The sequence below is a fragment of the Sus scrofa genome, chromosome 8 (assembly GCF_000003025.6).
Source record: "Sus scrofa isolate TJ Tabasco breed Duroc chromosome 8, Sscrofa11.1, whole genome shotgun sequence".
NCBI lineage: Eukaryota > Metazoa > Chordata > Mammalia > Artiodactyla > Suidae > Sus > Sus scrofa.
The window spans coordinates 118,733,864-119,310,579 of record NC_010450.4 but is presented as its reverse complement, the minus strand read 5'-3'; the positions used below and the strand labels follow the sequence as shown (position 1 = coordinate 119,310,579).

Genomic DNA, 576,716 nt, shown 5'->3' with positions numbered 1-576,716 from the left:
TTAGATTCCAGTTATAAGTGATATCATATGGTATTTGTCTTTGTCTTTCTGGCTCATTTCACTCAGTATGAGATTCTCTAGTTCCATCCATGTTGCTGCACATGGCGCTATGTCACTCTTTTTTATGGCTGAGTAGTATTCCATTGTGTATATATACCACCTCTTCCGAATCCAATCATCTGTCGATGGACATTTAGGTTGTTTCCATGTCCTGGCTATTGTGAATAGTGCTGCAATGAACATGCGGGTGCATGTGTCTCTTTTAAGTAGAGTTTTGTCCGGATAGATGCCCAAGAGTGGGATTGCAGGGTCATATGGAAGTTCTATGTATAGATTTCTAAGGTATCTCCAAACTGTTCTCCATAGTGGCTGTACCAGTTGACATTCCCACCAGCAGTGCAGGAGGGTTCCCTTTTCTCCACAGCCCCTCCAGCACTTGTTATTTGTGGATTTATTAAGGATGGCCATTCTGACTGGTGTGAGGTGGTATCTCATGGTAGTTTTGATTTGCATTTCTCTTATAATCAACGATGTTGAGCATTTTTTCATGTGTTTGTTGGCCATTGTATATCTTCTTTGGAGAAATGTCTATTCAGGTCTTTTGCCCATTTTCCCATTGATTGATTGGCTTTTTTTGCTGTTGGGTTGTATAAGTTGTTTATATATTCTAGAGATTAAGCCCTTGTCAGTTGCATCATTTGAAACTATTTTCTCCCATTCTGTAAGTTGTCTTTTTGTTTTCTTTTTGGTTTCCTTTGCTGTGCAAAAGCTTTTCAGTTTGATGAGGTCCCATGGGTTTATTTTTGCTCTAATTTCTATTGCTTTGGGAGACTGACCTGAGAAAATATTCATGATGTTGATGTCAGAGAGTGTTTTGCCTATGTTTTCTTCTAGGAGTTTGATGGTGTCCTGTCTTATATTTAAGTCTTTCAGCTATTTTGAGTTTATTTTTGTGCATGGTGTGAGGGTGTGTTCTAGTTTCATTGCTTTGCATGCAGCTGTCCAGGTTTCCCAGCAATGTTTGCTGAATAGACTTTCCTTTTCCCATTTTATGTTCTTGCCTCCCTTGTCAAAGATTAATTGACCATAGGTGTCAGGGTTTATTTCTGGGTTCTCTATTCTGTTCCATTGGTCTGTCTGTCTGTTTTGGTACCAATACCACACTGTTTTGATGACTGTGGCTTTGTAGTATTTCTTGAAGTCTGGGAGAGTTATGCCTCCTGCTTGGTTTTTGTTTCTCAGGATTGCTTTGGCGATTCTGGGTCTTTTGTTGTTTCATATAAAAGTTTGGATTGTTTGTTCTAGTTCTGTGAAAAATGTCCTGGGTAATTTGATAGGGATTGCATTGAATCTGTAGATTGCTTTGGGTAGTATGGCCATTTTTACAATATTGATTTTCCCAATCCAGGAAAATGGAATATCTTTCCATTTCTTTACATCTTCTTTGATTTCTTTGATTAAAGTTTTATAGTTCTCGGCATATAGGTCCTTTACCTCCTTGGTCAGGTGTACTCCAAGGTATTTGATTTTGTGAGGTGCAATTTTAAAAGGTATCGTATTTTTGTATTCCTTTTCTAATGTTTCATTGCTGGTATACAGAAATGCAACTGACTTCTGAATGTTCATCTTATATCCTGCCACTTTGCTGAATTTATTAATCAGTTCAATAGTTTTTGGGTTGAGTCCTTAGGGTTTTCTACGTATAGTGTCATGTCATCTGCATACAGTGACAGTTTGATCTCTTCTCTTCCTATGTGGATGCCTTTTATTTCTTTTGTTTGTCTAATTGCTGTGGCCAGGACTTCCAAAACTATGTTGAAGAGCAGTGGTGAGAGTGGGCATCCGTGTCTTGTTCCAGATTTGAGTGAGAAGGCTTTCAGTTTTTCCCGGTTGAGTATTATATTTGCTGTGGGTTTACCATAAATGGCTTTGTTTATATTCAGGAATGTTCCCTCTATACCCACTTTGGCGAGGTTCTTGATCATGAATGGATGTTGAACTTTGTCAAATGCTTTTTCTGCATCTATTGAGATGATCATATGATTTTTGCCTTTTTTTTTGTTAATGTGGTGTATGATGCTGATTGATTTGCGTATGTTGAACCATCCTTGTGAACCTGGGATGAACCCAACCTGGTCATGGTGTATAATTTTTTTGGTATGTTGTTGGATTCGGTTGGCTAAGATTTTGTTGAGAATTTTTCATCTATATTCATCAATGATATTGGCCGATAGTTTTCTTTTTTGGTGGTATCTTTGTCTGGTTTTGGAATGAGGGTGATGGTGGCATCATAGAATGTCTTTGGGAGTATTCCTTTTTCTTCAACCTTTTGAAAGAGTTTAAGGAGGATGGGCACCAATTCCTCTTTATATGTTTGATAGAATTCACCTGTGAAGCCATCTGGTCCTGGACTTTTATTTGTAGGGAGTGATTTTATGACCTCTTCAATTTCATTTCTAGTGATTGGTCTGTTAATTTGGTCTGTTTCTACTTGATTCAGTTTTGCCAGGCTGTAAGATTCTAGAAAATTGTCCATTTCTTCCAGATGGTCAAACTTGTTGCCATATAGTTGTTCATAGTATTCTCTTATGGTTTTTTTTTTTGTATTTCTGCTGTATCCGTTGTGATTTCTCCTTTTTCATTTATAATTTTGGTTATTTGGCTTCTTTCTCTCCTCTTTTTAGTGAGTCTGGCCAGGGGTTTGTCAATTTTGTTCACCTTTTCAAGGAACCAGCTCTTGGTTTTATTAATTTTCTCTATTGTTTTTTGAGTCTCTATTTTATTGATTTCTTCTTTGATCTTTATAATTTCCTTCCTTCTGCTGACTTTAGGACTTTTTTGTTCTTCTTTTTCTAATTCATTTAGGTGGAGGGTTAAGTTGTCAATTTGGGATCTTTCTTCTTTTTTGAGAAAGGCCTGTATTGCTATAAATTTCCCTCTGAGCACTGCTTTCACAGCATCCCATAGATTTTGAGAGGTTGTGTCTTCATTATCATGTGTTTCAAGGTAGTTTTTAATTTCCTTTTTGATTTCCTCATTGACCCTTTGGTTTTTTAGTAGCATGTTGTTTAGTCTCCATGTAGTAGGTTTTTTCTCTTTCCTTTTCCCATGGTTGATTTCTAATTTCATGGCATTGTGGTCAGAGAAGATAATTGAGATAATTTCTATGCTCCTAAATTTATTGAGATTCCCTTTGTGTCCCAATATGTGGTCGATTCTTGAGAATGTTCCATGAGCATTTGAGAAGAATGTGTATTCTGCTTTTTTTGGATGTAGTGTCCTGAAGATATCAATTCAGTCTAACTTTTCTATGGTTTCCTTTAGGATCTCTGTTGCTTTATTGGTTTTCTCTCTAGAGGATCTGTCCATTGCTGTGAGGGGGGTATTAAGGTCTCCTACTATGATTGTATTCATATCAATATCTCCCTTTATGTCTGTTAATATTTGTTGTATGTATCTGGGTGCTCCTATATTTGGGGCATATATGTTGATGATAGTGACCTCCTCTCCTTGGATGGATCCCTTAATCATTAAGTAGTGTCCTTCTTTGTCTTTCTTTATGTCTTTTGTTTTAAAGTCTATTTTGTCTGATATGAGCGTTGCGACTCCTGCTTTTCTGTCATGTCTATTGGCGTGAAATATTTTTCCCCACCCTTTCACTTTCAATCTATATGTATCTTTTGTCCCAAGGTGAGTTTCTTGTAGGCAGCATATTGAAGGTTTTTGCCTTTTTATCCACTCAGCCACTCTGTGTCTTTTGATTGGGGCATTCAGTCCATTGACATTTAAGGTGATAATTGATAGATGATTATTTATTGCCATTTGAACCTCATGTTCCAGTTGATTCTATGGTTCTCCATTCTTCCTTTCTTTCTTTTTTTTTTTTTTTTTGGTTGGATGGTCTCCTGTTATTATCTGCTTGAGTGTATTTTTTTTTTTTTTTTTTGCAAATGCAATATTTGGTTTTGGCTTGTGGTTGCCCTGTTTTTTTAGTATGCTAACCCCTTCCCATAATTGTGTGTTTTAGCCTGATGGTCCTGTAAGTTCAAACACTTCATTACTAGATTAAAATTAAGAAGAGAAACATACAAACAAACAAAAAGGGTTATTTACTTCCTAACATCCCTTGCCCACATTTTATGGTTTTGATGACTCTTTTTTATTTTTTTCTTTTTAATTTTATTTTGTTTGAAGCATGTTCATGATTAGGTCTGTATTCTGGCTTATTTGAGTGACTTCTCTCTGATTGTGATTTCCTCAGTCCTAGTTCTTCCTCTTCTTCTTTTTTTTTTTTTCTTTTTTCTTCCCTTTCCTTCCTTTCTTTTTGGTTTAGAGAAGCCCTTTCAATATTTCCTTTAACCTGGGTTTTGTGTTGCTGTATTCTTTAAGTTTTTGTTTGTTGGAAAAAATTTTTATTTCCCCTTCTATTTTAAATGATATTCTTGCTGGATAAAGTATTCTAGGTTGCATATTTTTTCCTTTTAGCACTTTAAATATCTCTTGCCATTCCCTCCTGGCCTGTAGTGTTTCTGTAGAGAAATCAGCTGATATTCTTATGGGGGTTCCCTTGTAGGTAACATTCTGTTTTGCTCTTGCTGCCTTTAGGATCCTCTCTTTATCACTAACTTTTGCCATTTTTATTATGATGTGTCTTGGTGTGGGTCTGTTTGGGTTCGGATTGTTTGGGGCCCTCTGTGCTTCTTGTATCTTTACCCGGTATCCTTTAGATTTGGGAAGTTTCCATCGATAATTTCTTCAAATATATTTTCCATCCCCTTATCTTTTTCTACTCCTTCTGGAATTCCTATTATGCATAGATTGGCCCACTTTATATTATCCCATAGGTCTCTTATATTGTTTTCCAGTTTTTTGATTCAATTTTCTGTCTGTTGACCGGATTGAGTGATTTCCATTATTCTATCTTCCATATCACTGATTCGTTCTTCTGCATTATTCATTCTGTTTTTTACTGCCCCTAGTTCAGTTTGCATCTCTGCAAATGAATGTTCTAGTTTTTCTTGGCTCCTCCTTATATTTTCTAGTTTCTTTCTGAGGGTATCTGCATTACTGTTCATATCTTCTCTTAATTCCTTCAGTATTTTCACTATTTCTCTTTTGAACTCCAGGTCTGTCAGACTGCAGAGATCTGTTTCATTGTTGACTGTTTTAGGTGAGTTCTCCTGTTGGTTTGACTGGGGTGGTTTCTCAGCTTATTCATCTTGCTTGTTGTTTTCTTTCTCCTGAGGGAGTTGTACTCTCCGTTATCGGGCAGTGTTTGCCTTGTCACTGCCGTGGAATATTTCCTGAGGGCTGGCGTTGTTGGTCAATCTTTTTTGAGGCAGTGTGGCTTTTTTGGAGTGTTGATGGGACTAACAGTGTTTCTTTGAAGCAAAGGAGGGCTTCCTGAGGGCAGACAGGACTGGGACGTCCACACCACGATGGTAGCAGATTTCACTTGGTTATGCAGAGCTTGCTCTGGTGTTTTTAGGCTGTGGGGTTCTTGCAGGGGGCTGGCAGTGTTGGGCAGCTGCTCCTCAGGAATGCAGCACCCCCTGGAGGCTGGAGCAGCTATCTGGGTCACTGAGAACCTAAGAGGCTCTTCCCTAGGGCAGCCCAACTCAGAAGGACAGCCTGCGAATGTAGGCGGATCTTTTCACAGTCTGGCCAAGCTTGTTGCAGCTTTTCTGGGCTGCAGGGGCTCTTCCAGGGGGCTGGTGGTGTTGAGCAGCTATTCCGTGGGAGTGGGGCACCCCCTGGGGGCTTTGGCGGGTAGCAGGGCCCTTGGAGACCCAAGAGGCTCCTCCCCAGGGCAGCCCGACTCAGAAAGACCGTCTGAGATCTTTTCCCAACTCGGCCAGGCTTGTTGCAGCTTTTCTGGGCTGCAGGGGGTCCTGCCTGGAGCTGGCAGTCCTATGCAGCTGATCCACTAGGGCACCCCCTGGGGGCTTGGGCGAGTATCAGGGCCACTGGAAACCCAAGAGGCTCCTCTCCAGGGCAGCCTGACTCAGAAAAACCATCCGAGAATTAGGCCGATCTATTCACGGCCTGGCTAGGCTTGTTTTAGCTTTTCTGGGCTGTAGGCCTTTACTCGGGGGCTGGTGGTGTTTGGTGCTGGTCTGCGGAAGTGTAGCCCCTCCAAAGGGCAAGCAGCCCTGTGGAGGGACATCCCCTGCGGTAGTAGGCTTCAGGCAATTGTTGAGGCCAGCCCTCCTGGATGGCAGGCAGCCCCAGGTCTGGTGAGAGCGTAGGGCATGGTGGGGGTGGGGGGAGGGGATGCACTGGGAAGCACAGCTTTCTGCTAGCTTGTAAGCTTGCTGTGGCATGGGGGTATTCTATGGGAACCCACCCCTTCTTCTCTCCCCTCCCCAGCACGGGCGCAGACCAGGCTCTTCTCCCAGGTTCCCTCTGATGCGGCTTTCCACTTCCCCACCCCTAGAGTATTGTTCCCTTCCTCTGCGACAGCTTTGTTTTCTAGTCTCCCAGGCAGTCTCTGCCCCATCAAATGGTTTCTAGACCTCCCAAGCAGTTTCCACTCCACCCCGCCCCCCCAGCCCGGGGACTAACCTTCGGAGGCGAGGTCTCGGTGCCCAGCCCCCACCCAGGCGTCTCAATTTTTGGTGACTGTGCCTGTAGTTCAGATGGTCCATTGGGTTCTTGATTGGCTTTTCCGTACTCCAGCTTACTGCTACACTCTTCTCTGCATCTGGAGATTCCTCCAGTTTGTTTGATCTTTCCCCCGGTAGGTGACTTTCCAGGGTGCAGGATCCCTTTCTCCTCCGCAGTTCCCTTTCGGGAGCGCCCGTCCCGCTCGGATTCACCTTCTCTCACTCTCCTCTTTTCTCCTGTTCTGCCCAGTAATGTCACGAACTTTTTGCCGTTATTGGAGCTTAGGTTCCTCTGCCAGCGATTGGTTGCTGTTCTGTGCAAGTCATTTATTCTGTAGATGTGCTTTTTTTGTTGTGTTTGTGGGAGAGGGCGGGCGTGTCCCCCTACTCCTCCACCATCTTGTCCTCTCTCTCTGCCCATTTTTTGATGGAGTAGTTTGATTTTTTGGCATTGAGCTACAGGAGGTGTTTATATATTTTGGGGATTAATCCTTTGTTGGTTGCTTCATTTGAAAATATTTTCTCCCATTCTGTGGGTTGTCTTTTCATTTTGTTTAAGATTTCCTTTGCTGTGGAAAAACTTTTAAGTTTAATTAGGTCCCATTTTTTTGTTGGTTTTTTTTGTTGTTGTTGTCTTTACTCTAGGAGGTGTATCTGAGAGGATATTGCTGTGGTTTATGTCCGAGAGTGCTTGGTCTGTTTTCCTCTAAGAGTTTTATAGTATCTGGTCTTATATTTACGTCTTTAATCCATTTTGAGTTTATTTTTTGTGTATGGTCTTCCTCAAGATTCTTTAGTTGTTCCTTTATTGAGGTAATACTCTTCCAACCTTCCCTATCCTTTGAAAATTCATAAAAACTACAGGATGGGGATGGGAATGGAATGATAAGAAAAGACATGATTTACTGGGAAATAGTGGAGAAAAGATGTTCACAAGTAAGGATGATAGGAGAGAAAGGCAAATGCAGATATCAAATAGTTAATTGTAACATGATACCAAATTCAAAAGCTACCAAAAAAAAGCGTAGTAAAAATTCTATGTACTATCTCTGTCTAGCCACCTTGATCTTTCCCCCAGAAGTGAACAATGTGATTAGTTTCTGAGGTGCTTATAGGCCAGGGATTGAACCCATGTCTCCATAGATGCTGGTTGGGTTCACTAACTGCTGAGCCATGATGGGAATGCCTATATCTTTCTCTATCTCCGTATTAACAAATGGTAACGTACTATATGCTCTGCACTGTACCTTGCTTCTTTCACTCACAATAAATAACTTGGAGATTGTGAGTATTAATACCTAAAAATCCCCCTATTTCTCTTGTTTTGCTTTATTGATATTGTTTTAGCCAGTCTCTCCTTATTGATACTCAGCTTTTGCTCTCGCTGACAGCACTGCATTGAGCAGCCTTGAACACATCTCTGTGCACACGTGTATTACCCCGTGCTCAGTTCTGAAAACAGAAACTGCTCCATTTTAGGGAGACAGGGGTTTCATATAGCACTTGATTACTTACAGGTCTTTAGAGGGTTGCTGGCACAGCTGGAACGATGGGCTCTCAGGATGACACTCAAGAATCTCTGAGAATCGATGGGCAGTGGAACTTTTCTGCAGCCTCTGTGACTCCTTCTGCAATGTTGAGTTCCAAACCACCATATCTCGTAGCTATGGGTCAGGGATAAGGAAGCCAAAATCAAGAAGAAATTGCGTCCATTGACACTGCCTTTTCATAAACAGTCAAAGAGACAGAAAGGTAGCTTCCTTTGTATTTCCTCCTTCTAAATCTTACTTGATTAAATTTAATCAGGGTTATTAATTAATGGAACCTAATTTTCATTTAGGACTCTGATTCTATAGGATCATGGGAAATATCAAATTTAGTTTTCTAGACTCTGCATCTGTGTAAGAAGGCACTCTAGAAAAAGGCAGGGATATGAGTCCATCTGATAGAGAAAACAACTATTACTTTAATTGATGATATTGTTCTAAAGAATTTATCAAATCTCTTACAGAATCACTGAAGGTAAAAGTCCATTAAGTCTAATTGAAGTGGAGTTCTCTTGTGGTGCAGCAGGTTAAGGATCTGGCATTGTCACTGCAGTGGTTTGAGTCACTGATGTGGCAGGGGTTCGTTCCCTGGCCTGGGAACTTCCACATGTTGCAGGTGCAGTTGGAAAAAAAATTACTCTTTGAAATGAATGGTTTTTATTGACAGTTTGACAGGTGACAGGTTGTATTTGACTGCCCTGGATCCTAGAAACACTCACCTCCACTATCTCCCACCCTGACCTCCTCAGCGTATTCCCTTTGGCCAAATAAAGATGGTCCCAGAGAAGCAGAAAGAGTTTCCACCAGAGCAGACAGACAGAAGAATTTAACACATGCACGTCTAGCCCAAGCCATGGCTACTCCCACAGGAAGGTAGAGGAGCAGTAAGATTCAAGTGTGGTATCAAGACCACGTATCCCAAGTGGAAGAAAAACAGTGAAGAAAAAGGGTGAACGCAATACTGAAAGGCTGGCTGGGTGATAATAATGGTCAGTTGTTGGAAGTAATACTCTGAAAAAGATTTTCTCATAAAAGTTATCAAGAGTGCAGTGGGTAGAAGTTACAATGCAGGGTAAGCAAGAGGGCTTTGAGAGCAGCTACTGGGAATAGAAGGTAATGGCCCTGTAGTTAATAAGCAGTGAAAATATAAAAGTAAAGCAGAGTGGCTGCTGCTATGCATTGGTAGGTATTAAGAATTGCATTATGCTGATATTAAATTAGCATGTATTTATTTACTCACTGTTTGCATGTAGAAGACAGCAAAGCATGGTGTGAACCGGAGCCCTGTGGGGGAACCCTGTGAAAGAAGATATGCTAAACTCTCTTCTGAGAGGAGACTTTAAGTAACAAAACTACAGCTGTCATGGAGACCCAGTTTTCTTTGGACTGTAGAGAATGGTGGTCCGGCTTTTTGAGAATTTCCTAGAGGGGATAAATACTATCACCTGGGCTAGGTTTTATCTAAGGTTGGCAACTCCATTCTTTCCTTTATTCAGACAAAAATACTTGGAGTCATCTTTGACTTAGACTTTGCCTCCTTTAAAAAATTATTATTTTTTAACAGCTGCATCTGTGGCATATGGAAATTCCTGGGCTAAAGGTTAAATTGGAGCTGCAGCTGATGCCTATACCACAGTTTGCAGCAACAAGGCAAAGGATTGAATACAAATATTCATGGACACTATGTTGGGTTCTTAACCCACTGAGCCACAATGGGAACACCTTAAAAAAAGTTCTTAATTGGAGTAAAATACATATATTCTAAAAGCTATTATTGTAACCATTTTTTTTTCATTTTTTAGTTTTATTGAAGTGTAGTTGATTTACAATGTTGTGATAATTTTTGCTATCTTAACCATTTTTAAGGGTACAATTCAGTAGTGTTGAGTGCAACTGATTGCCAGAACTTTTTTCATCTTGCAGAACCAAAACTCTTAATCCCTCTCCCCCAGCCATGGCAACCCCACTCTACTTTCTGTTTCTGTGAATTTGACTACTGTCATTACCTGAGAGAACTGGCATCATACAGTGTTTGTCTCTTTGTGATTGGCTATTTCACTTAGCATCCTTGGGGGTCTGTCCACCTTCTAGCATATGCCAGAATTCCCTTCCTTCTTAAGGCTGCTTGTTTGCTTGCTTTTGGGCTTACTTTTCTCTCTTGCAATCTAAACTCAAGTATTATGAAATCCTTTTGACTCTACTTTCACAGTTAGTCCAGAGCCTGGCCCCCTTCTCTCTACTGCCCCTGTGACCACTGTGGTCCCAGCCACTATCACTTATCCCCTGGATTCTGCAACTTGCTCCCTGTCTTCTCTTTTCAGCCCAGCAGTCTTAAAGATCAGGTCATCCCTTTGCTCAAAATCCTGCAACATCTCTTCATTTTGTTTAGAGAGGAAACCAAAATCCGTGCCTCAGCCTGCCTGCCCTGCAAAGCCTACTAGCTCACTGTCACTAGCTTTGCTTCCTATTGCTCTGCCTGCTCGCCCACCTCTGCACCCACATCAGCCTTGCTTCCTTGTTCTTCTTGACTAGCAGGCAAGATCAAACAGCAGTGCCCTTGCCCTGGCGTTTCTCTTGCCAGATATCTTTGTATTCTGACTCTATTATTTTTTCTAAGCATTTGTCAAATGTAAGCTTAAAGAGCCCTAACCCAACCACTTTATTGAAAGAACAGCCCACCCTGTCACACACATTCTTTTATCCCCATTGCCACGCCTTTTCCCCCGCTGACAATTAGCGCCTTCTAAATTGCTATATAATATACGTATGTATTGCTTTAATAGTTTACTCTCTGTCTCCCCCTGCTAGATATGTACCTTTACCTGCCTTGTTTATGGGTGGTGTACCCTAAACACTGAGAGCCATGCCTGGCACAGAGTGGGAGTTCAACACGTGAATGAGAGGAAAGATCACCTCCTTGCATGGAGAGTAGGTTGGGCAGGTGCTTTAATCCATCACACAGGACTGAAACAGTATGTGAGTTCAGAAGGAGGCAACCAAAGGATCCCTATTTCTAGTCCAGCCACTCCCAGCTTCTTGCATATTTTCACACCAACAGAGCTTGTTTTGAGAGTCCACTGAGAAGCAGTGTGGTGCAAGCTAGGATCCTGGAGTTTAATGCTCTCCAAACTTAAACTCCATTATCTACTGACTGAATGGCTTGAGGGAAGTTAGTCTTTTTTACTCTTCTTCTTTTCACAGTTCCCTCACCTGTCAAATGGAGATACTATTAATACTATATTAGTAGTATATTAATAGTGTATTAGTGTATTAGTACTACTAATATTAGTATTAGATAGTATACTAGTATAGTATACTATTAATTGGGTCTTCCTCATGGGTTATGAGAATGAAATGAGATAATTCATGCAAAATGCCTAGCACTTGATAAATTACTTTTTGGTAAATATAATTATAAAGCCCTTAAAGACAGTGCATTTAGGATGCTATGCGTTACCTCTACAATCTCATTTATGATTTTTATTTGCTTAGTAAAATTCTCTTTATCTAGGTGATATAAAGATAAAGTTTGTTTGAGCTCAGAACTGAATTGTCAAGAGCTCTGAGGTGCTATATGAATTATTTTACCATATAGTGAATTCTCAGAAGTTAAGTCCATATTCAAGTGAAAGTACAAAACATAACATAGGATCAAATATAAGAGAATTTTGACTGTCTATGTAGTTTTTTCCATAGTACTGATTATCATGATATGACTCATTATACCTCTAACTCAATGGTATTTTTCAAAAAATTATTATAAATAGATAATGAGCTTTTCATTTCACCTTTCAAATAATATTTTATTACTTGACATTTATTTTCTATTTTTAGCAAAGTTTTTTCTTTGTTATGTTATCTGGACTGTACCCATTACATTTTGAAAATTTGATATTTAGCTTCAATTTGTAAGTTACACATCTGAATCAAGCACTTGTACTAGGTTTTAATCACCTTTTGGGAACAAATATTTGCATAATTGATTAGTAACTCTTGATCTTGTGGTAATTTCTTCAAAAACATCTTCTCATTAAATGTGGAGGTTTAAACCAGTTGGAAATGACCCTTTTTGTTATATAAATCTGGCTTCAATTTTTGAACCCATTACCCTAATGTTCAGTGCTATTTCCCATTTTGAAAACTCATTTCGTGTGTGGGTATTTGAAATGATCAGAGATATTACCAAGAAAATAACCAATAAGCCATAAAACTGCTCAAGTCATTCCTAGTGTAATTTATTTGTTACTGGGCAAGTTTCATTTTAGATTACTTTGGAAGAGAGGATGAGTGTATATGTAGCAATTCCCTGAGTGTATGGTCTTATTGTCCTGCCCATAATTTATGGAGAATTTCTGCACTTGCTTTAAATAAGCGTGAAAGTAAGGCCATTGTGTTTAAAAATGTAGTACAGGAATCTGAGCTTTCAGTGGAATCAGATAAGAAACCTGAGAAGCATGCATGAGAGGGAAGTGTTTATTTCATTCTCCCTACTTGTGTAAGAGAATAGCCCACCTGAGTAAGATGTTCACATCTACAGCTTCACCAGCATGCGGAACAGGAAGCAAGAGGACCAAGAAAAGCATTCTGCAAGTGGCCTTCCCCAAACAGGATGCCCCGCGTCCCTCTGCCAAGGCTGAATGAATTGAATCCAAACTGAGAACTTAACAAGTTGTGTCTACCTAGGACCATTTTAACTTGAATTTGAATGTTTCATCCTTTGCTGACACCTACAGAGGATTTTGAATCAGTTATAGGAGCACTTGGTCAAACTCTTGTATATAAAATATCTCTTTAAACTTGTTCAACAAAGACAAAAGAGGCACATGATGGGGTGACTTTTCATGACCTACTGCTGGCTAGAGAGGAAGTCAGCAGTAGGCTTTATCTTTAGATGGCTTCAGATAATCGTGGAAGCCGATTTTGGGTGCCCTTCAGAGTACATTTACTTTGAACCTCTGGTGATAAGTGTGATAATACAGCCTGTTTTTCCTTGATTTACTGTGGTATTAAAAGCTCTCCTTGAATGTTTCTAAAACTTGTAAGAAGAAGGAAGGTGTTTTAGAGCAGCTAGCAAGATTTATAAGACTATAGAAAAGCTTAGTTAGTTGTCTTTTATAAACACTTAAAAAAATCTTTGGATCAAAGGAGCATTCATAGAAAACATTTTTAGTTGCTAAAATAAAGTATATGTTCATATTTGGATTTTTCCAAATATGTTTTCATGTTTTTATTTTAGTTCATGGCAACTCTTTGAGGTAAATAAGGGAAAAACAAGATACATGTACGATGTCCTCTTCCTAGAAAGGAAATGTTGAGAATGGGAACGGTTTCTAGAAATGAATAAGATAAGCTGGGAGTAATAAGCCTTCTGAGTTGTGTAAACCCTAAGCTAATGATAATTGTGAATGTTTATGGTGAATTTACTGGGCCCATGCAAATAGGATGATATGTAAGAAAAGGTGTTAATGGATGATAAAAACTCAACTCAGGTTCTCACAAAAGAGGACATAAAACAGTTGTCTCCAGGGAAGCTTCCCAGTGCTTCGTAGGGAGTAGCAGTGAGCAGTGCATCCAAATAGCTCCGAAGATGAGAACGTAATACTTTTTGCCCAATCAAGAAATTATTCTTCCTGACAAAGTGGATGGAACATCATCTTTCCCTCATTGTGATGCAGATAGAATAATACAATAGAAAAGATACAGGAAATAGAATTAGCAGCTCACAGTGGAGAGAGAGACAGAAAAGCACAGCCCTTGGTAGACACCAAGAAAAAGAAAAATTTCTCGGCGTACCTTGCAGATTTCCTCAGAAGAAGGAGCACATAGAAGGGCTAAGGACAAGGACTTTAAGATCGGTTGGACACATTTACGTTCTAACTGGTGGAATTAGGCAGGGACCGGAAGCCTCCATTTCTTCTTCCAAACCTTGGAAAAACAAAAAGATAATAAACTAACTCATGCAGTTGTTGTGAGAGTTGAGTATGGTAATGCATGTAGAGAGCTGAGTGAAATGCCAGGCATGTAGGTGCCCATGAGTTAGTGGCTGCTAACATATGTCTTCAACTGATCATTGTTAAATAAAGCCTATAGATGATTTTAACCAAAGCCTTTCCATCGGGAAGAACATTGACGTGTGAACCAATAAGCGAAAGTAAATATGTGGTAAACAAGAGTGTCATCAGATTTAGGAGGAAACTTAGAATGGCAAACGCATGACCTGGAGACATCCTAGAGACAGGATTAAAGATGTTCACAATTTTCCCCCAAATTAGTATAGTATCTGTCCTTATTTTGTTGTCTAGATTTATGACAAAACTGATTGCAGAATGACTTAGAGATGGGGCACATTCTAAAGCATGTACTTATTCATTCTCAGTCCTTACTTTTTGCCTGCCTTGAATTAATAAACGTCTCCAGTCTGGACAATCCATTCAGGTTGTTTCTGTACACTTTGCTACAGCCTAGATTTTGGAGCTCAGAAAGAGGAAGCGCTAAAGAGTAATACTCATTATAGGAATTTTGCCTTAACAAATCTCTATTTTAGCTATCTGAGTTTGTGCTATATATGCATATTTAAGTGTATTGGTCTTAAAGTACTGTATTCTTAAATATGCCTAAATATATTGTTTCAGACTTCTTCTGAACTCCATTCCATGTCATGGGTCTCCAGGGAAACAAAAGGAAAAAGAAATGCCCTTTTTGTGTTCAGCTCCCATCATCTTTCTGAGCAGAGGACCTGGGGGAAGGAATGTTGGATTTGTTTCTCACTCTGATCGCTTACTTTCTGGCTCTAGAGACCCTTTTAAGGCAGGCAGTGTTTTTGGCTCAGTCAGGTTTGGTTGGTGAAGCAGAAGCTATTCTGCATTTCTTTGGTGGAAAGAAAATTAATATATGCAAAGTATTTGAGGCTTAGATAATCATCAGCAGAGCTTCAAAAGCAAAGACCCACAGCCAGGCCCCTTTTAGGAAATCTGGAAACATAGGCTTCCATGGAAGCCACCAACACTGATTCTAGTTGCCAGCAGAGCTGAAATAGGAGCAAAGCGGAAGGTCCAGGGTGCAAGTGAGCCAGACCTCATCTCTTTTCCTCTCCAGATCTTGTCTTCATCTCCCTCCCCTGCCTTCACATCCGCAGGAGGCTGACTTGAATGGACTGCCTTGGTGGTCCTCCTCGTCCTCCAGCTTCTGGTTCGGTTTGGCCCATGAGGAGTATCCATGGGAAATCAGGGATGGGGAAAAGAGTGAGGTTAGGGTCATTATTCTGCATCCCTTCGTTCAAGGTTAATTCAGGAAGTTTGTGCCCTTTGACTGCAGCTGCTTTCCAGTTAGCCTCCTCTCTCAACATACTCCTCCCAGGTTTTGGTAACTGTTCTTTCCTCATCCTTTCAGGCCGAGGGATGATAATGGCTCTTACTAACCCTAGGAGCCTGCACTCACCCTTGCAGTTCCGCCACATCCTGCAACCTTTTTTTGGTAAATACTCCTTTAGTAAATAAAGACTCCACGAGTTATTCTAATATGCGTGTTCCAACTCTCCCCTCTTGGGAACCTGACTAATACAGTAATTTATACCGCAAGTTCTCAAGAAATGTACCTTAGAAAAGGGTGTCTAAATTGAGCGATTTATATTTAAAGGAGCTCAGGGATAACCTCCTGGCAAGGATGGAAAGGATGCGGGTTATCCATGGCATGTGGTAAAACCTACCTTTCTCCCATTGTCATGCTTAAGGACATTAGATAAGGTACAAGTGACAGGCAGGACATGGATGGATTCATTGAGGAATTTGGCTGTTTTGTAAACAGTGAAGATTTATAAAGAGTGTGGCATCACCCGTTTTTCTCTTTGGGTCTCAGAGAACATAAACAGAAATTAAGAGCCGTATAATTAAGACCATGAGATTGGAAGGCTCCATGGAGCTTAGAAGGCTTTGCTCCTCTGCAAACCTTGTCATCTGGAAGGAGGGGGAAGCACTGCAGAATTGCAGCTCCGATGAAATGCTCAATCCTGCCCGAACTCCACTCTAAAAATAAGGACACTGCTAGAAAGAACTGGGTCCTTGAGATCAGGCTTGAGGACAGTGGAGGACATGTGGACTGAGGCTGAGATCTTTAATCGCAACCTGCCTTCAAATTCCCTTGCTTGTGGAGGGAGGGGCTCCTCTCCTCATAGTTCTTTAGCTCTTAATACCACAGGCAGCTGCTTCAAGAGCTAAGACTGATTTTCCTCCAGGCCCACCTTGACAACTTCACACTGCTTTTGAGTTGCCTTAATAATTATATACCAATAAAACCCCCCAAAATGAAAAATTATCAACAGCTGTTAAGTAAAATATGTTGAGATATTTGATAAATGTGAAATACAATTAGTAATAAAAATGTTTTTGAGGAGCTCCCATTATGGCTCATAGGGTTAAGGACCTGATGTCTCTGTGAGGTTGAAGATTTGATCCCTGGCCTGACTCAGTGGGTTAATGACCTGGTGTTACCAGTGGCTGTGGTGTAGGCTGCAGCTGCAGCTCTGATTCAACCCCTGGCCCAGGAACTTCCATGTGTTGCGGATGCAGCTGTAGAAAGAGAAAAACTGTTTTTGAGAAATCACTAAGATGTCTTTTATGCCTACAGTATCTTTGGGTTTCCCAAAATGGTCATTAGGTAATACAAAGATTTCCTCCTTCACCCTGCAAAAGAAAGGAACATAAGAATAACTAAGGTTTGTCTAAAACTTCTGCAAATTTTAATTAATTCATAGCTGTTGTGAAAGCTTTTGTCTGCCAGACTTAATGTATACCTTAAAAGACCCTAAAAAATCAAGGAAAATTTGTTTTCCTAATAAATATGTGAGTAATGATCTAATTATTGAATGCTTTTCAAATGAAAAATGTATTCCTGTTTCAGCTCAAAGATGGGTACAATAACTTTGACCAAAGATATTTGTTTCCAGGTTTCTAGATTGATAAATAATATTTTTTTATTCACTTAAAGTCTGGACAAGTATCAGGATATGACTCAGTAATGTGTAAATTGTCAAAAGCTTATGGTTTCTTTCCCTTTTTCTATGGATTCAATAGCCAAGATGTATATGCCCTTGCCTAAGAGTGATGTAGCAATAGAAAAACTGATGAGAGCTTCAATTGCTAGAAGTACAAAGTAAGCTTAATGGTTTTCCATTTTATACAAACGCTCCTGTTGACAAATCAACCTTAGCACTTTTTGGCCAGTTGTCTGACTGTGAAATAGGGTGTTTTCCGCACACACATGTAGCCGTCCATCACTGCAGTGCTGTAAAGCCAGTACCTCATTCCTTCACGGAAGAGGAATCCTGTGACACTTAAATTTTCTAAGGGAATTATTTGTGCCTTGTATAGATTTCTTAAAGACCCCCTTGGATAATTCTGATTTACTTATGCTTGTAGATGTTTCATTCATAAAAAGAAAACATTCAACATTTTCCCGTAGGTTGTACTATCACAGACATGATTTTATCCTTAAAGTTTAAGCTTCTCACAGAATTAAATCAGTTCAGATGGCTATATGAATTGCTGTTTGCTCAGACCTGCCTTCTGAAAAAAAGGTAAAAGCCTGAATTTTTATACTGATAGGAGATTCCTGCTTTTGGGTTAGCCCATGACTTTGAAATGCGTTGATTCTAGAGGTCTCCTTTCTACCAGAGGAACCCCTAGAAAATGGATGGCAAATTAAAGAAACGGGAGCTCTTTGCGATTAACTGAGGAGATCGCCATAATAAAAGTGGATTTACCAACAATCCTTCGTGATATTCGCCTCAATAGCAGAAATAAATTAGCCATGATACTGAACAAACTTTCTGAATATTTTACAGACACTAAACCTTTAAAGAGGTTTCCAGGGGTTGGCCTACCTGCTAATAACACAGCTCGGTGAGGTCAGAAATGGAGGATATGGACAGGAATGTGGGCCCCAGGGTCCTTTTAAAAATCTCCAGACACTGCTATGAGGAAGTTCTAATTGCTGTTACTTATTTTGCGGGTAGCTTGGAGCTTTGTCTTGATGGAGACTATGATTGTAATGGTGGGAAAAAATAATGTGATGTTGTTCTCCCAGCTTGGGGAGTTCCAACTTCTCTCTCCAGTAATAGGGATGCACATTCACTGGCACTGTTATTTAAACACGCTGTAACTAATAATTACTCAATCTCCACAATCCTCATCATCCCAAATTTTAAGAAAGGTAAAGAGAAGCAATGGAATTCCAAAACTATACTTAACCGTGCTCTCAGGAATCTCAAACTATTAAGGCCCAGAATACTGCCTATATCCTTGAAGACAGTAAGATCAACCCTGTCTCTTATCCATGCATTATCTCCTTTTGCATAATAACAGGCCTGCCTACTAGTTTTGAGAATTACTTCCAATCCTAGATTCTACTCTATCAGAAATTGATATGACTGATTATTGCAGGAGGCGCACATGGTACCTCTAGCTTTATCACCAACGGGTAAAAGGTGTACTTCCAAAATGCCAACCCAAAGAGCCTTTGCGTGATCTGAAATATAGTGATCTGGACTTTAGAAAAGGTGTCGGGAAAAAAAAAAAAATTGCCCTCGCGCCTCAATAAAAAATCCTTATTAAGTATTGTTACAACTGACACAACATAAAATTCTAAGGTGTTGATTCCTGGGTTCCTGTTTCCCAAATTAAAAAATATTCAGCAGTTCCTACTGACTACTAGACATCTGTTCCATCAGGAGATCTTGCATTGATGGTTTTTAGGAACTCTCCTGAAGCTGCTGACTGTGTAAGTGGGCAGCTTCTGCCCAGAATGACAGAACAATCTGCAGACTACAGAAGTAGACAGCTTGATGCTGATGGACCAAGATGAATTATCTGCTTTTTTTTTTTTTTAGCACTTTTTGCCCTGTACCCCTAATCTTGTATATTGTTTTTTTTGTCCTTATCCATTAACTAACTAAAGTTTCTCAATATGATCTCCTTTATCTTTATCTTGTTTCTTTGACTCCCCTTCTTCTGCCACTTAAGAAAAAGCAAAACTCTCTGGTGTATTTTTCTCAGACTATATAGCTTCTGCTCTGAGTGCTGACAACGTTTAATAACTGTTCTTTTAGACACTTCAGAAGTTGCGTCACTTTTATAGGAACCTCTTGGTAACTTAGGTTTTCTTCATATATCACAAACTTTAGTCTGATCAAAAATAGACTTTGACCTCATGTAAACAAATGCTTTAACTAAGCTTACGACAACCCTGTCAGTAAAACCTAACCCATCAGTGGGAGGTCATGGTGGATCTAATTTGGGGCCATTCTTGCTGCAATCGTCTGTTTTCGTTGAGACCTATTTTGCAGGAACTGTTTAACTCGATCAAAGAATTTGCCCATCTTGAGGGACAAAATTGGTGTCCTTCTGGTACTAAATGATATTGTTACTCCCAATACAGTCTGTGTCCCACTGGATTACTAATTCTTACGCGGACATCAAGCTTATTCCCATCTGTCACCTGCTAACTTGGGTATGTATTCAGGAGATCTGTTAGTGACTTTTGACATAGTTGCCAACCTCCAGTGGATCGTGTTTCCTTGAAAAGTATACACAGAAACTTGCTAAAGGGGTCAACATAGTCTACCTAGGAAAACTCCTAGAAGGGACCACTGCAAACTCTGCATGCTACAGGATAATACAATTGGAAAAATATTCTGACCCTAGAAGACATAATAAATGAAACAACTCCTGTCTGAAAGCCCAGAAAATCATTTTAAATTTAAATTTATTACTCAGAGATATCATGACTAATAACATTAGTCTTAATTTCTACTTAGCTATCCAAAGGAAAAGACAATTCCATATCAAACCCTTCTTGTGTCTCCTATGATGCAATAGGTCAAGGAGAATAGTGCATGCCTAGTCTAAAAAAAGCCATCTGGTTCTCTAAAACAGACTCAGCTGAGTTCTAGAAAATGCTTTTATTGCCTCAGTTTTATAATCTTTGCCCTGACTTTGAGGTGTTTTTTTTTTTTTTAAGTAGGAATAATACTGAATTTAGCAAACTTTTAGGGTGCAAAAAAGTAACCATAATGATATTGGAGATGGTGGCATAAGCCATACCCAATCCAACTGTATTGAAAAATAAGAATTCATCACTAATTATTAGAGAAATGCAAATTAAAACCATAGGAGGTACCAATTCACATTATAGTCAGAATGGCCAACATTAGTAAGTCTACAAATAACAAATGCTGAAAGGGTATGGAGAAAAAGGAACCCTCCTACACTGTTGGTGGGAATGTAAATTGGTGCAACCACTGTGGAAACCACTCAGAAAACTAAATATAGAATTACCATATTGTGCAGCAATCCCACTCCTGGGCATATATCCAGACAAAAGTTTCCTTGAAAAAGATACATGCACCCCTGTGTTCATTGCAGCACTATTCACAATAGTCAAGGCATGAAAACAACCTAAATGTCCATCAACAGATAAATGGATTAAGATGTGGTACACATACATGGTGGAATACCACTCAGCCATAAAAAAGAACAAAACAATGCCATTTGCAGCAACACGGATGGAACTAGAGACTCTTACATTAAGTGAAGTAAGTCAGACAGTGAAAGACAAATACAATGAGATATCACTTATATCTGGGATCTAATATACAGCATAAATGAACCTATCTACAAAAAAGAAACAAACTCATGGACTTGGAGAACGGACTTGTGGTTGCCAAAGTGGAGGGAGTGGGATGGATGGGGAGTTTGAGGTTAGTAGATGCAAACTATTGCATTTGGAGTGGATAAGCAATAAGATCCTGCTGTATAGCACAGGGAACTGTAACCACTTGTAGGAGGATGATGTCAACATGATGGAGGATAGTGTGAGAAAAAGAATGTGTATATATTCATAACTGGCTCACTTTATAGCAGAAATTGACAGATCACTGTGACTCAACTATCATAAAAAAGAATTCATCATGAAATCACTTTAGACTGATGTGGTGAGAACAGAAGCTACAATGGTTTGAGGAGAAGTTAGAAAGTAGAAATCAAGGTAACTTTCTAAAAATGAAAATTAAAAATTTAAGGACCATGGAAGTTACGGAGACCTCCAGAGATGTGAGTTAAAGAGATGATGCTGTTATCCAGTGCCCAGATGTGGGATTAACTGTCCACAGGTGAGAACCACATCTGATAACAGATGAGGAATGTGGTCTAAAGGATGGGTGATGATGTAGACAGGTTGTAGGCAAGATAGATGGAGGGGAAAGTAAATATTAGATGACACCTACTTCCCTTTCCCTGTGAAGGAGGTGCTGAGACCGTCCGTTGGGACTGAGGATGAATGTAAAATGATAGAAGATTTGAAGAGTAAATGGGAAACAGATATTGAGGGGACCGAAAGGGGTGAATGAGGATGTACAGCAACTTTTTCTGAGGCGTCTCCAGTACTAGCTTGTATTGGGAACCATGTATTTGTAAGGGAACCGACCTGCAGGGTTGTATAATCCTCTCCAGCGGGACTGGGAAACAGCGATTGTTGAGAAACAGAAAAAGTGAGCTGTTGGATTGAGCCGCGGACATCACGTTTTATATACATCTGTGTGGTGAAATGACACGGGACAGGGAAAGTAATCAATTAGACAAGAGTGTGTTTGGAGAGATGGGCCATCGTATCTGAAGTGTCAGTGACACTTGATGACTGACTTTGGGAGTTATGCTATCTGTGTTAGGCCTCCAGCAGCAATTCCCAGTTGACTGAAGGAATGAAAACCTGAAGTGAAGCAGACTTGACAGAGCTGTATTTGAGGAAGTCAAGGAATCTTTAATCCACTGCAGAATGCGGCAATGCATGTATAAAGATCGAGAGAAGAGGGAGGGAAGGAAAATAGAATTGGCGGGAGAATAACATTTTAGTTAAGGTAAAGAGGTGCTAGGAGTTACATGGTAAATTGTATTATGAAGGACATAGGCATTAAACCCATGTAGAAACTCTGAAGAACTCTAGAAAATAAATTGTTTTACCAATATTATCTTTAAGCATCTGGCCCACATGTTGCGACTTTTAGAAAGTTTTATGATTTCACTAGACCTCAGTTTCCCTCTTTGTAAAGTGGTGACAACAATACCCACCTTGAAAGTTTTAGGGAGAGGATTTAAAAAATCATAGGAAAGTGCATATCATAATGGTGGCTCAAAGCCTACATTAAATTTATCTGTAATTAATACTCAACTAGTGCTGGCTAAGTATTTTAGAAAGCAGTTGGTCCTAAATTAGAAAATATCCAGGATCATTTTTTCAGCTTGTTACCATCAAGAAAACCTTATGCTTAAGTGTATGGTTCTTGATCTAGGAATTATGTAACTAAAAATATAGATGCAAATAGCAAGAATCGTTTAGTTAAATATGAAACTTGGGCTTTGCCGGAAACAGGCAGGGAGCAGACTATTCCCTGAATCTCCACGACTTCCTTGTTTCCTCCCTTCCACTAGGCAGAGAGGCTGTGTGATGGTGTCTGGGCTTTGCAGGGCGTGGGTTGAACTCTCAGGTCATGGCTGGTGACTCCCAAGCTCTGCATCCAGACCTGATCTCTCTTTGGAACTGCTTGCTACACTTCTCCCCCTGGAAGTGTCTGTATTTATATATTACAATCTCAAACCCTGAACCTGCTTTTCAGCCTGTGTTTCCTATTGTTTTGGGGGCAACACCATAATTTAGGCACCCAAGCTAAAAAAAAAAAAAAAAAAAAAACCCTCAGTTTCATTTTTGAATATTTTTTTCTCCCTCACTAACTATCCCATTACCTAAGATCTTCTAAAACTTTCTCAGGCTGATCCCCTTCTTTCAGCCCTACCACCATTACCTGACACTCCCTCAGAATCTCTCATAGGGACCTTTGCATATCATTATATATCACTCCAGGAGCCTCACCTTTAACCCAGATGGATGGCTGTGTCTTCTCCCCCATCATACTATGCAATTTTCTATGCAGCCTCCAAATACCTCATGATGGAGTTACATTCTGAAAATTCATCGTAAGTCAAAAATATAAGGCATAAATGCATTTGATCCACCTAGCCTACCAAACATTATAGCTTAGCCTAGTCTACCTTAAATGTGCTCAGATATATTAGCCTCTAGTTGGGCAAAATCATCTGACACAAAGCCTATTTTTAATAGTGTTGTAATTTATTGAACACCGTACTGGAAAGGAAAAACAGAATGGTTGTGTAAGTACAGAATTGCTGTATGTGTATCAGTTTACCTTTGTGATCTCAAGGCTGACTGGGAATTGTGGCTTCCTGCTTACCCCGTAATATGAGAGAGTATCATGCTGCATATTGCTAGCCTGGGAGAAGATCAAAATTCAAAATTTGAAATGTTTCTACTGCATATGAATCACTTTTGTACCATGGTTAAAGCAAAAATTCCTAAGTCAAGGACTGCCGGTAGAGTATAGTAGGTTAAATATGGCCACACATTTTTTTTTTCTTTCAGCGTCTCCTTTCAAGAGCTTATTTCTGTACACATCTTTTTAAAATTATGTTTATTTTTTCCATTATAGTTGATTTACAATTCTGTACATATCTTAAATCTGAACTGGCCTTGTGACTTGCTTGGCCAGTACAATGTGGAGGAAATAAAGATGTGTGAGTCATGGAGCCTAGGTCTTCAGAGGCCTTGCACCATCAAGCTTTGCTTTCTTGTAATGCTCCCACCACTATCTAAGGAAACCCAGGATAGCCTAGTGAATGGTGAGAGACCTCATGGAGAGAGCAGCCCAGGTGACAGCCAGCACCAATTTCCATCCTTGTGAGTGAGACTATCATATACCCTCCAACCACAGGCACGTTACCAGCACCCTCAGTCACATCACAGGAGAGCCTCTCAGTCAATCCAAGAATCATGAGCAATAATAAAGTGTCACTTTAAGCCTCTAAGTCTTGGGGTGATCTTTTAATGCATGAATAGTTAACTGAGACCCAGATGGGCACCTCAAGGTGGATTGCAGCGATGATATAGACCCACAGAAGTGCCATTGGCTTCGAGTCCAGTGATAGGTCAGTGAGAGAGAGGGAACCACAGGACTATTAGGGGAGCTGGACGAGCTGTGAGGAAATAGATGTTGGAGGCTGGAGCAGGGACTTCTGCATCATATAATTCCAGTACAATCAGAGTGACTCTTGCCTTTGGTAAATTGGAAGATAGAAATTATACCTAATGAATTTGTGGAGCTGGCCAAAAAGATCTAGAGACAGATTCTGAATGGGCCAGGCTGTTTCTCTTAGTAATGTATGATAAACTATAGAAAGAAATATATAAGCTAAAAGGAGAGTGGTCAGTTTGTGAGAAGAAATTAGGGAAATAAAGAAGACCCAGGACTTGCTAGATTGGGATATAATGGGATGTAAGCTACTTCACACTCTATCTCCCAGCTGGTCAAAACAGTCTCAATTGGATGAGGCCTGTGGATAGAAATCCAATTGTGTATGTGGTTGTGTAACCCTTTGACTTGTCAAGCCACAGAACTGGACGAGATACATCAGGAAAAACTCATGAGGTCAATGAATAAGAGGATTCAACACAATCCAGGAGCTACAGCAGTTGGGATTTTATCATAAGCAGGGAAATAGAAGATGGCAATCAGTACTGACTTACTGTTAAGGTTTCAGAGGTGAAAACCTAGTTGTTGATGATGATAATGAAAGTTTGTGGCAAAGAAGGGGTTAGAGGAGAATGTGAGTGGGCGTGAGAAGCCACAGGGCTTGATGACTTCTGGCAGTTGACATCACTGAGATAATAGCAGGTTTAGTGGGGAATCCCACACTCTTGTGTTTTCATCTCTTGTTATAGCAAGATTCAGGCACTTTGTTTTTGTCTCTTTTGAATGTCTTAGAGAAACAGAATAGATTTAAAAGGCAAGTTAATAAATTATGGCAACCCATGATGGTTATTTTGGAAGAAAATAAGCCCAAAGGAGATAGTGATCAGAGACTTGACCTAAGGAATCAGGTGGCAAATCTCTCTATTCATCAGGTGTCCCCTTAGAGTGTGAGCAGTTCTTTAGAAGGGCAAGTCTGAAAGCAAATGGTGGGAAATATCAACAAATTGTTTCATATATGGAATGTGTTCCCTCTGTCTGATGCTTTTTTTTTTTTTTTTAGATTTAACATATTCTCGAGAAACAATGATATAAACTAAAGAAAGAGGCAAAACAAGTTATGGTCTATTCAGCTCTTTTTCTATTGCTAGGAACAAAGGTTTTCTAGGGTCACTGAGAATTCCTGTTTCCCACTGTGATCATTTAAATTCAGTAGCAGAAGCAGTTCAGGTAGCAGTATATCTGTGAGATACCTCTATACTTAATATTATATGGTCCTATATCTTTATGCTGAATAAACATAAAAAAATGAACCGACCGCTGTTAGGCAAGATGATCCATTTTGACACCTCTTAATTTTGAAGAGTTCTACAGGATTGCTCCATTTATTGAGAAACTGCAAAATGTATAAAAGCTACTTAAAATTTAGTAATGTTTTCAACTAAATTTGTATTTCATAACCATAGCAGGAACATTTATATTTAAATACATACCACATACTTCTATTATATAGTAATACTTTGATCAAGTATTAATAATATTAATTATTGTATAATAATTATTATTAATAACATCTATATTCAAAAATTTTTATTTACCTGACATAAAATACTCACCATTTATTTGGATTTGAAGAGTTCCCACAGTTGTCCAGGGACATTTGGATCTATCAAAGAAAAACGTACAGGACAAAGTCAAAAAGGCAAGTAAGACTTTATTTAAGCCTATTTCGGTAAGGAGAGAGATTGAATTCAAGTCCATAGAAACAGAAGGTGGATGAGATTTTAGAGCTGGGGTAAGTTTATAGAAAATACTGAAGGATGTCAGGGGAGAGGTTGGCACATGGGAGGTGCCAAACACATCCATTTATTCCTGCGTTTGCCAGTGTTCTCCTTTGTTGTTAGGTCATGGATATTTGCTAATTAACGTCACAATACGCTTCTACCCTCCCACAGAGACGGGGAGATGGGGTACTATCTTCCTTGATGATTTCAAAGAAGTGGCTGTAGGTCCTTGACAAAGACATTCCTGGGTTGTAAAACTATCAAGAGGCTGGGAGAAGATTTATATACATTTCAAAGAGGCAGAGAAATAATTTTCAGCTACAGATTTTCTAAAGTAACTCATCTAAGAAAAGGGATCAGAGGCCTGTCACCAAGAAGCCTATCTAATGTTTAGTCAAGCTAAGGGAAACTTTAAGGTCATCTTGGTCAGTCCCCAGGTTGGAAAACACCAATTTCAAGACCACTTGTAAATAGAAGCCCAGTGGACCAGAACCAAAAGTCCTGAGTATCAGCCCTGGCTTTTCCATGGCTAGCTATAGCTCTTGGATAGATCACTTAACATCTCTGACAGTAAAACAAATGTTTTTTTGTTTGTTTTAAGTATTTAAGACACTTAAGATATACTCTTAGGAAATTTCAAGTGTGCATTACAGAACTATTAAGCATTTTTAAAATTTAATTTAATTTTTTTAAATGTAAGTATATTCTTATTAGAATATAGTTTATTTACACTGTTGTGTCAGTTTCTGCTGTACAACATAGTGACCCAGTCATTCATATATATATGTATATATACACACATTCTTTTTCTCGTTTTTAAGAATTGTTATGGCGTTATTTCATTCTTTTTTATGGCTGAGTAATATTCCACTGTATATATGTATGACATCTTCTTTATCCATTCCTTTGTCAATGGACATTATGTTGCTTCCATGTCTTGACCATTGTAAATAGTGCTGCTCTGAACATTAGGGTGCATGTGTCTTTTCGAATTATGGTTTTCTCTGCATAGATGTCCAAGAGTGGGATTTCTGGATCATATGGTAGTTCCTTTTTTTTTTTTTTTTTTTTTTTTTTTTGAGGACTCTCCATACTGATTTCCATAGTGGTTGTACCAATTTACATTCCCACCACGCATGTAAGAGGGTTCCCTTTTCTCTGCATTCTCTCCAGCATTTATTGTTTGATGTTTCAGTTTCATGTGGCACACTTCTAAGGTAGTTGGCTCCATCCACTCCAAATAGTCAGCAATGGTCAGCATCACTAAGGTAAAGATGAGTGCCCAGTACTGATCATTCTATTATTCTTTATTTCTCCCTCTTCTCCCCTCCCCTCTTTCCTTTTCTTCTGCCTTCTCCTCTACTTTTTCTTCATTTTCTCTCATTTTCCTGTACTTACTTTTCTCTCTCTCTCTTATTGGTCAGGTTTATTTGGTGTGTCAGTTGGTGTAAAATTTGGATACCTGTACATCGTTTTTATGTGTATTTTCTTTTTACATTGTGTGGCAATATATCCTACCCTGATACATCTAATACACAAAGTTAAGATCCTTTCTTTAGAACAGTTATATACAAAACATGCAAAATTGGTTGTCTCTTTCTTTCTCCCCCACACACATATCTCATACTAGCATTTTCCAGATTCTAGAAAAAGAGGAGTGCTAAGAAAAACACTTGCTGAATAACATCATCTTTTAGTTGATGCTCAAAATTCTACTATTAGAAAATTATTCTTCCAGGTTGGGCAATTTTTACTTGAAGTTCTTCATTTACATTAACTTAAAATTTTAGACATTATTGTAAGAAAAATAACAACAAAAAGAGCTTTACTGCCATGCGGAGACAACAAATACTTTGTTAATAAGAGAATTAAATTTGAAATTAACTCTACATTAATGGATTATAGTTTCTTGCTTGAGATAACCCCAGGTGATAAAAATTTGTCCTATGTGATTGAACATTTCCTTGCCGATGAATGTTTGTTGGCTTTTAAACAAGTCAGTATCTTTTTTAGATTTGGGGGGATCATTCTCTTGGTTTTCTACTTCAGAAAGACATGAAATACCTTGTACTTCTTTTTTATAACCAAGTTGATCAAACATAACTACAGCACTCATCAACAAAATGACAACCTTTGTAAAACTTAGTGGAAAATTTCCTTTTTACACTGTCAAGTCTCTCATTCTTATTCTGTTTATGTGTGTATCCATATATATCTTCCTTTTATTTACCATTTCTTTATTCCATATTAATTTTTAAACCACAAGCCATTAGAGGAAAGAGGTCATATCTGTCTTGTTCATTCTTATATCCCTATATGTCCAGGGCTGCAAAGTAAGGAAAGAATAATATAAATCCCCAAATTTGCTGCATATATGTATATGCATATGTACATATGTATTATATATACATTTCACATACATATAAATTATACATATACATATCTACCCACATATATGTATATATGTTTGCTTGTTCCAACTACACACTTAATTTTTAGGAGTTACTTGTATGGGAGAGAAGATAGAAGGTGAAATATATGGAGATATAAAATAGTTCAGGGCTGAGAATAGCATGGTTTAATGAAATTCACAGATAGTTCCTAAATCTCACTATAAGCAATAATTCAGCATCTTTTTATTCCTAAACCTTCATTTAGAATACTTTAAAAATAGCATATTTTCTAAATATTTCCACATTTTCTCTTTGAGGCCAGGACAGTCAGTTTACATGTACTATCAGTAAATCAGAGAGGGGCAGTGAGAACAAATAACTGTCTGTGCATGGCGTGCACTAGGTCACCCCCCTGCCCTCCCATCTCCCGCAGTAAACATTAGCCAGGTGGAGAGGAAAGTGCATGAGCTTTGGAGCCAGTGAGATTCAGATTTAGATCCTGGCCAAATCACTCTGAGCTTCTGTGTCCTCTTTGGTAAAAGAGGGCTGATTAAACCCATTTCAAGAGATGTTGCAGGGATTAAATCGGATGAGGTAGGGAAAGCACTCATATTTAATAACATATGGTAGAAGGTCAATAATTGTTCTGTCTTTTTCACCCTTATCAAGGAGGAAGTGCTTTTCTAACAAGCCCAGGGGTCAAACCCTAGTCCTCATGGATGCTGCTCGGATTCATTACTGCTGAGCTGCAACGGGCAATCCTACTATTCTTTTTAACATAACATTTCAGGGAACTGTTTCTTATCTTGTAGCATTACATACAAGATGAAGCCCACCAGTCTTTTTTATTCCAGATGTTTTAGGAGAAAATCATTTGAAAAGGAAATTTTTAAAAAAGCACGACACATTAGTTTCCTGAAACATATAGCTGGTCATTTATAGGGAGAATTTATATGATAGATTATTTGGAAATGAAAGTTTCTTTTAAAATACATAATAGACTGACAGCATGAAAGTATTATTGTAGCACCATTATTTTTATACTGTATAAAATATGCTGAAAATTGAATGTCACCAACTTCCAAATTAATCTGTGGTTCTCTGTGGATCAAAATTGACTGATTTTTTTTTTTTGCCCTTCTAAGTTTTTTAAGTAGTGAAAACATTTAAAATATGACAGTTTTTTTTATTACACTGTAATTTTAAAAAGGTTTATTTTAAAATTGGATAAAGTAGTAATCATTAGATTCATTCATTCATTTCACAAATGTTTACTGAATGCCTAAGAAATGTCAGTCACTGTTCAGCTCTAAAGGTAAGTGGGTAACAGGAAAGCCAAAATTCTGCTCCTACAACTAGAAATGTAAACACATTCCTTCATGACTGTATGCAGAGTACTGAGATTGAATAGTTTGCTAGAAAGTACTTGGGGACTAATTTAGATTGGTAGGTGAGGAGTGGCTTCTCTAAGAAGCTGATTTTTTTTTCTTTTTTCTTTTGTCTTTTTGTCTTTTTAGGCCCACACCTGTGGCATATGGAGGTTTGCGGGCTAGGGGTCGAATTGGAGTTGTGGCCGACAGCCTACACCACAGCCACAGCAACATGGGATCTGACGTGGCGTCTGTGACCTACACCACAGATCCTAGGAATGCTGGACCCTTGCCCCACTGAGCGAGGCCAGAGATCGAACTTGCGTACTCAGGATCCTAGCAGGATTTGTTAACCACTGAGCCACGGTGGGAGTTCCAGAAGCTGATATTTTATTAGAGACATTAATTACACAAAGGAGTCAGTTTTGTGAAGCTGGGGACATGGGAAGTACATTTTGTGCAGGCAGAGCTGACTACAGAATTTGCAAGGTCTGATGCAAAAAGAAAATGTGGAGTTCTTTGTTCTAAAAGCAGAAAAAATACCATTAAAAATATATATATAAAACTTTCTCATTTCTTTATGGTCTTTCTCTCCACTTCTGGTATTTTTTATTTGCTATGTTAATATTAATGTTTTAAGCAAGGAAAATTAAAATTTCAAATTACTAGCATGAATGTTACTGTTCCTCTTTATATTGTGCAATATTTCTTTTAAATGCAAAAATACGGTCACTTAACTCATAGGTAGCATCACCAATATGACACATTTTTAAATTTTATAGCTTGTTACATATGTATTTCATTCTTACCAGAAACATTGTACAAAATTGACTCAACTTTTTAAATCTTGCTTCTCCATAGGCACACACTCTACCTTGAGCTTACTTATGAGTAAGAAAGGACTAAATGAAAATGTGAAAATGAACTCTGATTGCCCTCTTTTTTCTCTATCATCATTTTCAGTGTAGGTGGTTAGCTAATACTGGGAAGTTGGCAGGAGCCAAAAATGTTATGTTAGGGCTCTTTGATTGTTCTTGTTTCTTAGAACACCCTTGCTTCCTTTCTGTGTTTGAAGTAAGTTCTGGTTCTCTGTAGAAGGTGTGGCCTCTCAGAGCTGTAGGTGCCCCTGCTTACTCAGTTCTGGATTTAATGTGATCACCTTTTACTGTCTTAGGCTCACTCATGCTGGACTCCTATGCATTGTTGGTCCTTCAGAATTCTTTGTGCCTGGGGCATTGCAAATGCCATATGCAAATAAGGTGATGATGAGTGACGGAAACATTTGGTGTAATTTCTCTACTCGCTCAGGTTCTCCATTGTCCTGTTGGATTTCACTTAGAAACGCAAGTTAAAAGGTGAAATTATTTAAAATAAAATAAAAAGACCGCAACAGTGGAACATTAAACTGATTGTGGGGCCCTCCAATATCCGGTCTTTGCATGACTGCTGAGGTCATACATCATGAAGCTGGCCCTCCAGGTAGATCAAGGATGAGCTATTAGGGTCTTAAAACAGAAATAAACTTGGCACTTTTAAAAATAAAAAATAAAAAAGGAAGGAGACCATTGAAGCCTGGTTAGGGGGTGGGGAGGAAAATGGAGATGAGGTCAGTGAACAATGAAGGAGCAGGTGGCTTAGGGTTTTGAAGGCCATGGAAAGAAGTCTGATGCTTATTCCAATTTTGATGGGAAACTACGAAATGTTAGAAACTGGGAGCAGCATGATCTGATACACATTTTAAATACCACTCTCACATTGAGTATGAACTAGAGTGTGTGATGGCTTGAATTATTTTAGGAATAGTATAGATGGAGAGATGTACAAGATTCAGGGTACATTTTAGAAGGTGAATGAACATGGATTCTGTCGGGTGGGTATATAATATGAGAGAAAGAGAGCAAGAAGAGATAGTTAGGGATTTTTTCCCCTTTTTCAATGAAGAGAGGACTTGTAGCAGGGCAGGTTTGGTGGAAATGGAAAATCAATAGTTCTCTTTTGGCCAAGGTGAGTATTGAGTCGCCTGCCAAGCCTCCAAGTGATTTCGCCAAGTTGGCTATTAGAATTAAAGGCCTAACAGTTGATGAATAAATAAAAGTAAATTGAAGCACCATATAGAGCAAACTCATGAATTATAGGTCATTTGCCATTTTTCTCTGCATGAGAGGTGATTGGCTTTCTTCAGATGGTTTTAGTGCATAAGCTACAAGATCACAAGTAATATCTTTTTTTCCTGGTCTTAATGATAGGTCATTGTATATCCCTAGAAAGGTCTGTAGGTTCATCATTTAAAGAAGAAATAAAATCTTGTTAGTGGCAAATTACATGGATCCTTGAATTCATGAAGATGGTGTACAATTTTAATAATTACTAGTAGCCCACATATTAATCCAACAGAAATGGTCTTAGGCGAGGGTCAAGAGGTCCTTTACTCTTGTTGGTCTACTGTGTTCTTTCCATTTTATTTCTCTGCTCTAAAAATTTTTTAAATTACAGTTGATTTACAATACTCTGTCAATTTCTTCTATACAGCAAAGTGACACAGATATATACATGTATATATATGACTATATATATTTCCTCATATTATTTTCCATCGTGTTCTATTACAAGTGATTGGATATGGTTCTCTGTGCCATATAGTAGGACCTCATTGCTTACCCACTCCCAATGCAGTAGTTTGCATCTACTAACCCCAAACTCCCCATCTATTCCACTCCCTCCGCCTCAGTAACCCTTTTGTTCTCTATGTCTGTGAGTTTGTTTCTATTCTGTAGATAGGTTCATTTGTACCATATTTTAGGTTCCACATATAAGTGATATCATGTGATATTTGTCATTATCTTTCTAACTTACTTCATTTAGTATGAGAATCTCCAGTTCCATCCATGTTGCTGCAAATGGCATTATTTTGTTCTTTTTTATGACTGAGTAGTATTCCATTGTGTGTGTGTGTGTGTGTGTGTGTGTGTGTGTGTGTGTATACACCACACCTTCCTAATCTATTTATCTGTTGATGGACATTTAGGTTGTTTCCTGGTCTTGGCTATTGTGAATAGTGCTGCAGCGAACATAGTGTTGCTTGTATCTTTTTGAATGAAAGTTTTGTCCAGATATATGCCCAGGAGTGGAACTGCTGGGTCATACGGTAGTTCTAAATTTATTTTTCTGAGTATTTTCCATACTATTTTTCATAGAGGTTGTTCCATTTTGCATTCCCACCAATAGTGTAGGAGGTTTCCCTTTTCACCACACCCTCTCCAGAATTTGTTATTTGTAGACTTATTAATGATACCCATTCTGGCTGGTGTGAGGTGGTACCTAATTGTAGGTTTTTTTTTTTTGCATTTCTCTAATAATTAGCGATGAGCATTTTTTCATGTGCCTGTTGGCCATCCATATGTATGTCTTCTTTGGAGAAATGTCTATTTAGGCTTCTGCCTGTTTTTTTTTTTTTTTTTTTTTTTTTGCTGTTGAGTTGTATGAGTTGTTTGTATATCTTGGAGATTAAGCCCTTGTCAGCTGCATCATTTGCAGCTGTTTTCTCCCATTTCATAGGTTGTATTTTTTTAAAAAATGGTTTCCTTTGCCGTGCAAAAGCTTGTCGGTTTGATTAGGTCCCACTGATTTATTTTTGTTTCTATTTCTATTACCTTGAAGAACTGACCTAAGAGAACATTTATATGGTTGATGTCAGAGAATGTTTTGCCTATATTCTCTTCTAGGAGTTTTATGCTATTTTGTCTTATGTTTAAGTCTTTAAGCCATTTTGAGTTTCTTTTTGTGCCTGGTGTGAGGGTGTGTTCTAGTTTCATCATTTGCATTCAGCTGTTCAGTTTTGCCAGCATCACTTACTGAAGAGACTTTTTCCCATGTAAATGCTTGCCTCCTTTGTTGAAGATTATTTGACCATAGGTGTCTGGCTGTATTTCTGTGTTCTCTATTCTGTTCCGTTGGTCTGTATGTCTGTTTTTGTTTGAGTACAATGCTGTCTTGATTATTGTAGCTTTGTAATATTGTCTGAAGTCTGGGAGAGTTTTGCCTCCCGCTTGGTTTTTCTTCCTCAGGATTGCTTTGGCATTTCTGGGTCATTTATGGTTTCATATAAATTTTTGGATTGTTTGTTGTAGTTCTGTGAATAATGTCCTGGGAAATTTGTTAGGGATTGCATTGAATCTGTAGATTGCTTTGGGTAGTATGGCCATTTTAACAATATTAATTCTTCCAATTCAGGAGTGTGGAATATCTTTCCGTTTCTTTGAATCTTCTTTAATTTCCTTGATTAATGTTTTATAGTTCTCAGCATATAAGACTTTCACCTCCTTGGTCGGGTTTATTCCTAGGTATTTAATTTTGGGGGGTGTGATTTTAAATGGTATTATATTTTCATATTCTTTTTCTAATATGTCATTGTTAGTATACAGAAATGCAACTGATTTCAGAACGTTAATTTTGTAACCTGCTACTTTATTGAATTCATTGATCAGTTTGAGTAGTCGTGTGTGGTGTCCTTAGGGTTTTCTCTCTCTATGTATTTAGTATCATGTTATCTGCATACAGTGACAGTTTTACCTCTTCTCTTCCAATTGGGATACCTTTTATTTCTTTTGTTTGTCTGATTGCTATGGCTAGGACATCTAATACTATGTTGAATAAAAGTGGTAAAGGTGGGCATCCTTGCCTTGTTCCAGATTTTAGTGGGAAGGCTTTCATCTTTCCTCTGTTGAATGTTATCTTAGCTGTGTATTTGTCATAAATGGCTTTATTATGTTAAGGTATGTTCCCTCTATAGTCACTTTGGTAAGAGTTTTTATCATGAATGGATGTTGGATTTTTGTCAAATGCTTTTTCTGCATCTATTGAGATGATCATGTAGTTTTTGACTTTTCTTTTGTTAATGCTGTGTATGACATTGATTGATTTGCATATGTTGAACCATACTTGTGATCTTGGGGAGAATCCCACTTGGTTGTGGTGTATGATCTTTTTATGTGTTGTTGGACTTGTTTGGCTAAATTTTTGTTGAGAATTTTTACATATATATTCATCAAAGATGTTGGCCTATAATTTTCTTTTTTTGTAGTACCTTTATTTGGTTTGGTATTAGGGTGATTGTGGCCTCATAGAATGTCTTTGGGAGTGTTCTTTCTTCTTCAGACTTTTGGAAAAGTTTAAGAAGGACGTGTAAAAATTTTTCTTTACATTTTGGAGAATTCACCTGTGAAGCCATCTGGTGCTGGGCTTTTGTTTGTAGGGAGCATTTTTATTATATATTCAATTTCATTTCTAGTGACAGGTCTGTTTAAATGATCTGTTACTTCTTAATTCAGTTTTAGTCTGCTATATGTCTCCAAAAGTTGTCCATTTCTTCCAGGTTGCCAAATTTGTTGGCATATAATTGTTCATAGTATTCTCTTATGGTTCTTTGTATTTCTGCAGTGGCTGTTGTGATTTTTATTTTTTTCGTTTCTTATTTTATTTGTATTCTGTCTCTCTTCTTCTTGGTAAGTCTGGCCAGAGATCTGTCAATTTTGTCTACTCTTTGAAGAACCAGCTCTTGATTTTATTGATTGTTTTCTATTGTTTTTTTGAATCTCTATTTTTATTGATTTCCTCTGTAATCTTTATGATTTCCTTCCTTCTGCTGACTTTAGGTTTTGTTTGTTCTTCCTTTTCTAATTTTTAAGGTGGTAGGTTATGTTGTCCGTTCGAGATTTTTCTTCTTTTCTGAGAAGGCCTATATCGCTATGAACTTCCCTCTAAGAACTGCTTTTGTGGCATCCCAGATTTTGAGTGGTTGTGTTTTCATGATCATTTGTCTGGAGGTATTTTTTAAACTTCCCTTTTGATTTCCTTGTTGATCCATTGATTTTTTAGTGGCATGTTGTTTAGTCTCCATTCAACAGTTTTTTCTCTCTCTCTTTTTTTTTTTTTAATTTTCTCCCCAGTGGTTGATTTCTGGCTTCTTGGCATTGTGGTCAGAGAAAATGCTTGAAATAATTTCTATATTCTTAAATTTGTTGAGGTTAATTTTGTACCTCAGCATGTGGTCAGTCCTTGAGAATGTTCCATGGACATTTGAAAATAATGTATATTCTGGTTTTTTTGGTTGTGATGTCCTACAAATATCAGTTAAGTAACTGTTCTATTGTATCATTTAGGATCGCTGTTGCCTTACTGATTTTCTGTCTAGGGTATCTGTCCATTGATGTGAGTGGAGTGTAAAAATCTCCTACTATTATTGTATTCCCATCTATTTCTCCTTTTATGTCTGTTAGTATTTGTTGTATGTGTTTGGCTACTCCCATATTAGAGGCATATAAATTGACTAGTGTGATATCCTCTTCTTGAACTGATCCTATTATCATTAAATAGTGTCCTTCTCTATCTTTCTTTATGGCCTTTGTTTTAAAGTCTCTTTTATCTGATAGGAGTATTGCAACTACTGCTTTCCTGTCTTTTCCATTCTCATGAAATATCTTTTTCCTTCCCCTCACTTTCAATTTATATGTATCCTTTGCCCTAAGGTGAGTCTCTTGTAGGTGGTATATTGTAGGCTCTTGTTTTTTTTTTCTTTTTTCTTTCTTTTTTTTTTTGTCTTTTGTCTTTTTGTTGTTGTTGTTGTTGTTGTTGCCATTTGTTGGGTTCCCAGGCTAGGGGTCCAATCGGAGCTGTAGCCACCAGCCTATGCCAGAGCCACAGCAACGTGGGATCCGAGTCGCGTCTGCAACCTACACCACAGCTCACAGCAATGCTGGATCGTTAACCCACTGAGCAAGGGCAGGGTCCGAACCCGCAACCTCATGGTTCCTAGTCGGATTCGTTAACCACTGCGCCACGACGGGAACTCCCTCTTGTTTTTTTAATACAGTCTGCTACTTTATTTTTTTTTGATTGGGGGATTCAGTCCATTGACATTTAAAGTGATTATTGATAAATATGTATTTATTGCCATTTTAAACTTGTTTTTCAGTTGATTCCATGTTTCTCCTTTGTTCCTTTCTTTTTTTTGTTGTTGTTGGATAATTTCCTTTTATTTTATGCTTGTGTCCTATTCTTTTTAGTTCTTGTGAATGTATTTTTTGGTTTTGATTTGTGATTGCCATGTTTTTCAAGTATGTTAACTCCATCCTATATCTGCTTGCCTTAGCCTGATGGTTAAATAGGCTCAAACACAATCTAACAAAAAGAATATAGATTTTCTTACTTTTCTTCCCTGCATTTTATGATTTTGATGTCCTTTTTTATGTCTTCATATTTATCCTTTTGGTATTCCTTGTGTTTGTCATCATTTTTACAAATAGGTGTGTGTGTGTGTGTGTGTGTGTGTGTGTGTTTCCTTTTAGGTATGTACACTGGTCTTATTTAAGTGATTACTTTACAATTGTGATTTCCTCCTCCTAATCTTCTTACTTCTTTCCTATTTAGAGACCTTTCAGTATTTCTTTTAGAATGGGTTTAGTATTGCTGTGTTATTTTAATTTTTGTTTGTTGGAGAAATTCTTTATTTCTCCTTCTATTTTAAGTGACAATTTTGCTGGTTTGATTATTGTAGGCTGCAAATTTTTCCCTTTTAGAACTGAATGTATCTGCCACTCTCTTCTGGCCTGTAGTGTTTCTGTAGAGAAATCAGCTGATAGCCTTATGGGTGCTTCCTTATAATTAACTCTTTGTTTTTCTCTAGCTGCCTTTAGAATAATCTCCTTATCTTTAACTTTTCCAGTTTTTATTATATGCCTTGCTGTGGGTCTGTTTGGGTTAAACTTGTTTGGGGCCCTCTGTGCTTCCTGTATCTTGATATCTGTTTCCTTTAGATTTGGAAAGTTTTCAGCCATAATTCCTTCAAATATATTTTCAGTCCCCTGTTCTTTTTCTTCTCTTTCTGGAATCCCTGTTATACGTAGATTGGCTTGCTTTATATTATGCCATAGATCTTTTATATTGCTTTCATGGTTTTTCTTTTGGTTTTCTGCCTGCTGTCCTGACTGGGTGATTTCCATTATTCTATCTTCCAAATCACTTGTGAGTTCCTCTGTATTATTCATTCTGCTCTTCAGTGCCTTTAACTCAGATTTTGTCTCTGCAAATGAATTTTCTAATTTTTCCTGGCTCCTTCTTATATTTTCTAGTTCTTTTGTAATCTGCATTATTGTTCATATCTGCTTTTAAATCCCACATCTGCACTCTTAATTCCTTCAGAATTTTCACTGTCTCCTTTATGAACTCAGTGTCTGTTAGAATGCATAGGTCTGTTTCATTGTTTGCTCCTTTGGGGTCATTTTCACATTCTTTTAATTTGGAATGGTTCCTAAGCCTCTTCATTTTGCTTGTATTTTTCTTATTCTGTGAGTTTAGGGAAAACAACTACTGTAGTTTTGGAGGTCTGTTTATAGGTGAGAGCTCCCCTGGGTAGTTTGCAAGGACATACTAATTTTTTTTTTTTTTTTCGCTTGAGGGCTGCTTTTGGTTTGTATGCTTGCTGTCTCTTTCCTCAGTGTGTGCAGGCTGTTATCCCCTTGATGGTGGGTGTGCTGGTATATGGCCTATGCACATTTCCAGGGAGATGGAGGCCTTGGGCAGTGCCTGGTTGCTGGTTGCTGGGCCCTTGACAATGGCAAGGACCTGTGGGGAGGTGGCACAGGCTGCTCCTGATTGCAGGGCCCTGGGAAGTGGCGACAACCCTCAGGCAAGTGTAGGCAACACTCAGAGACTTTGGCAGTGGCAAGACCAGGGCATATGCATTCCCAGGGTGTGGTTATTTGTTGCACTGCCCTCCTCTGTGGTGACCTTTGAGGTGATTGGGACCGTAGGTGGTGCCTGTTCAATGACTCCAGTGGTGGCGGTCCATGCCCACCTCGGAAATCCGAGAGGGCTGTAGCAATTTAGTCCCAACAGCTGTAGCCTGCCAAGAGGTGCCCCTGCATAGAGAAAGATATTCATATGGTGGTCCCACCCCTCCTTCTCTCAGCCTCCTAACAATGGCGCCTTGCTTCACCTGCAGGACCAGGCCACCTCCTATGCTATCTTGGCTGTGGTGCTCCTTTCCCCAGCCCAGTGGGTGCACTGCTCCCTAGCCCCTCAGGCTCTCTCCACATGTCCAATCCTAGTCGTCTCCTCAGAACTGGCCTTCAGAGTCTCAGCACCCAGCCCCCACCTGAGTGTCTCAGGCTATAGTTTCTGGGGGAGGTGGTACAGATTTTCTGTGCAGCTCTCTCTCTGCTTTGTGCTTCTCAGTCTGGATGCTTTGCTTTTCTCTGAGGCTTTGAGGCTCCCCCTCTGTCTCAGCTGTTCTCCCCATCAGTTAGATGGCCTCCCAGGGTGTGGATTACTTTCCTCTTTCATACCTCCTTCTCAGGAGTGCTGATCCCATCCTGGTTCCTTTTTTTGCTCTTCTCTCCCTCTTTTTCCCTTTTGTTCTATCCGGTTATGTGGAGGGTTTCTTGCCATTTTTGTAGGTTTAAGTTCTTCTGCCAGTGTTGAGTATATGCTCTGTGCAAATGGTTCTATATGTAGTTTTTTTCTTCTGATATGTTCGTGGGAGAAGGTAAGTGTCATATCTTACTCCTCTGCCATCTTTATTGCAATCTATTTCTCTGCTTTTTGGTTCTCACTTAAGTGGTAAAAGTCAATGGGCCAAAGCTGATGCTGTGAGGAATGCTCACAAGACTAATATTCTGACTTCAACTTAGGCCCCTTGTCTTGTGGTTACTCATGCTTAGTAAGAGTGTGCTTGGGTTGTTTTGGATTCTCCAGAGTGACTTCTAGAATAGTAGTGTACCGTTCTTTTACTAACATCCATTACTTCATCACAACATCTATCAACTCTTATGCAAAAGCACCCTTTGCCACCACAAGTGAAGATATAAAAGAATGATGGGGTGAAGGGGAAGAGCACCGTCTTATACCCAAATAGCTACAATTATTGGGCATCTATTATATGCTAACAGTTTCTACACATTGTTTTTTAATGATTATTACCCCATGCAGGAGAAATCATTTATTTCTTCATTTTATAGCTGAGGTCAAGATCAAATAGCCACTAAATTTCGGTTGGAGAAATCAAATTCATATCATTATGTGAAAAAATCATTTTTCTTTCCATTACACAGCACTGCCTCTCCAAAGTAAAGAGTCATTTGAGGTTTTTTTTTCACCTCCCAAATATCCATTTGCTTTTGAGTTCCAACTGGAATCATTAGAATGTTCCTTTTATAGACTAATTCAATATCTAATTTTATAGGTGAGAAAACGAAAGCACAGAGAGTTTAGCTGACCTGCCCAACATCACACAATAAATTTAATTATAGCAACTTCATAATGTTATATACCAATTATTTAATAAGGTTTACAATTTGCCCTGCTTAATCAGCAGTGAGGTATCTCAGAGATGTAAGAAGGGAACAAAAATTAAAGTTATCTTTTCACTAAGACCCTGTGCAAAATACAAGATTTTATTTTGCATAGTTTAAATAATCCTGATAGATAAATGCAAACATAGATAGGACTAGACTGTACTGTCTTCTATTTTACCTGACTCTACATCTTGGAACAAATACATTTTGGTCTTATTATTCATGAAAATGAGTCCAAATGGAACCTCATTATGTTTGTTCTCAAATGAAAGCAAACATCAGAAATTACACATCCAACATGCAAAAGGCACTTTCTTTTTGATCACAAAACAAGAAGAGACCATAGAATTCTCCTGTAACAAACTAAACTGGTGTAATTGACTTGGGCCCATAGCAGGATCCACAAGAATTCGGATATTCTTTAGAACTAGTATTTAGGTATAATGTTAGCCACTGGGTGAATGAAGCTAGAAAGGAAGCTTTTTCAGATGTTACACAGCTGGGAATAAAATTAGAATCTGCTTCATTAAGGAAACAGGTTAAAAATTACTCTTTCATTTTTTCCCCCAGTCTCCAAAGATTTCTGAGACCTAGATATGTTAATACTGTTTCAAAGATTTGTAATATTTACGTGTAAATTCTACAGGATGGGGACTACTTGGCTAGAATATTAGGAGGAAGAGGCAATATTCCACAGCAGTTTGAAACTCATCCAGGACCAAAGTGGCCTAAGGCAGCTAAGCATAATACAGTTTTAGTGGCTTATATAAAATATTTTGCTAATTTGTCCAGATCTTAATTGGAAAAATCCACTCTTCTCTGAAAGAAATGGTAACTGTTTAAGCCAGAAAGCCAGAGGTAGATGGAACATCAATAATGATGCCTGTTCTATATGCCAAGGACGCTGTGTGAAGACTGAAGAGTAAGTGAAAAATTGGAAGAGAAAAATGTGCTCATACTGCACTCTTCAGTGAATAAAGGTAATACACATGCTTCCATAAGGAGAGCTGTACAGGAGGTAGCTGAGACCCCCATTAAAAGTCTTTGAGTAAATAATTAGCCAACAAATATATCACAAGGGTCTGTGTGCTTAAAATGGGTGCAGTGGGAGATACCACGGTCCATGTATGCTTCTTGCCTTCAAGGGGTGCCCAGTCTAAAGAAGCTACACCAGTAAGCTGTAAAAGGCTTTTGTGATGGTGCAGCCAACACATATAGGAATATTTTTCCACTAAAGTGCAAATGTGATTTAAGGAGCCACTTTGTATACAGCTTTGTAATCTCTATATGGTCCCTTTTTTTTAGAAAATGCTCTGATGAATATCTAGAGCATATTGTGTGGATGGGATAGCTATGTGGTTGAGGCAAATACTTAATCTAAGTGCTTCACACATGTAAAATGGGAATAACAACAATTCTTGCCTGTACTGTGGCGAGGCTGAAAAAAAAAGTATGGACCAAAAATGCTTCCCCTGGACATAATAAGTCCTCAATCAATATTAGTTGTTACTACCCACCACTAGCACTACCACCACCACCACCACCACCATCATCATCATCTAGTGAGCCTTCCAAAGAGATTTTTTTTTTTTTTGGCCACCCTGCAGGTAATGGATTTCCCTGGGGCAGGGATCTGATCTGAGCCACAGTTGTGACCTAAGCTGCTGCTGCAACAATGTTGGATCCTTAACCCACTGTGCTGGGCTGGGGATCACACCTGAGTCCCAGGGCTCCAGAGAACTCCCCAAGAGATTTTGTTAATGGCCGGTGTTGAATAGAGATAAAAAAGAATTTTCCCCTTTTTCCTGCAGCAGTGTTTCTTGTGGGGAAAACTGTGACCATGTATTTTAACATCTTAGAAGGGAGCACCGGGGACCTGACACTGCAATTACATTTAATTACAACCAATGAGGAAAACTACTATAATTCAGCTTAATAAGCAATCATTGAGCATGAGAATATGTTAAGTAGGGTGCTAGGCATGGGCATGGGATGATAAATAAACTGTATCCCACTCTCAAGGATTTTAGAGTTTAGATGGGGATTTCAACAAGTAAAGATCTTGAGTTCCTGGTGACCTGCACTCTGATAGAACATTGCAGGATGCTCTGAGAGCAGATTGGAAGTGGGCCTGTCCCAGTCTGGAAGGGAAGGGGAACATCTGTGAAGTCTTCTTGGGGAATTATGCATGAGTTGAGTCCTCGAGGAGGAGTTATATTTAGATGAAGAAGGGGGTTGTAAGAACAAAGCAGGGAGGCTTGTGTGGGTATTGTGTTTGGAGGGAACTATAAGTAGTTTTGGGTGTCTGGATGAAAGTATGGTGCAGCAGGCTTGGAAGGAAAAGAGGCTATAAACGTAAGCAGGTTCTAGGTCATTAAAGATCTTTGATCAGACTAGAAGGGGCTGGCTTGGATTTGATGATTGATGAGAACCACTGTTAGGATTCAGTTCAAATTCGCTTTTACTTCAGCATACTACCAATATCAGCAGATGACTCATGCAAAAAGTACGTGAGGTGAGAAAACAAATGAATAACTAGTTCCGGTCCTGGACCTATGCAAAATTGATGGACAGTGTGGGCTATGGAGTGAAAAATTGGAGTGGTAAAGAAACTATGGCAGCTGCTAGCTTTTATCACATTGGGCTGGAGGGGAGATGGAATCACCAGTCAAGGATTTATTACTTCGACATAAAGCAATTCTAGCTGAAACCTGACTACATCTTTAGGTTTCCATTTCTTATTATGTTATCACAATTAAAGACTGGCCCCAGTCTAGCACAATCTCTTTTGCCAAGTCAAAGAACTTGGACTTCATCTAAAAAATAATTTGGAGTCAGTAATCATTTTAAGTATAAAAACATTTTAGAAATCAGCCCAGCATCAGCATGTTTTCTAGAGGCCATTCTAATGTACCAAAGGTTACAATAGTAAGATGCTAAAGGCTGCAAGCACAGTGGGACGACTTGGCCAAGTAGTTATAAGCAAGAGAAAATGAGGACCTGAGCTAGGTCAGCTGCAGTGAATTGTAGGTGATCCTGAGAAAGAGACTTCTGAGACCAAAATGACAGGTTGTATGTGCTTTGGCTTATTTCTGAGCTTTGGAATGTAGTGGAAATTCCAATCCTAGTTGGCTTAATCCTTTAGGATCAGCTCTATCTCTTCAGTGTGGAGGTAGATTCTCCAGCCCTCTGGACTGTACCATCTTTCTCTTAAGGATGCTCCAGCAGGAGGTCATAGGGATGATACCAGTTTTGCATCTCACTGTCATGGACTATGAGAAAGCCAGTATTATGATACCTGATTATGTTCTATATTTTATATCACTCGTTCTCTGTACCAGGCTCCTTTTTTTATTCTCTATTTTTCATCAGTCTCCTTGATCGTAAGGCAGAACAGATCTGTGTATATACATACGGATATATGTATGTATGATATATGGTATATAACAAAGACTTGAGCAGGATTGAAAATCATCAATGCGTACAAATAAATACAGAATATTTTTATTTTAGTATCTAAATGCTGAAAGGACCTCTATCAAACATATAATTATTGATCAACTAGGATCCTTACACAGTGCTGTATGTTCCCATATAATTTATGTTCAGCATGAAATTCTATTAGTTTCAATTTTTTTTCTATTTTTATTTTGACACCAATTTCTGTTCTAGAGAGCTGTAGGAAGCAATGGGAGTTCAGGCCTGGATTAAGAAACAGTAGAGCAGCTTTCTCTGCAAATATTCTGATTTTATAGGTCTGGAATAGGACTTGGAAAATTTTATGAACAAAAGTAAAACTTCTCAGATTGTTTTGATGTGCATCCAGGATTGGAAAGACATGTTTTCTAGATAAAGTCCAAATTCCTTATTATGACATATATAATCCTCTGTGTTCTGACACTTGCCTGCACCCCTAGCCCCATTTCCCTACTGCAGTCTGCTTTCCAGCCATACCAAATAGCCTGCAATTGTCCAGACACTTTAGACTGAGTTGTGCCTACCTGTCATGTCTGCCTGCCTAATGCATGAGCCCAGGTTAAAAATGATAATTAACTCTTCTTGGTTTCCTCTTCTATTCTGTAAGGACTGGAATCACAGCATATGAGCACTTTTTGTCAGGATCAGAGATATGCCATTTGAAAGTGACCTGCAGGCTACAGCAGTTGCACCAAGACTATTGGCAAAATGCTAATACTCAGGAAAAAATGTCCCTTTGTTTGAGGAAAAATATCTTAGTAGAAATTGCATTTACACAAAGGAACGATCCAGATCCTACTCTGAAGTGGAAATGTTGAGCAAAACGGAGAGCTGAAAGCCTCAGTATAATGGGGCCGTAAGAAGGGCTCTTGGATTTTCAGGAAAGGGATGTTCTGATAAGACATGGGCACAGGGAGCCTCCAGAGCCCTGGATTTCAGAGAGTTCTTAGAGTGTCTTGAAGCAGCAGACTGAATTCTGACCCTAAAGCAGAGGCTGCAGCTCTTAGTCTGCAGCTTGATTTGGTCCTGACTGGTATGTCTAAGCCCACAGGGGTTTATGAAGCAGAAGAAAATTAGAAACTTCCAGGTGCCCTTTGCTTCCTGAGTCATAAACAGCAACACTAGAAAATGTTCAAATAACCATCCACTCTCTGAAAAAAACTGTGAAAGGTGTGTATGACCAGCTTATCAGAAATCTCTAAAAATTCCTGATCTGGAAGGTGGAGTAGGATCTGTAAAGACAAAATGAATCAGAAATAGAAGCATGTCATAGGCTGGGTTTGGTTGCATTAATACCTAATAGTCTCTGTTGAGTGCTGTGTAGATATAAGGACTTAGAATCCTTACTACAACCTAGAAAATTAGCCCTATCCTAGAGTGAAGCAAGGGTGTGAAAATAGAGACACAAAGAATTTAGGCTTAAAATATCTAGCAAGTGGCAGACTGAGTTTTGACCCTTTCTTTAAGTCTAGCTAGAGCCGGCTCTTTTAAACACCATGCAGCTTAAGACAATGTAGTCCACAGTAACATTAGCAAGGAAAGCCTACTGAAAATGTTTATTGTGAAGAGGAAGGAAAAGGAAATTAGAATAGAAATTTCACCAAGTATCCATTTAAGTACACCATGGGACACTAAGAAAACACATATATGATACCCAACAAAAACAAAAAACTTATTCAGGACCTATTTCAAAGTAATAGCAACATCTTGTTCTCTTTGTGGCTAATTTGTTTTTGCAGTAATACATTTTTCAATGGAGTCAAATTACCTGTATCACTGTAGATTTTTATTGTGTTGAAATGTATCTTCTTCTCTGGCCCATTTTGTTCAATTTGATGGTATTTTCTAGCCTTAATTATATTATAAAACCCTCCTCTACCCAATTAAATCAGACTTGGACGTTTAAAGAAGAACTCTACATCCTTCTTTGATCCTATGTAATTCATCTATCATTAGAGAAAGAAATATTTCATCAACCTTTGAAAAGAGCTGACTGTGGGATAGAATTTCTTCTACTTTTAAGATAGTAAGTACTTTTCCCCTGAAGATACAATTTTTTTTTATAAATATGAGATATATCTGATGGAGCCACATGACATAAAGCCATGTATGTAAAGTATAGATCTCAAGTTCACATTAATATTCCTTTAAGAGATGTTCTTTTTATAGTATTCATAAAATGACCTATCTGAAGAATAAAGACCTTCTGTTTTTTGGGTTATATGATCCAAATTACATTTGAATAACATCCTATTATGTTTACCCATGAGTTTCAGTAGCTGCCACTAAGCCCATTTTGATAGGACAGTACAGCTGTAACCTCCACCTTGTAGTTTTGGTGAAGGAAAACTATTAGACAGTAAAATGCTATCAATGGATTTCAACTGATAAAATCAATAAAAACTCATTTGTTTTTGGAATTACTGGAAAATGGTGTGTAGATCCCTGAAGAATAGGATAAGGATGAAATTTTCCTTTTTCCTTGCAGATCAAGATGTTGTGGTTTTTTTTTTTTGTTGTTGTTTGTTTGTTTTTTGCCAGTATAATACTCCAAGGGTTAGCTTGTGGTAATTAAAAACATTCACCCTTATTATTAAGGTTTATCTATATTTAATATCTGAGATCAGCCAGCATGAAGAGCTTGAGTCATAATTAGTTTAATAAAACCCATCCAGGGAGGCTCTGTGATCTTGTAGAAAACACTGACCGTCAATGAGACGGGTCTTAGTCACAGCTTTGTAATGACGATCAGTGTCATACTCCATGCCTCAACCTACTCTCTGTACAATGAAGACAGTAATCTTCCTTTTGTCACAGGGTGGGTGACTGATACCTTCCCTGCTGTTGTCTGACCAGCAGTCAGTGTCTGTGGTGGTGTGTTCGAGTGTCTCTTCCGCTTACTGTAAAGCTGGTCTTTCAGTTTTCCCCATGGATATGTCACCTCCGTATATTCCCGTGAGACCTCCCATTTCCCATGTGGGTCTAACTCAAATGGCTCTGACATTGAATTATTTTACTTTTGGAACACAAGTTTGATTTTCCTTTAAAGATGTTTGAATTGTGAAGGTATGATCTCATACTTGTCCTTGCCTCACAGAACTTACCATATACCTTTGCTTTCTAAGAAGTGGAACACCCTCAGGCACTGATGCTTAGTTAACTATTTCATTTTACTTTTATGTAACTTTCCTAAATATGTATGCTCAGATTAGTTCTAAGTTAGATTTGGGGTATTGCTGCAATACCCAGCTGCTGGACAGATACAGAAGGTAGCTAAGTAAAAAGTGACACGTTTAAGACATGTCATTAAAGTAGATGATGGAGAATAGACTTCAATTCTGAGATTGGGAAAAAAAAGAAGGATCAATAAAAAATATCTTTTTGTTTACTTCAGTTTTTCTTTTAATAAACGTGGATATTAAGTACCCATAAGTCCTAACTAGTGGAAAGATAATTGATTTTGCAGTCAAACATTTGCGTTTGCATCTCAGTTTTGCAGTTTATTAGCTATGAACCTCAACAGTGTACACATATTAATTCTCATTGCAATTATTGGTGAAAGAAGGATAATAGAAGGTAGTGAAATTTTATGTTGACATCTGTCCCCAACTCATAGTGGCTTTCTCCTGTCCTGTTATTCTCCCCCTTATTCACTCATTCCAGCCATGCTGGCTTTCTTGCTGTTTCACAAAAACATCAAGAATGTTCTCAGGTCAGGGTTTCGTGCTGGCTGTTCCCTTTGACTTACACTCTCATTCTTTAGATACTCACATGACTTTCACCTTCATCTCTTTCATGTCTTTGTTCAGATGTCATTTTCTCTTAGGGGTCAGCCCTGATTCAAACCTATTTACACTTGCAAACCCTATAACTATTTACACTCCTAAACCTTTCTCCTTGGCATTTTCCATTTCTCTGAAAGATGTATTTATCTTATAACTGAAAGTTTGTACCTTTTGATCATTTTGCTCTTGTAGGAAGGGCTGGGTCCCGGGGCTGCTGGAAGCCCAGGGGTTCCTATGGAACCGGGCCTGCTGGTAAGCTGTTTCACCCAGGGTGCCCCAAGACTGGTGCTGGCCAGCTGGTGGGCAGAGTCATGTTCCAACATTAGTAAACTAGAGGGAGGATTTTGAAATGGCCCTTGGGGAGTTCCCTGGTGGCTTAGCGGGTAAAGGTCCCTATGTTGTCACGTCTATGGCTTGAGTCACTGCTGTGGCCTAGATTGGATCCTTGGCTTGGAGACTTCGGCATGCTGCAAACATGCCCAGAAGATAATAAAATAAAATAAAATAAATAAAATTAAAAAATAAAATAGCCCCCACCAGCACCAGTGTCCTCGTGGTAGAATAAGCTCCCAATAAAAGTTGCTTCCAGCATCTGTGAGCCCAGGGTGAGCCCCAGTGGCCTCCTGCCTCTCTGTGAGGCTCTCCAAGATGAGCAAGGGGTTCTGACCCAGCCTCCTTTTAAATCACTGCTTCTGCCCTGGGTCTCAGAGCATGTGAGATTGTGTGCACCCTTAAGAGTGGAGTCTCTAGTTCCCACAGCACTCTAGCTCTCTCAAAAGTAAGCTCCATTGCCCTTCAAAACCAAACATTCTTGGGCTTCCTGGTATGGGACCCCTGGCGTAAGAGGTCTGATGCCTCGCTCCTTGGGGACAATGTCTGCAAAGGTAATTACCCTTTAGTCTGTGGGTCACCTACGCGGCGGGTGTGGGTGTTGACTATCCGCATCTCCGCCCCTTCTAACTGGTCTTGTGTTTCCTTTGTATCTTCATTGGCAGAAGGTCTTTTCTGCTAGTCTTCAGCTCATTCTCAGTGATAGCTGCTTTGTAAATTGTTGTCATCTTTGTGTGCCCATGGGAGGATGTGAGCTGAGGGTCTTCCTGCTGTGCCATCTTGGCCACTCTTCTGCTTTCTAATGTTCATATTTTATTTTATTTATTTTATTGTATTTATCATATTTTATTTTATTTATCATATTTTATTTATCATGATAATTTTCTGTATCTCTTTAATCAGATATAAGGTCAGTGGGGGCAGGGCTTTGCCCACTATTGAATCTTACAGACTGTAATAGTTCCTAGCACATAGTAAGTGATCAATACACATTTTTTAAATGAATGGATAAGTATTTTAATATTACGTATGGATATAATAAAGTCCAAATTGTGAGGTGTCAATAAATAAAGGACTGCATGTATTTTTTGCCAATTATGGGAAATAATAAGTGCAAAAAAATCTAGAGAAAAGTCAGTCTAAGATCCCTTGTAGAACATACACTCTACCAGGATCTTTGTTTGTTTGTTTACTGCTGAGATATCAAACATGCAAATGGACAATGGTCAGTCATATATAAAAACAGAACTTTGACCTATAATCTGCAGCAAGCTGCCTGGGAAACCAATCCCCTCATCTGTAATAAACAACCAGGAAGTCCCCCTGCTCTAAGTCATACTTGCGGGAAGCCTGATTGCTCTCTCTAGTGACAAATCTAGGAAACTAAACAATAACTTCTGAAACAATCAGCCCAACACGGCCAGGACCTGATTAATAACTGACAGCTTCCCTAATATTTGTTCCCTGCTTCCAACTTAGGATCAACCATAGGAAGTCAAATGTGTACCCCTAATCAATCAAAGAGGATGCCCTGCTTCTAGTTGGCCCACCTATAGCTTCCTCAGGCCAGTAGCATCCAATCAGGACACAGCTAAAGGCTTCTCCTTTTCCACTCTAAACTTTTCCATTTGTCTTGAATCTCTGCCAAAATGCAAGTAACAGTGGCTGACTCCATTAGTAGCAAGCTCAGAATAAGCAGTATTTGCTTTACTGCTTCAGCTGGTCTTTGTTTATTTCCATGCTACTATATCTTGAACTCCTCGAATAAAGCCTAACGCATAGTGTGCATTCAGTGAACATTTGTTAAATAAATAAAGGGATGGAAAACTAACATCTTTGAGGAAAATTTCATATAATGCAGTAACATTTTTCTCTCTTGCTTTGGAGAGAAAAATAGGAATTGTTGTCATACACATTTTCTTCTTAGGTTGCTCAAGGCCATCTTACCTCTCTTGAGAAAAAGGATAAAGTTGTGCCATAGTAGTAGAAGTTAGATTTTTGATGTGACTTGAGAAAGGATGATAATGTGTAGCATCTGAGGGCAAATTTTTCTTTGTATTCTGCTCATTGATTTATCTTTGAGATCCCAAGCTTTAAGGATTATGTGGCAAAAAATATCTCCTTCTCTCTGTTTCTTACCCTGTTTCTCAGAGGAGGTCTCATGATCCATATGTAGTCCTAACCAACTCCCCAGGAAACTAGGGGTTTGAAGTCAAAATCCCAGTTAGTAAAAGGATGTGACTGTGTGTCTGTAGTCTCTGTGTACTGACCAAACAAGTATAACGAAAGATTGTGGCCATAGTTGGTGGCAGGTAGGAAATTCAGGGATTTCAGAATATTGGTTATCTTTTTATTATTTTCCACTGCAAATATGTTCCCCACTTTTTCCAATAAAAATGGAAACATATGTATGGAGGGGTAGGGGGTTGGAAATGGAGAAGGTGACTGGGTTGAACATTGGAAACTGTTGAAAAAATATGGCCTATAGATTATAATAAGCTTTTAAAGAGGAGTTTATATACAATACAGTAGGAAGTAGGGAAATAAGTTCTTAGGAAAGAAAAGAATACAGTAGGCGTTCCCGTCGTGGCTCAGTGGTTAACGAATCCGACTAGGAACCATGAGGTTGTGGGTTTGATCCCTAGCCTTGCTCAGTGGGTTAAGGATCCGGCGTTGACATGAGCTGTGGTGTAGGTTGAAGACGCGGCTCGGATCCCGCGTTGCTGTGGCCCTGGTGTAGGTCAACGGCTACAGCTCCAATTCGACCCCTAGCCTGGGAACCTCCATATGCCGCAGGAGCGGCCCTAGAAATGGTAAAAAGACAAAAAAAAAAAAAAAAAACAGAAAAAGAAAAAAAAGAAAATAATACAGTATAGTGGTGTTTTAGGAAGACTAATCTGGCAGCCAGTGGCATTTGCTTTAGCACTCATGGGATTTCAAGAAAATTAAACAGAATAGGTGGTGTTACTTCAATTCAGTTTATCTTAGATAACTTTTTGGTAACTTTTTTGAATCAAATGTAAGGAGAGAAATTCAAAGAAGACAAAAATTAGTCTTTTTCTTTCAACATCAAGCTTTTCTCATAAAATCTTACGAATTTATTTTGTACCACCATGTAGTTTAATTTTTTGGCAATGAATTGGGGCAGGCAATCCATAGGAAAGAGTTAAGGTGTATTTCAGATTATTAGGGAGTTTATGTAGTGCGCAAAGTGAATTTTTCACATATTGTGTTTTCGTGTGTGTTTGTGTGTGTATATGAGAGAGGTGGAGAGAGAAGGGTGAGAAAATGCATCACTATGGTTCTGAAAATTCAGTCAGAGACAGTTAATGACTTCACAGAGAATAGAGTTTCAGATTTGAGAAAATCAGTATAACTCACCCACCATATCTTTTTTGGGGGGTGGGGTCTGCACCTCCTAGGCCACAGACTGAGCCCATGCTGCAAGTGCAACTCACACCAAAGCTGCAGCAACACCCGATCCTCAACCCAGGGTACCACATGGGAACTTCCCACCACATCCTTCTGTGTACATTTGGTAAATGGCTACATAACTGAATTTTAGGGTCTTTGTTCATATTTTCAAGACACATCCATGGCACAGTAGAGGAGCTTGCTAAATGACTTAGCAAATCTAAATGCATTCCAACTTGTAGTTAGTATCAAAGATAGTTCTCCTTTCACAGGTGGTGTCTATCAACTTACTCAGAGGCGCACCAGAAACTCAACACAGGTAACTTCCTTATGAATGTTTTCTGGAGACACCATTATTAAAAGGAACATTAATTCTTTAATCTACTATGGTTGACTTTCAGATATTAAATTGCTGACCTGAGCTTTTGGGCTTCGGTAATTAAAATACGAAGCACTGGAAACAACAGCATTCTCTGTGCCCAGAACCTCTCAGCAGCTACCCTATGACTAACTGAGAAGGGCATTGAAGACTCATTTATCAGTATTTGTGGTCGGGTTAAGTGAAAAAAACATTTTAATGATTTTAGAGATTATTCTGTAATAAGAATTTCTTGGGAAACCTGAAGTTAGGTGTGACATAAGACAAGTTGAAAAGTATGGGGAACTGCTATGCTATTTAAATTGTGTTTCTTACATCCACATTTGTGCTACACATTTCTGGGGACTCATGATCACAAGAACTAGGTTCAAATGAAACCATCTCACCTTCTAGCTGTGTGAACCTTGACTATACAACCTCCCCTTTTTGAGATTTTATTCTTTAAGCTTAAGACCTATGGCCCAGGGCAATGGTAAGCATGAAATAAACCATTTTTTTTAAAGTATTCATATAGTATCCGGTACATAACAGCATCTTAGTAAGTGAATTAAAATGAATAAGCAATCTGAAAAAAATACTAATTCAGCAAAGGCTCTTGTAATGAAGATTGATAAAGTGCCAGGCTTCTTTACTTCCTTACTGTGCATCTGACACCACTTAGGAGCCTCACAGAGAGTTTATAAGATCATAGTCTTTTGGGAACACTGCCTGCATTCTGGGTAGTTTTTAATCCCACTTTGGTGATGTCATTAAATGAACTTACTTTTTTTTTTTTTTTTTTTTTTTTGCGCTTTTTAGGGCTGCACCCACGGCATATGGAGGTTCCCAGGCTAGGGGTCGAATCTAAGCTACAGCTGCCGACCTACGCCACAGCCACAGCGATGTGGGATGTGAGCCATGTCTGCGACCTACCCCACAACTCATGGCAACGCCGGATCTTTAACCTACTGAGCGAGGCCAGGGATCAAACACTCATCCTCAAGGATCCTAGTCGGGTTCATTAACTGCTGGGTCATGAAGGGAACTCCTGAACTTACATTTCTATTGCTTACAAGTATTGTATATATTTGATTATATTATCTGCCTCTCCCATTAAAAAACCTAGCAAAAGCATTAGCAAATATTTGAGGAGTAAAATATCTTAAGACTCAGATCATTGATCACAGTTTGATCACATAGTAGGAACTAATTGAATAGTGGTTGGATTAACATCTCACAGGTGTAGTTCCCATCATGGCTCAGCAGAAATGAATCTGACTACCATCCATGAGGACACAGGTTCAATCCCTAGCCTCGCTCAGTGGGTTAAGGATCTGGCGTTGCTGTGAGCTGTGGTGTAGGTCAGACGTGGCTCATATCCTGCCTTGTTGTGGCTGTGGTGTAGGCTGGTGGCTACAGTTCCGATTAGATCCCTAGCCTGGGAACCTCCATATGTTGCAGGTATGGCTCTAAATAGACAAAAGACCAAAAAAAAACAAAAACAAAAACAAAAACAAAAACAAAAACTCACAGGCAAACAATGTTTAATTGAGTGAATAAAGTTTTTTTTGTGTGTGCATTTAACTCAGGTGTCTTAACTCTATGAGCAACAAAAATATCAAAGCTGTCTAATGAATGTGTGTAGAAAGTTAAAATCTGCAGAATATATGAAACTTCTGCTATGTTATCTCATTAATTTCAAATGATTAGGAGCATCCAAACCACCTGATATGACCACACTGAAAATAGTTTAAAGTAACAAAATGTAACCAGGAAAAAACAGTTGTCTTTAAGAAAAAAAGCTTTATCTTATGAGTAAAATTCACAACATAAGTTAGAAAATACTTAAAATAATAATGAAAAAGCTATATATATAAGTATTTGATATTCAAACAGCAATACTTAGGAATATATAGCCTTCATGTTTCTATTAGAAAAGAAGAAAATTTTAAATTAGTTAGATAAGCATCTTACCTAAGGAGTTTAAAATTAATAGAAAAAAGAAAAGAAATAATAAATATCAGATATGATTTTCATGAAGAGAAAATAAATATCTGAATGATCTATAATCTTTCATGAAGTTAGATCATGAGTTAAAAATCTTCTCCCAAAGCAAACTCAAGTACAAGCTTGGTTTTATAAGAGGGTTCTACCAAACTTTTAAGATACAAATTGTAACATTAAAGAAACTCTTTAGTAAAAGTGAAAAAGAAGGATTTTTTTCAAATATTATAATAGTTGGTAAAAAAATACACATATAATTTTTAGATTTTATATGGCATAGTAATAAAATAAACATCTGTGAAGTTATCATCACATCTAAAACCGTAAAAAGTTCCAGTCCTGTTGTCACTGAATGCTCTAACCTGTCCTGCTGCCTCTCCCAGAGGTAAATAGTACCCTGAATTTTGTGTTTTATAATAAAATTTTTAAAAAATTGAGGTGTTTAGTAAAATGTCACAATACATTTTGACAAATAACTACACATACATAAACAAGATAAATAATCTTTCCATTGCATGAAATAATTCCCTCCTTCAACCAAGACAACTATCATTCTCTACTTTTTCCTATCACCTCAGCTTAGTTTTATCTGCTCTTGAACTTGTATCAGTAGACTTCCATAGCATATATTGGGGGTGTGTGTGTATGTTTCTTTTGAGATACAGCCATCTTGTCTTAGTAGTTGACTCCTTTTGATTACAAAGCAATGTCCCAGTATATAAATATAGCACTGTTTGTTCATCCATTTTCCTATTGATGGAATCCCAGACTGTCTTTAGTTCGGGGTTGTTATGACTAAAAATGATATGAACATCCTTATACACAACTTTTTGTGAACACATTTCAGCATTACTTGTGTAAGTATTTTGAAGTGGAATTGCTATATCAATGGATATGTGTATCTTTTTTATAAGATTTCAAACTGTTTTCCAAAGTGTCTGTGCCATTTTCCATGCACACTAGAAATTTGTGAGTGTTTCAGTTGCTCCACTTGCAGTGGAATTTTAGATGTTGCAAATTTTCTGAATTTTAGCCATTCAAGTATGTGTGAAGTGCTATCACATTGGAATTTTAATTTGTATTTCCATGACAAATAATAAAGTTGAACAACTTTTCAAGTGCTTGAATGATTTGCAGCAGGGTTTCTAAAAGGGAACTTTGCTGCTTATTTTGGATACAGATTGAAAAAATAATGATGAGTATTTCGGGATTAAAAGATGGCTTCCTTGGAGTTCCCACTGTGGCTCAGTCCTTAACGAATCCGACTAGGAACCATAAGGTTGTGGGTTCGATCCGTGGCCTTGCTCAGTGGGTTAAGGATCCGCCGTTGCTGTGAGCTGTGGTGTAGGTTGCAGATGCGGCTGGGATCCCAAGAGTTGCTGTGGCTCTGGTGTAGGCTGGTGGCTACAGTTCCAATTCCACTTCTAGCCTGGGAACCTCCATTTGCCCCCGGAGGGGCCCAAGAAATGGCAAAAAAGACAAAAAAAAAAAAGATGGCTTCCAGTTCGTCTTCATTATTTTTTTAGATAGCAACAGATTTCTGAGTATATAATCTTTCTCTCTCTTTTAAAAATAAGGAAATCCCACAGAAAGATACAGGTGATTCAGGTTAAAATGTGAGGGAAATCCTCACGTGCAAACAAAAAGGTGTTAATAAACTTTAAATTGTGACCGTCCCCTTATCTGACCAAACGAGTATTGCCTGAAACAACACACTTAATGTATTAGGTAGAAATAAAACTATAAAACAGAGCTTGAAATTTGTAACAACACCCCATTATGTGATTTGTAATATTTTGTAAGCAAACAGAATGATGTGTGCCTATCACTAAAGACAAATTGATGAATTAAGACTATATTTTCACTTAAATTGAAGAGAGCTCTTGTTTCTCTTGGGTTATTGAGACTAGTAAGGCCTATACAAATTTAAAATGCAAGAATTCATAAATTTCCATAAAGAGGAAAAAAAAGACAACAAAATAAATCTTAAATACTTGTTGGGCTATAGCTCAAGGGAGCAAAAGAGTGCTTTAAAATAATCACCTTGATTTCTAGGTTAAAAGATAAGCACAGGAAGGCCGTTGTTATCAGATAAATAGCCAGGAGAAACAAACAAACAAATGCTTAAGAACTTTTGTGCTTCTTGATATACTTTAAAGGTGAAATCTGAATAAAGTCTACAATTTAATTAATATACAGTACCAATGTTAATTACTTCGTTTTGGCAGCAGAACCAAGGCTGTATAAGATGTTAACTTTGGAGGAAACTGAGGGAAAGATGTATAGGAACTCTGAACGATACTTAATGCAATTTTTCTAAATAGTAAATCTAAAACGATTCCAAAATTAAAAGTTTATTTAAAATTACATATTTGGCAAGAGGGAAAGGAAATGTGGCAAAACATTAACAATAGGTAAGTCTAGGTGACAGGCGTATATGGGTGTTTTTTGGCCAATTTTTTTCAACTTTCCTGTAGGTTTGAAATTTGTCAACATCAAGTGTTAAAAGAAAAGAGAAGATCACATTGGTAAAAAAGCAAAATAAAAGAATTTAAAACATGTATTTACTATATATATCTTGAAAATAGTTGAATATTTTTTTATTCAGGTGACTCTTTGAACAATTTCAACTGGTTTAATAATTTTGATTGAAACAATAGTTTGTAATAACCTACATGGGAAAAGTGAATGCATATATGTAGGTATAACTGATACACTTTGTCATACACCTGAAACTAATAGAATATTGTCAGTCAACTGTAATCCAATAATTTTTTTAATTTTAAAAAATAATACAAAAATAAAGCAGTATATGCCATCTCCCAGATTTTATCACAATGTGAAAAAAACAATATTAACATGTTCTATTTTATGTTACTCAGTAGTGTTTGGTTTATAGAAGACATATTTATTTGTTCATAAAAAGCTTAATTCTCCTGAAATTTTAAATTTCCTAACTGACTTTATGGGTAAATAATATATCATTGTTTCCATAAAACGTTTAGGTAAAGTTGGAATATACAGTTTAAATAATAATAATACTATGGCCTAAATGGTTTACTATTTAAATTTTTTATCAAGGTACACATCACTAAGACTGATTACTGCAAATACGCTATGTGGATAAAAATTTTATCCAGTAAAAAGGCTATCTGTTAGTAGGCTAAGAAGGACATAGAATACCTTGTCTTACTGTACATGTTTATATTAACCTTCACAAAGGTAAAAGCCATGTAACAGCTGTTCCATGATTCAGTCACATATTGCCACGATAATACTGCTTATCTACCTATCCTAAAACTCAGTGGATTAAAGGAATCGTTATTTCCTTGCTCACATGTCTACAGGTAGTCTGTATGTTGCTGGGCTAGGCTGGACTCCCAACTCTGAGATTCAGGCCTCAGGCCCCAGGCTCCAGGATGCAGTAGTCTTTGTGCTGGAACACAGGTGGAAGGGCCTCAGCTCCCTGGGACATGCTTCTCTGATGGCAGATCGCCAGACCAGAAGAGGCCATGCCCTATCATGAAACCACATGTCTAACCTCTACTCCCCTCCTGTATAATAACGTTCCAATAGCCAAAGCCAGGCCCGCAGCCATTCCCAAGCCAAAGGGCAAAGACCTACACTTTGCTCACCATGAGGCACTGTGAGTGTGTGAAAGAAAAATACCACAGCAGATCAGTGAAGAATTGGGACCAATGCTTTAGTCTGCCCATGTGGATGTGTCTAGCAGTGTACAGTTGTTTCTGGACGTCTGCTACTTAACATGCTTAGACATAGTGGATTATTTTCCATTTATTCGCTAGTACCGCTTGGCCTATGACAGAAGTTAGTAATTTCAGTTGTGAGTTCAAACTAATATTGGTGGTTGAGGCCCTAGTAAGTTGGACAGTTGCAAAGAAATGTAACTGTGTATAGAGGATGATGGGTTTGGCTTTTGTCCATGAAAGGGAAAAGAAGGTAGGTAAATAAAATGGTTGGTTATACTAGAATGTGAACGAAGACAGACATAAGACAAATTGGGGTTCCCCAGTCACATTTAGAATAGCTGAGGTCAAGGGAACCTTGTTTGGCCTGTAGTACCTGCAGTAGCGAGTTAAAAAATGAACAGTCGTTTATTTAGTTTGGCAACGTGGACCAGTGTTATGAGTCTCTTTTAAGGAAAGTTTTGGTTTCCCCACACAACTGTCGTCATTGTTCTCTTCCTTCATCATTCTTCCTCCTAATGCCTACCCCTGGGTGACTCATCGCCCTTATTGATTGCTTTAATCCTCACTACACCTCCACATATGGTGCCCTCATTTTAATTCTTTGCAATTTAAATCCGTGGAGGGTGACATCTGTTTCCTGCTGGCACCTTGACTCTTATGGATTTATCTCTTTGTTTTGTTGTAGTTTTTCCACATTTTAAGGTTTAGATTTTCTTCTATATCCGTCAATAATAGCTGTTGAGAGGAAAAAGCTCGAAGTGCAATCTTATGATGTCGTCTTGTAAATTAAAAGTATGTCCTCAGGGATTATTTTGGATCACCTATCTATCTAACTAAATGTTTATGATTTTTTTTCTGTCATTCAGGAGACTGAAAGGTATTTCTGAAGTTGAAGTCAAAATAAACATAGTAAAAATGATTCACTGATCTTTTTTTTTTTTTTCAGAAGAAACCAACAAAACTCCCCAATTTCCTTGCAACTTAGAATCTTTTAAAGAATGTTCTACTTCTCTTATCCCCTTCTTTTGACTCCCACTGCCTCCCTCTGCTCTGGCACAACCTGGTATCTGATGAGAAATGCTCTGAGTCTGGATGACTTAGGTTTGCAGCTTTAGACATTTTGTGATGAGTTTCAGACCTAAAGCTAGCACTGATCTTAGGCATCAGTGTCTGTGGTGCCTCTGCATTTTCTAGAAATGCCCTTCACCCCCTTGTCTTGAAATGAGAAAAAAACCCTTGAAGGGAATATTTCTCAGGATCATTGCTATCTGTCAATCAGAAATACGAGGGATTAATGAACAACCCCTAATTCTGACACATCGATATGGTGGGAAGTACGTAAATTCACAACTTAAGACAAACGTGGGTTCAAGGCATTTGCGGAAGAGGTTATCGAGAGGACATGAGTGTGGGTTGAATTACGACCTGGACCCAGAATCTGCCCCCTGCCGCCCTTGGAATGAACGTTCTGCCCACAGTTCCTGTTGTGGGAGCTGTTTTCAAGGACTCAGCCTTGAGAGGGCAGTGTGTTGTTGAGCCCATCGTGACTGAACCCCCTTAAGGATGCTGTGTATACTTTTAAGATTCTGGCAGGAGGATGTGGTGTTTGTCTTGTGGTGATGGCAGACAAACCTCTAAGGAAGTTTCCTTGCTCATTAGAACTGCCACCTGCCAGCCTGGTTGGCTGCCTCCTCCTTCCCTCTCCCTGTCCTCTCTGTCTGAGGGCCAGTTTGTGAACAGGATTGTTTCACATTCTCCCATCTCTTCTTTTGCAGAGTAATTCCTCTTCCCACTCCCCAGTGCTGTGTCATGTAGGAAGGATTACTAAAGAACATTTTGCCTAAACCTTTTATTTTATTAAACTAAACGGAATTGAACTTAATAATTCTCTACCTCCTGGATATCTTCAGCCCTTCCTTGTTCCTTGCTACCTAGTAACTTTGAGAAGTACTAGGTAGCAAACTTGCCTGGCTTCAGTGTCCTCATCTTATAAAGGTGTTTACTTGTGCCATGTCACCAGCACATGTCCTGGCTTGTAGGAGGCCCTCAGTAAGTATTATTATTACTATTTTTGCTATTAGAGAAAGTGTATGTATAAGTGACATTTTTGAAACAGGTAAAGAGGCCGTAATAAATAAAATTTGGAATGTATGAATAAAATAACCCAATGGAGAAATAGTTAGGAAATAGGCAGATACTGCATTTTGGCCTTAATGTAATTATTTTTTCTCCTTTAAGATTGCACTGTGCTACTTTAACACTGAGTTCACCTGGATAAAATGCTTACAAGGTAATGATTTGCCTTGTTCCTCAAACACCTTGGGATGAGCCTGAACTGGGTAGTCAACAGGAAGGGAAGGCCACTTTTCCTTGGGCAAATACTTGCATTGTATGCATGTATGTATGTGTGTATGTTTTTCTAGGGCTGCACCCACAGTATATGGAAGTTTCCAGCCTAGAGGTCGAATCAGAGCTGCACCTGCCAGCCTACACCACAGCCAGAGCAACACAGGATCTGAGGTGTGTCTGGTATCTACACTACAGCTCATGGCCATGCCAGATCCTCCACCTATGAGCGAGGTCAGGGATCGAACCTGCATCCTCATGGATACTGGTTGATTTGTTCCCACTGAGCCACAATAGGCATCCCATGCTTGCATTTTTATGTTCACTATTTCAGTCCTGTGGATAATGGAATTATAATATTTATCCACCTCATAAAGGTGTTGACAAAGAAACATTTTTTTTGTAGAAATACATATTAAAATGTAAGTTCTTAAGATTACTTATCAACTTCTTCTGCTGCAAACAGACAAAAAAGGTAGATTTTCCTTCATCTCTTGACAGTGATTTAGGAGGTTTTCATGAATTTTGAAAGCTTATGAATAAAGAAAAGAGTGTAATCGCAGCAGTGAGTAGGAAGTTTATGATGAAGGGTGACATATGGATGGATGTCAGCAAGTATCAAGAACATTCATGTAGAAGAAAGGGAAGATGTGGTGTAGGAAGAGCTGGTGCAGCTGTCTCAGGGTACCACAGATCAACCATCTTAAGTATCACCAAAGTTCTGGATCCTGCCGTATATTTTTCAAGTATTAACCATGATAAAAATGTCCCTTGAGAACTTTAATTTCTAAGTGTTTTTCATGCTGATAAATTGAATCTCCTCTCTTCAAGTAGAAGAGTTTTAGTATTACTATGACTAATAATAAAAAGAAGAGTAGTAAAAAAGTAATTAAGAATCATATCAGCTTAATACATTGCTCTCCTGAGCCAGGCCCTCATCATTTCATTGAGTATCTCAGCAAACCTCTGAAGAAGATCTTCTTATATTTTACATATGTGAAGAATGGAGGATCAGGAAGTTAAGAAATCTCACCACAGTCATACAGTTTGGAAAGGATAGAACTAGGAGTAAACCAAGTTTTCCACCTTTCAAAGCTGAATTTTTAACCTCTGTAGTGCCCTACACAACTGGTTTATAGTTTCCTTTTCTTTATGAAAAATCATAGTGATTTTTATAATTAGAATTCCGGATTGCCTATCAGCAACAAGAAAAATGGACATAAAACTCATGGATTATGTTGGCTCTTTTTTTTTTTTTTTTTTTTTTTTAAGGGCTGCATCTGCAGCATATGATGGAAGTTCCCAGGCCAGGCATCAAATCTGAGCCACAGCTGCAACTGGAGCCACAGGTATGGCAACACCAGATCCTTTTGGATCCTTTAACCCACTGTGCTGGGAATCAACCCTGTGCCTCTGCAGTGACCCAAGCCGCTACAGTCAGATTTTTAACCCACTGCACTGCAGTGGGAATTCCTATATTGGATTTAATTGCTCCTCTGTTTATCCTTTTGGAAATGAGTCAAGAAAATACACCAAGAAGGCCAAGTTGCACAGAAATAATTATACACAATAGAACATTTGTTAAATATGATTACAAAGCATTTCTCTTTTCTAATAAACAAGTCACATTTTATGATGGTAAAAATTATAAACATTTTTGAAAGAAATTACTTGGTTTTAGTGTTCTGGAAGTATACTTAATTTTCAAAAATTTTCATACAAATCCATGATCTTTAATTAGAAGAAAGAAGTCTGCGACATAACATATACAGATTAAATTAGGAATTATCTTTTAATTCCTTTCTTTATTGTTTTCCTCTTAGCCCTCAAAACATCCTTTTTTTACGCTTCTGTTTTAGACCTTAGTTTCTAAAATGCTTGGCTGAGACTTTCCTTCATGTACAAAGAAGCAAGTTTATACTGGCAGGTTACTCAGTTTAAGTCTCAAGTGTGTCCAGTATGTCTAAGCATATGGATGATGAGTGAGAAGTTTTCATAAATAATTATGGTGTCTTTATTATCAGTCTCAGAAATTCTTCTTAGTTGTAGGGACATTTAAGATATAGGAGGAATCAAATTAGTTAAAACACACAACTTATTTAACTCACAAAGACTTACAACAAAAATTATCAACACTGATTCATTCTCAATTGGAAATTTAAACCTAACAGAATAGCTTACTTGATATCTTTTAATTTTTAATATTCAGCAAGATCATGGTCACCATAATTACATGTACAGAGTAACCCCTGACCCCTGACTTTAAAGAACTACTTTTCAAAATATTAAAATATCTGACCCATGTCAGTTTTTCTGCTCGTTATTTCAGAAGAATGGTCCTTTAGGATAGTTATTTTCTCTTAAAAACCTTTAAAATGATCTAAATTAGCTTTAACAAGTTTATTTCTGATTATTGAACCACCTAGTCAAACTACGTCCAGAATGCAAGTGAGGCTACCCTTAAAGTATTAGTCTTTAAGGTAAAAGTTACATGTTCAAGCCATGTTTTTATTGTTCATGGAGACCAACAAATTTTATTAGGTGAAAAGACACAGGCATTATATAGATAACACAGCCCAAGCCATATTATATGCTAATCCACATCTGTGGGAAAACTTAGTTACTTGCTAAAAGTAAGGACTGAATATACCAGCTTCAAAAATGATATTTTAATGACTATTTTGCCCAAAGATTCTAGGCAAGTCATATACATTTTTTGAGAATAATGCATAAATGTAAACATAGATGTAAAGCAGTGGTTCTCACCAGGGGTCAGTTTAACCCCCCAGGACACATTTTTGTTGTCATCCTTGGAGACTGCGCTTGGCATCTCAGAGGTCAGGGATGCCAAAAATTCTACAGTGCACAACTCTCCAGCCCAGAATTATCCAATCCAAATGTCAATAGCGCCTCTGGGAGAAACCGTAATGTAAAGATTTCTCTAATTAATGTGATGGAGTATTAAAGACATCCTTTAAAAAGATATAAGCAGGAATCTCGAGTTCAAATTCAAAGTTAGCATATTTTGGGAGAATTAGAGTACAAGAAATTATGTAAGAATAAGTAGGAAAAACAGTTAGGCATTGAATATATAGACATCACAGTCAGAAACTGAATGCAGGATTTCCTGTTGTGGCTTAGCCGTAATGAACCTGACTAGGATCCATGAGGATGCAGGTTTGATCCCTGACCTTGCTCAGTGAGTTAAGGATCCAGCGTTGCCATGAGCCCTGGTGTAGCTTACAGATGAAGCTCAGCTCTGGTGTTGCTGTGGCAGTGGTGTAGGCTGGCATCTACAGCTCTGTATGAACCCCTAGCCTCCCAGGCAGGGAACTTCCATATGCCCAAGTGCAGCTCTAAAAAGACAAAAACAAAACAAAACAAAACAAAAAAAACTGAATGCAATGAAAAACTGAGCAGTCATTTGACTAATAGTTATCAAGTTACATAAAGACGAGAGAAAATGAGGAGAGCATTGATTTTACATATGTATTGCAAATTTAAGGTGCTACAGTAATACAGAAGAAAAGGAAAGTCTTTTAATAAGTGGTACTTGAATAACTAATATCCATAAGAATAAAAATGAGTGTAAATACTGACTTCACAGCACACATGAAAATTGACTTGAAGTAGATCAGACTAAAATGGAAACCTAAAACTATGCAATTTTTGGAGGAGAACCTAGAAAACCTTTGTGTGTATAAAGGTTGCCTAAATAAAATACAGAAAACAAGGAGCAGAATATAGCTTTTTTATTAAAGTTCACCAAAAGTAAAAATTTTGTTCTTTGAAAGTCATCGTTAAAGAACAAAACACAAACAGCAAATTGGGAGAAAATGCAAAATTTGTATCAGACTGCAAACCTTTGAAACAAGAAGGTAAGTCAATTAATCAGCAAAATTGAATTCACTTGGGAATAGCAGAAGAATTGAAATTTGGGCCATGCAAACTCTGGTGAACCATAGACAGTTCGGAGAACAAAGGAGAACATTCTTTGATAGAGGAAAGGAGAAAGTTGGGAGGGCTGATTGGAATGAATGAAAGCTCATTGAAGGATACTGAGAATTGGAGGTGGTGTTGGTAGTGCCTCATGGGCTAACTTGTGGGAATTTATCACTAGCTGGGCTGTTGCTGGGCAGGGATAAAATCTTCCTTTTCTCTGCTGGGGTGTGTAAAGTTAAGCTGTATGCTGCAACGACAGTTCACGTGTGAGTATATCACAGCTTCCTGACTTCATTTTAAATGAGATTTTCCTTATTTATTTTCACATTTCTCTCTTTTAATTAAGATCTTTCATTGAAAGCATTGCTGATCAAGAGTAAGGCTTTTTGTATTTAGTGTTTTTGTCTCTCAGTGTCAGGAAGGACCTTTTCTGGTGGTCATGTCCCACATCACAGGAAAAGTATACAGATTGGAACCTTTGAAGCCACATCTGTGTGACAAAGAAGGGTAGGAAGGAATTCTCAGCCCTTTCCACTGAGAGTTTGTATCTTACCATGGTCAAAAGCATTGGAGATCATCTCAAAGCATTGACCTAGCATCACCTTATTGGCTTAGAAAAAATTATGCAGGGCAGAAATAAAAGTAATATGACAAATCCAGTTTGTGTGATGTTTCTAAACCAGGATCCTACCTTGAAGGTGGCCAACTGAATAAATCAAAGGAACGGAGAGCATGGGGTGAAGTTTGTTATAACCAGTGTGCTTGTCCCCTGATCATGTGTAATTGAACTTTGACTTCTCCAGAAGCATTTATCCATGTACAAGAGGTGATATTTGCTATTGCATAAATGCCTCCTTGTTCAGTAATCAAGAGTTATTCAATTGTCCAAAACTATTTTAGCTAAGTGATTGTTGTTAGGCTTCTGTTGTTTTGGCTGTGGCATCAGTTAGCTCTCTAATGTTAAGGAAAGATTTATGACTATATTTTCTTGGCACTTACTCTGACCCAAGGGAGAATGGCTCTCCTTATAGAGGCAAATCATGTATGTCTCCAGGTTGTTCTTGACTGACTCTATGGCTCAGGACTAGAAAGATAACAGCCATGGAAGCCAGTAAAATTTTGAGAGTCTGTAGGTCATACAGGCAGTTTTATTCTGGTTATTCTTCCCTTGTGTCTTTTTCTTTGCATAAAGCCTGAATACAAAATTCCTCAAGTTTGGGTGTGACTTAGAGACGGGGAAATGAACCAAGGGTCTCTAGCATAATGGTCCAGATCAGTTTTCGATGAAAGTCAAGCAGTCTGAAAGGTTATCTTCCCTCCCCTCAGCAATGAGAGATACAGATGATGACATCTTTCCAGGTTAATACTACGGTAAAAGAAAGAAAGGGAAGAAGAAAGGGTTTCATGTTTAACCAAGGTAGGAAGTCTTGATCCAGCATCTTAGGAGGAAGTCATCTACCTCAATATTAGATTCTTCTCTTCCTGTTCACCTTTATTTGGAGGTCTCCAGCTGTGGTACAGCACCCAGTGTCAAGTGGAGCTTTTTTATCTGTGAGATGGGTCTCTAAGGTTCAAGTCTCTGAAGTCTGGTTGCTGAGTAGTGAGCAGGGACTAATATTGTCCTTTCCAAAGAGAATTCAAGAACAATCTTTGTTCTTAGTGATTGGGACCTTGGGGTTAATAGATGCAGACTCTTGCTTTTGGAGTGGATTAGCAATGAGATCTGGCTCTGTAGCACTGGGAACTATGTCTAGTCACTTATGATGCAGCATGATAATGAGAGAAAAAAGAATGTATACATATATGTGTAACTGGGTCACCATGCTGTACAGTAGAAAGTTGACAGAACACTGTAAACCAGCTATAATGGAAAAAAAATAAAAATCATTAAAAAAAACACATTAGTTTGGAGATTTGTAGCCTGGTATTTGAAGAAACTAGAAGAATTCAGCATACTTGTATTTAACAAGACCTCAAGGACAATTAACAGGTTTAGAATGTAATATAGACAAAGGTGTGAACATAATTCCTCTCTCCACAGTTGCCCCCATTTTTATCAAAGATAATGACAGCAAAGCTAACTTATTTGCCTTAAACTTAGCCTGTTTATTTATGTAAGTCGCAAGCATAGTGATTGGCCATATGAGATCTTTTAAGACTGACTTGTTAGAACTTGTTATAAAGAATCTCAGATTAAGTTCTTAACCTCTCAAGACCAGGAAGCCAGGTCAAAGTCCAGGTAGTTCTTTAAAACTATCTGGTCATGTCTGAGTCTATGCATGCCTCTCTCATGGGTGATACTCCAGTCAAAGTCTTGGTAATACTTAGCCAGTATCTCTAGTTGCCCAGTTACAAAGAGAACTGATTTTTATTTTATTCATGTAAATAACTAACCATATTGTTGTGAAAAGAATGCTCAAAATCTCCAAATTTTGGAGGGATCAGGTAGAGGAAAGAAAAGAACTAATGTTTCATCTCTGTCTACAAATGTATGTCTTAACCAGATTGCTCTCAGTTGTAGATAACTTACGAGAAAAGTTTTCCGTAAATCTGGGAAAAACAAAACATTAAGGAACAAGGATTGTTTCAAAGAAAATTTCATTAAAAAAATTATACTCATTCTCCTTGGTTCATTTAGTCCCCTCTAATTAATATTCGTTCTGCTTAAATTCAGTTTTTCCATTAGTTCTTGAAATTCTTAGATCAGTTTTATATCTGAAGATTAACAGAAGCCTGTACTTGTCAAAAGTCCTGTCCTTAAATTTCCTTGACAATGAAGTATTTTTGCAGGAATGCTTTTGTAAAAGTACCAGAAAAAAAAATCTGTCTGTAACTGACAAAACACTAAAAATGGCACTAAAGATCTGATGAGAGTTCATTATATTGCAGCTAACAAGGAAATTTGGTTATTTCTGTGCCACACATTTAAGATAATAACTAGAATTATGACTGATCACATCACAACAGGACATAATCAGAATTTTAGGAATTTTATATAATTTCTAGAACACTTATATTAATAACATTCACCAGTGCTTTCTCATGGAAAATGTTCTCAGCATGGCGTAAAACATTTACTAGTAGAATCAAATATGTTCAGTTTCTCTGTAAAAGGAAGCCAAAAGTGGATACATGTTTCAATGTTTTATCTTTTCTGGAAATTATTTAGCTATTTAATGAATTTAACTTATGATTTAACTGAACTTAGCAAAACTTTAAAAATGTGTTTTTGTTACTGTAACATTGCTTTATAATATTGTATCAGCTTCACATAACATTGTGTTTCTACTCCTGTATACTCTACAGCATGCTCATCACCAAAAATTTAGATTCCATTTTTCACCATTCAGCTGACCCCTGTAACCCTCCCCCGCTTCTTTCCTCATCTGTTCTCTGTATCTGTTTGTTTGGTGTGGTTTGTTCATTTTTAAAAATATATATATTCCACATGAATGAAATCCTATAGTATTTGTCCTTCACTGATGTTTCTGATAACACAAAACCCTTAAGGTCCATCTATATCATTGTAAGTGGAAAGATTTTATCCTTTGATGGTTGATCACTATTCCGCTGTATATATACCACATCTTCTCTTTCCATTCATACATTGATAGTCATTTGGGTTTTTTCCCGTACCTTAGTTACTGTAAATAATGCCATGGTGAACATAGAGGTGCATATATCTTTTCAAATTAATGTTTTTGTATTCTTCAGATAAATACCCAGAAGTGGAATAGCTGGGTCACATGATAGGTCTATTCTTAATTTTTTGGGGAATCTCCATACTATTTTCCATAGTGGCTGCATCGATTTACAGTCCCACCAACAATGTGTACAAGGGTTTCCTTTATTCACATTCTCTCCAGCATTTGTTATTTGTTGTCTTTTCAATAATAGCCATTCTAACAGGGATGAGGTAATATTCATGGTGGTTTTGATTTTCATTTCTCTAATAATTAGTGATACTGAAAATCTTCTTGTGGGCCTCTTGGCCATCTATATGTCTTTTTTGGGGAAATGTCTTCAAATTCTATGCCCATTTTAAAAGTCAAATTGGGTTATTTTTTGGATTAATTTTTATTTTTTTTATTAAAAATTTTTTTGTTTGTCTTTTTAATAGGATTGCACCCTTGGCATATGGAAGTTCCCAGGCTAGGGATCTAATAGGAGCTACAGCTGCTGGCCTATACCACAGCCACAGCAACCCGGGATCCAAGTCATGTCTGTAATGCTGGATTCCCCAGCCCACTGAGAAAGGCCAGGGATCAAACCTGCATCCTCACAGATATTAGTTGGATTTGTTTCCCCTGTGCCATGATGGGAACTCATTTTTGATGAATTTTTAAAAAATATTTTGGATCGGATTTCCTGTCGTGGCACAGCAGTTAACGAATCCGACTAGGAACCATGAGGTTGCCGTTTCGATCCCTGGCCTTGCTCAGTGGGTTAAGAATCCGGCGTTGCCGTGTGCTGTGGTGTAGGTTGCAGATGTGGCTCAGATCCTGTGTTGCTGGGGCTCTGGCGTAGACTGGTGGCTACGGCTCCAATCCGACCCCTAGCCTGGGAACCTCCATATGCCATGGGAGCGACCCAAGAAATGGCAAAAAGACAAAAAAAAAAAAATTTGGATATTAACCCTTTATTGAATATATGGTTTGCAAAAAGCTCCAATTCTGTGAGTGGCCTTTTTGGTTTGATGATGGTTTTCTTTGCTGTACAAAAGATTTTTAGTTTGATGTAGTCCCATTTTGTTTTTGCTTTTGTTTTCCTTGCCTTTGGAGTCAAAGCCACAAAAGCAATGCTAAAACTGATATCAGTGAGACTACTACTTATATTTTCTTGCAGGAATTTTGTGGTTTTGGATCATTAGTTCAAGTCTTTAGTCTGTTTTTATTTATTTTTTGTGCATGGTATAAAATGGTAGTCTAGTTTCATTATTTTGCATGTGGCTGTGCAGTTTTCCCAATGCCATTTTTTTTGAAGAAACTGTCCTTTCCTCATTTTATATTCTTTGCTCCTTTGTTGTTGATTAATGTTCCACATATGAAGGGGTTTATTTCTGGCCTCTCAATTCTATTCCATTGATCTATGTGTCTGTTTTTGAACCCGTACCACACTGTTTTGATTACTATAACTTGGTAGTATAGTTTGAAATTAGGGACTGTGGTACCTTCAGCTTTATTCTTTCTCAAGATTGTTTTGGCTATGTAAGTGTGTGTGTGTGTGTGTGTGTGTGTGTGTTTCTATACAAATATTAGAATTATTTGTTTTAGTTCTAGGAACTAGGCCTTTGACATTGATAGGAATTGCATTGGCTTTGTGCATTGCTTTGGGTAGTATGGACATTAATTCTTCCAGTCCATAAGCATGGAATATCTTTCCGCTTTTGTGTACCTTTAATTCTCTGGGTACTACTCAAAAAGATCTTCTGTATTGACATTCCATGCTAATGGATTGTTTTCGTAGATATAGGTGGTACAGATGGTGAAGATCTGGTAAGATCTTTCAATACAGAAGATCTTTTTGAGTGATACCTTCAGGAAGGGAGGAACTATCTTCTGTAGATTTCTCAATATTTTCAATTAAATTATTTGAAACTTCTCCAACCTTATTTCATGTTTATGTTTATGTAGCATGTTAAGAGATATATTTCCAGCCCATATGAGTGAAAGGACTTGCTTGATCTCCTGTGTTAAATGAGAATTTGCAATCCTGCACCCTACTTCAGTGCTAAATGAAACTGAGATGTGTTTTGTGCCTTTTATTGAAGGATATTAGCTTGCACTTTTATTTCCCCAAGGCCAAAACAAATGGATGCTGTGTATTTTTTTTAATGCATATAGGCAAATGTTTCTCAGAAGAGCTTTGGTTTGGTTTGTTATTAAGGCATGATTTAAAAGTAATAATGGATGTTTGTCATCTATAGATTGAGACTGGCTTTAGATCTGGAGAATGGTTCAGATATTTGTTGGAACCTGCTGTACCAGTTCCTGAAGAGCTAAATGTCGCATCTCTTCCTAACTTTGTGTTCAGTGACATCACATAGCTCACAGTTGGCAAAGGTGGGAATATTTACACTGTGGGAATTGGCAAATGCTGTAAATCAGAGCTTCTCTCATCCCCTTGCCTACTCAGTTAATCAGGTCATCACCGATAAAATCAGCTAGAAGGTGAATGGTACACTGTGACAGTCACCCACAGCTTATTTCTTCCAACTGGCTGATCACTGAACTATTTTACAAAGTAACCATTATCTTAAGGTAAAAGGGAATGAAGACCTCCTTTAAAACATACTTTCTTTGCAGACGAGAGAATTGATATCCAGAGAGGTTAGTTGATTTACTTAGCATCACACAGCTGGTTTTAGGGTTGAGACTAGACTCAGCCTCTTGACTCTTAGCTGCTTAGGAAAACCATTTTCTAATTATGCAGGTTTGCAAGGTACCCTGTAGTTGTGTGGACTCAACTTGACTGTAGGCTCCCAACCAAAGCCTTAAACATATTTGGGTCCAAAACTTGCATTCAAGCTATTTATTATGGACAATGCCAAACAAACTTATTGAGATTTTTGTTTGTTTCATTGGCAGTTTTAAGTCTTTTGAGAGTTGAAGAGCTCCAAGTTAATTTTTTTATAAGCACTTTTATGTATGTACAGACTCAAATGAAAATTGAAGTGCCATTCCATATATGTCTCTTGATGTTAGTTGCTTTTATTTATTTATTTATTTATTTTTTGCTATTTCTTGGGCCACTCCTGCGGTATATGGAGGTTCCCAGGCTAGGGGTCCAATCGGAGCTGTAGTCTCCCGCCTACGCCAGAGCCACAGCAACGCAAGATCCGAGCCGCGTCTGCAACCTACACCACAGCTCATGGCAACGCCGGATCGTCAACCCACTGAGCAAGCGCAGGGACTGAACCCACAACCTCATTGTTCCTAGTCGGGTTCGTTAACCACTGCGCCATGACGGGAACTCCTAGTTGCTTTTAAACTCATGTGATTTGTTAGATCTAATGATAAAAAATGAAACTGATCTGACCATTGAACATCTTAATGCTTAAACAAATGATATGAAAAATATAAAATATCTAAGACCGGAAAGACAGATTTATAAATATGTATAAAATAAAGGCAAAATAAAAAGAAGGTGCTCAGAATTTGGGGCTCAGTGCTAAAAGTATTTTGAGAATACTATTAGGACAACTTAATGATTTGCAAAGTGGTAATTGCTCAGGACATTCTGTAACTTAGAGTCACAACTTCGCTATCACATTTCCATGTGTCTAAGTGTTTTAGAGACTATGGGGAACATTTTCCCTGTGGAATGAGAAAGTTAATTTCCATATTAGGGTATGGAAGGCAGAGCCTTAGTGGGGGGAAGGCTTATCGAATAGTTTGTTCCTCCCCCTTGTCTGTGGGTGGGTTTGGGAAGTCTGTGTCTCCTACCCTTCCATGGTAAAGTTTTGAGATGCAAATACTTCTAGGTATGTTTTAGGAAGAATATTGACAGTGCTCACCGGCTTTTCAAAGAACTCTATGAATCCTCTGAAAATAAAAGTTAAGGAAAAGTTAATTAATTTTTATTTGGTATCTACTCTGTGTAGCACTGTACTATGCATTTAAATACCTGATTGCATTTATTTAGTCTTCACAGTTGGAAGAGATAATATTACTTGGCTCTGATTTTTCTGACTTATCTTCCTTATCTGCTCCAGCAAGTTCTTAACCTCTTAACCCTCAGAGTTATTGCTAGTGGATTCTAGAGTTAATTGGGTAAATCACTGTATGAGATGGTAAATAGTTACTGTATTTTTAAATAAATCCTTATTATTCAGTTTGCTTACTTGGATTTATCATTACTTGCCCACAGTGTTCTGTAGAATATTTACATCTTCTATCAAGAACTCCCTTGGGCAAAAATATATATTCACCTAAAGAAAGGAAGCATCTATCTGTCTGTGGAGATAAAATATTACTTAGACTTTTTGTAACTGACTTATGAAGTGAACATGTAGAATTCTTTTCATTAAGTGGCCAGTTTTCCATTTGAATGTTCAGATCTTGGGTTTCTTTTCTTTTCTTTTTTTTTAATGGGTGAAATATGTGGCTGTAGTTTTCCAGCATTCATTTGAAGGCTTTTATCTGGACAAAGAAATCAGTAAAAACATATATTGTAGTTTGACTTGAAGTTTTCATCAAGTGAGCTGATGAGAAGGCAGGTGGTTACAATGAAGCAAGACAAGCCTTAGATTGCTCTGCAGGCATGACTCACTATGAAATACAAGTGAGCAACAGATGAAAGCAGCAAGGAATTGAAAGGATGGAATGATTTCATATTTCAACACAAAAGATTGCCTAGGATTTTTTTCCTATTCAATAGGGGAAATATGACCTTCTGTCCTGGCTCATAAACAAATCTATTCAACATTTTTTAGCATGCCTGTTCTTTCCTACATTGTTGAAAATGTATCCCACAGCCTCCAGAGACCATAGCAAGCTTAAGCCTGACAAACATCCTAATCCCTCCCAAACCATTTGAGAAGAACCTGAGGTCCCAAAGTTCTCAGGTTCAGTTCTTTTGTTACTGAAACAGTTTTCAAAACCTAAGGGAAAGCAACTGTTTTGTTTTGTTTTGCCTTTTTAACAAGAAAAATAGAAGGTGAGCTGACTGAGATATGGGCACAGAGGTGAATTTTCATGCTATAAATATGCCTGGGAAACTATGAGGCAGAATAAGAATATAAGTACCTGTGGTGAATTGAGTTACATCTTTGAATGTCAGGCCACTGAATTCTTTGTGGTGTTTAAATCCCTTTATAATGAGTGAGGTCATTAGGGAAATATGCTATCTTAATGACCTTTATAATCTTAATGATCCTTACAGATTTATGAGTACATCACCTTTATTCTGTGTACTCCTGTAATACGGCATAGGATACTGTTTCAAGGCAAAGGCTTTGGACCCAAAAGACCTGAATTCACATGTGGCTCTATCACATGATAGTTGTGATACCTTGGGAAAGTTTGGTAACTTGTAATTTGATTGTGTCACAGTTTCTTCAAGGATAAGATTAGAGTTGTAACAGCAATTGCCTTTTAAGGTTATTTGCCAGGATTGTGTGGATAAATGGATATAAAGTTCTCGGCACAGGACCTTGCATCTAAGAAGTACTCTGCATGTTAGTTCTTTTTTTTTTTTTATTGCTTAGATACTTTTTTTAATATAATTTTTTTTCTACTGTACAGCATGGTGACCCAGTTACACATACATGTATACATACTATTTTCACATGTTAGTTCTTGTTAGGAAACTGTTCCATTGGTTATAGGAAGAGGCCAGTAATGGGACAAGTCCTGGCATCTTGATTCTGTCAGATGCTATCCAAGTTGACAAGGCAGTTGTCCTCTTTCAGTTTAGAGTTCTCATCTGGCGTAATGAAGGGATTGACTGACTATAGCTTATATGACCAATAATAAGGAAGGTTTTAATAAATTATAGTGTAATAATCACTAACATTTATTGGTTACTGTTTTAAGTGATTAACATGCATCAATTCATTTAATTTTTATAACAACCTTTTGAGATAATGACTATTTCTTAATATCTATTTTATAGATAAAAAATTAAAATACAGAGAAATTAGGTAATTTAACAAACAAATAGCAAGTGGCAGGCTGGGATTAGGTGGGTTAAAAAGTAGTGTATACAGAAACAGGAGTTTCGCTATCATGGCTCAACGGTAACAAACCTGACTAGTATCCATGGGGATACAGGTTCGATCCCTGGCTTTGCTCAGTGGGTCAAGGATCTGGCATTGCCATGAGCTGTGGTGTAGGTCTCAGATTCGGCTCAGATCTGGTATTGCTGTGGCTCTAGTGTAGGCTGGCAGCTACAGCTCTGATTCGACCCCTAGCCTGGAAACTTCCATATGCTGTGGGTGTGGCCCTGAAAAGACCAAAAAAATGAAGTAGTATATACACTATGATTCCATTTTGGGGAAAATAAAGATTTTATATATACATACACATACGTTTATGTATAAAACTGAATCATACATATAATACAATTGTGTGTGTATGTATGTGCATAATATAGTTCAAAAGAAAAAAATAAAGAGAGCTTTACTTGATATAAACATTTTATTGGGTGGGAAATACATTGTGGTGAACAGGGAGACTTCAAACCTGAAAGTGCTATGAGGCTCAGAGGCTAGATCTTATAGGATGGCTTATAAAGGAATGAGGAAGTTAACCTTTAAAATGATTAATTATTATAAGGGGAGTTTCAAGACAGCAGGAATTGATTAAAAGGGATTATCTTATACCATGTTAGGAAGACAACTTAGGTTTCATTTATGACTATCAGAGGCATTTATAAGGAATAACTTAAGTTAAATTTTGCTTGTATTCATGGTATAAACAAGATTCAGTTTCACTTATGGGGCCTAACTGGTTTTTCCAGCTCAGGGGTCTTCAAGCCTGTTCTCCATTATACCTTATTTTAACAATTCCCTCCCTTGGGTCATTTCTCTCAGCAAACTCTTACTCTCAGTTACCACTGTTGAGGTGGTTACTAGGACAATCGCTCCTATAGCCATCATTACCAAGGGTTGTTTCCCAGATTGTTAAAATATTAAGAGAAAATATATCTAGAAGGTGAAATTTAGGGCAACCTGACATTTCTTCATTTTGCTTGATGACAGTTCTAATCTTTGTATAGTATAAATGTATTGCTTGAATAATAAAAAATAATTTATGCCACTATAAACAAATGGGCAGGACTAGGTGAACTTTCAGGTTCTGCCTGAAAGTACTATTCTGTGATTCCACATATGGAATAAACACAGCAGCAGGGAGTTTCTGCTGTAGGAAGGTGGGCAGGACTTCCCACCCCCACCATGTGTCTCTGAAAGATTCCCAGGTGCAGGGAATGTCACCATTGCCCATGCTGCTGGCCTCAGGAGAATTGCTGATATGGAAGGACAGCTACTCTCCTGTGACTAATGCAGCCTAAGGCTCACTCCTGTCTCCTCTGTACTAGTTTCCAAAGCAGCCATGGGGTGACAGAAAGGGTTAGTGGAAGCAGTTCGTGTGATATGTATGGGAGAGCCATTATTCAGCGGCACATAATTCCTTTGCATGTGAATCACAAGGTGTGCTTATTAATTCAAATGTTTCTATTAAAAGATTGCTAATTAAAATATTCAAGAAGATGAAGAGAGAGGAAACAGGTTAACTACTGAAGTTTGGTGCTACTGCAGTGTTAATGTTTGAGACATTGTCACTGTGCGACACCCAAGAGGCAGGTCAACCTTGTGTGTTAAGGTTCAGCACACAAGATCACCAAACCTTTTCTCAAAGTAATTTTAAGTATGATGTTTTTAAAAAAAAAAATCAAAGTAGCTTGGGAAAAAATCAGAAACTTTTTGCAATTTATAAGACTGATTTCATGGTTTAGTACTAGGCATGGTCCTTACAGGATTTAAGGTCTTTAAAGGTTTTCAACTAGCCTTTAGCATCATCACACCATTTGATTAAATGATTCTTTGGAGACAGAGAATACAACATAGTGATTGGATGAGCAGAATATGGGCTGTTGTAGATGTTTCAAAGCTGATGGCTGGAATGTTTACTTAAGCATAGGTCACTGGATATTGATCACTGCATATAGCTCTTTACCAAAAAGATCAATGGCCTTTCCTATGGGCCTAACTCCTTGTTTCTGGAATGGGATAGATAACTGTATCTGAAAGTAAGATTTTAATACACACATACACACACACACACACACGCACACCCCTATAACTGAATAAGCCTTAAAGTTTCTCTCCTTCAGAACTGAGTGAAGAGGGAAGACATTTCTCATCTGGATTAAAGTTATTCAACTGTTCAATTACCCTTTCAAGCTCTTCTATAATCCTTCTTCTTTACCATCAGAGGATAATCTAACCTGGAAGATAGAGCCAAAGGGGTTATCTTTGGTGGTTTTAGAGAAAACCTTTCTAATTATATACTTGAAACACAGCGCATTCCTCTTTATTAACTAAATGCGATGATTCTAAATTTATGTAGGCAAAAATTAAATTTTTCCCATGTGAATGATAGTTGATCTCGGCATAGCATGTACAGTCTGCTCCAATTGTTTAACAAAATAAGCATGCGGTATCGATTTCTTTTTTAGAAGAAAAAGAAAGCTTAGGAGTCAAGAGGCATTTTGAAGCAAGAGTCTAAGGAAGAACAGAATCGTTAGGTTAGAAGAAAAGAGGTTGGATTCGTTTTTCTATTTCCTTCCTCTTGCCTAATATGTAGGAAGCCAAAAATCATAGCAGTAAATAGCCTTTCATTTTAAAAGATGAAAGGAGGGTGTGGTAGGAGAAACAGAGTTGCTTCAGAAGATCTAGATTTTAAATAACTGGTGAAACAGTCAATAAGTGTTTAGGGTTAACAAATAATGACAGAAAAGGAATCAATTAACTTTGTTTTAATTTGTACCTTGATGAATGATTTGCATACATTTTGGACGAAGAGACTCAGCTCACCACTCCCCTGGGCTCCTTTTCATTTTCACTGCTTGGAATAGCAGCCGAGTCAAAGTCAGGAAGCATGGAAGTCTTGCTTGCTGGAGAGAGTGCCTCTGATCGTTGTATCCTAACCCCACCAGGATTTAGAAAGAATACATTTTAAACTGCGTAGATGGAGATTTAATGAGTTGACGGAGCAAAGCCAATGAAGATAAATGGACTTACTCTGTCAATGATGCTGATGATTGTCTATTTCATAATGGAATGAAGCCCTAGCATGGCAATACTGGAGCACCAAATCCTCACTTTGTAGATAAGAATATTGAGGTCTCAATCTCTGGATGCTAGCAAGTCTTTGGCACTCTCCAGGTAAACATACAAGCTTCTTGAAATTTTGAAAAAATATCATAACTCATTCATTAAATAAGTATTTGTGTGTACTTCTATATACCAGGTAAACTAGTTTTCTCTAATAATGATTTAGGAAAAAATTAATGAGGTTAATATATCTCCAAATATGGAGGCATGCATTGTTCTTTCTCTCCAATTTTAAGGGAACATCTCTGATTGGGCATTAAAAGATATACCCAACTGATGGCTGCACAATTATTAAATTATAAAGATAGGACAATTTTCCTCAATTCTCAAGTCATATAACACAGGAATCTCTAAGCCTCAGGTTTTTTCAAGTGTCTATCATTGATTGAATACGATTGTGATTTTCTTCAAAGAAACCGAAAAATTCTCTGAATAAGTGAGTGTCCCAGAAATGGGATGCTCTGCAGTTGGTTCACAAAGTAAGATTAATGACACTGTGTCGTTGGTGATGACAAGGCCATGTGGAGCGGTCATGGGAGATTAGGTTGTAACCATCTGTTTTCCATGTGATGTCTTAATAAACACCACCACCTACACTGAGGTGTTATTACAGTCAACCTTCTGGGTCTTTGTAGATCAGGGCACTTGGGTACAGGGAAGGAATTGTTGCCTCTCTTTGGGTTACCACATGGTATGTTGTGGCCTATATTAAAACAGTGGTCTCATTTTAAGGGTTTTGTTTTTGTTTTTAAGTGCAAAGAACATTTGGTGAAGGGATGCTAGGATTGGAAGCTTAGGCTAAAGAGATTGCTTAGAAAGAAGTAGAGGTGAGAATTCAGAAAAGGTAGGACAGAGAAAAGCTCTCCAACCTTTGATAAGGAACTGAATAGAGAAAATCTTGGATATGTATTATACTTAATATGAATGCCATAAAAATAATGAGTTGCTATGATTAACTGCTAGTTAAAACTGCCCACCCATGGCAAGCAATAGATTTATATCACCATATCATGGATCTATTCAGTAAATATTTATGATATTTATGGTAACCTACTGGATGCCATACATGTATAACTCAAAACTGTTCTTTTGTAGCCTGTCTTATTCTTCCAGATGCAATGACTTTTAGATGCCATGAATTCAGACTTGATTTTGCTGGTGCATGTCTACTCACATTGGGTGGATATAAGGCAGGTCTTCTTTTGGAGCGTGCTTTAGGAAAAGTCTATGCTTATGTGATCCTGGGTGAAAGAATATTGCCTGCCATTTCAGTAAACAAAAAAGTTTCCTGGAGTTCCCTGCTGTGGTGCAATGGGATCTGCAGTGTCTTGGGAGTGATGTGATGCAGGATTGATGCTTGGCCTGGCACAGTGGGTTAAGGATCCTGTGTTGTCGCAGCTGTAGCTTAGCTTGTGACTGTGGCTTGGATCTGATCCTTGGCCCAGGAACTTCATATGCTGTGGGATGGTCAAAGAAGTAAAAAAAAAAAAAAAAAAGAAAAAAGAAAAAATTCCTGCCTTTAAGACATCAGCCCCTGCAGCTGCCCCGATGGATGTACCCTGAGGGGAATTCAGGCTGGAGGGAAAAAAAAGGATACTGGCCCTAGATAATTAAGATGCATATCAAAGGAATAACTTCAAGGATCCCAGACTCTTGCATTGTTCTATACCTAGAAAAGCTCTAAAATTATTAACTCAAGATGTCTGTTTTTTTGTGATAAGCAGTAATCTTTTGATATTCAACTACCTATTTGTTTTTTTTTCCTCAAATGCTCCTATATACCCTGGCTCCTCATTTACCTCTTTGGAATTGTCCCTTAGAGCTATCTGAGAGGCTCTCTCTCAGGCTATAATCTTCAATAAGATCCTCAGGTAAAACATAACTCACACTTTTAGGATATGCATTTTTTTTTTTCAGTCTGCTCTGGGTTTGGAGATGCTACACTTTCCTGCAAATGGCCAATAGCATTTGCTACTTTCTATTTTAAAAGTCCATTTCAAATGGGGAGTGCAGGCAAGGCCAGTGAGAAGTGGAAATTTTGCCATACCACTACCTATATTTACAGATTTTCTGTATTCCTTGTAAGTCACCTTGCTTCACATTTATGCACCTCTTTGTCATTTTTCTACCCAATTTAATATCTTATATCCTTTGCTCTAACTTGATACGGTACTCTTAAAATTCTTTAAATCCAGTGTTTTAAAGGACACATTAAAGTAACTCACATCTCAGTACGAAAATGCTAAAAAAAAAAAAAAGAAAAAGAAAAGAAAGAAAAATGCTAAATTCTTTGCTGCCTTTCTGGGCCTTGCTTTCTACATTTCTTTACAGGCAAGAAAACAGAGCCTAAAGCATAAAGCTCATTTATGGGATTGAGAGAATGAGGTTTCCTTCCTGATTAGTGGTTGACTAATTATGAGTCCCTATTATGCCTGGAGGGAAATAGCCACTGTTTTAGCTTTTATAAACTCTGAAGTGTCTATTTGCCTTTTTGAAAAACCTCATCCAAATTCCAGTGAAATCTCCTCCTCTATTAGTCACTGCCCAGATTTTTCAAGTGGGGAAAAAGCAAAAGCAAAACCGAACCAACCAACTGGAAAAAAAAAAAAATTCTGTGGGTGCCTTGAGGCTTCGAGATAAGCTGGAAATAGATCCACACCCTGCTATCCATGTGCATGATACACAGGGAAAATAGAACAGCTAAAAATTTTTGAGTCCTTTTCCTTTGAAAATTCCATTTATATTCTAAGTTCATAAGGCACAATAAATACTGGGAAGTTCTGTGTATGTATGTCTGTGTTTTTTGTTTTTCTCTTTTTCCATATAGTTTCCTGAAGGACTCTGGAATTAAACTAGCTTCCTTTGGTGATTGTGAGGTCACACCTGCTTTTTCAGAAAGATAAACCACAGGTTCTTTCGAGAAGTGGTAGCCATGTTATTGGAATTTACACAAAGGCTTTTGCAAGGATGTTGGTGACCTCAGCTGAAAATCTGACTTTCGTGCTGAAAGTGTTGCTATCAAGGCTTTTGGAATTGCCTCCAGTCTTTGCTAAGATTTTAGTTCCTTCTGTTGATTATTTTCGCTGTTTTCTACTAGAATAAGATTCATGGTACTGGTAGAGCATTAGAATATTTAACTCTCTCTAAAGGACAGAAAGAGACCTGATCCCATAAAAAATAGTTCTCAAAATCAAAATGCCAGGAAAACATACTTGTAATTATCCTTACGAAGTTATTTCAATGAGCACAACTCATTATGCTTTCCTATAGATAATGTAAAGTAGCTCACTTATGGTATTTTTAAAAATCGTGTTCATGCATATTGTGAGGTAAAGATATCAGTACCTCACAGTCTCTAAAGTATGAAATAATTTCCAAAAGAGGTTGAGATATTCCTGCTGGTTTTGTGTTCTATGGAGTAGCAAATGAGGGCTACAATTCCAACTTTATTTGAAAAGTATTGGAATTTGTTTGTAGTTCAGAAGTTTTAGCAAGATACAGTTCAACAGCAAGTAGACAAATCAGGCCATTTAATAACTATTTCAAATAAATTATTTACTTTGAAAAATGATGGGTCCTAAAATGTTCTCCCTTGAATCATATCAACACAAAATGTAGGTAAAGCTTTATATTTTTTAAACAGCAAGCAAAGGTAAATTAATAGTGATGAAAATCATGAAAAATAAAATATTTGACTTCGTGTTATTACACGTTTTAGACAATATCCTTAGTTCTGAGTCAATTACTTCTTAAAACAATTTTCATCCTCATCAAGTTTTTGAGTAGGTTATTATGTGTGTGGCTTGTAATGGAAACTTTGTAGCTGTGCCCCTGAGCTCACATTGTAACAGAAATAAGAACAAATTCAAGAAAACCATTAATCTTTCCCCCCCTTATGGTGAACTCAGTAAAGCAGACTGTTACAAGTTATAAAAATACAAAGTTCTGTGGTGAAATAAATTTTAGAAATGCTGTGTAAAATTTAAACTTGTCCTTTAATGTAAAACTTCTCAATTCTGTTTGTATTTACATGAACTCTAGGTCTACAGCAGAATGATCATTTATCAAATTTGTTTGACAGTTGCATTAATTTCTCAGGGTTCTCCAAAGAAACAGAACCAAGAAGAGAATATCTGTTTATCAATTTATCTATTGATTTATCTATGTATCTATCTATCTATGATGAGAGATTGGCTCACATAAGTATTGAGGCTGCTAAGACCCATCATCCACTCTGTCCAAGTTGGAGGCCCACGAAAGCTGATGATGTCGCTCCAGTCCAAAGCCTGAGAACCAGGGGAGCCAATAGCAGGATCATTAAAAATAGCTGTGGAGGGCCCCAGGGCCCACAATCTGGAAGTCCTGTGGTGTAAATACTAGTCTACATCTGAAGGCCTGAAAACCAGGGGTGTCAGGGGGTGAGGGGACGAGAAGGTGGATGTTCAGCTCAGGTAGTGAGCACATTCGCCCTTCCCGTGCCATTCTGTTCTATTCCGTTTCTCATTGGAGTAAGTGATGCCCACCTGCATTGGTGATTGGCGATCTTTATTGAGTCTGCTGATTCAAATGCTGATCTCTTCCCAAAACACCCTCAGAGACACACCTACATAATACTTTACCAGCTATCTGGCATCTCTCTGCCCAGTCAAGCGGACACATAAAATTAGCCACTGCAACCTTGGAACACTTCTCTCACGCCATATTCATGGGATTCTCTGGATGTTTCTTATAAGCTGCTGGCATGTATCGTATATGTACAGCTGATTCCTGAACAATGCAGAGGTTAGGGCAGCTGACCCTCTCACAGTCAAAAGTCTGAGTATAACCTGTCTGCCCTTCTATCTTTCGTTTCACATCCGTGGATTTAACTGATTGTGGTACTGTAGTGTACATTTACTGAAAAAAAATTCACGTGTAACTGGACCTGTGCAGTTCATACCTGGGTTTTTCAGTGGTCAGCTGTATGAAGGAGCTAAACCTTGCCATTAAAATGAAAGAAGTATTTAAGTTGTGACATTTTTAGAGAACTAAATTTAAAAATATATAGCATCGTCACTTAAAATTTTTTTCTCTAGTAACCTTTCTTTCTGTCTGTCTTTCTGTCTTTTTAGCGCCACACCTACAGCATATGGAAATTCCCAGACTAGGGGTGGAATCAGAGCTGCAGCTGCCGGCCTCTGCCGGCCTCTGCCATAGCCACAGCAATTTGGGATCTGAGCCCTGTCTGCGACCTACACTACAGTTCATGGCAATACCGGATCCTTAACCCACTGAGCGAGGCCAGGGGATCCTCATGGATACTAGTGGGGTTCATTACCACTGAGCCACAATGGCAACTCCCAGCATTTTTACTATTAATAGGATATATTTTTATTATATTTCATGTCACGTCTTTTCTGCCAGTAATTATTGATTACTTTTTTACACTTAGACTATTTAAACCTCACCTACCTGTGTCTAAGTTGAGTGTAATACTTGGAGTTCCTGTTGTGGCTCAGCAGGTTAAGGATCTGATGTTATCTCTGTGAGAATGCAGGTTTGAACCTTGGCCTTGCTCAGGGGTTAAGGATCCAGAATTGCTGCAAGCTGTGGTGTAGGTCATTGATGCGGCTTGGATCTGGTGTTGCTGTGGCTGTGGTGTGAGTTTGCAGCTGCAGCTCCAATTAGACCCCTGGCCCAGGAACTTCCATATGCCGCAGGTTCAGCTGTAAAATGAAGAAAAAAAGTGTAACTCTTGTTACCTGTTAATTATTCTGAGACCAAAAGAATAATGTATGGAGCTAGCAAAAGACCTATTGTAGCTAAGGGTAATACCAACTTGACTGAGTCTTAGTGAGAAAGGAGACTATGTACATAAACAAGATAGAGAAAGGAGATGACCTGTGCCAAACTGACTTCGTCCCAATAAATATTCGCCCTGGAAAGATAAGTTTGCAAACCAATAAATACTTTTCACTGTTTGCTTTAGGAAATTCATGTAAGCCAATTTTTTTCTGGGATAACAATCTATTTATCTGGGGAAACAGCTCACTTATCAAGTAGCAATTTACTTAGGAAGACTGACTTCAAGACCTTCATTTCATTCATCCACCAACTGCCAACTATTAAGAACTTTGCCCATTCCCAGTACCTTCATCTCTCCAGGAAAAGCCTGAAAAACCCACCTGAAACCACATGAACTCAGAAGCCAAAACTCTACAAATCTCTCCCCCTATCTCCCCTCTTCTGAGACACAGCTAACATGGTATTCTGCTTGACTCTAGTGAATTCTAATAACGTCAGCTTTATTAATGCATTGATTGGTGATATTATGGAGAATTCAATAGTGGGATCTCAAAATAGGGGAAACCAATAACATTTTTCGGGGTTTAGATCCTTTTGATTTTAGCAATTAGGCAGAGTTTATGTGTAATAACTTTGGATTGGTGAGGATAGCAAATCAAAGTAAGGTTTTGAAGCATATCTTGATAAGCAAACTTATATAATCTTCATATAGATACTCTTTTCATTGCCTTATAGTCTTTTAAAAGCAAATACATTTCATTGAGTAGGCAGATAGTTATTTTTAACTTGGTCCCAATGTTGTTTAATAATAGAGACACTGAAATTATGTCTCATTCTTGCAGGTGTCTAACGAAAGGATTAAAAGTTACGTTGGTTTTAGTTCTCACTGATGCAGATAGAGAATGAACATGCATTTGTTCATTGAAATATCACAAGAGTATTTAAAGATTAAATTAAAAGAAGATTGCTAGAAAGATTGCTGATGTCCTGCAGGACAATAACAATGTAACTTTTGGGATTATCTTTTTTACTGAACAGAAATCATGTAACTTCTATCAACTAAATAAAAAATGCACCATGTAAAAGCTGCAAGTTGAGTTTTATTCAGTGTCTTATTGAGGACTTTAGCCCAGGTGATAGCCTCTCAGAAAGCTCTGAGGAACTGCTCTGTAGAGGTTGGGGAAGAGGCCAGTTTATATGTGATTTTAGCTAAGGCATACATGCTACCCAGCAAACATTACCATGAAAGTTTACTGTTCATCAGAGGAACATTAACAGATATCTCATTGAATGATTCTAGTTAATGATTTCTTTTTCCTGAGAATGGGAAGATGCAAGAATCTGGGTTCATAAAGTTAATTTTTCTGAAATGTAACTATCTAAGGGCCTGTTTTGCCTCTTTCCCTAAAGCACAGAGTGCTTCAGCTTGGTCTCCACCCTGAATTCCTTTTGGGTGTAGTATAGGTCAGCAATTGCGGGGCTAATGACTTAATCCTTGTAGAAGTGGATGTTGGAAACATTCTTTGTTTTATGCTTCACATTAACTGAATTTTTATCCACAAATAAATAGCAAGTTAAACAAAGATACATTAAACCACATAACTAAATAGTCCTTGGTTGGACCATTTTAAAAAATATTCCAATATGGCATTAAAAGGTTAGATCACCTTCTACTTGACTTATTTCATGTAATTTTTTTTTTTTTTTTTTGTCTTTTTGCTATTTCTTTGGGCCGCTCCCGCGGCATATGGAGGTTCCCAGGCTAGAGGTCTAATCGGAGCTGTAGCTACTGGCCTACGCCAGAGCCGCAGCAACGCGGGATCTGAGCCGCGTCTGCAACCTACACCACAGCTCACGGCAATGCCGGATCATTAACCCACTGAGCAAGGGCAGGGACCGAACCCGCAACCTCATGGTTCCTAGTCGGATTCGTTAACCACTGCGCCGCGACGGGAACTCCTCATGTAATTTTAAAAATATTGATGATGTGTCTTCACAAAATAAGTAAATCCCCACATTCAACTACCCATTCCACAAAGTCAAGGACTTTGTACATTCTCAGGAAATTCCTGCTGAATTTCCTTCTGTTCAATCTCTAGAATTCTATGGTCCTACGTATTTAGATGTAGCCTGTTGATTGTGAGGTTTATGATTCAAGGTATTTACTATATCCTAACTCATTTCATGCTTTTCTTTTCTTCTTCTCTGTGACTGCCATTATAGTTAATCAGGATGCTTTAGCATCAAGTTAAAGAGAGATGAATGGGTACGAATGGTGCCTCAATGAGGTAATTTTCATCCTCTCATCTGAATAAATAAAGCATCTTTTTAAATAGGGAAGACTGTAAATTAAGTGGACAGTCATGTAAATATTTTAAATTGAGAAGAAACACTCATAGCTTTATTTTTTTCAGGGGATAACCGTCCCCAGTATGGGTACAATGTATATAGTATGGCTAATAGTTTTAAACAAATTGGAAGAGGGTGAAAGAATAGAGGTGAAAATGGTGAAGTGGGGGAGATTTGATTTGGGTAGGATTTTGATAACATGATTTTGATTTATTTTATTTTATTTTTTTGTCTTTTTAGGGCCACACCTGCAGTATATGGAAGTTCCCAGGCTAGGGGTCAAATTGGAGCTGCAGCTGCTGGCCTTCACCACTGCCATAGCAACTCAAGATCCTTAACCTACTGAGCAAAGCCAGAGATTGAACCCGCATCTTCATGGATATTAGTCAGGTTCATTACCACTGAACCATGATGGGAACTCCATGATATGTGATTTTAGTCTGAAGGAAACAATTATGAAAGACTTGGAGTTTCCTTGTGGAGTAGGGGTTAAGGATCTGGCATTGTCACTGCAGTGGCTCAGGTTCATTCCCAGGCCCATGAACTTCCACATGCCACAGGAGTGGCAAAAAATTAAAAAAAGGGGGGAGCTTGGAGACAACATTAAGCATGGGACACTTGTTTATGATAGTGGTATGAGGGGAGAATATTAGGCAAAAATTGGGGGTAGTGAGAAAATATAACTGGAGAGAATTTCATATTTCAAAACAATAGAAGTTTGGAGCATTAAATGAAACTACTTTTTCATAAACTGAAAAGTCAGAATGAGAAATTTGATTTGATTTTTTATGTTGGAAATAGGCCTGTCATATATTAGAAAACTAAATTGAACACAGTGTTCAGGATGTAGAAGAAGGAGAGACTGAAATTAGATTGACTGGTTGAGAAACCACGGCAATAAGTCAGACAAGAAGCCATGAGAGTTTGAATTAAAATGAAGGACACATCTTAGACATGTTGATGGATATGTTTACAGAATTTGATGACTGATTGGATGTAAGAAATGGAAAGAAGATGAGAATCAAAGATAAATCTCAGATTTCTAATGTTTATCTCTGAAATGAGGAATTTGGGCTACAGAGGTAGAATGGAGACAGAATTGCAGTTCCAGTTTAGACATAGTAGGTCCATAGTTTGGAGCATTCAAGTTGTGAGGTGGATGCTGAAGGACGGCAGGCTCGAAGTTAACAAAGACATCAGAGCTTAAGATAGAAACTTGAGAATTGGGCATCATTCAACCTATGAAAGTGGGTGATGTTTCTCTTGGAAATAGCACAGAAAAATAAGAGCAAATGGCAAAATTTGAGGCCACAAAAAACGTGGAGAATCAAGAACAGACATTATTATAAGAACAGAAGAAAAGGTATAGGGGAAAGAATATTAGATTTTGTGAAAAGAAAGCCATTCTTGGCTTTAGAACTTTCACTTAGGGAAAGTAGATTGCAAATGAGTTAAGAAACAAAAAGATAAGAAAAAATAGCAATATATATAGAGAGAGACAATCACTCAAGAAATAAGACAGAAATAATAATAGGGCCTGGGTGTGCATATGGAAAATAATGTTAAACGCAAGTATGTTGCTAAAATAGCAAACAAGGAAAAGATGGTTGAAGGGATGAATTGAATTAGAGAAAGAAGGGATGAATTCCATCAGCAGTAAGAATGTTAGAATTAGTTTTAGAGAAAATATATTACTTTTAAAACTGATGGAAAGATAAGAGGACCAATACAAATTTATATATTGTAATATATACATGTATATGGTATCAGAAAAATGACGTAGGTTGCACTTAGGTAAGACAGGATGTGCACTTACTTTAGAGTGATGTGATACTTGGGAGGAAAGGAGGTATAAAAGAAAAGATTGTTTTTTTTCTGTAATAGAATATATCTGGACATATTTAGTCAATCAGTGTGGAGAGGTGACCTGATGCCCTTTCTTCCTACTCCATTGCTATAGGTACCTGGTAGCTCTTGGTAAAAAGCTACAAAGCCTTGTTTTATGAGCATAGAGGTCTTTGGGGCAGGAAGGGGTCAAGACCTGAAGTACTTTGTTGTAAAGTGAAAATTTATCAAAAAGCTTTGAATACATCAGGAATCTATTAAATCTATTTAATCTCTTTAACAAGGTTGTGTGGTATAGAAAGTAACCAGACAGTAAGAGGCACAGTGGGCTGGTGCCTGAACTGTAAGTGGGAAGACTGAAGGTCTCTTAGGTGGTTTACACTGGAACCTGCTTTGACCCAGCTGTCCTGCAGGCAACTTGGGATCCATGCAAATGAATAAGTAAAAACTCAAGTTATAACGACCTGTAACACTGGGGCTAGACTTGTGGGACGCTTGTTGCTGAGCATAATATCAGTGTGTTCTCCTGAAAGGGGCTTCCACCAAACTGCTGGGGTTAGCAATGACAACTCCCCTACTTTTTTAAGTCTTAGAGCTCTCTTAGGACACACTGAGGTAGGCCAGCAGGGGGCGCTGCCGAAATGTCAGGTCTGACAGAGACTGGTCACAATGGGTACATCTGATTTAGTGCAATAGCTAAGCCCTCCAAGAATCTGTTCAGATGATTAATTGCTGTGGGGGGGGTGGTGGGAGGGGTTTTCTATGAATCCTTGGAGAAGAAAGCAAATGATTGTTGTTCGTGCCAATTTGGACATAAAGAGCTGAGTTTTTATAAACTGAACGTCACTTGTGACCAGGTTTTGTATCGCATCATGGAGAGGTGAAACAGGAATTTGTACTGTTAGAATAAAAAGCTTAGAGTTCTGCATGATGTTTAGAGTACAGACTTGGTTTGGACAGATTATGCTCAAGTTCTGGCTATACTATATACTAAAAGGTTGTGTGATTTTATGTGAATTATTTGAGCTCTGCGGGAGATTGCATGAGAAAAATAATACCTGCTCTGAGATGTTTTACTGAGTAGTACAGCTAGAGGATACAGGTCAGCCCCCAGCTCGATGTCCGGTAGTGTGATTGACATGGTGACTGTTAACGTTGTGCTTAATTCTGACCATGTCAGTCATCTACTATATTGAGTAAATTTCTGTTTCAGAGAGCTTGCAAATTTTGGAGTTGAATAGGTAATTTTTTTTTTTTTTTTTTTTTTTTGTAACTTGTCTGTGTCCATGAACTAAAACATGCGTCCCAACCAAGGAGTGGTGAGGGAGGGACCACTTCCTTCCTACTCTTAATGATGTCCTTTCATGCAGAAGAGATCTTTGACAGTGGAATCCTCCTGGCCTCTCTCTGCTTCCTTGCACACATTTCTTTAGGGGGATATTTTCATGACTGAATTTGATGGGTGAATTTGGTAGTAGGAATTGTGCATGCATATTTCTCCGCCCCGTGTCTCCTCATTGGGCTGTGCACTGCAGGCCAGGATCATGCATTTCCCTCCCCTCGGCCATGCCGCATGCACTTCCTGTAGGTAGCCCTGCAGTTGAGGAGGTTGGTCAGGGCCAGTGCTGGGGGACTGGGTGGCCGGTCTGTCGTGTCCTCAGTGTCCACTTTAGGCGGCCTAGTTGCTTACCCATTTAAACCACTTTTTCTTGCTCATAGAAATTTTAATTTCCTCTTGGAAATATTCACCATTATATGGGAGATAAATAACAGGTGGTTAGTAATCAAAGATTCACATATTTTGGCAATTAGGAATTTTTGGTTTTATTTTATTTTTTAAATTTTCACAGCGAGCTGCAGTCACTGGCCTATGCCACAGCCACAGCAATTCAGGATCCAAGCTGCATCTGCTACCTACACCACAGCTTGCGGCAACCCCAGCTACTTAACCCACTGAGCGAGGCCAGGGATTCATCCCACATCCTCTTGGACACTATGTTGGGGTCTTAACCTGCTAAGCCACAATGGGAACTCCAGAAATTAGGAAATTTTTATAAAGCTATACTGAGAGAGACACCTCGGATTATGAAGGCATCTCAGCCACTAATGTTTCTCCCAAAGGAAAGCACTTTATACCTAATCATGTGTCTCATGTAACAGCAGCTAAAAACTCCAGCAAAGGGCACTCTTATGTTGCTGTTATTGCCAGCATTTTAGAATTTACGAAGTAGGTCCAGAATTTAATTATGCATTTGGCCATCAACTGTATTTGCTTTGGAGAGGCACAGAAAGGTAAAATAAAAAAAGATATTAAGTCACCTCACAAGCTATTATTTTACATGCAGTATCTCTAATTTCCATAAAAATTCTGCAAGTTAAAGAGTATGGATCCTATTTGCAGACGTGGTGGAAGGTGAGGCTTGTGAAAGTGAAGTAACTTCTTAAGATAACAGATTGACAGGTTTTCAAGTTACAGTTTTCTCAACTCAGACCAGACTTGTGTTGTTCCAAAGCACATATTCTTTCTGTTATATTAGTTTTTCTTTAAAAACTGTGTAATAGTTTTTCTTTAAAACTAATATATTGTGAGTTTATGTCCTATTCTACTTTCATTATTTTGCTTAAGGTATTGAATTGGTTTTCATATTAGTGACATTTGTTTACTTTAATCTGATAAAACCTACAGAGTTATTGCAATGCCATTTCTAATTTTGACCTCAAAGAATGGAAACTTAGGATGCTCAAGTGTCTTCATTTCCTCAGCTAATAACTTGTGCATAGACCACAGTGCTGAGCACACCAAATCTAAGGATCGGGAAAATTTTGAATTTCATTTCTATGAAAGTATACTTTATTTTCACCTGCAAGTACCATTCATGCAGTTAGCAGCATGACTTAATGTGCGCAGAACTGTTTGAATGGCTTCGTAAGGTGGGGCAGGTATGCAAGAGAGAGTTAGCAAATGGGGGTATGAACTAATGGTCCACAAATTAGATTTGAACCTGGCTCTGCTGTAGGAGGGTGGCTCTTAAAGGGAGTATGTTGACCCTGCACAACATTGTTCTGAGTCCTAAATGTAAACTGCACACAAGAAGTACTAAATAAAAACAATTTTTAACTTTTCAGAATACTGTCACTTTTACTCTCTTTGCACTACCTTATAGAAGAAAATCAGTGGAATGTAACTCTTTCCAGGTTTGGTGAAATATTTTCAAAACTTGGCCAGGGAGAAATCTGATAGGTTGATTATCCTTGCTCTTTGAAAATTGGTATTCTCTGCATCGTAACTTTTAATGTTTAATTTGAATAGCTTTGCCGAGGGGAGGTAGTCTTGCATAGCTGATGAAACAGACTTCTATCATAGGAATGATATTTTATAAATTGGGCCTGATTGTTTCCTTGTCTTGAAAAATAGAACTACGTCTTGAACAAGGCGAGCCGAACACAAGCAGGGTGGCAGGGAACATCACTTCTGGGAGGACAGGCCGTGGCTCAGTTCCAGTGCCAGCTCTCTCGCTAAGGACTGGGCAGCCTCGGACAAATTTCTTCTCTTCTATGCATCTTGTTCCTCTTCTGTAAAATGAAAACTGATAATGCCTATTTGGTATCTATATAATTATTATCAATAATAAATAAAACAGTGTTTTTAACACCTCAGGCACATGGTCATGACTCAAAACATGCTGGATGTTATGATAGTGGCTGTTGGCTGTATTGTTCAGCATTACGGTTAAAACTATGTTATGATCTATTAAACTTTTAAAGAAAACTGGAAAAACTGGGTATTGCTCAAAGTAATCCTTAACTTTTACTGATTCATCATGATTGCCATTCTTTTGTATAATCCTTGGTTAGAATTTACTATTATTATTTATTACATGTCTGTTGTTTGGCTGTTTCTACCTAACAGAGGAAATACTTTCATTGGAGTCAGCTTCGCGGCTTTCTCCTTTTATTTCTCTCCCAAGTTTAGAAAAGACCTTATGGCGGGATACAATTACGCCCCTAGAAAGACCAAATTTGGGGACCATTTTCCCCAGCACAGATTTCTTGGTTCTTTCTGCTCGTTGGAAGATAAGCGAGAGACAGTACTGTGTTCTCACCTTAGTTTTGTCTTCTTTAGCTTGATGTTTGCAATGGAGAAACTCACTGGAACCAGCTTATTTGTCCAACTGCCCTCAATGTTGGGCTCAGAACGAAGGAGTAGGGCTCTAAGTGGCTTTGCCAAATTTACACAGCCAGTTGGGGCAGAGATGAGGTAAGACACAGTCCTTCTGACCCTCAGTCTAATGCAATTCCCTCTAATACCCTGATGCTTCTCAGCTGGCTTCCCAGCTGCCATTCTGCTTCCAGCTTTGGGATAGGTACCAGCTTTCCTGTTAAAATGAAACAAGCCCAAGCCAAAACTTTGTCTTTTTCACAGAGAGCATTTTTCCTGCCCATCTCCTCTCTCTTTATACCATTGTTTCTGGATGAGAATGTGGGTGGACCTGTGGGTCCTGACTAGTTGCTCTTCCCCAGACTTGCAAATTAGGGATTTTTGGAATGCAAATGTAAGTGTGTGCTCTGGCTCTTAGAAGGTTGTTGGATAGCTTAGGTTCTCCTCTGTCTCTAATAAGATCCCTTGGACTCTTGATTTTCATCCTTCCTCTTCTTTGCTATAGGAATCTTTGAAACCACTGATTGGGAGAAATTCTCCCAACCGAGTCCAGTTAATTAAGAGGAATGTATTTGGAAGGAAAGGAAAGTTTGATATCTATAAATACATTTGGATGCTTGGGATCCAGATGTATTTTTTAAGGAAAAATATTTTGGGGAAAAGACCGGTGGGCATCCTAGCCTTACTTATTTTTATTTTGGAAATTTTAGTTCTTTATACTCTGTGTAAAAATGAATTTGCAAAAACAGATTGCTCCAAAAGTTAATGAAAGTATGAAACTCAACTTTGAAGTGTCGGTCTGGGTAGTTAAATTTCTTCAGCCAACTTTCTGAGGCAAAACTGAAGGGCATCATTTCCCAATTCTGGTTTTTAAAGTCTATTTTCCTCATAATGTCCTCCTTCAAGAAGGGAAGCTACTCAAAATGAAAAGAAGGGGGGGGTAGTATTGAGTGGAAATGATGAGTCACCCCCCACGACTCCCAGCAATAGAATCATCCATTCATACAGTTCATGGTCATCTGTTTTTCTGCACCATTATGCTAATGAATCACTGCTGTTTACCGCTTGGGGAGTAGCAGCACCTTTCAGCACCTGTAGGAACGAAATGCTGCTTGAAAGCTGGCTTCTTGGTTAGAATGCCAGAATGTTCTGTGACATGCCTAGTTGCAAAACCCTAGTAGTAGAAAGGACTGCATTCATATTCCAAACTTGAAGAAACTACGCTTCTCTTAGAGAGGGACCGTGTCCTTCCTGGAAGGGTCTTCCTGGAATGAGATCTGAACACGCTTGCATCACTGTCACTGTCAGCAAAACAGCCTTGATCTGCAATTTGTCCATGTTGACTCTGGCTTACTTAAAATAGGCAAGTAAAAATAAGGAGACAAAACCCTGCTCTTGCATCTTAAAGAGAATTTATTATGTTTTGGATTCACTGTCTTGGCTTTGAACTATCCAAGGAGTTTGGGGTCAAGATAGTATATACCTCTTCCCCCAGTTAAGTTTGGTCTGCAAATGCAGACTTTTAAAATGGATTCTAAAAGCAGCTGATTTTAAAAACATGTTGGAAAATGAAATAATTTGATCTCTGGGGCTATGTCATTTAACTGCATTAACCTAGAATTATTTTGCTCAGATGTTTTTGTTCAATCATGTTGTTTCTAATGCTGGTATGATAAGAAATAGCTTACTCCATGTTCAAGTCCTTGGGCGTTGATGGATGAGGTACTTTGCCTCACTGAGTGGAATGTTTATGAGTGTGGTAAGTCATTTTTTATTTCTCTAATATGTATATTATCATTGTCTCAGCAGAGCTTCCTGGTAAGAAATCAGTCTATTGTCATTAAGTTATTTGAAAATTCCTTCCATGTGAAAGTAACTTTGAGTGATAGGATTCTCTTTGACAGGACGATGAAGTCTCTCCAAAAGAAATAAAGAGGATTAGAATACAAACTGGGAGACCAGAACAAACATGTTTCCCTAATAATGCTGGCATAGCTGAGTAGTCCTAGAATTCTGGCTTCCTAGGTCCCACACCAGCAGAAACAATTCCCCAGAGAGAGGCACTGTCTCCAGTTGGACACAAAAAAAAGACCAAGTAATACAATGAAATCATTAGGGATTAAATGGCAGCTCAAATAATCTCTTTCCTTTTAGGTTAAGTACATTTGTTTTCTAAGCAAATGGAAAACGGATCTTAGAAAACATTATTTTAGTTAGAGTGGTATTTTTTACTTAAAAGCCATTTTAAGCCTAGTCATAGTTCCAGATGGTCAGCACGAAAATCACCCAACTCCCTGCTGAGGTTAAACTAAAATTTATAGCTGGGAATTTACCAGGATTTTGTTGTGTTCTAGAAGTTCAGAATGTTTTAGGACCCCTGATATGTCTGAATATGTGTAGAGATATTGTAAATAGACCTGATATGGCTGTACTATAACACAAACAATTTTATGTGTGAACTTCAGTGATATGAAAGGTGTCAGCCACGTTTCTATTTAGCCACCCTTAATTCAAGTGGATTCTATGGCTATTTAATAATTTTTTCATTCATGCCTGGTGGGGTGGACTCCTTCTTTCAGAGAGTATTTGTGACAAGTAACAAAAGATGGAATTATTGACCATTTCCATGGTCATGGAATTGCTTCCTAATCTGTGGCTGTGGACTGTTGCTGCAGGGCTGATAAAAATATGTGGAATTTCGTGATTCTTGCTTTTTGCCGAAACATCTCAAATTGCAATAGTTTATCTAAATCCTTTTCTTATGACTTTCTTGGGGACTATGAAGTATCTAAATTTCCCATAATTACTTATCACTCCAAGACATATTAAGGCTTCTAATGAATTACTTTTGTGGGTTACTTGCATTCAAAATATAATGTTCCTGTACAGGATGAAGTTTGATTTCATTAAATTGAATAAATCTTTACATAACAGTAAATATATGGTAGGTATCTGCCAGAGCTAAAGACACCCCCTAGTTCTCCGTATCCCTGTGAACATCCTAGAGCATGGAAATGAGGGAGGACAGAATGCTTTTGTGTCTTCAGAATAGTTGTCTTCATGGGGATGCAGAGGTTCACAAAGTCTCTGAAGTTTCTTTAGACTATGTGATCCTTAGCTTTGTTACACCATGGGGTGTTTCCCTCCTCTGAGCCTCATGTCTATGTGCAAAGTAAAGATAACACCTACATTGCATGGTGGTTCTGAGGGTTAAATTGAACATATCTAAAGCACTCAGTGTAGTCACTGACAGAGAGGATGCTCCATGAAAGGCACTCATTCTTATTATTATTCTGATGTTCTTAGAAGGACCATGTTCATCTAGAAACACTAGGAATGTTCCAAAGAGCATCATGGTTTTGATTTGCTTGGAAGTCTTTGGGCTTACTGAATCATATTATGAAAGATCTGTAGGACCAGAAGGACCCTAACACCAGCTCAAATCCCTTATAAGAAGCAAGAAGGATGAAGGTTTCCTAAATCCTTATGGAGACTGAATCACTGCCCTGGTGAGGTAGAGAAGATGCAAAGAGCTGTGCTTCCCTTTAGAGACTTCAGTGAAGAAGCTCTGCATTCTTTGCTTCTTAGCTGCCTTCTGAGGACTCGGGCAGCAAGCATTCAGTTTACAAATGCATATTTATTGTATGACTACTATGTACCAGGCATTGTTTTAAGTGCTAAATGTAGAAAAGTGAAAAGATAATTGATTAAAAAAATCACTGTTCTCATGGAACTTAGATTTTTGTAAGGAGGGAAGAAGACAATAAATGTGGTCTGTAAATAATGAATGAGGTATGTTAGAAGGTGATAAGGGCATGCGAGAGGAATAAATCTGAGAGATGGGTAGGGAGTGCTGGGGGTTGCAGCTTTCAGTGGAGTGGCCAGGGTAGGCATCAGTGAGCATGTCTCCTCTGAGCAAATACTTGGAAGAAATATGGGAGTGTGGCAGAATGGGAAGAGTTTTGGTAGGAAGGGAAACCCAGCATGCAGACGCTACAGTGGGAGCATGTTAATGGGATCTAGGACCAGGGTTGAAGACACAGAGGCTAGAGCAGAGTCAGGAAAGCAGGTTCCTGTTGTCTCTCCCAGTGCACTTCCTGTTTGCTGACTCTGCTCTAGCCTCTGTGCATCATTCAACAGGAAGATTATAGGTGATGGCTGTAGGAAAGCATGGCCACAGTGTGTGCCGGGCGGCCCCAGGACCAGAGTAGCCTCGTGTTTGGATCTATCAGCATGAATGGCTTTAGAGTCAATGGGAACAAACATTGTGGCAGAAGGATCACTTGTAATATTAACAAGTAATTTGAACAGTTAGGATTTGCAGCATCAATTGCCTTAGGGAAGGAATGTTGCAACAGAAGCGCAGTAAGATTTAAAAACTTCTATCCCCGCCCCTGCCAAGAGAACTCAGGGCACAGAGAATGTTTGAAGTGTTAGAAAATTCTTCCAAATCCCTGAGGCTTCAGGTTTGGGGGGCTGAGGAGACAAGGCAAAGGCAAAGCAAGAAAGGTAGTCTCAGGGGGTGTCTGACAGAGAGGAGACCTGTTCCTTGTTCCATGCAAGCTGAGATGCAGCAGCAATGATCAAACCTCACAGAAATTTGGGAGGATGTGATATCAGAAGGTACTTGGACCTCCTTTGCCAGGTAGACCCAAGGAGAGAACAAGTCCCCAAGAGGAAAGCCTTTGTGGTTCATCTAGGCAGATGTGTGTTCTATAATCATGAGTCGTCTGTATGGCAGCATGGGGCAGGAGCAGAACGGATGTCAGAGTTTCAAGGGGACCAGAAGACAAGGATTGGTGGGGTAGGGACTCTGAGGTGAGCCCTGATGAGTTCTGGTGAGCCCTGATGGGCCCTTTGCGTCGGGATGAGGAAGAATGCATCTGTGACCCCTATGAGATAATAACTGAGGTCCTTTTTGGATGGTGGACATCTCAGAAAGTAGTAACTCATGGTCTGACTTCCCCCACTCCTTAGAACACAGAGGCAACCCCACTAAAAATAGAACTACATGAGGCTGGGGTGGATGTTGGGGACTTGTTGAACTAGACATTGAATTTGTGAACAGTTCAGTTTTTGAACTGAGACTTGTATTTGTGATATATTTGGAGAGCATAACTTCACTTTAACCCTTAGAGTTGAGAAATATGGAAGTGGAGAATTTATTTTCCTTGGTTGTTCGCATCCACTCCATAGAAGCCCAAAGTGGCTTCTATTAAAAATAAACAAACAACAAGCAACTATATTAGGCAGATCCTGTAGGCAAAAGATTTCTTTGATTATAACTTATGCTCTTGATAGATTTTTTTTTTTCAGAAGTGAAAAAAAGAGTAGAGGGATGTGGGAAGAAAGTATGACTCTATTAAAGGCAAAGGTACAAGGGAGTTCCCATCATGACTCATCGGAAACGAATCTGACTGGTATCCATGAGAACGTAGGTTTGATCCCTGGCCTTGCTCAATGGGTTAAGGATCCAGTGTTGCTGTGAGCTGTGGTGCAGGCCTATGGCTATACAGCTCCAATTTCACCCCTAGGCTGGGAGCTTACATTTGCCACAGTGCGGCCCTAAAAAGAAGACTGGGGTGCAAAAAGCACATGGTGGAAGAAAGAAGGAGATATAGGAATGGGGGTGAAACAAAGGCACAGAATCACCCAAATTAGGGAGGAGCTGATCAAGTAAGGATTAGCGTGACAGAGTGAGGACAGCAAATGAGGGAATTTGTGCTGGTGCACCCTCCTATTTGGTGAAGAGGAGTCAGATCATCTGCTGTTGTGGGGGGGGCGGACAGGTGGACTTGGGGGAGGTGGGTGGGGGGAACTAAGGAGAGCAGAAGGTTGCAACAGCCTCTCTGGAGAATGTGTTGTGAAATCAACAACATTTGCCAAGAAACGGCAATGAAATCTCAGTTGAAATTAGGTAACATGAATTTGTAATATGCCAAGGTAGATGTTTGTCTCTTTATTTCCTTAATTTTTTTTATTCTAATGGTAGTTCTTTAACCTGTTTTGCCAGTACATTCTTTTTAAATATACTTTCTTGTTCTGTAAAAACTTGAAAACCAAATTATGTTTTCTTTCATTGAAAGAGCATACAAGATATGCCTTAGGAAATTTTTAGATAGGTTAATTGGCTTTTCTTTATAATGGATTTGTATAGATCACTTTCATCTTTTAGATATATTTGGCATGCTATCTTTGTTAATAAAACTGCAAGAGCCTTGGACAAGGAAGAAAGAGGGAGGGAGAGAGGGAAGGAAGGAAGAAAGGAAGGAAGGATGGTAAGAGGGAAAGAGGGGATGGGAAGAGGGAGGGGGAGAGAGAGAGAGGGAGAGAGAGAGAAAGAAGAAAGAAAGAGAGAAGGGGAGGGAGGGAGGAAAGAGAAAAGAACAGAGGGAGGAAGGAGGAAGGAAGAGAGAAAAAAAGAAGGGAAGGAGAGGAGAGGAAGAGAAAGAAAAGGAACGGGAAGGATGGAGAAGTAGCTCGGTCCAGGAATTCGGGGCATCCTTCTCACATCTTTTCTCCTGGATATACAAATCTTCATCCACAGTTTAAATGGTTGAAGAATCTTGAATAAATAAGTGTCTTTAATTTTATACTGCCCATATTCAGGTTTACGGGTTAAATCTATAACCTGTAAGAAACTATTGACCAAAAATAGCAGCTCAAGAGCAAGAGCAGTATATTTAGACTTGGATGGACCTGAGATCAGTAACTCAGTAACAGGCACTCAGTCAATTGCTATTAATAATTTTAAACAGTTTTTCAAGCTCTCTCCTCTGAAGCCAGTTCTTGCATAGTAGGAGTGGAGACAAAGGGGGAGGAATAGGCATTAGCTGTTGAATATTTAGTGGTCTGGGTACCACTCTGTGACTACTAGGACATAACCGGCTGGTCCCTGTTACTGTGGGAGGGACAGGTAAATGACTAGCTAGAGCTGTGGGGAGAGAAAGGTGGGTGGATGTTCATATCAGTGCGAGGCAAAATAATGAAAAATCACAGAATTGAGCACTGATAGATTTTTGTCACAATAAAACCTTACTGTCAAAATAAAAATAAAAAAAGATGGTGTTCCCCAGTGGCCTAGCAGTTAAAGATTTGGTGTTGTCCCTGCAGCAGCCTGGGTTACTGCTCTGATGTGGGTTTGATCCCCCCTGGGCTGGGAACTTCCACATGCCATGGATACAGTCAAAAAAAAAAAAAAAAAAAAGTCTTTTCATCTTTTACCACTGTTCTTCTATTTATGCTTTCACCTCACTGTACATGCAGAATCCACACACCCTTGCCTTTCACTTCCACAATTTCTAGCCAAACTAATCAAGGGCAATTAAAACTCTCATGTCATGGCAGTGTATTAACAGGGAGCCCCTGCCTGTAGCTAGGACTGCTCACCTGGCCCCACACAGCATTTTTATTTTCTTTCTCAGGTCTGCTCTAGGAACATCTGGCTTATCTTGCTTGACCCATAGTTTTGAGAAGGGGAGGAAGAGAGTTTTAATACCATTTTTAAACCTTCCTCTTTGCATCATACGTACTTTAGAGAGACAGGAAGGTGGCCTAGGAGGCTGGTTCTTAAATGTAGGAGTTCAACATCTCTATTCCTTGGCACCTGCCCTTCTTTTGTTCTCTTCCCAGTCCTGCCAGGTCCTGCATCTTTATGCAGCTGGCTTTCATGAGAAGGCAAAATAGATCCTGCAGCTCGGTCCTTAGCAATTCATGACTCCCCAGAAGAGGCCTTTGGCCTGGGAAGTCCCTCACCCTCATTTGGTTTCTAAAAGTCGCTGGAAGCTTCACAGGGAAGAACACAAGCCCCTAGAAGCTTTACTGGAAACAAAACTCAGTTTCTCACTAGAACTTTCTTTAGTGAAAAGAAGTCTGAAAAACACCTTGTGGGCACATACTAATATCTAGTATGTAAATAAATTATACCTCATAAGTTCTCAAAGGGCTTCTCTCCAATCCAATAAAAGAAGCCTCATTCTTGCACTGGGCACAAATGATGATGTTCCTTGGGAATTTTCCAGGTAAACTAGTTTGGAATTATGGGAAGGGCTTTCATGGCCCTCTCATTCTTCCAGGAATGGCACATTTCCCACCTACCTTTCAGTTGGCTCCTCTCAAGAACATTTTTTTTTTCCCTGAAAAATGTATCTAGTTTAAATCATATATTTATTTATTTTTTTGGCCATGCATGCAGAAGTTTTAGGGTCAGGGAGTGAATGCATACTACAACAGTGACCTGAGCCACAGCAGAGACATTGCTGGATCTTTAACCCTCTGTACCATCTGGGAACTCCTAAGTCATATCTTTAAATAGCTTCACACAAAAATCCTTATGATATAGTAAGTGAAAGGAAAACATAATTCAGTCTATGCTATGATTATAGATTATTTACACTTCTGCTTGAACAAAGATTTGAAAGATTAGAAGAGAGCATGAAAACTTCCCTGGGGTATAGAAGGTCTCAATAAACTTTGATGAGTGAACTATTAATGCATATGAGAAATGAAACAATGGTCAGAGAGACAAGATTGTTGATAAAATTATTCAATTTTCTTTTGAATATTGAAGTTATAAAATATATTAAAAGTCAATTGTTTGTATGACATTGTTAGTAAAACCCTCCGTCTTCTTTATAACGTCACCCTTTTCCCCGCTAGAGCTGTTTTTTTCCTTCTCTGGCCCGTCTCTAATGATGGAAAAGCAGATCCAAGCACTTGAAATGTGAGAATGTTTCAGCAGGTGGACAAAACACCACATATTTGTCACTGCATTCTCCAATTCAATATTGGCCAAGTGATAGGATGGCTTAATTAAGGGACTATATGATGAGTTTCCAAAACATTTTGGTCCCCTGTATGCCTGTAATATAATATTGATGCTTAACTTTTATAGACATGCTCCATTATTTAAGGCTTCTCCCCAAATGAATCCAAATACCTGGAGAAATAATACTTCAAGAATTCTTGGTCATTCATACGTTAGTACAAATCATTTGGGTAAAGGAAGGAGAGCATGAGGATTCTGGAGGTGGACGTGGCTTTAGGAGAGGACGTGTTGAAGGGAGAAGTGACAAAGAAAGGAGAGAAGACTAAGTGCTACTTGCTGAGTTCTTCCCAGAGGTCAGTCTGCTGTCTAAGCCGGAGTTATATGGCTGGGTTGGCTGGGACCAGGAAAGGTGCTGCCACCATGTTCAGTGGGTAGGAATGTGGTTGGGGATTTATGGTGTGGCTGCAGCTGTGGCTCGGGGTGAAGATGGTCATGTCCAAGCTGCCTCATGGTCTGTGGGATTCCTGAGCCAGTAGTGAGTTTATTATGGGATTAGGACTTTACATTTTCAGATGGGATTTGTGGTCATAACTCAAAGCCAGGATTCTAGCACAGTTGTTAAGAGAGGACTAGCAGAAGATTAAGATCTAATGTCAGGGCTCTTAATACCATTTTCTGCTACCGTTTATGAATCTATAAATTCCAACCCTTTCATTCTCAGTAACAAAAGAAATATCTTGAAGTTGATTACCGGGTTTTGATTGGGCATTATTACCCAGCCTCAAAGCCATCCAAATTATGTTCTTCTGGTGATCATCAATCTGTACTTTCTTTTAAATGATGAACATTTTACTATTATAGAAACAATATGTTGGCTTTACTTGTGAGAAGTTCATACTTACCTGCTTAACTAATTATGTAACAACCTTTGTTTAAAATAATCAAAAATGAGATACAAACAGAACTCACGCACCAAGAACCTGTAAGAGTTGTGTTCCTCAGTTTAAAGAAGGTTTCTGAAGTTGGTCTCTCAGGCAGTAGAAATAAAAACAAAAATAAACCAATGGGACCTAATCAAACTGACAAGCTATTGCACAGCAAAGCAAACCATTAAAAAAAAAAAAAGATAACCTACAGAATGGGAGAAAATAGTGGCAAATGATGTACCCAACAAGGGCTTAATCTCCAATATATACAAACAACTCATACAACTCAATGGCAAAATACCAAACAATCCAACTGAAAAATGGGCAGAAGGTCTAAATAGACAGTTCTTCAAAAAAGTCATATGGATGGCTAGCAAGCACATGAAAAAATGCTCAACATCATTAAGTATTAGAGAGATGCAAGTCAAAATTACAATGAGGTACCACTTCATACCAGCTAGAATGGCTGTCATTAATAAGTCTACAAATAACAAATGCTGAAGAGGGTGTGGAGAAAAGGGAACCCTCCTACACTGTTGATGGGACTGTAAACTGGTATATTCACTATGGAAAACAGTATGGAGGTACCTTGGAAAACTAAATTTAGAACTACCGTATGATCCAGCAATCCCACTCCTAGGCATATATCTGGACAAAATTTTCATTCAGAAAGATACATGTACCCCTGTGTTCATTGCAGCACTGTTCACAGTAGCCGAGATTAGAAACAACCTAAATGTCTATCAACAGATGAATGGATTAAGAGGATATGGTACAGGTACACAGTGGAATTCTACTTAGCCATAAAGAAGAATGAAATAATGTCATTTGCAGCAACATGGATGGAACTAGAAATGCTCATACTAAGTGAAGGGAGTCAGAAAGAGAAAGACAAATACCATATAACATCACTTATATGTGGAATCTGAAATATGGCACAAGTGAACCTATCTATAGAACATAAACTCATGGACATAGAGAACAGACTTGTGGTTGCCAAGGGGGAGGGGGAGAGAGTGGGCTGGACCGGGAGTTTGAGGTTAGTAGATGCAGACTATTGCATTTGGAGTGGATAAACAATGAGGTCCTACTATATAGCACAGGAGACTTTGTCTAATCACTTGTGATGGCACATGATGGAAGGTAATATGAGAAAAAGAATGTGTGTGTTTATATGTGTAACAGGGTCATTTTGCTGTAGAGAAGAAATTGATAGAACATTGCAAATCAACTATAGTAAAAAGTTAAAAAAAAATAAAGTGAATGAGGGAGTGTGTGTGTTTGGGAGAGAGAGAGAGCATGAATACACACATGCATGCATCAGTGTGGCTCCTAGGATGAGAAAACGAGATGACTGTAATACGTAGTGACGTTTTTAAGTGTTCACCACGTTCCAGACCTTGTTAGGTGAGTGCTATTATTTTTATTTCAGATCTTATAGAACAGAACATTTAAATCACATGAATATGGTTTTAACTATAAAAAAGGAGAGATTAAAACAAGAGAAATTAAAAGGGAGCTGCAGTTCTGTCACTTCTTGTCCTTTTCAGAGCTGTTTTGAAGCATAATAAAATGAAGGCAGACAGCTTTTCTGGGAGCAGTAATTCTTCTCTTGGTCAATATTGAAAAATTAGGTGAGCTATACATGGATTTTGAGTTGCACATTGACATCTTTATCCATTTTATTTGAATCTCACTGAAGTAGTTTGATGGGTATTTCCTTTGTTATAGATGATATTGCTATGACATGATATTGACATCCATTCCAATTGAGAATTTTGTCTATAATCATGATTTTTTAAAAATAGAAATAGCCCAGAAAGGGTCTGAAATTAGTGGTATATTGCTTTTTATAGGCGAAAGAGTACCTCATGTTAATGGAAATTACATCCCCAGACTTTGTTCCAGGTCCAAAAATGTGACGTTCAGTGAATAAATTTTTCTATGCATTGTTAAACAAGTACATAATCAGTTTGATTCCATTTCATATATACAACACATAGCACACACACACACACATGCACACACACCTGCAAAAAGACTGTACGACAAAAATATTGAGTGGCTATTGTTGGATGGTGAATTGGTTTTTTTTTTTTTTTTCTCTTTTTGTTTGACTTTTAAAAACTGTCCACAAAACCATGTCCCCATTTGCAATAAAAAAACTTGTAGAAGTTAATTAACCAATATTTATCACACTTGTATCAAATAAATGGTATTGTACTAGGATCTTTGTAGAAGATACAGTATTGTATTAGGGAGGCTACTGCTCTCTAGAAATTATTTATTGTGTGGATAGGCACAAAAAAATGAAAGCAGTATGCTAGTATTACAGATACTGATTTCTTAATAAAAGAGCAAGCCCTAACTAAGAGCTGTGTTGTTCAAGGGAAATTACAGAGAGAAAAAAAGGGATCCGGCTGACATTAAAAGATAGGTCCAGTCCAAGGGTGGACTATGAATAGAAGGAGACAAGAAATTCCTATTGGATGTAATGGCTTCCATAAAAACAGAGATTAGAAAACACTCTGTTTGGAGCTCAGAGATGGGATTAGTGGTTGGAGAAACAGAAAGATTGGTCCTGACTCTGGCATCCCTTGAGTGTCAGATGAATATCTTCTCAGAGCAACCTCTTTCTTTTCTTTTCTTTTTTTTTGTCTTTTTGCCTCTTCTAGGGCCACTCCTGCGGCATATGGAGGTTCCCAGGCTAGGGGTCCAATCAGAGCTGTAGCCACCGGCCTACACCCAGAGCCACAGCAACACAGGATCCGAGCCACGTCTGCAACCTCCACCACAGCTCACGGCCACGCCGGATCCTTAACCCACTGAGCAAGGCCAGGGATCGAACCCACATCCTCATGGTTCCTAGTCGGATTCATTAACCACTGCGCCACGACGGGAACTCCTCAGAGCAACCTCTTTGAGTACTTGTAACAAGCCCTTTTTTAGAGGCATATAAACCAGAAAAGGTAATCCTAAAGTCTCAGAAGAGGGGTTCCAGGCGCTGTTCCTACATTCCTTTTGAATTTTGTCCATGCCATTTGATATTAGCGTCTTGATTTCAAAGTGTTTACTTTGTTCTCATTACTTTGTTTTCATCCATGACTTCTTCAAGATACTGTTTCTCGAAACCTCTTCTTGGCACCACAGATTAGGGATGCCCTGCCTTCAGGACTGGGATGTATTGCACACCAGCCTAAGCCTCATTTTGTCCCAGCATGCACTTGTTAAAGGAAGCAGATAAGAAAATGTATTTGTTATTTTTTTGCAATGTAACAAAATAGCCCAAGGCTTAGTAGCTTGAAACAACAAATATTTATAATGGCACCTGTTTCTGGGGGCAGGAATCTGGGAGTGGCTTAGCTTGGTGGTTGTGGGTTGGGTCTTATAAGCTGCGAGTGTGGGCTCCCGTCTCTGAGGACGTTGAAGATCTGCTTCCATGACCATTCAAGTGGTCATTGGCAGGAGCTTCAGTTCCTTGCTATGGGAAGCTCTTCGTAAGGCTCCTCACAAGTTGACTTATCTCAAAACAAATGATCCAAGAGTGAAAAAAAAAAAAAAAGCTACCAAGTTGAAAGCCACAATGTCTTTTACAACCTAATTGCAGAATTGACATATTACCACTTCTACCTTATTCTATGGGTCACACAACCTTGGAACAACATAGGAGGGGACTACACCAAAGTGTGGGTACCAGGAGGTGAGGATCATTGAGAACCATCATAAAGTCTGGCTACTGTGGATAGGCAGGTAATTTTTCTAAATTGTATTATGGCATAAACGTATCACTTGTAAAGATGAATTTGACAGCTTTAAGTGCTGTATTTCTGCATTTAACATAATGAAACGGGGGTCTTTAAAAAGTGAATCTGATCTATTTGGTATTATTTAGTCACACTGAGAGACGCATACTTCCTTGAAATACCCACCTCCAGAAGAATGGGACACTGTAGGCAGAAATGCCAGCTATCAAGCAAGACCTACACTGGGATGTCTGTGTAAGCAGAGATCTCTGCACTGTCCCCTGAGGTCAGGCAGACTTTCTGGGGAACATGTAAGGGGAGCGGTATGGGGCTACCACACAGCCCCTAGAGACAAGCTGAGCCTCCAGGCCAGGGCACGGGCGGCAAAGGTCGGGGGTGGGGTCCAGACTCTCAGCTGTTGAGTGACAGAGTCATACTTTCTGGCCGTCTGATAATTACCTTGCGTGCATTGGGGTAGATAAAACATTTTAATTCTCTAATAACTTGGGATGTCTGCTCTCTCTGCTGATCTAATGGCCTTTGAGGCAGAGCATTGGTTCCTGCAGAGTTTTGGTAACACAATAATGCACCCTGAAGAACTGATGGCAGTGATCAGGCTGCCCTAGTTATTCTTTTGGCTGATGAGTCTGATCATGGAAGTGGAACCTGAAAATTGAAGAAGTAAGAAATTGAAGCTCAGGAAGATTCAAACAAGGTAGCTTCTAAATTTCAAAAATTTTAAAGCAAAGAAGGACTGCAAATAGTTTACATACAAGGAAGAAGTCTGTTAGATTGTAAGTAACCAACAGGTTAATTTTAGTAAGTTTTTGAAACCTTCAAATCCACTTGCATAAATGATACGTATTTTTGAATGTGTTCCCATAAGAAATAATGGTGTCATAATAATTTCTACCATGTATTTGTAACCTAGAATTCTGATCAAGTTGAGTTGCCATACAGGGTCAGATTTTTCTTTAATATTTGTAAAAATAGCATTCATGGTCTTATTCCATACCTCACTGGGAGGCCAGTCTCTTTTCTATGATTTCTGGAAATCAAGAATGTATGCATCCTAATCCAATTTCCAGTCCCCGCCTCAGTCTGATTAGCACCTCCTCCATCTAAGATCAACATAGACGTGAACCTCAAGTCCTTTCTTTTTTTTTAATCATTTATTTATATATATATATATTTTTTTTCTACTGTACAGCATGGTGACCCAGTTACACATACATGTATACATTCTATTTTTGCACATTATCCTGCTCCATCATAGGTGACTAGACATAGTTCCCAGTGCTACACAGCAGGATCCCATTGCTAATCCATTCCAAAGGTGATAGTTTGTATCTATTAGCCCCAAGCTTCTCAACCACCCCACTCCCTCCCCCTCCCCCTTGGCAACCACAATCTATTCTCCAAGTCCATGATTTTCTTTTCTGTGGAAAGGTTCCTTTGTGCCATATATTAGATTCCAGATATAAGTGATAGCATATGGTATTTGTCTTTCTCTTTCTGACTTAACTTCCCTCAGGATGAGAGTCTCTAGTTCCATCCATGTTGCTGCAAATGGCATTATTTTGTTCTTTTTTATGGCCAGATAGTATTCCCTTGTGTATGTATAGACCACATCTTCCTGATCCAGTCATCTACCAGTGGACATTTGGGTTGATTCCATGTCTTGGCTATTGTGAATAGAGCTGCAGTGAACATGCGGGTGCATGTGTCTCTTTTAAGTAGAGTTTTGTCTGGATAGATGCCCAAGAGTGGGATTGCTGGGTCATATGGTAGTTCTATGTATAGTTTTCTAAGGTACCTACCCCCATACTGTTCTCCATAGTGGTTGTACCAGCTTCCATTCCCACCAACAGTGCAGGAGGGTTCCCTTTTCTCCACACCCCCTCCAGCATTTGTTACTTGTGGACTTATTAATGATGGCCGTTGTGACAGGTGTGAGGTGGTATCTCATGGTAGTTTTGACTTGTGTTTCTCTAATAATCAGTGGTGTTGAGCATTGTTTCATGTACTTGTTGGCCATCTGTACATCCTCCTTGGATAAATGTCTATTCAGGTCTTTTGCCCATTTCCTATATTTTACGTCAGATTGCCTCACTCTTTTCTTCAGAATTCTCTGATGACTTTCCATTCCACTCACAATAAAACGTATCGTTTTGTCATAGCCTGTGAAGCCCTCCTATGTCTCTCCCTCTGCCTCCTTTATTCCAGCAACATGGGTCTTCTTGCCCTTCCTTGGACATGGAAGTACACTTCTCTTCATGCTTAGGGGCTGTGTACTTGTTTTCCCCTCTGCTGTGATTCTCCAGTGTCTGGCGGCTTTAGGTTACTCTTAATTCTCCAAAGTGAGCCTGCTTTAAATGCAAAAATGCTTGTTTCTTGACAAAAACTTGTGATAAATTGTCCTTCAACAGTTATGCTCATGTCTGAATGTCTAAATATAAGGCTATGGGTTCTTGGTGTGAATATTCATCTGGAAAGGAGAGCATTCTCATCTCACACTGAAAATTATATCCTTCTGAAAAATGCAAAGAAACACCCAAATTCTACAATTTTTTTTCTTTAAAATGTCTTTTGACATTTTAAGTGTAAAAAAAAATACTGTAAGGGATTTTCTAGTTTGTCTCCAAATTCCATGGAACATTTGCAATTGGATCAATCAGTCTCCACCTACAAATTAGTATTTATTGTTAGTAACTCAAGTATAATAAAAACTTTTTTAAAAATAAATAAAAGACCTACATGGGAAAAAAGAATATATATTGAGCTACTACTTATATTGAGTGAAGCAATGAAAGCCACAGGATCTGCTTTCAAGGTTTATTCTTCTTTCAAGTTACTATCCATTTTGAAGACATAACATAATACAAATGTAAACAATTGAACAACCCTCTACCTTTCCCCCTGGATCCCAGCATCAACGATTTAAAAATGCCCCAGTATTCTTAAAGATTGATTTTTTTATCTCTGAACACCTATGAGGAATAAAGTTTACCTATGTTTGTGCATTAAAGTGGTTTGGGGCTGAAACTGTTTGGACAGATTTAATGACCTTTGATAAAATGTATTTAATCTGAATATTTGCTTCTAGATATAGTGGTTGTATTCTATCAGTGTGCTTGCATAAGTTGATGATGTTCTGAAAATGTGCATTCAACATGTTAAAAATAGGAATATCAGTTACCACAATGACCTAACTATGCTACACATGGTATATGGTCCAATGACTAGCATAGATACTTGTAAAATTTGAGTTTGCAATAGTGATAGCTTCTTATTCATTCTTGCAAACGCCTAGGTATGCTGAAGCTGAAAACCTCTTCAAGTCATGTAATGCTGCTCTGTCCTTTCCTTGAAATGACTACTGCAGTAGACCTATTAGCACTATAGGTATTTATTTTCTCTTTCTCAAAGGACAGGGTCAGGAAATGTGTGCCAAGAGTTCACTGAATGAAATTCTACTGAGCAGCATCTCCCAACAAATTTGAGGATGTCAGTTGCAATGCGATGGATTTAATTGTTCAGCAAAGTGGAAATGCTTGCTTGGTTAATGATGTCTCTTTAAAGCAGGGTCAGATTATTGTGGAATTTTTCCAAGAAACTCACCCTTAGAAACAGAAGGAAAATTCTGATGTTATTAATTGGTGGAAGGAAGAGTTACCAGCTTTAATGTCTTTAGAAATTAATCCATCACAGTTAGATTTCTCAACTTTTGTTTTTCCCATTGGGACCTTTAATCAGATCCTAGATATATCAGTAAACTGGGATTAAGAAGATGGGCTCAGACAACCAGACTCAGTGATAACTCTGTTATGGTCTTCCCTGAAGGGCTGAAAAATGGAAATATTAGTATTTATTGGGTCATGCAGATAATAATGCCAGGCATCCATTCTGTAATTCATAGGTTACAAATTAAATAAAATCATGTCTGAAACAGTAGAGCACAGCATTTGCAAAAATGGCAATGGTAACCAAATTCCTCTTCTCTGGGAAGCTGGAAATCTGGCTTTGTTAGACTTTTCTTTTGAGCAGAGTTTATCTCCAACGCCAAAGGAATGGGTCTTTTTGTAGTAAATGGTTGGAGTTGGTTTTAATAGTACTGCCTATATTTACTTTATAAAGATATTTCCTTAATAAATCAAAATGAAATTAACCTAACAATGAGTTTAGCATTGAGACTTGCATCTGATAGGATTTCTGCCACTTGAAAATGCAGCCAGACATCTGTCTGTAACCTGATCCTGACCCTGGAGTGACAGTATCACAGAGATTTTGGAGATCTTATGATTGTGCTGAAGGGCCATGGGAAAGAGATGATGATTTAGTAACTGAATGGCAAATCCAATTGGAGGGACATCTGTAGCATAGTTTCACTGTCATTCCTAGGCACAAGTTGATGCATAGCATGAGTGAAGTTTGGCAATGTGAAGGAAGATGGGAGGATGAAACAAAAGGCTCAGGAAAACTCCTGGAGCTATTTCTGTGAAATGTTATCATTTGCTCAAGGATTGAGTTGGGGCTCTTAAAGAGCCTGGCTAATGTGGAGAAATCCGTATCTTGTGGAGGCATTTCATGTGGTCCAGGAAAAAAACAAAGTTTCCCAGGTTTTTCCTTAGTGGGACATGCTGTGGTGACTCTTGGGATCCTAGTTGAGCTTCAACCCATTGCTGCCTCTCAATCATATATATCACTTGAATTCTTCAATACCAGGAAAGCAAACAATATTTGATATTCCAACTTTGTTTCCTTGAGAGAGAGAGAATGTGCCGTAGATATGTATTAGGATGCTTTTGGCTGCAAGTAGCAGGAAATATTTGTAACAGTAAGGAAACTATAAGGATAAATCTAGTATGATTTGGAAGATCTGAGGTATGGCATTTTTAATGTTGGTTAAGTCATCAGCTTAATGACTTAATGTAAAAGATCCAGGATTTTTTTCCCCATTTTTCTGCTCTGTCATTTTTACCATGCCATCTACTTCCTTCATGGTTGCAGGGCAGTTGCATGACTTCAGATATGACATCCTGTAGCATATTTATAGGCCAGAGGAGAAGACAGTGCATATTTCCTTTTAAGAGTAAGGGAGGTTTCACTAGAAGCCTCACAGCATTTATACTGTCACGTCTCATTTAACAGAATTGCACTTTTCTCTTTGTCCTAAACTAAAACAAAAGGAAAAAAAAAAGTGAGTATAACTGGCTTAGATAATCAAAGGGCCCAGAACCCACTGAACCTGGTCTGATACTTAAGAAAGTGAAGGTTCTTTTGTCAGAAATAAGGGATGAATTGATATCGTATAGACTGGGGCTGACAGGTGGCAGTTTCCTTTGTACTCAGCCTAGCAAAGAATACAGTGAAGGGTTTCTCAATCCTGGCACTTAATTGATATTTTGGGCCAGAGCATTCTTTATTATGGGAGCTGTCCTTTGCCTTGTAGGATACTTAGCAATAACCCTGGTCTCTGCACAATAGATGCCAATAGCAACCCACCCTCCCTTGTGACAACCAAGTTGTATCCTCAGACAGGTAGGAAGAGGGGGTCAAAATCATCTCCCATTGAGAAGGTAAATTGGTGCAGCCACTATGGAAAACAGTGTAGAAGCTCCTTAAAAAACTAAAAATAGAACCACCATGTGATCCAGTAATCCTACTTCTGGGCATATATCCTAAAAAGATGAATACTCTAATTTGAAAAGACACATGCACCCCAGTGTTCAAAGCAGTGTTATTTACAAAGGCCAAGACATGGAAGCAACTTAAATGTCCATTGACAGATGAATGCGTAAAGAAGATTTTAGTTGGAAAAACATCTCCTGCATGGGAATGTGAAGTGAGTTCTTATAACGTAATTTTATTTGGCCTGCTTACCTTGCAAATGTCCTAGTACAGAGTGAATTCTTCTAGTAAATGGTTTAAATGCTGTGGAAGGGGTGCACCTTGGGAAACAGTACTCCAAAATTAGGGCACGACCTGGAGTCCTTGGTTTGCGACACACTTGACCTGGAATTGGTAGAGTTTAAAAGTTCAGATTTCTTGTGTTTGAAAGTAAAAATAATCACCATATTAGATAAACTGAACAGCTAAAATAAGCCAGTTTTTTAGAAACTGTTACTTCAAACCAAAGTAGTTCTGACTACTTAGGAACCTCTTTCCCTTTATTTTCTCTCTCATTTCAATGCAAGAAAGCAACTTAAACTTTACAAAATTGTGGCAAATTTGAAAGAGAGACAGCTTGGAGATAGAAATAAGCAAAGCTGTCCCTGGAGGGGAAATACAATGGTTAAAAGGAAGTGAGGCACAAAAAGTGAAAAGTCAGAAGGAATGTAGGAAGACATATGGGCAGAGGGGTACACTGTAAAGTACCAAGGGTACCATCCTGTGCATGACTTACTTATTCAATTCACATATTCTTAAAATATTGGCATTTATGCTTTATAGATGATAATCCACTACATGTTTTGTGCATTGACAGTTGAGTTGATCACTGTGATTTAACATTCAATTCTGTATGGCATCGTGGATAAGAGTAGGAGTGTGAAGCAGAGTCATTATCACTTATCAGCTGTGCGACATAGGGAAATTATCAAATTACATAACAGCTCTGTGCCTCGAATCCTATAAAATGAGGTTGCTAATGGAACTTAGTCCATAGGGCAGTTGTGGGCATTTTCTGAATTATTTCAAGGCAAATTACTTATCACACTGGCTGGCGTGGAGAAAATGCTTAACAACTAATGTTGCTATTTTAAAAATATTTTCTTGATTTTTTTCTCTATTCAACTCATCTTAGGACTTTTCTAAATTTCACCACTAAACTGAACCAGCTAAACGTGTCAGCATTCCCTACTAATTGAACACATGTTTTAATGCTTCTCATTTTAAGTCAAAACAGCGGAGAACAATATTGTAATGAAAATGTCTAGATGGGAAGAACTGAAAAGTTACAGAATCCGCAATGATTAAAGTTTGGCATATGCATGCAGATGACTAAATATCAGTTTGTGAAGAGATCATAGAAGCTCAAGGAAAAAAAACCCAAATTCTGCCAATTATTTTAATAAAAAACTTTGTTCAATTAAAAATAAGTTCACATATACAAAATTATATAATGAGTGAATGTATATGTATGTATATTATATAAATAGATAAAGCCTACTAAAGAAGCAGCCATGTGCTCATGACACATTTTAAAACATTAAAGTATGCAGCGCTGTTCAAGATCTCTCTGTACCTCTTACTTAATTTTGTGTTTATCGTGTCACTTTTCTTTATAAATTTATAATATATTATAACTCCTAACCAGCACAATTGTTTGGTTGTGCTTTTATTTGAACTTCATATTGTAGTATCTGCTCTCTATATTTTTCTAAGGCATATTTTTTATTAAAAATCAGCATTATGAGCCTTATGTTTTTGACATACACCCAGGTGGGCCTATAGAGATGTAGTTCATTTATTATCTTTGCTGTAAATATTTTATTGTATGAGATGAAAGCCATATAAGAGATCTACAGGATAATATAAACCAAGCCAATCTATGCATAATAGGGATTCCAGAGGGAAAAGAAAGAGAGTGACAAGACATATTCCAAGCTCTAAAAGGGAAAAATTTGCAGCCTAGAATACTCTACCCAGCAAGATTATCACTTAAAATAGGAGAAGAAATAAAGAATTTCTCCAACAAACAAAAACGAAAAGAATACAGCAATACTAAACCCATTCTAAAAGAAATACTGAAAAGTCTCCTCTAAATAGGAAAGAAGTAAGAAGATATAGGATAGAGGAAATCACAACTAGAAAGTAATCACTTAATTAAGCCAGTATACAGATCAAAAAGAAACCTATTTGTAAAAGTGATGATAAACACAAGGAACAGCAGAAGGATAAACATGAAGATGTAAAAAACATCAACATCATAAAATGTGGGGAAAGAAGGTAAGAAAATCTATATTCTTTTTTAGAATGTGTTTGAACCTATGTAAATATCAGGCTGAAGCAAGCAGAGGAAGGTGTTGACATACTTAAAAAACAGGGCAACCACATATCAAAGCCAAAAAATACATTTTTCACAAAAACTAAAAAGAAGAGGATACAAGCGTAAAATGAAAGGAAATCATCCAACCAAAAAAAGAAAGGAACAAAGGAGAAACGTAGAATCAACTGGAAAACAAGGTTTAAAATGGCAGTAAATACATATTTATCAATAATTACTTTAAATGTCAATGGACTGAATGCTCCAGTCAAAAGACATAGCATGGCAGACTGGGTTAAAAGACAAGAGCCTACAATATGCTGCCTACAAGAGACTCACCTTAAGGCAAAGGACACATATGAATTGAAAGTGAGGGGATGGAAAAAGGTGTTTCACATGAATGGAAATGACAGGAAAGCAGGAGTTGCAATACTCATATCAGACAAAATAGACCTTAAAACAGACGCCATATAGAAAGACAAAGAAGGACTCTATTTAATGACAAAAGGATCAGTTCAAGAAGAGGATATTACACTTGTCAACATATATGCTCCTAATATAGGCATATCCATGTAATACAACAAATACAGACATAAAAGGAGAAATTGATGGGAATACAACAATAGTAGGATATTTTACCACCCCACTCACATCAGTGGACAGATGGTCTAGACAGAAAATCAGTAAGGCAACAGAAATCCTGAATGACACAGTAGAACAGTTAGATTTAATTGATATTTTCAAGGTTTGACCACATGCTGGGGCACAAAACTCACCTCAACAAATTGAAGAGCACGGAAGTTATTGCAAGCATCTTCTCTGCCCACAAAGGCATGAAACTACAAATCAACCATAGGAAAAGAAAGGAGAAAAAACTGGCTACATGTAGACTAAACAATATGCTACTAAAAAAAGCCAGTGGGTCAATGAGGAAATCAAAAGGGAAATTTAAAAATACCATAAGACAAATGATAATGAAAACACAACCATTTAAAATCTATGGTATGCCGCAAAAGCAGTGTTTAGAGGGAAGTTCATAGAGATACAGGCCTTCCTCAAAAGAGAAGAAAAATCTCAAATCAACAACCAAACCTATGATGAAAAGAATTAGAAAAAGAAGAAAAAACAAAACCTAAAGTCAGCAGAAGGAAGGAAATCATAAAGATCGGAGAGGAAATCAATAAAATAGAGATTAAAAAACAATAGAACAAAGTCAATAAAACCTATTATTTTTTTATTGCCTGTTATTATTTATTGTTAGATAAGTGTACTTATTTTCTTTCTATGTTTAATAATTCTGAAATATTTATGGATCTAATTATATTTATTTATTCTCCTTATTCATGCTTGTTTGTATTTGTCATGCTGTGGTTTTAAAAAAAATCTCATTGTGAAACTTTATTGGTGAGGAGTGGCAAGGCTTAGCTTGAGGGTGTGTGGTCCTACAGAGATGACTTCCCTTAATTTCTGCAGCCATACACAATCTCTTCTAAAATTGAGCAACCACCTTCATTTCTTTTCTTGGCTTTTTTTTTTAATTATTATTATGCAAGTACTTTAATTTCAGACCTGCAATTAATCCATAGTGACTGACTTCTCCTTAAAATTTTCAGGGAATATTTCAGCCATTCCAACCCCCTCTCTCCCCTCACACATTAAAGGCCAAGATTATTCTAGAGTCCTCTTGCAAACCAGTTTTCTTCTAGTTCATCCTGTCCTGAAGGATATAGCATATTAGGGATCATCGATTTATGGGTAGGTCTCCAAAACAACTATCCAAATGCCATGTTTTTTTTATTTCCTATGTGGGGTTCGAAGTTACAACTCCATGGAACTGGAGATTGGTAGATACTCCCCAGAAGCTACTGGCTTTGGCACCTCCTTTCCTCTCCAGAGTCATAGGACTGCCTCATTTTTGGCCTTGAGAAAGAATTTCCACCTTTTCTTTCACATACATGGTTAAGATATACCAAAAATAATTCAGGAATATTTTGTGTATCAGTTTTAGATATTTTGTAGTGAACTGGTTTTTTTAGGTATATATCTACCTATTTAACCAGAAAGGAAAGTCCCTTGAATATTTAATTTGGATAGTGTGTATTTCTTTTTTGTTTTTATTTTTTACTTCACATTAAAAATCATTCTGGGAGTTACCATCATGGCACAGTGGAAACGAATCTGACTGGGAACCATGAGGTTTCGGGTTTGATCCCTGCCCTTGCTCAGTGGGTTAAGGATCGGTGTTGCCTTGGGCTGTGGTGTAGGTCACAGACACAGCTCAGATCTGCTGTTGCTGTGGCTCTGGCATAGGCTGGAAGCTGTAGGTCCCATTCAACCCCTAGCCTGGGAACCTCCATATGCCATGGGTGTGGCCCTAAAGAGAAAAAAGAAAAAGAAAAAAAAATCATTCTGTAGAGCAGATATTTAAACTGAGTCACACTCCCTATCGTTTTGGGGTTATTTTTTATTTTCTTTTAATTTATTTCCCTATAGTTTGGTTTTTTTTTTTAATTTTCATTTATTTTATTTCTTTTCATTTTTCCCCCCTGTAACACACACATTTGTTTTCTATTTGATTTAAGGAATAGCTTTCCTGGAACTGCATAGAGTCAGCATTTTGACCTGCATCTGTGTTGCACAGTAGTGTTTCTTTCATATCCTGCAGTCTCTAGTGCAAAATTAGAAACTTATTGAAAAAACATTACTAAGTACTCACTAAAATGTGTTGACTGTTGAACTGAAAACACTTATGTTTTGAACATGGTGAAAACAAAGATTTAGAATACTCCTATGCCTCTAAAATTTTAAATAAAATAAATAGATAGCTTAACATATAGTTATGTAATATTTTGTCTAATTTTTTTGGTCTTAATTTGATGTTTAAATAAATTTGATGTGTGTGGGAGGAATTCTGTGGATATTTGTTGTAGAAGGAACAGCACAAAATAGCAATATTTAGGAGAAAAAGGGATGGGCTAACGCTGCTTAATATAGAAGCAATCAGTACTGTTTCCATGGAAATATAACTGTGGAAGAGCAGAAACTCCCCCTGTCTTAAAATTCATTAAGGGAATTCGCTAATGGCATAGCAGGTTAAGGATCTGGTGTTGTCATTGCTGCAGCTCAGGTTGCAGCTATGGTACGAGTTCCATTTCTGGCCGGTGAGCTTATGCATGCTGCTGGTGCAGCCAAAAAGGAAAAGAAACAAAAACAAAAGCAACAAACAAACAAACATTCATTAAAATTTCTGTAGTATATATATGAACAAGGACTATCAAGGAATTTTTTTAAAGAAACTATAAATTATTATCAGTGCAAGAAACTATAAATTATTTTCAGTGAAGATTAGTGATATACTCTTTTAAAAATCTGCATTTTGCACATTTTTTGGGGAATCCACTAACCTGACTCTTAAGTATTTGATCATGATGTAGGCATTCACCAATGTCAGTTTCTCTTCTGTTTCCTTGCCATGGGAAATTTTACTTCCTCAAGCTCTTAAATTTAAGCCAGGCGGGGTGACTTGCTTTGGCCAGTGAAACGTGAACAGAAATGATATTATGTGTCACGTTTAGGCAGAAGCATTTCATGGTGAGAGTTCTGGTTTTGAGCTGCACCTCCCCCTGCCCACCCCCACCCCCTGGCTAGCTAACATGAGTCTGATGCAGCCCAGAAATGGGTTGAACCAACATAGCACAGCTGTCCCAAGAGTGGCCCAGATCTGCAGATTTGCAGGTGCAAAAATTAAACTGTTGTGTAACAGCTCTAAGATTTGGAGTTGTTTTGAATTGCCCCATAACCTAACATGCTTTGGCTAGCACAGGTGGTAAAATATGAAGTACTTTCAGCCAATCCAAAAAGAACACTTAACATAAGGAAAAGAGAACAGTTGAAATGATATTTCATATTAAGAAGCACTGTCCATGTTTCAAAATACTCCAAGATTTCAGATAAAATTAACTTTTTAAGGGTGCTTATAAAAGTGACCTGAAATAAAATTTACCCCCTTTTCTCAAATTTTTGAGTTTACATTTACTTTTTATATATTTTATCCTGAGGTAAGGTCTTTGAGTATGTATTAAATATATATTTTTGGATTCATTTTACTTTATTTTAGTGAATATGTGTTTGTGTTTTTCTTTCATCTATGTCCTCTGATTATATTGTATTTTTAACTTTTTTCATTTTAATATTTTTATTTTTTCCATTATAGTTTACAGTGTTCTTTCAATTTTTATACTGTACAGCAAAATGACCCAGACACACACACACACACACACACACACACACACACACATGTATATATGTTCTTTTTTTCATATTATCCTCCATCATGTTCCATCACAAATGACTAGATATAGTTTGTGGTGCTATACAGCAGAATCTCATTGCTTATCCACTCCAAATGCAATAGTCCAAACTCCCAGTCCATGCTACTCCATCCCCCTTGGCAACCATAAGTCTGTTCTCCAAGTCCTATACAAATACCTTATACAACTCAACAGCAAAAAAGCCAACAACCCAATGGAAAAATGGGCAAAAGACCTGAACAGACATTTCTCCAAAGAAGATATACAGATGACCAACAGGCACATGAAAAAATGCTCAACATCACAATTATTAGAGAAATTCAAATCAAAATTATTATGAAATACCATCTCACACCTGTCAGAATGGCTATCATTAACAAGTCAACACATAACAAATGTTGGAGAGGGTGTGGAGGAAAAGGGTACTCTCCTACACTGTTAGTGGGAATGTAAGTTGGTACAACCACTATGGAAAACAGTATGGAGGTAATACAGAATTACCATATGACCCAGTAATCCCACTCTTGGGCATATATCCAGACAAAACTTTCCTTGAAAATGATATATGCACCTGTATGTTCATTGCAGCACTATTCACAATAGCCAAGACATGGAAACAACCTAAATGTCCATACACAATGGAATACTACTCAGACATAAAAGAGAACAAAATAATGCCATTTGCAGCAATACAGATGGAACTAGAGATTTTCATACTAAGTGAAGGAAGTCAGAAAGAGAAAGAAAAATATTATATGATATCACATATTAGAAATCTAATATACAGCGCACATGAACCTTTCCACAGAAAAGAAATGCATGGACTTGGAGAACAGTCTTGTATTAAATATTTTTGTATGCTAGTACTACTTGCCAAGCACAGCCATTATTTATTGAATTTTATTATTCTGATCCTCTGTATCTTTTGTCTTCTCAGCCCAGGGTTAGCATTGCAACACGCTTTAGCTGAAAGTTTGAAGGGGGTGTGACAGGGAACAATACAATTTCATAATTATAGGTGGAGCAGACCTTTATTTGTGTTTTTATTTTGCTTGTCTTGTATTTGCTTGCTTGGCTGCTTGGGCTTTGAATTCCTTGTCTATGTTGTTAACTTTGCTACTGCCTCTGTCTTGCCGGGGGAGATTGATTTGCATATGATGCACCGTGCTGGCATGGATTCCCGTGGGCCAGCAGGGGGACAATAGGGTTCTGTCCAGACCTCTCCCATAGTAGGAAGTTGGTTATTGTTCCCTAGTCTTGCTGCCTAGATTTCATTTGCCACACATTTCCAAGCCAGGTTCTCCAGCCACGCAAATAGATTTGGAAGACTGTCCTGTCGATAAATTCCCCTTCTTAAATTTAGTCAGTGTCCGTACCATTTTTACCCTTATATTTTTTTAAACCTTACCCTGGTTGGAAAACTAATGTGACAGTGCAAAGGTGCATTCTCCCAGAAAGGACACCTCATTTTGATCAGTTAATCTTTTGTAATGATTAGCAAGTGGAAAAGCATTTGGGGATGAGAAGATACTCATTTTAACCATTTCTGAATTTTATTTTCCTTTTCTGTATATTTATAACTCACATAATTATTTTTAAGCAACAAAGTATATGTCAAAACTGTATAACTTAGAAATTGCTACATAAGTGTTATTTTTTGATACAAAAGTAAGAATTGCTAAGATAAAATGAAAGTAGAACAGGAGCTAAAGAGTCTTTTGTTTGATTAGGGTGCTTTTCTGATCAGAATTGAGAAAGCAATCCAGTGAGCAATTTATAAGCCATTTGCATTTTCTGTTTTTTAAATGTATTTTTTACTTAGGTTTAACAGAACCTGGATGATATATTTTTGGGAGGACAAGGTCAACCCCAAGATCACTGTAAGACTGATAAATTTAGGACCAGTGACTTCAATCTCTTATTTCTTTTTAGTTTGTCTGCCTTCGAGTACTAGTATTTTTAGGTACACTTTGGACCCTCAGAGTTTTCCGCTCTGGCACTTTAACTGAAACAACATATTTTCTTTCCTCCTTAGGTAAATAGAAAGTAACATTTTTATTAGATAATTGAGAACCAGTCCAAGTACAATAGTCTGTTGAATGTCAAGGCGTTAAGACAATCTCAGGCTAGAGATTTAGGAGGAACAGCAGTGGATGTAGAAAGTTAACTACTACAGGAGGGTAGATGTGGATAGTATTGGTAAAGGTAATTCAGGTTCATGAGAAATGTGTTGAGACCTAGCATTTCTAAAGGTAGAATTGCATTTGAAAATGATTTAATATTCTTAATATTAAATGTTAAACTTATCAGTTGTGAGGATGTTGAGAAAACTTATTTTTCTCAGTAGAGACTATGACAGAGTGTTCCTGAGATCAGAGCATCGCTGAGAAGGTGCTTTGCTCATCCCACCTTAAGGTAGAAGCTGAACCTGTAGGGTTTTAACAGGGACTGGACTCTTTTGCCTGAGCCCAGGGTCATGGTTTACTCAGTACAATGGAAGAAAATAAGAGGAAAGAAAAGAAAAAGTGGGAAGGAAGCTAGTGAGGTCGTAAAAGACCAACCTCTCCATCAAGTGACATCAAGTTACTAAATTCACAAAATCATGAAGCAATTTTTGGAGAGTAAGATTAGACACAGAGCCAGGGCCTCACACTTAGTCTAACATGGCTCATCTGAGGCAACATGGCCTAAGAAAAAAATGTGAGTCAGAGGAAGTGGCTGAGAACTCAGAAATTAGAGGACAAGCTCTAGACTTTCCCATGGAAGGAAGATCAACCAATGGGAGCCCATGCTAAATTTGGTCAGGCCAGGGGACCCTTAGATAGCATCTAAACTAATGGTAGAAGTTATTTCTGCTTTTCTCTTCAGAGTTCTCTTTCATGGTAAACCAGTGTTTCTACATCCTAAAACTCTCTCTCTCTCTCTCTCTTTTTTTTTTTTTTTTGTCTTTTTAGGGCTGCACCTGTGGTGCATGGAAGTTCCCAGGCTAGGGTCAAATCCGAGCTGCAGCTGCCAGCCTATGCCACAGCCACAGCAACGTGGGGTCTGAGCTGCTTTTGCAACCTACACCACAGCTCATGGCAATGCTGGGTCCTTAACCCACTGAACAAGGCCAGGGATCGAACCTCCATCCTCTTAGATACTAGTCAGGTTTGTTTCCACTGAGCTACAATGGGAACTCCTATCCTAAAACTTCACTGGATATTTTTTCCATCTTCTGCTTTGACTGACTACTCCTCTCCCTTACACTTTTTAGTCCACTGCAACTTGGCTTCTGCACCTAATCATTCTACTGGATCCATTCTTATAGGAATGGGAGTATTTACAATACAAACTTACAATTATTCTATGATGTAGGTGCCATTATTATTCTCATCTGTATAATAAGGTTAATAATAGAACTGACTACCTAGAGTTAGCTGAGCTTCAAAAATCATGCAGTTAGTTTTCAACAGATACTTGCTACTGTTATGTTGTTGCTGCTGTTATTGTTGCCTGTTCCCTTCTTTTAGAAATGCTGTTATTCTTGGTTGCTACAACAAGCTTCTTTCTGGATTTTTGGTCTTCTTCCCTGGATATTGCTTATGTTTCCTTTGTAGCTCCTTTTCCTTTACCGATCCTTAAAAAAATTACTGTTCTTTGGGGCTCCTCCTGAGTGATAAGCCATAAAGAGTAGCTTTTCTTTCTAGCACTTCAACCATATCTACTTTTTTTCCCCAAAATCTTACTTCCAGACTATAATTCTACTAAGCTCCAGAACCATGAATGCAATTACTAATTCTGTTTTCCCAGCTCGGTCAATGGCAATGACTGCCAAGTTGCCCAAGCCAAAAACTAGGTGTTATCGATGACTTACCCATATTCAATCAATGATTGGACTGGCTGATGCTGACTTCTAAATATATCTGGAATCTATTTTGCTTCATCCTCTGTATCATTGAATTTAAGGATTGCATGGTCTCCTAATTGGTCTCTGTTTCTCTAGCCAAGAACTTTTGATCCATTCTCTATGTCATAGTGAGTTTATAACAAATTAATCCCGTGTTCATCTCCCACCGCTTTCTGCTTGAATGGTTCCAGCTCTACCAAACTCTTCTAAGTTCCCTTAAGATGTCCCATTCCCACTTTAGCTCTGAGCTCTGAACATTCTTCTCGCCTTTGCCTAGAAAGCCACTTCCTTTCTCTGTACGCTTCATCTGGTTGATGCCTTCTCATCCATCAGGTTTTAGCCCATATATTATTTCCTCTAGAAACCCTTCCTGCTTCACTCAGACTCTGAATGAGATATTTCTGCTCTGTGCATCTAGAGTTCCTCTTGCAGCTCTCACCACAGTACCTTGAGATTGCCAATATACACATCTATCTCTTCCACTAGGCTGTAAGCACCATTTAGTACTTTTTTATTATTGAATTTTGTTTATTATTGTATCTCTAGAAACCAGTGCAGCGTCCAGAATATAATAAGTACTTAAGGAATAGTTGTCAAAAAATAAGAATGGGTAATAAAAACTCATTTAACATTTAAATATATTTTCTAATAATGTATCCCTATAATAAAAGTAGATATCCCTATTTTATTATTTTATCCCTATAATAAAAGTAGATATCCCTTAGTAACATATCCTAATGTTACTAAGTCCAAACCCATTCTGCTTGCCGCATGACAGGCCAATAAATTGGGAGATAAGGTGTTGGGACAAGGAGTAGTGACTTTATTTGGAAATCCAGCAGACCAAGAAGATGGTGCACTGGTCCTAGGGAAACATCTTACCAAGCCAGAAATCAGGCCTCTTTTATACTAAAAGGGGAGGGCTTGTTGTTGATAGTTGTAAACTTGATCCATTCTCTATGTCCTAGTGAGTTTTTCACAGATTAATCCCAGATTCATTTCCCACCACTTGGAATCCTTTGGTGTTGGAATCCTTTGTTCTTGCAGCTGTCTACATAGGTCAGGTCATGATGTTCCTGTAAGCCTCCAACAAACGAATGTTCTTCTCTGGTGTTTAACTTTTTAATCTTTGTATGAATGGAAAAGTGTTATATCATTAAAGGTCTGAGTCATGAGAATGGGCCATCCTGTATATTTCAGGCTATAGGCACTGTTCTTAACTGGAAGCAAAAGCAGTAGAATACAAAAGTTAAAGGAAAAGAAACAGATCTAATATGGGGTGAGATTTGTTTTTCCTATTACACTAATTAAAGTGTATAGTCAAGTCACTCTGTTTCTCAGTTGCCCAATCTGTAAAATAGAGCTTGGATGAGTGTGTGTGTGTGTGTGTGTGTGTGTGTGTGTAGGCCTTTTCCATCTCTATCATTGTATTATTTTCTAAAGAATCCTCAATGAGAAACTACCAGTAAAACTATCAAAAAAGCTATTAAGCAACAATCCGGAAGGATAATTGACTTTTGGATGAGTCAACAAATGCTTTCTTCCCAGATACTGAATGTAGGACAGCCATCTTACTTCCAGATATTCTAGGTACTTTCAAGTCAAAGATTAATAAAGTACATTCCAGGCTGAAGTCTAGACCATTCTAAAATAGGCAGGACTGTGTGCATTTTTGAATCCTGGTTTTATGGTATTAGTGGCTTAATGCTGAGTTATGAGCATTATGAGTTTTGTGTCTTTACTTAAAAGTTAGAGCAACTGTGCAATAGAGCAGTGACTTGCAAGTCAGACAGCCTGGACACAAATCACTGCTCCTCTAGTTTCTTGGTATGACTTCGGGCTAATCTTTTCACCTGCAAATTGGAATAACAGTGGTAACTAGCACAAAGTTTTGTGAAGATTAATGCATTAGGAAATGCACAATTATTGAAAGTATTTGGAATAGAGTCTGAAGTCAATTAATGTTATCTATGATTGTATCAACTCACTGTTATTTAAATGACTCTCTTAGTTACTTAACTTTCAGTTTAGGGGTATTTTCAAGAGGAGAGGGTCGTCTGCCGTCTGCCTTTGCAGAACAACCTCTTCCCTGGGCCACCAGATGTCACTGTTTCTGACAGTTTCCAACTTCTTGACCATCTAAGATGTTATCCTATTTCCAAGGGAAGATGTGTAAAGTTTCAAAGAGAGAAAAATTTCAATACTATGGAACTTTTAATAAAAGTTCCCTAAAACCATATATAACCATCTTTAAAGTATTTTTTATGTATCACTCAAGGAATTCATATTATACTTGCCATTCTGTCTGATGTTGATCATAATGTGGACCTGAGATTGGCTCCTAAATGGGTCATTTGGGGTTTATTCATTAATTAAGCCATTCAACAAAACCATTTTTGTCAGTGGCTATGTTTAAGGTACTTGATAGGGAACTAAATTACACTGGACATGGATACCACCACTAGATAGAGGCTAATAACAGAGATAAGAGTTACAAATAGCTTAAGCCTTGAGAGTGACAAATGCTATTTAACAAGGAGAAATATTCTTCTGTGAAAGGACATCAAAGGCAAAAGATGTATCTTGATAAAGGATTAGGGACAATAATATTGATGAGAAGTATTTGAGTGAGATCTTAAAGAACAATTAGGATGTGACATAGGGAAATGGGTTGGGGATGATTCGTTTGTGCAAAGACATGAAAATATATGTAGAATAATGAGAAGTTCATTTAATCTCACAGGTAGGATGTATAATAGAATGTGACAAGGAAAAAAGAGTGAAAATATACATTGAGGTCAGATTGTAAAGGCCCTTGAACACCAGGGAATAAGCTTTAGAAGTACAACAACATAAAGCAGAGCTCTGAAGATCTGCATAGATGAGTTTAAATCCCGGTTTAGGCTCTTAGGCATTTAAGCTTAGACCAAACAACCTCCCAGCCCCACACTGAGAGAAAGAGGGAGGAGTGGGGAGAACTTTCCTGCACTGCAGTTAGTTCCTGATTGTGAAAACTGGGCAAATAGCACTGTTGGGAAGTTGGGAAGATTGACGATAATGCTCAGGAGGCACTTGGAAGATAGAAGCTGTTACTGTAATATAATCTGTAGGCGATGGTTCCTCTGTTATCAGAAATTATATTTCCATATTTAGTGGAAACTGAGAGGTGATTGAAGTAAAGGTACCTCAGTGCAGATTTTCCTCTCTTCCTTGAGAGCTCTTGAGACCCACCTTGAGACACCCTGGGTCTATTGTTGAAGCAGGCATTTGTGTAAATGGAGCAAGTGGTCTGTGACTCCTGTTCTCCGAGGTGCTTCAGGATTTGGTGAAATGCTTAACCTGCAGTGGTCAGTCTCAAGTCCCAGGTGCCTCCATCATGTTTCTAAAGAGGGTGCTAGAACTCTGTTGGGCCCCAGCAGAGATCACTTCTGTTACATGAGAAGTTTACCGTTTTCGCAAGCTCAGCACATGCGCCCTGTTTGAGAATTTTCAGAAGCCTACTTATTTTGTTTTTAAGAATGAAAACTAGCTCATTATTATTTGCTTTCTCTCCAGAGAGATCCTATGGATTAGCTTACGTGTTTTTGTTTTTAATTAAAAAATAATTACCGCAGGTCCTGCGAACCAAATACCCTAACAGTTAGAGGCTGAAAAAGAAAATCTTCACACTCCTTTTGGAATAATATGGCTGCTCTAAATTGGACTTTAATGCTTTGCAGTGATTCACTTTTCCAGTGTCCTGAAGGATGGAGTTTTACCTGACTTCTTTTAAGAGACTATTCTAGAATATTGTAACTGAACTACTAACTCATTTTTTCTTTCTCTGGGATATTTCTCCTGACAGACTAAATTTTCTTTTCTGAATTTCATATCTACCCCTCTTCCTTTGAACCAAGCTAAATAATTCATTTCTTCCCCGTTTCATAACCTGTCATACTACTTCACGTTTGCTCTGCTTTAACCAAACTGTCCACTTTTAGGGGCTCGAATCTTCCCTGATTTCCCTTACCATTTGACTCTTAATTTTATTACTTGTGCCACTGAAATATGTACAGTAAAAAAAGGCGCAAGGAGTTTTCCAACTTTGAAAATTACTTTTGTAGCTGTCGTTCCCAAGGAAACCACTTCCATTGTGTCTCAGTTTTATTTAGCACATAGAGTCCATTATGGGATAGATTTTGAAGAATTGTTGCTCGATTTCTTTGTCTCCCTCTCTTTTTCTGTTAGGAAGCTGGGCGTCAGTTTCAAGAAGTTGAGGAAAACAGTAAGTGCCCTGAAAATCGACTTTGAATTCACAGAGCTTATGAAACACCCAGAGGTAGGCTAAGACATTGGTGGTGAAATATTTGGAATAAGAACTAGGGAACTCCTATTTCCCACTGAATTTTTGAGTGTACCTGGAGGATTTAACCTTTATTGATATTATTTAAGTTTTCATTTTCAACATGGCCTATCTCACCAAATTATTGTTCCTAAAGGTTTCCATGCTTTGGCATGACAGCGGCCTATGATTCTCCATTAAACTTGTGCTTGTGTTATTATATTCTAGGAAATGTTACACAGTTACGAAAATGCTGTACAATTGTATACCTGCGTATTTATATTAACCTCCTACACACATTCATTTCAAATTTATCTTGCTTGGTTTTCAGTTAGCTCAGCTCCCTGACCAGATGCTGTGTTTATCTGTCAGATTCTTTCTATTTATATACATAATGATTTTTATTTTTTCCATTATAGCTGGTTTACAGTGTTCTGTCAATTTTCTACTGTACAGCATGGTGACCCAGTTACACATACATGTATGCATTCTTTTTTTCTCACATCATCCTGCTCCATCATAAGTGAACAGACATAGTTCCCAGTGCTACACAGCAGGATCCCATTGCTAATCCATTCCAAAGGCAACAGTCTACATCTATTAACCCCAAGCTCCCCATCCATCCCACTCCCTCCCTCTTGGCTACTGCAAGTCTGTTCTCCCAGTCCATGATTTTCTCTTCTGTGGAAAGGTTCATTTGTGCCTTATATTAGATTCCAGATATAAGTGATATCATATAGTATTTGTCTTTCTCTTCCTGACTTACTTCACTCAGTATGAGAGTATCTAGTCAGATTCTTTAGAAGAAAACTACAGAAATCTAAATAGATATATCCAACACTTGAAAAGAATCGGTATTTGCTGATTACAGTGCCTTCTTATGAGACAAATCACTACTTCCAGCCTTTAGCTGCCCAGATTTTTAATATATCTGCTTCAAATAGCCAGAGGCAAACAAGATTAAAAACAAATGCACTAAGCCTTCTTCAGTTATCACTCAGCATGAGGAGGTGTTCACCATGGGCAGGTGGCTGCTTGTAGGGCGGAAGTTCCTTCTGGCACCCTCATCACACTTCCCACCCTCTATTATTCCTGCTCCTGGGCTTGCAGCCTCATCTGGCAGGGGCGGATGGTGGTGGTGGTATTTCTGCTCACAGCATGGATTTGTTTTTTGCACAGATGAATATTTGGATAAACTGGTAAGCCCTTGTTAAAGCTGTAAAGAAACTGACATTGGTCCATGTTAACCATGCACACACCTCCTCCCTCTGTGGACCACCTGCTGGCAACTTCTTCCTCTTCATAAAACAAGGACCTCCACACTCTTGTAAGACCTTCACACAATGCAGTACAGTTACACTGGGGTATCTGCTTTCATTTAACCTTTCACTTTTCATTTCCAAAAAAAAATTCCATTTCACTTGCGGCTCTGAACTTGATTCTGTATGCTTTTCCTATCCTCGAACCTATCAGTGAGATCATGAAAACATGGTTTAACTACATTAAAAAAAAAAAAAAAACTCTTTCCTGAAATCTTTTTCAGAGGCTAGCATATGCATGCACCCACATAAAGTGTTTTCTCCTTCTCTCCCCACCCCCACTTGAAATTTGAGAATCTAAATGTTTGGGTGGTTTGTGAGAAAAGGCAGCTTCTAGTTTATTTTGCTGTAGTTTTCTTTGAAGCTGCACAGGGGTGAGTAATGTTCTCTGAGCCCCTCCCCTTTCCTGATCCCCAGCCATTTCCAGGGAATGATAAACCCCAGTTGTGGTTGTGCATGGCTCATTTCCCAGAGCTGATAGATACATAGGAATATGTCTCAGCATCTGGTCTTGCAGTGTTTTAACTGGCCTTTTCCTTCTGATATCTCTTTAGTTCCCTATCTCTTAATATACACCAGCCCCCTACTTTCCGTCCTCTGTGCAGACATCTAGCAGCACTTACTATGATCTTGTTTTAGACACTGTACTGAGCATTGGCATAAAGACAAGAAAGAAAATTTGGTCCCATGCTATATGAAATTGACAGTATAATTAGAGAGAGGACATAAATACGTATTTGCAATGTTGTACAACAATAGGTCTAAGTTCAGAGTGTTATGGGAGCTGACTTGAAATGAGTCGCAGAACCTGACTTAGAGCTAGCCAGGGAGGAGGGGACTTGCTCAGGAATGACCTGTGCAGAGGGAACAGCAAGTGCAGAGGCCCAGGGGTGAGCCAGTGGGAAACAGTAGGCAAATTGGCAGGAGCTAGAGATATTTCACTATGGCCAGGCTTTTTCTTTTTACCACGAGCGAGTGTCAATGTGAAGATGGTAATGATGACTCTTATTAATGCTGATGGTAATTGCAGATGCTGTAAAAATAAACATTGAAGAAAAACAAAACTATGTAGTTATACAAAAGTAATACTAATTATAGCTACTCAAAAATACCTCTTTATACTTTGTATCTAGATATAATATAGCAGGACTTATAAGCTGAGAATCATACCTTTTGGACCTGAGAGGGACTTTGTGGATCATTTAGGTCAGTTCTTCATTTGAGAGATGAAGAAAATGAGGTTCAGTTGTACTGAGAGTTTCAAGGTTGGCCTGCTGGAGCAGAGCAAACATGCCTGGTTAATTAAAATGTGCTTATTCTTAAGTTAGTTGCAATGTTTAATTTTATTACAGTTATAAACTCTACATTCACACTTATTTTCAAGATGGTATATTCATGGGACGAAGTTACTTTGTTAACCTTCAATTTTTCATTTTCCCCAGTTGAAGTTTTCAGTACTATAGTTATAAAATAATCATCAACTGTAGAACCTATTTTGTTTAGGGTTGTTCCTATCCCAGTGTTGTGCCTGTAAATTTGGAGAGCTGAAATAATGCCACTAAGTTTGCAGTAAGACTGTGGATCACGAGTTATCAAAATGAATTGGTACAAGTATAGGATACTGAAAATCCATAAAATGCAATTCTGAAATTAAGCAGTCCATTGGAGTGCTTTAGAATGATAAAAGCCAGTGTTGGCATTACTTAAGTATTATTGTTGGCAGATGGAACTCAGTGTGTTTCAAACAGGACTCACTCTAATGGAGAATAAGATTAACCATTTATTGAAATGGTAAGGATTGCACTAGAGCAGAGCAATTGGAAATAAATCTCAAGAGAAACTAAATGGGTATTATATGGGCCAATACCACAAGTTAATCCTCCCCCTTTTCAATCCCCAAATGCAAATGGCAAGTTGTTTTAAGGCAGAGCCTAATCTCTTTTGCATCTGTTCTCTAAAGCTTTGTGTTAGACAGATATTTTATTGCAGAGCTGGCGTCCAAACAGTTTAGGAAAAATGTAAATCTAGCAGATGATTTAAACCAAAGAATTGTGAAATCTGATCATCATTTCCCCCATTTTTGTATTTCTGATTTCAATTTCCTGAATTGAGGAAGCAAGACAGAAATAAAGCCACACATTGTCATTAATGGATGAATTACATTCTCTTCTTTTTTTTGGGCCACATCCACAGCATATGGAAGTTCCCAGGCTAGGAGTTGAATCCAAGCTGAAGCTGCTGACCTATGCCACAGCCATAGCAATGTGGCATCTGAGCCATGTCTTCGACCTACACCACAGCTCCGGGCAACGCCAGATCCCTAACCCACTGAGCAGGGCCAGGGATCGAACCCACATCCTCATGGATACTAGTTGGGTTTGTTTCCACTGAGCCACAATGGGAACTCCAACAAAATACATTCTTGCAATGCCTTTTTCTCAGTAAAAGTATATTGAAAAACTATGAGAGGAATCCAGATCCTGAAATACAGACTACCTGACTATCAGGTCCCTGTCATTGACCAACCAGACCATAGTGTGCAGTCCTCAAATCAAAAGATAAGTACATAAGATTAAGCAAGACAAGGTTAGCATTTCACACTCTATTGCCAATTGGGACATTACCCCAAACCTCAGTTTAGTTTCCTAGACTGCTAGGCTGAACTATGTGAAAACTTCTTTTTGCTTTGATATAGATAACTTTTACCCAACTTCTTCAAATGGACTTTGTATCTCTCTTAGGTTCATTCTGAATCTTGACTCTTCACATTCTGTGAGGAAAAGCTGACCTAGAAAGATAAAATTGATAGCAAGAGGAAGCCCAGAGAAGTGCAAAGGAGCTGGGGCAGACAAGGGCAAGACATTTCTCAAGTGTGTCTTGTAAGATACTGGGGCACTACCCTTTTGGAAGGAAGAGCATTCAAAGAGCCAGAAGGAAACATTTATCCTCATACAAGCTTGATTATATCTATAGTACTTTGGTCAACAAAGTGCCCTTAGCTGCAACCATGGCCGCCTTGAGGGCAAGAACCAGAAAGACTCTTTGATGTCTCTCTCAAGACTGCTGGAGTACAAGATGAGGGCAGCACGATAGAAATTAGTGGTTATCAAAATCTCTGTGACAGGAGTTCCTGTCGTGGCTCAGCAGAAAGGAGTCTGACTAGGAACCATGAGATTACAGGTTCGATCCTTGTCCTTGCTCAATGGGTTAAGGAGGTGGTGTTGCTGTGAGCTGTGGTGTAGGTCGCAGACGTGTCTCAGATCCTGAATCGCTGCGGCTGTGGTGTAGGCTGGCAGCTGTAACTCCGATTAGACCCCTAGCCTGGGAACCTCCATGTGCTGCAGGTGCGGTCCTAAAAAGACAAAAAAAAAAAAAAAAAAAAAAAAATCTCTGTGACTTGCTTAGGTTTGCTTAAGAGATAGCATTGACGTAGCACCTGGTGTGGGGGGCCTGTGGACCACTCTTGCCCACCTAGTTCCTTCTGAAATTAGAATCGTAGGTACACAGTAGGAGTTGGAAGGGGTGTGCAAACATAGCCTAGGTAATGAAAAGCTTGGATCCCTTTTACTTCATTCTTGCAAGTTGGTTATCATTTCTCCTTGACTACTTCTTGAAAGGGGAATGAAGACAGGAAAGATGGAAGGAGTAGAACATTAGCTGGTACTATATAGCAGGCTCTGTGCTGAATATTGTATATATTTTACCATTTAAAACTTGGATCCATTTTGTGAGTTATTGTTATATTCCATAAGCATCAACATATATGAAAAAACTCAGCTTGCCAAGAGGTACAAGAATGAACATTTATACTGGGATTGGATAACCCGTCTTTCTGGACCCCAAATTTCATCCTTTTTTCACAGCAACTTTTACATTTTAAGCCATGGACTTCTCATACTTTATATATTTTAAGGTTTTATTGGAAAATGGTGATGAAGCAATTTGGGGCAACACTGGGGTGAATGATGTGAATATCTTCTTGTTAGTGCAGGAATTCACAGTCTTTAATGTGTTGATGTCATCTGTGTTTCTCCCAAGTGTGATAAGGGTATTTGTTGTTTGTTGACTTTTTAGCCCTGTGGTCAAGTAGTGTTATCCCCATTGTGCATATGCAGGAACAAGGGTTGATGGCTTTGTCTCAAGTTCCAGTTGATAATGGTAAACCTGTGATTTGTTGTTGTTGCTGTTGTTTGTCTTTTTAGGGCCATACCCACAGCATATGGAGGTTCCCAGGCTAGGGGTTGAATCAGAGCTGTAGCTGCCAGCCTGTACCACAGCAATAGCAACACCAGATCTGATCCACGTCTGCAACCTACACCACAGCTCATGGCAATGTTGGATTCTTAACCCATTGAGCAAGGCCAGGGATGGAACCCGCATCCTCATGGATACCTGGATTTGTTACCACTGACACACAGCAGGAACTCTAGTGGAGATGTGGTTTTGAACTTAGAGGGTGAGACTCAAGAGTCTGCACTCTTATCCAGTGCACTGTACTGGTCCTCTCTATGGCATGTGATGTGTCCTTCGATTACGTACCACAATCATCAGGAGGAACCATTATTCCTTATGACAGCTCCAGGGCCCAGTGCAATTCTAGAGAAATCTTGAAGGATAGGAAATGTACCAGTGTTTTCAATAAAATCTATATAGCCTAACAGAGACTGAGTAGTAGATACTTATTGGTTAATGTTTTATCAAGGGGCTGATCATTTGGCCATAAATTATGGTAATGGTTATGTTTCCAGAAGACAAAATTTATTATGGTAAGCATTAAAGAGAGAAATTTTAATGTAGTGATTATTTAAAGAAGCAAATACTTCACTAGCAGCCTATTCTTTTTCCTGTGATTAAGAACTTTCAGGAGTTCCCATCGTGGCACAGTGGTTAACGAATCCGACTAGAAACCATGAGGTTGCGGGTTCGATCCCTGGCCTTGCTCAGTGGGTTAAGGATACATGTATACACATGTATACATAAAGTAAAAAGATATACACATATATATATGTGTTCTTCATGTAAAACATATATACGTATATGTACATATATGTGTATAAATACATAAAATAACAGCTTACGGAATTGTTACTAGGATCTATTAAGAGATCTGGTGAATTTGTATGAGGGAGAGAAAAAAAGAATTTAACTTGGGATAAGGAGAGCAGGCTTGAGAGGGTGCTAAATTTGGTTCTAAATAGAGTATTTGTGGTTTCTATGAAACGTACTGATTGAAGTGTTTGGTGGGCAGTTGAAATGCGAATCTAGATTCGATGTTGTTTGGGGGGTGCTCAGCAGATAGACATGGTTAAACCCAGAAGTTTAATTACCTCATGAGAGGTAAGGGAAGAGGAATGAAGATTGGACTCTAGCAGGAAAGAATTCATTACATATTATAATTTTTTACAGAATTATTGACAGGTGCATATAGATAGTGCACCATAAAGAGCTGTTTGTTACAGTATCAGTTTATGCTACATAAGTATATTACATAGTTCTTTTATTCACAGTGAAATTTGCTAAGAAACCATGGGATTTTTATCCTCATATCCAGTAGATTTCCAATAAAAGCATAAAAGATAAAACCTCAATATCTGTAATTTATTCACACCAAATATTATATACTCAAAGTAGAAACTTAGCTCCAGTTACAGCAACCATGAACAGGAAATATGACTTTAAAAAATATTTCCCCAATACTGGAGTGAGATGAACCAAAAGAAAGAGGAACCTAATGTGCAATTATTTTTAGTGTTAAATGCAAATGATAAAATCGTAGCAGAAGCTCCACTTGAGTGTAGCTTAATCTCAACGCAGGAGCCGGCATGACTCTTCAAACTTAAGTCAGATGGTCTCACTCATCTTCAATCGCTTAGCGGCTCTTCTGGATTTATGCAGAGTCAAAGCCGAAGTCTTCACCTCTGAGGCCTCACCTGAGCTGTCTCCCATTACTCCACTGCCTTCCTCTCTTTCTCTCCCTCTTGCTAGGTGTGCTCCAGCTGCAGGGGCCTTAGCAGGCTGCTATGGAAAATGCCAGGCCTGTTTCTACCTAAGGACCTGTGGCCTAGCTGCTCTCTCTGGCTGCCATGCTCTTCTTTGCAAATATTCACTTTAATGCCCTCCCTCACACCTTCAAGGCTTTGCTCAAATATCGCCTTTCTAATAAGTCAGGGCAAGGCCTACCATCTGTTCCCTCCCACCTGCCCCTAGCCTGGATCCCCCACACCTGACTCAACTTCTTTTCCAATTATTTATGTCTTCCAATAAAGTATCATTTATATAATCGGAAAATCTGAAAATCAACAACTTTAAGATGTACAATTTTTTATGTGCAGCTAAGAAGGAAGAAGAGCTGCCAAGCAAATCATGATATGCCATCAACTGTTAGATGTGCCCAGATATTACAGTTGTTAAAAATGTGAAAAATTTCTATCTCAGACTTAATGAAATACATACTTATTATGGCTATTTTTATTTTTTCATCTCCTATGCCAGGACATAAAGTTCCAACAGCAGAAATCTTTATATTTTTCCTTCACTGAAACATTCCAGGTGCTTAGAACAATGCTTGGCAAGTAATTGGTTCTCAATAAATGTTTGTAAAACCAACTGTTAAGTTTATTATTTAGAGAGAGGCCCCGGGACTAAGTAAAGGTTAAACCAGAGGTATGATGGATGACATTCAGAGATTGCAAACTGAGAGCAAAGGGGCTAAAAATATTAGCTTTGGATGACTTCACATGGTCTCCTTTAAGGTTGGGCATGAGCATACGTGCAGTTGTAGATCATGGCATGGGCACTAGGTATTGCTGTGTACCAAGTTGCCCTCAACCTTGACAACTTAAAATAACACACATTTAATGTTTCATAATGCCTGTGGGTTAGGAGTCTGAGCATGGCTTAGCTGGGTCCTCTGTCTCAGGGTTTCTCTCAGGCTTCTATCAAGGGATTGCCTGACCATGATCACCTCCGAGTTTGACTGGGGTAGGATCTGCTCTTAAGCACAGGTGACTGACTATTGGCAGGTTTCATTTTCTCCTGGATCATTGGACTGAGGTCCTCAGTTCCTTGCTGGTTGTTGGCCAGATGTTACCCCTCGGTTTCTATGTGTGGGCTTCTCCAATATGGCACCTTGCTTCATCAAAGCATGCCGGTCAAGGAGGCAACAGAAAGAACCTCCTGGCAATACTGAAGTTAAAATCCTTGGTAATCTAATCACAGAAGTGACATACCATCACCTGTGCCATATTCTGTTGGTTAGAAGTGAGTCATTAGGTTCAGCCTACTCTCAAAGGGGAGGATTGTACCGGACATGAATATCAGGAGGTGGGGATCATTGGGGACCATCTTAGAAGTATGCCTACAACATTATGTGCAGGCATCTTTGAAACTGCCTGTGTAGGAAGAAGGACATATTTGTCTATGGAGGACCTACGCAGGATCTTTTGTAGTCGCACTTCAGAGTATATATTAAATGATGGTTTTAAGTGGGTATCATTTTCCATCATAAAGATGATGAATTTTGATAATAATACATCTCTAACCACGGCTGATTGGATAAAGGGTAGATACCTGACCTAAGCCAGTCCAGTTAAATTTCTCCTCCATAATTTTTTGTTATGTACTGACAGACACTAGTTCGGTATTGCTTTGAGAGATGCTGTCATCATAGGAACTGTGACTTGATCCTCTTCTGTCATATGAAACAAGAAGCCAGGAAAAAAAATCTGCAGAAGGGGGAGGACAAAGATGTTTAGAATGGTTCTCTAGACAAAAAGTAGAGTGTCTGATGGATTTTCTTTTCACATCGCCAGGCATTTCTGTAATAACCTTTCATGAGCCCCTCCTATACTATTATGAATTTATACTTTATTTTTAACTAAAGTGAGCTTAAGGTGGTTTTGCAACTTGCAGTCAGAGTTCTTACTAATTATCTCTTTATGGAGGCCTTCAAAGTACCTCTGTTACCATGACGATGACTATGACACATTGTGATGACATTTTCCTAACAAAGATGTTGAGAAAACTTGAAGAGAAGGAAAGAAGGCCTTGAACCTTCAGTCCAAATTACAGCAGGATTTAAAATTTTTGGCAAAATGGTCACATTGTTTCACTACTTCAGTCTTTATAAGATTTTAAAAGAAAGCATGTCAGTGCATGTGTCTTTTTTAAGGAACGTTTTGTCCAGATAGATGCCCAAGAGTGGGATTGCTGGATCATATGGTAGTTCTATGTATAGTTTTCTAAGGTACCTCCATACTGTCCTCCATAGTGGTTGTACCAGCTTCCATTCTCACCAACAGGGCAGGAGGGCTCCCTTTTCTCCACACCCCCTCCAGAATTTGTTACTTGTGGACTTATTAATGATGGCCGTTGTGACAGGTGTGAGGGGGTATCTCCTGGTAGTTTTGATTTGCATTTCTCTAATAATCAGTGATATATTGGGGAAATAAAAAATAAATAAGTAAAAGAAAGCATGTCAAGTAGGGGTAGGTTTATAAGACCCCCTGTGGAACTAAAGAGGAAGGAATCTGAATGGTGAGAACTGTCTCAGGCATATTTAAATCAAGCAAAATGGCTTCTGTCTAGTCATCTCTTATTCATGGTAATACATTTGTTTACTCAAAATACCTGAAACGAAAGAAAACCAGCAAGCTGTAACACTAGGTTCTTTAAATATTGGCTGAAACCGACAAAATAACACTGTTACAGTTGATGCAAACTTTATTTATAACCACGCTTTTTAAAAGGGTTTTCAGTTTTTCTGCAGTGCAAAGGAAAAAAAAAATCACAGCATGTTCTAGGAATCTGGAAATACTTAGACTATTCAAGAATGAGTAATAGATGAAGTGTTGTCTGCATTGCCACTTCCTCCATTTGAGTTGTTTTTATCAGCCCCTAATCTTATTTCGAGACCCTGTTAGACACTCAGTCACCTCTTAAAACAATGCTGAGCCAAGGACCGAGTTTGGACCCTTTTTTGTGAAGTATTGATTCTGTTTCTTTCTTGTCGTGCCTTAAACAGAGTTATTCTGTGTGGCTCCTGTTTTATGTTCAGTTTCCCTAATGCACAGTGAGTACTTCTCTCCACATGCGGCAGTTGTCCGGGTCTTTAGCCAGTGACTGCTCAGTGCATGGCTGCTGCATAGAATTGACTTGCTTTCCTATTGTTGACTCCAAGGAGACCTCCTCAACAGGTGAGATTACATGCCAAGCTAAAGTAAAATATTAAAAAAAAAAAAAAAGAAAAAAAAAAAAGAAAAGAAAAGGAATAAAACTCCCAACCGGGACATTTGCAGAACTCAGTGGGTTATGTGAAGGATTTTTTTCCTTTGTTCACCTTCTCAATGAGGACGAAAGTGTTGTCTTCTTTTTTTTTTTTTTTTTTTCTTTTCTTTTTTCTTTTTTGCCACACCTGTGGCTCACAAAAGTTTTTGGGCTATGGATCCAACACGCACCATAGCAGTGACCAGGATGCTGCAGTGACAACGCGGGATCCTTAACCCACGGCACCACAAAGGAACTCCCCAGAGTGTTGACTTCTTTGGTGGAGGGCTTTGCCAAGTCAAGAGCGAAAGTTTCAGTTAGTAGACCTTGCACTAACTGTGTGTGCCTGAGCAAGTCGCTTCAGGACAAAGGTTTCATAAGAAAAATCTCTGGGCTTAATTCACTGATGATTGACGTAATCGCATTTGTGGGGGAAATTGGCCATCTGTGAGTGGCATCCGCTGGGGTGCGTAGGTGTGAGTGGGTTGCACACGAGCCTCCTGGGCAAATTTCTGCCAAGCTGTCCTCAGCTCAGAGGCTAAATAAAGATGAGAAACTGCCATGCAATATTGAGATAGAGCCATTGCAAGGCCAGAAAATAGTATTAGCTTCATCTGAATTGTTATGGAACATGGCAATATCACTTTGATACAGTAATATCTTGAAGCCTGTGATGAAAGTCTGCAAATTCACAATTTTCTCTCCGCTTCCAACCCTGCCACCTTAGTTTCTGATAATTTCACGCATCCATCATGAGAGACATTCTAGTGGTTGTGCCTAACTGTAGTTTCCAGTATTTCTACCTTATAGTGCAGGTTCTACCAGGTTGATCTACATGTATGAGAGCTGTTTTACAATCTGGGGCCACAGTTTACTTCCAAAGGATGTCGATGGCCTTACACCCAGGGGCTCTTCTTTGTGTCAAATCCCTCTCTCCCTCCTTTCCATTTTCTTTACGTTCTTTTTTCTCACTGTTCATGTTCCACCTTCTCCCCTCCCTAACACGTAGATTCACCTTATTACCTTTATAAAATCGAGGAGGAAAATCTGAGTTCTAAAAGACATCTGGCCTGGAGGGTTTTCTATGATAGATTTGGGGCCTGTGTAGCTTTTCCTTTTATGACTACTATTTCTAAAGCTGCCACTGCTTTCCCTTTTCCATTAACATGTTACATTTTTGTCCAAACGTCCTTCTGAAAAACTCTTTGTGCTTTCTTTTCTGAAAACTTTTTTCAGGGAAATGTTTTTTCTTTGTCCTTTCTTTTCAGAAAACTTTTCAGGAAAATGTTTGAAAACAAATAGCATCTCGCCACAACCATAAAGGGAAAACCACCCATAATTCTACAACATTTTAATAAAGTAAGGAGTAAAAGGACAAACCTCTGTCCCCATTACTCAGTGCTATTCACCACTGAATAAGTATGATGAGGATTCAGGGTATAATATTCTATTTTTTTTCATTTGCATAAATATGCATCTGTACATTGTATATGCTCTAAAATATATATACACTTGTGAAAATAAAAACTTATAACTTGGCAGTTTACCTTTTTGACTTGACATCCTATCATGATCAGCTTGACACCTGTTACCACCAACAGATCTACTCAGTTCTTTTTCATGACTACCCAAAATTCCAATATTGCGTTTGTGGCATAATTTATTTTGTTTTCCCACAGATAAACAAAATAGACTGCATAAACAAACTTAAACACTTATTTTTAACTGACAAGGATACATTTCTAAAGGGAAAACTGCTTAGTCAAAGATGGGTAGATTTTAAATGTTAATTAAGTGCTAATTTAGAATTAGATTTCAAAAGCTTATGTCAATTTGCATTCTCACAGATAGTGTATTAGAGGTTCTAGTTCCTTGCCAGAACTCGATGGTATAAAACTTTTTCTCTCTTGTCAGTCTGATAAGTAGAAGAAGATATCTCATCCTTATTTATATTTGCGTTTTCCTGATTAATACTCTGGCAGACCTTTTTTTTTTTCCTTCTCTTCCGACTCTTGTTCCACCTCCTCTTTTTCTTGAATTTCTGGTTTCTACTGCAGGGTGCTCCCGTCTCATTTCTTATTAATTTTTAGAAATACACTGTAAAGTACAAATTTTAACTCTTTTCTGTCTTTCATAAAATAAAATTCCCATAGACTTTCCATGGCCTTTTAACATTTTTTTATGTTCTTCGCAGGTACTTTCTTGTGACTGATACAGTTACATATCTCTGTTTTCTGCTCTTTATGGTGTATGGATATCCTGTTTTATTTACTCAGAATATGTGTGTATAATTACTCTCCCCTATTTCACTCAATATTTTTTAGTCTTATTTTTTTAATTTAGATTTATAATTTGTCTTGAATTTAACTTTTTTTAATGGCGTGACGATTTAGTTTTGAAAACAGCATAAGATGTCAACAAATGGTGCTGGAACAACTGGACCTCCACATGTGAATGGATCTAGACATAGATCTACATCCTTTACAAGAATTAACTGAAAATAGAGCATAGACCTAAACATAAATGCAAAACTGTAAAACTCCTAGAAGATACTATTGGAAGAAATCTAGATGACTTTGGGTATCATGATACCTCCTTAGATACACCATCAAGGCATGACCCATGAAAGAAATAATGATGAGCTGGACTTCAATAAAATTAAAAATTTTTGATCTGTGAAAGACAATGTCAAGAAGAACGAGAGGAGAAGTGAGAGACTGGGAGAACATATTTGCAAAAGGCACATCTGATAAAGGGCTGCTATCTAAAATATGCTAAGGACTCTTAAAACTCAACATAAAATGACAAAAACCCAGTTAAAAGTAGGTAAAAGATCTGAACAGACACCTTGCCAAGGAAAATATAGAGATAGCAAATAAGTATATAAAAAGATGCTTCACATTCTATGTCATCAGGGAAATGCAAATTAAAACAGTGAGATACCACTAGATACTTATTAGAATGGCCAAAACCTAAAACACAAATTACTCAATGCTGAGAGGATATGGAACCCCTGGAACTCTCATTGCTGGTGGAATGCAAAATTATACAGCCACTTTGGAAGACAGTTTCTTATAAAAGTAAACATACTCTTTTAAAAAATGATCCAGCAGCCATAGTCTTTGGTATGTATCCAGAGGTGTCAAAGACTACCATGGATGTTTATAGCAGCTTTAGTCATAATTACCAAAACTTGGAAGGAGCCAAGATGTCTTGTAGTAGGTACATTGGATAAATTGTGGTATATCCAGACAATGGAATGTTACTTAGTGCTAACAAAAATGAGCTAGTAAATCATGAAAAGACATGGAGAAAACATAAATGCATATTACTAAGTGAAAGCAGCCAATCTAAAAAGGCTACATACTGTATAATATCAACTAAGTGAAATGCTGGAAAATACAAAACTATACAGACACTAAAAATGTCAGTGGTTACCAGGGGTTTGGGGAGGGATAAAGATGGTTCACAAAGGATTTTTCAGGCAGTGAAAATACTCTATATGATACCATAACAGATATATATCAATTTAGATTTATTTAAACCAGTGGGATGCACAACACCAAAAATGAACTTTGATGTAAACTATGGACTTTGGGTAATTATGATGTGAGATCCCAGCCCATAGCCCTCAGGTTGTCTCAGTCTGAGCAGCTTTATACTATGCCTAGAATGCTTGGCACCTATTTTAGCATTTGACTGGAATCTTTACATAATTGATTATCCTCCAGTTTGATTTGACATAAATTCTCCCATCAGACTTGATGGTCTTATGATGTGAATAAAAAACAATAAAAAGTCTGATTTAAATGTCCAGATTTTGAAGAGGCTGTTTAAAGATGAAGTTCATTTTTGTGTTTACCATTATTTACAAAGATTTTGTGTTCTGCACAAAGTACACATAACAAAGGCACATCAGCAAGGATACAAAACGAACTAATTTGATTTACAATAATAACAGACGGTGGCCACCTGCTGTTTGTGTTAAATATGAATGGTGTTCAGTAATGCCATCATTTATGAAACTTGAGATAGTCCCTTAGTTTCTACTTCTAATATGCAGAATAGGCATAAATGAATGAAGACATGACAGGTTTGGTGATTAAAAGAGTGGCAGAGTTCCAAATTCACTACCTTAGTGAGTTTATTATAAGTTGTTACTTTGTAGCCTAGTGATACAGGGCCAGTCAATGTAGATTAAACATGAATATTTATAGTTACCTTCCTTTTGACATATGGCAACCTACCTAGATAACACCTGTTTGACTTTGTTAAAGAAAATGTGAAGAAAATATAAAGGGATAGGCATAAAAACATAGTGAAAACTAAAAAGTAGATTAAACGTTGTTTTAGCCACATTACTTGGTCCAGCACCAAGGGGTGATTATTGTGACTAAGATATAAAAGTATTGGATGCTAAGTTATCCATAACCCAAAAAATCTAAATGTAAGTAAACTGTTTCTGTAATATGCCTGATTTCATTATGCAAATGTAAAATGAATCTGATTAATTCCAAAGGAAGCTATAGATTTAGAGACAAGAGCACTGGATTTTGAGATTCTATTCACCAAGGATATAGTTCTATTCCATAGGTAAGTGGCTTAATATCCCTGATAGTCAATTTCTTCACCATAAAATAGATGATACCTAAATTACAGCATTATTTTTGTGGATGTGATAGGATAGTAAAAATTATTCTTGCTAGAACAGACTGTGTGCCTATCAAATATTTGTTTAAATAGCTGCATTATTTAAAACAAAGCAATTAATTTGTTACCAACTTTCTTCTAAAACAAGGTTGTACTTCATGATGATGCATAAAATATGACAAAAGAGAATACATTGGAATTGAGGAGAAAGAGATTTAAAACAACCACCACAACAGGATAGAGAAGAAAGGAACCAAGATAAGAATACAAAGAAAACTGCAAGGGCCTATATACAACTTAAATGGAGGCCTCAAATTTAGCTCTAACTTTCTAGAACTCACAGGCAAAAGTCGATCTCATTAATTTCTCAGCCCTTTGCGCAGGAGCAGTAACAAATATCTTCTTGGTGCTAAGAGCTGGCAAAGATTCCTCCTGAGGTTTTTCGTAAAGGGGACAGTGTTAGGACCTCCTGTGTGGCTCACAACAAGAGGACAGTGTTGGAAGTAATAAACAGCATCCTCAATGGTATCCTTAAAATAGATGCAAGGACAACGACTTTATAGAACTGTTTCTAAATGGGTTCCTTGCGTTATTCCTAGGAATTCCTCAGTAAACATACTTCTGTGAATGTCAAGGCAAAGGCAAGACTGTCCTGTTCAGTCTTGCTTGTTTACAGAAGGGTAAATGCCAAGGCAAAAGAAGCAATTGTTATCTCAGTAACTGGGTTTAACACAGGGATATATTTTCGGATATCTGAGAGAGGGAAGGGCTTGTACCCTTCAGGTCCGTCATCCTGAACACTGTTTCTCTCACAAAGAAATTTGAAACAGATGAAAAGAGCAGTCAGCTTAAAATGTCATCCTTGGAAAATGCAAAATGAGAGCTAGTCTATGTTACTTGTTCTGCTCGTTTAGCAAATGTTTGAATACTGACTATGAGCCCCACACTGTGCTGGGGATACACACCGCAGCACTGTAGTTTTGAAAACTGTATCTGTGTACATGTATAGGTGTATATCTATAGCTGTCTCTACATCTACATTTATTCCTATATCTATTTCTGTATCTATACACCATCACCCCCCAACACATCGATACTCAGAACCATCAGGTTTTTGTCATTGAATCTGATACAGACAAATAAAGAGGCAACGACAGTTTTGTTTCATAAACCTTATGAAATGATTAATCTGAAAGCTGTATTATTACTTTTTTTAAGTATATGTAAGTAGCTTAACAAGATTTGTACATGAATAGAAAGCCATTGTATTTGGTGCAAAGAAGAGAGCTGATTTTTTTTTCTTTTCTTTGTAGTATTATCAAAATGCATTCCCATCATCCCAGACAGACAGTTCCTTTAAGGTCAGCTAAACATACAATATTCTTAGAAGTGGTTTTCTAGTAAATGAAGCTTATCCCTTTAAATGGTAATAAAAATTAATCCCCTCAGACATAAACCTTTATAAATTGGAATAGACATATTATGTGGATATCATTAAATATTTGAAAATCTATAATTACATGATTCAGTAATATCTGCCAAGACCTACTGAGGTAGGTTGGTGTTTTACCCCTACCTAAGCTGTCCAAAAACGATGAAATTTTGTATACTTTGTCTGCCATAAGTCTGCTCTCTCATTTTTCACTCCTGTCAAATATGTCTGCCTATAGCTTCTATTAGTTGGAAAATCAGTATTACCTTTTAAAAACCATACTGACCGGGCTAAGAGGATCTGAAAGAGTGTGGAGGAGGCTGTCCTATGCAAACCACATGAGTTTAGTGCACAGATTCAATTGCATCACTATTAACTGCCCAAAGAAATTCTGTATCCTTTCATTGATGGGCTTCACACAGGTAGTTGGATGTATTGGATAAGGAACATTTGGATAAATTAAGTTGTATCATAGTCATAACTGCAAGTTGTTCTTATGTAACTTAGTGCTTTCTTACTTATTTTTGCCAAGGGATAAAAGAACTAATTTAACCTTTTAAGGAATGGAAGTTTCTAAGGGAGATACATATTCTTAAGATAGAAATAATACTCACAATAATAATATTTATTATAATGATGAAATTGATAATGGTGGCTTAGTGCCTAGCATGTGCCAGGCACTATCTTTTAAAGTTCATTTATCTTTTTTTATTTTTTATTTTATTTTTTTGCTTTTTAGGGCTGCACCTGTGGCATATGGACATTCCCAGGCTCTGGGTCTAATATAAGCTGTAGCCGCCGGCCTACGCCACTGCCAAAGCAATGCGGGATCCTTAACCCACTGAGGGAGGCCAAGGATTGAACCCTCATCCTCATGGATACTAGTTGGGTTTGTTAACCACTGAGCCACGACGGGAATTCAAATAAGGTTCATTTAACTTTAAAATTCATTCAGCACTCCACAGAGAGTTGATATCATTTGTCTAAAAATGTCTTTATTATCTTTTCATTCTTAAAGAATGACACAGTTATACTTAGTATAAAATTCAAGGGGAAAGTTGTTACAAGACAGGTTTACTGAAAGTAAATATATATATCACTTTAAAGATGGCCAGTATATCCTAATGTCCATTAAAATGTATGCGTACACCTAGTTTCTTTCATTTGATATAATGTTAAGATTTGTTGATTTCATTGCATGCATCAGTAATTTACTTTTATTGATGAGTGATGTTTCACAATAAGGATATGCTGCAATTTGTTTATTCTCTTGCTTGTAGGCATTTGCATCGGTTTTAGTGTCTGGCTAATGTGAATAAAAATTTCTATCAGTGTTCTCATGCGATTCTGTTAATGGGTATATGTTTTCATTCTTCTTGTGCCAGTACCTAGCAGTACAGTTGCTGGGTTCTAGAGTAGGTATATGTTTAACATTGAAAGACAAACTTGTTAGGACTTTTCCCAAAGAGATTGTGCCATTTTACACACCTACTAATGTATGAGAGTTTCAGCTGCTCTACATCCTCACTACTGTTGGAATTGTTAATCTTTAATTTTAACCATTCCACTAAATATGTATTCATGTTTCATTGTGTTTTTGATTTGTATTTCTTTGATGACTTAACAGGGTGAGAAATTTTCCTGTTCTTATTACTGACTTTTAAAGATCCCTTAAAAGATCTATTAAAGATTTCTTTCGTGAGGTTTATGCAAATGACACTTGCCCACGTCAAGTTTTGCTGATTGTTTCTTTTTTATTATTGAATAGTGAGAATTTTTTTTCTTTTTAATCAAAGTGAAAGTCATCTTTTTAAAATTTTATAATGTTTTTTATTTTGTATTTTTTAATAATGGTTTTTACTTTTTCCATTATAGCTTGTGTATTATGTATATAACTGTATATTAACTGTATATTATTACATATATAATATTATGTATGTAATTATATATTAAGTATATAACTGTAGTGTTCTGTAAATTTTCTACTGTACAGCAAGGTGACCCAGTCACACATACATGTGTACATTCTTTTTTCTCACATTATCATGCACCATCACGTGACCAGACATAGTTCCCCATGCTATACAGCAGGATCTGATTGCTTATCCATTCCAAAGACAATAGTTTGCATCTATTAACCCCAAATTCCCAATCCATCCCATTCCCTTCCCCTCCCCCTTGGTAACCATAAGTCTGTTCTCCATGACCATGATTTTCTTTTCCGTGGAAAGGTTCCTTTGTGCCATATATTAGATTCCAGATATAAGTGATATCGTATGGTATTTGTCTTTCTCTTTCTGACTCACTTCCCTCAGGATGAGAGTCTCTAGTTCCATCCATGTTGCTGAAAATGGCATTATCTTGTTCTTTTTTATGGCAGGGTAGTATTGCATTGTGTATGTATACCACATCTTCCTGATCCAGTCATCTGTCAATGGACATATAGGTTATTTCCATGTGTTGGCTATTATGAATAGTGTTGCAATGAACATACAGGTGTGTGTGCCTTTTTCAAGGAAAGCTTTGTCTGGATATATGCCCAAGAGTGGGATTGCTGGGTCATATGGTAGTTCTATGTATAATTTTCTAAGGTACCTCCATACTGTTCTCCATAGTGGTTGTACCTGCTTACATTCCCACCAACAGTGCAGGAGGGTTCCCTTTTCTCCACACCCCCTCCAGCATTTGTTACTTGTGGACTTATTAATGATGGCCGTTGTGACAGGTGTGAGGTGGTATCTCCTCGTAGTTTTGATTTGCATTTCTCTGATCATCAGGGATGTTGAGCATTTTTTCATGGGCTTGTTGGCCATCTGTCTATCTTCCTTGGAGAAATGTCTATTCAGGCCTTTTTCCCATTTTCAATTGGGTGGCTGGCTTTTTTACTGTTGCGTTGTATAAGTTGTTTGTATATTTTAGAGATTAAGCCCTTGTCCGTTGCATCATTTGAAACTATTTTCTCCCATTCTGTAAGTTGTCTTTTTGTTTTCTTTTTGGTTTCCTTTGCTGTGCAGAAATTTGTCAGTTTGATTAGGTCCCATTGGTTTATTGTTGCTTGTATTTGTGTTGCTTTGGGAGACTGACCTGTGAAAACATTTGTACGGTTGATATCAGAGGATGCTTTACCTATGTTCTCTTCTAGGAGGTTGATGGTTTCTTGTCTTACATTCAAGTCTTTAATGGTATAAACATTTTGAGATTCTTTTTGTGCATGGTGTGAGGGTGTGTTCCAGTTTCATTGATTTACATGCAGCTGTCCAGTTTTGCCAGCACCACTTGCTGAAAAGACTGTCTTTTCCCCATTTTATATTTATGCATCCTTTGTCAAAGATTAATTGACTGTAGGTATCTGGATTCATTTCTGGGTTCATTTCTGGGTTCTCTATTCTGTTCCATTGGTCTGTATGTCTGTTTTGGTACCAGTACCACACTATCTTGATGACTGTGGCTTTATAATATTGTCTGAAGTCTGGGCCAGTTATGCCTCCTGCTTGGTTTTTGTTCCTCAGGATTGCTTTGGAATTTTGGGTCTTTTGTAGTTCCATATAAATTTTTGGATTTGTTTTTCTATTTCTGTGAATAATGTCATGGGAAATTTGATAGGGATTGCATTGAATCTGTAGATTGCTCTGGGTAGTATGACCATTTTTACAATTTTAATTTTTCCAACCCAGGAGCATGGATTATCTTTCCATTTCTTTGAATCCTCTTTAGTTTCCTTGATTAATGTTTTATAGTTCTCAGCATATAAGTCCTTTACCTCCTTGGTCAGGTGTATTCCCAGGTATTTGATTTTTTGGGGGTGCAATTTTAAAAGGTATAGTATTTTTGTATTCCTTTTCTAATATTTCATTGTTAGTATACAAAAATGCAACTGATTTCTGAATGTTAATATGGTATACTGATATTTGCTGAATTTATTGAACAGTTTGAACAGTTTTTATGTGGAGTCCTTAGAGTTTTCTATATATAGTATCATGTCCTCTGCATACAGTGACAGTTTTACCTCTTCTCTTCCTATTTGGATGCCTTTTATTTCTTTTGTTTGTCTGTTTGCTGTGGCTAGGACTTCCAGTACTATGTTGAATAAAAGTGGTGAGAGTGGGCATCCTTATCTTGTTCCAGATTTTAGTGAGAAGACTTTCAGCTTTTCTCCATTATTATGCTGGCTGTGTGTTTGTTGTAAATGGCTTTGATTATGTTGAGGTATGTTCCCCCTATACCCACTTTGGTAAGAGTTTTTTATCATGAATGGATGTTGGACTTTGTCAAATGCTTTTTCTGCATCTATTGAGATGATCATGTGGTTTTTGACTGTTCTTTTGTTAAGGTGGTATATGATGTTGATTGATTTGCATATGTTGAACCATCTTTGAACCTGGGATCAATCCCGCTTGGTTGCGGTCTGTGATCATTTTTATATGTTGTTCAATTTTGTTGGCTAGTATTTCACTGAGAATTTTTGCATCTATATTCATCAAAGATATTAGCACATAGTTTTCTTTTTTGGTATTATCTTTGGTTTGGCATTATGGTGATGGTGGCATCATAGAATGTCTTTGTATGTGTTCTTTCTTCTTCAAACTTTTGGAAAAGTGTGAGGAGGATGGGTATAAGTTCCTCTTTATATGTTTGGTAGAATTTGCCTGTGAAACCATCTGGTCCTGGATTTTTATTTGTAGGGAGTGTTTTTATGACATATTCAATTTCATTTCTAGTGATGGATGTTTTCAGTTGATCTATTTCTTCTTGGTTCAGTTTTGGTCTCTGGAAAGTTGTCCATTTCTTTTAGGTTGTCAAATTTGTTGGCATACAATTGTTCATAGTATTCTCTTATGGTTTTTTGTATTTCTGCAGTATCCATTGTGGTTTCTCCTTATTTGTTTCTTATTTTGTTTATTTGGTTTTTTCTCTCCTTTTCTTGGTGAGTCTGGCCAGGGGTTTGTCAGTTTTGTTTATCTTTTCAAAGAACCAACTCTTAGTTTTATTGATTTTTTTTCTGTTGTTTTTGAATCTCTATTTTATTGATTTCCTCTCTGATCTTTGTTATTTCCTTCCTTCTGCTGACTTTTGGTTTTGTTTGTTCTTTTTCTAATTCATTTAGGTGGTGGGTTAAGTTTTCTATTTGAGATTTTTCTTCTTTTTTGAAGAAGGCCTGTATTGTTATGAATTTCCCTCTGAGCACTGCTTTCATGGTATCCCATAGGTTTTAAGTGGTTGTGTCTTCATTATCATTTGCCTCCAGGTATTTTATAATTTCCTTCTTGATTTCCTCATTGACCCATTGGTTTTTTAGTAGCATGTTGTTTAGTCTCCATGTAGTTAGTTTTTTCTCATTTCTTTTCCCGTGGTTTATTTCTAGTTTCATGCCATTGTGGTCAGAGAAGATACTTGAAATAATTGCTATACTCTTAAATTTGTCGAGGTTATTTTTGTGCTCCAGCATGTGATCAATCCTTGAGACTGTTCCATGTACACTTGAGAAGAATGTATATTCTGATTTTTTTGGATGTAATGTCTTGAAAATGTTGAGTAAATCTAACTTTTCTATTGTGTCCTTTAGGGTCTCTGTTGCCTTATTTATTTTCTGTCTAGAGGATCTGTCCATTGATGTGAGTGGGGTGTTAAAGTCTCCTACTATGATTGTATTCCCATCAAATTTTCCTTTTATGTCTGTTACTATTTGTTGTAGATATCTGGATACTCCTATATTAGGTGCATATATATTGGCAATTGTAATATCCTCTTCTTGAATGGATCCTTTTACCATTAAATAGTGTCCTTCTTTGTCTTTCTTTAATGCTTTCATTTTAAAGTCTATTTTGAGTCTGATGTGAGTATTGCAACTCCTTCTGTCCTGTCTTGTCCATTGGCATGAAATATCTTTTCCCATTCCCTCACTTTGAATCTATATGTGTCTTTTGCCCTAAGGTGAGTCTCTTGTAGATTGTAGGCTTTTGCTTTTTTATCCAATCTGCCACTCTGTGTCTTTTGACTGGAACATTCAGTCCTTTGACATTTAAGGTAATTATTGGTAGCTATGTATTTATTGCCATTTTAAACCTTGTTTTTCAGTTGATTCAATGTTTCTCCTTTGTTCCCTTCTTTTTCTGGTTGGATGATTTCCATTTATTTTATGTTTAAGTACTTTTCTTTTTAGTTTTTGTGAATGTAATGTTTGGTTTTTATTTGTGGTTGCCCTGTTTTTTAAGTATGTTAACCCCTTCCTATGTCTGCTTGCTTTAGCCTGATAGTCATTTAGGCTCAGACACATTATTAAAATAAAAAAAAAAATCTGTATTTTCTCACATTTCTTCCCTACATCCTATGATTTTGAAGTCTTTTTTTTTTAATATCTTCATGTGTGTCCCTTTGCAGTTCCTTGTGTTTATCATTACTTTTACAGTAGCTCCCCCCCCCCTTTAGATCTGTATGCTGGCTTATTTAAGTGATTGCTTTCCAATGTGGTTTCCTCCATCCTGTTTCTTCTTACTTCTTTTTTTTTTATTTAGAGAAGCCCTTTCAGTATTTCTTTTAGAATGTGTTTAGTATTGTTGTACCCTTTTAGATTTTGTTTGTTGGAGAAATTCTTTATTTCCCCTTTTATTTTAAATGGTATTCTTTCTAGATAGAGTGAGAATTTTTTCTTAATGATCTCTATTGATTGGCAGAAGTTTTTAATTTGGGTGAAATTTATCATTTTATTCCCTTAAGGCTGCTGCTTTCTGTGTCTTTTTTAAGAATTTGCCTATACTTAGGTCATGATGAAGATATTCTCTGATTTTTCTATCTTCTTATAGGCTTATATTTTAGCTTTTATGTTTAGCTTTTAAAGTCTAGGTGCATTCTCCATTTCAAATTATGTTTTGTGCAGTAAGACAGACATTGAAATTCACTTTTTTTTTTCCCATATGGATGTCCATTTGTACCAGCAACATTTATTAAAAAGACTTTTCTTTCAATTTCCTTGGTATCTGCCAAAAGTCAATTGACCATATAAATGAGGGTCTGTTTCTAGACCCCCTTTTCTGTTTCATTGATCAAATTTTCTCTTCTTATGCCATCATGCAGTTTTGATTATTATAAATTTATACTAAGCCATAGTCTACCTAAAGTCAATACACTACTTCACATGTCTCTTTCAACAATAAAATTCCATTTACCTCTTTCCTTTGTGCTACTTTTGTCATATATATCACATCTTTATGTTTAAGCCCCACAATTAAGTGCTATAATTTTTATTTTAGAAGGTCGTGTGTCCTCTAATGAATAAAAAAGAAAAAATAATTTAGTGCCTTATATTTTCTCAGATACCATTTCATGTGTTCTTTATTCCTTCCTACAAAGGAACCTTGCTGTCTTGCATCATTTTCTTTCAGCCTGAAGAATTTTCTTTGACATTTTTGTAAAATGGAGAATGTATGCAGGCAATGAATTCCCTCAGTTTTTATCTAAAAATATCTTTATTTTGCCATTATTTTTGAAATATACTTTGCTAGATCTATAATTCTGGATCAACAGGTTTTTTTTCTTTAAGCATGTTAAATTATTCCATTATTATCACTGTTTTCCTTTATGTATTGTGTCATTATTTGATGACTACTATGATAATTATCTTTTTGTCTGGTATTCAGTAGTTTTATTGTTGCATACCCAGATATGACTGGTTTTATATTTAGTCTCCGAGTTCATTTTGTTTCTTGAGTATTTAAGATGATTTTTTTTTCTTTCTTTTTTTGAGAGGGAAACACGCCTATGGCATATGGAGAGTCCCAGACTAGGGGTCAAATCAAAGCTATAGCTGCTGGCCTGAACCACAGCCACATCAATGCCAGATCTGAGCCATGTCTGCAACCTATACCACAACTCACAACAACACCAGATCTTTAACCCACTGTGTGAGGCCAGATATCAAACCTGTATCCTCATGGATGCTTAGATTTGTTTCTGCTAAGCCATGATAGGAACTCCTAAGTTGATTTTTCTTTGACTAAACTTGAGAAATTTAGATCCTTATTCCTTTGATATATTTTCTACCCTATTTTCTCTCTCTTATTTTATCTTTTCCTTTAATTAAATAAATTAGTGCACTTTATATAATCTAAATGTCACTGAGGATCTATTACTTTTGGTTTTAATATTTTTCTCTCAGTTCTTTAGATTGGATATTTTCTATTGATCATTCTTCAGATTATTTATTATGACATCTTCAATCTGCCAGTAAGTCATCATTATATATTTTTATTTCAATGTTGTACATTTTAGTTCTTTTTTTTACAGTTGCCATTTCCTTCTGCTATTCATTCATTCTTTTTATTAGTAAACTATTTTCTTAAACATATGGTGGCTGTTAATTCCAACACCATGATAATCTCTGGGTTGTTTTCTAATGACCACTTGTACCTTAATTATGTGTTTATCTTCATATTTTACTCACATTTCTTTGAAAAAAATTAGCTTATATTCTAGAAATTGAGGATATGCTATACAGACACTGTGTTTTGTTGTACTCCACTGAAGAGTGTTTACTTTTGCTCTGGTAGGTAAATATCTTAACTCAAGTTCCAAACTGAACATCTTTTGCAGAGGGCAACAGAATAAATTTCTACTTTTTTTTTCTCTTCAGATTTCTAGCTGATGCTTTTCCCTTTGATCTCTGGATTCTCTCTTTCCCTCAAGTCCATTTCAGGTGTCAACCAAGGATTTTGAAAAAAATGTATGTGAAGAGTTTGGGTCTTCCTCTTCTGTGGCTTATTCATTTTAAATCCTTTTCTCTCACTTTACATTGACTCACACAACTCTAAACCCCATCTCTAATTCCTTGAGACAGAAAAACTGTGGGTCTCTCTTCTTGTGTTCTAGCTACCTCATGCTGCACATACAGATATATTCTCAAGAGAAAAGTATCTATCTATCTATCTATCTATCTATCTATCTATCTATCTATCCATCTATCTCTCTATAAATTCAAAGTTTATTATTGTTATTTGTAAGAGGGTCAGTCCAATACCCTCCTATTTGAAGTAGAAATTCTCCCTTTGATTGTGGCCTCTGAGTATATCTATTTGTTCTTTACCTTTTCAGCAATAAAATTTTAAAACACTGATTTTTATATTGGCAGAAGTTTCATAATATCCTTATTGCTCTGAAAATAAAAGTTGCTAAACTACTTTTAGTTTGATAATATGGTAAGGCATTATTACAATTCAGTTACCTCAAAAACATAAAATTTCTTTAAAGCATTCCTGTAACTTGATTCGAACATTACTATGTTCTGGAGTGAGTACCAAGATAAACTATTTGTGAAACGGACATCAAGATAATTAAATTAAAAAGCTTGGTTATGAAATTTTCCTGACTCTGTCATTTACTAACATTTTGACCTTGGGCAATTTAATTACCTTCTATACCCCAGTATCTTATTTGAAAAACATTGTAATAGTGCCAACCTTGGAAACTTGCTGTGAAAATAAAATGAGTAAATATGTAGAAACTGCATGATCTGGACTTAGCACATAGTAAATATTATGTAAATTATAGATCCATTATAAATTAGGGAATACTTACAAAAATAATTTTACTTGCAGAATAATTGATTTCTAATTATTTGTTTTAGGTGTAGTAAATGAGCAATATCAGTTGGTAACTATTCAGGCCACTTTTATTTAATAGTAATAAGACAATGATGTACTATTAATTTGAAGTATACTTTTCAATTTCTCATGGTTTATGAGTATATGTAGCTGGCTTATCCTATTGGGATCATCAAAGAAGAATTTTAAGAAAGAATTGAACACACCTTATTTTATCCTGTGGGAAATTTTTATTGCTCTGGAGATCTTTTCTCTGAATACTGAGAAAATATTACTTGTTGGAAACTATATAATAATTAAGGATTAAGGGTTATTTTTCATCAGCTCTGCTTTGGGTCCAATCAGGCAAGCCATGCCTAAAAGATAAGCAAAGGTTAACATGTACTAATATCAGTAGATGGCAGTTTTTAAAATCATCCCAAATCTGTTCTAGGGAGAAAAAGCTTTTTATGGTTGTTTATTTTTATTCCTCTTATCAGTTGCATAGTGAGGAACTGTTACTGGATAGAAGCTGGGAATTTACAAAATTGTGTTAGTTTACAGAACTTGGAGTGCTGAGCCTATCAGATTCCTGCTCCAAATCTGCTTTTAGTGCCTAGTCAATTGGCTACAGCTTCTGTCTCCACATGATATGATTGTAGCTCAATTGTTGCTTTATCACGTTTGAGAAAGAGAGAAATGTATAGTAACAGATGTTAAAAATTACAGTTTTAAGTAACTACTATGGATTTCTTTTTTAATTGAAGTATAGTTGACTAACAATGCTAGGTTAGTTTAGGGTGTACAGTAAAGTGATTCAGTTATATATGTATAGATTCTATTTCAGACTCTTTTCCCATGTCGGTTATTACAAAATATTGAGTATAGTTCCCTGTGTTATCTAGTAGGTCCTTGTTGTTATTTTATATATAGTAGTGTGCATATGTTAATCCCAAAATGGAATCACACTCAAGTTTTCATTTGTATTTTTGTTTGAAATGACATAGAAACCTTTTCAAATCAGCCCCTAGGAAAGTGAGACTTGTATTCTCAGTGACATTTGGAGCTCAAATGAGATATTATAATCTCTGATCTTGTAGAGAAACAGAGGAAAACTTCTTGAAAGCTGAATTTTTTTAAAGGGAATTCATAGGGAATTCAACATAGGGAACATTGGAATTAATACGGTAAAATTCAGGTTTCTTACAACCATTAATTATATAAATTTCTTCAAACAGCCCCAACTTTAGACTGTTAACTTTTGGGCCACAATCAATCACATTTTAGTAGAGGATTTGTAATCATTGTGGAAAATGCTCCAGTGGATGTAAAAATGGGTGTCTTTCACAAAGGGGTATCTTGTCATTTTCCATCTCCTCCATTGCAAAGAATTTCATCCCTTACCCCTTTGAGCCTTTGCACCGGGACCCCAATTTTGTTCATATACTGTTGGCCTCCTTCCTTCAGGGGAGGCTGAGTTAAGGACTGGTCCTCAAGTGTCTAACAATCACAGCTATTCCACAGTAAGCCTTTTCTCCTTTCCAGTGACTGGTTTAAGGGTAGAAAAGTGAATAAATGCAATGCTGCCCTGGAAAATGTAAAGAGAAGTTTGTTGAGAGGCTGCTGGGTGTTATTCTTCACTCTTAAAAAGGGTCTAAGGGAAAATAGATCCTTTTTTTGCCCTTGAGAAATGACTGTGCAAGGAACTTAATGCCTCAAAATGCTGCAGCCTTTTTACAACCAGGAAGAAATTAGATATTAAAGTTCAAGGTGACGGAGCATCAAGGTCAAGTGATGATACTGTGTTTCATCACATTAGTGAATCTTGCAGTTGCCTAATCACTGGACTTCTGTCATGCTTATGCTATGTTTTTAAGCATTTTCTTGAGTCTTTTGTTACTTGAAGCCAATGCATTCTAAATAACACAAATAACAAAATAATTCTGTGTCTTATACTTTCTGGAGTGAAAAATTTTTTCAGGGAAAGACCTCAAATATGTAAGATATTGGACAAGTTTTGAAAATTAGCGTGAACTATTTGCACATGAATTTTTTGAATATGGCATACCGAAACATTCATGGGTCTGAAAAGCATTGTTATTAAATATCAAAGCATTTATTCAGGAAGTAAGAATAGCTTTTTTTTTTCCTTTTTAGGACTGCAACTGTATTATATGGAATTTCCTATTACTTATCGATTTTTAAAAGTTTTATTTTTTTAAATTCCATGACCACAAAATGTTTTAGAGTCAATATTTTAAAATACCAAAACCTGAAGTATTTGGGTTCTGCCAAGGCATGTTTAATGGTGAAACTTGGGCTTCTCTCTCTCCAAGAATTTTTCAACGCATATAGATTTTTTATGGGCTTTTTGTGATGAGCTTTAGGACTTTCTTTAAGTCTTAATTGAGGTTAAAGGCTACATCAGATCATTGGATTTTCACGTTATATTAGGCAACATCTGTAACTTCACTGCTCTACTTTGTAATCTTGCCACACTGCCACACTGCAGATACACCTCCTCATCACGCTCCTGCACCTGCTGTCCTGTCATCCCCATTTACACAGATTGAAGTCCCCAATGAAAGGTAAGCCATGCATTCCACTGTGTTTTCAGAAAATACAGGTTGTGACTCATTTTCCATGTGTAAAATTATATAGAGGTTTTATGGGCACCAGCAGAGAAAAGCAGTGTTGAGAAAATTGCCAAGAGATGTTTTCATAATTATAAAGTAATTTTATTTATGAATAATTGGTTACTAAAATTTTTCTACTTTTGGTTACTACTGTATTCTGAATTTATATACTGTATACTGAACTTAGCCTTTCAGAGGATGAAGTCATAATTTTTCTTTCTAAATAAAATAGGGAAGAATTTTAAAAAGAAACTGAGTTCCCATTGTGGCTCAGCAGGTTAAGGACCTGATGTTGTCTCTTTGAAGATGTGGGTACATGGAGTTCCCTATATGGCGCAGTGGAAACAAATCTGACTAGGAACCATGAGGTTGCAGGTTTGATCCCTGGCCTCTGTCAGTGGGTTAAGGATCTGGTGTTGCCATGAGCTCTGGTGTAGGTTGCAGACGTGGCTCAGATCTGGCATTGCCATGTCTGTGGTGTAGGCTGGCTGCTGTAGCTCCAGTTAGACCTGGGAACCTCCATATGCAATGGGTGCAGCCCTAAAAAGACAAAAAAAAAAAAGATGTGGGTACAATCCCTGGTTTCGCTCAGTGGGTTAAGCAGATATGGCTTGTATCTGGTGTTGCCATAGCTGTGTGTAGACTGCAGCTGCAGCTCCAATTCAGCTCCTAGCCCAGAAAGCTCTATATACTGCAGGAGCAGCCATAAAAAGAAAGAAAAAAAAAAGCAGAAACCTCAGATGAGTTATTGATTTTATATTTGTTGAACATATACTATGTACCAGGAATGTGTTAAAGAATTAGAAAACAATCTTTTTGCCATTGGAAAACAAGTTAGACTTTTTTGCCTTATTTTTTTCTCATGATTAAACATATTTAAAATCCAGTCAAGTATACAACTGAATGTTGAAGGCATTTTAGAGTGAGACCTCCCTAACATTGCAGTTCCTACTCACAGTCCCTTCAGAATCTAGGGACAAAAACAAAACAAAACAAAACAAAACAAAACAAAGCTTTCCACATATACTGCCTAACAGTAATAATGAACTTAGAAAGTTTTAAACATTTGTGGAAATACATACATGTAGATGTAAGAGCAAAACATAATATTTAGTTGATTCACAACAAATGGGTTTAACATTGAATTTCCGAAACTTAAACCTAAGTTTTATTTTAAAGTAGCTTGTGGGAACAATTTTAAGGGATATCAACAGGTAAAAATTGAGAAGGTCAAATCCTTTGAGTGCTAGGTTAATCCCAGATCACACAAGTCCTGCTGGTCCAAGGACTAAAGTTGATTTCATTCCATAGCAGGCTCACGATCATTTCCATGCTTTGCTGCAGGAAGATGGTATCTGTAGGAGGTGAATATTCTTCTTAGAGCTAATTTTACCATGCCCAGATTGAATCAGCATTTCTAACAATTTCTGTTATTCCTTATTCATGTTTTTAAATGCCCTTTGCCCCGTAAGGCTAGAGTCGCCTCACAAAATTCTCCTTACTTTCATGGAGGTATAATACATCCACAATTGCATAGGAAGAAATTTCTCTTCACAGTAGTGTCATACATTTCTATGCTACCTTGTTCCAGGAAGAGTTTTATGGCAGCTTGATATGAAAGGGGTATTGCAGCCATGCACCTGGGGCCCTGGCTGAAGTGACACAATTTGGGCTGCAGACTTCAGAGCATATGGGGTGGGAGGATGCTGAGAGGTAGCAGAACAGCACTGGAGAGGGGGAGAGTATTCCCTTTTCCTCTCCCCTTTTCCTGAAGCTCTGCCAGAGTGACAATGGGCTGTCAAAGTCAAAGCACTGTTCAAAGTCTGAGGGAGGAGCACCGATGCAGTGTTGTCAGGAAAACCAAGCTGTCTCTTCAGAAATTGACTGGAACACTGTAAGCTCTTTCAGAAAATGAAAGCTTAACTCTCACCTGTCATTCAGGAAGAGAGGTTTCTTCAAATTCTAACTGTCAGTAAGATGTGATGTCAGCGATGTGGGCTCAGCTCTTTCTCTTCGCTGCATGAGACAGCTGTGGAGGGATTTCTGGGAACAGAGGCAGCTCTGGGCAAAGTTGGGAATTAGAAGCTTATCTTCAGGACAGTTTCCTCAAGTTCCTCATGCTACTGTCCCAGTGTTTCCTCTTACAAAGTCCCAGTCGGGCTTGCTTCCCACCCAGCCAGACTGACCTTTATCATTTACCAGTTCCCAAAGCCCCCCCTCCCCATTCTCTCCATAAAGCAAGTTAACCTGTAAGACAATTATTAATGAATATTTGCATTCATGGCTATGTGAGTGCTGGAAGGGAACTCGGAGCCTCTTTAGCCCCATAGCCTCATTTTGCAGATAAGAGAATTGGTTTTCACATGACCATGTAATTACTTGAGAGAGGAGGGCATTGGGTTATTTTATTACAGTTAGTATGGTAGCCTGTGTAATTAAAAATTAATTGTTGTAATTCAAATTAATTGTTGAAATGGAAAGATGGCAGATAGTGAGACAGAGTTCTCATCAAGGAAGCTTGATGGAAAGGCTACCCAGAGACCTCCTTATACCTAATATATTTTCTTTCATTATTTCATGGCAATACAGAGCATTCTTCTCTGCTTGCAGAATCTCATTGCTGCAAGTGTCAAGCAGTTGACTGAATTCAGAGCTTCTGGCTTACACTGGCCAAAGCTATAGAAGACTCCAGTAGAAAGCTGAATGTCAGTGTGTTCATTAATAAAGAGAGACGTAACTGTCAAGTAGACTGGGAAGAATCATTGGTTTTTTAAAAAGAGTATGAGATAACATTATTATTAAAAATAATAATTAATTAAAGTAATTATTAAAACATTATGTGCCAGGTGCTGATTGATGTGCTTTACAAAAGCTGTCGCTGTCATCCAAGCTTCTCAGCAACCTATAAAATAGATACTATCATTGTCCCCATTTTAGAAATAAGGAATCCGAAGCACTGAGAAGTCAAGAACTTGACCTTGCTCTGTAGCTGGTACAGTTGGGTTGTGAACCCAGGTAATGTGGTTTTACTCACTCTTCAGTAGTGCCTCAGTAATGACTTGGTAAGGACAAAAGCAGAACATATAATTACGTTTTATAAAGAGGCCCGATTTACCTTTTGGGTGAGTGGTATTAGGAGTCAACTGATCCCAGCTCATTCTCCACAGGGAGAGATTTTGTTCCTGGGGGGCATTTGACACATCTGGAGGCATTTTGTGTTGTCATAACTGGGAGAAGGGCTTACTACTGGAATGTAGGAGGGATAATCCTGGGATGCTGTTAAACATCCTGCAATGCACGAATGTCCCCCAACAACAAAGAGTTACCTGGTCTAAAACACCAGTGGTCCTGGGACTGAGAAACCCTGGGATGAGGCAGTAAGAGCTGCATCCACATCTACAATAGAGATCATGTCCCATCAAGCCATTCGTGAGGAGTTCTTGATCAGTGGTGCCCTGTTATTTGCACAGTGCATGGATGTGCATTCCAAATTTGCCCTCTGACGTGTTTTTCCATGTTCCCAAATGGCTAATTCCTAAGGTAGTCACTCATTTATCTCATTAGAGATGATAAAGCATTGCTGTGCCCTTTAAACTACCTCCCAAAGTTAGTTGCAACCCTAATACCAAAACTATAAAAATTAGTTAGAAATACTGAATTCACCTACATATATTGCATGATTTAAGCCAGAGTTGTTTTTTTCATAGGCAAAGATTTTTTTCATCAGGATTGAAAACAAAAAGAATGATAACGAGCACCTTAATAACTTTATATCTAGAATATTTCACTCATGTAATCTCTACCATACAACTGCTTTCCCCTCCACACTGAAAATTGGCCTTTCTGATTAACTTCAAGCCCAATTCCAGAGTGTGTTTGAAAATCATTTGTTGAAACTGGAAAAGTTTCCAGCATGAAGCAGAGCTATGATGGGCTGGAAATCTCTGCCTATGACTCAGAACTATGATGTGAGAAAGAAATACAGGTGTGAATGGTTATTTTGTTTTTGTTTTTTGCTTATCCTTTTAGCTACTGAAGTGTGATTTCTTTTGATTAAAGCTATTAACTTTCACTAGTAAATAAGCTTGCTTCCCAAGTTTATTATGTGTTCTGTTTAAGGGCAACACAAGTATCAAGGATGTTTGGCTTATATACCAGTTTACAATATCAAAACCTTACATTTGCATAATATTCTTATGTTTCATAAATTCTGTTACATTTAATTTCTACCATAATCCTTGAAAATAGATGTGGTTTAGCATCTGTATGTTAATGTGTTTTCATTTTAAAATACATTTAAAGGACTCAGAAATCTAGGTAGTAAAACATACCACCAATCAGAGATATCACATTAGCAAATAACTGTATATGCAATATTTTTGAGTGAATTTTTAAAAAGTGAAATCAAATGCATGCAATTAATTGTAACATATCTACCTTTACTCAACAACATACAGTATTTCCCATGTCAAGATCAATTTTCTAATCAACTGATTGAATAGATGCTTAGTTTTCTGTTAGGAATTTACTGAAATTTATTTAGCCAATCCCTTAATAAAGGACATTTGATTTTTAAAAAATTTTTATTTCATTATATGTGTATTTTTCTACTGTACAGCATAGTGACCACGTTACATATACATGTATACATTCTTTTTTCTCACATTACGTGTTCCATCATAATTGACTAGACAGAATAGATGCAGAATGTTGCCTTTGGGATGGATTAGCAATGGGATGCTGCTGTGTAGCACTGGGAACATTTGATTTTTTTATACAACTTTTCTTTCATTTAAGGCAATGTAATTATAGAAGAAGAGTTTTATACATACACCTTTCTGTACTTGTCTATTGGTTCCTAAGTTTATCACTATATTGTTAGATCAAATAGTATGTTTAAAATTATAATGCATATTGCCAGATTGTCCTTATCAAAAGTCCTAACTCATTGTACTTGCTATACTCCTTTATTTTCTAATGGTAGGAATTATTAATCATTTCATACTATACAATTACTATTTCATACTTTATTTTACTTCCATTTTTATAAATAATATTGAGTATCACTTCTTTTTTCAGGTAGGCTGTACTTACACTTTTAAAAATTAATTTCCCAATCATTCCCAAATTTCTTTAAATTTTTTTCTCTTCCATTAATTTTATTTGCACTCTTGATTGGTTTATAGGATTTTTTTATATTTTAGGGATAGGACAGTCTTTCCTTTCACATATTGCTAATGACATCTTTGACTAATGGAAAACCAGAAAGTGTGTCCAAGATACAAGTGGCAAAGTCATGACTAGATACAAGGTCTTCTGGTGCCGTTTTTTTTTTTTTTTTAATTCATCTTCTTCATCAACTTTCTTAAATGAAGCAATTAGAACTCCAACAAGAGATGCAAGAATATTAAATTTTGAGGTTGAATTGCTTCTGAAATATTTTTAGAGTGCTTACTAAAGTAGATTACATGCTGCCCTAGAGGCAAATAGTAAGTAACATATATATATATATATATGATACATGTTATATATCATGTATATATATGATATACATATTGCCCTATAGGCAAATAGTAAGTATCATATATATATATATATATATATATGTCTTTTTAGGGCTGTACCTGCAGCATATGGAAATTCTCAGGCTAGGAGTCGAGTTAGAGCTGTAACTACTGGCCTACGGCACAGCCACAGCAACACAGGATCCGAGCTGCATCTATGACCTATACCACAGCTCACAGCAATGCCAGATTAACCCACTGAACGAGGCCAGGGATCGAACCATGTCCTCATGGGTACCAGTCAGGTTTGTTACCACTGAGTCACAATGGGAACTCCCCCATAAATGTTTGTTGATGGATGGATTAGTGTGCTGTATTGTGCACACAGACAGATAAAAGACACAGTCTTGGCATTCAGAGAACTCCCAATCTTGTGGATGTGACAGATGAAAGATAGATGGAATGACCCAAAGTGGGATAAATGTTATTATGGAAATGAGCATAGAATCAATCTGATGTTCTAAGCAAATGTTAATGACTCTCAAATCCCCTTCCTCAAATATATTGACTAGAAACACATTGTTTTATAATGTGACATTTTTCTTTAGTGAGGAATAATGAAAATCATGGTGGCTTTGGAGTCAGATATACCTGGGCTTAAGGTCCAGTTTCACTACTTTCTGTCTGAATAATTCTGAATGAAGTAGCTTCTGTGAGCCTGAACTTTTTACCTGTTGATATCAATATCAATGTCTATATCCTAGGCCATTAGGAATATTAAATAAATAGCAATGTATTCAAAGTGCTTAGCTCTTAGAAGGTGTGCTAGAGACACTGGTTCTTTTCTATATTCCTCAACCAAACAATGTTAAAAATTACCCATATGGAACATTGCCTGCCCCCTTTTTCCCCAAGATTGTATCATTTAAAAAACTATTAATAGTTTATCGTATTATCTTGACCTTCCCTCGTAGCAGACCTTCGGATAGTTAGCAGCAGACCTTTACCATGACACTGTATACTTCTGTCTCACCCAGAACAATTTATAGACAGAGGTAGGTACTAGAAGTTTAGATAATTCAAAAACATGTATCGCCCTTGACTTTGAAGTTCCCTAGAACATAGAAGGCATTACATAATAATATAAAATACTGGAGTGGTATTTAATAGAAGTTATGTAAATGCCGAAGAAATAGATTTTAATAAAGATTACATGGTATGACGTTGCCTGTTCCTAATAGCATAACCTGACTTTCCAAGAGGGCGTTAGAGACATAGTCTTGATTTGGGTATACTATACAGAATATGAAACCACTGGCAATTCATTGAAGCGTGTGTGTGTTGAAATCTCATGTACATCCTGCTGAGGGAATGTGACAAGACAGCCTTTGGAGGTCAGCGTTCACATCTCCCAAGATGTAATTATTCTAACTTCATGAGTAACTGGTCTTCCCTCCCCCTCCGGTACTCCGTAGTAACTGATACTATAACTTATATGATCTCTTCTTATTTCTGTTACTTTTGCAGGAAATTTTGGACAACCTTGATTTATGTTATCAATTACTTAGGTTCATATTGCCATCCTAAAGAGGAATTTCAACAATTTTATTTTAAAAAGTATATGGAATGTTCCCAGAATCACTAAAGAGTTTACTAATTTAGTGGTGGGGTAAATACAGGTGATTTAAAAAGAAACTATAATCCTTTATTTTAAACTGAACTGACCTTATCAAATATTCTATATTCAGTGTTTCATTAAGCTTCAGAAGCCTTGGTTTTCAGATTATTTATTTGCTTCTTCACTAAAGGAGAGTTGTTTGGGATTTCTTCCTCTAATATGATGTAACTACAAGAATTACAGCAGGATCTAGAGCTAAAGAAATAGTTCAACAATTGTATTTACACATATAAAAATATGACAGGCTGTCTTTCATACCTTTGAAATATTTTTCCTCAGGAAATTCCATTTTATGGTTCAAACTAATTTAATTGACAATAGCCCCAGTGCCTCAAATTTGTGAAGACTATGCTGATATTTATGAAACAAGGTAATGTCATGAAACTTTCTTTCAAAAACAAGTTAGAAATTTCTTATGGGTCCTTTATTTGAAAACAGCAAAATGCATTCCTATAATGAGATAAAATGAAAAAAACTCAATTACTGAAGAAAATGACAAGATTTTCTCTAAAATTCTGGTAAAGAGAGAGTATCAGAAATAGAATATAACATTTCTTTTTCTTGAACTATTACCAGCAAAGACTATGAAGAAATATAAACAAGTAATAAATCATAATGCAATCAATCAGAGCAGTACAGAGGCCATTTATCTATATGTAAATTTTCCCTCTCTTATTTAGAATAAAAAACCCATTCAATTTTCTCTGTCATGTAAGAATTATCTTTTCCTCACATTCTATTTGTCTTGCATCTAAACTTGAGTCCGTTTTTCATGAATTAAAAAGGGGAAATTAGTATGGAAAGAAGCCAAATCTTATTACACAGCAGTTGTATTGTCCTGGGTACTACCAAGAGAGATTGGAAAAACTTCTGAAACCTTTGCAAGAGAAACTTATCAATAATTAAGTATAAAGAGAAATATAACAAAAAAATTAAGATGAGAGTCTCGGTGAACTGGAGGACAGTATCAAATATTCTACTATATATATAGTTTGAGTCCCAGAAAGAGTGGGAGGAAAGAAATCATAAAAATATATTTGTAGAAATAATTACAACCCGGAAAAATTTCACATTTTATTAAATCTATAAATATGATCTAAGAAAAGCAGTAAATATCAAGAAGGATAAACAGAACAAAAATCACAAAAACAAATTTTAATCAGATTCATTTTATCTTTTAGTGATAGAAAGGAAATATTTCAGGCATCCAGAAAAAAAATGGTATATGACATACAGAAACACAAAGAAAATAATCACTCCAGACTTCACATCAGAAACCATGCAAGCCAGAAACATCATGATGTCATTCAAGTCCTGAAAAGAAACTGTCAACTCATATCTATTTCCTACAGTTTCTTACAAAACTTAGCAATTTTACCATATGATCCATCAATCATGATGCTAGATATTTACACATTTGAGTTGAACATTTATATCTACATAAAAAACTGCTCCCCAATGCTTATAGCTGCTTTATTCATAAGCATCGAAATCTAGAAGCAACCAAGAGGTACACTAATAGATGCATGGATTAGCAAACTGTGGTACATATGTACAATGGACTATTATCTAGCGATAAAATGGAAGCTGTGTCAAGCTGTGAAAAGACATGGAGAAACTTTAATGTGTATTGCTAAGTGAAAAAAGATAATCCACAAAACGAAATACTGAATTCTTGCAACTATCTGCTCTTCTGGAAAAAGCAGAACTATAAAGACAGTAAAAGATCAGTGGTACTAGGTGTTTCATGGGGTAGGAGAGGGTGGACTAAGGATGAATAGGTACAGAAACAAAAGATTTTTAGAATTGGGAAATCTGTATTCTATATGACGCTATAATGGTAGATATAAAATATTGTGCATTTGTTAGAACTATGCAATACTGGAGTTCCCGTCGTGGCGCAGTGGTTAACGAATCCGACTAGGAACCATGAGGTTGCGGGTTCGGTCCCTGCCCTTGCTCAGTGGGTTAACGATCTGGCGTTGCCATGTGCTGTGGTGTAGGTTGCAGACGCGGCTCAGATCCCGCGTTGCTGTGGCTCTGGCGTAGGCCGGCGGCTACAGCTCCGATTCAACCCCTAGCCTGGGAACCTCCATATGCCGCGGGAGCGGCCCAAGAAATAGCAAAAAGACAAAAAAAAAAAAAAAAAAAAAAAAAAAAAGAACTATGCAATACAGACAGTGACCCTTAATGTAAATTGCAGATTTCAGTAGTGATAGCTTATCAATACTGATTTGTTAGTTGTAATAAGTGTACCACACTAATGCAAGCTGTTAAAATTAGGGGAAAAAATATATAGTGGGGGCAGATATGTGGGAATTCTTTGTACAATTTTACTTTTACTTGCTTTTACTCTAAAAACATTAAAAAAATACTTGGAGATGAAACTTTTAGTTTCACTGAACTAGAATGGAGAAGGTAAGGATAATGACATCCTTTAATTTTTAGTAAAACTTTTCCATAAATCTTAAATATTGTTTGATTATAGATTTAAGATTTTTGGAAATCATTTATATGTTAAAATTTTCTATTAAAAAGTTTTTGGTAATCTATGCTGTGCAAAAAAGAAGTAAAAAAACCACAAAAGACAAAAACACAAAACCAGAAATTGTCACTCCTCGAGAGAGTCCATAAAGAAAATGAAAGGCAACCATTAAAAAATTTTTAATATGATAGGAATATAAGAAAAACTGAGGATTAGTCCCAGATTTTAAAATACTGGCTAGCTGAAAATGCAACAGCCAGAACATGAAGCTTTAACCTTCAAGTTTGGAAAGCAAGGGGACTCCAGCTATTAGAAAGTATGACAATTTCTATAGCTATAGATACAGACTAAGGGAAAAATTACCCAATATTTCATCATCCTTTTGATTAACCTGAGCTCTGACTTTTCATAAATAATAAAGTAGATTTATAAATATAAATAATAATAAATAATAGCCAATATGTACAGTTACTTGAAATAGTCCCTCATGTATTAGCATAAATAAATCAATTATGATTTAAATGCATGGTTGCCTTGTCTTCTTTTATTCCTACAATTTCATGAAATTCTATCTTATTATACCTATTTTGTGGATGAGAAATTGAACTTTAGAGAGGCTCTATAATATGTCTAAGAAAACACATTTATAAAAGTAGATTTACTAGACTAGGATGTCTCAGCCCAAAGCCATCTCTAAATGACAGCTCACTGCTAGCATTTATCTTAAATGATCAGGCTTGCTCACTTGAGAGGCAAAATGATTGATAGTAAATGAGTCTTAGCATTAGGGAAAACAAGTGTAAAATTTTAACTTCCAGTGGGTAGGTCATATTATGTATTCCTAGGATTTAATTTGGGAACAAACACAGTAATTATTTTAGGAAATTGTGTTCTGAATTGCTTTTGGTTTTCCTTCTTAATGTTCTTTATTCACTGTTTCCTCTAAATTGTCATTGGTTAAGAGTATTAACTGATACTTCTAGACGAAGCCCTGGCTCAAAGCCGTAAGACTAATTAACTTTATCAGTTTACTAAAATAAAATTTAGTATTGTCATATATACAAATTAAGTACAGTGTATTTAAGGTATATTTCAGTTGTCTTTTGACTGTTCTGGCTCTGTAGGCTTCCATTATCAATAATTTTATGGTATATTATGGTAATTCATAATACAAAGTGTCCCAAAGTAGGACAATTTTGCTGCTAATGAAGATTTAATATATTTACATACTTTCCTCCAAACTGATAATAAAAAATAGAATAATAGTTATTGAGAATAGGCTCCTAATAAACAAGAGACTTGGTAACTTTCTGTGCAAGTTGAATTTTAAAATTCTTTTCTTTGCAGAGCTTAACAAATAATTAGATTTTATTAGATTCATCAAAATCTTGATTGTCAAGAAGGTTTATTGGACAAACTTGCAAAGAATGTTTTATCTGTTTTTTTTAGTTAGAAAAAGTAACAATTTCAATAAACTTTTTTCAGTAAGTACTTCATTTAAAAATCCTTTAATTTAAAAAGTGGTGTACTTCTTCCGAAAATTACTTTCCCCTCAACTTTTCTAATTTCAATTAGAATTCAAATTGCTTTTAATTATGCTAAAAATGAAATTTCCTATTCCTCTGGCCTCCTTCTGCATACAGGAGACATCTTTTAAGGTTCAGTCAGATAACATTTTCAGCTAGATTACATAGCAAGTAAGATGAATTAAAGACTGATAATCAAGGTATCAGAAAATCTAGGCAAAGGTAATCTGTATAATTTTAATCATTTGGAAACTGTTAGACTTCTGTATTCCTAAGAGCCCTGGCCTCAACCTTTTTTTTTTTTTTTTTTTTTTCCAGGATTTTCTTTTTCTTACCATTTCATTGTCTTTTCCAGCTGTGTAGCCACTTAACTGTTTTTATCTGTAAACTGGGTCATTAACTCCTCAGAGAAAGTGTATTGTCTTCAGGGAGGACTTATCACCATGGTTTTTTTTTTTTTTTTTTTTTTTTTGGTCTGTCCAGATTTGGTGCTTTCCTCTGATATCTGGTGGCCTCAGCCTGGGTTTGCTCTTCTTTTTGATTCCCACTTCCTCTCTGCCTGTCTGATCTTGACTTTCCTCTTTACTTTCCCATGGCCTATTGGGTCCTCATTGTTGAATATTTGGGTGCTTCTGGTGTTCTCTCTTCCTCTGTGCATAGTATCTGCATGTGTCTCAGTTCTGGACCTTTGCTTCTGTTTTGACCCTTGAGCTTCTGGCTCCTTTCTGCTGGTTTCCTTTCTTGGGAGCTCCCCTTTTCATTATTCTCTGGGCTCACTCCCTGTCTCTTTGCTCTTAAAAATTACATTTTTGGAGAAATCCTAGCAAAAGATTTAATGGGAAGAATGAAGGGTTGAAAGTAAGAGTTCTCACAGGTAAAAGAATTGCCTGGTTTGATAAGTGAAACTGTGGTTTTGGATGACAATGATACCAGTTGAGATTACAGTCATTTCCACCCCACCTAGAAGCACGATTCTTGAGAATACCCCATGGCCGTAAAACAAATAGTTGGGAAATATAATCTTTTATGGGGGAAAAATCAACAGTAAGGGATTAGACATCATGTATGAAACCTTTTACAATATTAAAATATTTATATGCATTGAAAGATAACATGCTAAATCAAATAATGTTGGTGACATTTTATACATATCAGATGACAAAGACTGCAAAATTACTTTCCATTTATCATCTCTCGCTTTCTAGAAAATGTAAGGATCTATTCTCCTAAAGTCTACATATGCTCATCATAAAATTGTTTTATTCTTGTTTTCTTGTATCTTTTGTCCAAATATCCAGTGCTTGTACCAGTTCTGATCTTCATAATGGGCACTTAAAGTGCCATTATCAATAGTCCAGTGATTTAGTCTTAAGTCAATTTTACTGATTCTTATAATGAATTTATCCTCTGATTCAGCAGTACAATCTTACCTTAATTCTGTGATCATACCATCAAATAATATCCTAGTTGATGGGTTGACTATTCCTTATTCCCCGTCTGCATGATTCTGGACTGTAATTACCTGCTTCTAGACTGTTGTTTTTGAAATGTGGCCTTATCTTGCTTTCTCCAGGCACTCTCTGAACCTTCTCTCTGCTGTCTCATGTCCTCTTTGTCACTGCCTCCATGACTGCTGTGATAATCACACGTCATCTCCACCAAGACTCCACGACCACCTTACTTCTTTCTTCCTTCCTTGTTGTCTCTTGCCCTGACACAACAGCTTCCTTCCCACCTTTGGCTAACGCACACACCAACATCTTCAGATCACCTTGGATTCAGCCAGCAGCCATGAGAGAACACAGGCTCCACCCAGAAGGAAGACAGGAAGAAAAATTAGTCATCGTCTCAATTTTCCAACATCCTCAGGATTCTCCGACAGGAGCTGAGTCGGGCTTTCATCATATTTTGATGATGTGGTAGTAGGGACAGAAAAGAGAGGATGAATTCAGCTCTTATTTAGGAGGGTCCTTTGGTAGAACTTTGTGATTGTTTCAGGGAAGAAGAGAGAGAAGTTGAGGATGACTCAGGTTTCTGGTTTGGGGAACTGGGTGGATACTGGCTCCCCATCTTTCATCCGTGCTGTTGCAATGACTTCCTAATTAGTCTTGCCTTCTAGCTTTGTATTATCTTTCTAAATCACATGTTTTGTTATGCTTCCTCCCTGCATCGAAACCTTCCATGACTTCTGATTAACTGCAGGATAAAGGCTTTCATTATTGTAGTATTTGAGTTTCCACATAATGCAGCCCTCAACTTAATGTCCTGAAACACATGCATCGTTACACACTGACCAGTCATCTGCTAAGTGTACACTTTCACATCTCTCTGCCTTAAAGCATGGCATGCCCTTTGTCTGGAGTGTTCCTACCACTGTCACTGCCTAGAAAAATTCTGATTATTTTTCAAGGTCTAGGTGAAGTGTCCCTGTTCTGTAGAAGTGGAGTCTTCACTGTGCACTAATGTCACTAAGTATAGGACTTCATTATTGGTCTTTTGAATACTCCATCACGATTATTTGCTTACACGATTCCACCATTAAAATGCAATGCAGGAGTTCCCTTCGTGGGTCCTAATGAACCTGACTAATATCCATGAGGATGTGGGTTCGATCCCTGGCCTTACTTAGTCGTTTAAGGATCTGGCGTTGCCATGACCTGTGGTGTAGGTCTCAGTCGCGGCTTGGATCCCGAGTTGTTGTGGCTGTGGTGTAGGCTGGCAGCTATAGTTCCGATTCAACCCATTGCCTGGGGACTTCCATATGCTGTGGGTGCGGCCTTAAAGGCAAAAAGAAAAACAAAAGAAAACACCAAAAAACTGCAATGCAATTCATGCAATAATTGTGGAGAGTTTTTAGGTCCATGAGTCATTTTGCTAATGATTTCAAGTATATAACTGCTTCAAAATTCTCAAAAATTAAGCAATATGTAATTTTTTTTTGTTTTTGTTTTTGTTTTTTACTTTTTAGGGCCACACCCACAGCATATGGAAGTTCCCAGGCTAGGAGTTGAATCAGAGCTGCAGCTGCCACCCTACGCCACAGCCACAGCAACTTGGGATCCAAGCCACATCTGCACCATAGCTCATGGCAACACCGGATCCCCACCCACTGAGAGAGGCCAAGGATCAAATCCTCATCCTTATGGATACTATCGGATTCATTTCTGCTGAGCCACAATGGGAACTTCCAGTAATGTGTAATTTAATGTGCTTAACATAATGGTACAAATTTGTAGACTTGCTTGTTGTCCTAATGGATTTTATTTTGGATGTTGTCTTCTAAAGGACATCAGGATAGAGGCACTTATGGGGGGGGGTGGCAGTAGATATTCTCTGGAGATTTCAAGGAGAAGCCTCCATGCTGGGGGAGCACTAACCCTGTTTTGTGTGGCTAGATTATGGGAAGTAATAGGATTAATTTGTACCTGCACCAGTGAAATGAAGGGGAACTGAAGCAAAAATCCATATTTGAAAAAGATAGACAAAGAGTTAGGAAGCAAAATGAAGGGCAGAGTTTGCAACTAATATGAGAGAACTGGAGCCACTGCTTTAAGAGTGAACATGGGGAGTTACCATAGTGGCTCAGCGGAAATTAATCTGACTAGAATGCATGAGGATGCAGGTTTGATCCCTGGCCTCGCTCAGTGAGTTAAGGATTCCACGTTGCTGTGAGCTGTGGTGTAGGTTGCAGATGCAGCTTGGATCTAATGTTGCTGTGGCTGTGGTGTAGGCCAGCAGCTACAGCTCTGATGTGACCCTTAGCCTGGGAACCTCCATATGCCATGGGTGCAGCCCTAAAAAAGACCAAAAGAAAAAAAAAAGAGTGAGAGAGTGTAAATGCGAATTTTCTGCTATGAGAGGGTCCCTGGAACTTCTGGTAAAAGAAACCCATTTATAGACTGTCTCTGTCCTTGCTCGCGGATGGAAGGGAAGGAGCTGCTAAGTGATCCTACATTTCATAGCAGGTTGAGGGTTACGCTTCCCTAGACCTCCTTGCAGGCTTCATTTCTAGTGGTAAAGTGTGCTGGGACCACAAACTCTGATCTTCAGTTAATTTCATGTGTGTGTACATATGTACATACAGAGGAAGAGTGAGGCAGAGGCAGACACACAGACTGATTTACTGTAAGAAACTGGCTAATGCAGTTATGGGAGCTGGCAAGTGGAATCTGAAGGGTAGGCCTGTGGGCTACAAGCTCTTTGGCAGGAGTTGGTGCTGTGATCTTGAGACAGAATTTCCTTTTCTCTGGGAAACCTCAGTTTTTGCGTGTTAAGCCTGTCAACTAGTTGGATAAGACCCACCCACATTGTTGAGGGTAATTTTCTTTAGTTAAAGTCAACTGGCTATAGATGTTACTGCATCTTTGGAACACCTTCACAGCAACATCTCTATTAGTGTTTGATTAAATAACTGGGTGCCGTAGGCTACCCAAGTTGACACATAAAACTATCACAATTCACCCCTTGTTAATTTGGCATCCATACGTATATCCTTAAACCAATAAAATATCCAATTAAAGAGAATAACAGAGTCATACTCCTGCCCAACATGATGCAACTATCCTGCATACAACCCCAAACACACTTTTTCCCCAGAAGAGGCTAAACAGTCCTTGGATGATGTTTCTTCTTCTCAATATCTTGTAACTTAACACTACAAAGTAAAGTTTATTATTAATACATATTACATTGTATGATAAGGGGACAAGGGAGGAAAGAAAACACTCTGGTATATGTATATCAATACTGTAAGAACTTAGATTCATGTATATCTGATTTGGCAATCCAGTACTTGGTATGAGCTCAGATATTGATCTTAATCGGTGGCCAGGCATGGTTTTTTTATCATTAATTAGGTAAGCAAATAAGACATAAGACTATTGTCAGATTTTTCTTTCCAGAGTAGTTTTCATACTGTATGTCAAATAGGAAATTGCAGTCTATTAAAATGTCGAGCAATAAATAGTAGGTCTATCTCCAGAATTTAAGCAGAGCCCAACCTCATGAGATATGAAAAATAGATAGGAATCCCTGCTGTGGTGCAGTGGGTTAAGAATATGACTGTGATGTCTCAGGTTACTTTAGAAGCACAGGTTCAATCCCAACCAGGGCAACGTGGGTTAAAGAATCTGGCTTTGCCACACCTGTGGCATAAATCAGCAGCTGTGGATCAGATTCAGTCTCTGGCTGGGGAACTTCCATAGGTGCAGCCATTAAGAAAAAAGAAAAAAGAAAAGAAAAAGAAATGGACAATAACAACTGAGGATATAACATAATCCTCATGTATACCTGAGGATAGATTTGGTCTTGTGACGTTCTACCAAGAGGCTGGGGATAGAGAGCTTTTCAGAGCTTATACAGAAAAAGAAAAGGCAGGAGTTCCTTGGTGCCTCAAGAGGTTAAAGATCCGACATTGTCATTGCGGTGGTTCAGGTCACTGCTGTGGCACAGGCTCCATCTCTGGCCTGGGAACTTCCACATGCCAAGGGTGTGGTCGAAAACAAAAAAACCAAAAGGCATGTGCATCTTGGAGGTCAATTAAATCTTGTTAGTTTCACAATCCGTGCTCTGGAAGTCATGACTCTTAGTTGTTTATCTTACTTTGGCAATCCCTTGGAGTTTATAGAGCTATTTAAAATATTCCAGATTTTTCCATAGGTGCCAAACAACAGGAGTTTACTCATGCTTAGACTAGAGACGTATAGGGAGCATTCCATACCATGAGACTCAGGGAGATGGGGGCAGCGGTATTCACAGTGAGAACACTACCCATGTTCAGAAATATGAGATTAGGTTACTGTATTAGTGAGCACACAGGGGACATATTTGGGTGAGATTTTTTTTACTAAGAATATTTACCCAAAAGAGTGAGAGGAATATTACGAGAAAAGGTGAGTTCTGAAGCCAGATTTTCAAGAGTTATGTGTAAGAGGAAGGGAATATTCAGAGGCCTTGAGCTATCAGGAAGGTGATAAAAGGCCATGTCATTGCCTATACAATGTAATCCCCATTGTCAAGAACATTACAGCCTAGATAACATAATGTATTTTTCAGTGTAGATCTGATCTTTATTTTTTAATTAATAAGACATGGCAGCAATATATTGAGAACTAATCTATTATTTATATATCTCTTGCAAAGAGTCATTTATACATTATATATCCAGACAGAAAATTCCTTTTATTTTATCTGAAGTTAGTTTTTAATAGAAAATATATTAGATTATTATCATATACCTGCAAAGAAAAATAGGTATGCTGAAATTCATAATTTTCCCAGATATGTGCATGACCTGCATACTGATAGTTATACCAGTTAAATGGCCTAGACTGAACTTTCACAGAGGTTGTTGCTTAATGTTAAAGATTTTTATTTAAAGATAAGTGGCTGTTTCATGTGTCAATTTAGAGCTAGAAACATTAATTAAATTAAGGAAGAATGAAGACAGATTTTTAAAAATTTTATTTCTCTAACTTATTTGTGTATTTCTCCAGTGAAAACTAATATGATTACCCAAACACTGTGCCCTTGTAAAAAATGTTTTAACAAGACATTCTATAAACGTTCAATTCAAATTGTGTTTACTAGCACTTAAAATGTGAAATACTTCACCCAATTTTGTCAGTACACAAAGAGAGCATTTGCCAGGCTCTTCAATAACTTATAACTTTCTTTTGAACAATCATATAGCACTATTACATGATTAACTTCTTTTCTTATCAAATCTTGTCAGTAACAATAGAAGTTAAATTAAATTTGGAACAAATATAAAACTGAAAGCTGGAATAAAACAGTGTGGAAAGTATGCTGAGAGAGAGAAGAACTTAGCAAGTACTAATCTTTATATGCTCGAAAATACTCATTCATTAAATAATATTTCTGTAGCCTTGCTAAGGCGAAGTTACTATTCTAGGCACTCAGGATATATCATTGAACAAAACATTCATTTATCTCGGTGCTTTCATTCTATCTCCATATAATTGGAACTTTTAAGGATAACAACGAAAACAAATAGAAATTCAAGAAATCTTTAATTCTAGTATGGGTGTTGTAACAATATTGGGTGTCATTTGTTATCTTTGTAATTACTTTTGGAAAGTTTGTTGAACAGAGGCTTTTCAGCAAGTGTTATTTTAAAAAATTTTTATTTGATTATGGTTGACTTAACAGTGTTGTATTGTTTCAGGTGTGCAGCAAAATGAATTAGTTATACATATATCCATTATTTTTTCCCACATGGTTATAGCATATTGAGTAAATTGCCTATTCAATAGGTCCTTGTTAATTATCTATTGTATATACAGTAGTGTATGCATATCTTACCCAGCCTCCCAGTTTATCCCTTCCTCCCATGGTTTTTCTTACGGAGACCAGAAGTTTGATTTTGAAATCTCTGCGTTTGTTTCTGTTTTATAAATAAGTACTTTTGTATCATTTTTATTAGATTCCACACGTAAGTGATATCATATATCTGTCTTTCTCTGTCTTGCTTCGCTTAGCTTAATAATCTCTAGGAACATCCATGTTGCTATAAGTGATATTATTTTGTTCTTTTTATGGCTGAGTAATATTCCATTGTATATATTTACCAGATCTTCTTTATCTATTCCTCTGTCAGTGGAATTTAGGTTACTTCCATGTCTTGGCTCTTGTAAGTAGTGCTGCAGTGAACATTGGGGTGCATGTTTCTTTTCAAATTATGGTTTTCTTTGGCTATATGCCCAGAAATGGGACTGCTGGATCAAGTGGTAATTCTATTTTTAGTTTTTTAAGGAACCTCCATATTATTTTCTATAGTGGTTGTACCAATTTACAGTTCCACCAACAGTGTAAGAGAGTGCCCTTTTCGCTGCACCCTCTCTAGCGTTTATTGTTTGTAGAGTTTTTGATGATGGCCATTCTAATGTGTAAGGCGATACCTCACTGTAGTTTTGATGTGCATTTCTCTAATAATTAGTGATGTTTAACATCTTTTCATGTGCTTTTTGGCCTTTTGTCTGTCTTCTTTGGATAAATGACTAGATCTTCTGCCCATTTTTTTTTTATTGTTTTTCTTTTTCTAATATGTGAAGCTGCATGAGATGTTTGTATATGTTGGAGATTAATCCCTTGCCAGCTTTCTCATTTGCATAAAGCGTTATATACTGAGCATCTTGGATTTCCCCTACAAAATTAAAAGGAATCCTTATTTTTATTGAGTTTTTTACAATGAGTAAGCTTTTCTTTTAACACTGTCTCTGCAACACCAAACATCAAATCCAAAATGGAAGCATTCAATCAGTTATTCAGAGGTTTCTTAGATTCAAATCAAATACAATAACAATAGTTTCCTTAATTATTGAAAGCCACAGCAGAGCAGCTGGTAAATTACTATTTGGGTTATTGAAGAAGCTCTAAATGACATTAAACAAAATAAATGTTTTTTTTCACAAATGTATTTCCTAATTTATTTATTTGTTTATTTTATCACATGAGCAGAGAGTGAGTCAGCCTCTGATATTTCATAGGGAAAAAATATCTTTTTAAAAAATGCCATTATGGGAGTTCCTATTGTGGCTCAGTGGTAATGAACCAAACCAGTATCCATGAGGATGCAAGTTTGATCCCTAGCCTTGCTTAAGGATCTGGCATTGCAGTGAGCTGCGGCATAGATTGCAGATGCAGCTTGGATCCCACACTGCTGTGGCTGTGGCTGTGGCTTGCAGCTTCAGCTCTGATTCAGCCCTTAGCCTCTGCCATACACTGTTGTTGTGACCCTAAAAAAAAAAAGTAAAAAACAAACAAAAAGCCCCCCAAAATCACACTATTATGTTTAAACTTGGTACATTTCTTTCTTTGAGCAGATCTTAATCTGCATCTAATTTTTTTTTTTTTTTTTGTCTTTTTGCCTTTTCTTGTGCTGCTCCCACAGCATATGGAAGTTCCCAGGCTAGGGGTCTAATCAGAGCTGTAGCCTCTGGCCTATGCCAGAGCCACAGCAACAGGGGATTCAAGCCGTGTCTGTGAACCACACCATAGCTCATGGAAACGCCAGATCCTTAACCCACTGAGCAAGGCCAGGGATCAAACCTGCAACCTCATGGTTCCTACTTGGATTCGTTAACCACTATGCCACGACAGGAACTCCTAAATTATGTAATCAAAATAATATTTACCCATAATTACTGAAGTAATATCTGTTCAAATCAGAAAATTTGGAAAATACTGAAAAGCAAAGAAGAGAAAACTTTGCCTCTTATAAGCACTATTAGGAGTTTTAGTGTATGTCCTTTTTTTCTATCACAGTTTTTATCATATACAGCATGTATAATTTCATATTGTAGCATATAGCATATATTGTTTCAAACTTTTTTCCTTTTTCATTAGCAGTTATGAACACCTTCCTATGTCAATAAATATTCTCTGTTTGTGGCATTTAGATTTTTCCAGAAGTATAAAATACATTGAAATGTGTAAAAATACTGTAGATGCTTCTTTTTATTTTCTAGGGAGTTGTGGACAAATGGTATGCTCAGGGCAAAAGGTTTTTGCCACTTTCTCAGTAAATGCTCCCACCCAGGACAAACTGTGGCCCAATGGCCCAAGTCAGCATGAATCCTTGATTCATTACAGTCTATCTTAAGTTGATATTACCACACCATTGACAAGGCAAAGTCATCAGAACATTTTAATCCATTTTATTATTTGTTACTTCTTGTATTAACTTTTTATGTGTTTTATTTCCATACCTATTTGAAATTTCAAAAGATATTATAATTACTATTTTACATATTCATTTACATTTTCTTAAATAATTATGCCTCCAGTCATCTTTTTTCAACCTCCTGCAATGCTATGGTTTTATCTAAGATAATTTTCTTTCTCCCTGTGGAATTTTCTTTAGTATTTATTTTATTGTAGGCCTATGGGTAACAAATTCAGGGATATTTTTGCCTGAAAATGTCTTTACTTGTCTTCATTTTGAATGATACTTTTTGCTGGTTATATTATTCTAGATTGATAACAATGTTCTATCAGGATTTAAAAGGTGCTATTTCATTATCATGGGGCTTTCATATTTTCTGTTGTATAACCAGCTGTTGAAATATAGTTGTTCTTTTTAAAGTGATGTGTGTCCTTCCCCCTCCCCCCCGGCTGCTTTTGTGTTTTGTTTCAAGCAGTTTTCATATGATGTGGCTCTGAATAATTTTCTCTTTGTTTTTCATGATTGGTTTTACAGAAGATCTTGAATCTGTGGTTTTATATCTTTCATTTGTTTTGAAAATTTCTCAACTGTTATTATCTCCTCAAATATTATGTCTTTTATTTACTCCCTTTTGTCATTTCCTGAGACTCCAATGACTTTTGGGAAGTTTTATCACTATGTACCCTCCACCCCTTTTTTTCTGCCTGTATTTCAGTTTTCTATAAACCTATCTTCTTCTTATTTTCTGAAACCTTAATCTGTAGCTGAATGTATTTATTTAATTATTAATTTCAGATAATCTTTCAGTGTTAGGATATAGCATTTTCAGCTTTAAGATTTTTAAAAATTGTATTTTATAGAGATCCTATTAGAGGGAAAATATTAAACATTAATTACAGGTACTTGAAAGTCCAAGTCTATAACTCAAAAAAAGCTGGATTAACCATGTATGTTTCCTATTTCCATTTGTGTGTGTGTGTGTTTTCTTGGTTTTGAATATTCGTTACTACTTCTTGATAAGGCTGTTAAAAACTGGACATTACTTATAAAATTTGTAGAGGTTCTGATTGACCCTATCTTCCAATGGATAGAATTTAATTTTTTTTTTTAAGCAAACTGAGTAAAATCAGCTTGTCATGAACTGGTTAGGGTTAGTCTATTTCCAATTTCTGTTTAAAGGGAATAGCTTTTCTGAATTCTCCTTGTAATGCCTGAGGTGTTCCTTATGGCTTCTTTTCTTTAGCAGACCCTAAGGTCTAATTTTTGTTTCCTCAGCACTTGAAGACCACAAGAATCCCTGCTTAAATTTTTGCTACTTAGCAGACACTTTCTGCTTGGTTCTGAACATAAAGCTCTGTGCATTCACAGTTTAGGAATTTGCAAATGTATCTAGGAACAGTTGTGGCTGTTTGTTGGATCATTTTTCTGTGACTTTTTCTTTTTCTCAAATTGTAGCCAACAATCTTAGTAACTCTGGTGATCTTGAACTTTGAATTCTGTTTCCCAAGCCCAGTGAGATTGCTACAAGCTCTAATCTACTTCCTGCTGTTCTGCATCTATAGTTTATGGTAAAAATAAGCTATTCCCCAAGGGGGTATGTGACATCTAATATAGAACTTAATGCTCTGCTGCATTTACATTCTTCTAAGGATTAGGTTTCTCATGTCCAGATTGTCTTGTTCTCCAATGCCTTAACAAAATATCTTTAAAATATTTATTTAGATTTGCAGTTGTAATTAGTGGAGGGTAGGGGTTAGTCTGATCCAGCTACCATAACATGGCCAGAGGTGGTATTACTACCTCAGTAATTTTTGCTTTAATTTCAAACTATCATTTCTGCATTTTTGAAGTTTATTTTCTTGCTCTTTTTCTTATTCATTACCTTGAAAGCTTTCTTCATCTACTTGCATTGTTTTTTGTATATTTTTTAAGCTCATGCATTTTATTTTGAGCTTCAGTTTAGCTGTATTCCACAGGTTGTGCTTTCTGGTTTGTACCAGCCTACTCCAGCTTCCCCTCCTCCCCATCTTCCTGAATGTTTTGGAATTTCCCTTTGAGCTTCTTATTTAAACCAAGATTGTGCAAGAAAAATTGTATTGTTACAAAATTTGTAGATGCTGGAGTGTTTTTGATTTCTGATTTTGTTAATAACTTCAGTTTTATTTTATCCTAGATAATGAATATATTATTTACATTTTAGAATTTGTTGAGGCTTTTTTTTCAGTCTAAGATATGAATTTTAATGAGTGTTTTCATTGCATTTGTAAAGACAGTGTATTCTCTGTTTTCAAGTTATTTACCATCCTGACCGCCCATGTCTGTGTCTCTCTGTTTCTCTGTCTGCTCATTGACCTTTTTCTGGCCTGAATTCAGTATTATTATGAGCTTTAGTTTCATTTTGTTTGCACTTATACTTTGCCTAACATTTTATTCATCTTTCCAAATCAGATATTTTTCACCACTTCTAGTATGTAGCTCACAATTTTATTTTTTGTGTGTGTGTTCCAATATCCTACTTTAAATAGGTTAGGCCACTTAATTTTATTGATATTTTAGAGAAATGTGTGTTTAACATTATTTTATGCTATGCCTTCTATTTATATAACTCTCCTTTTTAAAAATCTTTCACTCTGTAGTGATTTGCATTGTTTCCTCTGAAAAAAGATTTTTATCGTATCTTTAAGTTTATACATTACTTTTATATGCTATATATATATATATATATATTGCATTACTTCTATATTATTAACAGTGATAACATTTCCATGTCTTCTTCCCCCCTCACCTTCTCCCACTCTGACAAATTAAATTTACTATATTATTTTTGGTTTTAGCTACCTTTGTACTACTATATTTACATTTTAAAAATCAACATTAAGTGATATCATTTGACTTCCACGTACTATAAACTGGGAAATGCAAGTACACACACACACACATGCACACACATACTCTTCCACCATGTAGTGACACTGTGGTGCCCTGACCATTTCTTCTTTGTACTCATCATGTACATACATGCCAAGAACAAACACATGTTACTTTTTGCCTGTGTACTTTTTCTGATCTGTTGTTAAACTATGGCTACTAGAAGTGAGTACTTTTATTTTGAAACAATATTTATTGCATGCATATTAAAGGACAGTTTGACTGTGTATGATATACTTGGGTCAAAATTAAATATATAACATCCTTCTCTTTTTGTGTTTGGCATTGCTGAGCAAAAATATGAAGGCAGCCTGATATTCCCACTTCCTCTTTTACATGTATTAAACTTTAAAGGAATACTTTTTTTGAAGTTCAGAAACTTTATTACAGTATATATAATTTTGATTCTCAGATATGGTATGCCATTTCAACATGTAGTTCCAATACTTATTTGATTTTTCTTCAACAGAATCTTTAAATATTTATTTGTTCATTTACTTTTGAATTCTATTTATGACTATATTGCATATTTTCTTTTGGCTTTCCTATATAAATATTTCCTTCTGTATTTTAACTCTTCATTTCCATTCTTTTTACTTTGTTTTACTTATTCCTGTTGTCCATGTGCCTTACATATTTTCAGCAGTTTTTATTTTTTATACTGCTTCCAATTTTACTTTTATTTCAATTGTGTTTTAGGTTTTCCTTTTACTTTCCTTAGCATAGGTAACCTATGTTTTATCTTTTCCTTATATATTAATACGTTTTCTGAGGGCTTGTTTCCATGTTTTATATTCCTAGTAAATAAGGGCAATTACTACATTAAGATTCAGGAATTTAATGTGAAGATATTTTGTCTCAGTTTTCATTGATTCTTGGAAATAATTTTCTGATGTGTTTTCATTATTGGTTTTGCTTTCTATTTCTTTCCTTTTGTTTTACTCATTATTTTTGTATGTATGCATCCTTATCTGTCATGATGTTTCTTATTCATATATTTGAGGAATTCATCTAAGAAGGGACCTGTGATCCAATCCAAATTAATGATTATTTTACATCTGATAAAAACATAATTTTTATTTCTCCCAATCCAATAGATAGGAGGTATTTGGCAGATCTTTTTATAGTGCAAAAATCTTATATGTCCCTTTTCCAATTTACTATGTGGGCAGACCACCACTTTTCAGTGGAACTTTCTAATTAATTCTTTGTTTGACCTTGTGTTCTCTGTTTTTCAAACATATTAATGTCAGGGAAATTTTTGTTGCCAGTGTTTGTTCCTATGTCCAACAGTTGCAAAAAAGAGTAGGTTGCATTCAGTGTACTCCTTTTACCTTAAAAATAATATCTTATGGTTTTTTGCTGATCACCTGCTCTAAATGCCTATCTCTACTTTTTTCTCCATAGTTTATTTGTGGTTTGAGTTTTTACTTGTACATAATTTATGTGTCACTGGGGTTTGTCTGTTTCTTACTTTCCTTGATGCATTAGTTGATATCGAACTGGAGAAGGGGAAACTGTTAACTTTTTATTATCATTTTCAAATTGGATGCCTAATCTGCATTTCAGTATTTGATTTTTAAGAGCATAAAGGAAACATAGAAAACTCCTGGTCCAAGCATCTCATTTTGCAGAAAGAGAGATTCAGGCTAAAGTAAAATGATATTCCCAAGGCCAAGCCTATTATAACTTATTATAAATAACAAAATAAAAATCTATTCCAGATCTATTAATTGTCAATTCAGTGCCAGTTAAGCCATGCAAACTATTCCATTTAAAAACTTATAGTGAAACATGTTTCTAAACAAGTAACTTGCTAGCATGTTAGGAGAATATTTGCAAACATTAGAAATATGGATGAATTTTCTCAATAAACAGGAGATAACTTTCACCTAACATTTCTATTAGGATTAAAAAAAGACATTTTTATGTAGGTCCAAATTAAATATTAAAGTAGTTTTAGGGGTGAATGGTGTGGTGATCTCAAGTTTTGGAAATGATGGTGGGATTATGTTGCTATTGAGCACCATGGTAGTCAGTGGCCAAGACTGTTTCTGTACTGCCTGCTGTGTCGCTCTTTCACAGCAGTTATCTGAGGGATGCAAAATCAAAGGCACTTCATATTATCTGACACTTTTCTGGAGATACCCATGGATTGATTTTTGACGTCTGGGCTATTGTATACTTTAGCATAAAACTTTGTTTTTCTCCCTAAACTCAAATTTAAATTTATTGATTCATTTTACATTTGTACTTGATGCAGTTCTATGCCCTGGGTAGAGAGTGATAAAAAACAAAAAAGGCAAAATCTCTGCCTTCATAGAGCTAATGCTTTGGTATGGGAGACAGACAGTAATGACATGATAGACATCTGTCTATCAGTATATCTATTCACAGCTAAATATTTGATTACTGCCGCAAGAAATGAAAAGTAGTGAGTGAATGTGACTCCCTCACATCCCTCCTGTTACTTAAAGGTAGGCCCATGTTTGCAGAACTCTGGAGGTTCTAAGGCCTATATATCATTTCAGGTTGAAGTTAGGTGTATTTTAACACTTAAGGGTCTACCTTATTAGCATAACATGAACTTCATCTTGCCCCATGGTTATATATTTTAAATTTTATTTCATAATAAATTTCCATGCCATTGGGTCCAATTGAGATGCCAGTTCAATAGGATTTTGCATGAGGTACTACAGAGCAACCTGGGTGGGAACGATGATATAATGGGGAAAAAAGAGCATTCTGTAGTGACATTTGAGTTGAAATGTAATTGATGAGAAAATGAAGGTTTGCAAAGACTTCAGGGTAGAGCGTAGGAGTAACAGGCTTGACGTGTTTGAATCATATAAAGGAGAATATTGTAGCTGGAATGTTAAGAGGGAAGCAGAGAGGGTGAAAGATAAAATTCTGGTGATGGGCAGGACTCAAATCAAAGAGGCCCTTGAAAACCTTGAAGAACTGTGAATTTTCCACTCAATGTAATAGGAAGCCATTGGTGGGCTTTTGTTTGTTTGTTTAGCAAAAGAGTAACAGCCTTGGTTTATGTTTAGCTGCTGTGTGGATAATTAATTGTAAAGGACAGGATGGAAGCAGGAAAGCAGTAACAAGCCTTTTGTAGTAATGCAGGCTTGTGCTCATGGGATAGTGGTGGATATGGAGCAATGTAGATATATACAGGACATTCATAGATTTTAAAATATCTGAAAACATAAGGGAAACATTTCACTATTTTTATTATACATTTTTCAGATGAGTAGTCATATTTATGACTTTAATTAGGAAGGTTTTTACCTGAGAATTTCTCCAGAGGTTGAAGGAAATGGTTCCCTGATGAGGGAATTTTGACTCTGACTTGAACTCTTCCACAAGCCCCTACCTTACTCCTGCCACAGATGGTCCTGTTACTATTATAATTATATATAACATTTTATATTTATATTGTATATAAAATGTTATTATTATGATAAAAGCCCATAGCCTTTTATTATAGGATCTATCATTTCATGGGCATCTCTCCTGAGGAGTACTGGAATGATGGTTCACCTTTACCCCGGTCCATGATGTCCACTTGACTTCTGCAAAATCTGGGGTAGATTTATATGACAAAGACAGGGAGCTTAGGATGCTTGCTAGCCACCTCTTCCCTCCTCTGACATCATTCTGTTACCTCTTTGTCTATAACAGTTTGGCAGCATCAGTTGCTCTGTAGGTTGAATGGTGAGCCAAATTTCAGAGGTGAGATAACACCTGCCTTGACCCTTGAAAGTGATTAGGGTTTTCACTTAATCTCTGATAGGATGTGTACCCTATGGGAAAAAGTAAGGGGAGGGGGAAAAAAAGCTGTGTTCTGTCGCAGCTCTTTTTTTCATTGACTGAAGTGGAAGTGAGGTGGTCAGGAGGATTATTTTTGGTGGTGGGGTCAATTCTCTGCCCAGGCACACATCAGAAAGTCAAAGAGGGCCTCTTCCTCAATCGTCAATCATTAATTCAACAACTATTTACGGAGTATCTAGTTTAGGCCCTCTTGTAGGTGTTAAGGCCACAGAAATGAAAAGACAGCCATAGTTTTCACCCTTAATGTCTTAAAACATCAAGCGCTTTAGTTTATGGTGTAATATTTCATTTCTTATTGTTTCTACCTGAAATCAAGTGTCTTAACTTTTCAATGACTGTTATGGGCTTATGTGGGTTAAATAACTGGAAGAGAAAAAGGAATTTTTTTCTTTGATTCCACTTTATCCCTATCTACTATCACATTTACCCTATTTATTCAGTTTAACTTCTCTGTTATCCCAATTCCTTGGCCAATACAAATTTTATCTTTTTAATGGAATTATGACGCAGGACATTGAAGAAGTGATGGATGTGATTTTCTGCTGTACAGGAACTTTCTCGTTTTACAGCTCAGTCCATATTTTAAATTAGACTGTGAATTAAGTATCATGTGTAAATCACTTGAGTCTGTCAGTCATCAGTTATGTTATTTTCTGTGCCTGCACTATGCACAGACCTTTATAAAAGTGTTCCACTTATCTATTGCTCCATGAACAAACTACTCCAAGTCTTCGTGGCTCAAAAATTTTTTCTTTCTCACCATTCTGAAATCTGAGCTGGGCTTAGGTGGGTGATTGTTCAGTTCCAGTGGTGACTGCCGATGCTTGACTATCCGGAATAGCTTCTTTACTCACACGGCTCACTCCTCAGCTGTGATGGCTAGAATAACTAGGGATTGGCTGGGTAGTTCTCTTTATTCACTTGGTCTATCTATGACGGTAGCTGGATCTCTTTAACTAGTGGCAGAATGTTCCAAGAGAGAGCATTAGCAATATAAACCTTTATGTGCAAGCCCTTATTAAGTCTCTACTTATATTTAGCTTGTCAGTGTTCTGTTGGTGAAAGTTAGTCAACTGATCAGTCCCAGAGTCACTCAAAGGAACTACATGAAGGCACGAATATCAGAAAGGCTGGTGCATTTGTAATTATCAAGTTGTTATACTTGATTCATGTTCCCTCAACGTGAAAAATATACTCAGCCCTTCCTAAGATCCACAGTCTCCTTACATTGCAGCCTCAGACACAGACTTGAAGCTTAGGCTTGATGTTCCTAACACCATTTAAATCAGGTACAAGTGTGGCTGAAGTGCCTGATATGAAATTGCTCGGGTGAACCATTTAAAGTACCTTGTTTTGAATACAGAGCACTGTAAACTGAATTTGAAATTATCTGCTCCCTCTAACCACTCTCACCCTCAACTCCAATGTACAGTGATGAAATAGGATCAGAATAATTTAAATTAATCCTTCTATTCAAGGGGGGTGGTGGTGGTGGTATGTGTACAACATAGCTTTCACTGGTTCACAGCAATTCTGAAATCCACCTGGGAAAATATTTTCAGTTCCCATCCTCTGAGATTTAGAGGAAAATCCACTCTCATATTCAAGGAAGAAATCGCATTCAGGTTATGGTGAACACATGTAATGTGTAAATCATGGTTAGTCTGCGAGTTCAATAGAACACCCCAGCATGCAATGACCATGTAAACAGCTAGAGGGTAATATGGACAAGGACTGGGGGAATCATACCATGAAAACTCCATATGATGATGTAGTGTTTTTCCTTCTGTGGATCTCTTTCATTCGATGGGTTTCAAATCTGTGAAATAGCTCAGGTCCAAAAGCTGTTTGTCTTGAATATAGTTGGAACAGTCTATAGATTGTTTGCTGCCTAATTGTTTTGTCCCAGGATCTCTGTGTTTTGTTGATCTTCTTAGAGGTCTCTGAAGATCAAGCTCCCCTGTTTTTCATGCCAGCCTTGCTGCTCATTACATTTACTGTGCCCATTTTATTTCTGGTGATTAAAATATTGGATTGATTATTTGGGAGTTTTATCACCCCCTGTACTACTTGGAATCCTCCTTATGTAAAAGTCCTAGCTTTCAGGTGACAACCACTACTAGGCTTCCTAACAGTTTTGGTTCTTCCTCTCAGTAATGTGTTCTTTATCACGTTGATAAACAGAAGTCCCCCGGGTCTCTCCATAAAACACAGTCATCTCATGAGTTTTCTTTCTGCTGCAATATATTCTTTCTATCAGGTCTCTCTGAACTTTGAATCCTCTTACTGTACCATTTGCCATAGCAGTTCTACTTTACATAGTAAGAGCTGTGAGTTTTTCCATGCTTCTGAGTTCCAACTAAGCAGTATATTAGCATGAGCTCCAACTCCTGAGGAGATTCCCATAATGTTAAATACGACATCACAAGAAAGTGAACCCATATTGAAAATCCTCCAGTATCCAGTTTTTTGTTTCATTTGACTTGATTCTTCTCCTTCAGGATCCAGTCCAGAATCTTGCTGACGTATATTGGCTTTGTCTTCTAACTCCTTTCTTCCTCTAGGGGGTCCAGCTCTTCCATTACCTGGTCATATTGTAGCTGGACCCTGCTTATGCAGCTGGTGCTAAAAGAAGAGATGGAGGTTAATCATAAGGAGCAATGACATATCTTCTTCTTTCTTTCTTTCTTTCTTTTTTTTTTTTTTGGCTTTTCAGGGCCGAATCCTTGGCACGTGGAAGTTCCCAGGCCAGAGGTCGAATCATTGGTGCTACAGCTGCCAGCCTACACCACAGCCACAGCAACTTGGGATCTGAGCCACATCTGCAACCTACACCACAGCTCATGGCATTGCCACATCCTTAACCCACTGAGCAAGGACAGGGATCGAACCTACATCCTCATGGATACTAGTTGGATTCATTTCCACTGTGCCACAATGGGAACTCCATATATTGTCTTCTAAGGCACAAGCTTGCACATTATTGCTGAGAAAGGAGGAAGTGCTAGCCTTTATTATAAGACATGGTGTACTTCTCCTAGCACAGAGTTCAGAGGAATCTGGAGGTTAAAGTTTTTTAAGTGCATCGACCCAGATATTACCATCTCAGGGTTCCCGGTCCATTCCTTCTCAATGAGAGCCCTGAGCTTGGCATAGCAGACTTGTTGGGATGGAGGAGTCACACTTCTCTGGAGTTCTACTGCTCATAAAATAAGTCTTGGCCCTGATCCTTGGCCTGACCAGGTACATCAGACAAGAATCTCTTTATTCTTTGTATGCTCCCTAGGAGGCCCTCTGTCTTTCACAATTTGTTTTACATTGGTAATTAATCACCCTCAGCCTTTGTTTTCTTCTTTCAATGCACCAATGGCTCTTTCTATAGCTCTCCAATTCCATAGTCTTTATCATTATGATTTTCCTCTCTTTTGCTAGATTATTGTACTCGTCAATTCATCCTTTCCATTGGCATCCTATTCCCGTTTACCACTGGAAAAATAATTTAGTGATTACACTGAAACTACATGCCAGGAGTTTTCAGTGCTGGTATTGATGCCCTCAGGGTTGTAGTGAAATCCAACTCCATATTTCATTTTAGAGTCTGCTTCCTAGGGCCATTCCAGGACCACCTGTCACAAGTTCTCTGGGAAGTACATTCTGATATTTACATGCAGGAGATTTTCCGAGAAATAATCTTAGGAATAATACATGCCAGGGGTGAGGAAGGTAGGAATGGGCTAAGAAAGAAGCTGAACAAAGAAACAATTGCAACAGAGACCTCAGGCCATGCTTTGGGGAGTTCTCGTGCTGGATGGTGCTTCAAAGTTGTCCCACTTGGGTAAGGAGTCTAGCCCTTTCACTCCCACGTTGAACTCCCACTGGACTCCTGGATGCAGGTTGTTCTGTAGGGAGGGAGAGTAACCTTGAGCAAGGCAGCTTCTTTTGGCCAAGGGCGATTCCTGGAGAGAACTCCGTTATGAGCTGTTCTTAGCCAGTACTCTCAGGACCTGAGAGGTGAAGGCCATGAAACTGAAGAAAGCTACATGCAGTACTTGAGCCAACTGCTGAAGTCACTAGGCTGATCTTTTATAGTAGACATCTATTTTTCAATCCACCCTTACCCCTTCTTTCTCCCTTTGGGGAATGATGTCTACCTTCTCCTGGGAAATGTTTTTCTCTAATCCAACCACATTGTCCAAATTTGTGTGGCTGTTTTCTAACTCCTCTTCCAACTATTGATGGTCTCAAAGATGAGCTCCTGGCCTCAGCAAGATGAATCACCACACCCCAAGCCTCCCTCCGGAACTGCAAAAATGAGCTTTTGAATCAATTTAGGTAAAGCCCTTCTTTATGAATTTTTAATAATGGTTTTATTGAGATATAATTCATATACCATACAATTCCCCGCTTTTTAGTCCTTGTTAGTATATTCACAGAGTTCCGTAATCACCTCCACTGTCTAATTTTAGAATATTTTTCATCACCCTAAAAAGAAACTGGGAACTCAGCAGTCACTCTTCCTCTACCCCAACTCCCACCCCTTGGCAATCACTAATCTACTTTCTGTCCTTAAGGATTTTCCTATTCTGGACATTCCATATAAACAGATATAGTATATGGTCTTTTGTGGCTGCCTTCTTGCAATAATTTACCATGCCATATATATCAGTATTTAACTTTTTTATTTTTTGGCTTTTTAGGGCCACACCTGCAGTATATGGAAGTTCCCAGGCTAGGGGTCAATTTGGAGCTACAGCTGCCAGCCTATACCACAGTCATAGCAATGCCAGATCCAAGCCACATCTGCAGGCTACACCACAGCTCACTGCAATGCTGGATCCCTAACCCCCTGAGTGAGGGCAGGGGATTGAACTGGCATCCTCATGGATTTGTTACTGCTGAGCCACAGTGGGAACTCCCAGTATTTCATCCTTTTTATTGCAGGTTGATATTACATTATGTTACACCACATTTTTTTTTTTAATCCTTTCATCAGCCGATGGACATTTGGGTTATTTCCACTTTTTGGCTCTTATGACATTGCTGTGAGTATCTGTGCCTCATGATTTTCTAAACTTGATACCAGTGAGAGCAAGTCTCAGTCCTACTCATTTTGTCTCAGCTGGGCATGTTTTCAACATTTTGAGGCAGCCATTCTAGAATAAAAGAACAGAATTGGAGGGAGAAAGAACAGTCCTATGTTTCGGTTTTGTGCAATGCCTAGGTACACCACTTCTTTTCCCCCAGTGTAGTCACATGATCTGTTAAAACGTACCATTTTACATAACCTGCTTATGGTGGGCAACTATCAGGTGCAGACAAAAGAGTTCAGGCTAATACATGACGTCTGATAAAATTTTAAACAATACTACTAGCAGTGATGTTGTTTAAATAATAAAATCCAACATTTAGAAATAACTCACAGCTCCTCCCTCATTCTACCTCTCTCATCTCTGTGAAAATGACATGCCTGTGGAAATAATCCCCAATCATAAAGGGCCAAACTCCAAAAATTACTTTGCTCAGTAGGCTCCCTAATGATATTTAATCACTTCTTCCATTCAGGCTTAAACAGTTTGTTCGGTACCTTCATTTAGGGTTTACTCCTGTATGAATCAAATTACCATTCATTTACAGATCTGCCTTCTTCATTAGACCACAGGCTTTTTGAGACCTGGAGCTCTTTTTCAACTTCATGTTTTCTAATAGTTCTCATGGTAATTAATTCAACAAACACTTACTAATTCTTCTGTATTAGTCACCTATTCTATTCTTAGAACTATGATAGTCTTGAGGATAGAAAGGTGAATAAGATCCCTTGAGGGGCTTACATTTTATTATGGGAAGGTTATATTAAAATCAGTAAGAATAAACTGTTTAAGTGTTGTTTTGGTAAAAATAAGCACAGGGAACAGAAAGTCACTAGAAGGTATAGTCAATTCTACTAAGATTAGAGAATCTTAGATTTATCCACAAATCCACTTTTAAACCCAAGGCGGGAATCCCCTTTAGCTTCTTACAACTGTAGTGGTTGAATCAGGGTGAGGGCTGCCCTATAGGTGAGTTCCCTAATGAGCCTATTTCAGGGTCAAAAAGTGGCCACAAGTCTCAAAATTGATCCATATTGTGATTTCTAGTTCCTGTGATGCATATCAGACAGTGAACCTCTTCTCTCTGTGTCTGAGTAGGAATTAGGCCTCCTCCAGGAAGTGGAAAAGATGCTAAGAGGCTCCTACTGGATCATTCTCACTGGTTATGCTTGTGTGGGAGGGAACCCCTGCACCTTGTGTAATATGTACTTCTGCAAAGAGTGAAAAAAATAACATGCTTATCTCACATGTAGCTTCTCTCTTTCTCCTTTAAAGTAGTACTTTTGATAAAACAAAGAAGTTGGTGGCAAGATAGAAATTGCATTCTACCAGTTAGTCACTGAAATCAGATCCCTTTTTACTAAGTATGAAAGGTATAAAAGGGGAAATTATTAATACAGTTGGTACCCGTCCACTTCATTAGAGTTTCAAGAGAAGAGTGAACAAAAATTACCACTTGCTGTGGGTATCACAATAAGGAATAAGTTACAGTAAAGATTTAGAAATGTAGTGACATATTTAGCTCTATGGTACAATAGTTTTACTAAGCTATTATAATTTTGTTTTTGTTTTTGTAGGTTGGAATTCACTGCTGAAAATAGTTTCAGTGTATCAAAGAGTACTTGCCCTTTCCTGAATTGAGATTACTTTTGGGATTTATTTTAATCATTTTAAATTCATCAGATGTGGGGATAATGGAGCCTCAGGAAGGGTTTTCCTCACTCTAAGGCTAAACTAACCTTCTTATGCCCTGCCTTTAGTCTGTTTGATATCCCAAATATCCCAGTGCCTGCTCTGGAATAAAATTATCCTTTCTTTACTATAATGTTGGACTATTCCATTACTTATAATAATTTCTATTATTTGTCTTATGGGAAGACTCCGAGGATAGAAACTATGATGCATAGTAGGTACTTAATATAAAATTATTTTCAATATTATAATTATTTTGAATATTCACTGTTTTCCATTGCTTAGTGCTATTTCATGGCAAGTATTTATTGCATCTGTAAAACACAATTCCTTTATTTTTAAGTGAAATTTGTTAACTCTGTTAATTATTATACTACTAAGATAATTTTATGAATTATATACTTTAGCTTATGAAATCTCCATCCTTTATATATCGTTATTAGAATCGTATACAGATAGAAGGTGCTCAGTCCATATTTATAGAGTGAAAAATAACTTTTATTTTTAATCTTAAAATTTTAAATTTATTTTCTTCTATTTCAGTTACTTCCAATATTATTTTCAGTCTTTTATGAAGCAAAAGGCATATTTTTTTCAGTAGGAAACAAGTATAAGAAAACTTATGCAAGATATTTATAGGGACACAAGATTAAATATATGTTTTAGATCTCTCAGCAAAATTTTTCAGACAGCTCTCTCAGTCACATCTCTACCCATTAGGCAAATTTCTCATACCCTCCCCTCTCTTCTTCTGTTTCTGTGGCTAATCAAGTGACCTCCAGGGATGTAGCTATACCCATAACTTAAACTCTTATCTGTTTTCAATATAGTTTTCAACATCCCTCTCCTATGCATATGTGACCTAGACTCACAAAGAAATCACCCCTTAACAATGTCTTCTCTTTCCTTCAAAAACGTGCATGATGTTTTTGATTCCAGGAGGCCTTTTTTTTAATATGTGGCAGCTGCCACCACGCTTTTTTCTTTTTTTGCTTTTGTCTTTTTAGGGGCACACCCACAACATCATGGAGGTCTAATCAGAGCTACAGCTGCTGGCTTACGCCACAGCCACAGCAACGTCAGATACAAGCTGTGTCTGCAACCTACACTACAGCTCACGGTAACACGGGATCCTTAACCCACTAAGCAAGGGCAGGGGTTGAACCTGCAACCTCATGGTTCCTAGTTGGATTTGTTTCCGCTGTGCCACGAATGGGAACTCCTGATTCCAGGAGGTCTTAATGAAGAAATATTTTTCACTGATCTCAATAAGGATGGCCTGAGATTTCTCCAGCATTTCTCAAAGGTTCAGGATCCCTGAACTCCACATGAGGTCTGGCAAGATAATGTAGAGTCTGTGACATTGAGATCCCTCTGTCCTGAAATCTTAGATGATTCAGGAGGGTGGAAGTCCTCCATGGATGTCCTCTTAAAAAGATGAATTGGGGCCACACAGCTGATCTCTCAGAAGGTAGGGAATGTGCAAGCCACAGGAAAGGAGCAAACTGAACTCTCAGAAGATCTCCAGGAGATCTTGGTATTCTCTTGGTATTGGTTTAGTATCACCAGCATTTCTGTTACTTGCATTTGGAAAATGAAAACTCATTTTTTTTTTTTTTTGCTGCGAATTCTCACCATAAAAATGCCATTTTCTGTTCTTACACTCCTTTTTAGCTCATTGTAGAGTCAGTTATTCTAACTGCTTTTTCTCTGTATGGGTGTTTCAGACAATACGTGCAATGACTTGCTTTTCACGTCATAATCCAAGATGATAGGGACTTTAGCAGGAAGCTTACTTCACTTTCCTCAAATAAATGACTGCATTTTCTTCTCTTCCACACTATTTTCAGGCTATTCTCTGCCTGATGAAATTGCCTGATAGATGTGGAAAATACCTTCTATATGCTCTTTCAATTTTTGGATGGTGTCAAGGGGCATAATTTTTAGAACCTGCCCAACACAAACTAATAGCTAGTTACACCACTGGCTGAAACATTATCGTCGTTTCTCTTCCTGTTGAAATTTTCTTCCAGCCACTTCCTGTTGTTGTCACCTAGTTCCAAACTCCCAATTTCAGTGTTTCTTTAAGATGATTATTAGTATTAGAAACTGCCCCAACAATCACATTACTTACAAGAATATTCTTGATCCAGCCTGTGGTCCAAAGATATTTTTTAATTACCATAGAACCATTTAGCATTACTTTATCCTACATAATTCTCCACAAAAACTGAAGCAGACTATCTAGAAGACAGATTTTTGGGGAAGCAAGGGCTATATCTTTTGATCACTTTATGTCCAGTGCCCAGCACTGTGTCTTGCATATGATATAAAATCCCTTTGAATGAATGAATAAATGAATAAATAAATGGATAATGAAAATGTGAAGAGTAGTATCTCCTTTTATCAATCCTGTAGATTAAAGCTAACACGTTCAGCTATCGAGAGACCTGTGGTAAGTTAGATGCTAAGGAAAACATAAATCGAGTAGGGAGTGGGGCTGGAACCCTTATCTAATCAGTAGTTCTAGGGTAAAAAACAGAAGCAAATTATCAGAGTTCTCAAAGTAAGCCGAAACAACCAAAAAGAGAAATGGCAAATTTTAGATTTCTTGACCTTTAAACCTTTTTTTTTTTTTTTTTTTTTGGTCTTTTTTTTTGTTTTGTTTTTGTTTTGCTATTTCTTGGGCCGCTCCTGCGGCATATGGAGGTTCCCAGGCTAGGGGTCCAATCGGAGCTGTAGCCACCGGCCTACGCCAGAGCCACAGCAACGCGGGATCCGAGCCACGTCTGCAACCTACACCACAGCTCACGGCAACGCCTGATCGTTAACCCACTGAGCAAGGGCAGGGACCGAACCCGCAACCTCATGGTTCCTAGCCGGATTCGTTAACCACTGCGCCACGACGGGAACTCCTAAACCTTTTTAATATTGTTTGTTAAAACTCAAATCTACTAAGTAAACTCTATTCCAGCAAACTCACTTTCATTTGTTAGCACCAGCAGGATATGGAGGGGGGTGGTGTCAGCTACAGTAAAAGCAGAAAACGTGGTTAATTCCACATGTCATCCTTAATTGAAAAGAAAAGTGAAGATTCAGCACATCGACTCAACCACTAGAGAACAGAAGCAAGCACATAATGCAAACAGCCCTGCAGGAAGGAATATCAAAGAGCTACCACAACCACCAATTAACAGTGAAATACTTCTCCATAGGGACTTGGCAAATTAATGCTAAAGAGAACGAATATTCTTTAATATATGTTTATTTAGAAGAATATAAAATTTTTCCTTATTAATGAATATCTCCAAAGATCCAGTTTATCGCTGTAGGTTGGTATTCGTTTTCTATTGCTAATGTAACAAATTGCCACAAACCTAATGGCTTAAAACAACATAAATTTATTATCCTACAGTTCTGGAGATCAAAAGTCAGGTATGAGCAGGACTGGTTCCTTCTGGAGGCTCTGTGGGAGAATCCATTTCCTTGTCTTTTCCAGCCTTTTTTTTTTTTTTTTTTTTTTTTGGTTGTCTTAGGTCCATACCTGTGGCATATAGAGGTTCCCAGGCTAGGGGTCCAATAGGAGCTGTGGCCACTGGCCTACACCACGGCCACAGCCACAGCAATGTGGGATCTGAGCCGCATCAGTGGCATATACCACAGCTCATGCCAATGCCGGATCCTTAACCCACTGAGTGAGGCCAGGGATCAAACCCATGTCCTCATGGATGCTAGTCAGGTTTGCTAACTGCTGAGCCACAATGGGAGCTCCTCTTTTCCAGCTTCTAGAGGAGGCCTGCATTCCTTGGCTTGTGCCCTATCCTCCATTTTCAAAGCACATTACTCCAATCTCTGCTTCTTTATCATGTTTTTTCTCTGACTTTCGTGCTTCCATCTTATAAGTACTGTTGTGCGTACTGTAGCTTACGTGGATAATCCAGGCTACTCTTCTTGTCTCAATAGCCTTAACTTAATTCCACTTTCCATGTAATGTAAAGTAATGAACACATAGGTTCCAGGAATTAAGACGTGGATACCTTTAGGGGGCCCGGCCCCTAACACAGGCTGGACCTTAGGATACAAGAACTCACTTAAATGTGAGAAAAGTTAAGAAAATGAACAAAGCAATTTATAATAACAAAAGGGTACTATTGCTATTTCAGTTTTATAGTAGGTTGCTGCTGTAGGTAAGAACCAGCTTTGTTTTTTAAAGGGATCCAGAATCTAAAAGGAAAAATAAAACCAGCAGAATTAGCAAAATCATCCAGTCTTCAAAGGCGCGGGAATCAGCCATGGCAACTGCAACAGGGCAACAGCCAACAGCCTCAGCCATCCAGTTACTGGAACACAGAGTCAGCATGAGGCTCTTATAATCTCTACGGAGTGGAGTAATAATATTGAGGCTGTCAACATGCGGCTAGAAAAAAAAAAAGAATTCAAAGGAAGAAGTCAATGGATCCAAGAGTTTGATATATGGAGAAACTAGGAACCAACTGTGGCTAGCATTTTCTGTCATTCTGTAACAGAGGAAAAATCAGAAACCTGCGATGACTCGCTGCTGGTAGCCTTCTGACTGAAAAAGCATCTCAGTGTGAGAATTACTAAGTGCCTCTTCCCTGAGAACAAATGTGAACCAAGACGTAACCCGGCATTTCCAACAGTATCATTTCCTTAGGGGAGGAAGCAGGAGAAAAATAAAATCACCTGTGACTAAAGATGTGTTTGACCCTGAGAAATAAGACAAAAATGAGTGAGAGCATTCCTAAAATATCTTTTCATAAATGCTCACAAAGTTAGGATACATGGTAAGACTTGGGTTGCCACCTGTGTGTGACCTCCACACATTTTCCTTTCTTTGTGAACACAGTGTCTCTCTATCCTCAATAGAATAGTACCAATATTGTAAGGAATTATAAGTACAAGTCACACCTATTTTTAAGGAGATGCATATTCCTTTTTATGAGAGTTTTGCTCTGTGAGAACATGAGTACGAAAAGAAAAGCACTTTTTTTAATAGGTGTATGTATAACCCTGCCTATGAGAGCCGTATACTTTTTAGTAATGACTTCACGTGACCTTAAAAGAAAGAGGAGGATTCTGTCTAAGAAGCAAGGCTATAGGAGTTCCCGTCGTGGCGCAGTGGTTAAAGAATCCGACGAGGAACCATGAGGTTTCGGGTTCGGTCCCTGCCCTTGCTCAATGGTTTAAGGATCCGGAGTTGCCGTGAGCTGTGGTGTAGGTTACAGATGTGGCTCGGATCCCGCGTTGCTGTGGCTCTGGCGTAGGCCGGTGGCTACAGCTCCAATTGGACCCCTAGCCTGGGAACCTCCATATGCCGCAGGAGCGGCCCAAAGAAATAGCAAAAAGACAAAAAAAAAAAAAAAAAAAAAAGGAAAAGACAAAAAAAAAAAAAAAGAAGAAGCAAGGCTATAGCTGAATTCCAGCTCTGTCACGGAAAACTTTCAAAACCTAGATTCCTCATTTGTAGAGTATAGTTAAAATCACATTGTCTTGAGCACCAAAATGGCATGAACTTTGTAAAACCCTTACGTAGAGCTTGGCACATGGAAATACTTAAAACCGAGTAGCTGTTAACAGCAACAGCAATGAAACAAAAGGATGAACGAATATGCAAAGGGCCTAAACGGTTACCTCATATCTTTTGAACAAGAGTTGTGTTCTCTTTCAGTACCTGAAACAAAAACAAAACCAGAATGGATTTCCCGTCGTGGCGCAGTGGTTAACGAATCCGACCAGGAACCCTGAGGTTGCGGGTTCGGTCCCTGCCCTTGCTCAGTGGGTTGATGATCCGGCGTTGCCCTGAGCTGTGGTGTAGGTTGCAGACGCGGCTCAGATCCCGCGTTGCTGTGGCTCTGGCGTAGGCCGGCGGCTACAGCTCCGATTCAACCCCTAGCCTGGGAACCTCCATATGCCGCGGGAGCGGCCCAAGAAATAGCAAAAAGACAAAAAAAAAAAAAAAAAAAAAAAAAACCAGAATAATGTTTGAATTTTAGTGGAAGATTTTAAAATAATTTCTAGCACAAAGTCTTATTTAATAAAGCTGTTTTTAAAAGAGCCCATAATTTAAAACACACATTTGTTCTCATTTTTCATTTACCGGGATCATACGGCTATAAATTATAGAAGTGAGGATCTGAAAATATCCTTAAATTTCCTACGTATTGTAAATCTTATTCTGTGTGTGTTAGAGGAGACAGTGTCATAAAATTGTATAGCTGGCAGAAGCTTGAATATAACTCTTCCAGTTTTCTTATTTAGCTGAGCTTATGCAAGCCTCCGAAATACTGAGAATTGTTCCACTTGCCCAGATAGCACGTTGGAGGGTCAGGATGGCAACCATAGCTTTCTGACTTCCAGTCCAGGCCTCTTCATAGAGGAAGGCTTGTAAGTGACAGATACCATTTGCTATCTGAACACTATCCTTTTTAGCAGGCCTGTGTTTGCAGGGAAGGAGTGAGCATTGCGTGTTTCTTTAGAACAAACTAGGATGCCTTTGAAGATGTGGACATGTACTTCTGGGGAGCAGAAGCTGGGATGTGTATGTCACTTGCTTTTGCTTCAAAACCTTGGTCAAAGTATCTCATGTGAAGAATAGATGTATGTATATATATATATATATATATATATATATATATATGCGTCTGCATCAGTTCGGACGTTGTCTCCCCAGGGGACTGGCTGAAGAAGACGTGGGCTTTCCTGAGAATTGAATTCCTGAAAATATTGACCAGGACTTTACATGTACCCTGCTATCCAAACCCTCTGTCTTCACCTTGTTGGACTGAAGTCTCTTGGTAAACCAGCATGTGTAGAAGACAATAAACTTAATATATATTATTTCATAAATTAGATAAAATCTTTTGCTCCATTATTTCAAATAGAGGAAATCAACTTAAAGTTAATAATGATGTTCAAGGAACTACTGGAAAGTGGATAAATATATCTATAATAGTTTTTAAAATTTGCTGATATTTCACCTATTTCTCCAAGTTTACTTCTTTATGGTATACGGTATAAAACAAGTCCCGTAAACAGGCCAACATTTTGATACTTTCATACTTTGATACATATGCCATTCCTAAAAATGGCCATGAGATAAATAGTTGCCACATGAGCCTCCCTTCTAGGTTTCTTTTTTAAAAAGAAAGAGGGACCCTTAAGCATGAACGATCACCAAATCTTCAAATTGATCTTCAGAAATACTTTTAACTTCAGGAGGTAAATTACTAATTTAGAAAGCCTTGGGAGAAGAAGGGACATTTCTTCTAAAGCTCTAGGGGGAAACTCTTGAGGATTTCACAGTCTTTAAAGCAAGCAAGCAAGCAAACAAAGGACCTATTTCCATCCATGTCTTTTATTTTATTTTGTTTTTTATTTTATTTCATTTCATTTCATTTTATTTTATTTTATTTTATTTTATTTTACGAGCCCCAGTTCTGACCTGGAGCGTGATTGGGAAATACATTTTGTATAGGCTTTAAAAATCACTTTATAATTTATGAATCTAGCCTAAAATGTCTGGGCAAAATGCAATATCAAAAAACAAAAGCAAAAAAAAAAAAACCCGCAACAACTATGTATCTGCACCTCCATCATCTTTATCTATACACCTTTCCTTAAACATCCATACCTGTCTGTCTGTTTCCCTTACCTTAGTGCCCCCTTCCAGCAGGTGTCTGCTTCTGGGATCCCTATTTCTTCCTGGAAGGAAGTGCATCCTGGAAGCCCCTGAATGGGACAAGAATGGCTACAGGAACAGGTAACCTAGCTCTAAAAGTATCCTGAGTTAAAAGGTTAGGCGGCAACAGGTCCAGAGAGTATTAAAGAAACCAAAGCGCCTAAAAAGGAGCCCCGAGCAAGCCGGCGAGCAGTTTCACTTCCGCAGGGCGACCAGCACGGCCAGCCCTGACCCTGTGGCCCGCGCCCCGCGGCTGCGTTTCCGGGACCTCGGCCGCGGCCGCCTCGGTGGGAAGCGGACTAAGGACCGTCGGGGGCCCGGAGACCAGCTGTCGGAGAACCTCAGGCCGGGAGAGGCCGGCCTCAGCAGGCACTCGTCCAGGGACCCGGGCTTCCGAGGCTGCGATGCTGCCTGCAGTGCCGGGCCGGGCGGGCGGGAGCCGGGAGTCGCCCGCAGCGGCTCAGCGCCCCCAGGTGGGTGCGCGCGAGGTCGGGAGGCGGGAGGGAGGCCGGCGCGTCCGGGGTCCCGCGGAGACTGAGCGCCTGGCGCCGGGGACCGCGGCTGCCGGCTGCCGTTCTGCCGCAGGGCAGGCTTCCGTCGTGGGCTTCTTGACGGGGGGAAATAGGGACCCAACGAGGTGGGAGCTCTCTTTGGATCTGGGCAGCGTGCCACCGCCAGTGCCTCAACTTCTGAGTAGCTGGAACTTTCCACAGCACCTGGGACAGGTCCCCTCTAGTCTCTAAAATCACGTTGGCATGTGTATTAAAACTCTGCGCGTGTTTTAAAATTCTGTCAACATTTTATAGCAAAACTGCCCATTGATAGCATCACCCGTTAACCTGCCGGGTTTGCCCAAATCCAACCCGGTGAGTTGATGGATGGCCTGTGACCTGCAAATCAGACAGGTTACTTTCTGTAGGAAGTCTTCGAAACACAGACTTTGCTAACTTGTTAAAAAGAAAAGCAGTCAGTTTGGTTGAATACGTAAATATATTTACGAGTCAAATGGAAATTATTTTCACTTCTTATTGAAGTATATCAAATGCATTTGCGAATTGTGTAATGGTTATAAAAAATGTTCAGTTTTGAGATGTTCACACTGAGATATGCACTAAGAAAATCGGAGTGAATTTCTATTCATTTGCTGAATAAAATTGCTTATAGTTTATACTAGCATTTTTAAAGTAATGAAATTATGGCTTTACCCCTTTCTCCTGGATAATGTGTTTTTTAATACATACATTTTAAAGACTGCTTTTTAGTTAAAATGGGAAGTGTATTTGTGACAATGGGAAATGACAAGAAAGGAACTGATAGCTTAATTAACTTTCTAAATATTGAACACAACCATTCTGAAAACTGCTTCTGATAGACTGCATCTCTGCTTGCATCTGTAAATAAACCAGCCACGTCTTTTGAATTTTGAGCAGGTGAGAGCTCTTCTAATTTCAGGTGAACCATTTAGTTAAATAGAATTAGCTCCGATTTGTTTCAAACTTTCAGATTGAGCAGTTTAGCAGGCAGTGACTTTTATTTCACTTAATACTCAAGTAATACTTTAAGGGATTTGCTATTGCGAATAATGCTAGAGTGATGTGAACCAACTCTTGTCTCATCCTGACTGTTCCTATACATTTCCCCCCATCTTGTTGTATTCTTCCAATATAGTATTTACTACTTGCTACATTTACCTCCTTCTTTGGCTCTGGTAAAGACACTCTTCTTATAATGAGCTACCTCTTGTTATTAACCCCTGCCATTCCTAGATATGAATAGTCTTCTAAAAGAACTACTTCTGATTAACCTTTTTTTTTTTTTTTTTTTAAATGGAGAGTTTTCTCATGTGACCTCTCTTTCTCTTTGGGCAAGTGTCTCTACAGCATTGCAGACTTGGGCTTAACGTGACACATTAGGGGTCGGTTAGTCCAACTGCCTTATATTATTTTTTAAATTAAAAATTCACAAGTTTTTATTTATTTATTTTTTGGTGTGTTAATTTTCCTTGTATCGTTAGCATATTTCTTTTTTATTATAGTTGATTTGCAGTGTTTCTTCAATTTCTGTTGTACAGCTAAGTGACCCAAACACACACAGTTCCCTGTGCTGCACAGTAGGGCCCCATTGCCCATCCATTTCCAATAGAACAGTTTGCATCCATCAGCCCCAAACTCCCCTGTCCATTCCTCTTCCCCTCCCCTGCCCCCTGGCAGTGACAGGTCTGCTCTCCTTGGCTGTGATCTGTTTCTGTTTAGCAGATAGGATCATCTGTGCCATATATTAAATTCCAGATGTAGGTGATGTAATATGGTATTTGTCTTTCTCTTTTTGACTTCCTTCACTCAGTATGAAAACCTCTTGTTCCACTGTGTTGCTGCAAATGGTAATATTATGTTCTTTTTATGGCTGAGTAGTATTCCATTGTATTTATATGTACTCCATCTTCTTAAATCATTCATCTGTTGATGGACATTTAGGTTGTTTCCATGTCTTGGCTATTGTGAGCAGCACTGCAGTAAACATAGGGGTGCCTCTGTCTTTTTGAATCAGTGTTTTGTCTGGATATACGCCTAGGTGTGGGATTGCTGGATCATATGGTGGTTCTATATTTAGTTTTCTGAGGTACCTCCATCCTGTTTTCCATAGTGGTTGTACCCATTTTCATTCCCATCAACAGTGCAGGAGGGTTCCCTTTTCTCTACACCCTCTCCAGCATTTGTTTGTTCACTTGATAATGATGACCATTTTGATGGGTATGAGGTGGTACCTCAGTGTAGTTTTGATTTGCAATGTCTCTAAAAATTAATGATGTTAAGCATTTTTTTCATGTGCCTGATACAACTGCCTTATTTTGGATATGGGAAAACTGAGACCCAGGGAGTGATTTGCCCACCCCATTCATCACTTCATCAACAATCTTTTACCTACCCACCCCTAGGAAATGTGTAGTTATATGAGTGTAAAACGGGCAGTCTTCAGTGGTAAACAGTTTCTTGCCTATGAAGACATATTTCTAGCACTAGGTGTATGGTATACTTGTAATGACAACATCTTGTGTGTGCTGCCATCAGAGAAATCTATGAGTGTCCAACTTGTCCTTTAGTGGAAGCAGGAAAAACATGATAGCCAGTACTAAGACAATGTGGCAATCATGCACAGTGGATGAAAATTCTATTTAGACTGTATTTTCTGGTTTATGATTAACTAGATACTGACCATTATTAATGTCTAAAAGAGAAATTCTCTGTTTTATTCCAAAACCTATGATTTTTTTTTTTTTTTTTTGGTCTTTTGTCTTTTTAGGGCCACATCCGCGCATGTGGAGGTTCCCAGGCTGGGGGTACAATCAGAGCTACAGCTGCTGGCCTACACCACAGCCACAGCAACCAGGATCCGAGCCGCATCTGTGACCTACACCACAGCTCACAGCAGCACTGGATCTTTAACCCACTGAGCGAGGCCAGGGATCGAACCTGTAACCTCATGGTTCCTAGTCAGGTTCATTAACTACTGAGCCTCTATGGGAACTCCTATGATTGTTTAATTTTAACTGTAACTTCAGTAAGGACTTTTTCTTTATTAAAGTGTAAGTGTATTTTTAATTAATATTATTTGATAACTCTGATGAAGAGACATAAATGGATAATTTAAAAGCAGGTAGCATCTGTCCTGTCTCACCATGTGCTAGATGCTTATATATAGCTTATGAGGAACATGGTTTGTCTGTCTTGCCCCTCTGTCTTAAAGTTCTCGAAGGTTTGAAGATTTTTCTCTGACTACAATCTTCCAAAATAGCCAACAATCTAGATTTCTCCTACCAGGAAAATGTTCTTGTTTAACTCTGGTGGCTGGTAACCCTTGCTTTCTTCAGATCAGCTCAAAAGGTTCTAATAAGTTTACTTTTACTGAGATTTTAAAGAGAGGTAGCTCTCTCGGGGCCTTTTTATTTTAATGTGGAATAATTTTATAATATTTACTTGCTTTGGATTTCAAGTGTACACAGCAGTATATTGGGGGTTCTACTTAAGGTCCCAGAGGGACCTTTTTTTGCCTCATGTGTCTGAACTGTAGGTGATCATGCCCTGATTATGATGGCTTTTGGGCTCAGACTTCTTCAAATCCAGTCCAGCTTCATTGCTTATTCACATTATGACCTTGGATAAACAAATAAATCTGCCAGTATTGCATTTTGTCCATGAAGAAAAGCAAAAGTGGGTGGAATAACATTTATCTGAAAGAATGGTTTTGAGGATTAAAGAAGAAAATCCATGTGAAGTGCTTTTCGGGATGCCATAACAAATTATAATTGCTTAATACATGTTAACTATTATTTTACTTCTTCGATCATTGGTCAGTAGTGTCATATTTACACGTAAAAGATAGAATTTTTATTGAGAAATGGCCTCATGCTGACTTGGGAAAGATAGAATTTTTATTGAGAAATGGCCTCATGCTGACTTGGGGAAAAACTAAAACATGAAGCCATGAAACTTTCTCATCAAAAAAAAAAAAAAAATTGGAAGTGTGGCTTCTTGTAGAAAGATATTGCCATAATATTGGGAAAATATTGTGGTTAATAATTCTGAGAGGAGAAAAATAAAGAACCCACAATAAGAATAACTAAGGATTAAAAGAATTTTAGATGAGGGCAGGTACAGGAAAGAAAAAAAAATGGGACTTTAATAGGACAAAATGAAAGCATGTTTTATCTCTCCGTATCAGAGAGTATGTATTGTGACCCAATTTAAAAAAATCTTTTGGAGTTCCCTTGTGGGACAGCAGGTTAAGAATCCAGTGTTGTCACTGCAGTGGCTGGAATTGCTGCCATGGTACACATGGATCCCTGGCCTAGGACCTTCCATGTGCCATGGGTGTGGCCAAAAGAAATAGAATAACTATATGTGAAAAAAATAAACATTAAACAGAAAATTGTGGGAGGCTTCATCAAATTATAAGAATATGAAGGATCTGTTTTATCAAAATATTTACTGCCAGGTTAAAAAATATCCAGCAAAAAGAATATCATTCCTGCCAAATATAAATCACATGTTAAGAATTTAAATGGCTGTTACCTGATCATCTAAGTTACAGTTGCTTTTTTATTACTTTCTTTATATGTTATAGAATATCTTATAGTAATTTTAGAGACAACTGTGGAATAAGAACAAGGACAAACATTTCAAAAGTATATTTTAAAAATAAGTTGTGGAGTTCCCTTGTGGTGCAGTGGGTTGAGGATCTGGTGTTGTCACTGCATTGGCTCAGGTCAATACTGTGGCATGGGTTTGATCCCTGGCCTGGGAACTTCCACATGCCATGGGTGCAGCCCCCCAAAAAAACAAACAAAAACTTGAAAAAAAGTTGTTATATGAACTTGTTATTCTTTCCTGTTTTATTTTTTATTTTATTTTCAAAATTTTATTGCTTTTTAGGGCCACACCTGTGGCATATGGAAGTTCCCAGGCTAGGGGTCGAATCGGAACTGCACTGACCTTCCATTGACAACAGTATCATTATCTTTTGTTTGAAAGGAAAGAATGGGTTTTGTTGAGTCCAACAAATCTTTTAAGTGCCAGACAACACACTGACCATTGTGTGTTGAGCATTAAACAACCAATGGGCTTTCTGCCTTTGAATCAAATGCCTATTGGCCAAAGCAACTCTTTCTGGAAGCTGGGCTATCCATGGTTCTACTCATGTTATAAGGATATGGATAGACAGGAAATGATAAACAAAGGGTCTCTGGTCTGCAGATAAGGGCCTGGTTTAGTGAAAATTCTAAGCTCTTACTGAAAAGCCATGAGAAAACGAAGGAAATTATCTCACTTGAAATCAAAGTAGATTTTTTGCCTCAGTTGTATCTCCCTCACTTTCCCAACACTGACCTAATAGTTCATGAATTGTACTAAAACTGTAGTTATCTCCTGAAAAGTCTAAATCACATCAGTCTGCTTAATCTAAATAAAATGTGATTGTCCAGTGTAGAAAATGTATACATTTTAGGGATTCTTTACACAGTCGCAAGAAATACTCTACAATTTGTCATTCCAGTTCCATGATTTATCTTGATATGTTTCTCCATATCTTTGAGGCTGATGTTTCTCCACCCTCCACCCCACCCACCTAAATACTATAGCAGCTTAGAAAAGTTTTTGTAGGAAGCGAAAGAACATGATGAATTATTAAATGGTTTCATATGATTAGATGGAACAATATAACTTCTTGCCCAAAGTAGGGGCTAATCCTCTGATGCTCTCACCTCTCAAGGTACTGTGATATCTGTACCATATGAATTCAAAGTAGAAACATAATAAATGGTAGCTATTAAAAGAAGGCCAAAATTTCAAGTGGTCTAACAGTATGTTGTTGTTCTGAAAATTAGGCGTGATCCCATAGCTAAATTGGAACAAAAAGGACATGATAATATTGATTGTGATCAAAGGATGAGATTTAGCCTTCAGTGAGGATCATGACAAAAAAAAAGGAACTATTCTTGTACTTTTTGGTATGTCTGCCTTATAAAATGGAACACATTAGAAAAAAATGAAGCAATGGGAACTACTAATATGGAAAAGAAGTATAGGCGCTTGAAAGGAAAATATGACACATGGTTAATATGATAAAACAAAATTTAATGTACTAGATACAAAGAAAATCTTATGAAAGCACAGAAGGTAATGATGAATTAACGTCTCCTGATTACAAAGGGAAAGAGTCTTTCTGGATTATCTCAATGTGGAGCACTTGGAAGCAACAAAGAAATTTCTCTCCAGTGGTAAAGGCTTAAAAGGCTCATTCTTTTTCTCTGAGTGAAAAAAATAAATACAGAAAGGTCTAATTCCATACAATATCTGATATTTTCACCACCTGGACTGTTTTCAGGGTCTGCAATAAAACTTAGATATCATTCTTTATGTTTAAAATAGGAAAGAGGAATTCCTGATGTGGCTCAGTGGTAATGAACCTGACTCGTATCCATGAGGACACTGGTTGGATCCCTGGCCTCTCTCAGTGGGTTAAGGATCTGGCGTTGCTGTGAGCTGTGGTGTAGGTCGCACAGGCCGCTTGGATCCTGCATTGCTGCGGCTGTGGTATAGGCCGGGCAGCTGCAGGTCTGATTCGACCCCTATCCATATGCCTCAAATGCGGCCCTTAAAAAAAAAAAAAAAAAAAAAAAAAAAAAGTATCTTCATTAAGTTACAGATGATATGTTAAGAATGGGGTTAATGATCGTCTTGAAAAATAAGATTAGAATTCAGTGTGCTGCTCCTGAACTGGGGAGATAGGCACATGTTAATGAAGATCAGATGTGATCAATGAAGTGTAATGCTATAGGGGAAGGAATGAGACTCCGAATGATAAAAAATTTTCAGGTTTTGAAAAGGTTACATTCACAGTCATACAGTGAGCAGAGGGTGGGTGGGTTGCAGAAGAAAAAAGCTGGAAAAGTAAACTGAAACTAAATTACATAAATCTGTGTGAAAAGTCCCCTGAGGATAATGAGTAGCTGTTGAAGCGTTTTAAAACAGAAACATGACATGACTTGATTTTTGCTTTTAGAAAATCACACAAAAGGTTATTCTTTTAAGTCATCTTCTAAGTCAATGAAGGTGAAAATAAAAAGAGAGTTTATAACCCTGGGGGAGGAGAAAAAAAAACATAACACATGAACTGCTTTGGTTACAATGAATTGGAAGAGGTCAACAGTGGAAGTTTATGAACAGAGTTTACTAACCAGTAAAATACAGGAGAAGTGGACACTTTAAGAAGTATTCCTTATAGACTTTTTGTGGTATAGTAGTAGATATAGAGGCTGAGCGGGGAAGAGATATGAAGAATCAATCGTAGGTTTCCAGCGGAAACACTCAGAGGGTCATAATGTCACATACTCCACTGGAAAAGATCAAAGGAGTAGGAGGCTGGGGTGGGGGAGGGGGGATGGTAAGGGTGTGAGAACTTCCAATGGATATGTTACGTTTGGGTATCTTGGAAATATTCAGGGGGTGGTATCAAGTAAGCACTTGGTATTATGATCTGGAGCTCAGAAAGGCAGTTCAGGCTGGAGATATAAAATGGGGGAAAACCAGTAACACTCCTTCAGTAAATAAGATAACAGAAAAAGAGGGCCTAGAGTAGAAAGAAAAGGTGACCCAAGGTGAAGAGTATATAAAGCAAATGTTTAAGTGTCGATAGAGCCTATTCAACCCAGTGATTGAGGAGAGGCTCAAAAGAAAAGGAGGAAAATAAAAGAATAATGGCAAGAATTCAAGAGTAAAATATTTTGGGAGTTCCCGCTGTGGTGCAACGGGATTGGCAGAGGCTTGGGAGAGCTGAGGCACAGGTTCGATCCCTAACCCGCCACACTTGGTGAAAGATCTGGTGTTTCTGCAGCTGCGGCTTGGGTTATAATTTCATCTTGGAACTGATTCCTGGCCCAGGAACTCCATATGCTGCAGGGTGGCCAAATATGGAAAGAAAGAAAGAAAGAAAAGAAGGAAGGAAAGAAGGAAGGAAGGAAGGAAGGAAGAAAAAGAAAGAAAGAAAGAAAGAAAGAGAGAAAGAAAAAGAAAAAGAAAAAAAAATATTTTGGGAAAGCAAGAGTGGTGAACTGACTCAAAGTTCTTTGAATAAGTCAGGTAAATTGAGGACTGAAGTTTAGCCAATGAATTTGTCACCATGAAAATATCAGATGACCTTAGGAATAGAAGTTAAATAGCTTTAGTAGAGGGGACTCGAGTTGAAGGGAAATGAAGACGAGGACGCCATGTAGACAACTTTTGAAAGCATGGCTGCCAGCATGTAGAAACAAAGCATCTGCCGAAGGAGATATGGGTCAAAAATTTATTTATTTTATTAGAAAGTATTTTTTGTTGTTGTTGTTTTAAGATCTGTGCTGCTACAATGACTTAACCGTACTCAAAAGCTGATACTGTCACACCAAAGGGGATTTCCTCCTTTGAAAACTTTCAGAGATAAGTTCCATAAATTCCACTAGGAACACATTTTAAAACACAGATTTTCTTACGTTTTTAAATATCCTCTCTCATTTTCCCCCTTCTTTCCTTCTTTTCTTCCACGTTTCTGGAGTGCCTCTCCTCCCCTTCCTCCTCTGCCTTCATCCCCTTTCCCCTCCCTGCCTTCTTCTCTCTCTAGGTATGAATGTTGATGGAAAATAACTTATATTTCTTTTTATAGAAACTTTGTTTCAGTGCTAGATTATTCTGTAGCTTCGACTTTTTATTGATCACCCCTTCATTTTTATCCAAATTGAAATCAGTGCTTCACTATTACAGTCCCAGCTTTGCATATGCTTCAACTCCCATCTATCTTATAAAAGTCCAACCCTAAATAAATCTACCCAACTGTATTCTTCTTGTCTGAATCCAAGTAACTGAATATGGCGAAGTAAAAACACATTCACCTGGGTTGGTATAGTTCTAAATTTTGACAGTTCTTGTTGCATGTTAGTTGTGTCATAGAAAATTTTGAGAATAAATGACAGTGAGCTCAAAATTGTATTCTCTAACAGATGTGTAGAATACAGATTTTTTCTGTGATGTCAGATTAGTGAAATCTTACCTACTTTCTGTCTGCTGATGGGCAAAAAACACTATATTGTGCTGTCCAACTGTATCCACTAGATACGTGACTCTTGAGCACTTGAAGTACAGCTGGTTCAAAATGAGATGTGCTATAAATATAAAAACCCACTAATTTTCAAAGATTTAGCACAAAAATTAGACCATAATCTCTCAGTAATTTTATATTGATTGCATGTTGAAAAATAGAATTTATTGGATTGAATCAATATATTCTTATAATTAATTTTACCTATTTTTATTGTAATATGGCTGTTAAAAATTAAAAGTACATATGTGGTTTGTATTTTTTATTAATGTTATATTTTCTGTTGAATAGCTCTCTCTAAACTTTCAAAAAAAACTCAGTGAAATCCATTAAGATTTGATTTTTCCCTTAAGAAATATTGTTGCATATATATTACCAGATAACTGTCATAAAAATGCTAACCTAATCCATAGTTCCTCCAGCAGTTTAAAGAGACCCTCTGTCCAGTTATGCACACCCACAGGAGGTATTTTAATAGTGATATTTCACTATTATTTTAATGTTAGCTAAAATTAGCATTTTCATATCATTTATTCATATTTTTATCTTTTGTCTGATAATGTTAAGATCACATTACATATTGGAGATTTAAACTTATACATCACAGATTTTTTTTTTTTGTCTTTTTTTTGCATTTTCTAGGCTGCACCTGCGGCATATGGAGGTTCCCAGGCTAGGGGTGAATTGGAGCTGTAGCTGCAGCCTACACCACAGCCACAGCAACACCGCTCCTTAATACTACCAAGTGAGGCCAGGAATTGAACCTGTGTCCTCATGGATGGTAGTCATGTTCATTTCCACTGATCCACGACGGGAACTCCCCATTACAGATTTTTGAAATGTATCTCTAAATGATTCTGATTATGGTGTTCATTGACACTGAATATATTTTAATGCTCATTGGTTCAAATATACTTATATTTTCTTTCATAGCTCTGTTCCTGTCTTGGCTGAAGAAGGGTTATGAATCCCTAGATAACCAGTGTAATTTTCTACATTTTTTTCAAAGATTTTAGTTTTTATAACTGCATGTGTATAACATGAGGCTGAAATCCATCTTGTTTCTTTTTAAAATAAGGGCAGCCACTGAAAAGAATGGATATGTGTACATGTATAACTGAATCACTTTGTTGTACAGCAGAAATTATCACAACATTATAAATCAGCTATACTTCAGTAAAACTTTAAAAACTGAAAAAAAAAATAAGGGCAGCCAATTGGGAAATCAGTATTTATTAAATGAATCTTACTCTTCCAAATGAATTGAAATATCGCCATTGCTGTATAGCAAAGTTTCATAAATCCTAGAATTTGGATTCTGAAATATGTATTCTGTTCCACTAGTGTATTCGTTTATTCCCGAGCCAGTATCTGATAAGGAAAGTTCTCGTTATGGAAATTCTTTTCCATAATTTTTTTGGCTATTAATAGATATTTATTCTATTTTTCCACTTGCATTTAAAGATTATTTTGTCCACTTCTTCTCCTTTCCATGAGACAATTAGGATGTTGTGTAATATGTATTGTAGAGACATTTAATAGAAAACAGTGAGAAGTTTCAAGCAGAAAACTTCAATATAGGGAATTAAGTCTTTCCATAATCAGTGTAATGGATTTGGAAATAGGCTGAGCACCAGGAACAGTTTTCCTAACTGGCTCGCTTAGGCAGGAGCTTGGGTGGGAGCAGGGGAATCAGGAACACACTGGTGTCAGGACCCCAAGAATTTCTGGCTTGTAAGCTGTCTCCTATTTGCTGGGCTTGCACCAGCAAAACAGATGCTTTTCATTTCATTGGAATTGCGTTATACTTATATTCTGATTTGGGTAGAATCAACTTGAAAGGCTAGTAAATATTCTGTTGGACTAATTTGAGTAGAAAATTCTGTGTATGAAAGGTCCTGAGTTTCATAAGAAATATATAGTAACTTGGGTTATTTAAATCAATTGACAAAGTTGGGAACTTTCCACTCACTCATGTCACAAGCACATAAAGGTTGAATTTTCCTGCTTTGGTTCTGTGAACAATGTAATAAGATATTACTTTCTACATTTGAAATGTCTTTCCAGGTAACATTTTATCACAAAATTAGTTCCTTGAATCATGAGTTGGAAAATGTGACCTCTATGTTGAAATTATGAGAAGAAAAAAATCTCATTTTTTATTAGTATTAACTGTAGAAGATGTAAAATGAAGAAAAAACAATGCCTTCGTAAAAGGAATTTAAGATAGATCCTTCATATAGAATTCAAGTTTAAAATTTTGATAAATTTTTATTCATATTATAGTCCAAAGTAATCTCCTAAACTTTCCTTGTTTCCTTTACGTTTTTCCAATGTAACATTGATAAGTGTTATTTTGAAAGATAACTAAAGCTACAAGTTTCGTTCACTTTGTGAGTTGATTATCTATGCTGATATCTATTTCAACTCAGACATGGGATCTGTCGCTTGTTGTGTGACTCTGAGCAAATTACTTATCTAAGATCTCATTCTTTTATATCTGGAATGGGTAACACCTATTTTGTAGAAACATCATGGTAATTAAATGTAATTCTTTGTGTCGGGTGCCTAGAGCATTCATAGCAGTACTTTGCAAATGGCAAATATTATTGCAGTCAGCATAAGCTGGTAGTCAGCTTCTACTTTCATTAGAAGAAATGTGTTTACAGGGATCATGGTGCCACATATATGTAAATCTCAGGATTGAGCGCCTCATATAAATGCTCTTGCAGTTATCCTGTTTAATTTTTCTCAACACTACGTTAAACACTGTCATATCTCAAATACATGTTTCTTTGGGTTTTCACTACAAACTGAACTTGATGAAACCTGTGATCTGTTATGGGAACAAGTTATGTGATGCTATATGTGAGTTGTGTACTGTCTTCAGGGAAAATAGGTAATCGGAAAAGAATATTTTTCCCATTTTGAGAATTTAATTCTGTTTAAGCATCTTATTTTTAAAAATAAAAATGTCGTTAACTTCAATTCTTTATTCTTGAAGGAGACTTAATCCACAACTCTATCATATATCATCCATGCCACTCCCCCAAAGGAGAAAAAAAACAAAAAAAAAAAAACCCACATAGAGAAACTGGATGTCATGTAGTTGACTTAGAGTCTCTCAATGTTTGTAATAAAGCCATTTTTAATGCCATCATCTATTTAAATTTAATAGTTGATATAGCTGTCTAGGTAAAGCTTTAATGATATATTTGAAATTGTTTAAATTATGTCTAAGTAGCTTCTTCCCTATAGGATATAAATCTATGTAGTATTTCACCTAGACCTCTAAGAATGAGCAGAATAACAGAAGGGTCCCCCTAAGCAAATTTCTAGTTCTGAGTACTCTACATATAGTTAGAAAGCATTTGTAATTATGCAAAGTAAAGGGCAGCTTTTCTATTTCTTTTATGAGGGCCTGTCTTCTGAGAAGTTAGCAATTAAATCACACTTCATTTCTGCTTCTCCTTAGGAAAATACAGATTTGTTAGAAAGTAGGTTCATATGTAGTATTTTATTACATGACCTCTTAGTATAATTTTCCAGTCTGGTGCATATTAAAATCTGGCTTAAGTTTCTCATTCTGAGTTCAGAGCCTAGCTGCATGACCTAGTAGTCAGTCGGTCATATGACCTCAGGTAATTCTGTTGCAAGACCTCTCTGTACCTCACCATGAAATGATGGAAGATCATTTAGTAATGCTTGCAGTATAGTAGGTGCTCTGTAGTTGATAGCTCTCATAGCAGCTGTGAGGTGAGTAGGTGAGTGGCCATGTGGGACATTACAAAGTGTGACTCATACTTTCTTACCTGATGGTCAAAATCTAGAAAACCTGAATTCGTACTTACAGGACTTTATTCCTTTAGTGCTGTGTTGCCCCTCTTGGCAAAAAGTGTTCCATGGTGAAGTAAATTTTGAATATATGTATCAGAACATTAAATTTTGAATGTACGTATCAGAACATTAAAGTGGCTGAGAAATTCTACAATTAACAATGTATCTTCAGTTTCCTCAAAGCCATTGTTTCATAGATATATTTAACTATGCGACGTTTTGTCATGTCAACACTGGTAGAGAAGTTAAATTCTTTTGCACAAAATTATCCCTGTTAAATGACAAAAATTTTGAAAGGTTGGTTCTTTCAACCAAAGATTGGTTGCGCTTCTTTTAGCTGGTTTCCTCAGTGCTGTTCATTCCATCATGTAAATAAAATTCTGATCGTCGTTTGCTGATGATTATGTTTCAGATGGGAAAGAGAGAGGGAGACTTATAGTAGAAATTGAAGCTGCAGGGGCTATGGACTAGGGAAATAGCATTGGTAAGCTAAGTAGGGCATACGCAATTTGTGGATTTCTTTAATTCTCTTATGAGTCATTCTAATCATTCAGGTGGGACCTTCGATTATGGGATGTGCTAGAGAAAATGAGGGAAAATGAGAAGGTAATTCTCTGTTAGTCAAAGTGTGTGAATGAAATGGAACTGGGAAAATGCATAGGAAATTCTAACATAAGAATATTTTTCAGGGTGTCTGTTTATGAGATGGATATTTAAATAGCATGTGTGCACTTTAACCGAGCAAATGATTTTACAGGTATTTCCACATGTTAGATATGTAAATCTATCTATGTGGCTAGGTAAACAGCCTCACATTGTTTAATTATTGGTATTTCATTCATCAAAATACTCCACAATTAAGAGCAACTTAACTACATGGCCATACCCAGATGTATATTAGAAATGTTTGTCAGTGAAACATATTTGGAGCCAACATGTAGGTTGCTAAGAGTCACCCAAATAAGTTATTGCAGAACTATTTTTCTACCTAAAATAATAGTAAATAATAGAAATGCAAATAATTTAGACAGAGAATGAATTTTATGTCTTGGAGATTTACTCATTATCAGGTCATGTGGAAAACAATGTTAATGTGATAATCACTTTTATTATTCAAACAGATTGGATGCTATTTAGAGGAAGGGGTAACCTGTGGCATCCATTCAGCAGAGATAAGCACATTAATAAATGCTTCCTTATTAGCTAGTATAAAAAGTGACATTAGAGTAGCCAATTAACTTTACGAAAAAGGGTAAATAAAGGTGAAGCCATTTCTAAATGCCCTGTTTCTGAATATCCTTGAAGTCTTACATCTACCTTTAGAGAACCACCCTGGTTTCTGAATTCCTTTTCAACTATTTAGTCTGCATCTGAGCTGTCTTTGATGATGAAAAAGAACCTTAAAAATTCACAGAACCTTTTACACAAAGATAATTCTAAGGCATTTCTCAATATTATATTAACTTTTAATCTGATAACAAGTGGTTTAGTTATTTTTTGCCCAGATTTCTATAACCTTTTAATAGAACTTAGAATATTTAGCTAATTAATATTTTCTGGGGCAAATAGGAAAAGTATGATTATGGTCTAAAAGAAATAAAATTTAATATCCTCCATGTTTGTCTAAAAGATTAAATCATTTTGCTTCATTTTTTCCTAAAATAATGCAAGCACATAATTGAAAATATGTAACAAAGACCTAAAAGTTGAAGAGTGGTGTATATACTTCTAGTTTCTTTTTTCCTTTGTTAACTTGGAATAGTGTTACTTGTTTAGCATTGTAGCTTTAATATATTTATATTAGTTTATGCAGCTTAAAATTACATTTGTATGTCTCCTTGGTAATGTGATATTGTAAATCTATTTGCACCTTGTTTTAAAATGAAAGAAAACCAAAAGAAAAGAAAATCCTCAGTGATTTATTGAATAGAAGAGTACATCATCCTCCATATAAGATTATTTTAATTAATCAAAAGAAAGACTCAGGAAGACAAAATGGTTTGATTTCACTTAATAAAAACAAAACAAATTAACAAACATAAGAACACTGACACAGAAAACAAACTGCCAGAGGGGGAGGAAGGTGGGCAAATGAGTGAAATAGACGAGGAAGATTAAGAGGTGCAAACTTTCAGTTACAAAATAAATGAGTCACAAGGATATAAATATACAGCAAGGGAACTATGGTCAGTAATATTGTAATTCCTTTGTATGGTAACAGATGGAAAGGAGACTTATTATGGTCATCATTTTATAATGTACAGAAATATCAAATCACTATGTTGTACTCCTGTGTCTAAAATAATGTAGATCAATTATATTTCAATTAATAAATACATATACTCTCCTAGCCAATTAAAAATATACTGTATAGTGTGGTTCCCTATAGTTACCATGCATTACCTTTAGTCACTATGCTATATACATTGCTTCAGTTTTAACTCATTTAAGTTATGATTATAAAGGGGAATTGTAATTTAACCTTCATTTAAATCATGATTCTTTTTCCCAGACATTTTTCTCAAGACTTTGTAAGTTGTTCTCAGATATTTTCCAATGCTTATGTCACTTTAGTCCTTGGAATGTATCATAATACAATGGAAAGAGCACAGTATTACTATTTGGAGAGGATACTGTAGCCAAGCATGTCCCTAGTGTTGTTCAGTTATACTATTGTTTTAAGATATACAATGTAGTTAACACTTCCAAGATGCTTATTAGCCCTACAACAGCAACAAAAAATAACTTTATTAACTCTTCTAAGACTTATTGGGGATGATTTACATTGTCGAAAATTTGGGAAATATAAGGGAGAAGCATAAAATTCCTTTTCAGTGTACTGCCCAGTTTTCATCCCCTTTTCTAACATATTGGTGTTGCATACCCTTTTTCATCTGTGTGTGTGTTTTATGTAACATTTGTAAAAGAAAAATTAGACTGAAAAATAAAGGAAAAATAAAAATAAATAAAAACAAGAGTTTTTAAGAACATAGGAAATACTTTTTCATAGTCCTGCGTTTGAAGTCAGTTAACCATAGGGTAAAATCCTGGCTCTGTTACTAATAGACCTTCACCTTTTGCAAGCCATGCAACCTCTCTGATGCCAACAAGGCATTGAGTATATTGATGGTAACATCAGTTATTCAGGAGAATGTTTGGCTCATAATAATTACTCAGTTAATATCTCTGATCTTAAAAGTACCACAGAAATTAAAATTGCTTTCTCTAGGAACTTGGGATTGAGGGTATTTGTCAAGAATGAGTGGACTAATACCTCGGTAGTCTTGTGCAGGAGTAATTACCCTTCCTTCCTTCCTTCTGCACCTCCTGTGCTAGGCTCTAGGGATACACACAAAGTTGGCTCCAGCCCTCAGGGTCTGATTTAAGTGAAATAGGATGGGATTAGCTGAATAGTTCTATTTTTTTTTTTTTCTCCTCACTCTAATTCAACATCAGGTGACTCAGAACCCCTCAGCCTGCAGAAATCTGAGTAACTCAGAACTAGTTAGCTGGGGTGAGCAACAGCTAAGAGAGTTTTCTTTGACTACAGGGGATGATTCTTGGTATGTAGCTGCTGTTCCAGGAAGTTGCTGTTCGTTTTAGAATGCAGTCTTGAGTACAGTCTCCTGGGACAGGGTTTTGCAAATTTCTGTCATTCTCATAAGACCTTCCCCATTTTTTGGCTATCATATCTATCCTCTTGTTTAAGAAAAAAACCTTTAGGTTTTTTTTTTTTTTGGCTTAAATGTGATGTCTTTAAAAAATTACATCACTACCATAACTGAAAAATCATTATCATTCTCCACAAATAACCATACACATACACAGATTGAAAATCAAATAGTTTTGAAAAAATTATAGCTAAGGAAAAGCTCTGGGACCACAAATCACTCTCTCTTTGATAATTCATGAAGCCATCATAGCTCCAAACTGAGACATAGTCCTTGAAGGAGTTAGGATTGGAGAAGAGAGTGACTTGCCCTGTGTGACCCCCGTCATTGTGTCCCAGGAGTTTGCATCCACCCACTGGCAAACCCTGACTCTAAAAGCAGATTTCACTTTGCAGAAGTTGAAAGGAAGTTTTATTTCGTGTTTACAGCTATCAAGCACTGTGATCAATGCTCTCCATTCTTCATCTCATTTAATTCTCACAGCAACCCATTTCATAAATGGTGTTATCCAGATGTTACAAGTGGGGGATCCAGGTTCAGAGATGTTAATTATTTGCCAAGTTTGGACTCCAAGGAAGCTTTGACTTCAGCCTTTGGCCTCTTGAGCACTGTTTGCCTCTCTGAAATGAACTCATTTCATTCTCACACAAATACATATATACACCCACGTCAGGCAGGTATGCCTCCCATGTGAGCATTTCTGGTTTTTCAATCAACAAGTAGCCATGTACATACAAAGTCCTTTTAACAGAGAAGATGTGCAACATGAAATGTGATATTGTTACCTCTTCATAGATCCACTTAGGAATATTCTTTACAAGGGATAGAATAGACAACTGTAGTTTGCAGCTGATAATCATAAAAACTTAGAAGGTTTTGCTACTTTCAGAGTCCTTGGAGATAAATGAAGTAACAGAAAGTGAAATATCTACAGTGAAATGCTAAAAAACATATATGTCTTTAATGAAGGCCATTCGGTTATTTAAAATCATCAAAGCTATAATGCAGATGTGATTAAAATATATTGTAAGATGCCTGCAGTAGGGTGCCTTAAGAATGCAAGGCTAATAATTTGCATCTGCCTAATGCTTTGCATCCTCAAAGGAATTTTCAAACCCCTACTAACTGACTCCTAGAAAATCCTTCTAATGTATCATTTGCTTTGACTCCATAAGAAAGCTAAACAATGATCATTTAAGCTATTTAACCAGGGTTATCCTACAGACACTGTGTGAGGAGAAGCAGCAAGTAGACTTGCACATACATCTATCCGTTTTATTTCAGAAGGCTTTAGGAAAGGGAGAGAAGGAACCAGAGCCAAAATCACTGTTCCATTGTTGCGGTAGACAGAATAATGGATCTCCCCAAAGATATCTACATCCTAATCCTCAAACCTGCCAATGTGTTAACAATATGGGAAAAAAAAAAGGGTTAAGGTTGCAGATGGAATTAAAATTGCTTATCAGTTTACCCTAAGATGGGGAGAGTGTCCAGGTGACCCACTGTAACCTCAAGGTCCTTACAAGTGAAAGAGGAGGGAGCCTGCCTCACACTGCCCAAGACATAATAGCATGAGAAGGGCTCAGTCAGTGGAGCTGGCTTGAAGATAGAGGGATGGGATGTGATCCAGGAACTGTCATGGCTTCTAGAAGATGGAAAATGCATGGGAGTGGATTCTCCCCTAAGGTCTCCAGAAGGAACATAGCCCTGCAGATGCCTTGATTTTAGCCTAGTGAGACCCATTTCAGACTTCTAACTCCCAGTACTGTAAGACAATAAATTTCTGTGGCTTTTAAGCCACTCAGTTTGTGATTGTTTTGTGTTTTTTTTTGTTTTTTTGTTTTTGTTTTTTTTTTTTAACAGCAGCGATAAGAAACAAACAGATTTGTAAACACAACAGGGGCAAAGAATGGTATGACTGCTACAGATAGGATTCTGTCCATCAAACATTCATACACCATCTGCCTCATTAAAACATTGGATGCAAACCCCCAAAATATAGCTGTTATAAAATATGGCATCAGTATGGTATCAGACTATCCTTTAGTAGTCATCCTTGGTCAGATATAAACTTATTTATTATCGGAACGTCTCCCTGGAATTCACTGCTCTAATAGCGAAACAAACAAAAAAGTCCCATTGTTGTTTATTTCTACTTGGTGGCTTTTACCAGTTTCATAATCCTGTCATTAATGATACTGGCTACTGCTGCTGTTACAATTTTTGATAGTATAGACCTGTGAGCCTTGGCAAGGTGTTTCCTTTCTCACTGCTTCAGTCACCGCAAGTGCAAAATGGGATAAGAAGAGTACCTGTTCACAGGGTTGCTGTGAGGTTAAAAGGAATGAATGCTTGTGAAACACTAGAACAGTCTTTGGCACATATTAGGCACTCACTGCATTTTGGTAGCGTTGATGATAATTGCCTCCATTCTCATCATCCCTGTCATACATTTAAAAATGACTGCTGGGGGCCAGGCCCAACCCTGGTAACCAGGCTTACTATTTTATCTCTAGGAATTTGGGATCAGTATCTCTATATTTTCAGGTAAAGAAATGTAAACAATTTAACCAAGAAACAACTTAACCAGGTAGAACTTTAAAATAGTGGAGTGAGGACTGTTCCAGAAATATTTGGTTAAACTTTTGATAGGCTTTTTGCTTGCTTTCTGCTTTCATTACGTAAAGCCCTGTTCCATCCTAGCCTCTCAGAGGACAAAAATGTACTGAGAGACAGCTGATTTAGATGTGTACTCCTTGTAAAAGGTCACTAATATTATTTTATGCTCCCACTTTGTTTTGGTATCTGAGAATCTGAGCCAGTTTTTAACTCTGGAATAGAATTATTTTGAGGCCATTTTCTCTAATGATAAAAATTGGGTTGGAGTCAGGCTAGTTTTCCATGAAAGGAACCATATGGGATAGTTTTTAGGGGTATTTCCTTATAAAAGTAATGTATGTGCACTGTAGAACATTTGAAAAAAGAGAATAATATAAGATTAAAGTTATAGTATACCATAGTCCTTCACTGACAAATAGGTATTGATAATATTTTTTGGAGTTGTGAGTTTGTGTATATATATATATATAAAAGAGCTCAGATTTTATATATAGTTTTAAAGTGTTCACTGTGGTTTGCATATTAATTTATGATACATTTTCAGATTTTTTTATGTCAAAAGGGTCTTTGTAACATTTAGGTCTTTTGGATGTATAAATTGTTCGATTATGAATTTTGTGGTACATAAGGATTTATTGACACTTTACTTCTAAGATTGTATTTCTCATTAATCCCAGGATAAATAAGAAGATTCCTCCACCACAGATTTTAATGAGATACTAAAATAAACTACCTTGTGTTAAGGTAATTTGTAAAACTCCATTTCCTATTTATAGAAGATAAGTCCTTTTAAGGGTAGGAATTGTGCTTCATGGTCTTTATATGTCTTAAAGTCTAAATAGTTGCTTTTTATAATAATCATAATGTGATTTTTAATGAAACAAAAAATATGCATGAATAAGGAATTGATATTGAGGTTTTTTATCAACACTATGGTACTTATGGATAATTATAGTAAATTATCCTATTGAATTTCAGAATAGCAGATCTGAAAAAGCCAAGTAATGAGTGAGAACTATAAAGTATTCTAGTAGTGAGGATCAGTATCATGGAAGATAAAGGACAAGAACCTGTTAGATATGACTGTCGGGAAGTGTTAGGAATTCCCAGTGGGAGTTCCCATCATGGCTCAGCAGTTACCCAACCTGACTAGGATCCATGAGGACATGGGTTCGATTCCCTGGCCTCGCTCAGTGGGGTAAGGATCCAATGTTGCCGTGAGCTGTGGTGTAGGTCACAGATGTGGCTTGGATCTGGTGTTGCTGTGGCTGTGGTGTAGGCCGGCAGCTGTAGGTCTGATTGGACCTTTAGTCTGGGAACCTCCATTTGCCGCCAGTGCGGCCCTAAAAAGCAAAAAAAAAAAAAAAAAACGAATTTTCAGTGATAGAAAATAATATTTAAAAATATATGTATACTTAAAATAATATTTAAAATATTAAAATAATATTTTAAAAGTATATATATTATATATGTGTGTGTGTATATATATATCCATATTTATATATCCATATGACTCAATCACTTTTCCGTACACCAGAAATTGGCATACACTATAAATTACTAGTTTTTTAAAAAAAGAATCTCCAGTTAATAAACTGTACCCTTCATCTCTGTCTATATTTTTCAGTATCTGTTGTTGATTCTTAACTTTTCCTATAGTTGTAAGCCACATTAAGATATAGGGACTCCTCAAGTTCAAGTGGTAAAATTTTTAAATACTAATTATGTCTTAGTCTTACAAGCCCCAAGAAAAAATATAAGGGAAAATTCAGTATTTGGATAGCTATTTTTCTACACTGTGTTTATAAGTAATTAAGCATTTAGAGTCTAAAATAAAATTTTAAGAATAAATGTACATTTATGTTCATATATTCTTGACTTAGCTCTATCTTTAAATTTTTTATGTGACATAGAGCTTCAGTTTTTGATGGACAGTATCTTTATACATTTAAATAAGATAGAAGAAATATAGAAACAATTGTAATAATTCTTTCTGCTTCCTCATATTCTAAAATCATCTTTCTTTATCTAGAAGTTCACATTTTTATAAGAATTTATACATAGATCTTATCATATTATACACTTCCAAATGTCAAATACTAATGAAAGCAGTCCCATCAGGAATCCTCAATGTTTCATTATTTAAGTTCAGAAAAGACTTTTGAATTCAATCTTATACCAAATATTAGCCATGGGTAAAGTAATTGAACATTAATTTTTTTAAACTTTGGCTTTTGTAACGTGGTTAATACCTGACTTCTAGGCTGTTAATTATAGTAATATGACACCTGGAGTCCTGTTAATAATAGTAAAATAGCAATTTTTATAAAAGTTGATGTGAAGTTAAAATTGCTTTTGCTTAACCAGATATTGTATTATAAAATTTGCCTCTCATCACTATCTATATTACTTTTTATAATTTTGGATAAACATCATAAACACAGTATTCAGAATTAAATCTAAATTTTAGACGCATATTTCAGGTATTGTTTGGAAATAAATGATTTGGCTCTCATTTGACAAACAAAAATCATTTTGGTGAAATAAGGCAGATTTTGAGCCAATAAGTTAATGATTTTAGTGAATTGAATTATGCACACGCATTTAGTTCCTTAGTAAGTAACAATATAAATCACTTGGATTTTTTCCTCATTAGGAAAATCTTCATTTTCTTTTTTTACATCAGCAGAACTTGAGAGATCAGTATTGAGTTATAATGATCAAGTATGGTACTAGAAATACTAACAGCATAAGAAGGACTCTATAGTGATTTTCAAACTCGAGTGGACGTAAGAATAATCCCAGTGTTTAGTTACATGATGGGTGATTCTTTCCTGAGCACCAATCCCAGAAAATTCTGATTCTGTTAAGCTTCCACACTGGTTCTGAGGCAAGTAGGCCCTTAACCACATAGAAAAGGATGAAGTTACAGGGGCAATGTAGCTGTTATCAAGGGCTGAACAGAGTCAAGGACATTTATAGAGACACCTAGTGTTTCAATCACTTGGTATTGGTTCTCTGTACACAGAATTCATGTTTATTATAAGCATAGGTCCCAAGAGGCCTTGGGTTGCTTCTGCAAGTGGTAGGAGACACACTCTGCTAGGTCTGTTATTACTCTTCTTGTCAAGAATGGTTGCAAGAGGATGCAGGCATCAGGAAGGGGTGGGCAGTTACATGCTTGCTGGTATTGCTTTCAACAAATGAGCAGAAGTTTATTCTGTCCATTGTTGCAGTCTGTACATATATTTCAGTATACAGATATTTTGAATATATTCTACAATACCCACAGTAGGATGTGAATTTTAAGGGAAACTTTGCACAGAAGGTTTTGCTAAAGGTGTGTTCTTAGTTATATTCTTATATTGCGACATCTCAGGTAAATGCACACAACAAAACTGTTGAAAGACCTTAGTGTCTAAATGATAATCAAACACTTGCCAGTATAATTAAGTGTATGAGTGTATTTATCATGTCCTTGATTTATATACTTCATAATAGCGACTAAGAAGCATTCATTTCAATGAAAGGAATTCAGAAAGAAATAGATAAACTATTTGGTCATTGCTCTCAGTCCATGATGCGCTGTATGCTCTTTTTTCTCCTATCCTTGCCACCATCTTGTGCTTTGGAAAGAAAAGGTAGAAAGGGGGAGTGAGGGACATAAAGAAACAAGGGAATGCCAACACAGTCTTCTCTTGCTCAGAACTAGGACAGCAAAAGTAGATTTGCCAGTGGAACTGAAGTTAATTGTCTTTTTAATCTGATCAACTGATCAAATGCGTCTGTCCCCTGGAAAGTGCAAGGAAGGGACTGCAGTTTTATTTCATTTTCTCAGTAAGATAGCCTGCAGCGTGGTTTGATAGCCAAACCAGAGTTGGCAGTAGATGGTGTGAATTTAAGCCCACATCTATGACTTTCTAACGATGCAACCTTGGCCAGTCTCTCACACTTTCTAACTTGTGTCTTCTCAAGCTTAAAATTTTGTTTTTGAGTTAAATTGAATTAAAATGCAGTTCATAAAACTGTAACACTATCAATAGCAGAAGACACATTATAATATTCATGTGAATATGCTTGGTATATTATTACAACTGGATGGAATTTCAGTGTGTGTTACTTTGAAATGTGGCACATTTACAGTCAAGTGTTAAGCTTTTAAGCTGACATGAGGCTCCCCTGTGGCTGAAATGAAACCTCTCTGGCTGAATCAACTAATTTTTCCTGATCAGGTTTCAGTTGCCAGTAGGTAAACAGAGTTCGGTGCAAACAAGACAAGCTTTTATTCAATGGGCAAAAATAAAAGGAGCTCATTACTCACGGCTGAGTAATATTCCATTATATATATGTACCACATCTTAATCTACTCGTCTGTCAATGGACATTTAGGTTTTTTCCATGTCTTGGCTCTTGTGAATAGTGCTGCAGTGAACATATGGGTGCATGTGTCTTTTTCAGGGAAAGTTTTGTCTGGATATATGCCCAAAAGTGGGATTGCTTGGTCATATGGAGTTCTAGCTTTAGTTTTCTCAGAGAACCTCCACGCTGTTTTCCATAGTGGTTGTACCAATTTACCTTCCCACCAGTGGTGCAGGAGGGTTCCCTTTTCTCCACACCCTCTCCAGCATTTGTTATTTGTTGATTTGTTAATGATGGCCATTCTGACTGGTGTGAGCTGGCACCTCATAGTAGTTTTGATTTGCATTTCTCTAATAATTATTGATGTCAAGAATTTCTTCATGTGCCTGTTGACCATCTGTATATCTTTGGAGAAATGTCTATTCATGCCTTTTGCTCATTTTTCCATTGGGTTGTTGGGTTTTTTTTATTTTATTTTTTTTCTGTTGTTTCGTATATTTCAAGCCCTTGTTTGTTGCATCATTTGAAACTATTTTCTCCCATTCTGTAGGTTGTCTTTTATTTTTAATGGTTTCCTTTGCTGTGCAAAAGCTTGTCAGTTTGATTAGGTCCCATTCGTATATTTTTGCTTTTATTCCTGTTGCCTTGGGAGACTGACCTAGGAAAACATTTGTATGGTTGATGTCAGAGAATGTTTTGCCTATGTCCTCTTCTATGAGTTTGATGGTGTCTTGTCTTGTATTTAAGTCTTTAAGCCATTTTGGGTTTTTTTTTGTGTATGGTGTGAGAGTGTGTTCCAGTTTCATTGTACCAATTTACCTTTCACTTGCTGAAAAGACTGTCTTTTCTACATTTTATATCCTTGCCTCCTTTGCTGAATATTAATTGAGCATATATGTCTCGGTTTATTTCTGGGTGCTCTGTTCTGTACCATTGATCTGTATGTTTGTTTTGGTACCAGTACCACACTGTCTTGATTACTGTAGCTTTGTAATACTGTCTGAAGTCTGGGAGAATTATGCCTCCTGCTTGGTTTTTGTTCCTCTGGATTGCTTTGACAATTCTGGGTCTTTGATGTTTCCATATAAATTTTTGGATTGTTTGTTGTAGTTCTGTGAAAAATGTCCTGGGTACTTTGCTAGGGATTGCATTGAATTTGAGGATTGCTTTGGGTAGTACTAAGTCTTCCAACCCAGGAGCATGGAGTATCTTTCCATTTCTTTCCTTGATTAATGTTTTATAGTTCTCAGCATATAAGTCTTTCACCTCCTTGGTCAGGTTTATTCCTAGGTATTTAAATTTTTTGGATGCAATTTAAAAAGGTGTTGTATTTTTATATTCCTTTTCTGATATTTCATTGTTATTATACAGAAATGCGCCAATTTCAGAATGTTAATCTTGTATCCTACTACTTTGCTGATTTCCTTGTTTAGTTCGAATAGTTTTTATGTGGAGTCCTTAGGCTTTCTATATGTAGTATCATGTCATCTGCATACAGTGGCAGTTTTACCTCTTCTCTTCCAATTTGGATACCTTTTATTTATTTTTTTTGTTTGTCTGATTGCTGTGGCTAGGACTACTTTGCCCACTATCTTGGATTGAGCTGCTTTAGTCTGGTTTTGTTACTAGTCTTTGTGGCATCCTGTTGCTAAAACATAAGTTGTTTATATGGTTAAAAACCATTTCTGTGTCTGGGTGGTGGGCTACATAGTGTAGGTGACAAAGCTACTTTTCAGTTAAAAAAAAAAAAAAAACTCAGGGACTTGTATTGAGGATATATGTGGGGATGGAACAATAAATATGCCTCTTCAGTGTGTAAGTTGTTGAGTTGTTGAGCAGCTGAGAAATAAAACAAAAAGAATAAAGCAGAGGGAAAATTGAATATTGTCTTTATTATTGATAAAGTTGGCATTGGCTAATGCAGTGTAGATCTAACACTTGCCTTTATATAAGCCACAAAAAATATCAGGATATCACTGCATGGAAGAAAGTAACTGGTAGGCTCTTGTTTTCCAGATATATTTTCTTAATTAGTAACCTAGTTTGTGTCAATAAATGAGCATATTCTTTTCTACTCTTTCTTCTTTTACTCAAAGTGGATCCATAGTTCAGGCCTTTTCTTCAAAACAAAGTGGACAATTAGAGATATTTGCAAAGTTCTATCAGCTGGGAGAATTTCCTTTCACCATTGTCTTCTAAAACAACTAGAGTGGGGCTGTAATGCAGCAATCATTCATTTTGAAATGGTGCCAGTATATTTTCAGACCCAAGGTGTGTAGTATATGTCTTAGTTTACTATTTTGGTGGAGATGGTGGGGATGAAGTTGATCAGTTCCAGAGGCTTACATTTTTCTTTTCCTATCATGATATCCTAATTCTCTGTTAAGGATTCTTCCATTTGCTATGCATATGTATTACCACATACATTCCTGGCTTAAAAATACCCACAGGCTATCTCTATGGGCCCACTGGAACCATTATTAGACATACCCAAGGGAAGATGTTATTTATCATTACACCCAACTTCGGTAAGTTCCCTTTTACCAGTATGCTCTTGTGGCATTTCAGGTCCACTAAATCGTGGTACACATGGCTGCAAGTCTCTGGGGAATGTTTGGGGAAAGATTCCTTTCATACATGTTTAGCGGCATAGAAGAATCCTTTCTCAAAAGGATTTCTCAAAAGGACATATTCTTCTCTCAGTCGAAGGGCTCTGGGTCTGTGAGCCAGATAGGAGGCCATGCGTCTTCACGATTGCAACTTACGTCAGTTTCAGCACCCAAACCTAGAATTGTTTTGTTTATAAAGGTGAAATTGAAGCTTCATAGGCTGTACTTATATTTCATTCCTAATGCTCCTCAGATCAATTACTTATCATAACAGATCCCTGCAGTGAAAGATGCTTTGATTACTCAAGTTGGCTGTAATGATTAAGTGCTGCCATTTATCCTCTACCAATATAGACTTCATTATTCCCCCATTGACATCAAGAAGTTCAGTTCAAAGGGTCCGGTTGCCATTATTGTCTCCAGGCTGCAGAGGACATACATCACAGAACTTTGAATTTCTTTTTTTATATATAGATAGTGATTTTTTTTCCATTATAGCTAGTTTACAGTGTTCTGTCAATTTTCTACTGTATAGCATGGTGACTCAGTTATACATACATGTATACATTCTTTTTTCTCACATTATCATGCGCCATCATAAGTGACCAGACAGAGTTCCCAGTGCTACACAGCAGGATGCCATTGCTAATCCATTCCAAAGGCAACAGTCTACATCTATTAACCCCAAGCTCCCCATCCATCCCACTCCTTCCCCCAATCTGCTGTCTACAAGAGACTCACCTTAGGGTGAAGGACACATATAGATTGAAAGTGAGGGGATGGGAAAAGATATATCATGCCAATGGACAAGACAGGGAAGCAGGAGTTGCAATACTCATATCAGACAAAATAGACTTTAAAATGAAGGCCATAAAGAAAGACAAAGAAGGACATAAATTTCTTAATGCTTAGTGAAGGGAATGTCAGAATACTCTAGAGCAAGGGTCAGCAAACTACAGCCAACAGGCAGAATCCAGTTGGTGGCTTATTTGTGTACACCCTTTAAACTAAAAACAGTTGTTGTTTTACAAATTTTCTCTTACATTTTTAAAGGGTTATTAAAAAAAAGAGGAGGAGAAAAAGAAGAAGAAAGGAAGGGAGGAAAGAGAGACAGAAAGACAAGGAGAAAGAGAAAGAGAAAGAAAGAAAGGAAGGTTATCCTGTGCTACCCATAAAGCCTAAAGTATTCACTGTCTAGCCCTTTACAGAAAACAATTTGCCTGCTGACCCCTTTTCTCCATCCTGGTAGGCATCCTGGTAGAACTAGCATTGTAATCACTTTGACTGTAGGCTGCTGTGGAGTCCGTGCCTCAGTTATACATTCTAATTGACTGTTAATGCCACTCAAGTACTTGAGAAAACACATTATATTCTACTCTTGTATGCATATAACCAGATTGATGAATTAAGTTGGATTCAGCCCTCTTGGTTTAATAACTCCTAAAATCCATTCCATATATACTTCCCAGACTCATGCTGATATATATTGGCACAATCTTGTAATAATTTCTGTGTTTGAAATAGTTTCTCTAGAATAGTCCTTTCACTTATGGGATCTAATTTTAGTTATTGATTTTAGAGGCCATCAATAGGAGATGTTGGCATGGATACTGAGAAAAGTTCACATCACTTGTAAAGCGATTGCCTCAAGTGAAGTTCTTGAAAAGTTTTTATTTTCTTTTGTTTGTTTTTACAAGAAGCACAGGTTCCCTTGGTTTAAAAAGATCCAGGAACATTAGAGAGTTAAAGTTCTTAGACTCATCTCTATCCCAGTCTTTCTCTCTCAAAGTCTTATGATTCCACAGCTTCCTCAACAATGCTCTTATATTAGTTTATGATTCTTGGAGGGTTTTTTCCTGCTACTGGAGTTGTAGCTCTGTCTCTGTGTGAATGTATGCTCTTTAGGATGGAGAAGCCATAAAACCAACCTCCTCCATCTATGTAATCCTTGTGGCCACCGTATTAACTAAATTCCATTGACAAGTGATCTCCTAAAACTTTCCCTTCCATTGACAGTCCATCCCATTATGGCATTCTGGTGCTTCTGCATGCCATAAGTTGCCGGTATACTGTTCCCTCTTGATGAGGGGTTTCTTGTGTTCTTATGTGAGTAACCCAATTCCAAAATCCATCTTACCGAGTTTGTTTCCTGTCATCACTCCTAGTACCTGTACTTATCAGGATCCCAGCAAGAACCAGGTGCCACTCTCAAAGATTTTAACTGAAAAAAATTTAATAAAATGATTATTTAGTAAGATGTTTAGGGCTGAAGAACTCAAAGAGGGATGGGGAAGCATTTGACGGGTAAGCAGGAATCCTTTATGCACAGTGAGTGGCACACAGTGAGTGAAGTGGAAGTAAGACGATTGCTAGAGATGCATGAAAACTGGAGCCACAGAAGAAAAGCCACAAAAGGGCCACAAAAGAAAACAGCCATTGCCAAAATTAGAATGGGGAGGTGAGTGACAGGGCTAACAAATAACCTGATTGTTCCCTTCTCTCACCTTCTGGTGTTCTGATGGTGTTTTCCAATAGAGTGAGCGTGGGCGCCTGGATGATGTAATCCATAGGGAAGAAATCCGTCTGGAGAGATCACAAAAGATATTTAGGTCCTAAGGAGATCATTCCTGAGTGAGATTTAGAGAAATGAGAAACATGTAAGGAAGATACTGTGTGAGATGATTCTACACCCATATTTAATTGATTCTAATAATGTTCTTTGTTTTAGGCTAGTCAAACTCCCTGAAATCAGAATTCATCTTAAAATTTGTGATATATCCTTCCTGATCATGGTATTTTTTTCTTAGAGGAATATCAAGCAATGATGTCGTTCATTCAGTAATCTATAGAGTTATGGCAATAAAGGAGAGAAAGGATATGGACATTGCATAAACAGAATTCTGTAAACTAGTACTAAGTTTGAAACATTTTAAAACCTCTTCCCAGATCTAGAATCTTTTATGTTTCTCATTTTTATTTTATTTATTTATTTTTTTGCCTCTTTAGGTCTGCAGCCATAGCATATGGAGGTTCCCAGGCTAGGGGTCAGATTGGAGCTGTAGCTGCTGGCCTCTGCCACAGCCACAGAAATGTGGGATCTGAACCACGTCTGCAACCTACACCCCAGCTATCAGAAAAGCAGGATCCTTAAACCACTGAGCAAGGCAGGCATTGAACCTGCTTCCTCATGGATGCTAGATTCAGTTCCGCTGCGCCAGTGATGGGAACTCCATACATTTCTCATTTTTAAAAGAGCTGTCAACAATTTGTATTAGCAATAAAACATTATAGAGATGGGAGTTGAACATTTGTCGTTTATATATGAGAGGGTAGGAGGACTTTGCAAGATAATCCTGTGGCAGTAATACCATGCTTACTTTACAGAAAAGGAAAAAAATCTCTTTCAAGATTGTTCTGTGAAGCATAGAAACATTTATTTGCATCTTAAAAGGGAAGAGAAAGAGGAAGGATCTGCATTTGTATAAAAATAATTTTTGCTGGTCGTTGTTCTTTACCATAGCTGAAAAGCATAATCTGAAAATGATGTGTTGGCATTTTCCTGTATTTGAAAAGAAGAACTGAGTTAATTAACATATGCTCATAGAGATTTCTCCTGAAGAAGACTGAAAAATGGACCTGAGTGCAGGTAGTCTATTTAGAGGATGAGCCCATGAAGCTCATAAGATAAGAAAGGGGGAAAAGCGTGTATATTAATAAGCAGAACAGTATGATGAACAATTGTAATTCAGTATTACTGAGAACCCTCTAATTTCTGTGTAGAACAAACCTCAGAATTGTCCCAATGAAGGATGGGGAAGCTGACCTTTTTATACATTGGCTTCCATCGTTCATTGACTTAGGGTCCCCCCTCCCCCTCAGCTCTCCTTGCTCTTTCCTCTAGCCCCAGAGAAAGTCCGAAGGCAGCAAAACAGAGGTTGGAAGTGGTCAATGTGCTTAACAGTTGAGCACCAAGCTGAAGCCAGTGGGCCAGGAAGATGGGGGATGTGTATCAGCAGCATCTGCTACACAGATATATACAGAAAACACCTGGTACTTTCACCACTATGAATAAGTGAAATTAACCATCTTTCCTAGAGGAGAAATATGAGTTATAGAGTATTTTGCTACCTTAATATCTTTGAGATGCTGACTCACAGACATTGAAAAACTTATGGTCTCCGGAGGAGACAGTTTGGGGGGTGGGGGGATGTGCTTGGGTTATGGGATGGAAATCCTGTGAAATTGGATTGTTATGATCATTATATAACTACAGATGTGATAAATTCATTTGAGTAGAAAAAAAAAAACAAACGAAACAACAACAACAAAAATATCTTTGAAAAATCCTTAGTTTTGTTCCCCTCTTTAGTGGCTAGAGTACAAAGGCAGAAAATAAAACCAATTCAGTTGTACTTAGCATATAATTTAAGTAATGGTATATGTATTTGTGTGTTATTAGATCAAGACTAATATTCGTGTTATCACCAAGAGTCTATTATGGCTATAACTCATTTCTATGTACTTGTCTGTTTTCTATACTTGGGTTACCAGTTAGAAAAATGTAATATTGAAAAGATGCATCATGCAGTCTTTCTCCATTACACACAATCAAACGTGGGTAAGAGATAGGATCTTATTCAAAAGGAAGAAAAATCTGCTTTTTGAAGCTGTGCATATATAATAGGAAGGATTTTGATTTGTGGCCAGCCTCATTTTTTTTTGGTAATATGTAGTATAATTTATTCTCATAGCAAAAACAATTATTGATATCAATTATTAATAAAAATTTTCTCAGGCTTGAAGATTTGTTCAGTATTTTGTAAGATAAATAAGGCAATGTTGCAAAATTTGAAAGTACACTTTATAGTAAATTTAAATCTATTTTGTTTCTACCATTGTAGTATAAGCTGTCATTTACTTTATGTTGCTAGACTGAGATTTGCATTTTAAATAATTTATTTGCAGACCTTAATTCCATCTTCAATAGCAATTTCCCTTTATCTTGATGAAGCATTCCAGGAATGAACATTTCATGTTTCTGTATTTCAGGTTCATCCTTTGTAGTTTGATTACATAGCCCATAAAATTTGGCCGACATTAATAACAGTAACCCTCCTTAAATGAGCAGAGTAATGATTTAGGTTTGATTTAGTTCAAGTGTGTAGAACAAAGTGCATTGCAAGGCCAGTAGGCTCCTCTTGAGAAATCATAGAGAACTATTGTTGGATCTACAACCCAGATGTTACTGAGGCACAAGCTATTTTCTAGAAGGAGGAAAAAGAAAACTATGGCTATGAAAAGCCCTTTCATTTACTTTCATTTGACTCAACACAGTTTCATACAAAAAGATTGGAAGGTAACATAAAGACCAATTACTGTCTTCATAGCCATGGCAGGTTAATCAGTGTGGTCATCAGTAAAATAAAAATAAGTACGACTCCATATAGTCTTATGAATATTAAGTGAAGTGATACATGTTAAATGCTTAGGAACATGCCTGCTACATGGAACATCTCAAATGATATTTGAGAAAATTTAACGATTAAATATCTGAAATCATTTAATCTGTAGCAGAAAAAAAAAAGGATGACATTTAATGCTAGTCTTCAGGCTTCTGAAAATTGTCAAACAGAGGTTATTATGTACAGGTCAAATTTAAGTTCTAAAGGAAAGCACAATTTCAGTAGAAGAAAAAAAAAATGACCATGGAGTATTGAGAGAGACTTCCTATCTAATTTTCTTGGTATGTTTTGAAAGACTGGTTATGTATGATTGTCTTTAGAATTGATTTCCTATGGCTGCCTTCAACCACAGTTGTGACCTATACTATAGCTGTGGTAACACCAGATCCTTAACCTACTGTGCCAGGCTGGGGATTGAACCTGCGTCCCAGTGCTCCAGAGATGCCACCTATCCTGTTGTGCTATGATGGGAACTCCTTTTTCTTTTCTCTTTTTAAATACATTTTTTAAAATTAAGGTATATTTGATTTACAGTGTTGTGCCAATTCCTGCAGTACAGCCAAATGACTCGTATATATGTATATATTCTCTTTCTAGCATGGTCTATCCCAAGAGACTGGATATAGTTCCCTGTGCTATACAGTAGAACTTCGCTGTTAATCTGTTCTAAATGTAATAGTTTGCATCTAACAACTCCAAACTCCTCATCTACCCCACTCCCTCCCTTCTCCCTCTTGGCAATCACAAGTCTGTTCTTTATGTCCATGAGTCTGTTTCTGTTTTGTAGACAGGTTCATTTGTGCCATATTTCCACATGTAAGTGATATCATATGGTATACGTCTTTCTCTTTCTGACTTCACTTGGTAATCTCTAGTTGCATCCATGTTGCTGCAAATGGCATTATTTCATTCTTCTTATGGCTGAGTAGTAGTCTATGGTGTATATGTTCCACATCTTAATCCATTCATCTGTCAGTGGACATTTAGGTTGTGTGTTGGAGCCTCTTTTGTAAGTGGCCAAAATTCCATTCATGAGGGCTCCACCCTAATAACGTCCTTATCTCCCATTGGTTCACCTCCTAATACTATAAGACTGGAGATTATGATTTCAACATATGAATTTGGGGGAAGACGTAAATATTCAGTCCATAACAATGATTATTTATACCTTAACTCTGTTGATCCAAATAGTGTATAATGGTCCTGCTTCTTTTTGTTTTGTTTCTCTGCAATTAATTTTACTTTCTTTTGTATTTTATATGGAAAAGACTCTAATGTGCCCAAATTTGTTTTTCAAACTGTCGTATCAGAACTGCCCAACTTCTATTAGCATTTTTTTCAAATGTTGAAATATATGATACAATATTGCAGTTGCTTTGTGTTCTTCGTCCCTCCTTCCCAAAATGCTCCATTCATTGATTATAAATCCTTAGACCTCTTGAACAGCTGCCATCCTAAAACATTCTTTTTTCTTTTGATATTTTACTTTACTTTTTAATTGCCATGTAATATATATACACAATCTAAGATATGCAAATAGATTTTTTACAAATATATATGTATACTTTGTATAACAACCACTTAGACCAAGATGTAGAACATTTTCAGAACCCCAGCAGGCTCCCTCTTGTCTGCTTTCATTCATTAATCCCACCCCCAAATATTCTGACCTGTGTCATCATGTATCTTTTTTCTTTCTTTCTGTTTTTGAACTTCATATACATACAGCCATTCAATACATACACTTTTTCTTCTTTCGTTCAACATTACATCTTTGGATTCATCCATGTTGCATGTGGTTCATTCCTTTTTATTCCAGTGCAATGTTCTCTAGTATGAATTTTCTATAAAATTTTTTTTGTAAGTGCTGTTTTATAGCTCATTATAATCTGGCCTTGAAATTGCTCTGAAAAAAAATATATTAACCTAATATTTTTCCTCCTCTGGTATGACTTGCTTTTCTTTCCTGGATATATTAAGCGACTTTATAATAATCCTTAAACCAAGGGAAATTTAATCAAGATATATTTTCTCTAACAATTTTTCCATAGAACTGGTTCCTTTTCCCTCCATATTTTAAGGATTAAAGAATTATATTTTAAAACTTTCAATGTGATTTTCATCCTCTTCTACTTCAGGTTTTTGGATTATCTTTATACTGAATCTTTTCTTGTTTGACTCTTATCCAGATATATTAAATTTTCACCAACTGCTTTAATCTTTTTCTCCCTTTTTACATTTACTATGAAAATATAAAGCTTTTCTTTGAGACCAAAAATTAAAGTATTACCTATGTCTAATCTAGTCATTGCCTCTTCTTATTTATTACTTGGGCAGTGGTACTGCTTTGGTTCTCAACTTATCTTTTAATTTATTAATTATACCCTTTCAAATGATTCTCTTTAAAAACTCAAATCAACATGTCTTTGAACTTTGGTTTATTTAATGGTCTTTTTTATACCGTGAGGGACTTTCATGGTATTTTTTCTTCCCTGCTTGTATCTTCTAGTCTTGGCGTGTCATGTGACTTTCATTATGATGAGAATCGTATCATTATTACTAATATTATTGTCATCATCTCTTTCCATAATTACGAATTTGTATTGCTAATCCTTTCATCTTGCTCATGATTCTCTTAGCTCAGTTTAGGCTTTCTATTTGCTTTCATATTGTGTGTGTAAATTATTCTTTATTTTCCCCTCCCTATCTTTTTCCTATTTTTTCTTTTTTCCCTCCAAACTATAGTTTGAGAGATAAAAATCTATATTCTAGTCAGTTTTTATGGCCTGAGAGGAAAGAGAAGGAAGATCTGTATTTGCGATGCCCTAGTTGTAGGCCATGGGTTGTGGTCTCTAATGAGACCTTGTTGTCTGCAAGTCCCCTCTCCTCTGCCCAGGGACTTGCTTGAGTTCCCGTGCAATTGATCCTGGATTATTGAGGGTTCAGCCTTTCCTGCTTTTGCAGATGCCCCCAGTCATTTTCCAGTTAAGGAAGAGATTTCATGAGCACCCTGGTGGTTTTGGTGATTTGTAATCTTTTTCATCAGTACTGGTTCTAGGGTGGGAGAGGTTTAGGATTAGTACTGCCTCACTAGAACCTCATGTTTATTTCATCAACATCAAGTTTTTCTTTTATAACTTGAGATAGGGGCTGCTTTGTTTGTTTGGTTTTTTTTTTTTTTTTTTTTTTTTTTTGCTATTGAATTTCTTTCTTTCTTTCTTTCTTTTTTTTTTTTTTTTTGCTTTTTGTCTTTTCAGGGCCACACCTGTGGCATATGGAGATTCCCAGGCTAGAGGTCCAATCGTAGCTGTAGCCGCTGGCCTACACCACAGCCACAGCAACATCGGATCTGAGCCGCATCTGTGACCTACGCCACAGCTCACGGTAACGCCGGATCCTTAACCCGCTGAGTAAGGCCAGGGATCAAACCCGCAACCTCATGGTTCCTAGTCGGATTCATTTCCACTGTGCCACAATGGGAACTCCTGAATTTCTTTTTTTTTTTTATTTTTATTTTGTTGATTTTCTGGGCATCGAAATACTGTAATCTGTTTTGATATATCCATCTTTTCCTTGAAGAAAGATTTTAAAGTCCTTTAATGTAAATTCTCATATTTCTTCTCAGAATAATTTGATTTACCAGGTAGATTTAAAAAAAAAAAAAAAAAACAAGCAAACAGGAGTTCCCATTGTGGCTCAGTGGTTAACAAACCTGACTAGTAAACATGAGGTTGTGGGTTTGATCCCTGGTTTCACTCAGTGGGTTAAGGATCCAGCATTGCCGTGAGCTGTGGTGTAGGTCGCAGACAGGGCTCAGATCCAGCGTTTCTGTGGCTGTGGTGTAGGCCGGCACCTCCAGCTCCAGTTGGACCCCTACCCCGGGAACTTCCATATGCTCCAGGTGTGACCCTAAAAAGAAAAAAAAAACAGGACAACAAACAAAAACAACACGTCATTTAGTTGGTGAATAAACAGTGGCTGAAAGGAATCGAGTGCCGTACTCTAGGATAGTCTAGGTAACATTTTGTGTTTACTGGCTGAGCCATGCCTGGTAGCCCAGCATCCCTAATCCCACAGAACTGTTTCCATTCTGTTTCCAGACCTCTCATTTATTTCTCTCGGTCTTTCTGATTCACGTTTGTGCAGTGAGTACAATGTACACGTGCATAAAGCATGAACTCTGTGTTGTGTCTGAAGGATTACTTTAATCTCATAGGATTATGGTGGGGGTAATATGGGCTATATTATTGATCCCTGATACAAGCAAATTAATATATTCCCTAAGGAGTACATTTAATTCTTTAAGAAATTAACATTATAACCTGCTGTTAGTGTGTCAAACAGAAGAATATTAACACATTATTTTCTTTCTTTCCAGAAAATACAAAAGACATCCTGATGATATATGAAGAAGATGCTGAGGAATGGGCTCTGTACTTGAGGGAAGTTTTTCTGAATGCTGTGAAAAGGGAAGCCATACTATTATATTGCTTGGAGAATTATTGTCTTTGGGATTTGGAGCTGCTGGATTTAAACTCCTACAAATGTAAACTTTTGATACTATCAAATAGCCTACTTAAAAACCTAACTCCAAAGAAATGTCAGTTTCTGGAAAGTGTACTTCACTTACCAGAAAGTGTGGTTACTCTGCTGTGTGGGGTGAAGAGCTCGGATCAGTTCTACAAGTCATTAAATATCTCCAGAGGCAGGTGGGAGCTCTCAACTGAGCAGGAAGCTGAGGACTACATCTCGGTCATCAAGAGCATCATTTTCAAAGGTAGTGTTGCCAAATCTTACTTTTTTATCTCTTTATTAATTGCTGTAGTTAAAATACCTAATTTTTACACCAATGAATATCTACTATTGGGATTTAAAAAAAAAAAAAAGAAAAACGAAAGCCAACTTTAACAGTATGTTATACTTTCCTCAAAATGCAGGCAAGTTCCTAATTTTAGCTCTGTTCCAATCAATGCGTATCAGTTATGCCAAACATGGTTGATAAGCGTATTCCTTGGGGCAGCCTATATGAGATTACACTTGGTAGAACAAATATGGTAGGCTATTCGTCAGTTTGGTTCTGGAAACTGGCCTTTTAGTTAAGTAGGGAGGCTTGAGTTAATGTTATCTACCCTAATATTGGTAGCAGTCCAAGGTTTGAAGGTCTGGGTTAGAATTGCAGAACTGAAATTTTGTTCCTTTTATTAATTTTAAATAGCAAATTTGGTTTTAATCATACAGGCACTGCTTTAGAGGGTAGAACACGAGGACCTTTCATTAACTGATCGCAGTTTCATGTAACAGTCAAAAGCCTGAAGCTTATGGTGTTAAAGCTTCCTCCTTCCCCCAGGGCTTCAGCCTTGGTGTGGGAGGGGTGCCATGGTCAGCTGCATCCCTGGTTTTCTCAACTTGCATTTTGCCTTTAACTTCCATTATTCCAGGTATGATTTCCTCTCCTCACAGAGAACTGGTGAGGTTCTTGTTTTCTACTGGCCATACCAGCTATTAAGTACTGCCTCTTTAACTTAGAACATATTTCTGGGCTCTGTGGAGAGCCCCTCAATTCCCAGGGGGTATCTCACCTGTAGTTCCCTAATGTGACAAATTAATACCCATTTAGTTAGCTATATTTATCACTTCAATCCTTGCTACTTTCTTAGGCTTTCAGTACTCTCTCTTCCCCTATATTATTTCAAATTTCTCCATTTATCTATTGCTTTTACTTTTTTCCTTTTACTGTTTGGTTGAGTACTGGAAGCTTACAGTTCATCTCTTGTTTTTATCTTGCTAATCTCTCCTTGACACCTTGTCTTTCTGCCCTATATAATTCCTTCAAAAAGGTGATTGCTATTCATGACGTTTTAAAACTTCATGGTGAAATGTTTGCTCACACTTTTCCACTTCCATCATGGCAATATATTTTTAGTATGTGATTCTTTGTGTGCACCAATTTTCTCTCTCTCTCTCCCCCTCTTATTCTCTTGCATAGTATGTTTATATAGATCCTGTGCTGGTTCAGTTTTTCTTTTGTTATCACCGAGCAAAATGAGTTTTTCTCAGTCTTGCCCATGGAGATAGGCAATAGGGGTTTTGTTTGTTTTGTTCTGCCTATCACCCCCTTCACTAGCCACACACAATGAAAAACCTTACTTCTCTGTTTTCACAAATGCAGACTGCTTTCTACAGGTAATGTATTTTTCTGTATAGTTCTCATTTAGCCTCACTCTTTCTACTTTTGGAATCAAACAACTTCCATAGATGCTTCTACCTGAAACTATTACATCCTATCTACGGTGTAACAGCCACTAGCCTTAGAAGAAGCTGTATTTGTTAGCTCTTTTTGAAAACTGATTTTGGAACCATTCTATTGACTTAGAGATCTAAGAGAGGTCCCTGTTTACTCTCTTCAATAAGTAGGGCATTTGCATAATTGTTTGTCTTTCTCTACATTTTGGCATGACTTGCAGAAATAAAAAGGGGTAATGTGGAATGCATAATTTTCTAATATGCCCTGTTTTTTAAAAAAAATTTTTTGTTTGGTATTCACCAAGTACAATAAGATTTTTGCTTGAAAATATAAAAATGTTATAATTGGAAATTATGAAAAATTATAATAAAATGCACATAAGTACAAATAATTTTATGCTAATTGTCTTCCCTGAGATAGAGGAGCACTAAAAATTTGTTGAAGAATTTTGAATGATTCTCTACATGCATCATTTTTATTTCCTTGTAGAATTCACACTTAAATTATGATGTCACTATTGTGTAAAAATATTGAGGAAATACCTTTCAGTTGTTTAAGTTGTTTTGTTTTATGATGAGTACCTTTGGGTAGCTCTGTCAGTAATATTCTGCTATCTCTTCAAATTATATTTCTATTGAAATTTGGTAGGAGAAAAGCTTATACTTTAGGGATAACATAGGATTATTTTGAAGACACTATTAGCTCTCATCTTTCCACATTCAAGTGCTATACTCTAATTTCATATAATAACTAAGATGCACCTCCCAGATAGAAAATAAAACAATGTTGTATGGAAAAAGAAACATTCAAAGATGATGTGAATGAACTGCAAGCATGCAAGCAGAATGTAGATCTCTAAGAAGCTTGCAAACCATGTCTAAAATAACTTCAATGGGTTGTTGTCCTTTGAAAAAAATTAGTATTAATTGCTATAGTCTATGCATTAATCATTTTGTTTTAATAAACAGCCTAAGTGTTGGGCTTCCTTATTTTATATTTCGTATTGCCATTTGTGTTGAATACATAAAGTCTGCAATGGGTGAAATGGTAGATGTGGAATTCAATTTTTACTCCTCTTTTTCTACTTCTTCAGTATCCTATAGAGAAATTATGCAAGGAAGAAAGGAATATTATTATTCAGAAATACTATAGGACAAAGACAATAATAAAAATGCCAGAAAAGTCATGGAAATAATCAAATGTTGTAATATATTCACATAAGAAAGACAAATTAGAGGAAATTTTATAAAACATAATGAAAGAGAAAGGTATTTTATAATGAATCAAGGGTCTGGAAAAAACTTTTTAATGATAAGGATGAAAAAAGTTACAGTACTCATGTTTAATGTAAGCATTTTACTTCTTTTAAAATAATTAAGAAAGCTAAATTTTTTGTCTTCTTAATTCTGAAATTGGGAGTTAAACACAAATTCTTATGTGTTTTCCATTTTTCTGTGTGTAGTGTAACCAATTTGACCCTATCTCTTCCTTTTACTGTCTTCTATTTATTTATTTATTTTTTGGATCGTTACGTCATTTTCTCATTCTTTTTACATCTGTAGGTTTCATAAGTATTATTTATATGTAATGTAAATTATCTGATCTCAAATCTACATAAAATCAATTAACATTTCTGAGTGTCACCATTGTCTATCTCGTTGTTTATAAATCCTCCGCTTAAAAAAAAACTCTGTACCAGTTCCAGTGATCCTAGCATATCTCCTAGGTCTCCTTCCTCCCTTTCTCTTTCTTTTTTCTTCTTGTATATTTTGCCATTGGACCCTTTCAAGCACACCGGTTGCTCGCAACGTTTGAGTCAGCTCTCTCCACACTTTATTTTAATATGTGTTATATGAAAATATAGTACTCATATTTACTTCATATTTATCACACTTCCTTCATTGTCAAACTGTAAATGTAATGGTGGTGGGAAAGCTGCTAATTCTAACACATCTGTAACTATATATGAAATAATTCCATAAGAAACAGGCCTGAAAACTGTATGAACAGAGCATCCAGGGTAAAAGGATAGTATACTTGACTCAACAGGGAATATGTCCAAAAAAACTGTAGAACTATAGGAAACCGAAAACCTGCTCCTAAAGAGCTTGCACACAACCGACATGACACGAAGACTAGTGCAAAAGTATCAAATTGAAAGAAGCACATGGCTCATAAGTGAAGCAGATCCACTTACTAATCTTTTTTTTTTGTCCTTTTTTTTGTCTTTTCTAGGGCCACACCCCTAGCATATGGAGGTTCGCAGGCTAGGGGTCCAATTGGAGCTGTTGCTGCTGGCCTACACCACAGCCACAGCAATGCAGGATCCGAGCCACATCTGTGACACACCACAGCTCACGGCAACGCCGAATCCTTAACCCACTGAGCAAGGCCGGGGATTGAACCAGCAACCTCATGGTTCCTAGGCAGATTTGCTCACCCCTGAGTCATGACGGGAACTCCCACTTACTAATCTTGAAGTGTCTGAAGCATTTGCCAGAGAGGCAGGACAATTTGGGATGCTCTGCAGAGACTGAGACACTGACAGGAGCCATTTGAGTTTGTGATCTCAGGCTACTTTCCTAATGCTGCCACTACCACCAGGGGGCATGCCCCACTGAGAGCCACCTCTACCCCTGTTCCTTGAAGCCAGGCCAGGGCCAGGCCAACCTTTTCAGTGTGCTGCAGCAGTGTGGCTCTGCCACAACAGGAAGATGCACAAAGCCCAGACAGAGGATATCTCTTGAGCACCAGACAGAGGACATCCCTTGACTCTGATGGCCAAGCAAAATTGTGCTTCTGAGTCCCACTTGACATTTCCTCAATAAGGCCATTCCATCAAGACTGGGAGAGATGGCAGATTTACCTATGACATAGAAACAGAGAACTAGGAAAAATGAGGAAACAGAGGAGTATGTTCCAAGCAAAAGAACAAGACAAACTTCAGGAAAAGATATAAATGAATTGAAGGTAAACAATCTATTTGATAGTGAGCTCAAAGTTTTGGTCATAAAGATTCTCAATGAACTTGTGGGAAGAAAGGATGAACACAGTGAGAAATGCCACAAAGACATAGAGAATATAATAAAGTACCAAATGGAAGTTATAACGGAACCGAAAAATAAACTGGAAGGGTTCAGTAGTAGACTGGATGAGGTAGAAAAATGAATAAATGAACTGGAATACAAAAGCAATGAAACTCATTCAGATAGAGCAACAAAATGAAAAAAGAATTTTAAAAAGTGAAGGTAGCTCAAGGGACTTTTGGGAAAACATCAAGCAAATTAATATTTGCATAGTATGGAACACAGAAGAAGAGGAGAAAGAGAAAGAACCTGAAGAATTATTTGAAGAAATGGTAGCTTAACACTTCCCTCATCTGGGGAAGGAAACAGACAGGCAGGCCCAGGAAGTCCAGAGAATTTCAAGTAAGTTGAAAGCAAAGAAACACCAAGACACACTATTATTAAAATAAAAATTAAGGATAGTGAATTCTACAGGCAGCAAGAGAAAAACAACTTTTACCCTACAAGGGAATTCCATAAGGCTATTAGCAGACTTTATAACACAAACTTTACAGGACAGAAGTAGGTTGCATAACATAGTCAAAGCACTGAAAGAAAGAAAATTCCAACCAAGAATATTTTACACAGCAATGTTATCATTCAGAATTGAAGGAGAAAGAGTTTCCCAGATAAGCAAAAGCTAAAAGAGTTTATCACTACTAAATCAGCCCTATAAGCAATATTAAAGAAACTATTCTTTAAGCTGAAAAGAAATGGCATTAATTAATATTCGAAAATATACAAAAATAAAAGTCTCACTGGTAAAGGTAAATATATAATAAGATCAATCACAAAAAAAGGTAAAGTTTAAAAGAAAAATATAGTAAAATTAACTAAAATTACAATAATTACTTAACAGATGCATAAAATAAAAAGATGTGAAATGTATCATTAAATGTATTGAATATATATGGAGGGGGTGAATAAAAAGATTAAGCTTTAGAATGTGTTCATATTTAAGTTGCTATCAACTTAAAACAGTTACTGCTTAATTAGAATTTTATATATGAACTTTGCAGTAACAACAAGGAAAAAGCAGTAAATACACGAAAGAAAATGAAAAGAATCTAAACATAACACAAAAGAAAATGAAAGGAATCTAAACATAACGCAAAAGAAAATTACCAAAACATAAGGGAAGAGAGAAAGGACAAGAAGAAAAGAAGTGAGAGGAACTACAAAAACAGCCAGAGAACAATGAATAAAATAGCAATAAATACGTGACTACTAATATGTACTTTATTTTATTTTATTAATAGTTATTTTAAACGTAAATGGACTGCTTTTGCCAATGTAAAGACATAGATCAGCTGAATGGATATAAAAACAAGACCCATCTATATGTTTCTACAAGAGACTCACATCAGGAGAAAGAATACACGTAGACTAAAAGTGAAGGAATGGAATAAGATAATCTGTGCAAGTAGAAATAAAAAGAAAGCTGCAGTAGTTATATTCACACCAGACAATATAGACTTTAAAACAAAGATTGTAATAAAAGACAAAAAGAATGCTATTATATAATGATAAAGGCATCGATCCAGCCAGAAAATATCACATTTATAAATGTATATGCATCCACAGAGGAGCACAAAGATGTATAAAGCACATATTAATGGACTTAAAGAGATAAAAGCAATTCAATCAGAGTAAGGGACATTAATTCCCCAGTTACATCAATGGATAAATCATCCAGACAGAAAAAAATAAGGAAACAATGACTACAAAACATTCAAAGAAGATTTAATACCTATCCTTCTCAAACATTTGCAAAAACTTTAGAGGTGGGAAACCTTCAAAACTTATTTTACAAAACTAGTGTTATCCTGAACCAAACCAGAGAGGGACAGCACAAAAAAATAGAAAATTACATGCCAGTATCTTTGATGGATATAGATGCAGAAATCCTCAACAAAACATTAACAAACTGAATCTAACAATATGTTAAAAGCATGATAGACCGTGATCAAGAGGGACTTATTCCAGGAATGCAAGAATGGTCTAACATCTGAAAATTAATCAACGTGATATATCACATTAATTAAATGAAGGATAAAAATCATATGAGCATTTATTTCAGTCAATGCAGAAAAAGCATTTGACAAAATTCAAGATATAAATGATAAAAACTCTAAACAAAGTGGGTAGAGAGGGATCATAACTCAACATAGTAAAAGAAATATATGACAAGCTATAGCTAACATCATAGTCAACAGTGAAAATCTCAAAGCTTTTCTATAAGTTTAGGAACAAGACAAGAATGCCTCTTTTTTCCACTTTCATTCAACATAGTATTGGAAATTCTGGCATAGCAATTAGACAAGAAAAAGAAAAGGTATCTAAACCAGAAAGTGAGATGTAAAACTGTCAGTATTTGCATATGTCAGTACTATATATTAAAAAACCCTTAAAACTCCACAAAAACTGCTATAACTAATAAATTAATTCAGTGAATTTGCAGGATACAAAGTCAATATGCATATATCTGTGATGTTTCTGTATACTAATAAAGAAATATTTGAAAGAGAAATTAAGAAAACAATTCCATTGATATTTGTACCAAAAATAATAAAGTACCTAGTAATAGAAATAAATTTATTAAGGAGGTGAAAGACCTTTATACTAAAAACTGTAAGACACTGGTAAAAAAAATTAAGAAAGACACACACACATATGACTCTAGAGGCAAGGGAAACAAAAACAAGGGGGATTGCATCAAACTAAAATTCTTCTATACAGCAAAGGAAACCGTCCATCATGAAACCTAAAAGACCACCTATTATATCCAATAAGGAGTTAATTTCCAAAACATATAAAGTAACTGTACAACTCAATGAAAAACAACTCAATTAAAAATTGGGGAGAGAATCAGGATAGACATTTTTCCCAAAAAACATACAGATAGCCAACAGACATGGGAATTTTTTCTTTTTCATTATCATTATTAGGAAAATGCAAATCAAAACCATAATGATATGTTACTTCACATCTGTTAGAATAGCTGTTATTAGAAAGACAAGACATAACAAATGTTGTAGAAGATGTGGTGAAAAGTGAACCTGTATACACTGTTGGTGAGGTTGTAAATTGATGCTGTTGATATAGAAAGCAATATAAAGATTCCTCAAAAAATTAGGACTAGAGCTACTAATTAAGAATATGACCCACTGTTCTACTTCTGGATATTTATCCAAAGAATGCAGAACATCAGCTGAAAGATATGTTCATCCCTGTGTTCATTGATGCAGTTTTTACAGTAGCCAAGATATGGTAACAATCTAAGTGTCCATCTGTGCCTGAATAGATAAAAAATATGGAATACTACTCAGTCATAAAAAGGAATGAAATCCTGCCATTTGTGACAACATGGATGGATTTGGGGGTATTAAACTAAATGCAAAATAAATCAGACAAAGAAAAACAAATACCACATGATCTCACTCATATGTAGATTCTGGTGCATTAGCAGTGGGATCCTGCTGTGTAATACAGGGAACTGTCTAGTCACTTATGATGGAACATGTAATGTTAGAAAAAAGAATGTACACATGTAAGTGTAACTGGGTCACCATGCTGTACAGTAGAAAAATATATATGTATATATAAATAAATATACCTGAAACATATAATAATGAAAAAACTGAATCTAATCATATAAAGAACTATCAGACAAACTAAAGGAGATTCCACAAGATTTTTTTCTTTGTACTCTTCAAAATATTAAGATCAAGAACATTTTAAAAAGAATGAGTTATTGTTCTAGATTAAAGGAATCTAAAGTTACATAAGAACTATATACAATTGGAGTTCCCATCATGACTCAGTGGTTAAGGAATCCGACTAGGAACCATGAGGTTGAGGGTTTGATCCCTGGCCTTGCTCAGTGGGTTGAGGATCTGGCATTTGCCATGAGCTGTGGTGTAGGTTGCAGACGCAGCTCGAATCCCTCATTGCTGTGACTTTGGCGAGGCCAGCATCTACAACTCTGATTTGAAACCTGGCCTGGGAACCTCCATATGCTGTGGGTGCAGCCTTAGAAAAGACAGGAAAAAAAAAAAAAAAAAAAACTATTTACAATGAATTACCCTGAACTGAATGGCTGGACTAGAAAATATGACCATACAGGATATTAATAGGACAGTTAATGAAATTTGACTATAAATTATATATTAGATAGTGGCATTGCATGATATTCAGTTCTCAGACTTTTAAATTATATTATACAAGAGAATATCCTTGTTTTTAAGAAATACACATTGAAATGTTTAAGAGTAATGGGGTGGGATGTCAATGGCATGCATACACACAACACACACACGCATAAATGAACATCTCTTTACAAAGACATATGTCTGTGTGTATGATTATTGGCTAAATATCCTGAGTCATCTCTTATGCATATATGTAGTTCTAAGAGATGAACAAAAGGGAAAGTAAGAACATTTTTGTATTGTGTGCTGATGGTGGTGCATCTTTAAGAGGTGATGGCTTTTGAAGGAGGACATAGTTCAGTGCAAGCACTGTGAAGCTAGACCGATTACCCTGTGGTTGGCATTTGAGGAACCTCCAAATTCTATTTTGAATGTAATAATAAGGCATTTTACTGCCATTCTTACTGTTGGATGTGGGGTGTTATCTAGCATGAGGAATAATATTTGCTCTGTATTATTTATTGCTCTTTATTTTAGCCCTTTGTGTCATGTACCATTTCTTATGTCTTATACTCTGGGGGTTTTTTTGTGTGTGTTTTGTTTTCTTAGAAATATTGAGTTCAAAAATATTAGATGATGATTAGGAATCATAAAGTGACATTGAGTTTCTCCCCCAAGTTTCCTGCATAAGGTGAATGTTTAAAGGAGAAACTTTTTTTTCCATTAAACAAATGTTAAATAAATATATTTCCCACAGAAATCCTATTACTTGCTTCTGATCTCAGAATAGTAGTGAAGAGCTGACTTAATAATACTTTCCAGCTGATACTATTGTGATGGTTCAGTTACTTAATACATTTAAAGTGCTTACAAGAGTTCCTGGCAAAGAATCCATGCTCAATTAAAATAAGCTAGTTTTATTACTTTTCTGTCTGTACATTAAGTGAGAGGTAGGAAGAAAGGAAAGGAGAGAGGAGGGAGAATAGAGAAAGGGGGAAGGATAAAAGAGAAGGGAAATAAGGGAGGAGGAGGAGAAGAGAAGAAGCCTCAAAGATGGGTGAGAGATGCAGAAGGAGCGACAGGTACTCTTGGACTGCAAATAGAGAGCAAGGTGTTATTGACTAGGCAAGAAGGAGAAATCAGGGTGGTGAATGGAAAACTCAAGGTTGAGAGAGTGTCAGGGAAAGAAGTGAATCAAATACCCCCCATACACCCAAATCTAGGAGGGTTTAAGAGTTGAGGGAACAGAAAACAGGTGGAAATTGAAGTAGGAAGCAATAGGAAGAGGAGAATGTATTAAATCACCAAGGCTGATAACAAAGAGCTTCATTTATTTTGGAATTTGCACCTACTCCTTTGGGAGCCCAAGCCAATCAGCAGGTGAGGACCTGAAAGCTTTGGACCAGCTCAGAAAAAAATACCTGTAGGGAGTGGGAAGGAGATTGGGAGAAAAGACTTTTATATCAGATAATGTTTTTACTCCCTAGCTAGATGTAAATATGGACAAAAGGATATATATGTTAAAAGTAAGCAGGAGTTCTGTTTTCTAGTGGTTCTAGTTGTCACTTTCACAATTTGATGTGTTTAGGCTTTCTCTAATAAAGTGAACGAATTAGAATCACTCCTGGTTTATGAAATGTTTGTAGTTTTCAAAGTTTAAAGTTTTTTTGATAAGAACTTACAAGTGTTAAATTAAATGTACTGGTCTTATGAAGTAAAGGAAGGGTTCTCAAATTGTTTTCTCAAGTAAAGGGACCTTCCCTACCTTGTTCCAACCTAATGTACTAGCAAGAGGAATAAATGCACTTCATTATTCACTGCAGGGGTTTCTGTCCATCTTCATCATACTCTTCAGAGCAGCTGGGAGGGGTCTGCCCAAAACTTCAGATACCCGGATCCCCTAGTTTTACTGAATAAAATCTCTGGAAGTGAGTTGTGAAAGAGCAAGTAGCGGAGGCCGTAGAAATAAACACTAAATGAGTTCCCCTGTGGCTGGTGTACTCTGAAGTTTAAGAACACTGATCTGGACTATTATTTCATGAATCTAATCTGTACTGATGGATAAGTAAGCATCACTCAAAGAATTAGAAATAGCAGTTTTGTGCATTTAAAATCAGTATCTCTCCTTTATTGTTTGAAGTAGTTGGAGTGCACTATCACTTATCTATCAATTTTATTATCTACATAAATTGTGACTGTTTACAGAGGTTTTTGGTTTGGGTTTTGGTATTGTTCATATAATGTAATTACAAATGTTGTTCTGTGAACATTTCTGGTACAGGTTTCCTGGTGCACAAGTATTATTTGAGGGCATAAGTCCATAAAGCAATGGTGGTCACAGGATTTGTGTACATAAAAATTAATGCAATTTGTCTCCCCAAAGCAGTTGTACCAGCTTATTTGATAGAAATGTAAGTCTTCAATTCATTCTCTCTCTTCAATAATTGATACCCTCAGAATTTGCAGTTTTTGATTGAGTGGATAGGAAAGTATAATTCATCCTATATTTAACTTGAATTCTTGATTACAATGATCAGTTTCTCATATATTTATGTATTTATTCATTATATATCTCAGTCTCAAATTTTATTCTATGAAATGCTTTCTCATGACACTGTCTTTTTTGGTTTCTTGGATACTTTAAAAATCATTGGTTATATAGTTTACAAATATCTTCTCTGAGGTGGAATTTGGGGCTTAAATTTTTAACTTCATTTTTAGTCGTTTTGATAAACGAGCTCTTAGTATAGTTAAGTGTATCAGTTTTTTTCTTTTAGCTTACTATTTATTACTTGCTAAGTTATCTTTGCCTCTTAGTTCTTACAGATATCTTCTAAAAATTGGAAACCTCAGACTTTCTCATTAAGTATGACATCCATCTCCATCTGGAATTAATTCTGTGTGCAATGTGAGGCTGGACTCTAGATTATTTTTCCATTGTGAATTAATTACCTAGTCTTTGAATGTCTCAGCTGAATATATTTAAGATTATTGCAATTATTCACGTTTTCCATTTGAGTCATTTCTGTTGCTCTATTTTTCTAGGAATTTGCTGATTTCACTTGTGTCCTAATTGCACCATTATAAAATTGTTTATAGCATTTATTTATTTTTAATGCCTGCCCTATATAAAATTGTGTGTTCTCTTTATTTCTAAGATCATTTATTTCTGTACTTTTGTTCCGTATCAATTAATCTTCCTAGAAGTCTGTAAATTTCATTTGTCCTTTCAAAGGACAACCTTTTAAATTAAAAATTTTCTATTGTGTATTTTTCTATTTTATTTATTTTTATTTTTAAATTTTTATTGAGATATAGTTGATTTCAGGTATATAGCAAAATTATATATGTGTGTGTATATATACATATACACACACACACGTATATAATAGATATATCCATTATAGATTATTATAACATCCTGAGTATAGTTCCCTGTGCTATACAGTAGGTCCTTGTTGGTTATATATTTTTATTTTAGTTATTTTTATGTATTTAATGTTTCTTTCTACTTTTCTTCAATTTTAATCTACTTAGCTCATGGATGTGAATCTGTTTTTGCTTTTTGTGATAAACATTTAAAGCTACAATTTCTCGCCAAGTACTTCTTCAACACTTTTCATTATTATTCAGTTGTATATATTTTATAATTTTATTTCTTCTCTAAAAGTATAATAAACAGAAGTATTACCTTTAATTTATTTTCTTGCCATTTTCTAAATTTCATTGTGTGGCCAGAGAATGTGGACTATACTATTCACGTAGTTCAAAATTTATTGAGTTTTATTTATGCACTGGTATTTGACTGATTTTTTTAAATTCCATGAGTACTTGAAAGGAATACTTATCTCTGTACTTAGTATGCACTATAATTTATGGCCGTGAGACTAAGCTTGTTATTTCAATGTATAGGTTTTTACATTTTTTAAATCTTGAGCTATCATTGTATCTTTGCTCTGTCTTTATATATTAATGTATATTTTATAAATTGTACATAGCTGGATTTTTAAAAATTTGTTCTGAGAATCTTAGTCTTTTAATGTATTAAGTTAATCACTTTATATTTGTTGTCATACCTGTTATATATGGATTCAGTTCTACTATGTTGTTTATTGTTTTCTATTTGTCCCATGTTTTTTTTTTCATGTTTCTTTTTTCTTTTATCATTTTTTGCCTCTTTTTAGCTTGAGTCCCTTCCCATTCTATTTGCATGCTACTTTATTCTTTCAGTGATATTCTAGAAATTTCAGGATGCATACTTAACCTAGCAATGAAATTATTGTTAATCATTACCTTTAGTTATTAAGCAATATCTTTATTATCTTTCCACTAAAAAATAAAAATGCCATTTGTAATATTTTAACTATAATCGTCTCTGTTTCCACCTTTTCAGGATAATTGTTTTTTCTTAGTTTTTCCACATTTTTGCTGTTTATACACTCAATATTTATTTAACTTAAACCCTCTATTCAGTTTTCTTTGTATGCCATTCTTTCTTGTGTCTTAAATTCTCTTCCTGGGATCATTTTTTTTTTCTTAGAAAATACGTATTTGAAGATTCTCTTTGGTGAGCTCTGTTGAAAATAAACCATGTCAGTTTCAATTTGTGCAAAAATGTCAGCTTTACATCATTATTGATGATAATTTCACTGGATATAAAAATTCATGTATTTTCTCTTAGTTCTTGAAAATATCCCACATCCATATTGCCTGATTATCTAACAGTTGTTCAGCTGTTGGCAGTCTATTTTTCTTAGTAGCCAGCTATTAAGACCTTCTGGTTGTATTTCTTCAGGTTTGTTTGTTTGGTTGGTTGGTTTTTTTGTTTGTTTGTTTGTTTGTTTGTCTTTTTGCCTTTTCTAGGGCTGCTGAGTGGCATATGGTGGTTCCCAGGCTAGGGGTCTAATTGGAGCTGTAGCTGCCAGCCTATGCCAAAGACATAGCAACGGGGGATCCAAGCTGCATCTGCGACCTACACCACAGCTCACGGCAATGCCGGATCCTTAACCCACTGAGCAAGGCTGGGGATCGAACCTGCATCCTCATGGTTCCTAGTCGGATTCGTTAACCACTGAGCCACGACAGGAACTCCTGTATTTCTTCAGTTTTAGACTGATGTGTTAAGATATTTAACTTTTTAAATTTATCCTGTATGTAATTACATGAGTGTCTTAGAGATGAGATTCCATGTCTTTTCATAATCTGATAAATGTTCAGCGATTACACCTTTGAGTATCTCCCTCCTTGTCCATCCCCCTCTTACCTACTGCAGTCAGATTAAGCACATGTATGATCTCCCTTCTCTGTGTCTCTTAATCACCCTTTCATATCTGCTCTCCCTTTGATCCTCTTGCTTAATTCTACTTACATTCTTTAGATCAGAGTTCCTGTTATGGCTCAGCAGAAACAAATTTGACCAATATCCATGAGGACACAGATTCGATCCCTGGCCTTGCTCAGTGGGTTAAGGTTATGGCATTGCTGTGAGCAGTGGTGTAGGTCGCAGATGCAACTCAGATCCCTAGCTGTGTGGCTGTGATGTAGGCTGACCACTGCAACTCCAATTCATCCCCTAGCTTGGGAACTTTCATATGCCATGGGTACAGCCCTAAAAAGCCCCCCCCCAAAAAAAAGCAAAAAAACTGTCTCAGATTTATCTTTTGAATAATAGATTCTTAAGTTCTTTCTCATCTGCTTTTGAAAATCTTCATGGAGTTTTTAATTTCAGTTATTACATGCCATTACCTTTTTCATTTCTTAGGGTTCCATTTAGATGTTTGATCAAAGCCTGTTCCAATTAATAGTCTTTGATTTCTTTACAGTCTTATTTTCTTTTTAAAATTTCTTTTATAATATTAACACTTATTTATATTCTTCTTCTGAATATAGTAATATGTGGATTGCTGGCCTGGTTCTCTAAGACTTGTTCTTTAAGTATTTTTTTTTCATTGCAATTGATGTTACATGGGCTTTCTCTGTATAAATCCATTGAGGCCTGATTTTAATGTATTTTGCTAAAAAAAGATTTAGGTCTGTTTCTGCCAGGAAGTTGAATTTCCACCTGGGACTACTTTAAACTAAATTTCTGGCTTGCAGTTTTTTGGGCAGTTTTTAAGGTAGAATCTGTCCAGGTCCTAAACCCAAGCGAATGTTCTTCGTTTAGGAAGTCTCAGAAACAATATTTCTACTTTTCTATTCCACCCAGAACAAGGCTGAAGAAGAAAATTTCTGTGTGAAAGTTTGAGTGTCCTGATTTATAAGAAGATTTCTGGTCTGATCTCTTACTTTGTTCATGTTTTCACTTTGTCTCCGTTTAAATGAGTACGGTGCCTCTTGAAACTGATCCCTCAGTACCATCCGGGATCAGCAGAAAAACTCAGAGAAAATATGGGATATAATGTATTCCCTTAACACTATGAATTTGTGCCTATTTTTTGTTTTGGACTCTAGGAAATTTTCTTATGTTATCTTCAGCCATTCATGAATGAAGGCTTATTGTTATTAATAATAATATTAATTTTTTTTTGTCTTTTTAGGGCCAACCCATGACATATCCAGAACTGTTTTCTTATCTTGCAAAAGTGAAAATCCGTACCCATTAAACATTAATTCATTACCCTTTCCCCCACAGCCTCACATATAGCATTATGCTTTCTGTCCTTACAAATATGACTAATCTGGATTTGTCTTAGAGGTGAAATCATATAGTCCTTCTCTGACTGACTTATATCTCTTAGTATAACGTCCCCAAGGGTTCCTCCATGTTGTAGCATGTATCAGAATCTCTTTCTTTTTTAAGGATGAATGATGTTTCTCTCTATGTATATACTACACTTTATTTATCCCTTCATTGGTTGATGGATACTTGGGCTGTTGCTTCACAATGCAGCTTTGGCTACTGTGAATAAAGCTGCTATGAACATGGAGGTACAAATATATGTTTATGTCTCCACTTTCAATTCCTTTATATACCCAGAAGTTGAAGTGCTAAGTCATATGATAACCTATATTTAATTTTGAGGAACTGACAACTGTTTTCCACAGCAGCCATACCATTTTACATTCCCATCAACAGTGCACAGCGTTTCCAGTTTCTCTACATCCTTGTCAATACTTGTTCTTTCTGGTTCTTGATGCTGTTTTTGGGGGGGATATTATACATCTTAATAAGTATAAGGTGATATTTCATTGTGGTTTTGATTTATTTGCATTTTCTTAATAGTTAGTAACATTGAACATCTTTTCATGTGCCTAATCGCCATTTGTGTAACTTCCTTAGAGAAATCTAAGTCCTTTGCCTATTGTTTAATTAGGTTATTTATTTTTGCATTGTTAAATTCTAGGAGTTTTCTATATATTCTGGATATTCATCCTTTAGCATAAAAATGATTTGCAGATTAAAAAATAAAATAGTTCTGGTTATGTATAGTGTGATGGTTGCACAATACTATGAAAAAAAATAGTATTTGCAATAGTTTAACTTTGGTATATAGGAATTGACTGAGATTGAATTTCTAATCTGTTCCATTTCTGTAAACAGATTACTATAAATACTATTTAAAACTGAAAAATAATATCAGTTTCAAGTGTAACAAGAACTGTGAACAATTAGAAATTTCAACTGATTTAAGATTTCTGCCATGTGTCTTGAGACATGGTCTCCAGAAGCCTTTGAACCGAATTCCTAAAACTACCCTTTTTTTTTTTTTTGATGTACCTCTGCATGTTTTATTTTCACTATCAAAATTCACCCATGAAATAAAAAAAAAAAAATCTGTAAAGCTTTAGTAGATCAATAGTGTGAAAATTTTAGACATTCCAGTTTAAGAAGAACAAATGTTTTTAGTGATTCTAAAATGCAGAAAATTCTCTTTGAAAATTCTAAAAAAACAGTAAGTTATACTTAATATGTGAGATAGGGATTCCTTAGAAACAGTTGAGATTTATCAAATCAAAGTATGCAAGGTTCTTTAACTGAAAAGAAAAAGATCTTTTAATAAATAATGACTGTGTTATACTTTTTCTATCATCTGTTGGTTACCAGACATAATAAGTAGGCACATATCATTATAGAAAAGATGTGATTTAATTAATTTTCATGGTTTGTTGGCATGTATGACACTGTATTAGGTAGCTGAATTCAGAGTCATATCAAAGAAAAGATAATTTTTTACAAAAGATTTCATGATGTAAGGAAACTTACTGATTTATATTTCTGATAACAGCAAATTAGAAATAAGTGTGGGTATGGCACATTAATTAAAATGAAACATTTGCATTATGATTCCTTTGCACATTCCTACCCTGGGGATACTGTTCATGGGAGCTTCTTTTATGAGAAACCATGGTATTCTGTATTCCCAGTAATAAATCCCCTGGAAAGAATGTCTAATAACTGTGCTTCTGTGTGCTGGCCTTTGGTCAGATGTGGTTCGGGAAAATGTGGTATAAAATCTACTTTTGACTTCCTAGGTGTTCTCCTTCCTAATGCCTTTACCTTCAGTTTAGTGAGTTATAAAGGGGTTGGGCCAGAAGAGGGCCAAATTAGGAAATGAAAGTATAGCTAAAAAAGAATGGTGTAGATAAATCCACAAACTCTTAAGTAGGTTGTGTAATTAATAATAATGAAGTTCAACACCTCAGTCCATTACAACTTTCTTTAAATCTTCAGTCAATTTTAATGATCAGAAAATGTAAGCCTTATATGTTTAAGTGACTGTTTTTCAGCCACTTAAACATACCATTCGGTTCAGTTTTATTGTTGTGTACTTGTTTACTGGATTAGAAAGAAAACCTTTGAGTAACTCTTGTTTAATCACATATTTATACTAATGTCTATTACTTGTAAATAGAGGATGAAAAGAATGATTCTAGGAAGATTCAGTTACTTCTTTTCATTTATTTAAACTCTTGTATTTAGAGAGTCTGTGACCACATGGACAAGTTCTTGGAGGCTAGGGCAGATCTGTTTCACTGAGAAAACTCCATGTAGCTTTGAATAACAATAATTTATGTATAATGAGGCTAGAAAGACAGTCTGAGCTAGATGCAGCCTGAATGGATTTTTCATGCCACAAGGCACTGTTTTCAAATTCATATATATATATATATGAATTTATATACATATAAATATATGTATGAATATACACACACGTATATATTTCAGATACCAGTAAGAGGAGAAAACTGTCAAACTCATTTTGCAAAGTTAATGTGAACTTAATGTCAAAACCAGTCAGAAAAAAAAAAAAGAAGAAATTATAAATGCACACAGATTTTTTTGAATTTTAAATGAAATAGTAGTAAGTAAAATCCATCAATGGTTTTTAAAATTAATCCATCAATTTTAGTAGAGTGTGTTTACACTCAGAAATGAAAGACTGAAGGGGAAAATACATTGACAAAATCTAGTAGGATTTTAGGAAGATTATTCCGACAGCATAGTATATAGATAAAACGGCTACAATGACTAGGCAAGAAGACACTGCAATGCTATATGAGAGAAACAATGAGTGCCTGAATTAAGGAATTAATGGGGAAATGGATTCTGGAGGACAAATTAGGAAGATACTTAAAGGATAAATTAAACACATCTTAAGGACAAATTTGATGTACAGACAATTGAGCTACAGTAGGAAGATCAGGGTATTGCTCAGATTTCTGTCCTTGGTCCTTTTAGCTCTCCCTAAATGTAGCTTAAATCATTTTCTCTAAGATAAGGATTTTTCTATCTATATCATTTTAGGCTAGCCATTCTTAAACTTTTGTTCTCAAGAACTTTTATATTCTTAATTTTTTTTGAAAAACCCAAAGAGCTTTTGTTTGTTAGTTAAATTTATTGGTTTTTGTGATGTAAGAAATTAAAATGTAGAATTGAAAATATCAATTCATTTAAAAATACTGGCGTTCCCACTGTGGCTCAGTGGATTAAGAATCTGACATCTCTGTGTGGGTGCCATTTCAATCCCTGGCCTCACTCAGTAGGTTAAGGATCTGGCATTGCTGTAAGCTGTGGTGTAGGTCACAGATGCAGCTCAAATCCAGTGTTGCTGTAGCTATGGCATAGGCTGCAGCTGCAGCTCCAACTCAACTCCTGGCCACAGTATGCCACAAGTGTGGCCATAACAATTAAAAAAAAAAAATCCATTACATGTCAACATAAGTAACATTTCCATATAGAAAGGCGATATTTTCAAAAAGCAGAAATTAGAGAAGTAGTAGTGCTTTACATATTTGCAAAACTCTAATGTCTATTTTAATAGGAGTCAGATTTTCATAGTGGCTTGGCAACATGTTGTATGAGAGAAAAATTCTGTCTCACTCCAATATGTGTTTAGAAAAGAGAGAACTTGTTCTTTAATACTACACTCAAACTTGACGAGCAATGGTTTCTTAAAGCTCAGTTGCAATGTGGGATCTAAAAATCTTATCAGTGGCCTTTTTGTACTCTGTTGAATTATAGTTCTTTGGCTTATCTTGCACTTTTAAGTGACTCTTCTATCCATGCATAATTTTATATCATTATATACACTGATCACGTGGAAAATATTGATTTACTTAGTTGCAGATCTTCTAAGTATTGATGCATTTCATTATAAAATATTCCCATTACACACTGATATGGTAAGAAAATTGTTAAGTATTGGAAAACTCTCTTTTTTGGGGAGGGGGGCATTCCATGGCGTGTGGAAGTTCCCAGGCCAAAGATGGAACCTGCACCACAGCAGTTACCCAAGCCACTGCAGTGACAATGCAGGATCCTTCCCACAAGGGAACTCCTATTGGAAAGCTCTTAGGCTTTGGTGTGGATGTAAGTTTTTCCATTTTTTGCTCAAAATAGCAATTTCTCAGTGCCAACAGATATTGTCAGTTCATTTTCCTTGAAGTGACAAGTTCACTTTGTTCACTTTCAAGAATATTTCTGTCAGTATTTAAGACTGAATAATCATAATTTGTCTTTTAGTTGTTCTTTCAAGTACAAGTTGTTTCATTGGGAAGTGGGAGTGGGGGGGTTGCTAATGACTTTATAGCAGCAAATCAAAGAATTGCAAATTTTGCCTTGAGATAACTACTATACTTCAGTATATAGCAGAAGTGAAGTATGCATTTTGCCATATAGAATTTTAAAAATACATATTGGACTTTCCCTTCTCACCCAGTAGAGTTATTAGGATCCATTACAGCTAGACAAAATGGATGATATATATGAAATAACTAATTTCATATTAGTTAGATATTGGACATAAAGCCTTTCAGGAACATCAGCCTTGAGAGAGGGGAAACAGTAAGGTGAGTCCCATAATTGTCCTGGAGAGGTTTCCAGGCCACAACAGGGGAAGGGGTAACCCAGGTGGAGTTACTGGTTTCCCAGAGTTTGGGAGATGGAGCTGGGAGTTCAGGGAGGCTGAGGCGTCTTGAGTAGGGAAGTGAAGAGAGCTGCACAGAGAGGAGCTATGGAGAGCATAGAAGTTTGCTTTAATCTTCCTCAGAAGACTAATCAGGACATGCCTTCAAGACGACTGCTCAGGATCAAAGAAAAACAATCCTGAGGGAGCATAGGAATATCTCAGGGGTTCACTCAGATCTGGGAATACTTGAATGTCCACAAAAAGAGTAGAAAGACTCTGTGGTCCAAAACAGCAGGGAGGACGCTCAAAATCAGCCCTAAATGAAAGACTGCTCTGGTCATGCCCAACACATGTAAAAGAAAATCTTAAAATATCCATACTGTTTTCACGTAAGGTAGCTGTATATCAATAGGTTCAAGTATATCAATAGGAACACAGCACCCAGGAAGAGAGACTTCATAAAGTACTTGTATCCAGAATATATAGAGAACTCTCAAAACACAATAAAGAGAAAACAAACAACCCAGTGAAAAATGTGGGCAAAATATTTAAGTAGATACTTGACCGAAAGACATAGCAGGATTGCGAGTAAGCACATGAAAAGATGCTCGATGTCATTAGTCACTGTGGCACAAACCACACACCTGTTTTCCAAAGTGGTTATACCAATTTACATCCTCACCCGCTCTGCTGACAGTTCCAGTTGCTCACCACCGCACCAACACTTGATCAGTCTTTTCAATTTCAGCCATTCTGATGGTTGTGTGGTAGTATCTTATTGTGGGTTGTTTTTTTTTTTTCCTTATACAAAATTAACATTTATTTTAAGCATAAGTGCATGGTGGTTAACAGCACAGTTCAGTGCCACCGCCTTTGTTGTTCATACTTAGGCAACAGTTGTTCTACTCCGTTTCTCTTGTATCTTCATAGGCAAACTACCTCTTAGTATTACTATGAAAATTATTTTGATCTCATGGACCACTTGAGTCACTATAGTCTGAGGTTTTTTTTTTGTTTTTGTTTTTGTTTTTTTACCAAATTCACACTGTATATGTATGGTCCACCTTCAGATTTGCTAAAATCAGTATTTTCTTCTGTCTTCTCATCAAAAATAAAGCCCTATTTGTATATTCCCTATCTTAGTTAAAACATCACTATGACCCCTAACACCCCAAGGCTATCACAGAACCCTCTCTTTCTCCCACATACAGTGAATTTCTCTGCCTTAGAAATGTCTCTACTTTCCCATCTCCATCCGCATCAGCCTGGACCATCATCTCCTGTTGGTGGCCTGTCTCCTCATGGTCTTTTTAAAATGCGCACTTGATTATAGGGCTTTATATTGCCTATAGAATTGAGTCAAAATGCTTTAGGGTAGTTGACAAGGCTACTGAAGACCATATATTATATAAGGTATTTTTTTTTTTAAGTTTAGCAGTATGATTTAAAACACCTGTATTGATTGTCCACTAATTTAGACAATAATTAATTCAAACAGTAAATGTGTAATAATAGCAGTACATTTAGGACAAAGGCCAGTAGAGCTGTTTTTGTACTTCTAGAATGTATTAAAGTTTGAAAAATTATGAGCTGCCAACTTTTAGATTCAAGGATTGGATATCTGCTTTTTTTCTTTCTCTAAGAAACTAATAGTTCATTATAACTTCAGAATTCCAATTAAAATGATGGATTGTTTGAAAAGTATACTGCTCAAAAGTCTGAATTAAAAATGTGAGTTCAAGTATGTGATACTTTACACAGGGTTTTATTTTGTCCTGAAGAGATTCTGTGACTTACATGATTTAATAAAGTAGCTCAAATTATTTCTGAGGTTGCAGAGACTAAGGTTTCAAGGTGTTTTCCTCAATGTATGATACATACTGAACTTCTATTTGAAGAAATTACTCTATTTTAATCAGTTTATCTTTTTGAATTCTATTTTCCTTATTATATTTTGTATTTCTAAATATCACCTTTTGTCACTCATATATACTGAAAAATAAAACTCAAACACCAAATTGTTAGTGGAAACTTATTAGTCTTAGACGTCAGAGTGTAATTATGAGTTATTTATTGCTAATAAAACAAGATAAAGGTATTTAGTCAGGATATTTTTGCTGTATTGGTAATGACATTTTGAACACTGGGTATCTTTTTGCCATACTCATATTATGATTAATATGTGTGTATGAGTGCTCCCTATTCCAGATTTCTCCACCTCCCGTTTTGGTTCAAAACCAAGGTATACTGTTCCTATTACTCAGGGTCATTATGCTATCACTACATACTAGCCAGCTTATGTCATTCCTTGCTGCTCCAAAATCTTCCACCTCCCCTTAGATGATTTTCTCCTCATTTTTGCTAAAAGCTTGTCTTCTTTTCTATGTTTCAATTCTACATGGGAAATGGCCATCTGTTGCATTGACAGCCCCTATGGAAGGCTTTTCTGGACATTAACTCTAGTGTTACAAGGAAGAAGCTATGTAAAGAGTACATGGAAAAGCACAACACTACTGTCCTTATTGAATAAAATAACTAGCTCTGAAATCTATGCCAACACAATCAATATCCTGAAGGCTTTGTGTCTGAGGTCCATAGAACTCATCTTCAAGCTATGGCTGAACTGTCATTATCAAATTTGGAAGGCAACGTTGCATGTGAACTGTGCTTAACCTAAACACCCCTTACTCTAGCAGATAACCAACCATTTGCTAGTCTCAGTAATTGTTTTTCTAGCCAGATACATTAAACTTTATTTACTTAACATCAGTAACATTTTCTCATTCACATTTAGGTTTATGCTCAATATAATAAAACATAAGATCATATCAGATCAACAAACAGCCTGATACAAGATGATACCTCTAAAACTGACTTATCATATGTTTATATTTCATGTAAGGAATAGAGCAAGATATCTTTCTACCTTAACTCAGTTCTTCACTGAGAAACACAGTAGCCAGTTTAAATTATATTGAGAAACAAGTAAAGATTTTAAAAATTAAACATTTTATGTTACCACCAAATACGAATTCACTTACACTCTATACCGAGGATATATAATTTTTACTATAAATTTGCATGAAACATTTCAAATTAATTTTTCTAGTGTCTTAATATTCCTATATATTGAGAGTCACATTTTTTACAATCTCCATTTACAAATTGCATAATAGCAAAATTGGAATTACATTTGTTCCCAGAAACTATATTTATCCATTAAATTTTTACTGTTGTACTGTTTACCAGGCAATTATTATTTCCTTTTGAATTGTAATAGGAAAATTTGGAGCAAGTGGAAATTAATACGTCTTCCTCTGAAGTTCATCCTGTATCTCTTTTTTTTGGGGGGGGCTTTTAATGTTATCCTAGTGCTATAAAATGTAGGGATGGTAAATAATGCTTATCAGTCTCTTTGTTTTCCATATGAAGAAACTTGGTTTCTATGCACCTTTTCATATATTCAAGTACCTAGACAGGAATTCTATTTGACTAATAACATTATGGTAATTGAGAACATGAATTTTCAGCTCTACTGGAATGCCACTGAACTCTCTAACAAATACTTTATCATTCCTTTCTCTAGTCTGGAGCATCTTAAGTAAGAGGACTTTTCTCAATCATTGTTCTATTAGTCACAGTTGCTTCAGGCAAATGGTTCTTTTCTCGTTGCAGAAGGAATTCAGAAATGAGACAGGGAAAGAGAGAAAGTAAAGTGAGGATTTATCTAAGTAAGAATATGCCCCCAGAGGGGGCTTAGGCAGACAGGTGAGCAGCTGCCTTGCTTTTCTTTGGCATGCCAGTTCTGAGAGGGAATACAAATGAAGAGGCAGAATATTCATTGGGGAGGAGGGGTTTAGGGGTCCTATTTCCTGATTTTCACCCTGGCCCCACCTTCCTGACAGGAGGGGAGATTTTGTCCTCATTTAGCCTTGATAGGAAATGTCAATGGGAACTTCTTATCTGTTAAGTCTAATTTTATTGTAATAAGGGCATAATGAGCAAAAGGTTACATTAAGATGCTGGAGATTCCCACCTTTCCCACATTTCTTTGTCTGCCTCCAAGACACTTACCACCCCAGGTGTGTGGTTTCCTGTTGATCTGGAGATTCCTGCTTTGCTTTGTCTGCCCATGGATCCCTGCTGTTTACAAGGTGCATGGTTTCCTGCCACCTGGCCCCTGCCCCCCTTTCTCTGCTCATACCTAGCTATCTGCCTGCTTGTAACACAGTGACTAGAACCATACACAATCATTTCCTTATTCAACCATCCAAGTTCTTTACAACTCACAGAAATTCTTTTAAAATATGAGAAAATATCTTTTGCATCTGATCTGTAATTCTTTATTAGTCTTTCCTAGCTGTTTAGAAGTTAGAAAAAAAGGAGGGAGCTATATTTTTTTCTACTTTCTTAGGAAAATCCTTTCTAATTTAAAATATTTAATTTTATAGTTTTCTCCAGTTCCTCTATGTTATTTCTCTCAATTATTGCCTGCATGCAGCAAGGATCTGGAGGTGCAGGTGGCCTGGTGGAGGGTTGTTCTGGCTGGGAAGTGCTTCAGCAGCACCTGCAGTCAATGGTCTCACCGCACAGGAATGGAGGTGGGCAGTCTCTCTAGGCAGGATCATTCAGTTCAGTTCCGCAGCAGTTCTGGGTCGAAGGGAATTCCCCTCAAACCCACATTCTGGTCTGGAACGAAAAAATGCTCCCTCTGGTTGCCTCAGAGATCACAATCTTGATCTCAATCAAGAGTCAAGTTTGTAGCAGTGTACAACAAGTTGTATTTGTGCCCCAGAGAGAGTGGGCCATCCTAGGGTAGGGATTGGCTCTAGTTACAACGGGGTCTTTCTTTTTATCCCCATACAGGGGATGTGTTTGGGGACCCCAATTCTCCCGCCCCAGGCCCACTAATTTTTCCTGTTCCAGCCCCCCTGCACCATGCATAAGGGTTGGGTGTTGTTTGATCTCTGTATAGGGATGTGTTTTTGATCCTCTGATTGGTTTGGGGCAGGATGCCTTATCTCTGTGGGGTATAGGTTATAGGGAAGGGCTCGCCCAAGAGCATGTCTCATTTGTATAGGGAAGTGCTCCAAAGAGGATGCCTCTGGTATCTGCCTGTGTCCTTATTGTGTGATCGCAGGCCTCCTGTTTTGGGTAATGAGAGATGGCCTGTTCTGAGTCACCTGGGTCTGATTCCCTATCTTATCCTACTTAACACTTTGATCAACAAATATGTGAACCCAGCTTTGAATGATGAATAAGAATTCTAAATCCAAAGAAAAATATTTTTAAGTTAAAAATTTTTATCTAATTATAAAAATAATATATGCTCATTATAAATAGTCTGAATTATACAGAAAATGTAAAAGAAGCCAGAAAAAACTGTCACTCAGAATGACAATACCCAGAGGCAATCACTGTTAACATCTTGGCATTTTCATTCCAAAGATAAATCTTTATAGTGTAGAATACAGGCTGTTTAATAATTGAGAGAGTACTTGCCAAATATGTAAGTAGAATCATTTTAAAACAAAATCATAGTTTATGTTAGAAGAAAAGGCGAAGCATTAGGTGGCAAGTATGGGATTATACTGCTGAATGAATGTGGGGAAAAATTCTTTTAAACTCTGAAATGATAAGCCAGGATCTCAGAATTTGTCTTTGGATTAGGAATAATATATTAACAACTATTACATGAGAAAATGAAAATCCCACCAAAATCAATGTTTTACTCAAAAGAAAGATTCTGGTATGGAACAAATTAGTCAAAATGATCAAACAAAATATTAATTCTTTGAACATAGATATAATCGGTAATGATAATCTTACAGAGAATTGTGTTAAAATACTGATGTAGGGAGAAGCAAAAATAAGCGTAAACAGATGAACTATTAGGAAAAGCAGAAGAAAATATAAATTTATAATGATTTTTCTGGTACTTCCCATAGAGAATTAAAAACTTTCTTTTTATAAAGAAATTATAGACTACTTCCAACTTAAAACTGGTCTCAAATAATACCTTCTCCAACACTGTTATTTGACAAATGATGTAATTGAGACATTGAGACATTACATCATTTATATAGGACCCACAGTTTCCAAGTGGGCAGGAGTCTGGGAAAATCTGTGCTGAGTCAGGATGCTGGCTTCTCTCTGAATTCCAGTTCTCCAGTGGCACTTGTGCTTGCACAAGAAAATTTATTACTTCCTTGCTGCTCATGATTGAGCCATTCCTTTTTACCTTATGTGTTTATTTTCTAATATGTGATGAATCTCTATGGGTTATAAATGTCTACCAGTTAAGCACTGTTGTAAGAACTTTACGTACATTTTTTTAATTTAATTCACACAAAACCAGTGAGGTCCAAGTACCAGCACCATTCTTATTTTTAAGTAAAAATACCAACATGAGAGGGTAGGTAAGTAGCAAATGACAGAGCTGGAATGTGGCTCAGATATGTCCAGCACCCACATATTAAATGAAAACAATACTGAACAAATTTTTATTTGATTTATAAAAAATATTTTTAGGGTCCTTTGGGAGTACCAGACCATTTTTTAACAAAAATATTCTCAAGTCCAATCAGAGTATTCTTAAAATTGTCAAGGATTTTGTATTTCAGAATCTGAGGTGAAAACCTAAGTTGTCAATAATTGGTTGCTGTTACAGGCACTGAATCCTCTTCTTCTCCATCACCTGATAGTTTCAGTTGCAGGGAGATTTTAAGCTTTCACAAAACACCTCCACATTCTAGATTTAACAGCAGGGTCACACCTGAACATATTTTACATCTTGGGCCCCGTGTCATAATTTACATTTACAAACTTGCAATGTAATTTTTTTTTTTTTTTTTTTTTTTTGTCTTTTTGCTATTTCTTGGGCCGCTCCTGCGGCATATGGAGGTTCCCAGGCTAGGGGTCTAATCAGAGCTGTAGCCACCGGCCTACGCCAGAGCCACAGCAACACGCGATCCGAGCCGCGTCTGCAACCTACACCACAGCTCACGGCAACGCCGGATGGTTAACCCACTGAGCAAGGGCAGGGACCGAACCCGCAACCTCATGGTTCCTAATTGGATTTGTTAACCACTGCGCCACGACGGGAACTCCGCAATGTAATTTTTAAATATAATATTATAGAGGCATTCCCCTTTAGTTACTTTCTCATGCTAAATCAGCTTTAGAAAGTTTTCCTGTCTGGAATAGTATACCAATACTTAAAAAATGTAAAACTTTTATGAATTCCCACTAGGGCACAGTGGGTTAAGGACCCAGTGCTGAAAAAAAAAAAAAAAAAAACAGCTTAAAACTTTTAAAGTAAATAAGGTTTTGGCGTTCTCTTGTGGTGCAGTGGGTTAAGGATCTGGCATTGACACAGCAGTGGCCTGGGTTGCTGCAATGTCATGAGTTTGATCCCTGGCCCAGGAACTTCCATACGCTGTAGGCTTGGCCAAAAAAAAAAAAAAAAAAAAAAAAAAATTAAATAAATTTCTGAATTTTCCATTCAAAACATTTTTCTTTTTTATCCAAAATGTGTTCTTTCTCATTTAGGCATCATATTTCAAAATTGTGACCAAAAATTATATCTACTTTTCTTAATCTGCCGTCCTTCCACCATGCATACCTCTTTCACTGGGCTCATTTTAATATAATAATCTTTGTTTTCATGTTTCCTTGTCAATATTACGTCCCTATTTTGTGCTTTTTATGACAAGTACTCTATCATGTTAACCCTGATTTAATAACATAAAATGATACCTTATAGTGTCTTCTTCATCAGCATTTTATTCATACCAAATTATTTTGAGCTTCATAAATTTAGGCAGTTTTTTCATACTATTATTAGTCTTTTGATCTCTATGATATGTTTTCACATTGTTAACTTAAACATTAACATCAAATAATTTGATCATTTTCCTCCTTTATTGTCACATTTAGATGTTAGAAATGCTTTTTCCTCCACTCCTGAAACATTTAGATGTTAGGAGTGCTTTTTCCATAACCCCCAAATTCATGTTCCATGTCTATTATGTTTCCCACTTCTCATGCCAGTTAGTGCCATATCTATGTAATTTACTTTTCTTCAACTTTCATAATTTTGTTTTGAAATGTATGTATTGGCCATAGGAAATAATTACCTTCCTTTGGAACACATGTTTTTTCCTTTGACTTGATTTGGTTTCCAGTAAATAATGGTTTTAGCCAATTGACACTTATTGAGCTTCTTCTCTGTGTCAGGCCTTTAGTAGTTCCTTAGAACTAAGCTAGAAGTAAAGATCATGAGCTTCTGTTGTCAAGGGCTCACTGGCTAATGAAAGAGACAAGAAAACAAATGATGTGTAAGTGGTATCTTCCATGTGACACTTTCTCACAAAGTACATTGCATCCAAAGAGCTATGATCATGGGAAAGTTGGAAACGTTTTCCACCAGGAGTAACCATTGATGGAAGTGTTGAAAATTAATTAGGAGGAAAAAGGGGACTGGCCACAGCAAGCAGAGGAAAAGAACATATATAAACAAATGAAAGGTTGTGGTCATGTTCACAGACTGGGAGGTTGGAATGGCTATAATGGGAGTAGAGCATCATCACAGGTGAAGCAATCAAAGTGAGTCATTAAGGCTCTTCCTCGTCACTCTTAACAGAGGTGGGTCTGCTGACGAGGCCAACTTGCTAGAACTTCTTGTGTATGAGATTGGGGACAGGCAAGATGTATGTAGACCAGCCAAGGGTCTTTTACCTACAGTGCAAGTTATACCCTGTGGCCAAGAGTGCAGAGTTTGGAGTTGGGTACTCCTGGATTCAGGCCAGCTCTGTGACCTATGGCAGTTTATTTAATGTTTTTTAAAATGCCATTCTTGTTCAGTAAAATAAGAAAATAATAGTATGCATGTTAGGACTGTTGTGAGGATTAAATGCAATTATGCACATTCAAGTACCTAGGGTACTTGAGACTTAATCTGAACTCAATGCATATTACTCTTATTTTTATCCCAAACTGAGAAGACTTCTTTTAGGATCTTATCTACCAACGAGTTGTGCCCCAAGGAAAACTTTACTAAGCCTAACTGCAGAGTCCTTTCTCGTACATCTGACAGAGTAGAAGGTGGGGAAAGGCAAAACCTATTTCTGCCACAAAAGTGTATAGACTCAGTTTCTATAATTTTTATTCAATTTGAAAAAGGGTTATGCTTATATATAATATTTCTTAGAAGGGGAAAGAAAATGAAAATATCCTTTAAAAACTGCTTTTAGGGAGTTTCCATTGTGGCTCAGTGGATTATGAACCCGACTGGTATCCATGAGAATGCAGATTCGATCCCTGGCCTTGTTCAGTGGGTTAAGGATCCGACGTTGCCATGAGCCATGGTGTAGGTTGCAGATGTGGCTCAGATCTTGTGTTGCTGTGGCTGTGGTGTAGGCCGGCAGCTGCAGCTCCAGTTCAACCCCTATCATATGAGAACTTCCGTATGTTGCAGGTGAGGCCCTCAAAAGCTAAAAGGAAAGGAAAGGAAAGGAAAGGAAAGGAAGGAAGAAGGAAGAAAGGAAAGAAGGAAGGAAGGAAGGAAGGAAGGAAGGAAAGAAGGAAGGAAGGAAGAGAGAGAGAGAGAGAAAGAAAAGAAAGAATGAAAGAAAGAAAGGAGGAAGGAAAGAAGGAAGGAAAGAAAGAAGAAAAGAAAGAATTTTATATCAAAGCAGGCAATTTCAGTCATTTTGTCTAGTTGCATGAAAATATGAAATTAAAAACTATAATATATCCTAAAATTATTGCCATTTCATTTGATTTGGAAGCTAAATAAAATCCTCAGGTACAGAGTCCCTGATATTTTATGGAAATAGTCTTGGATATCAGTTTAAGATACTGATTGCTGTTTAAACTGTGTAAAATGCTGGTGGACATTATTAAAAAAAAATACCAAAGAATGTGTGCTGTCGAAGTTCATGTTCAACATGAATTACTCTAGACAATTGTAAAGAATTTGAAGATTCTTGAAGGAAAAAAAATCAAAATGTATCTCCTCCTTCCTTCTACTCAAATCTAATTGGAATTGAGAAAAATCATCATTACCTACTGATAATGACTCCACCTGTTTGGCACAATAAAAGCCATTTTCTCTAGCAGTAAGTCAATCCAACAACATAAAAACCACCCCTGGGAATTCTTTGTAATATACAACATTCTTCTGAAATAATTCAGTGAGCAACAAGACTGGTGAACATATACAATTCACATGTAAATTGCCCTCTCTATGTAAATTAGCAAACTAGAATGCCGATTTAATGTCACATGGAGTATAATCTTATGCTATCACAAGAATTAATGCCTTAGACATTTTCACTGGAGTTTTGGGCCATATGTTGTTTTTAACAGCTCTGAAAATTGTGTATCTTTGATTCTGTCGGATCAGCCTTGTGATAAAATGACTGTCAATATGCAGGGATTTAACTGTGGGTGAGGAAGCAGTATAGCGTGGTGATTATGGGCTCTGAAGTCTGACTAGCTAGTTCCTCTTTGACTTCAGCAATAAGTAGCTGTGTGGCCCTGGAAGAGTTAATTTATTGCTCAGAGCCTTATTTTCCCTATTTAAAACATCACCTCGCCCAAGTTCCCTCCAGACTTCCTAAGCTTGAATGTTTTTTCTGCACTTTCCAGCCTCTGCTACACTCTGTATTTTAAACTGTATTATTTACCTCCACGCCTTTAGCTTGCAAGTCCTGAGAAGGAAGACTCACCTTAGTGTCCTGTATAGCACCTGGTACATAGTTAGTGCTTCATAAATATTTGTTCAAAGAGTCAATGAATCAATCTATAAGATGAGGATAGTATTAGCACCTACCTCATGGAGTTCGAGACATTACAACGTATTAACTGTGTGTTAATATGTGCAAAGCACTGAGAACAGCACTTATCACACAGTAAATGTTCAGTAGTTTTTAGCTGTCATTAAATAATATTCCCAAGGAAGTTTTGCTAATATAGTCATGGGTATTCATTTTTGAACAAACCTTTATTTGAAATTCTTTTCCTTTTAGCCAATTAGTTGATTATACCTTCCTTTTCATTTGCTAAACTGAAAGACACTGTCACTAAAACCATTCCAGCTTTCTGACAGTAACTTGTGGCTGACTTTGCTACGTTGGGATGGAAGTCAGGAGTTAGATCCACTTGCTAAAATGATATAGTCACTCACTAAGAATTGAAGAGACACCTAAGCCATGAGATTTGAAGGGAGGGGTAATATTCTTGTATTAGTGTCTTTCATGCTTTTATTATTTAATGAAATCATCCATTCATGAGCATAAAAGACAATTCTGTGGTTATGTAAATTTAAGTAATTCAAATGTGCAGCATCTTGTTCTTAGCCTTTCCAAGAGTAGAGACTTCTCATTAGGCATTTCACAAGAATATGCCTGCCTCGGTCTCTGATCTTTCTGGGATCCTGTTCTTGCTCTTATAGTATCATCCCTCCTTTCCTTTGAGCAGTTGAGTCATTCACAAGTCTAGCTATTGCCTTGGCTGATGCCCTTGTCTGCTGAGCCCTGGAGGAGATCAGGTTAGACACACCGGCCTTATTCTTGCTTCCCTGTGATTACCATTCTGTATTCTCCTGAAACATTCAGATCTGTATCTAAGTATAATTACTTGTACTGGAGGCAACACCAAAAACAGAAACATTGAAATTGTCATTAATATTGATGGTTCCCTGAATTTCAAAGGGAAGATAATTACAGATTCTTCAAAAAGAGAGGCTGCCGCTTTCCCACTCTTAGTCCATTTTCTCAATCCATTTCCCAATCCCAATCTCATCACCTTCAAGCATCTCCAATTGAGATATATTAATTCATTCATTTTACAAATAATTTTTGAGCACTTGTCCTGTGATCAACAATGAACAAGATAGTCAATTTCTGTCTTATGGAGATTGAAGAAAAGAGTGGTTCCAATGACCAGAATGTTCTCTCTCTCTCCTCGTCACCGTTTTACAGTTAAAGCCCACTTCTAAGAAGGCCAAAGTGAATGCCTGGTCCTCACGGTGGTCTTGGGAATTAACATGTGGTGTTAGTGTTAGTGTTTCTAGCTAGGTAATAGGCATATTTATACAAAAGAAAGTTGGGTCTCCCTAGTTAAATTAATTAATGCTTATTAGGAAGAAACTAAACTCAAGTTATTTTCTAAACAACATCGAAACTTTATTTCCTATTCAAGGACCAGAAGATCCTCATCATTTACTTAGCAAAATTTAAGATTTTGCTGTTGAATTTACTACTTAGGGCTCTATTATCTTATTCCTGAGTTAATTGTGTCAATGTTTAGTTTTTTTAACCCTGTTTGGTAAAAAGTACTGTATTGTCTCCACAGCATTGACACACATTAGAAGAGGAATAAAAGATTCTATTTGGCTGAACAACTTAATGAGGGAGGAATAGTTTCCAACTCACAGAATTTAAAAACTATAAATAGTTTTAAATGGTTGACAGAAATTCAGTAATCCAGCTTTGAAAAGGGATCATTTTAAGTGTGTATTCAAAATAAAATGTAGTGTATGTGAAAATCTGGATTGTAAAGAGTCATTAGAATATAAAGCATTATTATTGCACCTAATAGTAAAAATGCAGACCAGATTGTCCCACTTTGGTTCTTCAAAATTATGCATTTGCAGTCTTTAAACAAAGGCTAGAAGGGAATACATCAAAAATTACCTAGGGTTACCTCTAGGAAATAGTATTATTTTCTTTATTTGTGTGTTCTAAATTATACATAATGAATATTTCTTACTCATGTAAAATATGTAAATTTTATTTTTAAAAAAGGAACTGCTGTTATCTTCTCATCCAGTAAAAATGATGAATAATTTTTTGATGCTGTTCATCTTTGATTGATTAGAAAAGTAATATTTATGGGTTTTTAAAACTCTAGTGTATGTTATAAAGAATGAAGAAGGAAATTTTAAAAATGGCTTTTATTTCCACCTCAGAAATAATCACTGTTAAAATAAGAATATTTTTTTCTTGCCATATTATATATTCATATGTACACAGTATATTGTAGGTACACATCACATATATGTGTGATACATATGTATGTGCATATATCTACACATGTACATGTATATGATTTTTTATTCAGCTAACATTATAACAAAAAATTGTCTCATGCTATCCCAGCTTCATTTGGAACACTGCTCAAACCATACATTTTATGAATCTCTATGCAGATTAATCTGTGCTTTTTCTTTCTAACTTGTAAGAAAAGAATAACAAAACGAGACAGGTAAATCGCTGAATATATGTGGGTCGTGGGTATTTTCATACTCTGGGTATTTCAATGGAATATTTTGTAAGACCACAAGAAGTCATTTCCCTACTTATGAATTTTTACATGTGCCATGTATAATTTAGCACTCAAATTGGGAATGATTCATTCACAAACAAATTTTTCTTATAGCCTGGACTACAGCTACCAAAGTGGATTAAAACTTTACAGTGTCAGAGTTCCCGTCCCGGCTCAGTGGTTAATGAACCCGACCAGGATCCATGAGGATACGGGTTCGATCCCTGGCCTTGCTCCGTGGGTTAAAGATCTGGCATTTCCATGAGCTGTGGTGTAGGTCACAGCTGTGGTGTGGCTTGGATCCCACATTGCTGTGGCTGTGGTGTAGGCTGGCAGCTGTAGCTCCAATTTGACCCCTAGCCTGGAAACCTCCGTATGCCACAGGTGTGGCCCTAAAAAAAAAAAAAAAACACAACAACAACAACTTTACAGTGTCATTCATTAAAGGGAATAGTCGAAATTCTGATGGTCAGTTTTTGTTTGCAATCTTATTCACTAAATCTTGATTTTTATTTCATTGTTGATGATCTACTGAAAGGGATTGTCACTGACACATGTCGAACTTCTTCAGAGAGGATGTAACTAGGGTTTGTTTCATTAACTAGCCTCTCGATTCTTTCATCCAAGTGCTGCATGTATCCTGTTGCAGGAAATAACTGTCACCGTGGAGAACGTAGATAATGCTAATACTGTCTTAGCAACTCACAGAAAAAGTAAACAATGAAAATGTGTAGGCGAGCAAGAGGCAAGCTTAGTGCTTTCTAAGCTTTGGCGATTTTCTCTAGCTTTGTTCAGTTCCTGTGTTTAGGTTTATAATGATTTAAGTACAGATGTTCTTCCTTGAGACAGTCAGGCAGAGATTGTGGTAGACAGAACAAATTATTGACCTTCAGATATAAGTCACCCTCTCTCCCCACAAAAAAATAAACCATGCTAGGCATGGATTTATTCAATCATTAAATCAGGTAACACATATTTAGACCTGCTATGAATAATAGCATCTTATTATTATGTGTACTTACATAAATATTGAGCATCTACTATGTTAAAGGCCGTATTATATGCGCTGGAGATGTAGAGAGGGAAAAAAAACTAATGACCTCAAAAGCTTACATTCTAGATGGATGGACAGACAAGGAAACAGATAAATACGTGATATGATTTCAGTTAACGGCCTACGCTATAAAAATGTCATGGAAAGGTCTCAAGCCAGGATATGAATTGTCACCTTTCACTGCTTCTCAAACCTCAGTGCACATTCAAATCCTGTGGGATCTTTTTAAAACACAGATTCTAATTCAGCAGGTCTAGAGTGGTGGCTGAGAATGTGCATTTCCAATAAGCTGCTGATCTGAAGACCACACTCTGGAGTTGCAAAATATAATACCATTTCTGTGTAGCAAGTTTGACTAAGAAGTTGATAGGAAAGGTAGCTTAAAGGGAGAGTGGGTAATGGGTGATGAAATAAGAGAAGGGGAAAGGGTAGGGAAAAGGAGAAAATAAACAGAATGAATGGAATTGAAATGCAGGTAAAAATTGAACACACAGGCCACCAAAACAGCATCTCTGCCTTAGAACTATTCCTGAATGTTATGATCTAAAATTAAAAGACTGAAGTATCAAGAGTAAAATATAAATATACATTCATGCTAACGTTTAAGAGAACTTTAGCTGGTAGAGTTTGTGCAGTTAGAGTGCCAGGATCAATGTGGGTGTTTAAAATAAAGTAGATTTATCTTATTATTATTGGGAACCAACATTTGCTTAGCTATATTTAGTATGTTCATTTTTATATATATGTATTTTTTGAGTAAGAAGTATTCTTCTTCTTCTTCTTTTTCTTTGGAGGTAGCCTTGAATGAAATATTTCTTATTTTGTGTCCCTTATAATGCACCAGGGACAGCAAAGGTTAAGAATGTTGAGGACTAGACTAAAAGGTTGGTAAAAATTACAACTTTTTCTACAGTTTATTTATTTCCTTTACCTTTTGGGGAAATACCAATTTACTTACCAGAGTCATGGGGAGTATTGTAGTTGTTGGTATGACATTAAAACTCCAGAAGAGCATGCTAGAATCTGTACTGCCTTAAACGTACTTAATAAAATTAGCTACATTGTGATTATAGAATCATTTCCTAAATTATAAATTAAAAAAAAAAACAATGATGTTTAGTGTTGAAATTCCAGGGGCATGTCGCAGTCCTTTCTGAGTCATAGTTGGCTATACACACTGAGAAAGATGGATTTATGATCTTTTGAAAATATGCATTGCTTTTATTCAATTTGATAAAAGAAATCAGAAAAAAAGAGAAACTAATATTGAGTTGCCTATCCTAGGCCTGACTCATTAGATATATTATTATTAAGGGTAATGAAAAACAACCCAACAAGGAAGTCATAATTTACCCCATTAAAATAATTGAGGAAATTTGAAGCTTAGAGTGCACAGGACTTTATCCAAGGTTGCATCAGAAGACAAGAAGGTTTTTTTTTTGGGGGGGGGGGTTGTTTTTTTCAGCAATAGACATGTATCTTTTAGATTATTGCTTGCCTCTCTCTGGCCCTCTCTCTCTCTCTGTTTCCAAATCATTTTTTTTTTTTTTTTTTTTTACTAGTTCAACACTGAAAAATCATTTATGATAAAAACTGAACAAGAGGAGAATCACTTTTATTCCAGATGACATTTGGGGGGATTGCATAGATCATCTCAACACAAAGGTGATTTGTGATAAGCTAGTTTTTAGTCTCTGCAGAGCAGTGTTTTCCTACCCGTTTTTACATCTAATACACAAAGAAAATAATCTTTACTGTAATTTCATTTACATATCTTAGAAGAGAGGTAAAGACATGTGCTCAGTCTGAATTCTTGATCAGTTCATTCCTCTATTTGAGGAATGTATATGGTTCAATCTGTAAAGCAAATATATTTTCATTATAGAAAACCAGAATATATATTATGTATATTAGATATTACTATTCATAATATAAACTAGTATATTTATCTAATACAATTACCCATAACCCCACCAGCCAGAAATAGCTACTCTTGATATTTTGGGTATATATTGCTAGTCTTTTCTTATCCACTCAAAGTGTTGAATGTCTATCACATAGTTCTGTATCTGAATACTTTTTGAAAGACTTTATTTTTTTAGGGAAGTATAAGGTTTACAGCAACACTGAGAGGGAGATACGGAGATTTCCGATATAGTTTGTCTCCCCCCAGTGACCTGTACATGTAGTGCAGTTTATTTGTCCATTCACCTGCTAAAGGGCATCTTGATTGCTTCCAATATTTTGGCAATTTTGAATAAAGCTGCTATAGATATCTATGTGTAGATTTTTGTGTGGACATAAGTTTTCAACTCCTTTAGGCAAATACCAAGGAGAGTTCTTGCTGGATTGCATAGTAAGAGTATGTTTAGTTTTTTCGTAAAACCACCAAACTGTCTTCCAAAGTGGCTGAAACATTTTGCATTTCCAGCAGCAATGGATGAGAATTGTTGTTGCCCCACATCCTCGGTAGCATTTGGTATGGTCAGTGTTCCAAATTTTAGACATTTAAATAGGTGGGTAAAATTAAATATATACCAGGTTTTGCAATTTAATTCTATTCTGTTCCACTGACCTGTTTGATTGTTCTTTACCAATACCACTGTCTTGATTACTATAAATTTATAGCAAGTATTGAAATTGGGTCATGTTAGCCCTCCAGCTTTGTCCTTCACCTACAATATTAAGCTGCCTACTCTGGGTCTCTTGCCTCTCCATATAAATGTTAAAATCAGTTCGTTCATGTCTGTAAACTAACCTGCTGAGATTTTGATTGTGATTGCATTGACTATATAGATCAAATTGGGAAGAACAGACATCTTGACACTATTGAGTTTTTCTATTCATGAACAGAAAATATCTTTCCATTTATTTAGTTCTTACTTGATTTCGTTTATCAGAGTTTTCATTCTATAGATATTGTGCATATTTTGTTAGATTTATACCTAAGTATTTCATTTCGAAGGGACACTAAATTGCATTCCATTTTAAATTTCTATTTCCACTTGCTTATTGTTAGTATATAGGAAAGCAATTGCTTTTTGTATATTCACCTTATATCCTGCAACTTGGCTATAATCGCTTATTAATTTCAGGAATTTCATTGTTGATACTTTTGGATTTACTACATAGACAATCATGTCATCCCAAAAAGTCAGTTTGTTCCCTCTTTCTCTTTTTAATTATCCAGGCTAGAGACTTAGGAATTTTATTGATCATTTCAGAAAGCCAACCTTTGGTTTCATTTATTTTTTTCTCTATTGATTTCATGCTTTTAATTTCATTGATTTCTTTTCTAATTCTTATTATTTCTTTTCTTCTGCTTACTTTGGATTTAATTTGCTATTCTTTGTTCAGTTACCTAAGGCGGAAACTTAAATTTGACTTTAGATCTTGCTTCTTTTGTAATATATGCACTATCAATTTCCCTCTCTGCACTGTTTTTGTTGCTTCTCGTATATTTTACTGTTACATTTTCATTTTCATTCAGTTCAAAATATTTTTGTAATTTCTTCTGAGATTTCATGTTTGACCCATGTGTTATTTAGAAGTCTGTTGTTAAAAATTTCCATATATTTTCAGTTACCTTTCTATTAGCGAATTCTAGTTTAATTTTATTGTGACCTGAGAGCATTGTTAGGAATCTAACCTTTTAAACTTGTTAAGGTGTGGCTTATGGCTCAAAATGAGTTCTATCTTAATGAATGTTCCATATGAGGGGAGGGGGAGTGTATTCTGCTATTGTTGGATGAAGTAAACTAAAAATGTCAAATATATGCAGCTGATTAATGGTGCTTATGAGTTGAATTCTGTCCTTACTGATTTTCTGCCTGGTGGATCTACCCATTTCTGAGACAGAGGTGTTCAGTTTTCTCACTGTGGCTTCATCTGTTTCTCTTTGATGTTGTATTAGTTTTTTCATCACATAGTTTCACACTTTGTTGCTAGATGTATGCACATTAATAATCGTTATGTCTTCTTGGAGAACTGACCCCTTTATCCTTATGTAATGTCTGTCTTTATCCCTGAAGACTTTACTTTGAAGTCTGCTCTATCTGAAATTAAAACAGCTACTCTGCTTTCCCTTGTTTAGTATTAGCAAACAAATTTTTCCATCCACTTACTTTTAATTATTATGTGTCTCATATTTAAAGTATTTTGTAAACAACATATAGTTGAGTCTTGTTTTTTGTTCCATTCTGATAATCTGCTTTTTATTAGTGCAATTAGAGCACATACATTCAAAATGATAATTAATATGTTTGGATGAGTGTCTACCATATTCATTACTGTTTTCTGTTTTTTTGCCCTTGGTCTTTGTTCCTAGTTTTGTCTTCTACTCTTTTTCTGCCATTTGTGATTTTAATTGAGCATTTTATATGATTCCATTTTCTTTTTTTTTTTTTAGCATGTCAGTTATAATTTTTTAAAAAAACTTTAATGGTTATCCTAGAGTTTGCAATATACATTTACAACTAATCCAAGTCCACTTTCAAATAACACTTTACCACTTCATAAGTAATATTATTACCTTATAATAAAATAATCCAATTTTTCCTTCCTATCCTTTATGTCATTGCTTTTATTTCATTTATATATAAGCATATATAAATAATTATATACATAAGCAAACATTACTGAATGCATTGTTGCTATTATTATTTTGAACAAACTGTTATCTTCTAGATCAATCACAAATATGAAAAGTATTTTTAAAATTTTACCTTCAGTTATTCCTTCTTCAATGCTTTCCCTTCTTTATATATATCTGAATTTTTGGTCTATATTATTTTTCCTCTCATTAAAGAACCTCTTTTAACTTTTCTTTCAGGCTGGTACACTAACAATAAATTATCTCAATATTTGTCTGTGAAAATCTCTATTTCTCCTTCAATTTTGAAAGATAATTTCACAGGGTACAGAATTCTGGATTAGTAGGTCTTTTTTTTTCTCCTCTCATACTTTACCTCTCATACTTTTCCTCTCATACTTTTTTTCCCTCTCATACTCATTTTTAACTCCATTCTCCTCTTGCTTGCATAGTTTCTAAGAATAAGTCAGGTATAGTTCTTATCTTTTGTTCCTCTATAGTTACTTTTTTCCCTCTAGCTTTTTCCCAATTTTGTTTATTTTTGATTTTCTGCAGTTTAGTAGATAATGTCACTAGACGTATTTTGGGGGCAGTTTTCCTACTTGGTATTCTCTGAGATTCCTGGATCTATGATTTTGTATCTGACATTACTTCAGGGAAATTCTCAGTTATTGTTGTTTGAAATATTTCTTCTGTTTCTTTCTTTCTTATACTTCTGGTATTCCCATTATTCATGTTATACTTTTTGTAGCTGTACCATGGTCCTTGGATATTCTGTCATGTCTTTTTCAATCTTTGTTTTCTTTGCTTTTCCGTTTTCAAGGATTCTATTGATATATCCTTTATCTCAGAAATTCTTTCCTCAGTCATGTCCAGTCCTTACTAACAAACCCATCAAAGGCAACCTTCATTTCTGTTTTTAATCTCTAGTACTTTTTTGGGATTTTTTTCTTAGGATTTCCATTGTTCTGCTTATATGGACCACTTGGTCTTGCATTCTGTCTACTTTAAACATTAGTACCCTTAGCATTTTAGTAAAAGTTGTTTTAAATTCCCGGTCTGATAATTCCAACATTGCCGCCATGTTTGATTCTGATATTTGCTCTGTCTCTTTAAATTGTGCTTTTTTGCCTTTCGGTATGCTTTGAAATTTTTCTAAATAATATGCATAAAATACTCTGTGAAAGTCACTACTCTAAGATGGCCTTTAGTAATGGAGAGGAAGCTTTCTAGAGTCTTTTGATTAGGTCTCAGTCCTATAGTGAGCCTGTGCTTCTGGACTGTGAACCTCTTAAAAGTTTCTCCCCTTAGTGAGAGAAGATTTGTTGCTATGGGCTACAGTTGGGCTTTCTCTTCCTCTGGTCAGTTAGATTCTGCTAATATCCCAGTAGGTTAACTTGTTTCCCCTGAGGGCAAGCCTCTTAAAGAGTATTCTGGAGTTAAAATGTTTTCATTTCTACTAAAGGCTGAGGGCATTTTCCCCAGTATTTGGTATGGGAATCTAGTTAAGCCTCTAGAGGTAAATCTCAAAATAATGTGTTCCACCCACCTTTTGGCTGAATTCCCCTGGAATTTTTAACTCTTAGACTCATCTTCACTGAGTGTTTAGCAATTTGTCAGTTACAGTTCAGGTTTCTCTACCCTGGTACTGGTTTCTGGGGGCAGTTTCCACTCCCAAGTCTCTGCTCTGATAAGCTGAGACTCTGTGTTCACCTGCCTGTCTCTCCAGCCTTAGGGGCAGCAGTTTGTGCTGTGTCTACCCCTCTCTTAAGAACCAGAGAGGAGTTGCTTTTAGTCTTTTCAGCTTTTTGTTTGTTAGGATGAAGTGGTGACTTTCAAAGCTCCTTAAATGTGGAATCTGAAACAGGAAGTTCTAATTTTACTAAAATGGGAACCTGTGAAATTGACAACTTTGTAACTTGATTTTTTTCATTTATATTATAGATTTGTTCCTTCATGTTGAATATTCTTTGATGAAATTTTAATTAGTGACAATGTCTTTTATTACATTACGTATTTTTATCTGGTCCTTTATTCTTAGATTGCTCTCAATTTTCTGCATTATAAACTGTGCTTCTGTGAACATTCATAGAAGTAAATCTTTTGTACATCCATGTTTATGTCCTCAAGGCAAAGAAAATAGCTCTCATTAACCTGTGGTATTCATCAATACCACAGGTGAATTATCAGGAAACATTCTAGATAATACTGCAGTGGAACAACTTATACCTTTTAAGATGCATTAAATAGTTTTCTTGTTCTTTCATCAATTCACAAAGTGATAGAGACAATTGTATACAATCTTTCACTGTTTGTGGGTATGTGTGTTGGGGGGAGAGGGGAAAGGAGGGGGAGAAGTATACAGGGAGAAAGACTGCTTTTGGAAGTGTTTTAAATTGTTAGAGAAATAAAGGCTGTTTTTCATTTCATTTCAAGCAAGACCTAGTACTGAGAGAACCTTGAAATCCTAAGTGCTTTTATGTTTTTATTCTGAAACTTTTATAAGACAGAAAAAAACAAAACAAGAAACTCTCCTCCTTAGATATGGCGTGAAGACAGCTCCTCTCCAGAGGACGTCACTTTTGTTAGTCTGTTTTTCTGATAAAATTACCTGTGTGAAACTGGTGACTTCACTTTTTGGATGTAATGAGGCCAAAATTCTTGCCATCTTCATCTGTATTGCTTTTGACTTTTCTTCCTTTTTTTATCCTGTCAATTTTCTTTTTCCAGAGACCACTAGGAACACACATGTCTTTGAACATTTTTTTTTTCCTAGTTGCAATGAAGAGAAGGCCACCATGGAGAACCAATGGGCATCTCAATAAGATTGTATTAAGAAAAGAATTATTGTAGGATTTAGGGTTGTGTTAAGTTATTTGAGGAAGAGTTCAAGGAAGCAGGGCTTTGCTATATTTTGCTTGCTACCAAAAGTAGGTATGATTTTATGATGTGGTGTATTCATTACTCTCATTGAGAAACAGCATGACCAACTATCCCAGTATGCTTGAAACCAAAGAGGTTTCTGGAACACAGCATTTTCAGCACCCAGACCAAAAAACTCCCAGGCAAACTGCAAGCAGTTGGTTACCTTACCTGGAAGGCAAGAGAAATAAAGTGAATCTGAGGCTGGAAATGGTAAAGAAGCAATATTACTCACAGGAACCAGGATTTGGAATGTTTGGTTATTTTTGTGGTTTGGACAATATTCATGTTTTTGCAAGGACTCAGACATGATTACCAAGTGGTCTGATCTCTGACTTAATACATCCTGGTGACAGAGTGGCCTTGTTGGATGGCAAAGCTCTTGAGACTGTTGATGTGCAATAGGAGAACAGGAAGCCACCTCCTAGTGACACTAGGGCCTTCACGCAATATCAGGCCAGTTTCTAGCTGTCAGGAACTGCTTTCCTTTATTCCTCTTCTCTTCTTTGAGGATTTGAGGGGTGCTTTTGTGGTTGGCCTTGGACAACTTGTGAGAGCCTTGGTTTTGGTCATACTGGTTCTGTGCCTTAATTAGACATGTTGGGCTTCGAACCAATGAGTAATAAAAATACTATCCATCTCTCTTAACACAACTCCTCTTTGCTTCAACAGAGAAAAATGTTTTAATGATTGAAACCAAATACTAAATTACTGTTATTTTTTTAAAAAAATAAAGTACTTTTCTCCCTTCTTTGAGATTCAAAATTCACATTAGCATATTTTAGTATTCTTAGTAATACTGCCAAAAAGAAACCCAACTTATTTAATATAGGACACTTTTTTTACAGAATACATTAAGATTTTGATGAACATTAATATTTTCACCATTAAGCTAATATTTCATAGAAATACTAGTTTTTTTAGTATTGTCTTTAGTATTTAGTATTTAGATTGTCTCCTAGTTATGGTTTTTGTTTTTAAAAATTAGAAAAATATGTAAAGGGTAAATAATTGCTCTGATTTATATTGTTCTGATTTTATTTTATTTTATTTTGGTCTTTTTGTCTTTTTAGGGCCGCACCTGTGGCATATGGAGGTTCCCAGGCAAGGGGTCCAGTTGGAGCTGGAGCTGCCAGCCACACCACAGCCACAGCAACTCAGGATCTGAGCCACATCTGCGACCTACACCATGGCTCACGGCAACATCGGATTCTTAACCCACTGAGCAAGGCCAGGGATTGAACCTGCATCCTCATGGATGCTTAGTTGGGTTCACTAATCACTTAACCATGATGGGAATTTCATAAATTGTTCTGATTTTAAATGAGTAAATTTTCTTAATATAGTCATTGAAAGGAGATAGTTTCATGTTTTGCAGATTTACTGTTTTAATGTTAAGTGAAAATATTAAATGGTGATTGGATTTTTTTGGGGGGGAACGTTTAACTAGTGGATGAACATATTATGTTGTTGGTTTAGTTTGGTAGCTAAGTTTATAATGCTCAATTATGAAGCATTATTTTAGTTATTAAACATTGATTCAACTATTTTAGCTGCCTTAAACTCAGTTTGGTTGTGCCGTACATTGATTAAATAGATTATTCAGCAACTGGTCTTTATAATGATGGAGGAAATAATATGGACTTAGCGATATTATAATCTACATTCATGAACTTTCTTCTAGATTATGAAGACTACCTGGAGATCATTACTCCAGAAGACATAAGAGTGAAACATTCTGGGGAAATAAGTGAGAAGAAGGAAATGGAAGAATCGTCAGAAGCTTCAAGAAGCACCATACCACAGGCAGTGGTGCTTCCTGCTGAAATCCCATGTGAGGTTAGTGAAGCTGCCTTGTTATGTAAGTGACTGCATTGTTTTAATGGATACTGTATTTGACTAGAGTGTAACTAACACTAGAAGCTCCAGCATAGAGGCATTTTTGTCTGCTTTGTTCGTGGCTTTGTCTTCAGAATCCAGAACCATGTCTGGCAGTTAGTAGGTATTTGATATGTATTTGTTGAATAATAGACTATTGAAACATACATGAAAACTTAATTTTATTAAATGCTATTTTATATGTTACAAACAGATTTACAGTTATTTTATATACATGTATATGTGTGTGTGTGTGTGTGTGTGTGTGTGTATCAAGCTATTTAAAAGAAAATTGGATTCATATTAACCAGATCAAGGGTTTTATTTTCGTAAAGGGAAATACGTCTTTGAATAGGATTTAAAAATACTTACTTTTTAGGACCCCCAGTTTTTCAATGATAAAACATGTATCAAAGGCATACATTATGAAGTGGAATTTTCATTAGAGCTAGAACTGGCCTTTTTGGAAATAAAGGTATAATGTCAGGAGGAGTGGATTTCTCAGAAAGTTACTCTATGAATATGTATTGCTGATGTTTCTTCCTCCTAAGTCTTTATTGGACTGAACCACCAAAATATGCCTATTGCTAGAGCATGAGCAGAAACTTGGGCTATACGATTTCCAGACAATAAGAAGATGCTGGTGCTCAGTGCCCCTGGTGTGCTTGAGCAGGAAAAGCCAAAGATAGAGAAGCTTGAGAGTTGCATGAAAGGGGCCTTCAGGTAGAAGCCAGTGGATTTACGTGATAGGACCTTTACAGGTCTGCTTACTGGGAGGCATTTTTAGGGAGAGAATGCCCTAAAACTGATGCTACCAGAAGTCCCGGGAGAAGCTCAACATTCTGTTAGAGGGAACCAAGACAGAATCAGGCAAAGAAAAATCACAGCCTATTTAAGGAAGGGAGATCAGGCCAAACACTCTGAACCAGTGGCTCGTATTGAGTCAGAAATAGTGGAAGAAACAGAAATAAATAGAAGAGACTATAATAAAAGAGAAATGAGAACTATTTTCAAGAAGGTAAAGTCAAAGCAAGAAAAGAAAAGAAAAGAAAAAACCCTCTGGAACTAAAAATTGGTCATCAAGGATTATGCAAGGAATCTCAATAGCTGCTTTTAAAAATATCTGCAAGAGTAAAATTTGAACAATATAAAACCTTTCCATTATTAAATTTGCAGAGAAATCAAAATCCGGAAATTAAACCCCATTGTCCCCTAGGAAGACATGGCTCACTCAGATGGCTGGGTAGGGTCAGAGTTCTTTCAGTAGCTCTTTCAGTGATTGTGGGCTATCTTTTACTGATGTGGATATAATTCTTTCAGACCCTCTGAAGTTAAATTATTTCAACTCCAAATCTCTCTTGGGCACCCCGCTTTTTAAACAGTCCGACAAGTTGAAAGATCATATAAGATTATTTTAGCACCAGCCCTACACTGTTAAAAAAAAAAAAAAATGGAAATCCTTGGACCAAAAATTGTCATCCTAGTCAAAATCCTGTGTACTTAGAACCTAGATCTTTGTACAGTCTGACTCCATGTGCCAATTTCCCAACGCCACAGGCAAGATCATTTGTATCCAAATGAGTGAAAAAAATCATGTTTCAGGTTTGCTAAGATTAACATTCAGTCTGTGCCAGTTGTCTGAAAGCACAACCTTTCAACTTATTCATTTCTGAGAAGTCTTCAAGTTACCGGATAAAGAGAGACCACTTAAAGAGGCCTCCTCTCCCTGGAAGTGATACTTGAGACTCCCCTGCCGTTGTACAAAATCTAGAAATGTGCAAGACTCAAGACTGTCCTTGCCAGTTACCAGGTCGTATTTGAGATATACTTCCTTTGCACCCAGTAGCTTCAAGAATCTGTGAATTTCCCATTACAGTTTTTTTTTTTTTCCCAGCACGCCAGTGCTGAGTTGACTGGTATCATCTAAGGGCATACTCTTCATTTTCTCTGATGAACAGGGAGTTAATTTAAATCTGTCCTGCTGCCTCTTGAATTGCTTGGGTCTGCGCACCTTCCTCTGGAGAAATGCTCTCCTCATTCCCTCTGCTCTGGAGAATCAGTGTTAAATGGTTTAACTGAGGCAGCAGGAAAGGCTGCCACTCTTTTGGACCCTAGGAGCCTGGCAACGTTGATGCCTCTGCCTTGTCATCTTTCCCAGCTTTGTTCCTTGCCATGGGTATCAGATTTTTCTGGACCTTGAAAATCTTCTGCTAGCTTGAAAACAGCAGAAAAAAATTTTTTCCTTAACAGTTTTGTTCAAGCAATAGTGGAGATGTGCCTCCAGAGTTCTGTTTATATAAGTATTCCCTGTCTTTTTAAGAAATACCTAAATGAGTTTTAACAGTTTAAATCTGCTGCTTATTTGGGCCTCCTACTTCTTCTAGGATTAGCAACCTTTGTTCTATTTTAGTATTTGTCAAGCTTTTTGTTGTTCTTATGGGCCAAGTTGTTTGTTTCTCTAGCACATTTCTCTTGATTTTGTTTTGTAGGGTAATTGATCATGAGAAATTTGAAATCAGTGAATTCTAAGTCTGCCAAACACATCCATTGTTCAAATGAATCTTATTCAATTTGGTCCCTGATGAATACTCCACTTGGGAGGCATTCTTCCACTGGAATAACATCTAAACCAGAACTAGACCTGATCTATTACATGCTAGCTTCCTTTCCCTTTCTGTGTATTTACTCCAAAATCCTAATTTCGTTCATTTCTCAGGCAGAATCTCAGAGCAGTGGTTCTCATCTGGGGGTGATTTGGCCCCCTTGCCCTGGGAGATATTTGCAAAGTGTGCAGACAGATTTGTTGTCATAACTGGGGGGTTGCTATTGGCAGATGGTAGGGGGTAGAAGCCAGGGGTGCTGCTAAACATCCTCCAGTGCACAGCAGTCCCCACGGCAATGACTTCTCTGGTGCAAAAACATCAAGAGTGCCAGGGTTAAATCCTGCCCCAGAGAAGAGGAAATACATTCATGGCCCTTAGTAATAGGTCACCTTCGAGTCACCTAATAATGGTGTCAAGGAGGCAGTTGTCTTCTTCAGAGTCTTGTCTGCAGTCCAGCCCATTGTTTTGTGATCTCTTGCTAGAGCCACGTCATCTGCAGGCAGTGATGCAGTCACTAGATTTTTTAAAAAATGAATTTGACCTGAAACCTTAAAAGGGAGCCTATAAATGCTCTCCTCAGTGGTCCTCTCGGATGCCTCCTGCCTCTCCTGATATTTCTGTGAGCCCAGTCACAGATTCAGTAATGGCCTCTGTATTGCTTCTTCAGTGACACCACCCTAAAGTGCAGGTAAGAGTGAGCTCATTTTTTCTATCTTGTTTAATCCGTGTAGGCAGGGCATCAGTATGTCATTTCCCCTCTTTTTGGTAGAATCTGCTGCACTTCTCAGCTTTTTTCCACTCAATACCTTGTACTTACTTTAGTATAATTAACTAATATTTCTTTATGTTTATATTATTCTCCCACTGCTTGTGTTCTGATAAGATTGAAGTATATTTTTAAAAGGAGTCTGGTCACTTGTTGATTTCTTGAGCAAATTTAATTCCGAAAGTTTAATATAACCACAAAAAGCCCTTTTAAGGGCTTTATCAGCATTTGGATCTAAACTCATTCTCTGATTTTTTTTTTCTATCTGTATCTAGAACATGGCATACTCCCTAATAAATACTTCATCTTATTTGACCTTCCCCAATATATAGCTCTGTGATGGCAACCATAATAGGTCTCCAAACCCTAATCCACACAGACCACAGATTATATAACCAAAGAATCTAGAGAACCTCTGAGGATCTATGGAAGGGTGTGACTCTTAGAAGGGCCCATGGGCAAGCTACAGAAACCTCAGAGAGAACCCCCTGCCCATTCATTCCATGGCACTGAATGCAGTTTAAAACAATATATAAGAGCTAGCAGCATTGGCCACTTATTTTTAACACCAAATCACACACTAATTCTTGGTTACTCAGCTTAAATTAAAAGTCTGATTCTGTGATTTAATTGCAAAATAGAGTAAAAGCAGCAAAAGGTTATTGTATGTATCAGTGCCTAAAAGTCTATGTTGTAAAGTATTACCCCTTTGGTGCAAGGCTTTACAGTGACAAAAAGATGTTGTTATTTTTTTCTCCCGTTAACCAATTGCTAACTAAGCTGCATTATAGGATTACTAGGGGAGGTTTTAAAAAGTAATTATGTCTGACTCCTACCCCCAGAGATTCATATGTTAATAGTCTGAGTTATGGCCTGGACATTGGGAGTTTTAAAAGCTTCCCAGGTGATTCTGCAGGTGAGAATTAGCAGCCAAATTTGGAACCACTGCCATCACTAATCGTTGCCCTGCTGTCATGGGTCAGATCAGGGAGAGCTGCAGGAATCTGCACAGTGCTGGCTTAATAAGGCCGTATGCACCTGTGCTTGTAGAGCTAATGCCTATTAGTTATGAATATATGAAAAGAGCCATTGGTCTGTGTACACAAGTCATAGGGAGCTTATATTATCCATGAGGCTCAAAATCCTTTGTTTCCTGTGCTTAATGATTCATTAAAGCCTAAAGACAATCTTGAAACTCCACCATCCTTGTGTTGCATTGCAGACAGAGCTCCAGCCTTTTGTTGAGGTGTCGAGGTCTATGACCAGCGCAGCAAATGTTTAGAGTTTGGAAGTGATCATTAATAACTTTTTCTCTCTATATATGCTCAGAACCAAATAAGGGTTAAACAGAAGAGTCAGAAAGATTGAGAGAAAATTAGCAGCTTCATAACGGATAAAACTAAATTTAAGACCATTTGATTGTCCTAATATTTCCTCTATTGAATTAAATGTCCCCATGTAACTAGATCTTTAATTAAGATGTCCATGATAATTATGGACAGGGCTGGATGAGCCTAGGCCTTCCCTCTTGGAGCAGCCCCCTCCAGGCATGGAGATATAGGAAGCAGATGAAGCTATGAGTCCTGAGGGGATGACTGAGTAGATCTGGGGATGCCCCATATTAAAAATGTCATATTTTTATAGACTTATTCCATCTGAATTTAAAAATATATACAGATGGCCTCTTACGTACCTAATTCTTGCAAGATGCCACAATGATATGAAAAAATAAAAGTACCTTCAGATGTTTAAAATCCACCTGGGAACCAAGATATAGACATGAAAAACTAATTAAGAGCACACATACACACTCCTGTATACAATAGATGACTAATGAGAACCTACCATATAGCACAAGAAAATCTACTCAATAGTTTGTAATAACCTATATGGGAGAAAAGAATAGATATAAACACATGCATGACTGATTCACTTTGCTGTACACCTGAAACTAATACAACAGTGTACATCAACTATACTCCAGTAAAATTAAATTTAAAAGAATAAAGAGCAGAGGACATGGCTTAGAAAGGGTTGACTAAAGAGTACATGAAATGCCTTATGATTCCTTTGGAAGTTGCGACACTCTTCACAGGCCCAAGTTGCAGGGGGGACTTGTGGAGCTCTCAGAACCCGAGTGGACCTTAGTGGAGAGGATGTGTATGAGAGATGAAGGGAGAGAAGGAACTCAAGGGCCAACATTATGTTCAAACAGGGACGGCTACCTAATTAGCAGGGCCCAGTGCAAAATGAAAAGGCAGGGACCCCGATCAAATTACGAAGCATTTCAGCCTGCTACAGCAGAACATTAAGACAAATGCAGGGCCCTTCCAAGGGTGGGGCCAGTGCAACTACTGAGATTACGTGCCCATGAAGCTGGTCCTGGGTACAAAGGAGGTGTCAGTACCTCCCTGGGTGTAGTCAGTTTGCTTGTCTTTTGTTAAGAACTCTTCTCTGCAAATGGATGAATGGTGGAGTCCTGTCCTTTTAGGGGAGACTCTAAAGCCTACAAAGCAGCCTGTGTGAGCACTCATGAACAAGAATGAGTGTGCTAAATAAACACTGGGAGAGAATGCTCAGGCTTACTGAGTTTGGAAGATGAGAAGTCAAAGTTAAACATGAAGGGAGATACACAGGGAAGAGAGCTCTGAAGAAGATTGAAGCCAAGGATTTGGGGGGCTTGGGCAAAGTAAAATGGGAAGTCATTAAATCTTCAAAATAAGATGACAGATATGAGCAATAGAGGAACTAAAGAAGTGAGCTGGAAGTGAGGTCCTGTGAAGAGGAGAAGGCAGACCTGAGGATAAGGAGGGGCTCCCATTCTGACCTCAGGACTCAGATGATGCCAGGCGTGGGGAGACACAAGCAAAGAAACAGGGAAGCATGTCCACCATGTTGGATGTGAGGCCAGAGAAATAGGTGGAATTGTGGGATCTTTTCTCCACATGCAATTTAATTGGTATGGAGAAATTTAGTTCAAAATATCCTGTGGGGAGTTCCCCTTGTGCTCAGTAGTAATAAACCTGATGAGTATCCATGAGGATGCAGGTTTGATCCCTGGGTTAAGGATCCTGAGTTGCTGTGAGCTGCATTGTAGATCTCAGACATGGCTCGGATCCTTTGTTGCTATGGCTGTGGCATAGGCCTGCAGCTGCAGCTCCAGTTCAACCCCTAGCCTAGGAACTTCCATATGCTGAGGGTTCGGCCCCCCAAAATAACAAAAAATTTAAAATCCTGTAGACAAATATTTGGTAACACTAAACTCCTGGGAAAAGTGCCTGAAGGAGACTGTGTGTCAGCTGAAATGATTTTGTAACATCATCATATTGGTAGAAACTCTTTAATGCTCGGGTACAGAGCATTAAAATATATTTTTATTGGTGGGTGATTTATCCTTAGGGAGATAACACTTAAATATAAGAGAACTTTGAAACGATTGACTTTTGGGTAAAAATGATTTTATTAGAGTATAAAAATGAAGCTTCTGGTTGTTTTGTAAAGAACTGAAATTTAGTTTGATTTGATATTTTAAAAATTACGGTTGATTTACAACATTCTGTCAATTTCTGCTATACAGCAAAGTAACTTAGTTTATAAACATATATGTTTATCTATACATATATGCATTCTTTTTCTCACATTATCCTCCATCATGTTCCATCAAAAGTGATTAGATATAATTTCCTGTGCTATATAGCAGGATCTCGTTGCTTATCCACTCCAAATGCTATAGTTTGCACCTACCAACTCCATAGTCCCAGTCCATCCCACTCCCTCCCCCTCCTCCTTGGCAACCACATTCTGTTCTCCACGTCCGTGAGTTTCTTTCTTTTATGTAGATAGTTTCATTTGTGCCATATATTAGATTCCAGATATAAATGATATCATATGGTGTTTGTCTTTCTTTTTCTGACTTACTTCACTTAGTATGAGAGTCTCTAGTTCCATCCATGTTTCTGCAAATGGTGTTGTTTTGTTCTTTTTAATGGCTGAATAGTATTCCATTGTGTATATATACCACATCTTCTTAATCCAGTCATTTGTCAGTGGACATTTAGGTTGTTTCCATGTCTTGGCTATTGTGAATAGTGCTGCAATGAACATACAGGTGCATGTATCTTTTTCAAGGAAATTTTTGTTCAGATTATATGTCCAGGACTGGGATTGCTGGATCATATATGATGGTTCTATACTTAGTTTTCTGAGGTACCTCCATACTGTCTTCCATAGAGGTTGTACCAATTTACTTTCCCACCAATGGTGTAGGAGGATTCCCTTTTCTGCACATCCTCTCCAGCATTTGTTATTTGCAGCCTTATTAACGATAGCCATTCTGACCATTGTGAGGTGGTACCTCATTGTAATTTTGATTTCCCTTCAAAAGCCTTTGAATGGTGATATCTAAGATAATAAAAAAATATATTTCATTTTATTTATTTTGAAGGGTTAAACAGCAAAAGATAAAGAATGGTACAGGTTTTGAATTTGGATAGTTTTGATCAACTTTCAGAAAATTCTATTAGTTACCCTGTTCGTGAAAGAGAGAAATAATATTCTTCCATTTTGGTTTTGGTGTGTGTGTGTGTATGTGTGTCATATGTTTTGGTTAGGATTAAAGGAAATGGCTTTATATTAAAAATGCTTAGCATAATTTGTAGTATAAAATAGATGCTCAATAAATATTTATTCTTTCCTTTTCTCTGTATTAATTACGATCTTCTTAACCCTTACTTTCTTTCTGGATTGTTTTCCAAAAGGTTTTCAATAATCTTTTTTATCTTACATACATAGATTTAGTGTTTCTACCTTAATAAAATCTTGAAACTTTTAGGTTTATAACCTTTAGTCAACTCAATAGCCTTCACTGGATACTCATCATGAATAAAGATTAATCAGAGAATCTCCATCAGGTAAGATGAAAACTACAGTTGATCCTTGAACAAAAGGGATTTTGAACTGCATGCATTAGCTTATACACAGATTTTTAAAAAAATAGCAAACGGCCCAGTACAGTGTGATTTGCAGCTGGTCGAGCCTTCAGACACTGCTGTGGTGGAGGGCCTGCTATACACAGATTCTCCACTGTGTGGAGGGTTGGTTCTCCTGACACACTGTTCAAGGGTCAACTGTATTAGACATTTAAAACAACTCATCATATTTAAATTATCAGAGATCTTAAAGCTAAGCTTGTTCAGTCATTTATAGATAAAGACACCAGGTTCTAGAAAGCTGAAGGAAGGGGATTTGGGGGGAAAAAAAGGATTTGTTTAGCCGTTGAATTACAGTGCTCATAACCCTCAAAGAACCTCACACGCGGGGATGAGGTAAGAGGAAAGGGAGCAGCTGTGTCCTCATTGTCTTTTTAGTTGCAAAATGTGGTGTTGGGGAAAAAATTGAGAATTCCATAGACATCAAGTTGATAAAGTGTGAGAATCACCTTTACACATTTCCGAATATGGCTGAAAATACAGCCACGATGAAGACATATAATTACCACATGCGACCTTTATCACTAGTAAATGTACTGGGTTCCTTGGTTAATGAAAACTTTTCAAATGACTCATTGGGTTATATTTTTCATCTTATAGAATCCTGGTGAAATATTTGTTATTTTAAGAGATGAAGTAATTGGCGATACTGTGGAGGTTGAATTTACGTCAAGTAGTAAATGCATTAGAACACGGCCAGCTCTGTGGAATAAGACAGTCTGGTGGATGAAAGCTTTAGGTAAGAATTTTTTTATGCTTTAATAATTATAAAACATCATTATCTTGAGCTTCTTTCAATAAATTTATGGTAAATGGTTTCACTTCCCTACAGAAACTAATATTGTTCTGCAGGTGTTTCCTGTGTTGAGCTTTCACATACCCAAGTTTCTTCTTATTAATCTGGATTCACAAAAGCACGGATGTGTAAATTATGAGAAATGAGGTTGTCTACTATGTGGTGAAATGACAGCCGGTAACATCACATATTTTTAACTGTGTCAGCAGACAGCACTTTAATGTAAGTCAGCTATTAAATATGGAACTAAAATTATCGGCTTTCTTGTAACAGAATTAGCAGACATTTATTTTGTATTTTTTCTTTCTTTCTTTTTTCTTTCTTTTTTTTTTTTTTTTTTTGCGATGCCCCCAGTATATTTTTGATCATTTTGGAAAGTGTAGTTCTTTTTCACTCTTTTATCATCATGATGCCATTTCTATATACAGTCTTCACGCTTTTCCTTATTTAATTTATGAACCTAATCATTATTATTCCAATTTCGATTCAACATGATAAATTGTACCAGATTGAAAATTCCAGATGGAATAGCCACACTTATGATAATTGTACTGAAATCAAAATCTAATGTATTAATTTCTGCATGTTTTGATATAAATGTAGGACTTTTACTTGGTGTTTGAGTTTATGATGTCCCTTTACAATCAGAGAATAAAATTACTTTGGTAAACTTTATAAATGTGAACTTCAGAAAATATTTTAAAGTACAAAGATATTCAATCTTATTATGAATTTAGAGATGCAGTAAAAATATTTAAAATTAAGAGTATTCAAATGCATCCTGAGCTGTTTTGTTTTCTTTTTAGAATGCAGTTATTATGAAATTCATTTACAAAATAAATACAAACCTTTTCTCTTATGTTAAGTATGTGTCACTTCTATGGATTTCCTTGCACAGTTTAGGTCACAGTTGGTTTATAGAAAGGAAAGACTCTATACCAAGTATTTATAAACATTTAAACACTTCTTCCTATCACGGACAGGTATATGTAGAAGTGAGATGAGAAAGAATTCTGTCTTTTTAATTTTTTTTCCAGAGCCACTTGCTTTCTTATGCCACATTTTAAAATGATTTAATAAACAATAATTTCTACCTAATAAGTTTAGAAGTTAAACTAAATCTAGTTAGATTAAAATCAATACAGAAAAATCAATATTGCAAATTAAGAAGTACTTAGGTAAAATTTCCAAAATAGCAAATCAAAATGTCAAATAAAATTTTTTGCAGTAAGATTTTAGGTTCAGTTTTCCTAATAGCTAAGATTAGTGCAAAAAATAAAATGTCTAAGTTCACATGTTTTTCAGAAAAGCAGAAAACTATTATTCCATATTTTTCCAGATATGCAAAACCATAATAGTATCTATGTGGTTGAACAGCAAATCATTTGTAATAAAATTAAACAAGTAAAGAAAAACAAGCCATTACTTACTAGCTATGCTAATTAAACCTCTTCAACTCTTTTTTGCAACTGGTGTATTCACTAAGTTAATGACAGATTTTCTTACAAAATACTGGCTGCTATGTAGCAAGCTATAGGGTATTTCCATGAATACATATGGGAATAAAGATGAGACATGCCTCAGCAGAAATGGCCCCAGAGTCCTACTGCCGCATGGCACTGTTTCTTGAAATTTTCTGAACCCTAGCAAGAACTCCATGATCCAGTACTTATTCATAAATACATAATGAAAACAAAAGTTTTAAAAGCAGTATTTAGATTAATGGCTTCAGCCCTTACATGATATAAAGAGCTTGAAATTCACCACTCCCATTCTTACAACAAGAGAAGGCTGAACAGACTGAAAATGAATGGCTTTTCTTGAACTCTTTGGGGAACTAAGGTTCTAGGGCAAACAACCATCCCCAAATCTGGACATTTTGGTAGGTTTTCGTTTGTTTTTTGTTTTTTGTTTGTTTGTTTGTTTGTTTTTTGAGGGCTGTACCTAAGGCATGTGGAGGTTCCCAGGCTAGGGGTCTAATCAGAGCTGTAGCTCCGGGCCTACGCCAGAGCCACAGCAATGCAGAATCCAAGCTGCATCTGTGACCTACACCACAGCTCACAGGCAATGCCGGATCCTTAACCTACTAAGCAAGGCCAGGGATTGAACCTGCAACCTCATGGTTCCTAGTCGGATTTGTTTCTGCTGCGCCACAACAGGAACTCCCATTTTGGTAGTTTGAAATCAGGTGGGAGTATTTACACCACAGAAATTGGTAACGACTATAAATCAGTGCCTTTTTTTTTTTTTTTCATTCCAAGGGATAATTTATCAGCACACCATTGAGATAAAGAAATGAAAAAGGCCTCATTAAACTAAGGTTTCTAGAAGACGATCTGCTGCTATCTCCTTAGCCAGAACTTAATCCCAAGACCATGTCTAGCTAAAGGAAGAATAGAAAATCTAGTCTTCTCAGTTGAATAGCAATGTGCCTAGCAAAGATTAAAATCAGAATTCTGTTTCTGAAAGGAAGAAGAAATATTGGGGTGAGCAACTAATATTCTCTGTTAGAGAAGGGTACCAATACCCCTCTAAGATCAACTATAATTCTTTACTTCTTTGGAGCCCTTCTCTTGGCCATTATAAGTCAAAGTGCATGTGTGTGTGGTAATGGACTTTCATCGTTGAAGCATATCATATACTCTGAGGTCTTCTTACAGTTCTCTAAACTCTCAGATTTTTCTCTGCTCAACCCAACATTATGCCATATCAATGTTCTTTTTAACTATATATTCCTTTTTAACTTGGTAACAATTCAGAGAAAAACAAAGTTATATTAAAGTACACTTATGGTGACCTGTGAAGAAATCCTCCAATGCTCTTTTTTCTAAATGGTATCTTCTCTTCTGACTCACTTCCACATCTTTATCTGACGTTTTCATTTCACAAAATATCCTATAATTTTGCCTTCTTCTCATTCTTTCAGCTATGGAGATTGATAAACTCATAATTACTTTGTTTTCTAAAAACCACACCTTCCCAGGGGTGTCCACAGGTTTGTGTTTGACCGGGACTGTTTTGTATTAAAGGAATTTGAAGTTACTATAGTCCCAGCTTATGCCAAAACTTTAAAGAAATACATATGAAGGCTTTAAACTAGAGATATTAACTAATTATAACTCAGAAGTAAGAGGGCATTCCTCTGGTACCTGCCTCTCAGGCAGAAAAATATTTTACACAGCAGGGGGATGACCAATTAAAAGTTGAAAGGGAGTTCCCATCGTGGCGCAGTGGTTAACGAATCCGACTAGGAACCATGAGGTTGCGGGTTCGGTCCCTGCCCTTGCTCAGTGGGTCAACGATCTGGCGTTGCCATGAACTGTGGTGTAGGTTGCAGACTCGGCTCGGATCCAGCGTTGCCGTGGCTCTGGCGTAGGCCGGTGGCTGCAGCTCCGATTCAACCCCTAGCCTGGGAACCTCCATATGCCTCGGGAGCGGCCCAAAGATATAGCAAAAAGACAAAAATAAATAAATAAATAAAAGTTGAAAGGACTGTAAAATTTATCCACAAAGGTATAGAATCTCTTTATTAATTAGGAAACTATGTTCTGTATAATGTAAATTATAACTTCACATTTCATTAATAGAGCAAGAAAAATACTTTAGGATGTGCTAAGTATTATGTTGAACATGCTTAGAAAAATAGCAACTGTTAAGAAATTTTTCTAAATATCTTAACCATGAAAATGATTTTTACATATATTAAATTGATAATAATTTTTAGGCATGGCTAAAGTTTTGAAACCACCAATATTTATTTAATAATAAACTTCTAATCAAAAGAGTTATGTTGATTTCAGTTCCCACGGAAACTTTAGGTGGGTTCATTTAAGGTTTACCAGGTTATAAAGGGCTAAAAATGGTTAATAAAGGAGGACAGTTTCTCAGACAAAGGAAAACAGAAAGCAAAAATCTCCTAAATTAATGGATTTGTGAAGTATGTATTTTTATGGAAATAGTGAATATATTTCTGATTATTCAGAAATACCTTTGGGTTATATGTCCCATAAATTAGTTTGTCCCTCACCTGGAAAGACAGATCACTTAAATCATGGTGACGGGGAGGGTTGACAGAGTCTCTTGAATGGCTTAGAACTTCAGATTTGAAATTTTAATAGAACTCCTTTTTAACCACTGCTCCTCTGTAATTGTACTTTATTGTCTTTCTGGGTCTGATGCAGGTAAAGAATTCCATGTGTTCCTTTCATGATAAGCCTTTTTTTCTCTTCGTAACTGACCCTTATACCCTTTTTTGGTTTGATGATCTTGACCTATATTTGTGTGTACTTCAAATGTTAACTCTCACTTACCTACTTTGTCTAGATAGTAATAGCAGGATTCACTTTCCCTCCCTTCTGAGTCTTTGAATTAATTGGTTTTTCTTCTTACTGAAGAGCTGTAAAATGTAGATAGTGACTACAGTTCAAGTAAAATAATGCTCAAGCAGTACAGGGTACTGGTCAAGAAAAAGCCAGTTTAATAGTGCCTTGTAAAAGACAGTCTCCCAACCAACCAGAGGATTCCATAAGAATCCTTCTTGCTATATAGGTAGAAACAGTAATTGGATCTTGATGTAATAAGTTGCATTCACTAGATATGAAAGTGTATACAGCAAAGACAGTACTTCAAATGGTATGTCCTTAGAGGATTACTCTAAAATCAATATCATCAATATCATTATTGATAGATCTAATGATAGAAATTTGAGTCAACTAATGCCTCAAGATATCAGGAATAAACTGGTTCATTCTCATGTTAAATTCTAAGGAAATTAGAATTTTTAAGTATTTTACATCGAAGAACTACCCAGCAAACATTCTCACTGTTACGTCTTGTATTTTATCACCTTTCTTTCAGAAGGTTAGCACCTCATTGTAAAACTCTTAATCTCTTTTCTGATAAACAAAATTGATATTTTCTTTCAAAATCATCTTTATGAAATCTACCAAAATTGATTTCATCTCACACCGGTACCTCCAGGACCCTCGCTACCATACGTACAGAACTGTAACTGATGAGAGGTACTTGACAACTTTCAGGGGGTTTTGAGCTTTCTCTTACAGTCTCTGTAGACACTTACTTTTGGGAGAGAGAACTTTTCTACATATATTCTCTTTGTTGGTTAAATGTTTAGTCAAGCAACATGAAAGGAAGAAGGCTTGGCTTCTTGATCATGTTAAATTTAAGATTGTTATGTTGGCTTTAAATTTCCCTGAACAATATCATAAGAGCTTCTATAACCTCTTCAGGAGAAAAAGTCAAATTGAATGCTTAAACCTTAAGGACATTTAAATATTCAGTGTTTCATCAGGTGGCTTTGGTCTTGTACCTAATGCCTTATTCCAAACCCCAGATGTTTGGGTGACAGGTTTCCAGGAGAAATTGGGAAATCTCTTTGTTGCAAGGAGTGAAAGTTTTAAAAAGTGTGTTCTGCAAATGAATTTAAAGAGCTAAGTTTTGTTTACTTTTGTTACAATAAAACACAGTAACTTTTCCATTGAAATGATTCTTTAGTGTTTTTTTTTGTGGAGAGCACAATAGTCTTAGGAACTTCAACTTTGCTGGGTATGTTACCACAGAGTTTATAATTCTCTGTTATCAGTTGCTTTGAACAAGTTGTTCACAAAAAGACTTTGGATGAAGGGAGGGTGTAAATAGTTTTAAATAGCACGGGTTGCCTTCTAAGGGTTTTGCCTTGTAATTAATTGATTACAAGTCCTTTAATTTCAGTTAATGCTACTCTTTCTTTCTCCAAACCATTTTAAGAAACGTCCATGTAAACAATGGGAACTTTCTTCCTCAGATTAATGACAAATACCTACCTTTTAATGAATGACATTACTGTTTTAACCTCTAAAGTGTTACATGGAGATGATTATAGATTACTCCAAAAAATGGAGGTTAGAAGGTAGGGAGAAAGAGTTAGTGCTTTGCTCTTATTATAATTTAGCACAGTTTTTTTTTTTTTAAATGACTCTGGATTATGTAAATTTTTTTATATAATGATTTTTATTTTTTTCCATTATAGCTGGTTTACAGTGCTCTGTCACTTTTCTACTGTACAGCATGGTGACCCAGTTACACGTACATGTATACATTCTTTTTTCTCACATTATTTCTGTTTTGTGGTTTCTAACTACTAAGGATAAAAATGTGCTAAAAGTTAGTAAAATTATTATGAATTCTTAAAGCCTCCCTTCACAGTCTCTAAAACATATAATAGTATGAACCATGCATTTGTATACTCAGCTCCCAACTCTCATTTGTGTTTTATAAGATTTTCCTGCTGGCTCTGTCAATGTCCATGTCTTCTGTGATGGAGTCATCAAGGCCACAGCAGAAATTAAATACTATACAGCAGCAAAGGCTATGGAATCCCTATTGGGAGCAGCAGGTCCAGGAGATGGTGTGTGCCAGGTAAGTTGATCTTTCCATGAAGCTGGTAATAAGCTAAAATGCTAATGCAAGTTAAACGAATGTATGCTTTGGTAAGAGTCTGAATTTTGGTTGAATAAGAATGGATTACTGGAGCTCCCATTGGTGGCTCAGTGGAAACGAATCCGACTAGTATCCATGAGGATGCAGATTTGATCCCTGGCCTCATGTATGTTAAGGATCTGGCATTGCCCTGAGCTGTGGTATAGGTTGCAGACATGGCTCGGATCTGGCGTTGCTGTGGCTGTGGCTCTGATTCAACCCCTAGCTTGGGACCTTCAAAAAAAAATGAATTACTGATCAATGCGAAAGGAAGAAACTGACCTCTGTGGTGCAGAGATGTAGAGGAATTAGTTTGTGTAGGTCAAATCATCCCTGAAAATGTCACTGGGAGACAGTTATCCATTACAAAATGCCTGTTGTGGTGGGCTCATTTTAAGCTGTTGCAGAACCAACAAAAAGACAAAAGGATTTAAAAAGACTCTTTAAAAAAAAAATGAGTCTCCTCTTCATCCAGATGTGGGCAATACAAGATAAAAGAAACTTTGAGGTTAAGGAGTCAGACAGACCAAGAATACCACCAAAAAGGGAATGTGTGGTGTTAACCAAGAAATTGTTATTTTCACGAGGAAATTTCCAAGCTACGTGTATGATTTCCTTAGTGTCATTTATCACTATTGTCTGATAATGAAACCTATTGCTTTAAATTAACCATGTTTATTTAGAATTCCAGGAGTTCCCATTGTGGCTCAGTAGTTAATGAATCTGACTAGGAACCATGAGGTTGCAGGTTCGATCCCTGGCCTTGCTCAGTGGGTTAAGGATCCGGTGTTGCTATGAGCTGTGGTGTGGGTCGCAGACTCGGCTTGGATCCCACGTTGCTGTGGCTCTGGCGTAGGCCGACAGCTACAGCTCCAATTGGACCCCTGGCCTGGGAACCTCCATATGCCGTGGGAGCAGCCCTAGAAAAGGCAAAAAGACAAAAAAAAAAAAAAAAAAATCCAGAAAGGCTAAACTTTTCTGGGAACTATGTGGAGGTATTTTCAGGTTTTTTCTTAGTGTGACAAAGTATCAACTCAGTGGCGATGGCTGGATGAGGGAGGACTTTCTAGTCCTCTCCAAGGCCTGGGTTGGGACATTTTCCAGGGAACAGTGGATAATGTGAGTGCCCTGCCCTCAGGGACTTAGAATGGAACAATTGCATTTTGATTAATCTTAAGCCATTAGTTAATTTCTGCATTTTTTTTTTTGTTTATGTTACCTGAGCCAGTTTCGGTAGAGAGAAAGCTTGCCTAATATGGAACCTTTACCCTTTATGTGCTTATTCCATGACATTTTCAGATTTTCAGAGTGAAGGGAATGCCATTTCTTTTACTAGCTACTTGATAATTAGAATCATAAGCTTGCCTAATGTCCTTGTTTTTTGTTTGTTTGTTTTGTTTGTTTTCTTTTTCTCGGGAAGGAGGAAGGTAGAATAGAGTTGAGGCAAAGAAAGTCAAATTGAACATGCAGTCTTCAGATTTACCACAAAACACTCCATTAAACTTGTAACAAAACCAAAGATAGTGATGTTGACAGGTGGTTGTGAAGCCTTATTGTTTAAACTAGTTTGGAATTGGAGGCTTTGTTATTTATTTTGTGTGACACATTTTTCTATTAGAGTTCTCCTTCATGAATGATATGTTTTAGAACAATGGAAAAGGTAAAAATGTCTTAGAAAAGGAGGACACAGTAAAATACCATTTGTCAAACTGAGGAGTCTGAGGACATTTGACAAAATGTCTATATTGTAATTGCAAAGCAAGAACAAAAGTAATAGCTTGAAATACAGATTGTTACATTTTCCTGTGACACATCTACTTTATCCTCTACTTTAAAAACTTTATTCATTACAAAAAGACTAATAAAAGTGATATATTGCATTCAGTATTCAGTAAGCACAGAAGTAAAGTAGTCCCCCAAACACATTTTTGTGTTGGTTTTGCTTGGGGTAGAAGAAAATAAATCTTCTGTACCGAAAATTAAATGTAATTTATGACTCTTGGACAGCTTTTCAGGATGTTGTAATATGCAAGTCATGATTTTGTCTGCAGTTTTGAATGAATAGAGACTTTCTTGGCATAGTTTTCATTTCTTTAATTTCATTTGTTTTAGCTAGCACAATCATTTCTTAAAGTTTTTTATTAAAGTATAGTTGATTTGCAATGTCCTGTCAATTTCTGCTGTACATTGAAGTGACCCAGTCATATGTATATATGCATAATTTGGTTTTTAGATAACTAGAAAATGCTATTTCATTTTTACCCTCAGTGTCAGAAATGAGAGGTAAGGATGAGTTTCTCCCCTCCATTAAACCCTGGTGCCTAGTGAGAGGAAGAAGGTTGGGCAGTCACAGCTTGCATCAGGCTTTTACTGTCAGAAAAGAGCCACTTTAAACCTGAGGTTTGAGTCCTGAGAGGTAAAGTTATTCTAAGTTGGTGACAGCAGGCTACTGTTTGGTAAGAGTCATTAAGAGATTAGGTTTACCGTATACAATTTAAGATAGGGTTAGAAGTTTTGCTGTTGTCATGAGGGGACGTAGATGTCCTGTGGAATTAGATCAAACAAATTCTGCAATTGAGATCTCAGACCAGACCAGGCTATCCCATCACCATCCTGACAGAAGGAAAAGACTGCAGTTCAGTCAGTCTCCATCACGTCTTGGACCAGGAGTGATATGGGATTCTTCTCATCCACTGGCATCTGAACCCATGACTTATTCCTACCATGAGTTCCCAGAGATAGTGAACTTCACCCTTGATGAAAGAGGAGCTGCAGGGACACAAGGAACCTTGGTGTGTTTTAGGGTTACTTGCCTCTCTTTGTTGGCATTGATTGTTTTCTTGTGACATTTAGCTTTGCCCTCATCTAAGTTGCATTTTAAAAGTTGTATAAAAAGCTGTGCTTTTCCTCTCCAGCATACAACATTTTGGGAATTATTCTTTTAATGGGCTTCTCTACTGCTTTAATTGGGAAGTTTGGATATTTTGCAAATAGTCCACTGAACATCTCTATTCAAAGAACAGAGTACAATGTAATTTTATTCACATGTTATTGTGTATTTGTAAGGACATATACAAGCAGATGTCAGGGTTTTTTTTAAAAAAATATTCTACCCACTTAGCTGAAATAGCATGCTATAAGAGTTATCCTGAGTTTTCTGTAAATTGTAATGGTAGATGTATTTAATCCTTAAAATTAAAGGGATATCCTATAATCATTTAAACGCAATTGGACATTTAATAACATGAATATTCCATAAATTTGAGAAAATGAACAATAGTGAGAAATCTGTAGATTTTACTTTTCAATAATCCTCAAATTTTTAATGAGATTTTCTATAGCTCTTTCTTTTTTTCTTTTTTTTGGGGGGGGGGGCTTTTTAGGGCCACACGCATGGCCTATGCAAGTTCCCAGTCTAGGGATTGAATCAGAGCTGCAGCTCCCGGCCTACACCACAGCCACAGAAACACAGGACTCGAGCCGTGTCTGCAACCTACACCATGGCTCACAGCAATACCGGATCCTTAACCTGAGCAAGGCCAGGAATTGAACCTGCATCCTTATAGATACTAGTCAGGTTCATTATCGCTGAGCCACAATAGGAACTCCCTCTATTATCATTTAAATAGGAGGGAATGTAGCAAAATGACCATTCTGTGGATTTTAGTATATAAATGATGAGAAATTTGGGTTTTCTTAGTTATTTTTAATGATGTCTATTAGATTTTTTAAGACTTCACCTAAACCATCTTAATTATCTGTTTCCTAAATCATTTCATCTTTTTTGGATTGATACTAAGCCCCAGCACATAGCTTCATAGAGGTACAATTTCCAGAGCATCAACTAGAACAGTGAGAGCATCAAATGAAAAAATCAAAAGCCTGATTTGAGAAGATAATTAGAATTCAAGTGCTAGTGTTAGAAAAACTGGTAACTCCTATTTAACTGCAATAATTAAAACCTTTGAATCTTCCATCTTACAAAAGTGTCTAAGGGCCACAATAGAGTCAACTTTGTATAGGAACAGTATAAAAATCAACTTAGGTCAGAGTGCCAAAATAACAGCAATTATTGATCAAAGCATTAGGATCCTATTAAAAGAATTTTTAAAATGGTAAATAATTTTTATTAGTCATATTTCTTATTGGTAAAAAGGTACCTTTGTGTTGCATGTATTTATCATCTTAAATGTTTTACTTTATACCTATTGTAATCCTATTTTAGGTACACTTCATTTCCAATTTTTATTAAGTTGTATAAGATTATTCAATCTTTGGTTTACTGCTTGCAAATATTTAATATAGCGTGAAGCCAGATGAGGTTGGGGTGAGGGAAGGTATGGACGAAGGGAACCCTCATATCACGAAGAACTTCCCAGGTTTTTGTTTTTTTGTTTTGTTTTGTTTTGTTTTTGTCTTTTTGCTATGTCTTTGGGCTGCTCCCACGGCATATGGAGGTTGCCAGGCTAGGGGTCGAATCGGAGCTGTAGCCACCAGCCTACGCCAGAGCCACAGCAACGCGGGATCCGAGCCGCGTCTGCAACCCTACACCACAGCTCAGGGCAACGCCGGATCGTTGACCCACTGAGCAAGGGCAGGGACCGAACCCGCAACCTCATGGTTCCTAGTCGGATTCGTTAACCACTGCGCCACGATGGGAACTCCTCCCCCAGGTTTTTTTAGTTCCCTTAAAGGTTGGTTTTTTCATTAAGCAAAAGCTCAAGCATGAGTGGTTATCTCCCTTAGAGAATTCTTCAGGAGATTCTTTATACCGAGAGAAAGTGGAAGCTCCCAGGCCTTTTTGAGCTTTTTTTTAGGTCCTCACATCCTTTAGTAGGTTGATGGCCACACAAGGCTTCAGGGTCACAAATCTTTTCCAGCACTAGCTCCTATCTCTCATGCCTGCTTGTCTCCTTAACTGTCTCCATGTTTCCGATGTTCTAGCCACCCAGGATCACTGCCTCTTTTAGAACACATTACGCCACTGACTCTTCCCTGTCCCTTTTTTAAGGCATGGGCATTGTGATTTTCATCTTCACACACCCAATTTCTTCACATAATTTGTTCCTGATATAGATGATGCAACTGGTACTTATTGTTTACAAATGGGAAAATGGTGATTGCTTTTTCCCCCAAGTGCTATTTGAAAAAATAAGTGAAAAACTATAGTATAAGTATGTAAATAAGATAGAGAAATGAAAACAGCACTTTTAAGATACACTGTTATTTATAAAATAGAATAAATGAATCTGATGTTTATGAAAGTAAGGAACTCACAGAGGTTTGTGATACTAGAAAAGTGAAGAATTCGTGCCATGAACTTAGTCATGAACTCTGTGTTAGTACTTCACTACTGCCTTTAACAGCTGTAAAATTCCTGATGCCAGTCTTGCCTTTCTTTAGAATATTGAGGCATTGTTTACTACTCAAAAATGCCTAAGATCTTACCACTCTTCCAAAAGGCTGCTTATTATCTTTCCTTTTCCTGAGTGGAAAAGGGAAGTGTGGCATGAGAGAAGTAGTCCTGGATAGACAGGGCAGGGGTGGAAGTTGGATTCTTTTACCAAACCAGCAATCACTTCATGCGAGCTCATTTTCCTTAGTGCCAAAGGAATTTCCTCATGTGAACAAAAGCTAGAGTATATGATCTCCAAGGTCACTTCTACCTCAAATTCTATGATTGTACGCCAAGAAGAAATACTTAGATTGGGAATTTTTACCCTTCTCCCTTAAGGAGGATTGACTTGCAAATGCATGCGCCCAACGTGTCGCCTTTATTTCCGTCTTATTTGTACTCATTCCTAATTTTCCCCCAGAGAAGAAGGAAATGATTTGAGTTTCATGTACCTTTGATCAGTATTATTTCTTGCTTTATATTTCTGATGAAAGGATTTGTCATCAGTCAAGTAAAAGGAAATTTAGAGATTTATTTCTGGATTCATTTTCAATACTGTTTTTGTTCCTAATTAGGGTGGACCAAGAAGAATAAGTCATATCTATTGAAACTCATATTTTACTGATAAAACAAGTTATATTTCCATTGTGTTATGTTTTTACTTATGGTAATGGTCAAGCAGTGGTTAAAGATGCCTAATTAGGGTAGTTCAGACTTAATGATATATTCACCTCAGTTACAGATCATTGACTAAAACAGGAACATACCACTTGGCACACTCATCCATTTATTTAGAGAAAAATAAATAAATTAGTTAACTTTAACAGCAGGTACATCAGCTGTTATAAGAAAAGGATAAATATTTCTGAGTACAGGTACTTAGCTATTAACACAACTATACTGCTGTTTCTCTACAATTCTTTATCTTACGGGCCGTGTCAGTCCATTTTCATAGTTATTGGTTCCATATGTTTTAGCTTATGTTTAGCTGCTATTTAGAATGCATTTTATTAATGACTTCTTAATTTATAGTTTCTGCTCAGTCAGTGGAAAGAAATACTTCCTCCCTTTTCGTTTCTCCCAAACTAAAGCATCTCTCTTGTGTCTTACATCCCCCTCTCATCTCATCACTGAGGCTGGCTTTGGCTGCCCTTTGCAGAGGATGCCTGTGTGCTGGTGTGAGTGCTACCTCTAACCAACCCTATCCAAGTGCAGCCTTCTGCTATTGTTACCTAGTTCTTCACAGAATTCAGATCTTCTACCATAAGAAATATTTTTAAACAAGTCTGGAAAACAAAGGACAAGTCAAACACAGTTAAGGATGTTCCTTCATAGCTATTGTTCATAATAAGATAATTAGAGGAAATTAGAGAATCTGCCTCCAATAGGAACAAACCTCAAATCATCAATAACCCTTTAGAAATTAGAAAACTAAAAAAATCTTGTGGCAAAAATGTGTTTGCATTTTCTAAAAGTCATTATGCATTCCTGTGAGTCTCTTTGCTAATAATGTTTTTCGTTATCAACAATAAGATAAAGTGGAATATAATTTAGGAAGTCTAAATTGTGTTTAGCATTCATGAAATATGTTTCTACACTAAACTGTATTGACACAGGAAATGAAGCAAAAGAAATCTTTGACAAAGAAAATTGAGCTTCTGAGAATCTATTTCCCCCCCTCCGCCCCCTGAGGTGAGCCATTTAGTCTTATCAACCTTATTAAGTACCAACATACAAACACATGTATATCGGTTAGGCTCAAGTCCCTCCCAACAAATCCAATAAGCATTTTTTGTCATTCAATTTAACTTGATTTTTCAGCAGCAATTAACATCATTGACCAAACTCACTTTCTCGATATAAATTTTTTCTTTAGCTTCCATGAAGATGTATGTTTCTGGTTTTCTTCCTATATCCTTTTCCTTCTCAATAAGTTTTGCAATGTCTTCTTTATAGATTGAGAAAGTGAAGTTTCACATCTATCCAGTATTGATTCTTAGACACCCTTCTTTTTTTGATAGATATTTTCTCTCCAAGTTACCTCATTGACTTACGGGATATACTCCAAATGTGGATTTCCTTTACGCCCGTCTTTCACTGTTCTCTGACTCATGAAATGCATCATCATCAATCTAGTTTGAAAGCCAGAAACATGAGGTACCACCTCACACTAGTCAGAATGGCCATCATTAAAATGTCCATAGGAGTTCCCGTGGTGGCGGAGTGGTTAACGAATCCGACTAGGAACCATGAGGTTGCGGGTTCGATCCCTGCCTTTGCTCAGTGGGTTAACCATCCGGCGTTGCCATGAGCTGTGGTGTAGGTTGCAGACGCGGCTCGGATCCCGCGTTGCTGTGGCTCTGGCGTAGGCCGGTGGCTACAGCTCCGACTCGACCCCTAGTCTGGGAACCTCCATATGCCGCGGGAGTGGCCCAAGAAATAGCAAAAAGACCAAAAAATAAATAAATAAATAAAATGTCTATAGGTAACAAATGCTGGAGAGGGTGTGGAGAAAAGGAAACCTTCCTACACTGTTAGTGGGAATGAAGGTCAATGCAACCACTATGGAAAAGAGTATGGATGTGCCTCAGGAAACTAAAAATCGAATTATCATATGATCCAGCAGTCGTACTGCTGGGCATATACCCAGACAAAACAGTGATTCAAAGGGACATATGCACCCCAGTATTCATTGCAGCACTATTTGCAATAGCCAAGATGTGAAAACAACCTAAATGTCCATTAGCAGATGAATAGATTAAGAAGATGTAGTATATGTACATGATGAAATACTAAGTAGCCATAAAAAATAACAAAATAATGTCATTCACAGCAACATGGAAGCAACTAGAGATTTTCATACTGTGTGACCTAAGTCAGAAAGAGAAAGACAAACATATATCACATTTTTGTGGAATCTAAAATATGGTACAAATGAACCTATTTACACAGCAGAAACAGACTCACAGACATAGAGAACAGACGTGTGGTTGCTAAGGAGGAGAGAGGAGAGACAGAAACTACTACATAGACAATGAAGTCCTAATGTGTAGCACAGGGAACAATATCCAACCTCCTGGAATAGACCATGATGGAAAATAATATTAAAAAAGAAGAATGTATATATGTGTATAACTAAGTCCTTTGTTGTACAGTAGAAATTAGCATAACATTGTAAACCAAATACTTTAATAAAGCCAGAAATGAGTCTTCGTATACTTTGTACTCCTTTGACAAATAAATACAATCCATTACTAAGCCTATCAGTTTAACTTAATAAATACTGTTCACTTCTCTCCACATCTCTCCAATTCTAACACTTTAGTCCATTGCTTTTTCCCTGGCCTCTGCCACTAGGCTACCCTCCTAACTGGTCCCCTACTGTAGATCCTTTACACACCCTACTTATCTCAAGCCCCTGGTCTGTGAAGTTATTTTAAAAATAAAGACTTCAGCATATAGTTTTACTGCTGAAACACTTTAATATAGAGTTCAGTTGTTGTATGGATTAAAAAAATCTTAAACATGGACAAGATGACCTTGAAGTCACTGTCCCTGCTTTCTCTTCAACTTAATCTTAATCTTCTCTTACTTCTGTATTCCAGAAACACTGGTCTGTTTTAGGTCCTGAGCTTTAGTTCATAATTTCCTGCTACCAGTCCTTCCTATATGCTCCTGTCTCTAACTGAGACCCTCTTCTCATTCCTCTTACATAACACTGTTTTCATCTAGTTAATTCTAACTCATTCTCCATATTTTATTTTTTTACTTATTTTTCATTTTTGGCTGCCCTGCAGCATATGGAATTTCTGGACCAGGAATCAGATCCGAGACCCAGCTGTGGTCTATGCCACAGCTGCGGCAATGGCAGATCCTTAACCCACTGTGCCAGGCCAGGGGTCAAACATGCATCCAAGCACTCCAGAGAAGCCTCTGATCCCATTGCACCACAGCAAGAACTCCCATCCTCCAAATTTTAATTACAGCATCTCTTCAGTGGAGCCTTCCCTGACCCATACATCTCCCTGTGTATCTCTTTGTAATACTAATCACATTCTCATTTGACATCTCTATACATGGTATTTCTCAAAGTACCTCTCATTATCTTCCTTGCCTTAGACTCCAAGGTCAGTGGGACAGAAATGCTATCTTTTTGGATCCCTCTTCCATCTCCAGAACCACACTTAGTTGCTCAATCCATATTTTGTTGGGTGAAAGAATTTTATACATTAAATTTCTCACCCAGCCTCAAAAGATCCATCCACCAGAGTCCCTTGTTCCAACAGCCACTGGCTTCCCAATGGCATAGGCACAGCCCTTTTTGAGAGAGTTATTGGCTGAAGCAGTGCTGCTTTTGGCTGAAGCAATGCTGCTTTTGACTAAAGCAGCAGGTAAAGAAGTAAAGGACAACAAAGGAAAAAAAAAATCAAATGAATATAAAACAATGAGATTAATTTTACTGCCTATCCTGGAAACTAGCAATAAAACAACCCAAAAGAATAATTTCCAAAATTTTCAGAAAATCATGGCATCATTTAGAGAAGGTTTTTTTGGAAAGACATTTCCTTGAATATGCTAGTGCAGTATTTGTTTTAAAACTCACTTATTACCTATTTAACAGTAAATTGTTACAAAATGATTTCTAAAGAGAGGTAAGGGTGAGAAAAGACATGGTTCTTGTCTTTCTCACCTGCCATAGAAAAACGGTTTTTTGTTTCTTCGTTCATTTCATTGTACGTGCCATTAAATATCTCCATTAATGGGTCTGTTCACATTCAGTCAAATTAAAGTTTTGAGACTTTTTGACATTATGTGAGGGGAGTGTCAAGTTGAAAAATTCAGCACAGTCAATCTTCAATCAGTGGTTTGGAAGAGTGTTTTTCTTTTTTTACACTTGCCTTTACATGATTACAATGTTTATGCATTCTGTATGATTGATGGAGATGACAGAAACTTCTCGTGGTTCCCCAGTATTTCGTTTTCCTTTCTTACATGGTAATATAACATTTATCCAGGCATGGGACCACCCAGGTCGTTGTTGCACTTCCTGATCCCTGCAGCTAGATGAAGCCATATAACTAACTGATGGCCAGTGGCATGTCAGTTGAAGTGATTTACACAGATTTCTGACCATTTCTTAAAGAAGGATATGATCATGCTCTACCCCTCTCTGACTTTTTCATTTGGCTGCAAGGCCAACAAAGGAATGATGGGTGAACCATCTAGAACCCTTAAAACCATATATAGTAGTGCAACACAATATAGCCTGGATCCCTGAATCGGTAAGCCAGAGCACCAACCCTGGACTGCCTAATCCTAGACTTTTATGATAAAGAGAAATGGGTTTCTTTTCTTTTCTTTTCTTTTCTTTTTTCTTTTCTTTTCAAAGCCACTGGCATTTTGGTTCTCTGTATTGCAATATAAAACTTACATTCTAGTTAATTTTAAAGATATGCATTACTTAATTTAAGAATTTAAAAAGAAAAAACAAAATTATTTTTCAGTCAGTACAAATACCAGTTTGGGGAGTCAAATCTCCTCATTAATAGACCTGTGCACTTTCCTAAATCACAGTGATTACACTTTGTGAGTTGTTGTAACTGAGGGTTCACATCATATTATACAGAGAAAAGAGAATTCATGTTTACTAGAGATTTTTCATATTGACTCATTTACACTTCTAAATAATTCTGTCAGGTAAGTGTCGTTAAGGTCCACAGCTGATGAGTCCTCAAGCCAACATGTCAACATAGGTTACTCAGATCTCAAAACCTATTTTATTACTATAATTGCTTTTAAGTTATTTAAAGAGATTCTACAACTATATGAATACCTAATCAATAATAAATATAAGATATTTGAAGGAAATGTTAAATTGCATTGTTTTATATTCTTATATTTATTTTTGCATATGTAATCACGAACGTGTTGAGATTCTGAAAACTGAGCCATTCAAAACTTAGAAAAATTAATTCAACCAAAATAGCAATTACATCTTAGGCCAATTATGTATTTAGATTATTCTTTTACATTAACTGCTTGAATACTCATAAAGTGAAAAAGTAAAGGCTTTTTATAACCCTAAGAAGTATTTGCTCTGCTCTTTGACCTATCATTCTCTTTATAAGCTGTAGGAGAAAGTTTTGTTTAAGATATATTATGTAAACTATGCATCAAATTCTCCTTTAAATGGCTGTTTTGGCTTGGTTTCACAGCACACATTATGAACAATGGAACAAATGAAGTGACTTTTTTTCCTTTTACTAGTGAAACTTAAATAAGCATAACAATTTATTATAGTAAGAAAAACGAGATGTTTTTAGCTCAGTCATTGGCTTGCCTTTTAGATACCTAAAGGTACAGAGGAAAATGCTGCAGCTGTTTAATGGATTTTGTCTCCTTTAGGAACATGTACAACCCTCCTATGGTTATTTCACGGAAATCACTTCTCTTGTCAATCAAGATTCTTTCTCTCTACCAGATTTGAAAGAATTAACTTCATATTCTGTGGCCAGCCTTACAAAGTTTCTTCACCCAACAGCAATACTGAAAAACCCTTTTCCTGCCTACTTCTATTGTAGAAGCTGGGAAAGCCAGATTCTCACATTTTGAACCACCCATGCAGGTAGAGATGCTCAGTTTTAGACAATGAGACTAAGCTCTAGAGAGCTTTTGCTTTTCTGCTTACAAAAAGAAAACTATAGATCTGACTGGCGGTAGCCACCTTCCCATCTTTCCCCTCCCTGTACGCCCACCTCTTCCCTCTTTTGGTTAAACATGAATATGATGTTTTGGGTAAACATGGGTGTGGACACTATAGTGTCCATTTAGAAACCACAGGACCATAATTTATTCTTTATTTTTCTAAATACTGTTTCAGATTTTATTTTTCCCTCCAGGACTAGAATAAAGTATGAAATGCAGTGTGTTTAGAATGTGAAGTTAAAATCCTTATTATACTACTTATGAGCTCTGCAATTTGGGGTTAACTGATTTTTTTTTTTTTTGTATCATGATTACAACATATATAAGAATAGGCATTAAAAAAAACTACCATTCAGGAATGTTATAAACATTAGTGATAAATTATATAAAACCTAGCACATTTGAAGTGCTTAATATGTGGTAGTTGGTATTACTACTTGAAATTCTTTGAGTCTATTTCATTGTATACATTGATCCCGACGCCTACAAGGTACACCCTTTCACATCACTCCATGTGCCTGAAGTTATCTTCAAGCTTCTTACATTACAATACCCTAAAATCCTTTTAAGGACAATCTCTCAGTGCTATTATCATCTGCAAAAAATGTTCACACCTCTCATTCAAGAAAGGTCAATCAAACTTTGAAGGAATGCTACTGTGGGAATGGGTATTCCTCTCAAGGAATTCAGCTTTGTGTAATGAATCTCTTCTTTTTTCTGCTTTGTATTTTTAAAATTTTTATTGGAGTATTATTGATTTGCAATGTTGTGTTAGTTTCAGGTGTACAGCAAAGCGATTCAGCCATACACATATACACATCCACTCTTTTTCAGATTCTCTTCCCATCTAGGTTACTACAGAAACTTGTGCGGAATTCCCTGTGTTATCTATACAGTAGGTCCTTGCTACCTATCTATTCTATATATAGTAGTGTGTATATGTCAGTCCTCAATTCCCAATTTATCCCTTCCCCCCAACTTTTCCCCTTGGGTAACCATAAGTTTGCTTTTGAAGTCCTTAAGTTTGTTTCTGTTTTGTTTGTTTGTTTGTTTGCTTGTTTTGTCTTTTTTGCTATTTCTTTGGCCGCTCCGTGGCATATGGAGGTTCCCAGGCTAGGGGTCGAATCAGAGCTGTAGCCACCAGCCTACACCAGAGCCACAGCACCACAGGATCTGAGCCATGTCTGCGACCTACACCACAGCTCAGAGCAATGCCGGATCCTCAACCCACTGAGTGAGGCCAGGGATCGAACCTGCAACCTCATGTTTCCTAGTCGGATTCGTTAACCACAGAGCCATGACAGGAACTCCTGTTTCTGTTTTGTAAACAGAGGTTTATTCCTCATTTCAGGGTTATTTAGAAGTGTGTTGTTTGCTTTCTAAATATTTTGAGACTTTCCCAAAATTTGTTGACATTTATTTATAATCCAGATATGGTCTGTCATCGTTTCTGTTTCATAGGCACTTGGAGAGAATATATATATTCTGCTTTTGTTGAATAGAATGTTCTAAAAAATTGCTTAGTTTCTTATTGGTAAGATCATTGCATCATGGTGTGTTGAGTTTTTTCTACATTCTTGTTGATTTTCTGTCCACTTGTTATATCAGTTTTTGAAAGAGGTATCTATGTGTTAACTGTAATTATAAATTTGTCTATTTCTCTTATCAGTTCTGTCAGTTTTTACCTGAAAAATTTTGCAGCTTTGGTGCATATGCATTTCGGATTATTATGTCTTAATGGATTGATCCTTTTATCATTATATAATGTCTCTTTCTCTTTTTGGTAATCTTCTTTGTTCCAATGTCTGCTTTATCTAAAATTAATGTAAGCTACTCATACTTTCCTTTGTAATGGTTCCATAATATATTTATTATCTTTTACTTTTATCTGTCCATATTGCTGATTTGAAGTAAGTTTCTTAAAGAGAGCAAATAATTAGATCTTTTTTTTTTTTTCTTTTTAGGGCTATACCTGTGGCATATGGAAGTTTCTGGGGTAGGGGTCAAATCAAAGCTGCAGCTGCTGGCCTATGCCACAGCCACAGAAATGCCAGATCTGAGCGTGTGCAACCTGTAGCACAGCTCATGGCAACGTGAATCCTTAACCCACTGAGTGAGGCCAGGGGTCAAACCTGCATACTCATGGATACTAGTTGGGTTCTTAACCTGCTGAGCCTTGGTGGAAACTCCTTAGATCGTGTTTTTCATCCACCAAAACATGGTGGATGTTTACCAATCTCTGTCTTTTATTGATGTGTTTAGACTATTTACATTTAACATAATCATTAGTATGTTAAGGCTTTCATCTGCCATTTTATTTTTTTGTTTTGTTTTTTGTTTCCTCTCTACTTTTCATTTATTTATTTTTATCATCTTCTTGTATCTTACTTAAACTTTTTAAAAATATTTCTACTTTGATATATCTCTGGTATTTTGAGTGCATCACTTTGTATATCTCTTTTAGTGGTTCTTTATGTTCATAATGGATCACTTGAGTGAAGTATTGAAATCTCACATCTCAGAGATTGGTACAAGATGATGGAGTATAAGGACTTAAACTCATTTTCTCTCATGAAAATACCAAAATTACAACTAACCACTGAACAACCATCAATAAAATAGACTAGAAACTACCAAAAAAGATATCCTACACACAAGAACAAAGAAGCCACATTGAGATGGTAGGAGGGGTGCTTTCATGATACAATCCCATACCTGCCGGGTAGGTGACACACAGACTGGAAAATAACTATATCATAGAGGCTCTCCCACAGGAGTGAGAGTTCTGAACTACACATCAGGTTCCCCAGCCTGGGGGCCTGACATTGGGAGAAGGAGCCCCCAGAGCATTTGGCATTAAAGGCCAATGTGGGTATGTGTGTGCAGGAGCTCCACAGGACTGGGGGAAACAGAGACTCTACTCTTGGAGGACACAGATGGGATTCCATGTGTACTGGATCCCAGGGCAAAGCAGGGACTCCAGGAGAGCCTGGGTCAGACCTACCTGTGGGTCTTGGAGGGAATCCTAGGAAAGCAGGGGGCAACTGTGGCTCCTTGTGGGGGCAGAGCATTACAGACAGAGGTCCTGGGAATATTCATCATCATGAGCTCCCCTGGAGGCTACCATTTTGGAAAAATCTGACAACTACCCATCAGGGCTGAGAAGCCCCAGGGTAACCAACAAACAGAGTGGGAACACAGCCCCACCCATCAGCAAAGAGACTGCCTAAAGTCCTTTTAGGCACACTGCTGCCCCTAATCACACCCAGAGACAAAGCCCCACCCACTGGAGGGACAAGACTTAGCTCCACCTACCAGTTGGTAGGCACTAGTCCCTCCCATCAGAAATCCTGTAATAAGCCCTTGTATCAACTTCCCCCACAAGGGGACAGACACCAGAAGCAAAAGAGGCTATAACCTTCTAGCCCACAAAAGGGAGAACAGACGAAAGCCTATACAAAATGAAAAGGCAGAGAAATATAAGCCAGATGAGGGAACTGGAGAAAACTCCAGAAAAACAACTAAATGAAATGGACATTAGCAGCCTCCAAGAAAAAGACTTTAGAAAAATGATAGTAAAGATAATCCTGGGGGAAAAAACTGGACGCAAGGATTGATAAATTAGAAGAAAAACTGAACAAAAAAATAGAAGATTTAAAGAGAGACTGGGTTTGGAGTTCCCATCGTGGCGCAGTGGTTAACGAATCTGACTAGGAACCATGAGGTTGCGGGTTCGATCCCTGGCCTTGCTCAGTGGGTTAACAATCTGGCGTTGCCGTGAGCTGTGGTGTAGGTTGCAGAAAAGGCTTGGATCCTGCGTTGCTGTGGCTCTGGCGTAGGCCGGTGGCTACAGCTCTGATTTAACCCCTAGCCTGGGAACCTCCATATGCCGCGAGAAAATGGCAAAAAAAGACCAAAAAAAAAAAAAAAGAAAAGAAAAGAAAAGAGAGAGACTGGGTTTTAGGGATTGACATATGCACACTGAGATATATGGAACTCTTGGCCAGTGTGGACCTGCTGTATAGCACAGAGAACTCTATCCAATATGCTATTATCTATGTGGGAAAAGAATCTGAGAGAGACTGGATATGTGTATGTGTATGTCTGGGTCGCTTTGTTGTATGACAGAAATTATCACAGCCTTGTAAATTAACTATACTCCAATAAAACTTAAAAATTTTTCCTTTCCTCTACTCATCCCCCCATTTATATAAATTGCCTTAGATATTCCATCTACATACATTTAGAATCACATTAGAAGGTACTGTAACTTTTGCTTTAGCCATCAAACGTAACTTAGAAAACTCAAGAGAAGGAAAGCCTATTGTATTTACCTGCATTTTTTACCTTACTGTGTTCTTTTTTCCTTATCCCAGTTCCATTATTCTTTCTTTTGTCATACCCTTACTGTTTAAGGAGCTTGTTTATTCATTCTTTTATTTATTTATTTGTTTGTTTGTTTTTTAGGGCAGCACATGCAGCAGAGTCATATGGAAGTTCCCAGGCCGGGGGTTGAATCAGAGCTGCAAGGCTACACTACAGCCACAGCAATGCAGAATCCAAGCCATGTCTGCGACCTACCCTACAACACAGTTCACAGTAATGCCAGATACTCAACCCACTAAGCGAGGCCAGGGATGGGACTCGAATCCTCATGAGTTCGAGTTGGGTTCGTTAACCACTGACCCACAGGCTGAACTTCCTCATTCTTTTAGGGTGCATCTGGGGGTGACAAATTTCCTGTTTTCCTTCATCTGAGAATGGTACCTTTGGTTATGACTGTGTTTCTAATTATTTTTTAAGGTTTCATTTTTCTCCTACTTATTTCAAACATTTTTGTCTTTAATTTACAGAAGCATAATTATAATGTCTCTTGGCATGGAATTCATTGGGTTTATTAACCTGTTTGTGGTTTGCTCAGTTTCTTGAATCCATAGGTTTGCCTTTTGCTCAGTTCAGGATTTTTCATTCATTATTTCTCTGTATTTTTTCATCCATATCCACTTTCCCCTCTCCTCTGGGACTCTAATTACATGAATGTTAAATCTTTTGTTATAATTTCACAGGCACCTCACATTCCATTTATATTTTTAGTCTATTTTCTCTCTGTTGTATGAATTGAGCATTTTTTTATTGTTCTATTTTTAAGGTAACTGATTCTTTCCTCTGTCCTTTCCATTCTGCTGTTGAGCCCATGCACTGAGGTTCTATTTTGATTATTGTATTTTTCAGTTCAAAAATTTCTAATTGGTTGTTTTTTATACCTTCATTTTCCTTTCTGAAGCTTTTACTTTTTATTTATTTCAAGAATATTGTAGTTGCTGATTGAAGCATTTTTCTTATGGCTGTTTAAAAGTCTGATTAATTATAAAATTTTTCTCATCTGGTGTTGGCGTTTATTGATTGACTTTTTTCATTCAGGGAAGAGATCTTTCTGGTTCTTGGTATAGTAAATGATTTTATATTAAAATCTCAATATACTAGTTGTATTTAAAGAGAAGAAAAGGAGGAAGTATAACTACTCCATCTCCGAGAAATAGAAGTTCATAATTACAAATCTTTTAAAATAGATATTTTATGTATTTTTTTCTCTTTTAGGAAGAAATACTCTTTATAGTAGTTTTTTATCATAAATAAGTATATATGTATATAACATCTTCATATTTAATTAAAATTGTGGTCTATAAATATATATGCAAATTACTTTTTCAAGTAACATTCATCAATTCCACAGTCCATCCAGGGCGCTAAAAAAATTCTCTTGGAAAAAGTCATATATTTACTTCATTATTTTGTAATTAGACTTATGTGTATTTGATACCTTAGTTTTTTCTGCTTTCTTTTCCAATATTCTTGATTGATATAGATCTTCACGTACATGCATATGTATATATGGTTATATTATTTGTATATATTTGATTTTTCCTAAAATCAAACACTATTATCAGTATAATTTTATTATTTTATCCTGCTCTTATTTTTATAACAAGTTGCTCATTAATAACTAACATCTGAAATTGGTTGTAAATTTTTCTGAACAAATATTAAACTACTCCATTTTAATCTTTCTACCAGTTGCACCAAGTATTCTTAGGATTGCACACTTTATTTAAAGGAGAGGAAAATCAATGGCATTTTTGAATTTCAATGCTAATCTTTAGAAATGATGCTTGTTTTTATTCTTGAAATTTAAAAAGAAGCATAAAACTCAAATCGGATTTTTCTAGTTAGGATATCCTTGGGAGAGAAATTCTTTGGGGATAATTTTTAGTACCCATTTCTGTGATTTTTCACATCTTTGTTTTGTGTTCTATACCATTTATTTATATGTGAGAATAATACTAGTAACATGCTTATGAAATTGAAAACAGAAGTGATTCAACTAGTAATCATAAGCTAGAATATTTAAAGGTATCTTCATTCTTTCTTAATGAAATGAGTTCTTTTCTACATAGTGTAGTTTCTGTTCTAACCCTAAAAACACTGTTAATTCATTTTAAAAATTCAATGATATGAAATGTAGCATTTCTCATATTAAAGCATCATAGTACCTCTTTATGAGAAATTTTACTTCTCAGATTCTTCCTGGGAATTCATGCTGTTTTTGAATTCTCTATGTCTCAGAATTTCAGAACTGAAGAAATCCCAGAAGTCATCTTATGCCTAATTTATACACAAGTGTATTACCTCTATGACAAACTAATCTCTAGTCATTAAATCTTATATACTTTGGCAAAGAAATAGTAAGTTCTCTCTTTATGCAAAAATGCCAATGACTAGATAATAGCCTATGCAGAACTCTCTTGACTTTTGATACAAATTTTCAAGAAAATTTACAAACTGATGTTAGGGTTTTGGTAATTTTTTAATTTCTTTGTCAAGGCCTATAGCTAAAACATATTCTTTTCGAGCTTTAGCATAAAGAATATGCAAATATATTGTCAGTAATGTTTTTCCCTGTTCCTATCAAAGACTTCCTGAAGAGACTGAGTGATAATTACTCATATAAAGTTTCACAACTTTATAGAATAGGTCCCACTCAATATCAGTATTCAAGCATATAAACAGTCATAGTTATGCTGATATTTAAATAAGCTTAATTTAATCTCCATAATAAACATATCCATGTTAGGTATTTTAAACCTTAAACAACTCCTTATTGCTTACAGGATGAATTAAAAACTTTTGGTCAGATGTGCAAGGTCCCCTCTCTTCTCTCTCATTCTTCTGCAGTCTGTGGAAACTCCTGAAGTCCTTAACCAGGCCATGACATCTCCCTGACTATGTGCAACTTGTGACTTTAGTCCAGAGCTCCTGTGTGCATAGCAGTCTCAACTTAGGTCATCTTCTCATGAAGCCTTTCCTAGCCATTTCTTCTGTGGAATTGAGTCACCTCCTGTTTTGCCTGCACTGTGTCTGACCCATAGAGACTTTGTATGAAGTACCTAGAACTCAATTTGTTGCCCATATACAATCGCATGAACTTGAATTTCTTTCTTTTTTTTTTTTTTCCTTTTTTCTAACACCTGTGGCACGCCAAGTTCCCAGGACAGGGATTGAACCCATGCTACAATGGAGACCTGAGCCACTGGAGTGACAATGCCAGATCCTTACCTGCTGTCCTACAAGGGAATTCCAACCCTTAATTTCTTGTTCTTGATGACAAAACTTGTCACATCTCTCCCTCTTTTTCTTTTCTTTCTCTCTTTCTTTCCCTTCCTTCCTTCCTTCCTTCCTTCCTCCCTCCCTTTCTTTCTTTCTTTCTTTCTTTCTTTCTTTCTTTCTTTCTTTCTTTCTTTCTTTCTCTTTCTATGATCCAGAGCTGAGCACTTCACATAGTTCATGGCATTAAGTCAATTAATGTTGGGTTTTGCTTTGCATTCCATAACTATAAGTTGAGAAAAGGACTTTCATCCTTTCTCTGTACTTTTTTTTTTAACTCAATGGATTTTAATATATTTATAGTTATATAGCTTTCTCTGTACTTCTAAGTAGGACTTTTAGAAAATCCAGAAAGGCTTGAATCACTTTATTACTTCAGGCACCCAGATTATTGAAAAGTGAAAAAATAGAGTAATATTTTTTTCAATCGGGTAATTTAATTTCTGTGACTGAGTATTGGCAACATGTCTAATTTTATTTAGAAATCATTTCAAAAGTCTTGATTAGATACTTTTGTTTCGCAAACCTCTCTCTCGACACCATGGCTTTGTTGACTGGCCCACTTCCTCAGCTATAATCACCTATGCCTCAAGTCAATTTGGTCCCAGCCATGGCTTCACAAAACACAGTTTAAAAGAATGATGGCCTTTGCAATAGTTTGTCATTGTAGTAGAACACGTGGGTTCTGCATGGCTCATTCCAAAATACTCAGATTAGGAAAATAAAGTTGATCTATGGTAACTCTATATCTGAAGGGGAAAAAAAGTAGGCCAAGATGAACATTCTCCCTTGCTTTGACACAGAAATGAAATATTCTATTTTAAGATTATTCCATTTCTAACTCTTCAGTTGAAGAATCAAACTCATAGTTTTATTTCATTTATTAAAATGTTTTCACATATATTTTAACAGAATTTTTTATTAAAAAAAACTTCAGTTTTATCATTGACCTACTGCAAGCTTTTCTAAAATTACTGAGTATATAAGTGAATTAACTCATCCAAAAGCAAAAACTTATTCTTGTATTCATATTTCTATTATTCTAATAACTAGCTTTAGGCAAGTGCCTAATGTGTTATATTATTCTTTTTAAAAAGGTATAAGTATTATTAAAGATTACCCAGTATTTACTACAGTCAATAATTTTTATTTATTGCACTGAGTTCCTATGTAAATAATTGAACTAAGAAAAAAATTTCCCTTTTATTTGAAAACAGAATGACATTGATGGACTTGATGATATTCTCACATCCACATTCAAACATGAGATACCACATTATGAATTCCGACCATTCCAAACTGAAATCCACCCTCAAAAGGAATGTGAGTATTTTCCAACTACATCAATTATTCTCTATGTCACATTTCACTATATGTAACTATTTAATAAATATTATAGCAGAGAATATTGCATTGCTGATGGAATATTTTAGACAATTCCCATCCCTAGTGAGAGATGATTTTTGTTTTGTTTTGTTTTGTTTTTGTTTTGTCTTTTTGCTTTTTCTAAGGCCGCTTTCCGCCGCATATGGAGGTTCCCAGGCTAGGGGCGTAATCGGAGCTGTAGCTGCCAACCTACGCCAGAGCCACAGTAACGCAGGATCCGAGCCATGTCTACAAGCTACACCACAGCAATGCTGGATCCTTAACCCACTGAGCAAGTCCAGGGATCGAACCCTCAACCTCATGGTTCCTAGTCAGATTCGTTAACCACGATGGGAACTCCAAGAGATGATTTTTATTCTAAGGAAATGTTTGGATGATGTATGATGAAAATTTTTCATCATAGCATTATGTATAATTACCAAGAATGGAAATAACTTAATCCTCCAAAGGTAGGTAAATGATCAAATAAATTTTGGTATATCTGTTAATGCAACCATCATAAACAAATTTTATTAAAAATTGATTTGATGGCTGGAGTGAGGCTTTGATATATACTTAATTGAATAAAAGCAGGGTATATAGCAATAGGTAGTGTGATCCTCTATTTAAAACAATACATATGTTTAAGAGCGTTATGTTTGTCTATTTATTTATTTTGGCCATGCCCACAGCATGTGGAAGTTCCTGGGCCAGGGATTGAACCTGAGCCACAGCAGCAATCCAAGCTGTTACAGTTATAATGCCAGATTCTTAAGCCATTGCACCACCAGAGAACTCCTAAGAGTATGTATGTGTGAGTGTTTGTATGTGTGTGTATAAATTGATAGTCTGGACAGATAGCACCTGTTATGACTGTTATCTTTGTGTTGTGCAATTTCAGGGATTACATTTTTTCATTTACTTAATCTGTGTTTACTACAACAACCACATATTATCTGCATCATATTATTTGTATTTTATATATGTAGTATATGTAAAGCAATATAGGAGGTACTACAAGAAAAATTATACCTCTGAATGTTATCATGAGCTCAGTAGCATATTTTCTATATTGTTTGTTCTTACATAGTTGGTTGATACACTTTTTATAATCCAATTATATGACCAATTATATAATCCAATTATATGACCTTATATGATCAATATGTACCAAACAATGTGATCAAGGTATAATGGTGAGTAAAACAGGCATGAAGGTAAAGAATATGAGAGGTCTTCTACAGGCATAATGTAGGACTAAGGAGCAGAGGTTTTTGTCTGTAGAGTTTTCTGCTTTTTGAAGCAGTTTTATCATCAGGCTGGCAGGCCTGAGGGAAGTGGGAAGAAAAGAATAAGACCCTTAAGACACTATCGGTTTTGATTCACCTAGATGTATGAGTATCTGCATTATGTACAGTGAGGTTAATTACAGGTAAAGGTCAGTGATAGGCTAGTTTCGAATAAGTAATCTTGTAAGAATAGTGAAAATTTATTTTTATTTCCCATACACATTTTAACAATAAACAATTCATTTATAAAAGTTAGACATTAGATTGGAGATAGAGAAGGAACATGACATGATTCCTCACTTAAGACACTCATCATTTAACTGGGGAACCAAGATAATATACATAGTAATAGAAAGAAACAATATGCTGAGGTTCGTGGAATTGATTATATTGGTAAAAGAATTTTTGAGAAAAGCTATATTATTTTTCAGGACCTGCTTCCTAAAGGAGGTAGGATTTTACCTATTTCTTAAATATATCTCAATGAAAAAAGAGAAAGGAAACCAGAATCCTAAGGAATAGAAAGTATATGCAAAGGTATGAAGATGGAATTATGACACAATGTTCACAAATTCCTCAGCACCATATTTGTATAGGTTTGTGGAATGAGAATTGTGGAATTGGAGAAAAAGTGAGAATGACTTTAATTTCTCATTTTATAGGAATTCCAGGTAGGTTTTAAAGTGCTCCTCAGTGTCTTAAGTAGGTTGTAGGATATTAATTTTACAGTTAGAAATGATGGGATATATTTGGTCCTTTATTTTTATAGAAAAAGAATTCTGGTAGGTTAAATCAGAGCCCCTGCCAATGTGGATCTTATTCAGTACGGTTGGGGAACAGTTAAGCTTCTACTTTTTAAACAAGGTTCTGGGTAAAGCTGATGCTGCTGGTCCTCAGACCTTTCACTGAGTATCAAGGCTGTAGAGCAGTGGTTCTCAAAGGTGCACATATCTTCTACTGTGTAACTTTGTAGTTAAAAATCTGAATTGTTATCTTAAATGCAACTCTTTCCTTCAGAGCCTGTACAGTCAATCATCAAGCCCTATTGAGTTTTATTTTGAAATATGACATCTCTCTCCTTTCTTACCCATTTTCACTACCATGACTCTAGTTCAGACCATAAGTTATTTCTCCTTCTTCCTAAGAAAGCCTCCAAGCATGTTTCTCTAACATGTTTCACCTTTCTTTCCAACCATCCTACACTTAGTTGCTTTCCTAATCATTCTCATATTCCACTTATATTCTGGTCCAAAGGCATCTTAAGATCTACCCAGGTCATTTATTGCACAAAAAAATTCCCAGAATTTTTTTCCTGCCTTATTTTACTTTTACTATCAAAATTGTTTAATATTTTTAAAGAATAAATCAGGTTCCCAAGACTATAAGAAGTCCTCCAAAATGCCAAATACTCCTTACTAATGAAATCAAGCATCTTTGCCAGATATGTTGATTCACTCCTTGGTAGTACACATTTCTTGGATTTCCATGTATGAGATCCATACAAAGGACAGTGGGTTGCTTTCTATGTGTAAGGTATGGCCTCCTGGTGGATAACCAACCATCTGATCCCAACCCAGCCCTTCTGGCTTCCAGGTTTCCTGGGTATTTCTAGGCTCTTTTCTGGCTTCTTTCTAGGTTCTTCGTTCCTTTGCTGTTAAGAATCAGAAGACAAAATGAGTAGTTTTCAAAATCTATTTTTAAATTTACACATGGATATGAATGACATTTCTTGAGATTTCTTGTTTTAACTAAAGGTTAGCCATAGCTTAGCTGGACTGGTTAATCATGGAACAGCCCCACTCATCCTTGTCTAAATGGATTGTGAACAACCTATTAAAATGCTATGAGACTTAATTTTAAGAACTACTAATAAGAAATGCACGTGTTTCTTTGCTTCCACACATTATCTCCAGACATGGACTTCAAGCTTCCAGGCTATTCCTTGTGGCATCATTACCTGCTTCAGGCTTGTTCTGCATGTTGCCTTATTTCTCCCTGACTACTCTTGGCCTAAAGCCCTGGATTAGAAGGTGTTTCACACTGTGTCTTCAAATACTCCTTTTCTGGGACCAGACTGCATGACACCAACCTTCACAGGTTCTGCTGCTCTGCTATTCCTCATCCTGACACGAAGGGCCTAAAATCGCTGCTTCTCACCTCCATTTGTTACCTATCTCATTTCCTTCCCATCTCTTCCTTCTTTCCCATTTCTTGTTTCTCCTCCCCTCATGACTACTGATGCTAATATTATGGCAGATTCTATCTATTGGGATATCCCATGAGTAATGAACTCTTTCTGGATTCAAGGTTACATATGCTCCATGCATTTCTCATGTTTCTTGTCAATTCATCTGTCAGATAATTTACATACCAGAAGATCCATCTCCCAGAACTCTCTATTTATAGTTTTATAAAACTCAAAAATATTAGTCTAGTTACAACAAAATACAGAATTTTCACCTAAATTAAAGAGATGTATAGGCACTTTAAGGAATTTATATTATCTGAGAAGAACAGAGAAAAGATTGACTTTAATCCTAGATGTTTTCTATTGTTTTGCCTGAGCCCGTCAAGTGGGAGAAAAAACAACACAGATTCAAAGTCCTAGGACTGTTCTTTCTACCTCCAGGGTGATGGCCAGCATGGGCTCTAACCACGCCCAGTTTGGATTTAACTGATCTTGGTAGACCCTGAACACAGAAACAGCCAGAGAAAATGCCTTAGAAATCGTGGTTTTAAGCTAATACCTCCTTCCTTCAGCCCCATGCCTTTTCCAGCCTCATCCTGAGAGGCTGTCCACAGGATTGTACTCTGGGCTCCCTAACTGTGTGGAAAAAAGAAAAGAGTCATCATACTTTTGAAAATGCGTAGCCATGTTACCATGGGAAACCAATTCTGAACTCCATTTCCATAAAGGAGCCTCTGCATTGCTTTAAAGTGCAGCTGAATCTCATTATTCACAGCAGTGATGTTCTGTAAACTCACTGAATAAGAGAATACTGAACCATGGCTCCTAGGAGAAATCCAGGGTTAGGTTCCTATGAGCCTCTGGTCACATGTTTTTGGTCAACTGATCAATAATGAACCATATTTCTATTGAAAGACACATTATTTAATATATATTTCAATGTATTAACATTGAACTCACCACCAATGACATTATTATTGATGCCTGAATGAAGCCTAGTGGACACATATCTTCTCTCCATGAAGTGTATGTATCAAGCCTTAACTGTGTTTAGGAGCACCAGATGGCACTTCAGCACTATGCCAGCAGGCCATTTTTATAACAACTAAATCACCAACAAATACAGAAAAATGTGTCTCTACATAGACCCCAAAAAAGGACATTTCTTTACAATATGAGAGCTGAAATAAGGCCAAGTGTCATCTTGCTTGACCTCAGCTGGGAATGTGCACTTTGGTTGATTCACATTTTTCACTACTCTGCCCATATCCACAAATGACTACAAAAGTTCCGTAAAATTTGATTTGGGGGGGCACAAATAAATTTTTATTAGTCAGCAAAGTTGCAAATACGAAATTCATGAATAATGAGGACCAACTGTATTTATTTATATTGAAGAATTTATTCGGCCTATGTCTAATATCTGATTGAATAGATGTTATTATCTTCATTTAATGGTTGAGAAAGTTGAGATGCAGAAAATTCAAATAGATTGTCCAAATTACATTATTTGTAAATGCTAAAATTAGGATTTCGTCCATATGATATGATTCTAAAGCCTTTATGTTTAAGCAATAGCTACACAAAATATTGCCTCTCAAAATAAATATTGTTTTAGAATTTTAGGGTTCAAGATAATAAAATTTGTTATCTTGAGCTTTATTTATTAAGATGAAATCAATTCATTTGAATATAATATATATTCATTTGAATATAATCATAGATTAGGGATTTAACCATTTTAACTAAAATATTAGAAAAAAATGAATAATATGAACTTTCTTAAGACAGTTAATAAGGGACATACAGAATGAACACAACTTTTAGTTTTTCTATTTAATATTAAGAGAATATTTTAATAACAAGAATGTAACTGTAACAGTTTATGAGGTGAATACAAAATTGAAGTTAACATGTACTTCCCACTCATATTTTTTGTAATATGAGAGATAGCAAACTGCCTGAAGGGCTTTAAAGGACCATTATTTACTTTGTGTGTTTAATTTACATTATCAAGATTTTAGAAATGCAATAATCTTGGCAGTATATTTGGTTGCTTGAAATTCTAAATGGGATTATATGTCTACCATTTTAACAGGATGGAAGAGTGACACCTCATGTGTTACGTATTTGCTCCTTCTGTCACTGGTAATAGAGTCATAAATGCAGCAATGCTCTGTCTTAGTGATCCACAGAAATACTAACGTTTCATCAGACTCCAAATCCTATGATGATATAAATGAAAATCATTACCTTTCTTCAACCTTCACAGATATCTCTGCGAGAGGTATCTTACGCTTTTAATCGGTATCTGATTAGCATCCAGGGAAATTTACCCTAAAACCATCTGTGGCATGGTCCCCAGCCTGGAAGAATACCCTAAGTCCTCCAGTTCTGACCCCAAATTTATACTTTCATAATTGAAGAAACTGAGGTCCAGGGAAATGAAGGAACTTTCTTAAGCACCATAGATTTAGTGGCTGAGTGGGGATTAGAATGCAGATTTCCTGACTTTTTATCTTCTCTTTGTTGCTGCTTCATTGTTTTATTCTAAAATGGCCTCCTGGTCATCGTAAATTGGGTGAATAAAGATTTACTGTTCCAGATAGTGACTTAAGAGAACAGTGGATTATATGGTCATGCGCTTCCTCATCTTATTTAAGAAATTTTAAAGTTTATATTCTGAGAATATTCCCATTATTCCCGTTTTATTTATAGGCCCATTTTTTTTTTTAATTCTACTGAGCTTGCTTAATCTTTTGAAAGCTTTGGTTTGATAACTTCAATCTTATTATTGGCTATATTTTATATGGATTATCTTGAACTGTTAGAAATGGCTCAGTCCAAACAAATATGTGACTTGATTTCTTTACTATGTGCCAGCTCCTCTATTTATTTTTATTTGCAAAAACTAATGAGATTGGATTTTCTTTGAAAAATTCCCCTTCCAGGCATTTAATTCTGTTTCCCTAAAATTACCATTTGACAGACATTGGCTGTAACAACTGAAAACTGAAATTTATTTTGTCCGGAAAAGAAGTTGAAAGCCAATTGGCCATACATTAGTGTGAGTTACGGCTTCTTCAGTTATACCTTGACAATAAACACAAATACAACAAATTTTGATTAGTTAAATGAAAATTGCCGTGAAATGAAACAGATATATGCTGCAGATTAGCACACTCCAAAAAAAATTTTTAATGTCTTCTTAAGGAATCTATTGTTTTAATCTGAAAGGTAAGATTAACTGTTCACAGGACAGTTTAAGAAAAATAACTAAATGGTCTATAGGATTTGTAGTACTTCTGATTAAGATGTATAGCATCATAAGAGGCTATTTTTGTCCTTGTAACAATAGAGCAAGCAAGATGGTCTTCAAAATGACAATCTCTTTTAAATGCAGCAGCAAATGAATGACAAAGGAAACCTAAAGAAACTAAATTCCAGAAAGGGGCAAGTCCTTCACTAAAAAGGAGAAACTCATGAATTCCTTCATCCTTTGCGGAACAAAAAGATAAGAGCTCACTGTAGATGAAGAGGAAAGAGAAACCAGCTGAGCATTTAGCAAACTCTGAATCACTATACTTTGGCTAGTGTGATGGATAAAAATCCCAAAGAGCCTCATTATGGAGTGGGTGTGTATCACCCACCAACTCTCTTTGGTAGGCTGTCATAAGTGCACAGACCCAGTATACCAATGGCTGAAAGAAGGCAGTAAGATAGAGAAAGATCCTTAAAATCCCTGAAGACCATCTAGTAGCTCCTGAAAAATAGGAGAGGGACAGCGTTGCTGAGACAAATCACATCAAAACTGTTACCATATGGAAAGCATCAGCAGACAGATTCTAAATACAGAGCAGCATAAAAGTGGGAAAACAATACCTCTAAGCTATTAGGATAGTAAGGAATCTTCCTTAATTGAGTGTAGGCAGAAGCCTTACAAAATCTGAGAGAGAGATTCCGATGTGAAAAATTCTAGAGGCAAGACTGGAGAGAAAAAAGAACTGCCCAGTGACCAAAAAGCTGGCAGCTAGTCTGTAGAGCAACACAGATTTCTTGAGTCTCTCTAAAACTCAGATCCCAAGCAGTGCTAAAGAAACTTATGATTCTGCCCTTAAAATATTTGAGAGGGGGGCTACCTAAATCTAAATAAAACTGCAAAAATAACCAAGCTCACTCAGCTACAGATTAATTGAATCAGCTCCTGAGTGTAGTTGTCTGAAGAAAGTTTATGCCTTACTCTGGGGTATTATTTACTTCAGTCCTTTAGCATAATCCTTAGTATGCAATATAAGATTATAGGAAACATGAAGAAAGAATAAACGATGATCCAAAGTCAAGAAAAGAGGTAGTTAATAGAAGCAGACACAGAAATGCTCTAGATGTTGAAATGGTTAGATAGGAATTAAAATAACTATGATAAATATGTTACAGAATCTGATGTAGAAGTTATGCAATGTGCATAAAAAGATGGAAATTTCATCAGGGAAGTGGAAATTATAATAAAAACAAAAGGAAATTCTGGAAATATGCAATATCAGAAAAATTTTTAAGTATTAGATAGACTTCAGTGTAGAAACATCATTAGAAAAGAATCAGTGAACTTGAAAACAGTCAAAGTAAATTATTCAAACTGAAAGAGAAAGGAAAAACCCAGATTTTAAAGCTTTAAAAAAAGAACTTAGCTCACCTACTTATTAATTTGACTCAGTCTTGATCTAAGCTCTGTAGGATAGTATTACATATGTGTTATTGAATTCTCTGGGTAAAGATGTGGGAGAATGAGGCAGAAAAATATTTGAAGGAATAAAGCCTGAGAATGATCCAAAGTTGATGAACAACATTAATGCACAGATTCAATAAGCCCTGCAACGCCCCTAGCAGAATATGTACAAAATACCACACTTATACATACCATAGTTAAATTCCTGAAAATCAGAGCTAGAGAGAAAATCTTAAAAGTAACTGTGGTAGGGGATTGGGGTGGGGATGCATGTGTTAATTGACAGGTGATGATTTTGTGTATTGTATGTTATGGCAGAGAAAGATGACCAAGGGCATGTAAAAATCTGACATTATCTTGCAAATACTTTCCTTTATTAACTTTGGTTTGTTTAATTACAGCAGAAAATTCTTTTATGATGCATTTAAATAAAAATAAATAGAAAATTGTATCTTAATTCCTTTCTAAGAAAATACATTAGTTTTATTTGAAACTTGTTACCTACTTTGAACAGTTTCAACTTTTATAAGCTGATCTTAATAAAATACTTCATAGCATTTTACCTACTGCATACCCTGTAGGAAGAGACCAGCGCATCTATGATTTAAGCAGAATCATAGGTTTACCTACAGCCATTTAGTTCAACACTCTTTGAAGGATAAAATATTTCCTTCCTCTAAGTTCTTAACACATCCTCAGGGCTTTTGTTTTGTTCTGTTTCCTGTTAAAACATACAAACGAACAAACTAAATAATTTATTCAGCCCTGAAACACCCAAGTGAATTGAAAACTCAAGGTTTAATTCTCCTCTCTTTTCCTTTTTTTTCTGGTCTACCAAATAGCAAAGAGGAAAATGAGGCCAGATTCACAGGCTTCCAAAACATTATGAGATGGCTGTTTTTATTGTTTCAGAATTTTGCTGGAAGATAATTGACTTTTTCTTTGATGCTTTTGTTTCTCTTGCTATGTCTTCACATTGCTTGCTTCTGATAATACCTTACTAATTACACACCAGCTTACTATTAAAGTAATAGCTTACTATTAAAGTAAGCTGGTGTGTAATTTTCATAATGCAATTTTTCTAGTTAAATATGAAACTGTAGAAAAATAGCAAACCATCACTAATTGGGAAGTGTGTGTGTGTGTGTGTGTGTGTTATCATTGGGATAGCAGTTTACATTCATCATTTTGTAGTTATACATAATTAACATATATCTTCTGATAGCTAATATGTACTTATAAAATTCAAACTCCAAAACATTGATGTGAAACCTATAAAATCCTGATGGAAATTTCCATACTAAAGATTTTTATTTTTTATTTTTTATAATGATTTTTATTTTTTGCATTATAGCTGGTTTACAGTGTTCTGTCAATTTTCTACTGTACTGCAAGGTGACCCAGTCACACATACATATATACGTTCTTTTTTTTTTTCATTTACGATGATTTTTATTTTTTCCATAGTAACTGGTTTACAGTGTTCTGTCAGTTTTCTACTTTTTTTCTCACATTATCATGTTCCATCATAAGTGACTAGATATAGTTCCCAGTGCTATACAGCAGGATCTCATTGCTTATCCATTCTAAAGACAATAGTTTGCATCTATTAACCCCAAATTCCCAGTCCATCCCATTCCCTTTCCCTCCCCCTTGGCAACCCAAGTCTGTTCTCCATGTCCATGATTTTCTTTTCTGTGGAAATGTTCATTTGTGCCATATATTAGATTCCTACTCAGCCATAAAAAAGAACAAAATAATGCCATACTAAAGATTTTTATAAAAGCACTGCCGGTATTTTCCTATTGCAGTTACTTGTGAAAAATTTCACATAGAAATCTAACATAACCCTTCTAGGAATTTCATGGTCATTTCAACTTCAAAAGGAAGCAAACTAGGCATGGCATTAGAAAACACAAAAAAGTTTTATAGATGAATTTACGTATTATTTATTGCTTGGTTATTTAGTGTTAAAGTACATTGAAAAGGAATTGTTACAATGTAATGTTTTTGTTTTGCCTTTAGGAAATTGATGTGCCTTTCTAAGTAAAAGTTACTCCACTAGTAAGGGGAGGTACTAATGCTAGTGAGAATATTAATTTATATTTGTTTTAAGATAAGGAATAGAAAAGAGGAGACTCTACATTGCTCAAACCAGTGATGGTTTCTCATGTGCAAAATCACACTAAAATCACACTGCTCTGCTTTGAGGTAATTACTTTTAGGAATAGATGGTGGTTGACTTTTTCTTATGGGGTTCCAGATATGATAAAAATTATCCTGTTATGTTTATAGATACTTATTTCAAAGAACTTCCAACTCTTCTCCACTGTGCAGCGAAATTTGGCTTAAAGAACTTGGCTATTCATTTGCTTCAATGTTCAGGAGCAAACTGGGCATCTAAGATAAAAAACTTGGAGGGTTCAGATCCAGCACATATTGCTGAAAGGCACGGTCATGAAGAACTCAAGAAAATCTTTGAGGAGTTTTCCGTAAGTTTTTTTTTCTTCCATTTTATCTCTAAAACTTTTTTGTAAAATTAGTGTGTGTGGGGAGGGTTTGTATGTGTGTGTGCGCGCTTGTGTGTATATCATAGTCTTTTGAAAATGATACTACTCTCCATCTAGTTTGTAGTACATGTTTGTCCTGAGTCATTCATTATCTTAATCATTTTGCATGATTAGTCAATTTGTTTTTAATGTTGCCATAAACCAGCTCTGACTCCAATTCCACCCCTAAATAGCCCTTTTGGTAACTTGTCTGGTCTTTTGGCTTCTAAATAGTCTGTTCAGTAATGGAAGGGAGATGGTACAAAGGAAATGAACACTTATTACCTTTTGTCTCTTGCTCACACATCTAAGTAAGACGCTCTCAGGCACATGAAATGAGGCAAATATTTATTAGGTTAAAGGAATACATTTTGATCATCATTCAAAAGGTCTACCCAATAAAAAACTAACTCATGTTGCTTAAAATCATTTCTAGTATGTGATTCTTTTTCTATGTCTGTTAAATCCCCTACCTCATTGTGTAGGTTGAAGCCCCAAATTTCAAAACACCCTTTCAAGGATATTGGTTTTGTGAGAATGCGACGAAGGGAAGGTTTTGAAGGAGGATATACCACTTTGGTACATAAAACACGCTTTGTGTTTCTATAATCAACTTTAGAAAAGCAATTATTTTCTGTTTGTAACAAATATATGCCCATTTAGCTCAAGAAAGTGAATTATACTTCTGACAGCTCTTAGGAATATATAATAGGCAATTATTATGCTGGTGAATATATAAGAACTTGTCCTTAGATTCTCAAAATATAAATAATTTTATTGCCAATGAACAGTTAATAGAGAATATTGAAATGCTTCTCATCATGTATTACGACTATTAGATTAAGTTGATGTGATATTGGAGTTCTAAAACCATCGGTATTTCTGACCTTCAGAGAGCAAAATGACAACCAGTCTAACTCTTCTGATAGCTATTTGATGGCAAATAGCTATCAGAAGAGCATGGATACTATCCACTATCTGGAATTACAATAGGATATCTTTGGCTTATATTTAAAATACATACAGAAATTAAGTTTTGTAATAAGATGAATAAACTAATTATTTTTTATTCATGCCCTTCAAATAAGAATAAGCATAATTTCTCTTCCTGGAAAGGTTTTGGATAGTGACTGTTTTTTCTCTCTCACATCCTCTGAATATTTATACCTTTGCTCCTGCAATAATAGCACTGCTACAAGTTGATTGGTATCATTGTCTTTAGGTGACTATTTACTCTTTCATAGTGACTGCATTCTAATTTTTCAGAGTTATGCTTGACCATTATTCTGTGAAATGTGTTAAATTATTTTATGTATACTCTGTCTTTGTGAACTGTTACATTTTCCCCAGATGTCTGTAGTAGACTTTGCCATTTAGTAGGATAGTATAGATCAATTATTTTGCAAATGCTCTATTATCATTAAGGAAGTAACTATAGCTATTTCACAGGACAGAAGCTTTATAAGGGTACTTTGTAGCTATGGATAATTTTAGGTACAGTAATTTTGCAAACTACCAAAGTTTTTTTGGTAAATGTGAGGTTAAGGAAATAGGAACATGACTATTAGGTTGTGACACACATGGAAAGGGATGTTTTCTATTGATTTCTTCTTCTAATTATTCTTCTAGGGATAAGGTTTATTTAAAGTAAATCTAATAGTTTTATCTGCTAGGTTAAAGTATGTCAGATAAACACATGTTGAGATTTTATACTATAAATTATAGTAGCTAGGTCTTTTTAAGGGCATATCTAAACTTTTTTTTTTTTTTTTTTTGGTCTTTTTGCCATTTTCTTGGGCTGCTCCTGTGGCATATGGAGGTTCCCAGTCTAGGGGTCTAATCGGAGCTGTAGCCACCGGCCTACACCAGAGCCACAGCAACTCGGGGTCCGAGCCACGTATGCGGCCTACACCATAGCTCACAGCAATGCCGGATCCTTAACCCACTGAGCAAGGCCAGGGATCGAACCCACAACCTCATGGTTCCCAGTCGGATTCTTTAGCCACTGAGCCATGATGGGAACTCCCATATCTAAACTTAATAGGGAAAAAAATGTGCAGTCTACTTATGTTTTCAAAATACTTTAATATTTCTTTAATAATATTTACATAGCTTTAATGTTATAATCGTTTTCTGATAAATCTAGGATTTTGTCACATGTGCATTCAAATTTCCCATGAACTGTTTTTTGAGGAATTCTTGAAAGGAATAGAGATCTTTCAGTTTGAGGCTTATAATCCACCAATTGACCATACTTCTGTACTAGAGAAATATATATTTCTCTGTCAGATGCCCATTTATTACTTTATATCCTTTTATTCTACAGTGGATTATTCCATTTAATTTAGTATATATTAGTACATACTAATTCTGTTCAAACGGCAGCATAGCCTGCTTAGTTTACATAGTTTTTCTTTCTTATGCATCTAGAAGCTGATAATGGGCAGTGGCTCCCTTCCCCTCCCACTGTCAGGGACACAGGAGGTGCTCGGCTTGTATTTGCTCATTGGTGAACAGGAGGAGAGTATCAAATTTAAGGACTTGATGGATCTCCCTTATCAATAGTATCCTTAACTGGATACCATGTTTTAAAATAATTGTTGTTCATATTCTTTCTATATTCCGGATTTTTTTAAAGTTTAGGTTTAGAATATTCATAGAGAAATAACCCAACTGCTATCTTCAGCATTTATTTTTAATAGGCCAGCCAGCCTACAATGAATTTTAGAATTCTGGCCTTTGTTCAATATTGATGTTCTGTTAGAACTGAAGGAACTGGAACAAGTCATATAACTGCACTTGACTGCATGCATTACAAATTCATGTCTCAGTTATGCTTTTGGAGCTACTTAGCAGTCTCTTTCTAAAATCCCATTAAATGCACCACAATGGTGCATTGTAGAATTTTACTCTTCCCCAAGTCCTCAAACCCAGTTTTGATGCCCTAACTCTGTAGTTTAAAACATCCTGTTAAACTCCCTTAACTCCTTCGTCTTCTTTGTCAAATTTTTGTTTTTCTCCTAGTCATAGGGTCTTGGGATTGAGCCAGGGTGGATTTGATTCCTCACTTCATCAAATACCACATTTGCATCCTTGGGCATCTTCTTTTTTTTCCTCTCAGCTTCCGTTTATCTGTAAATAGGAAACATAATTCTTTTTAGGTGTTTTTAGGACTTGATGACATAAATGTGAATACAATAAATATGTAGTAAGTCCACAACGAATGATATTGCATTCACCTTATTTCTTTTGATTTATTGTTATTCATATCAATTTGAGACCTCACCATCAATCATACTCTGTTTTTCTCCTACGTCATTCATCTTTCCCATTATACTGACTCTTTCCTGAACAAACATGTTCAAACACATACACTCACATGCACACACTCCCAACAACTCTGCTTTCTCTTTGATCTCTTTTTCAGTTCCATAATTAACTGAAAGAATGCTTCTTCATTTCACTTATTGCTTTCCTCCTAGCATTCCAAGTTCGCATGCAGGCCACTACTGAAGCTGCTCTGTCAAAGCCATGAACAATGGATCCCATAGATCGGATCCATTGGATTCCTCTCAGAGGTCCTTTGGCTCAACCTTTGTCCTTGGTTTCCCGATCCTGCCCTCTTCCTTAATCCCCGCTGACCCTCTGTGACGTCCTTCTCTTACCCCATCAGCTGAAGTTCTTTCTACAGTCTTCTCTTAGGATTTACAAATCGGCTGTAGACCTTCCTCCTGACTTAAGGTTCCAGTTGTGGTTTACAAGCTGAATGTGTCCACATGGATATGTTACAGACCTCTAGAACTCAGCATACCCAAATAATCATCTTCCGTTATCCTGGCTAATGGCATAATTATCTGCAATAGTGACTTGGCCTAAATTTGAAAGTCATTTTCACCTCCTAATTAGAAAGCCGCAAATGCATACACTACTTCCCATTTTTTTCAGGGGAGGAAATATATTTATAGATCAAGTACTCTGCCCAGAGTCATGCAGCTAAAATATATCTGCCTTAACCCTGATCCCATCCTCATAGCATTCCTCTCTCTCACACTGTCCTGCTCCACACCATCAATTTAGTTACTGTATCTTAGCAGTTCTGCTTACACACCATTGATCACATGTGTTCCTTCTCTTTCATTCTCTCTGTGGCTCCCTTGGTTTGTACCTTCATTATCTCTTTTGACTGACTGTGCTCAAAAAGCCCCTGAAGAGGTCTTCTCAGTCTTTGTGGCATCAAACCGTCTCATATCAGGCTGTGTACTGAGGACCCACCAGAGTGTAGCCCAGCTTACTATTTTAGCCTCATCTTTAACTCCATACCTTGGCCTCCAAAGTCCATTTGTCCATCCTTCATTTTGTTATTTCAAGATATTCCCTTTACTGAGAGCCCCTTCCTCCTAAATGAAATATCCTGATCTCTCAATCATGCCCAAATCTCAGTTTAAACTTCACCTACAACAGGAAACTTTCATAGAAGGAAGCAGTAGGTGTGTACCTTCACTGTATACATTTAATCTCCATCAGAAATCTTGGCCTAATCTAGGAATATTATGTGCTAGAGACTCAGAGCATGTGCTCTGGAATCACGTACCTGGGTCTAAATAATGGCTCTGCTCTTTCCAGCCATGTACTCTGAATAAATCACTTAATTTCTCTGTGCTTCAGTTTTCTCATCTGTAAATGGGGATAAACACCTTTTTTGGTACCAATATGATGATAAGTAAATACAAATACATGTAAAACGTATGTGAGAATGCCCAACAAATAGTAAGCACTCAGTAAAATTTACCTGTAATTGTGTTATTCTTCTGCTAATTAGTTTCTGAGGACCCATTATTCTGTGGGGCTTTTTCTACTTCAAAGTAAGTACTAGTGAATGGTTATTTATTTTTATTTATGTGTGTGTTTTTCATGTCTGTCTCTCCAATAGATTATGAATGCCATGAGGGAAAGGACAGTTTCATCCCTTTTGCCACAGTATCCTTAGTATCTAACACAGTTTTACATAAACACTATGGGTTCACTACTTAAGTGTTGAATGAATTAATCAATCAGTGTTGATTATATTAAGTTTTCAGTTCCTGGAGGCAAGTCTTATGCTCTGTTTATTCCATATTCCCCATAGCATCTAGCAAAATGTCTTCCAGGTTGTAGATAATAAATGCTTATTGAATAATAGTAGTAAACACTCTTATCCTAAGGAAATTTTTTTTAAAATGCTATTTGGATAAGTTTATCCAAGATCAGAAATAAATATTATTTCCTCATAGTTCTTTTTTTTTGTTTTTTGTTTTTTGTCTTTTTAAGACCACACCCATGGCACATGGAGGATCCCAGGCTAGGGGTCCAATTGGAGCTGTAGCTGCTGGCCTATGCCACAGCCACAGCAACGCTGGATCCAAGCCTCATATGTGACCTACACCACAGCTCACAGCAACACAGGATCCTTAACCCCCTGAGTGAGGCCAGGGATCAAACCTGTGTCCTCATGGATGCTCGTCAGGTTTGCTAACCGCTGAGCCATGACGGGAACTCCAATTTTCTTGCACTTCTTTAAGAGAAGTGACTATGAGAAAATAAAATTCAGATAGAAGAAACATGAAGCAAACAAACAAAATTATTGTAGCTTCCAGGAACTTAGCATTAGTGAAAGAGACATTTAAAGCTGTTCATTATCACAGTGCAAGTGGTTTTGATCTTGGCAAATATTCCAATGTTTTAGCGTCAATACCCACACTTAATCTTCTTGAGTCTCTCTTCAAATCCTCCACAAAAAACTTCTATCCTTTAAGAGCTAGACTCAGGCCAACGCAATACATTAAAACATTATCCATCACATTTACCGTCATTTATCTAAATATTCAGAAGTATTTTGTGATTTTATTTTATACTGTTCTTACTAAAATTTATGTTCTTAGAAATGGAATATTGCATTTGTAAAATAGCCATCCTAGCAACAGTAGGCATTTACATGGCAGAGACCGCTTGATAAATTATGTGCGTGTTATTTTATTGCCAATGACAAGGGAGGGAAAGAAATCATATACTTCTCTTGTAGATATCAGAGAAGTAAGCAGTTTCATTTTATATTTGTTATTGTCCATTTAATAAAATACGTGGTGAATGAATAGTTGCTAAAGATGAGGATATTATTCATTGCATTTATTGACGAGCAGCATAATTATTATAAATAATTTAAATGAATGCTTTTGAATAATGGAGCTATAATTACCACAGATTTAGGAAAAGTCTTAAAGAACATTCACATGGGTCTTCCCTGGTGGCTTTCAATATCTTTTCTTTCTTGGAGTTTAATGAGAGCTAATTTCAGTTAAGGTGATATAAAATGATAATGCAATAGTCAGTTTAAGTTAGGAAAAAAAAACACTCAAGGACTATTCATATACTTTACCCATCTTGCTTTTCTCAAGGTGCTTGCCCCAATTTCCCCCCCAACCCCTCAAAACTATACTTCCATGGGTATTGTTCTGACCCTTGTTACTGCTGTTTACTTCTGTGAGGAAGCAGAGTAAAAGATGAGCATCTGGGAAAACATTTTTAGGGTTATATTCTGTGTATATATCATGTAAGAGAAAATATACAGATACTCTTAGCACTTCTAGGGACTTGATGAAAATATGAATCATTTATTATGTAGCAACATAGAGAAAAAGGCAGCAGCTGTGACATCTGTGAAGAGTTCTTACCAAGAATTACAAATGGGGTTTTTGCTTGACTTTGTTAAACCAAACTAACATCATTTCAGGGAAACACTGTTTTAAGCAGTGGCATATACTGGGCTTAGGGGCCAGGAGAAATGTCTTTCCTGAGGAAATGTGTAAGGGAATACTTAATTAAAAATCAAGTATTTTCTCAGAGTAATACAGTAGGCAGAAATATCACAGACAGCTGCTTTACCCATTTCTTCCATTCTGTAAACGCCTGTTTCTTTCTCTCACTTGCCCCTCTAATCTCCCTCTTTCTTTTATTTTTTTCTTTCTTTTTTTTTTTTCTCCTATGTACTTTTCATCTGATTTTGGAGCTCACTGGCCATATTTTCTGCAAGGGCTAAAAATCAAAACGATGAGAATTTTCGTTCTTGTGTACTTTCATTTTTTAAAATCGGAGGCACCTACACAATGTTAATAATGAGTAAACTTTGATATGTATCTCAAGCAGCTCATCGACTAAGTGGATTTTTCCCTTTTGAATCAGTTTCCACATTGAATCAATATCAAGTAAGTATTAGATAAAATCGCCCTTCTCTTTGTGATGATGCTCCTCTAGTCTCAAACATCAAAGCAGCAAACTGTGTGATTAAATAAATATTATTGCTAAGTGCTCTTAAGTGGCATAGTTGGTCTTTCCTTTCTTTAAATCAGTCATGGATTCCTTCTTAGAAGTAAACAGCATTCTTGTAAGAAGCGTATTACATCCAAAGTAGGGTAGTAAATTTTTATCAGGAAAAATCCCCTCTAGTGCTAAAGTCTGAGACTCTAAGAGATCTTGCATGTAGTGATTGCTCTTTCCTCCAGGAGGGAAATTCATCCACTTCCTGCTTCTGTAGGATCAGCACTCACAGCCAATCCTGAGGCTTCCCCCAGTGCTGTGACCCTGGTACACCAAAATCTGTTATTTTGCACCTGATAAACATCTTTTGGGATTGTTCAAACCCTCTTACACTTTTCAGTTAGGGCCATGTGTGCTTTTTGGCACAGATGTTGGAGTTTTCATTGATTCCTCCCTGGTGATCATTTTGAGCACGTGAAGGCAAACAATTCAAGTAGCAACCTCTTAGGATTATCTCCAAAAGGATTCAGCTCATATTTTGTTTTTACGAAAAGCGAGGCTATCAAGTTTACAAGGAGTATGTGATAAGAAATAAAGGAGTTGAGTGTAATTTATCCTATGATAGTTGTTTGAATATATATGTATCCTCAATTTTTGGAAAGTATTCTTTATATTCACCACAAGCCCCTCAGTACAGTTTAAGTCTCTTCCCCACTGCCCTAATCTCATACTTTATGGAAAACAGCTGGGATGGCAAATTCAGCCATAGCAAATGCATATTTTGGTAGAATTTATAATATCTCTGCTCTGGTCTTCATTGATCCAAGTACTATAGCTACTTAGAATGCAGCCGTGATCTACGAAAACAAGCAAAATATTTTTTTGACTACCTACTGGCTTGGTACATAGGGATTTTAATGCTTATTAAGTTAAAATCCATTGAATCCCCACAGGTAAAAGGTAGTTCATGAATGTAATACAGAGAAGCCAGTGTATAGGTGCTTACAGTTCTTCTCAGAAATAAATAATATATCATTAAGATTTTTCCAAGGTTGAAACAGTATCTCATTCCAAATAGATAATTCATTATCTTTGACATATTTGCTTCAGGTGCTGGTGCTCCCCAGTACCCTAACAAAGGTGACACTCCTGCATTTGGTGACCAAGCGGTTTTCCAAGTCCTGTGGAGCCCTATGTTTTTATAACCCTTGGACTTCTGATTTCTCAGAAACCTCCCAAATCTGAGTTATTTTGTTTTTCTCCGACTCCTTTCAAGCCAATTAGCTTGTGGAGAACAGAATAGTCTAGCGCTGTCACTTACAGGCCTGCTGGTCAAAGGGAAATGCAATTTCAGTGAGTACACAATTAATCACAAATGTTAATTAGAGCAATCAGTATTGACAATGTGGCTTTAGAGAGTGGACATCATGAAATAAACACAATGGCATTATGTTTCCAGAATAAAAGCATGCGAAGCCAAATTAATTAAAATTTTATTGGAAAAATATGACTCTTGGAAATTCTCTATTAATTGGCTTGAATTTCAGTCACTGATGCTTGAGAATAGACAAGGGTATTTAATAGAATTCAGTGTGGACTGGCTGTAGACTTCTCCACTGATATCACTGCAACATTTCTTTTTAAAATTTGTGTAATGGTCTCTCCAGGGTCAGATTACATATGAGGTAAGTGCAGAACTATATATATATGTACATATATATATGTATGTGTATATATATATATATATGTACATATATATATGTGTGTATATATATATAAATACTTTAAGGAGCATTCATAAAATATCATAGCTCCACACCAAGAAATATGATTTCTTCTTCATCACTCCTTATGTAGCAATACCTTCCTAGTGATATATACGGATGTGAGAAATTAAAGATTATGTCTGACTTATTTTTTGCCTCCAAAAATGTAGCATAAATGGAATATAGATGGTACCAGTTGAAGGCTAAATTTTTGGACTTGTTTTTTAAGGAAATTAATCAGCTCTCCCTTGAGCCAGAAAATCAATAGCCTCTCCAATTTTAGTTTGGCAAGTCTATTTATTGATTGATTCCACAAATGCTTATTGAGTACCTATTGGGTACCAGGTGTTGTTCTAAACACTGAGATTTTAAAATGCACTAAAACTCTTTGTCATTATGGAACTCAAACTCTAATGGGAAAAAAAGACGGGAAGCAAAAAAAAATTAAGATATATAATATATCAGAGGGACATTAATTTTAAGGCAAAAAGGAAATAGGAAAAATCATTTGTATATATACACACACATATATAAATATATTAAGGAATATTCAAGAGAGCAAGTTGGCTAATGTTACTGAAGTAGAGTGAATGGGAGAAAGAGGATAGTAACAGATGAGATCAGAAAGGTAACAGAAAGGTAGGGCCTTATAGGCAGTGGTGAGGGTTTGGGAGAAAGAGAGCCACCAGACAGTTCTGAAGAGAGACATGTTCTGATTTAACTCTCTGGGCTACTGTTTTGACAACAGCCTGTAGAGGGCAAGGGCAGGAAGGATGAGACCTCACTGGAGACTATTCTAGTATTGCAGGGAATAGCTGATGAAGTGGTAATAGCATAGACTAGGATGACAATGACAGAGATGTTGAGAAGTGGTCAGATTTGAAATATGCTGGTGTTTTACAGGAAAGCCAACTGATCCACTGAGTCTTTGGCAGTGGGATACAAAAGAAATTAAGTAGTTACTAGTATCTCCAAAGATTTTGGTAGAAGGAAGGAATTACTATGGTATTGAGAATGAGGAAGAGTGTATGAAAAACTGGTTGGGTAAGGAAGACTAGTAGTTTGGTTTGGGGCATAATAAATGTAAGATACAGAATATTCCAAAGTTTATAAGTTAAGATGATAGGAGATCCCAGCAGAAATGAATGGCCTTTGAGGTGCGAAGAGACAGGAAATCTATTGACCTGAAAGTCTGGTGGGAAAATTATTTGATAGAGGAGATAGTGCTCAACTGTGTCAAGTGCTACTGACAGGTCAACCATGATAAGGAAAGAGAACAGCCTTTGGACTTAGAAATGAACCTGTCAAGAGCAGTTTGCATGAAATGCATTGATGGGGATGTTGCATCAGAGGTGGTAGAAGTGAGAAAGCCTTGACATGATTACAGGGTCAGTTAAGGAAGGGAGGAGTAGAATCAGGGAATAATGAGTGTAGGGCAATTCTTTAGGGTGGAAAGGTAAGCAGAGAAAAGGTATTGTAGCTAGTAAGGAACATGGGGTCAGTAGAGGTGTTTGTTTTTCATTATATTGAAGGTTGAAACAATTACATGCTTGTAAGTTAATGAGAATGATCAATAGAAAGAGAAAAATTAATCATTCCGAAAAAGAGGAAAAGCACTGGCCAGACACTCTCATATTTGTTAAACAGGACGAGAAAGATGGCAATGTGAATAACAGGTGTGAATGTATATTTGTATATGTATGTTTACATATTTCTCCTTGAAAATAAACCATAGTAAAATCTTTTCAATACTGAAATGATGGAACAGAGATTTACTGAGAGAAGAAAGAGATTAAGATACAGTTTTCTAATGAAGCAAGATCCCTGGAATATTTTGCTCTAAATTAGTTTGTCCCAAATATGTCTTATTAGCTGTTTGTGGAGACAAGAGTGAAGCATGGTTCTGTATCAGATGCTCATTTCCTGACAAGTGGTTAGGAGTCCTTGCTGAAAATCTAGGGGAGGAGACACACTCCAGCCTCCAAGTCGTCTGAGTATCTTGGAGAAAAAGTGAACTGCAAGGGAAAATAGAGTGTTTTCATCTGTCAGATCTTAACATCCGCTCGCATTGACAAATCTTACACCCAAATCCTTGACTTGAGCCTACGGCTGAGACTGAAGCCTAAGCAAGCACCTTTCTCTCTTTATTAGTGTTTAATGTGCTTTTCTTGGGACTGCCGAGTCCACTTATTCAAATCTGGCTCTCACTAAAACATCAGTAAGCCAATTAATCCATTTCCTTAATGAGAACTCTCTATTACAAGAATGGGTAACTGCATAGATTTATATTGAATCCATCAATCTTGCATTTGGTGGGGAGAATGCCAATTATCCGAGCAATCTGGTTCATTACTGCAGTATTGGACCGCGTTGCTGAACTAGCCTGCAGCTCCATTACAGTAGCACTGTGGGGGCGGCAGGCTTGGGACGGATTATTTGTTGAAGACCTGTTATGTAATAGGTTGGGCTGGAAGCTTTGTGCACATTCCCTCAGTCCACGTTCTCCACTTGTCTCTGAGGAACTGCTGCTTATTTTACATTTGGGGAAAGTGAGACTCAGAAGTTGAAGAATTAGTAACTGTGGAGCCAGAATTTTCATCAAGTGACCTCCAGCAGAAGATGTCTAGCCATAAAAATGATAACCCGCTAACTTAAGGGTCTTACTGAATGAAATTTGTAATGATTAGAATAATTCTTTCCAATTTTAGAATAGCTTTAGGAGTGGAAGAAAAAGGAAATAGATTTTGTATCAACACAGAGGGAGGCAGAGTGATCTAAATTTAATAATAAATAGTGACTGACCCAGGTTCTCACCTCCCATCTTCTTAGATGTTCTTTCCTTGACCATCCAACCTTATGTCCAGATCATGCTCCTAAATAGAATGTCAGCCTCATCGTTATATTACTGTCATCATAATCATTCCCAAATATTTACTGAGCACTTATTCTGTTGCTAATATGATAGGATTGTTAGGGAAGGAGAAAAGAGAAAACTCTGTAATTGTATTTCTCTCTGAAATCTACTTCATCAAGTATCAGGTTGTAAGGTTCAAAATGTGTATATGAAAAATCTTTGGACTTTGCAAAGCTTTAGTGATATTTTTAGAGTTATTATCATTTTTAAACTTCCTCATGAACGTATTTTAATATTTCAGTCACTTTGTGGGTGAATTATTTTAATGCTTAGTGTTTCTAACTAAAAAATATGTATATGTCACATGAATTTGCCATATTATGAATTTTTCTTTCCTAAGATATGACTCCTGAAGCAAATATAGAAAATAATATTCATCCCATTTTTTCTTAAATACATTAAACTGTAACATCCCTTCAGACATAATAAAATGAGCATGTTTATTATGTTTATTTTAGTCTGTCTTTTTACTTAAGTCAATAGAGGTCTTCAATTTCCAGAGAAATTCACGTGGCAATAATTTGAGTAATAGTGATCGGCATTTAGCAACAATTAGCTACTGTTGGAAGCCCTTCCTGTCGCTTAAATTCTAGTTGATTATGGAGAGATAGTAAATGAATAAACAAATGAGATAGTTTCAGAAATTGATAAATACTGTGAATATTTTAAAGACTAAAATTCTAATGAACTCTATTTATAAAAAAGAATGGAAATTTATCACACCATGCTTAATATCACATGTGTTATAAATATAAATCTCTTCTTTTTGGTTCTTGTTTTATTAAAATGTAGTCAGTTCACAGTGTTGCATTAGTTTCAGGTATACAGCAAAGTGATTCAGATATACGTATCTAAATAACTTATTTTTTAAAGATTCTTTTCAAAATATTGAGTATAATTTACAAAATATTGAGTATGGTTCCCCGTGCCATACAGTAGATCCTTGTTAGTTTTCTGTTTGTATAATAATGTAAATATGTTAATCCTAAACTTCTAAGGAAACCTCTATTTAATGTTAGGTTTTATGACACTTCATCACAAAATCACTCATTAATATAACTAATATATTAATAAATTCATGCCTAGAATCTATTTCTTTTATCACACTATATATTTGATGAGAGTATCTCAGAGTTTATAATTACATATTAATGTATGTGGGTATTTACTTAATATCCCTCCCACCAAAGTATAAATTCCACAAATGTGGATGTTTGGTCACCACTGTATCTGCCATGCCCAGATACAGTGACTGCCTCAGAGTAGAAGCTCTCTCCCTCACACACACACACCCACCCCATATGTACCCATATGTGCATTGTGCATATATGTTGCATAAAAGAATGAATTCTTTATAAAATATTAAATATGTACTATATGTTGGACATTGTTATATTTATAGGAATATAAGAGAGACTAATCACTCCTCTTGGGAATGCACATTTAAATAGGGAGATAGACAATAAATAAAGGAACAAATATTCTTTATCTCCTTCTTCAAAATTCTACCATAAATTTTACTTCCCATATTCAGTCTCTAGGAAGCAGTTAAGTACTTTAGAAAAAAAGAGCAGGTTACTGTAAAAATCAGAAATAATAAAATTAGCAAAAAGTTATACAGAACTTTCTTTGAACTGGTAGTAATTTTTACTTCTTTATGTTAACAGCTCTGTTTTATTATCCCCACTCACTGCTTAGGGAATGAAGCACAGAGTGGTTAAGTGACTGCCTAGAGTCACACAGCTGGTAGGAGGTAGAGCCGGGATTTGAATCTAGGCAGTGTAGATCTAGCTTTTCTGCTATACAAAGCACTAGACTACATTACAATACTTAGGAAAGACCCACCTAACCTGTTTTCTCTAACAACTTATCCTACTATAAATCTGACAGATGATCTTTCTGCATAAAATTACTGCGTATCATGCAGCATTCAGTTCCGATAGGTCCAGATTCAGTTTCATGTGTGTTCTATGCAGATGGACTGAAGTGCCTCTAGAGAAAAAGAAGACACCAAATTCTGGTGAAGTTAAATTAGCATAGGGCTGTTACATGCTTAACTTTCTACCACTATCCTTTACTCTTTTCTTGAACTATTTTATCACTAGTTTTATTAACTTTCAAGAGTATTGTGATGGTTAATTTTATGTTACCTGGATCTTGGTGTGCCTAGATACTTGGTCAAACAGCAAATGGGTGTTTTTAGGTGCGATTAGCATTTGAATCGAGAGACTGAATAAAGTAGGTTGCTCTCCCTAAAGTGTGTGTGTGGGGGGGGGGAGCCTTATCCAATCACTTGAAGGCCTGAATAGAACAAAAAGACTTTCCTTTTAATGGAAACATCAGATTGAAACACCAGTTCTTTTGGGGCCACAAGCCTACTGGCCTTCAAAGTGGAACTACACCTCCAGCTCCACCATTGACTTCCTGGCTTTCCATCTTGCTGACTCACCTACAAGTCTTGGAGTTGCCAGCCTCCATAATTGTGTGAGCCAGTTCCTTATAATAAATATCTTCCTTTGTATAGGTACATCCTTTTGATTCTGTTCTCTGGAGAACCCTGACTAAAACAAGTATTAATTTTAACTCTGTGATTTTTTTTTTTTCTGAATCCCTTAATGGTACAAATTAAGATGAGGAAATAATCTGAGTGCTAGATTAATCCTATCATGTTACCATGTGCAGTTGGGGCTGTAATCAGATGTTGAGTTCTTCACATGGTAGGAGAGGGCTAGAGTTCTAGAGATAAAGTCAGAGATACATAGAGTCCAGAAAGCAGAAAAAGGAGAAGGTAAGCCACAGGTGAAACAATACAAATTCATGGCAATTCAGAAGTAGCTAACTTCATCTTCTTAATCCATCTGTCCATAAACATTTAGGTTGTTTCCATGTTTTGGCTATTGTGAATAGTACTGCAGTAAACATGCAGGTGCATGTGTCTTTTTCAAGGAAAGGTTTGTCTGGATATGTGCCCAAGAGTGGGATTGCTGGGCCATATGGTAGTTCTATTATGGTTTTCTAAGGTACCTCCATACTGTTTTCCATAGCGGTTGTACTAAATTACATTCCCACCAACAGTGCAGGAGGGTTCCCTTTTCTCCATACCCTCTCCAGCATTTGTTATTTGTGGACTTATTAATGAAGTTAAGTCACAAAGAGAAAGACAAATACCATATGATATCACTTATATCTGGAATCTAATATAGGGCACAAATGAACCTTTCCAAAGAAAAGAAAATCATGAACTTGGAAAAGAGACTTGTGGTTGCCACGGGGGAGGGAGTGGGATAGACTGGGAATTTGGGGTTAATAGATGCAAACTATTGCCTTTGGAATGGATAAGCAATGAGATCCTGCTGGGTATCACTGGGAATTATATCTAGTCACATATGATGGAGCATGATAATGTAAGAAAAAAGAATGTATATATGTATGTGTAACTGGGTCACCGTACAGTGCAGTAGAAAATTGTCAGAACACTGTAAACCAGCTATAATGGAAAAGATAAAAATCATTATTTTAAAAAAAAGAGTAGCTAACTAAAATTGTTCTAGGAAAATATCATGGAAAACGGTTAAAATGTTCTCTTAAAAGAAAATGTAGTTTGTTTAAGATCTTTGTAGAGATTTTCAAGTACCTCCTAGGAGGTGTTTGGGAAAGTGGGTGAACCTATTTTAATGCCTAAAGAGTTTTACTGCCCATCAGTAGAGAGATAAAGAATGGGCTTGTCCAAAATGCTAGTGGAACTTTTCTTAAGAAAGACTAGCAAAGATTTTCCGTTAATCACCCTCTAACCTCAGCAGACATAAAATTCAACTTTTTCTCCACATTCTGTCTGATTTCCTTAACCCTTTGGTAAATAGATTAAATAGAATTGAAACAATGGCCATAATGTGTATGTTTTTGTTAAGTGTGTGAATTTTCTATGTATGTCTTATTAAAACTGGGGCACATTAAAATTCTTAGTTTATTTGATCAAAAATCGGTTCCAATTAGGCAGTACCAAAGCAGAAGCAGTTAGGAACACTCCACTGATAGGACGTGGAGGAAATGCTTCTACAGAGAAAGGCAAGGAAATTATTAAGTGGGTATAGCTTAAAGATGAGTTGGCAGAGTGTGACTGGTTGTCCTTAGGTTTTGATTTCATACCCTTGAAGTTAGGATTTGCTTTGCCAAAAGTAAGGCTACAGTGGCATTAGAGACACCTCAGTATTATGACCTTCTTTAATTAATTTCACAGTCTGTATGTGTTCATAAAATTTCTCTCAGGTCCTCTGACAATGAAGTCAAAATTTGGACTTTTCTGCAGGGACATTTTTTATGGATTCAGATTAGTTGCTTTGTTGAAATTCAATTTCCTAACTACTTATATATTAAATGTTCTAATAAATTTTACTATGTCAGAAAGTGGAGGAGGTCCCGTGGTGGCGCAGTGGTTAACGAATCCGACTAGGACCCATGAGGTTGTGGGTTCGGTCCCTGCCCTTGCTCAGTGGGTTAACCATCCGGCGTTGCCGTGAGCTGTGGTGTAGGTTGCAGACACGGCTCGGATCCCGCATTGCTGTGGCTCTGGCGTAGGTTGGCGGCTACAGCTCCGATTGACCCCTAGCCTGGGAACCTCCATATGCCGCGGGAGTGGCCCAAGAAATAGCAAAAAAGAAAAAAAAGAAGAAAGAAAGTGGAAGGCTCACATTTTGCAAAATACAGTGACCACCACCATCATTGCCATAAAGCACAGCTTGAACAGCTTTGAATGTAAAACTGAAGATGAAATTACAGCTGATGTTGTAATACTTGTCACCCACTAAATGGTAATTTCTTCTTTTAATGAGCTATCTCTCCTCCATATCAGTGACATTTTTATATTCTTGAAAGAAGAATTAAGGTGAAGCCAGCCATTCTTCCAGGAAATACATCCATGTACCAGAGGAATTAAAGCATAAAGGTGTTGTTTTTTTTTTTTTCAAATAGAATTAAGCCCATCCCTCAAATATAGATAAGAAGCAAAATAATAGACTTAGTGGGTGGGTAAAAATTACATGATAAGACTATGAAACTATGAGATTAGAATAATCATTAAAATAGATCTGGTAAAGTGTTTCTATAGGGCTATCTGATAGTATTTATTGTCTTTTTCCTGTGATTTTTAAATGGCCTATGATGCCATAAATCATCTGTAAAATATACACTGAAAAATATTCTTGCTTCCACAATTTATGCTGTGAATTATACTGTAAACTCTCCTCCCATTCAAATGCAAGTGTGAGTTCTAGCCATACTGATGCTATGAATAATTGCCAAGTGGCTATCATGAAATTCATCAAAAACAATGGTCCATGGTGGAGATAGGGATATAGAAAGTGAAATTATTTGGAGAAACTAGTGGAAACAAGATTTAGAGTTTTATTCATGTTGGTAGCATAGTCAGTGATCAGAGAAGAGTCAGGTAAGGAAAAATAAAGAGTTAAGCATGAGAGCACCTACTGGGAATAATTTATTTTCCAAAGAAAACAAGTCAGTTGAAGAAAAACATATTAAAAAAGGTGCAAGATTTTATGGGGCTATAGCATCAGCACCTCTGACTTAATAAAAAGGGTTGTTAAATCTGTACCTTAATAAGAAATGTGTGTGTTTCCCAAGGCAACAGTTCTCACTGCTGTGTTGCAGTCTCTCCACAAGTATATCATCAAATTTTGAGCCCCATGTATTTTAAAAACTGATTTAGCATATATGTATTATACTGATAACTTTCAAAGAGAATATTGAGCCAAGTAATACAATGCAGTATAGAGACAGAAACAGCCTACTGCAAAAGTAAGAGTAAAGGAAGTAACATTGAGAGCCTACCAATGGAAGGTCAGATATTTATTGAAACAGTGACAGTTCTTCCTTGCCTGTTTCATGAAGAGCTGGTCAGAGCAGGAAACAGCTCCCCTCAGACTTTATGACAGTGCTGAAAGGTTACCAAATGGATAGTTGCATGACTGGACACTTTTATAAACTCTATGGGACACTGTCATTTTGCAGTCAGGATCCTCCTGTAATTACTGCTGGCTTATTTAGAGTGGTTGGGGTCTTTTTTATACATTCCAGTTTGTGGCCAAAAAAGCTGGTGTCTGAAAATGTGTCTCACTGCAACTACATAAATATTGTGAATCCTGCCTTAGGGCCTGGATACCACCAGCAAGCTGCCCAGTGTAAATGTGAAGCCAAAAGACAAAGTCAGAGCCATGGGCACAACATTGGGATCTTTTTTTTTTTTGCTAGGAAGAAGGCCAAGCATGCATTAACATTTACTGTGGTGGAGCTTCTAGAACAAATGACAGAACGTTCATTAGCAGCGTTAAGAGTCTGCCGAACATGGCTTTATAGTCAACAGAGTAGACTGTTGCCCTACAACTTGTTTAAAATGGCTCTTCTAATATCTCTCTACCCAGTAGTAACTACATGAGTAAGACAGAGTTGTGTATGTGATTATAGCTGAAAGGCTATAATAGGAAACAGAAGGTGAAGAGGAGTAAGGAGGAAATGATTTGATACTGGCACCCTTTGAAGGATAAACTCTTGATGTCTTTGATGAGCAGGAAAGAAAGTTGCGAGCAGTGGGAACCTCCATCACGAGTCTCCCAAGTGAATCCTAGAAACCAGGGTCACTCCTTTGTTTTAGGTTTATGAAGAGATTTTTAAATGTCATTTCTGTCAAAGCAAAACAGTCAAAGTTTAGGAAGCCTTCCTGGCTGATGTAGACATTGGGCTTATGCCCATGGCTTAAAACAATGGGACAAAATCTAAGACAAACTCACCTGCAAACTCTAGAACAATTTACCAATAAGTTAAAGATTCTGTGTGTAGCCTAAGAGGCACTACTGTGACTGCACTGATGTTATAATGCCACTTTAAAGTAACTTTGCTGGGGGAACCTCTTCCAGATTTCACACATATTCACCAATACCACAGTTCTTCATCATCCACTCAATTTATGAGCATGTTTACCTAACCTTTTCACAATCAGGACCATGGCTAACTCCCTCACCTTCTTTGGGAGCTTGCTAAAATATCATCTCACTGAAGGTTGCTTTGACCACTCTGCTGAAAACTGCCAACCCCAAAACCCTTTCACCTGAAATTCCAATACTACTTTATTCTGCTCAGCTTGCCCCCTTTCTGTAGAACTTACCACCTTCTGAAATACTACATAGCAGTATTTATTATCTACCTCCATCATCTTTCTTCCTCCACCAAGAATATAAGCATGATGAAGACAGGAATCTTTGCTTTGTTTGGCTTTTTAAAATTATTGCATTAAAAAAATCTTTCTAGGAGTTCCTGCTGTGGTGCAGTGTGTTAAGGATCCAGTGTTGTCTCTGCAGCTGTCAGGTCACTGCAGAGGTGGCAGGTTCAATCTGTGACCAAGCACAATGGGTTAAGGATTTGGCACTACCACAGCTATGGCATAGGTCTCAGCTATGGCTCGGATTCTATCCCTGGCCCAGGAGCTTCGATGTGCCACAATTGTGGAAAAAAAAAAAACTTTCTAAAGTTGTAAAAAGAAATTATCTAAATTAGCATAGTAAAATTGAACACCCACGCTGAAATTCTAAAAGCAAAGAAATGAAAAAGTTATAAGAAAAGTTCTTAAGGAGTCAATCAGGAAAACAGCTGTGTCAGAAAATTGCTTTGTGGATGTAAATTGAAATGTAAATCTTTTGTGAGCTGTTAATTTTCTGAAAAATACATTTGGCTCATTAGTGGGGCACTGGGACTACTGATTAGCTGAGTAGAGAGAAATATACCATCAATGCCTTAACCCAAAGCCCATAATCTACTTTTGAGAAGGTATCTGTGTTAATTTTTTAAATGCTTTAGCAAGATAAAGGAGTGGGAGGAGGGGCAAGAGAAAAGGGTTATTCCTCAAATTCAACACATTTTTTATTCAATTTATCCTCAAATGCTGTTGAAAATTTCTTGTATGTGTAACAATTGATAGACCCTCTCATAATTCCCTTAAGTAATTAGTTTATGGAGGACCTTAGAGAGCATATGAAACGTGGAACAAACCCTCTCACTACAGTCATATTAAGAGTTTAATTACCAGGAAAACACCCAGACAACACATGTATCAGCCATGATTAAGTGAATGGTAGATAGCTCTTTGGACACTTCTGTTCATAAAACCCATTCCCTGTATTGACTAATGACTAATGACACTATATTCCAAAGCTAGTCTATAAGACCTTTGCATGCAGACTGTGACAGTTCTCTCTGTTCATACTCCTATGTTTTGTAAAAATTATACATGGCATCTTATAGTCAGTCCCCAATATATATTATATTCAGTTAACACACATCTCTCCCTACCTCCATCCGGCACTAACCTGGTCTGTTTCTTTATCCTATGTTCCTGGAAATCAGGCCAAGCAGTAGGCACTGCTTACCTACCCCCTCTGGCTGAGATGTATTCTTTCCTGAAATACTATGGCATGGAATCTTAATCTTTTGCTGAAATCTCCATTTCTTTCATTATTTTGAATTGATGTACTGTGTGTATGTGTGTGGCTTGACAAAAGCCACTTTCCTTCCCAAACTGGTCCTACAAAAGCCTCTGTCCCTACTCAGAATTTCAACACCTGCCGTCTCTTAAATTTTACAGTATTCCTTTGTGATATAAGGCATTGTGATTCAGGGCCTATAGCAAGAAAACCTTATAGTAATCTCAAAAACTACTTCTGACTATCTCTAATAAGATAGCCTAAAGTGTAATAATTATTTCTTACAATATGTACAATGGTTACCAAAGGAGAAAGGGGAAGGGGAGGAATGGATTGGGGGGTTGGGATTGGCATATGCACACTATCGTATACAGAATGGATGGTCAGCGGGAACCTGCAGTATAGCACAGGGAACTCTATTCAATATTCTGTGATAAACTGTATGGGAAAAGAATCTGAAAAAGAATAGATTTGTGCATACTTATAACAAAATCGCTTTGTTGTACAGCAGAAATTATCACAACATTGTAAATCAATTATACCTCATAAAGCTTTTTTAAAAAAGAAAACAAAAATAAAAATGACAAATATGTGCCATTTTCCTTACTAGTTATAGTAGAGTAATTAACACTAAATATATTAACAGACCATCCCCAGTGTGTTATGGCATAATGGAGTATATAATATATATCACTTGTTCAACATAGGCTGGCACACTTTGGGCAGGGGGATCTGCTCCACGCAGTGACTCAGAAACTTAGGCTAATGAGTGCTACACCACCTCATACCAGTAGCACCTGGAAACATGGCTTCTGAAGCTATGATAGCAGGGGAATCGAGAGATGGAGGGTCAGAGACCTGGGCTTTTAACCTCTGTCCAGAAGTGACTGACATCACTTCCTGTCACAATTCATTAGCCTAAACCAGTTACATGGCCCCAACCCAACTACAGGGGATTCTGAGAAATGTAGTTGAACACATGGAATATTTGGTGACATGTTTTGCACATTTTTCCCATCAACTATGGGTACAAACTTTGGATGAAGCAAACTTCAAACTTAACATTTTTTTTGTACATCATAACTCAATGAATTTTATCACATTTATAGTTTTACAATGATCATCACAACTCAATTTTATAGCATTTCCATCCCAAACCCCCAGCCCATTCCTCCCACCCCTCAACGTGTCTCCTTTGGAAACCATTAAGTTTTTCAAAGTCTGTGAGTCATTATCTGTTCTGCAAAGTTCATTGTGTCCTTTTTGTAAGATTCCACATATAAGTGATAACATATGATGTTGGTGCCTCACTGTCTGACTAACTTGACTTAGCATGATAATTTCTAGGTCCAACCAAATGACATTATTTCATTCCTCTGTTGCTAGACATTTAGGTTGCTTCCATGTCTTGGCTGTTGTATATAGAGCTGCAGTGAACATTGGAATACATGTATCTTTTTGGGTCATGGTTTTCTCTGTACAGAAACCCAGGAGTGGGATTGCTGGATCATATGGCAATTCTATGTTTAGTTTTTTGAGGAATCTCCATACTGTTTTCCATAGTGGTTACACCAATTTACATTCCAACCAGCAGTGTAGTAGGGTTCCCTTTCTCCACACCCTCTCCAACATTTATTGTTTGTAGACTCTTTTTTTTTTTTTTTTTTTTTTTTGATGATGTCCATTCTGACTGGTGGAAGGTGGTAACTCATAGCCTCGTAGTAGTTTTGATTTGCATTTCTCTAATAATTACTGATGTTGAACAGATTTGTATTTATGTTAAGGTAGGTTTCTTCAGAAGCTATGTCTCCATATACATATAGTAATGTAGTACCTTATTATATTAAGGGAGTGGGCAGGGGACCTTAATATAATAGGTGGTTCCCTGCCTGCTTTATGGAGGGTTTTTTTTTTTTTTAATCAGAAATTGGTGTGGGATTTTGTCAAAGGCTTTTTCTGCATCTATTGAGAGGATCATATATTTGATAGAATGACCTCTGAAGCCATCTGGTCCTGGAAGTTTTGCTTGTTGTTGTTTGTTGGAAGTTTTTATTTATTTATTTATTTATTTTTTTTTTTTTTGTCTTTTTGCTATTTCTTTGGGCCACTCCCATGGCATATGGAGATTCCCAGGCTAGGGGTCAAATCAGAGCTGTAGTCACCAGCCTATGCCAGAGACACAGCAACGCTGGATCCGAGCCGTGTCTAAAACCTACACCACAGCTCACGGCAACGCCGGATCATTAACCCACTGAGCAAGGGCAGGGACTGAACCCGCAACCTCATGGTTCCTAGTCGGATTCGTTAACCACTGCGCCACGACGGAACTCCTGTTGGAAGTTTTTAAATCACAGTTTCAATCTCAGTACTTGTGATTGGTCCATTCATTTTTTTCTATTTCATCTTGGTTTAGTCTTGGAAAATTGTACTTTTATAAGAATTTGTCTATTTCTTCTGGATTATCCACTTTATTGGCATACAGTTGCCTGTAGTGGTCTCTTATGATCCTTTGTATTTCTGTGATGTACTTTGTAACTTCTCCTTCTTCATTTCTAATTTTATTGATTTGATTCCTCTCTATTTTTTTCTTTGATGAGTCTGGCTAAGGGTTTATCAATTTTGTGGATCTCTTCAAAGAAAAGTTAGTTTCATTGATCTTTTTAGTTTAGTTTCATTGAAAGTTTTAGTTTCATTGATCTTTTCTATGGGTTTCTTTGTTTCTATTTCATTTATTTCTGCTCTGATCTTTATGATTTCTTTCCTCTCTCCAGTTGCTTTAGGTATAAAGTTAGGTTGTTTATTTGAGCTTTGTGTTGAGTCCTGAGGTAGGCTTGTATTGCTATAAACTTTCCTATTAGAACTGCTTTTGCTGCATCCCATAGGTTTTGGATTGTTGGTCTGTGTTGTCATTTGCTTCTAGGTATTTTAAAATTTCTTCTTTGATTTCTTCAGTGATCCATTGGTTGTTTAGTAGCATGTTGTTTAGTCTCCACATGTTTGTGTGTTTTTTTTGCGGTTTTTCTCGTGTTGATTTCCAGTCATGTAGCATTGTGGTTGGAAAAGATGCTTGATATGATTTCAGTTTTCTTAAAGTTACCAAGGCTTGCTTTCTGGCCCAGAATGTGATCAGTCCTAGAGAATGTTCCATATGCACTTGAGAAGAATGTGTATTCTGCTGCTTTTGTGTGGAAGAGACCAAGAGAAGTTGGTCTCTTGAAGATAGCATACATATGGGTCTTGTTTTTATCTCCATTCAGCCAGTCTATGTCTTTTGGTTGGGGCATTTAGTCCCTTTACATTTAAAGTAATTATTAATATGTATGTTCGTATTGCCATTTTATTTACTGTTTTGGATTTGGTTTTATTCGTCTTTTTTCTTACCTTCTCTTGTTCTCTTCGGTTTGATGAGTATCTTTAGTGTGGTATTTGGGCTACTTTTTCTTATTCATGTGTGTATCTATTGTAGATTTTTGGTTTGCAGTTAGCATGAAGTTTTGACATAGGAGTCTGTATATATACAAGATTGTTTTAAATTGTTGGTCTTTTAATTGCAAGAAACACTTAGGGCCTGTGTTTCTTTGTCGATTTTTGGTCTGGATGATCTGTCCATTGCTGTAAGTTGAGTGTTAAAGTCCTCTGCCATTATTGTGTAATTGTCAGTTTCTCCTTTTAAGGTTGTTAGCAGCTGCCTTATGTATTGAGGTGATTCTACATTGGGTACATATATATTTACAATTGCTGTATCTTCTTCTTGGATTGATCTTTTGATCATTATGTAATATCCTTCTTTGCCTCATATAATATTCTTTATTTTATGATCTATTTTGTCTGATATGAGTGTTGCTATTCCAGTTTTCTTTGGATTCCTGTTTGCTCCCATCCTCTCACTTTCAATTTGTATGTGTCCCTAGAACTGAAGTTGGTCTCTTGAAGATAGCATACATATGGGTCTTGTTTTTATCTCCATTCAGCCAGTCTATGTCTTTTGGTTGGGGCATTTAGTCCCTTTACATTTAAAGTAATTATTAATATGTATGTTCGTATTGCCATTTTATTTACTGTTTTGGATTTGGTTTTATTTGTCTTTTTTCTTACCTTCTCTTGTTCTCTTCGGTTTGATGAGTATCTTTAGTGTGGTATTTGAGCTACTTTTTCTTATTCATGTGTGTATCTATTGTAGATTTTTGGTTTGCAGTTAGCATGAAGTTTTGACATAGGAGTCTGTATATATACAAGATTGTTTTAAATTGTTGGTCTTTTAATTGCAAATGTATCTCCAGAGTCCTGCATTTGTACCCACCTCTTCTCACAGTTTCTGATTTTGGTGGCATATCTGTGTGTGGATGATCTCCTACCTTTACTATGTGTACGCCTTTACTGGTGAGCCGTGTCATTTGTAATATTTTTGGTTCTAGTTGTGGCTTTTTATTTTCCACCTAGCAAAGTTCCTTTAGTATTTGTTGTAAAGTTAGTTTCATGGTGCTGAATTCTCTTAGACTTTGCTTGTCTGTAAAGCTTTTGATTTCTCCTTGAAATCTGAATGAAAGCCTTGCTGGGTAAAGTAATCTTGGTTGGAGGTTTTTTCCTTTCATCACATTAAATATATCATGCCACTCCCTTCTGGCCTGCAGAATTTCTGCTGAAAAATCTGCCAATAACCTTATCAGGGTTCCCTTGTATGTTATTTGTTTCTTTTGCCTAGCTGCTTTCAATATTTTCTCTTTGTCTTTAATTTTGGTCAGTTTGATTAATATGTGTCTCGGGTATTCCTCCTTGAGTTTATTTTATATGGTACTCATGCTTCCTGGATTTGAATGAGTGATTCCGTTCCCATTTTAGAGAAGCTTTCAGCTATTATCTCTTGGAATATTTTTTATGTCCCCTTCTCTCTTCTCCTTCTGGCATCCCTATAATATGGATGGTGATGCATTTAATGTTGTCCCAGAATTCTCTTATAATGTATTCATTTCTTTTCAATCTTTTTTCTCTTTTCTGTTCTACATCACTAGTTTGTCCTCCACCTCACTTATTCCTTCTTCTGCCTCCTATATTCTGCTGTTGGTTGCTTCTAATGAAATACTTATTTCCACTATTGTATTTTGCATCTCTGCTTGCTTAATCCTTAAATCTTGTATTTCTTTGCTCAGAGTTTCTTGTAATTTATCAATATGTGCCTCCAGTTTATTTCCGAGATCTTGAATCATCTCACTATAATCAGTCTAAAGTCTTTTTTAGGGAGGTTGATAATCTCAAGATCACTTAGCTATTTTTCTGGCATTTTTTTCTTGCTTCCTTATCTAAGTCATAATTCTCTGCCTTTTCATTTTGTATAGATTTTTGGTGTGGTCTCCTTTCTTACAGACAATAAAGTTGTAGCCTCTCTTACTTCTGATGTCTGCCCCCTCTGTGGCTGAAGTTGGTACAGGGGCTTGCTGTAGCTTCCTGGGGAAGGGACTGGTGCCTGCCCACTGGTAGGTGGAGCTGATTCTTATCCCCCTGGTGAATGGGGCTTTGTCTCTGGGTGAGATCGGAGGTAGCCATGTCCATGGGGGTATCTTTAGGCAGCCTGTTTGCTACTGGGGTGGGGGGGGAGCTGTGATATCACCCTGATTATTGTTTGGCCTGGGGCTTCTCAGTGGTTATGGGTGGGGCCAGATTTTTCCAAAATGGCCGCCTCTAGTGGAGCACAACTCATGATTATTCCCTAGACATTTGCCTCCAATTCCTCCCACAACAAGCCACTGTCACCCCCCTGTTTTCCCAGGAGATCCTCCAAGAACTGCAGTCAGGTCTGACCCAGATTCCTATGGAGTCTCTGCTTTGCCCTGGGACCCAGTGCACATCAAAGTCTGTGTGTACCTTTCAAGTATGGGGTCTCTGTTTCCCCCAATCCTGTGGAGCTACTGTGCACAAGCCCCACTGACTCTCAATGCCAAATGCTCTAGGGACTCCTTCTCCTGATGCCAGATCCCCAGGCATGGGGTCTTGATGTGGAGCTCAGAACTCTCACTCCCATAGGTGAGTGTCTGTGATACAGTTGTTTTCCTGTCTGTGGCCTGCCCACCTGGCAGGTATGGCATTGCTTATATTGCATAATCACCCCTCCTACCATCTTGATTTGGCCTCCTCTTTGTCTTCTGAAGCAGGATATCTTTTTTGATAGTTTGGAGTCTGTTTGGTTGAAGGTCATTCCTTACATAATTTTAATACATTTTAAATGTGCCTAGAAATTCTGAAGACATAATCCAAGATAAATGTAGCAATAGGAAGGCCATTTTCAAAAATAACACTAAAATTACTAAAACCTGTCTCCTCTGACAAGTTAGTTTCTCTGGTGCTACTCAGATATCCTCTCAATGACATAGTTAAATAAGCAACAGCAAAGTCATCTCTTAGCTTCCCTATTGACCATTGGATGTGACCATAAACCAAACTGCATGGAGCTCATTTATCTGATGTCAGCTCACTCTAATTTATTTTTTCAATTATTGCCCCAAAGAGATGTATCCTTTCAACTTTCCCTCCCTTGCACATCATTATGTGGCATTTGCTTATTTCTCTAGATAAATGAATTTAATTAGAATGACTAACGTCCTGTACATTAATTATTACAATGGCAGGGACTTTTCCCTTTACTTTTTCAGATAGAAAAAAAAAACATAATCTGTAAAGTCATTTTATTAATTAAAAATAACCTTTATATTTAGAATACTTTTAGATTTAAAGGTGAGTTATCAAGATAGATTTCCATATACTCTTCCATCCAATGTTCTCTGTTATTAGCATTCTAAATTAGCATGGTATATTGCTCCAATTAATAAACCAATATTGATATCTTACCATTAACTAAAGTATATGCTTTACTCAGACTTTCATATTTCCTTAGTTTTTAGCAAATATTATTTTTCTGTTTCAAAATCCCATCTAGGATACTACCTTGCATTTAGTTGTCATATCTCCATAGGCTCTTCTTAGCTGCCACAGTTGCTCAGGCTTTCCTTATTTTTGATGACTTAGTGTGTTAGGGATTATTGGTCAGGTGTTTTGTAGACTCTCCCTCAAGAAGGACTTGTCCAGTGTTTCTCCAGGAACTAGGGAGAAGTCTGGGTTTTGGAAAGGAAGCCCACAAAGGTGCAACACCAGTTTTAAAAGTCTTATCACATCATATCACATCGATGGTGCAGACTGTCAGCAGGACTCAGTTCTGTTGTTAGCCTTGGTCACCTGGCTAGGGCAGTGTTCGCCAGGGTTCTCCATGGTAAAGTACTCTCCCCTCCTGCTTCATACTGTCCTTTGTGGAGGGAAGTCACTATGCAGTGCCCCTACTTAAGAAATGGAGATTTATGCTCTACCTTCTTGTTTTCCAAGTGCCAATACTCACCAAGGCCCCCCACTTGAGTCAGAGTCACAGTGTGGTGGTGTTCAACCGGGGGGCAAGGCCAGGTTCCTTCACTCTACTTCCTGGAGGGTATAGTATTTACACAAAGTATGCAGAATCCTTTGGCACAGGAGGACTGCCTCTTCTCCCCATTTAGTTATTTTGTATAATCATTTATATCAACATGGATTCATAGATGTTTGTTTTATACTTTGGGTTGTTATCCAGTACTACTTTATCTTTTCAAATTGTTCTAGCTTTGGCCATTGGAAGCTCTTTATCATTATGTTTTTAAAATTATATTTATTTAATTTATAGCATTATGGTTTGTATATTGTTCTGTGTGTTTCCTGTCTCTGTCTTAGTACCAGCCATTTCTCAAGAAGCTCTGGTTTCTTCTATTGGAGAATGGTCTTAGAAATCAAGATCTGGGTTCAACCCATTGCTACTGGGTTAGCATTACTTCTCAGCTGACAAAGAAAGAGAGATAGGTTCATTTGGCTTTGACTGAGATAATGCTCAGATTTACTGGGATTCCCAACCATTCTTGTCTATAGTAAAAGATTTTCCTTTCTTACCTGAGTTTCTTTGACATTGGTGGAAAACCTACAAGAGGGTAAAGAAGAATTGCCAGTTCTGAAAAAATAAATGTGGGAGTCTCGGCCTGGAGGACTGTAGCCTTCATTCATCAAAAGTATAAAGTGGGACTATGGGACTGTATATAAAGCCAGCATTCAAAGTGTGAAAAGTGTGATAACCATACACACAGACAAATGTATATGTACATGAGTGTATTACTAAGTATGTGCTCTCTCTCTCTCTTTCTCTCTCTCTCTATATATATATCTATACACATATTTGATAGAGGTGATAAAGCTATATAGCTTGTATATATAACTTTATATAAATGTGATAGTGAGAAATTTTCCTTCTAATAAAAATAGGAAATTTCCAATTTTATTCCAGATTTTTCATTTCGACAATGCATTAATACTGCTCTTATTTCCCCTGTATTTCTTTGGAGTTGTTTTTCCTCCTTACTTTTTGTATTATTATTACAAACCCTTCTGATGATTCACTTGTAGGGTAACTAGAACTCTTGAGCCATGAAAATGGAACAGTAGAATATGGTTTTTACTGTGCTATTTTGAGCCCCTCCAGTAATTGGACTTCATGAGAGAATAAGAGCGATACTTATTTATATCATGAGGTATGCCCAAGAACCAAATAGAGATCAGGAAGAATGAATGCTGATGTGCCAGTCAGCAGGGCTGAAACATCTGGGTGACTACGAGCCTCAGCATTTTTGTTTTTCTGGTATTACTAAAATTGGCAACCAGGGACTCTATTCAGTCTAACTGATTCTGCAGCTGCATCATCCAAAGTCATTCCATGAATTTTTTCCTCCTTCATAGCCTCAGAGCCTGCTTTTAATGCACACTGAAAGTTCTCTGCCGTTGGGAAGGCCTCTTCACTCCATACTGGGAAATGCCTCTAAGAAACCATGCTAGAGGATGTTGCCTGTGGTGGGCACCTTGAACTTGTCCTTCTGCAGAGAGCTCAAGAGGTCAAAAGTTCCCTGTAGACTATTATATGCTTTGGGTTAAGCTAGACATAAAGAATGGACATTCTAGTCCTAAAGAGTAGGATAAGCAGAAACTAGAAGTGAGGGAGAATATGACTTATTTGAAAAACTTAAAGTATCTTTAAATAACAAAGAAATACATGGCATGTGACAGGAGAATTTGCAAGGAAAAAAGCTACGAAGATGAGCTTAAAGTCAGTCTTATTAACAAGTCAATACTTAGTTCTTGTGACAATGGAGACTGTTACAGTGGTTTGGGCAGGAAAGTGATAGATAGTCATCAGCATTTAGGAAGACCAGTTTGGCCACATGATAGAGAATGTCTTGTAAGGGAAATCAGAGGCAAAAGGATCAATTAGATGAATGACCATGAGGGGCTGAACTGAGATCATGACAGAGGGGAAGGTGGGAAGTAGTCCAACTGGCTGGGCCTTCAGGTGATAGGACAAGAGGTCATGGTGGCTGCACTGATGTGGGGATTGAGAGTCAGAAAATTTCTGGCATAAAGTGCCTGGTGTATGGTGAGGTAAGTGAATAAAGGAGAAAGAGAAGTTTTGAGAGGGAAGTATTGGGCTCAATTTAGGACAGGGGCAGGTTGAATTGAAGTGCCTGTTATATATTCAAGTTTAGATGCTGGTAGGAAGTGTGGTGCCAAGATCTAGATCTAGAGTTCAGGGGAGAGGTCTAGCCTGCAGGTGGTGGTATAGTGAAGGTAGTGGAGAATTCAGTGGCAATGGGAAAGGTGACCTTGACAGAGCATACTTTAAAACGATGAATGGAGAAATCACAAAATGTTTCATAGTATAGTGATTAACTGCTCATGCTCTGAAGCTTTACTACCTGGTCTTCTAGGTGTTAAATACTATTTAGTAATTTTTGTGTTTGAGAAAGCTATTTTCTCTGTGCTTTAGTGTCCTCTGTAAAATGAGGATAATAAGAGGATTAAATAAATTAATATATGCAGTTCGCTTTAGGTAGCGTCCGGCATTTGTCGATGAGCAATAAATGTGTATGTGCGTGTGTGTGTGCATAGGCCCTAACATATTTGAGACTGCTCGTTAAACCAGTTTTCCTTATATATTCAATTTCCTTATAAAATCAACGAATGTTAATGTATGGAATATTGGTAAAAAGTACATGAGTAGCGTAAGATATGGTCCTTGCCAGGAAATTCACTGTTTACAAGGATTGCAAAAGAGTAAAGCAGGACTGGATAATAATACATTTTTCCCAGTCTCCCCTCTTCCCTCTGCTTCAATCATATCAGACTTCCCTTGGTTCCTCAAGTTGCATGGTCTCCCCTTCCTTCAGAAAGGGCTTAGGAACTTTGAACCTATGCCTAGGACATTTGACAACCCTGTACACTTGGCCAACTTCCATCATCAATATCTCAACTAAAGCATCACTTTCTCTGACTCCACATGTAATTGGGTTTCCTGCTGTGTTTCCCAGAGTCCCTTATTCTCCTCAAAACCCTTAGTTATACATAGTTATTCATGTTCTCTAGAGAAGTAAAAGAAATATGTATGAATAAGAGGGACCAGGAAGAAGCCACTGTGGACCAAACAAATAAGAGCATTTCAAATGGAAAATTCTACTCAGGCCCCAGATATTTTCTAAAGAAGAGGCTTTGGTGTTCCCAAAGGTGCACAGACTTGTAGAGGGAAAGAATCTTATCTGAATTCTCAGAAAGATGCTTTATTTTACATCTCCTCTAGCTTTGGGGATTGAGGTACTGTGTTTTGATATATGCACTAAGGGCCTTTCACATTTGGATTAAATCAAAAACACCTTTGGAAAGTTTAAATAATATCACAATGGGTCATGACTAAGCTTGTTTCATTCATAGTTTAAAATGATTTTCATCATGGCCACATGGATTTAAACTTGAATTTGACTTTGGGAAGGCCAGGTCTGTTATTGACAACATTTTTTTTTCTTCTATCATTGTGCAGATTATGATTACAAATTTTTACTTCTTTGGAGGGCAGATATTTCTTGCATCTCTACCATGTCTCAGGTGCTGTGTCATGCACTAAGTATGTGCCACTTTACTCACCATTCAAACAACCTGATGAGGTATTATTGTCTCAATTTTATAGGCAAAACTCACATCTTTGCTTAAATGTTATAGCATTTATACTGGAAAGATTAATTCTTTCAAGTCAAAAATGATTCAGTGAGCCATGAATCAACAGAATTCGTGCGATCAACAACACAAAAAACAGCTAGAAATATAATACCAGAGTGAGTGTAGGCCTAAATGTTCTTAACTCAAAAGAAAACTGCGTCAATATTTTTAAGGGCTTTTTTTTTTTTTTTTTGAGTTTTTGAGGACCCTGCATTGTACTAGATCTTGTGAGGAATATTGAGCAGAAGCAATAACAGGATAGATATCTTTTGCTTGTATAGCACCTCATACTTGTATAAACTTTTTATTTGATAGTTCATCACTTTGAGAGTACAGAGCACTATTTTACTATCTGCATGTAGTTCTTTATTCTAACTCGGAAAGAGAAGCATTTGGGAATAGAGGCATTTAGGAGCCTGTATATTATTTCTGTTTCACCCTGTAGCTGAAGTTTGTGACTCTGAAAAATAAATAAGGCATATATGAAAAGTGAACATATAAATACAGTAAAGCCTCCAAAGCAGAGTTTCTTTTTCTCGGCCTGTTGCATGATAATGGAATGCTCATCTGCTGATGAAGGGTGAAGTTATCTCATGAAGACTAAGAAAAAAATTTAAAGCAGGTACATCCAGTGTCAATTCAAAACTACTGTAATCTGATATCTGAAAGGAGAAAAGGAAGATAAAATAGTAAAACTGAACATTTGAGATGCTAAAGGCCAGTACATTTTGGATATTTCAGGACAAGAATTTTCCGAGAAAGAATAGAGCGATATAGTCAAGTAAGTGACTGCTTCGCTATTTTTGTTTCCTGTACCTTACCTTTCCTATATTCATAGCATCCCATCCTCAGCTGGCATTTCTGTATTTGGCTACCTGCCATTATCTGCCAAACTCTGCCATCCATGTGTGACATGGAGGATCTTATTTCTCATCGCAAACATCAGTGGTAGAAGAAGCCCCCAGTGATTTCGGGAGAAAGTAAGAAAGAGTCCAATGTTAGTAGAATCTATAAAGCAAAGTTTTTAATAATATACAAATCAAAGCTATATGTAGAATTCTACCACAGTGAGGTGAAAAAAATGAAAATGGTGATACCAAATAAATGGTGAAACCAAATAAGACGCCCAAATGGCTTATGGAAGTGGAGGAAAGACAGGCAGTAAGAGGAGTGTATAAATGGTGTATCTGAATGGAACACTTAACATCATACTGTCCTCTCCACTACACGTGTACTCCTGATTCCTCTTACTCTGCTCTCTTTTTGTTTCTCCTCATTGCCTATTACCTGTTAACATGTTAGACAGTTCTCTTATTCATGCTGATTATTTCCCTCCATTGTCCTGTAAAGTCCACAAGCACAGAAACTCTGCTCCATTTTGTTCAATGCTATATCTAAGTTTGTGGCATAGTGCCTGGCATGAAGGAGACTTTCATTATATATTTGTTGAATGAATGAATGAAAATGAGAAAGCTGAGGGTAGCAGCCCATTGAAACATATTTGGGCAGACACAGGAGAGTAGAGGAGAGAGATGCAAGGACATCAGCACACGGACTCTATACCCCCAGCTGGAAGAATGGGAAGTATGCTTTCCTGATGAGTATTTAATACTGGTAAAAAAAAACACGAGGTATGATAGTGAGCAAAGACTTCATTTATCCATGTAGCATGGGCCCCTCTTCCTTTAAAATCACCATAGGAGGACTTCCTGCTGTGACACAGCAAATAAGGATCCAGCTTGTCTCTGCAGCAGCTTGGGTCCCTACAGATGCATGGGTTTGATCTCTGGCCTGGCACAGTGGGTTAAGGATCTGATGTTGCCATATCTGTGGCATAGTCTGCAGCTGTGGCTGGAGTTCGATCCCTAACCTGGGAACTTCCATATGCCATGGTGCATCCTAGATACATAAATAAATACATACATAAATAAAAAAATTAACATAGGATGTATTCGTCCCTTACCCTGCAGAAAAATTCATCTCTAAGTAGTTTGGACTAACAGCAATAATAATAAGCAAACGTAATTTTGGATTATTAAATAGTAATAATAATTGCCTGAGAAAATAAAGATAACCCAGTAATAAACACAAACCAATGAAATTTTAATCTTCCAGTCATAATTAGGAAATATGGAGAGGAAACTTCATACAAAAGTAAACGAAATTATATAATAAGTTTTTTGATGAGCTCATACGTAAAAGAACATGTAGAGAAGATGAGAGGAGAGGAGACCAGGCCAGTAGGGACAGATTTAAATAAAACTTAGGGGCATGAGTCCATGTGTGCACCATCTTGAGTATGGCACCCGTAGATGCTCTGAAGGATTTGTTCAGTTGCATTAATTAAGCCTTTATTTGAGGAAAATATTAAAGCCGAGGAGAGGATGTTCTTTCCCTCTGTTTTGACATAGAACAGTAAAGAAGAGCCAGGTACTCTGCTTGCAGTGGTTGCTCTGATATTAGCGGATGACAGAATACAAAGACTTTTGTTTCTGGCTCCCCTGACATGAAGCACATTCAAATTAGAAAAGTCAAAGCAACATGAAGGATTTCAAAACCTAGCAGGAATTTAAGACCATCTCACTCTTTTAACTGAATCCAAGTTTGCAAGCTCAATTTTATTACATGCCAGGTTATTGAGACGAAGAGATCACTCTTGGTAATCTTTGAAAAAACTGGGAAGTTGGAGAGGTGCTAAGTTTGGCAAATTTCTTGATTTTCCAAAAGCAGCCTTACCCCTGTGGAATAACAAAATACAGTGTCAATCCCCAGTGATATTTTTAGAGGACCATGTGGCTAATGACCATTTAGGAGAGAAAAAAATTTACTAATAAAGTCATTACTCTACATAATATCAAGAATGCAAAGTAATGAATATTCTTTTGGGATAAACTTAATAGTTTAGACAAAATTCTTTAGGTTGAACATTTTTCCCCCCATGGCTACATCTTGCGCATGCAGAGAAGCAAGCCCTGAAAAATGAAACAGTTAAGTAGGTACTTCGCTTGCCAAATAACATTCTCAAGTGTGGATGAATGGATGGAGATCAGCTCGGAGGTCTTGTGGGTTGTTAGAGATCTTGTTACTTAACTCTGACCTAGTCAACCTTTCTTCATTGACTTCAATAGATACCCAAATTCCTGAATGTCAATTTCCCAGCTGTCATAAAGCTGGGAATAATAATAATAAAAAATCAACATTTACAAGGAATGCTGCGTTGGAGACAATGTGACCGAAACAGTTTACTCAGTATATTATAGGTTTACTGTCATATTTAAAATGTTCTATGTAGGGGAACTTAATTCTCCTCTTATACTCCGAAGTTTTGTTTAAAAAAAGAAGGGCAGGGGACCTTTAAGTTTCTCCATTCCAGATGCTTTTCCAGGGAAGTGAAGGAAAAACTCTTTATAGGACAGATATCAAATACAATCCATACTGCATCTGAGAACTGAGAATTCCTCCAATTTGTGGTCTATTGGACAGGTATTTGCCTTTGGTAAAATGTGACCTGACCTCAGGATTTCAGTAACCTCTGATAGTCATTGAAGTTTTAGCATTCATTCAAAGTAGATGTATTCTAATGAGAAATCTGCAAAAAAACAAACAAACAAACAAACAAACAAAAACCAACAATTGTCAGGAGCCGTGAGGGAGATTTGTGGTTGAAGATGCTATAACATGTATCACGTATTCTGTTCCTCAACCAATTCGGGACCCATACCCTCCATGTCATAGAAGATTAGTCAATGTGTGAACCCCTGGGTGCCCTTGAGAGTCTGGAAATAGAAAACTTAACTGAAGGGTCCATTTAATTGAATTTATTAAAGATGTCTGTCAGGTTCAGAAAGAAGCACAGATGCTTGAGGTCTGATTCATGAAAGCTCCAGGTGGCATTATTTTACATTATTTTTCCATGTACATTTTAGATGGAGTGTTTGCAAATTTGTTCCTTATGATTCATTAATTCAACATGTAAACCATGGAAAATTGTAAATTATAAAATTAAATCCATGCGTACCCAAGAAAGGAAATATAATCGTGCTTCACATTTATTCTTATGAGTAATTCCACTAAATTTTGGTCTCACAAATCTTTTTCTTTTACCCCTACTAAATAACGTGCTATTGCTATGAGTTTTCTTATGTTTGCTTATTATTTTCCTCCATTACAACAAGAGAATCAATGATATAAAATATTTTTGAAGACTATTTTTCCTCCCTTTCTGTAAGTCATTGAAAATCTCCTGGGAGTGATATAAATTCAGTCAGTTTTTCTTAACAAGCAACAGTTCTTTCCTTTTCAGAAATATTCACTCATATCTAAACATTTATATGTGTTTGCAATATGCTAGACACTAGAAGGAATCAGTAATGTTTGTGTTATTAATTGGACGTAGCAATTGGTATATTAAATAAAACAATGAGTATGTATTATTCGATATCTGAATAAAAATGTACTCATTTTGTAAGCATTCCTGTTACTGGTATTTTGCAGAGAAAAGAGAGCATAGCCTTACAAAAGAAAAAGATGACAAGCGTCTTAAAATTGTAGCACTTTAGGGGACTACCTACCACAGATCAACACCCAAAGCTACTTGAGCCTGTACAGTGGATGCTGTTGGTGCCCCATCCACATAAGCTTTCTCTGCCCTGTGCACCACCTTTGAGCAGAATTGCCCTGTGAACTTGTAACCAGTCCTTTCTTCTGAGGTTATGTAATCATGTAACAGGTTGCAGATTCACAGCTGACCCTCAGATTACAAATAAAACATTTGATTTAGATTTTTGTCATCTTCATAATGTCCTCATCTCAAAGGTGAAGAAGGGGATCATTTATTAGGATCTAGTAAATTCAGTACAGTTCAATAATCAAAAGAGTCATTTTAGGAAACTCAGTCTCTGGATGACTATTCCTTCCTTCAGCCCTCTACTTCTCTCTTAAAATGCCTTCAGTCAGTGAGGCTGCATCAGATGCATCTATGAAGAAACCTCACCACCAACATCATGCTATTGTTCCCAAGGCACCATGGACACAGGGCCTGAAAGAAGGTTGGGGTTATCCAAGGGGTCTTGATGTTTTGGGCTCCTTAATAGCTAGATGCTGCATCCAGCTGTACCTGAGGCTGTGGCTCCAGCCAGGAAGGTGGCATCTTAACAGCTGTCTTCCTACTGCAAGCCACCAAGTCTAGAAAAGCATGCTTTCCTATTTCTCTTAAGTCTACATGAGATTTTATTTATGCAATGCCCCATGATCAATCCACCAGACCTGGTTTCAGATATAATAATAGAAGCCAGTGAATTAAAAAAAGAAGTTTTTCTTTTTTAATAAAAATATTGCTTTGAAAACGAAGGCTAGGAGTTCCCATCATGGCTCAGTGGTAATGAACCCAACTAGTATCCATAAGGATTCGGATTGGATCCCTGGCCTTTCTCAGTGGGTTAAGGATTGGGCATTGTCATGAGCTGTGGTGTAGGTTGCAGACAAGGCTTGGATCCTGCATTGCTGTGACTGTGGTGTAGGCCAGCAGCTGTAGCTCTGATTTGACCCCTAGCCTGGAAATTTCCATATGCCATGGGTGCAGCCCTAAAAAATGCAAAAAAAAGAAGGCTGAAAAAATAACCTGTTCTGTCCTCACCTTTACTTTATCTGTCAGAATAAGCCTCAGAGAAGTTAGGCTTGAAAGTAGAGTACATCAGCACAGGAAACTATGTCTAGTCACTCATGATGGAGCATGATAATGTGAGAAAAAAGAATGTTTACATGTATGTGTGACTGGGTCACCATGCTGTACAGTAGAAAAAAAAAATTGTATTGGGAAATAACAATTAAAAAAAAATAAAAAACAAATCAACTATAAGAAAATTTAAAAAAAAGAAAGTAGAGTGCATCAGGAACATAATGTAAGTGGGAGATGAAAATACATGTTATTATTACGTTCCAAATAAAATAACTTTTATTTAGCACTTTGGACATACTAGAATAAAAATTGTATTAAGCCTTCTAATATGAAATTCTCATATAATTCTAATAAAAATTATGGCATATAATCTATAGTTTGTATTTTCAAGATGAGGATGAAGTAACCTTCCAAGAGAACATAGCTGATAGATTGAAAACTTGGATTCAAACCCAGGTTATCTGACTTCAGAGTTAACCACAACAGCACTCACTCATTGTCAGGCTCTCAAGATCAGAATTTTTTTCGATGAAATGTTTCTCTGTGAGGAAGTAATACATATTTCATATACATTGTATATGTACATATAAGAATATATGTGAGGTATGTATCTGGTTAATGTAAGGGTGTGAAAGTGAGCTTTGTAGGCAAGTTGCTTTTATTTGAATACAGGTTCCCCAAGTATTATCTATGTGACCTTGAAATTAATCCCTGTCAGTATTGTTATTGATATGTAAGAAGCAATGCCCATAATTCTTTGGGTTGGCTGGGCGGTTCTGCTGAACAGTGCTGTGCCATGATGAGTTGGCACCTGAGGTGAAGGGAAAACTAGTAATTCTGATTTCATTTTTATTTAAAATCTTGATATTTTGTTCGTCCTGGGTTTTTTGCATTATTTTTGAATTATGAACTATCGTATTAAAATATTATTTATTTTTGAGTTTTTTGAGTACGAAATCTCTTAAATGCCATACAAGTACCTCACTTGTCCCACTCCCCCATCCCCCAAGTCCTGGCCCTGTCACTGAGGTCTGGGCTCACTTTTGTGACTGTGGTCAGCTGGACAGGTCAGCAGGGAGCTGCCTTGTTTAGGACAAGGATGACCTGGTACTGCTCCATGTCATCACATAGGCATGTGGCTCTTGTATTTCCCCAGCAGGCTAGATCAGCCATATCGGCAGGCTAACCTGAGCTGATCGTCTTGATAAACACAGAGAAGTGATACAGAATTCAGAGAGGAGCAAGCTCTTTTTCAACTCTCTGCTTGCATTGTTTGCCACTGACCTGTGGCCATACCAAGTCAGTGTGGGAGTGGACTGCAGAGCTGTAAGTTCCAAGACAGGAGACATAAATACCAGAACGGCATTAATTAGAACCATAATATAGTCAAGTTAACATGTTCCCTAAGTCTCGATTTCCTCAAATATAAAATAAAAACACCAGTGGAACCCACTGCATAGAGTTATTGGGGGCACTGAGTGAGACATTTTATGTAAAGCTCTTAGTACAGTTCCTGACACAGGATCAGCTTTCAGTAGCAGCTATTATTTTATTATGCGTTTGACTGTGAGTTAAATGCTGAATTAACATTTCAAACAATAGAGAACATGACTATCCCTTGGTATGGGGAAACCATGCTTCTTTCTCCTTGACTAGTTAGGAGAAGCAGTAAGTACATAAGATCAGTATGTAGACTTTAAAATATAACATAGAGGAATATGTCTACCAGATTGAGTTCCAGACACAAACATTCAATGCTATTTGAATTTGAGCCTGAATTTCTTTATCAAGAAGTACACGTGGCTTACCAAAGTAAAATGCTGGGGAAAAATAAAGAGAAAAAATATGCCACATGACTTGGGCTCAGATTGTCTCTAGAGCAGCTTATTAATTTAACCATGGGCAGGAATACCTATAAACTACATTTCGTTTAAGGAAGTAAAGCGCATGCGTGTGTTCCTGCACAGGTGAGACCCTAAGAAATATTAATCCTAGCATTGCTGGGAATGCTGGCCTCCTTGCCTCTGGATGAGCAGACTGATGAAGGAAAGTGATAAAAGAGGACTGGTTGGACCGACCGGTGGAAAGTTTCCATTATTATGCTGATTCTAGTTTCTCGCAGGAATAACTCTAAAATATATTAGCCACACAAGAGAGGCAATGAGTGTTAAATTTCAAGAAGACGATTTTTATAATATGCACCGTGGGTAAATGTTTAAAGAGTTGAGCAAGAGGTACTGGATGCAGATAAAAACTATGTAGTTCTGCAGATTTAAAGAGAAACTTAGACCTACGCAGATGAACTTATGGAGGCTGGGAGTTGAAACATTACTCCCAGCCGAGTGCCCCAGTAAGGGAGGACACCATTGTCCTACATGGAAATGTTCTTGCTTTTTTCTTTGAAAACCAGTTATTTCAAATAAACTTAATTGTAGCATCCTACTGGGAAAATTTCAAGTCAAATTTAAGATTAAAACGGTGCTCAATCTGTGTCCCTAAAGTGTGAACTGCACCTCGTATAATGATGTCCTTTTAAAAACTAAGACATGAAGTACGGTGTGGAGTACCTTTCCAGTGGAGAAACCTGGCACTTGCCCAGCCAGGTGAGCAAGGATACATCACCTGTGATGCTGATCATCTGCACCACAGATGAGATGTAATGTGTGGAGGTTGGCTCTGCATCTCCGTGGTCTTCCTCCCCCAAACCTCTGCCGTCTGTCTAATCACAAGGAAAACATCAGGCAAATCCTTCTTAAGGATCATTCTGCAAACCACTGGACCAATAATTTTTATCACTGAGAAGTCATCAAAGGCAAGGAAAGTTTGGGAGTTCTTGCCATGGCTTCACAGTTAATGAACCCAACTAGTATCCCTGAGGACTTGGGTTCGATCCTTGGCCTCATGTAGTGGGTTAAGGATCCAGTGTTGTCATGAGCTGTGGTGTAGGTTGCAGACGTGGCTTGGATCCTGCATTGCTGTGGCTGTGTCTGTGCCGTAGGTTGGTGGCTACAGCTCCTATTTGACCCCTAGCCTTGGAACTTCCATATGGCTCCTGTGCGGCCCTTAAAAAAAAGAAAAAAAAAAAGAAAAAAAAGAAAGTTTGAAAAACTGTTACAACCAGGAGGAACCTTAGGAGACATGACAACTAAATGCAGTGCAGTATTCTTGGTGGGATCTTGGAACAGTAAAAGGACATTTGATAAAAACCAAGGGAATCTGAATAAAATACAGACTTTAGTTGATAGTAATGTTTCACTATTGCTTTACTAGTCAAGACAGATGTACCACACTAATGTCAGATCTTAGTAACAGGAAACTAGGGGTAGCGTACCTAGAAACTCTCCCCTATCTTCATGGTTTTGCTTTAAATCTAAAAGTGTTTTAAAATGAAGAGATGATTTCAAAACACTGATACTAGCATACCTTTTGCTTAAGAGCTCAACGGTCTTTAAAGTTTTTTTTTTAACAAAACACAAAAATGAGTTTTTAGAAAAATGTAATTTTTAAAAATTTGGTAAACATGTTATTGTTCTATTCGCCAAAGACTGTTTTCATAAACTTCAACCCAAATACCAATGTACGCGGAGAAGTTAGAGATAATTAGAAACAGTTACTTTAACAGTCAACACCTACAGTTGAAATATCTGTACTGTTTCTTATTATTTTCATTATCATTCTACAGTTCCTTGAACTAAGATATTTTTATTTTTACCATTTGAAATTCAAAAGATGTTAGCTTAGAACATCCCTTTGTAAGAAACACAAATCTGTAGATTTACTCATTGATATAATACAGACATTTATAGACTATGAGGAGAAGTCAGAGACAAAAATGCTGGTTTGACATTTTTTTCTGTATTGTTTTTGCTGTGATAAACTCAAGTGGAAGAGGATAGCTGCAATTGTTATTCCACTCTTTCAGTATGAAACTGAGGATAATTATTCAATTGCATTCAAAGCCATAGGGAAAAAAGAAACCAAAAATGTTAGCTGGGATTTTTTTCCTTTGACACAATCTGGCCAAAATTAAATAGCTGTCAATACAAGTGACCTTTTTTGTTTCCAGTTTTTACACTCAGAGCCCTTTCATCCCTGTAAAACAAAAGAACCATAACTTCATGCTCAGCAGTAGAGAAGTGTGGGACGTATCATTTCAGAGCTCACCTTTAACAGAGGGATGGCCACATGCTATTTTAGTACATTTCCCTCTAGAAAAAAGTGAGTACCTGGAGGATGCTTTTTTAATAACTGTCTGGTATCTAGACCATCTACTTGTGGCTTTAACCTATTACAGAAATCAATAAATGACCCTAAGTACTAAAGTACCTTATATCTAAGTATGCATGCTTGTGTATGTGGGCTAGTAGTATTCGAATTACTGTGATTTTCTGCGTTTATCTTCAGAGTGAAATTTCTTGAGTACAAAACCATTTCGTGTCTGCAGTAGGTTCCTAGGCACTGCTCTCAATAAAAAATAAAACTTCCACAAAAAGGACATTTATATTTAGTAATTCTGTAGTACTTATGATAACGGTAATAACAGCAGAAATAACTATCATCTATTGAGTTTTTCATGTATGCTTATAATTTTGTAAAACATCTATTATACTATAAGACTGAAGACAGAAATCTGGGTTACTGTCATGTCTCCAGCATATGAAACATTTGCACATAAATATTTTGCACGTAAATATTTGTCAGATAAACGAATGTCAGGCCTTGGTTGCAGCAAACAATGAGGCAGGTGTTTTGGGTTGGACATATTAGCCGAAGTGGGATAGAAGCTGTTGATAAACCTTTTCACAGTCATAGCAGATTTTCAAATCTAGGGCTGGATGATGTCAAGCCTGTACTCTTCCCACGTCTTGCATGGCCGTGTCCCATTCAGGCCAGGTGATTTTTGACTATTATTACAATCAAATTAATTGTGTCAATGTTCCTAGCTTTTGTTTTATTTTTTAATGAATTGACGACCAAAAGGGAAAAAAACCAGAAATCCTTATGCTAATGATTAATGATCAGTGAACAACCAGGAAAGGCCTTTTACCTCCATTTGCACCCATAGAGGGCACCTCACACCTATTTAAACAGGTGAAATGGAGAGGTTGGAGGTGAGTCAAGGTTAGTTCCTACACCAAGGCTTTGATGACTGACGTGAAATGAAATGAAAAAGAAACTTTGTTACCTGAAGCTTTGCTACCTGTAGGAGCCCTCGGGTAATACAGTGGTGTTCTTTCATCCCTAAAGATGATGTCATTAAGATGAGAACAAAGGTAGCAAAAAATAATAGGTGAGGAGGAACTGAAATGTTCCCATCTGTTTTTGCCTATCTCTTATCGTATTTATCGAATATGCCATGTGCAGAACACTAATCTTCAAAGAATGAACAATGAGAAACCTGCCCACATTTACCAGCATCTCTGTTCTTGCTCAGTGACTATCAAGATCACAGTATGGCAGGATTGCATGGAGAAAATAGGCTGATGAGAACAGATTTGTAAAACAAATAATCATAGCACTTTGAAATTTTGCAGCAGACTTGCTAGCCTGCGCTATTTCTTGTTTTCTGGATCCATTGAGCAAAAAAGCCAAGTGTTCTGAACTAAGGCAGACCAAGTATGCCAAGAAGTACCCTTCTCCTACTGGGGTTCCCTCTCTCCCTGATTGTGGACACCTGATATCTGATAGTTCATTTTCATAGGAATTTGTAAGTTGCTACTTTTCAAAAGTAGAGAGATTGCCTTATATTTTGTCAATGATGAGATGGTGGTGCATATGTCGAGCCTCATATTTTTTTGCTGTCTTGTACCTCCTGCCTTCTGTATTTGTGTCCCAAACTGCAGCTTAAAACAACAGATATTTATTCTCTCACAGTCCTGGAGACTAGATGTATGAAATCAAGGCATTAGCAAGGCTGAGTCCTTCTTAAGGCTCTGAAGGATAATCTATTCCATGCCTCTCTCTGAGCTTCTAGTGTTTCCTTAGCACTCCAGGGTGCTCTTCTGTGTGTATTCTGTGTGCCTTTGTCTTTACATGACCCTCTTAAAAAAGCCATCCGTCGCTGAACCTAGGACACATCCTAATCCAGCACGAACTTGTCTTAACAAGATTACACCTGCAAAGACCCATTTCCAAACATGGTCACATTCACAGATACCAGGAATTAGGACTGATACTTTTGGGGGAGGATAAATCAATTCACAGCACCCTCCCTACGAAACCTCCCTTTGAGGAAATAATCAAGGTGATTTTTACATTCTAAGAAATTTAAGGCTCATCTGTGGGGGTCTTGTTCTTTTCCTTACTTCCACATTCAAAGAAGCCCTTAGTGGAGTTCTCTTTGTGGCTCAGTGGGTATCCATGAGGATGTGGGTTCGTTCCCTGGCCTCGCTCAGTGGGGTAAGGATCTGGCATTGCTTGGATCCCATGTTACTGTGGCTGTGGCATAGGCTGGCAGCTGCAGCTCCAATTCAACCCCTAGCCTGGAAACTTCCAGTGCAGTAGGTGCAGCCATAAAAATTAAAAAAAAAAAAGGAAGAAAGAAAGAAAAGAGAGAGAAGCCTTTAGTAAGGTGCTGGTAAACTCCAGGGTCCTAGAATTCTCTTTGTTAAGGCTCTAAACTAGCAAGATGACCAGACTGATAGTGGGAATAGACTGAGAAAAGGCTGGGATGGCTCGCTTGTTGACAAAGAAAATTACCAAGATGGTAACAGGGAAAAAGAGATACCCGTGAATGTACATCCACTGAGTTTTGTGAATTTTTCTAAGTTGATTGTCTCACAATTCACCAAACATGCGATCAGTTTTCTGAACAGAATATTTGATAGTCAAATTTAATTATTTGAAACATAATAAGCTTTTTTTTTTTAATGCCACACATGTTAAAAGTCACCAAGGGAGGGAATCTTGTATTTCATCAAAAGGAATCTCTCACTACTAGATGAGACAGCACTTTTGAGCACCAGAAAAAAAATTTTTTTATAAAATTTGTGTTTGTCTTTCATGGAGATCAATGTATAGTTCATAGAGCCCAACTTTAAAAATGTGAAAGTTGGTGATGGGTGGGCATGAGTTGAATTAATTAATGAAAAGAAAAAAGAAACCTTTCTTAACCAGGGATTATGTTAATATGTTGAATCCATGGGTAGAAGCTGTGCAGTCCTCACTGACAGCTCATAAAGGCTACAGTGGCAGGTATTCTAGAAACCAGGAGGGTGACAGAGGAGCTGCTGCACATACAGGCACCAGTGTGGCAAGGGAAGTTTCATTAGCTGGGGTGAGCAGCCAGAATCAGCAGCAAAGTCATTACTAAGAGAGACCCTATGGTTAGCACAGGAATACATATCTTTCTGACACAGCCATTGTATTTCCTGATGTACCACACTTACCAAGAGCTTATTCGAAAGATTGATTATAGATTTAGCTAAGAAAAGAACTGTTTTCAGTTCTAGGAGGAGGGCCCTTCCTGTTTCTCAGTGTTATTGACATAAAGTTGAATTTCATTGCCTACTGCAATTTAGGTGCCGTCCCTTCGATCTGTAACTCCAGCCCATAATGAGAGCCAGAGTTTCTTTTCCTTTTCATATCATGCATTTTAGCACTTGAGTTGTTGTTCCATTATATAAAACCAGAAAAATGCAGCCCAGTATGTTGTTGTATGTCAGCCTCTTGAAAGACAATGCAGCGTGGTTATGTAACAAGAACGTGATATTGGATTTCTTATTGAGGAGAAAATTGTCTCTTTCCAGGCACTTTCCTTAGTGAAAGTTATGTAAGATCACTGACATTTTTGAGTTACAAACTTCTCCCTTAGAAGTGACATAAAAGAATCTATATTTAAAGCAAAATACACTGGAAAAGTATTTAATAATAGCTTTATGATTAAGAGTCTGTGTGTGATATCCCAGTTCCATAAATTAACCATCAATGTTTCCTGAGACAAATTACACAGTAACTTATTCTACAAAATGGACACAGTAGTGCTTATTTCATATCTCATTGCGTGGATTAAATGCAATCATCGATGTAAAATATTTACCACAGTATCTGGATAGTGACTGTTCTATAAGAGTTAAACTGAAAAGAACACTAGAATATTTCCCAAATAAGCATTTTTGAAATAATTTCTATGGGATTTTAAAAATGCTACCCAGTTCATTAAATATAATATTAAATATTTTAAAGTAAAATTTTCTATATGATATTTGGGGACCATCACAAAATATAATCTGGGCCTCAAAGTAGGTAACACTTTTCTAATAATCAAACCGGTACAATTGGAGATGGTTTTCTTTGCAAGGAACATGTTCCTTATCACTGGAATGTTTAAGCAAAAGTGGAAGGGCCTGGAGTTCCCGTCGTGGTGCAGTGGAAATGAATCCAGTTGGGAACCATGCGGTTGTGGGTTGGATCCCTGGCCTCACTCGGTGGGTTAAGGATCTGACGTTGCTGCAAGCCGTGGTGTGGGTCGCAGGTGCAGCTCGGATCTGGCGTTTCTGTGGCTGTGGTGTCAGCTGGCAACTGTAGCTCTGATTAGACACCTAGCCTGGGAACCTCTATGTGCCAAGAATGTGGCCCTAGAAAGCAAAAAAAAAAAAAAGTGGAAGGTCCCCTGTGGGGCCCCCCTTGTAGGTGGAAGGTGGCACTGAATGACTTCTGCTCCCCCTCATGACTCTGTCATGTATTCCATGGAAACCTGTCATCTTTTTTCTTTTCTTTTCTTTTTTTGGAGGGGTGCTGTACCCCTGGCATATGGAAATTCCCAGGCTAGGGGTCTAATCGGAGCTGTAGCTACTGGCCTACACCACAGCCACAGCAATGCCAGATCCAGCTGCATCTGTGACCTGAACCACAAATTCATTACAATGCTGGATCCTTTAACTCACTTAGTGAGGGCAGGGATTAAACCTGCATCCTCATAGATACTAGTCAGATTCTAAACCCGCCGATCCACAGTGGGAACTCCTTTATTCTTTTTTTAAATGACAGCTTGAAAGTCCCCAGTCACATCTTGAAAGTCCTGGACATCATCTATTTCAGGCAGTTTGGGCAATTCCCTAGGTAACACCCCCACCACTACAAGTGCATCAGGTTGGTCACAGCCTGGAATGTGGCACTTGAAGACAAAGTCCAGCCCTGGAGAAGTGCTTAGTTCACTGTTTATCTGGAGAGGGAACCAAGACATTCCAACATTCATCACTCCTGCTCAGTCTCCACTTTGCTCTGCCTTACTCCCAGTATAGAACAAAGAGAGTAATGAAATCTGCTCACCTGAAATTTTCAGGGAAAATGCTCAATATTTTTTCCTCTTAGAAAAAGAATTATATAGAAAGGAGAAACTTCAGAATCCTCATGGTACAGATGGAACCTTGCAAGTTATAGGTGATGCATATAGCAGTTGTTCATTTTAACAGCAGGGTCTTTGCAAGAACTCAGTTATCCTGATATCTTGATTTTTTCTAGACCCTACTGCTGTCCAGTAAGAAAGACCATCACCCATCATCTCCTTCCAAAGGTCCCATGGCCACTTTTTCCCTATGATGACATGGCTAGAGAGTCCATTCCTTCCCATCAGTTATAAGCTTCCTTTCCCCGGAAACTATATCTACCAATAAGAAGGTATATACAGGCTCTCCTTAGCTTCATATTGTTTTAGTCAAATCAAGAAATACCTTTGATGAACTAAACTGCTTCAGCTGTATCTCTGCATTTTCTTTATTAAGCAGTATAACTACCTTGATCCATTGGGTTCATCCTCTTTCTCCTTTTGTCTCATAGCCACTCTTTCAGGATTTCATTGATTGGAAGGATTACCACATTGAAATCAGCTGTATTCTTCTGTACCCTGGGTCCTGCTACCCTCCGTTAAAGCAGCTTTATTCTTCTAATAAGTACTAAGTAGTAAATGTGTCCTTTCTCCAAGGAAGCCACCAGTTGGGTGATGCACAGCCCTTTCTCCACTAAATTGTGGTTTGTGATTCTACCATGACTCACTGGTTTAGGGGCAGTTTACATACACATCATGAGAAAATACTGACAGAACTCACTCCAGGAAATTAGAAGGGAAGCTATTGGGATATTGTCCTTCTACTTTCTCAACGTATCAAGATTATGTGGCAAATTTCAAAGTGTTCCAGTTGTCCACTTAAACTGAGAATCTGTTTTGTTTTCATTTTAATGTATTAAACTTTGTGTTTCAAGATCTTGGTTCTAGCTGTAAGCGTAATTGGAAACAGAGACTGATGTCAAAAGGTCTTTCCTCATTTTGTGCACACGAAAACTATTCTTAAGTTTGCTATATTGGCACCAAAATTTGTTTATTCCTACTGTTTATTTATTATCTGATAGGTGCTGGGCACTAGGCTATGTGTTTGACTTATTGAATCCTTATAATCACTGTGCAAGAAAAGCATTACCAGCCCCATTTTTATAGATTCTTTAAAATTAAGACTCAAGAGTAGCTAAGTAGTTTCCTAAAATAGGCTTGCAAGTTAATAGCTGAGATTTAAAAACAAGCCTGAGATTAAAACCAAGACCCCTTTTACTAACGGATGCTAAAAACACTGTCTTTCTCTCTTTTTTCTCTTTGCTTTACAGACTGCCCCAATACTTTTTTTTTTTTTTTTCTTAAAATATTTCTTGCTGTTTCTGGTAGTTGTATGCCAGCTTGGCCCATCTGGTGCTATTTTCCCAGAATTTCACAGTACTGCCTTTCTATTCAAAAATATACTTCAAAATGTCTTTAATACATTTCTTATGCTCACCTTGCAGTGGTCATTCTACCATGGTCACCTTGCTGCAAACTGGATTCTGATGAGCTGAGCATGTTGGCATGAGGCTGTCAGCAGGAACCCAAGCAATTGTATGGATAATGGATACTGACATCCATCCCCTACACATGCTTGGCTCGGCAGAGCTCTGGTGCAGCAAACACTGCTTTGCTGCTGGCACAATGGCTGCATTCCAGAACTCTAGTGGTAGACTGGATGGCAGTGCAGGGATTTTGAGAAACTCTCACACCTCAACTAGCTGAGAATATATGTGATCAAAGAGTCCTTGAGAGGACTGTGTAATGTACTGATAATTTCATTCTGATATATAAAAACTCATGGATTGACTTATAAAGTCAGCCTTCTCCTGTGAATTCATGATTAAGGCACAGAAAGTCGAAGGCACGCACTGTTCAGGAGAGGAACCTTATGTCCAGCTACAGATGTTTACATTCAATTCTAAAAGCTATGCATATCCTGCTTCCTAGAGAGTATATTTTGTTGTTCTTTTTTTTCCCTCTTTTTGGGGCCATGCTTATGACATATGGAAATTCCCTGACTAGGGGTCCAATCGGAGTTAAAGCTGCCAGCCTACACCACAGGCACAAAAACCTCGGATCCAAGCCATATCTGTGACCTACCCGACAGCTCACTTAAAACAACGCCAGATCCTTAACCCACTGGGCGAGGCAGTGATCAAACCTGCATCCTCAGGGATACTAGTCAGGCTTGTTACTGCTGAGCCACAGTGGGAACTTTTTCTGATGTTTTGATTTCTACAGACAAGAAAATTGAAATGGGGCATCTTTATAGAATTTGAAAAATCAGCTGTAGCATGAAAATGCCTATAATTCCAAGGCAAGGCTAAAAGTATAACAAATAATGGCAATACCCATCAAAGGATCATAAAAGTATCACAAGGTGTTTCTCCAATATATTCACCCATAATATCTGCAGGTACCACCTTCATGTCAACAGGAAAGACATTCTTGGTGGCTAGTTAGTTGCACGTGGTCAGTCAGCCCATCGGAATGGAAGTGATGCTTACTCCCACCCAGCCTCTCTGATCAAGGATGGAGAAATAAAAATCAATCCATTATGACCTAGGTGACAAGAAAATCTTACGTGGGGAAACCACTACACAGGTTTTTTTTTTTTTTAATAACATATAAATTATGATGTAAGTAGCAGAGATTTTAAAGCTGAGTTTCCTCCCTCCCACAGTAGCACTCAGTGTCGTTTTTTTAAGAAAATGTTGGCATTACCTTTTCTGATCTCATCCTCAAGAATCAAGATGTTGACATGGGCCCATTCATTATGTGTTAGAACAGGAAGGCATCTTAAAACTGGGTAAGTGTACTCCCCGTTTATAGATGAAAGTCCTGAAGTCCAGGTGAACAGTTTCAGGCAGCTCTAGCAGTTAAACCTCTAATTCTCCTTGAGAAAGGAATATAGGAAGACGTTTTTACTGGAAATTGCTAAACCACCATAGTCTAAAACTGCGGGCAGAATTTGTGAAGGGGCATGCGGATCCCTTACTGAACTGCAGTATGCTGACTTGTGAGAAAAATGGATGACACGTGTTGGGTCATCGTAGTCCTGCTGCTTGAAAAATCTTATTTTCTCCTCAAGGATATATGTATAGATAATTTATAAAGCCGTGCATAAGCAGTTACAAATTGATATGGGGAAGGCCAAAAACAGTGAGCACCTTTGGTCCTTGAGAAGTGGTCTTCTGGTTAAGATGGTTAAGTGACACCTATTTCTTATCTATGAATAGCCACGACCCACCACTATGGTGTGTGACTATGTGGCTGATATTTAGTGGGCAGTGGAGATGCAGCAGTGGTCTGAGGAGGCTGCAGGCACAGTGGAGACATTAATAAAGGTAAAGCAGAGGAGAAGGTAAAGCAGTGGTGGAAGAAAATGGACGTGGTTAGTAGGGTCTGTCTTCCCTGTCAGATTTTAAGCTAGTTAGCTAGTTGGTTAGTTAGTTAGTTAGTTAGTTAATTTTTTATTGCTCTGTCCCCCTTTGCTCAAACATCCCAAACCTTCACAAAGAGTTAACCTCTAAGCATTTTAAAGCCGTAACTATGTCCCATTAACCATGAATGAGCCAGGTCCTTGTTGAATGCATCATGGATATAAGGAGTGAGGCCTGAGAGTAATGTGATAGAAGCTTAGTTCTGCTGCTTCTCCTAACAAGCTCTTTGACTCCAGGCAGGTCACCCCTCAGAGACTCAGTTTCTTCATCCATAAGATGGAAAGATTTAACTGGGTGATCACAAAAGACATTTTTACTGTCTTGTTATTATTATCTTTACCATCTTTCTGACCTGACAAGAAAGGAGGAGGCAATACTGGTCAAATGCTAAAAATATGTGGAAGGTAGGTGGTAATGCTCCTTCCTAAATCCCGTTCCCCAGTTTTTGATTGCCTGTTTGGGATTATCTGGGGAAAAACGTACTTGCTAATAAATGTGAACAATTTAAATGAAAGTACTGAGTAGAACTTATCCCATGGATGGTGTGAATGGTTTCCTTATCAATAGCAGTATGTTGAACATTCTGTATTCAGGATATGTTGTTTCATGAACTTTGGTTAGATGGACACACGTGTTTAATAAAATGGTGACAGAGACATTGCTCCTGTCAGAACACAAAGGCGAAGATAACTTTGCCATGTCCAGACTCTCCTGTTGCCAAATCACCCTGTTATGAGGAGGGTCTTATCATTTTACTTGGCTTCTCAGGGAAAGGCCCCCACACAGCCAGGCATTAGGTACCAACTCTGAGGGGACGGACAATTCATTTCCCTGGTGCGTTAAATCATACTTGTTTTAGTCACTCCTTTTGTTCAACTAAGGAAATTTCTCCGAACCTCCTTAATCTCTTTCATAGTCACAATCTCCCTGCTTTTTTTTTTTTTTTGCAGTCACATTAATTTCACTATCAAATTTTATTTTGAAATAGATTATTTTGAAGGCAATCTAAAGCAAATCCATTTTTTTTTAAGTCAATTGGCTTTAGGTGGAAAAGGAAAGCAAAGGTTTCAAGCTAGATTAGAGAAATGTGTCTCATTTCATTTATGTTCTTTACTAGAGAGAAAAAGTAAATATAGCCCCTGCGACGCAATTTAAAATATCGTCATCCCCTGCCTCCTTCTCCATTTCTCAGCTCCATCCAACTGGGTACCTTAAGAATGGAAAGCATTTTACCCTGCTAAGTGGTATATTGAAGTGTCTGCTGAACAAATTGGAAAATTTTATAGGTAGGCCTACAGGTGCTTCTTTATGTAAGTTCAGTCACCAGGAATAATTTTACTGTCATTGCTGTTTCATTTTTTTTTTAAATTCCAATCCATTGCTGATGCCTCGCTGATGAATAATTAGAATGGTTTCAGAGCAAGTGGGGCTATAAGTCATATAGATAATAGGGGCACTGTCACCCACTGCCTTGCAATTGTCTTCTATCGCTCATTTCTCTAGATTGCCCCTCGGAGGTGATCGGTACCTCCAGTGTCAGCCTCCTTTGGTCAGGTTTGCTTCCAGTGGGCTTCTCTTCTCATAGAATGAGCGTGGCTGACCCTCTCTAGGCTCTCTTAGGTCAGTTTTCCTCCTCGCCTCTGGTTCTCTTACTCTGTGTTCTTCCCTGTCCTTCTCTTTTTGCCTAAACACAGGTGTTGTCACTGTTGTGCCTTTGGACAATATTTCTTTTCTGCTTTCTCCACTACACAGGAGGGTTTTTTTGTTTTTTTGTTTTTTTGTCTTTTTGCCATTTCTAGGGCCGCTTCTGTGGCATATGGAGGTTCCCAGGCTAGGGGTCTAATTGAAGCTGTAGCCGCAGGCCTACACCAGGGCCACAGCAACGCGGGATCCGAGCGGCATCTGCGACCTACACCACAGCTCACTGCAACGCCGGATCCTTAACCCACTGAGCGAGGCCAGGGATCGAACCCGCAACCTCATGGTTCCTAGTCGGATTCGTTAACCACTGAGCCACACAGGAACTCCCCACAGGTTCTATTCATGATATTCAACTCTCATCTTTAGGTAGATGACCCCAAATATTTGTCTCTCCCAGACTCTCCACTTACCTTCTCTTCCAATTGCCTGATTAACAAATTTATCAATCTGAGCTGTTTACATTTAAAAAATTAGTTCAGGGAGTCCCATTGTGGCCCAATGGTTAATGAACCCGACTAGTATCCGTGAGGATGTGAGTTTGATCCCTGGCCTCGCTCAGTGGGTTAAGGATCCGGTGTTGCCATGAGCTTTGCTGTAGGTCATAGACATGGCTGGGGTCACGTGTTGCTGTGGCTGTGATGTAGGCCAGCGGCTATAGCTCCACTTCGATCCTTAGCCCAGGAACCTCCATATACCATGGATGTCGCCCTAAAAAAAAGACAAAAGACCAAAAAAAAAAAATATTCACCATCTCCATCAAACCAACCCCTCATTCCTATTCCCTTCTTTCTTTTCCTGGTCATCTAAAGTTAAATTGATACTATTGAACTGTCTTTGATTCTTGCTTTTTCTGATACCAGCTTTGACCAATTAAAACCATACTGTACACAACATTCTGCAATTCGCTTTTTTCAGTTTGCATGTATGGTCAACATCTTCCTTGCCAATATTTTCTTTATTGATGAATGTATAATGTTCCAGAGCACTGCTATGCATTAATGTCTTTAATCTCCTGTTGGTCCAGGTTATTTTGTTTCCAGTCTTTTTAAATAAGCCATGCTACAACTGAATAATAATTGACAATATTTATATGGAATTTCTGTATATAAGGTTATGAACAGTTAAATTATGAGAAAATTGCCAAATTTATCCCCAAAACATACAAATTTGCTCTGTTCCAACAGTGACTTTGTTATAAATACTAGAAACATATACATGTTTCTAATGATCTGAAATATCATTTTACTTTCCAATATATATGTTACATATATATGTTTTTTGGACTTACAGTATTATTTCCATGGATGTTTTGCTAATGCCGTACACTCCTCTCTACTATAGTTTTATATCATTTTCATATCTGCTTAGGCATGTAATCCCATATTAGTACCTTTTTTTCAAAATCTCCATGGCCTTTTTCCCAGTAAAACCTTAGAATTTCTAAAAATTACAAGGCCTCCTGTATTTACAACTATTAATTAATATTTTGACTTACCTGAATGAAATTTACACATTTTGATCTCAATAATATTGAATATTTCCATTCAGAAATGGGATATATATTTCTCTGATTATGTGATTTTTCTTAACAGCCTTCATTAATGTTTTATCATTTTCTCTGCTTAGGCCATGGACACTTATTGTTGGACTCATATCGATCAATACTGTTTACACAGTGCAATTTTTATTATATTTTCTAACTATATTGACCTATAGGGTGGCTTTTGATGTCATAAGTTTAATACCAGATTTGCCACCCAACCTAACTGGCATGTTTATTCATTAATGCTCTTGGGCTTCTGTGTTTTTCATCAAAAGATTCTGTGTTATTTTAATTTAGTTTGCTCTGAGCTCTATTACTTCTCAAACCCATAAACACAACAGCAGCACCAATGATTTTAATTTTGAAACAAACAAATCTTCAACCAAACTGTTTATATGAGGTCTGTTCTCAAACCCTGTACGGAATTGACTCTTCTGCGTTCTTCCATCTACCTGCAGTGTTCTTGTCCTTGCTTCTCCACTTCAGTCTGGCAAGTCTGTCCCTCTTTCAAGTTCTTTCACTCCTATAATCCTATCCTAATGTCTGTAACATCATTTCAGTTTTTCTTCCTCTAAAACCTCATCCCACCTTCAGAGCTCCTATAGCTCTCTAAGAGTCGGAGGCGGGGGCTATCTTTTGTCATCTCCATATCTTTTGCAGCATCTAGTACTGCCTCCTTATATGTTGTTAGAGAGCTCAATAGACATGTTTTCATTCAGTCTAATACATCAAGTGTCTGGAACCTAGAATCTTAGCCAGGGGATTCCATTAGCTATTCATCCCATTGCTGTACCATTAATCATGGACAGACCAAAATTTGGCTGGCCATCCATCACTGATGGGGTAATTAGATGATGGGGTCAACAGAACATAGGCTTCTTATATGCTCATAAAAATGCTATTCAATTTTTTTCCTGATGAATAGTCCTACTTTACCTTCAAAACATACCATCACAACCCCATAGAAGCAAACATTTCTCAAAAAATCTTAACTGATCTATAGAACTGGAGTTGTAATTCCGTTTCTCTTCTGGCTATTAAAATGTTCAGCTTTGGGGGAAAATGTTCGTTTTATTTTTACAATTTAATTTTATATTTTATAGGTACATAATGTTATTTCATATTGCAATTTTAACTAGTATGTACCTTGGAGTTCAATTATGAGACTTAACAAAATCCATTTATATTAAAAGCTATAACAGAGTATCATTTTTCACAGAGACACTGCATTAAATGACTTCTTTACTGAAATAATTTTTTTCCATCTTCCTTAGGGATGGAGAAGCTCAAAAATTTTTCTCCATGAAAGATGAGATTAAGTTTAAAAATATAAGAGAAGTATTTTAATGAAGGAATAGATAGACAAAATACTGACCTATTTCTATTTATAATATTTGAAGCCATCTGCTTTTTAATCTTCTTTTTTTTTCACTCAAAAACATAGGGAAAGCATTTTCAGTCTAAAACAACAGGCTCTTTGAAATCCAGAAGGAACTAATAGCTTTTGCCACTCTCCATGGCAGTCTTTCTGCATTGCAAAGCCATCTAAACAAAAACCAGTGCCACAAAGTATACAAACAACTAGGCCTGGATTCAAGCAAATGTGACAGGTAGTGTTATAACCCCGGGTGATGGCAAAGCCTGTTTCTTCTCAGTTAAATGGCACATATGAATAAGGCTTTCTTGAGATCTCAAGAGGGGTTCAGGCTAATTTTATATGACAATATATTCTTCATTTAAAACAGTCCCCTAGCTAAGACACTGGAAAAAAAAAAAAAAAAAAAAAAAAAACTAGGCAGATCTCCCTATGAAGCCACATAGAGTACCTGTAAAGCAACAATCTTGATGATCTATGAGCCTCGAGTCTCAGCAAGTGGTTCCTAACATACCATAACATTGTGGAACTTCTCTGCAAAAACCGCAGCTCTTCATTTTGGTGGGGCATTCAGGGACATAGACCTAAATGGTTGGGCACCCACTGAGCTTTCTAATTATCTGCCAGAGTTGTCATATAATTTCCAATAATTTGCAGCTGTTATATGGAACTGATCTGATCTTTCTTCAGAATTTCCCATTGTATAACAGTATAAGACATGCTAGAATAATGCACTTTGAACTAATTCATAGCCTTTTGATATCCAGGAAGGTTTGGGAGCCCTCTTATTGAAAAGGTTAGTGTCTGTTTGTTTTTGTGGCATGCTGCTTAGTCAAACCCAAGTGAAGTGATAAAGACAAAATAGCAAGAGAAGATTTGTTTTTCCTAATGTAAGTTTACTTTTCTTACCACTTTGTTCTTCTGTTAAAATGACAATAACATTAAAATTCATACTTCCTGAAAATTATGAGACACTAATAAGAAACAATTATATTTTTAGTCACTTTAAGGAGGCTGTTCAAATGTAGTACCTGTAACCATTCACTGAATAATTTGCTCTATTTTCCTTTTTCTAACAATCTTTTTCTCTTCCTTCTTTTCTTCCTCCTTCCTTTTTACAAAACAGTGGTCATGTTACAAGAAAAAATTTTAGACGAGTACTTGATTTTGGTTTTAGGAAATGTTTATCAGGCTTCCTTTTAGTTCCAGAAGTCAAGGCAAGAGCTCATTACTTAGGAAGTAATAGTTGGACCAAATGAGGGTAATTTAAATAATAATAATCATAATAGATGATTTAACCTGGCTGTGATAGACATCATGGAAAGCGGCAAATGTGGGAGGTGGTTAGGCAAGTATTTGAGATTTGAAATCTTCTAAAAGAGTGGGTAGGAGGAAAAGCGTGTAGTTTTGCCATTTGTATGTTAAGAGCTTATTTATTTTTATTCAGTGATATTTCATTGGTCTTTGAATTACAAGTAGGTTGGAACCTCAGGTCATCTCAGACACACTTTGAACTGCTGACCATAGTTACCGTGTGCCTTGGCTCACAAAGCCAGAAACAACCATATGAAAACATCTTCAAAGATAAGATGTATTGACCATTAGCCAATGGTCAATAGCCAGTGGACTCCAGACCCAGAGTTGGCTGTCAAAGCAGTGTAGCTTAGCCTGACACTGAGAACACTTAGGTTTCAGTACACTTGAATTCCAGTTAATGGGAGACTGAATATATACAGCTTTTCTATGACAAACTTTCTCCAAATCAGGATAATGGTGCTTGTTTTAAACTTGGCACAGGAAAACAAACAACTGTCATGTCCCGTACATAAACCACAGAATTCTAGATCCTTTTACTCAGTTTAGTTCAATTCATTAAACATTAATCGAGCATTTATTATATTCTGATAATATGCTTGCTGCTAGGAAGAGCTAAATGGGTGGGACTGAAAAATCACCATCAAAGAGATTACAGTTGAATGAGAATCATAATTCTACCTAGGCAGTCCTGTGTGCCACACAGTATGTTAAATCCTTTACTTGCATTGAAAAATACTTTACTCTTCTAACAGTCATTTGATGAAGGTGCTGTTAACATCCCTCATTTTATAGATGTGAAATGAAATTACAAAGGGTTTTCAATGATTTAGAAGCAGGATTCATGCCCAGGATTGTGGCTTGAGATTTCACATTCCCAATCACTTCACTGTCTCTAGAGAAATAGTTATAACGGTGTCTGCCAGTGTGGTTCCAGAAAACTTCAGAGGCATAGAGCTGCACAAATGAGGGAGTGATGCATTTAGTCAGGCTGAGGATGGGATATGGAGTAGGTATCCAGAGAAAATAACATGATATCCAGTAAACCCACAGAGTCTTTCTAATTATCCTTATTTTGTTTTCCTGAACAAGATATTGTTACTCTGAAAGTTTTATGGTTACATAGCTCACATACAACAGAACCAAGCTTCAGATCCCAGACTGTCTGAATTCTGTTCTCATGTGCTGCTTCCTTGGGTTCAAACTTTAACTCAACTGTTACTCATGAGGAAAGGACTGAGCTGGGGTGGTGAAAAGTATAAGAAAAGTTAACTGAAAAAATCAAAAGAAAAGCATTGTTGGGAAAAGTGAAGTTAAAATTAGTCAGTCCTTTGCTTCCACACTCTTAAAAACCAAGGACTTTTAGGATGATTCAGAATAAGATACAAAAGCATAACACTTAACTGTTTTCAAGCAACCAGTTGCAGAGACATAGCAAAGCAGGGGACAGACAAGCTGGTGGTGGCCTGACTTGGAAGGAAGGGGAATACTGGTAAGCAGGGGAAAGCATAGGAGTCTCCAAAGAATAAAAGAAATCCACACAACCTTTGAAACAACAATTTCATGTCAGTGTGAGGTACACAGATAAAAAAATCCCCACATGAGACTATGGGGAAGCAGATGGCAGCATCAATAATCCATTGGGAATTATGTCGAAAGATATAGTTACTGAAATTCAAATTGCCGGCAAGAAACAATGTGATTTAACCTTTGGGGATGGAATGATACGTGACACATGTTAAAATAAGTATATAGGGAAGCCGCAAAATCGCTGGGAGGCACTTGGAGAGAAGCTGTGAAACAGCCACAGGATGAAAATGGGATATTCAATTTAGGCACAAGATGGAAAGAATACTGCAGTGTGGCAGCAGAAATGGCACGCTCATGTTACAGACTCTCCCAGGGAGGTTTTGAATGGATTTGAGTTTATGTAGAAATGTTCAGGTGTGAAGCAGAATTGTACAGAAAAGTTGCTTTTTTTTTTTTTTTAAAGTGGGCAAAATGCAGAGTGTGAGTGTACCAGCAGACAGAAAGGAGCTTTCGGGCTCAAGTCGGATGACCTGCAGCTTTATAGAGGGCAGGGTGACAGGGTGCCCCCCTTGAAAAGTAGCAGAGAAGTAACAGGGGGATTGAGTTGCTTGGGCGGGGGGGAGTTGTGCTTCTAGAAAACAAAAGTACAGGACTCTGCAGAGGAAGAAAATGAGACCAATTTGAATATGAAATGGAAAGTTTTTAAATTGCTGAGGATTACAGAGCAAAGAAAGAAAGTCAGTAAGAATTCTTCCTTCACATAGCATGAAAATACTAGAAAATTTCTTACATAAGAGCCAGGGAGAAGAAGATTCAAACAGATAAAACACTTACCTATGGGAAAGCAAGAAAAAAACGGACTGCAAAATAATGGAAGAATCTTTTGGAAAGAATGTGATGCTAAAATGTTATTGAGAATGGGAAGACCCAAAGGTGATGGTGGCAGTACAGAGTAGTTAATGAGAAACCATGCCCCCTTCCCAGACGTGTGTGACTGTGAAGATTCCTACAAACAGACAAGGAAACCTGTTCTGAGATAATGTCTGAGATTGGAGCTCATCAGAAGGAGAGCTGCCTCTACACAGACTGTTCTCAGTATGCTTACAAATGACTTAGATTTTATCTTTCTCTTATATTTCATAAAGATTAGATACCCCAACTCCTCTGGGAATTGGATTAAAATACAAGGAATAGAGTTGGACCAGGGTCCTAAACTATATCCTTCTCTATATTTGACCTTGAAGAAATGGAAAAAAAAAAAAAAAAAAGATCTGGAAAGAAAAAAAAAACAAAGCTAGAAACTTAAGTCAATCTTAAATACATATGGAGTTTGTATCTTATTTGCTAACGTAAGTGAAATTGGAAGGAAATTGTCTTTGGCTAATGAAAATGCTTCGACAACTAGTTATGAATCAAATTAAAAGTTGGCATAATGAGAAGCACATTGATTAAAAATGAAGCTTCAGATCGTATTTGCTTAGTGTAGGCAGCTAAATGTATCTTGATAAATGTTACGAGAAATAAGAAAATTCTAGTAGGTTATTTAAAGTTAGCAATTTTATAACAACACACTGCCTACCATTCCAGATACTTTAAAATATTTCCAAATTCCTAGAAGTTTTTCACGTTGTAACAGTTCACTGAGGCAAACGGTCCTTTGAACAGGAAACAGTCCCTCGCACTAAACTTGGTGTCCACATTTATTGGAGCTAAACACGCAAGTATAGGTAAAGTCTAGGGAGTTCTGTTCTTGAGTGAAATACATTCCCTGTTTTTACCATGAATGGCCTGGAAACAAATCTTCCTCCGTGGGTAGGATAAGCCAGGAGAGAGTGGTGGTCTTCCTCCTGCGACATCAGCAAAACTGCAGGTGGGGGGCCAGCTTAGATTTCCTCTGTCGTGCTAATTTTCAGGTAGATATCATCAAAGACCAGCAGAAGTCACCATTTCTCTGACTAAGCCCTCATGAAAAGGGGCATGTATTTGGGGCCCATTATTTGTATAGAATAGTTTCAAATGTAAACACAGCTTCAGTAAGATGCCTTCTGTGCCCTTGCATTACTCTGCATCTGGAATTGGAATAGAGAAGGGTGCTTTGAAATAAGAGTGTCCAGGAATATATTGTTATATGAAGAGGAAGAGTAGTGAGGGAGCCCTGTCTTTTAAGTCTGAGAGTCTTGGGTTTTAAAGGCGTTGACTAGCTCTGTGACTTTGGGGGAATTCTTTTCTCTCTCTCAGCCTCCGTTTCCCCCTTAGTTCCTACCATTCTGCCTCAGGGGACTTTTGCTGAATCCCTGCTTTGGGTAGGCACGATCCCAAGGGACTGTGGATTAGAGGAACTGGCACCTAGGGGGAATTCAATAAGTAGCTGCTGTCACTCTTGATGTTGTTATCATAAATACGTAATAGAGCCTGGAATTTTAGGATTATGGAGTTTTAGGGTTATGGAGACAGTTTTAGAATAGTTGAGGAGAGAACGTTTGGCTGTTGTGTAGTGAGACATGGCTAGAATATTCAGAAATTACCTGTAAGAGTCAGGAGTGGGAAATTAAAAGAAGTTAGTGTGGAAAAGTTTCAGATATGAACAGTCTCCAACCTTATCATTGTATTGTCCCCTTGCCACCACGGACTCTGAGGACAGGGGCCACCAGCAACAACCAACCAAACACACCTGGGAATGAACCCTGGTCTGCCTCATTTTAGCTGAATATTGCTTTGAGAAAGTCATCTCAGCCTGTGCAGCATGGCATTTTAATTAATGGGACAGTGGGAAAGGAAGGGCAGAGGTTAGCATGTTCATTGCGCTAAATTTCCACTGCCTTCTAGCCAGTCTCCACCACCCTCCCTGGGGAGGTCCCTTGTGACCCTGCCTCGTTCTCCAGATAGAGATGTTGGCTTAGGGAAAAGCAAGCTGCTGGCAAGGGAAAAGGAGTAAAAGCTGGTTGTCCCTTCCTTAGGTTCCACCCAGAGTGAGATAGGAGAAGGAAATATGATTTTCTTCAGCATTAGTTTTATCTACGATGAGTTAAAATTGTTCTACGTAGTCATACTCTGAATGTTAGCCCCCCCGTCATTGGCTCACAGTGGAGCTGCCCCCTGACGGCTGACCCAATGGAATAGTGAGGTGAACAGTGCGGTTGTGCTGCCCACTACTGAAAGGAAGTGGCAAGAAAGGAACTTGAAAGTGTTACCCAAGAAACCTCGAGCTTTCTCCGTATACAGAGGACTCTTCTCTGGGCCGTAAATAACGGCGAAAGACAATCAAGTAAATGAAAACTTTATGGACCAGTGAGCTATTCGGTATCTTTTACAAAAGATGTCACTATTCCTCCAAATAGGCTTTTAAGCAAAGTGTGTCAAAACAGGAAAACAATTAAAAATAACTTATCTATTTTGTGGCAATTCTAATGAAGCAACATAGACATGTAAAACTTCTGAATCAGCCAAAAATCGGTTCATTAAAAACAGTAAGCTGGAGTTCCCATTGTGTCTCAGCAGGGTAAGGACCTGAGGTTGTTTCTGTGGATGCAGGTTTGATCCCTGGCCTTGCTCAGTGGGTGAAGGATGTGGCATGGCTGCAAGCTGTGGCATGGGTCACAGATGTGGCTTGAATACAGTGTTGCTGCGGCTATGGCGTAGGCTGGGAACTTCCATATGCCGCAGATGTTGAACCCCCTACCTTGGGAAGTTTCATATGCCGCAGGTATAGCCATAAAAAAAGAGGGGAAAAAAAAAAACAACAACAGTAAAGCCAACTTGTCTTGTATCTTCTCATCTAAAGCTCTCTTAGATTTTTACTTAATTTATAGAAATAATTAATCTTACATTTACAGAGCAAATTTCACTATGATCTCCATTTCACAGAGTAGGAAATGTTAAGTGAGTTGCTCAAAGCTGTATGGTTAATAAGTTGCATGGTTGAAGTGTAAATATGACTAAGTCCAGAGCTTGCTTAACCACTAGAATCTACTTCCTTAGTGACTAAACTCTTCTGCCTGAGCAATTTTCCAAGGGAATAGATGATCAGTGAATAGACTCTTTCATGGTGTGGAAATTCTAGGAAGTGCTAAATTCTCCTCCAGTGATAGAATATAGTCATAATTACTTTCATTAAAAGTTTGAGGTCACTTGCTGTTTTTTCATATTATGCAAAAATCCTCAGGTTTATGTATAATCTCACTCATTTTAGGTGATTGATAGCATGAAATATTATTGATCATCACAAATGGAAACAAAACATTGTGTCTAAACATTTTTACAGTCTGTAGTTCAGAAAAACATTATTTTATTAGGTCCATTTTAAAGATGGCAAAACTGAGTCTCAGGGAAACTCATTGAGTTCTCTTATCTAACTAGCTATTCAACTTAAGCTTTTCTGTTAAAGAGGTATATTCCAATCATTATATATTAACAATGAAGGGTTTTAACAACATAGATTTTTACTTTTCTTTCATATTAAGAGATATTGCTTTGATAATTGAACTCAATGCCTTGTGTGGGGTAGGTGCTCAAGGATGCTTATTGTCAATGAGAGAAAGAATGTATGCATTAAATAAATTTAAATAATACATATTCCTATTTATAAGTATTTGCATACCTTGTCTGCTTCTTTTCCATGTTAATACTTCTGGTTTATGTCAAAAGATCTGACTGGAGGGAATTCAACTGAAACAGACTATTTGCTTACTCTTCTATTTCTCTGTCACGGGGGCAGAATTAGCTCTTAGCTCTTTTCACTCCTCTTTGCTTTAAATATTTCTCTTTTGAAAATATAGCATGTTTCTAAACAGCCTACTCAAACAACAGTAAATTTCTAACATACTTGTTATTGAAGCAAGGGAATGAGTTATATTTTCCATAATACCTCCTACTTTTTCATCAGCTTAGTCATAGATAGTGTAGCTTTATCTCATTTCATCACTGGATTCTGAGCTTGAAAGGAAGTTTGCCAACAAGGACAGATAATAGCAAACTTTCAGTGCAACAAATAATTCTGTGGTCTCAGATGGTTTGTGGTAAAGTAATGGATTTTGCTTGGTATGTTATGCGACCCTTCCTCTAACATACTTTAAAATGTAGATCTCATGTTATGTCTTATCAAGATTCTAGACTATCCCTGATGGTGTTGACTTTTTCATTTCTAAGAGCTTTACCTTGGGAACATAGCTCTCTAAAAACTGAAACATTTAGGTATCATATGCTCATTGGTAGGCTAGATGCCTGAAAGAATAAACGGGGCTCCCTAATCTTTAACGTAAGAGAGGGGCACTGGGGGTGGGGATGAGGGGTGGGGGACATCTACTTCATTTTAAACCCCTTTTCAGGGATGTTAGTGGAAAATCCTCCAAAATACGTGGAAGGATGCTGACCTCACAAGCAGTTATTTCCATAATAATGGGAGTTGCCATCTAAGATTATTTTAAATAAATACATGGTTTTAGAGATAACATTGAGATTTTCGCTACACATGTTTAGCTCACTATTTTTCCCTGTTGTTCACATTGGGAACAAGTGATATAAAATATTCATCTGGCTAAGTCCATCAGATCCCAGATCAAAGACGAGTTCTTCATGAAAGTCAAGACTGCCGTGCTTGCCATGGAAGCATTCTGATCCCTATGTTTCCTCTGGTATGACAATCACTGCAGTTCATCAGAGAACAGTGGAACGTGAGATGTGCAGGCAGACTGCTGTTGTTCAGAACTTGACTCTGCTTCTTACTAGTTACTTGTCCAGAGGCAGGTCTGTGTCTCAGTTTTCTCATCCATGAAATGGCACTACTAATAATAGAACCTACTTCATAAAATTATTGCGAGATTATAAATGAGTTAATACATTAAAAGGACTTTTACGGGTGGCTGGTGATAGTACTTAAATGTTAAATATAATTGTTGTCTTTTATTTACTGGCTTTTCTGATAGCTCTAAGCTCCTCGAAGACCATTTCTCTTTCTGCCCTTTATCCTTCGAAATGAGCACAGATCTAGCCATGGCAAATGATTAATCAGTGTTTATTAAACTGATAAATGAATGTGCAAGCCTTATTATAATGAGAGTAGAACAATGACTGATTATAACCACTAATGGTGTTTGATAACTTCTATTCTTTTTCTCTGCCAATTTCTTTATTCAGATAGGCTATTCTTTCTTGTTGGCCTTTTTCCAGCCAGTCTTTTCTCAGAGACATTTTCATATAATATATCTTCCCCAAACAAGGGAAAGAATCATGATAGACATTAATTTGTTCAGTGAATAATTTTTCAGCACTTGGTATGTATATAAACTTGCACAAAGGGCATTTAAAGAAACATCTCGAGTACCCAGTGGGTCCAAGGTCTCAAGCATCTGTGGTCATAAACCGTGAATTAGATATATCACTCTTTTCTGCCTCTTTTCAGTATTCTAAGTGCAGCGTGACTGTCTCTGGATCTATACTTCAATGCCACAGGGAAAATCAATAGTAATAACACAAGATGCTGAGAGTAGGGGTTAGAATTCTCTGTTTTCCAAACTAATCTTCTAGGTCTGAGACTTTCCTATGAACCGGGAAAATATTGAATTATCCAGGATTCAGATTAATGCTGGCAAAGAATATACAAAAATAATATATAAAAAGATGGCTCACAGAAGTTTGTTTTAGTTTATTTTATCCATTAAGTCATTTTAATGGAATATATAATTTGGTGAATACATGTAGATTTGGCATCCTAACATTTTCTTTAATTTTTCATCCAAAGTAAAGTGTCAATTTGGCAATTTTCTCCTTTAAGTGTTAATATTTCTAAAATGGAAAATTTGGGTAAGAAAGAATTCAGGTTTTTTTCCATTCCCATGCCAAATAAACATCACATTTTAATTGTCAACTGCAGATTTCATTTCATTCTCACTAGAATGCCATATGCTTTGTATAATTATTATAAAACTTTATCTCTGAGTTTTTTTCAGTTTTATAACTAATGCTTTTGAAAAGCTTACTCTTTAAGAGTAATAGTGTCAATAAAATAAACTGTACAAGCTTAGTGAAAACAGGTCTTTTTCTTGGGTGCAATTTTTTAAAGATTTAGTAGTATCAGAGTTTTTAGGTGCCACTTGAATCTTGCACACTGAAATATTCAAGGTAGGATTCTTTTAGGATGTGATATGCAATTTATTTCTACTATAATGATGCAATTAATCATATTATGAATCAGGAAATGTTACGAATCAGGAAATCAAATTATTTTAGTGTTGTGAAAATGGACTTTGTGCATTTAATCAAGATTGATGCCTGCGTTTGAGGATGGAGAGAGTCTTTGGATTCCAAAAAGTGCTATTTCAGTCAGGATGGACAATAAGAGACAACACCTAATTCTCAGTGGCTTAAAGCCACACTCATTTACCCTGCACATTGAATGTAATTTAGGTTGGGGCCTCTGCTCATCAGAGTCACTAAGGCATCCGGCTGGCAGACTTCATCACAACCCATATTTCCATACTTCCTGCCTCTAGGGGAAGGGAATATGGTGAATCACTCTCTGGCTCTTAAAGTTTCCTGACAAAGCAAGCCACAAAGCCAGGCCTAACTTGAAGAGGAAAGAGACGCATAGTCCTACTTTATGATATGCCCAAAGCAGGAACATCAAAATATTTTGAACGACCCTTACCCACAAACTAACCCTAAAGTTGTTCTTGTCACTGTGGCCATAAAGTGCTATTATTTGCATCCTTTGATCATATATTCTGTTGTTACTTATAAAATTAAGACATTTCTGTGGGTATGGCTCATTCTTATACCTTATTGTCCATTAAATTAATTTGAGGAGCAGGTTGGCAATTCTTAAGAATCTAATGATTTTCGAACAAGTGAGGTGGATCTTCTAATTTCTTTTTTTCATGTATTTTCTGACCTTATATCAATAAGATCACATGAATTCCCATACTGAGTCAGACTCATGGTCATTTCAGCCAAAAATCTTATTCTTGGCAAAAATGAGTCATTTCTATTGTTTCTGCATTGTTCTTAAAGAAAAATGATAGAACTATTATAAGATTTGCTATTTTAAAAATAAAAGATTCTGTTTAATGTGCATAAAGATGAATATGCACTTACCAAAAAAAACCCGAATATTCCTTTCTTGAATTCCAGTGAATCCCAAAGAAAAATTCAAATATTAAAATTTAGTTTTAAAGAAATATTCTAAAACAATTTTAAAGGTTATAATAGAAAAAAATAAAATAGGTACTTTTGAACAAACATAAAAGAGTGAAACTCTAGTGACTCCATTCATCCTGTTTTGAAGTTCCGGGTCGAAAAAATGATGGACTTTGTTTTTAGAATCACAACATTTTAAAACGGAGACCCCCTCTAAGGCCATAGAAGTCAGCCCCATCATTTTACAAATGAGGGAACTGAGACCCAAGAAAAAGTTCTGGTGAACAGGATAAGACCAAATCCCAGCCTTCATAGTGTTAAATTCTAGAGGAAGGGGAGATATGAATTCTATGACTATAAATACAATAGTATATATGATGTGCCTGAATGCAGTCCATATTCAAGATTATTGCTACTCCATAGAGATAGTCTTCTATTTTAACTTTTTTCCCAATATTTTCGTCCCAAGTATATTTGACATATAGACATTTAGCCCCTGACTAAATAATTCCAGATCTATAGAACTTTCAAGGCAGTTAGAAGTACTCTTTGGTTATAATTTTAAATATGCTGAAAGAACTTAGATATCCGTGACCCTAATTTGTCACAGTTTATTCTATTTCTTTCCGATATAAAAAAAAAAAAAAAGGTATAATGGCTTGACCACAATGAAAATGTCATTATTTCATTAATTTTCTTATGTAATGACCCAGAACACAGACTTCAGCTTAAAATATCTTTCCTATTGAAATAAATACAGATTTAGATGCAATACATTCCTTGGAAACAGTAAAATTTATGTCACATCTAACTGATATCACCAGATTTGAGAAAACTGAAGTACTGTGGCATTTGTTTTTATCGGAGTGATGAATCATTGTTCCTTTTAGTTTTAGTTCTCTTAATGCGAACTTGGTAGATACGCTTTGGGAAAGAGGCTGGTGGATAATTATGTTTGCAATAACACATGTCTTTTGCATCTAATTATCTTTTTTGGTGAATTATCAAAGAATATAGGACATGAGAAAAGAATCAGTAATGAAAATATTGGGCACTGTCAGTCCTGTAAAATGGAAACTCAATATTTCTGTGAAATATAGGACAAGAAAAAATAAAGTAAGTAAATGCTCGCAAGATAATGGCCAATGTAATATCTTATTTTTTGAAAAGAATGGTAGCATTGTTATATCTCTCTACAGCAAAGGCTTTTTTAAAACAGAAAATAAAAAGCCTGCCTCTGGTAGCATTTAAAATTGTATGGCACTGGTTTTTGGCTATATAAAATTAATTTGTATAAATGATTTCAAAAGAAACCAGTAAAGCTATGGATATAATCCAGAAAGTGAAAGAACAGTAAACAATGCTTTATTGTTCTGAGTAGGAAAACTACCTGGCTCTTACTGAAATGCTCCAAATGACTCACACTGCTATTAAATGTTTCCTTTTTCATAGTCAATTATCAGCATTTTTTAAAGAATAAGTTGTTTTCAAAAAGATATATAAACTGGGAGAAAAATCATAAAGAGAGTCTTAATAAATGCCGTGAACTTTGTTGTTTCTGCTAGGTTATTAAAACAAAATCCCACTCATCTATATGATTTTGATTGCTTTCGATAGGGGCTTCCATATGTAAATATATAAATAAATACAGTATTTTGCTAGAGATTGCCAGATGGCCCTCCACCTGCAGTGAAGTAATTTTCTCCTTTATGAGTCAGTGTAGACGAGTAGCTAATTCATTACCTTGCTATGAATTTTCAAACTTCTAGAATTTTGCCATTTTTATAGAGGTAGAGGGATATCTCACTTCTCTGATGAATGATATTAAACATCTTTTCATGTGCTATCAAACAGTTTGCATGACATTTTCTGTAAACTGTTAGTATTCTTTGCCCCTCTTGCTGTTGTTGCTGGTTAGTCTTTTCCTTATCCATTTTGAGGAGTCCCCTAGATTTTGGGGAACCTAGCACTTTATCTGTAACATAAATTGTGAAACTTTTTCCCAGGTTCTCCATTGTCATTTAAGTTTCCTAACATTTTCCTAAGAAGTAATGTAAAATTTTTGTGTTGCTAAATTCATCAATCATTTCTTTTAAAAAAAAAAAAAAGATTTTTGTGTTAATGTTAGATTATTGCAGAGATTGTTTTAAATGTTCTACCATCTTTTTCATAACTTTTATGTTTATGTTTCATTTATCCACTTGGCATTTATCTTGGTTTAATGAGTGAAGCTGGAATCGATTAGTTTTTTTTTTTTTCCCCAAATGGGTATCTAATAGTCTCAACAATTCCCAGTTCATTTTTCCTACTGATTTGCTATGCCGCCTTTTTATGTAATAAATATCCGTATATATTTTGGTTGTTTTCTGTACTTTTTGTTGTGGTGTTCTTTCTCTTCATGAATATCTCATCATAATATGTTTTCATCTGATAAGGCTGATGCCCTTCCTTCCATTGTTCTTTTTTTTTTTTTCCCAGAATTTTGCTGGATATTCTTATTTATTTTTTTCTTCCAAACTATAGAAAAACCTTGTGTGGTCCTAAAAAATAAAACATTATTGGGATTATTTTTATTTATAAATTAATTTGAGATAATTGACATCTTTATTATGGTAAGCCTTCCTCTCCAAAACCACAGCATGCCATCCCCTTTGTCCTGTTTTCTTTCATGTCTTTAAGGATAGGCTTGTATTTTTGTTTCCCTCATCCTTGTAGAGTTTATTCCTCAGCAGTGTTTGTTTGTTGCTATTACAAATTATGTCTTCATCTGTATCTTGTGACAAGCAAGTTATTGTTTATATACAATAGAGGTAGTTGATTTTTGTGTATTGATACTGGTACCTTATTAATTTATGTTTCTTTTCATCTTTATTGAGAAACAGTCAACAAAATTGTAATATATTTAAAGTGTACAATGTGATGATTTGATATATACTTTCATTTTGAAAGGATTTCCACATTCCAGCTAATTAATACATCCATTCCGTCACAGTTTAACTTTTGTGTGTCTGAGAACACTAAAGGTCTACTCTTTGAGCAAATTTAAATTATACCATACAGTATTAGCAACTGTAGTCACCATGTCATATATTAGATCCTCAGATCTTATTTATCTTATAACTGAATGTTTGTACCCTTTTACTAACCTTTCCCTATTCTCCCTTTACTTCCCCAGCTCTTGGCAACTACTTTTCTACTCTGTTTCTCTGAACTCCACTTTTTTTAAAAAAACAAAAACTATTCCATGTAAGTGATACCATGCAGTATTTGTCTTTATCTGTCTGAATTATTTCACTTAGCATAATGCCTTCCACGTTCATTTGTGTTGTCACAAAGGATGGGATTTCCTTCTTTTTTTAAGTTTTTTTAAGGCTAAATAATAGTTGTGTGTGTGTGTGTGTGTACACCTCACATCATCTAGGTTGTTTTCATACCTTGGCTATTGTGAATAATGCTGCAGTGAACATTGCATGCAGATAGCTCTTCGAGACAGGTATTTCCCTTTCCTTTGATTATGCCCAAAGTGAGATTACTGGATCACATAGTAGTTGTTTTCTTGAGGAAACTTCATAGTGTCTCCCATAGTGGCTGTACCAGTTTACATTTCCACCAAGAATCCACAGGAGTTCCCTTTTCTCTACGTCCTTGCTAGCATTTGTTGTTTTTTGTTTTCATAATAGTAGACATTCCTTCAGATGTGAGGTGATACGTTGGTGTGGTTTTGGATTGCATGCCCTGATAATCGGTAATGTTGAGGTAATGTTTCATTACCTGTTCACCATTTGTATGTATTCTTTGGAAAAACATCTATTCAGGTTTTTTGCCCATTTTTTTAATTGAGTTATTTTATTCTTTTGCTATTGAGTTGTAGAAGTCCTTGACTATTTTGGCTATTAACCTCTTATTAGGTATGTAGTTTGAAAATATTTTCTACTGTTTCATTTTGCTGACTGTTTTCTTTGCTATGCGGAAGTTGTTTTTTATTTTTTTTAATTTTATGTTGTCTTATTTATTTCTGCTTTTGTTGCCAAATTCAAAAAGTCATTGCCAAGATCAATGCCCAGAACCTTGCTCCCTAAGTTTTCTCCTAGAAGTTTTAGGGTTTCCAGTCTCACATTTAAGGCTTTAATCCATTTTGAGATGATTTTTGTGTATGATGTAAGACAAGGATTCATTTTCATCTTCTTCATGTGGATATACGGTTTTCCCAACACCATTTATTGAAAAGACTATCCTTTCCCTTATTGTGTATTCTTTACATCTTTGTCAAAAATTAATTGACCATATATGCATGAATTATTTCTAGGCTCTCAATTTGATTATATTGACCTATGTCTGATTTTATCTTAGTACCATACTGTTTTAATTACTATAGCCGTGCAATATAGTTTGAAATCACAAACATGATGCCTCCAGCTTTGTTTTCAGGATTGCTTTGCCCTTTCAGGGTATTTCATGGTTTCATACAAATTTTAGGATTGTTTTTGTATTTCTGTGAAAAATGAATTATAAATTTTGTAGGTATTACAGTGATCACTTAAGTGGATCACTTAAGGTAGTATGGACATTTTTAGCAATGTCAATTCTTCCAATACAGGAATACATAGTATCTTTAAATCTGTTAGAACATTCTGAAAAAAACCACAGCAGAATACACATTCTTCTCCACTGCACATCGTACATTTTCTAGGATGCAGCATATATTAGGTCACAACACAAGCCATAATAAATTTAGGATTGAAATCATGTCAAGCATCATTTCTGATCACAGTGGTATGAAATCAGAAATCAATAAAAAGAGGATAACTGGAAAATTTACACATATCTGGGCTGGATATTAAAAACCACATTCCTAAACAACCAATGGATCAAAGAAGAAATAAATATATATAGACAAATGAAAATGGAAACAGTATAGCAAAACTTATTTGATACAGCAAAAGCAGTTCTAAGAGAGAAGTTTATAGTGATAAATACCTATGTTAAAAAAAAAATCTCAAATAAAGAACCTAACTTTAAACCTCGAAGAACTAGAAAAAAAACAGCAAACTTAGCCCAAAGTTGATGGAAAAAGAAATTAACATAGATCAGAGTGGAAATGATTGAAATCAAAACTAGAAAGACACTAGCGAAGATCATTTAAACCAAGAGCTAGCTAGACTAACTAAAAAAGAAAGGAGACTCAAATAAAAAAAATCAGAAGTGAAAGAGGAGACATTACAAATGATATCATAGAAATGCCTAAGGATAATGAGGAAACTGCTCTGAACAATTATACACCAACAGTTTAGAAAACCTTGAATAAATGGGTAGATTTCTAAAGATATACAACCAATACTGATTGTATTGATTACAATTCAGTTATGTTTACAATAGATAAGAAAGGGGAATGTATAGCTACATTAAGCATCCTGCCATCAGAAATGGAGCACATCCAGTCTCAGCAGAGAATTTCATTTCCCTTACAAGAAATCTAAGTATTTATTTGTCATAATTTTACTGAAATGTTGTGTCCAGCTTAAAGTGCCACATTCCACAAGGACACAAAAGACTGGAGGTAGCTCAAAAAAGAGGAATTTAAAAAATTAGGAAATCTTTAGAAAAGAGGTCCTAAGAGGAAAGTTAAGGATTTTTAGCCTACAAAATAAAAGTCAAGAGAAACATCATTCTTTCTTTAAAAATGTGGTGGAATTTTATGAAAATGACACCAAGCAATTGTTCTCTGTGTTTATAATACAGCTACTCTAGTTTCAAGGCCTCTAGCTTGCCAGACTCTGTGATGAAATTTTTCTATCTAGAAAACAAGGGTGGTGTTTAGTTTACCATTGACCCCTCAGAATTACTGTACACATAGCATGCAATTTGAAAAAAAATCACTCTGTAACTATAGGATGTTATTACTACTTCCATTGATAGTTTTACAGAATAACAATAATTCTTAAGAAACCAATAATTAAAGATAATTTCAAACAGATATAAAAACAAACTTGCTGATTACCACTGTGTTAAATATGAAAAGGAGATTCTGGAGCTGAGGACTAAATGCCATTTCATTCTTGGAGCCTTTAAAGACAGAGGGACAAAGTTTTTTTAAATACCTATCTACATAAGAAATGGGAGGGTGGGACAATGTCCTTTGAGTAGCTTAACAGTTATGAGATCATATGATTATGAAGGTGACCTAAAGTGACAACCACTAGGGCAGATGACACCCTATTCCATCATTGGTCTGATAAAGATTTGCCCACATACACAAGCCAACATTTACTTTTGTTTTTGAATTTTATTACGGCTTAATATGATTGAACTCCCGCAACAGAAATTCATGCTGTTGGAGAAAGGGGGTTAAACTGTAATTTGGGAGCTGGAAATGAGTGCTGCTTCTAGTGTTACTATTTCCATTACTGCTGTATTAGTTGACTTTGTTCTATACAGCAAAAATATCCTTAAACTATTGCATGTCAAAATGTTGGCATGTGCAATCATGTGTTTCCATTAATGTTTATTATCAGTACAAAGTATCTCCCAGTGTGAAAATGAAGTAATTTTTAAAATAAGAAACCGTGTTCAACACACAATAGACAATTTCATGGCCCTGACATTAATTATAATAGCTTTTACCTCTATAAAAAATGTCTTTATATTTTTTGTGCATTTATTAAAGGTATATGTCTTGTCAGATTTCAAAGGACTTGAGACAACTTGCTATGAGTCAAGGACATATTCAAGCATCAAAAAGCGTAACTAAGAGCATTCATTCATTTATTCCTTCACTCACTCACTCATTCAACCAATATTTATTTTATATCTACCAGTCACTGTGATGGGAAGTTAGGGGTATGAAGGTGAATAAAGTATGATCCTTCCCTTCAAAAAACTTAGAATTCTCTGTATTACAGACCCATAAACAGGTAATTTTAAATGTTCTAATATGTGTGCGTGTAAGAGCTGACGTATGTGAAAAGGGCTCAAATAAATGTATGTATAAAGTACTGCGGGACCCCGTAGGCAGAAGTTTCAGACATTTGGGATCCATGTGTTCTTATAATTGAACTTAAGTTTTAGATAAGAGAAACCTATGATTTTAATACATGGAACAGACCTTTCCTTTTTTTTTTTTTTTTTTTTTTTTTGCTTTTTTTAGGGCCACACCTGCGGCACATGAAAGTTCCCACACTAGGGGTCGAATCAGAGCTACAGCTATTGGCACACACCCTAGACAGCAACGCCAGACCCAAGCCGCGTCTGCAACCTACACCACAGCTCACAGCAATGCTGAATCCTCAACCCACAGAACAAGGCCAGGGATCGAACCCACATCCTCATTGATCCTAGTCGGGCTTGCCAACCACTGAGCCACGAAGGGAACTCCAAGGAATAGAACTTTTTAATTGCATTCCTGCTACCTCCCCAAATAAACCAAGTGTCCTAGGCAAACCCCAATGTTCCCTGTTTCCTGATCCTGCCCTTTACTTTCTTTGCTCTTCACGGAGTAGCATAAAGGAAAGAGATCACTAGCTTCTGAAGTCAGACAAGCCAGGGTTCAGGTTACATGGATCTTGCTGAACATCAGTTGCCTTATTTTTAAAATGTGGATAATAAATTCACCTCTCTGAGTGCTTTTGAGGACAAGAAATAACAACAGTAAACGTACTTGGCATTTTGTAAGCGTTCAGTAAACGGCGGCTACTGATATTTTGGGGGATGTTATCCTGCTGTGCCCTGTACTGGAGTCCCTCATCACCATCCACCTGGTAACAGTCCTTCTGACTCTGACGGTCTGCAGTTCATGTCACATTTGCTTCTCATTGACCCCTTCTTCTCATGCGATTACTCCTCTGCACGTAAGGCTTTCACACTTTTTGCACTGTAAGATCCCTCGTAAATATATTTGCAGTTGAATTAAGCTCACTTAGCTTAGAAATAACAAGAGAGGAATGAAAAGAGATGCCGAAAAAATGTTCGGTGCTCTATGAAATGTCATACGACTAGTTAGGGACAGAGGTGGACCTAGAGCCAGGCTTTTTGATGCTCAATCTAAATGACAGTCTCTTAGGAAGCATGGCTATTTATCTTCAGAGACCAAATTTATCCCAGCTCTCACTTATCCGGCCCTTGTAAGAAGTTAGTCAAATGGATAATTAGTCCAATTTATAATAGCAAACTCTTAAAGCACTTACTAATATTTACAAAGTGATACATATGTATATATATACATAATTAATCCTCATAAAACTCTACGTAGAGGGCATTACTATTATATCTGTCCTAATAAATGAGGAAACTGAGTCACAGAGAGGATCAATTACTTCCTCAAGGTGATGCTGCTAGTGAGTGGCAGAGCCGGGATTCAAACCCAGCCTCCACGGTCTCCACCACTGAGTCTGCTGTCAGTTTTCATATTATCTTAACATTCTTATTTAAGAGTGTACAAATTCTAAAATATTTCATGACAATAAAGCTTATCTCTTGTGACTCATTCTCTTTCAGTTCCTGTTACTTTCCTAGTAATTCTGAGAACTTCCTAAGTGCAAGGAAGCCTTTCTGATCACTACAAATATTAAAAACAGAGCAGAAACCATATTCTACTCCTATTGCTCTTACTTTAATTTGGATCTGATACAGGTTTATAGATGTCATTAGACTTCTTTTCCAAACATGTAGAGTGCTTCTTTTGGACATATGTTAGTATTTTTTTTTTAACTCACCCCTTTGAAGTCATGTAGAGACACCAAGTTTGGTTGATCAGTGAGGTGCAAGTAGCAGTGATGTGTATTACGCCTGGGAGAAAACGTGAAGAGCCAGGGTGGGATTCTCGACATTCCCTTCCCACTGCCCAGGCAAAGGATAAAATAGAGGCAGAAGTTGAGATAAAGCTTGAGTCCCAAAATGATTATGTAGAGCAGAGGTCACCTGGCAACTCATAATAAACACATAGAGTGAACAATAACCATTTATTGAGTTAAGCTCCTGAGAAGTTTGTGCATACTGCCCAAGCCAGTTTATCCTGACTCTGTCAAGGTTTAATTATCATTAGAAATACTTTGTATAGTTGACGTATTTACCCCAAAACAGCTTTAGAACAGTTAGCTAATTACATGGCATCACTTGACTCAACTTTTATGCTTTGTGAGTTTTCACAACATATGTTTTCTATAAATATAAAGCATGAAAACATTTCCTAGGAGTTAAGACAGCTTTTAAAGTCCTAATTAGTGCTGAAATAACCTGTATTTTCACTACCAGGGATGTTCCCTGAGATATGAAGTTATGTGTAACTACAAACATGATAGTGCCATAAATGTTTGATTTTTGTTATTGTTGTTGGTTTTGCGTTGCTTTGAATGTCTTGTTCATGCTTCTCCTTTACTCGCAGACTACTAGACATAGGGTGCTCCAAAAAGGCATTTTTCAGAGTGTTTTAATACAACTTGATTAAATTTTCAACTGTGTTTCCTTCCTACTCTTCTCTAGTTATTGATTGTAGATGTAGCACGTAAGGTGCATGCATTCATCACAGCCTCCAAGAACTGTATTTTGGCAAATCATTAGAGGACTCTTTCAGGGACTGCATCAGTTGTTGACTCATTCCAGCTTGGATCATTTTGAACTTCATTTTTGTAATGGTCAAGCCCCTGATTATTCAAACTCATAGAAGGAAACAGCACTATACATATATTCAAAACCAGAACTGAATCCAAAAGCCATTAATATTTGGCTCTGGAGATCATTGTAAAACATTTTATGAAAGCAGCATCTCCATCTTCCCAGTTTTGTAACTCCTGACCTTCCCGGGATATATATTATGTGAGCATGAAGTGGGATCCAGCATTGTCATGGAGGCTGGAAAGGCTGCCTGCCCCTGACATTTGCCACCTCATTTTGTCTCTGGAGTTGCTGTGTCTATTAATAGGATATCTAATTCCTCCTTCTCTGCTCTGTACATAACTATCCAGAAACTGCATCTTCTGGAAAAATCAGCATTTCCAATTCTCAGAAACATGCTTTGTGCCGGGAAGGAGACATTGTAAGTTCAGATTTTGCTATCAGGTTTTATGGTGCTTCTTCAAATTTATCTCGTCTGGTAACTTCTTACGTAATCACCTCTCTTTCTCCATTTTTTTAAACTGTGTTGCTTTATACCAAGTCACACAACACAATGTTTTTAAGCTGATGGGAGTTGAGTGTATTAGCATTTAATGAACATTATAATACACATTAGAGTAGGATGTTAGGTGAACACCCAAAGGTAGTGATTCTCAACTCTGGCTACATATTTGAATCATATGAGAAGCTTTAAAATAGAGATTCCTGGGCCTCACTACAGAGAGTCTAGTTAAATTGGCCCAAGGTGGTCCCTGGGACATTGGTATTTTTCAAAGCCCCTTAAATCATTCTCATGTAGAGTCAAGACTGAGAGCCATTGTCCAGAGTCAGCTCTAGGACAGAATTGCACTTCATGCCTCACATTCAGAAAGTGTTTTGGACCTGCTTTGTATCCTCACAGTTTCCAATATGTGAGGCTTTATTCTATTTCTTGTGTAATATAGGTACTCATTTTCCTTCTGTCTTTGTGCTTGTTTTCCAAGTCATTGAGCAGCTCTAAGATAATCACTGCTTAAGGCCCCTAATATTGCAAAATAAAATTCTGCTGATTAAAATGAGTCTCTAAAATAACATTTACTAAGGCCTAACGGGTAAAGACTTATAGAAACACATCTGTAGACAACAAAGTTAGCCTTATTACTTGCTGCAGCAAAGGAGACTGCACCTCACAGGTAACAGTGAAGAAATCATCTCAAAAGGGGTAATATAGGATAAGGATACTTTTAGAGTTTCCACTTTGGTAGAATTTTGACAGCATTGGTCAGAATTTTCAAACGGGTGGGTTGCTGGAAGAGTCAGTGGTCTTAACTTTGGGACTTATCTTTGAGATGTGTTCTCCTTAGATCAGTTTGTTGATAGCCTTATTTTGGGACATAAACATTTGGATGCACTGGTGTTAAAAGAATTTGAGCTTCAGTTGTTTATGATGGACATCAGGGTTCTGATTTGGTACAGTTTCTCCCTTTTGAAAAGTGTGAAAAATTTAAGGCTCAGTTCTCCCCTCATCGTATATCTAGTCTGCAGCAGAACTATTTTTCGCATTATAAGATGCATGAGGAGAAATGGTTTTCCATCTTCAATCAAGTAATTAATACTTAGCTATCTATAGCAATAAATCAATATATGATATATTCTATATAAATGAGTTATTCATATCTGTTAAACAGAGTTTTTAATCTTACTGATTTTTATACTAAGCAAAATATTATTTGCTCCAAAACATAAAATCTAGCAAGGTTAGTCACCTTATCTTGTTATTTCTAACTTGAATATTGATACAAATCAATTCTGGGTGCCATCAAGAGTTTGGGTTTACAGTCCTCAAGACACTTACAGAAAAACACCACAGGGATTTTGCCTTACTGGGAGTGTTTTTCTTACTAATTTATCCTGTATTGTAGATAAATGGTGTAGATTTAGAAGGAAAAAATTGTAATAAATATTTTTTTTAATTCACTATGGGCAATCCAGGCTATATAAATAAAATGAGGAGCTCCCACTGTGGCTCAGTGGGATCAGTGGCATCTTGGGAACACTGGGATGCCGGTTAGATCCCCTTTCTGGCACAGTGGGTTAAGGGTCTGGCATTGCTACAGCTGTGGCTTTGGTCATGTCTGCAGCTCAGATCTGATCCCTGGCCTGGGAGCTCCATATGCCATGGGGTGGCCAAAAATGAAAAATAAAAAGTAAAGTAAAATAAAATGATATATAAATGACATACACAAAATGATAGGGCTGAATTTAGGAGTCATTTCAAATAAATGGTTAGTAACTAATGATATCTTGTCTATAAAATGATAAACATGGTATTCAGGTATAGCCCTGTAATGCAAAAACTTCAGCATGGTTCACGCTGCAGTCATTTTTTTCTGTGTTCTTAGCAGCATGACTTTGGAATTCAGGGTGGATCTCTGAATGAGACACCATTTACCAGTATGTGATCTTAGGACATGCCCACTTACCTGTGGTTTCAAATTTGGTTTGAAATCATTTCAGACTTACAAAGCGTTACAAAAATAGTACAAAGAAATTCCCATATACCTTCACCCAGCCTCCCCAAAATGTTAGCATTTCACATGACATTACAATTTTCAAAACTAGAAAAGTAGTAGTGATGCAATACTCTTAATTAATTTAAAGAACTTTATTTTTGTCAATTGCTGCCAATATACCTTTTCTGGGTCAGGATCCAGTCCAGAATCACAGAATACATTGAATGATCATGTGAGGCTCCTTAATCCGGGACAGCTTTCCTTTTCCTTTCATGACTGACACTTTCGAAAAGTGCAGTTATTTTGTACAAAATCTCATTGTTTGGGTCTGTCTGATTTTTTTTTTCCTCGTGATTAAATTGAGAATATTTATTTTTGGTAGGACTGATGGAACAGTGACTCTACCTTTCTCAGTGCATCATGTCGAGAGGCCTGAGGTGCTTGGTTTTTGTTACTGTTGATACTGACTTTGATCAGTCGAACAAAGTGGTGTCTACTGGACTTTTCCACTGTAAAGTTTTTTTTTTTTTACCAATGAAAAAAGTATTTCTAAATGATTGTGCATGCTGTCTCCCTCCTTTCCCTTTTCTCCTCTTCCCAAATGTGATGTGGAGTAGTGATGGAAAAATTTGAGAGGCACTTAATTAGGCTGATGAAGTCTCAGTATTGCTTTTCCTGCCTATTCGGTACCTTTTAGAATAGTGAATTATTCCAAATAAAAGACTCAATTTTATAGGAAAGTATATATGAGTGTGGTGTTCTATAAGTTGTCCTGGGTAATTTGGCCTAAGGACACAATAGCACCATCTTAAAATTTTGGTCCTAAGTAAACTCCGGCCCCCACAGCAGGCAGAATGAAAGAAAAACTAACTGCATTCTGCTCCATTCTGGAACTGAAAGCTTTCAGAATAAAACTGAAGATTTCTCTCTAGCTATCTTATTAATAAAAAAATAATTAAATATGGAAAATTGCATGCTGTGTAGCATAGAATTTCATTATACATTCCTTGAATTTACTTAAATAACCCTTTCCCTTGGTTTTCTTTCCTACTAAAGCAGCGCGTGCTCGGTCTCAGTGCATTCTACAATTCTTGAATAATTTAAAGAAAGTACCTTGAAAGCAGAATCACTTAGAATCCAATCTACATTTGGCAGTGCAGATGACGGATTCAGGCTTTATACTTGGACAACTTGACTATGACTGTGCTTGATCCAAGGTTCACAAAGGCCAGAGCAATGAGTTCACACTCTCAGAAAATGGGCAATTAATGGCACTTAGGCTGACTGCAACCAGAATACAGTCTGACAGGAGGAAAAGCCATGTGCTTTTCAGCTATGAAGCATGTTGGAGAAGAATGCCCACAGGGAACAGAATGGGCTGGAACACTCTCTTGTAGTCAGCATCATGGGTAAGGAACAGGAGGTGGCTAGAGGAGCCACAAACTGTGTCAGACAGCCAGCACATGAGATACTTAGCTTGGAGCTCCCTCTGCCTAATTTACAAGGGGGAAAATGGTCAGGGGATTTTGAGCCCAAAGATGAAATGTTGCCTGCCATCTCCCTATAAATCATTCAGTTTCAGTAAGTTATGCCTTTGTTTTAAGTTCTATTGAAGTATAGTTTATTTACCATGTTCTGACAGTTTCTGCTGTACAACAAAGTGGTTCAGTTATACACATTCTCTTTCAGATTCTTTTCCCACATAGAATATCACAGAATACTGGGTAGAGTTCTCTGTGCTATACAGCAGGTCCCTATTGGCTAATCATTTCATATACCTCAGTGTGTATATGCCAGTTCCAAACTCCCAGTTCCTCCCTCCCCACCACCTTTTCCCTTCAGTAACCATAATTTTTTCAAAGTCTGTGAGTCTATTTCTGTTCTGCAAATAAATTCATTTGTATCAATTTTTTTGATTCTGTATATAAGTGATAACATATGATGTTTGTCTTCCACTGTCTAACTTCACTTAGTATGATAGTTTCTATGTCCATCCGTGTTGCTGCAAATGGCATTATTTCATTCTTTTTTATGTCTGAGTGATATTCCATTGTATATATGTACCACATCTTCTTTATCCATTCCTCTGTTGATGGACATTTGTTTCCATGTTTTGGCTATTGTAAATAATGCTGCAGTGAACATTGGGATGCATTTATCTTTTCAAATTATGGTTTTTCTCTGGATAGGTGCCCAGGAGTGGGATTGCTGGATCATATGGCAATTCTAGTTTTAGTTTTTTGAGAAACTTCCATACTATTTTCCATAATGGTTGCACCAATTTACATTCCCATCAGCAGTGTAAGAGGGTTCCCTTTTATCCACACCCTCTCCAGAATTTATTGTTTGTAGACTTTTTGATGATGGCCATTCTGGCCAGTATAAGATAGTACATACTTCATAGTAGTTTTGATTTGCATTTCTCTAATAATTAGTGATGCATGTTTTTCATGTATTTTTTGGCCATCTTTATGTCTTATTTGGAGAAATATCTATTTAGATCTTCTTCCCATTTTTTTTTTTTGTTGTTGTTGTTATTGAGCTGCAGGAGGTATTTGTATATTTTGGAAATTATACAAACATTGTCCATTGCTTTATTTGCAAATATATGTTCCCATTCTATGGGTTGTCTTTTTTTGTTTGTTTGTTTATGGTTTCCTTTGCTGTGCAAAACTTTTAAGTTTAATTAGGTACTATTTTTGATTTTTGTTTTTATGTCATTACTCTAGGAAGTAGATATGAGGAGATATTGCTGCAGTTTATGTCAGAGAGTGTTTGGCGTATATTTTCTTCTGAGAGTTTTATAGTATTCAGCATTACATTTAGATCTTTAATCCATTTTGAGTTTATTTTTGTGTATGGTGTTAGAGAGTGTTCTAATTTCATTCTTTTGCATGTAGCTGTCTAGTTTTCCCAGCATCGCTTATTGAAGAGACTGTCTTTTCTCCACTGTATATTCTTACCTCCTTTGTCACAGATTAATTGATGATAGGTGCCTCGGTTTATTTCTGGGCTTTTTATCATGTTGCATTGATCTATATTTCTGTTTTTGTGCCACTATCATACTGTTTTGATGATTATAGCTTTGTAGTATAGTTAGTAAGCTGTATTATACATATTTTAATATATTATTTGTGAATAAATAATGCAGTAAAATTTGTTTTGATATAAATATTTCAAAAAAAATAATGAGTTATGTTTCCTTCATGTTTAATGTTTTCACACTGCTTTCATACTTAATATATTGCTTAACCCTCCTAAAACCCTTGTGAGTTAAGTATACCCTCCCCCATTTTAAAGATGAAGAGCTGTCTTGGAGAGAATATAAGTGACTTGCATCAGATGACATAGCCAAAAAATTGGTGTCAGGAAAAATGAAAATTACCGTGAATTTTGTTCACATAGTTTAGCAAAGAAGGCTTTTTTAGCCAGTGGAGATTAGAAATACTGAGTTTTGTAGACTAGTAAATTTTGGCATATATTTTGGGTTTATTTTGAAAGTTTAAGTATGGACTCAAAACACCTCATCCCATAAGAAGAAAAGAAAATCTATACTTTTAATAAAATTGTCATTGACAGAAAATATTTGAAACACATAAAAACTGTTTTTCATGCATATATACATGTGTACATTTTATATATTATATATGTGTACATAATATACCTATAAAACCCACCATTCTTTTTTTTTTTTTTCTCTTTTTTTGGCTGTGCCTGTGGCATGTGAACGTTCCTGGGCCGGGGGATCAAACCTGTGCCCCTGCAGTGGGTGACAATGCCAGATCCTTAACCCGCTGCACCACAAAATAATTCCTAAACCCGCCATTCTTTAGTGAGGCTTTCAAGTTTTGTTCAGCATAAAGAGCAATAATGGAACGGAGTGAGTAACCAGGATTTGGTGTGTTTACTAGGCAGGGAACTTGGAGAACAGGAAGAAAATGCAGTCAAAACACATTTTCTTTCAGTATGAACAAATCACAGCATTAACAGAACTAAAGGCATATGAGTACTGGTCCAGCTACCTCATTCTGGAGATAAGGAAGCTGAAGCAGAGGCAATTTCAATGGTTCTTTGCTGAGGCCATACAGCCAATGAACTGGACTGGAACTCAATCCTCTGATTTCAAGTTCACTGTCACTTGCATCCTGACACTGAAGCTTTGCCCATATGTGTTAGCTATATTATCTATAGAGAGTCTTCTGAACATAGCCTATGATTCTACTGAGCCTCAAATGGCAAAAGAATGTAGATATAAAGATGTGTGACTTCCAAAAATACTAAATAGGTTGCATTAAAATAGGAAGGTCTAATAGGACATTGACTTATTTATTACACGTTTAATTATTCTCTAAGCATTGGAATGAGAAAGCTGAACAAGGTAGGGTTCTTTCCTTTGAAAAGTTCAGCTTCTAGTAGAATAGACACACAAGTAAATAACACCAACATAATGTAACCATAAATACAAATTCAAGTTACCTGAACTATTAATGAGCTAAGGCTCATCAGGAGGCTGCCGGTAGTGGTGTTGAAGAAGGGGCTGGCAAGAAGTGGGAAAAAAAAAGGTATTCTGAGGCTCCAAGCTTGAGTTTAAAAACCAAAAATACATTATGTGCTTGTCATTAAATAGAATGATGATGTGATGGGCAGCAAGAAACCCAAAAGCACAATTAAAATCTACATAATTTGCTTATTAAAAATATGAAAATAAACACATTTACACAAAACAACAGACAATATGATGGTAACCAAGTCCCCACATTCTCAAAGAGCAAAATACTGCTGATAACATCATTTACACAGAATGAGGATCCCCAGTGAAAGAAGCTTGTCTTTTCTATATTTGTTACAGGGTTTAAATTGCCTCTTGCCCAGTCCTCCATCTAATTGTGATTGTCTACTAGGAAAACAGTAATACATTCCTGCCCCAGAACTAGATGCAGTAAAACACCCAGAACATTTCTGAGTTCTCAACCATGAGATTGCACAATCTAATGTCAATTTCCTCAGCATAGCTATCGTTTCGCATACTCATATTTCAGGTCTGCCTGAAGCCCATTTCACATATGCAGATACTAATTCTCATAATCATGCATTTTTTTCCTTTTAGTACTAACCAATCTGTGCAAGGCTATCATATTTTAATTTCATGAGGCAAGATGACTTTAAGCTATAAATCCAGACAACAGAGACACCAAAGCCATAGGTAGGCTAAGGTTAGCTTCTGAGAATCCATGTGTAGGAGGCAGAAAAAAAAAAAAAAAAAGATTGCCTGGTGTGGTTGTAAGACACTAGAATAAGCTAGAAGTAAGTGTTAAATCAAATCTGTACAAACATTAGAAGCAGAGCAAGACAGACCATCTGAATTTGAGTCTGATATTGGTAAGCCAACTTTGGAAACTGAGGCAGGTACCTAGCTGATCCAGAAGACTTCACCAGAATATAACCTGTCTGGGAAGAGCTTCACCTCTAAATTCCTACCTGGAGGTCCACCTCCATGGATAATAAAAGCATGGCACTCCTCTGAAGCTGGCAAAGAAAAGTAGTGATCCGATTGGCACGAAATTGCTTAGTGGTTGAGCAAGCATTGAAAAAGACAAGGAGATCTGGATTGAGGGTGCTGCAAAAGACAAGTAGAAGTCATTGGCCATGGGATCTAGACGGTTTGATGAGTGCAGTTTCAACCTTCATAAGACAATAAAATGGAGAAAAGCAAGAAATTGAGGGATTCTATATTTAAATGACATTAATTTACAGGCAAGACAGAAACAAAATGTTCAAATCTATGGAGACAGTAAAAAGATCAGAGTGCCATGAGTTAGGAAAGAGGGAGGGATGAACAGGTGGGTTTTTAGGGCTGTAGAATCACTCTGTAGGATACTGTAATTATGGACACAAATCATCATACATTTGTTCAAATCTATAGACTGTACAGCGCAAGAGTGAACCTTAATGTAAACTGTAGGCTTTGGGTAACGCTGATGTGTCATTATAGGTTCATCAGGTGTAACAAGTGTGCCACTCTGGCAGGGGATGTTGCTGATGACGCAAGCGGGAGTTCTTGTTGTGGCTCAGTGGGTTATGAACTCCAACTAGTATCCATGAGGACGAGGGTTCGATCCCTGGCCTCATTCAATGGATTAAGGATCTGATGTTGCCAGGGGCTATGTTGTTGGTCAAAGATGAGCTTGGATCCTGCGTTGCTGTGGCTGTTGTGTAGGCTGTGAGCTGCACCTCTGATTTGACCCCTAGCCTTGGAACTCCCATGTGTTGCAGGTGTGGCCCTAAAAAAAAGCAACATAACAGTAGTAGTAGTAATAATGATAATAGTAATGCGACAAGCTATGCATGTGGGGGGAGGATATATGGGAAATCTTGTATCTTATGCTTAGTACTTCTGTTAACTTAAAACTGCTCTAAAAAATAAAGTCTATATTTTTTTAAAAAAACAGAGTTAAAAGAGGATGAAGGTGTATGGCTTGAAAATGGGATTTCAGAGCTTAAGATGAAGGATAAGAATGGAGAACATTGGCAGAGATGGGCAGAAGCTACATAGTGAAGCCAATTATTATCAAATTTTAGTATAATGTGGTTATGGATTGAATGGCCTACCCCCACCCTGACACTTCTAGCCTGCCTTTATCTGCAAAGTGATTGCTTTAAAAGGCAAAGCCGGTAGAACATCCGAAAGTATGACACAACTACTTACCACTTTATTTGGGTTCTAGCAATATGATTTTCTGATTACACATCCTTGGGAAAGCTTCTAGAAGCAGGCCCATATACGCTTCAGCCCCAGACTATAGTAATTAATAACTACATTATTGAAAAGGCAAAATGTTTGACTGTGACTTTAGAGAATACTGGCATATAATCAGAGAGTATCTCAGGTTCTTCTTAGATTTACAAGAGGAACTCAGTTCTTTCTCTTGTTCAGCTCATAAAAAACAAAGCAAGCAAAGTAACAAAAAAAATGGTAGTCTTTGGCTTTGATGGCTAGTTAACATGAAAGATTTTATGATTATAGGGAGTTCCCATTGTGGCACAGCAGAAACAAATCTGACCAGTATCTATGAGGATGCATGTTCTATCCCTGGCCTCACTCATTGGGTCAGGGATCTGGCATTGCTGTGGCTGTGGCACAGGCTGGCAGTTGTTGCTCTGATTCAACCCCTAGCCCGGGAATGTCCATATGCCACATGTATGGCCCTAAAAAGCAGAAAAAAAATTATGATTATAAATTTTTCTCACAAAAAGAATTTCCATTTTGATATCCTTAAATGTTTCAAAATATACTGCATTCTGTGGGCACTCTGCAAATCTAATGAATATGTAGCCTTTCTCCCATGAGTTCTGAAATACTTCTCTTAATTTTCACTTTGTTTATGTTAAAACTTACTGCTGGGAGTTACCGCTGTGGCACAGTGGGTTAAGGATCCGACTGCAGTGTCTTGGATTGCTGTGGAGATGGAATTTTGATCCCTTACCAGGTGCAGTGGGTTAAGGATTTAGTATTCCCACAGCTGTGGCTCAGGTTGCAGCTGTGACTCAGATTCAGTCCCTGGCCCAGGAGCTCCATATGCTGCAGATACAGCCAAAAGGGCAAATCTCATGTCTAAGAGTTAGAGAGAGACAGAGAGAGAAGCTGGAATTATCTTCTGCCATATCCCACAGGAGTATCGCTTTAAAAAAATGAGCCCAGGAAATGCTTTTATTGGCCCATGGACGAGTGACCAGGTGGAACCTCTAACTCATACAAACTTCAAGCATGCTACATGTGCTTGAGACTTTCCAAGCAGCTACATGTGCTTTAAACAAACCAGTTCCATGTATACATGGAAAAAAGAAAAAAAGGAAAGAAAAAAAAAAAAAACACACCAAGTAGATTTTTCAAAGAGGAACAAAGACAGTGCATTGTGTGTGTGCATGTGTGTGTTTATGTGTCTGGTGGGGTTATCTCTTTAACAGACCCAGTCTTTAAAGGTTATCCAGAGAATAGGGTGCCATAAAATCTTCATCAACACATATGAGCTTGCAAAATTTCCGAAGTCTGAGAGTAAATGAACAAGACCCTTTTCCACTGCTTCTTGGTTCATGCAGATGCATAGAATATAAGCAATGCTTTCAATTCATGTTGTTGAAACTCATTGATTTACAGATGAAAAATTGGAGCCTCAGGGATGTTTAGGGGCTTGTTAAAAATTGTCTGGCTGGAGGATGGTCAAGAGAGGAATTGAGCTCAGGTCTTATTTCAGTCACGTGCTTATCTTATTTAACTATGCTGTCATTTTTAGTTCAGTAAGAAACCAACCAACCAAACAAACACAATAATGGCAGAAATCCTAAAACAGGAAAGGTTTGGGAATCATATAGTGATAACCACATGCAATGGGCTCTCTCAAAAGAAAGCAACTATAACTGAAAAAAGAAAAGCTACAAAATAATGTAGATGTTTGTTGGTAAATCCTCTCTCCCACCAAATTATAAAAAGATGACATAAGAAATACAGAGACAAGATTTTTTGTTTTTGTTTATTGTTTTTTTGCTTTTTAGGGCCATACCTGGGTCATATGAAGTTCCCAGTAAAGGAGTTGAATCAGAGCTGCAGCTGCCGGCCTATACCACAGCCACAGCAACGCAGGATCTGAGCTGTGTCTGCGACCCACACTCATGGCAAGGCCGGAACCCCATCCCACTGAGCGAGGCCAGGGATCAAACCCGAATCCACGTAGATGCTAGTTGGGTTTGTTAACCGCTGAGCCATGAAGGGAATTCCTGGAGACAAGTATTTCTTTCATTTAATTAAGAATATCTTAGATTTCATGATTTTAAATTCAAAGTTTTTACCATTATCTTGTTAGTCTTTTTATAAAGCTTGTGTTTAAAGACATATGTAACACTATAAATCAACTAAAATGGAAAAAATAAAAATCATATAAAAACAAAATGAAAGGCATATGTATGATGGGATAGCAATTCTGTATTAGACTAGAACAGAGCGGCATTATACAAGATGTGCCTTTCTTTTTACATATCTCTTTTGAGGACAGCTTGTTCTGTGCATCACTCTTCCCACCTGGCTTCTGGTGAAACATTTAAATTGCAAATAAATAAAGAGCAAGATAAGTACATTTCCCAAAGTCCATAGCATCTGCAAAATGACCTGCTAGACATCAAAAGCATCAAATGTCTGTTACTTAAGATTCAAGAATGTTTCTTATTTCATGACAAAATATAATCCTATGACTTTCTCCCACTACTTGGATACCTTAGAAAAAAATGGTATTTAAGAAAATAACACTTTGTACAATGGGGGATTGATTGCCCCGGTTTGCCTGGAAATGAGGTGTGCCCTGGGATTCAGAACTTTTGGTGCTAAAATCTTGGACAGGCTCAGATTGATCACCCTACAGTCAGAACAAATCTGTATGAAGGTGTACATCCACAATCATTCGGAAAGTGTTATTTCCCAGCCCACTAATCTGAACCACTTGCAAAGGAGTCTGTAGATTATTTTCCATCTTTCTAGATCACAATTTTCATGGACTCTGTTATCTGAGCATCTAGGCATTGATTCTGCAAAGGACCTGGACCATATAAGGAGAGCACATCTGAATGTTCTGGGTTTGAGATAATATGGAAGTAACTCTGAAATGGGACAGACCGGAGCCCTAAAACAACTGGGGAAAGTTTCATATAGTCTTCTAATACTTTTTGGTTAGGGTTTCACCAACAGGAGCAATCATGGTTTCTTTTAGGCAGTTTACTTTCTGCCTTGAATTACTAGCCTAGTGAATCCCTATAAAACCCCTCAGGCTTTCTGATTCTAGAATTCTCTATTATAAAGCAATAGGAGGAGGGAGGTACAGCTGAGAGAGTCAGTGTGGTAAATAGGGGCATGGGCTGTAGAGATTTCAGGGCCTGAGGTTTTTGAATGCATTGCCAAAGCTGATCCAGTGCATTTCCTTCTCAGCATTAATAATTACTTGGCACTAAAGGAACACTTGCTGATAGAGCATTTTATGGTGTGGTGTTTTATTATCTCTGTCTTGGAAAATGGTGGCCACTGATAATCTGATAGAGAAGAGAAACTCACTTCATTAATTTATTATAGCCCAGAATCCTATGCAGGGTGTTTGATTACAGGGAATATTCTTTATTTCTGCCAAATTAAAAAGCTGGCACTACCCAGTAGATGATGTAAAGCTTTTGGTTCAATGCCTTCCAAATTCTGTTTTCTAACAGATCCACCAAGAACTTACAGTTTATGCTGAAGGATTTGTTTTGTTTTACCATTTTTATATTTACTTGGTTTCTCCCAATTTTTTGTACTTGAATAGCAAACTCATACTAGTTGTATTAGGTAGTTTTGTCTTTATGGACATAGTGCCATGGAGTCAAAGACCTGGGCCCTGATGCTGGCAATGCTGCTGATCACTGAGTGTGGCCTTGGGCAACAGCACTTAATCATTCTAGGCCCCTGATTGCTTTATCTGTGATATGGAAATGTTGGACTAACGTCCCCTGCAGCTTTAATATTTTATGGTTCATGTTTGGATGAAAAGTTGTGGATAAGTAAGTATGAAAGAAGACTTGTTTCAAAAATATTAAAAAAAGGAATATATGCCAATTTTCTGAAATTCCAATTAAAGATGGCATTTTTTAGTTTGCCATGTAGAGTATGTAAATTCTAGTCACTATTGTGATATATGCTGCAGAATGCTTCCTGTAGTTCATGTACTATTCCTGACGGAAGAAAACATCTGGGGGATTTCTATAAAAGCTGAGATTCACTCTTTTTTTGTTTGTTTGTTTTTGTTTTTGTTTCAGCCTCACTTGCAGCATATGGAGGTTCCCAGGCTAGAGATCGAATTGGAGCCATAACTGCCATCCTACACCACAGCCACAGCAACTCGGGATCCAAGCCTCATGGTTCCTAGTCAGATTCGTTTCCACTGCACCACAACGGGTGCTCCGGAGATTCACTCTTAACAGAACCTTTTTTTTTTTTTTTTTTTTTTTTTGTCTTTTTGCGATTTCTTTGGGCCACGCCCGCGGCATATGGAGGTTCCCAGGCTAGGGGTCGAATCGGAGCTGTAGCCACCAGCCTACACCAGAGCCACAGCAACGCGGGATCCGAGCCACGTCTGCAACCTACACCACAGCTCACGGCAACGCCGGATCGTTAACCCACTGAGCAAGGGCAGGGATCGAACCTGCAACCTCATGGTTCCTAGTTGGATTCACTAACCACTGCGCCACGACGGGAACTCCAACAGAACCTTTTGATTTTGGATTGGGTGGTACATTATCCCACCTACTTAACTTTATCCTTTTGGAGGATTTCACCATCTGCCTGTTAGCAATTATTTGTTTTTCTTAATTAATTGGTAGAATCTATAATTTTTAAAAATACTTCACATCAGTAAAAAACAAAAAAAAAAAAAAAAAAGGGAAAAGGATGTGAGCTACATACTCTTGTGCTGTGTATGACAAGGGAAACAGAAACAGCCTGTTACAGCTGAGCACAGCCTTAGACATCAATTAGTCTAACTCCCTCCTTTTGTAGATGGGGAAAAAACACCCAGCTCATTGTTAGCAAAGCATGTAACTTGTATCTACTTTTTTGTTGTTGTTCCTTATATCACCAGCAAATATCTTTCTCATTCCCAGGAGTGCATTTCTTCCCATGTTTTTTAACTCCTTTGATTTCATAATGGTAATGAAACTAGAAGAAACAAAAAATTTAAAAATTAATTTGTTGTATGAAGTTTTGTGTGTGGAGGTAGTTGAAAAGCCAAATGGTCCTACAAGTTTTATAATAACCACAAAAAAGATGTGTATTCTATTTTTTTCCACTTGCAGCTATGATGTTCCAGGGGCAACACATTCATTTCTTCGAGCTAGTCTTTTTTTTTTTTTGTCTTTTGTCTTTTTTTGTTGTTGTTGCTATTTCTTGGGCCGCTCCCGTGGCATATGGAGGTTCCCAGGCTAGGGGTTGAGTCGGAGCTGTAGCCACCAGCCTACGCCAGAGCCACAGCAACGCAGGATCCGAGCCGCGTCTGCAACCTACACCACAGCTCACGGCAACGCCGGATCGTTAACCCACTGAGCAAGGGCAGGGATCGAACCCGCAACCTCATGGTTCCTAGTCGGATTCGTTAACCACTGCGCCACGACGGGAACTCCGAGCTAGTCTTTTTATTTTTTTTTTCACATTTCTAAATAAGTATTTTATACTATTGGCTCTTAATGATGAGATATCATGTATTGACTTGCTACTACAGAACATGGGGATTTAACTCTTCATGTATGTCTCCATCCAAAGTTAACCTTTCTCCCCACTTCACCCCTTCCCCATCTTCTCAAAATAGTTTTAACATTTCATTTTGGTTAGATTATGTTACATCATTGTATTATTTAAATGATATTTTCAGCTGAGCCATTCAGAGAGCAGTTATTATATTTCCTATCTATTCAATGTTTTTCTCCATGCAGTTAATATGACCTAGTTTTTATTGCTGTTGTTTGCTTGCTCACTTACTATCCTGCATCCTGTCCCTCTGACACAAGCGTAAACCTCAACATATTCAAAATCACCAGAGAATCTTATCAGTTTCACCCTTTCCTGATCCATTCTGTTCTAATGTACACTGACAGCCTTCCAAGCCCAGCAGCCACTCCCAGCTTTGTTGTCCTTTGGTCACTCATTAGTTCCCTTGCATTTCAATTCTCTTTCTCTTTGGTCCCATTTCTTCGTGCTTCCTTGTGTACCTCTGTATTTTGAAGAGCACTTTTATAACATCAAGGGAAAGTGTACACGGAACATACAATATTTTGACAATCATAGGGCTGAAAATATCTGTATTTCAAGTTTACCCTTATTTAATAAGTTAGCTGGGTACATAAATTTTGTTTGGAAATTATTTTCTCCTAGAAATTTTAAGGCTTTGTCCCATTATCTTCTAGTCCCCAGTATTGTCCCAAATTTCATTGTAAAATAACCATGATTTCGAACTTTATTCATCACTTTTACTGGATACTCACTGGAATGCTTTCAGTATCTAAACTCTAGAGTTCCAATTTAGATCATTTTCAATAAATTATTTGTTGTAAAGTTCTCTGATTAACCAGAACTTCATCTCAAAGCACTGCAGACATGTACTTTTTTCAAGCTTCTGCATGTATCAATCTGCTTATACACTAAATTACTTTCCTATGGCTGCTGTAACAAATTACCACAAACTTGGTGGTTTAAACAACATAGATTTATCTCTTTGTTCTGGAGGTCAGCAGAGTCTAAAATAATTTTTATTGGGTTAAAATTAGGATTTTGGCAGAGTTGGTTTTTCATGTAGCCTCTACAGGAGAATTTGTTTCCTTGCTTTTTCCAGCTTCTGGAGACTCCCTCCACTCTTGCTTTTCTTGGCTCATGGTCCCTTTTTCCATCTTCAAGCCAGCAGTGTAGCATCTTCAAATCTTTCTCTGTCTCCACTTCATATCACCTTCCTTCCCATAAGGACCTTTTTGCTTACAACATGCCTGCCTACCCAGATAATCCAGGAGAACCTGTCAATCTCAAGATCTCTCATTTAATCTCATCTGCTAAATCCCTTCTGCCATAAAAGGTAACACTGTTCCCAAATTCTGGGGCTTAGGACATGGAGGTCATGGAGAAACCAGTGATCAACCTACTGTACACACCACTGACCACAACAAATCCCATTCCTGAACTTAGTATCAACTGGTGGTGAAACGATCTATAGTGAGAGGAACTGTAGAACAAAATGGCAAAGGGCATCATGTAACAGGGAGTGAAGAGATGGGGTCACTTGTGTAATTAATCAGTGGCAGATACTGATCATATCTACATTTATTTAGCTCTTTTATGAAGTATCTAGATGAAGATGTATAATTTTACTGTAAAGTTCTTGCACATGTTCTGTTAGATTTACTACTAAATGCTGAGTATTTTGATGGCATTAAATGGTATCTTTACTTTTTTTCATTTTCTAATTCTTTATCAATGGCATATAGAAATGCAATTGACTTTTATATTAACTTTATATCCAGGAATTTTCTAAGCATTCTTATTAATCCCAATATTTTATTTTATTTTATTGCCTGATTTTACTACGATCGACAGTCTTGAATGAAACATTTAGAAGAAGGCTTATTCTGTGCCCATTGTATTTCAAAATTAAGTATGATGTTTTCTAAAGGATTTTTGTTAATGTTGATATCCCTTATCAGTTTATGACCATTTTCTTCTATTCTAATTTGCTAATAAGCAAAAGTATCTCTTTTAAGATTAGATTCATTGGAGATTTGGAAACCAGTGCTTATAGTTTTGATAAATAAATTCATCCAATGGCAAAAATTTCTTACTAAAATTACCTACACTCTTGATATCTTACTTACACATATAACTTGAAGTTTGTATTATTTTGTTTCAAATCACAATCTTCCAAGAATTTATATGAATCACTCACTAAATGTTCACTTTAGTTAAAGTGAGGCTTAAAATGGATTGTTAATGGTGTCTACCATTGACAAACAGAAAATAACAATTCTAATAATATCCTTCCCCCATTTACCAACTAAAAAGAACTGCATCATGAAAGAATCTTGGAATTCTTTAGTTCCCATTTAGAATATTCACAGCAGTGGCCTGCCAAAGCTGAAGTTTCTTAGTGAAGTTAACACAGAAGACTCTGAATGTACTGTATTCCAGATTTAGAAAGGAACAAAATCTTACCTAATTCAAGTGAGCTCTTCCTCTTTCAGAGAAGTTGGAAGTCAACAAAGCATGGATGCTTCAGCAAACAATTTTTAAACTCCCTGGATATGTATCTGCTCTTCCCAAATAACCCTTCTTTACTAGAGTTTAGACTTGTTCATTTGTGTTATCACTCTGTCATTTAGGAAATCTCTTTTAAAAAACCTACTGTGGATTAGGGACTGTATGTGCTCTGGGATACAGTTTAGTAGGTGAAACAAACAAATACATAAACAACTTCTATATAGAATAAGTGCTACTCTAGGACTGAATATGGAATGCTATAGGAACTTAAAGGAGACTCTATCTCAGTTTTGTGAAAGAAGAGAAGGCTTTTTAATTTTCCTGGGACATGTGAAGAATTAACAGGAGTCAGCCAGACAAAAAGCAGGAAATGCCATTTTATACAGAGGGATAGAATGCGCAAAGACCCAGGAGTGGAAGAAAGACTAGTGTGTTAGAGAAGGCCCTACTCTTCAGAGCAAAAATATGGCACTTGGCCTGCTTATCTACCAAGTCTTCCCCCTCCCCTTTTTTGGCTTCATACTTTGTGAAGGTGTGGGCAGTGCCGGGAGCATCCAGCCTTTCCAAAATTCTTTCTCAGTTCATCCTGTAGCACTTGTGCTTTTTCCGTATGTTCAATCCTATCCTGCTTCTTCGTTCACTTATGTATTTTCAGAACTTTACATCTTTCATGCATATGATCTTACTTGATATGGCACGTAGTTAAGAGACCTGACTCTGCAAGCTGGAAGATTTGGTTTTTTAAATCTCACTGCAATACTTACCTTTGATCTTGGGCTAGTTACTTAATCTCTAACTCGGTCTCCTTTAAGAGAAAGAAAGTAACAATAGTACCTAGACACTGAACGGTTCTAAGAATATAAGTGATATATGAAATCACATAGTATAGTGTCTACCACATAGCAGACCCCAGAATATCAGCATTTGTATTACTATTATTAACCTTATAGTATTGTGTGACAGACAATAAATATTAAAACAAATACATATTTTATTATATACATATATATATTATATACATATTTATATACACACACATACACATAAAGGGACTTTGAAAGGTTAAATGACTTGTTCAAGTTTATGCTAATCTCTAACTTGCAGAGCTGCAGTACACAGTTTTTGGCCTCAGGTTCAGTGCCTCACTGGGCAAACTTGAACACAACACTCAAAGCCATTTCAGGGAAAATGCCCAGGCTTTCTCTCAGAAGTCAACGTGAGGGTGTAACCCCACTAACACAGATCCTGCTCTTACTCTTACTTTAGCTGTGGGGGGCAGCACAGTGGTGTTTTTTTTTTTTTTTTTTTTTTGGCTTTTTGCCTTTTCTAGGGCTGCTTCTGTGGCATATGGAGGTTCCCGGGGTAGGGGTCTAATCTGAACCGTTGCTGCCAGCCTATGCCAGAGCCACAGCAATGCCAGATCCAAGCTGCGCCTGTGACCTACACCACAGCTCACAGCAACATCAGATCCTCAACCCACTGAGCAAGAGCAGGGATCAAACCCACAACCTCATGGTTCCTAGTTGGATTTGTTAACCACTGAGCTGCGACGGGAATTCCATGTGGGCCCTTTTTTGTCACCCAAGTAATTTTCGTGTTGTCTTACTTGCTATCTAGTCCTTAAAATTGGAAGGACTCACTCTATTGATCAGTTACATATATCTGTTTGTACCATCCTGGCTATACATGGTTGTGTAACAAACTACCCCCAAAATGGATTGAAACTATAATGATGTCTGATTTTGCTCATAAATCTGCAATTTGGGAAGGCTCAATAGGGGACGTTCATCTTTGCTCTGATGACCTCAGTTGAAATAGCAAAAAAGGGTTGGAGAATACACTGTAAAAAAAGGCTCATTCACATGTCTGGCAATTGGAGCTGTGGGCTGAGCTCAGCTGGGCTCTGAGCTGAGATCTGTTCCTCTCCATGTGGGTGAGGCCATGTTTCCCAGGCTACTTCCCAGCCTGGCTGCTGGGTTTGAGAGTGGACATCCTGAGAGAAAGTCCGACAAGAGGGCTGTATCACTGTCATGACCTAGCTTCAGAGATCATAGAGAGGCACTTCTGTGCTGTTCTTTACTCATGGAAATCACAGAGGCCCACCCCTTTTTAAGGACAGAGAACATAAGCACTTACTTTTGGTGACAGAGTGACAAAGTTCTGCAAGGGCGTGTGGAATGGGAAAATTAGGAGATAGGAAATGTATATGCACACATACACATATGTAAATATGTATCTATGGGAGTTCCCATCACGGCTCAGCGGAAACAAATCCGACTAGGAACCATGAGGTTGCAGGTTTGATCCCTGGCCTCGCTCAGTGGGTTAAGGATCTGGCATTGGCATGAGCTGTGGTGTAAGTCGCAGATGCGGCTCGGATCCCATGTTGCTGTGGCTCTGGCGTGTAGGCTGGTGGCTACAGCTCCGATTTGACCCCTAGTCTGGGAACCTCCATATGCTGTGAGTATGGCCCTAAAAAAGCAAAATAAATAAATAAATAAATAAATATCTATGTATATATTTTCATATTAAAATAGATCCACATATTTACAGATATACTTATTATTAATATGTATATATTTCATATTCAAATAAGTTTATATATTTCATTGTCATATATATACATGTATATGTGAACCATTTCAGCTACATAAAAACATCCCTCTCTGACACTACCTATGTCGCTTTTTAAAAATAATTGGAGTCCCCCGGTGGCCTAATGGTTAAGGATTCAATATTGTCACTGCCATCGCTTGAGTTTGATCTTAGGGAATTCCAAATGCCACAGGCTCGGCCAAAACAGTAAATAAATACAAATAAGTATATATTGATTCATTTATTATTTGTTTGGCCCCCACTAGAATGAAGTTCCACAGAAGCAGAAACTTTGTAATTTTATTTACTGCTATATCCTTATTTCTCAGAATACCGCCTGGCACAGGGTAAGCACTCAGTTTATTTGTTGAAAGCATACATGCAAAAATGGTGATACTGCCTCCACTGAATAGGGCCATAAATTTATAAGCATAGATACTGGCTCTCAGAGCTGTCTTTGAAAGAAAGGTTGTAGTTCCTCTCTTCCATAGATAGCAAACTTGATAAATGATGGATAAAGAATGTCACTAACATTCCTGACACCTGCATTTGCAATCCCATGGCAAATATAACCATGACCACTTTTCCTCTGCATTTCATCTCTCCTTCATCCATTGCTAGAAGCTTCAGCAGGGGGATTTTTTTTTTTTTTTTTTTTTTTGGATGGCAGCTGTGAATTATTGAGAAAAAGGCAGTGACAGATAGAAGGATTTTATTTGCCTTCCACAAGATGCAATTCGTGAAGCCTCATAAAGTCATAGTTAATAAGTTGGGTGTTTTGCCTTGAGGCGTTCTCAGTAGCTCATAATAGTATTTATTTCAGAAAGTATCACTTTTGGCACATTAAGGGTCAAGTAAATATAATGTGAAAAGACCTTGTTTGACTTTAGAAAAATTAAAGCCCTCGAAGCATGGAAAGCAATAAAAGATTATTATGTGCCTTTTGTCAGATGTGAGATACGTTATTATGAATCCCTTATGACAAGTACCTCCACAGCTTTAGTTGTAAACACTTTTATTGCTGCTAATTATGATCTCCAGTCGGGTCTTTGACACTTCGAGGTGCATCCTCTGTAGGCATATTGGTTGTGATGAAACATTAGCTAATAGTTACAGTGGGGAAACAGATAGTAAATTCATGAGTTACATAATGCTTCTCTGGCAGAGCATTTTTTTTTTCAAATTTTAAATTTTGATTAAAAGTGAAAAGGATAGCATAAAATGCTAAAATATGACATTCAGCATTATTGGAGAATATCAAATGTCTCTTCAAGATGTTACTAAGAATATTTTTCATTAAAGTTCCCAAAAGACGCTTTCCTATGAGAACTGCAACACAGCAGTAATTTATGGATTCTCCTAACTTCCTCCTTAATTTCAACATCAGTGTGAGCACATATAGCCATATTACATATGACCCAGTCACATTTATAAAATAAATGTGTATGGAAAGAAGATAATTCTTATTAACTAACAGTAGGACATAATCTTTCAGACCATTTTCAAGAAATGGTTGTGGATTTGAATTAGCACTTCCAAAAATGCTGTGAGCTGGAAGATAAATAAGAGAGACGTGAACCCTGTCCTTGAAAACTTTACTCTCCACACTTGTTTCTAGTGGACGTGGTGTGGGAGAACAGGTAAGGAGCCGGTTGGCACAGTGTTAGATTTTGGAAAATAGACACCTTTGGTTGACACCTCAGTAGAGTTCACTACTAGCATCGTCAACGTTATCATCAAAGATGATAGATAACATTTACTGAGTACAGGGGGCTGAGAACATAGCAAATGCTGTCTGTATTGTGTACATTAATGTGATTAATCATCACAGCATTCCTCTGAGACAGGTACTATGCATAGCACATTTTACAGACGAGCAGATTGAGGAACAGAGAATTTAAATGTTTGACCAGTGTCACAGGACTAATAGAAGGTGCCATTGGAATTTGAACTTGGCTGTTGGCTCCTAAGTTCATGCTCTTAACCACGTGGTTCCATGGCTTCAAAAAGGCACAGTACTTCCCCTAAAGAAAGATATACCGTTCGAATTCAGGAAGGGATATGACAGTGAACATTTAGAATGCCATCACGATTGGGTACAGGAACTGAACTGCACTTTTAGAACTTGGCATATGCTGTTACACTTCACTTGCACATGAGGTGACTTTTCCCCTGTTGCATAGTAGGAATAGTACTTAATCTGTGGCAGGAATTAGCTTGCCTAATCCTTGAAACAACACAAAGTGGTTGGTACTTGATTTATAGATGAGAACTAGTTCTGAAAAAGGTTACATAACTTGTTCATAGCTGATAGTCAGGAGCCACTCTGAATTTAGGTCATCTCATTCCAAATCTGTGCTTGTAATCACCAAACCTAATGGGTGTCCCTCCTGGATGTCCGGTGGAACTCCCAGCAGAGCCATTTATAAGGGCTATTGGCTGGGTTCCATCTCAAATTATTCTAATCACTTGGTCTTGGGTGGGACCTGGGAACAGGCAGTTTATGAAAGCTCCCCACGAGTTTACTGTGCATCCAGAGACAAGACCACTATACTCTCTGATGCTGTTCTTCACCCTAAAGTTATTTTTAGTCTCAACCACCTAAAATGCAATAATCTATATTATTGTTTCCAGGATGGGGTAAGGTATAAACAGAACAGTTAAATTGTTGGAAATCTCCAGTGCTTTCTAATGTGGGTTTTATCATATAAGATATAGACATAAGATGTGAAATGGAATTCTTTACCCAGTCACATATAACAAGATGGTTCTGAGTGGGATGTCATAATTTTAAATTCAGTTCTTTTCTGATCTTCCTGACAGTTAATCTTTCCATAACATATGATCTACTTAAATTGCTTTTTTAACTGTATTTTTATCTTTAGCACACCTGGCCCACACATTTTTCGATAGTGCAGCTCTGATTCACAAAAGGATAACATGGGGGTCACCTGAATCACGCTGCATTATATTTGGCTAAAGAAAGTGTCTCATCAAACTACAGTTGTAGATGGCAGTGAAGATTTAACTCATTATATAAAAGCCCATCTTTCTGTGGTTTGTATATATATTTTTTTTTTAAGTGAAAGGAAAAGAAAGAAAACACTTAGCCAATGGACACGTCTGAAAAAGAATAAATTAATTTAGGGATGCAGGAAATTATCCCTAAAATATAATACCTAACATCTGGATCATCATGTGTTAAATATTTGATGAAGTGGAAATGCGTATCTTGGACAGCTTATTTGACCAGATAAAAGTAATTGGAAGAAACAGGCACAAATCTAACATCTCTGTTTTAGCAAATGACCTGTCTGTAGGCTTTGCACTGGAAGGGTTGATGATGATTACAGAGACTGTCAAACAGAAGTGGGTACTGTGTTCCAGAGACAGATCAGTGCTAAAAGGCTAAGTACTTTCGCTCATCTTTAAAATGTGGGCTAAATATCCAGGAAGGAAGGGAGAAAGCATGGATGTAAAGTTGGCTGTGGCGATGGTGACTAGGCAAGCAAAGTAATCTGAAACTACAATTTTAAATTAATTTTAATCTTCCTGTCATAACTTCCTGTCATAAAACAAATATAACTATAGTGAGTGGAATTTTATTTTTATTTCTCTTGTTGTTACACTTATCAAAAGATAGGTAAAGTCTACCTGATTAAAAATACTTCGCCACTGAAAACAGTTACATTTTCTGGAAAATGCAATTGCTAGTAAATAAATAGATAATAAAATGCAGACTTTTCTATCATCAGGTATATTCAGAGTTACCTTGCAAGGACTTTGAAGTCATAGAGGTCATCCTTCAGCCTGACCATATAACAGAACTTTAATTGATTACTAGATTTGGAGGGATGAACTCCATAATTTTCTGTCTTCTTCATATTCTGTAGAAAATAGACTACCAGTCAGAGATAGAGGACACAAATTTCAAATTCATTTTTACCACCAACATGGATTTTTATACCTTCACTCATAGAATGGAAATTTGATCTGTAGTCAGACTTGATTTCTCCATTGAGTAAAAAGTTTCATTTCCAGGTGTCTAGTATTTTCACTAGGTCTCTGTTAATATCATCTGAACCCAGTACAAGTAGTGTTAACAAAAAGCACCATGTTTGTAGCGCTGAAAACACTGGACTTGGATCCACAAGGTATAACCCCTAGAACGCTGGGTTATCCTGGATTTGATTCTTTGCCTTATATTCTGTGAGTTGTGAACAAGCCACCATCTCTTCATCTGTCTTTGTTTAAGTCTCCCCCTGCCTGCCTGGCAGAGTTGGTATGAAGATGGTGATTCATATGAAACTGCTTTGAAAATCATCAATTACTTTATAAATGTAGTGAACTGTAATTTATTTATTTATTTATTTTTGTCTTTTTCCCTTTTCTAGGGCTGCTCCCGCGGCATATGGAGGTTCCCAGGCTAGGGGTCGAATCAGAGCTGTAGCCGCCAGCCTACGCCAGAGCCACAGCCACGCAGGATCTGAGCCGAGTCTGCAACCTACACCACAGCTCACGGCAATGCCGGATCCTTAACCCACTGAGCAAGGCCAGGGATCGAACCCGCAACCTCATGGTTCCTAGTGGGATTCGTTAACCACTCAGCCACGAAGGGAACTCCTAAATGTAGAGTACTATAATCAAGACCTTCCTAAATCATGGAATCTGCATCTCTCATGATTTGCCAGCCACCCAGAGGAACATGCTTCTAGCCATGTGTCACATATATCTCAGGAAGGAATTGTAGATAAAACCCTGATTAGAAGAAACTGACTTCATGTAGTGACCTTGAGCAGTCATTTAAAAACTCCCCTGCCTCTCTTACCCTATTTGTGATATGAGTATAGTAACAATAATTAATTGTATATATTTCTCCAGGTGGATTTAGAAGGAATAAGAGCCACACACACTATAGTTCTGTGCTACCAAGGAGACACAGCCCATTAAGTTATCAAATGATATTACTGTGAAACCCGTATGTTCTTACTTGTAACATTTCCATCTTCAAACAGTTTTTGCTTTTTTTTTTTCCCCGAAAGACTGGGCCTAAAGCAAGATTCTTTTATTATATTTCCATTCATCCCTTTTTGTTAAATTTCTCAGAACACAAGACATGATTATACAATACTTTCACTGTGTATACATCCAAGCCCAAAACATAGCTGTCACCTGCTTCTCAAAAGCAGTGGAGAAAATAAATAGGAGATTTATTTATTATTTGCTGAATCTCACCTGTTTTCTCTGGCCCCTCACCCATGGTCTCCATTAGGATTCCTCTGTCAGCATCCATAAAGCTATGATATGGTTTTAGGAAGTCCTGTGTGTGCTTTCAAAAGCCATTATGGCTGTGTTGCCTCTCTTCTTTGGGGACTGAGTGTGGACCTTCTGTTTCCTCATAACTCAGACAATAGCCAAGACAGTACTCAGCATGTGCTTTACAGGCAGAATTGACAGACAGCCTGGCTCCCAGCCACCTGACCCAAGGGCTAGAAAGACTAAGGAGACAGAGCTGGGCCACTGAGGATTCCGTGTACCCCATAAACAGACATCTGCTACCCCTTCCCCCCAGCTAAGCTGGACAACCCAGGGTTCCCCAAGCACAACCCGTGCTTTCTCTCGTCCACATTTAATGATACTGCTTTCACCGTCCCTGAAGCCCCATCTTTGCTTTTCTGTATTTTATCGTTTTTGAAAGATGACTCCAGTGCCAGCCACCACCCTGAGATGTGTGTTTCTTGCAAACTGTTGCCAGCTATCTTGCCTTTGAATCGCTATGGCTCTTGTTTCATAGCACTCTTAAGTGATTTAACACATTCTTTCTTGTTTACACTTCTGCACTTATGTTCCTATTGTTGGGGCCCTTTAATAAGAGACATTAGCTATATAACCTTTGACAACCTGTCTAGCCCTACTATAATTTGTTTTTACTCAGTAAATGAGGATTATAATAGTAAACCTATCGCATACAATCATTCTGAGGGTAAAATAAATTAATATCAGTCTAGAACTGGGACCAGTGTCTGGTACATTGCAAATGTTGTTTATTACTTTAATAATAATACTGTTGTTTATATGTATTATAAATATGTATGTGGATGTCTGTGTTTTTTAAAAGACACTTACCTTATCCTTCATTTTATTCTCATTGCCTAACCTAGTTTCCGATAGGTAGTAAATTCTGAATAAATGTTTTTAAATAAGTAAATGAAAAAATAGCACCCCATTGCCAGTGTTTCAATCCTCTAGAAATTTGAGTTTTGCCTAAACTGGATTGACATTGCTTTAGCTTGGTGAATTTCTGAGTTAGGAACATATCTTTATAAAACTTCAAATTGTTCTCAAACACAGGGTATAAGGTAATAGTTAATTTTTTATTCATTCACTTAGCTCAGCTGTTAATAAATGCAAATTTCAGATAAAGTAACTCAATCCTTATCTTACTGTTTTAATTACATGATCCATAACAATGTAAAGTGGTTCAGAAATCTAAACAGAATGCTAATGTGTAATGCTGGAAAGCTATTTGACCTAGGGATTCAATAATATTTGTATGTGCTAACTCATTGTTGGTTTCTATAGATTTTTATCCTGAACAGTTTCAGAGGCACTTGCAGACAAAGTGAATAACATTAAATCCATTCTCTATTTGCATATAAATTTCTTTTTAATTTTAGTAGACTATTTGTCAAGCAGTTTTAGGTTTACAACAAAATTGAGAGCAAGGCACAGAAATTTCCCATGTACTCCCTGCTCCTACACATACATACTCTCTCCCATTATCAGCATCACTCACCAGACCAGTATTTTTTTTTTTTTTGTAATCAAGTATGAACCTAATTTGGTACATCATAATCACCCAAAGTCCATAGTTTATCTTAGGGTTCACTCTTTCTGTTAAATCACACCAAGTATGTTTGTTGTTGTAAAAAAATCTCCATGCTTCAATGATTTCTCTCTCTCTTCCCACCCCACTGTTGACAAACACTGATCTTTTTATTGTCTCCATGGTTTTGCTTTTTCCACAGTGTCATATAGTTGGAATCATACAGAATGTAGCCTTTTCAGATTGGCTTCTAGCAGTAAAATATATTTAAGTTTCCTTCATATCTTTTCATGGCTTGATAGCTCGTGGCTTTCAGCACTGAATAATATTCCATTATCTGAATGTGCCACATTTTATTTACTCATTCGTCTACTAAATGATATTTTGGTTGCTTCCAAGTTTTAGCAATTATGAATAAAGCACTATAAACTTCATGTGTGGATATAAGTTTTCAGCTTCTTTGGGTAAATACAAAAGAATGAGATTGCTAGATGATATGGTAGAATATGTTTAGTTTTGTAAGAAACTGCCAAACTGTCTCCCAGAGTGGCCATAGCATTTTGTATTCCCATCAGCAAAGACAGAGTTTTTGTTTCTCCACATTATTGCCAGAATTCAGTGTTGCCAGTGATCCGGACTTTGGCCATTCTAATAGGCATGGAGTATTAGCTCCTTGTTGTTTTAATTTGCATTTCCTTGGTAACATACGGAGAAGATGTGGTGCATCTTTTCCTTTGCCTGTTTGCCACCTGTGTATCTTCATTGGTGAGGTGTCTGTTAAGAGCTTCGGCCCATTTTTAAATTGGTTTATTTTCTGAATGTTAAAGTTTAAGAACTCAGTGTATATTTTAGATAACAGACCTTTATCAGATATGTCTTTTGCAAATATTTTCTCCTAGTCTGCGGCTTTCCTTCTGTTTCTCTTGATGTTGCCTTTTGCAAAGCAGAAGTTTTTAATTTTAATGACGTTCAGGTTATCAACTAGTTTCTTCTTGGAGCGCCTTTAGTGTTGGATCTAAAAAGGCATCACTGGGAGTTCTTGTTGTGGCTCAGTGGATTAAGAACCCAGCTAGTATCCATGAGGATATGGCTTCGATCCCTGGCCTTGCTCAGTAGGTTAAGGATCCTGCGTTGCTATGACCTGTGTTATAGGTTACAGATATGGCTCGGATCCCACGTTGCTGTGGCTGTGGTGTATGCCAGCCACTGCAGTTCTGATTCACCCCTAGACTAGGAACCTCCATATGCCCAGGTGCAGCCCTAAAAAGAAAACAAAACGAAAAAAAGGCATCACCATACCCAAGACTATCTAGGTTTTTCCTATGTTATTTTCTGTGAATTTTATAATTTTGCATTTTACTTTCAGGTCTTTGGTCCATTTGGGGTTAACTTTTGTGGAGGGTATTAAATCTATGTCTCAATTCATCTTTGACATGTAGAGCCAATTTGTGCCAGCATCATTTGTTGAAGAGATTCTCTTGGCTCCATTGTATTGCCTTCATTGCTTTGTCAAAGATGAGTTGACCATATTGATAATGGGATTTCTTTTTAACTTAAGAAGCTGTCTTAAACTTGACATATCCTGTTGTGAACCCAGTCTTCAGTTAAAGGCCAAGGTCTCCTATTTGGAAATGAACAGCCATCTACATTTAGAACCAGATAAATCTTTCTCACAAGATATGTAAAGCTAAAGATAAACTGCGTTAGACAAATTTAAACTTCATGTAAGGTTGCACACTCATGGAGTTACTTCCAGATGAAAATGGATATTAGACACACCCTGATTTCCTCTAGGCTATGAATGTGACGATTAGGAATTATTTTCACAAGCTACTGAATTCTGCCAAATAAAGCAATTGAAGCTTGAAAATGCCAGGCTACTACCTTACAAGACAATTTGCAATTCTCAGTGGCAAGAATGAAGTGAGATGAGGCTCTTTGTACAGTAATTATAGATTATAAACAGCAGCATCCTTAGTATTTTGGTTGGGGTCCCCACAAAATAAAATTTATTTCACTATTACAAGTTAAAGGCTTTCATATTTCTGGGCTAAAAAAAAAAAAAAATGATGTTTTTCTCCCAAAGTGAATTACTTGGCTTTATTGATTCTCTTCTATGTTGATTTTACATGCTGATGTAGGGGGAAATATGTGTCTTTAATATATAACCATGTTGTTTTTCCCACTGCAAAAGTTTTCCATTTTATTTTACTTTAAATGCATTGCAAATTTACTTTTAATTGGTTTAGGCCAGTATTAACTACTACAGCTTTGGCTGCTTCTGGTACATAGCAATACATTTTTGTTTAATGTTCTTTAAATAGATCTATATTGAGATAAGATCTAAGAGTGGGAGTTCCCCCTCGTGGCTCAGTGGTTAACGGAGCCGGCTAGTATCCAGGAGGACGTGGGTTTGATCCCTGGCCTCACTCAGTGGGTTAAGGATCCAGCATTGTTGTGAGCTGTGGTGTAGGTCACAGATGCAGCTCGGATCCTGCGTTGTGTAGATCCAATTCAGCCCCTAGCCTGGGAACCTCATATGCTTCAGGTGTGGCCCTAAAAGAGACAAAAGACCAAAAAAAAAGATCTAAGAGTGTATTTCCTCTTTAGAGTACATTGGAATGGTAAATCTTCTGATAATTTATTCTAATGTAATCTACTAAATTAAGATGGGGTGAAAATTGTTTTTAATAAGCAAAATTATTTGTTGAGCATATGTGTGCATCTCTGGTTTCTCTGATTATGAGATTCTGCTCTGCTACTAAATGGTATTATATTGTTGCTAGTTCAATTCCACAATTTAAATGTAAAATGAAAATACTTGAGAGTATTACGGTGTGTTGCAGTGTATCAAAAATAATATTAAATCCACATACATAAAATAAGCATTAATACTTTTATCTCTGGTGACTTTTTCACATAAGAACAGTCTCTTCTGAATTGTTACCTGCCTTCAAATTGAAGGTTTGTGGTTAGAAATTTTATTTGCTATCCCACCATGTCTTCATTAATTTATGATTCACCTTTTCTGACTGTTGATCTTTCATGTTTTAAATACTCTGATCAATAGAATTGACTCTTCTAATTCTGTATTTCAAAGCTGGATATTATTCCAGCCATATAAATACCTACTGGGAATAGATTTGCAACAGTATAAGCTTTAAGAATATTTCTATTTAATTTGTCAAAAAAACACATATTTTCTGATAGTAATAAACTGGAAGGGTCTTTTGCCTCATTTGTCAAATAACGCTTATTATCTAACAACCGAAGAGTATAATCTTTGTGGGAAATTGCTGGGTCTCTAAGTGGTGTTTTATGTTTGCTTCTGGCTTAGGTTTCGGAAACCACTTAAACTTTTCTGTTTTTAGAGAAATGACATGTCCAACAATTGTGATGATGACAATGCTAACCTTTTATTGCTGGGCCCTGATTTTTTTTTTTTTTTATATCCATTCGGTTCTCTTTGACCCTCACTCAAATCATCAAAAACTCAGAAAAAAAGAAAAAAAAAAGGTGTATTCTTAGTAATCGTCAACATAAATGTAACCCTGGCTACCTCTGCACTAACTCTAAGCTGCCAACTTGGAAACATGAAATTCATCCATTATCTAGTTTTACTCAAATGAAAGCATGTTTTGAAATTTTTTGATTTAACTGGAATGTTAAAAGCACTATAAAGATTTATAATTTTGACATAGTATTTTGTGTTTCCTCTACACAGGTTTACCTTTTTTTAAACTTATGATTATGACACTAAAAATGATTTCAAGATTTTAGAATTGTTAATAGCAAAGCTTTCCAGCAGTGTCTGATATATGCATTTGTTATTATAAGAATAGAAAATCAGAGTTAAGGTTATGCATGCAGCAGTCATAGGTTCAGGGCTCATCAAAGCCATGTTCTTCTGTCAGTTCTTGACTACTCACTCACCTTTGTGCTGTGCATCTCATCCATGGCCCATTTCTCCTTCCCTAGTGCCCACGAGGAAGCACCCTTCCGAGTTAGCCACTATCCTCCTTCCCATCATTTTATGCTGAAAGAAGGCAAGCTAGTTTTAATAGTAGTTGAAACAAGTCTTGGTTGTACTATCAATATTGTAAAAATGAATTAAAAATCACATGGGAACTGAACACCAGAGAATCACATGAGAGACCCCTCTCCTCAAAACGCTGCTGATCTCCAGCTCTTAGGGTACATTAGGTATCACAGTCCATGGAAGTGGTGCCTCAGGAGAATTTCAGTCTACAGCTTACACATCCTACCCGGAAGCCCTGCTTAATTTCCATTAGCTTAATTGGCCCATTGTCACATCTGTCTTGTGATTCCTCACACTTGAAAACAGAGATAAATTTTAAAATCATTGTAAGCTACAGAGACCACTATTTGGAGATTTTTGTTTGCTTTTTTGTTTTGTTTTTGTCTTTAGGGCCACATCCATGGCATATAGAAGTTCCCAGGCTAGGGGTCGAGTCAGATCTACTACAGCTGTTGGACTACACCACAGCTATGCAGGATTGGAGCTGCATCTGGGCAGCCCCAGCTTCAACATGAAAACTTTCAGTTCTACCCACCACATCCAGTTGTACCCTTGGCTCCAGCCCCATGAAAATGATCCCAGAAAGTGGGACCAGCTGGAATGGGCTGTTTCAGTCTCATCCTATGCCACAGCTTGCAGCAATGCTGGAACCTTCACCCACTGAAGGAGGCCCGGGATTGAACAGGCGTCCTCATGGATACTAGTCGGGTTCTTAAGCCACAATGTGTTAAGCCACAATGGGAACTCCTATTTTTAGTCTTTACATTCCAGCTTGAAGAAAACTGACCTTTATTTGTTCTTGTAATTGAGTATATATTTTGATGTAAGCATAATTTAGTAATATGAAAAAAATAGGGGAACATAAAAATTCATCCTAAATAAAATTCATCCTATACTAATGACCTTAATGGAGATGCTAGAAATAACAGTTGTTGAGTGCCTTCTATGTGCCAAGCTCTGTACTAAGTGCTTGAAATGTGTTTTCTTATTTAATTTTTACAATAATCCTGAGAGCTAAGTTACTTTTAAGCTTATTTTTACATCTAGGGAGACCAAGAGAGAAGAATTTGCTTGAGCTCATGTGAGCAGTAAAGATAATAGTTAAGATTTGAATTCAGGTCAGTGAGATGATACATCTGGGCTCAAAATTCTACCCTGTGTAAGCTACATATATTTATAGATGGGATGTTTAATAGTAATATCACTCATCATCATACTGTCATCTGGGGATATTTCCAACCACCATAACTGGAGTAAATAAGCAATGTTGACTCCACTCGTTCTATCAAAATTCCTCTTTTCCCCAAGATTCACCCGTTTCATTGATTGGACAGCTTTGCCCTTTGCCTTCTGCATGTGACTTAATCAGTCTCGCTTTTGCTTGCACCATTCTCTTTACAGGGAACATCCACCTATTTCTTCTTCCATCAACTCATTTATAGTTTATTCATCTATTCAAGCACTCATTAGCTGCTAAGATTTACCTCTCAAAAGAATACCTATCCTTCAAATTCTAGCTGTAGGGAGTTCCCGTCATGGCGCAGTGGTTAACGAATCCGACTAGGAACCATGAGGTTGCGGGTTCTGTCCCTGCCCTTGCTCAGTGGGTTAAGGATCCGGCGTTGCCGTGAGCTGTGGTGTAGGTTGCAGACGCGGCTCGGATCCCGTGTTGCTGTGGCTCTGGCGTAGGCTGGCGGCTACGGCTCCGATTAGACCCCTAGCCTGGGAACCTCCATATGCCGCAGGAGCAGCCCAAAGAAACAGCAAAAACCCAAAAAAAAAATTAAAAAAAAAAAAATTCTAGCTCTAGTTATTCAAACCTAAAATAATTTCATCTTTCTATCTTCTACTGCACCCTTTAGTCAAACCAAACACTTAAGGGACTATAATTATTTCATATGTTTTATTTTTATTTTCCTCTCTAAATATCCTGGGAACATATTATATGTTATGTATTTTGTATATCTCCAGGAAACTTGCTAGCATTTTGTGTGATGAAAATATTTAATAAATATTGATTGACCGAGGTTAGCAATAGTTCTTCATGCTTGAAAATAGATGGTATATCTAAGCTACATATTAAGAATTGGCCAGGGTTGAGTTTTTGTGTGTTTTAGTAAAGTCACCTGAACCAGAAATTTGTTCCTCTTAAAAAAAATGGTCTTTGGAGTTCCCGTCGTGGTTCAGCAGTTAACAAATCTGACTAGGAACCATGAGGTTGCGGGTTCGATCCCTGACCTTGCTCAGTGGGTTAAGGATCCGGCGTTGCCGTGAGCTGTGGTGTAGGTTGCAGACGTGGCTCGGATCCCGCGTTGCTGTGGCCCTGGTGTAAGTCGATGGCTACAGCTCCGATTCGACCCCTAGCCTGGGAACCTCCATATGCCACAGGAGCGGCCCTAGAAATGGTAAAAAGACAAAAAAAAAAAAAAAAATGGTCTAGTTGAGTTCTGAATACCGTTCTGAAGTTGAGGAAGCTTATTTAAGAAGGATTCTCTGTCTCTTACCTTTGAACTTCAATTTGTATGATTATATCCTCCTATCTCTGATATTTTTCCCTTTTACCAAACCCCTTCCTTCTGCTGTCTATTCTCCGTCTGTCTTCATTTCTAAATGTTGGACACAAGTACATGTTTTTTGTTTTCAGTGTATTTTTCAGACATACCTAATACCCAATTAATCATTTTGACTTCATGGCAGACTTGTTTACAAATTGTTTAAATTTTTTAGAAAAGAATATTATAAAATTTGATTGTTTAATTTATAGTTTGATGTTCAATTGCTTGTATCTAATCATTTTTGTATGTTTATAATTTAATGTAGACTCTGTACCTAAGTTATTCCACAATTCAGTTCTACCAACATGTTATCATATTTAAGACCTGTTGAGCAAATTAATAGTTTATTTGACCATCATACAATTAACTAATTCTGTTTTCCTAAGTTGGTAAACTTCTTAACTTCATAAAGATGTTGGAAGACTCACCATTTATAGTCATGTATGTATTCCAAATATATTTTCAAGTTTTACATGAAGCAATGTAAAGGATATTCCAGATATTGATATTATATCTTGACATCAATCTCTCATCTCAAATTGCATAGAAAAGGTGTTTTTAATCAGTGTACTCATCTTTTTTTATTAAAATATAGTTGATTTACAGTGTTTTTTCAATTTCTGCTGTACAGCGAAGTGACCCAATCACACATAGTTCTCTGTGCGGTACAGTAGGGCCCCATTGTCCATCTATTCCAGATTTAAGTTTTCATCCAAAAATCCCAAACTCCTTGTCCATCCTACTCCCTTACCACTCCCCCTTGAAACCACAAGTTTGCCCTCCTCGGTCCTGATCTGTTTCAGTTTTGTAGATAGGATCATCTGTACCATATTTTAGATTCCACAAATAAGTGATATCATATAGTATTTGTCTTTCTCCTTCTGACGTATTTCACTTAGTATGAGAATCTCTGGTTCCACCCATGTTGCTGCAAGTGGCATTAGTTTGTCCTTTTTAATGCCTGAGTAGTATTCCATTGTGTGTATGTACTACATCTTCTTAATCCATTCATCTGTCAATGGACATTTGCATTGTTTCCAAGTCTTGGCTATTCTGAATAATGCTGTGATGAATATAGGGGTGCATGTATTTTTTGAATGAGTGTTTTGTCTGGATAAATGCCCAGGAGTGGGATTGCCTGATCACATGGTAGTTCTATATTTAATTTTCTGAAGTACTTCCATTCTCTTTTCCACAATGGTTGTACCAATTTACATTTCCACCAACAGTGTAGGAAGGAAGGAACCCTTTTCTACATACCCTTTCCAGCATTTATTGACTTGTTAATGACAGGCATTCTGAGTGGTGTGAAGTGCTACCTATTGTAGTTTTGATTTGCATTTCTCTAAAAATTAGCGATGTTGAGCATTTTCCTATGTGCCTGTTGTCCATCTATATGTCTTCTTTGGAGAAATGTCTATTTAGGTCTTCTGCCCATTTTTCAGTTGGGTTGTTTGTTTTGTTGCTATTGTTATTGAGTTGTATGAGTTATTTGTATCTTTTGGAGATGAGCCCTTGCATCATTTTCTACCATTCTGTGGGTTGTCTTTTTTTTTTTTTTTTTAATGGTTTCCTTTGCTATGCAAAAGCTTTTGAGTTTCTTTAGGTCACATTGTTTATTTTTGTCTTTATTGCCATTATTTTATAAGCTGGATCAAACAAGATGTTGCCATGACTTATGTCAAAGAACATGCTGCCTATGTTTTCCTTTAGGAGTTTTATAGTATCTGGCCTTATATTTAGGTCTTTAATTAATTTTGGGTTTATTTTTGTGTATGGTGTCAGAGAATGTTCTAATTTCATTCTTTTACATGTAGTTGTCCAGTTTTCCCAGCACCACTTATTGAAGAGACTATCTTTCTTCCACTGTATATTCTTGCCTCCTTTGTCATAGATTAGTTGACCAGAGGTGCTTGCATTTATTTCTGGGCTTTCTATCCTGTTCCATTGATCTATATTTCTGTTTTTGTGCCAGTACCATACTGTTTTGATAACTGTAGTTCTGTAGTATTGTCTGAAGTCAGGGAGCCTGATTCCTCTATTTCCGTTTTTCTTTTTCAATATTTCTTTGGGTATTCAGGGTCTTTTGTGTTTTCATACAAATTTTAAAAGGATCGTACACCATGATCAAGTGGAATTTATCCCAAGGATGCAAGGATTCTTCAGTATACACAAATCAATCAGTGTGATAACATCAACAAACTGAAAAATAAAAACCACATGATCCTCTCAATAGATGCAGAAAAAAAGCTTTTGACAAAATTCAACACTGGTTTCTGCTAAACACTCTCCAGAGAGTGGACATAAAGGTAACCTACCTCAATAATAAAAGCCATACATGAAAAACTCACAGCTAATATCATTTTCAATGCTTAAAAACTGAAAACATTTCCACCAAGATTAAGAACAAAACAGGGATGTCCGTTTTAACCACTACTATTCAACATAGTTTTGAAGTCCTAGTCACAGCAATTGGAGAAGAAAAAGATATAAAAGGAATCCAAATTGGAAAAGAATAAGTAAAACTGTCACTGTTTGCAGATATGATACTATACCTAGAAAACCCTAAAGAGTCTACCAGAAAACTGTTAGAACTCATTGACAAATTTGGCAGTGTTGCAGGATACAAAATTAATTCACAGAAATTGATTACATAAACCAGCAATGAAAGATCAGAAAGAGAACTCAGAGAAACCACCCCGTTTACCATAGCTCCAAAAAGAATAAAATACCTAGGAATAAACTTACCTAAAGAGACAAAAGACCTATACTCTGAAAACTATAAGACACTGATGAAATATGTCAAAGACAACACAAACAGATGGAAAGATATATCATACTCTTGGACTGGAAGAGTCAATATTGTCAAAATAGCTGTACTGTCCAAGGCAATCTGCAGATTCAGTGCAATCCCTATCAAATCACTAAGGACATTCTTTACAGTGTACTTATCTTTAAGTGGCAAGAATTATTTGGAGTGTCCTTAAAAAGAGCATTAGAGGCGCTAGAACTGGTAACCAGATACTACTGAGTTGAACAAAAACTTACATGGTCATATTTAACCCCTTTCCTCCATCCTTTTTTACTGATGCTTATAATAACCCATCTCTTGGATATTTAAGTTGGCTTTCTCCATTAAGTATTTTCTTTCACTGGTTCTCATTACCCTTCACTTTGTTAAAATCATCCCCTTTCCCTATTACCTACTGTTGCCAGAATTAGTTTTCTAAGATACAAATAGGATAATGCTACTTCCCACTTCTTAGGAAATAATTACATACTCAAAAGTATTTAAAACTTTATAAAATAAAACCTTAATGCACCACCACAACTTGTCATTCAAATATATCTCTGCATACAACCTAATCGGACCAACTGTGAGCCATTCACCAAGTCTTCTTGCTCTTTCAGTCATGCTTACCCATCAGACAAGAATTTGCTTTTGCCCTTTCTTTACAGATTAAAACCATATATATCCTTTAAGAATCAGCTTGAATACCACCTATTCCAAAATGTTCTTTTCCAATTATCCAATGGAAATTATATATATACACATATGTGTGTGTGTATATATATATGTGTATATATATAGTATAATGTGAAATACACAAATGTGAATATGTATGATTCCATACCTCAAGTATTTTATCATTACTGGTAAAATATTGCCAAAAATATTTTGAAATATTTATATATGTTCATATGCATATATTATATAGCTATATTAAAAGCTTGTTTTATTTTGCTTTATCTGTGCCCTTCTCTTCCTCACGAATGGTAAAATATTTGAGGTATTGAATCATACAACATTCATATTTGTATAGCTTACATTGCATGATACAGTATTCTGTGCATGTAGGCTTAGATGTTTCACTTGTAGCTCTGTAGCCTTTACCTGCAATAAATCATCATTCACTGACATCTTTAACTCAGTTTTTGAAAAACAATTCTTAAGCACAGATATCCTGTAACCCTTCCTCACATCATGGTTCCTGAAAGGAAACTCTGTATACATAATGCCTCTCATTCTTTGCTCCCATTTTACTCTTCAAGATTCATTCCAGGATGAATTCACACAATTCTGCTCACCAGCAACACCTGTGACCTTGACTGAAAAATTACATAAGCTGTTTTCAGAGCTTTTCTTTTTTACACTTGATTAAGCATATAACATTGTAATGTACTTGAAATACTCTGTGTTAAGCTATAGGGCTGCTATACCATAAACGGAGTGGCTAATAAACAGCAAACATGTATTTCTCACAATTCCAGAGGCTAGGAAGTACAAGATCAAGTGCCCGCAGATTTGATGTCTGGTGAGGGCACTCTTCCTGGTTCATGGATGGCTCTCTACACACTGTGACATATGATGGAAGGAATGAGGGATCTTTGTGAGTTCTCTTTCATAAGGGCCCCACCGTCAAAACCTAATTGCTTTCCCAAAACCTCCACCTCCTAATACCATCATCTTGAGCATTAGGAGTTCAGCATATGAACTTGGAGAGGACACAGACTTTCAGTCAAAAGTACCCCCTCTCCTGATTGTTCTCAGATCTCTCTCTCCAAGTTTTTTCTTTTGCTCATATGATTGTTTTCTTCTGTTATTCTTTGCTGAATCCTAGCCTATAGGCCTCAGAAAATTTCGGAGCAATTGACATGTCCAGGAATCATACTGACAGAGCTATAAAATAAAGACAGTAGAATGGATAAGATAGCCCATTCCGTGAAAAGAGGGACAAGTGTGGAACCCAGGAAAAGCCAATTTATCAAGGGTTGGGCAATGCAGACCATAAACTACATTTAAAAAAGAAACTTGCTTAGAAAAATATCTAAATGTTTATATCTTTATTGACACATGTTTTTAATATTATATCGGTATAGGAACAAGAGAATAAACTAATTATCCACAGGCTCCTTTCAGACTTTGAATTCCATAATTTTATTTTTTCCATTATAATTGGTTTACAGTGTTCTGTCACTTTTCTACTGTACAGAAAATTAACCCAGTCTCACACACACACACATTCTTTTTCTCACATTATCTTCTATCATGCTCCGTCACAAGTGACTAAATGTAGTTCCCAGTGCTATACAGCAGGATCTCATTGCTTATCCACTCCAAATGCAATAGTTTGCATCTATTAACCCCCGATTCCCAGTTCATCCCACTCCCTGCCCCCCTTCTTGACAACCACAAGTCTGTTCTCCACGTCCATGAGCTTCTTTTCTGTGGAAAGGTTCATTTGTGCCATATATTAGATTCCAGATATAAGTGATATCATATGGTATTTTTCTTTCTCTTTCTGATTTACTTCACTTAGTACGATTCCATAATTTTAAATGAAGATAACTGTTTTTTACTTTTACAACTACAGCTTTAACAAAGGAATGGATTTAATTTAATCATTCACATTGTAGTGACAAGATATCCAAATTCAAACCAGGAATATTGTCCAATAAAGTTTGCTAGTACCTCACAAATGTAGCCACAGCTATGGTGTATTAGAAACAAACACTATCAAAATAGGGCTAGACTATGGTAAAAGCATCAAGTGCCCAAGCTTGAAGTACACAAGTGTAGTTAGAGCTGCATGATGGACAGAGACAAAGACCAGGAGCTGTCAGCATCAGGACCAGGGCCCAGTGTGTCACTACCTGGGGAGATTGGCTGGAGGGTGGCCTCAAAGTGAGAAGAGAGTTGGGGTGAACACACTGAACTAGTTGAGATCAGAACAGGAGATGAGCCACCTGATGAAGCCAACCCTCCAGAAAGCTAAACACTTTCAGATTTGTTTTCCTAAGTTTGAGCAAATAGGTTTCAATATTTCTGCTGTTTTTCCCCCCCCACTTTCTGTGAACTTTCAAATGAAACTGTGGCCTGTCCCCTTGGCACCTGTTCTTTTCACTGCACCAGGTTTTGTTGGTTACAATTAAAAACTTCAATTTCTCATTGTGTAGAATGAGACTTCTAACCTGTGCCCACCTGGTCAAAGTGCCTCTTCAACACTTTATTTATTTATTTATTTTAAACCTTTTTTTTTTTTTTTTTTTTTTTGCTACTTCTTTGGGCCGCTCCCGCGGCATATGGAGGTTCCCAGGCTAGGGGTCGAATCGGAGCTGTAGCCACTGGCCTACACCAGAGCCACAGCAACGCGGGATCCGAGCCGCGTCTGCAACCTACACCACAGCTCATGGCAACGCCGGATCGTTAACCCACTGAGCAAGGGCAGGGACCGAACCCACAACCTCATGGTTCCTAGTCGGATTTGTTAACTACTGCGCCATGACGGGAACTCCTCAACACTTAATTTATTACATGAAGATTCTGTCTAAAAAGTAGAGCATATTGGAATTCCCTGGGGGTGCAGCAGGTTGGGGATCTGGCATTGTCACTGCTGTGGCTTGGGTTGCAGCTGTGGCTCAGGTACAGCCCCTGGAACTTCCACATGCTATGGCTGCAGCCAAAAAAAAAAAAAAAAAATAGAGCATATATCCTCAAGTTATTCTAACAAAATTGTGGCCTATAACTAAGGAAAATATCCATTTTTCCCCTCTGCGAGTTTAACCACTCCACATCTATTTTAGTCTAACTCATTCCTCTCCCAATCACAGACAGAGTTCCTATTTAATTTTTACATTCAGGATTCCAATTCCCATTATATGAAAAGAAACTTGCGTGAGAAATTACATGAATCTTCTTCTAGGCCATGTGCCCAGATGGCCTAAGGAGCAACAAATTCTCTTGAAAGATGCAATGAGAGCTAAAATATTATGCTCTTAAAATATGCCTTTGAAAAAACTTTTCTATGTTTGCCATCATTCATAGCTTTCATATAACATTGTTCATCCTTAGCATTTAGTAGGAAAAATTTTTATCATTTTAATTGGAATATTATTGCAGATTCTGCAGCCTATTGTGTTCATCTTGGATAACAAATAAAATATTACAATATCAGTGTGTTACTCTTCAGAGACATATATATATATTTATTTATATATATCTTATTCTACAGACTTTCATATGCTTTAGTGCTGGCAGAATCATTTATAATTAACTCCATGGAAGTTGGGCAAGAGTTGGGCTAATTACACTATCTTCAGAATCTCATAAAAAATATTTGGAAACCAACTGCCATGTGAAGATTGTTTTTATTCACTCCCTCAAAATTAGAATATTATGATTAATTTGTACAGTGCTAGATGCCAAAGCCCTGTATACTGCAGTTAGAAAGAAGTTCTTTTATCTTTGACAATGAATGATTTTACTTTTATTAAAAAATGTATGCTACAAGGACTATCTGAGGGCTGGAGTATTACACTGAGTATGTTCAGCTAATAGATTTTATTGTTTAAGCTGGATTTTTCATTTGCACAAGTGGGAATCAAGGCAAGTTTCAAGGTCATTGTTTAATCCAATCTCCTCACCCAAAAAGCAAATGAGTAAAACTGCCCTGGTTATCTGATTAATTCTTAGTTCTCCATTTCACCTGTAAGGACTGAGTTTATGGTAATGGAATAAATAAAATATCATATTCTAATTATTTTACTAATTTCCCCTCCTGGTAAAAATGTGATATTTTTGAGAGCGTGAATTGTCTCTTTTAAAATATTACCTTAATTACTATCAGGGTATTAGCACACAGTAGGCCTGCATAAATATCTGATTTATGAATTTACAATGAATTTTGAATGAAGTCAGACTCTAGACCCAGATAAAGAAACTTACTAAAAAATTAAACATCTCTGATTCTTACCATTTCTCTTAGCTTATAAATTATAGCAGATTTTTTAAAAATTTTTTATCTTTTTAGGGACACACCTGCCACAAATGTAAGTTCCCAGGCTAGGGGTCAAACTGGAGTGGTAGCTGCTGGCCTACAGCATAGCAAAGCCAGATCTGAGCTGCACATGCAGCTTGTAGCAATGCCGGATCCTCTACGCACTGAGTGAGGCCACGGATGGAACCCACAACCTCATGGATATTAGTCTGGTACTTAGCCTGCTGAGCCGCAGTGGGAACTCTCATAATGGTGTTTTCAATAACAAAATCATACTTCACACTTTGATCAGATAGAAAGTTTATCAGATAGCTTATCAGATCAGATAGAAAGTTCTTTGTCATAGCAGAGCTTGTAAAGGCACATACTTCAGAAGAAATAAGTTAAATAATGATTGGCTCATTATTGATATTCCCTCAGCAAATCAGTGTGGTCAGGAGTTCCTGTTGTTGTGCAGTGGTAAGAAACCTGACTAGGATCCGTGAGGATGCAGATTCAATCCCTGGCCTCGATCAGTGGGTTGGGGTCAGGAGTTCCTGTTGTTGTGCAGTGGTAACAAGCCTGACTAGGATCCGTGAGGATGCAGATTCAATCCCTGGCCTCGATCAGTGGGTTGGGGATCCAGAGTTACTGTGAGTTGTGGTATAGTTTACAGACACAGCTCGTATCCTGTGTTGCTGTGGCTGTGGCATAGGCCGGCAGCTGTAGGTCTGATTGGACCCCCCAGCCTGGGAACTTCCATATGCGAGGGTGCGGCCCTAAAAAGAAAAGAAAAAAGAAAAAAATCAGTGTGGTCACCGTGCTTACTTTAATGTAGATCTACACTTCATTGGATGAAGTTGAAAAGCTAACATATGCAGGTCATATTTTTTTGAGCCCTTACTGTGTGGTAGATGTGATACACGTTTTCCTTACATTTTCCAATTTAAACTTCCTAGAAAATTGATGGCATAGATATTACTGTCCACATTTTACAATATAGAATATTGAAATTTGGAGTAAAGGTTCTTGCCCATTGTCACAGAGCTAATAAATAAAATAGAACAGAACTATGATTTGTTCTTAGACTAACTGAAAATACATGCTCTGCCCACTGTACCACACAGCAGAGTATTAAAGCAACTAGGTATCCGACTGCCATTACACCTGTCTTTTAGACCATCTTTAATTTCACCAGACACAGTTATTAATATATCACTAGATCCAGCGCATTTTTCCAAAATAAATGATTATAAGTGTGACGAACTCCAGTACGACGCAGTTGTTTTTTAGTGCACATATGTCTAAAGATCATTTCATTTCTGAGAAAACTAATACTTTCAACATAGCCAGATTATACAAAATATCAATTTCAGGTAATAGCTATGACAGTGCTCAAATCAGTCAAATTTGGCTATTTTTTAAATTTGAAAGCCACTTCCTTCAAGACATTTTTAGGCTTATGTGTTTGTGCAAATGTCATAAAGCTTAAGCTATAACATAAAAATGATTCCATTAGATTTCAACCTCAGCACACACACATACACCTACATACTTGCCCACAGGCTCTTTAATGCACACTGATTTTGAACTCATAGTGTCTAGACTTGTAAATAGTATATAGGAAATTTTCGCATAATTCCTGAATTCTTTGAAAACCATTCCTGTTATTCAACTAGTAAAGATTTATTGATATGATTTTAAGACTATTATGGATTTTTAATGTATTCTTGATCTACCTGATGAAACATAGAGGTCAGGCTAATTAACAACAAAAAAATGGGCATATCGACAATGTAATACCAAAGCATACAACTATGAGTCAACATGCCAATCTCCCTAGTAAAGTTATATGACTTTTCACATTAGTATTTGCTTATGTCCACAAATGAAAAAAAATAATGATTTAAATAGAAAAAGAAGATGCTTTTGTATCAGGCTTACTATAAAAATATTAGAGATTTTTATTTTCAAGATTCTAGAGAAAATCAAAAACTGTGCTGCTTCTCTGGGTAGGATTAGTTTTGTTGTTTTTTTTTTTTAAAAAAAAAGCAAATTCCATTGGGCTCCCATTGACCAAAGTGGGTGACAAACCAAACTGATGAAGTCCAATACCCATCACACCAAGATTGTTATAAATTTAATAATGCTTTAATAAGGATGCTTCTAATTTTTAAAGGGACATTCAAGATACAGAGCAAATGGCCTAATCATTTCAATCAATTTTATTAACAAAAGCATAAATCATTTGAATAATTGCGTGGAGTTCATGATAACTAAATGTGACCTATGTTAATGCAACCAAGCTCCATCTCTTTCTCTACATACAGAACTGTCACTGCTGTTACTTAGCTTTCTCTACAAGCGCTAATGTGTTCCCCTACTTTAGACCCCATGTCTCCTTCAAAGAATATAAATAAAGCCTTAGCAATTCCAAAGAGAACAGGTTTCTGTGCCTCCTCAGTAATTCTCCCTTCTAAGTGTAGTAGAACGGACTTCAGAAAAACAAACATAAATTCGCTTAGTTTCCTTCTTCTATTTATAGATGGAAAATGTATGTATTTGTACATCAACTGCACTTCAGTAAAAAAAATAAAATAATTGGATTTACAGAATTGGAAAAAAAAGGTGGAAAACAAACCCCTTTGCAGTCTTACTGTCTTTCACTGTAGTGTAACCCTTGATATGATTAAGAATATTGTTTGGACAGCTAAAAGATACAGACGTTTTCAAAGGCAGCAAAGCTCATGGTTTTAAAAAGAAATGGTTGTGTTCATTTTTATTCAGGAGTTATTTGTTGCAAAAGTTTCATAACTATTGCTGTGAATCTTAATCGCAAAAAGTTCCATTTTAAAATGTATTTGTTGTTTACTGTAACTGTTCTATTGGTCCAGCTACACTTTTAATACTATGTGCCATCAAAAGAAATTATAGATGGCTCAGATATAAAGCTAAGATGTGTAATATAATCAAAGTATTTAAATTAAAACTTTAAAACGAATTCTTATTTTCACAGGTATTAACTTTCTACTTGGTATATGTAAACAAGATGTAGGTTTATTAGATTAATTTATATTATTGAAAGTCATACTCATTTTTTTTTCAGATCCAAGATGCTGGAGGAGATGATGAGCAGGAAAGTGATTATGAAGAGGATTTTATCTCCTTTTGTACACATTCTCCCAGTAAGTATTCCTGTATGTTACATCTATACATAGCATCTGTATTAAAGTATATATAACTGGTAAAGAAAAATCGAAGAGAGAATGGCAAAGAACAGAGGGCACAGAAAGATAGTTAATGAACTGAATGACTTTTAGTGTACTATCTGGTAGAGATACTACTGTAATGTCTTGCTAACTTAAAAACTTATAAATTCAATGCTTAATAATCGAACACCAGTAGTTTTTCCTACCCAAAGAGAATACAAAAGTCAGGTTGCTGTAAATATCCTATTTGACAGCTATATTTTTTCAGTTTTTTTTTTTTCTTTTAACAAAATCACATCCTTTTCAGACATTAGTTTTCTCAGCTAGGAAGTAAGTTTGTACTAAGACTCTCTAAGATCCCCTTTGGCTGAAATAGAATGTAACTCTATATCCTCATAACTGAAGACTAACTCAAGAGTTTTCCTCCGTATACCTAACTCAACCCATCGTGCCAGATTCCACTGGCCTACAACAGCTTGCTCACCATCTTCACCTGTAAGTCTGATAGGCATCTCCAACCACTGTCAAATCTCAAAACTCTAATTCCTGCCGCTCCCAAACCTGCTCCACCTATCTCAGTAAATGAAGACTCCTTTCTTGTTCGACTTAGTCCAAAAACTTGGCATCACCCTTGGCTTTTTACTTTCTCTCCCTCTGTCCAGTCCGTCACATAGTACTGTGGACTCTGCTTTCACCATAGCCAGTGTCCAGCCATTCCTCACCCTTTCACTGTTACTCCTTCCAGTCCACGCTGTCATCAGCTCTTCCCTGGATTATTGCGGTAGCAAAGGGGCTCTCAGTGGAGCACAATTTTCTACCCCCTGTCAATGAATGAATACTTCTGTTGTTTTTTTCATAGTTTGAGAAAGGATTTTTGCTAGAAATAAGGCTAAGTGTCCTATGATGCACAGGACATGCCTCATGAAACACAGGATTATCTTATCCAAATGCCAATAGCTGGCTATTAAAAAACCCTGCAATAGCTGCCTCCCAATTTGCCCCTAATATTCTGTGCTTCATAAAGGAAGTAATCGCTTTTCGTTCCAAGTTCTCCAGTTTCTTCTCATTGTACTATCATCCTTGTAAGGCTCTAAATAATCTTTATGGTCCCACCTCTGACCACTCTCTGGCTTGTTCACAGCTGCAGTGACCCCTCACACATCAAGCATGCTCTTGTCCCAGGTCATCTGCACTTTGGACAGTTCACAGTTGATGCTCAACTGCATATTACTGACCATCAATTTTTCAAATGATGGGTTGACTGCAAATCAAATAAAATTAAACACAATGCCTTAACTAGCATACTTTGGCAAAATCAGTAAACTCTTTAAATGTTATTGTAGAACACAAAACAATGCTAAATATTAATACATGATGCCTTGTTTTAAAGTTATATGTTTTATTATAAATTTTAATGACTTAATGATTTATTATAATTTGTAATGATAATGAAAGTAATAAAGGTCATCACTGATAATGACCATATATTCAGTATGACATTTCATTCTCAGAAGTGCTACCAATAATAAAACATTGTTTCAATTATTTGTACAGAACAACCTCATTTCTGCAGACAGCTTGGACCTGGGACTGTCTCATATATGAAACTCTGTGTGACTGGACTTAGGCCTCTGGCTTTTATGTTGGGGAAAGGGTGAAGCATAGAATACCCTGTCAGCATAGTTCCATTGCTCTCTTCATTTCTATGAAGCTTGCTAAAACCTGCCGACCCATTACACCTGACTCTTCAAGGATGTCTTCCAGGTTTGGGCATAGTGGACAAGGAACAAGGAGTCTCTGCTGCTTAGACAGTGTTTGCATAAAACATAAACACTGAATACATAAACATAAAGGTGGCTATAAGTAATTGCCTATAGTGTGAAGATAATTTCAAGCTGATGATCAGTTTGCATAGACAGAAACAGAGAAGTCTCTTGGCTAGCCTGAGCAGTGATTTCTTTTCACCCACTCCATCATCATTTCTAGAGACTGTTTTATGTTTTCAGGTTGGGTTTGGGATTAGAGGCAGAAAGATGAATGAGATCTGTGCAGAGATCTGTGTAAGAATGAAAGGCGGTCTGCTCTGCCCAAGCTGGTAATTAAAGCACCTTAGTTTGCAGTTCTAATACTGGCAACTGGACCTTTCTTCTTTCTCATATGAAAAAAAAAAGAGGAAGCAAAAGTAAAATTCATGTAGAAATATGCAGTACTAAATGGGCATGATTTTCCCACATGACTCATTTTTCTCCCATTGCTGAAAGATGTCTATAGTGTTCATTTAAAAAAGAAATCCCTTTCTCTGTACTCTGTCATTTGCCTTCTTTAGCTAGATTTTAGTTTAGCAACACTTTAAAACAATAATTATTTGCTTTCTCTTGTACTCATAACAGCAGATCACATGTTCCCTCCAATATAGAGAGTCCAAAATTCATTTAAAATTTTTGTGAATACTTTATTTAGAGCAGGATTTCTACAAAGAAAATATAAACAAAAAGGTTTTGAGATTTAAAGTTATTGTGTTATAATTTTTTCTTTCTATTTTCTTCCTGAGTAGTTAGAGAAGAGTTACTGAGTATAGTGTAAACACAGGTAATGAAAGCATGATGCTTAGAATGGAGGAAATATGACTGAATCATTTAATTAAGTTTTCAGGTAGAATAGGTTTTTTTTGGTGAGAGACCTGAGCCTTAAAAATATTTACCTACCAGAGTTCCCATTGTGGCTCAGCAGTAACAGACCTGACTACTATCCATGAGGATGTGGGTTTGATCCCTGGCCTCCTTCAGTGAGTTAAGGGTTCAGCATTGCTGTGAGGTGTGGTGTAGGCCCCGGCTGTAACTCCGATTCGATCCCTGGACTAGAAACCTCCATATGGTGCAGGTTTGGCCCTAAAAAGCAAAAAAAAAATTACCTACTATTGGTGAGTTAGATGCCTTCTCCTTCAAAAATTATTAACACTTTTCTCAAGTGATATTTTCAAGAATTAAGATGTCATCTGGTGATAAATATATAACAATAGCTAAATAAGCATCACAGGCTCATTTTTTACCAGCAAGTTAAGATTTTTGTTCCTTGTCTCTACCTTTTCCATCACTTATTACATATTAGGTTACTTATATTGTTTTCTAAGAAAAATATGGTAATGCAGTCATATAGTGAATCTGCTCAAACAATAACTCTAGAGGATCAGAATATTATTATCTAGGTAATGTCAGAATGTCACATATTATTGTATGTATGAGTGTGTCATACACTGAGGTGGCAAGATATAATGGAGCTTTCATTTGGCAAATAGTTTAAAGGCCCAAGAATGATCATTCACCAAAATTATGCATTTGTCAGCTTTCCCCTATATCAGATCATCAAAGTTTTGATTAATAGTACCAGCACTTCTGTACAAAATTGCAAAATATGAAATACCTCCAGATGGTGTATTTAAATGAAATCGTACAATCCTTGTCATAAACAGGCATACAGAACCCAGCTCTCCATCAGGAAAGCCAACAGACATACAGGCAGAGGGCAGAAGGAGTGCGGAAGTGAAAGAAATGGCAGAGGAAGAAATAGAGCAGGACTCTGGCTCGGAGGCCCAGCCCACCCCAGAAGAGGTGGACAGTGAGAGTGAGGACCAGTATGATGACTTGTATGTGTTCATCCCTGGAGACAACCCGGAAGATAATTCGCAAGAGGCCCTCATGAGCAGACCACCTCTCCCCCCGCCGCGACCTGCAGCTACTGCCTTCCAACTGGAAAAACCTCACTTCACATTACAAGGTAAGTTTATGGTTAAAACAACAACTACGAAACTTTGACAGACTCACCCAGCATGTGCAGTGGTGAAGCTATACAGAGATCACCTTTAAAACCCTCAGAAACTTTCCTCCTATTTTTTTAACAACTAGGACTTGAAATCAGATAAGACATACCTACCACTAATTCCTTCCTCCCTCCCTCCTTCCTTCCTCCCATTTCTCCTTCCTTCTTTCTTCTCTATCTCTCCCCCACCCTCATCCTCTTCTTCCTCTCCCTCTCTCTTTTTTCTATTTTCTTCCAGGAAAAAAAAAAAAAAAAGTCTCATTACAAAGCTTTCAGTAAGTAAAGAGAACTTGGAAGGAGTCTTTAGTTCTTCACATAAAACAAACCTCAAGCATCATGTGGAAAAGTAAATGACAACTTTGCTTTTTAAAAATACTCTTAGTTTTCTGGCCAAAGAGAAAGGCTAATGTGTTACAGATTTGAGAATGCCTTGGGCACTTCTCTCAGTTGGTAGTTGCGGAGGGGGCAAGTGGTAAAGGGTTTATCACACAATGCATTGAGACCAATGTCTACAAACACTCTCTGTCTTGCTAAAATGGCAGTGATAGCATTTGTGCCCTGGTACAGGAATTAAAGGTGTGCCGTGGAGGGGCGATGGGGTGGGGGTGGAGAGCTGGGAGCATCAGAAGAAGCTTCCATATTAAGCTTATGTGCCTGGAATGTTCAACAGCCTGACACTGCCATGTTGGCTCCTGCAGGCACTAATTACCACCCACTGTATTGATCACTATTTTATGTCTACTTTCCAAATTTATAAAATGTTCTTACAAAGAAAATTTAATAAGAAGGATGAAAGAAATGTCTACTATTAAAACCCCATTGGTCACTATACTTTAGTTGTCAAGTCCTAAAGTCTATAAACACTGGTGTAAAAAGTGAATTTTGAAGCCAGGAAATTTAGCACTTGTGTCCTTGAAAGCCTTATCTCTATTAAGTTTCCAGTTGACCAACCCAATCCTTTACTAAGATTATGTACCATATTTAGAGATAGAAAGTAGGGGAAAATTAATGGGTACTTCTCTGATTCATTCACTCATTCAACAAACATTTATTGAGTACCTACCTGCTTTATGTCAAGCTCTTATAGTCTGTTGAGACAGATCAAGGAAGTAGGTGTATCAATACTGGGAGTAGGGGAGACATATAGATTAGTAGTGCACTGACAACAAAATTCTGGTATATTTTTCTCACCTTTATAGATGTGCATAATTTTATATAATTATTACAATTAATTGTTAAGAAAGCAAAGTTTCAGCAGGTCAAAGCTCTTTAAGGAGGTAATAATAAATCACATTTTTTTTCTCACAGATTTCCGTATATGGTATGTTGGTTAGGAGGTCTAAAATTACTCCACAGAGAATGATTTTCACTAGATGTCTGGGACCAGAAGTATAATATTGGCTATTGCATGTTATGAAAAGCACCAGATACAAAAAGCAAAATAATGCAAAAAGTATTCCTTTTATTTAAAAATTGTACTTTTACATTTTCAATGCAGTATTACTTTGAATGTAATTTTATAGGGCTGATATCAAAAGTAAATGGAAAATAAATAGAAAGTAAAATGCCAATATTTTGTTTTGAATTCTTTAAGTCTTCATAAGTAAGGCTGGAAGCTACCACTTACTTATTGCCAGAGACTTTGTATGGGCTCTTTGATGACTTCTGCTAGTGATGCTTTCAGGAACTGTTCTTTAGTGTACCTTCCATATGCCTTTCATTTACTGAACCCTAAGCATCAAATTCCTCATGATAGCTTTATGAACATATTCATTGGAGAAAACGACACTTTTCAGTTTAAAAGAGCACCCTGTCTCTTTATCTTCACAACATTCTTGCAAGGCAACAATCATATGATACCCTTTGACTTAGAACCAAGACCCTAGTGTCTGTCAATAAAAAGTGTCAAATACTTCCATGAACAGGTTCCTGGGCTTTTAGAATTCTTATCTTTGTTACAGATTTCTTCCCAATTATTTCAAAAATTGGAATTTTAAGAGTGATATATTTTCGTCTTTATCTACTAATGCACCACCTAAGTTGAGAAAACATAGGTCCAACTCCAACATAAAAACCGTAAGCTGATACACTGGGAACTGAAATGTACAATGCATTATTTCTAGTGCAAGCCCAACTTTAGAAAGAGTTGGGAAAGGAGGTGGGTGGAGAAACAAAGGGAGTTAACAGCTCAGGAAATTGGTTCATAAAAGTAAGATAGTTGACACATTCCGCTAAAAATGAAACGCTATGCAAGTGTTTCCCACACACTTAATCTGGTTTCACCTAAGATGCTGTCAGTGAAACAAGTCATGAAGTCAAAAATCTCAAAATCATATGATTCATAGGAGAAAAGGCAAGTCGTGGTGATTTTAAAGTTAGTGCGAGGCATGTTGGCATTCATACTTCCTGGGTTAAACTAATTGAAACAGGCTGAGACTCCATTTCATCGGGGAGGTAATCTCGGACTCTTCTCAGATCTCTCCCCATAAGCAGTTGCTCCTTATAATAATATCCTTTTTATTCTGGACTAACTGCTTGTCATTCTCCTTACCACCTAAGTTTTTCTGCTAAAATATCCATTAAATGAACTAAAATGCTTTGGTCAAATTCTTACCAAAGAGAAAGGAGACTAGTTCAAGAGCATGGACCTCTCAGAACAGCACAGAAAAGCAATGATTTTTCAGTTCATGATGGAAATCCTTTCCATTTTTATTGTTTTCATTAATACTTTAAGGAAAACACCTGTCAAAAGGTCTCATTTTTAAAAAAATTTCTCATGGATCTGGCAGAAAGAATCATCAGAATTCTCTTCAACTCATTCATTGACAACAGTATACATATCTTTGTCTTCTACATAAACTGCTGCTGGAATATTTGAATAAATATTCTTATAAAAACATGTAAAGATTTTGCTGAATATGAAAGCCATAAAAGACCATTTATTATTTTCGTGTGAATTTATCTTTAAGCCACGGATTGTCCACGCCATCTTTTATGTCATGAACCCTACTTTCAGTGTCCTTTATCAAAGAATGAGGTTCATGTTGGCTTATAAAAATCAGGAGTTGCAGTTTTGAAGGTCTTTTTGTCATAGCCAGAGTGAGACTTAATCTAAGAAGCCAAATAATGACACTTTTGGCTATTCCCCTCTGTCATTTTCAGAGAAACTGAATTTTAGGCAAAATACCTAGTTCAATCCCTATAAAAGAAAAAAATGACTTCAAAAATTTAAAATGTGAGAACAGTATGCTTGAAAAACACAGAGTTTCAAAGCATTTGGAATGAGGCTTAGTTTTATAATTTGATTTCCTGGAATTAATTCATTTGTAAAGTATGTGGAAAATATTTATATGCTTATTTATATGTTTTCAAAGCAATCCACTCCTTTAACAAACTTTTTCCAACACGTTAACAACTACAAACTGCAGGAGAATATGTTAGTAAATTACATAGTTCACCTTTCTCTTTTTGGAATTTATAGGATAATATATACAGATAATATATACAGTACTTGGGGGAGGTTCAATCAAGTGACAGATGGACACCAATAATATTGCATAAAACATAAGCATAACCACCATCTAAATCTTTCACACGCAGGGAAAATATTGTCAGGCCAAATGGAAAGAAGTCAAAGTTGGTGTGATTCTAGTGCAAGATTCGAAGCAGGAGGTGAACCCAAAGGAGAAGAAGAAAAAGAAAATGAAAAGGATCAGGAAGAGGAAGAAGACCCATATACTTTTGCTGAGATTGATGACAGTGAATATGACATGATCTTGGCCAATACGAGTATCAAGAAAAAAACCGAAAGTCGTTCTTTTATTATGAACAGACCTCCTGCCCCGACACCTCGACCCACAAATATTCCTCCCAAAGAGGAAACTACACCTTATATAGCACAAGGTAATGTGTTTTGTTGTTGCTGTTAAGTGTGTGTGTGTGTGTGTGTGTGTGTGTGTGTGTGTGTTGGGTGTTTTGTCTTTTTTGGGTGGGATCTAAAATCTCAAAGATGAAAAGCGTCTTTTCGAGTCATTGGTAAATGACTCGAAACACACAAACCATGTTATGTGTAGAGCAATGCTGTTTCATGCTTCTTCCATAATTCTGCAAGAGGGAAGCCCAACTCCTCTGAATAATGTGCAACACAAGAAAAGAAGATAGCTACTTTACATTTTTGCCCCTAATTTTATTTAAGATAGCTTAAAAACCTGAACAGTTTTGAATACTAGAATCTTAGCTATGCAAACCCATTTGCTCTGCTCATGCACTTCACTTCAGTGATTAAGACGTACATCATCCCCGATAGAATTTCTGCTTCCTTTTAGGCTGCAACTCTCTTTTCTCATTCTCTACTCAGTTAAATCTAAATTAAAAAACAAAAACAAAACTAACAAATCCCTAGAGCTTTTTTCTATGTATAGCCCAGCAGGATGTACTGACTTGGCTGTTATTTCCTAGCCCCCTTGTATCCTCTGCTTTAGTGCACTCCATGAGTCCATAGTGTCTAAGACATGGCTTTTATTCATCGGTGTATCACATGCACATGCACTGAGTGCCTTTTGGGGGATATGATACCATCCTAGGAATTAGAATGTAATAAAATAATGTCTCCATCCTTGATGGATTCTAGGTGATAGCCCTGCAAATAAATATACAGTATAATTTGATGCCTTATTAGAGATTTTTGAACAAAATGTTTAAGATCAAATGAAATGTTTGGGTGATAACTAAAGTTCAGAGGCAGTGTATTATACATTCAAATAATCTAAACCAAGTACCCAAACAGAACATTTAAATATATACCACAAATCACTCCATATACTTAATACATTCCAAAAAAAACAACCATTCCATTGCTTAAGCAATATTATAGAGTGATTTGTGTAAGAAAATTTAATGTTTTTTTAACCAGTATTCTATATACCTACTTAACAGTGATTTACTCCTAATAATGTTCAAGAAACTATTAAAAATAGAAAAAAATAACAAATTAATAAAGGTTTCAGCTAAATTAAAATGTCAGCTGGAACAATTATCTAGATTCTGAGGGCCAGGAAAAAGCTCTAATTAGAAATTCTTGGATTCTGTCATGGTTCTAGAATTTTACAATCAGCTCTCCATATTTCCGAGTTCTACATCTGAGGATCCAACCAACTGCACATTGAAAATATTCAATAAAAGCAAATTCCAGAAAGTACCACAAAGCAAAGCTTGAATTTCCCACCAGGGCAACTACTTACGTGGCATTTATATTGTAATTATGACTATTCACATAGCATTTACATTGTATTAGGTATTATAAGTAATCTAGAGATGATTTGCAGTATACAGGAGAATGTGCATAGGTTATATGCAGATACAGTACCATTTTATAAAAGAGACCTGAGCATCTGCAGATTTGGATATGGGGGTGTGGTCCTGAAACCAATTCCCTGAGGATACCAAGGGCCAGCTGTACCAGCTCTTTGACCAGGTCGCTAAATCCCAATAAGTATTTTTTGAAGAGAGAAGAGAAATACATAGCTCAAAGAATTTTGTTACATTCTAAAAATGTTTGAAGTGGTACATCCTCTTCTGTATCCCAATCCTTAGAGAGTTCTCAAGACAAGTACAGACTCCCACATTGTGTTGCTCTACTTTTTACCATCTTCTCATCCTTCTATCAGCTGTCATATTCTTGTCTTTCATGAGTTCTTTCATGTTTTCTATTTGTTCTTTTTTTATACCATTCTTTTCTCTTTCTTTAGCTGTGTAATTCAATATCTGTGTCATGGCTTTTGCTTCATGTTTTGTTTTGATTTGGGTCTTTAAATTTCTGCAATTTTTATTTTTCTTTAGTTCTCATATTGTCTCTGTTTTCTCTGTTTGTGGTTTGCTCTGGAATGTTTGATACCTCCATTAAATTTGATTAGTCTCAGTTATACTTTCATGTTTAAGAATGAAGCACCAAAAACCTGAATGAAAACTCTTATTTGCTAACTTGTGGACTACACTTTAGGGTAATGAGGTAACTACCTTTTTCGTTGAATTACCCCAGAATGTTAAAGTAGATCTAGTCTATGTTTTTCAATTTTTCTTGAATGAATGTCAGCTAAACTCCAATCTACATTTATATATCTGGTTGCCAGCACTCTGAGATGCAAATGTGAGAAGAAGACTGGGAAATTTCACCATTCAGAATGAACAATTTAACTTGCTCTCCCTGCGTTCAGTCCAGTGTATATAACTCCTTCCACTCACTGTGCCTTGTGTGCCTCAGAACTACTCCTCCTATTCAGTTTCTCTAAGAATAAATCCTCCATCATAGATGATTTCCTCACTTCATGGAGAAGGAATTAGGGAGAATGATGCTTTAGACTGTCAGCCAATCCCAAGTTAAGTAAGAAAAATGAAATCATTTTCCTCCTCATTCATATTTTTATTAATTACAGAGCTTTATTGAGTACCAAATGATAAAGTCTGTAATATTAATTATATAAATCCCCTTTATAAAAGTGGTACACTTTGTCATTATACACTTTATACACATATACATACATAAAATTTCTTGAGTTTCTAAGAAATTTTAAAGACTATTTATGTCACCTACTCATCCCAAGCCCAACATTCTTCAACATTTATAAGAAATCTTTAATTCAATTACACATTCTAATTTGTTCTCGCAACATTTGTGTGATATACAGACAAGAACCTGTGTTGTGTGATTTTTTGTTTTGTTTTGTTTCTGTTTTGTTACTTAAGTATCTAAAGCAGGCATTGTTATTTTCCCCATATCCCAAATCAGTAGCAAAAACTGAACTGTAAATGAGGTCACCAAAGTCCCTTTCCATTATTTCTTCCTTTCCTTCCCTGGAATATACTTGCTTGCCTCTTCCTTTTGTGCTATTGATTGCTTATCATTCTGTTCTCACATTAGGAAAACATTACCTCATCAGTGAATTCTTTCTTGGTGTTCTTTGCATTTCACAGAGTAAACATCTTTCATCATGCATCCCTTCTCTTTTTTTTTTTTTTTTTTTTTTTTTGAGCTCAGGCAAATCTATTAAATAGAATATCCACCTTTTCCCAGAAATCCATCCATTCAATTAAAGAACATTAATTTGCCCCAATTCTTTCCAGAGCACAGAAGTGGTAGCAGAATGTTGGTACATCCAAGGTGTGTTAATGTAGCCAGAAAAGAAGGATGTGGAGTAGGGGGTGGAAGAAGAATACAGGATGCAGAATCCCAATGTACTATTTCAGAAACTCAAGAAAGTACTAGCAAAGCAACAAGGCAGATAAACCAGAGTGATACAGGAAAATCATATTGGCATTTGTGAGCTAATAGAATATATGTATATTGGTTTGTACCTCCAGTTCCTGGCACAGAGCTCCTGAAACCCTCGTAATTTCCTGGGTGATAGAAGTGGTTTTGTTATAATGAGGTGACTCTGATCGGGCTCCTGGATGACTTCTGGATGAGAGCTGGTACAGGAAAGTCCAGACAGTGATTAGAAGCTTGGAGTTTTCAGCCCTACTCCCATTTCTTGGGAAAGGAGAAGGGCTGAAAATGAAGTTAATGATTAAGCATGCCTATGTGAGGAAGCCTCCTTAAAATCTTGATATTAGGGATTTCCAAGAGCTTCCAGGTTGGCAAACACATCCACAGAGGGAGGGTGACACAACCAACTCCATGGGGACAGATCTCCTGCACTGGGGACCTTCTCAGACTTCACCCCATACATTGCTTCATCTGGCTGTTCATCTGTATCCTGGATCATATTCTTTAATAAACTGGGAAACATAAGTGTTTCCCTGAGTTCTGTGAGCTGTTCTAGCAAATTAATTGAACCTGAGGAGGGAGTTGTGAAAATCTCCAATTTGTGATGAAATCAAACGGAGGTTGTGGGTGGCCTGGAAATCTACCACTTGGCAAAGGCATTTGAAGGAGAGTGAAGCAGGCTTCTGGGACTGAGCTCTTACTCTGTGTGGTCTGACACTATGTCCAGGTAGATAGTCTCAGAATTGAATTAAATTGAGTTAAATTGTAAACCATCCAAATGGTGTTGTAAGATTGCTTGGTGGGAGAAAACCCACACACATTTGGTGTTCAGCAGTATCTGAAATGAAGGCTTGTGAGGGTGAAAGTAAAGGAGATACATAGCAAAGAAAGGCATGGGAGGAAGAGTGGTTTTCCCGATACTGCTGTGTGGGGAATATTCAGATTCAGCTGATACTATGTAAGCAAATACCTTCATATATCTGAGATTCACTTTCCTCATTGTAAAAGTTGGGAATGGAAATAATATCTACGTTGAGGGTGGTTGTAATCTTTAAGTGAGAAAATTAACATTTACCCAGTACAATATTTGGGTTGTGGTATATACTCAATAGACAACAATTAAAAGCAATTCTACTTTGTCCTTCCTTAGTTTCTGGGCAGGCAATGACTTTGATAAACTAATGTGAAATTCTAGAAAAAGTGTGTGCTTCCTGTATTCTGGAGAGTTAGTAGTCAAGGAGGCTATTAGAGATTAAATAGGGGTACAGGACAGGATATCCTTTCCTCCAAAGGAACAAGTTGGCTTAGCTCCTTATAATAATAATTATTAGGTAACTTTCATGACAATATTTAATTCATGCAATAATCCTGAATAGTTGACATTAATAGACTCAGTTTAGAGATAAGAAAACTTATGCTCAGTGGGTTTTTATCTCTTACCCATGATGATAAAACTAGTAAGGGAAAAGTATGGGATTTGGACCCAGATCAATCTGGCTACCATATTTGTACCCATGGCAGCACAATTTTCTTTATTGATATATTTATTCCTGGATCATTTGTTAATATTTATTTCTTCCTTCTAACCCATAAGATCCCTATAGGATGAGACCAGTCTTACTTGTTCTCGCCCATCAAAATTCGATCTGTTTTTGTATCTTTGGTGCCAAGCGGAGTGCTGAAATCATAGCAGAAACCATGAATATTTGAAGAATATTAATTGAATGACTACAAGGATGAATAAATGATAAAAGTGACAAGAAGCACATCAATATGTATAGAATAGGAGATTTTACTAACATTACAGAGGATAGTCAAAAGAATATATCAGTCTCCTAATTCTTAAATTTCTCCTCTTTTAAGCCATATGTCCAAAGCTCTACTAATTTGAAGAGAGGAGGCTATAATAATGGGATGAAGTTCTCGGTTATTCACTGATAATAACAGCTAAGCCTTCAAACTGCTTTCACACAGCATAACATATCAAAAAGAAGCTCTGTTTCCACCATTGCCACCATCCCCTGTCCCCAGAAATGTAACTTATTAATACAAAAGTGAATCCATGGTTCATTTTATCAAGAAATATGTTTCCATTTTTTTAATTCCATTCTTGTTACACTAAACCTAATTCTATGTTAACAACCTCAAAAAGAATAACTCATTATTCTTAAAAGTTTTTGAAGTCTGTCTGCTTTTAAATATCGTATTCTCTCCATCTTTTTCTCCCCATAATATTGGAAAGGATCAGGTTCATTAAGCTTTAAGAATATAGAGGCATTAACATGGATTTACAGTCTTCCTTAGTGAAAGAATTCTTGATGTAAGACAAATCAAGGGAAAAAATGATCACTTTTTATGGTATAGATAAATTGGTAGTAAAACTACACCCATAAATCATGCAAGAGATGACTGCCTGTTGGGGAAAATTTGTCAACATCAATGGACAATTTCCCATTTTCCCCTCACAGTTAATAAAATCAAGATGCTTCTTTAGAGTCCATGTTGCTGATTTGGGTAGAATATAATTTCCCTTTCAATTTTCGATTGCTGCTGAGTTGCCCTTGGCATTTTACAGTGCAACAAAGTTGTATATGACCTTTTTGAGAGCTTCTCAGCTACTGGGTCCCCAAAATGTCAAGTACAACTCAGTTGCTCTCAGAAATTTTTCACTTGCAATTCACTTATACTTGAAATTGATCACATACAACTCAACTGAAATGCAAACAATAACAAAAAAAAGACCTCATAGAATCTCTTAGGAAAATTAATCCATACCTGTATAAATGTGACAGGGTGGAATGGTCTCTATCCACATTAGTGAAGAAATATGGTCAAATCATTAAAGTAGACCTTAAATCAAGTGCCTTGGGTTCTATTCTCTGATCTAGTGACCTTGTCCAAACCATTGGCTTTAAAACTTATGTGTGTATATATGTGTGTGTGTGTGTGTGTGTATACACACAGATGTATATATGTATGTATGTATACATATATACAGGTGGGCTCTAGATAGAGGGACATATTTATCATTTGTTTGTAAGCCCATGTCCCTGTCTTGACCTGTGATTCTCTGCTTCCCTCCTTTCCATGATAGGGTACTAGAACAGTTCTGCAAAGGAGCAGTTGTTCTGACCTGTGCTCATGCTGGGAATGCCGGTCTTCTTCCCCTTAACATATGGTGCTCCTACAGTCTTTGTGAAATTTGTTTTTCAGTGAGAAGTTCAAATGGCCTAAAATAGTAGTTCTTAACCAGTTGATGATTCGCCTCTCAGGAGACTTTAGCGACATTTGGCAATGTTTAGAGACATTTTTGATTGTCATGACTAACTAAGACAGTAATAATGGCATCTATGCTAGACCACGAAACAAATCTCAACAAGTTTAAGAAGATAGAAATTATATCAAGCATTTTTCTCAACCATAACAGTATGAAACTAAAAATCAATTATGGGGAAAAATGGGAAAAACACAAACATGTGGAGACTAAGCAACATGCTACTAAAAAAACATTGGGTCAATGAAGAAATTAAAGACAAAGTCAGAAAATACCTTGAGACAAATGAAAATAAAAACACAAATTTCCTAAATCTGTGGGATGCAGCAAAAGCAGTTCTAAGAGGGAAGTTGATAGCAATACAGGTCCATCTCAAGAAACAAGAAAATCTCATATAATTAAGAGCCCTGTCTTTTTGAAATTTTCAATCTGCATTTCTGTGGTTTGAGTCTTATTAGCAGAACTCATACTTGATGTTTGTTCAAAGTGAGCCTGACAAGATCCTACTGGCTACTTCTTAGGATAGCAACATTTCCTGATGTAAGAAAAAAAAGGCCAGATAAATTACTTTTGGTAATCACCAAGCATGAGCCAAAAGGTGAACTCATCAGAGTTTCTAGAGTATGGTAGTGAATTTCTAACAATCCAAACCACTTGTCTTTGAAATAAAAAGAAATTATAGGGGGGAGTTCCTGTCTTGGCGCAGCAGAAATGAATCCATCTAGGAACCATGAGGTTGTGGGTTTGATCCCTGGCTTTGCTCAGTGGGTTAAGGATCCTGCATTACCATGAGCTGTGGTGTAGGATACAGGTGTGGCTCAGATCTGGCATTGCTGTGGCTCTGGCATAGGCCAGCAGCAACAGCTCCGATTAGACCCCTAGCCTGGGAACCTCCATGTGCTGCAGGTGCAACCCTAAAAAGACAAAAAGACAAAAAGACAAAAAAAAAAAGAAATTATAGGGATGTTACTGGATTAATATCTCTACTAAATCATTTTTTATTGAATACAAGTGTTAAGTGAAGTCAAGCAGTGAAGCCACATGAAATAGTAATGGGAGGAGATGTGCCCCCAGCCCAGTTTCTGAAAGCAATAAATGTTAAATAAATATTACCTGGCTGGTAACAAGAAGAAGAAAGACCTGCCTGCCCAGTGGTAAGAGTGGAGACTTTGCTAATAAACTTATTACAGTGGCCTCAAGCTCTAATGGCACAGAATTCCATAAACCAACTGTTCTCTCTTTTTTCTGACTGTCCCAACTTCCTGGATAAGAAACATTTCTGGAATAGAAATATTCTTATTTGCATCAAAAAAGATAAATATGCAAATAAAAACAGTTTGTATTCTACTCTAATAAAAATTAAGTTCCTTAGGAATAGAAAAAGTAATTTATAGTCAGATTTCCTGGTTTGGGAGAGCATTTTTATGGGAACACATCTATCAGACAAAGTTTCCATTACAAATTGGAAAGAAAATTACTGTTTTCTCCTTAGGAAACCGAAGCATTCATTGGTATTTCCATTGAATTAGAATTTGTATGTTATTTTCCTTCATGCAGATAGATGCTTTCCAACTACCCATCTCCACCAATCTCCAGAGTAAGTTGTAACCACAGCCATAACCTCGTGTGTTGGCTGACCGTTTATACATCCCTCTCCACCTCCGACCAAAAAAAAAAAAAAAAAAAAAAAAAAGTCTCAACTCCTGACTATATGTCTGCCAGGCAGTAAACTACATTCAGGTGAAGACCTTCATGTTATGTCACTGATGTAACTATTTTTATTTGTAGCCATCCCACCCCCAGCCTGCCTATTCAAATGTGATGATGTATGTTTGATAAATTTGTTGAAATTGGTAACCTAACTGTTGCTAACTGAAGGAAATGGTGCTTTTAAGCTGACTGGAGTGCTCAATCTATCTTGGTCCATTTGCAAAGAGGATACATCTCTTCTCTGAGCTTCAATTTGATTAGTCAGTATGACTACTTTCTAGGGTTAGGACATTCTATTCCCTGCCTTTGCTGGCTAGACAAAAGGTTGTTTACATTGCTTTCCTTTACCTCACTCTGTCTTTCTGTAATTAGCATTCATAGGGTGAAAACTGGGGGAACAAGGTAGGGAGAGCAAGGTTACAGAGATCGCATTATGACCCTTGCCCTTCCTGATTAATTTTTTCATCTCGGTCCTCTCTCATCAGCAGGCACTAATGACACATGCGAACTTTGCCTAAAATAATACACCAAAATAGAAGACAGTATCGAAACTGCCTAAAATAATACACCAAAATAGAAGACAGTATTGAAACTGACCAGGTCTTCTTTACCTTTGCATCTTAGGGTCCTGCCTGACACTTAGCTACATTGTTAGCAGTCTAATGAGTTTGCTGAATGAATAATAAACATACCACTGATACATTTACAGCATCATTCCCTGAGAATCTAGAGTTCAATACAGATCTGTATATTTTATATCAAATCCCTAGTTTCAAGAATGATCAGTGACGGGTGTATAGCTCTAAACAACATTTCATTGTACACTTCTAATGGGCATGGAACATCAAGGGGTTGTGGTTTATAATTCATACCTTTATGAATGCATTTGGCTATTGCACAGACTTTCCATTACCTTAGCCACTTATAAAATAATTCCAAATAAGCTTTATCAGATTTTTCAAAGAAGGGCAGGTCTAGAAGAATCTGTTTGCTTGAAATAGGCCACTAATGAGGTTGACATGAAGAATGTTCTTGCAGAAGCAACCTGGGAAGACAAATAGTGCAAGTGAATTCGTTATATTTCACCTTCTCTTGCTTCTCTGTTCTTCTGATAGTTCTGCTTTGCTTAACATTTTGAATATTTAATACTATGCTAATTTTTCCCATTCAATGTCATTTCTAGTCTAGAGAAAATTTTACAAAAGTCTTTCCACCAATATTTAAAATAAATAGGGGTGGTTTGGAGACATTTGCATTGTTTGAGATTATTTTCAACCTCAAAAAATTGTTTTTCTTTCCTTATGGACTTTTTTTTAATGTCTAAAGGTAGTGGCAGCTACTAATAATACATTCATTATTCCTTCTCCTCACACTCCAATTTTAGGTAGGGAAGAAAAAAATAATATTTCATTAGGGCAGAGAGTCATTAAAATTGACATGTGTCATAATTGCCTTGATAGCATAATTTGAACGTTGACACAATGAAATATGGTCAAAAATAATATTCTCCAAGAATTCAAGTGCATAGAAACAGGACTATCTCTGTATATTAATAAAAAAAAAAACTGACATTGGTCTGTGATTAAACTTTCTAGTGTTTCTGTTAGTCTAAGCCCCCAGTAAAAAATAATCTATTCTTGAAAACAGAACATTCTATTTAAATTCATATGCATTTAAAAATTTATTCGGGCACCATTTGGTCTGAAATGTCTTAGGAAAAAGGAATTGGTAGCATCTTAGATGCAAGAACTGAGTAAGGCACTAGAGTTCATCTTACTTAAGCCTCAACTTTATTGGCAAAGAAATAAAGGCCCAGAGGAGAAAGCCATTTTCCCGTGTCATATAAGTTGTTAATATTAAGACAAAACTATCGGCTTTTACTGTGCCAAGTTGATTAGCATTCCAGCATATAGATTTTTTTCACTTACTGTGTATTTAAAACAGACTCTCCTCTTACCACAAATCCCGTTGTATAAAAATATACACTTTCGTATATAAATCTGATTCTCCCTATATCATAGATTTTATAGTTAACTCTTGTAAAGGTTGTGTGGGTGAAATGATAAATATCAAATGTATAAAGCTTTTTAGAACAAAGATTTTGTTGGTAGAAGCAATTTTAAATGTTTCAGCTAATATTTACTGTAAAAAGAAAGATGAACAAATTGTGGAATATTTTATCTGTATATTCTTTTCCCAAGATTAATGAGTAGGTGTCCCTGGTATGCATGTTTCATCAGTGGTCATTTTGATGAGCTAGGTCTTCAAGAAACTAGTAATACAGACCCCTTTCCAAGATTACCTCATATTCAAAAACACATCTTAACTCTCATAGCAATAAGAAAAGAGTGTCTTTGGCAATATGTCAATTGCTAATTCAGTCTTTTAAGGAGATGAAGCTTGTCTGTAGGTGGAAGGAGGGAAATGGTTGTGGTGGGTGTAGCTGGAGGTGAGTTTGGAAGTAATTTCAAGGGAGGTTTTAAGGTAGAGAGCATCTATGTGCTATGGGACATGATTTAGTGCAAATCCTGCTCTTAAAGAATTCTGTTCTGAATCAGCACTTTCATCTTCATCCTACTCAGAGCATCCTATTCTCCCACACCAGTACTCCACCCATCCCAGGCTGTTCCAGCTACAAATGCTGGTGAAATGTCAACAATAAATAAATATACTGCTGCTATAACTTCTCCATCTAGAAACTGAGAGTGTTTACCTGTTTAACATTTACCGTATTTCACAAAATCTAGACATGTTTTGTCAACAAAATATATTTCAATAAAATATATGATGTAAAGTGATTTTTAAAATAAATGAATGCCAAAAAGCTAGGAAAAAAATAATCCTATTTCCCAGTACGCCTTAGCTCCAAGATTCATCAAAGTTCTTAAAACTTAATCAATTAATGTACTTTTTATTGGGAGAATTTGTTTTCTGAATTTATCTTTGGATTCAGATTATTTCCTATATTAATTATGCCAGATTACAGCTTTTTTGTCTGAGACAGTCTCAGTAATTATCTTAACAATATTGGAGAAAAAGCACAGAGTGTCTGCATGTTATTAAAATTTCAAAAGTGTTTTATTTTTTTCAAGACTTTTAGAACTGGCCAGTGGAAAAAAAATCAAGCATCACTTATAAAAATGCTGTTATTATCCTAAAATATATGTACACACCATGTATCTATCACTGTATTTTATTTTAGAAAAAAAAATGTAAGCCACCAACCCAGAACTTGCCAGTAAATTATATTTAGCATGTTTTCCAAAGTCTAACTTGGAGCAGAAAATTGATTTTCAACCAGAAATGTTATTTCATGTGTATAATGTCTCTTAAACACGTCATACTTTGAAAATATATTTGCTTCTCCTGTTTGAGTGAGGACAAGTAGTGCCCTTTCTCTTGACAATATCAAATTATATATGCTTAATAAATAATTATTGATTTGATATGGTTTAGGGTACTTTATTAAAGTTGCAAAGAAAATGTTATCTAGATTAATCACAGATACAATCTTTTCTTTATTGATTTACAATGTTCTGTCAAGTTTTACTGTAGAGCAAAGTGACACATTCATACATATATACACATTCTTTTTCTCACATTATCCTCCATCATGTACCAACACAAGTGTCTAGATAGTTCCCTACACAAGTGTCTAGATAGTTCTAGATAGTGGTATATATCAGGACCTCGTTGCTTATCCACTCCAAATGCAATAGTTTGCATCTACTAACCACAAACTCCCAGTCCATCCCACTCCCTCCCACTCCCCCTTACCAACCATAAGTCTGTTCTCCATGTCCATGAGTTTGTTTCTTTTCTGTAGATAGGTTGATTTGTGCCATATATATGATCTTGATATTAGATTCATTTAAAGAACTTTAAAACCGAAGACAGGGATCCAAAGTAACTGCTGCAATGCATCTTCCAGTCAAAGTAGTCAAGTACCATCCAGCTGGAACATTCTCACTCCTACGTTGCCTCAGCCAGATTATCCCAGGAAATCCTGGGGAGCTGCTGTGGAACCAGAGACACAAGCATGTTGGAAATGCCCTAAGGTTCTATTTAATACCCCCTCATAGCTTCTTCTTTATCTTAATTTTTTTTTCTTTTGATGGAACATACTTATTTTATAATTTCTTTTGGATTGTTTTATTACATCTAGTTCTTGGCATGCTACCTTTGTCTCTTTGTGGCTTGTTTCCTCATGTGACTTGTTATTCTTTTTTTAAAAAATTGAAGTATAGTTTAGGTACAGTATTCTATAAGTTACAGGTGTACAATGTAGTGCTCTGCAGTTTTTAAAGATTATACTCCATTTATAGTCATTATAAAATATTGGCTATATCCCTGGGTTGTACCATATATCCTCAGTTAGGAAAAAGAAGAGGCAGCAGTGCTGTGAAGAACCAAGTAGTAGATTGAAGTTCAAGGCTTGAAAATCCAACTCACATCCCCACTGTCAATAGTTCTGGGAAATTGCAAAATTATGTAGCCCTTTGACATATTAGTTATTTCCACCTCCCTCATCTGTAAACATATAAGATTGAACTAAATCTCCAAGACCTTTTCCAGTTCTCAAACCCAACAATTTAGACTACCCATAAAAAATGAATGGAACTCTAGGATGTTCAGTTTCTGAAGTCAAGCTGTCAAGGCTATAGACTTTTTCATTAACAAATGCCGGAAGTATACAGAACTTTGTGGGTGCTCAGTAAATATTAAACAATCAATTTTATCTTTCATCTGCAAAATGGGGTGAGTAATGCTGACTTGTCTCACAGAATTTCGTGTGAGAAATAATAAATGAGAACAAAGCACTTTTTAGATAATGAAGTAATTCGAATAATCTGCTTTAATAGGTCTGAGGTCTAGCTAGATGATGCAAGAATGAAGCATCTTTTAAAATTATTACATCTGTGAAATGCAGCAGTCTTTTCATCTGTTTAAGAAGAAACAGTCATTATCCTTGCTTATCACCAAAAAGTCAGCATGAATAATTTCTGTGCAAATGGAATTTTTCATGTGGTTTTAGCATTTATCACTTTTAACAAAATGCAGCTTTTATCTTTACCTGATATCAAAATGGAATCATATCTTGATTTAAACAGTTTAATGAGGCATTCCATCAGCATTATACTACTCTGTGCAAAGAAAATGCTTTTTGAAATGACTGATAAGCTGCACAAATGAGAAAATGGTAAATTTAATAATCCTCCTACTCAAAAAATAATAACAATTCAGCAACTGTTACTAAGGAAAATGAAGTATTACTTCTAGTTTCTTAGACTCTTCCACAGTATGTTCTTTTTATATTTTATGTTCAATAACTAATATGTGTTATATTTTACAGTGTTTCAACAGAAGACAGCCAGAGGACAATCTGATGGTGACAAGTTCCATGGTCCTAAGAAACAAGGTACTGACATTTCAGTTTATTGAAATAATCTCTAAGAGTTAGAGAAGTCTTATGAATACTAAGGTCTCCTGGTATAGAAGTAAATAATTGTGTACTTGATTGATTTTACTCTTAAATCAGTGTCTTACCCAAATATAATTTTTCCATAATAAGAGTAATGTAATAAAATTATTTTAATTAACAAAGGCAAGAAATAGCCTTGTAAGGATGTTTGTGATGAAAGTTGATGATATTGTTTGTTAGCAGGGCTCTAGAAAGGTCAAGTAAGACAAATTCTCCAACATGCCCCAGAGACATCAGGAGAGGAGCCTCTGGAACTGAACTTGACAGGAAGGCAAACAGATGATTGATTCCCCAACAAAGGGGGCCAGCATGGGTTTTCTGAACACTACATTGAACTGCAATCAAACATGATAGCCTCTTCTCACTATTCTCTTGCCTTTGGCAGTTGATCCAACATGTTTTAAGCACTTATTTTCCATGCAGAGGAGAGTTGAACACCATTGCTACAGAAAAGTCTCACATAGGAGGAATTCTTTCCTCTTGCTCTATAAGGCAGTTCCCTGACTCATTTGGTTCCTACTGACAAGAGAGCCACTAGTAGGTTATTTATTATGATTTTGTCTGATACTAAGGCTGTGATAAAAGCTAAAACATGAAAAACATAAAAGGTGGCACAGGTGGAGGTTAACACTGGCTGCCTCTGATAATCGATGAGCTTGTACAGGTGCGTTTAACCTCACCCCACTTTTGCAGGAACTTCACTCCTTGAAATCGTTACCTCTAAATTACTGAGAAAGGTGGTAAAATAATACCAGGAAGTTATTTCACAGCAGCCACTAGCCCACACAGTCAGTCTCTTTTTGTGACTTTAAGAAAATGGCGAGGTACTGATTACACCAACTTCTAACTTCCACTGAGCTATTACATCCATGGACTTGCTTCTGGGATGACATGGATCATCCTCCAAACAAAAGTGTGTCCTTAAGTGAGTGACCTTCACTCATCACTTCAAGAAGCATTTCTCACAGCATCAAGGTTGTACGTACATCATTCTTCCAATTAAACACATGGTGTTTCAATACAGCACATGATGAACCTGAACTTCCAGTCTCCCATGAATCACTTGGAAATATTTCTTACAAATTTCCAGGCAAAAAACCCTCTCCTATTTGACAATTTTTCACTTCTAGTGATTTCTTATTTTGAGGGAAAGATCTATCTTAAGTCTGCTATTATCCTCCCACTGTGCCTTTCACATTCTCAAGACATAAATGCAGAATTCCATGTGAGATCACTGTACAATTATGATCAAACAGTTATTGAAGAATTAAAGTAGAGACTATTACTCCTATCTGGACACTCTATATATTTCACAGAGTGTTAGAAAGAGTAAAGAAAGGGGATGCTTTAAGCTCTTTGGAAGGAAGTGTCCTGGAAGCATTTTTAATAAATTACTCAAGTGTCATTTTTTAATTAAATTAGGTTGGAATTAAGGGAAAGATGTAAAGAAGGCCACAGGACATGAAGGAAGGTGACAAGTAGCAAGTGTAATGAAGGGATGCTTCAGAGCCTGATCTTACCCATCATCCTCTGGGTCTCCCACAGACAGCACCCTAAGGAAAGGCAGCCAATGTTTTCAAAGCCTAAAAGAGACCGATTATTCTTCTACCATATGCATGGAAACAACAGTCCCTTCTGCACTTAGAAAAAAAAAGGGGAGGAAATAATGATGAAAGGAAACGAGAACCTAAGTTATAAAATATTTTATTGGATTAGCATCTATCCATATCTTATTATTTACTTTCCTCCATCAAGATCAATGAGCACTAGATTTTTTAACTCTTGGGGGTTAGGATAACTGAAAAATTTAATCAAATTTTTGTGTGAATTTATCTATCTCGAGGTATTTCTATCCAATTATTGATGATATTTTTGATTGGTCACCTTAGACCATTTCCCCTAGATTCCTTTAACCATGGACATCAATAATTTAGCAGAATAGAAAAGAATATTCTTCTTTCTGCAGGGACTAGAGGAACATTAAATTTTATGAATTTTTTTTAAAGCCCTTCTTGATGATGGCAATATATAGGGAAATCAGAATCTAGCATGAGAAAAAAGATAATTAAGAATATTGAGAAGATTTGGAAATTAAAAAATTAAGTCCCTAGTGGACTTACTCTGTCCAATCATTTTTCTATAAATCTTTTCAGATATTTATGACCATCAAGACCATGAGACATACTAGGCAGTCAAAAGTGCTTATTTCAGAGTTCCTGTTGTGGTTCAGCAGTAGTGAGCCTGACTGGTATCCAGGAAGATGAGGGTTTGATCCCTGGCCTTGCTCAGTGGGATAAGGATCAGGCATTGCTGTGAGCTATGGTGTAGGTCACATAATGCGACTTGGATCTGGTGTGGCTGTGGCTGTGGCTCTGACGTAGGCTGGCAGCTGCAGCTCTGATTCAACCCCTAGCCTGGAAACTTCCATGTGCAGGTGCAGGTGCAGCCCTGAAAAAATAAGACCAAAAAAAAAAAAAAAAAGGAAAAAAAAAACCCCAAACTGCTTATGCCTAAATATGAATATTAGTCAAATATCTTGCAATTTCATGGTATAACAGGAAAAGCAATACATATTTCACCAATGATAACTTCTTTATTTGGTAGAAAACAAACAAAAAGCCCTCTTATGAAGTGTTTTTCAGAGTCAAGATTTTTTTAAAGGGACTGGATAGGTTCTCTAAAGTTTAAAGAAATTATTCAATTATTTCACTACATGCTGGAAGGAAAAGGGATAATGAGAGCCAACTATTTTCCCACTGAAAGTATAGATGCCCCATGTTGAAGACCGCCAAGGGATTGACAGGAAGTTACATTATTGCTAAGTCAAGGAATTTTCCTGAGGAACAGAAAAAAATTAATTGGCACCACTTCCATGGAAACTCAACAGATTTCTTCAACTCAATTTTCACATCTTGAAAAAATATAAGAAAAATGCTGAGGACTTTGGATCACAGATAAAAGTTTCCATCAAAATACAGTTTTAAAATCAGTCTTTCCAAGTTGGTTTTAAAATTAGAAAAATTTTAAATCAGTGCCAGAGTGGTGTCCCCAGAATATGCTGCTACCACACCTCTACCCACTTCCCAAAATTGAGCCCACACAGAGCAGTCAAGGGTTTGTTCTTCAGCGTGGCAAATCAGAGAACTGAATTTTGTCCATGGGTTTGGAGTCGATCAGAGTTTTGATGTGTGAGTCCTGTTAACCAAGCTTATAGAGAACTGATTTATAAGTCCCAATTCAAATCTATTAAATCTGTCCTATGGGAAGATTCCTTGCCAGTGACTAGAATGCTGGCATTCATTAGACCCTTGCCAAGTAATAAAGTTTCTATAAAATAAAACTAGTAATTAGAAGACTCCTGGTGAACATGATCAAGTCAAAGGGTACTGGAGTAATATAAGGGCCTCAAGGACATAGAAATAACTGCTTAATTTTCCCTGCCTCACACAGTCAGGGTCAAGATTATTATTATAGTCCAGGGTCAAGATTGCTCATGTCTTCCAGAACCATAACAACTTTTTTCTCTCTTTTATAACTTTTTCTTGGACTAGGCCAAGGGGCCTTTTCTATCTTCAGCAGAATCACCCCCATTTCATTAACATAGTCTTACCTCAGATATGACCCAACAGGGAGGTTTAGCATTCTTAGCATTCTTAACTGCCTCTCTGTGATCATGGGTTACGGCCCCAGGTATGCTCGGTATGCTCAGCTGCACAGGGAAAAGATGAATCTCATGAAGCATGGGTTGTTGTTGTCACCCTTAGGAGAAAAACTGTTTCCTTGAGGGATAGGGTTTGTGGGGGTCAAGAGGAGAACGCCCATCCTAACCAACTGCCTATACCAGTGACTCTCAATCCAAGATAAACATAAGAATTATTTGCAGACCCTGCTGTATAGCACAGGAACTATATCTAGCACTTATGATGGAACATGATGGAGGATAATGTGAGAAAAAGAATGTATATATATGTGTGACTGGGTCACTTGGCTGTACAGTAAAAATCGACAGAACACTGTAAGCCAACTATAATGGAAAAAATAAAAATCATTTTAAATTTTTTTAAAAAAGAATTATTTGCAAGCTTCTAGCATGCCTAAGTCTTACCTTAGACATGGACTGTAAATGGAACACATGAGAACAGAAATGAGCTGTAATAATAATAATCTCAAACCAACACACACACACACAAAATCTAACCAAAAGAAACTGTTTCAAAGGTCATACTGTGGTCAAAATCTCACCTCCAAGTATGTAGATTTTAAAAACAATATGCACAAAATAACTTCAATTTTTCGCCATTTTTAACCTCGCTTAAATCCATGTCTCATGTAAAAATTCAAATCTCCAGCCACTCCCTATTATATTATTGTACCATTTGCTATAAATGACTTTTGATATTATCATTTGTTATCATGTGCTCCACATTGTTTTTTTATATTTGAGACACATTTCTCTGAACTCATAGTTCTATCAGAAGTGGGAAAATAGAAGATGTATCAAGAGAATCATGCTATCAATAAAAACAAAAGAGAAAATATTTGCTTTTGATAATAAAGACTATTCAGATGTGTTTAACAAGCAGACACTGAATCTTCTCTGCTCAGTAATTATCTATCTGGCTCCTGTAGGCTTATGAGTTTGCAACCTCTGGTATAGACTCTGCCCACTAATTCTTCAAGCAGACTGCAAAATCATCACTGGCTGGTCTTTTCTGGGGGGTGTGCATGCTCTTGGGAAAGGTACAGTCAGGGAACATAATCTTGTATGAGCTAAGCTCAGTGCTGCAGCAGTCTGAGGAGTGTTAGGTACTAGAATTTTCTGTTAAGTAGGAGACCTGGGGAAATGTGCATGGTGTTACCTTTATATGAGGAAAAGAGAATGCTCATCCCTAACATATTTTTATCAGGCTACTTTTGCCAGTACTTGATATATTAAAAATAAAAGAAGGGAAATTATCAAAATGTGGTTATTTGTACTCCATAAAAGAATAATGGCTTCAGTTCTCTTTTTTAGTATAACTTACATTTCCATTTGCCGTATTGTTCATGGTTTCGGTTTGTTTTGGGAGGGGTTTTGTATGTTTGTTTCATTGTTGTTGTTGTTAAAACCATACCTGGAAAACTTTGTGTCATAGCTAAGCTCTTGTCAAAAATGATGATGTGTCAATAGCTCACAGAGGCCTCTCAGAAACGCTTACAAAAGAAAGGCATCAAAAAGGTTGAATTCTTAGTAGAAACAAAGACTGGGGAAAAAATAATGCTAGACTATGGGACTGATTCCAATTAATTCTAAGGTTGAAAAATGTCCCTCCATACTTTACTATATGTACAATATTTATTTATTATTTTTAAAGATTTTTATTTTTTCCATTATAGTTGGTTTACAGTGTTCTGTCAATTTTCTACTATACAGAAAAGTGACCCAGTCACACATACATATATACATTCTTTTTCTCACATTATCATGCTCCATCATAAGTGACTAGATATAGTCCCCAGTTCTATACAGCAGGATCTCATTGCTTATCCATTCCAAAGGCAGTAGTTTGCATCTATTAACCTCAGACTACCAGTCCATTCTACTCCCTCTCCCTACCCCTCGGCAACCACAAGTCTGTTCTCCAAGTCCATGAGTTTCTTTTCTATGGAAAGGTTTATTTGTCCTATATATTAGATTCCAGATATAAGCAATATCATATGGTATTTGTCTTTCTCACTTATTTCATTTAGTGTGTGGGTCTCTAGTTCCATCCAGTTGCTGCAAATGGCATTATTTTATTCTTTTTAATGGCTGAGTATTATTCCATTGTGTGTATATGTACCACATCTTCTTAATCCATTCATCTGTCGATGGACATTTAGGTTGTCTCCATGTCTTGGCTATTGTGAATAGTGCTGCAATGAACATACAGGTGCATGTGTCTTTTTCAAGGAAAGTTTTGTCTGGATATATGCCCATGAGTGGGATTGCTGGGTCATATGGTAGTTCTATATTTAGTTTTCTGAGGTACCTCCATACTGTTTTCCATAGTGGTTGTTCCAGTTTACATTCCCACCAACAGGGTAGGAGGGTTCCCTTTTCTCCACACCCCCTCCAGCATTTGCTCCTTGTGGACTTATTAATGATGGCCATTCTGACTGGTGGAAGGTGGTATCTCATAGTAGGTTTGATTTGCATTTCTCTAATAATCAGTGATGTTGAGCATGCTTGTTGGCCATCTGTATACCTTCTTTGGAGAAAAGTCTATTCAGTTCTTTTGCCTGTTTTTCAATTGTATTGTTGGGTTTTTTTGCTGCTGAGTTGTATAAGTTGTTTGTATATTTTAGAGATTAAGCCCTTGTCAGTTGAACTATTTGAAATTATTTTCTTTCATTCTGTAGGTTGTCTTTTGTTTTTTTAATTGTTTCCTTTGCTGTGCAAAAGCTTGTCATTTTGATTAGGTACCATTGGTTTATTTTTGCTTTAATTTCTGTGCCTTGGGAGACTGACCTAAGAAAACATTTATTATATGTATAGTATTTATATGGTTAAAATTTTACTAGATACACAATTTTGCATCCTACTTTGTACTTGTCCTTATGTAATAAGCACACTCTGTTTTGAAAATGGTTATTTAAATTACTACTATTTTTAATGATTACTTAATATTTATTAAGTAAATAGGTCATATTTTCAATTCCTTACTGTTAGGCAGTCAAGTTGTTACCTTTCAAATTTTCAGGAAAAAATATTCTTCTAGTCAGTTACTCGGTAATAGAAAGAATTTTAATGAAAAGCTCAATTTGCTTCCTTTCCTAATCTGGAGATTCATATGTTCACCACATGGGTTCCTTGATGTTTATATGACCAATATTTGATCAAATAGAAAATCTTGTAAAGAAAAACTGATCCAAAAAGAACTAAAACTTTAGAAACTATAGGTTGCCTGGAAGTATTTACAATGAGAGACCAAGAGTATGCAGTATCAGCAACTAGCAGTCCGACAAATGCTTTTCAATGAAAATTCTAACTCTTATGAAAATAAACTAATAATAAATATAAAATTAGGGGAGAAAGAAAAAACCCTTCCACCCCTCATAAAATAGTAATCTAATGCGGTAAAGCAGTTTTTCACAGCCTTCCACAAATTACAGGTGGCATGTTTTGGTTTGATTAGTCTGCCCTTAGGAGGAAAGGTGGTAAAATACCTAATCATTTTTCTTTGCAACTAGTCATGCCTAATGGTAATTTATCAAGACAATTTGTTTTAATATTTTAGTGTGAGATAATAATAAAAAACAGATGTATGCAAAATTAATCTACCTGTAAACAACCCATTTTCAGGGCTCAGTCCATCTAGAACTTCTGTTACTCCTAAATTTTTTTTTGTTCTCTCTATGCAACAGTGCAAAACTAAACCCTTTCCCCACCAAAAAAAAAAAAAAAAAAAAAGCCATCTTATATTTTCACAACTAAATTTTGAAATATGAAGGGATAATTGAAATGACTTATTAAAAGAATGCACTATTTTTTAAATTCAGCTAAACCTGCATATATAGCAAACTAAAGTGGTACCATTTTCTGGGAAGGCTTTGCTTGAGGTAACGTCTACAAAAGCAGAAAATCCAGCCGCATGGGTATTTGAGATAAAAATGGATTCACACATAGGCGAATGGATGACAGAAGTGAGGTGCTAGTTAAATGGCATAGCTGTTAAATGACAGTGCTAAACCTCCACACTCTGGCAGGAACGGCACATAGAATTCTACTGCAAACTGCATCTCACGAATTGAATTGGAGTGTGGAGGCCTGTAAAAAGCAAATGGTATAAGATGCAAGATCTCAATTGTTATCTGTGCTTTTGGCTGCTGAACCACTGAGCCCTATGACTGACTTTTGCTTCTCCAGTTCCCCTGGGATTTCATGCTCTGCCATCCCTGAAGGAAAAGATTCAGAGTATAGAATCTGTTGACATCTTGTTAGTTCTGAGGGAATAGGACTTCTGAGGAGAAAAGACAAGCCAGGAAAGCCCTGGTGGAAATCATAATGATTGGCCATGGAGCAGTTTTATGTGCATGTGAAGCTTTACAGAAAGGAACCCTCTGTGTGTGTGTGTGTGTGTGTGTGTGTGTGTGTGTGTGTGTGTGTGTGTGTCCCTTTTCCAAGATTCCCTGTTGGAATCTCAAAACTGAAAGAAACACGAGAAGTCATTCCAAGACCGCCCCAAGGCTCAAGTTCCCTTCAAGTACTTAAAACCTTCCATCAAGTACTTGAACTTCTCATTTCCAGACTAAGCAATCCTAACACTATCAATGAATCTTTATTACTATAGAATTTGAATCTGCTCCCCATTTCCCAAATCCTTGTCAGTCTGGTCTAGATACAGTCTAGTTGATCTGTTTCTTTCTTGAAAAAGAGCTCCCAGTAGTGAACAGTTTCTACCAATTTACTCACTACTAACCTGCCTACCCCTTGGCAGGACTACCTCTTCTCTTCCTGGAGACTCTGGGCACATTTATATTTGATATGCATGAAGATGTGTGTCACCAATGAGTTACCCAGTCGCTGCTGAGTTAATGCAATAAGCATGTTGGACTTAATAGAAATATGTTAATGAGAGGGTACAAACTCAAATGAGTTCTGCAGCCAGGCTGGTAGTACAAGTGTGATGTCATCCAGAGACTACAAGGAGTGACAGAGACTGGGGTAGCCTGGAGAGTACAGAGTCCCTAAAAGCGTGCAGCTTCACATGTGTCTTTAAGCACAGTGTGGACAAACAGAACACAGACTTCACCATGGTCTGCGACTTGTTCTCACTCTACCTCATGCCAGTGTCTGGTGTGGCATCAGCAGCCACATGTGGGACATCAGACCATCCAATGTTCTGATGGTGCCAAGCAAATAATACATGGCGTGCTCCAAAAGAAACTCTTTTGGAAAGGAGGTAGTTCATTACAAAGCATCCAGCAATTATTTATTTCAAATCTTTCAGGAATAAATCGTCAAGTGATCCTAAACCTCTTGTGACATTTGGATGTTGATTGAGAACTCTTTTTCTCAAGGCCAGAAAGATTATGTTGATTCCATAAATATTTATTAGTAATATGTCAACTGAAAAAGTGCACAACCTAAAAGCTGAGAGTTATGTTTTATTCGGCAGAATTTCTGAAAGCTTCAGGCCTGAGACATATCTCAGATAACTCTGAGAAGCTGCTCTGAAGAGGCAAAGGATTGGGAGGAGCTGGGATACACAGTTTTTGCACCAAAGATCAAGCAGTCATAGAACAACAAAAATTATTTTTATTTAATAAAAGAAAACTGGACCTCTCAATTTGATGAATTTAGTGCTTTTCTGTGTATGGGAAGATGTAAGAGTCTGGACTCACTGAAGTCATCCCTTTGATATGCATCTCAGCTGTCGGGGCCAGTCTCCTGTGTTTTCTCATCCTGAGTTTCCTCAGGGTCAGGGATGGTGGGGGTGGCTGTAGTCCTAGAATTCAATGGCGGGCATCCCAAAGTCCCTCAGTGCTCACTGTCTAGGATGGCTGTAGTGGCTGATGACTGCAACATCCTTTGTTTACTGAGAAGCCTGGTGGCATTTTTAGTTCACAAATAATAGTGTTACCTTTTATTTAGCTTACTATAGGCAAGCCCTATGCTGAATGTTTTGTGTACCTAGTCAAAAGTAATCTTCACAAAAAAACATGAAATTGGAGTTCCCATCATGGCGCAGCAGAAATGAATCTGACTAAGAACCATGAGGGTTCGATCCCTGGCCCTGCTGAGTGGGTCAAGGATCTGCCATTGCCATGAGCTCTGGTGTAGGGAACTTCCATATGCTACACCTGCAGTCCTAAAACAACAACAACAACAACAACAAAAAAGCAAAAACAAACAAACAATTATACTGATTTATTCTGTAACTGCTCATAGGTTAGCTAGAACAAGATACTCAAACTCCTTATTTCTTAGAGTGCTTTTTTTTCCAGCTGTCATATATTGACTTGTTAAAAATCCTTCCCTCATAATGTAGACAGAGCCCGGATGGAGAGTCAAGCCTTTTCCACCGTAAGAAACTGCCTTGCTGCTGGACAGGAGGAACTCATCCTCCTGCAAGAGAAAGTCAAGAATGGGAAACTCTCTATGGATGAAGCCCTGGAGAAATTCAAACAGTGGCAGATGGGAAAGACTGGTCTGGAAACAATTCAGCAGGTAATACTGACCCCAATCCCTTCTCGAACATGCCATCACTTTCAGAGCTCCTAGCCTGTTTTTAAATGTTTAGTCCTAACAAGAAATACAGGTAACTGTTCTTTTGTTTTTAGAGATTTAAACTGCCAAGTGAAAGTCTTACAATATCCAGATTTCATGTTTACAAATCATTGATGAACTCAATGCTGAGACCAAGTATATCAGAGCTGAGACCTAATCAATTTATAAGACTGTTCATAGAGAAGTGAATATTTTATGAATCTCATTCCTAAAATTAAGGTAAAGCATCTTTACAGAAACGTGCTCAGAATTCTGAAGAATGTATTATGTAGGCCAGACTTAAAGGGAACAAGAAAATGACTGAAACTATATCAGACAATAGTCCTAAGTAAAATTTAATAAGGTTTATCTTCTCTCCCCTTAACCTTTGGAAAAGAATGTGTGTGTGTGTGTCAGGATCTGCATATATATAAATATGTATCTCAGTATTTGCATATGTATACACACACATATACATATGTGTTAGAATTTACAGAGGAATTATAACAAGAGTATTAACTCCAGATAAGCTTGTCTTCTATAAACATGATTTACATCCCAAGAGGGGATTGGAATAGGGGTTTCCGAGAGGAAAATGAAAGCAAAATATACTATACACATCCCGGGTTTTCCCAGTGAGGATATCAGGACTGTATTCTGTCTATCCAGTAGGCCTTCCCAGTCACCCAAAATATCACCAGATTTTTTTCTTCTCATCACAGGAAGCCCTAGTACTTTGGAAGCCAGGTCTCTAGCAACTGTTTGATTAAACACAATTCATTAGCTACATTAGGCCAAAGTATAAATAATCATCAACAGCTTAATATGCCAGCTTTCCCAAGGAGTCACTTTTATTTAAAAATAATGCTTCAGGAGCTCCCTTTGTGGCTCAGTGGTTAACAAACCCGAATGGCATCCATGAGGACGCAGGTTCAATCCCTGGCCTTGCTCAGTGGGTTGGGGATCCGGCATTGAGGTGAGCTGTGGTGTAGGTCTCAGACGCAGCTTGGATCCCACGTTGCTAACATGGGCTGGCGGCTACAGCTCCAACTGGACCCCTAGCCTGGGAACCTCCATATGCCGTGAGTGTGGCCCCAAAATAATAATAATAATAAAATAAAATAATGCTTCAGGAAACATTCGTAAACAACAAAAAAATGATTCACAATGATGTTTCAAGCAACATGGCATATAGGCAGGAGATCGTTTCGGCAAGGGGACTTCCTCAATACATCTGAGACCACATGCCTTGTCAGAAATCACTGATCTCTAAGGATAGCTCTTATTGAGGTTTGGTGGCTAGACCTGGTCCAGATTTTGCAAGGGCAGAATCTGGTCCTGGTCAAGTTGAGCAAGGGCAATTGTTTTGGCAAACAAATGCTAAGAATGCTGATGGCGGAGTTCTGTAACAGATCCTTGTTCATGGTTAGAAATACAGCCTTGCTTCTCAGTCCATGCCATTGCCATCACCATCAAACAGCCTTGTCTCCCAAAATGGGCAAAATGTGCTTAAGTGCAGACCTAGAAATCACATTCCTAGAAATTCTAGAAAATAAGTTATATATGTTTTGTTGAAGTAAGTCAGTTGTGCTTCATTTTCCTTAGACCCCCTCAATAATAGCGTTTACGACTTAAAGTAATACAACATTCTTGGAAGTGATGTTACTAGTTGCTTTATTAAACCTTTTGTTGTTTCTAGTTTATTTGTGTATTTATATTCAATACTGTTTTAGAAAGAATTTAAGGTGGTCTGTACTCAGCTACTTTGAGACTCATGTGGCTTATTGAATATATAGGATAACAGGATAAAGAATATGGTTAGCACTTATGCAAAATGCAAAAAAAAAATTAATTGACCTGTAAATGCGAGGACAAGCTCTACGAGGGCTTTCTGTAAGAGCCCAAAATTTGTGACTCTGAAGACTGTTGGGGGAATCAGTCAGAGCTTTTCTCTTTCTTTCCCCGCTTTATTGAGGTATAGTTGACTTAAAAACGTGTAAATTTAAAGTGTACAGCAGGTTGACTTGATACACTTGATTTGATATATTGCAAAATTATTACCACCATAGCATTATCTAACACCCCCATTGTGTCACAAAATTACCACTTCTTGTGACAAAAACACATGATATTAACTCTCTTACCAACTTTCAAGTTGCTGTATTATGTACATATGTATGTGTATAAAATAATACAGTACATGAGATTCCCCAAACTTTTTTGTCTTATAACTGGAAGTTTGTCCCCTTTGACCAGCATCAACATCTCCCCATTTCTTCCAATCCTTAGCACCCAATAACCACCATTAATCTCTGTTTCTATGAATTTGGCTTTTTTAGATTTCATACATAAGTGTGATCATACACTTTGTCTTTCCCTATCTGATTTAACTTTCCATAATGCCCTCAAGATCCATGCATGTTGTCACAAATTGCAAGATTTTCTCCTTTCTCATGGTTGAATAATATATATATATATATATATATATATATATATATATATATATATATATACCATTTATCCAGTCACTTGTTGAATGATTCTTAGTTTCTACCTCTTGGATATTGTGAATAATGCTGTGATGAACATGGATGTGCAGATAGTTCTTTGAGATCCTGATTTTATTTCCTTTGAATAAATACCCAGAAGTAGGATTGCTGAATCATATGATGGTACTATTTTTAATGTTTTGAGGAAACTTCATACTGATTTTGCTCACGGCTATGCCAATATGCATTTCCACCAACACTGCACAAGGCTTCCCTTTTCCCCATTATCTCTTACCTCTTGTCTTTTTGATGATACTCATTCTCCAAGTTCTGAGGTGATATCTCAGTATGGTTTTGATTTTCATTTCCCTGAGGATTAGTATTATTGAGAATTTTTCATGTATCTGTTGGCCATTTTTATGTCTTCTTTGAGAAATGTTTATTCAGTTACTCTGCCCATTTTTTAATCAGATTATTTGGGTTTTTTGCTCTTGAGTTGAATGAGTTCTTTATATATTTTAGAATTAACTCATTATCAGATATATGATTTGCATATATTTTCTCTCAATCTATAGGGTGCCTTTGCATTTTGTCTTTGCCTTTGTCTTTTTGCTGTGTAGAAACATTTTAGTCTGATGTGGTCCCAATTGTTTATTTTTGCTTTTGTTGCTTGTGGTTTTGCTGTCATATCCAAAATAGCATGGTAAGAGAGCTTTTTCCCTGTGTTTTTTCAGTCAGTCCTTAACATAAGGGCCTGATCAAAAGTCAGAACAACAAAAAATGAATGTTCTCTGTTTTCCCAACATACACACACACACACACACACACATGTCCCCATACACTTTTCAATATTACTCTTGTAGTTTACAAAAATATTCATCTGTACCTGAGGATAGTAATTATCAGAGGTAGCTGCGAAGGTATGTTATTACTGACAGAGGTATTATCCTAGGAAAACAAGAGAGGAAATGGCCAGAGTTAATAGTAGAAGTGTTTCTAGAATAATGTAGACTCATGTAGAATCCCTGAAGTTGAAGGTGAGATGGTTGAGAAAACCTTGTCTTTAGCTCTCCTCACTCCTGCTCACAGTCGCTGAGTCCCTAAAGAAGAGTGTTTGCTCTATTCATAGGCAAGGATTTTTAAGGAAATGAAAAAAAACTATTTAGGAAAAGTGATTTATAAGTTTCAGGGGCAACCCTTAGGAAAAAGGTCACTCTTAGGTTCTCTTCTAAAAGCAGATTTATTAAACATTAGCTTGTTTTAACTTTCAGTTAAAAAGATAATAGGTATTCAATGTAGAATACCCGGAAAGCCAAGAAAGTTCCCAAACGAGCTAAGATAGGAAATTCAGTTATGCATCATTTGCTCCCAAGTCTCTAGTTCGTCAAAGGAATGTCTAAGAAGGAATGTGCCCCATGGAGACAGGCAGCAGCAAACCAGCGTTATGTTGCCCTCCTGCTTTTGGACACCAGAAGCCAAAGTAGATGCCTCAGGTGTTAGACTGGAAAAACAGCTCCCAAAAGAATTGAGCTCTGGGTTCCCAACCTGACTCTATCACTTTTAAGTGTGTGATTTGGGAAAGTTATTTGATCTCTCTGTACCTCACTTTGCATATCTATAAAATGAGGACTTTTTTTGTTTTCTTGGCTTTTTAGGGCCACACCCATGGCATATGGAGGTTCCCAGGCTAGGGGTTGAATCAAAGCTGTAGCCACTGGCCTATGCAACAGCCACAGCCATGCCAGATCCAAGCCATGTATGTGAACTACACCACAGCTCACAGCAACACCAGATCCTTAGCCTGCTGAGCGAGGCCAGGGATCGAACCTGCATCCTTGTGGATACTAGTCAGACTCATTTCCTCTGAGCCAGGCCAGGAACTCCGACTTGACGTTTTTATTCACTTCATGAAGTAGTGAGAATTAAGTAAGTTAAAGTATCAAGGACATTGTAAGTACCAAATTAGCACTAAGTAGTAATGGGGGTACTGGTCATAGTAGTTGAAGTCTTCCTCTGATCCAAGACAAATTTGTAAATCTTGACTTCCGTTTCCTGGGTTTGTTCTCTCATTAAGGAAAAACTACGCCAACTACGAGATTGCATTATTGGGAAAAGGCCAGAAGAAGAAAATGTCTACAGTAAGTAAAATCTGACAGTAAGTAAAATGATGAAGCATAAAATGCAAAGATGGTGGAGTGGAATGAGCCTGAGTGCAAATCTCTACTCCATCACTTCTGAGTGCTTCAACTGGAAAGTGTCTTAAACATTGGTACCCTCATTCCTTGTCTGTGAAACAGAAATAATTATACATATATCTGGAAGAGGTTGTGCAAGTTAGTGTGTAAAATACTTTTCACCTTCTCTGGCCCATAATGGACCTTCAGTAAAGGCTAGTTACTTCCTTTTCTTTGATGTCTATGTAAGTTGCAAATAATTCTGCTCCAGTTTTTTTTTTTTTTGTATGAGCCATTATATAGGGTATTAAATTATTAAAAACTCACATTTCTTAATAAGGTAGCATATTCTCAATATAGTCAGTTCTCACAGTTGTCTATACATGGATCATTTTAAACTGTAACTCTCAAGTTGCCTTCTCCTGAAGCTAGCATGTTTCTTGGCAATGCAGATTCCTCTTACTAGTAATTAACATTTTCTCCCAGCAGTGGGAAAAACACTCATTTTAATGTTAACACAAGCCAAACATTATTAAGATGGCAAATCTTCTCCAAAGATAAACAACACATTCTAAAACTGAAAATAAATTATGTTTCACTGTTTGACCACTCTGGCCCCAACTACCCACCCCTGCACAAATGATTAAAAACTAACAATCACTAGAAAAGCTTGAAATCTTCCATCTCTTCCATTTTCAATAATATTGCTTAGCTTTTAGCTAGTATTTCATGCTAAAATTCACCATCTTAAAATTCATTTTATTTTTATATTATTGGGTTATCTACTTTTCCATAGACAATTCTTTAAGGTCTCTTAGAAATGTTTTCTAAAACAGAAACATACTTTCTGAAATAATTAAGGTCACAAACACAAGACTAATTTACAAATAGCTGAGTTCTGCAGACTTCCATTCTAACATAGAAAAAGACTGAAATTTTAACAATGTCTAAAATTACAAAATAGGTAAATAATTTTACTAAGGTACATTAAGTAGTAGTAGACTATTTACTATACACTTAATATTCTATTAATAACCCTTTAAGATAGGCATCAGTCCTAATTTGTAAATAAGGAAACTGAGAATCTGCGAAACTAAGAAGCTCCAGGACACACAGAGAATTCAACTGCCTGTGAAAACCAAAACCTACACTCATCAAAGGAATATTATAGAATCCAGAATATACAAAATATTATCTTTTTTGTCCCCAATCATGTTTTTTTAAAATGAAAGTACAAATTTTAAAATATAATTTATAGAAAAGAAAAAGAAAGCCATCAATTAAAACTGAACCTGAGATGATCCTGTTGTTGACCTTAGCAGACAATGACTTTAAATTATGAACATACTTAAATTAATGAAAAAATATGGTGGTTTTAAAGAGTGAATATTAAATCTCAGCAGAAAAACTGAAACTACCTAAAAGAACCAAATGGAAATGTGTAGGAACTAAAATTATAATAAAAGAAATGAAAAATCTATCAGAAGAGCTTATCACCAGAGCAGATATAGCAAAGTCAGAGTTAATGAACTTAGGGACAGATCAATGTAAATTATCCAATACGATGAACAGAGAGAGAGAGAGAGAGAGACTTTAAAAATGATTGGCACCTCAGAGGCATGTAGGACAATAAAACACTGTTTAGCGTGCCAGTGATTCAAAGTCCCAAAGGAGAAAAGTATGAGTTTGGGGCAAAACACTTTAAAAGAAGCAATGGTCAAATACTTCCCAAATTTAATGTAAACTGCCTCAATACTGTTCCAAGAAATTAAAAAAACTACAGTTAGCATAACTGTTAAGAGAACTACATCTGTGCAACTTGTACTCAAACTCTTTCAAGCCAAGATAAAGAGATATTCTTGAAAGCAGCCAGAGAAAAATGATACATTACATATAAAGGGAAAAGGATAAGCATATTCCATATTCACTAATTTCTTATCAGAAACGTATAAGACTAAAGTGTAATCATATCTTTAAAGGGAAAAAATAAAAAAATGACCTCTTAGAATTTTATATCCAGGGAAAATATTCTTCAAAAATTTGTTGAAATATAGACATTTTTGGATAATTGGAATCAGAGAATTCAAAGAGAACAAGATTGTATTATAAGAAATGTTAAAGAATGTCATACAAGATGAAGAGGTTATTAAACAGAAACCCAGATCCACACGAAGAAATAAAGAACACTAAAAAGTTTACCAAGCGGATAGGTAAAAAAATATTGTTTTCTTTCATCTCATAAATTACTTCAAAGACAACTATTTAAAGCAAAATAAAAATACTTAAGTTGGGGATTACAACATATGAAGAAGGAAAAGATGTGAAAACAATTATGCAAATATAAAATGTGCAGATAAAAAGTGAAAACAATTATGCAAATGCAAAAGGTGCAGATAAAAAGTGAAAACAATTATACAAATACAGAAAGTGCAGATCAATGGGATTACATGGTTGCAAAATTTTTATATGATGAAGCTCCAAGTATGGGATATGAAGAATCAGGTATAAATAAGAAGAAAGGATAAGGTAGGAAAGATGAAGTGTCAAGTGTAAGATACGAAGCATGAGGAGGTACACTATTACCTCTAAATAGACTCTAAGTTAGCAATGCATATTTTAGTTATAAAATCAAGACAGATAGATAGATAGGTAGGTAGGTAGATAGATAGATAGATAGATAGATAGATAGATAGAGAAGGAGCGAGACAGACAGACAGGGAAACTAATAGAGGAAGTAAAATGGAGCACTAAAAAGCTATTGATTCATCAAAAAAATAAAGCAAGAAAGTAGCAAAAGAGGAACATAAAATGAATTAGTAAAGAACCAAGAACAGGGGAAGGACCCAGATGGTGGAGGAGTAAGATGTTGTGCTCACCTTCTCCCACAAATACATCAAAAAACACATCTACATGTAAAACAATTTGCCCAGAACATCTACTGAATGCTGGCAGAACTCGAACTTCCAAAAAGGGCAAAAAACTCTCAACATAACAGGGTAAAACAAAAGAAAAAGAGAGAGAGAGAAAAGGAATCAGGATGGGATTAGCATTCCTGAGAAGGAGCTGTGAAAGAGAAAAGGAACCCACACCCTGGGAAGCCACCTAAACAACCACGTGATCAGCTGATATGGAGGGACCTCAAAGTCACTGAGCAAAGTGCGGCAGCTGGAGTGAGGAGGGCAAAGTAGAGTGAGAGCTGCATAGATCATCTGCACCACCACCCTGGGCAGCACAGCCTGAGACACTCAGGCAGGGGCTGGGCACTGAGTCTCAGGCTCTGGAGGTCAGTTCCAGGAGAAGACTAGGGTTAGCTATGTGGAGACACCCTGAGGAGTTAAGGAGTAGTGTGCCACAGGCTGGAAAGCAGTGAGCTACGGACTGGGGAGTAAAACACCATAGCCGAGGGAACCCCACAGGAGGTCTGGGCCCACAGGAAAGCAAGGTGCCATTGTTGGAGAGGGTATGAGGAGACGGAGCAGACTGTCATAGCGATTTCCTTGCCCACGCATGGGCTCTCAGAGTGTGGGACGCCTCTGGCTCAGGCTACAGGTAGCAAAAAGCCTCAGGCTATGGGAGACTGGGTGCTTCCTGTACAGGCTATGGGTGGCTGGGCAGCAGAGGGCTAAGTGCAACATGGTCTATAGATGGCAGGGACAAACCAAAGTAGTCATCTCAGAAACCAGAGGGAGGCATGGCCTACCACCACTAGGGGTCTGTGAATAGTCTACACCTGTGACACCAGTCACCTTGGAGATCAGCAAAACAGGGCACTGCAACCAAGTACCACCTGTTGTTGCTTTCACTCCCCTGGGAACATACCCACCCTGCTGCTACCAATGCCAAATGCTCCAGGCAGCGCCCAAATGCTCCAGGCAGTGCCCAGATGCTTGATCATTGTCCCTTCCCAAGACCCTGCAACCAGGAGCAGTCTGTACAGCAACTCCTGCCTGGGCTAAGTGGGATGGAGTGTTTCTTACATGGTCTATAGGTAGCTGGGACAAACCACTGCAGTTATCTCTGACTCCAGAGGTGGGCGTGGCAGGCCACCACTAGGGGTCCATGAGCAGGCACCACTTGCAGCCCCAATTACCTCAGAGGGCAACACAGAGGAGGGCATTGAGACTGAATACCACTTGTTGCTCTCATTCTCCTGGGAACATACCCGCCCTGCTGCTGCCACTACCAAATGCTCTGGGCAGCACCCACATGCTTGATCACCATCATTTCCAAGGACCCTGCACCTAGGAGCACCATGGCAGCACCTCCTGTGTGGGATAAGTGGGATGGGGTGCTTCTTGCATGGTCTACAGGTGGCAGGGGCAAACAACCATAGCTATCACTGACTCCAGTGGCCCACTACCACTAGGGGTCCCTGAACAGGCACCACCTAGAGCCCCAATCACCTCAGAGGGCACCACATAGGAGTGCATTGCAACTGAACACTACTTGGTGTTGCTCTCACTCCCCTGGGAACTCACCCTGTCGCTGACACTACCAAATGCCCTGGGCACCTCTTAAATTGACCTAAGGCTCATTACCACTTCTCAGGGCCATGCAACCAGGAGTAGTCTGTACCACCTTTCTGCAAGTCTTTGATACTGTTAAGAGCCCAGCAACCAGGCACTGACTACTACCCCTACCCATTGCCTCATTCTCCCTGGAACAACACTCAGCACCCTGGGGATTACAGCCTGTTTGCACCAAAGAATAAGACAGCAAATATCCAAACTCCCATGCCAAAAATAAATAGTAACCCCCCACAAAATACAGAGGGGTGCTCTTGCATAGAAGTAGCCTTCCAAGACTTCAGTTTGGCTTCCCTAAACTCACAGAAAAAGAAAAACATAAGCAAGATGAAGGAGCTTGGGAATCTTTCCCAGTTAAAAGAACAGGAGAATTCACCTAAAGCAGTCAACAATGATACAGACCTCTGCAGTCTGATAATCACTGAGTTCAAAAGAGAGGTATTGAAAATACTAAAGAAATTAAGGCTGAATATCAAGGAATTAAGAGCAAATATAAACAGTTTTGCACATTAATTTAGAAAGGAACTAAAAAATATAAGGGCGAACATAGAAAAATTAGACAAGTCATTTTTCAGTTGATTCTATTCTATGAGAGGCAAACTGAGCTAAGGGCACAAAAGGGCAGAATGAATAATGCAGATGAATGAATTAGTGACTTGGAAAATAGAATAATGGAAATCATGCAATCGGGACAGCAGACAGAAAACCAAATGAAAATACACAAAAGCAATATAAGAGTTCTATTAGATAATATAACACAGGTAAATCTATGCATAATAGGAATTCCAGAAGGAAAAGAAAAAGAAAAGAGGATTGAAAATATATTTGAAGAAATTATGGCTGACAACTTTCCAAATCTAAAGGAAACAGAGATCAAGATACAGGAAGCACAGAGAGCCCCAAACAAGTTGAACCCAAATAGGCCCACACCAAGACATATTATAATAAAAATGGCAAAAGTAAAAGAGAGAATTCTAATGGCAGCAAGAGAAAAACAAAGCATTAATTATAAGGGAACACCATTGGCTGATTTCTCCACAGAAACACTACAGGCCAGAAGAGAGTGGCAAGATATATTCAAATTCTAAAAGGAAAAAATTTACAGCTTAGATTACTCTACCCGACAAGAACATCATTTAAAATAGAAGGGGAAATTAAGAATTTCTCCAACAAACAAAAGCTAAAAGAGTACAGCAATACTAAACCCATTCTAAAAGAAATACAGAAAGGGCTTCTCTAAATTAAAGAAGAGGAAGAACTAGGATGAAAGACATCACAATTAAGCCAGCATACAGAACTAAAAGAAAAAAAAAAAGATGTTAAAAAAGGACTTCAAAATCATAGAATGTGGAGAAGGAAAATAAGAAAATATAGACTCTTTTTAAAAAAAAATAATGTGTTTGAGCCTATAAGACTATCAGGCTAAGGCAAGCAGATATAGGAAGGGGTTAACATACTTAAAAAACAGGGCAACCACAAATCAAAACCAAACATTACATTCACAAAAACCAGAAACAAATGTACACGAGCATAAAATAAGTAGAAGTCATTCAACCAAAAAAACAAAGGAACAAAGGATAAGCATAGAATCATCAGAAAAACAAGGTTTAAAATGACAATAAATACATATTTATCAATAATTACCTTAAATGTCAATGGACTGAATGCTCCAGTCAAAAGACACAGAGTGGCAGATTGGATAAAAAGGCAAAAACCTACAATCTGCTGTCTACAAGAGACTCACCTTAGGGCAAAGGACACATATAGATTGAAAGTGAGCAGATGGGAAAAGATATGTCATGCCAATGGACAAGACAGGGAAGCAGGAGTTGCCATATTCTTATCAGGCAAAATAGACTTTAAAATGAAGGCCATAAAGACAAAGAAGGACACTATTTAATGGTGAAAGGATCCATACCAGGAGAGGATATTACAATCATCAATATATATGCCCCTAATATAGGAGTACCCAGATACCTACAACAAATACTAACAGATATAAAAGGAAAAATTGATGGGAATTCAATAATGGTAGGAGACTTTAACACTCCACTCACATCAATGGACAGATCCTCTAGACAGAAAATCAGTAAGACAACAGAGATCCTAAATGACACAATAGAAAAGTTAGATTAATGGACATTTTCAAGATATTATATCCAAAAAAATCAGAATATACATTCTTCTCAAGTGCACATGGAACATTCTCAAGGATTGATCACAAACTGGGGCTCAAAACTAACTGCAACAAAAGAGTATAGAAAGTATTTCAAGTATCTTCTCTGACCACAATGGCATGAAACTAGAAATAAACCATGGGAAAGAAATGAGAAAAAACTAACTACATGGAGACTAAATAACATGCTACTAAGAAACCAATGGGTCAAGGAGGAAATCAAGAAGGAAATTAAAAAATACCTTGAGACAAATAATAATGAAGACACAACCACTCAAAATCTGTGGGATTCCACAAAAGCAGTGCTCAGAGGGAAATTCATAGTGATACAGACCTTCCTCAAAAGAGAAGAAAAATCTCAAATCGACAACTTAACCCTCCACCTAAATGAATTAGAAAAAGAAGAACAAACAAAACCTAAAGTCAGCAAAAGGAAGGAAATCATAAAGATCAGAGGGGAAATCAATAAAATAGAGATTCAAAAAAACAATAGAAAAAAATCAATAAAACTAAGAGCTGGTTCTTCAAAAAGGTAAACAAAATTGAGAAACCTCTGGCCAGACTCACCGAGAAAAGGAGAGAAAAAAATTCAAATAAAATAAGAAATGAAAAAGGAGGAATCACAACAGATGCTGCATAAATACAAAATACCATAAGAGAATACTATGAACATTTATATGCCAACAAATTGACAACCTAGAAGAAATGGACAACTTTCTGGAGACTTACAGCCCACCAAAACTGAACCAAGAAGAAAGAGATCAACTAAACAGACTGATCACTAGAAATGAAATTGAATATGTAATAAAAATACTCCCTACAAATAAAAGCCCAGGACCAGATGGCTTCACAGGCAAATTCTACCAACATACAAAGAGGAACGAACTTATATCCATCCTCCTAAGCTTTTCCAAAAGGTTGAAGAAGAAGGAACACTCCCAAAGTCATTCTATGACCCCACCATCACCCTAATACCAAAGCCAGACAATGATACTACCAAAAAAGAAAATTATAGGCCAGTATCTTTGATAAATATAGATGCAAAAATTCTGAACAAAATACTAGCCAACTGTATACAACAACATACAAAAAGATCATAGACCACAGCCAAGTGGGATTCATTCAAGGTTTACAAGGATGGTTCAACATATGCAAATGAATCAACATCATATACTACATTAACAAAATAAAAGTCAAAAACCACATGATCATCTCAATAGATGCAGAAAAAGCATTTGACAAAGTCCAACATCCATTCATGATCAAAACTCTGGTTAAGTGGTATAAAGGGAACATACCTTAACATAATAGAAGCCATTTATGACAAACCCACAGCAAATACAATACTCAATGGAGAAAAGCTGAAAGCCTTCCCACTAAAATCTGGAACAAGACAAGGATTCCCACTCTGTTATTCAATATAGTATTTGAAGTCCTAACCACAGAAATCAGACAAAAGAAATAAAAGGTATCCAAATAGGAAGATAAGAGGTAAAGGTGTCACTATTAGCAGATGACATGATACTATATATAGAAAACCCTTAGGACTCAACACAAGAACTATTCAAACTGATCAACGAATTCAGCAAAGCAGCAGGATACCAGATTAACATTCAGAAATCAGCTGCATTTCTGTGTAGTAACAATGAAATATTAGAAAAGGAATGTAAAAATAGAGTACCTTTTAAAATAACACCCAAAAAAATTAAATACCTGGGAATACACCTGACCAAGGAGGTGAAAGACTTATATGCTGAGACCTATAAAACATTAATCAAGGAAATTAAAAGGATTCAAAGAAATGGAAAGATATTCCATGCGCCTGGGCTGGAAAAATTAAAATTGTAAAAACGGCCATACTACCCAAAGCAATCTACAGATTCAATGCAATCCCTATCAAATTTCCCATGACATTTTTCACAGAACTAGAATAAACAATCCAAAAATTTATATGGAACCTCTAAAGACCCAAATTGCCAAAGCAATCCTGAGGAACAAAAACCAAGCAGGAGGCATAACTCTCCCAGACTTCAGGCAATATTACAAAGCCACAGTCATCAAGACAGTGTGATACTGGTGCCAAAACAGACATACAGACCAATGGAACAGAATAGAGAGTCCAGAACTAAATGCAGACACCTACAGTCAATTAATCTTTGACAAAGCAAGCAAGAATATAAAATGGGAAAAAGACAATCTTTTCAGCAAGTGGTGCCAGGAAAACTGGACAGCTGCATGCAAATCAGTGAAACTGGAACACACACACACACCATACACAAAAGTAAACCCAAAATGGCTTAGGATTTAAACATAAGACAAGACACCATAAAACTCCTAGAAGAGAACACAAGCAAAACATTCTCTTACATCAAATGTTTTCTCAGGTCAGTCTCCCAAAGCAATAGAAATAAAAGCAAAAACAAACCAGTGGGATAAATAAAAGCAAAACTCAAACCAACAAGCTTTTGCACAGCAAAGGAAACCATAATAAAACAAAAAAACAACTTAGAGAATGGGAAAAAATAGTTTCAAGTGATGCAACTGACAAGGGCTTAATCTCTAAAATATACAAACAACTTATACAACTTAATGACAAAAAAGCCAACAACCCAATGGAAAAATGGACAAAAGACATGAATAGACTTATCTCCAAAGAAGATATACAGACAGCCAACAAGCACATGAAAAAATGCTCAACATCACTGATTATTATAGAAATGCAAATCAAACAAATCCACTATGAGGTACCATCTCCCACCAGTCAGAATGGCCATCATTAATAAATACACAAATAACAAATGCTGGAGAGGGTGTGGAGAAAAGGGAACCCTTCTACCCTGTTGGTGGGAATGTAAACTGGAACAACCACTATGGAAAACAGTATGGAGGTACCTCAGAAAACTAAATATAGAACTACCATATGACCCAGCAATCCCACTCATGGGCATATATCCAGACAAAACTTTCCTTGAAAAAGACACATGCACCTTTATGTTCACTGCAGCACTATTCACAATAGCCAAGACATGGAAACAACCTAAATGTCCATCGACAGATGAATGGATTAAGAAGATGTGGAATATATATACAATGGAATACTACTCAGCCATAAAAAAACACAAAATAATGCCATTTGCAGCAACATGGATGGAACTAGAGACCCTCACACTAAATGAAATTAAGTGAGAAAAAGAAAGACAAATACCATATGATATCACCTATATCTGAAATCTAATATATGGCACAATAACCTTTCCATAGAAAATAAAATCATGGACATGGAGAACAGACTTGTGGTTGCCAAGGAGTGGGGGAGGAAGTGGGATGGACTGGGAATCCGGGGTTAATAGATGCAAACTATTGCCTTTGGAATGCATAAGCAATGAGATCCTGCTGTATAGCACTGGGGACTATATCTAGTCACTTATGATGGAGCATGATAATGTGAAAAAAAGAATGTATATATATGTATGTGTGACTGGGTCACTTTGCTGTATAGTAGAAAATTGACAGAACACTGTAAACCAGCTATGATGGAAAAAATAAAAATCATTTTAAAAAATAAATAAATAAAATATTGTCATTAAAAAAACAAGAACAAGATATTGGCATTAAACTAAGTCATATCAATAGTTACGTTTAATGTAAATAGATTAAATAATCATTTAAAAGGTAGGCATTTTCTGACTTGATACTGAATACCCAATTTTGTGCTATCTAGAAAACATGCATTTCTAAATATGAAACCGGTGGAAAGTAAAGATAGTAGATAAGTAATCTACCAACAGTAAATATAAGAAAGCTGACATGGGAGTTCCCATTGTGGCTTAGTGATAATGAACCCAACTGATATCCATGAAGATGTAGGTTCGATCTCTGGTCCTGCTCAGTGGCTTAATGATCTGGCATTGCCCTGCACTGTGGTGTAGGTCACAGACCCAGCTCGGATCCCGTGTTACTGTGGCTGTGGTGTAGGCCAGCAGCTATAGCTCTCATTTGACCCTAGCCTGGGAACTTACATATTCCAAGAGTGCAGCCCTGAGGAGCCAAAAAAAAAAAAAAAGAAAGAAAAAGAAAGAAAGCTGACATGACTGTTTTAATACAGGACGAGATGAATTTTAATACAGAGTATTACAAGAGATAAAAGAGGATATTATAAAATGATAAAAGGGTGGTTCACTAGGAAGATATAAAAATCCTAAATATTTGTGTACTTTATATTATAAATATATATTTGAGATTTATTAAAAATTAAGAAGCAAAAATTGATGGTACTCAGAAATACAAATAGAAAAATTAAGTAACATTATAGAAGAACTAAACCATGCCATCAACACACTTAACCTAGTTGACACAAAACAGGACGTCCAAAAAATTCAGATTATATGTTTGTTTAAGGTATACACATAAGGTTCACCAAGATAGAACACATGCTAGAGTATCAAACCATTTCAATAAATTTAGAAAGATTGACATTTAAAAAAATTTGAATTTAATTAAAAAATTAGAAAACATTTCTCAAAATAGTTAAGAATTATATACATTTCAAAATGACCCATGGGTCAAATAAGAAACCACAAGAAAATACTTCAGCATGAATCATAATGAAAATAAGATTATAAACATTATAAAATTGCAGAATGCAATCAAAACAGTACTTAGAGGGGAGAATATGGCTATAAACGTGACAGTAGAAAAGATGAAAAATTTAAGATCAGTGATCTAAGTTGCCACCTTAGGAAACTATGAAATGAAAAGCAAATCTGAATCCAAAGGACTAAGAGGGAAAAACAATAAGATCAATACTCAATGAAAAATGAAAGAGATAAACAATAGATAAAACTAACAAAACCAAAAAGTTATTTAAGATAATTAATAAAATTGAGAAGCCCATGGCAAAAATGTTCATGGAAAAAGAGGAAATGAGAGTTACCTATATTAGGAGTTAAAATGAGGTTATGCTGAGTGAAAGATACAACCCAGAAGAATATCTGCTGTAAGATCCCATTTATCTGGACTTCCAGCTAAAACTAATCTATAGAGGTAGAAATCAGCTCAGGGGCCCCTAGGGGTAATGGTGGGATGAGAACTGAGTTAAGGTTCTATAAGAGGGTTTTCTGTGAAGATGAAATGTTCTCTATGCTAACGATGGTGATGTGTAAAGGTTGTATAGATTTGTCAAAAATCTTCAACCTATACACTTACAAATGTTTGAATTGCACTCATGTAATTAGTTCTGAATTAGGTTAATTTTTAAAAAATGAATAGCTCAGGCTAAAAGAATATCAAAGCAGAATGCAAAACTTTTGTTAAGTGTCAAATATATCTAAAATCATAATACCGTAGGACAAGCATGGGAAGGAAAAAAAGACAAAAATAATAAAAGACATAGTTTCGCCCTTAGTGGCTGGAGATTTTAAAATCAGATTGTGAAACTCCATAGTCACCTCGAAGGCAAGAGGTAGTCAGATAAGAAACGAGCTTAAGAAAAATATTGAGAATAACTCAGTAGAATGTGCTTTTTTTGTCTTCTAGATAAACTCACCATTGTGCACCATCCAAATGGTAAGTTTGATGTTTATTGAAAGATTTAAAACTAAAACAAGTCTCAGAGTAAACCAACTTTAATGTTAACGTAAACCTAATATGATCCGGCTGGTCGGTGTAAAATCTCATAGATTTCATATTTATATGCAAAACCACTTGGCGTCCAAAGTAAATGTGAGGGATTCTAGAACAGCAATGCTGGAGGTGTTATGATACAGTAAAAGAAGAACGAGCTTTGAAATCTGACCTGGCTCTTCACAGCTTACTAGCTGTGACTTTTGGCAGTTCACTTAAATTCTTTAAGCCTCAGCTCCTTCAAGTGTAAAACGTAGATAAGAATTATGTCATGGGGGATTGCTGTAAAGACTGATGATGGTTTATGTAAATGGAGCTAATGCTTGATAAGTAGGAGATGTTGACAGAGCAAATGAAATTGGAATAACACTTACTAACTGAGAGGTTCACTTCAGTGTGATGGGGGAGAAATGGCTATAGAAGGTTGGGAAGGTAGAGAGCAGCTGCAGGCCAGCTAGGGATAGGGGTGGGTGGCTGTGCAGTAAGCTAGAAGCACTGCCTCCAGACCGAAGCACAGCACTGATCATGAGAATGGAACACTAATAGGATCAAGTTGTGTGGCTGGAATAGAAAGTGAGAGACTTGTGATAAAGGCAGAAAGTGGCATGGGCCAGAGTGGAGTAGTAGGAACAAATTTTGTAAAAAAGTGTCCTGCAATTGCCTGATCCTGGTAAATGGGGAAGAGAAAAAGAAGAAGGCAGCGTAATCAAGTGGAGGTTGTTATTCAAAGGTGCTGGGTTATTTCTGAGCTGAAGCAATGTCTCCATATCCTACTCTGGTCAGTCTGTTAGAGGTAGGAAAAATGAATACATACTCGCCAAGGGTACCTTTTCAGTATGCCCTGTTATCTCTGTAGTATGTTTTCTCTTTACCCATATCCTATTCTGTGTGTGTTGTGTGTGTGTGTGTGTGTGTGTGTGTGTGTGTGTGTGTGTGTAGTGTGTATATATATGGATTAAATGGATAAATGCTAACTCTATCTTTTTTTCCTTATATACACACTACACACACACACACACACACACACACACATATAGTGAATAAAAGAATTATCAAACATGTGAATGAATGAAGAGATAATAACAATTTGTATTTCTAGGTAACGAAAGTGCCCACAATGAAAATACGTTACATAACATACCCTTTGGCAATAAGGTAGGTTATATTTACCTTCATTTTTTATAAAATGCAAAAAAGAAAAAGAGCTTCTTTGTTGAGAAGGAAGATGAAAACCTTCCATCCTGACTTTGCTTTGAAACACTCCAACAAATATGAACAAAATTGGTTACATAAGCATTTGTGTGCAAAATCCGTAAGCCATAATTTAAAGAATTTAACTATTCAGAAAAAAAGCAAAGAAAGAACTCAAAGGAAAAAGGAACTAAGGCCAAAGTGTGGCCCAATTCAGCATGTACAGACTAAATAAAACTTTGAGGAGTTATAAACACATCTTTAGCACAAGGAATGTAATGAGTCTATTTGAACCACAAATTTATACAGTCCTTAAGGTCTGGTTATAGAAAAAAATATAATGCCAAAATATTTTTCATATAAATATACATTAATTCACATTGTAGCATTAACTGAAAATAAACTGCTAAAGAGAAGCTAAAAATAACACTAAAAAAAGCAGTAATGAAAAGCCAAGACCAGTTCAAGACAACACTAATGATGTCCCAGACACAAAATTTTCTTCATAAAAATCATGTTTATTCCAACTATCTACCTACATGATGTAGGAAATTTGCACTATTATCCAGGATCATATGGTAGCTGAATTTCTTGCTAAAATCCAGAATTATGGCCTCTGGCAAGTTTTTATTGTGAACCAAACCGTTTTAGTTTACCAAATTCTAATAACCCTTAAAGCTCTCTTATGTTTTGAATAAATCATCTATAACCATAAAAGTCATTCACCCTTAAGAAATGCTTGAAATATTTGCATTTCTGGATCATTCTGTGGCCCACCAATGAGGTATAGACTAAGGGGTCTACAGACACAGGAGGCTCATTGGCTGTAGCAGAACTGAAGTAAGATCTAGCTCAGAAGTTTATGAAAATAATTTTTGTCCAACAGAGTTCCTTTCACAAGATCTGAAAGACTACCCAACCATAGCAATTTTTTTTCAAGAGCAAGATTTTGGATAAGATGAAAAGAATACGAATTTCTGATGCTTAGGCTATTCTCTCTTAAAAAGGAAGTAAAATTTGAACTCGAGGACTCTGATGTCATCAAGCTTTATGATTATTCTTTCCTTTTAAGATGGGGGATTGTCTTGCCAGTTGCCTCTACAAAGCTGTTTTTCTGACTGTGAAAGACAGCTATGACTTTATCATATTTCTTTGTTCAGCCTAAAAATGGATTAAATGGATAAATGCTAATAACTCTGTATCTCTCTTTTTTTTTTTTCCCCCTTAGCTTCCTGCTCGATTCCAGGCTGAAAAGGAATTTGGTTTCTGTTACAGGAAAGATCACTAAAGAGGTAAAATATCAGCTACTTAACAGCTAGATTTTTTTAGAAAACCTAAAGCAGCCTTACTAGAAACTTGGAGGAATCATTTTTCTAGCAAACAGAATACTTTAAATATTTCATCGCCTTCTTGTGAAAGGATAGTGTATTTTTCAAGCTAAAGGTGATTGTTCCTTAGAAAGGTTTATGGATGGCATGATTTTATGCTAGCTAATCAATTTCAGTTGATGATCAATTATTCAATAATACATTTCCTGTGGTCTTATTTTCAGATTATTATCCTGAAACTCAAGAATCTGCAGACACTTTTGGGTAAAACAAGCTTACATTTGGACTGCCTGCTGTCTACAAGACTAAAATCATGCTATGCAAATAGAAGCACACTTCTGGATTTCAGACTTTGTTATTGCCACAATTTATTGCCATTATACCTGCTTCAGATGAGTATATAAGATTAAAATTGAATGCTGTAGAGCAATTGCATTATTTGAAAATTCTAATATTTTACAATACACTTTGCCACTGAAGCAGCTATTTCTCATTTTTAAAATTAAAGGAAACAAGAGCAGAGGATTTAAATGCTCTGAAGCAAAGTTATTGGGCTTGTTTAAGGGGCTAACCTTAATAGTTCACTCCTCCTCCATTTGTGAATATCCATAAAGATACAATTTGTTTCATTTATATTGAGTTTTCAGGTGGATGGTCTGTTTTCTAAACTTCTCCCATTCAAAGCTCTAATTATTATTGTCACATTATGCTTGCAGCAACCTTCCCTTTTTAAGAGCCTGTTTGCTTATAACCTTGAGAACATTATTTTTAAATTTTTCTGTGTCTCAAATTAATATACATTTCTGGGAGTTCTCATTGTGGTTCAGCGGAAACAAATCCAACTAGGATCCATGAGGATGCGGGTTTGATCCCTGGCTTCTCTCAGTGGGTTAAGGATCTAGCGTTGCTGTGAGCTGTGGTGTAGGTCGCAGACATGACTCAGATCTGGTGTTGCTGTGGCTGTGTTGTAGGCTCGCAGCTACAGCTCTGAATCAACCCCTAGCCTGGAAACTTCCATATGCCGCAGGTGTGGCCCTAAAAAGCCAAAAAAAAAAATAATAATATACATTTCCAACCTACTTTCTCTATTAAAAAGTTTACAATTTCACCCACCTATTTCTCAGAAACAATTTACTAGCTTAGAAGAAAATGTGGTTTTAAGATTCTGATTTCTACCCATAGTTGCTACAAATAAAATGAATTTTTAAAGCTATGTCTGACTTTTAAAAATAAATGAATGAGAATTAACCGTTAAATCCTCTGCTTACTAGTTTATAGAGAAAATTCGACCAATTTTTTAAAAGTTAAACTTGATTAATTTCACTGTATAGGGCCCATAAACATACAAATGATTTTTTTCTAGCCTCTAAACAGTGATTGGTAGAGATATATATTTAAAGTGATTCTGAAAAACATTGCCCATAGTTTCTCATTACTATTTACACTCCCAAGCTTAAGTTTTAAAAATAATATTTTTTAAATATCAGTAGTCTGATCAATCCCTACTAGAAGGTGCTTTTTGATTATGAAATTTAGAAATTCAGTCCATAGCTTCACATCTAAGCTTTCAAGAAATGGAATGCCTTTCCATACTGAGCCCCCATCTCTGTGGATCATCTCACCCCAAGAGTCAAGAAAAAACAATAGAAAATTGACTGCTTTTCTATAATTTTCTAGTATAAAATGCAAATGTGTCTATTATCTCTAAAGTAAGAATTTCTATACTGGCCTGAGGCTGGTGCCTACAATTCTGCTGTTGACTTTATTCGTATTAAAATGTGAAATCCAATAAAAGGTAAAATGTCAACATTTCTAATTGCAAAGCAGTTAGATCACTTCTTACCTGAGCCTCAATTCAGGGTTGAAGTGGGAGATAAAGCATTCATGTTATTCAGTTCTTTAATATAGAAAGAGATCTAAAGTCAGGACCTTTAAACACTGTCCTTGTGAATTGGGCTATTTCAATAGATGCAGAGAAAGCATTTGACAAAGTCCAACATCCATTCATGATCAAAACTCCTACCAAAGTGGGTACAGAGGGAACATACCTTAATATAATCAAAGCCATTTATGACAAACCCACAACAAATGTAACACTCAATGGAAAAAAGCTGAAAGCCTTCCCACTAAAATCTGGAACAAGACAAGGATGCCCACTCTCACCACTGTTATTCAACATAGTACTGGAAGTCCTAGCCACAGCAATCAGACAAAGAAAAGAAATAAAAAGCATCCAAATATGAAGAGAAGAGGTAAAACTGTCACTGTATGCAGATGACATGATACTATATATAGAAAACTCTAAGGACTCAACCCCAAAACTACTCGAACTGATCAACAAATTCAACATAGTAGCAGGATACCAGATTAACATTCAGAAATCAGTTGTATTTCTGTATGCTAACAATGAAACATTCAAAAAGTAATACAAAATACAATACCTTTTAAAAGTGCACCCCAAAAAATCAAATACCTGAGAATACACCTGACCAAGGAGGTAAAGGACTTATACACTGAGAACTATAAAACATTAATCAAGGAAATTAAAGAAGATGTAAAGAAATGGAAAGGTATTCCATGCTCCTGGGCTGGAAAAATTAGTATTGTAACAATGGCTATACTACCCAAAGCAATCTACAGATTCAATGCAATCCTTATCAAATTTCCCATGACATTTTTTCACAGAACTAGAATAAACAATCCAAAAATTTATATGGAACTTCTAAAGACCCAGAATTGCCAAAGCAATCCTGAGGAACAAAAACCAAGCAGGAGGCATAACTCTCCCAGACTTCAGGCAATATTACAAAGCCACAGTCATCAAGACAGTGTGGTACTGATACCAAAACAGACATACAGACCAATGGAACAGAATAGAGAGTCCAGAACTAAATGCAGACACCTACAGTCAATTAATCTTTGACAAAGGAGGCAAGAATATAAAATGGGAAAAAGACAGTTTTTCAGCAAGCATTGCTGGGAAACCTGGACAGCTGCATGTAAATCAATGAAACTGAAACACACCCTCACACCACACACCAAAAAAAGTAAACCCAAAATGGCTTCAGGATTTAAACATAAGACGAGACACCATCAAGCTCCTGGAAGAGAACATAGGCAGAACATTCTCTGATATCAACCTCATGAATATTTTCTCAGGTCAGTCTCCCAAAGCAACAGAAATAAGAGCGAAAATAAACCAATGGGACCTAATCAAACTGATAAGCTTTTGCACAGCAAAGGAAACCATAATAAAACAAAAAGACAACTTAATAGAGAATGAGAGAAAATAGTTTCAAATGATGTAACTGACAAGGGCTTAATCTCTAGAATATACAAGCAACTTATAAACTCAACAGCAAAAAAGCCAACAACCCAATTGAAAAATGGGCAAAAGACCTGAAGAGACATTTTTCCAAGGAAGATGTGCAGATGGCCAACAAGCACATGAAAAAATGTTCAACATCCCTGATTATTAGGGAAAATGCAAATCAAAACTACCAAGAGATACCACCTCACACCAGTCAGATTGGCTATCATTAATAAGTCCACAAATAACAAATGCCAGAGGGGGTGTCGAGAAAAGGGAACCCTCCTGCACTGTTGGTGGGAATGTAAATTGGAACAACCACTGTGGAAAACAGTATGGAGGTACCACAGAAAACTAAATATATAACCACCATATGATCCAACAATCCCATTCTTGGGCATATATCCAGACAAAATTTTCCTTAAAAAAGACCCATGCACCCTCATGTTCATTGCAGCTCTATTCACAATAGCCATGACACGGAAACAACCCAAATGTCCACTGACAGATGATTGGATTAGGAAGATGTGGTATATATACACAATGGAATACTACTCAGGCATAAAAAAGCACAAAATAATGCCATGTGCAGCAACATGGACGGAACTAGAAACTCTCATCCTGAGTAAAGTAAATCAGAAAGAGAAAGACAAATACCATATGATATCACTTATATCTGGAGTCTAATTTATGGTACAAATGAATCTTTCCACAGAAAAGAAAATCATGGACTTGGAGAATAGACCTGTGGTTGCCAAGGGGGAGGGGGAGGGAGTGGAGTATTTGGGGAGCTTGGGGTTAACAGATACAAACTATTGCCTTGGGAATGGATTAGTTATGAGATTTTGCTGTGTAGCAGTTAGAACTATGTCTAGTCACTTATGATGGAGCATGATAATGTGCGAAAATAGAATGTGTACAGGTATGTGTAACTGGGTCACCATGCTGTACAGTAGAAAGAAAAAATTGTATTGGGGAAATAACTATTAAAAATAATAATAAAATAAATAGAGTAAAACCATGGCAGAAAGCTCTTTAATAGTCTCTTTCCCTAGATTCTCTGGCCCTTGAAATCTTAATTACTTTGCCATCGCAAAGAAAGAGAAAAAAATAACTGAGGTCCTCCCATGCCTTCTGAACCCTGGCACCTCCTCTCCTTGACTGATGAGGCTTTGATGGTGCTTGGAAAACAGAGAATTTTGGAGTTAGGAAATCTGAAGGAGTTACCATGCCTGTTTCATAGAAGGAACAGATGAAAAGCGGAGAAATGCAAAGGGTAATCCAAATTTAGGAATGATTCCCAACTGAAAATGTCTGGAAGGAAGCAATTTTTTCAACCTCTGGGCCTCATCCCTAACATACAGAATATACTGTTCATCAAATTTGAGTCAACCAACAAAAGTTTTTGTTTCATGGCAGAAGAGTTAAGATGTCAGGATCTAGACTAGTGGACTAGAAAGATAAGAACTTTCTTTGGAAGTTTGGGGCATTTCTCTGAGATCCCTAGTCACTGCCAGGATGACCAACATGGGAAATCTTCTGAAGATTTGGCGCTGACTCTGGAAGCCTAACCAGCCAGTAGGTAATATACCTTATCTTGCCCATCATCCCTTCCTCAGTTTTGGATTTGTTCTCAAGCCATTAATCTTAACATGCCTAAGAACCAGCTCCTTCCTTAGATTCTTAAATTTACCCAACTCTGACTTCTAGAGAAATTTGGGCTGGTATTAAATACTATCAAAAGAATTTTTGCTTAATATGAATTCCCTTCTTTTCTACTTAGTCAATTTTCGAGGATAAAGAAAAAGAAGCATCTAGACCAGTAGTTCTTAGCTGGGGCAATTGACAATATCTGGAGACATGTTTTACTGCCCTCACTGCAGAGAAGGTGCTCTTGGCATCTAGTGTGTAGAGACAGGATGCTAAGAAACATCCTCTGATACACAAGACAAAGAGTTATCCTATCCAAAATGTCAACAGTGCGAGGTTGGGAAACTCTGATCTACACTATAAGGTAAAACTGAGATTAACACTTATAAGAATGTTAACCTTATATGGAATTAACTTTATATGGAATTTTCTGGAAGTGGAAACCTCTCTGATACCAGAAATCAATACTTTTATTTTGAAGTGCATATAGTGTAACTTAAATGGAGCATTAAATACTCAAAGGAATGCATGACTCTTAATACATTTTCATAAATCAAACATTGGATTATTCTACCAGTGGAGGCTTGACATGTTAAAAAATGAAGATTGTTTTCAGTATCGTTCTAATGAAAATGACTTTGTAACTTCAGTCATTATTATATCCTATTCATGCACTAAGTATTTGCTCATCTGAGTTCCTTTTTGTTCCCTGTAATGCTCAGGGGGTCTGATTTAATAACTTGGTCTTACCTGAATTTTATTGCATATTGCTTTTCTAAAGGGGTAAATATTTAGAAATGAGGTCTGCTCATGAGCCTGATCTAGTTGCTCCCAGATAATTAACACAGGGCTGGTACGAAGCCCCACTGGCAATGCTTTCTCTAACTGCACCTGCCAATCATACTTATTGCCCTGCCTTATTTTGTGGTGCTGACCTTTAAAGGCCAGGACTACCACATAAAAGACAGCAAAAGCCAGATTCTAAATACAATAGACCTAGAGTTATAAATTATAGCATATGATTTCCTTAATATTCTCATCTTCAAAATGCAGATTCTTCCATAATTTTATAGGTATTAAATGACATCGTGTAACTGAGGAATGCAGTGCTTCATTCAAGAGCATGAGCTTTGAAGTAAGACTGACCTGGTGTTTGAATATTGGCTCAGCTATATCCAAGCTATGTAAACTAAGCTAGTTTTTCAGTTTCCCTAAGCCCTTTTTAATCATAGTAAAGTGCAGTTACCTATACCAACGTTAGCATAGTTTGCTTGCGAATTAAAAGTTTTAAAAAATCTAATTTATCATTCAAAGAGGACACTTTTTATGGTAAAAAGACTTCTGTTGATAATTATGATTTAAAAAAAGCAGGCATAAACTGGGACTACCTCCAGCATAAGCTGAGATACATGGTCAATCGACTTAAATAAGTCATAGGTGTTCATTGCATTTTTGGCTCTGAGTAAATTCTCAATGAAGATAGTTGGCAAAAAATAATCCTTTTTGAAATGTGAATACAGTGTGATACACTAGGCTGGCCTGTTATCTGGCTGGCTCTTAAGCACAGCCTTAGAGTATATGATTCAAATCTATATCATTATTTAAAAGCCCAATGATTACAAAATGCTGAATGACCACCTGGATCACCCATAAACATCAGAAGCCTCAAGTAGAAAAATCTATCAGTGGTAAGGTATAGCATTTCCCAATTTGTGTTACAAGGAACTCAGGTGTATTCAAGTAAAAATGGTTTCTGTGATCAAGTGAGGTGGAAAAGTGCTGTGTGTTTTAGTCCCTTTTAGAAAAGCTTATTAGATATCTAAGTATTGAAGATTAAGTAACCCTGAGATAAAGAAATGTATACAGTTTGAAAAACGCTGGCTTGCATTTATGTATATGGAAGCTGGCCTCATTTTCCACTTAATGGGAAAAGAAAAACTGGCTAAATGCTGCCTGCCATGATATGTTTAGATAGTGTGAAACCTGGGTTCAGTGGGAAACTGTCAAAATCAGTGAGTGATTTTTGTGATGGACAACAGTGGCAGAGGGCAAGGAGTGGTGGCATGCATGGGACTTATTTGACATTCCAAATTTGCCCTTGGGGAGTTCCCGTTGTGGCTCAGCAGGTTAAGAACCAAACATAGTGTCCATGAGGATGGGGATTCTATCCCTGGCCTCACATAGTCGGTTAAGGATCTGGCATTATCACAAGCTATGCTGTAGGTCACAGATGCAGCTCGAATTCAGTGTTGCTGTGGCTGTGGTGTAGGCCTGCAGCTGTAGTTCTGATTCAAACCCTAGCCAGGAACTTCCATGTGTAGCAAGTACGGCCATGAAAAGGAAAAAAAAAAAATTGCTCTTGGTTAGCATATAGTGAAAGGTCAAGTTCTAAATTTTTCAAATAATAAAAGTTAGTTTCAGTCAGAATAAAAATCACTTGTCTTTAAACAAATAAGTTAGTGAACACGTCTCTGAGTACACCACTGTCATTTCTGTTGTATGATTCTTAGTGTGTCTTCACATCAACATCAAATTTAGTTCCACTTAGAACTAATATCAAGACCACTCAGAGATGCTGTGCACTGAAGTGCATCAAACACTGAAGCAATTTCTGTGTTTGTGGAAATGAGTGGGACAGTTTGGCTCAAATTTCCTTCTATTACAAGAGGAGACCCTCAGAGAGAGAAATTAGCCTTCAGCAAATTAACCAGCAATGCCTGATGGATTCTATATTAATTTCTCAAGGTAGGGATGGACATGTCATATCAACTATGATAAAGGTGCTATAATTTTGCCCCTAGCACTTTCTCTTTTCTTGAGTTGAGGAAAAGAAAGACAAGGGATTTGGGGAAGTGTGAGCTATTCTGGCATTCGTGCCTGGCATTCAGTGAAAGCATCTGAAGTCACTCTAAGGAGCTTTAAGCATCCTTGCAAGACACCGGCAACTATCATAATGTTGCAAAGTGAGATGTTTTGTAACTCCGATGTGGCAAGTCATGCCCCATACCTCCCAGTTCTTTTGCATCAGCAGGCTTGGGGAATCCCAACAGATGACTTGTCATTAGCCTTGACATCAGAGGGCATAAGAACCTTACTTTGATCACCATGTTTTCTTCACCCCGACTTCCATATATTATAGCACTGTGTCTGAGAGGTTTTTATTTTATTTTGTAGGAACACTTACATAAGGTCTACCCTCTTAACAAATTCTTAAGTGTATAATGCACTGTTGTTAACTGTAGGTACAATATTGTACAGTAGATCTCTAGAGCTTATTTTGAGTGAGATATTTATACACATTTGAAGTTGGATTTTGGTCTCAAGAGATTTTTCCAGGGTTTAACAAAACAACCCATCTCTAACTATAAGAACTATCTGCTTTCTTATCTTCTTCAAAAAGATAATAGAGAAGCAAGCATTATGCTTTTCTGAAGAAGAAGTTAGTTCTTCAGCCTGAAAAGCAAATGTCCATGAAGGTTTTGCTCATATTTTAGCTTTGAAATGGAAATGGGAGAAATAGCAGTATTCTTTGGAATATGGCAGAAAAATTATTTGAGAAAAAAATTATTTTAAAACCATGAAAGAATTACAATAGTTTAAGACCAGTAAGAATAGCAAATGCAAAGGCACTGTGGCAGAAGGAAACAAAGAGCATCTGAGAATCTAAATACATCCAGTATTACCAGCACATAGAGAGCAAAAGGAAACACAGAATATAAGAATAGATGATGTAGGGCAATATAAAGGATTCTGGGTTTTTTTCCAGAAAACAAGGGAAATGATAAAGCTTTCAGGAAAAAAAAGATGTAATATTTGCATTTTGAAATGAACACGTCACTGTACTAGGGACAACAAGCTGGAGAGAACATAACCAGATACCAATCAATTGTCCAAGTATAAAGCCTCATATTTGTTCTTAACTTTGAAGCCACATGTACTCTATGCTATATAACAAATGGCCACCAACTTAGCAGCTTGAAATAACACATTTATGACCTCAAAGTTTTGATGAGTTATGAATCTGGGCATGGCTTTGCAGGGTCCTCTGTTTAGAGTCTCACAAGGCTACAAGTGAGGTGTCAGTCAGGCTGAATTTTCATTTGGAGGCTCCAGTAGGGGATAATCTGCTTTCTGGTTGTTGACGGAATGCATTTCCTTGTTCTATATGACTGGGGGCACCTTATTTTTCTGGTTGGAGACCACCCTCACATATTAGAAGCCCTAGGTTATTACTTGCTACCTGGGTGTCATCCACAGGACTAGTCACTCCATCAAGCCCACGAGAGAATCTCATCTCAAGGGAACCAGTCCCTCAGGTAGAGCTTTTACCTGATAAAGACAGGCTCACTCAAGATATATCTTACTATTATCTTATACTCAACTGATTGGGGACCTTCATTACATCTGAAAAACCTTCACTTGGCCATGTTCTGTCATCTAGAAGCAATTCTTAGCTACACTTAATGGGGGAAGGGGTTAACATCAAGTGTGGACACCAGGGGACAGGAGTCATGCTGCCGCCTTAGAATTATGGCCACCACAGCATCAAACACTTAAATTTTAGTATTATAAACTGTTGAAAACTAGTTCCAGGTACCAATGGGACTTTCCCACACAGATCTTATCTTTATATATTGATAAGAACGTTGCTGAGACAAGATTGTTTTCCTTGAGATATCCATAGCGCTTCTCCATACTACGTACTTATTCCATTTCTTATAGCAACTTACTGAGAAACGTGAATACCCTGCATTCCTTTGCTCTGTTTCAGTAAACTGTAATGTCTCCTTTAGTATTTTCTGCTTCTACTGCTACCTGCATCTACTTTCACATTTTTATTTAGCTAATAAGTGTTTTTCTCTGACATCATAATCCCTCAGTACACATACACATTTGGCACTGAAAACAAAGAAATAAGAGCCAAAAGAGTGGCATTAATTTAGTAAGTTTTCAATACACTTGCCTAATGTGGGATTCCTCTCAGAATTATGCGCACTCATCATGAGTGTTAACACTGCTAACAATGATATCCAGAAAATAACCAAAAATTTAAGAAAATTAAAATTTCATGACATTCACCTTGGATGATAAAAACTGTAGCCCACCTAACCCTCCAGGTAGAGCCTCCTTTCCTGTCCGCTTGCATCTCTCACAAGGTCCTATCTTAATATATCCATTTCTTGCCTATCACTTTGTCTCTTGCTGAATTCCTTCTTCATGGAGGTATAAAGAACCTGAACCTCAGTAATTCCAGAAACCAGAGATTTGAGGAAGGAGAAAAGTGGGAAAAGGCTAGAAAGACACAGACTGAAAACCACTGACACTCACATGGGGAAGAAGTAGATAGCCTTTCCAGTCTGTGCTGGCAGGAAAAGCTGGGGCGTAAGGCCCCACAGGAAAAGGTGCAGCTCACACCTCCACTGCTCTGAATCCAACCAACAGGTTTCCCAACGTGTGAATATACGGCCTACCTCAACCCTGAAACCACTGCCAGAAAACTTTTATGGGCTTCTTGAGGACACCAAGGAGAGAGCAAACCCCAAGTTTCTTCCCTTATGCCTGGCTGCTTCCTTCACTTCTGGGACCATGGAACAACATGGACCAGGCCATGAACAAAGACTAAAGACTATGGAGAACACTTTGAGGTTAGAATCCACATTCCTTTGATCTTTAATGGCCAGTGCTGAGCAGAGCACATTGCTTATGGTTCTGGCCAAGATCAGGAAATAGCAAAATAAGCCATCAAGCAGGCAAAGTGGATGTCCAAATCCATGTTCAGATACGGGATTAAGATGGCAGAATACAAGGACTGGAACTCACTTTCTCTCATAAAAACAACAAAATTACAACCAAATGCTGAACAACCTTCAACCAAATGGACTGAAAACTCTCAAAAAGATATCCTACTCCAGAAGAAAAAGAGGAGGCCATATCAAGATTATAGGAGGGGCGATTATGAGAAATAAGCAACCCTGTGCCTACCAGGTGGGCAGCCCACAGACTGGAAAGTAACTGTATCACAGAGACTCACCTACAGGAGTGAGAGTTCTGAGCCACATGTTAGGTCCTCACACCTGAGGATTTGGCAATGAGAGAAAGAGCCCCAGAGCACCTGGTGTTGAAGACCAGTGGTGTGGGGCTTATGTGCAGGAGCTCCATGGGACTGGGAGAAACAGAGACCCCATACTTGAAAGGTGCACACAGGCTTTCATGTGCACTGGGTCCCCAGGGAAAAGCAGAGACTCAACAGGAATCTGGGTCAGGCCTGACTGCAGTTCTTGGAAGATCTCCTGGGAAAAGAGAGGGTGACTGTGGCTCTTTGTAGGGGAAAGAAATTGGAGGCAAAGCTCTTGGGAATACTGATCAGTTGTGTTCCTCTAGAGTTGGCCATTTTGGGAAAATGTGGCCCCACCCATCAGCACTGAGAATCTCCAGGCCAAATAATAATCCAGGTGGGATCACAGCCCCACCTATCAGTAAACAGGCTGCCTAAAGACCCCTCAGGCACACATACACCTCTAAGCTTACCCAGAGAAAAAGCCCAACCCACCAGAGGGATAATAATCAGCCCCACCTACCACTAGGCAGGCACCAGTCCCTCTCATCAAGGAAGACTACAGCAAGCCCCCATACCAAGTTCAGCCACAAGGGGGGCAGATATCAGAAGTAAGGCTACAACTCTATTGTCTGTAAAAAGGAGACCACTCCAAAAACCTATAAAAATGAAAAGGCAGAGAACTATAACTCAGATAAAAGAGCAAGAAAAAAAAAAAAAACAGAAAAACAGATAAGTGATCTGGAGATTATCAGCCTCCAGGAAAAAGATTTTAGACTGATGATGGTGAAGATGATGCAAGACATTGGAAATAAACTTGAGGCAAAGTTTGATAATTTACAGCAAACACTGAGCAAAAAATAGAAGATTTAAAACTTAAGCAAGAAGAAATGCAAAATACAATAACTGGAGGAGTTCCCGTCATGGCGCAGTGGTTAATGAATCCAACTAGGCACCATGAGGTTGCAGGTTCGATCACTGCCCTTGCTCAGTGGGTTAACAATCCGGCGTTGCCATGAGCTGTGGTGTAGGTTGCAGATGCGGCTCAGATCCCACGTTGCTGTGGCTCTGGCATAGGCCAGTGACTACAGCTCCGATTAGACCCCTTGCCTGGGAACCTCCATATGCCGTGGGCGCGGCCTAAGAAATGGCAAAAAGACCAAAAAAAAAATACAATAACTGAAATTAAAAATTCATTAGAAGCAACCAACAGCAGAATACAGGAAGCAGAAGAACGAATAAGCAAGGTGGAGGACAGACTAGTGGAAATCACTGTTGTGGAACAGAAAAGAAAAAAAATATTGAAAAGAAATGAAGACAGTCTAAGAGAACTCTGGGACAATATTAATTGCACCAACATCCATATTATAGGGGTGCCAGAAGGAGAGAGAAAGGAACAGAAAAAATATTCGAAGAGATAATATTCCCTAACATAGGAAAGGAACCACTCACTCAAATCCAGGAAGCACGAGTACCACATAAAATAAACCCAAGGAGGAACACCCAAGATACATATTAATCAACAATCCCATATACACTCCTATATCAAAACTTCAGGGTAAATGCAAACCAAAAAATCTACAATTGATACACAAATAAGAAAAATCAACTCAAATACAACACTAAAGATAGTCATCAAACCACAAGAGGAGAGAACTAGAAGAAGGGAAGAGAGCAACAAAAACAAATCCAAAACAGTTAGTAAAATGGCAATAAGAACATACATGTCAATAATTACCTTAAATGTAAGTGGACTAAATGCCCCAATCAAAAGAAATCAACTGGCCGAATGGATACAAAAACAAATCCATGTATATGCTGTCTTCAAGAGACCCACTTCACTTCTAGGGACACATACAAATTGAAAGTGGGAAGATGGATGAAAATATTCCATGCAAACTGGAATCAAAAGGGAGCTGGAGTAGCAATATTCATATCAGACAAAATAGACCTTAAAATAAAAAATATTATAAGAGACAAAGAAGTATATTACATAATCATCAAAGGATTGATCCAAGAAGATACAACAATTTTAAATATCTACACACCCAACATAGGATCACCTCAATATGTAAGGCAACTGCTAATAACCTTAAAAGGGCAAATTGAAAATAATACAATAATAGTGGGAGACTTTAACACCCCATTTATAGCAATGGACAGATCATCCAGACAGAAAATCAACAAGGAAACACAGGCCCTGAATGAAGCATTAGACCAGAAAGACTTAATAGATATTTATAGGACATTCCATCCAAAAGCAACAGAATACACATTCTTCTCAAGTGCACATGGAACATTCTCTAGGGTTGATCACAATCTGGGCCACAAATCAAGCCTCGGTAACTTTAAGAAAACTGAAATTACATCAGGCATCTTTTCAGACCACAATGCCATATGACTGGAAATCAACAACAAGAAAAAACTGCAAAAAACACAAACACATTGATACTAAACAACATGCTACTAACCAACCAATGTATTACTGAAGAAATCAAAGAGGAAATTTAAAAATACCTGGAAGCAAACGACAACAAAGACACAACAATCCAAATGGGATGCAGCAAATCAGTTCTAAGAGGGAAGTTTATAGCAATACAAGCCTACCTCAGGACATAAGACAAAGCTCAAATAAACAACCTAACTTTACATGTAAAGCAACTAGAGAGAGAAGAATAGACAAGACCTAAAGTTAGCAGAAGGAAAGAAATCATAAAGATCAGAGCAGAAATCAATGAAATAGAAACGAAGTAAACCATAGAAAAGATCAATGAAACTAAAAACTAGTTATTTGAAAAGATCAATAAAATTGATAAACCTTTATCCAGACTCATCAAGGAAAAAAGAGAAAGGACTCAAATCAATAAAATTAGAAATGAAAAAGGTGAAGTTACAACAGACATCACAGAAATATAAAGGATCTTAAGAGACTACTACATGCAACTACATGCCAATAAAATGGACAACCTAGAAAAAATGGACAAATTCTTAGAAAAGTACAATCATCCAAGACTAAACCAAGACAAAATAGAAAAGATGAATGGACCAATCACAAGTACTGAAATTGAAATGTGATTTAAAAACTTCCACCAAACAAAAGTCCAGGACCAGATGGCTTCACAGGCAAATTCTATCAAATACTTAGAAAAGAGCTAACACCTGCACTTCTGGAACTATTCCAAAAAATTACAGAGGAAGGAACACTCCCAAACTCATTCTATGAGGCCACCATCACCCTGATACCAAAACCAGACAAAGATTTCACAAAAAAAGAAAATTACAAGCCAATACCACTGATGAACATCGATGCAAAAATCTTCAACAAAATACTAGCAAACCAAATCCAACAATACATTAAAAGGATTGTATATCATGATCAAGTGGAATTTATCCCAGGAATGCAAGGATTCTTAAATATCCACAAATCAATCAGTGTGATACACCACATTAACAAACTGAAGAATAAAAACCATATGATCCTCTCAATAGATGCAGAAAAAGCATTTGACAAAATCCAACAGCCATTTCTGATAAAGATCCTTCAGAAAGGGGGCACAGAGGGAACCTACCTCAACAAAATAAAGGCCATATATGACAAACCCAGAGCTAACATCATTCTCAATGGTGAAAAGCTGAATGAATTTCTTCTTAGGTCAGGAACAAGACAAGGATGTCTTCTCTTGCCACTACTATTCAACATAGTTTTGGAAGTCCTATCCACAGCAATCAGAGAAGTAAAAGAGATAAATGGAATCCAAATTGGAAAGGAAAAAGTAAAACTATCACCATTTTCAGATGGTAGGATACTATACCTAGAAAATCTAAAGCTACTACCAGAAAACTATCAGAGCTTATCAATGAATTTGGCAAATTTTCAGGGTACAAAATTAATACACAGAAATTGACTGCATTTCTATATACTAACAATGAAATATCAGAAAGAGAAATTTGGGAAGCAATACCATTTACCATTGCATCAAAAAGAATAAAATACTTACGAATAAACCTACCTAAAGGGACAAAAGATTCGTACTGTGAAAACCATAAGATGTTGATGAAAGAAATCAAAGACGACACAAACAGATGGAAAGATATACCATGCTCTTAGATTGGAAGAATAAATATTATCAAAATAACTATACTAACCAAGGCAATCTATAGATCCAATGCAATCCCTATCAAAGTACCAAGGACATTTTTCACAGAACTAGAACAAAATATCTTAAAGTTTGTTTGGAAGCACAAAAGACCCAGAATAGCCAAAGTCATCCTGAGAAAGAAAAATGAGGCTGGAGGAATCAGGCTCCCTGGCTTCAGACTATACTACAAAGCTACAGTAATCAAAACCATATGGTACTGGCATGAGATAGAAATATAGATCAGTAGAAAAGGATAGAAAGCCCAGACTTAAACCCATGCACCTACAGTCAACTCATATATGACAAAGGAGGCAAGAATATACAATGGAGGAAAGACAACCCCTTCAATAAGTGGTGCTGGGGAAACCAGACAGCCACATGTAAAGGAATGAAATTAGAACACCTCCTAACACCATACACAAAAATAAAGTCAAAATGGATTAAAGACCTAGATATAAGACCAGATACTATAATAAAACTCTTAGAGGAAAACATAGGCCAAACACTCTCCAACATAAACCACAGCAATATCTTCTCAGATCCACCTCCCAGAGTAATGACAATAAAAACAAAAATAAACAAACAGGACTTCATTAAACCTAAAAATTTCTGCACAGCAAAGGAAACCCTAAGCAAAACAAAAAGATAACCCACAGAATGGGAGAAAATATTTGCAAATGAAGCAATTGACAAGGGATTAATCTCCAAAATTTATAAACATCTGTAGCTTAATACCTAAAAAACAAACAACCCCATCAAAAAATGGGCAGAAGATCTAAACAGACAATTCTCCAAAGAAGACATACAGATGGCCAAAAAAACACATGAAAAGATGTTCAGCATCACTCATTATTAGAGAAATGCAAATCAAAACCACTACGAGGTATCATGTTACACCAGTCAGAATGGCCATCATCCAAAAGTCTACAAACAATAAATTCTGAAGAGGGTGTGGAGAAAAGGGAACCCTATTACACTGTTGGTGGGAATGTAAATTGGTGCACCCACTGTGGAAAACAGTATGGAGATTCCTCAGAAAACTAAACATAGAACTACCATTTGATCAAGCAATCCCACTCCTGGGCATCTATCCAGAGAAAACCATGACTTGAAAATAAACATGTACTCCAATGTTCATTGCAGCACTGTATACAATAGCCAAGACACGGAAGCCATGGAAACAACCTAAATGTCCATCAACAGAGGAGTGGATAAAGATGTGGTACATATACATAATGGAATATTACTCAGCCATTAAAAGGCAAGAAATAATGCTTTTGCAGCAACAAGGATGGACCTAGAAATTATCATGCTAAGTGAAGTCAGTCAGACAGTGAGACACCAACATCATATGCTATCACTTACATGTGGAATCTAAAAAAAGGACACAATGAACTTCTTTGCAGAAGAGACACTGACTCACAGACTTTGAAAAACTTATGGTTTCCAAATGAGACAGGTTGTGGGGTGGGGGATGCACTGGGGGTTTGGGATGGAAATGCTATAAAATTAGGTTGATCATCGTACAACTATAAATGTAATAAAATCCATTTAAAAAATATGAAAAGGAGGGGGGAAAAAAGTCCATATACCAAATAAAGCTCAGGCACCTCATTTGCCAAATAATAAATAAAATAAAATTTCACTGTTTTTTTTTCTTTTTAGGGCAGCATATGGAAGTTCCCAGGCTAGGGGTTAAATGAGAGTAATAGTTTATAGCTGCCAGCGACAGCCACAGCCACAGCAACACCAGATCTGAGCTGCAATGTGACCTATACCACAGCTCACAGCAACACAGATCCTTAAGCCACTGAGTGAGACAAAGGATCAAATCCACATCCTCATGGACGCTAGTTGGGTTCATTACCACTGAGGTACAACAGAAACTCCCTCATCTTCTAACTTTTAAATAGCTCATTACTTCCCTAAGTGATCAAAGTGGTACTTTAATCTATCGAATACATGGAGCACATTTTTTTTTTTTAGAGCAGCAGTGAAAAGCCATTGGAATATTTTAAGTAGAAAAATCATTCTGACTGCAGAATGAAGAATGGCTTGTAGAGGCAAGCAAAGAGAGTCAGGGGGCTGGTGTGAATATGGATAAGACTGGAATTTATTGATTTAAACAGTTTGGTGGATGATGATATCGTTTGCCAAGATGGAAAAGATTGGAGGAGTGTGAGGTTTGGTGGGTTATATGACATTGGTCAAGTCAATTAATCTAATTCTCACTTTCTTCATGGGTAAAATGAAACTAATAGTAGTAGAATCTCATTAGATAGTTTTGAAGATTAAATAAGTGCTGCTCATGAAACACCTGAAATTGGGTAAGTGCTCAATAAACACTGAATTATCATCTTTAGTCAATACTTATTTCATAGTGCCATAAACTGGTAAAGTTGGATTCAGTATCATCAGGGAAATATTACATTATTACAATTGACGTCATAACATTTCTCTTCGTGCTACATACGTAAGCTAAAATTTTATTTAAGTTAATTTTTGGATTACATGTCTTTAATTCATGGGGATCTGTATCACATTGTGTCAGTCAAGCTTTAGCCACTTGTAAAGTTACCTGTGAATGTAGAATCATTTGAGGAAGGTTTTGTGATGTTTTTATTCATCTAGAAAACTTACAGAAGGCTACCACGAGTCTTCAAAATAGACTATGTGTGCAGGATGTGGATTTAGCATCTATTTTCATCCCCTTCTATGAAGACCCTGTAGTTAACGTTCTGGGAGGGTAATGCATATGTTTGTCAGCCTCCCCAGCAGGAAGGGGCTCCATGTGATACGTGTTCCACCAATGAGATAGTCTCATGGGAGATCTGGAAAATGCATGTGTGAGAGAGAGTACCTCCCTGCTGCTGTGGAGGCCAGTCAGGAGGTCGGACTCTTTTGGTATCTATAGCCAATGGAGTCTATATTCGGAGGGCTTGTCACCCTCTTCAAGGGTTTGAGGCAGTTAAATGGCATTGATGGTGGTAATAAGTACAACTGCTTCCTGATTTTTAGATCTTAGCTATGTAGTGTTACTCTAAGCCAACTCCTCTAGCTCTTTGAAAGATTTTATAATCGTTTAATTCCTTGTATTAAATTCCTTTTTGATTAAAATTTCTAGAATCATTTCTGTTTCTTAAATAGAATCTGACTGGTACACTGAGTCACATGAAGTCTAATTTAACTCAGTTTTCACTAGTTTTTATTGAATAACATTTTACTTAACTGAGATTTCCAATCTATTCACCCTACTGCTCAATTTTCATTTCAGGCACTCAATTCACATTTCAAGTGCTTACTTGATGTTTGTTAAATGAATAACTGTTATGAGGTCATCATCTGGGTTATCTGATTCATAAAATAGTAACTTATTTCTCTTACTTTCAAATCAATCTAATACAGTATTCATCAGATTACTCAGATATTTATAATCAGTACAAATCCCTTTGAACCTTAATATGTATATATATATACACACACACATATATATACATATACATACCTTACAGCATAATTTTAATAAACTTAAGTACAAATATTACCACAGGTCAGCCAAATCTTTATTCACTGACTACCTAGTTATGGAATTTATATTCTCTTTAAGTTATGTCTAAGAATATTCAGTTAAATCAAATGACCTTCATTAAACTCATTTTTCATCAAAATCTAAAAATACCAAATTACAAATTCAGGAAGAATTTTACTTACATCTATAATCAAGGCATCAGCATTAAATTATTCATTGATTAGTTCTTTTGTTAGCTCTTTTCTTGACATAAAAATTTTAGATTGTGTTGAATATGATTATTCCCTCTTTAAATATGTTCAGACCCTCATTATTCATAACCTTATAATCTGACTTTAACCATACTTTGAAGGTCCAGATTGCAGAAAAACAAAATTTAGAAAGCCTGGTACCAATTAAACATTTATCAGATCTGTGGCTGGATGATAAGCCTTTTTTCATTTTAAAATATAGTAGAGGCACAAAGTTAAAAAAAAAAGTTTTAAAAAAGTCAATGAATTGAATACTAATGGGTGACCCAAGTTAGTTTGTGTCACAATATCATTTGCTCAGATCTGTTTTCCTTGCTAGGCTGTGAAGCTGAGCAGAATAAAGCAATGCTGACACTAGCACTTAAAGGAGAGTCCTGTCCATCAAATGCAGTGGTCCAGCAAAGAAACACGGTACAGCCCTCTGGCCCATTTTATTTACCTTGGGACTAAATAATAAGGTTTTCATAAGACCAGGGGCCATTATGGGCTTGATGAGAAACAAGAGACAGCTGGGAATAAGTTTTCTTGGAATGATGGCAGTTACCAGACAACCCCTGAGCACCATGTTTCGTTGTCCTCAGAAGAAAGGGCATGATCTTATCAGTGTCACTAGAAAAATATGATGCTGATCATTGGGCACATTTTTACATCACTGTTCTCCACAGAGAGGGGACAGAACCAGATTGAGCAGTGTGCTCATCATCTCTTGCTGGAGAGACATTTATTCTGCCTTTATGACGTCTGCATTCTTCTTTAGCCAGTAATCCTGTGTCATACAGATTTACTGCACAAAGAATCCTTTGATCCTCACTAAATCAGTCCATCATGGGTTTTTTTTTTTTATTATTCTCTTGTTTATCCATACAAATATACCCACTCAGTGCATGCTACGGCATGGTGATTTGAATTTTAGTATTTGACCAACATTGGCATTCAATTTTAACATATTTTTTTAAAGTTTAATTCCACTAATATCAGCCACCAACATGGGGCAAAGATTACACAATCATAGTTGGTAATTTTTACATGAGAACTTTATCAATTGCCTATTCTACAAACAGGCTGCATAGAAAACAACAAACCTCTGTTATTATACACTATGAACCTTACTTAACTAAAAAAAAATATATGTGGGGGCTCAGCTGCTCTTGATTATCTCTCACCCATGACTGCACTCATGGGTTATGGGTTACGTAGTCTAATATATAAGGATCACATTCAAATTCATAAGAAAAACATCAGGAGTCCAATGATAAATTTCCAAAGGACAGCAACAAAGAGTTCATTTAAAAAGTAATGACCTACGGTCAGTTAATCTTTGATAAAGAAGGCAAGAATATAAATGCAAAAAAGACAGTCTTTTCAGCAAGTATTGCTGGGAAAAGCAGACAACTCAATGAAACTGGAACACACCCTCACACCATACACCAAAAGAAACTCAAAATGGCTTAAAGACTTAAATGTAAGACAAGATATCATCCAACTCCCAGAAGAGAACATAGGCAAAACATTCTCTTACATCAGTCTTACAAATGTTTTCTCAGGTCAGTCTCCCAAGGCAACAGAAATTAAAGCAAAAATAAACTAATGGGAACTAATCAAACTGATAAGCTTTGCACAGCAAAGGAAACAATAAAAAAAAAAGAAAAAAGACCACCTATGGAATGGGAGAAAATAGTTTCAAATGATGCCACTGACAGGGGCTTAATCTCTAAAATACACAAACAACTTATACAACTCAACAGCAAAAAAGCCAACAATCCAATGGAAAAATGGACAAAAGACATGAATAGACATTTCTCCAAAGATATACAGATGGCCAACAAGCACATGAAAAAATGCTCAACATCACTGATTATTAGAGAAATGCAAATCAAACTTACTATGAGATACCACCTTCCACCAGTCAGAATGGCCATCATTAATAAGTCCACAAGGGGCAAATGCTGGAGGGGGTGTGGAGAAAAGGGAACCCTCCTACCCTGTTGGTGGGAATGTAAACTGGAACAACCACTATGGAAAACAGTATGGAGGTACCTCAGAAAACTAAATATAGAACCACCATATGACCCAGGAATCCCACTCTTGGTCATATATCCAGACAACACTTTCTGTGAAATAGGCACATGTCCCCATATGTTCACTGCAGCACTATTCACAATAGTTATGACACAGAAACAACCTAAATGTCCATTGACAGATGAATGGATTAAGAAGATGTGGTACATATATACAATGGAATACTACTCAGCCATAAAAAAGAACAAAATAATGCCATTTGCAGCAACGTGGATTCAACTAGAGAGTCTCAGTAAGTCAGAAAGAGCAAGACAAATACCATATGATATCACTTACATCTGGAATTTAATATATGGCACAAATGAACCTTTAAACAGAAAATCATGGACTTAGAGAACAGACTTGTGGTTGCCAAGGGGGAGGGAGTGGGATTGACTGGGAATCTGGGGTTAAAAGATGAGAACTATTGCCTTTGGAATAGATAAGCAATGAGATCCTGCTGTATAGAACTGGGAACTATACCTAGTCACTTATGATGAAGCATGATGGAAGATAATGTGTGAAAAAGAATGTACATATATATATGTGACTGGGTCAACTTGCTGTACAGTAGAAAACTGACAGAACACTGTAAACCAACTATAATGGAAAAAATAAAAATCATTTAAAATTAAAAAAAAAACATTTAAAGTTTCAGAAAGTAAATAAAACAGGTTGACATAGAAAAAAAAATGAGGGAGTTCCTGTTGTGGCTCAGTGGTAATGAATCCAACTAGTATCCAGGAGGATGCAGGTTTGATCCCTGGACTTGCTCAGTGGGTTAAGGATCCAGCGTTGCCAGGAGCTGTGGTATAGGTCCCAGACATGGTTCGGATCTGGCGTTGATGTGCCTGTGGTGTAGACCAGCAGCTACAGCTCTGATTTGACCCCTAGCCTGGGAACTTCCATATGCCACACGTGCCCACCTAAAAAGACAAAAAACAAAAAGTAATGTAAGTAGTGAACAAATACACAGAACTAATGTTTATCCTTATCTGTAATCAAAAACACCAGTTAAAGCTAACCCAAGGTAGAATTTACAGTTAGTAAGTTGTCCAAAAATAAACCAAGAGCAAGTAAAATTGATGAGCAATAACTCCACTGGCACATGATGCAGCAATACGCAGAATATATTTACTTCAATGAGACCTTTGCATTCCTTTATCTATTCAGACGGCTCAACTCCTTCGAAACCTCCTTCTCAGAAAGGCCTTCCCTGATATCACGACCTTTTCCTCCTCCTTCAATTTTCTACAGCACTTATCTCATATTTATTTATTGCTTATCTCCCTCACTAGAACAAAAACCCAACAATCTATCTTTTTCACAGTTTTGAATTCAGACATAAAACAGCCAGCACAGACAATTAAATATTTGGTAAATCAACGAATGAAAAAGCGAATAAATGAATAAAAAGAGTGAATAAAAATTACACTTTATCAGTGTAATCATACAGAAAAATTCAAAAGAGGTAAAAACTTCGTGCAATAAGATGTTCATTGTACATTAACTGTAGCAGAGGGAATCCATTTAAGCATAAACAAGGTTTTGGACATCCATCAATTCACTTTATAAACTTTTTGAATGCTTACTATGTGTTGGGCACTTCTTTATGCCTTCCTACATTGAACTTTTATTTTAGTGGAAAGAGCTACTAAAGAAATTAGTACACACTATAATGCCAAGCAATGATAAATGCTTTGAAAAGAAAAAGCTGGAAAAGATAGTGAAGGAACGAAAGGCTACTTTAGTTAGGTTTCAGAGAAGACTAGTCAGAGTTATCACTTCACCATATTGTCATGAGGTGTATGCAGAAAAGTGCTCATGATATAACATGTGAAATAGAACACAATGTTACATAGAGAAGAACATTTTAACAACTATGTAGAAATACATGCATAGGCCCGTGAATTAGAAAAAAAAATTGAAATAATTAGCTGAGATAGTAAAACTGTAGAAATTTTTAATTTTCAAATTCTCTAGTGTATTGCTGCATCATTTCTCCGTTTTTAAAAGTAAAATGGAAAGGAGTAAAAGTAATTTGGAACAAGGACATCTAAGATCTGAAACTTTTGGAGTTCACTGCTCAAGCTGTCCTCTGGAAGAGCTTTCTAAACAGATACAAAATAGCTTTGAGGTAAACTGAAATTTTGGAGATTGGACATCCTTTCCAGAATAACTATGGGTATGTTCTCCCTTGCCTCTTGTTGCAATACAGACTGCTGAGAAGCACAAATCTCAATTTCCACTCAAGTTTATTCATCCTCTTCTGTTGTTTTTAGCCCCCAGTTGGTGATGCTCTGTTACAGCAGCACGAGGGTATATATGATTTAATTTATTACTAATGACAATTATGAACCATTTATTTGTAACACAGAAATCCTTTCCTAGATAACTGGTCATATGATGTCTTTCACCTGCCCAACCCAAACTTTTGCATAGAGAAGGCATATAAATAAGAGCTGGATTAGTACATGGAAGCAGGTAAATGGGCAGGAAGCACAGGACAGAATGGGATTACCCTGAGAAGCTAAGTATTTTCTACTGTGCCCTCTTCTCCCCAGCACTTTACTCATCTTGCTATCAACCCAGGAGTAAAATCTCCCTCCTCTCACCAACCAGGCCACTTTCTGAGTACTCTATGAATATTTACCAAGGTCTATCAAATTGAGTCCTTGATAAAGCAAGAATTAGGTACTGTGTAGTAACATTCGAGTTTTAAGAGATCTGGATTTCACCATGACAATACCATCGACAATCTTGAAATGTATATAAATCCGGAAAGCAGATGTGCCATGTCTTCAGTTCCATTTATGTTCCCGTACGATATCATGAATGATTAATTCAGGTAAAATGGAAAGACATTAAAACCTAAAGGACAGAGATACTCACTGAAATGAGAATGGCCAGAGGGGTTTAAGTACTAATTATGCAGCGGTCTTATCAGTTGACCACACAGTAATCAGTGTAATTAAAGTGGGCACTAATAAGACTTTTAAACCTCCTTGAAGTTTTGTTCAGTTTTAGTCGACAAGGTCCAATTTGCCTGCAGGATACTGAGCAAAGAAAAATGTGTGTTAGAGGTATTAGGCTGGTTTTTAAAATTTTTCTACTGGGATTTTCATTATATATTAGCTCCTCAGTCGTTTCAGAATTCCTCAAATTTCTTTCTGATACTGTCATTTGATTTAGCAACTGGATAGAAGCAGCTGAAAGCATATCTTGGTCTTAAAGTAGTGTTGGCCGTGACAAATGTCCCTGCAGAAATATAGAATGAATGCCACACATTTATCTCGGCATCTGGGCCATGTTTGTTTCTGCAGAACAGAGGAGAGGGTAGAAAGGATTCTTATGTTGGTAAACTGGAAATCTAAGAATTACACTTGCCATCTGGGATTGCTTTGACGAGAATACTGGCCTGTTCTTTCCACTTAATTACCAAAATGAAGTATCATCATGCGAAGACAATGATCTTCGTGATCAAGACTTAAGGAAAACCAGAAAGGATAAATACTTTGATTTAAATGTGGTTGGATTTATTTACTGTGACATTCAACCAGCTTCTCAAGTTTTTAGAAAAAAATTCATGCACACGTTTCGCCTATACAAACAAGAAGAAGTTACATAAACCCAACATAATTAAAGCAATTTATATAGGGCATAAACTTCATGATGTTTTACAGTCAACTTGTAAGTAAAGAAGGCAACTAACAGAAATAACTTCTCCCAGCAAAAACACTTATGGGGTTTGCACAGTTCCAAAATACCAGTATTTAAATATGTACTATTCCACCAAGTGCCAAAAGGAGAATAGCAAACTAAATAGAGCAAAATATGGCCTCAATTTAGAGATTTGGTAAGGAAGTAAACTGAAGACCTACTTTTACAGGTCATGTCCTAAAGAATCACCTTAATTTCTCCAGCAATATAATTTCCTTAACTCTGTTGGGGATACAAGTTCAAATAAAAAGCTTATGTTCACATAAAACTGTTGAACAATTAACTCAAGGGTAATACTTCTGGTATTAAATCTGTCGAGTTCCAGAAATTCTCAAACTTTTCTGCAATGGAATCTCCTTGTTTTAGAATAGAAATGGCGTGTTTTAAGGCCAGATGGGCAACTAAGAAGCATGCTAAGTGGCTGCCTGAGATCACAATCAGAACAGGGACTCACAAGTTCTGTCCTTTATGGAAACGGCACTAACTCAGGGTTCTTCCTATTAGCCGTGCCACTGAGTAAACCTTCGCACATGGGCCCACACTCAAGGCCCATATTGAGCTGATGTCCACCAGCACTTCAGGGAATGTGCTGCCAGGCCCCAAACTTGCTTTGACAGAATTGTTACAATAGTAAACATTTGCTCTGGGCACAATCCGACATAATCCTTTGCATTGAAGAGAACAGATAGGTATGATTCTTAACTAATAGACTTAGTGGTATCCTAGTTTAGAAATGATATGGATAAAAACTATAGCAGCAGGAGCACCCATGGTGACTCAGCGGTAACAAACCCTACTAGTATCCATGAGGACATGGGTTCAATCCCTGGCCTTGCGCAGTGGGCTAAGAATCCTAGTGTTGCTGTGAGCTGTGGTGTAGGCTGCAGATGCGGCTCAAACCTGGCATTGTTGTGGCATAGGCCAGAAGCTGTAGCTCTAATTAGATCCCTAGCCTGTGAACTTCCATATGCCATGAATGCAGCCCTTAAAAAAAAGGAAAAAGGCCAAGAAAAAGAAAAAAGAAAAAAAATGATTAAAAAAAAACTATATCAGCAATTTATTTTCTGATTCCACATCCCTAAACACAATAGCCAACTGCTTTATGGAATCAAGTCTCAAAAACATTTTATTAACTGTACTCTTTTCAGTACCAATTGAAAGGACATGGATGATCTTAAGGTTCACCGTAATTTATTTTAACCCAAGAATTTTCATCTTTGGAAAGCATCTGTCCCTCTGCAGAAGGGATGGCCAAGGAATTTGGAGGAATCCGGGATGAAGGATGGAAGGCCAGGCTCTGGTAGACATGAGATGAAATTCTAAAGCAACTGCATTGGAGTAGGAGACTTGTTCAAAACAACCACCCCAAAGTCAGTTTTTCAATCTCTAACGACCCAAAATATGAATTTTTTTCAATCCAGAAAGGTGCCCTGTCAATGCTAAAACTGTCTTCCTGATGCCTCTTCACAGTTCTTTCCTCTCAGTGTGAAAACATTCTGTTTGGTGGAGGCCTAACAGGAAGGAGGGAGCAAAGCCAGGGGTCACTTCTGGGCAGCTCAGACCTGCCTTGCTCTCTAGGTTTCTGGATTCACCACTTTTTAGAAGCAGATGAAGCAATGTCTGAAGGCTGAGCATCCCACTCGGACATGCTGGCCCCGTGGTACACTTGGGTTTAGAGCTGAGCCTGAGGTCTCGGGTGCTTCCTCCTGAGGGACTGTTTTAGAATTAGAATGTTGCCACCACCATCTTGGGAAAAAGGACCAGGTTTACGGGCAGAAAAGCCACAGATCTTCTTCCTACCCAGAGTCAGCATTCCCTCCCTGCCTCACCACTGGGTCCTCCAAACAGGCTCCAGTTAGGGGTGGAGGTGGAGAGGGGGTGTCCTTCCTAATAACGCCTAGATCTTAGAGATGAGGATGGACTGACTTGGTAAATGAGATACGACATACTTTAAGGAAAAGGTTGAAGCAATCTAGAGCAAAAAACATATCAGAAATAGTACGTGTTTTGCAGGCCTCAGCTGTGGGTCAGAGATCAGTCACGACTCAGGCAAATTTTCTTTAAATTATACATCTCATAGATACAGGCAGCCCAAATGAACTCAGCAATTTGGGTACAGATGCCAATTACAGGATAATAAATGGAGGAGGCTTAATGAAATATTTGCTAAAACTCTCAGGCCTCAATATAGGAGCCTAAAGGCTAAAACTAGCAAAAACGTGTAAGGAAGGACTTAAAATGGTTAGACTTTAAATAGGAATTAAACATAACAGTGTAGTAGCCACAGGGATGCATGTTCGCGTAGCCCTTCAATAGAAAGCCTGCCGAAAGGCCTCTGGGAAGCTGATCTCTGAGCTTCACTACCCACCCCTCCTCCCACCGCTCCCCCACCCCACCCCTCCTGCACCCCACCACTCCACCACCAGCCTCCTCTCCCCATCGCCAACCTTCCCTCACCTCATAACTCCCCTCCTAAACCACCCCTCTCCCACCCCATAACTCTCCCACCTTTCCTCCTCCTCCCACCCTTTCCTTCCTCTGCACCTCCACACCCCACGCCACTGGGCTGCCTCCAGCCAACTCTCAGGGAGGGAACTGCAGAGCTGCCTTTTTTTGCCCAGTGCAGGAGTCCTTTATTTAACTTTGGCTTGGGACAGCCCATCATCCTCACTGAGACTTTCTGTGAGGGGCACCTCAGCCCTCCACTCTTCCAACCTTATGATTCTTCCTTCTCCCTCTCTTTTCATAGATGTTGGGCATATGATGCAATCTAAAACCTCCCCTTGCTCACCCCTCTCCCTGCCCTTTATTTTTCATAAGCAATGCCCGCCCCTCCCCAGTAAACGTCTTCCCCTTCTGGTTCCATCACGGTGTCCACTTACTGGAGAACCTGAACTGCGAACAAATACATGAATCAGTGTAGCTCTGGTTTATCTTGCTGAGAGACAAAACAATAGCTGAAAATTTTTAAAGAGTTACAACCAGGGAGAAAAAAAAAATCACCACTTCTCCTCTCTACAGAAAAACTCATTTCTTTTTTAATGATGGCTTCCCTTTAACCTTTTCAAATGGAACCTTCCCTTTTCTTGGCTTTTCTACTTGTATCCATTACTGCATCTCTATCTCTAGCCCAAAGTAAAATATATTCTATTGATAGTGATGTAGAAGTTATATGGATGGGGAGCAAAAAGACTTCTTCTAATAGACTTAGGCATTATCTCAGAATAGGTGTTACTTAAGAATAGCTATTCACACTAGATACTCATAATTCTAAATTGCCACGCTTTGTGTTTTTCAGGACCTGGGGAGAGAGGTAAGTGCCCATGCAGAAGTTAATTTAACGTACATAACCTTGGCTTCAGAGGTGGGTAGTGCCCCAAAGCTTATAATTCATTTGATTACAGCTATCAAATAAAGTCTGCATCAGGACTCATTCAGGATTGTAAATTTGCCCTTGGAAAGGACGTTTGGAGGCAGTTCCATACTTCTTTAGCAATTAGTTTGCAAGCTTCCATTCATTCCATTCACTCCAGGTTTGCCTACATCACCAGGTTCCCTTTCCTGCATGGCGCACGATTAAATTACCACTTGCCTCACTTCCATATAAACCCCTTTTTCTTTTTCTTTTTTTTTTTTTTTTTTTTTTTTTTGCCAACGGAGAGAATGGAACCCCTTAGGCTAATCAACCTCCCCCTGATGCTGTAGACATTGAGGATGAATTTTTATTAGAGGGTAGAGTGGGAGGATAGTGCAAAAGTGCCTGCTCCATCCCCTGAGTGCCATCTGCATTCGCATCCGGGGGCACAGGCAGTGCCCACCCGGAGAGCTCTCCTGCCCACAGATAAGCCCACACACTGCACCACTGACAGCTGTGTAAGGAAGAGACACTAAGCTAAGAACAACATGGAAGTCACTTTAAGATTGCACATATCAGTCATCAGAAAATGCAGCATAAGCCCCAAAGGAACAGAAATATGAGGCTCATTTTAAGTTTTAAAATCAGCTCACTCCTCCAGCAAAAATGAGAGGTTTTTTTTTTCCTTTTTTAAAGCCTACAGAATCTCTAATTCCCAATCTGTTCAGAGACTTACCTCCCTTTACAAACTAACAAAAATAGATCTGCAACCAACCTCTGAAACTCAGCATAAGAAATAGAAATTGCTGCTTTTGAATCCCTTTGCAAATCAACATCTTAAGTTAGAAATGAGGAAGCAAGTCACCTTCTCTATCCTTTAAGAAAGGAGCAAAAGCAAGATGCTACCTGGAGTTGGTATGAGAAATCTCACTTTTCCTGACTCTAAAACAGGAAGGGTGTCACTGACAGATAAATGAAAAGCTTAAAGGAAATTGATTCAAGAAGAAAGGGAGGGTGAGGAAGGGGAAACCAAAAAAAGAAAAAGAACAGGAGACTAGAGTAAGATCCTTGCTTGTCTTCTATTCCTACTCCTAAAATGAAATAAAAATACATTTAGATGGAGTTACCATCGTGGCTCAGCAGTAACAAACCTGACTAGTATTCATGAGGATGCAGGTTCAATCCCTAGCCTCGCTCAGTGGGTTAAGGATCCAGCTTTGCCGTGAGGTATGGTGTAGGCTGCAAACATGGCTCAGATCTGGAGCTGCTGTGGCTTTGGTGTAGGCCAGCAGCTGCAGCTCTGATTAGATCCCTAGCCTGAGAACTTCCATATGCCACAACTATAGCCCTAAAAAGACTATATATATATATATATATATATATATATATATAGAGAGAGAGAGAGAGAGAGAGAGAGAGAGAGAGAGAGAGAGAGAGATTCTCTATTTGGGAGAATCAGAGGTATAGTTCAGTCTCTCATATGGTTTCTTCCTACCTGCTGCATAAGTACTAACTCTTCATATATATATATATATATATAGAGAGAGAGAGAGAGAGAGAGAGACTATGTTGAATAACTGCATTATTTATAAAACAATTTCACCATTCTAACACATTCTAATAATCTATAACAGATTTACCTGTGACTTTAAATTTTAAACTAATATTTTGATCATTATGTCATCTAATTTTTATTTCTTCAGACTGCTGAAATGTATACCAGAAAGATATTCTCCTCATCTTGGTGGGGTGAAAGGAGAGGTCCAGAAATAAAGTCAGTGTCCAAGTCTTTAATCTGAGTCAACAGCATATCTGCAACTAGAGCTCAGAACTACTCCTTATTAGACTCAGACGTAGCCATAGGATGATTGAATAGAGAGACAGACATTAGTGACAATCATGAGCTGCTCCGTTAACAGAATGTGTTGCCTTGGTCCCTCATGAAAGTTGACTTCTGGTGGCTGCCCCTCCTATTCCTTATCACTATCTGGATATCGGCACTGGAGACAGTTAGTCCCCCACTAAGATCTCTGCAACCTAAGACAGTACAGAGATGAATACTGATGCAAAGCTAATGGGTCTATAAAAATTATCATTGCCACTGTTTAGTTGTTTTTGTCTGAATACTGACATGTCAGAACTGAAACCTACCTTCTGCACTAAACTTGATTCTATGCTAGATGATAATAAAATAAATTGCTTTCTGAAAAAAATCATGCATAGTAAGATGGTGAACAATCATTTTCTCTTTCCTTTCTTCTTCTTTTTTTTTTTTTTTATGGCCACAACTGTGGCATTTGGAAGTTCCCAGGCTAGGGGTTGAATTGGAGCTACAGTTGCCAGCCTATTCCACAGCCACAGCAACACAGAATCCGAGCTGCATCTGAGACCTACACCACAGCTCATAGCGATGTCAGATCCTTAACCCACAGAGTAAGGCCAGGGATGGAACCTGCATCCTCATGGGTACTAGTTGGGTTCGTAACCCACTGAGTCATGTCAGGAACTCCAACCATCATTTTCTATTTGGGAGAATCGGAGGTATAGTTCAGTCTCTCATATGGTTTCTTCCTACCCGCTGCGTAAGTACTAACTCTTCTTACCACCTGTGGCCTGGCCAATTGTTTTTCTATATAAGTTTATGATTATAGCCTTAGTAAGATCTGAATTGCTAATACCACAGAAGTCACCATCAAGCATTCAGCTAATAATTTTGAGTACCAGTAATGCCAAATAGCATCTCATAAGGCTGGGGAAACCCAGTGTGTTAACTAGGGCAGACTTCAGACCCTTTCTCATTGGCGCATTAGCCCAGAAGCAAAAATTGATTTATCAAAGTAATTATTAATATCTAAGTTATCTGAACAATTATAAATTACTGATTATCTGAATTGTTTGAAAATCATTATTAATATTATTAATAGCTGTAATTTATTATCACTTCCCTAGATTCTAAAAGAAAGTCATTTCAGCAGAGAAACATCACGGGGGGGGGTGAGAATGATATAGAAGCCATAAACTGAGAAAACAAGCCACCAGACATAAGGAATCTGATGTATGGAAGAAGCCTAAATATAGGAATGATTTTAAAGACAAGCCATGTCCACTTCATATTTCTGCTTAATTCTTGTTCTCTCACTCAACTTCCGGATTCATCGCCTATTTTAAGGTTAAGCACTTCAAGTATATTTTTCTGAGATCAGCTGATATAGAACCACTCTGTAGTCTCTGCCTTTTGTTTTAAGGAGACTCTAGATTGAAAAGCAAAAAGTCTTTATCCTTGACTTTAAGTGGAGTTGAATTGCATGTGAGAATAGTGTATTGTTTCCCCCTCTTCCTAGGTTTGCATAGTTGGTGACCTGAAAACAAAATAGAAATTGTGACACCTTCATAAGACAAGTTGATATATTGAGTTCAGAATTCTTGCTCTAACACAAAGTGACAGATGACAAAAAAAAACTAAAAAAAAATTGGCAGATTTGTTAGATAGATACCTAACAGCAATAAACTTTAAATGATTCTACCCATCTCATCAAGCAATTAAATTGAAATTCACTCCTAGTCTAACATTCTCCATCTGTGAATAAAATGCGTTACTGGGGTAATGTCTTGCACTATCTAATGCAAACGAAATGCATTTCCTAATGCAAATGTAAAATGTGTTTATAATTTTATTTTGCCTATGTATTTGTTCAGTAGGTATTTATTGCGAAGCTACTGTGTGCCAGGCATTGTTCAAGGATTGGGTATACAGTAGAGAGTCAAACTGACAACCCCCTTGCCCTTATAGACCCTTATATTCTCCTAGGGGGAGAGAGAGAATAAAAATATAAAACTACAATAAATTTTTGCCAAGTGGAGATAAGGACTATGAAGAAAAAATGCAACAAGAATCAAGAGATAGAAATGACAGAGCTTCCATTTAATATATTGTGGCCAGGGGAGAAAGACGATCAAAAACTGAATAGAATAAAGGACCCTCCACTAATAGAGAAGTGCTTTCCAGACCTGGGAAATAGCAAGTCCAAAGGTCTAAAGTTGGGAATATGCTTAATGTGTTTTATGAAAATCAAGTGTGCTAAACGTGGGGTGAGTGAGGGGGAAATTGTAGAAATGTCAGAGAAACATCCAAAGGACAAATAAATCACCCAGAGCCTTAAAAGTTATGATATAAGGAATAGGATAATAATTAAGGCTATAGGTTTCAGAAGAAGGCGACACAAAACAAATTTCCATGAGGACTTTTAGCTGCTACAGTGATCAATGGTCCTTGCAGTTCAAGAGTTGACATTTGGCTCTTAATAACATTTTGTAATGAGCTGTAGCAGGAAGGAAGTTAGGAAAGGAAATATGAGGGGGTTTTGTTTTTGTTTTGTTTTTTGGCTGCGGTATGCAGCAGCTTGATGTGAGATCTCAAGCCCCAGACCAGAGACTGAACCCAGACTGCAGCAATGAAAGCACTGAGTCCTAACCACTAGACCACCAGGGAACTCCCAGAAATATATTTTGATTCATGGTAGAATACACTTTCCCATTGCTATGAAAAGTAACCCACCTCATTATTAGGAAAGGTGTTCCCATGACAAATTTTCTGTACATGCTAGAATCTGGTCTTACTGAATTCAGGTCCTGAATTCAGGGGGGTTTTTCTACTAAGCCAGCAACCTGGTCGTCTCCTGCAACAGAGTTTTACAATCTAGTCAGCATAGTCTGAAATCATCAATGCGTTCTCTTCTATATAGAATACCTATACATTACAATCAATGGTGTCATAATGGTGCCAGGCATTACACCCACTGGATAAAGCAGAAAGTGCTTTGAAATCTCCTTCTTATGTGATGAAATAGGATAATGATTTAGAATCTAGTCTTCGAACGACGGAGAACAACGAGGGAGAACGTGTTCCCCTACTCTACAGTACTTCTCAGGCTCTGGTCATTTCTTCTGCAGGGGACCACTGCTCCCTGACCCAATTTGGACCACCCAATCATCTTCCTCATTAATCTATTGCAGAGAGCTTCACTAACAGCATTAAATGCACATGAATCACAATGACACACTTTACCAGTACCTGAGGAATCCGGCTCGCAAATTACTTAAAAATATAGGCTTCTGCATATGGAAAATAAGAATCCATTCCATACATGATCCAATCTGTACACTGAAATTGAAAGAGAAGCCTGAGATCAGTAATTTGTCCATCTGATTCAGAAAACCAGCACATCAGTTGAAACCAACTTTCATCAGCCAGTGATAAGTTTGGCAAATATCAAGTATAAATATCTAATCACCTTAATAATGTGCTTTCTTTGGAAAGTTCTAAGTGGACCAAACATTGCAAGAGCTAATGAGGTTATGCATTGCGGAGATGCTAAATCAGGAGGTATTAACTTCAGATTGAGTGGGTCCTAGGAATGTTCTCAAGGCACCAACATAAGCATTCCACACATCCCAGGAGGTCTCACACATTTCCATTTTTCTTCTCAGTGCTGCTCTCCCACAGATATGGACGCTTCAGTTAGCCATGTTGACACTGCATAACCCTGCCCCATCCCTGGCCATAATTCATTGGACAAAATTATCACCTGATCCAGAGAGACAATTTATTGACTCAACAGGAGCCCATCAGAAAGACTTCAAACTTTGATCTGAGACGCAGTGTTGGGAGGTGGGCCCAGCACTAAAATGAAAGTCCAAGAGCCTCCCGGAACTACCCTGAATTCTTCCTGTGGCCTTCTCCTTCAGTATTTCCTTGCATTCTACAAGCTTCTCTAGGTTTCTTCCTTTAATTTCTGTTTAAGTCATTCTGAAAGGAATTGTGATTTGAAGCAACAAAGTTTGACATATGGTGTCACCATGGAAAAGCTTTGGAAATCTTTGGCTCTGGTAGTATCACCCATGGATTCGGCGGTGTAAACCTGGCACCTACTGTGTACAGCACAGGTCCATGTGCTGACAATACAGAGAAAAATCAGACAGAACAATGAATTGCTTCCATGGGGCTTATGTTTCAGAATTCTCGCACCAGCAGCTCTTTTCAGGACATTTGGTCCAAATGACTACATAAAAGCCTGATTCTTTTTTTCGTGGTGTTTATGCCTAAATACCAACGATTCAAGGATGGCAAAATATCATCAAGCAGACAGGTTTGTCTTAATAGTCTCTATAATACCTTGTTGAGTACTCACTAATTTAGCAGTCTGCATAAGAGCATGTGTTTTGATATCAAACAAGACCCAACTTCATGTCCTAACTCAGTATTTACAAACAATGTGACCTGTGTTTAAGTCTCAATTTGCTCATATACACAAATAGAGCTCATAATGACAACAACACATCCTGTAAGAGTGAAGTAAATTAACCTCCATAAAGCACTCACCACATGCATGACACAAATTAAGTCATCAGTCATTTGTAGCTAATACCCAACAGAAAGTACAGAGTAAATGATTCTTAAAGTAAAGGGAAGCATACTGGATAGCCACTCACATATTTACCCATCAGTCCTGGGGAGAGAAAGCAGAGCTCTTTTTAAGCAATTTTCCCAAGGCTGAAACATTCCAGATAAGAAGGCAAGGCTCAGGGAGAAAGTCTTCACAGCATAGTTGATTTTCCAAAGGCTTGCTTTCCCTCGTGGCTGAGCTTCTACAGTCCCGTGTTGCCTTTGTATTCCTGTTTCCATATGCACACGTTATTTGGGCAGAGGAATTGGCCATATGGTCTGTCATCACTGTAAAGTATAACACAGGTGTCTCAGCCCCAGCATTGGCATTTTGAGCCAGATGATGTGGTGAGGGCTGCCCCGTGCATTTCAGAATATTGAGCCGCATCTCTGGCTAGCCTCTACTTGCTGAAGACCCATAGCACCACAGTTCTGATCATCAAAAAGTGTTTCTGGACATTGCTACATGTCCTCTTGGAATATAAAATCACCCCCAGGTGAGAATAAGTGGGTGGCAAGATTGTCTGGGTCAAGGGTCATCTCAGTAGCCAGTTCAGCTGGAATCTAAACATTATGTGGATGCTTCAGAGTTGACAAATGCAGCATCTTTCATGGTGGAGTTAGGGAAAGGTGGTTCATTTACATGGCTGTTTCTAGAAGCAATGGGAAATCAGACCCAAAGGTATGACACTTTGTAACATACTTATGCCTCCAGACAGTTGTCAAGACTAAAGAGAGGAGCTCGGAGTGAACAGATTCCCAAACATACTTATGAAAATTGCTCCAAACTGCACTGAAAGAACCTCTCAGCTATTGACATAGCTTTGAAGGAGTTTCTCCAAAGGGATGCATTTTGGGGTTTTTTTCCCTATCTGCATTTTCAAAATAATCCTGCCACCCTATAGAGAACACCAAACTTATCAAGGTACCTGAGAAATCCTTTTAGTGATTTGATTTACCTACGGAGGCTTACAGTGACTCGCTATGTTAACTATAGGATAACACTTAAAAAGGTTTACAGACCTGTGCTCTCTGACAGCAGCCGATTTGATACCTCAAAGCTGGCATCATTGACCTATTGACGCTCAGGCTTCTTTTCACATACACCGGAAACTCTTTTACTATCAGAATATATAGATTTAAATATACTAGAGAAAACTCATCACAAAACTAAACTGAAAGGGTCCAAAAGTGGCTCCCTGGTTTAAAATGGGAGGTGAGTGCTGTTCTGTGAGTGGCACGTACCCTCCACAATTGTTAGCACAAGTGAATTAGCTGCTCTCAAAAGGCATTTATCTGAGTGTGACTGTAAAGTTTTAAACAGTCACTGCTCCCAAGTCTCCGTGTGTGTGATGGATTTTGACGTATTCCAGCCACGTCACAACCACGTGAAGATCCCTTCTGAATCAGAGCCTCCTGGCTATGTTTTCTGGGGTTGCCTGCCAGAGTGGATCTCAGCTAACATCCTCAGGACACACTTGGATCTCCTAATGAGGCAGCCTCCATAGGAAGAGAGTGTATTGTGTGCTGACAGGAAGAGAAGGAGAGAAAACCGTTCTCTTGCCCATCTCTGACACACCTCGTCAGGCGAGCAGCCAAAGCGGGCTTAAACTGGGTCCAACATCCTAGCGTGATTCTTTAGATTTTTTTTTATAGCTCAAAGCTTGACACATTTTCCCAACTCCTAGCCTAATATCTGTTTTCTATTAAAAGAAAGGAAATATAGCTTTTGATTTTGTGTGAGTTACCAACAATGCTAACTCAGGATATTTCCTACTATGGGTAGGATGGCAGGACAAGCTGTGTTCCCGTTCCTTATGAGTCCTAACTCCCACGCAGCTGAAATCGGTTTGGAGTCTCTTTTTTTCATATGACTGGCAGATGGGGCAAGGTTGTAAGGAGAAACCTTATTTGTTGTAGAAAATGAAGAGGGAAAATCTGTGAAAGAATAAGGAAGAACGAATTGTATAATAAGCCCTTTATTCTAACAAATCCAATCATGTGAGGAGCCAGGTACTTCCTTCCAATCAGTTTGACATTAAAAGGTGTTCCTATGGTCTGAAAAGATTTACTTCTTCCTGAAATTTCACAAAGCTATAGCCTATTTAGAGAAAAAGACAAGGCCCTCAGATACTTAAATTTAAAAAAAAAAAAAAAAAAAAAAACTGTAACCAGAAATTTTTTTTTGTCTTTTATTTAGGGCTGCACCTGCAGCATATGGAAGTTCCCAGGCTAGGGGTTGAATCAGAGCTGCAGCTGCCAGCCTACACCACAGCGACAGCAAGGCAGGATCTAAGCTGCATCTGTAACCTACACCAGAGCTCACGGCAAAGCCAGATCCTTAACCCACTGAGCAAGGAAAGGGATCAAACCCGAGTCCTCATGGATACTATTTGGGTTCATTACTGCTGAGTCACGACGGGAACTCCCTCAGAAATTATTTTTAAAAGAACAACTGGCAGATTACTTTCCTTGACTTTTCCTCTCTTTCTGTGGTAGCACTGTATTTGGGGGAATAGAATTTCAAGTAACCTGGAGCCATAGCCTGTCCAGTCTCTATACGTAACGTCAGGATTGTTGGAGACCATGACAAAATAACATCGATACATTCTCGTCTCAGGCCACTCTCCCTGCCACACTCACAAGCAAAGTTTGTGTCATCAAAGCCTAAGAAACATGACTTTGACTACCTATTTTTCTCAGTTGTTGAGAGAACCCAGTTAAGGAAGTCAAAATTAGAAGAAGTCAAGTCAAATCCATGTTGCGATCATTGCCCCCATATTATACTACTTCTCTATTCTAGCTGCAGGTTGCTAACTTGAAAATGCTTATCCAGGTAAAATGAGGACCAAGCAAGAGGCTATGAGTGGATGCACAAAAATCCTCCACTCTTAGTGGGAAAACAACTTGAGGGCATGCCCCCAGAGAGGAGTCAGTCGATGCAGCCTTGGGCAAAGAAGAAAGTGTGACAACCAGAGAATGACTGAGCCACTCAGAAGCATACAACACATGGAATGCAAATATCACTTACATTGTGAGGTTATTACACAAGTTTTTAGTTCTTTTTTTTCCAAGTGACAATATGAAACATTGCACGACCATAAAATATGTGGTAAATCATAGGCAGGAGAAATGTCAACCCAATCTCAAGTTCACCTCTCATATACAGTACCATATGAAACCTTATGATTCCATACCCCAGACCTCACCAGCTATGCCAGCCACACACAAAATATCACTTGTTCTGCTATTTCAACCTCAACTGTAATTCATTCTCTTTATTTTCAGATAATATGTTTAGTAAATATGAGATATATGTAAAGAAAGAACAGCACATATTATACTGTAATCTAAAACACTGCTTTGTTTTTCAAAGCCATAATGATTCCCTTGTCATGGCTTTCTCATAACCTAAATGATAAAAGCTTCTGTAAATGACTTTCCAATCACTTCTCCAATCTTATTCCTGATTTAGCTCTAGAAGAGGAAATAAACTAAAATGCTTTGAATAAAAAGGTTATTTTCCCTTTCAAGGTCTCATTCAACTAGAAGAAGCAAAATATTCTGCTATAACTTGACAACCATCCCATCCAAATCAGAGTCAACTGGACTTGACACTCTATTAAGCTCTGGATTCTTTTTTTTTTTTCTTTTCTGGTGACAGGTGGCTTTGAACTTTGGAGTCTGGACAACTGTCATCTTTTTTCTATATTGATTCACTCTTTGATCAGCTATTCTGCTTTGAAGGTTGACAAAATTCAGGTTGGAAAAAAATGGCTATTTTATTTATACTGCCCCAACAGCCATTCTATTTTATAAGCTCCAAAAATTCTTCTTTATAAATCTTATTTTCTTGATCTCATTCACACAGCATTGAACAAATATTTACTAAGACCCTGGTAGTCACTGATCCACTGTGTTATGTGACAGGGATACTAGACCAAATTCCTTCTTCCCAATAGATAACTAGGAAGACAAACAAATACAGAAAGAGTTGCAATGCATCACAGCCAATTTTATTCTATAACTTAGGTGATGTTTACCAGCATGCTCTGTGAAGTAGTTAAGTTCATTTCTTTCTTCGCAGTTTAGTAATGTCAATTAGGAACTTCTGCAATGATGGAAAGCTTCATTGTCCAATAAAGTAGCCACTAGCCACATGTGGCTATTACTCACTTGAAATGTGGCTGGTGTGACAGAGGAATGAATTTTAATTTCATTTCACTTTAACTGATTCAATTTTAATTTAAACTGTCTCCTATGACAAGTGACCATTTTTTTGGACAGTGCATGAATAGACAGAAATCCTTGGTGCAATAAGTCATATTATCTGATTTAGCCATAAGTTAGCCTTTGAACTTCAGAAATCCCAGGGAGCTAATTATAAGCACTCTGTTAATCCCAAGGGAGAAAGTGTATCAGATGGTTCTGCTAGATTGAAGGCAGCCTCCTATCTGGATCAAACCTCTAGATGTCATCTGGTAGCAATCCATCAGTGAGGTTTAGAGTATTAAAGTCATAATTCTACTGGTTTTGTTTTGTTTTGCTTTTAGGGCTGCACCTGCAGCACATGGAAGTTCCCAGGGTAGGGGTCAAATCAGAGCTGTAGCCACCAGCCTACACCACAGTCACAGCAACACCAGATATGAGCTGTGTATGTGACCTACACCACAGCCCACAGCAACACCAGATCCCAACCTCCTGAGCGAGGCCAGGGATTGAACCTGCATCCTCATGAATACTAGTCGTATTCGTTTCCACTGCACCACAATGGGAACTTCTAAAATCATAATTCTTTTACTAAATTTACCTATATCAAGGAAGAAGATCTCAGAAAATACAAAAGTAAGGAGTTTCTCTTTAGGTTTGCACATGATTCCTCCCTTCCCACCTCCAATCCAGTAGTAAATTGATACAAGTCTGGATTCACTAAAATTGCTAAGCAGAAAAACGTTTTATTTCGAGTAACTATTGAATGCTAAATGTGCTTTGAAAATAAAAGCACAGGTTTGGTCATAGGATTTCAACCTTTAAACTACTCATAACCAAGGCACTGACCAACATTGTATCAAGTGATAAAGCCCAAAGGGATTTCTTTAAAGGCAATGAATCAGCACAGGAAAGTTAGGTAAGGATGCATTATATTTGGGGGTGAGGTGAAGACAGGCAGTGATGTGAGAGGGATCTGGGCATGGCAGGTAGTTCTTGATTTGAATCCTAGCTCTGATGTTTATAGCTGGGTGCCCTTGGGAAATTTCCTCTAGTTTGCTCATCTGTAAAGTGAGGATGATAATATCCACCTCACAGATTGCTGAGAGAACCATAAATAATGTGCTCCAAATTCTTGGTGCATCTCAAGACACGGCGGTTATTATGTTGATGACAGGTCTATAACTATAAGAGTTAGAGTCAAAACAGCCAGTACCATTTGAATGCCATCAAGCAGCTATTAAGTTGAGGACACAAGAGCCTCTTTTTTTTTTTTTTTTTTTCACAAGTAGACAACTATAAATAAAATGAAGTTCTATCCCAAGGCAATAGGAGATTCACAAATGTACAGTTAAAATAACACCAAAGGAATAGCTCCCTCACCTACAAATTTTACCTGTTGTCCTCAAAATTCCTTCCTTCTGAATTAATACTCTCTAAATTCAGTAGAGAATTTATAAGACACTAAGGAGAGAAATGGCAAAAGTGGCTGGTTACTCAGAGAACTGAAACAGTACTTGTTTTTATATGAAACTCAAATCATATGTATTCTTTGGAAAGTTAAAATTTGACCTCAGAGAAATTATTTAGGAAGAGAGTTATTTAGAATCAACATTTGAACTCTTCCCACTGCTGCCCCAGCATCTTACCCATTTGATTCTGATATTACAGGCTGCCTTTCTAGCTTGTTATCAGACACTGAGGAGCAACATTGGAAAAAGAATTAACAGGACATGTGGATGACAAATGCGTACTCTTATTGACAAAGACAGAGAGGCTTAGAATCCTGCCCACAGCTCTTAGTTAGCAATCTTTCTCCTTCCAAATGTGTCTCTTACATTTGTTTTGCTAACAGTGAGATTATTTCAACAGTAACCAGGAGATGACATTTTGTAGGGGGAAAGAGTAATGAGCAAATAGTGCCTCTAAACCATGTCCTTGGTGCAGCCATTCTGCACCCTAACAGTCACAGCAATTAACATCACAATTAGGCCAAATTATTAAATTATTCTCAAAGCAATTTGCATTAAAATTCTCTTCCCCCCCCCCCACCACATGAATGCAGGTAATTATGCAAAACTCTTAAAGTCATAGGTAAATAAAATTCCTTCTTAAACAAAAAATTTATAAAACTAAAGCATGCATGTGGAGGGTACTGATCAATTAAGTAGGAAAATTTGTCACAATGTATATATAACTAGGAAACTAGGTAACAAGGTGGTATAAGAAAAGATCTTTAGTTAAGCACCCTGGAATTAGATCCTGCCTCAGCTTCACCATTTCTTAGCTAAGTGAGGTTGGGCAAGTTTTAGACTTCAATGCCTTCATCTTCTAGAAATAGAAATAACAGTATCAATTTCATAAAGATGTTGTAATGGTTAAAAAACAATACATGTAAAACTCTCTGCACAGAACCTAACATAGTAAGAATCAACAAATGGATAGATATGATTGTCAAATATATGTACTCATTGTTTCCTGCATGGTAATAGGCAAATAATGAAAAATCATTCATGCAGGTTAGTACATTTGGCATTATGTTTATGCAACCAAACCACATCTTGGTTTTATTTTCCCAATATCCAAAGTAAAAGTGCCAAAGAGAGTTAATAATAAGGAAAATCCACATCTAAAAACATTTTTATACATTGCAAGAACATTTGAAACAAAGTGAAAATCATATAAACTATACCCTAGAGAGACAGAGCATATGACCTTAAAAAGAATAATAGTAAATTGATATCACATGTCCAGGACAATGAACAAGAAGCAAGAAGACAATGAAGCGACAAAGTGATTCAGTTATGTCTCATTTTCTCTTCCATTATAGGTTATTACAAGATATTGAATATAGTTCCCTGTGCTGTACAGTAGGACCTTGTTTATCTATTTTACATACGGTAGTTTGAGCACACAAAATCTCTGGGTACGTCCTTCCTTAGCTACCTCTCTCCTCTGCTTCCATTTGGAGTAAATTCTTCAAAAGGGTGGTCTATACTCGCTGCTTCTCTCCCCCTTTTTTCCATCGCACTTGAACCCTTTCCCATCAGGCATTGATCCCTACCACACACCAGACTGCTCCTTTCAAGGTCCCCAAGTACTCCCACAGTGCTAAGCCAGGTGAGCCAAAACTGATTCATCTTCACCTTTGGCCAAAGCTGATCACTCTTTCCTCCCTGAAAAAATTATGTCGCTTGGCTTCCAGAATACCACTTTCTCCTGGTTTTCCTTCCACAAACGTGGCTATTCCTCTCAATATCCTTTGCTGGTCCTTCTGCTTCCCCCTATCACCTAAACATTTGAGAGCCCAGCGTAGGGCTCTTCCTCTTCTAGACCAGTCTCACGACTTTGTATACCACCTATTTGCTCAGAACTTCTAACTCCTATTTCTACCTCAGCCCTCTCCCTGGAGCTCCAGACTTATGTATCTGACCCCCGGTATGACATCTCTACTTGCCTATCTGAAAGGCACCTCACATCCACATGTCTGAAGTTAAACTCCTTTATCTACAGCTTCAGAACCTGCTCCTGCAGGAGCCTTTCCCTTCCCAGCAAATGTCACCTATTTTCTTCCATTAGCTCAGGCCAGGTTGCCTGTCCCTCCTCTTCCTCTCACAACACATTCAATATATTGGCAAAATCTGTTTGTTTCGCTTAAATATAGATCCTGATTCCATTCATTTCCACTCTCATCTAAGAAACCATATGACTTCTTCTTTTTTTTTTTTTTTTTGTCTTTTCTAGGGCCGCTTCCCACGGCATATGGAGGTTCCCAGGCTAGGGGTCGAATCAGAGCCATAGCCTCCAGCCTACACCAGAGCCACAGCAACACGGGATCCGAGCTGCGTCTGCAACCTACACCACAGCTCACGGCAACGCCGGATGCCCAACTCACTGAGCAAAGCCAGGGATGGAACCCGCAACCTCATGGTTCCTAGTCGGATTCGTTAACCACTGCGCCACGACGGTAACTCCAAACCATATGACCTCTTGCCTAAAGAATTACATTCTAACTTGCTCCTCTAAAATGTACTCATCACAAGAGCTGCCATAATCCTTTTAAACACTTTAGATGCTGTCACTCTCCCCCTCAAAAACCCCCAAAAGTTTCCCTCCTCTCTCTCAGAGGAAACTTCAAAGTCCTTACAATGTGCTCTGGGATTCGTATCTCCATTTCTGTTCTGAGGTTGACTTGTAACCACACTGGTGGCTCTTCCACACATGTTCCTCCTGGCTCAGGGCCTTTGCACTTGCTGTTTCAAGAATGATTTTCCGCAATGTACCCATGTATCTTTATGTCGTCTGGTCTTTGCTCAAATATCTTCTTGGGGGGCAGCTGGCCTCTGGAAATCCCCACAGATCAGTTTACTAGAGAAGACAGTGCCCTCACCTGAGTCAAGAGCTTGCTCATTAACCCACAGTTTCTTCAGGAGACTCATTTCACTGTGTCCACCAACTCTAAAGCAATGTCACAAACTCTGCCCAATCCCAACATTTCTCTCCTTTGAAGACCCGTCTGAAACTATTTTAGCCCAGACCACATTCTGACTTCTCCTCTGAAACATCATAACTGTGTCAAAGTGTCATTCTCCCTTACTACAGTGACTGAAGGTGAACTTATTTTTTATTTTTTCTTCATTTTCATTTTTATTTATTTATTTTTTTTGTCTTTTTAGGGCCACACCTGCAGCATGTAGAAGTTCCCAGGCTAGGGAATGAATCCAGGCTGTAGCTACTGTCTGATACCACAGCCATAGCAATGCTGGATCCAAGCTGCATCTGCGACCTACACCACAGCTTGCAGCAACACCGGATCCTTAACCCACTTAGCGAGGCCAGGGATCAAACCTGTGTCCTCATGGATACTAGTTCGGTTCATTACTGCTGAACCACAATGGGAACTCCCAGAAATGTTCTATCATTTAAAAAGAAAACAAAAATGTAAAACATATTCATCCTTAACTTAATTATTCCTGTCCCGCAAAGTTATATAAAATATCTCGTTGAGATTTATTTCCTTTCAGATGAGGAGAGAAGGATGCTGAGTCACCTCCACTGTTCAACACTGGTGTAGAGAAAAAGTAAAAAGAAGTATTAGAATTGGAAAGGAAGAGACAAATTGTAATTATTTGCAGATGATATGGTCAGTTATAAAAAGAAAAAGCAAACAAAGTCCAAAGCTTCTAGACATAGTTAAGATTGATAAACAAGGCTATTTAGTACAAGGGCAACTTAAAAAAAATTTTTTTTTTCTTTTCTTTAAAACAGCAGCAACAAAACAGAAAATGATACCAGAATAAAAGACCATTTAAATAGCAACAAAGATTATAAAGTAATCAGAAATTAACCTAATAAAGAAAGCACCATGGCTTTTATAAAGAAAAAGCAAATATCTTTATTAAGCAATGTAAAAGAATATGTGAATAAATGAAGACACTCTCCATTGGTCTTGGTTGAAATAAGTTTTTGTTACAGCATCTTATTCCCCTTAATCTTTAAAGACGTTAAACTGAAAATAAAATTGCAGCAGGATAGTTTGTAGAAATTGATAAATTGAGTTTAAAATTTCATGGGAAGAACAAAGGCCCATGAATAGCTGAATAGTTTTGAAAAGGAAGAGCAGAGAAAGACTCACATGGAGTTGCCATTGCAGCTCAGTGGAAATGAACCTAAACTAGTATCCAGGAGGATGTGGTTCAGTCCCTGGCCTCACTCAGTGGGTTACAGATCTGGCGTTGCCATGAGCTATGGCATAGGTCGCAGATGCGGCTGAGATCCCACATTGCTGTGGCTGTGGTGTAGGCCAGCAGCTACAGCTCTGATTTGACCCCTAGCCTGGGAACCTCCATATGCTGTGGGTGAAACAAGAAAGGAAGGAAAGAAGGAAGGAAGGAAGAAAGAAAGAAAAAGAAAGAAAGAAAAAAGAAAAAAAGACTCACAGTTTTGAGAGATCATAGGATTCTGAGACCTAGCACTGCCTTCCTGCTTATATGTTTACAAGCAAATTGTTCAAGTTCCTAAGCCTTGGTTTTCTCATCTATATGATGAGTGTAATTATAATACCTTCCTCTGTGGACTCATGTGAGTACTGAATGAAATTATGTATGAAAGTGCCTGAAATGTTGTGAGCACTAATAAATTTAAGCTGTTGTTAGTGTTATAGTAACATACAATTATTTGTGTATTACCTCCCTTGCAATACCAGGACTGATTAGCATGAACTTTGGGTACTGTGAATTTTTTTTCCTGTGGGGAATAGCCCTGACATATGAGTCTTTTTTTTTTTTTAATTGATAAAAGGGGAAAAAGGGAGAATTCCCTTTGTGGATCAGTAGTAATGAATTCGACTAGGATCCATGAGAATACAGATTTGATCACTGGCCTCACTCAGTGGGTTAAAGGTCTGGCATTGCTGTGAACTATGGCGTAGGTCACAGACGTTGCTCAGATCCCGAGCTGCTGTAGCTGTGGTGTAAGCCAGAGGCTCTGATTCAACCCCTAGCCTGGGAACTTCCATATGCCATGAGTACAGACCTAAAAAGCAAAAAAAAAAAAAAAAAAAAAAAAAAAAAAAAAAAAAAAGGAGAGAAAGGGGGAAGAATGTTTAAGATAAAAGAACTAGAATCAGGGGTATTCTATTCTTTTCTAGCTTTTACACTGTAATCTCCAAAAAGACAAAACAAAAAATAAAACATGCAGGAGAGGCTTTACAGGGGCTGAGTGATACAGAGCAGAATACTGAAACCAAACTCTAAATAGACTGCCCCTCTTAGGCTCTGCTATGCTCATTTAGAAAGAACTGTATAAGTTTTTTGTACATTTTAGAGATTAAGCCCTTAGCAATTGCATTGTTTGAAACTACTTTCTCCCATTCTGTAAGTGGTCTTTTTTTTTTTTCTTTATGGCTTCCTTTGCTGTGCAAAACTTGTCAGTTTGATTAGGTCCCATTGGTTTATTTTTGCTTTTATTTCTGTTGCCTTGGGAGACTGACCTAAGAAAACATTTGCATGGTTGATGTCAGAGAATGTTTTGCCTATATTCTCTTCTATAAGTTTGATGGTGTCTTGTCTTACATTTAAGTCGTTAAGCCATTTTGAGTTTCTTTTGGTGTATGGTGTGAGGGTGTGTTCCAGTTTCATTGATTTGCATGCAGCTGTCCAGTTTTCCTGAAAAGACTGTCTTTTTCCCATTTTATGTTCTTGCCTCCTTTGTCACAGATTAATTGACCATAGGTGTCTGGGTTTATTCTGGGTTCTCTATTCTTTTCCATTGGTCTCTGTCTGTTTTGGTGCCAGTACCACACTGTCTTGATGACTGTAGCTTTGTAATATTGCCTCAAGTCTGGGAAAGTTATGCCTCCTGCTTGGTTTTTATTCCTCGGGCTTGCTTTGGCAATTCTGGGTTTTTTATGGTTCCATATTGAAGAAAGAGAGAGAGAGAGAGGGAGAGAGGGAGAGAGGGAGAGAAGGAAAGAGGGAGAGGGGGAGAGAGAGAGAGAGGGGAAGAGGGGGAGAGACGGGGAGAGGGAGAGAGGGGGAGAGGGGGAGAGAGGGAGAGAGGGGGAGAAAGAAAGAAAGAAAGAAAGAAAGAAAGAAAGAAAGAAAGAAAGAAAGAAAGGAAGGAAGAAAGAAAGAAAGAAAAAGAAAGAAAGAAAGAAAGAAAGAAAGAAAGAAAGAAAGAAAGAAAGAAAGAAAGAAAGAAAGAAAGAAAGAAAGAAAGAGGGAGAGAAGGGAGGGGAGGGAGGAAGGAAGGAAGGAAGAAGCAGCACAACTCAGTCAATAGGAAAAGTCAATAAGCTTAATAACAAACTGGAAACTTTAAGGCCTACTAACTTGCTAAAATATTTATAACCAGTCCCTCACTTTCTATATTCTGTAAAATGGGAGTAACAATCCTGGGTTTCCCGGCACTGCTCCTGAGGAGATTAATGAAGATAACAGTGCTATATAAATGCTTGTTTTAAAACAGAGGCAAGTGGTTGTGGCACAAAAGACTGGCAGAATTCCCAGTGCCCTCTGGGGTCAAATGGATGGCATATTGAAAAATTACCACCAGTGTTTCAAAGAACAGCATCACCAGTAATTAACATCAAAATATCACAGGTTTTTGTTCTCCCATCATTGATCAGCTTGGTCATTCCTACCCATTAACAGAGACTGCTAATGTCCTGAGGGATAGTTTTCCCTACTTGCAGATTCGCCCAGGAAAAAAACAGAGTATGCCTCTGAAAAATAGAAATCATATTGAAATAAGTGGATACCATCTGCTAAAAAATAAATATCATGAAAAAAAAAAAGAAACTATTCATTTGAATAACCAGCAGGCATCATGGAAATTCATGGAAATTAAGCAGCAAAATTCAGCTTGATCTTGTTTAGTGATTTCCTTCACAGCCTGCATTTCATGATGTTTCCTGGGTTTTTGTAAAATGTATAATTAAGTAGCAGTGGCATAGAGGGTAGAAGCAGGCACTGAAAAGTGTGCGGGACGGCAGAGCCAAGGCTTCACAACATGTGCTCCCATGATAACCAAGAGAAGCACACGGTTCCAGAGTAGAGCAAGCAAGAGTCAAAATTAAAAGCAGCAGCAACTGAGAGTAAAGGATTTCTACGGAGGATGGAGCATCAGCTCTCTGCTGGCACAATTCTAGCCACTGAGAGAGTGAGGAGACTGGTGATACAAGTGAGCCACAAAGACTATTTTATAGCTAGAGAAGCCTTCCTAGATATCAAGGTGGTCTTCGCACCTTGGCGGAGCATGCGTGGTTTCTCTGATCCCCTCCAGCCACAGAAGGATCCCCAGCCCTGGTGCTACAGAGCCACCACTTGTCCTACCAACCAGACTCTGTCTTGTGTCTGGGTCTCTATGCCTGCTCTTACTTGTGCTTAGACTTGCCCTTCTCACCCTGTTTCCCAATCCTTCCATCTCTGGTCAACTTCTGCTTGCTCTTTTACTCTCAACCAAGCACTAGTTTCCGGGCAGCCTTTCCTGCCCCTTGCCCATCGCTCACGAGCAGAGCCTTTCTGTCTACTTCAGTGACACTATGTTCTACCTGTGCATGGTGTACTCATCATTTAAAATTTGTGTGACGCTGATCAAGGTAGTCCTCTTTCCTATCAAATGAGACACAATTAGAGTTCCCACACAGGTTGTGATTTGCATTACCATAAGGTAATATATGGGAAGCATTTAATTTAATTCATACCTGGTTAACTAATGCATGGCATAGTAAATGGTAGCTCTTTTGATAATATTGTTAGAGATAACTAAAGTTTTATTTTAAGTATATTTCTCTACTTTATGAGCAGTGTTCATTTAAGTCATAAATTATAGAAGTTACTATAAATACATAGACCTGCTTAAAATTTTCCTTAAGGGAGTTCATTCAGCAGGTTTATGCTTTTTAATTTCACAATAATAATCTGTTCTCTGGTTTCAATCAACAACAACAAGATACAAGGAGTCTTGGTTAAAGCAGAAACATACAAAATGGGGGAGGGGGGCAGAGATTGGGTAAACAGAGAAATTAAATCCTCCATAGGGAGAGGAACCCACAGAAAGCTAGATTTTTGAATGTCCATGCTCCCAGTACCCAATGTCTTCAAATTCCTTTTACAAGATTTAAAGAAAACACGTTTTTATCATCTGGATAAAAGTGGCAGCTTCTTAGCATAGTAGAATTTAAGCTTATATTTAGAAATGGGAAGAGGTGTGTAACAAAGATAGCAATTTAAAATGACAGCCTCAAGGAAGGTCAAAGTAATATTCTCATGGCATTTTCTGCCCAAGTTAGAACAGTTATCACCTGACTTAAGAGCTCTTTTTCTATCAATATTCAAGGAAGGGAAATATACTTTCCAAGGATGAGTTTCCCGACCAGTTTGTTTCAAAAGTTATGCATTGGGAATTGCAGTTGAAAATGCTTTTGAGAAGAGTTTTGCTTAAATTCACCCTGGTTTTTGTTTTGCTTTGTTTTATTTTAGGAAAAGCTATCTGCCTCTAACCTGTCTTGACCATGGTAAATTATGTTCTATAAGAAAGTGTAATCAAGAATACCATGTGGAACTCAGTGACAGTAACATGAACAAAGTATTACTTAATAGGTATGCTTTTCCCATTACAATAATTATAAATGATAGGCTCAAAGTCTAGAAATATATATAAACGATAAACATACATCGGATTTGTCGTCATGGTTGGAGGCACTCAGCACACAGGAAAACAGAACCATCTTGGCTTATGAGATCTGCAAGAGCACATTTATCTTGTGCCCTGCAGAATCCTGATTCATAGTTCTATGCCTAGCACAGAGTTGAAACTCAATGAACATTTGTAGAATTGGTCAAATGGGTTGTGTTGAGCTCGTCCAAAACCTGACTCCACAACTTGCCAAAAGTTGTTGTCCCAAGTTATTCAGCTCCTCTGAGCTTCAGTTTTCTTTATGCATAAAGTTAAAATCATACCATTTGCTCTGTATAATCTTCATGAGAATTAAAATAAGTTGGCATGTAAAGCAGTTAATCTAGTGTCTGGTAGAGTAGGTGTTCAATAATTGGTGATATTTTTATTTTGATTCTTTCAGATATCAAGAATTGACCATGGAGACTTTTGGAGCTTGTTCTCAAGTAATCAAAATAGGCAAATGAAACTTTTTAACAGTTATAAAAATGCAATTGTAACCACCTCGATCAGCTGCAATGGATAATACTAGAATAAATAAGAAGTGCAACGGCAAGGATGGTTCAACATACGCAAATCAATCAGCATCATACACCACATTAACAAAAAAAAAGTCAAAAATCATATGTTCATCTCAATAGACGCAGAAAAAGCATTTGACAAAGTCCAACATCCATTCATGATCAAGACCCTCGCCAAAGTGGGTATAGAGGGAACATTCCTGAATATAAACAAAGCCATTTATGATAAACTCACAGCAAATATAATACTCAATGGGGAAAAACTGAAAGCCTTCTCACTCAAATCTGGAACAAGACAGGGATGCCCACTCTCACCACTGCTCTTCAACATAGTTTTGGAAGTCCTAGCCACAGCAATTAGACAAACAAAAGAAACAAAATGCATCCATATAGGAAGAGAAGAGATCAAACTGTCACTGTATGCAGATGACATGATACTATACATAGAAAACCCTAAGGACTCAACCCCAAAACTACTGGAACTGATTAATAAATTCAGCAAAGTAGCAGGATATAAGATTAACATTCAGAAGTCAGTTGCATTTCTGCATACCAGCAATGAAACATTATAAAAGGAATACAAAAATACGATACCTTTTAAAATTGCACCTCACAAAATCAAATACCTCGGAATACACCTGACCAAGGAGGTAAAGGACCTATATGCCGAGAACTATAAAACTTTAATCAAAGAAATCAAAGAAGATGTAAAGAAATGGAAAGATATTCCATGTTCCTGGATTGGGAAAATCAATATTGTAAAAATGGCCATACTACCCAAAGCAATCTACAGATTCAATGCAATCCCTATCAAATTACCCAGGACATTTTTCACAGAACTAGAACAAACAATCCAAATATTTATATGGAACAACAAAAGACCCAGAATCGCCAAAGCAATCCTGAGAAACAAAAACCAAGCAGGAGGCATAACTCTCACAGACTTCAAGAAATACTACAAAGCCACAGTCATCAAAACAGTGTGGTACTGGTATCAAAACAGACAGACGGACCAATGGAACAGAATAGAGAACCCGGAAATAAACCCTGACACCTATGGTCAATCTTTAACAAGGGAGGCAAGAACATAAAAATGGGAAAAGGAAAGTCTATTCAGCAAGCATTGCTGGGAAACCTGGACAGCTGCATGCAAAGCAATGAAACTAGAACACACCCTCACACCATGCACAAAAATAAACTCCAAATGGCTGAAAGACTTCAATATACGACAGGACACCATCAAACTCCTAGAAGAAAACATAGGCAAAACACTCTCTGACATCAACATCATGAATATTTTCTCAGGTCAGTCTCCCAAAGCAATAGAAATTAGAGCAAAAATAAACCCATGGGACCTCATCAAACTGAAAAGCTTTTGCACAGCAAAGGAAACCAAAAAGAAAATGAAAAGACAACTTACAGAATGGGAGAAAACAGTTTCAAATGATGCAACTGACAAGGGCTTAATCTCTAGAATATATAAGCAACTTATACAACTCAACAGCAAAAAAAGCAGTCAATCAATGGGAAAATGGGCAAAAGACCTGAATAGACATTTCTCCAAAGAAGATATACAGATGGCCAACAAACACATGAAAAAATGCTCAACATCGCTGATTATAAGAGAAATGCAAATCAAAACTACCATGAGATACCACCTCACACCAGTCAGAATGGCCATCATTAATAAATCCACAAATAACAAGTGCTGGAGGGGCTGTGGAGAAAAGGGAACCCTCCTGCACTGTTGGTGGGAATGTAAACTGGTACAGCCACTATGGAGAACAGTTTGGAGATACCTTAGAAATCTATACATAGAACTTCCATATGACCCCGCAATCCCACTCTTGGGCATCTATCCGGACAAAACTCTACTTAAAAGAGACACATGCACCCACATGTTCATTGCAGCACTATTCACAATAGCCAGGACATGGAAACAATCCAAATGTCCATCGACAGATGATTGGATTCGGAAGATGTGGTATATATACACAATGGAATACTACCCATCCATAAAAAAGAATGACATAATGCCATTTGCAGCAACATGGATGAGCTAGAGAATCTCATACTGAGTGAAATGAGCCAGAAAGACAAAGATAAATACCATATGATATCACTTATAACTGGAATCTAATATCCAGCACAAATGAACATCTCCTCAGAAAAGAAAATCATGGACTTGGAGAAGAGACTTGTGGTTGCCTGATGGGAGGGGGCGGGAGTGGGAGGGATCAGGAGCTTGGGCTTATCAGACACAACTTAGAATAGATTTACAAGGAGATCCTGCTGAATAGCATTGAGAACTTTGTCTAGATACTCATGTTGCAACAGAAGAAAGGGTGGGGGAAAAATGTAATTGTAATGTATACATGTAAGGATAACCTGACCCCCTCGCTGTACAGTGGGAAAATAAAAAGAAAAGAATGAAAAATAAAACTTTTTGAAAAAAAAAAAAAAAAAGTGCAACGGGCAGCCCACATTGTTTTTGATGATCGAAGGAGTTCTCTGAGGCTTGCATAGAAATGGATCACAACCTCAACTCTAGAAGTCCTCCTTTGCACATGTTCAGCACACTTTTACCTCAGAGTTTGAATAAAGCTACCTAATACACTGATAATTCTCCTTTTATCGAATATTGTTTTACTGATAACACCCCTCAGGAAAAATAAAAACAATGATAACAAAAAAACTTCATGAATAATATTGCATATAGAATAAGATTATGAGCTCTGAAATAAAAGACCAGAGTTCCATTCCTAGCTCCACTACTAAAACTTGTGACACTACCAGGCAGGATGGTCTGTCTAAACCTCAAGTTCCTCATCTTTAAATTGGGAGTGATTGTTATTCCAGATTTTGAGAGCAGTGGATGAAATAATGTATGTAATAAATATATGTAATAGAGTGTCCCTCACGCTTATCAGATATTAAGTGCTCAATAAATAGACTCATCATCACCAACACTGAGGAAATGTGCGTAGGTCTTGACTGGCAAGACATTTTCATGCTCCTTGTTTTTAGCTGGGTCTAGACTATGTTTAAAAAATACTCATATTCATTGATCTGGTAGAAAGAGGATATAAGAGGAGAAAGTGTGTCTAGTGCTTGGTATAGTCTACTTAGTTTTATCTGAAAACTTAATAATCCAAAAATGGAACAGAGTCCATTGTGTCTATGCCTTAGAAGTCTTCTCCAGAATTGCCCAGAAGTGTCCAAGAAACAAGAGGAAAGCTTGTAGTTTATGTATACGTGAGATTCAACCCCAGGCCATCACTACAAATTGTTTTGTTTTGTTTTCTTCACTCTAAAAGTGTTTTTCCATTATAAAATAGTCGCAAAATCAAAATATTACCACCTCAAAACCAAAGTGATAAAGCAAATAGAAAAGGAAACCACCATCAATAAACTGACCCCTTCAGGCTCCACCACTGATTTCCAGAGAATGAAGCTGTAGCCTCCACAGCTCCTCTCTGCCAGTTCTCCATGACCCAACCCCAAGTCCCACTGCTCCTAAGTCTGTTCAATCAGTCGTTCGTCCTCCTTCCATCCCCACCCATTCATTTTCCCCGACAGCCAGGCAACTCATATGAGTGAGGAATTACATGGTAACTTTTTTTTTTTTTTTTGAGATTTATCTTGATACTCAAAACAGGAAAAAAAAAAAAACAGAGGTATAGAGAAAAGATAGTGACAGGAATGGGAGCCAAGATGGCGGCAACATCATTGGAATATGGGACCTGACTGGGCAAGAATGAAGAAAACTAAAGGTCCTTAGAGGAATGAACTTTCTGCTCTAGCAAGAATGTTGGTTTAAGCAAGTCTGAAGAATGAAGGCCACAGAGTGTATACAGGGCAAAAGTTTATAGTCATATGTTATCATCCAAAAAGGGATATCAAGGGGGAAATTCTTGGCAGTTCACTTTATACAGTGTTTGGCTGAAAAAGTTCAAAGCCATTTATTGCTGTCGTTGCTGTATTTTTCCAAAGTCATTTCCTATTGATTCAGCACGCCAGGAAACCATGGCTGGGTTCACCTTGCCAAATATGAGTTTCTACTTTGCTGACTGGACACTGTCCAAAAGCCACATTATATTGGAGACAATAAGCAACTTGCCTTTGAAAGGAACCATTTGTGTAGGCAAGTAGAGAACGCCTCATAGATTTCTCATCAATTTGGGGATTGAGTTATCACTTTCCATCCTACTCTGCAATTTACGCTGTTTGTTGCCCCGCCTCGGAAGTAAGTTCTCTATTCTGGAAAGGGATGACCCAGACTTGCTTAGCCCCCTTCCCAAGAGGTTCCCCTAAAGGATCCCAGTATTTTGGCAAACAAGTTTGTCTAAAACTATATACTCTAGAAATAAACCCCAGATGGGAGAACAGCACAGAGGAAGATGCAATATTCTGACATCCTTTATGTATAACAGGATGTTTAACAGCCTGATACGGCAGGAGATGATTAGAATAGTCAGAGGAACTGAATATGACCTTAAAATGATTTGAGTTTCAGGATATTTATCTGTAACATGAGGACAATAATGCTTGTCCTTTTCACGGGATTGCTGTGAAGAAAGAAAAATGTATACAAAACCACTCTGCAAAATGGACAAATGGAGGAGATTATTTGGTTAGTCCGAAAAAAAAATTGCAAGGTTTGATTTTGCCAACAGGAAATTTGTCCTTTTGAGACTGAATATTAAAAGGAAATAGCTTCTTCAGATGCATTTTCCCAGCTTGCTGCTTTTACACATAGAAAAAGGAATGGCATATCTGTCTGGATTTTACTTTTACTTTTATAAAACCAGGTAGATAGGGCTTAGTGGACACTTAATTATCCCATTGGGAAGGGTAGCAGAGCCATATCAATCATGTGGAGGCTCCCAGATGACAAGGCCAGACTAATGACTCAACTTATTTGACAACTGGCAAATGACAGGCTTGCCAAAACCAAGAGCTTTGAAACATCAGAGGGGGTCCAAAGTAAACCTTTGAGATGGCTCCAAATTCAGTCCCATCCATTACCGACCACACCTGCCGGTAGCCAGGGTGTTGCATCATGCCATTGTTGTTGCCAGCAGTGCTATGAGAGAAAAAGAAGGACCAATTACAGAGAAAATATTACAGGAATGATGCAGAATCATTGATGTTTTCCAAGGCAAATGTATCAGCAATTACCAACCACAACTCTCCCTTACTTGCTCTAGAAAAGCACCTGGTTTTCATACAGAGTTAACAAGTAAGTATGTAATCTCCATCCACAAACTTTACTAAGAACCGTATACGAAACATCACTTAGTCCTAGGGTGACAAAAGTGACTTCACATCCCAGTGATGGAGATAGATCTTTCTTTGTGAACCCCAAGATAGTGGCATTATGTGTGAGGTGCTATAGGAGCCAAAACTGTAGGATTTATTTTTTGCAGGATATGAAAGTAAGTCCAGGAAAGGCTTCATAAAGGAAGTGCCCTGAGCTGAGTCATGAAAGATAAGCAGAAGTTTGGCGACACACTAAGGGGAAAGTGAACTGTGGAGATGGACATGGGACGTGCAAAGGCAGAATAGGGGGAGCTGAAATGGTGGGTGTAGTGTGCAAAGGCTGGATGAGGCCCATATTGTCACTAGAGCTACCTGATCCCCGTTTTGGAAACAGAAAATTATTTGAACATAGTGGCAAAATAATTTTTTTTCTAAATGATTTGTACCTAGATTCCATGGGCCCTACCATATATGATCCTTATTAAGACTCCACTGCATAAATAGGTACAGATGAACCCAATATAACCAATTAAAAACTAGTATCAGGAGTTCCCGTTGTGGTGCATGGAAAATGAATCCACCTAGTATCCACAAGGATGAGTTTGATCCCTGGCCTTACTCAGGGGACTAAGGAACCGGTGTTGGTATGAGCTGTAGTGTAGGTCACAGATGAGGCTCAGCTCCCACGTTGCTGTGGCTGTGGTGCAGGTTGGCAGCTGCAGCTTTGATTCAACCCCTAGCCTAGGAACCTCCATATGCCGTGAGTGCAGCCCTAAAAAAAAAAAAAAAAAAAAAAAAACTGGTATCACCATAAATTAGAGTTTTTTTTATTTCTCACAAAAATAAGATAGTTTGACAGTTTTTTTTACATCAAAGGAACATAATGGTATAATGAGTTAATTGCTTAAATCACTCTTTTGTACATGCACAAAACCCTTAAAATTTTCCTAGAGAAAAAAAAAAAGATCATCTTTGGAATTTAAAACAATAAGGCTGTTTCCACGTTCAGAAAGGAATGAGGATACTTAGTTAATTATTGTTCCAAATGGTGACACCCACCTAACCCTGATAAGCAAAACTGACCACACCATTCTATCTCCAGCTAACACAAGGCTGACAACTTGGAATGCCAAAGTGATGGTTGCAGATTAGCAGAGAATTATGTTGAAAAGAATGGTAAAGCTGCATGTGGGCCCATCAATGACTCTCATGGGCTGGGGGAAGGGCCACCAGCACACATTTGCCATCTCTAAGCTGGCCTTAAGCTAAGCCATCCCTGCGCTGACATTTCCCCTTGCCCACTTGTCTCCCGATTAATTCATTCTTTGGTTTCTTTCTCTTTCGGAGCTTGGCTGCTCATCAAATGCTAAGCTGGCATTTTTCAATGAGGTAACATCTCAAATAAAGTGAAAGCTCCTGAGGGTGCAGATGCTTAGGACATTTTAGAGTTGGGTACAATGTATGCCATTTAGTGGGCACTGAAAGAAAATTTTTCCTTCCACCAAAAGCCAACTGTCCAACTCTGGATTATCGTAGTAAGAATATTACTATGATATAGCAGCTATTACAAGTAGGGTACAGACTGCAATGCACAAGTCAACAGCTTATGATATAGAATGGACGTTAACAAAGATGTGCTCTAAAAAAAAAAAAAAAAGAATGCAGGAAACAATTCGGCAAAGACAAAAGAAAAAAAGGAAAGGAACTGATGGTTGTTGAATACCTTCAGCAATTTCAAGTATACTATCTCACTTAACCCTTGCATCTGTCCTATGAGTAATAATAGCTAACATTTGCTGAGAGCTTACTACGGGCCAGATGGCTGTTTTAAGCTCTATTATCATTAAGTTGTTTAAGAGTCATTTCTTCTTCACAACTTTGTGCAACAGTTCTATCACTATCCCATTTCATAGCTGACAAAAGTCACAGAATAACTTGCCCGAGATTGCTCAGCCAAGTGACAAAACTAGGATAAGAGTGCAGGCAATCTAAGGTCAGAGCCCACATTCTTAAACATCCCACGGAGCTTATTTTTCAGATGAGGACACCGAGGCTTAGAACAGTGAAGGAACCAGGAAAGCTGGTACGAAGTGTGCTCAGAACTAAGTCTCAGATCTGCTACACTCCACCATCCACATTCAATGTACCACTCTGCATTGCCAACCACAGAAATAAAGGTTTTCAAGTATTTAAATTATACTATGCTTACAGAAGAGGAAAACATCAATCCCTTCTGTTAGATATTTTTTCTTATTAAGCTTAATTCTACAACTAATCAGATATAAAACAAGTAGAGGAAACGCTTTTCTAGCTCACTAAACAGTAAGTGTTTATCAGCTGGAGGCCAAACCCTAAGAGGCTTTCTGTTTGACCCAAGTCAATTGAGTGTGCTTCAGACGATAAAATGCTTAAAAAAGAAACAGTTTCAAGAAAAATAAATGCAATCGTTTTTCTGAAAAGAAAGGGACACTGAGTAGAGGAGGAGGGAACAGTAAAAGAGGTATGGTGAAGCCCTTGGTGGTTCTGGTCTTTCATTTTCCATACATACAGAGGATGGAAATGATTAAGGACATTTTCAATTCAGTCTTTCAGACGCAAGTAAACACCAACTAGAATCTGAAAATAAGTGAAAGCAACAGAACAAACTCGAAACAAGCAAGCAAAATGGGCAGAATTGGAGAAAGAAGGATTCGATTATTTAGGTAAACTGAATGTGTTCCCATTCACATAAGAACATTCTAATGGGTAATTTTCTTAGAAGTGTTTTTATAGTAGCTGCAATATAAAGGAAAGTATATTATTCTCTTACTAAGTGAGACCATGGCTCTATCAAGTTAAATCCTTCCTCACGGTGTCCAGGTCTCAAGAAGCCCATTGCAGGGACGTTTCAACATCTCCAAGCTATAATTTCTTTACTGTGTAAACTGTAGTTCTTCTGAAATTTTATTTTCATAAACAATCAATAAAATAACAACGTAACCACCCAAAGTCAATTCTGAATTGCTGAATACTGCAATGCTGGATTTTGTTAATCATATGTTTTGAGGATAGCAATCAAGATTAAGTGTTTCAGTACTACCTCTTCTAAGCAGAGCCTGTCATGTTTTAGGACCCAAGAACTACTCGTAAAAGCAGAAATGCCAATGCCCAGGAAGAAATATGTATCATATCTCCCAGCATTTTCATTGTCTTCTAGGATTCAGCAATGACCATGGTCAAACAATTATAAAAATTGTTTTAAAAATAAAAATAAAAGATAAGAATATCTTCCAATTGCAATCACTGAAAAGAACAACTCTCCTCTTGCCTTTTAAAATGACAGTGTCATGAGGTCTGATGCACTGATTTTCAACAAAATATGTTATTGGGGAAATATTTTCAGATCTACCCTTGTCTCTTACTAATAGTTAACTTCCTCAGCCCACTTGGTGGGTTGACTCCCGGATCATTTCAGGGTACAAACCTTAACATGAGCCCACTGTGCTTTCAGCTAGAGCAAACCCCCACTAACTTTGAGTCTCTCTCCACATCTCTTAGCTCTGATTCCTGAGGGACAGAAAATAATGGATTTGACACCCCCAACCCCAACCCTGTATGCTGGGCCTGTGTCCTGCCTCTGAAAAAGCCTCCTTTTAGTAAAATAGTTTCATCCTTTCGTTCTTTACCGCCGACACACTTAAGAACTAAAAATCACAACATTCTGTCCCTGCCTTAGTTTCCATGAAACTTTGGGAGAAGTTAAAAGGCCTAGATTTTGATCATGGGAAAATAATGGCAAAATCTCACTTTAAAAATTGTCTCTGATACCAAAATATTCTGTGTTAAATATAATCCAAGGCAGTCTGTGATATTATGGGTACAATGTCCTGGTATGCTTCTTAGACGTTGGTAGTAAGAATATATTCATGTTTACAGGTACTCAGATATGTGGGTTATTTTTTAAATGTGTTACTCATTTATTCACTAATTTTTTTCATGCATTAATATGTGTTAACCCCTTCTAAATGTCAGGCATTGTCCCAGGTATAGGACAGCAGTGGACAAAGTTATTCCTTGGCCTCGTGAAATTTCTAATGGGGAAGACAGAGGATAACAAGATAAATAAGCAAATGATATATAGTATGCTAGACTATTTTCTAAGAAAAATGTATAAGAGGCAAAGAGATATGGAGTGTTGGGGGTGATTTTTTTTTTTTCTTTTTAGGGCCACACCTACAGCATATGGAAGGTCCTGGGCCTAGGGGTTGAATCAGAGCCACAGCTGCCAGCCTACACCCCAGCCACAGCAACACCAGATCCGAGCTGCATCTGTGACGTATACCACAGCTCACAGCAATGCTGGATACTTAACCCACTGAGCAAGGCCAGGGATCGAACTGGCATGGATACTAGTATCGGCATGGATACTAGCTGGGTTCTTAACCCACTGAGCCAAAGTGGGAACTCTGGGGGGTGATTTTAAACAAGAATATGTTTTCTAAACATTCACTAATGACATATATTTTTAGCAAAATATTTGTAAAAAAAAAAAAAAAAAAAAAAAAAAAAAAAGACCCTCTAACAAACTGGCCATATATTTTTTCTTTCTCCATGACATGTGCTATGGGAAACTTTCAAACCACGGAGATCAAAGATGCAAAATAACTCTAAGGTTGTAAAGTTTATAAAAAGAAAGTCACATATTGCACATTTCTGAGGAATTATAACACTACCTAAAAATTTAAAGCTCTGCTCAGTTGATTCCTGGATTCTACTAGAAGATAGTCTGTTGAAGCAACATAAAATGTCAGTTTGCAAAGGATGAACAACTAAGCCTAACCTTTTACAGAGTTTTCGGACTTCTGTTTAACTTTATCTGCTCTCAGAACTTTACCGCCAAGTTTTAAACTGTTCTCTCCCTTGACGGCGAAAGCTGTAATCTGACTCTATGTGTGTACTACAAGAATTTGAAGAAATTCACTCTAACTGTAGCCAGATTGCTTTAATACAAGTGTTGTAGCAGATTTTTGGCTAGAACTTTCCCTTTTGTCCTAGAATTGCAGCTAAGTCCTAGAATTCAAAATGGGGTTCTATCACATTTTCTAAAGAGAACCATCGACAATAGGGCCATGAAGCTCCTCTCAGGATTTTCTTTTCTTTCTTTTTTGGGAGGTGGAGGAGAGCACACTTGCTGCACATGAAAATTTCCCAGCCAGATATCGAACCAACACCACAGCAATAACCTGAGCTGCTGCAGTGACAATGCTGACAATGCCAGATCCTTAACCCACTGTGCCACAAGGGAACTCCAGGATTTTCTAAGAGATAGCAGAACTGTTGAGTACAGTCACCTACTACTTCAACTCTCCTCCTCCAAGTCTATAAATCTGAGGACTAGGAAAGGGAGGAAAAGTCTCAGTGTCCCCAGAGCCCTGCCAGTTCTGTTGCCTAGAGAAGAATGGTTCCCTTCCTTCACCCATAAATTCCTCCTCCCTAAAGCTAAAACAGTCAAGACTCTGGGTGATTCCATCAGAGTGAAACCATCATTGCCTTCCTCTGTGGGCTAAGGCAGTAAAACTCACTGATCTGCTCCTGAACCTCCCCATGCAAAAAAAAAAAAAAAAAAAAAAAAAAAAAAGAGAGAGAGAGAGAGTTGGAGAGAGAGGCAGCAACAGAGCAGCCTGAACATCCACTTGAACTCTGGGAAGGGTGGCTGGGCTTCAGAGGTCTTTTGGGGGCTTCATTAAAGAGGTCCTGCTGTTCAGTGAGGTGATCTCAGCAGCCAGAGGCTGTGGGGTAGACTACTTAAAGAAGAAACTGGGAAAGAGTGTAAGAGGTTGGCCCAGCTGGACTCCCCAGGCCAGGAACTGCACAGAGGGAAAAGCCAGATGGATTCTCCAATAGCCCACATCTGTCCTGAGCCAACCAAGCTTTAATCCTTGTCCCTCCAAGGACATCAGTTCTCAGGGAGTGTTAATAATGGGAGCATCAAGTGACAACCAAGTAGGAGAGATCCACAAGCTGGGGCAAGTTGAATAATGAGATGCTCCCCCTGTCACCTCTCCTAACTTCCCATTCCTGGCCAGGAGAGGAGGCCTAGAAGAAGCAAACATGCATAAGTTTGAATTGAGCCATGGGTGGTAGCACTGGACTGAGCCTTATAAACCAAAATAACTGAAGATGCGTAAACTGCCCAAGATGCCAAAAAAGAACCCACTATTCAGTGGGGGAAAGGGAGTCAAATTTTACAATTGAAGTAAAGACTTGGAAATTAATAAAACACATTCACCCATGAAAGTATGACATAGAAAACTAGTTGTGAAAAGATACGAAATAAATGCCCTGGGGTTCAAAAACCAAAGCAACATAAATGCTTGGCTTGTAGTAGACACTCAATACTGTCTGTTGTTGAGTGAATTCATGAACAAGTTGATTTTGATTGAGTATGAAATAATTACTAATTAAGCAGCAGTAGTTGAATAAACAAATTCTATTCTCCACAACTCACAGTATCGGATCCTTTCAGCCATGATTCTAATAAAGTGCAACGCTGGCTACGTCAAAGCTTTCCTTTTAATTGTGTTAAATCTGGTGTTTAAAGCACACCTGTCTAAGTACATCTGTTAGTAGCTAAAGAGTATTAGTGGAATTAAGTCATCCTTTCTAATCAACCCTCAAATCATAACCGGCCGTTTCCTCATATTATAGCTAATTTGTTTTTTAGTTTTTTCTAGTCAAGTTAAGAGGAGTTCCCGCTGGTTAGTATAAGGATGACTACATGATCCTTCTGAGTTTTCTGAAATACTGTTTAATCCCTCTCCTCTTTTCATAAGGCATCTGCATTTGACCACTTGCTTATATAATTCTACCTCTATAAAGAAACTTAAATCAGATATAATCTAACTCTACACTTTTATTTGATAATTCCAAACTATGAGACACAGAGGTTTAATTGGTCTGCCCAAGATGACATAGCTGGACAATGATAAAATTCAGACTAGATTGCAAATAGTTTCCTCCTCATCTCATTACTGCCTCCAGCTCAGACCCTTTACAATGCACTCTCAACCAGAGTAAACCAGCTAGGTCAAACAGCATATGCTGAAGCTGCTAGATAAATTCCTATACTGCTGGACTTCTCTAAGCTCATTCATATTAAAGTTCACTAGAGTTTTCTCAAGAAATATTGATCACAGGCAATAGATTAAATGGTATAAAGAAGAATGAATTTTCTAGTACCCTTTTCCAATTTTAATCAAAATAAATTGCAGAGGTCTTGTAGAAAACCATTCCACAAGGCTCTCTTTAGTTTTCTCTCCACAGTCTACTATTCCAGGATCGAAGACACTCTCCCCAAAGACTTAAATTATTGCAATTTTTCCTTGACTGCAACAAAAGCAAGTAATTGAGGCAACTATGCTCTTTTTTTAAGTGTGCAAAGAGGCTTTAGGGAGTAGAGAGTTTTGAAGGCTACTTATGCTCCCACTACTGTACTGATTAGTGGAATAAAAAAGCCCAGTATGGAGTCATTCTTCTGGCTTCTCATGCATAAAATCATCAGGTTGCTTTCACTTTGTTTTTCTAAGGTTTTAACACCAGGTTTTATCAAGCCCTATGTAGTCCCAAATCCTCTACAGCAGGTACAAAAATAAATAAATAAACTCTTGCAAATGCCCACAGCTAAAGAAGAAAAAGCTTTGAATTAGGGCTTTGCCTTAAATCAAAGGCTGCCTTGCTGTAATTACTGCCACAACGGGGAAAAGAAAGTGCATCAACAGCTCTGCTAATATAAGCTCTGTACTTCTTCTGATTGTTAACATGCCTGTCTAATTTCTCCTGAATTAAGGCTGTTCCAGATTTCTCTGCAAAAGATTGGGAGTTACTGGGGCTGTCATTTACATAGCAGTGCAGACTTCATTGACAGAAAGCTCTAACCAAATAAGAGCAGTTGAGGAAATTTTAGGTAGGAATATAATACTGAAATTAATAAATCAGAAGTATAGATAAGAATCCTTTAGAAGCAGCTTTGGACAAAGCTTGGCTTTGTAAAAAGAAAAAAACATTTGATGAAGCTATGGTTGCTATAACATCAAGCTCAACAAGGCTTACTTTTCTGGTAAAGGATCTAGAAGTTTAAATAACTCAAAAATTACCTTTAGACCCTAAAGGTAAAAGTTATGGTCAAAAAGAGTTTAAAAGTTAATAATGGTGAAGGCCTTAATGACAATCTACTCAGAAATCCTTTTGCGACTAAATCCAGGACTGAAAATAGCAGCCAGGTAAGTGAGAAACAATGGCATTAAGCAAGAATATGGTTGTACTCAGGAAGCATAAAGGATCAGTTTGGAATAAGTCCTTTAATGTCCTGTAATCTGTCCCAATCTGCCCCCCCATACAGACTGGGGAGGAAAGAGCAGATCATAGCAAATTTCAGGCTGAAGCCAAATTCTAGATTCTGAACACCTTTACTCTAATGTAAAGGTAAGGGTATAAAGATGATCACCACAGGTTTCACAAATCTATTAAGAATCCAGTAAGCAGATAACATTAAGCACCCACTATAACACAACACAATAGGATCTATTGCGGCAAGACTACAGAGTAATAAAAAAAAAAAAAAATTCACTTGCCTAAGAGAAACTTCAATTTATGAGTTGGGGAAAAAAAGGGAATAGTATTAAAATGAACTCAAGTATGCAAGTCCTGGAAACTGGAAACAAGTATATGGAGACATATATTTAATCATACTCTAGGTTGGTGCCTACTGGAGAAATCACACAGAAGAAATCCTTTACAGTAGAAACTCTTCCTTCCTCTCCATTTTCTATGGCAACATTATTTGTATAATTGAGCAGGAAACTAGTGTCAGAGTGATGTGCTTGTGTAACATTCTCATTATGGATGGCAAATTAAACTTCTTAGCATGTCTTCAAAAACTGGAGCTCTCAAAGGACTTATGGTTAAAGCGTACTATCTTATCTTATTTCTTAGCATCTCTTTAAAAATATCAACAAAAATGTAAGAACATACAGAAACACATTCCAAGACTCTCAAGTCTTTGACCCCAAAGGGAGAAGTTGAAAATAACGTTATTTTGACTACATTTGACCCACTGAAAAGATTCTGATTTGGTATAGTTTGTGTTAAATTATTGGAAAGCCATATTTTTTTTTAATTTTTAAATGTTAAAGCCATTAGCTAGAAAATAATCTTTCCAGCTTGCTATAGATGCTACTACTTGCGATTATTTACAACTGGCAAAATTCTCACATTTATTTTTCACCTGGTAGCCCCATGTATATATATGAAATTATGATTCCTGCTTAGAGTAACCAACTTCTTGTGCTGCAATTTTAAAACTGTGTACACACATATACACACATACACACACACACACACACACACAAGCCTATAAGCACAAAAGATTTAGGAATATTTGCCAATTAAAGTTTTGCTTAAAGTTTTGCATGATCAGTGGGATAAGTTCTTAAGAAAAAAAGCCAATACAATCTCAAGTTGCACCAAGAAATGTCTAATAGTCATCGCTCTAACCTCAAATGGAACACCCTTTTTGATTCTAAACTTTAGATAGTTAAAAAAAAAAAAAAAAAAAAAAAAAGAATTGGCCAAAGTGGAATATGATGCAGATGTAGAAGATCTATAAATCATGTTTTAAGTTGAACACTTGACCAAATTATGGATAGGTAACCTTCAGAAAAAGAATATAGGAAAAAATATAAAATGCTGCCATGAAGAAGAACATATGGATTTATTTTAGTTTATTATATAGAAAGCAGAGGTGGAATCAAAATTTGGTTAAGCAGAGGTGGAATCAAAATTTGGTTATGAATGTACTAGGTTTAAGAAGGTTAAAATTGTATTCAAGATAACTATGAATTTTTGAACATTATGGCCATTTAAATAATAAAGTCAGTGATCTTAGAAATGATGCATTTTATCCCCATGCAGATATTTGGATAAGTGGATACAATGGGTGGGAGGTTACACTAATTCAATACTTTACAGTCCTGTCCATCAGAATCATCTGGGAATCCTTAAAAATATTCAACACTACCAAACCCAAACATACTAAATTAGAATAACTGGAAATAAAACCTATGAGTCTTTATTTTTAAAATCTCACCAGGATATATCTGATACTGCTGGTCAAATTAGTATCTGGGTCTCCAACAACAGGGCAATACATCTGTACTGCAGGACTTCTGCCATTCTGTTCAAGTGTATCTTCTGTACATGTATTTGGATGACAGAAAGTCATGTCTGACTGGGAACCAAGAGGTTGTGGGTTTGGTCCTTGACCTTGCTCGGTGGGTTAAGGATCCAGCGTTGCAGTAAGCTGTGGTGTGGGTCACAGACACGGCTCGGATCTAGCGTTGCTGTGGCTGTGGCTCTAGGCTGGCAGCTACAGCTCCCATTGGATCCCTAGCCTGGGAACCTCCATGTGCTGTGGGTGCAGCTCTAAAAAGACAAAAAGAAAAAGCAAAGCTACAATAGAAATGCAATTCAATTTTACTTCAAAACACAAAAATCAGTAAGAATTATGGTGCAGCAAGAAAAAAAATGATGCTAATAATCATGTTTCATTTGAAGAAAATAGGGAATAACTGAAGGAAGTTAGTGAATATCTGCAGGACGTTAGCTCTAATCTGGTTGGGAGGGCAGGAGGCAGGATCACCTGAATCAATTGATAAAAATATCAAGAGTTTACAAAATAGCTACTACCCATGAGTCTTAACTTCAACAGAGGGTCAACCAACCTCATTTGAAGCGGATGGACTTCCAAAAGTGTGTGCTGAGTCCCATGGCGCTAGGAGATGCCAGTACTGGACTATCCTGTGACTGACCCATACTGAAGACAGTTATGGTGACTGCGGTTAATACTGCACATTTGAAGCTTGCAGAGAATAGATCTTCAAAGTTCTTCACACACACATATAAATTCATTATGTGAAATGGATGTTCGCTAATTGTGGTTTAGTTTCACAACACACATCAAATCTTCACCTTTTATATGTTAACTTATACATTATTTCAATTATACCTCAATAAAATGGGGGGGAGACAATTCTAAAATAAAATCTTCAGCAAGAAAAATGTGCCCAGAAGTGTCTAAAATGGAAGATAGAAAGGTAAGCAGAGTAATATTAAACATGTAGGTTGCACTAAACAAATAATGTAACAATAGTAATAACGCTAACTTAACAAACACAACTAAAATACTGAACAAAATAATCGTATAATTTTGTGACAAATGATGCGTTAAAAATTGTAACACAAGATAAACCTAAGTGTAATAAAAACTAAGGTTTTTGTCTAGAAAAAAAAATTATACCAAGAATAAAAAGTCTATTAAAAGAAAAAAAAAAGAAAGAAAGTCATGTCATCCCTCTGAAACCTCAACTGTAGACTTAAACTGTTGCAAAACACTCTATTTTGGTAAGTCTTTCTCCCTACCAAGAAGGCAAATCTGATAACCTTATGAACATACTTTCAATGAATGAATGAATGAACTGAATTGACCATACATTTATCTGCACATATAAATGCTAAAGGAACATTGAGTCAATTCTAATCTTTTAACTAAATTATGTACATTTTTTAGAGTGAGAACCCCCCCTGCATACAAGAATGTAAGCATCCATATGTGAGTAATAGTCATGGACCATTGGGAAAGAGTTTCTTTCTCTGCATTTTTATGAGGCTTAAATACTTATTTTGATGGAGATTAATGTTCCCTCTTTAATTAAGTACAAACCAAGTATTCAATCACTGTCCTTCCTCAATTATCAGTCCACACTTAACTCATCATCAACTTTAGATAAACATGTTGATAAAACTGTCTTCTGAATTAAGATTTCACTTTCATAGGGCTCTTAATTATTTTTTTCTCCTTACTGTTTACTTCTTGTGAATTATAATTTGACAACTAAAAATTTTTCTCGTGTGGTTAACGTCTGCCAGACTGACTAGTTATTACAGAGATGGAAGAATCTTTGGATGTGAAAAATAGTAAAAGAAGGAAAACAATCTTTGAACCAGATGATTGCTAATATAACGTTCAGTTCTAAAAATCCAAGCCTAGTGATAGCCAAATAAACATATTGATGCTAATAATGTAGGCTTTGGTAACTGGCTTAAAGAACAAGTAAAGAAGAAAAATAAGCTTTTGTTGGAGGGACAATAACCTTGGCCACAAATCTGAATGTCTGGTCAGCTGAAAGATAAGAGAGAGCAAATATACCAACAAAAGAAGAGAGGCTCTGGGACTGCCTTTATGGCAGACCCTGACTATTCAATCCTAATCTCTTCATTAGATGATTTATTTGAGTGTTGCTCCAAACCATGGAAACCAGCAGTGTTTGGAATTTCAATGCATATTAATTCAGCCAAGTGGATCCCACAGACATAAATAAAATTGCCACAAACTGGCAAATAAATTACTTGAATAACAGAAATATAATAAGGAAGATTCATCTTTGCTATACCTTATAGACAACAACAAGAGAAATTATCTTCTACTAGTATTTAGTTTTAAGGCACCTTGCCCTAAGCGTGTTAGGGTTTCAAGGCTTGAGGATGGCATGTGAAAAAGGATTAAAGTATTAATGAGAAATAAGTTTGTCGGAGTTCCCACTGTAGCTCAGTGGAAATGAATCTCACTAGTATCCATGAGGATGCAGGTTCCATCCCTAGCCTCGCTCAGTGTGTTAAGGATCCAGTATTGCCGTGAGCTGTGGTGTAGGTCACAGATGCGGCTCGGACCTGACATTGCTGTGGCTGTGGCATAGGCTGGTGCCTTCAGCTCTGATTCGACCCCTAGCCTGGGAACCTGCATATGCCACGGGTTCTGCTCTGAAAAGATGAAAAAAAAAAAAGGTAAGTTTGTCAATGACTGACAAAAAATGCAAAATAACATTAGCCTGAAAAACAAATGCAAGTTCCTTTCTCTCTTGAGTAAAATAGAATGGCATCCTTCTAGTTTGTGGCACACTGGTTTGGTTTCCATTATCAAGTTCACCTCATGGTCCAAAATGGATATTCCAAATCCAGCCATCATATCTCCTTTCCAGTAAACAGGGGTAAGAAAAAGGAAGGAGAAAGGCATGTCCTAACCCATAAAAACACTTAAAAGGTTTCCTGGAGCTTCCGTGTGGCTCAGCAGGTTAAGGACCAGATGCTATCTTTCTGAGGATGTGGGTACCATCCCCCACCCTCGCCCAGTGGGTTAAGGATCCAGCACTGCCACAAGCTGTTGCAGATGCAGATGAGATCCTAGTGTTGCTGTGGCTGTGGCACAGGCCTGCAGCTGAGGCTCCAATTCCACACCTGGCCCAGGAAATTCCATATGCTGCAGGTGTGGCCATTTAAAAAAAAAGAGTGAATGTTAACTGTTAATTAATTGTTAAATAAGAGTTAATTATTAATAATAAACAGATAAGAGATCACACAAAAATTGGACAAAGGAGTAGAATCCAAATCATTTGATTCTGCAAACAATATCTTGTCAATAAACATGAAAAAAATGAGCAATATCAGGAAGTTTCCATTACGGCTCAGTGGTAACGAACCCAACTCATATCCACTAGGATGCAGGTTCAATCCCTGGTCTCACTCAGTGGGATAAGGATCCAGCGTAGGTCACAGACACCACATAATTACTGAGTGATTGGATCCCATATTGCTGTGGCTGTGGTGTAGACCCACAGTTGTAGCTCCAATTGGGCCACTAGCCTGGGAACTTCCATATGCTGCAGGTGCAGCCCCCCCCCAAAAAAAAAAGAAAAAGAAAAAAAATGAGCAACATCATTAGTCATCAGGGAAATGCAACCAAAACCACTATGAGATACCACTTCACACCCACTAGGATGGCTATAAGCAAAATGATGGATAACAAGTGCTAGAGAGAGAATCAGTCAATTTTTACCATGTTTACATTGAGTGAGATTCTAAGTGAAGCGTATACAAGAATTCTTATGTATTTATATGAAATACTGCATGACTTTCCAATAAAAAAAAAAAGGCCACTTCCCAAAAGTTTACCAACAGTTTCACTTAAATCTCATTGGTCAAAATTTGTCAGATGACTACTGGCTATAAAGGAAAAAATAGTCTTTATTCTGATTGGAATAATCCATCATGCAGTGAAAACTTGGAAATTCCATTACTGAAGAAGAAGGGGAGACCTATAGTAACCATGAAATTTATCTTCCAAACTGAAACTGTATTGAGTTGCAACAAGGCACCACTAATAATTATTCTGGGACAGCACATATAGACTGGGACATATGGTCACCTTAATGAGATCAGATATTTGGGCACAACAAACAGCCCCTGTTACTGTTAATAATGCTGGCTACCTTTTTTGAACATAAGAAATGTATGATCCATGTAGTTGGTAGTCACTTGGCTTTCTACTTATTAATTTATTAAATATTTATACCTACAACAGTAATTCTCACAATAATCCTATGAAGTCAGTATTTTTGACCCCATTTTAATAGTTGAAAGACAAATGTTCAAAGAAGTTATTTAACTTATCCACAGCCACACAGATAGTCAGTGTCAAATCCTAGAATCAAATTCACTGTCTTCTGAGTTCAGAACACCTGTTGCTGGTCCTAGGTGCTATCAGTTTAGGAAAAACTAAAATCTCTGGCAGTAAATGCATCATGCCAGGTTAAAGACGCCAAGCATAAAATAAATGTATTCAATGTGATTCTATGTTTATAAAATTCTAGAAATGTGGATCTGAGTTTACGGAGGGAGGAATCAATGAGGGGATTATCTGCAAGGACGCAGGAGAGGACTTCAAGGTGGCCTACTGCTTAACTATGCTGTATTGTCAGTGCTATGGCTCTGATTCAATCCCTTGCCATAGAAATTCCACATGTCAAGGGCATGGTAAACCAAAACAAAGAAGCAGGAGGGCAGGGATATTTTTGGAGCAATGGAAATGCTATGCCATGATTTTGCTGGTAGTTACCAGGTTGAGTTCATTTATTAAAACTCATGGAACAGAGCTCAACTTCTCTCCTAAAAACAACAAAATTCACAACTAAAGGCTGAGAAATCTCCACCCAAATGGACCAGAAACCTTAAAAAAGATACCCTACTCCAGCAGAAAAACAGGAGGCCACATCAAGAGGTAGGAGAGGCGATTTCATGATATAAACAACCCCATACCTCCGGGGTAGGAAGCTCCACAGACTGAAAACTAACTGGTTCACAGAGACTCACCTACAGGAGTGAGAGTTCTGAGCCCCACATCAAACCCTCATGTGAGGGGATCTGGCACTGGGAGAAAGAGCCCCTGGAGCATCTGACATTGAAGGCCAGTGGGGCTTGTGCACAGGAGCTCCACAGGACTGGGGGAAACGGAGACCCCATTCTTAAAAGGTGCACACGGACTTTCACGTGCACTGGGTCCCAGGGCAAAGCAAAGTCTCCATGGGAATCTGGGTCAAACATGACTGCAGTTCTTGGAGGACCTCACGGGAAAACAGGGGTGAATGTGGCTTGTAGTGAGGGATGGACATTGAGAGCAAAGCTCTCGGGAATATTCAGCAGCATGACTTTCTCTGGAAGTGACCATTTTGGGAAAATCTGGCCCCACTCATCAGTCAGCCTGAGAAGCCCCAGGGCAAACGACAATCCAGGTGGGATCACAGCCCTGCCCCTCAGTAAACAGACTACCTAGAGACCCCTCAGGCACACACTGCCTCTAATCCCTTCCAGAGACTAAGCCCCACCCACCAGAGGGATTAGAATCAGCTCCACCTACCAGTGGACAGGCATCAGCCCCTCCCATCAGGAAGCCTACAGCAAGCCTCCACACTGACTTCAGCCACAAGAGGGACAGACACCAGAAGTAAGAGAGGTCAAAGTAAGAGAGGTAAAAAGGTCACCACACCAAAAACCTATAAAAATGAAAAGACAGAGAACTATAACTCAGATGAGGGAGAAAGGAAAAACCCCAGAAAATAAGTTAAGTGATGAGGAGATTCTCAGCCTCCAGGAAAAAGACTTTATAGATTGTTGATGCTGAAGATGATGCAAGACATTGGAAATAAACTGAAGGCAAAGATGGATAACTTACAGGAAACACTGAGCAAAGAGATACAAGATATAAAACTTAAATAAGAAGAGATGCAAAATACAATAACTGAAATAAAAATTCACTAGAAGCAGCCAACGGCAGAATACAGGAGGCAGAAGAACGTATAAGCGAGGTGGAGGACAAATTAGTGGAAATTACAGATGCAGAACAGAAAAGAGAAAAAAGATTGAAAACAAATGAAGAGAGTCTCAGAGAACTCTGGGATAACGTTAAATGCTCAAACATCTGTATTATAGGGGTGCCAGAAGGAGAAGAGAGAGAGAAGGGGACAGAAAAAATATTCCAAGAGATAATAGCCAAAAACCTCCCTAACATTGGAAAGGAACCACTCACTCAAATCCAGGAAGCACAACGAGTACCATATAAAATAAACCCAAGGACGAATACACTGAGACATAAATTAATCCACCTGACAAAAATTAAAGACAAAGAGAAAATCTTAAAAGCAGCTAGGGAAAAGAAACAAGTAACATACATGGGAACCCCAATAAGGTTATCGGCAGATTTTTCAGCAGAAACTCTGCAGGCCAGAAGGGAGTGGCATGATATACTTAGCATGATGAAAGGAAAAAACCTCCAACCAAGATTACTCTACCCAGCAAGGCTTTCATTCAGATTTGAAGGGGAAGTCAAAAACTTCAGAGATAAGCAAAAGCTGAGAGAATTCAGCAACATTAAACCAGCCTTAAAACAAATACTAAAGGAACTTCTCTAGGCAGAAAAGAAAAGGCCACAATTAGAAACAAAAATACCACAAATGACAAGGCTCACCAGTAAAGGTATATATACAGTAAAGATACGAAATCATCCATGCACAATTATACCACCAAAATCAGAAATCATGAGAAGAGATGGGTACAAATGCAGGACACTGGAGATGAACTTGCAATTAAGAGCACAACAACTTAAAACAATCTCATATACATATAGACTCTTATATCAAAACTTCAGAATAACTGCAAACCAGAAATCTACAATTGATACACAAACAAGGAATCTCCGGAGAAGAAATATATCTCATAGTAAGTAAGTGCATAATCCACCATGAAGGGGGTCATTTGACATCATTCTTGGAATGCTGAAGTCTTCTTAGATCTGATTCTGATTTCCTCTCCATCAAAGAATTTATGATAATTATAATTAAATAACGCCACTGTACAATTAAATAATACAATTCTACAATTGTATTATTAATAGCCATTTCTCTCCATGGTACAATGTAAGGTCTATAATGTCTTGTTTATCACATCACCTAGAATGGTGTAATGCCTATATCGAAGAATCAATAAGATGTAACAAATTGTGAGGACATATTTATATAGTAACACTGTTTTTTAACCAATTTATGCATTTTATATTTTACTTATTTTCAGAGGGTGTATTATTTTTGTTATTCTTACCGGTTAAGTTATTCTTTTTATTATGCTATATAAAATATTTAATGGTATATAAGGCTTTCTTCTTTATAAATTTTAGTTGAATACACACAATGTTAATATAATGCTAATTTTTAAAGAAAAATTGAAATGTAATAGATAATACTAAATAGCAAAGATGAAAACCATTCAAAATGGGATAAAGTATAGAATAAATTTCCTATTTTTCTCAGCATATTTTCCATTCCACTTCTCTAGAGGGTGTCACTTAATCTCTTTCTTAAGATCCATGATATAATAATCTGTGTGAATGTAACTGTGTTTAAATATATGTATTTTATACTGTAAAAAAAATAAAAATAAAATTTCAAAAAAAACTCATTGAACAGTACACCTAATATTGATAAGTTTTATTGCATGTAATATACTTGAATAAAACTGACAAGAAATATAGAGAGAGAAGATAGTTGATAGACATAAAGACAGACAGATAGATAGACAGACAGTAAGATCCATCAGTTGATCTCTGGTGTGGCCCAAAAAAATACTGATCAAGGATATCAGAAGTGTGGCTGGGGATAGTTTACAGCTCTCTACTCACAACACAGTATTCCCATTTGTCTTAGGAGAAGTGGAGACTGCATAGGATATCTATTTCACCAAACGCTTGGTAAGTTTCCTTGGCTAGAGTTCTTGGTTGAACTTCTTCTTCCAAGAGACTTCCTCTTTAATAATGTGACTGTTATTCTAGGTTCAACTTGCTTCCCTCTAACTTGATCACATGGTTATATTCTTCATTTTTTCTTTCTCCATCTGTTAATTTGATTATCGATGTACATATAACTACAGAGTGATCCAAAGCTATAGACCCTCTAGGAGTAAAGGAATAAATTCCGTAGTAACTGTAATGCTTCCAAGAAAAGGAATCCTCAGACCTTTGGCAGCAGAGTTGCTATGGCCTTGTGAAGCACCCTGCATACTGGAGAGAGGAGTATTTACCCAAGTCCATTACCAAATGAGAGCTATTTGCAGGAATTTCTATAGATTTTGTGCAGGTGAGACACCATGAAAACCAGCTTCAGTAAAATGAATATGGAAAAGTTTTACAGGATGAATTAGAGCAGGAAGAGATTGTAGGAGGAAAAATCAATTAGGAAACCTTCACAGTGGCCCAAATAAGAGCAAATGAAAACCTGAACAAAATGGGGCAGTGGGTGCAGACAGGTAGGGTGAAGAGGTGAGGCTCTGAGAGACCTGGAGGAGGGTGCAAATCAGTGCTTCTCCTGCCACCCACTGCCCTCTGGACCAGATCCAGAAGTGCAACGGGGAGAAAAAATGGTGCAGTCTGACAAACAAAGGTGTGGGTGGCCCTGGAACAACCTATTGAGATACTGAAATTGTGGTTCTTTGCCTATAATTTACATTTTTTTTCCATCCTACTCACAGTATTTAGGTATTTATTTTGTTTTTTATTTCTTTACAGCCACGTACATTTCTGCAACACTGAGGTAGCACTGCCATTAAATGTCTTGCACATTCTTCTTTGTTAAATTGGTTCTAATATAACTGGCTACCATCAATAAGCTTATTATTATCCTGTTGTCCTATTTCTGTAATTCCAACTTCTCCCTTTAATTTTTCTGATGATTTTATATGAACTGCTTCCATTTGCCTATACAGTTGACAACATGTTTTTTCCTTTTCCCTTTTTTTTTTTTGTTTTGATTATCCAAATGTTGTAGCAGGTTTATAAAATTTAATTCCTACTGTAACAAAGATGTGAAGAAAAAGTGAAAGTTCTTTAGGGTTCTCTACTTAATCTGGTCCCCTCTTTTAGCCCCTTCCCCACTGGGTAAGCAGACAACAAATTAACAAAATTCAGTTAAGGCTTGATCTCATCCCTATAAAATATTCAGTCTTTCAAAAAAAAAAAAAAATTTAGTCCCTGAGCTAGCCCTAATCCCCTGTACTTCTCCTTGTGATGATACATGGAGCATGGTGGTAGGTGTGGTGAATAGAGCTTTTGGGTCCTCCTGGAAAAATAAAGAGTCTTCAGCATAATGTACTCTGCTTCCCCAGGTCACCATGGCAACACCCCTGGCTCCTGGGTGCTGTTTGCCCTGCTGCTATGCTGCATAGCTTCACTCTGTGTCAGTGGGAGTCTGATTTCAGTCTCTCCTAGCTTTGACAATGCCTAGTACTCTACCCTGGTGAGCCCTATCTCCCCTCTGCTCCCATTTCCACAGTTTTCTGCCTGAGAGATACAGCCTTCTTCCAGTCCATGGGTCAGGTGGTCCCAGCCCCACACAGCACCACACAGCCCCATACAGCCTGCAGAATCTCCTGCTGGGCCCACTGACTAGTCACTGTTTAGCTTCTCACTGCAGCTGCCCCTGAAGGCAGCTCAAGAAGGCCATACTGTAAGATTTCCCTCTTCTGACCACCGTGCTGTATAGCTATCTACAGTGCTCCAGCCAGGCCCGAGGTGGGTGCAAGATGAGGCTCAGAGAAGATTTCCTAGTCCTGAACAGATGGCAGAAAGAAAAGCTGCCTGCCCTCTTTGCCTTGGGCATTCTGTAATAACCCATCTCCTTAGAATCTAGTGGGGCCACAGAGCCCAGTGCTCCTCTGCCACGCATTAGATGCGTGATCTCGGGTGAGGTGTTTACTGGCTTTGTGCTCTAGTTTCCTCAACTTAAAATGGAATAAAATTGCAATTTACCTCACAGAGTCGTTGTGAGGACTGAATAGCTGATGCCCATTTATATACATGTAAGTACTTATCACAGAACCAAATGCATAGAAGCTATTCAATAAGTTAATGTTTTTTCCCCCTCATCACGAGTTTTTTGGACTAGAGAAAGAGCAAAGTTTTTATTTCCTTCTTTACTGATATCCTCTTCCAGACTCCAGCCAATCCTAAGTGGCGGGTGTGGCACCTCCCCTATGCCACAGCAGAGACGGACAGACTGAATCCTCCACATTTGGTTGTGGGGACACTGAACGAGGAGATCAAGGAAACAGGAAAAGTCTCTTGAGGCAGAAGCTAGAACCACACTCCTACTTGTGCGTGATGGCATGATGGAAGCTAACGTTGGTATTCCTCTCCTAACAGATTATAATCTCTGCCCACCTACCTGCTCCCACCCTCCAGGTAAACTAGGTCAGAGGTCTTGGGAAGGCAAAGGAAAGCAGCGCATTAGAAATTTTAAATATTGGTCCCTTTCATTTGTATTCCAGGTTTTGCCCTCTATATCTTAAAAGCTGACCAAATCATCAGAATTATGTTCACATTTTTCCAAGCTACCCAGTTTAGCATCGGTACAGCATGACTTTCAGTTTAAAATTCAATAAATGCAGCCTCATCTGTTGCCAATAATATATGCCAAAATATGCATAGGTTATAAACTATCTCTTACATTTTCCCCCCAAGGTATTCTCTGTATGATTAAATAAGTTTCATTAAAAGCGATCTAATCTGGACAAATTATCAAAGAAGAGCAAAAGAGCTCAACAGATACCACATACTACAACTATTTAACTGTTACTGAAAGTAGTAATGCTAATTGTGGTTTTAAATGGAAAGAAAATAGTAAAAACAAAAACAAACAACAACAAAAACCCTCAAAATCCTTAATATAACTCATAATTCAGGAATAAATTTTAATAGGCAATGGCCATTACCTCATACTGATAACCACTATTAATTTACAGGGGTATGAATTGACCATATGTAACTACAATCCTCTAAATCGAGTATGTTTGTATAAAACACTGAAGGTCGAACAGCAATTTGTGAGGGCTAAATGTTAAATTACTACAAAATGTTCATCACTGAAATAAAGTACATTCAGCATTTCTTTTGGAAACGACAGGCCATTAAGTATAGCTGGCCCACTTAGGTGCAGCTTATCCATGCATGAACCCTCTGGGTGCACTAAGCTACATTATAACAGCCTGTGCCAACCCCTGCCAACAGTCCCAGGTTCCATTTACTCAGAGTCAATAGGCCCAATCAGAAAAGCTTGACATAATGGTGACAGTAATTGTCACCAAGGAGTAAATTTGGATGTATTTATTCAACACTGTAGTGTGGAAACAAGAAGTGACGTGGGGAATTTGGGCAGGAAAAAAAAATGATCCAGTTAAAACCTTGAATTTGATAAAAGCTTTGGAAAATAAAGATCTAAAAAGAGATGCTATTCAGTCGAGAGAAAAGGACCCTGAGGGGGTCTTATCAACTATAAATTTCAGAGCAATTTCCAGCATTTGCTTTGGAAACACAAAAACTCAAACTTAAATTCTGGCAGATCTGCTTACTAGCTTTATGGGTTTGGGCAAATTACATAATGCTGATGAGCCTCAACTTCCTCATCTGTAAAACAGAAATACCATGTCCATGGAGGATTAAGTGAAATCATGTAAATATCACAACGTTGTCCCTACCCCTATTATCCCAGCTTGGGGAGCTCCCCTCAGCACCCTGCTGGACATGTGAGGTCCTGTTTAGTCGTCTTGGGGGGCTTTGTGCATTAGCCTCATGAGATAGCTGGGCAGTGAAGCAACAAAAATTGGTGACATTGACTGGCTGCCACTCCCTCTTCCAAGGAGTTAACCTGGAAAGGGCTCTTCCTCAGTAGGGAAATGGAAATTAAAACTGCAATGAGACATCACTTCACGCCTACTAGATTGGTAAAAAAAATTTTCAAAAACTAACAAAACCAAGTGATACCAAGAATGCAAAGCAACTGGAACTCTCATATACTGGTGTTGGGAGTGAACTGGTATGCTTTTGAAAAACACTTTGGAATTTTGTTATAAAATTAAACTTATCCTTACTGTATGATGTACAAATTATGTTTATGGGTATTTACCTAAAATTACTTAAAATACAGATTCACAAATATCTGCCTGCTAATGTTTATAGCACCTTTGTTCATAATAATTCAGAACTGGAAAGTACCCAAATGCCATCAATTGGAGAAAGAATAAAAACATTACAGTGTATCCATATGGTGCAATACTATTCCACAAGAAAAAAAGAACAAACTCATGCTACATATAACAACACTGATGAATCTTGAAAGCACAGTAAGCTGAAGGAAGCCAGAGACAAAAAGTTAAATGCTATTTGATTCCATGAATATGACATTCAGAAAAGTGCTGTCTTAGGGATGGAAATCAAGTAATTAGCACAGTCTGCGGGACTGGAAAAGGGGCACAATGCATCTTCTAGGTATGATGGAAATTTTCCATATCTTAATTGTGGTGGTTATAGGAATGTATTCACTTGTCAAAACACATCTAACTCAAATTTTAAATTATACTGCTTTGTGGTATGTAATTTATGTTTCTATAAACCTGTCTTTAAAAAAAAAAATCTCACACCAAAAGAAAGCAAGTAAAAGAAGTATGAGGGACAGAAATAATTAATAAGTTATAGATTTAAGCACAAAATTTTACAAAAATCTTTAGAAAGACATATCTAAAAGCTATCTCTATAATCCTATAGAAGCTTGAAAAGTAAAAGGGCTATATATATATATATATGCATATACCTTTGAAAGATACATATATCTTTCAAACATTGGAGAGAGCACAAATTTAAAAGTAAAATGAAAGGAAAAAATAAAGATAAGTATAGACGACAATTGATTCATGGAAAATAACATAAAATTCATAAATGTCTCATGAGACTAATCAAGGAAAAATGAAAGAAGGCACAAATAATCAGTATCAAGAATGAAAAAGCCAGACTTTACAACAGATTCCACAAGATCAAAAGAGGATATTATAAAAAGCTTTAGGCTAATAAATTTAAATATGTAGCTAAAAAGAGTAAGTTTCTTGAAAAATATAACTTACCAACAATGGACCGAAAAAATGCTATATTCCTTTATCTCTTAAAGAGGTTAAATCTAAATCTTCCCACAATTTAAGAATATCAAAATTAAATCTCTCATACCAGATACAAGAGATACATAGGGAGAAAGAATGCAAATCTTACACAAAAATTTCCACATACTATAAAACAATGATGTCTTAGGAGACTTCTGAAGTGACCCAGCAATCCCTGCCTCCTGGTATCACTGCAGCAGGTAATCCCTTCCCTTGAGTGTAGACTGGATCAAGTAACTTGCTTCTAATGAATAAAATATGGTAAAATGATGGGATATCATCTCTGAGACTAGGTTACCAAGGACTTCTGTCATCCTAACAGGGTTCCCTCTCCTTTCTCACTTTAATGAAGCCAGCTGTCTTGTGAGCTGCTCTATGGAGAGGGTTATAATAACAAGAAAGTGAGAGTGGCCTTGGCCCAACAGCTTATGAAAAACTGAGGCTTTAATCAACCACCAGAAAGGAACTTAATCTTGCCAACAATCTTGTGAATGAGCCTGAGTGGACCTTTCCCATCAAGGCTTGAGAAGGCTATAGAATCTGAGAATCTGAGAGCCAAGGACTCACCTAAGCCTTTCTTGGTCCATAGAAACTATGGGGGAATATATGTTGCTTTAAAGCACTATGTTTTGGACTTGTTACACAGTGATAGATGACAAATACAGAGAGAAACATTTGCAGTTTTATTTGGGCCTACCAGGATTTTAATCACGTATTAAACAATCCTGGAATGTAGGATGCCTCTGGAAGGGAGCATGACTTTAGCCAGGCAGCTCTCTTCAGCTGAGGGTAAGTTCCAGGGAGACTCAGCCAAGTGCCATCAACCTCTAACCCTCCCACCAGCTAAAGAACAAGTGCTCCAGTCCCAGAGGGCAGAGCTGGGTGATGTACCATGGCTCCTGCTGAAGATGATATGTGCATTAACATCATAAATCTAACAAAACATTTGGAAGCTCTCAATGCAGAAAATTATAAAAATTTATCAAAAGAAATAAAAGACCTCAACAAATGGGAAAAATATATCGTGAATATTAATTAAAGCCTCCATGTCATGAAGTTAAATCTCCCTAATTTGATATATAGATTTAATACAATCCTGTAAAAATTCTAATGCTGTATATGTGTATGTGTGGGACATGACAAATCAGCAGTAAAATATATATGGAAAAGTAAAAAGGTTGAAGGGCTAAGCTTAGCCAAGTGTTTTTTTGTTTGTTTGTTTGTTTGGGGTTTTTTTTGGCTGTCCCATGGCATACAGAAGTTCCCAAGCCAGGGGCTGAACCCAAGACACAGAAATGACAACACCAAATTCTTAACAACTAGGCCACCAGGGAATTCCAGCCAAGACATTTTTAAAGAATATAAATGGCTGGGAAATTTGCTCCATTGAACATTAAATACAGTAATTAAAACAGTAATGCATTGCCATAAGAATAAAACAATAGCTCAAAAGAATATAACAGAAATTCTAGAAACAAATTCATACACAAATGGATACAGTGCAAATATGACACTGCAGAACAGTGGAAAAAGAATATTTTTTCTAAAAATGGTGCTAGAACAATTACATAGCCATATGGATAGCTATAGGAAGAAAAATGTTACCTTACCTCATGCCAAACACAAAAATAAATTGCAAGTAGATTATAGAGCTAAATGTGAAAGGCAAAAGACAGTAAAATTTCTAAAAATTAATAAAGGAAGATATCTCTACAACATTAATGCAGGCAAAGAAAGGCTTTTTTTCTTTGTAGGGCCACACCTGCAGCGTAAGGAAGCTTCTGGGCTAAGGGCCAAATCAGAGCTGCAGCTGCCGGCCTATACCACAGTCACAGCAACATGGGTGGGATTCTTAAGCCACTGAGCAAGGCCAGGGGTCAAACCCACATCCTCACAGAGATAACGTTGGGTCCTCAACTCGCTAAGCCACAACGGAATTCCAAGACTCCTTAAACAGGATTTTAAAAAGCTTGAACTACAGAAAATATTGATAATTCTGAGTATATCAATGTTCTTCATCAAGTATCACCACTAATAGAGTAAAAAGACAAACTATAGAATGGGAAAAAGTATTTGCAACACATAGAGCCAAAAAAGGGCTCGAAATTTGAATTTATATTTTTTTCAAAAACTTCTGAAAATCAAAAGAGAAATTCAAACAGTCTGATAGAAAAAAATATTTTGAGACTGTATCAGCAACTCACCAGAGGTTATTCAAATAGCCAATGAACAGTCTTACTGATAATGATGTAAATACTAATTAAAGCCACAAAGTAATATCTTTACACTCCCATCATTAGATACCAGGAAATTTTTTTAAATGACAATACCAAGCTTTGGAATGTCTATGAAGCTAAAGGGACTCTACCGCTAATAGGACTAAAATAGTGTGTCATTATCTTAACTTGAAACTACGCAAATCCTATTACTGAGCACTTCTACTGCTAGAAATGTACTCAACAGAAATGCATGAACAGGGACACCAAGAACTATGTACAAGAATGTTCATAGCAATAGTATTCATAACAGTCCACAATTAGAAAAAACCAAATGTCCATTAATAGTAAGTGGACAAATGAATTTTGGTGTATTTATATATAGTATAGTACATAAAATAAAAATATACTACTACTACCCTTAAGTAACAAAATGAGTAGAAACTTGACTCTGAGCAGGACCCTGCTGGGCCTTCCCAATGACAGACCCTTCTCCCAATACCCTCCACATCCCCCCCAACCTTGTTTGCAGAAAAACTTTAGCCTCGTAGGCCTTCTCCAAGTTCCAAAGAGAAAAATTCATCATATAATTGATAAAATACAGAAACAAAGGACAGCAGTCAAGTAAGATAGAATAGTAATAGTTTAGTCATAAAACAAAGTCAAGGATTTTTAGTTCCTCCTCAAATGCTATAGAGAATATCCTAAGTCATATCTCTGAGTTGCTCTGCAGATACTAAAACCCTCACCATTGTATAGGAGTTAAGTTCATGCTGCCCACAACCACATAAACCCCAGACTGGCTGGAACCACGAGGTCAATGATGTTGACTCCTGAAATACCACCCAGTCACCTCATCACCACCCAATCAGAAAAATTTCCATGAAATCATCAGGCACCCTACGACCCTCACCCTCACCTAACCTTTAAAAACCCTTCTCTGAAAGCCATCAGGGAGTTTGGGTCTTTAGAGCATAAGCTGTCCATTCTCCTTGCTTGGTGTCCTGCAATAAACACTGTACTTTCCTTCACCACAATCCAGGGCAGTAGACTGGCTTTGCAGAACATTGTGTAAGTAGACCCAAGTTTAGTTTGATAACAGTCTGAGGATCTAACATATATCATGGTGACTATAGTTGATAACACTGTATTATACAATTGGAACTTTCTAAGAGAGTAGGACTTAAAAAGTTCTCAGCAAAATAAAAGGTAAAATTTTTTTTTAATTTCCACATCCTGCAATATGGATGAATTTCACAATGAACAAAAGAAGGCAGCACAACAGAATTCCTATTGGATTTTTCTATTTACATCAAGTTCAAAAACAGGCAGGACAATACTATAATGTATAAAAATACATGCTCAGTGGAAAACTGTAAAGAATAGCAAGGATGTAGTGGTCATAAAAGTCAGGATTGTTTTTAACTTTGGAACTGGGAGAAGGATGAGTAAGGAGAAGGGAGCACAGGGGGGATTATAGAGTTTGGCAATTTTGTATCTCTTAATCTAAGTAGTGGTACCATGATGTAAGAGTTCATTTGATATTTAACCCACTGCTACTTCAAGATTTGTTCACTTTTATTTATATATTCTATGTTTTATAAGAAAAATTTATTTTTTTAATTGAAGCATAGTTGACTTAGAGTATTTTATTAGTTTCAGGTGTATACCATAGTAAAGACTCAATATTTCTCTAGATTATATTCCATACAAAGTTATTATATTACTGGCTATATTCCCTGTGCTGTATAGTACATCTCTATGATTTATATATTTTATAGTACCAGTAGTTTACAAGACAAAGTTTAAAGAAACTTATCTGGCTAGGAAAAGAAATAAAAGTTTCTCCTTACCTAAAGAAAGAAAAGTAACTTTTTATATAACAGCCTTGCCAATTCCAACTCCTGAGAACATCTGTTGAGTACTTCATTTCTAATGCATATACCATATACATATCTCTGTGTGTATCACACCTTTTTTAACTTTTAAAATAAATTTTACTATTCATATTA

At 37.2% G+C, this 576,716-nt stretch overlaps 1 protein-coding gene and 1 long non-coding RNA gene across 3 annotated transcripts; one reads left to right on the top strand and one right to left on the bottom strand.

The window, feature by feature from the left end:
- On the top strand, positions 195,607–496,228 carry BANK1 (B-cell scaffold protein with ankyrin repeats 1). Its single transcript, XM_021101719.1, is given in 18 exon segments — positions 195,607–195,886; positions 231,973–232,371; positions 275,986–276,140; positions 285,137–285,275; positions 291,610–291,749; positions 312,789–312,894; positions 323,432–323,628; positions 443,035–443,113; positions 446,607–446,668; positions 446,671–446,911; positions 450,554–450,856; positions 464,552–464,617; positions 474,694–474,872; positions 479,475–479,538; positions 491,812–491,841; positions 492,998–493,053; positions 494,318–494,381; positions 494,642–496,228. Coding segments are annotated over 16 exon segments (2,256 nt in total). The 5' UTR covers positions 195,607–195,886; positions 231,973–231,992; the 3' UTR covers positions 494,378–494,381; positions 494,642–496,228.
- Positions 526,302–531,062, bottom strand: LOC110262182. 2 transcript variants are annotated; one of them, XR_002346850.1, is made up of 3 exons: positions 528,974–531,062; positions 527,556–527,645; positions 526,302–527,160 (listed from the first exon to the last, which is right to left on the bottom strand). It is a non-coding gene; the product is annotated as an uncharacterized LOC110262182 (long non-coding RNA). The 2 variants fall into 2 exon arrangements; XR_002346851.1 differs by having other exon boundaries at positions 528,982–531,062.